Source organism: Podarcis vaucheri (assembly GCF_965113315.1).
Source record: "Podarcis vaucheri genome assembly, chromosome: 3".
NCBI classification, from domain to species: Eukaryota; Metazoa; Chordata; class Lepidosauria; order Squamata; family Lacertidae; genus Podarcis; species Podarcis vaucheri.
This window is the reverse complement of record NC_138761.1, coordinates 87841079-88301399: the sequence shown is the minus strand read 5'-3', so window position 1 is coordinate 88301399 and position 460321 is coordinate 87841079. Positions and strand designations below refer to the sequence as shown.

At 41.9% G+C, this 460321-nt stretch overlaps 6 protein-coding genes and 5 long non-coding RNA genes across 27 annotated transcripts in view; 7 read left to right on the top strand and 4 right to left on the bottom strand.

Annotated features, from left to right (window-relative positions):
* COL19A1 (collagen type XIX alpha 1 chain) overlaps positions 1-4772 on the top strand; it is a 190163-nt gene extending 185391 nt beyond the window's left edge. For all 5 annotated transcript variants that reach the window (XM_082218263.1, XM_082218259.1, XM_082218261.1 and 2 more), the window contains 2 exons: positions 4174-4251; positions 4460-4772. In XM_082218263.1, the coding sequence (XP_082074389.1) occupies positions 4174-4251; positions 4460-4596 (215 nt within the window). In that variant the 3' untranslated portion in view covers positions 4597-4772. The remainder of the gene's footprint in view (positions 1-4173; positions 4252-4459) is intronic.
* Positions 4773-12528: 7756 nt separating this feature from the next.
* Positions 12529-110153, bottom strand: COL9A1 (collagen type IX alpha 1 chain). 6 transcript variants are annotated; one of them, XM_082218285.1, is made up of 38 exons: positions 110023-110153; positions 76661-76734; positions 74717-74794; positions 74271-74403; positions 67896-68292; positions 61466-61549; positions 60712-60732; positions 58394-58468; positions 57574-57609; positions 57408-57470; positions 55207-55260; positions 54855-54890; positions 50931-50954; positions 50687-50740; positions 50007-50060; positions 48691-48723; positions 48533-48589; positions 48140-48193; positions 47632-47685; positions 47118-47171; positions 45878-45931; positions 43825-43878; positions 42640-42693; positions 42463-42516; positions 40788-40841; positions 39712-39756; positions 39538-39591; positions 39376-39429; positions 33054-33107; positions 32188-32259; positions 25156-25191; positions 25006-25050; positions 24054-24086; positions 21855-22001; positions 21624-21678; positions 19051-19239; positions 15112-15189; positions 12529-13475 (listed from the first exon to the last, which is right to left on the bottom strand). In XM_082218285.1, exons 1-38 carry the CDS (start codon positions 110121-110123, stop codon positions 13294-13296), a joined length of 2850 nt encoding a protein of 949 aa, XP_082074411.1. In that variant the 5' UTR covers positions 110124-110153; the 3' UTR covers positions 12529-13293. The 6 variants fall into 6 exon arrangements, with proteins under 6 accessions (XP_082074411.1, XP_082074412.1, XP_082074414.1 ...); XM_082218286.1 differs by lacking the exon at positions 110023-110153 and adding an exon at positions 77080-77203; XM_082218288.1 differs by lacking the exons at positions 67896-68292; positions 74271-74403; positions 74717-74794; positions 76661-76734; positions 110023-110153 and adding an exon at positions 66923-67058.
* LOC309529972 lies at positions 19340-21614 on the bottom strand. The gene is made up of 2 exons (XR_014218570.1): positions 21226-21614; positions 19340-20785 (listed from the first exon to the last, which is right to left on the bottom strand). It is a non-coding gene; the product is annotated as an uncharacterized lncRNA (long non-coding RNA).
* Positions 50963-67084, top strand: LOC309529961. The gene is made up of 3 exons (XR_014218559.1): positions 50963-51598; positions 66128-66246; positions 66981-67084. It is a non-coding gene; the product is annotated as an uncharacterized lncRNA (long non-coding RNA).
* Positions 110154-110288: 135 nt separating the features above from the next.
* FAM135A (family with sequence similarity 135 member A) lies at positions 110289-166493 on the top strand. 2 transcript variants are annotated; one of them, XM_082218233.1, is made up of 22 exons: positions 110289-110419; positions 118309-118395; positions 120085-120209; positions 125303-125382; positions 126415-126554; positions 128093-128163; positions 128839-129012; positions 132225-132351; positions 132912-133065; positions 136369-136446; positions 141936-141985; positions 142984-143139; positions 144626-144699; positions 147068-147222; positions 148003-150262; positions 151569-151729; positions 153853-153944; positions 154772-154869; positions 157287-157438; positions 162481-162591; positions 163007-163120; positions 164264-166493. In XM_082218233.1, exons 3-22 carry the CDS (start codon positions 120133-120135, stop codon positions 164467-164469), a joined length of 4530 nt encoding a protein of 1509 aa, XP_082074359.1. In that variant the 5' UTR covers positions 110289-110419; positions 118309-118395; positions 120085-120132; the 3' UTR covers positions 164470-166493. The 2 variants fall into 2 exon arrangements, with proteins under 2 accessions (XP_082074359.1, XP_082074360.1); XM_082218234.1 differs by lacking the exons at positions 110289-110419; positions 136369-136446 and having other exon boundaries at positions 118295-118395.
* Positions 166255-177001, bottom strand: LOC309529955. Of its 2 annotated transcripts, none has more exons than XR_014218550.1 (2): positions 176655-177001; positions 166255-169328 (listed from the first exon to the last, which is right to left on the bottom strand). It is a non-coding gene; the product is annotated as an uncharacterized lncRNA (long non-coding RNA). The 2 variants fall into 2 exon arrangements; XR_014218551.1 differs by having other exon boundaries at positions 166255-169287.
* A 180-nt stretch (positions 177002-177181) lies between these two features.
* SMAP1 (small ArfGAP 1) lies at positions 177182-243618 on the top strand. 3 transcript variants are annotated; one of them, XM_082218333.1, is made up of 11 exons: positions 177182-177307; positions 204794-204927; positions 206682-206767; positions 207878-207953; positions 212439-212516; positions 213427-213507; positions 226747-226831; positions 232896-233026; positions 238005-238170; positions 239809-240143; positions 242649-243618. In XM_082218333.1, the coding sequence occupies exons 3-11, from the start codon at positions 206685-206687 to the stop codon at positions 242784-242786; spliced, it is 1173 nt and encodes a 390-aa protein (XP_082074459.1). In that variant the 5' UTR covers positions 177182-177307; positions 204794-204927; positions 206682-206684; the 3' UTR covers positions 242787-243618. The 3 variants fall into 3 exon arrangements, with proteins under 3 accessions (XP_082074459.1, XP_082074457.1, XP_082074458.1); XM_082218331.1 differs by lacking the exon at positions 177182-177307 and adding an exon at positions 185892-186217; XM_082218332.1 differs by lacking the exons at positions 177182-177307; positions 212439-212516 and adding an exon at positions 185893-186217.
* B3GAT2 (beta-1,3-glucuronyltransferase 2) lies at positions 243492-295731 on the bottom strand. Of its 3 annotated transcripts, none has more exons than XM_082218371.1 (4): positions 295617-295731; positions 253649-253793; positions 244201-244349; positions 243492-244118 (listed from the first exon to the last, which is right to left on the bottom strand). In XM_082218371.1, the coding sequence occupies exons 2-4, from the start codon at positions 253791-253793 to the stop codon at positions 244032-244034; spliced, it is 381 nt and encodes a 126-aa protein (XP_082074497.1). In that variant the 5' UTR covers positions 295617-295731; the 3' UTR covers positions 243492-244031. The 3 variants fall into 3 exon arrangements, with proteins under 3 accessions (XP_082074497.1, XP_082074496.1, XP_082074498.1); XM_082218370.1 differs by lacking the exon at positions 295617-295731 and adding an exon at positions 270216-271934; XM_082218372.1 differs by lacking the exon at positions 295617-295731 and adding an exon at positions 269964-269982.
* Positions 295732-327753: 32022 nt separating this feature from the next.
* Positions 327754-330944, top strand: LOC309529975. The gene is made up of 2 exons (XR_014218573.1): positions 327754-328497; positions 330504-330944. It is a non-coding gene; the product is annotated as an uncharacterized lncRNA (long non-coding RNA).
* Positions 330945-400183: 69239 nt separating this feature from the next.
* Positions 400184-413798, top strand: OGFRL1 (opioid growth factor receptor like 1). 2 transcript variants are annotated; one of them, XM_082218317.1, is made up of 7 exons: positions 400184-401061; positions 405635-405721; positions 407524-407605; positions 408949-409027; positions 409129-409195; positions 409308-409453; positions 411786-413798. In XM_082218317.1, exons 1-7 carry the CDS (start codon positions 400669-400671, stop codon positions 412540-412542), a joined length of 1611 nt encoding a protein of 536 aa, XP_082074443.1. In that variant the 5' UTR covers positions 400184-400668; the 3' UTR covers positions 412543-413798. The 2 variants fall into 2 exon arrangements, with proteins under 2 accessions (XP_082074443.1, XP_082074444.1); XM_082218318.1 differs by having other exon boundaries at positions 400186-401061; positions 407527-407605.
* A 456-nt stretch (positions 413799-414254) lies between these two features.
* On the top strand, positions 414255-417045 carry LOC309529958. The gene is made up of 2 exons (XR_014218554.1): positions 414255-414319; positions 414599-417045. It is a non-coding gene; the product is annotated as an uncharacterized lncRNA (long non-coding RNA).
* The last annotated feature ends 43276 nt before the right edge of the window (positions 417046-460321 follow it).

Below are 460321 nucleotides of genomic sequence, written 5' to 3'. Positions count from 1 at the left end.
CCTCCAGTATATGGCTTTTGGATTAATGAGAAGGTTCTGGGCTAGCTTCACACAGAACATAAATATAAAAATATATTTCAAAAGATTTGCATGTTCATAGATTTACCCCCCCCCAAAAAAAAGAGTTGTTAAGGTGCCTTGGAGCATGAAAGAGTCCTGAGCTTGCTCTCTGGAAGGTTATAATCGGGGGGAGGGGGGTATTCAGCCAGAAAACGCCAGAACTCAGTTCTGGCACCTCTTGGGTGAGGGCCATTGCCATTCTGAGAGAACGAGGGAAGCATTCTTGATGCATTCTGGGACCTCTTTTTCTAGAAAAATAGCTGTAGGTACAATTATATAGTTTTATGTGGTTTGGATTAACATTTAGGGAAGGTATGAGGTAGAGTAGGGTCCTATGTCAATTGAGCCTCTGAATCTAATTATCAACAAGAATCTGTAAGAACGCCATGTATTATTAAACTACCCAAAGGTGAACAGTGTGCTGAACACCTAAAGAGGGTTCTGTTTTCAAAAATCTTCACAGTCCAATACAGTCGTACCTTGGTTCGCGAACGCCTTGCGAGTCGAATGTTTTGGCTCCCGAACACCACAACTTGGAAGTGAGTGCTCCAGTTTGTGAATGTTCTTTGGAACCCGAATGTTCAACACGGCTTCCGCAGCTTCCGATTGGCTGCAGGAGCTTCCTGCAGCCAATCGGAAGCCACACCTTGGTTTCCGAACATTTTGGGAGTTGGATGGACTTCTAGAACAGATTCCGTTCAATTTCTGAGGTACCACTGTACATTTTTCTCTTTAACAACATTGTAGAGCAACAGGTGTATGTTCTCAATGGCATAATACAGAAATGGACATAAATGGAAATCTCTTTAATGCCATTAATTGAACTTTGTTTTCTACACAGAGCATTAAAGAAATTTCTAGAGGTTTCTAGCAGTTTCAGCAGGCATTTCCTCAGTCTCAGTGGCTCACCCCACCCCAGACTTCTGTACAGCTGTTCTCGTGAGCATGACTGATAAGCACTCGAGTTTGTGCAAGTGGGCATGTATGCACAGTCACTTTGAGATAAGCACTGCTTGTTTATCTGAGCCAGCCCTTTGCAGTGCAATCCTAGACACATTTACTCAGATGTAAGCACATCTCCCAAGTAATATTAGGTTGTATGAAATACAGCCTAATTCTCTTCCAGTATGCACTCATGGGCTGAGAGATTACAGTAATTTGATATATTTTAAAAAATAATAATATATTTTTACTGTAAATGTTGACATTAAACATTGCAAATTTCTGATTATACTTACTGCAGCATTATAACTAGTTGGTGTAGGTGCTAAATCAACATCTTTGTTATATAGCCAAATGAAAAAAATGGATAGGGCCTCTGTGTCTTTAATAAAAAGCTAAACTTGTTGAAATTCCCTCTTGTGTAGAACTATTGAAAGTGCAGGAGCCCAGTCTTCTGGCCAGCCTGTTAAGAACCTTGTTTCATAGCTGTAAATCATTTTGCTCTAAAGCGAACTTAAAATCTCACTCAGTTAGACTGTGAAGTTAAACTCCAGAAGTTTAATCATTAGTAAAATATACCTCATGTAAAATCGACTGTACTGCTAGAGATCTGTTTTTGGATTGTTCTTTAATGGTGGTGTTATTACATATCTAAATGTTTTTTCTCACTGTTTTGATTCTGTAAAATAAAGAAGTTTAGAAAGTTGTTCATGAAATGTTTTATTAAATGCGCAGTTATTTTTGTTACTCAGCGGTGTACAAAAGCATTGGTTTATATGTAACTGAGCTTTGTTTTACACCATTCATAACCTTAAAATGTGAGCAGATAGTTGTGTTATTAGCTTTCTTTAATTACTTGAATGTACACAGAACTTCTCAGCCTGTATTGATTCCTTGTGATGCATTTTCATTCTGTACGTGTGACTCCAAGTAGGAATTTTGAAGGCGATTTATTATTAATATTGTTTTATTTCTTTATGGATGGTGCATTCTACAGATTAATGTGCAGCAGGATTGCCCTCTTTGTTTTAATGTATAGCTCAACAGAGCTTTTTTATCATATAAAAATGCTACTTATTGTAAGACTAAAGAAAACCGAGGTGGTGTAACAATTGGGAAATACAATAGATGCCCCGATTATGGTGTGAAAGAGTAGGAATTAAAACAAAGTTTATCACATTTCTGGCAAATATATTTATATAAAAAATAATCATGGTAACTGAAGGTCAACCGTATTTTGTACAGCTCTACCCCAAAGGACACAGATTTCACAACTAACATATGAAGATAATGGGTGGAGTTCAACTAACTTTTACTCGGAGTAAAATTAGTAGACCTAACTTAGTCATGTTCCTTGATTTAAATGTGTCTGCTCTGAGTAGGCCTAACCTTGAATTCCACCCATTGTTTTTATTGCATTTTTAATTTTAAAAGGTTTTGTTTTAAGTTCCAGTGCCTGCTTATTTGTCTGTTAATATTGGTCCATTCTGTGGTGCCATGCATGCTACCCTCGCATGTCACGTGTTCTCCCAAATACGTGCTTTAGTCATCTTTTGAGTTGTTTTGAGGGACATTGGAGCATTGTTGGTAGGTGAACAAAAATACCATGTTTTTGTGCTTTAAAATCAAAGGTGACTGCAGCAATTATATCATAATCAACTTGTTGAACAGGAAGTATTTATGTGTTTTGTGATATGTTTCTACCATTAGATCTCGGAGATATTTAAAGTAGACCTAATTTATCCTTCTGTTTCCTGAGTTTAGCCCCTTGGGTGGCATATAGAACAACTCCAAGGCTAGTCTATAAGCTTTCTGGGGCCCATTACTGTTGAGGTAACATTAGTTAAACTCATATTGATCCACACTCATGTTCTTCTAATGGCCTCTATCCAGAAACTCTAAAAGGTAGATGTCCTACCTGGCACTGGAAACTCTGGTTGGTAGACATGTGCCTCAAATGTTCTCTGTCAGGATCCTGGGTTTCCTCCTTGCAGATAGCTATAACATTCAGAAATAGCCAATGTTGTGCCCTCCAGATAATGTAGTGTTCGCCAGCTGGTATGGTCACACTTGAGGAATGATGGCAGCTGTAGTCCAACCACATTTGGAGAGTTCTACATTTGCCTACTCCTATTTATTCTACATCATTGCAACTGTGTCTGCTGGCTGCCATTTGCTTGCTCGGCTGCTGCTTCCCTGGGGAAAAGCCAAAAGAAGTCTAAATAATAATCAGCCTTTTCAGACCCAGGACCCAACTTCAGCCCAAACATGCATGCAACGGATCAAGAGTGGCGAGCTCTTTCTCTCTTGTTAAAAGGCTGAAGTTTTGGGGATGCCATTTCATTCTGTTAGTAGTACTACTTTCCACATGGGTCCTCTACATCACATAGAAGGTCTCTATGCTAGCGCCAAGCATAACATTTAAAACGAAGATCCACTTGGTAAGCAAGGCTGCATGTTGCACATCTTCATGTGAAAAAGCTATGCGTTTTTCAGCAACCTCCCCAGAATGGCTGTAACTATAATACCTAACAGTTTCCAGTGACGCATGGCCTGGCCCAGCACGCAAAGCAGGGATTTGAACATAGGAGACCTGTGTTCAAAGCAAGCATGAATCCCTCCCATTCCTCTTATAGTAGCTCCCTTTCCCCCAAAACTCTTTCCCCTTTTTTATTTCAAAGTAAGTGAAAAGTTTGATGGTGCCTAATTTTCAGGTTTATGATTTCTACTGTAATACTTTGTGAAATCCATTATGTTTCTTGTGCGCCACACTTGCTATGGATGTATGTAATTCGCTGTCAACTCCCGGTCAAAACTTATTATCGGGTTTGTTTAAAAGTGTTATAAGAGAAAAATAAGTCATTTTGATGCCTGCTGTCATCCTCAGCGAAGGGTTTCTAATCCACTCTTGGAGGACCAAATCAAGGCAGGGTGGTAATTCTAGAAGATTGTGAAAGGGGGACTTAGCAAGCAGCCCCTGGATCTCATGATCCATTCAGTTTCATTAGGAATTTGTGGAAGGAATGTTTTAAAAAGAGCTATCTAAATTGCCATCATTAGTGTAGGAGGGAGTTATATTTTTATCATTCTAATATTGGGAAAGAGGTTAGGAAAAGTATATATTCTATGATTTCAGGGCACTCTTATTCCTTTTTTGTTTATCTCCTCTAGGCTACAGAGGACAGAAAGGTGAAAGAGGTGAGCCTGGAATTGGCCTGCCAGGTGATCCTGGTCCACCTGGCCCTTCAGGTAAAAACATACGTTCATATTTATCATAACCAGAACAGCGGATTAGTAAAAGAACTGTGAGAGGGAGGTGATATTTCTAAGATTGGTTGCATATAAGCTGCCCTTTAGTGCATGAAAGAAATGCCTTTGATCTTACTTTTTAAAGCGTCTCGACCCAGTAAATACAGCTGGTTTTACAATATTGTTGCTGTTGTTGTTATTTGCTTAGTCATTGGTATGCCGGGACCACCTGGAGCTCCAGGAGGACCAGGTCCACATGGCCCACCTGGGCCATCAGGAAGATGCAACCCAGCAGATTGCTATTACCACGTCTCTCAGACTCAACCACGAACAACTGGCAAATGAAAATCTTCTCCGGAAGTACTTTGATTCCTGGTTTACCCCTTCCTTGCTTCCCTCCTGCCCTCCTACCTAATTTAAGCTTTAAAATACTTGGTACCTTTTTTTGGTCTATATACATGATATTGTGTGTAGGCATTTTACAGAGCATCTCAATGGAACAATGTTTATTTTCCAGTTAAGCCAATGCCGAGATGTTGTTTTCTTGAGTTCATTCCATGTGTTTATAATTTTAGTCTATTTTTCTATAGCAGAAGGCAATTTTCTTGCATTCTGATGACCTCTTAATGGTTTTTAACCTTAATACTTGCAAAACAAAATGTACTGTCATATATCTTATTTAGCTTTTGCTGGGTACCGTATCTTGATGGCTTGGAGTTCATACATAACAGCAAAAGCTCTGCTTGCAAAACTGCATCCAGAGTGTTGAAGCTTTCGTGAATCCTTGAGCAACTCTTTGAGAAATCAGCTGATATTTTTTCATGCTTCTTCTGCCCTTGTGCAGTATTGTAGACTTTGCTAGAAATTTATTAAATTTCTGGAAGCACTTTTCACATAGGAAACTTTTTTTAAAGAAAAGGAGCTGTTGAGCCTCTCTCCCATTAATTGTGACACAGGGGGGTGAGAGTGTGGTTAATGCAAGACAGAGCCTGGAAGTCGCACATTGGTCTCAGTGGAGCTTATTTCCTGGCAAATGTACTTGCTGGCTTCATATGTGAAACAGCCCTTAATTATTGAAGGCTAACTTAGTTATTGAGTAGATTGTTGATAATGGCTCCTTCATATTGTTCACTTGGCTTTGCTCTAGTCCTTTGCACTTCTCTTGCAAGGCAAGTCTCCCTGACCAATTATAGCCTCTGTGCTACAGGTGCTTCCCAACCTTCAGAAGCTTTTTGAGGGGCACAAGAGTTGCATTGGAGTAGTAGAGATAATCCAGAATCAGGGGTCCTGCCTTTGTGCAAATGGAAGTGCTTCCATTAGGGCAAAGCCTTAATAAGATACCACCTTATAGAATTGTGTTCTTATGCTTAAGCTAGTCGTGTTTATATGTCAGGGGGCTTCTGCCTTATTTTAATATACCAAGGCCTTTATCTCAGGTAAAGTTCTGACAATAATACATTGAGAAGTTTGTGTATATATGTTCAGATAGAAGAGGATGGTGTAGCTTGAACTAGTACCCATGTATTTCATGAATGATGTCTGCCTTTCATGAATGATGTCTGGTCCAATGTTAGCATTTTTTCTAGAGTGAGTTTCAAAGTTCAACAACATTCGTGCAGGCTAGGCTAGCCTGTAGTATTAAACAACCTTTCTGTTTGAAATATTCAGTGGCTGCGGCAGATTGACATTTTGTTTTACTTGAGGATAAAATGACCATACACAGTGAAGGGAAAGAGAACTGTTGAGTAGATATATAGCATCAGTAAATTAAAGTTCTGCCATCTAGGATGAATAAAAGGGAGATACTTCTTAAAATAGATATTGCTCTAGGAGACAGTGGTCCTCAGCTGTTCTTGGGAGAGATGTAGCTACATCAAAACTACATAAAGAAATGGAAGGGTAGTCAAAGACAGCAGAAGTGATAGGTCCTTGCTGATGGGACTTGGGAATCATTTAAAGACCACTTCCCAAGTTAATCCTGTAACTGAAAATAAGGACTTTATTTATGCTGTTCTTAAAATCAGGGCAATTGCAGGCCATTCTTATCAAAAGAAGCCCTTCCCTTAAGGATTTTAGACTCTTAAGGGTTGTATCCAACAAAATCCTACTCAGAGCAGACCCACTGAAACTTAATGCACCTAAATTGGTCATGTTCTTTGATTTAAATGGGTTTACTCTGAGTAGAACTAGCATGGCTACAACCCTAGAACAGGGGTAGACAATTTGGTCCCCTCCATATACCGTGGACCATGACTCCCACCAACAATGACTGTAGGTCATGCTGGCTGGATTTTACAGGAGTTTTCCAAAACATCTGCATGTTGGCTATTCCTGATCCACAGTGTCTTGTGTGAGCTCTCTGAGAACATAGGAGTATGAATGTGAGAAAATCCACAGAGGTAGCTATGTTAGTGTGATGTCAAAAAACAAGAGTGGCAGTTTAAAGACAATATATCGTGGTGACATAGCCTTTGTCAGATGCATGAAGTGATTACCTACTGTAGGTTGGTACGTGTGTGTATATATATATGTGTGTATATATATTAGTGCAGAAAGAAGTGAAACTAGCTCAAGCAAATGCAGGAGATATCTATAGGTGTATCATAGTACTATGGCCACTTTCACATTGCCGTTAATTGTGTGTGTGTGTGTCTGAACATATATAGTGCAGTCTCACCTGTGAGGGGCCACATTCTGCAATCTCAGCATCTTTATGCACAATCTGAACTTTCTCCATGTTCTTCCTCCTAAGCAATACGGCTCACCATAGCTTATAATGGCATGAGCTGCATTTTTTAACAAAAAAATAGCCTCATTGTTCACTCTCCATAGTCAAGACAATGCACGTTATTATTTGATTGCTGTCATGATCCACAACACACATGTTGGGGCATGATCCATTCCTGTGTGTGTGTGTGTGTGTGTGTGTGTAGCTGCACCAAATGGAATACTCTAAAGCAGGGCTCAGCAACAAGTTTGCTATTGAGGGCTGCATTCCCCTGGGGGTAACCTAACTATCAAGGAAGCATATGCCAGCTGTGGCCAGGACTGGGACCCTTTATAGGCAGTGCCAAGCCTAATGGTGGCCAGGTACTAGAAGCAAAATTAGGTAGGCTCACTTTTCTCTATTGGCCACCCCCTTTCTCTCCATGCCCCATGCCAACCCCTCCCCTTCCATTTTACAAGAAATTATACTGATGATTCGGTGAAATTAGACACCATGAGCAGCTCTAAGCCCTGCTCTTTGGTTGTGAAGACTTTCTCCTTTCCCTCTGCCCCTCCCCACTGCCAGTGTCCTGTCATTGGCTGGATACAAGCACTGGACAATGGGTCCACCCAGTACCTGCCATGGAAGGCCACAATATGGGCCACTCTCTTGTGTAGATCCAGTCAGCTTGCTGCCTTCCAGGGCTGTAAATGCAATCTGCTCTTCTCACGTGACCCTGAAGAAAAATGGTGTGCGATGGAAGGATGGATTGGCTCCCAAGTTTTTACATATATATTTTCTGCCCCTCCCTTTATAAAATAATAAGAGAGATTAAGACAGCTGAAGTGTGGAAGATATGCTCAAAATTGTTAAATTCCTTGGAAATAAAATTTGGTCTAAACTGAGCTTCAACAAGTCCCTGCTTTAATAGAATGCAGTCACATCAACACTATTTTGATGGGGGAACTGGGTTTATTCTGTTTGTTTTCAGTATGGTTGCATGTACTGCAGGACAGATATATTGTTTGGCAGGGGCATTTTTCCTATTCGGGTTGTCACTCCTGCCTTATATGAACTTCTCAAGCGATTCCAAATTTTGCTGGAAAAGTCTCAGTATTTTAAATTTAGAATTTCTTTTAGACTTTGCTTTAAAAAATAACAAAAATATCGAGTTGTATTTTAATTAGATTATGTAGAAAGATTCTGATTTGGAAAGGTAATCAGAGCAGCTCAGTTGATATATTGTTTGGTGCTGTGTGTATATTTTGGGTTTTAGCTAGTTGAACTAAAATTTTGATAAGGTACCTGGCAGTATTATTTAGAGGTTACTTTACTTGAATTTGTCAGGAACATTTATATATTTTGGGGGAAAAATATTTTTAATTCACATTGTTTATAGTTTTGTTTGTGTCTAAGTACTTGGAAAAAGCTTTCCAACATGTTAATGATTTTAATAGTTAATTTGGATCATTCAGATCACTTTGAATCATTTTTCTTGTCTTTAATGCTTTCCTTTTTTGAAAAGCATTAACAAAACTTTTTTTGTTATATGAAATAGTGTATTTTGCTCTTCTAGTGTCTTCACTCAGTTTTTAAGATGTGGAGCATATTCTGTATTTATAGCTAAATGCAACAAATCAGGAATAACTCTGTAGCTATTCTATTTTAATCGAGGCACATGGTGTCTTGAAATGAGCACTCTGTGGTCTTTTCCTGTTTTATCTTGTGTGTGCCAGAAACCAAACATTTGCAACTTGTTTGTCATTTTAAGTTAAACTCTTATTTCCGTATTCCTGTTCTAATGATATTTTCTCTAATAATTTTATATATGAATATCAGCAAACTTAAACAGCAAATACCACATACAAACACACACACACACACACACACACACACACACGAATCAAATAACACAGTAAGAAAATTCTCTTGCTCCTGGACCTATTGAATACAATGAGTAACCAAAATAGAATGGAACACTGTCAGCCGAATCCCACGAATGGAATCCATGTTCAGCAACAAGTTTATGCTTGCAAGCCCTTCCCTATTGGTTATGAAAGTGGTTTTTAAAACTGAGAAACACTTTGCACAGTACTCCCACTCCATGCAAACACTAGCAAATAAAAATCCGCCTGGTCATCCACTCTGATGGCGCTGAACATCACAGCACTGTCAGACATTGTACTGTAGAGCGGGAGACTGCATTCGGTGTCCCCATTTCTTCCCCCACCTCTAACATCTAATCATCTGTTTACTATTTACACAAGAATATCTCTGGAGAAGGAATACTATGTGCAGACCTGAAGGCTACTGCATGTATTATTTCAGTGGTATGTGTTCCCATCATGGTGCCTTGCACAAGCCTATTATCTATCAATAAGAGAAGTTCCTTTGCTCATGCAAAACTTCTTTCCAGCTACCAGTCATACAGTGTGCAACATTTCAGACTTTGATCTAGTTCACTGTCCAATGAAGGAGAAGCAAGCAAGCAAGCAACAATTGAATCAACCCAATTGTGCCTTATTGGATCAGGTGCATAGTTGCAATCTAGTGATTTAAAATGGATTACCTGGGGATGAGGGTTCTAGGCGTTCCACAATATTTTGCCTTTCTTCTGAGCCCATTGATGAACGTGGCCAAAACGTTTTGCGCAAAGCCCATAATGATTTGCCTCCCACCTGTATCTCTTTGTTCCTGCTTTACGTTAAACTGTTGGTCATGACCCAGGTTTGCTGGCATAGCTTAGTGCATAGCCTTGCACAATTTTTCTGAACAGTTACACGGTCTTGTCTCTAGAAAAAGCTCTCAAAATGGTAGGAATGTTAGAGAAGCTACAATGAAGTATTTTGGTTTAGTGGTATAAGTAATATGTAGAATACAATGAGATGTGTTTTTATTCTTCGCATCAGATTATTTTAAAAGTTCCATTGACGCAAAATTCATTAGGATTGCTTCAGAATTCTCTTTAACAAATGCTGTGTTTAGAAGTATTTGGGTTTGTAAAGCTACTGTAGGTTAGTTAATGTTAAAATTTTGCAGTTCTTCAGGGTCTGTGCTATACCTCTAAAGTCCACTTGGTGGCATGAAGCACATTTTTGTTTGTGCATTTCACTTAAAGAAGGATTGAATTCTACAAATGTATATAAGGCAGGAAATGGTGAAACGTTTATTTCTATATAGTGCACTAAGTTTCCATTTTTGTGTCCTTAAGTTTAATAGATTTCTTTTTCTTTATTGGTCTTAAAAAAATAGTATTTTATTTTATTTGATAAATACAGGGAACAATTCAGGCAAAGTTTCCCCACCCACCACCACCACTTTGAAGTCCCGCTGTTTTTCAGCATTGGAATTCATGGGGCTTGACTGTGCCAACTTTGGCTGGATAATTCTCAGTTGCATTGCTTCTTCTTCCACCAATGACTGTGACATAATCACAATTTATGATTCAACTTGTTTATAATGTAGCTTGTAGGTAATGAAACCACAGGTAGCCCATCTCAGGCCCGCAACTTGCTGCAAGCTGGAGGGGATCCTTGCAGGGATCATGCTGAACTGCTCTTCTTCCCTCCCACATTGTGTCACATGTCATTAGGGAAGAAGTAAGTCTCTTTCCTTTTTGCAGAAATAAACATGCTTTGTAAATTATGTGGAAGGTGTAGCCTATTTATCTTTGATATTAACATTTTAATATCAGTATTTTTGTATAAAAAGTGTATTTGGTTTCAGGGATTAATAAGAGCGCTGGGTATAGGACGTTTTATTCCCTTCTCCCTTTGTCCTAAATCTTCCTTTTATTTAAGGTATGCAAATGTTTTCTAGATAGTCAAAGCTAGTTTTCAACACATCTGATCGCCATTAACAGAACTTCAAGTCATTATGATAATGGTGCAGATTTCCAGATTAGTTGAAAAGCCTTCAAGTGTAATCTTGAATCACAAGGGAAGATGTTATATATAAATAGACCAAATCCATGTACACAATTTAGGAGAATGAACATGAACGCCACATTCTAACAGAGTTAAGTATACTCAAAAAAATATTTTAGTGGGCATAAGCACACTTCTGTCGTAGAATGTAAGCTCTGTTCGTTGTCAGATTTATCTAACGAAAAGCAAATGCAATTAAATGGTTTTCTGAATTTTCTTTGTCAATACTTTTTTTCAACTATTTCAATTGTGGAAGTTTATGTTTTATTGTTGCCTTTCATTTCTGAATAACTAAGCACTAGTTTTCAAAACCTGTCTATAAGATTCTGTTGGCATCTTGCCCACAAATGGAAAGTACAGCTGTTTGCACATGCTAAGCAGATTATTTTATCTACTTGGTCCCTTTAGTCTTAAATGAATTTTGAATTGAAGTGTATCTATAATTGTAAACAGGTAGTTACGTTTTTATTTAAAGCCACATTATAAACGTGTGGATTTCCTCCTCCCGGAATTTTAACCAAATTCTGTATTATGCATTTTTGATGGACTTTGCATTTTCCTCCTGTACATTTATTTTATGTTACTGGATTTGTAAAAACAGTTTTATTTCTCTTGTCAGATAATTTCATTGTTTATTTCTGCGCTACTGCTATGGTTAAAATAAAACTTAATTGATCTAAGCATGACGTTAGGGTTGCTTTTCTTCCTATTTTCATCTTGAACCTGACATGCCATCAAAATGGAAATAAAGTATATTGGTCTGAATAGCACTTGGAAGTAACAATGCATAGAAATACAGTCTAAGCATTCTCTCCCATGGACTATTGCTGCCAAATTTAATTTATGCTTCTTTACATGTAAGTAGCAACTTGATGATGAAAGGAAGCAACAGTCTTTCATGTGAACAGCTTTCAAATCCTTGCCTGTCTTGAAGCAACACTTCATCTTTTTCCTTTTTTTAAGTGCTCTTTTGTGCAAATCTGGTAGATCGAAAATTGCAATTTTAACTTGTGTTGAAATTTTAACTTGAAAAGCTGCACACATGCAGTAATAAACAAATACTGTGCCTGCGTGCACAGCTACAATGGTCCTCAGGCTTCTGGCACTACTTGTGGGTAGGAAAGTACTAACTGAAGGGAGGTGACAACACCACACAGTGTGAATACATCCCACCAAACACTGCCCACTAGTGTGGATGGAAAACACGGTGAAAACATAAATGTGCACATGGAAATAGTGATCCACATGCACATTAATGTCCAGGGTGGATATAGCCACCATTTCCTAAGACAGGCTGCTAGGAGAAATGGATTAAAATTGGGACTGGAAGAACAGTATGTTTCTGGCGGCAGCTGCATTAAACCTGGTTCCCTGAAAGAAGTTCTCCTTTTCTGAAAAATTCTAAGTGCAAAATAGAGAAGGGGAAGTAATGAAGATTAAAATAAGGGCACTTTTATTTTTGTCTTTCACGATGACAGATCAAAGAATATATATAAATTGTAAAACAAATTTACACAGTAGACTGATTGATACAATGCACTTTGTTTCCTTGAGAAATGAAACATATAATGGGACTTTTCTAAGAAAGTTTACCTCCTTTGTTTTATTTGTGTTTACCATTCATACAAAAAAAATGCAAAGGGGTTAAAAAACATTATTTATTTCAACTTTTATACAACCAGAGATGTGACTTCAGATCATTTAAAATAAATAAATTTGGCTATGAATCTTCGCTGTTTCCAAAGATTTAGATTTCTTTACCAGTGACTTTTTGGCCTCTTTGTTTAATTTCAGACACATGGTGGAGTTGGCAACAGTGTTTGTTCCTTTGAACAGAATTCAATACATGTTTGAACACAAAATTAAAATTTCTGTATGTAGCAGTTTCTTCACATGATATATTACGGGTAACGTGGCATTCACACCCTTCTCAGTGTGCAAAAGCATTTCACATGTTTTTGCATGGCGGCCATGTCTGTGTATTTGAAATTAGAGGAAGCTACATGGGAAAAGGTGAATGCAAACAACCACAATTTTACAGTTGCTTTGGATAAAGTCAACTGAATTACATCATTCTCTCTGATGCTGTAATACAGTACAATACAAAGAGGAGAAAGAAATAATAATAGTATTTGGGGAAGGTGTCTTAAAAAAGACACAGCGGCCTTTCACCATGATAAAAAAGAAAAGCCACCAGGTATCACTTAAAAAAAATAGTTGCCATGTACCTGTTTGTACAGGTTGAAGAGGGGACAACCAGTGCATGCAAAGTCTTGTCAAGCCTTGGATAGAGGAATTCTCTTACGTTTTTACTGTATGCATCTCTTCTGCTGTTTTCTCTCTGTTGTCAAATATATGTGCAGATAGTACATTGTTGCCAAACACTCACGTCACAAACTTTTGCACTTTTCACGGCCCTTTCACATTGTCCGCTCGTAGTCCTGCTTGCACAGTGCAGGCTGATGGCTCACAGTAACCAGGAGGGCCAGGGGGCCCCGGAGGCCCAGGAATGCCTGGCAGGCCACCTGCTCCAGGTGGGCCTCTGTCGCCATCTCGCCCATCAGTTCCATAGCTGGGTTTGCCTGGTTCTCCTGCGGAGGGAGATGCAGCACATGGATCAGGAGAGGTCAGCAGGCACGTCTATATTCAACAACCTGAGCCCAGTGTCTCATGGAATACTGCCTTTCAATACAGTACAAAACAGAAACAACTCCATCTAAAGGAGAAGACCCTAATCTGGCATTCAAGTTTCCCCTTCTTTGGTTCACAAAAGGATAAAACAATAGAATTATTCCTTAAAAGCAAACGAAACAACTATTAGAAACGTTAAAAAAAAACAACAACCAGCAATATACTGAAAACACATTGGTATTAGATATCTGGGGTATGTTTGTCTGAACAAACATAAGGAACTGCTTTATGCTGACAGTGACTTTTTTCTTGGGAAGAGATTTTTCCTAGTTCTAGTAATGCTGGGGATTTGAATGGGGAACTTATCATAGAATCATAGAGTTGGAAGAGACCACAAGGGCCATCGAGTCCAACCCCCTGCCAACTTATGTGTTCAAGGCATGTGCTATATCAAGGGGGGCATCTACTTCAACCATGTTCAATCTGATGGGCAAAGATTACGTTTTTCCCTTCCTTGGCAGAGCATGAAGGCCGAATTTCCCTCGAGCTGCCTGCTTTTGAGACTGCATAGTATTATTGGAAAGAAATCTTGCACATGGAAAACTTAATATTGTGGAAGAGGGATGAGATTGTTAAGAAATCAAGGCAACTTGAAAAGTTTTGCACATCACAAACAGAGATACTTTGAATATATTTATAGAAGTGTATGCAATTCATATAAATACAGAGTCCTTAAAAGCTGCAATCCATACTTTTAATATAACAAATTATTTGTGCCACAGTTACCTCTAGTTACCACTAGAGGGCACTTGTGTTGCATTTATAAGCAAGGGTTTCTCATTCTGCAGTGCTTCATATTGGTACAGTAATACAGCAAGCTAAATTTTAAAGAGTCCTGCAACCAAAATCAGATCTAAAGGATTTGCAAATCCTTAAGCATGTCATGTATTCTTGAAGCCAACTTGCTATTTTTAACTTAATCATTGTGTTCTCGATCCTGACCTTGTACTATTTTACCACACCCTGCAATGTTGGCAGTATTAGGTATAGAACTTGATTCTAAAATTTTATTCCGTGGCTTTCTGAGTTGCAGGCTGGCTTTTATTAATGAGTCAGTTGAGAGCTTCCCATACAGTTTTGAAGATGTAACAAACAGTGGCACAGAAGATTGTTTGAGAAGAGCTACCAGCCATAATTTGGATGCTGAGCTGCTAGTTTCAAGGGGATGCACTGCCTGCCTTGATCATGGAGATCACAGCATTACCAAAAAAGAAGGGTGAAAGGAATTGAGACATGGGGTTGGGGGGGGGCAGTTGTATGCATATCCTAGTAATTAAGCATTCACTCCCTTGCAGACAGACACCCACATTTCCAGGGTTGTTAAATATAGCATTTCATGCACAGCTGCACAAACATTTCTTGAATTTCCTAGAGCACAGGTGGTGGGGGGGAATCTGTAGCCTGCTGGGTGCCGCTGGGCTCCAACTCCCCTCATACTTGACCGCTGGCTGGGGCTGACAGGAGATGGAGTCCAACAGTATGGGGGGAGGCTGTTGGTTCCCCACCCCTATCCTAGAAGCAAAATTTGGTATTTACCTGGGAGTCCTGTTGTGCCTGGTAAGCCTTTGGGTCCTCGACCTGGGAATCCTCTCTCCCCCTTTTCACCTGTTTCACCTAAAATGTATTAATGGAACATTATGTGCAATCTGCATGAAGAAACGTTCTGCACACACAGAGACACTTAAAATCAGTGGACAGGACAAATGATCCGCAGCTCAAGCAATAACAGAGATTTAGAGAAGAGCAGATTCAGTTAAACTAAATACGTAGCTTCCCACTACTAAATCCCCCCCACAGTTAGAACTGACTGCTATCTCCACAATCACACATTACAGATCCAATTTCCAAGCAGGGACTTTGCCCTTCTATAGCTGGTTTTTTGTTCCCACTAATCTTGCCCCCACCCCACTCCCTTCGTCCCTTTCTGCATCACATCACTACACGAGAGTGGATCACATGCCTGGATGTAAAATTTGGGTTGCTAAGCATTTAAAAAAACAAACAGCTTTGAATATTATCAGGAATAGTTACACTGTAAACAGTAGGCTTCTTCTGAAATGACTAACTTGAAAGATCACCTGCACTATGCAATACTGGCAACCAGAGACCAGTTTGCCACCCTAGGGAGTTTTCTGTCTGGCGTGTTCACCTTGGTGGCAAATAAAGCGGAGGCCTCTTTGCTGTGCACCTTCTCTGAGGTCATCACAATTTATTTCTACCTCAGGTTTCCTCCTTTTCATGGCCCGATTCTGGGGAACTGCCCAGAGTTTGACATTTTGTAATAGCTATTGGCAGTAATGTTGATGGGACACCATTGTATCATATTTTGTTATAGGCATCGCAACTTGCTGCATCCTAATGTGTGCTGGCTCTGGAAACCAGATTGCTGGGAAGCTTTGCCTTCTCTCCCCTTTTATGCAGCATAATTAGCAGCTTTTAGCATTCCGTTCTTATTCATTCTGCAGAGTCATCCCCTGTTCCACCACCTTTAGATGTATGTGGGTTCTTCCAGGTGCTGATTACTGTGCCCCAAAGTAATTATTAGGTTGCCAGAGATCAAGTTATTTTCATCTAAGCTTTGTTAATTTCACTTCCTTTGTCCTCTTTCAGCCACCTCTGCTCTTGGAATGCAAAGACCAAGGCACACGGTTACTGTGCTCAAACAGATCTTTGTTCCTGTTGAGCCAGCAGCCTGAATTGTTATTTCCAGGTCCAGCTATCCCCAGTCTGGCATTCCAGTGCTCTAATCACTTTAGGAAAGTTCACAGTGGCAGGCCAAATTGAACTCGGTGCTGGTTCTAGACCGTTGGCTACCCATGAGCACAGTCCTATCCGCACTCAATAAACTATGGCTCATCATTCTACAAAGGCACTGCTGCACACCTAAAACTGGTTCTGTAGCAGTTTATTTGTCATGTCCTTTCTGCAAAGGTGAGTTGCTCTGTTCAAAATCCCTAGCCTACCTCACAAAACTACAGTAGCCAGGTTTGCCTATGGAGCAGTTTACTATCTATAACTGGGGGAAAGCAAGCAAAAAGCAGTTGAGGGTGGGGGGATGCTTTCAAGACAAGGGAAAATAAAGCATCTCACATCTATGAAATAAGTTAAATATTAAAGGTTGCTGTTACAAACCCAAAATAAAATAAAATACGGCCTTAAGCAGAAACTGCTTTATGACCAGTGATGCAATTTCTTTCATTTTTGGCATTTTGTCACCCATTTTTTGACAGGGGGTGGGGAGAGGTGGGTGCAAGTCATTCCTTGCTTTGTGGCTCAGTCAAAGGAGAACAAAGATGAGACATTAAATTAGCAGATCTCATTTAACTACAGTATTGAAAAGTGTGGTTTTCTTGCATAGTGGTCCCTCTGCAATTTGTGATTCTGAGCGAAGTTCAATATAGGGGCTAAGCCAAAGGGCTTCTCAAAACACATTTTTTTAAAGAGACTCTCCCAACAGCTTTTGCTCTATTCAGAGGTTTGCAAATGTGCCCTTTAGTGACAAAAGCCCTAGGGCTAATGGCATCACTAGAGTAGGTGATGTTCCCAGACACCATTAGATCCATAGTAACAATATGCTTAGCGGACGCGGGTGGCGCTGTGGGTAAAAGCCTCAGCACCTAGGACTTGCTGATCGAAAGGTCGGCGGTTCGAATCGCACGGCAGGGTGCGCTCCCGTTGCTCGGTCCTAGCGCCTGCCAACCTAGCAGTTCGAAAGCACCCCGGGTGCAAGTAGATAAATAGGGACCGCTTACTAGCGGGAAGGTAAACGGCGTTCCGTGTGCGGCGCTGGCTCGCCAGATGCAGCTTGTCACGCTGGCCACGTGACCCGGAAGTGTTTGCGGACAGTGCTGGCTCCCGGCCTCTAGAGTGAGATGAGCGCACAACCCTAGAGTCTGTCAAGACTGGCCTGTACGGGCAGGGGTACCTTTACCTTTACCTAACAATATGCTTAAGTGTCAAGTTAGCAGTGGGCCAGAGAATGCATGCAAACCTTGCTAAAATGCCACACTGGTGTAATCCCAACCCTGTCTAGCCTGATGTCATATTGAGGCTTAGCAAGAAGTTTCAGATGAGAAACTTTACATTCAAAGGATGAATGTGCTCTATGTTTTTAATGGGAAATGAGCACAAACAGCCGGGCCTGGCAAGAGAAGTGAAATAAAATTCTGCATAAAAGGACTGGAGAGTGTTCTGAATGCAACAATGAAAGGTGAGGAGGAGGTCTGTTTCTATCGCCAAGGCTGCAAAGCCTGTGCACACTTAACAGGGATTAAATGCCAATGAACTCAGCATTGCTCTCTTCCAGGTGAACATGCAAAGGATTATGGTGCATATAGCCTATGTGATCTCAGTTCTTTCTTTGCCACTGTGAAAAAAAGTAGTAAATAAGTATCTCCCTAGTTGGGTTATTCAGCTCAGAAACAGGAAGCTAAAACGATCATGGCTGCAGCTAGTTACACAACTATACGGCCCATTTATTTTAATGAGAATTGATGTAAGCAAGCAACATGTGTCGCAAGACCTGAGGCAATGATTGCCCTGATCTGGTTCCAGCACAAATCTGCCACAACTTCCACCTGCCTCAAACAATATCCAACTTGGCCTCTCTTGCATGATGCTCCAGCAGACCCAGGTACCCTTCTGCAGCAGGACTCTGGTGTAAATAGAGGCAATAAAGGTATAGGGTAAAGGGACCCCTGACCATTAGGTCCTGTCGTGACCGACTCTGGGGTTGCGGCGCTCATCTCACTTTATTGTCCGAGGGAGCTGGTGTACAGCTTCCAGGTCATGTGGCCAGCATGACTAAGCCGCTTATGGTGAACCAGAGCAGCACACGGAGACGCCATTTACCTTCCCGCTGGAGCGGTACCTATTTATCTACTTGCACTCTGATGTGCTTTCAAACTGCTAGGTTGGCAGGAGATAGAGGCAATACCTTCTGCCTATTTCAGTTACTCATGGGACTCCCAACTGGTTCATTAGAGGTAGTAAGTAGTACAAAGGCATCTGGTAGAATTGGACTGACCAAGAAAAAGAAGAGCAGAGAATGAAACCTCAAGAAGGGGAGTGTGCAGACAGAAGTCAGAGGGGAAACACTTACAGAAATTAAGAACACAGTGTGCTAGGGGTGCTTGCTGTGTTACATACTGAGGTCAATAATGGGAAAAAGAAGAAATTTGCTTGTACTCTTTCCTGGAACGAAAATGAGAAAGGAACAACAATTTCTGGCATCAAAGCCAGGAACATGAACAAAGCTGAATCAATATGTATCAGTTGTATGTGACGGATCCATTAATGTAGACAAACTTCCATTAAACTGCATGTAGTAATGATCACGCCACAGCAAATAGCTTCGGTGTGTTTGATATGCAATCCTAGCACTGAGCAGCCCTCTCTTATACATGTTTTCTTGTGGCTGAGTCCTGTTGACTTCAGGAAGCGATGCTCCCAGGTAAGCATGCATTGGTCTCTTACCTTTGGGGCCTTTCAGCCCAATGTCTCCAGGAGGACCCTTAAGGCCAGGCAGTCCCCGAAGCCCAAGCTGTCCTGGGAAGCCATTGTCTCCAGGTGGTCCAGGGGAACCCGGTGGCCCAGGGCGGCCTGGGAGGCCAGGAGCGCCAAACTCCGGCCTCCGAAGACTGGCAGCCAGTTGAGCCAGTTGCTCTGTTAAATGGGGGAGAAAGGAAGATGAATTACAAACTAAGTTTAATCTAATCATCTGTAGTATATCTGGATTTCTTGGTGGTTGCTTTTTTTAAAAAAAACTCATCACCCTTTTCATAAAAAGCAACATTTTCAAACCCATGTAACCATGAGGACTAGATGCCTATTGGCTTTTTTAATGAATAAATAAAGAGGTGGTTTTTACAATTCTGATGAGACCCAGTAGACTTCAAAGAAGTTTCTGATATTAGGTTTTATATTAGATGTGGCAATTCCTTGGGTTTAAATACTTCCTAAAAACTGGGAGCAGAAGATTTCCATGACAAGGCGATGGAGGGGGGCATTTAGCATGCATCTGCCACATATATGCAGGTAGGAAGGTTATGAGTGGTGAGCAGAAAGGAAACTGAATCTCTTGCATGATAATTTGTTTTAATTCCCCATCTGAAAAGTTCTGTGATAAGGTATCGGCCACACAGAGACACTGTGAAAGATGCATTTTTTAATTTATTTTTTGCTTGGGATATGGCATGATGTTTCCAGTAGTCCCCCCCCCCCCCATTTTGCTGCAAATGCAACACTTCAGCTGCTGAATCCTCAGATAGCCTTCAAATCCACCACAATTGGCCTCACATAACCTAATGTTCAAAGAACATAGAAAGCTGCCTATACCAAGTCAGAGCATTATTCCGCCTAGCTTAGCATTGTCTACACTGACCAGCAGCTGCTCAAATCTTTCCCAGCCCTACTGGAAATGCCAGGGATTGAATCTTCTTCATGCAAGACATGTGTTCTACCACTGAGCTACAGCCCTTCCCTATAGGGACATTCTAAACTTGATAAAAGGAGATGGGAACATTTATCTTCATAGCAAAGCTAAATCTGAAGTGGAAACTAATAATATACCCTGTTGGGCAGTTTTAAAAAATAGCAGTTGTGCTGAGAAGGCCTCAAATTAAATCACAGAGTGCAATAATGCCTCTTAAACTGCTGAAATACAGCAGTGCAACATCCCAGAGGACCTCGTCAGCAGCCACTGTCAGCAGGGCACAGATTTCCTCCGCCCCGACACAGACGCAATAAATTCAAAGCTACAAATATAGCAAATTATAAAACAATAATAAAATCAATGCTATTGCAATGTTTACACGCACGGATGACTGAAGGAACACAGTTCTCATTAACTGCCCATACTTTAGCATGTTTTATCCTATGTCAAAGTCTGCAATTCGGGAGCTGAGTTCTACCACAGTCTATTTGACACATCATACTTCGGACACTTACAGCCTTATTTTAAGGCTTTACAAAAGCAACTTCTTGAGCACCACAAAGTGCAACTAAATGATCTTTCTTAAACTACTGATGATCCATGTTAATTATAGCAATAGCACTGAGATGGCAGTTGTACTGGCAGGGGCTGGTGGGAGTTATCATCTGAAGGGCTTTGGGTTGGCAAAGGCTGCCTTTGATGGCTTTGCTTGTGGCCAAAATAGCCTTCATGTTAAAGAAGAAAAATGTCGTGGAGAATGCAGGAGCTTCTCCCCACCTGTCAGGGAACTGCCATCGGAGCTAGAGGCGGAGGGAAGGCTCCAGAGGGATGCCGGAGAGGGTCCCAGTAGGGAGAGGGGCAGCCCATTTGCTGGGGAAGGAAATCAGCGTAACACCAGTGGAGAAGGGGGGCAGATGAGGGAATCAGAGAGGAGGCTCCAAGACTCCTCGCCAGAGACCAGCGGAGAGAGTACAGGTCCTCCGCTGCCCACACCCTCCCTGCGCCGAAGGCTTCCGCGCAGGGAGACTAGGCGGAGACTAGGCGCCAAAGAATTTTTGTGCTGGAAGAAGTTCAAGAAACGCCCACTGACGGATTCTGCCAGCGACTGAGACAGTCACGAAGCTAGAGGCTGTTCAGACAGAAAGGGTTCAACCAGGTAACCTTGCCAGGAGTGGCAGCAACTTACGCACGAGCAACCCCTAAACCCATTACACCACCCTTGCCCTCTTTTTGACTGGGTGCTGTGCCTTCCTGTCCTGCTGCCCAGAGTCATGCCAACAGCTACATCTAAACGTTTGTTCCCTATAAAAAGTTGGCACCAATCCAATGACTCGGAACACTGTTCTTTCTGAATGGGAATCTTCAATAAGAAAAACCACCACCACCACACAAGACAACCCGCCACCCAAAAACTTCCAATGTCAGTTGTTTTCCACCCCAAATCAGCAGAGGTTCCAGCCAGCCAGCCACCAAAGCATGTGCTGCTAGGAGAAAAGCAGGCGACACACACAGTAAATGCAAGCTCTTGAGGGCCTCAAGCTGCCTCCATGAAGTTTAGTGTTTGGTTGAAAAAACTCATATTCGGAGTTCACAAACAGAAATGTGGTTTATTTACCTTGCAGAACTCTCATGCAAACCTGCTTAATGTGTGCATCGGTTGGCGCTCTGCCCTGAAACAAATAAGCATTCTGTAAACAGTGGGCAGAATTGCGTCCAGCAAAAAATTTAGATGGTCCCAGCAGATGGCAGGGATCTGCAATAGATTGCCACCTGCAGTTTTGACTGCAAGCCCATTCATAATTCTTGCAGTGACAGAAATAGCCATGCAAAAGGATATCTTACTTACAGCTGGGCCCTGGCTGCCAGGCAGGCCTGTTGCACCTTGTTGGCCTTGCAAACCACGAGGTCCAGGGGGCCCACGTAATCCTTCTATCCCGGGCAAACCACGACTTCCTTCAGGCCCGCGTGACCCAGGTTCACCAGGATTCCCAACCTAAAGATGGCAGGAAGTGAACAGATTTCTTTCTTTTTTGCAGAGTGAGCTGCTCTTCCACATTGTTCCAGGTATCTCAATACAGCAGTAAACTGCTGCATGTACTTCCTTAGGCTCCCACAGCATTCATAGTGGGAAAGTAGGAGTTGACGTTTGCAGATTTGTACTTTATGGAATGATGGCATGGTGCTTGGGAAGGCTGCTCAGTAAAATGAAGATGGTTACCGGTATATATCTTTCTTTTCTTTTTTTTAACATGGCTGCCATGGCACCCTGACATTCTGAACAAGGTCCCCTGCTAGATTTGGCAATTTCAACTGAAGAGGAAAGACTTAACAAGCCTTATGTGGGACCGTGGTTTTGAGTTTGTCTTTATTTTTGGTGGCGGAGCCTGATCTCTTTTAGAGGAGGACCATTTTTATGCAGTGCAGTAAATAAACACATAGGGAAGAGTCTGCTGCATAGCAAGTGGCATTTGCTTTCTCTTTTCCCCACAGGCACCTCCACTGTGATACATTACTTAAGCAATATGAATCCCTGAAGCAATTCTAAACTTTTGCCTTTGCACAAATCCTATGAATATATTAAATATTTAAAAAAACAGCTTAACTACCAAGGAGGCCATAAACTACAAGTGCTTTTAAGATCTCTCCCCCCCCCCATTTTTGTATTCTATAAATATAACTGCAGAGCAAATAAATATTAGATAAGCTAGAAATTGGTAACACAAGTGTTTGCAAACGGCTGCCTCTAAACCACTGCAGGGGAAAACTAATCGCAACTACTTCTCTTCTCAGACAAACAGAAAACTATGGCGCCAATGTTACTAGTTGCAGAACTTTTCATCCCTGGGATGATAAGAAAAGTGGTAAGGATCTTGCAATGATCTATTGGGTGGATATGGAAACTGAAGAAGTTGGGGGTGAACTTTAATTTGCAAGATTTCAGTGCACCCTATATATTCTCCAATCAATGCATTCCAAACTTTACATAAGACCCCCATTAGCATAGTGTGGGCTAGCAGACTCCTTTTTATAGTATTCTGTATTACTTCACTGAGGAATCACTGAGACAGTGGGATAATCACGCAATCATTTTGAAATAAAACCTATTTAAAAGTAAGCACGTTTATGTCCAAGGTCCACACAGCCCACCAATAGCCAAAGCTGCATCTTTTCAGATAGCAACAGAGATTCTGGGCAAGCTGCCCTGTGACCATAGGTGCATCGTTAACTGACATCACCCAGGTGCTTCACTCCTCCCTTTGGGTAGGTAAGCAAGTCAGGATGTCTCCAGTTCAGTACTGTTTGTGATTTAAGTCTGAACCAGAAAATGGCTTCCAAACAAGGCAGGTTATTGGGACATCATTAAGATATCCCTGGCTTGTCCGGAAGACATTAAATAGGATTTCTCAGTTCAGATGTAACACTATGGTTAACTGAAGACTTCCTTGTTTTGCAGCTTATGTGGAAGGAGAAGCAAAGTGGCTGCATTAAGTGCACAGGGTTCACCTTTGTGGCATGGCTTAGGAAACCAAGGTAGGATTGTTCGAACATGGCCTCTGCCAATCTTTGTCTCAGCATGGACGAAAGCTATGGAATTACTTCTGGTAAAAGGAGGGGGGATTTAGATACTAAGCAGCCAAATTCTACATCCAGACTGAATGTCTTTTTTCTATGTGAGATGCATAGAAGATATTCAACTCTGGATTATGACCTGTATAAAAATTTAAGTTCACAAGGATTGCTCTACTCAACCACTGGGAAGTTCCGCACTGACTCATTCATTTGCCCCTCTTCGCAGAAACACACAAACTCCTCCATCTCCACACACTGAGAGGTGAAATTTGTCACTCTAAGAAACCCTCTAGTAATCCACAGCATTAGAATAAAAACAATGAGTGATGGATCACATTTGCCTTAACTTCCTTGCTTGGGGAACTAAATATTGAAGCCCCATTTGTGAAGCTAAATAACCACCCCCTTGTTTGAAATATTCCGCTTATTTATTAAGGTTTTGATTTTCTGTAACAATGCAGTTCATCATACTTACAGATCCTTTAGGGCCTGGCAAACCCATGTCGCCCTAACAAAACAAGATGAATTGTGTCAGGGTGGCATACGCGCAAGCAGTTTTAAATAAAATGAATATTGTACTATTTTCTAAATATTTTAAGAAATGATATCACTCTTAAAAGGAATGGAAACCTCATGGTGTACTTAAAACGTAGACTTACAGAAGCAGTGTAAAAGGATGAAAAGGGTTTTTTGTTTTAAAAGGCTCCTTTTAAAAAATGAGGGGTTTTGTTCATGAAAGTGGTACTAGCCGTAGTTGAACATTTTGATGCCTCATTCAAGATTCAGTATGTTCTGGAGTGGAGATGGAGAACCTGTTACCCTCCAAATGTTGTTGAATCACAACTCCCATCATCCCTGACTAAAGGCCATCCTGGCTGGGTCTGCTAGGAGCTGAAGTCCAGGAACATCTGCAGGGCCACACGTTGTGCTATTCTAAAACTGCCTCTGAACTGTAACTACATCGCTAAGGGCTGTGCCCTGCCTCTGATATGGCACAACAATGTCAAGTTGCATGGGGGTAGGAAGAGCTGAGAACACAAGTGGGTAATGTTCTCAGAGGCTTATCTGCCTCACTAGACTGATCCAAAGTAGTCAGATGTGGCGGCATTTGCTCTGTGAATGTCCAGTGTTGAGAAATAGGCAAAGCAATCAGATCACATTTTGTATTCCTCTAATGTGCAATCCTACGAGTTTCTACTCAGGAATAAGCCCTGTTGAGTTCAGCGGAACTTAATTTCCTAGAGAGTGTATATAGGAATGCAATAATATTACCCAAATGTCTACAGAGCTATCTTTTTTCGTTCACTTGGAATGTGCAGCTCTTTCAACAGCAGGTTGCATGACCCATTTGTCTGTGTTATATATGAAACAACACCTGCCAGTTTTAAAGCTGGGTGTGTAGAATGAATGAAGTGAAAAGATCTTACAAGATCGCCTCTTTGTCCAGGCTCCCCTTCTCCACCAGCAGCTCCCTATATTATAACAAGAAGCATATTATTTATAAATAAGGATAAGGCATTTTCCATAATTTCAACCTTGCTGGAAGCATACGAGACAATGTGAATATGTGTACTCACTTGATCTCCTTTAGGTCCTGGCTCACCAACCAAACCCTATGCGCAAAACAAAAATAACATGATTTTAAAACAAACAAGCTTAAAATTAGCTACTGTAGACACAGTTTAAAAATGCCCTAAACAGTGAGGCATTGATTTGCATTTAACAAACAAGCTGTCCATGATTTGATAATTTTATTTTGTGTGTGTGTGTGTGTGTGTGTGTACTCATGGGAATAAGTAAGTTTAAAATTCCCTTGCCTAGATCCAGGGATTCATACATCTATGTTCTGCTGCACATAAAGAGCTCCCTTTGGAAGCAAATTCCCCATTCGATTAAAGTGGTTTTTTTCTGATCTTATGGTTAACTTTAACTGGTTTTATGATGTACGATATATCCTTACTGTACACCACATAGAAACTACAGTATTAAATAGTATCTAAATTATTAAATTAAGTAGAGTGGAAGTTTGGTTTTCAAGCGTCTCAGAAGCCGAATGTTTTGGAACCCGAATGCCAAAAACCCGGAAGTGAATGCTTCCGTTTTCGAATGCACCTCGAAATTCAAACAGCTTTTGAGGCACATTTCTCCATTTTCTCAATGGAATTTGCCAACCGCCCATTGTGCCTTGGTTGCCGAACGTTTCGGAAGTCAAACGGTCTTCCGGGATGGATTACGTTCGGCAACTGAAGTACCACTGTAAATAATGGCAACATCATCATCTATTTGATTCATGTGTTCTTTGAGCTAGCTGCAATATGACTGCACTGCAAGTGGTTTACTCCATATATGTATAACAGTTTATTCCATGAATATTTTCCAAAATATTCTAAAAAAACAATTTTTTTAACACGAAGGAAAGAAAACCAAAACAGCAATAAAAATTACAGCAATGGAGCAATGTCCGAGGCTTGAGGAAATCCAGTGTTTCAGTCAGGGCTGAATTCAGTCAGACTTTAAATAACACTATTCCTGCTTTCCTTTTTTTTCTGGTAACACTAATCAATAACCAGACAATTTCAACTCTTCCTCCTTGCTGTCAACATGACAAACAGAGTTCAATTTAAGTGTGGGCCTAAGTGGCATTATGGGGACAGCCAATGCTCTCAGAAATCTCTTGTGGCCATTCCTTTTTCTCCCGTAGTTGACAAGTGAACCACATGGCTTGTGCCTGGGAATTCAGGACTCAGGAAAATTGTGCTAAATGGGGTCTGGGCAACAGGTTCACACCCTTGGCTGATCATCTACTTGGTATATCGTGGTTCATGCACTTGATGGAAATTGCTTTACAAAACATGGCACCAAACAAGGCTAATTCCAAACTGTTTTTGACCTGAAATAATAATAAAAAGGGTCATTTCCTCTTTTTCCCCTGCAAGGGGTGGTTTCCCCAATTTTAGGAAGTTGGAAACCCCTAACTCCAAGGCATTTGGGGGTATTTAGACCTTTGAAAAACATAACTGAGAGGTATCTGTGCATCACAGTTAATTATTCCACATTGAATGATATGATCTTGTGTACTGGTGAGTTTTCCTGCCCTTTCAATGCAAATTTTAACTCTCACTCTCAATTCCATCTTTTACATTTTTCATTTGCACATCAAGACTGCCTCTCCTTCCCTCCCTCTTCCTCTCATATTCAGAATTCCTTGCCAGGAGACATGTTCATTGACTTATTTACTTAACAAACCACTTCTCAAGCTACCGCTAATGAAACTTGGTATTGTTGATTGCCACCTTTCTTCTTCTAGGGCCCCAGTATATTAAATAGCTGCACAGCGGACATTAAATGCAGCTGGTGAAGATTTCCACTGCTCCATCTTTACGGTGGGACAAGCTTCTCTTGTTGAATTTCTGCCAAGCCTTTCTACCTGCACAAGACCTATTTCCGCAAGACAGATCAGGAAGGTCTCCCATTTTTGTTCTTGATTTCTTATTTTTTTAAGAAAAACAGCTTTCATTTTAAAAACACCTAGGGACTTCCATTAAACCCAACAATAGATAGAATATTAAATTAGAATTTTAATTGAGACTGCTCTTCTAAGCAGACTTTCATCCAAGATTGTAAATCTGATGGAAACAGCATAACTTAATTCCGAATAAATGTTTTGCAAATCAGAGTGCTCCTTTGAAACATAGAGATGTTTCTTTATGGGAAGGCTTAATATATGAGAAAGAGTTTGCCCCCTCACAATCTGGTACTACTGCTGCCGAGTGTGTGGGGTGAGTGTTTGAATGCACCAAAGATTTTGGAAATATTTATATTGAACACACACACAATACTCTTTCATCTACACTTCTTATTTCTCTTGACTTTCATACATTGCATCATGCCTGCTGAGCAGCATGAAGGCACAAAGATGAGAGGAAAAGAAGAACAGAAGCAAACTAGATACAAATATTCAGCACTCCCTCCTACAGAATGTATACAAGGTACATTTGTATTATTGCAATTTAAGAATAAAGTAATAGTGGCAGTGCTTTTATACAACACCGCTGAGCATAACCAAAATAATAAGTATGTGGCAAGAATGTGGACATGGGTACCACTGCAACAGTAGGCTACCCTGAGACTTCCAAGTCAGAATACCTGGCCAGACACTGTTCCCATGGGATTGCTCTGCATGTCGGGACATCACAACATCCTGCAGTGCTAGGAAGGAAACAGTGTGTTGTGCCTGGTTTTGGCAATTTCAGGATGCAGCACAAATATACCCCCCAGATAATGGTTACCATTCAGTGGTGTAGCATGGGTTGCCAGTATCCAGGGCCGCACAGAGGAGGGGGGAGGGAGAGAAATAGACAGAGTACACATGCACATTCAACTCCCTAACAGTGTCTGAGTCACCCAGGAGATTGCAGAAATAAGAGTCATTCCGTTGTTTGGAGAGGTCACTTCCTGGTTTGCACGGAAAAGCCATTTTCAATGGAGCCCAGCAACAGAAGCATGCAACTGTATTGAGGCAGCACCAGGCATTGAAATTTTGCACCCCTAACAATTCTGCGCCTGAGGAAACTGCCCCTGTGCCGCCACCCCACTATGCCATTGCTACCATCTACCCTCTGTGTAACTAATATTCTATCAGTTATATCCAGTATGTTTCCTATGGCATGTAGTTACACCCACCCTGCACATTTACAGCAGAGCCAATCATCTGACCTCCCTCACTCTGAACTGTTGCTGTATACCAGAACAGAGATGGCAGCAGCAAGCTCAGTGCAGTGCAAATATAATGGCAGAGCCAATCTGGCTCTCCTGCCACTGGGTTTGAATTGTGCCAACTTACCACCACCATGCCCCCTCATAGAAAATATCATTCTACAACAAAAGCAAAAATAAAAAATGGAACGTTGCCCTGGCTTAGTATAACACCGCTTCTTGTATTCCTTCAAGTTTCACTTCTGTCTGCCCTAATGGTTTGGACCCATCTTCATGCATAACTGAATATATTACCATGACAGACGGAGCCATGTGAGTTGATGACAAGGTATAATCCTCACGTCAAACATCTGCATTTTTGGCCATCTTCATGTGAGAAGGTGAGTACCTGTGCCTACTTGTGTGTTTCAAGATGGATTCCGACAGTACCATCAAACACTGCTTCCTTGTGGTCACTAATCCATGCATGAGTGTTTGTATCCCCTTCCTAGGTGGTTCCGGCAAACCACACAACAAGCACCCACTGTGGAATTCCTCTTGGATCCAAGTGGGAAGGAGATTCAAAAATCCCAACAGCAGCATGCATGGATCCTTGGGTCACATGGACAGAGCAGCAACTGCACAACCGAGGGAAAGTTGGAAGGTTGAGAAGGCATGTTTGAAGCAGACCTTGGTGGGGAAAGGACACTATATTCACCTGTCATGGAGACAGAGACACCTGCAGGATGCCCCAAAGGTGTCTATTAGAACTTCACCCTCCCCACTAAGCCACCTCCGGGCATGTATGCCACTACCATGGTGAATGACCTTGGCTACACTGCAGAAATACACCCAACCATTCACAATGTATGGAGGACCTAAGGTGCCACATTCTTCTTCCACCTGCTAGTGCACAGACTACCACTACTAATAAGACTGGAAGTAAGGTAACCAATGTCCTGAGGGCTTAGAAAAGAGCAGGCTGTTGGACTCCCCAAGGTGAAATGCACGGGGGGTGGCGGCCCTGGAACAGTATTTCCTCCAATGGCCTGAGGTGTGGTGCTCTCTGTGAGTGAAAGGGATTGTGCCCTTCATTTTGTCCAGGAACATATTTTCATTCAGTGCAATAAGCACTGCAGCTAAGGGATACTCGGAAAAACTCTAAGACTGATTTTAAATATAGAGAAGATCACATGAGGTCTGGGGAAGGCACAGCTACAATGAAGAGCTCTAGGCATCGGTAGCAAGTGGTAAAGACTACCTATAATTAGACTTCCCTTGAGAATAAACCCTTTCCGAGTTAATTCCTCGGAACTGATGGCTCTGGAATTCTATAGCACTCTGCCAACTAAGCTAATGCCATAATGATGAATGCTCATTGACAGAACATCAAATATCCCCTAGCACAGACAAGGCAAAGAATTTCAAGAAAGCAACGGCTGAAGTTAAGAAGCCTTTTCCCACAGAGAGAGAGAGAGAGAGAGAATGATCTTCTTGACAATCAAGTCAGAGCTAAGCTTTTTCCTTAATTTGCTAACTAAGCAACCAGCGACTTTGAATGTGAAAGCTAAAATTACCCAGGGGTGCAAAAGGAAAAGACTGGAGGCTTGAGTGGGAAAGGACAGGGGAGAGAACGCTAATGAGCAGAAGAAAAACACAACCTCAGAAATAATCTGGAAAACCCTTAGCAACAATCAAAGCGGTACAAAGGCACCGAGTTCCACCCAAAATTGCAGTGGCCGTCTTGTGCATCAAGCGCTGCACTTCAGGAGGAGGCCTAGTGAGGCCTGCCGCTTCCCGAGAGGACCAGCGAGGACCACTGCCACCCAAGTGAGGCCCAGCAAGACCTGCCACTACCCAAGCGAGGACCAGTGCTGCAAGGTTGGGGAGGGGGCTCAGTCCTGTCCCAGCAGACTTTGGGGACGGGGCAGGCTGAATACACCTCAGCCCTAGAGAATTGGCACCTATGAAGCAGTAGCAGCGTAGCATGGAACTGGGGTTCTAATAAGGTGATCACTTTCCCTTCTTAGGCTCAATTTTACGTCGGTCATAGCGTGACTGGAAGTGGGGCCCTTAATTAAAGTAAGGATTTCAATTAAGATAGTAATATCAGAAGGAATTTTTAGTGGACATCAGCAAAGGTGAGGTAAAGGGTAAAAAAAACCCCACCAAGGTGTGTGTGCTGGTGGTGGTGAGGAACTTGTTGGCTACACACCACAACAATTTTCACAGACCTGAGGACAGTAACCTATACATAACAATTCAGGGCAGGGATACCTTTGGCCCTCTAGATCAGTGTTTCCCAACCTTTTTTGGGCAAAGGCACACTTGTTTCATGAAAAAAATCTCGAGGCACACCACCATTACAGCCCCGTGACGTCAGCGCGCAGCGTCACGCCGGGAGGGACATGAATTGCTAGCAAATTACATAATCACCTCCTTGAGGGCTGGCTCATCTTCTCCGAAGGCAGAACCCCATTAATTAACAGCACAGACTCACACCATAGCCAAGACGAGGGGGGGAAACCTCAGTCATGCACAGTCATGCACATGTGGGGGCTAAATGAGGACGAAGACCGGGCAGAGAGCAGGGTTCAAATCACCCCACCTGGCCAGGACAATCCCTGGGTGCTCCCTTGGGCCACTCGCCTGACCCACCTCGCAGGGCTGCTGTTGCGAGGATAACACGGGGAGAACCACGCGCGCCCCCGGGAGCTCCTTGGAGGAGAAAGCGGGCGATGAATGCAATGCACGAAATATATGAGAGGCGACCAGGTTTTGCAGGTGAGGGGCCCCCGCCAGCCTCCGCTTCCAACACCCGGCGCAACGACGCCGAAGTTTCCCCCCCGGGCTCGGCTCGGAGAGCAGCGCTGCTCCCCCCGGCTCCTCTTCACCCTCCCGGCTCTCTCTGCCGCCCACTGGGGACCCCCCTCACCTGCCAAGTCTGGAGCGCCGGTGGAAGTTGCATGCATGCATGCAGGGCGCCGTGTTGCCATTGCATTGCACTGCACTCCATGAACGCCTGCACGCATGCATTACCTTGCACGCCCGCCAAGGGGTCTCCCCGCGGTCCGATGCATCCCCTCCGGCGCGGATGCAGTATTGCAAAAATAAAACCCCCCCGACGCAGCCCTACCTGGGGGGCAGCCTCCGCCTCCGCCGGGATCCCCGGGCTCCATCCTGCCGCCCGATCTCCGCGGGGGTGCAGGCAGGCTGCGCGGGGTCTGCGCGGAAGAGCCCCTGCCCGCCCGGCCACCGCCGCTGCGCTCATTCCATGGCCGGGAGAAGAGCGCTTCAAACAAAACGCCCGGCCCGCCAGGCCACGCTGGGAAACGTAGTTCGCGCACCCCGCACGGGCGCGGAGCCCAAGGGCGAGGGGACTACGGATCCCGGCAGCCCCCGCGCCGGGGACGGAGGGGGAGAGGCCGGGTGCAGGGATGGAGGGACGGGTGGGCGAGCGAGTGAGTGAGTGGCAGCCGCCAAGCCTTGGCCGAGAGCCAGGAAGGGCCTCCCCGGAGGAGGAGGAGGGAGGCGCAGAGCGGGAGGGAGGGAGGGAACCCCAGGGGTCATTTAGTGACGGCGCCCCAATCGAAAATTTGACTTTAAAAAAAAAATCTTTCAATTTTTTTAATTTTTCCCGCGGCACACCAGGCAACATCTCGCGGCACACTAGTGTGCCACGGAACAGTGGTTGGGAAACACTGCTCTAGATTTTGAACTACAACCTGTCATCCCTGACTGTGAGCCATGTTGGATGGGTTTGAGTTAAGAGTCCAACAACGTCGAGAAGGCTCCCAGATTCCTCACCCCTGCAATATTGGTAGTTCTTAACTCCTCCCCCCTTTAAGTGGCTTCAGAAAATAATCAGACCAAGGGTAGCTGCAGCAATTCCTTATGGCAAATCGTATGCTTACCCTGTCACCTTTAGCACCAGGCAATCCTGGAGGCCCAGGTAAACCTGGGAGGCCTATGTCACCTTCGCCACCCTGTGGAAACAAAGATGGCAGATTCTTAGGGTAATTTTTAGACTAAACAAAAGAACCATTGATAAAGAGACCCAGCCTCTGAGAAGCACATTACACTTTCCCTATGGAGAGTAATAAGAACAGCCGGCTGTGTGCTTTCTTTCTGAACCATAGACTCTGCTAAATTGTTGCTGACAGTTTGCTATAATCTACTGCAGCCAGAAAACAGCAGTTCCTAGACTTTTAATACATCTGCTAAAAGATTTGTGCCTTTATGGAGGAGGATGCTGTAATTCCTCGAACCTATGGTGTGAGCATTCCTCTCTAACAGGGAGCTCTTTCAGTTCCCAAATAGCCAGGCTGCCCTTTGAGCAGAAACTATGCAAATGAAGATTGAGTCATTTCAAAGAAGGCATTCACGCTCAGTAGTCATTAATGCCAGATAGCTGCTAGCAGGAAAGGAAAAAGAAAAAACTGGCCTTTCATTATTCCTGCTCCTTTTTAAATTAATAACACAAGCGACAGCTAACTTCACCATCTTAAGGCAATACACAAAGAGAGATACCCACTTTTCTTCCTCACAGTACTGCATTAAAAATGATGTGTTCCCAGTAGAATTTTACAGAATTCAAATAAGAAAATGTGGGTCTTAGTAGAGTCACAAGCTGGGAAGAGGGAAGGCAACAATGATCGTATTCATGTTTCATCTTCAGCTTCTTGCATAAACTGCTAGGTTGCTACGGATCCTAAGGGGAAACCATAAGCTCTTGAAAAAATAAAAATGAATTTGATGGGAGTAGACACTGGCTGCTTACCATTTTACCTGGCGGACCTGGAGGGCCAGCAGGACCCAGCTCACCTCTGCTACCCTTTGAGAAAACAAGGAGGCATTGTTAAAGCATTTTCCGGCAGCAAAATGAAGAATCATTTCATTAATGCTTACTTAATATATATATAGTCAGCTAAAAAGCAAAATACCGACTTAGAAGAAGGTAGCTTCTAATACTACCATTTCATTCTGCATCATAAACACACATGTATCTCCTCTGGAAGGACAAGCACACGCTCATATGCTCAAGTGTGATTCTTCAGGTATGAGCAGCCTAATATCTCTTCATAGAGGTTCCCATGGTTAAATACCAATTGCTGGAAACTGTGGGTAGTAAGAGTGCTTTTCTGACCATGTTCTGCTTGCAAGTTTCCTTGAGGCATCACCTTGGCCACTGTGAGAAGAGGATGCTGGACGAGGTGGTCTACTGACCTGATTCAGCAGGCTCTTATTACTTTCTTATTGTATCACTTTTAAAGATAAGTTTATCAACCAGTTAGATGAGTGTGTGCACAATCTGACAACAGTGATACATCATTGGAACTGACTTAACATGCAACACTGTGGGTAGGTGTAATCCTAGCTTTCATGTTAATATTCTGGTAAGGAAACTGTAACACAACAGGTTGCGGAGCAATGAAAAGATGAAGCTACATATGAAATACATGTTATGCCGCATCTCAAAATTGCATGAAATGGCTTTTCAAGCAAAGCAAAGCAAGGAAACTTACTGGAAAATAATTAAGTATCCTGGAGGGATCAAAAGAACTCAGAACTGGGTAAGTTTCCAGTCACTGCTTCTATAAAATTCTTATGTCATTAACATGAGAAGCTTTTAGAAAGGCTTGGAAAAAACCTTCAGGTGACCCAGAAAATTAATTAATCTTCTCCACAAATTTAGCTCCATTTAGTTACTTTTGTAACATGATTATTGAACATGCCTCTAGATGCAGATTCACGTGAACATAATTAAAATTAGAACAAATTGAAAATCACTTCTTCTGTTTATCACCACAAGATATGCAATTGAAAAAACTAATATTTTTGGTAGGGAAAATTAGGGTGCTCAGGCTAGCAGTTCCAGTTTAATGTGCTTTTTAAAAAAATCTATTATATGCTCACATCCTTTCGTTTTTCAGTTAGGAAAATCTCATTTTGTAATGCTGCACATCGTGTGAACTTGTTTCAGGTTGACAATTCACATCAATGTGAACCTGTGGTGTGAGAGTCTAAGTATAGTTGGCTACTAGAAGCCTTGGGCTTCTATGCTCTCTCCTTCAATTTAATATAAACCAGAGATGAGATGAGATCACCGTGCTCAAGATGAGGAGAGATCATATGAGTGTGTTCCATGTTCATTCGCATAGCACCAAACCATGTTGTGGCATCAAATCTGAACATCTGTTCTTCAGGTGTCAAAAGTCTACACCTAGCTGCCCTACTGAAGAGGGCCAGGTTCTTTTTCTTGCACAGCCAATAAGGAGGTAATGCACATCTAGATATGCATCTGCATCACAGTGCTTGTCTTGGGATCTTTAGGGAAAGGTTTGAAAACAAAACTGCCGTTTTCGTAACGGCATTGTACACATCTATGGTGCAGCCCTAATTCTGGTCACCTCACTTCAGGAATGGTTACAACATTTGGAGCTTTTCAGTTTAGAGGGAAGGTGCTCTGAGAACATCCCAGGATGAACATGCAGGATAGCAAGCATGCATGTAGGCTTCCCAGTTATTGTTTACAGATGGGAAAGGAATCCTGAGCATAACTTTTAGGCTCTTGACTGCAAAGTAGCGGCTTCTTGCCACATTTGTCCCTGGCATATTGTGGGCTATATATGTTTATCTCCCTCTCCTCAGCCCCCATTTTCTGGGCACAATTTGATGTGCCATTTTTTTAAAAAATACATTTTTTAAATTCAAGCAAGAGCACTCAGTCCATCAGTGTGGTCCCTTCCAACTGTGAGAGGGTACTCAGAGAGGTGCTCTTGGTAGCTGTCCCACTATGGTGATGCCCCGTTCCTGTGAAGCTCATCCAAGTCCAAACTGAAGTACTGTATTGTCCAAAACCCCTTCATCACCTTGTCGTGGTGAAGGGGCTTGAATAACTCCAAGAAGCTATGAGCTATGCCGTGCAGGGCCACCCAAGACGGACAGGTCATAACCGAGAGTTTAGACTAAATGTGATCCACCTGGAGAAGGAACTGGCAAACCACTCCAGTATTTTGCCAAGAAAACTCCATGGACATAAAAAAGGAGAAGCTTTTTCATGCTCTGTTTCATGGGGTCACGGAGAGTTGAACACGACTAAACAACAACATCATTGTCCATAAGAACTGTAAAATATCTCCATTTTAACAGCATAACCATATCTTGCTTTTGGGGGGAGGGTGCACATCTGATCCATATATAGCATCTCTGCTAAATAACAGAGTGGAAACAATAGAGGAAAAAGAACTGGCAAAGACTGGCAGAGTGAGGCCAAGAATGGGCCATTGTGCCCAACTGAGCACAAATAATCTGCTTATACCACTACTGCTGCTGATTCTTTTTTTAAAAGAAAGCATTATCACTGATTATGCCTGACACTTTGAAGTTTAAAAATTGATACTCTGGAGCAATTTAGCATAAAAGGAAAGCTTTCAAAGATTTTAACCATAAATGAAGTGTGATAATCATTTAGACCAATTTCCATAATGTGTGTGCGAAGCAAAGCTTCAAGTCAACTGGTAAAAAGAACAATGAAATACATGTTTTATTAATACGTTTTGATCTATAACATTAAGATATAGGAAGCTTGGCTGTAAGATTACAGTACCCTGACTTGTGACGTTACAGTGATTCAAAGGCTTGATCTTATCCGTGTTCTTTTCCCCTTGTGCAGCAGATCATAACAATTGGGATGGTGGTTCTAATGCTCCGAAGGAAGCTATATCAAATTAAGTGAAAGTATAGTGGTTCAAGCGGTTGGCCAATCATGTTGCCATGAACCAGGTACCGATCAAGTACTTGGTAAAAGTTGATAATTCTGTTGATCAGGTTGTTGAGGAGATGCATGCCGACTGCACTTTATATAGGAATTTTGGGTTCAAAGGTACCAAGAGAACAAAGGAAATTATTTTTGTATGCTACCACAGCAGCTACAATGATACAGTGGTACCTTGGGCTACAAACACCTCGGGTTAAAACACTTCGGGTTACAGACTCCACTCACCTGGAAGTTGTACCTCAGGATGAGAACAGAAATTACACGACGGTGGTGTGGTGGCAGCAGGAGGCCCCATTAGCTAAAGTGGTACCTCAGGTTAAGAATGGTTTCGGGTTAAGAACGGACCTCCAGAACGAATTAAGTTCGTAACCAGAGGTACCACTGTATATGCCCAGGGATGGGATGGAAAGAAGCAGCAGTTCTAACTAAAGAAGATTGGCAACTAAAATTAATGAAAAACGCAGAAATGGTGAAACTTACTGGAAGAATAAGAAATCATGAAGGACGGCTGCAATCCTAGGTGCTCTTCTCTGGGAGTAAGAAGCTCCATTGACCATAATGGGACTTGATTCTAAGTTAACCATACTGGGCTGCATGGCTGTAAACTTATAGTAGTTTAGTTACTTGTGAGTGGGCCCCATTGAAACGAAGTCTAGCTTCCAAGTAAGTACAGTGGTACCTCGGGTTAAGAACTTAATTCGTTCTGGAGGCCCGTTCTTAACCTGAAACTGTTCTTAACCTGAGGTACCACTTTAGCTAATGGGGCCTCCTGCTGCCGCCGCGCTGCCACCGCCCAATTTCTGTTCTCATCCTGAAGCAAAGTTCTTAACCCGAGGTACTATTTCTGGGTTAGTGGAGTCTGTAACCTGAAGCGTCTGTAACCTGAGGTACAACTGTATGGTTAAGAATGATTTGTAAATTTATAGGTATAACGAAACAATCGGTGTAAACTAATGTGTAAAGCAGTGTTTCCCCCACGTTTCTCATTGAAAGCATGATTTATAGAATGTTTTGCACATCTATCAGCTTATGCAAACCATTATTAGCTTACAGAAATCTAGCAGATGTCATGCTGGTCACTAGAACTAGAATTTTCAGAGTCTAATCTGAACTGCTTCCAGAGCTTGCAGTGGAGATGGTTAATAATTAACACAGTATGGTAGCTCTGGTTTCTACGCACTGCTGATTTTATAAACCCTTAGTTGCATTTTACGGGATTAAAAACATAGTTTAGAAGATTATCTTGCATTATCCGGTTAAGGAACTACCCTGTTCTTTATTAACCAAGAGCTGTCCAAAAACATTCAGACCGGCATAAGTTTAGAGAAAGGAATTTGGGAAATAGCCAAGTATATCTAAACAAGTTCTGCTCAAAGCCACCAACAGTTTGCAATTTTTGCAAATAAAGAGTTTTTCTGGGGGGGGGGGAGAAGTTATTGTGTCAGTAGCCAGAGCTGAAAGATAAAGCAAAGGAATAATCCCTTGACTTTGGTAGTTATTACTCTATGCAACTCAGTTTTGCATGGAGCACAATGGTTTTCAGAAAGATGGCAAGCAGTATTCCCCAAATCCACTGCCACATTTTCAGTGTTCTGTGTTCAGGAATAGTGCACTGTCTCCTTAAGTATACTTCACTTTTGATCCCCCATCGCCTTTCTTCATTTGGGTAAGAAGAATCCCTGGTGCAAGCCTGTATTAACAGTCCCAGCAGGGAGGGTTATATAACACCATTTAGTGAACCTGTGATGTTACTAGCACGTATTCCAGAAAGTGGTTTTCATTAGAACACTTGCATACTAGGTTTGAAAATGTGCCTGTGTATTGGTCTATGTGGATTCCAAAGAAATATATCTCACCCTTTGTGTTTAGTGTAGATCAAGTATCTTCAATGTTTTCAGGCTCAGAACCCACTTTTAACCCAAACATGCCTTTGAGGACCCATTTCTTAATCTTGTACCATACATTTGCATGGTAGAGGTGCTCCTGTTTCGACCTACCTTGGATCAAGCCATGGCCCATAAGTATGGACTTGATACTAGGGGAGGGCCTTATATACAGGGGCTGATGATTCTCATGTGATATGCCAGATTAATAAATAACCAGGTGTAAAATGCACTTCCATGTTGACGAGAGATATTTCAGGTAATTTCTGAATGTAAGATTATGGATGGTAGTGATTACAATAATGCATGAGATAGACATAACGTTCTTAAATCAGATAAATGAACTAATAATGCATATTTAATAGTTGTATGGTATATAATATTATGTACAATAAACAGTTATGTATTATGTAAAATTATAGGTACTAGTATATTCAAGGATATTCATGGGGTAAACGATTAATGCATAATTAAACATACATGTATTATGTCCAATATATAGGATAATGTCTATATTATTATTTCATGGGGTAATAAAATATAAAAGGGGCACCCTACTTCTCTAACACAGTAGGTGGCAGCACCAAACATTTTGAATGAAGTCTGGACACAGTGTAGCTGAGAGGCTGACCCTTAGTCAGGGACAGCCCCAGGGACAGGTCCTTGAGAGGGTTCCAAGAAATATCACACTTCCATTCTGTCATAAACAATGGCTAAGACTTCATGCAGTGCAGCTGAAATTCATCCTCAGTTCACAGCAGAACTTCTGGCATAGTGTGCAAGGGTCTTCAGTCCCTCTAGGGACCATGAAAGCTTTGCATGATGTGGATCTGTAGACTAGGTAAAGGTACCCCTGCCCGTACGGGCCAGTCTTGCCAGACTCTAGGGTTGTGCGCTCATCTCACTCCGCAGACACTTCCGGGTCACGTGCCAGCGCAGCACACGGAACGCTGTTTACCTTCCCGCTGGTAAGCGGTCCCTATTTATCTACTTGCACCCGGGGGTGCTTTCGAACTGCTAGGTTGGCAGGCGCTGGGACCGAACGACGGGAGCGCACCCCGCCGCGGGGATTCGAACCGCCGACCATGCAATCGGCAAGTCCTAGGCGCTGAGGTTTTACCCACAGCGTCACCCGCGTCCCTATCTGTAGACTAGTGCTCAGCTTATCATATATAATTCTACTGACATGTTTCATGGTTTTGGCTGGAGTGTTTAACTCACTACGGAATATTGGGCTGAGTTTATTTGTATTATCACTCGGCAAATGTGAGGCAAATGTGAACAACTAATTTGGGACTGGAAGAAATTGATGTGAAAGCTAAAAGAGTTTACGTCACAGGCAAATAACACAAGCACCTTTTGTGCAGACCTTGTCTCCTCCATCATTGGCCTATAGCTGAAATCCCAGAACCAAAAGATAGAGCAGAACAAGTACTTACCGATGGGCCTCTGGGTCCGATGGGCCCTTTTTCTCCCTGTGGCCCCTGTTCTCCCTGTTTAACATGATTACAAGAACAGAACGTGCTTTAAAACCGATTCTGCACAAAATGCACAAGTGTTAGTAAAAAATAAAATGAATATGGAGAAAGAAAGGAGCTTACAGGTTTACCCGAATTCCCCATCAAGCCAGGTATCCCAGGAGGACCTGCATTACCCTGTTGGGAGACAAGGAGAATTAGCCACGTCACAATAGGTGCCACTATCTTGGAGAAAGAGTGGAATAATAATTAAAAAATACACCTGGAGTCTTTCCCAGATTGCCTAGAATACTTTACCTGTGGTCCAGCAACACCTTTTGCTCCTGGAGAACCTGGTAAACCCTAAAACAAAAGAAAACACATTGCCTTAAAATGTTTGTAATGTTCTATGTACTTAAAAGGTGCAAATATTCCTTGCTCCCTCGGGCAATTATAGTCTGTATTGGAGGAGTGTCTCCCATAGTGTTGGGAACTGTTTCTTTTTGCCAAGCTATGTCATCAAGTGAATTATATTGGACCTTTTACAAGCATGTCTCAACAGAGCCAAAATCCATTTAAAAAAACACCCCAAACTAGTGCCAACATAATTAACCTTCCCCCTCCAAAGGACATGGAATGCTCTTTAAGCACATGCTTAAGTTGGTTCCTAAAAGCATGCTATGAAAACGCATTGATTTTCATAACAGAGCGTAGTTTTCAGCAACAGCGACTATCTTATTTGATTGATCTATTGGTTTCCTTATAGTTTCATCCCACCTTAGGAATATAGTGAGGCACAAGGAATTGGAATGAAAGAGAGCGAGAGATTGTGGTAAAGTGGTCTTCTGAATAAGGAAAATAACAAATTTTGATAGTAATACATGCAACTAATCTATGCTATACATTATAAAAGATGTAGGAAAACTTCAGGAGCCAAACAGTCTTTGACATACGCTTCAGCACAGCCATAATATGCTTGCAGGGATGATATCATCATGTTGCATAGGCGGCACTAGATTTAGTTGTATCTGGGTGGAGCAGTGGGAGACAGCATGGCGGGGCTGCACCTTGGTGAAATGGTGAGGAAGTGGGCGTGTTCTATTCTCTTAAAGAGAGACATCAACATTTTTATCTAGCTTCCTAGCTTGGGTGCCCTCTAAAGCTTCCATGACAATCCTGGAACTTACCCTTTCTGTATGCAATTAACACAAACAGGATCATCCCAGTAAAGTTGAATCATGCTACCTACACCCTAATTTTTAAAGGCTCCGCTCCTCATGGTTTCCCCCAGACTCTCACTATTCCTGTCATTACAGAAAATGAAGGCTTAATAAGCTTCAGCCTGGCTTGTAAATTTAACTATGTTTTACATTTAAAGTGCACAGAATACTTACTGGCAGTCCCTGAACTCCTATATCACCCGGAGGGCCTGGTTTTCCTGGTTCACCCTGGAAGGAAATGCTTGCATCAATCAAATGAAAATTGTTGTAGTACAAACTGTCTGCTTGTTTGCTATTCAGAAAAAGGCCCAAACGAACAAGTTAGTATCTTTTTTAAAAAAACACTGTGGCATCCTTTTCCAAACCGCTAACTTATGGGAATGTAATATCACTGTTGTTCTGGTTGTTAACAACTTGATAGTACTTGGGAGTTAACCAAAAGACTCAGCCAGCCAGTAAAAAGGTAAAGGAACCCCTGACCATTAGGTCCAGTCATGACTGACTCTGGGGTTGCGGCGCTCATCTCGCTTTATTGGCCGAGGGAGCCGGGGTACAGCTTCCGGGTCATGTGGCCAGCATGACTAAGCCGCTTATGGTGAACCAGAGCAGCGCACGGAAACGCCGTTTACCTTCCTGCCGGAGCGGTACCTATTTATCTATTTGCACTTGGACGTGCTTTCGAACTGCTAGGTCGGCAGGAGCAGGGGCCGAGCAACGGGAGCTCACCCCGTCACGGGGATTTGAACTGCCGACCTTCTGATCAGCAAGTCCTAGGCTCTGTGGTTTAACCCACATCGCCACCTGCGTCCCCAACCAGTATGGGTGCACAAAAGAGGCAAATAAGATTTGCTCTCTGCTTACACCCACAGATAATGCTAGGTGCAACTTGAGTGACTGTCGTGTTCTTCATGAACATGCAGTAGGAGCAGAAGAAGACCGGCTCACCAATGACAAAAGTGGCTCATTCATACAATTTAACTAGCACACTTCTGCTTTCTGCATGTCCCACCTCTTTAAGTGGAGATCTGACTGGTTTGGCATCTTGCACAGCACCAACATCTGGGCTCACTAAGGACATGGCTCCCCATGCGGCAGCCCTGTGTGCAAACCCCAAAGACTGGAGAGCTGCCATGTCCAATCAAGGGGAGAAAATTGGGCATTTCAATATGAAGGGAAATGAATGTTAGCAATGAATTACCTTAATTAAATGGGGAGGGTTAATTGGTGGAGGCATATGTGTGAAGGATTCCTTTCATGCATGTGTGACACAAGTGGTAATCTGGCATTTGACTGCTCCATTAGAACATAAGCAGGTAGCTGCTGGTTAGACCAAAGTGCCAGAACATAGGACACTCCCTTAAACTTGGTGGTCCTAGCTGAGCACAGTCTGCAGTACAGCTCTCATCTTCCTTGGCCAATGGCCATGTCTGCTAGGTCTGATGGGAGTTAACAGTTCACCAACAATGGGAGGGCCAAACGTTGCCCACACCTCTCACAGAAGTTCCTCTTAGCTATCATCATGGCGCCCACTGGCATGGGAGGAGGAGCCTCCATTGCAGAGCTAGTATAGGGAAGGTGGGAGGAGTTTTGGGTGGGGTCAAGACACACTGTATTAGGAGCAACTTGATGGGGCAGACTCTTACTCTTTGGAGACACCAGTCACCGTTATTGCCTCTGAATATGAAAGATCCAGAGAGATAATATCGCTAAGCATAATTAATAGTTCTGTTCTCTATCAGTTCACCTAATCTGAACTGATTCTCTGTGATTTTCGCTCCTAATCCACACAATATGGAAGTGAGCAGTTCATTTTGAAAATATAAATTAAACAGCACAATGAATTAAGTACCTTTGCTCCTGGCATGGCAGGGATCCCTTCACGGCCATCAACTCCCGGTAAGCCCTTGAGAAAGAAGTAACATCTTCTGTAACACGTTGCCATTATGTAAATCACACTTGTTTCATAATACATGATAGCAATGTAAATGACAAATGCTATGATTAATAATAATCACACTATACGTACACTTTCTCCTTTAGGCCCAGGAAGACCACTAATTCCTCTAACACCTTCAGGACCCTAAGAAAAAGGAAGAAAATTAAAGCATATTGAACATTATAGTCATATTAAGGGACGCACACTTGAACGAAGCAAGGTGAATGCCTCCTCTCGAATAACTTAAGTCAAGTGTATTAGCATTAAACTACCTTATTCCCATTTTAGTTCAATGTTCGAGCACACAATGGGACAATTCACATGTAATGCTACGTGGTCAAGGGCACCCCTTCCTCTCTCCACTTGGAAGAGGAATACATTTGAGCTTGGAGATAGCTCAGTCAGTAGAGCACAAGAGTCTTTATCCCAGAGTCATGGGTTCAAGCCCAACATTGGGCAAATGATTCCAGCATTGCAGGGAATTGGAACAGATGACCCTTCTGGTTCCTTCCAACTCTACGATTTTATTGTTCCCTTTCCATGATTCCAAGCTTGTTGCTACATATAAAACAGAAACTGTGGTTGCAAATAAATTCTACTTTATTAAAGCAAACTCATTTCCTAACCCATGGCTTGAAGTTGAGTTGTTTTGCAACCAAGTTCATTTTACACCACAATTTCTGCTTCACATCTAACAAGCCAGAAATCATAGAAAGTGAAATTGAATCTCAGTTTATACCTCTTTCCAGTGGCATGGGAGGAGGCGAGGAGAATGGGAAGTGTTTGAGCCCAAGGCCCAAGGTCAGGCTCGCCTTGTATGGAAACAAGGCCCTTAGTTATCTAGTCATCACCCGCTTGGACTACTGCAATGCACTCTATGTGGGGCTACCTTTGAAGGTGACCCAGAAACTGCAATTAATCCAGAATGCAGCAGCTAGACTGGTGACTGGGAGTGGCTGCCAAGACCATATAACACAGGTCCTGAAAAATCTACATTGGCTCAGAGTACGTTTCCGAGAACAATTCGAAGTGTTGGTGCTGACCTTTACAGCCCTAAACCGCCTCAGCCCAGTATATCTGAAGGAGCATCTCCACCTTCATCCTTCAGCCTAGACACTGAGGTCCAGCTCTGAGGGCCTTCTGGCGGTTCCCTCACTGTGAGAAGTGAGGTTACAGGGAACCAGGCAGAGGGCCTGGTAGTTTTGTGGTATCAATGTACATTATTTTGTGGTACATTACTACTTAGTCATCCACTGGAACTCAATAAGAACTCACTCTTTCGCCTTTGGGGCCTGCCTCTCCCAATGAACCTCTTTGTCCTTGATCACCCTGCAAAGAAATGTTAAGCACATTAACTGGCAATTACTTGTCATAATTAAATAAAAGTTATGTGAACGATGATGGCTAAAGGCAAGGTAAATTCCCATGTTTCTAAAGAGTTACTGTAACTGCATATTATGATGTAAGCCTCAAGATAACAGGTCAAGAAGGGCCATTTCTTAGACAAGGGTGAATTGATTGTGTGTCATTGCCCCTCATTCTTGGACGACGGGGAAATATCAAAGCCAAGCCAATCTTCAGCTTACTGTAAATCCCAAAAGCTTATAAATGCATACGGGGGAAGCACATCTATATACATAAAAGACTTCCTCAGGGAAACTTGCCAGCCACTAAACCTTTTGTTCTTTGGGAGCCAAACAAATATGTTTTCCTTTTTATTGAGTAGCTATTTCAGCATGTTTGATAACTGTTTCTGGTTTTATGGCAACTTTACTAGATTTTATTAGTTTTTATGGCTGTAGTTTCTGTGCTTATATATTTGTTTTGTACTATTTTACTGTTACTTTTTAAATTACTGATTGCATGCCGCCCTGGGAGTTTTACATTGAAAGACAGCCTAGAAATCATTCAGACAGACAGAAAGTAGGGCTTTGGAATTCTGGTCTTCTTTAGCTATGTGTCAATTGCTCCAAGAGTTTTACTGCACCCTCAGTAATGACTTCCGAGGTGAAATGGGGCTCATAATATAAAACACAACAAACAATAAACTAGTCATGAAATGGTTACGTTTACATGTGAAAACATAAAAGACAATGTTATCTTATTTTATACAAAATATCCATCATCATTTAATACTTATGCATCACAAACATTGGGAGTATCTTAAATGAGGTTTTTATGTTTACTTAGTATGTTTCATACTACTGAAAACTCATTCTTGCTATCGTCTTGGAGAACAGAGAAAACTGAATTTGATGTTTCCACATGGACTGTATGAAAATCCCATGTGGGAATAACTAACTTTATAAAAGATGGCCCCAATTTAAGATCACAAGGGGCTCTGGCTGACCTCACTTCTCCCATCTCAGCACTTGTGCACTGCTCTGTTTCTGTGTGAGACACTATTCTGAGAGTACCTCTGGACTGGAAGGAGGTGAGCCAAGTGTAATGACATGCAGCAGGTGATCCTCCTCTGGGAATGGGAAATTCTGTTTTATCTCTGCATCAACCCAGGAATGTAGGCAGCTTCCTTATACAGTGGTACCTCTGCTTTCAAAAGCAATCCGTTCCGGAAGACAGTTTTGAGTTCTGGAACGTTCAAAAACCGAAAACCCCAAAGCCGACAGCTAGGCCTCAGGATCTTGCACTAAGCAGAAGCCGTGTGGCATGTTCAACTTCTGAGGCGCATTAAAAAACTGAAGCATTTACTTCCGGGTTTACGGTGTTTGAAAACTGAAATATCTGTCAAAGGAGACATTAAAAAATGAGGTACCACTGTACTGAGTCAGACAATTGGTCCATCCAGCTCACCTCTGCGACAGTAACGAGGAGCAACTCTCCACTGTTTCAGGCAGCAGTCGACCCAAGCCCTACCTGGAAATGCCAGGGTTTGAACCTAGAACTCCCTGCATACAAAGCATGTGATCTACCAATGTGCCACGATCCCTCCCCTCGGGAATAACTGAATGATCCAATTAGCTATACTGAACAGTCAGCACAACAACAGCTCATTCCCAGCAGAGGCTGGTAGCAAAGAGGAAAAGAAAAAAGCAATGAATCATGCAGCGAGTAATACTTTGGTATCCTGTCAATCTTTACATTATTTAATATATTTATTATTACAGGCTAGCCAATTTCCCCCCCCCACACACACACGCCAAACTCATGTGCCTGGGAACAAGAGATTGAGATTTACTGTATGGAGGCTTTTTAAAAGAATGAAAACTGAGATAGGCACTCCTGAAATGTGAATGCCAGGGTAGCCACCCTGATGTGCTTAATTGTGAATCTTCCTTAGAGGTCTTGCTGATAAGACAAAGAAACTTACCGGGGGCCCAGGAAGACCCCGGGGACCAGGATCACCATCAAGACCCCGAGCACCCTACAGTAAAAATAAACAAACAAAGGATTCTTAAGATATAAAAGCTTTTAAAATATTCTGCACACACATGTATTTTCTATTGAGGCTAATAGGGCAGACAGCAGCTTCACACTTGCCATTATTTCATTCCAACCCTCAATCCTTTACACCTGAGATCAAGAGCTGGAATGACCACCAAGGATTTGTTATGCAGTTGTTACTGTGGAACTATACTCTACTAGTCTTTATAAAGATGTTCCACAACATATGGGTCTTCCTTCATGCTGTGATCCATTGCATGAAAGCTTGTTATGATGCCAGCGATCCACCTCCATCAGATCTAGCAACACTGGCATAAAAGGACTTGCATATGATCTAGATGACACATGTGATTTCAAAATTCAGAGATTACCAATGCAACCTGAGAGTTAACCACGGAACAGTGGTAATCACGCTGCAACAATAAAGTCGGCATCAAAATCACACTGAACCTCTGTTGGATCGTGCTGGGCAGCAATTGATCCGTTCCTCTGAATATATTCCACTGCAGGTCATTCGGTCTTCAACTATTTCCCAATGCCCTGCACGTAACATATGAGTGTGCTATTCTACAGAATTATAGTGAATTGAACCAAAATATATTGTCCTTTATGGAACTGCTGCAAGAATGCTTTACAGATGAGACAATTGCAAGGAAAAAGAAACAGCAATAGAAGAAGAGAATATGTAATGTAATCAAGAAGCGGTACCTCGGAAAAAGCCTTTATATACACATTTAATCTGATGTAGCAACATGAGTAAATGGGAAGGGTAATAGTAAATAGCAATTCTGGTAAGTCAATAAAATAAGTACGCTGGCTATAATAATAGTGTTTCATTCTTGGTCAATAAAAGATTAAAAGTATTCAAGGTGAGCCTTGATGAACACCTTTGAAAATCAGAAAGGTAAATTTGGTTTTCTGAAAATGAGATCCACGTGTGCCACAGAGTTGACAGGCTAAAGAGGAGCACCACATATGGACAATAAGCTATTCTGCTTTCCATTTCTAAAGATGGATTCTTGGTCTATCTAGTTTACTGGGGGTTGACAGGAGTCTTCTCCCACAGTACCAGGAAGTAGCAGACAGTGTTGTGGGGTAGCACCCCTGTGCTTTAAAATGATAAAGTTATCATTTAAAATGATAAAGGCAGCGTTGCTATTACTTACCTTGTCACCTTTGGGTCCCATTATGCCAGTTATACCTCTTAAACCTTGAGGTCCCTGAAATGCAAAATTTATTGTAAGTATGCAGTTTTGTGCAGCGGAGTTATCCTATATATGCAAATTTTCATACCGTATTTCCTTAGATAATATACTTTTTTAAAAAAGACCTTTTCAGATCTTCCTTTGATTATAAGAAGTGCTTCTTATTTTAGGCACACAGATTTTAAAGTTAGTTTACTTTTAATAAAATCAAGAATTAAAAAGCTCTAGCTACTGAACATTACCTAACAAAAACAGACGGGAAAGATCTAAACATATGATCGAGAATTTAAAAAATGACAACATAGCTGTGATTTGCGTCATCTAAATGTGTCAGTTCACACCTGGTTTGAACAGCTGGAAATGAATCTTTTGCAGGTGGATTAAAGGAATAAATAGTACAATTTCTCACACCTGTACATAGCCATTAGAGATAACAGAATGCGAATAAAAAGCTAATTAAAAGGAAATACTTTACTGGTGGGCCTTGAGTGCCAACATCACCTACTCCTCCTTGTTCACCTTCCTCGCCCTAAATAAGTACAAATAAGAACAAATTAGTTTATAGAACATTCTAACACCTAATCATGTCTACTCAGATGTAAGTCGAACTGAATTCAGTTGGGCTTACTCCCATGTAAATGAGGTCAGGATTGTGGCCTCAGCCTGTAAGAGAGAGTGTGCACTATTTATTAGTGTTATTGCTCAATGTGTACTTGCAACTCATATGGCCTATGTGCAGTACACAAAACATTATATTTTACACAAAAGGGAAGTCCATGCAGAAACTGCCTTATTTGGAGAAGACATCAAAGCTGTTTGGGATTAAAACAGAAAAAAAGCGCTGTGGCAATAGTGGGGAAATAAATCTAAGAGGAAAGCTACTGTTCTTTTCGTTTGTTAAAAGCATAACAAAATTAAACATGATTCCTCTTTCAACCATTGGCTTTCCAAATCATTTTAACCTAGTATTCTATTTCATTTACCTTATGGCCTTGTTTTCCTGGTTCACCAGCCTCTCCTTTTACTCCTTTGTGACCCTAAAGCATAAGAGCAAAGCCCTGTTTAATTAGTAGGTTTAAACAATCACCATCTTTTAAAATTTTGATATGTACCAGGCTCCCACAAGACCCCTCCTCCTGACTTTGGGTGATTTCCTCTTCCCACTACAGCCCCATGTATAGCAAAGCCTATGGTGGTCAGCAGGTTCCCCCCCCCCCAATCTTCAGAAGGTCTTTTCAGGGGGTACATGGGAGGTTCAGAACGGGAGGAGGGGGAAAGAAAGATGGCTTCTGTGTGCTGCCTTCCATTCCTGCAACTCAATGTATTCAATATGCATCCATAATTACAGCATATTAAATTACAACATATTCTCTTACCTTCATGCCCATTAGCCCAGCATATCCTGATCGGCCAGGTGGACAAGAATTGGGACACTGGGAGTGGGGGAGAGAAAACCCAAAAGCTGAGTTAAGGATGAAAAACTATTACAGAAAAGCATTTTTTTTCATCCAAAAAGGTAAAATAAATATCTTACCAGTGGATCTCCATCACGAAGTCCAACTGTTCCCTGAAGGAGATTTAATAGAACAGTTTTTGTTTTGTTTTTTTGTTTTTAAAGGCATAGCATAACAGGAAAATGAACAAAAGGCAGATTCAACACAGTCCCCAATTTTCTGATTTCAGCAATCCACATTGTTCCCGTGCCCCCCAAAGCCATCTGTATTTTCTGCTGAAGACGTGAAGAAGAGCAATAGATGGGTGGGTGGGTGGGTGGGTGGATAGGTAGACAGACATTTCTACACATTCATACGATTTCTCTTTATAAAAGCAATGGGTTCTATGCCAAAATGCACCACAATTAAGCAAGGCAGGTCCTCACTGGGTGTTTAATTTGTGCATTTGTTAAGGGACATTCTGCAACCTCTTTCTCAAAGGAGAATATGCACTTGGAATGCAACCTTGTAAAAGAGCTCAACCTATCTATTTAGCTATTTACTTTGCCTTGCCATGTAGATGGGTAACCAAACATAAAGAAGAAGAAGAAGAGGAGTTTGGATTTGATATCCCGCCTTTCACTCCCTTTAAGGAGTCTCAAAGCGGCTAACATTCTCCTTTCCCTTCCTCCCCCACAACAAACACTCTGTGAGGTGAGTGGGGCTGAGAGACTTCAGAGAAGTGTAAAGGCAAACTGGATTTCATATGGACTGTTAACTGACTGAGATGGCAAGCAGACCTGTCAATCTACCGTTACCTGTACAAAGAGCATAGTACAGGCAACGTCGGATTTACGCACGTCCAACTGATGTGCAACCATGTATAACAGTGACCTGGAATTGGCTGGAAAAGGGACAGAGCGGGGCGGAATGAGCTTATGCATGCTCTGCTGATGTGCTGGGTGGGGGTGGGGAGGTCAGGAACATAACCCCCGCACAAATAGGCCGCTATCTGTATATCCTCCAACACTGCTAGAGAACAAATCACAACTTAGAAGGGGGCCAGGTGGATGTTGAGTCCTCCCTGAAATCTTGTGAAATGGCTCGTCAAACTCTAGAGTGTATTCTCTGGTGAAGCAGGGCATCTTCTGTACCAGAAACAGTGCATGATCCCAGACCTCGCCTTCCGCTTCCACCAGCATAAATGGAAACACATATGAAAAGAAGCCTCTTGTACTCCTTTACTCAGAAGGCTTTGAAATTCAGTGCCGTACCAGGTCAACTGTGAGCACTGGAGGGAATGTCACAACAAAGTAATGCTACTTCTAACCCACAGAAACATGCCTCCACACTTCGAAAGAGTTGGGGAAACAGACATTTTAATAAATGTATAATAAAATGAGTATCTCGAACTTACCATGGGGCCGGGGGGACCTGGCACTCCAGGAGGGCCTCTCTTTCCAGGATCACCCTAAATAGTTTGAAGGTGGCACAAGTGTATATCAGTGAGCTGCATAACTGATATTTGTTCTGGCCTTATTTGTAAATAAGGCTGTAGCAATCGCAGAGGAGACCATTTACAATGTGGTTAAGTTCAGAGTTCTAGAAAACTCTAAGTGCACAGAATATAAAAGTAGTTTTACATGACAGGAGGAACAGAGGCTACAGTAATCTATATCCCTTGTTTCTTTCATAAAAGAAGTACATCGAAAAGATATGGGATGGTAATTTCTATTACTGAAGTGCTCAGAGATGATAGCAGCTATTAAATAACTAAAGATGCCTCATGCTCCATTCACCATCACTAAAGCCCCTATTACATACAAAACCACTCAGAATCTTGAAAAGTAACCACCATGCATTTAAACCTCCGCATGGAAATCCATTTACGTGCCCAGTCGCATACACCATTTGGGAAGTTTTTCACCATGCTATCCAGCCCTTATTTCAAGGTAAACGTGGTTAGCCTTCATGTGCCAGACATTGTTGGGAAACATCGTTCCTAAACATGCATAATTAGTATGGGGAATTTAATTAGTTAACATGAAAATTTAGATCAGTGATTTTTAAAAAATATGCAGTGATATATATACTCACAGGTGGCCCAACTCTGCCCACTTCACCAGGAAGTCCTGCAATACCAGGAGGACCCTACATTTGAAAAGACATTGATTTGATTAAACTCTTTATAAACAGCCACCCTTATCTAAGGAATAAATGGCTTTCTAAACAGACCTTAAGAGGTTGTTTTTTTAAAAAAATATTAGCAATAGACCTATTGCATTGAAGATAAAGTGTATTATTTTATTATGCTACTGATAGTTGGTGAATATCTACTTACTAGAGATCCAGGAATACCTTTACCCTGAAGGGGGAAAAATATAGCACATTTTAGTTTTTTAGTATATTCAGACTTCATAGCACTTCAACAATAAAATAAGAGAACAAATAACAAGATGGATTCCACCCCCTCCAAACTGTGGAATAATGAAAGCATTATTTTTAGCTCTCTGGGTATTTGGGATGGATAGCAATTTCATGAAGTTTTAAGCTTACTACTTTTGAGGTAGATGCTCCCTGTAATAGGTCAATCATTATTTAGAGAACCTTTTTTTATTAAAAGAACAATTCCAGCCATTTTCTTTATAGATTAATCTAGGCTTAAAGGTACAACTTAACATTTCTAAAGCTCAATGCCGCTGCCATAATGATGCTAGGAAACAGAAGTGCACACGTTTTCCAAAGGGGCAAGTAATGTTCTGTTCAAGTTTGCGGAGATGCACGGTTTCAAGAAGCTGGGTGAGGGAACCTATAGGGCCGTTCTGCTGGCAGCAGGGAGGTGGCCCTGGGAAAGGAGCCCTGTGGTTGGCCTCGCCTCAGAGCACAAAGACGGGTGGTAGCGGGGCAACAGCCATGACGGGCAATGGTAGGGAGGTGGCAGCGCTGGAAGCAAGACAGCTCCAGTCACCCAGTACTCATTCAGCCTGGAGCTATGAAGAGAAGCACTAGGTGAGGCAACTGCAATTGCCACTGCCTTCATTATCTTCTGGTGACTCGGGGTCCTGCCCTGATGCTAGGGAGGATAATAATAATAATAATTTATACCCCGCCCATCTGGCTGAGTTTCCCCAGCCACTCTGGGCGGCTCCCAATCAAGTGTTAAAAACAATACAGCGTTAAATATTAAAAACTTCCCTGAACAGGGCTGCCGTCAGATGTCTTTTAAAGATAGGATAGCTGCTTATTTCCTTCACATCTGAAGGGAGGGCGTTCCACAGGGTGGGCGCCACTACCAAGAAGGCCCTCTGCCTGGTTCCCTGTAGCTTTGCTTCTCACAATGAGGGAACCGCCAGAAGGCCCTCGGCACTGGATCTCAGTGTCCGGGTTGAACGATGGGCGTGGAGACGCTCCTTCAGGTATACAGGACCGAGGCCATTTAGGGCTTTAAAGGTCAGCACCAACACTTTGAATTGTGCTCAGAAACGTACTGGGAGCCAATGCAGATCTCTCAGAACCGGTGTTATGTGGTCCCGGTGGCCACTCCCAGTCACATAGTATTGGATTGCATAGGCACTGGAGATAATTAAGTTGATGTCTGTGGTAGTCATTAGGCCTAGCTGAGTGCCAGGCTGTACATCAGAACATTTTAAACGAGAAATCTCTCCTTTGGGTGACTGACGGTGAGGCCTAGCTGGTGGCAGTGCAGGATATGCTAACATCACCCCCAAAATCCCTAGGCTTGGATCTTTCCTAAAATGTCTCAGTGTTATATTGCATCTCCACTGATTTCTCTTTTTGTTATTTTGATTCCCCAAGTAATGAAATGCAGGGTGACTTTCTTCTACTCAGTTTGCTTAAATTAGCAGCTATCACAAGCTATTCCGTGCAATCATTCGCCACATGCTCTGCTAAATCGTTCCACTAGGAAACCGGCATCTGTAGGAACCTTCTCATCAGCCACCTTTAATTTTGCCTTCTATCAAACATCACTAATTTAGTTTCATTATGAACAAACAGTATTGCACTCATGTTACTGCTGTCGGTAACATTTCTCTCACAGCAGTAGCATGCTTTCCTATTTATCCACATCTCCATGTATCATTTATTTTGTTTAAAACAAACAAACAAACAAAGGCTTGTAAGGAATGCAGCAACGCCACCCTGAACACTTTTGAGCAAGTGTTATTAGTGAATGTTCTCCTAACACTCACTAAGGTTATTTCGGTCCCTTTGCCTTCTTTAAATACATACAATTCCCTTGTTTCATTCTATTGTTTTAATATTCATTGGAAGCCACAGTGATTTTTTAGGCATATATATTTTAATTAGGGAGTAATCTGTATGTAAATGATATTAAATAGAATAGGAAAAAACCAGTGGTGGAGGAAGGGGCGGGGCGGACTGCAGGGCCTCCAGAGTCTGCCTGACTCCTCCCACTCAGCCACCCTACAGCTGGCGGGGAGGCAGTGGGCAGACCGTGGGGCCAGCGCGGAGCCTGTGCATGCCCAAACCAGAAGCGGTGGCTTGGGCATGCTACAGGCCCCACAGTAAGTGCCGCCTGGCATTTTGTCCCGTCCCCCCAGTGGTGACACTGGGGGTGGACCACAGCCAGCCACTGCACCCCCCTTCCTCCACCCCTGGAAAGAAACAGAAGTCATAAGAAGTTACAGGGTTCTGGTTTCAATTTTTGCAGTTTCTGAAGGTCAAAATAAACATGGTGTTTCAGTGTGTTATTGTTAATGCAGTGTGTGCACCTATTGTTATGCAAATAGTTGCTGCATGGGAGCCCAAGCAGGATCAGTACTGTGGCACATAGGGAAGCAGACTCTAACCTTTCCTGCTTGGCAGGGGGTTGGACTCGATGGCCCTTGTGGTCTCTTCCAACTCTATGATTCTATGATTCTATGATTCTATGATTCTTTCCTTTGCCGCAATTCCAAAGAAAGACGAACATATTTGAAATGGGAGGAACACTCCCATTGGTTTGCACAACATAGGAAGGCCTTGTTATTGATGGCTCCTCAGTTCTGCAGTTTAAGAAGTGTCTGTTTACACAGGAGTTCACATCCTATAAATGTTTTGATTCATCTTTTATTAGTTTTCATATATTGTAAACTAGTGTTTGATGTATACGTAATTTGTTTCTGTATATTTTGCTACCCATTCCCAGCCCTCCTGAATATGCTGGTCGATGACTTGAAAATGGGTGGGGCAGGGGAATATAAAGGGTGAGTTGTTGTTTTTTAACTCTGCACCAAGGCCATTTTTGTTCAGCTCCTTTCTCCTTGTGCACAGAAACACTTTCCACTCACACAAAGAACTCTTTGGATTCCTGTCTCTCTAATATGTGTGTGTACAGTTCAAATATAAAGGCAAGGTAAAGCCCAGCATGAACACCCATGCGGCGCAGTTAAGGTGTTGGATTAGGAGATGGAAGGCCCTAGTTCAACTCCTCACTCAGCCATTAGTTCACTGGGTGATATTTGGCTTGCCACATTCTCTCCGACTTGCCTACCTCACAGGGTTGTGGTGAATACAGAATTGAAGGAAGGAGTTTAACACTGAGCTCCTTGGTGAAGACTATGACAGAAGTATAACATCCTGCCCAGAGTGGCTGGGGCAACCCTGTCAGATGGGCATGGTACAAATAAAATAAAATTTTAAAAAAAACATCATCATGATAAGGCCCATCTGTAAATAGGACCTGACAATAGCTTAATAGCTCCTGTTTCTATAAACAGAATGGCTGCCAGTTTTCCTTTCCAAGCACAGCTTTTCATGCTGATAATACTTCTTTTTCTGGGGGAGTCCATACCAACTTCCAGTGATCAGGGTCTTTTTTAATAGCCTGAGGGGCAGAAGCAGGAAGGGGCTTTTAGAAAGCCCCATCCCAGAACTCTGGACAAGGTCCTTCGGATCCTCATCAGAAAATCCCCTGATCTTGTCAGCACAAGCAATTTCGACCATGAAATACTACAGAGGTTGTTTTTAAAGGCCAGTTTCTGAAGGTTGGCATATAAAGGCTAAGGAGGCGAAGAAATTAAATCTGCTCTCTACTGATTTCAAGATAGAAGTTCTACTTTCTATGCTCTTGTGTTATTTTAGTCTGACTGGAAACTCCCTCGGGGATTATGAAAGTAGAGGGTTGGTTCTCCCCTCCCCTACTCTGCTTTCCTCTTGCTTTTGTTTTACTGTTCTAAAGCTGAAAAGAAATTCATAGTATTGATTTTTTAAAATAGATACTATATAAAAATCTATTACGTACAGGCAGTCCACGGCCTCCAGGCAACCCGGGTTCACCCTGCAAAAAATAAAATGTATATTATCTGGGAGGGTCTAAAACCAGTTATATACTGAGCAGAATAATAGGTTTTCATGTTGGAGGTGGGGGGACATAGTGGGGAACTTTCCATAATATTCCATAATATTAAAATCACTAATCAACAGCTAATAAGTATCTTCAGATATTTGCGACTGTGTTGTTGTTGTTTATATACCGCCCTATACCAGGAGGTCTCAGGGCAGTTCACAGAACAAAATCAAAATACAAAAGTCCTGTTAAAAAGTCCTGAGGCCAAAAAACTGAAAGAAAACTTAATAAGGGATTTTAAACTTACCTTTTGTCCTTTTGGACCAGCACGGCCTGGGGATCCATCAGGGCCTGTCAATCCCTTGTGGAACAAAGCATATACTTTTATTACAGTAACAATTACCTTTTAGTTCACAAGAAGGAACTGTTTATAAAATGTGCCAAGTTCCAAACAAGATAAACAGCTCAGTATAACATGTGTGTGTGTACATGTATTCATGTGTCTGCACGTGAGTGTTGCCGTTGGATCCGAAAGTTGCCTTCCTCTAGTAGTGGTAGGATTCATTTCCCATCAGAGGAAGGAAGTTTTTTGGAAACAACCCCAAGAGAAAGCAGTGTGAAAACAGTCCCAGAAAAAGTTCTAAAATATGATGCTATCCAGATTCAAACTGGCCTGAGGCTGAGGCTGCAATTGTAAACACACTGACCTAGGAAGGAAGCCCCATGGAAGACGGTGGGACTTACTTCTTAGTAAACAGGCACAGGATTGTGCTGTGGAACTTGGCAGTTTGCCCAAGGTCTGTATTTTATGTTGTGTGTCTTTTCACCACAGACTAGGCCACAGCCCAACAACTAAAATATGCTGAAACCCACTGAAACAAATGGACTTAAGCACACCCAACTTGTGTTGGACTGCAGCCTCCTCAGTCATTATTTAGAATTAACAACAATTAACGAAAGGGCTCTAAAAGGTTCTGGATATCTTGCCAAACACTTATACTACAGCAGTCCTATATATTTTTGATTACTCTGGAGAAAGAGGTTTGAAGATGGTGGCCCAAAAGAAATAACCTCTGCTGAACAACCTTGCATGCACTTGAGGGCATTTTTGCATGCTCACAAAGTGCTGTATGCAGAACATCATAGAAATGCAGAGTTGGAAGGGACCACAAGAGTTATCTAGTCCAAACTCCTGCAAATGCAGGATCTTTTGTCCAAAGTGGGGCTCAAGACCACAACCCTGAGATTAAGAGTCTCATTCATGCTCTTCCGACTTAGCTATCCTCCCATGTAACTTGGGAGTCTTTATACGGGCATAGTTCCAGAGCCGTCTTTCCCATAGGGCTTAGTGGTGCATCGCGCCAGGGCGCCGGCCCCTCAGGGGCACCCCAGCAAGTGGGGGAGCTGCGTGGCTTTGCCAGTGGCCTCCCCTTTCCCTGCACACCCGCCAGCTGTGCCCCACCAACCATAAGGCTGGCGGGCGTGCAGCTTCCCTCCCAAGCCTCTGGGGGATCACTCTCCCGCAGCGACATGAAGAGTTGTGCCCCCCAATGGCTGGCAGTGCGCAGCTACGGCCACCCCAACACTATCTGTGGTAATTTGGGGGATGCTGGGCAGATATTTGCACCCCGGCGCCGTATCTGCTAAAGACAGCCCTGCATAGTTCACAAGCATGTCCTACAAATTGCCATTCAAATAAAAAAATTATGTGTAGAATATGACCTGTGCCACATAGGTTTCTACACAGTAGAGGGAGGGAGGGCACCACATATGACAAGCTCAAAACTCACTCTCATGAGCTCACAATAACCAGGTGTACAATTAATTAATCAGCACCTGTATCTCTGCCATTGTTTTGGAAGAAATTATTCATCTGCTAATGTTCCTTCCAAAAAAATCAGAAACCCCATTTGAAATGTGGGAATGTAAAGTTGGGAACAAACCTCAGGAATATTATCTTGCTTTCTCAGACAAAATATTATGAGGTATAGGAACATACAAAACCTGGCTTTGGGGCCTTGTTAGGTGCAATTTATCTCCTAATTTATCCCCAGTCCCAGCACCTCTCAGAAATCTGTCCTAACAAGTTGCAAAACTGTCAGTGGGCAGGGGAAAGATGGATCAGAGCCAGGTGCTGATTCAACCCAAGCAACCTCTGGATCCCTGCCTTGCATTCCCTTTCCTACTGCTATGCTCTGCTCTAAACAAGGAGGGCAGCTGCAGCAAGTAGTACCTTTCCTGTTTGAATTCAAAGGAATTCTGGGAGGAATGAATCCTCTCTCAGAAGCTTAGTGCATCAGCTGCTTTGCTCATTCCCCTGCCACTCCCCTAGAAACGCCCAGCCCCTGTCTGCCTCTGCTCCAGAAGGGACCGTCTCTCAACTTGGAAATATCCCGCTCAGGCTAAATGCCCTGGCTTGCTATTACAACCAGAGGCCTTTCAGATTGGTAGCAACATTTCACAGAGAGAGGTTTTGCCTAGCCCCAAAGAAGAAGAAAATCTACTCACATCAGCCCCAGGTATTCCTGGCAATCCAGGGACACCTGGTCTACCTGGTTCTCCATCTGGGCCCTGCAGGAATGCATTGGAGATGGGGGAAAATTAAGGCATTAGAAGAGAGGAGATACCTATGCATCCTTTGATAAAAGCATGGCGAGAGCTATCAGCCACTTACCGCAGGGCCCACGGGCCCATTAGGACCTCTGTCCCCCTAGAGGAATAGAAGAGGGAAACAGCAAAGTAAGGATACTTTTTAAACCTGTCACATTTCCATATGCAAAAGCTTTATTCAGATATTCTTAGAAGAAACCCCTGATTGCTAGGACTGCAGAATCGCTGTTATAAATACTAATCGAACACAGCCCGTAATGCAATTTACCGTATTTTTCGCCCTATAGGACGCACTTTTTCACCTCAAAAATGAAGGGGAAATGTGTGTGCGTCCTATGGGGCGAATGCAGGCTTTCGCTGAAGCCTGGAGAGCGAGAGGGGTCGGTGCGCACCGACCCCTCTCGCTCTCCAGGCTTCGCAGACCTCTACGCAAGCAGCGGGAGCCAGCGCTGGGCTCCCACGGCTTGCAGAGAGCTGCCTGTTTGGGGGCTGGGGTCAGGGGAAGCTCGGGTCTCCCCCGCCCCCGCCCCGCCCCTGGGGGGGAAATAATTTTTTCCCCTTTATTTCCCCCCAAAAAACTAGGTGCGCCTTATGGGACGGTGCGTCCTATAGGGCGAAAAATACGGTAAAAGAAACACATTATATATACCAATTTACTTCAAGCCACTAGCACGCCCCTCGTGAAATGAGTCTTGGAATGCACATTTAGGATTCTTGGCACAAAATCCCAGGAACTAATTCCTTCCGCCGGCTAGCAGTGGGTTACGGAGAGTTAACGAACTCAAGTGTCACATGCTCAATACTGTATACTCAGAGGGACAGCTACAGGGAGGAATTCCTCAAGCGGGGATGACAGTCCAGCTTTATGCACAAAATAAACTTACGTCGATGCCGTCGATGCCAGGAACTCCTGGGGGGCCTGGCGGGCCAGGGGGGCCTTGTGGACCTGGGGGGCCTCTCTGGCAAGAAATAAAAGAGTACTTAAGACAGTGGAGCAGGGAGGCATAGAAATCATACGAGAAATAGGGGGAAGGATTGGAAGTTGAGAGCCAGCAGTTAAGGGCCACCACAGATTCACAGAATCGTAGTTAGAAGGGACCCCGAGGGTCATCTAGTCCAACCCCCTGCAATGCAGGAGTCTCAGGATCCGTGACCAGAGTTCAGCTTCCCTGTCCCGGTGCCCAGATAACTTTAACTGTGCCACTGAATTGTGTTCCGTTTTTCATTAGGACTTTTTAAATCCCAACACTTTGACCACACTCTATATTAATCTACAATTCAAGACGGAGGCAGTCACATGCTGTAAATCTAGGACTCAGAGATTAAAATGTATCATTCTGCCCAACCCCTGTATTTAGTGGTTTTGTGTGGTTTTTTCCAGAGATCCCTAGGAGGTGTGTGTGCAAATAGCATACTTTGCTTTTCATTTCCCCCACACATTCTGAAGAGAAAAGTCAACTTCCCAAACATGACACCAGTGATAAAATGTAATAAAACAGTGCTCTTTGGATCAGATGTCAACCAATTTCCGTCCTTTGTAAATAATAATAATAATAATAATAATAATAATAATAATAATAATAAACAACTTTGAGAGGAAATAAACTGACCTCTGCAAGTAACCCCCAGGATTTACTATGCTTTATCTTACCAAGAGAGATCACCATTATTCCTACAGATCCATATTCATATTCTAAAAGGCATGTATGATGAAGGTTTCAAAAAGCTCCCATCATGGTCCTGTGTATAATATGTTTTCTTCTGTAAGCGTTTTCTTCTAAAAATAGGACCTACCTCCCCCCACTTTTAAAAAAAAAAAAAACCATTCCTAAATCCCTTTCAAATATGCTGCTTTCTATGTGAAACTTCAGTGTGTGCCTCATATTCCCCCAAAATAGTTTTGGGGAGGGCCCTCAGGTTCTACAACATACTCCACGATTTCCTTTTTATGACTAAATTCCAACTGCCAGGCAACGTTAACTTCACAATAGGTGCTTTGTGAAGCAAACCTTTAAGCAGGCCCCTTTCGCTCCCCTCACACCTCTTGCAGAGAAGGTGAACTACTGACACTAAAAGCAGGGGCACCGATTTGCTAGGCAGTTTCAGACTGTGAGAATGCCAGTTCTAGACATAATTCTTGTGTTTCCTGACTTCTCAGACGGCATTTTAAAAAAGACTGCTTTCCTCAGACAAGCCAAAAAAACTGCTTTCCTCAGATAAGCCAAAAAGTGGCTTATCCTTACTATGCTAAACCAGTGAGTTTCTTGGGCACCAATGACCCTTTTCATTTTCTCTGTAAAGGTATTCATAAATAATAGATAAAACATGGCTAAGATCTGTAAAACCATAATCATTAAAATGATGTACCATTTATGTAGAATCATCCAAAATATCTACCACCTCTGCTTGGTTCCATACTCACAATGGCTGACACAGATTGGAATCCCCACTTCATATATATAACACGGATAAAAGATCCTACATTTGCTACTCTTTTAATGATGCCGATTCTTGTTTTTGAAAAGATTGCTTAAAGAAGGGGCAACGTATCCATATTAATTCCTCATGGGCATCCATAATCACCTATTGAGTTGGAACCAGACCAAGTTCAATGAACTTAGGTCACAACGAAATCCACGGGATTAAATGGTGACTAACTTGTTCCACTGATTTCCATGGAACCTCATTTCACATACCTTAGTCCTGACCTGACCCACTGCACTGAACTGAATTAAAAGTATTCAATTGAGCTAAAAATTATATTCAAGAGGCAGGGGTGCCAGATTTCAACATGGGATGAGGGGTGGACTGTTCAATCACTGCACAGGCCAAAGGAAGAGGCACTACTTAAGCCAGAACTTACAGAAATTGTGTTCTGCTTAAATGGTACCTCTGCAAAGCAGTCTGATCTAAGGTAAAGATCTAGCCTTGTAGAACCAAACCTTCATCTATTCAAGCATCATGTTTCTTAAAAGTAGCCAGCCAAATAAATGATGCAGGGAAGTTCATCAGCAGGGCACAACAATTTCTGCATATTTTCCAACATAATAGCATAATTACAAAAATGCATATTAGCAGTTCCTTTGATTACCAAACAAAGAGGGGAAGGGGGGTGAAGCAGAGTGCTGATAGATCAGAACAGGGAGCATATAGAAATACTTTATCCTCTGCACTGGGCAAGCATCCTGCCTTTAAAACTTACCTTGACGGCTGTCTGGCTTATCTGAAAAGAACAAAAAAAAGTCAGGCAAAACTTACTTGAGAAAGGCAAAGGCAAATGACTTGCAGGAAAAACCCAAGGAGGCAGGAAAACCTCTTGCCTGGAACACTGAGAGCCATGGACTCGTCTTTGATTGCCTCAGATGGATTTTAGGATGTTAAAAAATAACCCCCAGAAGGACCCCTCCAGAACACCTAGAAAGGCACAGTCTGCAATAGGCACAGTTATTCTGCTAATGAATGGCTGTGGAGGAGGGTAACAGAGATTGGAGGAAACCTGATGGCTAGAAAGGAGGGATTGAATGACACTGGCTTTTTAACCCTTTGCCCTGCAGCCAGCAGCCTGCATCTTCCAGCAACTCTTGGCTTGATCTATGCTTTGAGCAGAATGATCAGGCACAGATTATTGCCATTATTTTCCCCAGCCCGTTATAATATATCACTAGAAAGGAAATGCATTACGGCACTTTGAATCCTCCAATGTTGTAAAGGCTGTGTACAAACTCCCATGTACTCTGCAGTCAGTGCACACCCACTTGTTTGGGAAGCAGTGTACACGTGAAGTACACTGTCTATAATCTAGCCTGTCGTTTTTTTGTGAAACACTGTGTTCTTATGCATTTCCCCCCCAAACCAGCTCTGATCCAAATTGAGAAAAAGAAAAAGAACGACCTAGCTGCATTTTAAGTTGCTGGTGTGTACACAGCCCAAGCACAGACCTCACACTACAATCTTACCGAACTCCGAGCTGTAAGTTCACCGCAAGTTTCTCTCTGGGGTCGTTGAGGGTCACAATGAATCATCATCCACTGGATCTCAAACTAGGACAGAAACAGGGAAGGTGGTTTACCTTTTCATAGTGGTTTAGCAACAGCACCATTCTAACTCACTAACCTTTAACATCCTTTTAAGTGTTGGATGATTATTTCATTGATTTCCAAGCCTTCCCTTTCCTGAAGGCTGGATACAGATAGCAGCATTTCCTCATCCCTTTGATCCTCACAAACTTGTGAGGTAGGTAGTAATTGCCTCCATTCTGTGGGTGGAAATGGAGGCTGGCAGAGCGATTACTCAAAGACCGCTTGATGGATAAGCAAACTGTCCCCAGATATTAGAACGCAAAAAGTCTCTGCATCACACCAGTTTTAGAGCAGTGGATTACCTACCATGCTAAAAAAAGAATGACGCCAAAATGTGACCAGAATGCATTCCTTCCAAATGGCCACAGGAATGTGCAAAACTTCTGAATAGCCCCTAGAACGCATTAAACCAAGGATTTATTTATACAGTTGTCTTTAGGGACCCAATCAAAATGGCCAAACAAAAAAGTACTGCATATAGAAGATACTTGTCCTGGATGTATTAGCATATGAATAAACAGATGGGCAAAGGGGTACTAGCAAAGTATATCTATATCCTGTGAAGACATCCCAAGAGAACCCTGCTGTGTGTGCACTGCATTCATATATAACTAATTCTGATGAATTAAATCCTTAAATTGCTTTCTCATACCTGTGTTTCTTAGTATGTTTAATGGAGGGACAAATTACAGGTATAGTCTTTTCTATAAGGAATGCATCATTTAACTAATTTGTGTCCGTTAGTATGTTTAATGAAGGGATAAAACAGAAATGTATAGTCCTTTATGAAAGGAAATTTGTAACTTTGCCATTCTACATCTGTTCAAGAGGTAAAAGCCTTTGTGTGTGTCAGGTGACTGGAACAACATGTCTAATCTGAATAGACCCCTCCAAAATGTTTTACATTACTTTTCTTGGACAGAAGGGATTTGAACTCAGATCTTTATAAGGAGACCCTCACTGGTTCTTAGTCAAATTCCAGTTGTGCTGCTCAAATTAAGAAAAGGGTAATATTTGGTTTTGCTTTTAAATTAACATTTGTTGGTTCTTTTTCTTCCAAAAGTTTGAATTTAAGGGGAGGGGATCCTAGTGAGGTAAAAGAACAGACTGCAAAGGAATACAGAATCATGTAGACTTGACTCCTGTGTACACTACAATGCTCTTAAAACTTTTTTTTTTTGCAATGTTCCTATGAAATGGCCAAGATATCAAACACTTCTCTCTGTGAGGTTTACAAATGGTACATTTGAATGTTTGCATATTAGTGGGGGGAAATATTTACAGACTGAAAGCCAGAGTCAACTGCTGAACCAAAGCACAGAGGGGTCATTTCCACCTATTAACAGGTTCACCTATTAATGTAATTTTCTGCATGGTACATCAGTTGTATGGTGTTATCTACTCAGAAGAATATTCTAATGCAAACTCATAGTATTCCTTTTCAAGGAAAGGGCCATTTCTGTTGCTAAATCACCCTTCCCTCTGATTTTACAAGATCTTTTGAAAATATTGTATTAGATCAGGTCACAACACTAGGAAAGGCTGAGAATCACAGATCTATTTTTCTTGAATGCTTTGGGGACAAAGTATAAGCCTGCAGCACCCATGATTTCCTTGTTTTGACCCGTGTTTTTCCAATACGGATCATTTTGTTGATATTATCTATGTTCCTAAAATCTTTCTGTGCACAACCTTCCATAACTTCTTGACTTCCTCTTCGATACATCATGTCATCTCATTTCCTATATTCAAACCTGCCTGTTGCTGAGCTAATGCCCTTACCCATTTGAGTCTAAGAACCATAGTATTTTGCCATATTCTCTAACTAGTACAAACTTATTTCTACATTATTCATACAATCAATGAGACTTTTAAGTCTGAACTCCTCCAAGATAATATGCAAAATCACCTTTATTCCCAAATATGCTTTTGCATTTCTCTGGGGCATTTCACAAATTATCTCCTGCCTCTTATAATCATTATAAGTGATTATGGTTTCATTTTCTCTCCCTATTCTGGAGTTTCTAGGTTTCCAGCATTTAGAGTACATTTGCTTTCCTAGTGTTATCATCTCTCTTACATCCTTACTGCACATTTCACATGCATAACTGATTGCAAATTACTTGGACCTGCCATTGAAGTGAACAGAAACTTCCAAGTGTGTTTCAAATCAGGGTTTTAGTTTACATCTAGCTGTTACTTTTATATCATTAAATCTACCAAGAAACTCTCTTTGTTCTCAGAAATCACCAGACAGGCAAACAATCAAGGGAATGTGTGCCCTGACTTTCCATGCTGGTATTATAAGATTATAACGATGTGATACAAGCAGTTTAGCATGGATTTATTAATGACCCCTAGGATCTGCTTAATTCCATTATTTTTATAATCATCTGCAAACCAAGATACCTTTAATTATTATTTTTAATTACTCTTGACACCTATGCTTTTGATGAGCCGGTTTGCATAATATGGTGGGCCAGTGTATAAATAATACAACCCATCTCTTAACTACGGTGGAAGGTTCAAGTACAGGGTGCGAAACCATGTGCTCCTTTTCCCAGCCCCTCCCCTCTCAGACATGAATTTTCTGTTTGCTTAAGCAATGTCAACAACACTAACCAGGGTTTACACCCTTAACCAAAGTCTGCAAACCAACTTCAAAACATTTCAAACCTAGTTAGAAATAGCAAGTCCTGATCAGCATTAATCGTAGCTAAGTGTCAATGTAAGTCTTAACAGAAGTTAATAGAAATGTGGGAATTAATGCAGGAAGCCCAGGTACGGGTGAAGGATATATGCAGTTCATCAGCTAAGTAACGTGTATTTTAAAAATGCACATGCTATGGTAATGTGTGTGTATAAATGCAGATATATTACTGTAATTGTAAACTGTAAACATTACAGAAAAGACCAATGTACAGAAAAACTGATTTGCACCTTTCCCCCCTGCCCCATCCTTAATGCTTAGAACCTGAAAATTAAACTTTTTCAACCATCATTTGAATTCCCTATGCAGGTAATCAACTTGTAGGCATCACTGGTTATATTGCCATCTAGTGGGTGATTCAGCTGAATCCAAGGGTGTCCACAGCTACTGTCAATGAGCAAAAGATGTAGCCACCTGATAGTTTCCTTTATGTAAATAAAACTTGTGGTCAGTGTAATGGAGGTCAGTGTTTTCAAGTGGAGCAGTCGGTGCATTTCATGAAACAGGATGTGATGTCTGTAGCTCTCAACCTATTTATCCTGGAGTGAATATCCCTTTGTTACAAACCTCAAAGAATGAATAAGGACAGCTCTACAGAGACGAATGCTTCCAAAAAGGCAGAGGGGATATAACAAAAGGCTGTCAGCCAGCAGTGAGCAAAGCCTTTGGAAGCATGTGGGAAGAATAACTGCTGCAGCCAACAAATCATTTAAGCCAAAGTCCTCGGCTACATGCCAGTTTAGGCCCATTATGGTCAATTCATGTAGGAGTCTAATCAAAATGCAATAACACAAGAGCAATTTCCTTCATCTGCAGACAGGTAATAAGAATATTAATGGAGCAAATAAGTTTAGACAGGATGGGCAGCCCAATTCTAAGTGGGTGCTGTAAGCTACAGCAGCAGAACTGTGCCCTAGTACATCTAAAATGGAATTCAATTGAGACAGAACCATGTGGCTCTGTTTTGCCTTGTAATTTTTCAACAGCTAAAAGAGGCCTTCAGCAGCAGATACTGTACTCCTCTGCATTCTGACATGACACTCTGAAAGCTCTTTGGATCCCTTCGTGCTCTGCCCCCCCCCCCGGCAGTTTAACTGGGTCATGGGCAAACCCACAAAACAGGCAGTTCAACACATACAGTGGTACCTCGGGTTACAAACACCTTGGGTTACAAACACTTCGGGTTACAGAGTCTGCTAACCCAGAAGTAGTACCTCGGGTTAAGAACTTTACCTCAGGATGAGAACAGAAATCGTGTGACAGCGGCACGGCGGCAGCAGGAGGCCCCATTAGCTAAAGTGGTACCTCAGGTTAAGAACAGTTTCAGGTTAAGAATGGACCCCCGGAACTAATTAAGTTTGTAACCAGAGGTACCACTGTATAGCTAAAAATTACCTGTTTGCTTCTGCTTTGTGAACAGCTCTGCCTCAGCTACAGTATCAAACAGAGATTAGCCCTGTTGCATCTAAAGTGGAATTCAATTGAGACCAGTGAAGTAAAATGCCTGACTGCTGTTTCATTAACTTGACAAAATAAAAAAATTCCATCCAGTAGCTGAAGAAGTGTGCATGCACACGAAAGCTCATACCAAGAACTAACTTAGTTGGTCTTTAAGGTGCTACTGGAAGGAATTTTTTTATTTTGACTATGGCAGACCAACACGGCTACCTATCTGTAATCATTAACTTGACGTTAGTGAAATAAAGGACCACTGCTTTGCCTATTCATTGGTCAACATAACCACAGTCATCTGCATTAAACTTGATATTGATATTTGTTTGTTTTTAAACAATTTATTCAAATGTGGGCCAACTTCCACTTCCTTTCAGACATGAACATAGCGGGCCATTTTAAGACTTTGCTCCTTCAAGGGAACAGATAATTACTACCACTCGTAGTGCCACCGCAAGTTATTTGTTGACTACCCACGGAAGTGATCAGACGAAAGGTAGGAAGTTGAGCAGTCTTTCCTCTGTTTGCTCTTCTTGCTTCCCATTAAAAACAGCAACAACAGTGGGATAGAGGGGAAAGAACAATTGTTCATGCACAGTTGATCCCTGATGAATCCACCTAGCTCCTAGTAAGGCATTATTGTACATAGGATGTGACCCAAATGCAATTACAGTGGTACCTCTGGTTACGTACTTAATTCGTTCCGGAGGTCCTTTCTTAACCTAAAACTGTTCTTAACCTGAAGCACCACTTTAGCTAATGGGGCCCCCTGCTGCTGCTGCTGCTGCTGTGCTGCGATTTCCGTTCTCATCCTGAAGCAAAGTTCTTAACCCAAGGTACTATTTCTGCGTTAGCGGAGTCTGTAACCTGAAGTGTATGTAGCCTGAAGTGTATGTAACCCGAGGTACCACTGTACTAGAAACGAGATAGAAAATACCATTAATCCTAATTAATGACACTACAAGTTTAGTAAAATGGGGTGAATTAGTAAATAAAAAAGGCCTTACATGTGTGCATTCTTTTAATGCCTCTATTTGCTTTCTATGGAACAAAACACCTTTTTTGGGGAAATAAAAGTGCAGCATGACTCATTATCCAAAAGTGGAATTTCCACATCTTCATGGTACAAATTATTTTCCATCTGTCATAGACAGTAGGTACTTCACACTTACTTACATACTTCACACCAATCGCAATTCCTCTCTGAAAATAAATATGCTCATTATACAGTGTCACAGCCAAGGTTCCTGAATACCAACTTTCTTGGCGAGGGAACAGAGAAGAAAGGACTTCAAAAATTATTATGATCAGAATAATTTAGTAACAGTTTTCTCATGCAAAGCAATTATTGCTTCTGCATTGTGATGTCATAAGCAAGGAGGTCTGACTACGTCTGAAGATTCCGAACCTCTGGCCCTACTGCAGTTACAGGATTTCAAAACCAAGTAGTGATTTTATTCCATGAAATGTTATCTTGTGAGATTGTGTGTGTGTGTGTGTGTGTGGTCATGTTCTGTGGTGACCATTGCAGAAAGAAGGCCAAGATAATGTCATTTCTATCCTGAGGTTTTGAAATTAACAGGATTATAGCTCAAATATAATAAATATTACTTTCAATGGATACCCCCACATAAATCAATTGAACTTTTAATGTCACCGAGAACACAATTAATTCTTATAAGCTGCTTAATCATAATAAAGTTTAAAGATGGTCACGTTCACTGCAAATGTGTAAAGGTTTGGTGGCTTTTAATTATGTTTTGTAATGAGTTGAGGTAAGTCTTGTACTTAATTCTTTGGCAGAACATTAAATCCACAATCCATTATAATCTGGTTTATTAAATTATCTATTGTTTTCAGAATTGCCCCCCTCCTTCCCCAGTATCTACAGGGTTCTTAAAGGATCAGTACAAGCAACTTTCCAGATATATGACTATAATAAGGTTTTCTAATTTAAAGCTTGTTAAAAGATAATCAATGCTTCCCTATATCATCAAAATCACAGAGCCATATCTTCCTGCTCCATTTGAAATATATATATTGTGATGCCAGCCTACATCTATCCCCCCCACCCTGCCACACGAAAAAGTCAAAGGAAAGCTAAAGGAAGTACTTTCTTTGTAAATGTAAATGTTTAAAACTTACCGGAACTGAAATTTGAGGGTTATCTTTCAGTTTTCCCAGTGTGGTAAAGCCATCAACGTTGATCTTTCCTCTTGGTTTTATGGCTAAAGTCTGGATCTGAGTACAGTCAACATAAAGTGTGACAGCACTCCTTTCTATGCCAACCATAACCTTATGCCACTGGGAATCAAAGAGATACGGCAAATCCAGAAACGTTGCTGTTTGGAGACTTCCATCAATCCCTTTATATGAGTACTCAAGAGACTTGGCTTGCCCATTAAACTTCAATCCAACTTGCTCTTTTCCAGAAGAGTCTAGAACCTGCCAAACGCTCCAATACTTCTGAAGAGTAGTTCCAGCCATTCGAAAAGTCGTTAGAATGGAATATTCATTAGGTAATCCATTAGGATACAAAGACCTGTATAGGATCAAAGTAAAACAGGCTAGTTGTTGTTTATTTGCTCATCTGATTTAGCATTTGGGATGAACTGTCAAAATGGAAAGATGACTCATTCAGTAGAGCATGAGACCCTTTATCTCAGGGTTCGAGCCCCACACTGGACAAGAAATTCCAGCATTGCAAAGGCTTGGGTGAGATGCCCCTTATGGTACCTTCCAACTCTACAATTCTATGATTTTATAAGAGTTGACCACCTCAGGGCAGCATCCTCCCACTAGTAGTTTTGTCCCAGTCTGAGTCATCAGCTCTTTACTGCTTTACTGCTGGCCAAAGGAATTGTGACTCAAAAATATTAGCTCTTCCTATGTTACAAACAACTCAAGACAAGGCATCATGCTTATGACCTTTTAGCCAGTAACAGTGAGGTGAACTAAACAAATCAATCAAGATCAACAGCAACCCCACTTAGCCAACGGTGACCACATTTAAAATTTTCTATGCATTTGCTGCCAGTAAAGATGCATTACTGAATTCATGGACACGTGGTTAAAGCCATAATAATAATAATAATAATAATAATAATAATAATAATAATAATAATTTATTTATACCCCGCCCAACTGGCTGGGTTTCCCCAGCCACTCTGGGCGGCTTCCAACAAAACACTAAAATACAATAACCTATTAAACATTAAAAGCTTCCCTAAACAGGGCTGCCTTCAGATGTCTTCTAAAAGTTTGGTAGTTATTTTTTTCTTTGAAATCTGGTGGGAGGGCGTTCCGCGGGGCGGGTGCCACTACCAAGAAGTGTTCCTTCCTGACTATATTCGAGACCTGCTCCTGCAGCCTTAGCTTTGCTGAGTGGATCTGCACTCAGGCTCCACTCACTGTTTGAATATTTAACCATAATGTGTTATGTCAGCAGGCAACAACTGGTGCATACTATAGTTGCATACACAGCATATATTTAAAGCGTTGTTTTCACCACCTCAAACTATCCTGGGAATTGCATGTTGTTAAGAGTGCTTGGAACTGTGGGGCTGTGAGGGGTAAATTACAGTTACCAGGATTCTTGGGGGGGGGGGTATTCTGAATGTGTTTTAAATATACATAGCCTATGGCAGAGCTGTCAAGTGAAGAACTGACTGTTTTCTCATATTGTTCTTCCTTCCTCACCTTTAAAAACTGCTTGAAGCCTATTATTACTACTACTACTACTACTACTACTATTATTTATAGTTAAAAAAAAAGCTCCAGGTGCTTTTACAGCTTTCCCTACTGGTTCCTTTTCTGTTCATTTCCGCTTCCTGTTCCCTTCTTACCTGTTTTAATTAATTTAATTTAATTTAATTATATGTGTTTATGCTGTTACTCAAAGGACGAACCTAAGCTAAATGATGGTGATGCTAAACAACAGCAATTATTTTTATTTACAACCATGATGATAGACCTATTAAATCCACCATAAATATTCCCCAGTTTCAAAGCAACAATTAAGGCCAGTTTATTACATGGTGGAAATGCTATCTGAGTGTGCTTGGGTCAAGTGCCATCAATGCTGAAAGGATCATGTGATTGACTTATCATGAATTGTATATGTTTGCTGCCTATAAAGTCCCCAGAACCATTATCAATGGCTTTAAAGCCTCAAAAATTTGAATCCTCAATCCACCTGTACAATGCTGGCTCTCAGATCACCTTAATTAGCATTGTGGTAGTGTGGCAAATGTGAGCTGATAAACTCTGGTAAAACACTGTTAAATTTACAACCCATCTTCCTTGCAAGAGTAGTGCATGTTATCCCACTACTCTATTCCTCACAATTATCCTGTGATATAGGTAGCTTAGTGTCTGGCCTAAACCTACGTAGGCAACTTAACAACAGAGGAAGGATATGAACTGAGGTCTCTTGAGCAGTAGCTATTATAACACAGTGCCCAAAATGAAGCAATCCAACAATGAAACAGGGCAAATAGCTTACGCTCCTTGGGGAGGAGAGGGTTAAATAAATAATAAACATAGGATAAATAAAAATAAAATATTGATGGTAAATAATTGCAATTCAAAGTGAACATTGAATTGCTGGGGGAAAAGAGAAACAGTGATAAAGAATTCACTTTGCGCTATTCACTGAGAAGAGGGAAAATTGCAGAAACAAAACTGATAATCCTTTCGTTTTTATTCTTACATTAGTTTCCAAGGTTTCCTTGGAGATATGCAAATAGGAACCACTGAAACTTCCTTCATCCCTTAAAGGAGCCTTGCCAAACAATATAGAATTTGCATGCTCGGGGGGGGGGGGGAGAGAGAAATAGCTTAGCTGGTGCTGCAGTCGCAGACACATTTTTAAAATATTTGCTAGAATATTTCTAATATGCCATGTAAAGGATATACATAAGAGGGGATCTTTACTTCATTAACCATGGAGGCACATGAGGGGTATGGTCTACTTTTATGAACAACACAAAGACAAAAAAAAAAAAAAAAAAACAACCCAAAAATATAAGATCCACTTTGACACATTGAATCCTTATGTTCTACTTTTGTTTTTTTATCCATCTCCACTAAAGTCACACTTGGGGTGGAGGAACCTAACATGCTCAGTAATCCTAATATGGTAGAGGCTGCTGGATCTGTTATAGAGGTGGTAGAAAACTGAGGTGGCCTTTCAACAGTTTTAAATATGCATCTTGAAAATCCAGACCCAGTGATGCCTCAGCAGTTTTCCGAAGTCTGGAAACAGGTGTTTCTTGAACTTATGTGTTCTTAAATTGTTAATTGCTTGCAATAATGCCATGAGGCAGCAAAAAGACATGCTGGCATAGGAACCAGTGGGTGCATCCCTATTGCTGTTGCACGATCAGCTATTCAACATCTGGCACTGCCTTTCCACCCTGGGAGGAAATATCCACTGACAGCCAAGACCTCAAGAACTAAATAATTTGAGCAACATCACTCTGCTCTTGCTGTCTGTACATTCAGAGCTCCTTTATCTTTTCCTTTTATACTTAAAAACTCATAGAATAAAACCCAAACAAAGATAGTATTGTTATATATGGCTCTCTGGGTTTGAGAGATGCAGCCTCTTCATTGCACAGCAGGGAATATATTACTATATGCTTACACAGCCCAGTCCTACAAATCATCACCCAGTGGTTTCAGTCTTTACTACCACGTTAAGTATGCATAGGATTTCAGCCTTAATGCTTTTTATCTTTTTATCTAATGCAATGTTCCTTATAGTGAACATGATTACAAAGAAAGGATCTCAGCCACTGACTCAAAAAAGATGAAAAGCATCCAAATTTGTTATGAGTATTTGGTGTTGATTTTAGCAATAAATGAAAAGTAACACCAGGGTTGACAACATGGTGTCCTCCCAGCTACTGCTGAGCTACATGTGCTTCTCTAAACTCATTAAATACACACACACACACACACACACACACACACACACTTCGGTCTTCCTCCTAGCAAAGAAGAGGAAGTGATGTCAAGGGGAAATGATGCCACTGGGCTTGAATGGATGCATAGTTCAACCACTCTGACCTCCACCGCACTGAGAGCAACCGTGGTCCTCTTTTAACTCAGCAGATCACCTCCAATCCTGCTTTACCTGTTGAGAGACTATGGCAAATCTAAAAAATGGGGTGGGGTGCAGAGGGAAATCCCATACACCCAGAGGGAAATCCCATACATCACAGATATAAAACGAAAGGACTTACGTATTAATGCAGGGTTGCCAACCAGTAAAATAGAAGGTACTTATAGAAACAAAATATGTCATAGTTTCTTAGGTACGTATAGCTTCTTAAAGTGATCCTTTTATGACAAAACACTTGTAAATAGTCTAGTACTCCATCTGATATGTTTGAGACAAATCTGTCACACCTGCTTTGCTCTGTGGCACCCTTGAGCTTAGACTTTTAGTTCATGATATCCAATTCCCAATGTAATACCAAGAATGAGTTTGAACTTTTTGAGGGGAGTGGGTGGGTAGGACTAACAACACTGAAGGTCTGTGACCCCTGCCCATAACAACAAAGCTAAGAATGGATAGCATATATAGAGGAATGCACTGCAAAACCAATCTGCTTCATCCTATATGCAAATCTGTAACAGAAGAATAACCCTGAGTGGCTCTTTCAGCACCGGTTTTGGTGAACAGCACCGCTGCAACTGTTTGAAGCCACCAGGTGGCACACGATTCAATCACTGCTTTAAACTGCTGCATTCTTTGAGGAAAGACAGCGAGTCCTTTCAACCATACCCAGACAAATTACAGGAAAGCTAGCCCATTTCCTGCATAATAGCTGGCTGCTGTTGTGCTCCAGACTAATATTAAAAATAATTACATGCTTCATATATGAATAAACGATAGTGTAGGGCGTTGAGGTGTAACGGCTTTATTAGCAGGATTCTGGAACGGCTGTATTACTCACAGTCAGGCTAGGCAAGTTGCGTAAAATATGCTACAGCCTCATCTAAGGTGGCCTCTGCAATTCGCTCACAGATTAAACACCCACTATTAATTTGTGAACCTGGAATTGATGCCTGTAAATATAATCTGCTGTGCTGCACCTTGGTAAGCCACTATGCCACATTCTTTCTCCTAGCTCACAAAAGATTCTAATTGTGGCAGAAATGTTTTAAGATTCTAACATGTTCCACATTATAAGGTGGGAATATATCTTGCCCTAATAAATTGTTTTATATGCTAACGTATCATTTCTCTTTAAAATTTTATTTTTTTTAATGCTGGAAAAATAAGGACAAAATGTAGCCGGTTGAGAGTTTGCCAGCGTCAGGCTTCCTGAAGTCTGTGCAAAACAGTGTTGGGGCTCTTATTATTTGTGAACATAGGCGCCGACTCCATGGGGCTTGAGGGGGCCCGAGCCCCCTCAAAAATTCGTTTGGGGGGCTCTGCCCCCCCAATAATCTCCGGCGCCCCTCCAGCAGAGCGCCATCGCCGCCCCTCCCCCAGCCCAAAATGCACAGGGTCGGGCTGCCTGCATGCCTCCTGCCCTCCCTCCCGAGCAAAAGCTCCACCCAATTTCCTTTGGAGCTGATTAATAGGCGCAGCACGCTCTCCCCTATTCGCTCACGAGGAGGCGGCACCACTTTATTTGCATATTCATGAGCTTATTTATTATTCATGAGCTCCCCCCCCCCCCCCAATATTTTTTATAAGTCTGCGTCCCTGTTTGTGAATATCGCCAATTTCAACTGACCGGTTCACACAATCACGTGTGTTGGGTACTTGAGAAGCAGTTGCAAATCTGTGCAATATCAATGGTGGGGCCAGAGTGAATTTAGTTTAAGTGCGTAAGTGAAAATGCATATTCAGTAGTCTCTTTTCTTTTGCTGTTTTAATAGTGGTGGAGAAGCTGCAGGGCAATGCTTGCTTGGGTGACCCTGTCGGATGTCTGTAAAAAAAAAAGTGTAAGATATTCCACATAAAAGTTAGTACCTGTCTTATGAGATAGTAAGGTACCATACTCAACGTCTCATCACTCAGAGAATTACCACTCAGTTACTTGCAGATGAATGTGTGACGCTCCTTGACTGGGAATCATTGCGCTAGAGGCAGCATGGAGCGATATGACCCTGTCTGTCTGGCCATGAGGGCTATTTCACACGTGGAAGTTGGGACTTGATACTGTGGGCTTCAATTAATGAATATTCATATATGAACTCACCCTTGGTAATCTCTGGAAACAACAGAAAGGCTCAACTGGAAAAGAACGCAGCACGTAGAGTAGTTGCACAAGCACTTCACTCTGAATTCAGATGCTATTTGCATGCATCGCAACGCAAACAGCTGGTGTACACAATAAATTTGGGTGGCTTCACCCAGAAGCAAAAGAGGGAATTAATTCGTGGGATGGAGGGCACAATTTAAATCTTGCAGGGTAGTTTGCCCCGCTAAGTAAATGGAGAGTTGTGCATTTAAACATAGATTTAAAAAGAAATAATGAAAGCAACAGTATAGATTACCTAGTTGGGATCCTGAAGTCTACATTTGTGCTTAACTTGAAAGCCACTTGTAAAGCTGTGGAGCCCACCACACGCTGGATGATGCCTCTGGAAGCAGCTTTATCAAGTTGGAACTGTGAAATCAGGTCATATCCTAAAGGAACAAATATGCACATTTTAAAAATCTTCCATTGAGCAATCATGTAGCTTGAAAACCTAGCCTACGTTTTCCCTTTGGTCTCTCTTTTGAGATGCACTCCCCCCGCTGTTTTAACTCATTTTTAAAAAAAACTGTTTTAAATTAAATTAAAACGTTTGGTTTTTATGTTTTTAATAATGTGGTGAGAAATCTTGGACATAACGATTGACACAAGGAAGCAAGATAATAGACAGATAGCTTCGTCCGCAAGGATGCAGTTTTCAAAAAGAAACAATTTATTTGAAAGACACCGTTAGTGTATACTTGCCTGGTAGATCATCTTGGCGAAACCTAGTTGGTGGGCAGAGGTCAGTCTTTGTGTTGGAATTGAATGTAAGTGGAAATCCTGCAAGAAACACCAGACACAGGTATCTATGTCCATTATTTAATTTATCAGTTTATCAGCCTAACCTTCCTGTGATGGTCCCACTGCAGGTTACATTCCAAAACAACAATAAAAACCCATTAGCTTACAAAACCCAAAAACCAACCTTCATGCTGTTGAATAGCCTCGGACGTTGAGTCATATCCTTGGATGTTAACTTCATAGAAATTAATAGTATTTACTTCCAATATTATTTTATTTAGGGTTGGGGTGCAAAAGGCTCCAGAGGAAACATAATTAATGAAAAGTCACCGGAGGAAAAAAGGGCCAAACTGGAGCAATTGAAGCTAATGGTGAGACTGTCTGAGACTGTCATCACATCCACAATGGCCAGATTAATTGTATTAGATTTCTTGGGAAATGTATAAAACAGAGAGCAGTAGAGAAACACCCCTTCCCTTCCCTGCCATTTCTGAAGAACCTCTGCCTTCTCTGACATGGGTTTGTAATATAAAGAGTTCTACAGTGCAGAGCTATTTGTGGTTTGGACAACCATGAAAAAGTTGTAGCTAGCTAGTTAGCTAAGTCAACACCTATATATAATTCAAAGAAAGCCAGTGCCAACTCTGCTCCAGCAAAACCAGCAGTTGGAATCCAACCTCTTGGCTTCCTTCCCTTCCTCTTTGATATTTCAGATGTTCCCACTCTTTCCTCTCCCATGTTTGAGCACACAACAAGCCCTGTAAGGTGAGAGTAAGAGCTGGGAGGGAGTTCTGAAGAAGAACTTTTTTCAAAAGCCTCTTGCATGAACAAGTAGCCATTTCACTGTTTGAAACACCCCCTCTCTGTGAACACACATCACAGCACATTCATCCGACACCCTAAACCCCTCCCTAAAGAACCAGAAAGGAAACTTAAACATTGGTTTAAGGTAGCTTTAGGGATTCTACCTATGCAATATTTCAAGCCAAGATGGAAAATGTCACTGGAGGCTGGAAGAAAGGCTTACACAGTTTGAAAAGAGACACCTTTCCAGAATACAGAGAGCGTCTGGTCTATTTCAAGAACTGACACTTAGATGTAGATTTCCATTTTCCAAGCCTAGAAAATGGAACATGCAAAATCTGTTGCCTCTTCTTCCCCAAGAGCTGAGCTTGCTATTCTTTTAGGCATTTCATTTTGCTAATTAGTATTTATTGTCCATGTCCAACAGGTCTTCTTAATAGACAGCTGGAGATATGTTGGTCCCAAGGAATGAAATTTACAAAGGGAAATGTTTGCTAGCCACTTACATCATAATAAAATTTGTTAATCTTTGAGGAGTCATAAGATTCTTTGTCATTATTAAGAGGCTTAAGTGTACCTGTTTTACTGAGGTTGCATTTTTTATTGACTCTGCATTGTATGAGCTCCTGCTTTTGGGCTATACAGAACTCTCCCTCAAGTTGTTCTGTACAATGCAATCCAATTCACATTCAGAAAATGTGGATCCAATAAAATTCACCACCATGCTAATTTATAAATGTGTAATTTTAAGAATATAATAATGTTCGCTCTATTTCCTTTACGTTGCATTTTTTAAAATGTTAAATGTAAGAGATAGGTTTAAATGCCAGATATCAAAAGGCACTGTTTTCCAAAAATTCAAGCTGCCTTTCTTTCTCATTTACATACCCACATTTATCACGCACACATAAGAATCTAATCCCATTGCTCAATTTGTTACAGTGCAATCCTATACATGTCTACTCAAAAGTAATCCCCACCGAGTTCAGTGGTACTTGCCCTTGTATAAATGGGTATAGGATTGCAGGAGAAGGCTCTGAGTACAGTAGAACTGTTTTCACTGCCAACATCTTTACTACATGTAATAAAACAGACCCTTACTTGTCTGCTGTTGAGCAGTAGCGGATGCCAGAAACCCAAGAAAACAGCACAAATAACAGAAAAGTTGGTATTGCCTGTAAGGAAAGAAAGACAGCTTAAACATGAACATACACGGCCTAATAATGTCACCCACTTTCATCTCACAGTCGTGCATATAAAATGCATAAAAGCACGACTTAAATCTTTGCTAGCACAGATGGCAAGCAAAGCTCCAAAATTTCGGGTTTGTGTCTTTTCCCCCAACAGTACAACAAAACGTTGCCTTAGCATTTGTCTCAGATACCTGTTCTTACATATATAACTGTCAGAAGGAAAAAGGAAGACACAGAGGGCAGCAAAGCCTATTTTAAATACAATTAATTGTTCTTTCCTCCTCTATCAGTGGCGCCCCTCAGTTAGATATGCAGTACATCACTTACCGGTTGTGCTGCATTTCCCCACCCGGTTTTTGTGCTTAGGCACCTAAGCAGCTGAATTTTCTGCCTATGGTCCCATCAACTTAAGGGTGACAGGGTCCCAGAGTCAGTGCTCTCTGTCCTCCTGCAAAGGCGTCTGTGTGTGCGAAGAAACACCAACGGTTGGAGCCGTTTTAATAATCTGGATGAGAAGTGGAGGTGGGCACTAAGCAGGCCTACGTGTTCCCGAGGGGACATGCGGGAGGAATTTAGCTGGGATATAAAAAAGGGGAGGGGAGCAGGAGCGAGGGGTGTGGATATAAGTAGGAATTCCTAAGTTAAACAGTGCTGCCCAGTGAGTGAGCATGGCAGGAAAGGAAGGGAGGGGAGTAGCTGATGGGAAAGAAACATGAGGTTAGACCCTGGAGGTGACCCAGCAAAGATTATGTATACTTTGGCAATTCCACTAATCAGGGTAAGTTCAAATGCTGCCATGGGTGGGGGGAGGAACTTCTCATTTCTCACTGACTTCCTAATGAGGCAGTCTCTCAGCTCCCAGTCCTGCAGTAGAGGAATTTTGCTGAAACAGAAGCAAGCCATTTATATAGGGTTCACTGCTTAAGTACGGATCTTGCCAAAGAATACAGATTACCTAGTTATATATTGCGACCAGGCAGGTTAATCAGTCTCTAACCAGTCACTTTAGTTTGGATATATTTTCAAGCACAGAAAACCACACAGGTAGATCTGTCTATGTGGATGGACAGAGGGCGAGAAACCCAGTGGATCATCAGCTCATGATAGTCTGGTGCAGGGGCCGCAGGAGAGGGAGATTGCTTTAATTCCTAGAAGACTTTCAGTAAAAGCTACAAGAGATTATAAATCAGCACAAACCAAAGAGCTTTAGAAAGGCCTCACTGTAAAAAGCTCCCGAAGTACACAAAGGAGAAGGGCTTCTCTGTTAACGTCCAGACAGAATACAATAAAACGTGGTTGGAGCAAACTATTTCCTGACTCGCACGCTCTGTTTCAAAAGGAAAATATCAGTTACTGTAACTTAGAAAGACAGCATTGTGAAAAACATGGTGCAGATCAGCGAAAGCCAGTGGTCAAAGATAATAAGATCTATTTTCCATATCCAACAAGGAGAGAACTGCATGGGCCACCACTGGCGTAAATTGACTATTATTATTTAGAGTAGTGTGAGTGTCTGAGAAAAGGAAAACAGAGCTCTTGTCTAAGGCCAGAATCACATTTTTAATAAGTCTGGCTTTGCCTCTCTGTGGTATATCTTGGGGCACATAATTGGAATTGTTTGAACTGAGTTTCAGTTAACTGTACCGCTTTCTGCTACTTTGCATGTATGTGTCCATAAGGACAGTCATTATGAAAGACAGCAACTGTACTGAAGTCTCCCAACAGAAGTCAATGTAAAAATTATTACAGAGGAAGCCAGCAAGGTAAGTCAACACAAGGTGCATTCTCTGATCTTCCAGGCTTGTGATTTTCAGCTGTATCACACATAGCACAGCGTTCCCACCCAAAATAGAACTTACTGTTGCTCTTGAAGCATCTAAGTACAAAGCTACTGAAGTGGAAACACAACAGGAACAGGTTTGCAGGTGTCAGTCAATATGAACTCAATTCTCAAGTCAAATTGAACAGGCATGTGATGGACAATAAAGTGACATCCTAATTGGATAATCAAATCATTATGGCTGACTCAATATAAATTGCATCTGCAAAAGATGTATGAGTAAATGTGTGTCAGACAGCCCAATCCTACTTCCTGGGAAACCAGTGAGCTATTCATAGTCACTATCAGGTCCACGATGTGTCATATACTTCATGTCTCCTCTTTCTAGTCTACTGAATTGCCCAACAGCTGCCTTGCAACCTCTTGTATTGGCTCTGTCATTCCCAAGTAACTACGTGCTCCTCGGGACCCTTTGGTTTCAATGGGAAAACTGCAAATATTTACCGCACAGACAAATTTTACCTCCTCTGAACAAGTGTTTTCTGGCTCTGGGGGCTTGCGTATTCTAACACTGCAGAAAAACAGATTTTCTGAAGTGTGTATTCTACCCCGCCATACAATGGAAAGTTGCCTAAGAGTATAGAATACACCCCAAAAACCATGAGTGTGATTTTTTTTTTTAAGTCAGTTGGATGAAAGTTAAGGTGTCCTAGAGTTTTAACCACAGATGATGAGCAGGGAAGCCACAGCTGGCTATGGCTGTTGTGCAGGTGTTTCTAGTGGAGAAGGAGATTGTGATGGCTCTGAACACATGAATATCTTTTTATGGTGCAGAAAGCTGGGCGAGTGGTAGCAGGGTCTCAAAGATGCCTTCTCTGTTCCCTAAGTCCCTATCAGTCCAATCCAATAAATCCCTTGCAGGAATGTAAGATTCAGTGCACATACAGTGCTCCCCCATCCACAAGGACTTTCCTGTCGATTTTAGTGAAGCAGACAGCTCACTGATGGGCGCCAATGCCAGTTTCACCTCACAGCAGATCAGAAAGTATATTATCTGTGCTATTATAGGTGCCAGTAACTGGCAGCTTGCAGACTGAATATAGCTTCCTCAAGGCTGCCATCTGGCTTTCCAGTTGCTCCCCCCCCCACCCCCACCCCCGTTCTCTCCTGTAGATTTCCTGGAACAGCTCAGAGGAAGGAAGAAATGGTGCAAAAGGAAGAGGGAAAATTCTCTCCCTGCTTCATTCTGGAGGTGTTACGGCTGAACCATTGCTGTCCAAATCACACACATTCACTTTGCTGTTGTTCTGTTTCATTATGGTCTCTGCAGGTTTTGCAAGTTTACAAAACAATCTGCAGAATCTGTTTGGCTGGAATGACTAGAGACGATAAAAGGGTAGAAGAAAATAATGGCCCATACTCTGGGCAACAATGGACCTGTCAAACATCCCCAGTCTTGTTTGGTATCCCTTTGAAAGAAAGAGAAGGGACAGGTGGGAAGGAACATGGTATGTGGAATGGCAGGTGGAAGAGAAAATGCAATCACCAGTTCCTGTTATTATTTCTAAGCAGATGTTGAAGATGCAAAGGGGGGGGGGGACCAGAACATAAAGCTATAGTAATGTAAGAATATAATGTTCAGTTAAGAGCTGAAATTGTTTTCTGTGGCTATCTAATCCCATTGAAAGCAATGCTGGCTTTGATGTGATTTCATTCTTGCTTCTGCTTCCTTATATTCCCATGCAAGCTGTCTCCTCCTTCATTTCTCTGCCTTCCCCTTTGCCATTGCCTACATTCCTGTATTTCACATGTGGCTGTGTGAAAGAAAACATAAGCAAGATGTTGAGATCTCCCTCTATTTCCCAACATATGGCATTCCTTTTGATGTCACTACATGCTGTGAAGTAATTAAGTTTTGAGTAACACAGATATTAACTGGGAGCTGGATACATTTCCTTCTCTGATTGATGCATACATTGCTTGAATAAATGCTTTGTTGTTTTGTTTTGTTTTGTTTTGGCTTGCTATGCCCTTCCCAGCCCCACCTGCAACATATATTTAAACCCGAGAGAGTTTACTCAGCTATATAACCTTATATTGCATTCCAAATAAATTTGTAGGTCTCCATACAAAAAAATCTGGGTCTAAGTGTTACAACTGACCCTGCCTTACACCTTCAGGGTTGGTGTGTGTGTACGTGTACACACACACACACACACACACACACACATTTTTTAAAAAACATTATTTCCAATGTATCACCAAAATCACCCTAAGCCACACTCACTAGATTAAAGGTAAAGGGACCCCTGACCATTAGATCCAGTCGTGGCCAACTCTGGGGTTGCGCCGCTCATCTCGCTTTATTGGCCGAGGAAGCCGGCATACAGCTTCCGGGTCATGTGGCCAGCATGACTAAGCCGCTTCTGGCGAACTGGAGCAGCGCACGGAAATACCGTTTACCTGCCCGCCGGAGCGGTACCTATTTATGTACTTGCACTTTGACGTGCTTTTGAACTGCTAGGTTGGCAGGAGCAGGGACCGAACAACGGGAGCTCACCCCGTCGTGGGGATTCGAACCGACCTTCTGATCGGCAAGTCCTAGGCTCTGCAGTTTAACCCACAGTGCCACCCACGTCCCTTTTTGTTGTTGTGTAGTCGTTTAGTCGTGTCCGACTCTTCGTGACCCCATGGACCAGAGCACACCAGACACTCCTGTCTTCCACTGCCTCCCGCAGTTTAGTCAAACTCATGCTGGTAGCCTCAAGAACACCATCCAACCATCTCGTCCTCTGTCATCCCCTTCTCCTTGTGCCCTCCATCTTTCCCAACATCAGGGTCTTTTCCAAGGAATCTTCTCTTCTCATGAGGTGGCCAAAGTATTGGAGCCTCAGCTTCACGATCTGTCCTTCCAGTAAGCACTCAGGGCTGATTTCCTTAAGAATGGCGCGTCCCTTTACTACCAAACAAAAATGGCATTTGAGCACCTTGAAAAGGTGTTCAAACTAAAGCTTTGGTGCCTGTAGGAAGAAGACAGTTGAGTCTCCAGCTGTTTTCGGACTACAATTCCCATCATCCCTGATCACTGGTATTGCTAGCTAGGGATGATGGGGGTTGTAGTCCAAAATTAGCTGGAAAACCAAGTTTAGTAAACACTGACCTAGAACATAGATGCATGTTTGAACCAGCTTGAAATGCACTCCAATTTGGAATTGCGCTGCATTAAAAAAAAAAAAAATGGAGGAGGAGAGAGTGTCTACTGGATAAGTTAAAATGATTATTTTTGGCTAAGCCCTATTCCAAATTGGGTTTCTGTCATATTCCTGCTGCTGATGTCACCAGCAGGCACATGACCCAGGAGAGGTCTCCATGCCACCAACCCCACCTTTTCCTCAGGCTGCCCCCTTTCCCCACAAGTAACTCAGCTGGAAACGCTAAAAAGGAAGGTTTGACACAGACCTTTAATATCTGGATGTTGCTAGAGCACGTGGATGTTGCTAGAACATAACCTAGGCAAGCCAGGAAGCATAACAAATATATTTATCTATGACATTTTAATCCCGTCATTCCAAGGAGCTGAGAGCAGGGAATGTTGTTCCACCCCACTGTGTCCTTACAACAAGCCTGTGATGTAGGTTAGACTTGTGACCTTCACAGCTGAATGTGGATTGGAGCTTGGGCTTCTCTGCTACTAGTCCAACATTCTAACCTCTATACCACACCCTATGTGCACCAACACATTGGGTACCAACTGAATTCTCTAAGCAGTTGTCAAGGGCCGTCTCAGGTATTATCACTTTACTGCATTCTGATCTTAGGGTTAAGAAGGCATAAAGGACCGTCTGAATTAAGGTCCTAAATCATCTGGTAAGAAAGCAGCAGCTAAATACTGAAGTACATGTGCAAAGTTCAGTACAACAGCTCAGTGTTTATATTACAATGAAATAAGAAACAAGAGGAAAAAGAAGTGCCCCCCACACCCTGTGATGCAAAATAAATAACATCCAAATCTGCTATTGTATTCAACAGGAATAGTTTAATGTACTGTATATAATATCCCTGATACAGTTTACTGGAATATAGCTCAATCATATAGTGTTGTCCATCTCTTCCCTTGTTGTAAAGATCAGCACACAAATATGGAAATGCAAGACTGTATCCCCACACGGCGACAGATTCGTTCTTTCATCTACATCACCTCTACTGAGTGCACAAGCTATTATTGCTCTTTGTGGAAGTATTCTGCATGCTAGGACCCTGGACAGGAATGGGCTACTCCATAGCCTATATTGAACTGGGAAGTTCCTTCTGCCCAACATTGAAGAAAATGATCAGGCATATGTGTTTGAAACAAAATACACCCATAGTTGAGATCTATTCTCACATTATTCTGTGTACAATGCTTACATTGAAGCGAGTGCCATTGTGCCCACTAAATTAACCAATCTCATTAAATCAAGCCAAGTTAAATGTTGTAGCCAATAGTTCTTAATGATCATATCCTTCTAGTCATGTACTCAATCTGTTTTTGAAAAAGAAAATATAAAAATGCCCCATTTTATCTTTTAAAAAATGTAACTAGTGATCAACCTCACTGTGATTTCAAACTATTTTTGTGTTCATAGTGGGGTGCACTGTGTATGTTCGCATTATTTATTTATATCAAAAAAATAAAACCTTTTTTTCAGTTTTAAAATTCTCATAAAAGTGGAGTTTAGTAAAACAAAATGCAAACAATAAATAAATCCTAATGAGAGATAAACAAAAAATGAATGGCACGAACTGCAATTCTGGCACCTTCAGTCAGTACGGCATGAGATTCTTAATCTCAGGGTTGTGGGTTCAAGCCTCAAGTTGGGCAAAAGATTCCTGCACTTCAGGGGGTTGGACTAGAAGACCCTCATGGTCCCTTCCAACTCCATGATTCCATGAAAGCCTGTCTGAAATAAGCATGCCAAATTGACCCATTCACTTTGATGTAGCATGTCTCTGGACCATTGCTAATAAAAGAAGCAGCTCTGTTGGCTGCTGAAGACATATTGATATGCAGCAGAGGTGGCACCCAAAGCAAAATCTCATTACCAAAATCAATGAATGGCAAGGAGCATGGAGGAGGTTGCTCTCTCAGGTTGCATAGTGATGTAAAGTTAAGAGGTTAGCAGCATGTAGCTCTAGCAGTAGTTGTCTTATATGCTCCTGCTACATTCAGCTCTAGCAGAAGTGTCCAAGTTGTCCTCAGTCCTACATATTTCACATTACAGAAGTCTAGTTATAAAAGTAAAGAGGCCAACAGTCATGGCCAAGTTATTGTTGTTGTAAGAAGGAGCACAGCTGGTGTTGAGCCAAAGCTTGCCAAACATGCTTTGGGATACAGAATCGGCCGGAAAATCCAGGAGACCCAGAACCAGGAGCGCCCACAAACTGCAGTCCTGCTATTTCAGGAGGAGGAATGTGAACCATCCAGAACTGGCATTTCTGCTTTTGCGTGTTGTTCTAGGACCACCCACCGTGAGGAACTCTGTCTTGCCTTAATTATGTCAGGTTATTCACTCCCATTACCATACTTAGGTAATCATTCAAATACAAAACTGCCAAGTCTGTTTCAGGAGAGATGAAGGAGAGATGGCAAGAAGAAAACAGAGATGAGAGGTCTGATGACAACCTACTCCAAAACTCTGGACAATATCTCCCGGCTGTTTTATACAGATACTTAAAAATAAATAAATGGCATGTATGTTGAAAAGCTTGATGGACAGAATAGACCTGTGTGGCACTCCAGAATAGAGATGACTATTCTATAATTTCAGCATCTGATAGTTCTCACTGGATGTTCCCTTAAATCTCAATGCCAATTGTCAGAAATAGAAATGTATGCCAGGAATTGTTTTAGCAATGCAGTGAAAGATGGCAGAAGTGCATCTCATAGCCCAAAGATTACATAAATACTGTTGATACTGTGGAAAATAAAATGGCAGAGAAAGTTGTCATTCAAAAATCATGCATTTGTCATGTTTTTAGGAATAATAAAAGGGTTTGAATCAGGAAACTTCCATTAAAAGTAGATGACTCTACTTTTATTTATGTAGGCCACTGCTAACAAGAAAACAATCCCAGAAAATTAGTGGCTATTTTAGAGTTGGATACATCACTCTTGACTAAACTGGAATAATGCAATGGTGTTGAGCAGTCTGAAAGATAGATTTGTCAGAATATCATTCCTGTAAGGATGGGCATGGTGCTGTCCTACATTGGAGAAATGAGGGCATCTAGTAGGTGGTGAATGAGCAAGAGCATATATTGGAAGTTTGCCCCAGGTCTAGTTGCTCTTAATTAAAATAAAATAAGAAGTCCAATTAAAATGCAACTGCTAATTACCGGTACAGTATGGTTTATTCCTTCTCCCTAAAATCTGAAATAAAGAAATAAGCACTACGCCAACACATCAAACAAAACAAAACGCAGACCAGGAGTCTGGCCCACTTATATTTCAGCACTTAAATTGAGTATCTCCTGCATATGAATAAAAAGGTAAAGGTAAAGGTACCCCTGCCCTTACGGGCCAGTCTTGACAGACTCTGGGGTTTGTGCGCCCATCTCACATTTATTGGCCGGGGGCCAGCGCTGTCCGGAGACACTTCCGGGTCACGTGGCCAGCGTGACAACGCTGCTCTGGCGAGCCAGAGCCGCACACGGAATGCCGTTTACCTTCCCGCTGGTAAGCGGTACCTATTTATCTACTTGCCCCCGGGGGTGCTTTCGAACTGCTAGGTTGGCAGGCGCTGGGACCGAGCAGCGGGAGCGCACCCCGCCGCGGGGATTCGAACTGCCGACCTTTCGATCGGCAAGCCCTAGGCGCTGAGGCTTTAGCCCACAGCGCCACCCGCGTCCCCCCCTGCATATGAATAAGTAAGTCTTAATCAGAGTGTTTCTTTAAAAAATTCAGCCCATGATACAAATGTTGCTGTCATCAAGATGACCTTCCAAGTCACACATATAAAGAAAGGGCGGTCACCTCACTCTGTAAACATTCTGTACTGCCAGTTTTGAATCAAAGACTTGGGAACGGCAATCAGGGAGCTGCCTTCCTCTCCTTGGAAGGCCAGGGAAGGGAGCGGCAGCTTTTGAAACCAAACCAGAACTGCTGATACAGGTACGATCAATTCCACCACCACCACCCAGCCTAGTTGCTGATCTCAAAGTAGACAAACTTCATCTTTCTTGATAGTTTATTGCCAGGGGTCTTGATCAGAGATGACAATTTATGATCATTAGATCAAGAACAGGCATGACTCAAGATAGGCATTTACCAGCACAATCATAAAAATGTCTTTGTCGTTGTTTAGTCGTTTAGTTGTGTCCGACTCTTCGTGACCCCATGGACCAGAGCACGCCAGGCACTCCTGTCTTCCACTGCCTCCCACAGTTTGGTCAAACTCATGCTGGTAGCTTCGAGAACACTGTCCAACCATCTCGTCCTCTGCCGTCCCCTTCTCCTTGTGCCCTCCATCTTTCCCAGCATCAGGGTCTTTTCCAGGGAGTCTTCTCTTCTCATGAGGTGGCCAAAGTATTGGAGCTTCAGCTTCACAATCTGTCCTTCCAGTGAGCACTCAGGGCTGATTTCCTTAAGAATGGATAGGTTTGATCTTCTTGCAGTCCATGGGACTCTCAAGAGTCTCCTCCAGCACCATAATTCAAAAGCATCAATTCTTCGGTGATCAGCCTTCTTTATGGTCCAGCTCTCACTTCCATAGATCACTACCGGGAAAACCATAGCTTTAACTATATGGACCTTTGTTGGCAAGGTGATGTCTCTGCTTTACTCAAAAGTAATTCCCACTAAGTTCAATTGAGCTTACTAACAGGAAAGTGGGTACACAGGACTGCAAGCCTAAATCCAGAGTCAGGAACTTCTGAAAATACCTTGCTTGCCTTTTTGTTACTTCTGACAAGGAGCCAGCAGAAAAGCACTAACTTGGAGGTTGTGCCCCTCTGCACACTTTACTCGGAAGTAAGCCCTGCTTAAGTCAATGGTTGTTGCTCTTTGGGGTGCGCTCACACTGTAAATTGGCCAAGGCGGGAAGGAAACCAGGGCGAAGCAACTCAGCTATGCTGAATTAAGAGCCTTGCCTGATCCTTCTCAATCATCAGCTGGAAGGCTGCACTCCCTTGTGGCAAGCAGGGGGAACAGAGGGCAGGGAGCAGCGGCTGCACTAGGCAGAGGGAGCCCTGTTGTGCTAGCCACCAGTGCTGCCAACTGACTGGGAAGGGGGCTCCATGGGAATGCTGCAACAGCCCATGCCTGGAGGCACAAATTTTGCAAGAGTGAGCAGCTACCCTGCATTGTTGGCAGGGGCCAACCTAGCTAACCCCTAGGTAGGTAAAGGTAAAGGGACCCCTGAACGTTAGGTCCAGTCGTGACCGACTCTGGTGTTGCGGCGCTCATCTCGCTTTATTGGCCGAGGGAGCCGCGTACAGCTTCTGGGTCATGTGGCCCGACATGACTAAGCAGCATGACTAAGCCGCTTCTGGTGAACAAGAACAGCGCATGGAAACGCTGTTTACCTTCCCGCCAGAGCAGTACCTATTTATCTACTTGCACTTTGACGTGCTTTCGAACTGCTAGGTTGGCAGGAGCAGGGACCGAGCAATGGGAGCTCATCCTGTCACAGGGATTCGAACCGCCGACCTTCAGAGTCCTAGGCTCTGTGGTTTAACCCACAGCGCCACCCACGTCTCTAACCCTGAGGTATGCCCCTGCAATTAGTTCATCCTCCTGTTTGTTCCCATTCAATCGTCTTTCCATCCCTTTGGAAGCCTTCTTTCCAAACAATTCTGATCTTCCCCTCCCCCAGTTATATTTCCCTTGCCACTTTAATATTCTTTCTGCAATTTTCTTTTTATTTTTTCCTTGCTGCCTTAAAAAACAAACTCACCCTTGACTTTCTGCTTACTATCTTCATAAGTCAATACACTTACTGTTTTTTTACAACACTGAGGACCAATCTAGAAAAGATCGCTGATGGAATCTGCCACTATCTTGCCTCATTTTGCCCCTAGATATCCGATTGGTTCCACATGGAGCTGCCAAGATTGCTGTTACATGGTTACATAAACCTACCTTCCTTTATCTTACATGAAAGAGAGAGCCTGACTTAGTGCACAGCTGGGCCATATCACGTGTGATTAGCTTTAGTATTCATTCATACATATTTCATCTTTAGTTAGCATTCCTTTTAATTAACATGTGCATCATTTTTCTTTTCTTTACAAACCATAGTTTGCCAAACTCACATACTGACTCTTCTTTAAAATAAAGGCTGCATTTTCTTAATTGCTCTTATAACACAGAGAATTCAGCCCACAATTCAGTGCTCTACTTTTACAATACTGTATGCCAGAGCAAACAGCAGCAGAGACACTGTTTGGCAGAGCAAACAGACTATTCTAACGAAAATCCTCTAAGGAAGAATTTGGACAGCACTGAATGGCTATTTTCTCATCTAAGGGCACAGGGTGCGCATAGCTTCTATGACAGTGGTCAAGTTTGTTTCTTTCAACAATTACAGCCAATAAATGATTAGAAATTTGGAATGGTTATACAAGAGTTCTGGAAAGGGAACATACGCCTTCCTCTTTTAAATTCATTAGTCGACTGGGCAGTTTTGAAAGACATCAACTCTGTCATAATTGGAACAATCTCTATGGCACACGCAATTACTGTTCAGTTTGATGCTGCCCTAGCTGCAAATAGAAGGGCTGATTTTAATTTTTTTTACTTTTCACACAGAACAATGCGTTTTTATATGCAGAACTATGCTTTATTTGTATTGTATTGATAGTAAAATTCTGTATTGCCTATTCACTGGCTTTACAGCAATGCCTTACATTGATTTAATGCCCATTGTGCCACTTACTGAATAATCCTTTCAAACAGGTATGGAAAGATTTCCTTAAATACTTCCTGTTAGCTGTTCATCATTTCCTACCTAGCCAGTATGACTCGGGTCTAGTATCAGCATGATGACTAAGCTTAAATGTAACTGTTACGTGCCAACTGATTGCCAAAAGATCGCTCTTCATACCTGAGAATTCTCCTATAAATGAAGGCTTTCTTTTGAGGTAGCACCACCATGGAAGACTGGTGGGGTATGGGCACAAGGTATACACACTTTAAATGGCTTTTATTCTCTACCTGAAAAAATAAACGTCTGCCTGGAACGAAATAAAAACTCTGCAAAACTATCTAAAAATCAGTCATGTAAGCTTCAGTAACTAAAGTAGGTCAATGTAGTCATTAGCACACTATCTTTGAATTTGTTACATTATATGTCTGATTGCATCTCCTCTTCTGTTGTCTCTTAATGAACCTTTTACCCTGCTTTGGAATATTCATGGTACTTGCTTTGGGTGATTCAGAATTTCCAGACGAACCCATATGTCTTAACCCACGTAACGCTACAGTTGTAAAGGCCCTATTCATGTCACGCCTGACTGTTGAGGAGAGTTGTTTCCACATAAGACAGTTCCATGCCCTAATAATGTCAGAAATCACATAGGCCAGACAACTGATTTGCTCACTTCATATGCTGGTCTCTCCCCCCCCCCCACGCAAAACATAACCTGCTACTGATAAAACCAAAGAGGTTTATTCTTTAGTCCTTTTGCTTTGACCTGCCTTGGAAACTGTGCAGTTAGAGGCCTTGAAAGACTTTTGAGCAATTTAAATCTGCCCTTCTGCAAGGAGGCAAATTTGCTTGCTGATCTTGGATTGTGAATCTTTTTGCAAAAGATGTGAACCATAAATGATATATGATATAAATCCTTGAATACCAACTCAGGGCTACACTTCGGTGGTTTCTGTCTTCATTACGCTATAGCTCTACATCCCCTCTGTAGCATAATCAATAAATCTAGCAGGCTTGTTTACCCTGTCCCCCCTCCCCCAAAAAAATTATGTTCTTGCATAATCTCCTGGAGTGCTCTCTGTAGTAAAAAGGGAGTGTGGCCATTGGTACTTGAAAGGGTAGAATTATAGACCCCCATATCAATGCCAGCACCAAAATGCTCAAGGTTTGTGGGTTTTCATAGCCTTGTCACTCTATGAGAAATAAATAATTTAGCAGGTTACTCCATTTCTTGCATTAAATGACTCAAAGGATAGGTGGCATGGAGTCATACTGTTTTTATGAGGCATTTAGTGCATGGGAAAGTGTAAAATATGGTAGATCTCATACCTGGACTCTAGCTGCATGTAAGTGTTGAATAACAATTAGCGGTAAACTAAAAAGGGGCTGACAGATGTGTTTGTTTCCCCTCATAAATTGTACTCTTGTTGCTGATAATCTGAATGAAAAGTTGAAGAAAACTTGTTGTTTTTCTCTGCTGAACAGAACTTGCCTCCTCAGCTAAAGGTAGGAGCAGTTTTATTGTAAAACCAAGGCAAACTAGGTTTATTTAAAATGTATCAACTTTATATATATGTAATATATATATATATATATATATATATATATATATGGTTTTGGTGTCTTCGGGTGTCTTCCCGTGTAAGAGTCGGGGTGTCTGTGCGACGTTTCGACGAGGTCTCACTCGTCATCTTCAGGCTGGTGCTTTCGGCTTCTTGTTACTGGAACAGAGCAGAGTCTGGTGTTTGAGTTCCTATAAATACTGTTGAGGGGTGTGGTGTATAGCCTCCAACGTTCTGGGCAGAGAGGAAGTTCCTAGATTAGTGTGCCTTTTCTTCTTTTGTTCCTTAATTACTTGAGGGATATCTTGGGTGATTTCATGAGTGATATTCTGAATACCACTGGGTGGGTCATTAAGTGTAGATTAGTTGCTAAAGCTTTCGTGTCTTGACCTCTTGAGCTTGTGAAGAGTTTTTCTGAGAAGATGGCTGTGCTGCATTTAGTTGTGCTTTGGCTTGGCTTCGTGTATAGGGGCGAGCTGTGGTTTTGTGCCTTGTGCCAGCCAGATCTGTGTAGGGATTGCAGGGGGGTGCAGCATCCGGAGGTGCCACTATAGTTTGGCTACTGGATGGAGTCTGTAATATGTCTGTGGAGAGGGTCTGGGTTTGGGTCTGGTGTGGTTGATTGGTGACGGCGTTCTGTGTGCCTCTGGTTCTGGTGTCGGTTTTTGTGGGGAGGGCTAATTTCCAGATGTCTGGCAGGCGGGACGTGTCGTCACGCTTGTTCATGTTGTGAGGGTGTTTCTCTATCTCGATGGCTTCCATGATTATTCTCTTGTGGTGATGTTCCATATTAAAGAGCAATTTGGAATCTGCAAAATTAATTTCGTGTCCTGTTTCTTTCATGTGTTGGAAAAGAGAGGAAGTTTTTTCTTCTTTTTTGACGGCATTCTTGTGTTCTGCGATACGTGCATTTATTCGTCTGTTTGTTTGTCCAATGTACGTGGCTGGGCAGACTTTGCAGGGTATTTCATAGACCCCTTGGTTTTCCAGCTGGATTTTGTCTTTTGGGTTTCTGAGGATATTGGCTATTTTTTGGTTGGTGCAGAAGGCTGTTTTGATATTGTGTTTATGGAGGATTTTGCTGATCTAGGAACTTCCTCTCTGCCCAGAACGTTGGAGGCTATACACCACACCCCTCAACAGTATTTATAGGAACTCAAACACCAGACTCTGCTCTGTTCCAGTAACAAGAAGCCGAAAGCACCAGCCTGAAGATGACGAGTGAGACCTTGTCGAAACGTCGCACAGACACCCCGACTCTTACACGGGAAGACACCCGAAGACACCAAAACCTACATTCCTATACCCGTGAAAATCTACGAAAGCATATATATATATATATATATATATATATATATATATATATATATATATATATATGCAGGTTTTGGTGTCTTCGGGTGTCTTCCCGTGTAAGAGTCGGGGTGTCTGGGCGACGTTTCGACGAGGTCTCACTCGTCATCTTCAGGCTGGTGCTTTCGGCTTCTTGTTACTGGAACAGAGCAGAGTCTGGTGTTTGAGTTCCTATAAATACTGTTGAGGGGTGTGGTGTATAGCCTCCAACGTTCTGGGCAGAGAGGAAGTTCCTAGATTAGTGTGCCTTTTCTTCTTTTGTTCCTTAATTACTTGAGGGATATCTTGGGTGATTTCATGAGTGATATTCTGAATATCACTGGGTGGGTCATTAAGTGTAGATTAGTTGCTAAAGCTTTCGTGTCTTGACCTCTTGAGCTTGTGAAGAGTTTTTCTGAGAAGATGGCTGTGCTGCATTTAGTTGTGCTCTGGCTTGGCTTCGTGTATAGGGGCGAGCTGTGGTTTTGTGCCTTGTGCATTCCTGTACCCGTGAAAATCTACGAAAGCAAATATATATATATATATATATATATATATATATATATATAAAATATAGAATCTTATATATCATCATATCTAATATATAATAAAAATTAAACCAAAAGCACAGTTGGCTTCTTGTTTTGCAATAATATGTGGTTCAAATATATGAAACCAAGGTTCATATGCAGCTTGGCTGGAGGTCATTTGTCATCATAATACCCAATTCCATTTGTGTTCAATGGGAGTAATGATTACCTACTTTAGTGTTGTATCATAAATATTCAGTGATATGCACTGTTCATAGCAAGAGAGCTGTCAAATGTATAAATAATACTAATAGTAATCATCAGTGACTCACATATGAATATGGCCCCATCTGCACTTTACATTTGAAGCAGTATCATACCAATTTAAACTGCTGTGGCTTCCCCTCAACAATCCTGGGGTCTGTGGTTTATTAAGGATGCTGAGAGTCATTAGAATGAACCCCTCAATTCCCACACAGAGCTAAGAACAGATTTTTTTTTTGGGGGGGGGTTAAGGGCAATTGTCATGAAAAAAATAACACATATGGTAACTATATAAAAAAAAGAATTTTCTTGCAGTCAACCACTGGAAATAAGATACTAAATACTGACATCATATATTCTTATGAAGTAAGTTTAAAACTATGTGTGATAAATCAAAATCGTATATAATTATAGGTTGAATCCTCCTGCAGATATTGCCTCATACTTTTACCTACCCATCAATTACGCAGCATCTGGAAAGACAAGTTCAGACACAAAGAGAACACGTTCCAGAATTCCTGCACAGCTGCCTTGTGGAACTATAGCTTCCAGTGCAATCCTGTTCCTACATACTCAGAAGTAAGTCCACAGAGTTCAGTGAAGACTTAGGCTGAGATCACATACACCAGTGGGAGGGCACCTTTTTCAACCCAAGGTCTGCAAACCTTCCAGGAGTCGTGTAACAGTGGTGAGCAGGACCAGAGGCAAAAGAGGATGGAGAAACCAATGTAAACATCACCTCTGTACAGCACGCTGGTTTCTACACACACTTGCATACGCCTCTCCATCCTCCATACAGGCAAGGAAAAAGAACGACCAGAGTTCAAGGACAAATTCCTGCCAGGCAAAAACACTCAAGGAAGACCAGCAAGAGGGCGTGGGCTGGATAAAAGTTTTGTGCTCTGGAGGGGGGTGTGGCCTGGCAGGTGTCAGAGACCAGGCAGAGGACTACTGCTCTGATAAGGAATGGTGGGAGCCTCCCTCTTTCCTTGCTCCTGACCAAGATCCTGAAGCTGCCCAGGAGCAGTGGAGCAGTATAGATTTGGAGCAGTGGTTTGCAGAGGGGCATAGTTCTGAAGACAAAAGTTGGGAAGAACTGGGAGGTGAACAGCAAGGTGAAGAGGAACTGGAAGAGAGAGAGCTAACAGACTCTCTCTCTCTCTCTAACTGTAAAGTGCCCATCCTATCAGTCTAAGGTCAAATAGAGCAGATAAGGTGGCTACACAAAAAGCATGGTGGTTGCGAGAGCAGGTTCCAAGATGCGGAAGTGACTTGAGTGACTGAGGGGAAGGGCGTGGAAACCTTAATTGGGAGCACCTTCACTCCAAGATGGACTCTTTGTTCTTTTGCTGTGATCATAAAGATCTCTTTAAATGGTAAGAGACTATTTTTGCTTTGTTCTGCTTATCCACGGCCAAAGGGAGGGAGGAAGCCACTTTCCTGAAGCCTGACAGCAGGGAGACCTAAGAACAAGATGGAGAGACCTAGAGGGGCCCTTACGCCTGAGGTTCTCCATCCCTGTTATACAAATTTAATTGGGAGTAAGCCATGCATGGGATTGTAGGTGTCTGTGCTCCTTTGGAGACATGACAACCAGGGTCTGTGCTCCTTTGGAGACATGACAGAGGCTGTTGTAGCTTTAAGGAATATGATTTATTCACATAATTATGCCTGAATTTAGATGGAGAGAGCCCAGATCTTACAGCATGGTCATCTCAAGAGGGGCTTTGTTCTCCACAACAGTGCAGTAATGGAGTCCAAGGCATCTCTCCCTGCCTGCCTTTCTCTGGCTTGCCAAGATAGTTCTGCCCTTTTCTCAACTATTCCAAGCATCCTGCCAAAGGCCCCAAACTCTTCCTGTGACATCACACCCGGTTACCTTGACAACCTTTCAAATACCCTGTCTCTGTTCACACCTCAGGGTAGTGGGGAAGGACAGTTCTCTTGCATTGCCAATGGCCCTTAGGCTAGCCTAGGAATTCCTCTTGCAGCTTGTATTTTTTCTTCATATCCCAAATAATCAAAATCCTACCATTTATTAATTTCTAGGGTGGGTCAAGCTTCTTCTTTTTTTAACTGCCAAGGGGTACGATACTGTTAATGAAATCTTGTCTATTTCCAGTGTGGCACTGAAATATTTTTCTATGTTGCTATGTTTATTTCAGCAAAAATTACAAATGGGTAAAAGATGTGTGCTTAGGAACACAGGTTCCATAATAAAAAAGGGTGAATTTGAGATCATACTTTATACTCTGAAAGGCCAACAATCCACCTCATGTGTGACTTGTCTTGCTTAGTTCAGAAATGCTGGCTTCTCTTAAGTGTCAAAGCCACCCTGAGGTACAATTTTAAGAGGTAACACCTTTCTGGCTAATGTACAGATTATCTGAACCATTCCGAGATACATTTCATGTGTACCACTTGAAACCCAGTTTGCAACCTTTCCAGGTGAGATAATAATAATAATAATAATAATAGTAATAATAATAATAATATTTGTATCCCACCCTCCCTGGCTGAGGCTGGGCTCAGAGCGGCTAACATCATAAAAACAACACAATATGCATAAAAACAGACACCAATTAATTAAAATTAATTCAGACAAGTTAAAATCTGGGCAGGTGGCAATTATCAGGTTGGAATTGAGAGTGGTCAATACTTGCCAGGACCAACTGTTTCCACTGATCATACAAGGACCTGTGAGCGGGTTGAGGGCCTCCTTCGGGCTTGTCTTATACAAAGGAAGTCAAACTGCACCCTGCCCAAAGGCCTGGCAGAACAGCTCCATCTTGCAGGCCCTGCGGAAAGATGTCAAATCCCACAGGGCCCTGGTCTCTTGTGGGAGAGCATTCCACCAGGCCAGGGCCACAGCCGAAAAGGCCCTGGCTCTAGTTTGTTATCTTAGGGGGATTTTTATTTTTTTAATGAGAGAAAATATATATGTTATCTTCTTAATGAGAGGCCCTCGGTGGTCTTTTATATCAGTGGTTCTCTTTTTTTTATTTTTTTTATAATACTTTTTATTAAATTTCCTTTATACACAAAGAAAGAAATGAACAGTAAGAAGGAAAAAAATAAAAGAAAAGAGAAAAGCATACACACAAAAAGAGACAGATACATTCAAAAAAGTTACATCATAAAACATAAAACATACAACATCGACTTCCTTCCCTACTGATTTCGGGTTTTGCTTTTAACAATTTCATTTTTACCGCTGGTGTTCGTTTCTAATTTATACATCGGGAGTTTTATAACAAACCCTCTGTAGTTGGTACGTTTTTAAAATTGCTTTCAAAATAAACCATGAATTTATTCCAATCTTCTTTTAACTTTGTATTTTTTTGATTTCTGATTCTTTGTGTCATTCTTGCCAATTCAATAAAGTCGTATAGTTTTAACTGCCACTCTCTCACCGTTGGGAGGTTTATGCCTTTCCAGTTTTGAGCGATTAAAATTCTGGCCGCTGCTGTTGAGTATTGGAATAAAGTTTTGTCTTTTTCTTGAATTTCTGTCCCGACCATCCCCAATAAGAAGGCCTCTGGATTTTTGGGAAATGTATATCTAAGTATCTTTTTTAACTCTATATATATCTGATCCCAAAATCTTTTTATTTCCTCGCATGTCCACCACATATATATAAAATTGCCTTCTTTTGTTTTACACTTCCAACATGACTTATTTACAGTTTTATACATTCTACCTAGTTTTTCTGGTGTTAAATACCATCGATATATCATCTTTTCTAGGTTTTCTCTAATTGCAGCGCTTGCCGTGAACTTTATTCCCTCATTCCAGAGTTTTGACCATTTTTCATATTCTATACTATGCCCCAAATCTCTAGCCCACTTGATCATAACTTCTTTAGTTTCCTCGTCTTTCGTTTCCCATTCCAATAGTATGTTGTACATCTTAGATAATATTTTGGATTTGCCTTCAATTATTTCAATCTGAAATCTAGACTTCTTTTCATTCATTCCAATTTTCTTATCCTCTGACCATTTTGCATTTATCTGATGGTACTGTAGCCAGCCTGACAGCCTCTCCTTTAATTCTTCATATGGTCTTAACCTCCAGTTATCTTGGGATCTTACCAGTAGGTCTTCATATGTCAATTTTCGCTCTTCCAGGTTTACTTTTTTGATTGATAAGATGTCTGTTGGGGATAGCCACCAAGGTGTTCTCTGTTCTAGCAGTTTCTTATTTTTTTCCCAAACTTCATACAGTGGTTCTCTACCTGTCTAACTGCTGTTACCAGTACCTTGAAAGCAATTTACACAAAGGCCTGGTAATGTCACTTTGCTTGGTTAGGCAGCAAAATGTTTAAGAATGTATAGATCGAACTTATAGATCATAGTTCAAAATTTATATCCATTTAATATTTAATAGTCTTACTGAATACATACAAAATGTTACTTTTGTCTTTTTTCTGGCACTGGAATGAAGAAGTGCCAGACTCCATGAGGCTGAATAACAGTGTTTTATGTAGCATCTTGGGTGCCATTACAGAGGCCCTACCTGAATTGCACTGATACAATAGACTACCTAGGAATGTTTTAGAATAGGCAGCTTTCATGGAAATTTAATGGCAAGAGCAAGAAAACTGGCTTCAGGGTGTATTTATATCAACGAAACAAAGGCAAACCCTGATTATCAGGCTGCCAGGTTGCAATCCTGCACAGGGACACGTGCAGAAGTCTTGTAAGTTTGCACAACGTAAGTAAAGTTTTCATTGCTAAAGAGATCTGATGGACTTGTCAGGCAAAATGATGCAATTCTTTGGTGGGGTGATGTGTATCGTTAGCTTTATTTTTATCTTAATTGTTGGGAGAGTGATTAAATGTAACTCTTAACAGATAACTCTTACTGTGACTAAGTGTCTGTAACTAGATTAGTTGGAATACCTGCCTCAGTTGGTTTAAAAGTTATTGTTTATATTTTGGAGGGTGGGGAAACAACACCACCAAAAAACCCTCCCCCAACTTTTGCATGAAAGTGTGTTAAATTGCATCTAGTAGTGTGATGGAATGGTATAAATGGTATAATGCCATTATCAACACAAGTAGCTAAAAGAATCCTGTTTTCCCATTGGAACATTTACTGACCTATTTCTGCTGTGTTCTCTTGAGCAAACTGATGGAAAAATTGTGCAGTGTCAGTAACATGGCGAGAGGTTTTTTTAAAAAAACAAACCCGTAGTGATTACATCTAAGCCGAGCAAAAACAGATGCAACTCAGAGGTGATAAATAAAAAAAGCTTGGAGGTATGGGGAAACTTCCCTATGAAGAAAAACTGTTAAGAAAGAGGGTGGGTGTGCAATTAAAGAACTTCCACTTTTCTTCTTCTGATATTCCCCCCGCCCCTTTTAAATGTATGTCTTTCTACAATTTCAGACTGGGTATCTTCACTTACCCAGGACTGGTCTACTGTGCTGCCCCCTCCCTTTTCTGCACCTGCATCATCTTACCACCTCAGGATTTAACAGCTTCCTTGTGCTGCATGTGCAGATTAGGCAAGCAGCTTTAATATAAAGGGAGAACTGGGGTTAATGCTTTGTATATATTTAATGGATATTGAAAGTGATGGTTTTGCAGATGCAACATCAAAATGCAGGGAAAGATCTGAGAGGTGTTTTTTTTTTTATTGCTTCTGCTTCTTAAAGAAAGAGAAGCGACCATAACATCAGACAGGTGTGTGTCTGTTTATAACGGTATGTGTTTATATATTATATACTGCAAGGTATCCCACATGATATCTATCCTCCGGATGTTTTGGACTACAACTCCCATCATCCATGGTTGGGACAGATGGAAATTGTAGTCCCAAGCCTTTAGGAGGGTGTGACATTGGCTAGCCCTGCTTTGCAGCTAAAGGTGTTTCGTGTCAGTCTTTTGTTTCACCGATCCTAGGGTGCCACTGTTTTGGAGCAGCAAACACTGCTGTCGGAAGCTCAAGACCATGAAAAGCAAACCAAGTATTTATTCAGAATCTCCCCAGAGCATCCTTCACAGAACATGGAAGCTAGGTCTCAGAGAGTCCATGAGTTGTGGACCATGGCCACTTCTTGACGGGCTTCGCCTTCTCAGCATTCCCACTAGGCCTCTGGCATGTCTGTCACAACCTCATTTACAGCAAATTCCCTTGACTGAAATCTCAAGAGAGTCATATCCAGTTTTTGTATAACTGTACTGTTTTTTTTCTTTTTTAAAAAAAGGTTTATACTGTACTGCAATGAAAATGATCCTTCTTTCTCTGCAAGTAGTTTTTTGGGGGGGAGGGCAGTGATTTTGTTTATGGCAGCAGCCTGATTTGAGAGAAGTTATCAAGTTTGGAGAAACTTGCTGTCACATTATTTTTGGCATAAGGAGAAGAGCTAAACTTATTCTAGATAGGTAATTATGTTTGCCTAGAAATAGCAGAAATTCCAGGAATCGATGTTTTTGCTGGCCCTGTTCATACACACTATACTCTATGGAGTAAAATACTGGAAAAGAGAATTGCATGAACTTCTGAGAAGAAGAGTAACAGCAGAAAACAATTTCACTACAAACCATTCTCAGGAGTACGGAGTTTGGTTTTAACTGATACAAAATATTACCAATGAGATTTTACTATTCATCTGGGGAAATTATTTAGCACATAATAATCCCTAGATAGCCATAGATATAGATATAAAACAGTGTTTTATTCTTCCTGCTACATGTGAAAAATACTATAATATACGTTTCAACCAAATCATAGGGGGTTTGTTTTAATAAAAAAGTTACTATATAGATTAGTGCATATGCAATATCTTTACAGCTGAATGAAAATTGCACCCTTAACTTTCGATAGCCCCATGTAACTGAGTGTGCGCTCCTATACACAAACTATGCTGAGAGGCAGAACAGCCACTGTTTCCTACACCAATTCAGCCTAGAAGGGGAGGGTAAAGCACACTATTGGAACATCCAAAGACAATATTAAAAGAGCAGGCATGCAACAGAGTATGGAAACACTTCCAAAGCCCAGAAATCAGGGGCTGCAACAGAAATGAACAGTGGGGGGGCGTTGCTACTTCCTTTCATGATTCCTAACAGAGAGACCACAGACCTACTTGCTACACTCATATGCAAAACATATACACAACCAAGCGATTAAAAGAATCCATAGTAATTGTAAAACACCAACAAAGATCTACAACCGTTCAAATAGAAGCAAAACTAATAAGCAGATATGACATCACATTATAGAGATAAAATACATTCTTAAAGAATAACCAGACAAGTTTTAACTTGATGAAACCGATATTCTGCTGATGAGTTATACTGACAAGGAGACAGGGATACTCTGGAACCTAAAAACAAATAAAATGCAAGAAAGATATCATTAGGTGCAAGGCACAGAGGAGATTCGGATTTAATTGGAGTAGGCATCTTTCCCACCCGCTGTGGCTTTAGGGCAAAGGATACACCAAACTGAGCAACAAATTACAAGGCAATGTTTTATACAATATTGTTTCAAGCAGATAATTTACATTCAACTTTTGAGAGCAAAATCAATGTTTTTTTAAAAAGAATATTTTCCTCAGTCTATTTTTAAGATAAATAACATAACTGCATTAAGCAATAGGAAGGAAGCCTTGTCAAATATTGATATTCTTTTTCAGCTAATGAAGTATAATATTTCTGAAACTAGATTTCAGTGTGAAAAAAATGTTCATTTATGTTAAATAGGTGGTGTTATAAAAAGCTCAATAAAGGTCCAATTAAACATGAAATCAATTAGTAACAAATGTTCAGCTTAAAGAAAACAAATATTTAAGTCCACATCAAGCCTGGAAACTAGGTTGGTTTCTGTCAGTATCAGAACTAAGCCTGCAATTCTATCCATGTCTACCCAGAAGTAAATCCTCCTGAATTCAGCGAGTGGCACTGTGGGTTAAACCACAGAGCCTAGGACTTGCCAATCAGAAGGTTGGCGGTTCGAATCCCCGCCGATGGGGTCAGCTCCCGTTGCTCGGACCCAGCTCCTGCCAACCTAGCAGTTCGAAAGCATGTCAAAGTGCAAGTAGATAAATAGGTATCGCTCCGGCGGTAAGGTAAACGGTGTTTCCGTGCGCTGCTCTGGTTCACCAGAAAGCAGCTTAGTCATGTCACATAACCCAGAAGCTGTATGCTGGCTCACATAACCCAGAAGCTGTATGCTGGCTCCCTCAGCCAGTAAAGTGAGATGAGCGCCACAACTCTAGTCGTCCGCAATTGGACCAACGGTCAGGGGTCCCTTTACCTTTACCTCCAGGTAGCTGGCGTTAGGACTGCAGCCTAACTGTCCAATCCTACAATCCACTGTACTAGCAAGTTGGTATTTAGGACTAGGACAAATTGCTGCTCCACCAATTCAGTGGTACCTTGGTTCTTGAACGGCTTAATTGATGAACAAATCGGCTCCCAAACGCTGAAAACCCGGAAGTAAGTGTTCTGGTTTTAGAACGTTTTTCGGAAGCCGAATGTCCGACGCAGCTTCCGCTTGAGTGCAGGAAGTTCTTGCAGCCAATCAGAAGCTGCACCTTGGTTTTCAAACGGTTTCGGGGGTCAAATGGACTTCCGGAACAGATTAAGAACCAAGGTTCCACTGTGTACTATTCTTCTTTTGTTACTCTGTTTATTATTTTGCTACTTTTGAAGCTTTTCAGGACCATTGCCTACTGCAGTTGTAAAATTCCAACAGTGCTGGCAACTTGTTCAACACTGCAGAACTGCACATCCTCACCTGCATATACAGTGGTGCCCCGCAAGACGAAAAACTCGCTAGACGAAAGGGTTTTTCGGTTTTGCGTTGCTTCGCTAGACGAATTTCCCTATGGGCTTGCTTTTTTTTTAAAGCCGCTTGAAGAGGCGCAGTTGCGACGGATCGTGCTTCGCAAGACGAAAAACATCGCAAGACGAAAAGACTCGTGGAACGAATTCTTTTCGTCTTGCGAGGCACCACTGTAGTTTTTAACAAGTGACTCTCCTCTCCACTCCCTAATAATGAGTAACCAATCAGAACTCTGCATAGCCTGGCTATGGGCACAAGAAGAAAACATACTCTGTTGAGGATTTTGTTGATTTCTTATATTGACGTTAACTGTACAAAACAAAGGGTAGGAACTGTGTACTGAAATGTACGAAAGTGGTAGAAAGGATATAGACACAAACAGTAGCGGCTGCAGTCAGTGCTGGTCTTGAATGTGCCACAGCCGCCCACTTCAAACTCACTGAGTCAGCATCTCGGTCTAAATTCCCTCACACAGCTGGTGTGATACTTACCTGTGTCATTTTACACCTGCCTGCTCAGAAGCAAACCCCATCGAATTAAATGATATTTGTTCCCAGGTAAATGTGTATGGAATCACAGTCTAAATCAGTGCTCTGAGGTTTGTGGAGGGAAGGTAGCACACATCTAAAATAAATACATGCATGTTGCTTCTAATCGACATGCTAGCCTGACTTCTTGTTCTCCAAGTGTCTTCTAGTTACTGAAAAGAGTGGTTTTATCATTGTAGCTTACTGATGCCACCACCATGGTTTCAGTGTTTTGATTGGAATAGATTTAGCAGCCTTAGTACATGTTTTTGTGGCAACCATTAGCCTATCTTAAATCTCTTCTGGTTGATGCAGATAATGTGGAACTTATTGGATTACATCACAAAGTCTGTGTACATTTCTTCTTATAGAAGTGTAAGATTCTCTGCCTCTCAGTGAAAGGCAGGGATACTTTTTAAAAGTAAATATATATTACAAACATCATTCTTAAATGAGTAAATAAATCTGAGGCAGTTATTTCAGAGAAGACCACTTTTAGCATCCTTTATAATAATAAAAAGGTGGCCTGTACACAGAATGTGCACAAATTGGGAATAGTGGATGAGTGGATGGCAGGACACACTGATTCTCTACATCTGAAGCAGAAGGAAAGATGTGTATGCATGACCACTTTAGTGGCACTGATTTTGACCAATGCAATATTGTATCAAAAACTGAGACACATAAGCACACTTGGGAGAAGTGTACAAGAAGTCCACTTGCAGAAATATGGTAGTTACGTTCCTTCATTTTGTGGGGTCTCAACCAAAGTGCTGTAGTGTTTTCCTATTCCCTTAACAGGAAAGCTTCAAAGATACAGCCAGCAGGGGCCTTTTTAGACTGGAAGTCTGTGAGCCCTTATCACCAATATCTGTAAATCATGGTGAGAGCCATTTTCAGCTGAAGAAGAAGAAGAAGAGAAGAAGAGTTTGGATTTGATATCCCGCTTTATCACTACCCGAAGGAGTCTCAAAGCGGTTAACGTTCTCCTTTCCCTTCCTCCCCCACAACAAACACTCTGTGAGGTGAGTGGGGCTGAGAGACTTCAAAGAAGTGTGACTGGCCCAAGGTCACCCAGAAGCTGCATGTGGAGGAGCGGAGACTCAAACCCGGTTCCCCAGATTACGAGTCTATTGCTCTTAACCACTACACCACACTGGCTCACTGAAGACATGGGCAGCAATGCTAAAGCATTTAAAAATCAGGGGTGGCTAACCTGTGGATCTCCCAATACTGTTAAGTCTCCTTAGATATTCTATTAACGATAAAAAAGAAACTTTGAACAGAGGAGTCAGTATGAAATTAGTGTGTCTTGCTTGCTTTGTGCCCAGAAGGTCATCAGACTCTGGTTCTGGTGGTCTGCCAAGGATATTTAACTCCAGATTAAGGGAATGAGGTGTTAGCAGAGAACTCCCTGACAAGCAATGCTCTGCATGACTGTTAGCAGGACTTCCCAGTTGATTCTCAAAATGGGCGAGGAAGTGCTTTCTTTTGGGAACAAATGTGGCCTTTTCTCACATAAAATCTATCTGCTTTTTTAAAGGGGTGTGCACAACTAGTTAAACTGCTCTTTGGATCTAGGCTCATTAGCATATAGATTATTCAAAATCCTACACTGCCCTATCTATAGAATTTGTATAAAAGCTGAAGACTAAAAAAAACCAGTCACATAAAACGGAACAGCAGGAATCCAAATGTGGTATCCCAAGGCACAAAACGCCCCACATCTACTGGTTGTTTTCTTTAGTTTTGTTAGATATTCCCTTGTTCTAGTATCATAAGGGATGAAAACTTTTCTTCTTCCACACAATTTTAATTTTATATCATGTCCCACCTTTACTCGTGGTTCTTCTATAGTAAAAAGCTGCAAATATTGTAACTATTCCTCATAAGGGAGTTGCTCTAGCCTTTTGACCATTTTGGTGTTCTGATCCTTTCCCATTTCTACAAGATCTTTTCTGAGGTAACATGCACAGTTTTCCAATTCGAATTGCACACCAGCTACAATGGATTATACAAGAATATTTCATACTTATTAGTGCTCATTCGTGTAAGTATTCAAGCTCACCGAATACATGAACACACATTATAGCCTATTATAGTCCCAATTAATAGCCATTTCAATACAAAATTAAGTACAGTGGTACCTCGTGTAAAGTACTTAATTCGTTCCGGAGGTCTGTTCTTAACCTGAAACTGTTCTTAACCTGAAGCACCACTTTAGCTAATGGGGCCTCCTGCTGCCACCGCGCCGCCAGAGCCCGATTTCTGTTCTTATCCTGAAACAAAGTTCTTAACCTGAAGCACTATTTCTGGGTTAGCGGAGTTTGTAACCTGAAGCGTATGTAACCTGAGGTACCACTGTACACCTATGCTCATTGAAATGGAGGTGCTTGGATTTGCCTAACTGCATAAAACGCAGCTGTAAACTGCGTTGAATGTGCCATTCAAAGGCACATTGTATTTACCAATGTGATTTCATTCAAGTCAGTATAGTAGATTAATAGTGCAATCCACTGACTTACTTCCAGGTAAACTATGTAATCGGCTGCAGCCATAGTCTAAAATCCTGAATAAACTTACTAGGGAGTAAGCCCCATTGAACACAGCACAACTTACATTGAAGAGAGCAGGATTTCACTGTTGGGTTTTAATTCCTGGGTTCTTCCAGTCCCTTTCCTGAAACTGACAAATAGTGTGCAACTTAACTGGCACACCACCTGAATGACCCATTTTAAAAGAAGCTCCAATAGGTCTTTAAATAAACTAGCATAGATTTAAAATACTGTATGCCCGAATTGTCTCTGCTAGAGTAAGTCAGTACACCATCTCCCCTGGAAGGAAAATAAAAGCAAGAAGGCAAGACAGGTTTTATTGTAGCATGGGAGAAAATAGTTCACACAATAACTTGACCTACTTCACATTCTCTTTATCAGCTGTTCTTTGTACTGCAGTACTGGAGGCTAGAACACATACTACCCATTTCCCTTCCACTATCCTAATTTTGTTTTACTGCTAAATGCAGAAAGTGCTCTGCCAGGATAGAATCATGAAAGACAGATGAGAAAGGACTCTTGTGGTGAAAAGGCATTGTAGATTTTTTAGCTGCATGATTCCCAACAGTGAAGTTTGAAAAATTTAAACGCAGAAAAATGGAACAACTACAACTCACATCAAAGCCCCCACACAAAATTCACTTTCTTGTTTAGATAAAAAACAACAACTTTATGTACAGTATAGACTTTAGAATGATTATCCAATATTGTGATATTTTGTCTAATAGTTCTGATGTTGTAATAGGGAGGAGAAGAGCTACCCAGTAGATTTAAGTGGTATTAACCACGACCAAGCTGAATGAAATCTACTTCTAATAATTATACACAAACAAGTATCAAAGCAACGTCAATTACAACTGTGCAGGGCCACTATATACATCACAATTATGAAAAGCAGCTCTCCAAATACTGTAGATAGCACATGCAACGTGCATTAAACACACAATGATGTGAAGTGCAAAAAAAATATAGCCAGTGTTACAAACTTAATATAAATACAATAAGTACACAACTTCTGTGCATTTAACTTGCATGCATTCGGCTTTATGCATGTGGCCAAAAAATAAAAATAAATTAAAAAGCACAGAAAAGAGTCATGATTCCTGGAAAAATGACTTTAGCAGTCCGCCACTGAACCCAATGTGTTTTGACTATATGCTATCAGTACACATAACTGATAGCTGTTTCACTGCTAAAAAACATTACAGAACATTAACCTACACTGGGTGATATCCAACTTTCACCAATTCCCTCTTTGCACATTTCCCCTTGGGCCCACCCCCAATCTGTTACAGTACCGTATTTTTCGCCCTATAGGACGCACCGTCCCATAAGACGCACCTAGTTTTTTGGGGGGGAAATAAAGGGGAAAAAAATATTTTCCCCCCCAGGCGCGGGGCTGGGGAAGCCCGAGCTTCCCCCGACCCCAGCCCCCAAACAGGCAGCTCTCTGCAAGCCGTGGGAGCCCAGCGGTGGCTCCCGCTGCTTGAGGAGAGATCCGCGAAGCCTGGACGCGCTGAGATCAGCGTGCGCAGGCTTCGGGATGCCGGCAACTCTCCCCAAGCAGCGGGAGCGTTCCCACTGCTTGAGGAGAGGTCCGTGAAGCCTGGAGAGCGAGGGGGTTGGTGCGCACCTACCGCTCTCGCTCTCCAGGCTTCAGCGAAAGCCTGCATTCGCCCCATAGGACGCACCCACATTTCCCCTTCATTTTTGGAGGGGGAAAAGTGCATCTTATAGGGCGAAAAATACGGTATGTTAGGGGGCACTTCAAAACAGCATGGTTTTTGTGTTTATTTGGTAGCTGACAACTGAAGCTAAAGGACCTTACATTTGCAGCTCCCTGTGCTGTAGTGAGTAGAAAGGAGCAGCTATTCTTTAAAAACTTTATTTAAGTATTCAACCATGCTGTGTTGTTGTTTTTTACAGGTGTGAACAAACAAATCAAATCAGAGCAAAATAGCAGTACCTTGGGTTACATACGCTTCAGGTTACATACGCTTCAGGTTACACACTCCGCTAACCCAGAAAGAGTAAATATATAAATATATATTTATTTCCAATAAATTTAAAAGTTGGAGCAACTAAATTTTGATTTGCGAAAGCTTCTTGGGTTTGTATATTAATCTAGATGACACTCACAAATTATTTAATTGATACACACAATTGATGGGCATAATGACTCAGTGGTGTTTCTTCATATATGAAAACTGGATATGACTTCACAACAGATTGATAGTTTATGATGAGGATTTAATCGAAACAGATTTTGCTGCCTATCCATCCTCATATTTAATTATGCATCTTTCTTTTCACTGATGGCATAATTAACAATATGAATCTACAGTTATTCTAAAGCACTTTTTAACCAATGAATCTACTCTTATCAATTATGAATGTGTATATTCAATTTTAAAACTGGCAATTTGCTTATGTTTTACATCATTTTGCGTTAAATGTTGAATGTATTGTCTATTTTAGGGGCTGAGAACATAAAAGAGTCCTGCTGGATCAGGCCAAAGGCTCATCTAGTCTAAGCACTCCGTTTTCACAGCAGCCAACCAGATTAATTTGTAACCATTGTGACATTTATCATTTCTATTATTTATTTATTTTATTTATTTCATAAAATGTATACACTGCTTGATTGTAAAAAAAACCCAAAAACTCAAGGCAGTTTTCAAAAGGCAAAACAATTTATATTTATTTATTTAGAAAAGTTATAGTTTCATTTGCTTCTTCTGAATTTTTCGGTTTATTGTAACAGATTAAAATAATTTTTCTGATAGTTTGCACAGACAACGCTTGTTATTGGACAACTGAAGAACGAAGTGAATGACTAAATTCAAATTGTATACTGCTCTGCACAATTCCCAGGGCTGGGAATCAAGCAGGCGGCCTGTTTTAAATGAGATTGCACTCCCTTGGGTACGTACTCCTAAACTCCATATTGTTACTGGAAACCCAGGGGTAAGTCCAGCTGCTGTAAATCATGCTCTAGTAATTTCCTGTATAAAACTATTGCAATGTGCTCTGAAGATGGTTCAGAGGTTGCAGGTAGTACAAAAAGCAGTACCTCGGAATCTTGTTGGGTTTTATGCCTAGAGACCAGATAATATTTGGTCCTCAAAGATTGGCACAGGCTTATTATTATTATTATTATTATTATTATTCCCCACCTTTTCCCCTGAAGGGTACCTCAAAGCGGCTTGCAGATAAAACAGGAACAGCTATTTATTACTGACCTAATTTTGGTTTGGACATACTGTATAAAATCCTAAACGGCTTGGGATATGATTGCCAGAGGGAGCCCCTCTCTCTATACTTGTGCCTTCAGATCTGCTGGGGAGTTCCAGTGCAAAATGAAGTCTGAGAGCTGATGACCCGTTGGAGGAATGTCTCAGCCCAGTGCACTGGTTGTGGAACACACTTTCTCCAGAGGTTTGGCTGGCAACAACATTGTTTAGCTCGAGGCTCCAGTTGAACAATCACCTCCTTGTTCAGCCCCTTTAAAGGTGAGGTTCAGGCTTGTGTATTAGGAAATGGACAGATTGCTGATGATCTTACTGTGCTTTATGTTTATTGTTTTGGGTTTTTGTTGCTGCCCTAGGGTCTTATGTCAAAGAGCAGCATAGAAATTACAGTGGTACCTCTGGTTGCGAACGGGATCCGTTCCGGAGCCCCATTCACATCATGAGCAGAACGCAACTCATGTCTGTACGTGCCGCGATTTGCCGCTTCTGCATATGCATGTGACATCATTCTGAGCGTCTGCGCATGCAGTAAAACCCAGAAGTAACCCATTCCGTTACTTCCGGGTCGCCGCGGGACGCAACCTGAAAAGACGCAACCTGAACCGAACGTAAGAAGAGGTATGACTGTATAGTCTATATACAGTAATTGACCTTTTTTTAAAAAAAAAATTCTTTATCCTGGAACATCCAAGAGTGTCTATAATTACCATATTAAAGGGAGAAATCAAGTGACAGCAACGACCAAACAAACAGCACAGATATCTATAAAAACGTTTTAAAGTGGAAACCAGGTCAATTCTTGAACCTTCATGAAACATTTGACTGTCTTCAAATAAAATGTCGTCAAATGACCAGCACTCAGCCCTGGTTGTTTGCAATAGTTGTGCATCATTCCACGCGAGGGAAGAGGAATGTCCAGCACAGGAAACGATATGCCAGAAAGCAAACCAATGTATATGTACTGTAATATATACAGCGCAGGAATGCTTCCAACAGCAAGTGAGTGACTCAGCCATAATACTATGGCTTTGATCCAGAGATGTCTTAGGCGGATGATCAAGCACTTCCACAAGACAGCATCCTGAATTCCTCCCATTCTCCCATCTTGTTGGAGCCCATTGTGCCCCATCCCCCACAGTTCCAGACGGTCCAGCGACCTTCAGGAGCGGCTCTGTTAAGACGTAGTTGTGGGGGAGGTAGGGGTAAAGGAGCCAGGAAAGCCCCACCACATGAGTGGCGTTCCATTCTTTTATAATCTGGATTCAAACCACTAGTGTAGCTGGGGGGCATACTGGGTGGCAACTTACTGCAGGCGCAGCACTTACCACAGTGCCTGCAGTGCACCCGAGCCATGTGTCTTACTGTTTGAAAGTGCAATACAGTGGTACCTCTGGTTACGTACTTAATTCATTCCAGAGGTCCATTCTTAACCTGAAACTGTTCTTAACCTGAAGCACCACTTTAGCTAATGGGGCCTCCTGCTGCTGCTGCGCCGCCGGAGCACAATTTCTGTTCTCATCCTGAAGCAAAGTTCTTAACCCGAGGTACTATTTCTGGGTTAGTGGAGTCTGGAACCTGAAGCGTATGTAACCTGAAGCATATGTAACCCGAGGTGCCACTGTAATGAATTTCACATCACTTCTAGCTCCCCTCCCCGCCACCGTATTAGCTACAGCACTATACCCAGGCATAATATGCACAGGTATTTTAGAAAAGAAGAAGCAATTGCCACTACAGTATTCACATAAAACACAAAGATCAAACACAGCTGGATTGAAAGACAGGGGAAGCTACTGTATTAATATGACAAAACCACAAAATAATCAAAACAATGAGAATAACTCAAAGGCATTCCAAAGTGAATCACTACCATCAAGTCCCTAACTTTTACCATCTTTCCCCCCAAAAAAATCAACAAAAGACATCCTGCTAAGCTGCTCCCATCCATATGGTTCAGCGTTATTTTTGTTATATTACTCCCAAAAAATCTATTTATAGTTGAGAATACCTAGTTTTATTTCACACTGGCCATGACAATTATTTTCAACAAAAGGCCTACATGCCACCATAGCTTTTCACACATATTTCAGTCTGAGCACAGTCCAACTCGGGTTGCTCTTTTTATTCAACCTATTCTTCACAACTCAGTCATGCCACAATTCACTAGGGGGTCTCAGACAAACCACTAGCTCTTAGCTTTCATTTTTCCATCTGTAAATACTGAGAGATAATATCTAGCTACTTTACACAGTGGGTTTCAGAATTACTGGAAAAGTATACAGTATGTGATATGGTTTGAATACAGTACTCTAAAGTGCAATGTAGCTACCCATATTCTCTATTGTAACTAGTTATATGACTTCTCTTGCATCAGATAGAATGGGTCTGTACAACAAAACCACCCATGAAGGAAAATTCTGTGTTTACAAGCCACCTGTAGGGCTAAGAATATGTATGCTAGAACTTGTTTCTGACAAGGCAGTGCTTAAGCATTCTCATTTGCAAAAATTCTTATGGCGAAACCCTTATCAGCTTCTCAGGTTTTTGCTTGTTTTTTCTGGTGCTACATCTTGATTAGAAGGGAAAGGTAGATTGTTGGTTGCGTGTGGTTTGTTGGGAGAGAACATTCCTAAATCCTTAAAAAAACACCTTACTGGAGAGAACCCTTTCAAGTGTGACTTGGACTCTTGCTCCCGAGATTACTTTCTTGCGGTATCTAATCTGCCTGACCCTTTTGAACATTTAGAGAATATTTTTGAGAATTTACCTTCTCCTTCCTATATCGCGCCTGTGACTCACGCGGTGATCTTGCTGCTTTGCACTGCCCTCCCTTTTTTGTTTTTTGTTTTGCTTTCTGGGAATGTTCATGCCTTGTGCAATTAAAAGTATCTGCTGAGAAGGCACTTTGCAGAGAGACTTTTCGAGGGCCGGCTTGCGCTGCAAAAGAAGCCAGTAGGTGGTGTGTCTTGGCCTAACTGCGCTGCGGCTGCTTGCAAGAACTCTTGAAGCCCCTGCACAGGTTCACTGGTCTTCCCAAGGAAAATTTGCATGCAGGGAAGACCTCCGATGAGAAAAAGCCGGGGGCCAGGCAGGTGAAGGGAGGCGGAGAAGGAGGAAGAAGAAGAGGTGATCATCTTTCCGCTTTCTGTTTGGCCGGAGACCAAGTAAGGGAGAACGACAAGGCGACAAGTAGCAGTCGCGGCAATCCCCAAATGTGCCTCGAGGGACAGTTTGCATTTGCTCTTCTTGTTGTTGTTTTCTCCACCCTCCCACTTATTTGCTTTTTGTTTGTTTGTTTGCCTGCCGGTGGGGGTGGGAGAGCAGCAGAGCAGCAGCAGCCCGCCGACCCACACTGTGTGTAGCCCAACCGGTGCCTCGCACACAGCAGCAGCAGCAGGGGGAGCTCGAGCTGGGAAGGGAGCAGCCAGCAAGCAAGCAAGCAGCGGCAGGCGCAGCAGCAGGAGGAGGATCTTAGCAGAGCTAAGATCTCCAGGAAAGCGGGAGCGGCTGTAGGGAATCTCGGAGATCAAGCGCCGCCACAGTCAGAGGAGAGCCCTCGAGGAGGATGCCGCAGTCGCCCTTCCTCCCTGCCTAACTCCCTGCCAGCCCTCGCCAGCGGCGGCCGCCTCCTCCTCTCACTGCTTGCTTGCGAGTAGGAAGCAGCGGCGGCGGTCGGGCGGTCGCGGTGTTGGTGGTGGCCGCCGGCGGAATCTACTTGCTCCTAGCCGCTTTTCCCAGGCGAGAGCAATAGCAGCGGCAGGAGGAAGAGGAGGAGGGCGCGCGCGGTCGGAACGCGGGCCGCCCTGCCGGCCGAGCGGGGCGCCGGCGTCGGATGCCTGCGTTACGCCACTCCGGGGCTTCTGTTGAGGCCTGGGCTCCTCTGGAAGCGGCGGCAGCGGATAGGAGCGTCGAGTCGGGAGGAGGAGGAGGTGGTGGTGGTGCCGGCAGTGAGAGGACCGACAGGTAGTCGCCTCTCCCTGGGGGAGGCCGGTGTCCGGTGCTGCTGCTGCTGCTTTCCCTCAGGTGAGTCGGCGGGGCTTGTGAATTAGGTGTCTGTGTGGAGGGAAAACCTGCGACGGAGCAGGGCGTCGTTGGAGCTGAGGTGGATGTTTCCTGCGCCTCTTAGAAGGTGAACAGGAAGGGGAGCAGCTGGGAAAGATGTGTGGAGCGTTTAGAAGCCTCATTAAAAAATAAATAAATGTAAAAAGCACTTCCTTTTTACTCCAAGCAGAAGTGAGCGTCTCTGTGTGAATGTGTGTGTGTGTGTGTGTGTGTGTGTGTGTTTGTTTGTTTTCGTTTTCTCTCCGGAGTCAGTCCGGCCCAATCCAGTCTTATCCCACTCCAATCGAATCCTCTTTAGTTTGGTTGAAAGCCTCAGCTAGAAGGGAGCCAGTAAACCCCTGGCAATTCGTGTGTTTCGTTTTACCTTTCTCTTTTTCTGTTTGTGCTCTATTTTTAAACCTCGCGAGAAACCAGGAAACTTGTCCTATTTCTCTAACAGGTTCCCCACGCATCCTGCGTGAATTCTAGGGTACCAGGGTGTTCATTGGGTGGGTGGGTGTTTTATTTGGGGGGGGGAAGAGTTGTCCTATTTTAAATAACTTACACATTGTTGTTGTTTAGTAGTTTAGTCATGTCCCACTCAACTTACACATACCTCTCTATAATTCAGCAGGGCAACCATGACTGAGAACCATTTGTGTCATTTTATATTAAAAATCAAACCTTAGTCTTGTTTTTGTTCAGTGATATCACCAAGGCGTTTTGACCTTGGATGTACATTTCTTTATTAGTTCATTAATCTAAAGGAGTAGGAGAGGCATGGCCGCTTCATTCATTGTACTGTAGCCAAGTACAACTTTACTAAGTGTTACCGGTGATTATAACACTTCATGCTGTTCTACCACTTTTTCCTCCCTCCAGGGCCCTCAAGTATGTCTTTCTATCAATGCAAATTCCTAACATTCCTAATGTAATATGGTGTCCTCGGTTTAACTCTCGAAGCTACCCGATACCTCATAAAAATAAGTCAAGCTTTTTGCTGGTATATAAAGCTTTTTAGGGGCTGTACACGAAGTCTTTGCCAAGTCCATATGGACTACATTAGTTAATGGACTGCAAAAACTTCACTTGGGTGTACTTAATAATATTAAGTTGGCCCCCTTGTTTTAACTACTAAAGCATATTCTCGTTTAGAACATGAAGTACATAATGGAATAATCCCATACACAAGAAGCTGTCATAAAGGAAGACGGTGTAAGTTTAAGCCAGTGTAAAGTTACACCAGATCCAAACTCCATTTAGCAATGGAGCTACTTCTAGCTAAGCCAGCCTAAGACTGGCAGAGGGAAAATAAGCCTTGGAAATAGTGTTTGACCTATACTACATTGCCAGATCTTGCACCAAGCTGAACAGGAATAGGATCCAGCCTCAGTCCTCCTACTTTGGACCCATGCCTGGAAAACCCCTTCTTCTAGGGCTTATGCAGGCTTAAGATATGCCAAGCTTGCCTTGGCTCAGTCACCTGGTTCCTGGCTGAGCCAGGATAAGGGGGATACTCTGGCATAAATATTGCTGAGCAAAGGATGGGGGAGTTGATTTAGTGGGTTAGGATCTAGCAGATCTCTGGCTGAAGTAGGAAGTTCTCAAAGGGCTATGATGATTTGAGAACTTCCTACTTCAGCCAGAGATCTGCTAGATCCTAACCCACTCATCCTGGTAGATCTTGCTTTAGAATTTCTATGTACTGTAGGCAGCTGCTTTGTACTGAGTCAGACCTTTGGTCCTTCCAGGCTGTCACTAATTTCAAGTGAGATTCAATTGCATACCAGCAAATCCGGGTTGTACCATTAAAATCCATTTGACACACTTGCTCAACAGACTCACCCCGTCCATTGGTAAGTGGTGGGGAAATGCCCTGGGAAGTGTGGGATAACAATTGCTTGAAGCACTCATATAACCTCCCTGCAAACAAATCAGAATGAATACTCAATAAACAGATCATCTGGAAGCAACCCTAGTTCAGTATTAGCTGTGCTGCCTGGTAGCAACTCTCCAGGGTTTCAGACAAGAATCTTTCCTGGCCCTACCTAGAGATGCTAGGAATTAAACGGGGATCTCCTACATGCAATGTATGTGCTCTACTACTGACCCTTTCTCTTTCTTTTTATACATTACCTGTTTTCTTAAAGAGTACACATGTGCCAATTGGATAAGCAACAGTAGCTGTATGTTAATCAAAATCCAACTGTATTTTGGAGGTTTTTTATGGCTACCTTTTTTTTTAATTGTTTCTTAACCATTGATAGATCCACCCTAGCACATAAGCTGCACAAAATTAATGCTTGTGCAAAGCATTATTTATTTTGTGTGGCCTATGTTAAGGTTACCAGATTGTTTTCAATGAATCCGGGGACACTTTTCAACTTCAATGGATTTTATACGGGGACTGATTTGTAAATCCGGGGACTGTCCCCGGGAAATGGGGACGTCTGGTAACCTTAGCCTATGTGCCATATATAGCACATGGATAAACAAAGATGGGAAGTGCTCAGAGGCTAAGGCTGTAAGCAGGTGACATTTTATTCTAGAACTAGTCCATAAGAACAGAAATCCAGAATCCACTGTTGGACCATAAATTCATTATAACCCACCAAAATGTTATGAAACTTTCAAATTTTTAAGTTCTCTGCATCTCTTCCTCAAGATATTATGCAAATTGGAGTAGGGAAATGAGGAAAGAAAGAAAAAAGTACAAAAAGTAGTCTGGATGTTGTAGCCATGGGGCCACCTTGTAAACTCAGTTCCCAGATGGTATTGTGGTCTGAAATAAAACCTATAGAGGTGCTACAAATATCAGATTACACACATAGTATTCTGGGATAAAGGAACAATGGCCGCCCCATATTTCTCGGAAGTTAAAGTCTGGTTTGTAATTCAGATTGTCCAAAGCATTAAATGAAACACACAAGTTTATGGGTAGGCAGAGTGTGGAAATTTTTTAATTTAGTAAAGGTGGGTATTGCCGCATTTTTCGCCCCATAGGATGCACTGGCCCATAGGGCGCACCTAGTTTTTTTTTGGGGGGGGGGAATGCTTCGGGATGCAGGCAGCTCTCCACAAGCCGTGGGAGCCCGGCGGGAACTCCCGTGGGCTCCCAAGGTTTGCAGATAGCTTCCTGAACCTGGAGAGCGAGAGGGGTCGGTGCGCACCAACCCCTCTCGCTCTCCAGGCTTCAGCGAAAGCCTGCATTCGCCCCATAGGACGCACACACATTTCCCCTTCATTTTTGGAGGGGGAAAAGTGCGTCCTATAGGGCGAAAAATACGGTACTTCTGGTTAGTTTGCTTAAGTATATGAAGTGTCTCATGTGTCTCTTGAAAAATAGAACGTGGTTTAAAAGGAAAGTGGAACTCAGTGCAAGCAAATCTAATGCCCATATTTACAGAGATGGTCTGGGAATAAAGCCAAGCTATATTTTTTATGTCTGAACTTGCTGTTTGGTGCACCTGATTTGCAAATTGCCACCAGATTAGTACCTGAAACCATGGCTGATTTGCAAACCATAGTTTTAGCATAGTAAAGTTTGGTGTATTCAAATTTATGTGCTATACTTTAGGGTGTTCTGCTGTCAGAGTCTACTGTTTGGGATAGCATCTGGAATTATTGGGGGAGGAAAGAGGGAAATGACACAAACCATGTTTTGGCTTTGGTCATAATTTACTTTTAAGAGAATATATTTTGATTTAACCCATAAGTCAAACACGAGTTTCAAAGGCTCCTTTTCTAGGTAACAGATAAAACTATGGTGATGCTTTTCTTTTTTACATCTATGCTTAAGTATTGTAAATTAAAAAATAAGCTATATATTATAAATGTTTTGGGAATGTATCTTTCTCCTTTAACAATTATATGATTCCATATCAATCATGTACTTGTCTATTTTGATTTTTGAATTTGTTGGTAGTTTTAAAATTGTTTATAGAGTTTTTTTAATGATTAAGTGCTATATATACTTTGATGGTGAATTAAAAAAAAGAATTCTTTTGAGTGAGGTGGGACTTGATCTGTACACATCTCCCAACTTGAATATTACTGTAGTATGTACTTAAAGCTTTTCCTGTCCATTTTTAAAAAGTTTTTTAAATATAATTTTAAGCTTTAGGCTAGTTAATTTAAGCAATTGGTTTCCAGTTTGTGATTTATGGAATCCTGGGCATTCCATATCAGGGATTCTCCTACAAAACAAAACAAACAAAATCAGCAGTAAACAAGCTGCTCTGCAAAACAATGTGTCCTCCTTTTCCAATATTCCCATTGCAATGTATAGCTTCTGAAGAGAGCTGGATGTGTTCTGAATAGTGTACTCAGTTTGTGAAGGGGAATGGCAAAACACAATAGGCAGAAACTGAATGTGCTCCCTAAAACATAACACAAAATCCTATTGAGTGCTTTGGGGTTATGTGACAAGGGTTCCTTGGCAAAGGTGTTTGGAAAAGGGTTCCCTGAAGTTAGAATATTTGGAAACCACACCTTCCATGTTCACAAAAGAGTTGGCCTATCAGAATACTCTATATATTTTCAGAGAAAACTGATGCAAAAGCTCTCATTGACTTCTCTAGAGGCTTAACCTTACATTTCTATTACTTGGGAGATTTTTTCAAAACAAAACAAAACCCCAACAACCCTACTGTATTCTGTTTCTAGTTTATAATGGGCTGCAAGGGTAAAGTATGAAGAATGGACTTTTTAACAATTTATTCATAAGAACATAAGAAAAAGCCCTGCTGGAGGAAAGCCATCTGCTCCAGCATCCCGCTTCCTACAGTGACTAACCAGACTCCTATGAGAAACCTGTAAGCAATACATGGGTGCAGTACCCCACTGTTTAATGACAGGTGTGCTTCTATTTTAATAGGTCAGTTTAATCAGCTTCGCTGTACTTCCTATTTAACAAGTCAGTTGATATGTGCTTGTATAGGTAGGAAACAGAATCAGTTGGTAGTGACACAACTTGTTTTAGTCTAATTTATTGAGATTTTTAACCTTCACATTGTTTTTAAAATACAGTTATAAATTTTTAGTGATAATCTTACTGCTTTATCTTTTTTGTAACCCCCTTTGAGGTTTTTTCTACCCACCCACTCTCTCTCTCTAACTAAATGAGGATTTTGAGGGTGTGTGGCTCCCCGCCCCATGTACTATTAGGTCAGAACAGTGTGTTACAGGCAACATGGGAAAACTTTAGCTAACTATGGTCACTTTTTCTGCAGATGTCATTTGATGGGGGATAAAGTTGCTTCCTTGTTTTTATATCCTTTTATATCCCTTCTTTAACTTCTTTGCCTGTTTTGTTCAACCACAACAGAATCTTTGAATGGTCATCGTGCAGAGTCACATTATTTTGTGCAAGAGCTTAATTAAGATAGCCAAGAAGGTTGGAGCTATTTGTGCCATTTCAATGAAACTGAGGATAAATCTGCTTAAACAGCTTTCTTTTCAGATGGTTATTGGAGCATTTTGCAGTCCTACCACCTTTTTCTTTTATTAGTCTTAATTTGGTCACTTTTAGTGACTAATACTGTAGAAAATACCGATTTCCCAATTCAGGGTTGATTTTTCAGCACATAGACCTTTTTAATCTTAACCAGGCATTATGCTGCAGTCTGAAGAAAGAATGGGCAATATAGTCTGCCTATTTCCCAGAGCCAAGTATTGATACTGAATTTGGAGCCAACATAATCCACTTGGATCAGAAATGCCATCTAAATGCCATTTCAAGATTTTTAAATTACATTTTATTTTCTGCTGAGCTGTATGCTTTCCACGGGACACAGGAAAGGGGATGGAATTATACCTTAGAATAATATGCTGTTTGTAACAAAGCATTTATCAGAGGTCTTGTAGCTATAGCTATAGCTGGAGCTAATAATCCTGTGCCTTTAGGCCAGTTCAGATCCCAAATCTACAGTTAAATAATAGTTTAGCTTGCCAAATTAAGCTGTATTTCCTATATGAGGCCACTGGGAAACACCAGTAAAAACTGCTTGCCACTTTGCAGCAAGTGAAGGTGAGGAGGTAGGAGAACTATATCTGGTTTGTTCAGTGCAGTGTAATACTGCACTGTAATACAGTGTGAGTGTAATACAATTAATGGAAACCGTTAATTTCAAACCAACTTTAAGCCATAGTTTGAAATCTTGGTTTGTGGCTAATCCATAACACATGGTATAGGTATTCAGATAAAAAGTTAATGACAACTAATGAATACATTTAGCTTAAACATGGCATATTATGCATTACAGTATTTGCTGACAAGTAACATATTTGCAACTTTGATGCACCCCTTACAAGTGTGTAGGGGGGTATCCTGTGAAAAGTTAATGGGGAACAGGACACCCCTACCCCTTATCCTTTCAGCAGTAAAAAAAAAAGGCCTTTAATCTCCTATATATTGTGTGCTAGATGGATGTAAACATTGCAGAACCTGAACATTTGTTGTGTATATAATTGCAGTGTATTAACTGGTTGCTTTTTCAAACCATTCCAAAGACATATCAGCTGCTTTCCATATACAGTACAACCCTTTTTATGCTTCCTTTAACTTAGTGAACTTTGTGACTTCAGTGGGACTTCACATTAAAGCATAGCTTAAAGCAAACTATAGGTCAACATGAATGAGCAGCATGTTAGTCGTACTCCTCAAAGTTCCAGAGGTTCTCCTTCCCTGTTTCTGCTGTGGAAAGAACAAGCTTGTCGTTGCCCTCCAAGCAACCCATAGTTACAATTTCTGGTTTATTTGGGGAAAACAAACCATGAGCCTGGGTTTGAGCAACACAGGCATCTTTACAAGCAGGGGAGGAATGCTTTGGGAACTTTTGAGCAGTGCACATTAACATGCTGCTCATTCATATTAAAACTTAGTTTGCTTTAAACTATAGTTTAATGACACTAGTGAACTGGGTGATTGGGAATTAAAGAAAATAAGAGCACCAATTTCTGTGTAGATGGCTTGCATTCAGGTGTACAATCATCTGATTTCTTTTTCTTGCAGAGCAAGCAGTATGCACTTGACTGCAGAAATTAGGAACTGGAAGACTGCGTATTAGCTTTAATCAAAATGGATTATTTATTACTAGAGGTAAAAAGGAATCTTGTTTTTTTTAAAAAAAAATAGTTTTGTGTCCAGTTCTGTAACATGCCTGTATAACTCCCATTACATCTTTAGTATTACATTATATCAATGAGGAGAGGATATTCCACTTTAAATTTTAAGTTTTCCCTACTGAAGTGGCAGTCCTATTCAGGAGAAATAATGTTCAGTCTAATGTTAGAAATTTAGGGCTGTATCCAGTGCTGCAACTCAACTGGCACAACAGCCTTCTGTGTCCAGTGGAACTTCCTCTCCTTAGTGGATTTTGAGGGCATATATGGGGAGGGGAGAGGGAAAGAAAGACCCATGGCACCAGCAGAGCTCATTTTTATGTTACTTGTGGTGTATGAAATGTAGATGATTACAATAGAAACTGATAACATGCACTTGATATGTGGGTTATGCAACAGTATGTTGCAATGTATGCCCCTTTGCTATCACCCAGCTTTTCCTAATCTTCTTTTCTTGCTAAGCATTCTGTGGTAACTGAAGGTGACTGAGCACGTTCACTACTCATTGAGCTGGTTGGGGCAGCTGTACCCTTGAGTTGTTGTTTTTTTAAAAAAAAATGTTCTGCATGTATGTTACTTTTTTTTAAAAAAAACACCAACAGACTGCATGTATGGTTGGTTGGTTGGTTGGTTGGTTGGTTGGTTGGTTGGAATTCTTTGACCTAACCTGAATTCCCTGGAGCTTGGATTCAGTGAGGAACTCTGATTAGTTTAAAAATAGAAGCAAATGTTTCCAAACTTCTCAATGCCATTCCAGAGGAAGAAAGGGAGCCCACAGCTCTTTGATGCTCATGCATATCATACTAAACTAGGGGTTGGCAACCTAAGGTCCATGGGCCACAAGTGGCCCACCCCTGAGCCGCCCCCGAATTGAGCCGCCCACTCGGCACATCCCCGTGTGCTGTGCTAAACCAGCGTGGCGCAGGGACTCACTTCCGTGGTGCCAGAAATCGCATCTGCACAGACGCCAGAAATTGCATATGCGCAGACGCTGGAAATTGCAGGCACGCGCACTCATGCACATGCACAATCCAGCCCACAGAGGGATCTCCGCTGGAGTGAACCGGCCCAGGCGAGGTAAACCTTGCTGACCCCTGTACTAAACCATAGTTTATTGTTGCTTTTCAAAATGAGCATCTTTTGTTGCTCCATAGTTAAGACACAATATTAAGGATTGTGTATTTTTCCACTCATACAAATTGAGGCAGTTTTATTTATCCCTTCATTACCCAAATCTGTGTAAGGGGTGCTTTACGGCTCTAAGAGTAATTGAAGAATGAAAATTTGCTTTGCAGCCCAATCCTAAACATATTTTACTTGGAGGTACTCCCATTGAATTTGATGGGACTTACTTCCTATCAGGTGTGTTTAGCATTTCCACCTTAGGTAAACAAATTTATTTATTTAAATTCCTTCGTATTGTATACAACTAGTTTTGCATCGAAAATGTATTGTTTGTTTTGAAGGTGGAGGTCAAGCTGGAGCATCTGTTTCTGTTGCTATTGTATGGGGAAGCAGATAAGCAAAACAGAAAGGGTTATGTAACATTTATTCATTAAGGACATACGTATGAAGCAGGAAACTTGTTCATAGTTCATTCCAGGGTTAGGTCATGGAGAAATCAGCTGTAAGTACATCTCACATATCTTGTGTTCCATCTCTGCAGTAAATAAGGTGCCGACAACAGTTCTTGGACTTCTGCATCTACATAAAAATGAGTGAAGTACAGGCAATGGTAGAATTCTCCGTGGAGCTCCACAAGTTTTATAACGTGGATTTGTTTCAAAGAGGGTAGGTAACATACAACAAATATTATATGTTCTGATGGTGTTAATTCCTGAGATATTTGTATGGAAGATTAATGAATGCCTGCAAATCCTGAGAAAAGGTGTATGTAGCTCTTGTAACTGGATTTTTTTTTTTTTACTTTAAATCGCATCTTAGAGACGGTCAGGAATCAAAATTCACTAATCTGTGTAGTATCAATCATGAATAAAATTATAAGACAACTCAAGCTTGGTTTACATGTTCTTTTGTATGCATGGATAAAAGTTCTCTATTTTCAGGTGGTGTTGGTGGGAGCATTCAGAACACTGAGCCGGGGCAGGATAAGCCTTTTTGTTTATCTATGGAAAATGGGGTGCTCTAGGGGGTGTAAGCAGCTGTGTATTTTTATGAAAATGATTGGTAATCACCTAAAGATCCTTGCTCACACGTCTACTTACTCATTTTGTGCTGTGGTCCATTGCCAACTGGAAGATGGAGTGACTGCAATGTAATTACCGTATTTTTCGCCCCATAGGGCACACCGGCCCATAGGGCACACCTAGGGTTTTTTTTTGGGGGGGGGGAATAAAGAAAAAAAATATTCCCCCCCAGGCGCGGGGGGGGGGGACAGGCTGCTATCCGCAAGCCTAGGGAGCCCACGGAAAGTCGCACCGGTCTCCCCAGGCTTGCGGATATCTGCCCCAAGGCTTCGGGATGCAGGCAACTCCGCAAACCAGGTCGGGGAACAGCGGGATGGCAGCGCTCCGCCTCCCTGCTGTCCCCTGAGCTTGTGGGGCTGGCGGTGGGGAGAAGCGCGCTTCTCCCCACCGCCAGCCTCCAAACCAGGTCGGGAAATAGCGGGGTGGCAGCGCTTCGCCTCCCCGCTGTCCCCCGAGCTTGTGGGGCTTCCCGATATCTGCAGGAAGTCCGGGGCGTGCTGTGCAGCGCGCACCAGGCTTCGGGATGCAGGCTGCTATCCGCAAGCCTTGGGAGCCCGACGGGAACTCCCGCAGAGCTCCCAAGGCTTGCGGATAGCTTCCTGAAACCTGGAGATCGAGAGGGGTCCGTGCGCACCGACCCCTCTCGCTCTCCAGGCTTCAGCGAAAGCCTGCATTCGCCCCATAGGACGCACACACATTTCCCCTTCATTTTTGGAGGGGAAAAAGTGTGTCCTATAGGGCGAAAAATACGGTGCACCCTGATTGTGTTTGTGGTGCTTGAATGGTAACCTTATTTTTATTGGTTGCCACATATTGAAGATGTATCCAGTGGGCAGTAGTTTGTGTTCAGGTTTGTGTTCAGATGATTGACATGTGCACAGGCCATCCCACCTGTTACATTTAGTCATCTAGGGGTTGGGAGATAAAGATCAGGCATGCCAGCCAGAAAAGGTTTCCCAACCCTGGCCTACTGTGATGTGCAAATGCAGTCATTGTATGACTTAAATTGAGTCAGAAGTGTTTTGCAGCACAATCCTATGCATTATTTAGAAGTAAGTCTCCTTGAGGAAAGTAGGGCTAATTGCTGAGTAAGTGTGCATAGAACTGCATTCTATACCTACTCAGAAATTCAAGTATATGTGTGTATAGAATTACAGTCTTAACTTCTAGATTCCATCCTTTCAGTATTGTAGAATATTGAGTTAAATAAAATGTCCATATTTGATATTTGTAAAATGACAGCATGTTGATATTGAAGGTGGCCACAATTCATTCAGATAAAATTCTGGTTCCATTGTTTATAATGAAGTTGTCTTCTGTAATCAATATATTGTTTGCTTCCAAATCTGATTCAGATATTTTTCTTTCTACAACAGTCACCCTTTTGGGGTTATGCCTTGGGTATTGGGCTTTCTTTGGGATCATACTTTCTATTCCTTTTTTTTTTAAGAAGACAGAATTAGACATATGTGCAAATCCCCATTTACACATGCTCTATTTGTGCATGTCCTCGCACACGCATAGTAGTGCCAGGAACCGGGAAATGGGAAGTACCCTGGAGAGACCTCCTGGCTTGTGAAAAGAGACCGTCCCCAGAGCATGAAGAGGACATTCTGTTTGGGCTCCGTGGAGGGTCACCTCATGAGCTGGAGGGACAGCGGGGCTTTGTTGAGGTTGCTCAGCCTCCCTGTCTATCAGCCGCCACCACTACTTCCTTGGGTGTCAGCTGAGCATGCCTCGCTGCCCCTTCAGCTTTTGTGGAGACCCTCCCCAGAGCTTGAAGAGGATGTCCTCTTTGGGCTCTGGGATGAATCTCCTCACAAGCCACTCTCCAGTGTGCTTCCCATTTACGCTTGTTTCACTGATGCCTGCAGAGGTCTGGAATGTAACCCCCACATAAATGGGGAGTTGTCTGTATTTATCACATCTTTCTGTCTTGTTGATTTATTTCCTTGAATTAATTGCATACAAACTGCATGTCATGTTCTGAATATAAAATGTTTGTTAGATGTTTCAGTTTTGAAAAGCACTGACATTTGCCCATCTATTATGAAAGAGCAGAACATTCTATATCTGCCTTGTTTTTGGTATTTGCCAACTGGTGTCCTCAGCTGCCTTGGCAGTTTCTTTGCTGCCTCAGACAGCTGAGAGATATCCTCTGGCTATTCCTGCAAGCCACCATATGGAATGTTGATATAGTAGTGCTAAGAAAGCTATCTGGAACTAGTAAGAGCAAATGAAATGTTACCTCTGGAAGGTAGTATAATTTGAGCTGAAAAATTTCCAGCTGAGTGCAAATTTAATATTGCGTTAATAAGTTCTGCAAAGTTTTGCATTGCATGCATAGTAATTGAGGGTGGTATAATAAGTAAATTATTTTAATTGAGGGTTGGAAATACAACACATTAATTTACCTAGTAAAGATCATTAGGTTAGGCCAGGGGGTGGCCTACTTACCCAAACTGACAGCAAATATTCAAAAAGTGGTTCTAGAGGCAGTTGACTTCAGTATTTCAAAAACAACAGCTATACCGTTCATTGGGGGATATACTATACAGTATTCTGCTTGTTGCTTGGTTAAGTCAGGGGAAACTGATGTGGTATACTCCAGATGTTGTAGGCTACAAGTCGTCAGCCTTTTTTTCAGGGGGTACTCAAGGGAACGCACTACCAATACCTCTTTTTGTTGTTAAAAAGTGTGGCACTTACTGTAACAACAGGCATAGGGAAACTCGGCCCTCCAGACGTTTTGAGACTACAATTCCCATCATCCCTGACCACTGGTCCTGTTAGCTAGGGATGATGGGAGTTGTAGTCCTGAAACATCTGGAGGGCCGATTTTGCCTATGCCTGCTGTAACAACTTCACAGTGAGTACCGACACCTATTTTTCTAGAGAGAAAAAAGCACTGCTGGCAGGTGCTGATGGGAGTTGTAGTCCACCTGTGGAAGGTGTGACATAGGCTATTCCTGCTGTAAGCCTTCTGCTGAGAACACATGGTCCCCTGTTTTCTTTCAAACTGCCTCTGAACCCCACCTTGTGAATTTGTGTATAGATACATTATGGGACTATGAAAAGAAGGGCATATTGTGTCTGATCTGGAAGAACTCATTTCTTAAACAAATCTGCCATTTATTGTTTGAAGAAAGGGCGCTTTTAATGTCTTACAAGTCTTAAATATTTCCTGTTACAGCAGATTATTTTTTTTAAAAAAAGCAGAATGACTTCAGATGTAGGAGGCCTTAAATCCCATCTGTATGATGATTTGAAAAGTGTTCTTCACAGTGGGCCTCAGTTGAACATTAATTGTCCTAGTTGCTGATTTTTTATCTTGCTAGGAGGAAACTTAATATCTTTAGCCTGAAATCAAAATACTTGCTATCTTTTGGGCAGAAACCAGAAGGGTCTTTTTTAAACTTTAATTTTGACCGAAGTATTAGGGAGCTGGAATATGTGTGCCTCCAGTGTAGTCTGTATTCATTTAAGTACTTCACTTAAATCAGTCTTATTATGGGATTAAAGCATCAGTTGATTTAACAATTAATTAATCAATTATATAGATGTTAAAATCCGCATCCCTATCTAAAGCTGTTCTCTTAAAATATTGAAGCATAGTTTAATATACTTTATGACTTGTAGTTAGGCTATTATTTCAGAGGTCAGGAATCGAATTTTAACCTGTTGGCATACTTTGCCTGAATTGACCCTGGTGAGATTAACATATTTGGATTAGCAAGTAAATATTTGTTATTGGAAACTATTTTCTCTCATAAAGTAGAATCTTCATTGTATCTGAAGCTACCTGTTTTTGTATTGCTCATGTAGTAAAATGTGGATTATGTTGATCATGTGAGATTTAAGGTTTTTTCCAGAGCTAGGGATTTGTAGTGAAAGAAAAACTGAAAAATAAATGAAGCATTTTCACAACGTAACTTCAGATGCTCACATGCAAACCCACTTAATTAAGTTGTAATAAGAAAAACATTTGTTTGGCTGCATACTAAAGAACCCATTAAGTAAGCAAATTAGATTGGAAATCTGATCAGTAACATCGTTGATCAAATACTTCAGCTTGATTTATTGTAATAAGTAGTAATAAACATTTTATGAAAATTTTGTGGTAATAGCATAGAATAACATCATAGAATAGCATATGTTGTCATATGATATAATATAGAATAACATAACATAGCATATACAATAATTGTTCCTATTTGTAATGGAACCAATAAAAACAAAAACAAAAATCAGTTCTCAATGAGATAATGAAGTGTGACAGAAATCAGAAGTCCTTGTGTGCGATCTCAACATATAGATTTTCAGAAAAATCCTGGCCCCAAATTGGATCAGTGGTTTCTCTGCACGTCTGAGTAGGATTGTAAGCTACATAAGAAGCCTACTGTAATTAAGAAATGCAAACCTGGCTAGTGGAGTTATGATAATATGTTTAAGTGGTTTTTACTTTGACCTTATGCTTCTCTTTCCCTTCTGGCTAATTGGTATTGAATTATTTTAATTACAATTAACAGTAGTGTATAAAATGCTTTTCGTAACTGATTTCATTGAGTGTTTTTTATGGCCCTCTTGATGGGGAAATAGGGTAGAAATATTTAAAATATATACATATCAGTTTATGTTAAAACAGTATTAGCTTGAAAATAATTTTGTTTACTGTAGCTTTTACCAGATTCGTGTATCAATGAAGATTCCTCCAAGAATTCCACACAAAATTGAAGCAAGCCTGTTACGTGCAACCAGTAAGTAAACATCTTTTCATTACTATTTGAGTGAATAATTACTATTTAATAAAGGAAAATTCTGAAATGATTAAAGATGTGTTAGTTAATTAATCATATACTTTTTGATTACTTGATTAATTAAGCTTAAGATAGGTGAAAACACTTGGTTTTAAAGATCTTGGAGAAATGTAAAAGGGCTGTATCTAGTTGTGTCCTTCCCATGATGGAAGACTCTTTGTTCCAGCAAACACCAGGTTAACCGAGGAAGAATACAATTTTTGCTTATTTCACCTTACCTCTGTGGCTTCCATCTGCTCTAGAATATGTTTGGTGGTGGAGAGCTGTCTGCAGGAGAAAAGATGAATTTGCAGGACCACATCCTCTCCCTTTCCCAAAGGGCTGTCCATCAGATAAGCAAAAATTACCAGTTTTCGTCACGTGAATACCTCTGACAGTGGGTGTGAACTTTAGGGCCATTTGTGCATATATTGTTGCCTGTTGGAGGGCTGCTAAAAATGAGTACTTGGGTCTTGACAAAAAACATTACCCTTTGAGAAATCTAAGAGCCTTCATTCTCAAACTGGAAATGCGAACAGTGCTGTATTTAACAAAATATTTAAGCGGTTACTGACAATTTAGTGGATCTTTCGAAAAGGCAAAAAAAAAAAAAGTTGAAGTGTAAAAGTAGTTTTATACTGTGTTCCAGGTTCTCTTGGATTTACTTTTCATTAAACTGCAGCTTATTCGTTACTTCCATCACTGCTTTTATACCTTGCCTGTAAATTTACACTGGCTCTGGGAACTGGTTTGTAAATGTTACTGTTATCTATTGAAGTAACTATGAATGCCCTTCCTTACTTGCTGTCAAATCAGCTTTCAAGTGTTTGAATGGACAGTCTTTTTAGAATACGCTATATGAATGACAAAACTAATTATTACAAATAACCATTTCTTAAAATGAAGCCTAAACATGGTACAGTTGTCATTCTGTAAGTAAACATAGAATCAGGATATTTTGAGCCTTGATTGCCTCTTATCCATATTCTTTAGGTGCTGATCTTGCCTTTCCAGCTTCAGTCCATGACAATGTAGTCTGCAGTAAAACCTTTCAAATTCTTTATAAAAATGAGGAAGTGTCTGTGGATGATGTTATGATCTTCAAAATTAAAATGCTGTTGGATGAAAGAAAGGTAATAGCATATATTTAACTGTTAAAATAGCTTGACGAATTACCACACAATCAATCCTGTGTGCACTAGGAACAACAACAGTAGATGTGGACATAAATGTTAATGTTGAAGTGCTAACAGATACACCCGCAGCGTCCCTGGGTGCTACAACGTTGCACACCAATATTGCCCATTCAAGGAAGGCAGCCAGTAAATATGCAGCAGCAAAATAATGCCATGACATTATCCTGCTCATTACAAACACACTCCTTCAACAAGACACAAGAAAACTCCCAGGAATAGATGACAGTACAGTCTCCTATAGCCCCATTGAGTTGGAAGCATGTGGAGCTCTTCATTGATTTCAGTTGGTAGTGCATTAACTTAGCACTTTTAGCACATGTAATGTTATCACATTGTTGAAGGTTGGATTGACCCTGAGTGAGGTCAGAATTCTGACTAACTTCCAGTATGCCCCTAATATGCCCAGTTCTTCCCTTTATCATGGTTGGTCCACTGCAGATTCTTGTTGCCATTCAGAAGGTTATGACAACATGAATTCCCTATTCCAATGTGGTTTTGCCCTCAACCAATACAAGAAGATTTAGCAATGATCCCCTCTCTGCCTTGCAGACATGGGAGCATAGCATTAAAATAGGACCATTCTTTATTATCAGTATTCAGGACAAGATCTAGGATTCTCTTAGTCATCCAGGTGTTTTAAAACTTGATTAGTGTTCAAGAAGAAGAAGAATTGCAGTTGACTGTTCTATCTGCCGTTCTTTTGTAAGATCTTTTATTACTATATTTCAACTTATTATGCACCACTCTGGAGTTGATGAAAAATTAAGGGTGGTATATTAATATTTTTTAGTAAATTTTAGTGAATTTGGAATGCATGGCACTGTGTTTGTCTGTCTGTTTGTTTGTTTGTTTGTTTGCGCACACACAACTTTATTGTGGTCCATAGACCCAAAATACACAATACTTTTTTATTTATTTACATTGTTGCTGTTGATTTCATTTCATTTTTTGATTATTCCCCTGTATTCATGCATGTATATTTGTAGTTACCTTCAGACTGATTTGAAGCCACTTTGTGTCCTTCCTAAAAGAGGCTCCTGGGATGCCGAAGGGACATTGCTGGAACAACTCTTGGGTTGGGGCAACTAGCTGAAATGTTTTAAATGGTTCTAATTTTGGTTCCTCTGTTTTGTTTTTGTCGGGATGATGTTGGTCAAATGTTTAGTTAGGGTTGGTGGTTATTTTAATTTGAGTATAACAGTAAATTGTTTATTATTGCTATTGTTGTTACTGGTTTCTATTGATTTATTGGGTGGTTTGTTGCTCGTACAGGATATTTTGTTTTTTAATGCTTTGTTTTGTTTTTATATGTATTGTAAGCCACCCAGAGTGGCTGGGGAAACCCAGCAAGATGGGTAGGATAAAAAAATTTTTTAAAAAATTAAGTTAATAAGTCTGGATATGATTGTATAGTAAAACTATAGTTTGTATTAATAACAATAATATATAATTGTTCTTCTGAAATGCCTGTCTAGATTGAAGAGTCTCTGAATGAAATGAATTTCCTGCTCTCTTTAGATCTACACTTTACAGATACAGATTATTCGTAAGTTTAAAACTAAACATTCATATTCTTGCTATTTCTACTTTTAGAGAAATGGTTTTTGCTCACAGTTCTTTGTGCATCAAGGAATTCTTTGTTTCAGTGTTGGTGGAAACTGAACCACATTTTCATGTAGCGTTTCCTAATGTTAAAGTAATGGGAAACTGGGATTGTGAAGTCCATGGATGTACTGAAATTCCTGCAAGCAAAACAGCCCTTGAATTAGGCATGCACTTTCTAAAAGTTATTGAAGTTGTGGGTGGGTGGGGGACTAATTCTTTGAGAGGTTTTCCAGAGAGAGATGCCTAATACTTGAATTTATTATATGTTGTTTCCATCTTAACAGATTTTCCCATCAGATACTTATATAAAAAATGATTTGTGCATTTCCACATATGTAGGTTATATTGACTTCATTGTGAGTTAAACATGGGTAGTTATGTGCAAAATCCTCTGTATACAAAAATACTGAGATGTATAAGGGAGACTTCAGTTATTTCACTGGGCAGAGCACCACTATTTCATTACAGGTCCTGCATATAAAAAAAAAGTAGTTAGATCTTGATGGATTTGTTTTATAGTAACTATGGTACAGGAGATTTGAAGCATTGATTTGCATTATTGTAGTATTAAATTACTTTCAAAATGTTGGTTGTGATTATACTCTTTTTCTTTTAGGCCAGATGACCTGAGCACATTGCAGCTAATTAGCAGCAGAACACTAAAGTTGCACTTTACCTTAAACCAAGGCCTTCATCACTATGTCAATGTTATGTTTGATTACTTTCACCTTTCTGTCATCTCTGTTATAGTCCATGCCTCTTTAGTAGCGCTTCACCAACCATTAATAAGGTAATTTAATATTGATTTTATACTTTTTTAAATTAATCATTTAATAAAATGAAATAATTAATTGCTTGTTGGTTTGGTCATTAAAGTGATAGTAATTTAGTTGGAGTGGTGATTATTTGAAATGTGTATTATACATACCAGTGACTAGTTCTATGTAAACCCAGAGTATTATAAATATCCGTTCAATTTAATTGAAATTTCTGTTTCAGTTTTTTGTTGGAATAGAAAGGAGATGGTAAGCCCAGGACCTGCTGAATGATAAACCACACAACCATAACTGCTAGAAAAACCTCTGCCCTAGTTTTAATCAAGTAATGAAGTGATGCAGTTCATGATTATTTTAATGGAATTTAGATTGCCTTGTTTACTTTGGTGGCCTAGGCTATGATAATCTTGCTTTTAGTGCTTTTAGTACAGGAATTGTGACAGTGTTCTGGTTTATCTCTTTCTCTGGGCTATTCTGTTAGGGGCAGAGTCCCTAGCCACCTTTCTGCCAGTCTGTGGGGTGATGTTGGATTGAATGGAGGCATCTCTTTGCCCAGCCCTACTTGCCTCCCACCAAACCTGAGAGTAGGTGGAAATGCCACTAGTGGGATCTCTACTGGTAGCAGCATGTAAAAAGCCCCAGACCTGGATGAACTAGCCTCTGCCTCTCTTTCCTTCCCTCCCTTCTCTGATGCCCTCTCACGTTTCTGTCTCCCAAAGGCTTGCACAACTGTTTGTTGCAGCAGCCCTGGCTACAAGCTCCCCAGGCGAATGGTATCTCTGGGCTCACCAGGAGTTGCTTCCCAGGCCCCTGTGGGGCAGTGTGAGGAAGAACCTCTCTTTGGGGGCAGGGGGGGCAGCTACAGATGCCCAGAAGACTCCCAAGGAGAGGGGAGAAGAGAGGAGACTGAGGGAACACTCCACGAGGGAGGCTTCGAAAAGGGGCGAGGGACTGCCAGCTCTGTAGGGAAGGGGTGACATAACTGGGCTCTTGAGCCCCATAGGGGTGCCACAGAAAGAATTTGGTTGGTTAAGGGAGCCATGGACCCAAAAAGGTTGAAAACCTCTTCTCTAGGGGGTTGATGTGTGGTGGGGTGTCAGCAAGCAGAGTAAGCAAGGGCATAACCCCTAGTTTAAAACATACGTGCTGTAACATGCTTCATGTTTAGCGTAATAAAACACCAGTGAAAGAGGCAAGATGAAAATTACTGTAAACACCTTAGCTCAGCCTTCAGCAACCTGACATCCTCCCCAGATGTTTTGGACTACAACTCTTTATCAGTCTCATCCAGTACAGCACTGGCTGTGGCTGATGGGCATCGTCCAAAATGTTTGGAGGGTGACAGCTCAGAGAAGGCTGCGTTAACTCTTCACAAAGGATTTCCCCCTGCCCTTTTAGAATACAGTTTGTGTGTTTCCTTTTGTAACACAGCCATTTGTGCCACAGATTAGTAGGAGAAAGGCATGGTGGATTGCTGGAAGGAGAAGAATCTTCTTATCCAGAATTGGAAGCTAGAAGGATTAGCTGTTGGCTATGGTTAGTGGCAAATGGGGAAGATGAGTTGCCTTTCCTGGACGGTGTTAGTGCTTTTGCTGTCTATTGCCATTTCTATTCTTGGCAAAGGTCTGTCCATCTGTTGAGGTTCTTCTGTTATGGTGGCAATAATGTCTTCCTCTGATTTTATGGTTTCTTTGGAAGTCGTCCTAACTCAGTTAAAATGTTCTGCTTGCTAAAGGTGGTGGAAGGGAAACAAATAATAGTGATGGTATTCTTCCCTGATCATTCTTCACATATACAGTGCACTTCTCTTACACTGAATGTGTTGATCGAGCATCACATGAAAGGTCTTGCTGTAGAAGGAGTGTGGATTTGGAGTCTACCAAAGTCACAATCCCACACAGGCAACAAAATGTGTGACTACTCCTGGGTTAGACTAGTAATGTATGAGTGTAATGGACAAACAGGGAGATGATGCAGAGAAGTGGATTGGGCTGTACTTGCTGCTACAGCTTGCACATTCTCACTGCACAACTTTCCCTTCAGATCCTAAGCTGGGGTAAAAGTTTCTTTCACTGACTGTGTGTGAGCCTAATGTCCTTGCTTATTGCTACTCTAGCCCATTATGTTGATTTAACTTAGCATATATGGTATAATTGGAGTGCACTGTTGTAACTTACTGCATTTCTGGTTATCTTCCAATTGTCTTAAAATTGCTTAAGTCCTTGTTTTTGTCTTAACAAAATACAACCAGAAATGGTTGGAACTGTTTGATCTACAAGCCAAAGGAAGGATAAGTGATACTTAATTTCTCTGCAAGTCTTGGATGACACTATACGAGATTCTTTATGCACAGTGCTTTATTTAGAAGCTGTAAATTTTAGACAGTATATGTAAATAAGACTCTGCATCTTCTCACATGTGATGCATTTTTTAAACTAAATCTAAAATTAGACATATATTTGAGTGTGATTTTTTTTTTTTTACATGTCTTCCAACAGCCCCCGGCAGATGGCTGCTTACCAGGCTCTGGGAAGGTTTCACAAGGGCCCTAGAAATATGCTGTCTTGCTTACTGGGCTTTGGAAAGGAAGTGTGAGGGTTCTGGGAGCATCCCAGGACCTCCCACAACCTTCCCAGAGCCCAATAAACAAGGAAAACCAGCTGGATGCATGGGTTATGGGGAAATAAATAAATGGAGAGTAGAGAACAGTGGGTTTTCCCCACTCTTTATTTATTTATTCCTGCCCCCATAAGCGGTTGCGCTCATGTATGTAAAGTGAGCGTAAGTTGCAGACCCACTGCTTATATACACATACACCCCTTGCCATATCAAGAACTGCTTTTGAAAGCCACATTAATTTCAAAAGTGGTTTACCTTGTGGTATGGGTGCTGCTGTAATCCCAAGTGATCATCGGTAACCGATATCACTTACATAGGTTTTTAGATTCCAGCCAGTGTTTTCCGTTTGTTCACCTGCCAAATTATACTTGCAAACTTTCTACATTTCTTATCAGAATCCGCCTTCTAGATTCTAGGAGGTACACTGGCACATACCTCCAGTTGCAGCAGACACCTTAAAAGAATATGTTGGGTTATGGCTTAAAATGATGCTGTGTGTTCTTCGCCCATGTGTCTCTAATTCACCTTGCATTTCTATTCTGAATTTTGTTTTCTCCTCTGCCCCTCTCTCAGATGTTTTTCTTTCTTTCTTCCCCCTTTTTTTTAGCTTTCCTCGTCCTGTCAAAAATACTTGGCTAAACAGAAATGCACCCGCACAGAACAGGGATTCTGTGATTCCTTCTCTTGAAAGTGTTGTTTTTGGCAGCAATTACACCAAACAATTATCAGCTGATGTAAGATTGTAATCGTTGTTTTTATTTATTTTTTTAATTGCTGAAAGAAATGATAAATATTTAACATTATTTTTAACACACAAAGCATTTGTATCTCAGTGCAGTTGCACAAAATGTGTTAGTCAGGAATTGGGAATTTTAGAACATTTCTTTTCAGTGATACTGCATAATAGAGATGGTTTTACAGTGCCACGGTATTGTTTTCTTAAATACACTGAGGTTTTTCCTTTAAGTATTTACTCAAAAGTCCTATTGAAAAAGTAGTATGGTACAGGATTGCAGCTTTCATCCCTGAATGTCCTGCATGTGCATGGAAATGTCATTAGTTTTCTTATTCTCTGTCCAATAACAGTTCCTCATAGCTGCTGCTCTGGAGGTGAAAATGCCCCAGTCTTAGGGAAGCTTCTTGTAGACGGGCATGGAGGGCTACCACCAGAAGTGGGGAGCTAAATGCTGTGTTTAGACACACCTTTTTGTGACCTGTCCTTACCTTAATCTTTAAATGTAATTTTGTTGTAACTGTTAGTGCTGAATTGATAACTTTACAAATCTATTTTTAGGGCTGCAGTTTTATAATAGCAGAGACTTTCTTGAATCATGCTTACAATCTCCACCGTACACTTTGTGCCAGTTTGCTGATTGCATTCAAAGGATTACATAGCTATTTCACCACTTTATCAAAAGAGCTGCCTTCCTGTCTGAAATTAGATGCAGGTATGTGAAATAAATACTTTATTTGCTTCTATATGTATCAGCAAGCACTTTTTATAGTACTAGATGTCTGCAGCATATCTGATAATTAATTCAGCAGATAGTTTTCTGCCCTCAGATTTAATATATTGCACAGGTTGTCTTTTATTTTGTTCTTCTTGACTTAAGATTTGCCCTGTTTCTTTTACCTTTAAGAACAAATTACCTAAAGTGCAATGGGCTATAATAAAGGTTAAAACAGTTGTGTTGAATGGTAGATCTATATCTGTACTTAGTGGTCTGGTTTACACAACACTAAGCCATGGTTTGTCTGAACATCTGAACTTTGCCCTGCAGACTAACCATTGTTTTCTAGGAACAAACTGTTATGTAAAGCCATGGTTTCTTGCTGGTTTGCAAACTGTGGTTTGTTTTAACTATGGTTTGGAGTTATGTAAAAATGCAGCAGCCTTTCTTAACTATGGTTTATTTTGATATTCCACCCTAGTTGCTTGTCAGGCTGCAGAAGCACAAGGCAAAAGCAGCTGGGGGAAAAACTTACGTTTTGGAGAAACAATTCATTATTTGTTGCCTTATCTCTTGAGATGGGTCATGGTTTTCTGGAAAAAAATCATGATTAAAACAAACCATGGCTTAGCATTATGTGTAAACACAACCATTATCTATACTTAATATTAGCTATGCTCACTTATAAAGTACTGTGCTATCGATACTGGTTTGAGACCACAAGGGTGAATCTTTAGTTAAGAATTACAAGACAAAAAGGAAAAAAACATGCTGGCTGTTCTGTACATATTTATCAAAAATTATGAGTGGTGGAAGTTGAGGCTTTAATACAAACTAAAAGTGGAATTGAACATTGGGCTATGATGAATGTTCTGCCTGTGCAAGCATTACAGCTTGCCCAATGGAAGAATGCCCCCTCTCTTCCCACCATATACTGTTCTGAGGGTTCTCCCAAGTCCCCCACCCTGACCACTGTTGGTGGATTCAGGAGGAAGAGAGGGGTGTAAGCCCTGTTGAGCAAGTGGAAGTCCTTACTCAGGGCTCTGCCAAAGATTCATAAATTTAAAAAGAAGTATGTTGGTTTTTTTGATACATTGGTTTAAGTCTAAATACTCCCCAACTAAAGTATTTATTGACTAGACCAGTGTTTCTCAAGCTATCTGATATGGTGGACTGGCATCTCCCCCCCCTCCTCCTGCAAGTGTCAGGGACTGGGTACCATATTTGGTACCTGATGCATCCCACCCAACCAGGGCTGTGATGGAGTTACTGGGACCAATGGCCAAACAGGTCTGTGGATCCGCATTTTGGGTAGCACTGGAATAGATATGACATATGAGAAGCCCAATTTATTTTTGCAGTTTCTTAACACAATAGCTTGTACATCTGTCATTTTGAAAATGGGTTTTGAGAGGACTTGAGGTAAGCCAAGAAGAACATTGCTCCAAAGTTAACATCTAAACTTTGATCATAAAACATTATTGTATTGCACAAGAATTCCTTCCCCTTTCTCTGCTTTTAGCCACCGCCTACCCTTACCAAACAAGACAAATAGGCTCTGCTTTAAACTTTGAGAAGATGAAAACGTGTCTTGTGGTTCAGTTTGAAAAAAGAGAAACTCATAGGTGTTCTTATAATATTACTTACCTGCACAGAAGTGATAGCTTTATATTGGGTCCTCCTGGTTCTTCAACAACTCAAAATAATTGTAGCTATATCACACACATATCCAGTATGAGCTCAAATACCTTTGGCTTTAATTAAAATAATAATCAAAAGTTTAGTCATTCTTTATCAATATGCTGAAACCTACAAAGTTACATTATAGTTCATGGGAGTTTAATTCCACCATCAAAAGGACATACAGATGCTTCTAAGCCTTATCACCTGATTGAACATACAGCTTCACCCAAGGAATTGATTAAAATAATAATGCAAAATTTAAAAAGACTTTGAGTCGAGGGGTGACAAAAGAAATTACAAGATTTTATTGATTATTATATTCCCCACTATTCTTTTAATACATCATCCCTGTTTACACCTGTGCAAACTATGCAGACTGGCCTAATTTCAGTCCAGCTGCTCTAGCGCTGCTGCACATCTCAGAATGCAGTGTTTAGTATGCAAACCAGGATGCCACTTTCTGTGGGGTAATGACCCCTGTTATTCATGTGATACCATATTGGTCTCTTGCTTGTTGCATAGTAAGCCAAGTTTCTGCGCCTCTTGCACAATAGTGGTTTACATGCCCTGATTGTGCTTGTGAATTGTATCTATATTAGGATTTAGTCTATATTAGACTAAAAAGTGTTTTTCACCAGCAGCAGATATACTAAAAACTATTCAAACAAAGCTTCTCTGTAAGAATTTAATCAAGCCCACATGTTGCATTAGCAAATTAATCAACTGTTTTGAAAAAGGGAACTTCAAAGTAGAAAGGGAGTAGCTTTCAATGTATGCTTCTATTGCTGACAGTTTCTGTTTTTAATACTCTATTTGTGAATTTCTGAAATTTTTGTTATTGAATATCTTAATTTGGCCTATGTATTTTACAAAAGTGTTTAATGCCTTAGTTACATGTGCTAATACTACTAATATGATTCTAAGCAAATATGTTTTTAAAACTATGAAATTGCATCCAGTAATGTTGCATCTGTGTAAGTCTGAATGAAGTCATTGGGGCATACTCACATGCAACTGCACAGCTTTGTAGTCACTAAAAATAATCTTATGAATGACTTTTGCAAGATGATCTAACTATTGTATTTATTAGTTATAAGCTATATAGAATCTTCTCTTGGAAAAAATAACTTTCAAAATAATGAGATTCAAATGGGATTCTTGGAAAAAATAATCCTGAAATTCTGAAATCCTATTTAAATTTCAGGAAAAAACCTTGCTTTTCTTTTCTTTTGACTTGCCTTATATTCTCTGTCTTTCCTTTTGCCTTCCGTTTACTTATTTGATGTACATTTTTATTTCAAAATTGACTTTTTGAATAATTTTTAAATAAAATATGCCTCACACATAACAGAAATTGTTAGCATTTGGGCAATCATGATTTAACAAACAAAAAGCCAAACAGGTGATAAGAATCCAATAAATTCATAATGTACATCATCCAGAACTCCTTATCTAGAACTTTCCTAAAGTCTCTTCTTTAATTTTTCTTATTTAATTGCACTAATTACTAGGTGAGTGATAAAACTTTCTTACTAACTTTAAGGATGATAATAATAATAAAACACAGATGGAAAAAGGAGTGTAGTAACTAGTCATGTGTACAATCCTTATAACTAGCCAAGCCCAGCATGCAGGTCCTTTATGAACGCCTCCTCAGAAGAAAATATCTACGAATCCAGGGAGACGCCTATATAGGTATGTTGTTTTATTAAGCGGCTTAACCAATTAGGATTTGTTATAATAAAACATCATAGCTTTTTGTTTGTAAATAATTCCTTATAATTCATGTTTAAACAGGATCAAAGAACCTAAAGATGCCATCCACACCTTGTGTAAAAGGGCTCTTAACTTTAATCAAATTAAGGTTGTGTACAGTTCTATCTGGCCTTTGAAGTGCTGATGAAATGAGCTCATTTCACTGGTAGTATAGTTAGCTTCTTGTTAATAAGCCAAAAATGATTGCATAGTGTGATATATTCAGTTGTGTAGTAACATAATAGCATAGATTTAAGTTCTAGAGCTAATATTTAATACCTGGTTTCTGTTTTGGAAGAAAAATATATTGGGCCTCATATTCTCACTCCCCCTATCTCTTAGGTAGCCTTTGATGAAAGCTTATATTTTGCTACCATCTTTATAATTGAACATCATCATGCCTATAAACTCCTTAATTAGCTAGAAGATGTGGTAGCTGCTGCTGATTAGTTAAATCACAAAAAGAAACATATTTTTAGAATTATTTATAGTGGTTTAACAGCCTGTGAATATAGTTGTGTTTTAGAGTAATATCTCTCTTCATAGGAGTAGAGGGAGGCCCGTGTAGGGCAGGTGTAGCCAGGCTTTGGAGGGCTAAACTGGCCAGGGAACCCCACCAGGAACCGACTGCTTTTTTAGTTTGAGTTTATAACTTTATTCCAAAAGGACTCCTGCCCCAGGCCTCAGACAAGCTCTGCAGGGGCCTGAGCAGAGGGATTGTCATGGGGTCTAACAGAATATTCTGTATGTGTTGGCCTTTAGCCAGAATGAGAGCCTAGTGTGTGTTCTATTCCCTCTGCCTCCAGTCCTCCCTCTCAGTCTAGCAGTGGTCAGGTGTTTAAATGAGTCCAGACCAAATTCTTGGCCAGACCTGAATGAGCAAATGGAAAGCAAACTACCTGACCAATGGAAAGCAAACAGAGCAACCTTTCTGGGTAGTGGCTGATGCAATGTGTGAACATAATTTACAAGGACAATGGAGGGCTGTATTGGACCTTAGTGGCAATCCCTCTGCATGGAGCTCCACTCATGCAAACCCAGTTGGTGCCCATGGTGTCTTCTTTGTTTAAATAATAATAATCAAAAGATTCTGCACAAAGGAACTACCACCAGATGAATTCTATAGCTATGTCGATCAGTAATTTTTTTATTTTTATTTTTGTTATGATGGGAACTGATCTACCCCAGGAGTATCATGTTTTTATTGTATATTTTTTTTAAGAATAATTTTTTTAGCTGGACGGTGAAAGCACTTGCCCACATACTTTGATGTAAAGGTATGTCAGGTATAAACATGGAGTGGCACTAATTGTTTTCTTAATTAACTGAATTTGTATGCCTGGATGTGGAAATGTAAATATATGTGCATTTTTTCATTTATATAAACTACAGAATTCTTTCATCGGTTATATGTACATGGGATGATATTTTAGAAAATATTAAGATTTATTACAAAATCTATACAAATATTTAAAAGCCATGTGTTGTTTTTAAATGAATCAATGTCATGTTAGTAGTATACAGAAGGACCACATTCTTCATGAACAGGGTTGTGGGGCTTGGATGGTAGTGTTGGGTGGGACCAAAGGCAAAAACTGGTGGAACAGCAGCTATAGCTCTTATCTTTGTTTGGAAGGCTAAATTTCTGCCAAGTAAAAGTCAGAGATACCTACATACGCACACAAACACACACTTCTATCCTCCATGCAGGTAAGCAAAAGGCATTGACATTGTTCAAGTCAAGCAAAAGCAGTTGATAATGGCATGGTGCAGCACTGGTGAGGAGTGTGACTTACAGAAAGTTCCAAGGGCCAAACAGAGAGATTTGGCCCCCAGACCTGCGGTTCCCCACTTCTGGCCTAAAGGAATGTGTGTGTGCACATAGAAGGGAGTGTACTTGTGGAAAGCATAACATCCTTCATGGAAAGCCACACATTTGTTTAAGAATATTTAAATTCTGTCTTACTAGTTGAAAACCACCCATAAAGGGGAAAAAACTTTTAATTGCTAAGGAGACTTTGATATGAAATGGTGGTTAGCACTCTAGAAGAAAAATGGTGCAATTGGGTTTGATCTAAAGGTTCCATTTTGACCGAAGAAGTTTTCCAGGGGAGGGTGGGAGCTTTGGATCCATCCCACTGGGCAAATGCAAGCTCCTAGTTACACCTAAGTTGCTCATTGTATAATAATTATTATTATTTATGAAGTTTGTATACCACCCTAGGCCCACACATCTCAGGCCAGCTAAATGTGGCACTTAGGGAAACTGTAGTGTGTGTTAACACTCCGCAGTCCAGACTAGAATCTCACATCAGTCTCATAATGAGAAACTGGGGCCTTTCTCCAGGTTCCCCCTCTAAGGTGGGTGGTAACAAGGGAGAGGGTCTTTAGTTGTGGGTCCATATTTATGGAATGCTCTTCCCAGCAAATGTTCCTTTGTTAACATCTTTTTGACACCAGGTAAGGGCTTGCCTTTTTTCACAGGCTTTTGATATTGACCCATGTGAAACTTTAATTGAAATTATTTTCAGAATATAAGTGTTACTTATTAAACACTTGTATCCAAAATAGTTCTAACTAACAGTTACTTTAGTTAAGATTTATTTTTCAGGAGTTTATTTCTACGTGGAAAAATACTCAGGAAAGAATACTCAGATAGGGAAAGTGGAACAAAAATGACACAATCTATATTGGAATACAAAAATTGAATGAAAAGCTAAGCTGTCTTTTTTTTTTTAACTCTCCAAGAAAAGAGTAACATTTGACTAGACAGATACGTTTCTCAAAGGATGGTCAGTGTTGTTTGTTCAGTTTTTAAAAATAAATTGACTGGGATAACTTTGGGCCAGAAGAGGAGTGGTGATTTATAGCTCGCAAGACAAAAAGAATCCGTTCTGTGATTCTCTTCGTCTAGCGGTTTTTTCGTCTTGCGAAGCAAGCCCATTGACGGATTAGAGGATTAGTGCTATTAGCGGCTTTTAGCGGCTTATCTGCTGATCGGATCAGCTGCTAAGCGGCTTAGCGGCTTAGAAAAGGGGGGGGGAGGGAAAAAACCAGCAGGAACTCGCAAGACATTGTCGTCTTGCGAAGCAAGCCCATAGGAAATTCGTTTTGCGAAGCACCTCCAAAACAGAAAACTCTTTCGTCTAGCGAATTTTCCGTCTTGCGAGGCATTCGTCTTGCGGGGCACCACTGTATAGTAAATTAATTTTTAAATAAATATACTTAATGCTGTAACTAATCTGCAAAGCTCCTTTTTCATATTTAATTTAACAGACCACGTTCTTTATTTCATGCCTTTTCATTAAATTAGGAAAAAAACTAGGAAATTCATGTTGACTGTGTACACAGACACTCTGCTATTATTGTGATTATCTATACTGCACTTAAAATCATTATTATTATTATTATTATTATTATTATTATTATTATTATTATTATAAAAATCAGCTTAAATGTAATGTTTTGAATCCTGACTTGCCCTTTTGGAAATGGAAGGGACTGATTCAGCAGAAACTCATGTGAGCAGAAGTGGGAGAAGCTGTTTTCACTAATTCCCACTACTTTCCACACTGTTTGAGACGGTTCCCTAACCTTCTTTGTTCAAGAAGGTTAGGGGACCTTCTCAAACAGTGTGGAAGATTAGTGGGAATTAGTGAAAATTGTTGGTAGGAAGGAAAAATCGATGTCTCCTCCTTCCCTCCCCCTAGTGGGAGTGTCATGAAAATTGCTCTACTTTTAGGAACGTACGATCCAATCCAAAGTATAATAATAATGCCTCCACTTGACTTTTCCTATACATCCTAATCACCCATCCCAATATTTCAGTATATTTAAATGTAAACCCTTTTTTATTTCAAATGCAATATCTAAATTTTCCAGATCACCCAGTAAAGGTAGCTGTCTTGACTCAAAAGGAAAAATACAAAAATCAAGGAACTTTTATTGGGTCACCCAAAATGGTACAAAATAGTAAACAACCTTTGGTGTTCTACAGAACTCTTCATCGTGTTAGATGTTTAAAAAAAGAGGTGCATGGAGGAAAAAGGGAGGGAGGTTTGCCTGGACTTGTTGCTTGGTTCCCTTTCCATCCTTAGATGAAACACCCAGGTTCCTTCTTAGGTGGAGAACAGGCTTAAAGAAACTAGGTAGTCCTTTACATTAATAGGGATATAGATTTATATCAGCTGGTGTGCGAGATAAAAAAGATGGTCAACAGAACAATAGATTTACCAAGCTGTTTTAGGGAATGTTTCCTCAGAGAATAAAGCCTTATATTCAGATACATAAAATCCTCTTCCTCTAGTTTTTGTATGTTTAAATTTGGTGTTTTCCATTTCACACAAAAGGTTTAGCAGTACAGTGGTACCTTGGGTTACATACACTTCAGGTTACATACGCTTCAGGTTACATACGCTTCAGGTTACAAACTCCGCTAACCCAGAAACAGTACCTCAGGTTAAGAACTTTGCTTCAGGATGAGAACAGAAATCGTGAAGCAGCGGCCACAGGAGGCCCTGTTAGCTAAAGTGGTGCTTCAGGTTAAGAACAGTTTCAGGTTAAGAATGGACCTCCGGAACAAATTAAGTACGTAACCAGAGGTACCACTGTATTGGGCATTAAGAAAAAATCCAAAAATCCATATCATGGCCATACCTTTATTGTTATAAAACTGGCTGCTTTATTTTCAGAGATGGGGACTCTGCTGTTAGTATTTTTCCTTCCAAGGAAGCTGCAGTGCAACATGATACCTGCATGGCATCTAAAAAGGACCTCATCTGAATGTCTGCTTCCTCTCACACGCCACCTTAATATTCTTAACAGATGTACTTGAATGAATTGAATACCAACCAGGAAACAATATCTTTCTTTCCCTTTTGCCTTGCATTTTTTTACCATTTAACCTGATGAGGGATTCTATAAAACTCAAAATCTTGCATTCTGTATTCTATTTTGTGACTTTTGGGTAGGCCTGATAGAGTTATTGCCCTAATATGGATTATTGGAATTCTTTCAAGTTTGCTTTCTCCAGCAATATTTTTATGGTAAATTGGAACTGGTCTAAATTTTGTTTGTGCGTTCAGTTTCATTGTGTTGCTTTTTGGAAGTCTTTCTAAAATATACAATCAAAAGAGGTGCAAGTGTACATTCATGTACCTTATGCTATGGTCTGGTAACATTTAAAATAGTATTTGAATAAATGTCGTTATGAGAACTCGCTTGCAAAACCAGAAGGATTTTGTTCTTAGCTGAACTCTCAGTTGAGAAATTTACTGGATATCACATTGACTATAGTATTTGAGGAACTTCAAGACAACCAAAAAGCTTTGTTTTAAAAATTGAACAGATTTGAATGGGGTCTCTGCAATTTATAAAATGTAGCTTAAAATTTAGGAATATTCATTTTCCATACACTCTAATCTTTTCAGAGAATATAGATGTAGAAGCACGCCTGTCAGAACTCTGTGAAGAAATAAAGGTATTTTTTCTCTGATCCATGTAAATCTTAAATCACAGCTTGCTTGCTTGCTTGCTTGCTTGCTTGCTTTCATTTCAGGGTTTTTCCAGATGTTAGATACTGTTTTAAATAGCTAACTGTGGTTCTAAAGAATTAATTTTTATTTGCATTATTTCATAGATATGTGGATATGAGTACTCTGGTAGACATACTTTGCCTAATGAGCTTTTGACAGAGTATTTTTACAAAGGCTCCTATGCAAGCTTGGCAGTCATGGGATAAGAAAAGAGGTCTTCTTACAAACTGAACTAGTTAAAAAGGCTAAGAGTAGGAACAAGTAGTTCTTATGGTGGAAGGAAATAACCACTGGTCTCACCTAAGGATTTGTTTGGGGCTTATAGTACTGTATGTTAGAAATATAAATACTGTAATTCATAAATGATATGGAAGTATGAGGAGTGAGACATGACACCAAATTCTGTAGGATAGTGAAAAATCCAAATTGCTACCAAATGCCGTGTGAGTAAGCCAGTATAAACTGATGCACTCTGGGGCAAAAGCTACCTTATATACGTATATGTACAGTGATAAGATTGAACCTGTGGTGGCTATCCAGGAGACCATGGGGTAGATTGTAAGCAACTCAATGCAGAAATCAATAGCAGCTGTGGAAAAGGCAAATCACATTCTAAGGATTATAAAGAAAATAACTGAAAATAAAAGGGCCAGTATAAACACATTTATATACCAGAGGCTTTGAAGTTCTAAAGTTTGAATACAGACTGTAGTGCCATTTTTAAGCTTAAGGTTGATTACCAATTATTAAACAGTAAATGCCGTTACTCAAAGGAAGGCAAACGGATAGATGACTTTGAATCCCTTTCCATTTTTAAAAACTTAAAATGCTTTTAATCTTTAAAGATACTTTTAAGAAGAAGAATTTTTTTTATGACTTTCTCAAAGTACTAGAGTTTCTACTTCTAAGAATACAAGCTTGTTTGTTTTCTCTGTTGGTGCAGAAAATGGAGAATCCTGATGAACTGGCAGAACTTATAAACATGCATCTTGCACAGCTCTGTTCACTTCTGATGGCTTTATGGGGACAATTTCTTGAGGCCGTTAACTTCCAAGAGGATATCACTGCATTGCTGGCACGAGAGCATCATACAATGCGTGTATGTATTCATTCTGTCGTGATACAACTTTTAAGCACAGGAATGTGTCATCCACAAAACTAATTTCTAAAACAATGTGGCAGGTTTAGCTCTTAAAACTAGGGGTCTTTCTGTCCAAAAGACAGCTATAATATGTGAGATGGAGGGCCGCTGTGCTGCCCTCCCAGCTGTGCTGCTGCTGTTTGCTGGGGCAGGCATCCAGTGCTTGACTCAACACCTCCCTACTGTGGCCTTTCATGGCAACCAGATGTGCCATCAGTACTGGGAGGGAGGTGCAGCAGTGGTGCCCCACCTCATGCACCAAACAACCCTGAAGGTTATAACAGTGCAGCCCAGTACATGTCTACTCTGAAGTAAGTCCCACTGAGTTCAGTGAAGCAATAAGTAATTCCCGGGAAGGCAACATTCACGTAGGAAGGAGCGACACCACTGGTCCTAAGAATGTGAGTCTTTCATATTCGTAGGTAATAGGTAAACCCTTCATATTTGTATTACCAGAGTGACATGGGAAGAAAGCGCAGGGAGGCACTTGCATGCTGCTTCCAGTAAACATGAATTGGCTCACATTTGTAGTACCCAGACAATACTTTCAAGGGATGTCTCACTAATTGCTGTGGAAAACTGATCTCCTTGGCTTGGAGGACATCCTATTGAGGAAGTAGGAAGCAATCCTTTGGAAAAGACTTGGGTAATGAATGGGATATCCATTAAGTGTGTGGAAGGGCCATCTTAGCATTAGAGACCTAGATACATGAGTTTGTGATAGGTATGACATGTCTGCAACCTTATTCCTCAATATTAGTCCTCTAAATGGGCTGTTAGAATGGGCATAGTGTACACCCACCAATGACACGAGAAAACATAGCTGAACATTCATGGAAGCCAAATTCATATTAGAATCATAGAGTTGGAAGAGACCACAAGGGCCATCGAGTCCAACCCCCTGCCAAGCAGGAAACACCATCAGAGCACTCCTGACATATGGTTGTCAAGCCATTAGTAGGTGGAAAGATTGTGTCATTCAGTTGGACAACAAGTCTGATAACCTTTTGAGTTATTGAAACACTTTGAATCTTCTCCATTTACTTGTTTCTACATGGGCATCTGAAAAAAGGAGACATAACCTGAAACAATCTGGTGTGTGTATGCAACCGCAATGTAATTCTGCTTAACTTACTCAATGTTTTCTATAAAAAACCACCAGATTGCAACATATTTCTCATTGAAATATGCAACCACTTAAATGGATTAAAAAATGAGTTATTATTTTGAAAGGTTTGCTGCAATACTTGACCCAGCTTAATTTGCTATTTCATGCCAATGTTTTTTGTGAATGTGCGTGTTTTAAAGTTTACTGAACATGCACTTTTACTGTGACTTAATAGTATAGATGTGTTATGTGTGTGTGGTTTTTTATAAGAAAAGAGAGTGATGAAAGTTTTATTTCAGTGTGAACCTTTCGTTTTATTACTTTGAAACATTTTAGGTACGTAGGTTTTCTGAAGCTTTTTTTTGCCTTGAACATCCAAGGGAAGCAGCGCTTGCATACCAAGAGCTACAGTAAGTACTTTTAAATTGAAAATATTAAGCCATAGCTCACTAAGCTTATTTTGTTACAAAATTAATTAAAACTTCATGTAGGATATTGTGGGTTGTAATCAACAAGCTTTCACTCATAGTAGACCCACTGAAATAAATGCAACCAAGTTGACCATTAATGTCAGTGCATGTGCTGTTGAGTAAAAGCTAGTTGACTACAACCCATAATATCCTACATTAAGTTTGTTTCAGTTGAGGTTTCTGTGAACAGAGCAGGTAATTTTTTACCAGTTCATTCTTTCTCCTGTAGCCCCCCTACTCCCCCCAAAAATCCTATTCCAAAGGGTTGTGGGACCTCCAGAATAGTGTAGCAGGTAGTATGCTGGGCTGCAGGTGAAAGGAGGAATTGGCAAAAATCTTCTTAGCCCCCCCTTTCATTGAGAGAAATCTTTGCTGGATCAGAGAAGCCTCTATAAATGGAAGGATAGCATTTAGATTGGGAGAAAAGCAAATAACTATTAACCTGCAGTGGAAGAAGAGATCCTCAGGTGTGTTGAGCCTCTTATCAGCTTCCCAGGCCATGGATGTACATAACAGAAATCACATGCCTGCTGGTGAGACAGAGTCTCCCTTCCCTAGTTCCAATCCTACCCAGATCCTATTGGCAGAGCTGTACCAATTTTAGGATTTGGCAACCTCTGTTCTGTTTCCTTTCCTTTTTGTCTGTCTCTGGCTGGAATGGATTTTTTTTTTTAAGAAAAAAGAAAAAAATCGGTAGGAAGAGAGTGAGATCAGAAGCATCTAGAAGGTTGCTCCTGCAATGTTTCCCAGCAGGAACAGAGAGTCCAGCCTTGCACTCTTCATTGACTCACTGGAGAATTCATTGGAGACACGTTGGAGTGACTTCAGCAGGAGGAAGTCCTTAACCTGGGCTTGGTTAGTGGAGCAAACACTGCCTGTGGCAGTGGCACTGTCTCTTTGTCAGCACTTGGCCCAGCTTCTGGGCAAGGCCCTGAGTTTAGTGGGAGAGATCCCATCAACTGGGCCATCGCAGGATCTGGCAAGGACGTCTGGTGAATATGGGACATAGGATTGCTCGCAGTGGGTTGCCTCCTTTTTGCTCATCCCCTTCCCCATCATGGATTGTCAGGCTTTTCCATTCAGAGTTTTGCCACTGGAATTTGGACATTATTATCTCTTAGTATGCATGAGTTGGTGTTAAGAAGCCCACTAGAAGCAGAAGCTAAAAACAAGGGTAGAGAAGAAAGGGGTTAATAATCCAATGTGTTTTGCAAGAATCCAAACCAATGGGGGGAAACTATTTGAGAATGTTGATAGCAGCTCAGCCCTCTCTTCAAACCCTAGACCTGGGGAGGAGAAAATTTGGGATTCTTCCTGCTTTTCCCTCCCCATGCATGAATCTTGCTGTTATTCTGGCTTCTGAAAAATGATGTTTCAAGCACCAGCAGTCTTGCATGCAATGCAGGGTGCAGAGATCTTCAGGAGATGTTCTATTTTTGTTTGTTTTTATGTTGTACATCATATGGATTTTTAAAAAAGCATTAAGCTATTTATATTTTAAATAATACATTCTTATGGCTCTATGTATAAAAAAAAACTTGCATCTGACACTTTCCCCAAACATGTGAGGTGTAAGAGGGCCTTTCATATACATTAGCATGGGGAATCAGTAACCGTGAAGATGTTGCTGGACCAAATCTCCCATTATCCCTAACTGTTGACCATACTGGCACTAATGGGAATTGGAGTCCAAACACTTTTGGGAGTGGGACAGGTTCTTCATTGATATTGGCCAGTTGAATCTTAATGTTGGCCAGTTCTGCCAGTGGAGCTATATTCAGACTGTAGCACTGAATGGCTGAGAGGATTTTATTGATTCAGCCTCTAGCACAAAAAAAGCCTAAGAAGTTGAAGTGTTTTCAGGCGTAAGAGTGGTCGTTCTTCAGACATGAACAGTTTTCATTGACCAATGTAAAACACTTTTATTCTCAAATGTTCTCCTTTTATTATTCCCGGGATCCTAGCCTGTTCTTTAGCCCTTTTTACCTACTGTCATGTAACTTCCTATATAGCCAATATATCCTTCATTTTTACTACACATTTATAGCCCTGCTTTGCAATTAGAACAGTGCCTGGATGGCACTGATCCAAACTGCTATCACTTCTGCTGGTAAATACATAAAGGTTTTTCTTTAATCAAATCTAATTTAGGTGTACTGAATGTAATTTGCATTATTAAGACCTGACCTTCTATTAGTGTTCATGTTTTAATTGTACCTTATTAAAATGCAGTTGTATTTTCAGTTACAGCTTATTGTTGATGTTTCCTTTTTTTACAAATATTTTAACATAAGATTGTATATTTCAGTGCGCAAAGTTACCTTCAGATGTGTACTGCCATAAAAAGCACCTCCTTCTGTAGTTCTCTGCCGCCTCTCCCTACTGAATGCAGTGAATTAGATGGTGATCTGAACTCCTTGCCTATAATCTTTGAAGATCGGTATCTAGATTCTGTTACTGAAGGTAAATCATTGGGTTTTGTCTTGGGGGGGGGGGTTTGAAATAAAAGTTTAGAAATTTTCTGTCCTGAAAAAATATGAGCATGGTGCCCTCCAGATGATGTGTAATTCCAGCTCCATCAGCCAGCCAGCATGGCCAATGGACAAGGATGATAGCCCTACAACATATTGATGGCATCATGTTGGCTACCCTTGCTTTTACACATTGAAACATACTATAGCCAGAATATTAAGGGTGTGTGCACTGAAGCTTTTGTGGCTTCCATTTCTCGCTGCCAGTCCTTTCGCAGCATTGGGGGCCTAACCTGATATTTGAGAGAATCTTCTCAGGTCGTATATGGTACTACATGGTACGACAGTTACAAGGGAAGTCTCAAAAAACCTATTGCAAATGTGAAAAGTTCACCACCTTCCCCTAGAACTCAGAATATTTAAATAACAATTAATATTTAAAAATGCATAAATTGTCTGCTTTATTTATTGGTTGACAAGAGTCTGGAGAATAGCCATAGCTTAGTAGTATAGCACATGTTTTATATGCAAAAGTTCCCAGGTTCAGTCCCTGGTACCTGCAGGTAGAGCTGGGAAATCCCTGTGCTACCAGTCAGTGTAGACAATAATGGTCCGATTCAATATAATGTGGTTTCCTATTTATCTAGAGATAAATGAATGCTCTTGAAACACATTCTTCACTTACTCATATTTTAAATCTATAAACTGCAATTTAGTAAAAGTTTCAGGTGTGTAATAAGTTACATTGTCTTGCCTTTTTATTTTAAATAAGAGATGGATGTACCCTGGCTGACAGCTCATCAGAAGTCTGACTCCAAGAAGCCAGATAAACCAGAATCTGAAGAAAGTTTTATGGCTAGCCCGGATTTGAAAAACCGACCTTCAGTTGCCTCCCATGCTTGGCACTCAGAAAGTGAAAAACAGTTCACCAAGTCTGCAAAAGCGCAGTGTCAAGAGGCAAACAAATCCAAAGTTAAGGTTACTAAATTGATGAAAACAATGAAACCTGAAAATCCCAAAAAATTAGTAAAACAAAACTCTAAGGACTCTGTAGTCCTCGTAGGCTACAAATGCTTGAAAAGTGCAGTACCTGAGGACATCTCAAAGTGCTTTGAAGGTATGCCTTCATTGGACCAGAAAGAAGGGCTGGATTCTGCAGTTGGTGGCCAGGCTTCCGATGCGAAGAACTTAATGAGGCAAATCAGCCAGAAAGAGTTTAGAAGTTTACCATGTAGAACTGAACAAAGAACTGCCAAACTGGAAGGGAATGAGGAAAGCCACCCCAGTGCTATCATCTCTCATTGTGCAAATTCAATTCTTTTGGGTAAATCTGATACCCTCCAAGCAGGCATTGAGGGTACTCATGGGGGCAGCAGCTTGACCCCCAGAAGTACTGTTGAAGACTCTCTTGGTTCACCAGGGGTTACAAAAATAGAAGTAAAACCATATTGTAGAAATATTTGTGGAGGAGATAAAGTTTTTGTTCGCATTGGATTACAGACAGAAGGCTCACGTAGAGAGAATTTGCAGGAGCCCACCTTTGAAAGTTCAGAATGCGAAAGAAAACCTAAATCAGAAGAACCGCAGCTTGAAAAGGAAGTTGTACAAGAAACAAACTTCCAGCATACTGAGGATTCCTTCACAAGGGTTGGCACCAACCTGCCCATTCAATCTACAAAAGAAACTTCTGTTGCAGTTTTAGGTGGAGACGTACTTAAGTTACCTGATGTTAGTATTACCTATGCATCATCTAGGTTTTCGGATTCTGGTGTAGAAAGTGAACCTAGTTCTTTTGCAATGCATCCAAGTACAGATGTGGGTCTTGAAACTCCTCAAGGGCAAAGTTCATGCAACAATGAAAGAATATTTCCTCAACTATTGCTTAAACCAGATAATAATATTAAAAACCCAGTAGAAAGTCATTGCACTGAAAGTACGAGTGCTGTTAGTGAAATACAGTCCTCCCTGACATCAATAAACTCTCTGCCTTCTGATGATGATCTGTCCCCTGATGAAAACTCAAAGATATCCGATGTACCTGAATGCCAATTAAGTGATAGCAAAACTGTTTTAGACCTGGGAGCAATTGAGTTGACAACATGTGATGACAGTGAAGAAACAAAGGTTTTGCCACAGCAGTGTGTAGGGTATTCGGGCAACGAAGCGACATTTCTGCCTTCCTCATCCTCAGATAAAAAATGCCCACTGCAACTTGATGAAAGTACATCTGAGGATGTGAACTCTCACAGCCTGCAACTGAATATTGGTGCAATTTGTAATGATTCTCAAAGACTTGATAAAAACTTGCACAGTGTGGAAAAAGCAAGTGAAATTCCTTCAGGAGTTGTTTATCTGGGCAAGTCCTGTGTTGTTTCGGGTTCAGTGTCTAGTTATCCAGAGGGCAGCGTGAAGCAACCAAGTGAAAGAAAATGTAGTGATTCTTTAGAGCAAAAACAACTGTCTGATCAGTTGTCAGCTGCAAAAGATGAAAATCTCACAAGCACGAACATTGTATCCTCGGAAGGAGGTAATGATATGCTGAAGCAAGGACTTGTAGAAAACTACTTTGGCAATCAAAGCAGTACAGATATTTCCAAAATACATTCTGCTGACAATAGCAGTACAGTTAGCCCTCAAAGGGGAACAATCTGTTCTAATTCAACAGAAGAGGAGGAGGAAGAGAAGGAGCAAGATCAAGACATGGTTGAAAATGGTTATTTTGAGGAAGCAGATGATAGTAATTTGTATGGAGCCACAAATGATGCTGAGGAGGATCTTGACCTAGCATTTGTGGGACCTTTTATAACAGAAATATTGAATAGTGATTTTTTTGAGGAGGCAACAGACGTGGCTCCACTGTGTGCTCCAGGTAGTTTGGCTGCTCCCACTGCATTGAAAGGCTATCCGTGTGGTGTGTTATGGTCTTCGAAAGACAAATCGAATGCAGTTCTCAAGCAACCCTGCAGCATGTCCTGCAGTACAGCTTCTTCTGTCTCCTGGTATGAGTATTCTCCCAAGCCACAAAAGCTAGCGTAAGTGCTATGGTTTAAAACAATTGTTTTTAAAACCCAGTTTAAAAGGAAAATATACAAACTTCATTTGCATTTTATTTTTTGGGTTTGGTTGTTGTTTGCTACTGTTTTCTTCATTTTGCTACACCTAGAATTCCAGGTTATTTCCACATTAAAATATATGAAAGTTTTGAGCTATGTGCATAATGACCAGGACTGTGATCCACCTGTGAAGGGTGAGGAAGATTATTTTGAACAGAGTTGAATTGAGCGAACTTGCTGCTAGAATGAAAGTATAATCCACCTTAGATATGTTCTTGACCTTTGTTTCATCATGAAATTTTTTAAAAAGCTCTAGCAGCACACTATACATACACACCACAGCTTGCAATTCCGTATGGGAGGAAGATTCCCACTAATACCAATAGCAAGTGCATGGGGTAGTTCAATTCTGCTTGGGACCATGGTAGGGGCAAAAGGTTAAAGCCCCCATCTTGCCATGACACAGATGCAATCCAGCTTCCCTGGTGCTGGCTTTTTTTTTTTCTAAAACCCAACTGCAGTGCCAAACCATGTTACAACCTTCACAACTCGTTTGGCCCCCAGCTTCAGCATTTTCAGTATGGGGTCCATTTCTGCAGAGATGGTTTGCTGGATGTTGCTTTTCATTGTGAATTGCATCCTGATTGCTAAATAAGACATGAATTGGAGCATCAGGAATTATTATTAAATTCTAAGCAGCTTATTAAAGTCTCAATCTCCTGGGTTTTTCTGCAAGTGAAATAGTTGTCACAGCATAGCACAATACCAATACAACATGGTCACATGAAATGCTGCAAACCAAGATGGTTGTGCAAAGGTCTGCAGCCTTGTGCAGGTATTGATCTTTGCTGAATGTGACAGAGATATTGCCTGTGCTGCTTCTAGAATAGAAATGGCAGCTAGAGGATTCAAATTGAAGGTGGTATGGAGATTATTGCCTTTTTAAAGCATTTTTGCCACAAGGAATTATCTGTCACTAATGCTGTGAACTGCTGCGAGTGGTATGGTGTTGTAACTAATTGATTTTTCAGCATAGCAAATGGGATTGCAGTACCTTGCAAAGGGCTAGGCTGTAGCTATATTGCAAAAGCCATATTTTGGGTGGGGAATGTGTTGGCCTTAAGTAATTTGGTGAGCACATACTCTCAAGGCTTACTGATCAGAGATACTGGATTTTCAGTGGGCTATAATTTTAAATATAGATGAACGGCAAGTTAAACAAATCAAATGAATGTAACGTACTTTCATTTACCAAACTGAGTTAAATAAAATCTGCTTGTTTTAGATTCCTTCATGCTAAAGAGGAACTGAAACTACTTCAGCTCCCTGGATTTATGTATAGTGATGTTCCCAGATTGGCATCTTCAGTACCTTATTTCAGCACAGAAGAGGAGGAAAGTTCAGATGATGGCATTCATCTCATAGTTTGTGTGCATGGCCTCGATGGTATGTTCTAGCAGCTGATAATGGATTAGAAAATTCTTTAGGTTTCCGATAAAGTTTTGGTTTAGATTGAGAATTTTCACTAAACCAGAAGTAGCCAATGTGATGCCAGGTGTTTTGGGCTACAGCTCGCATCATCCCATATAACCCATGGTCAGGGATAATGGGAGTTGTAGTCCACCACATATGGAGGGGTACCACATTGGCTACCCCTGCTTTAAATAATACTGGAGAAAAACAGGTTTATTTAAGCATAGGTATCCTACCTGTATCTCCTGGCCTCAGCAGGTAGCATTTATAGCTTTGTAGGCCCGGTGTCAAGAGAACTATGTTCTTAACAAATCTTTGTGAAGGCCACTGTTGCAAGATACCATTAAACCTAGGTGATTTGTACATTTAGGAATAATGAAAACATGCTTTTAAAAGTTATTTTTTAAAAAATCCCCTTTATGCCACAGGCTATCAGTGGCAGTCTTTGGGCTCTCACATTTCAGTGGTGCCCTATGTAATGCTAAAATTTGCTTTCCCACATCTCTCACACACCATTCTGCAACATTATTGTAGCTCCTCCTGCACTCAGTGCGACCACATGGAAAGCATTTAGCACAGCATGTTAAAACTAAAAGATTTTTTCTTAATTGAATTTGATAACATCTTGAGAAGGCTTTTCCTACAACTCTCTGATCAGGCATAATTGAAAATGAGAAATGCAATGGGGAAAAGGAAGGAATGCACTTATTAATAAGAAATCACACAAGAATGATTTCACATGCAATTTAATATGCCTATTAAGTGACTTAATATTTTAAATGGAATAAGTTTAGAACCAGGCTCTGGTGACTAATGGAGTTGTCAACTTTTACTGGCTTTTGCTGCTTCTCTACCTGTAAAAAATGGTTAGTTGAGTAACATAAGCAGGGGTCATTGTGTTTCTCAGGCCCCACAATCACGCCATCTGATTTCTGCACATGCTATGCTTGTTAAAGGTGAGGGTTTTAAGGCAATTGGCAAGCATAACCTTTAAAAGTTACAATGGGGGGGGGGGAAGGAAATTTAGCAAATAAAGTACAGTCTCACAGTTGCACCTAAATGTCCCTCCTTTTTCCTGAAAGCTGTCCTGTGCCTTCAAAAGCTGCCCATCAGAAATCCAGCTGCTGGGTACCTTAAAGATATCACCATGCCCCCCAAATGCTTTTCAAACAGTTTTGACTTATCTCCTGTCATTCCTTTCCATCTCATTTACACCTAACTTCTAACGTCGTGACGTATTTGAAATGTAAACTCTGGTCTGTGAGGATCTTATCTAGTAACAAGAAGGTTCTAAACTCCCAGGGGCTAAGACTGGTCAGAAACTGTTGACTTTTTTATATAAAAACTAAAAGTATATTGCACAACTCAAGGGTAAAAGCACATACAGTGGTACGTTGGTTTAAGAACAGCTTAGTTTATGAACAACCTGGATTAAGAACGCTGCAAACCTGGAAGTAGGTGTTTTGGTTTGTGAACTTTGCCTTGGATGCAGAACATGTTCCATTTCCTGTTGAGTGTAAATTGAGTCCCCACTGCTATGGGAAAGCACGCCTTGGTTTAAGAATGCTTTGGTTTAAGAAGGGACTTCCGGAACAGATTAAGTTCGTAAACCAAGGTACCACTGTACTAGGCATTCCCGTTAACCTAAAACAAGCAGCAGATTTCCTGAAACATTCAGTACAAATGGCAGAATCTCTCTGGTAAAACAACCCAGTATAGTCAATGGGGGGGAAATGCACAGAACTTGTTAACATGGTGGAATCTCTCCACTTTTAACTTTTAACTCATTCAAAACAAGCCATTTCTTACCTTTTTAAACCCAAATTTGGCATGGACCGTCCTCACACTGCCAAGATTGAAAGTAATCAGTTGAGCCATTATTCTAATATAACCCATGAAACCTGTTTCCCACTATATTCTATATTTGGAAGCAAAAACAATGTTTATATTGCAGTTAGCAGATCTTTGATTTTAGTGCAAGTCTCAAACCAAAAGAATACAATTGGCACTTGTACAATGTTACGCATAAGCATTTTAACTTAACATTTTTTGAAAGTAGGCATTTCAAACACCTGATCTTCACTTCTTTATTTTAGGTAATAGTGCAGACTTAAGACTAGTAAAGACTTACATTGAACTTGGCCTTCCTGGAAGCCGTATAGATTTTCTGATGTCTGAGAGAAATCAGGTATTTGCAAGTGCTGAAAAGATTTATTGTTATTATTTCTAATGCAGCACCCTATGGTTAGTTCATATAGACTGATTTATCTCTAATTACTAATCTCTTTGTAGGTTGCAAAGTTAACCTTGCAGCTACCGTTACCATCCTGTACCTTTGAGTCCATTTCAATTAACTCAGTGGGACTTACTTATGAGTAGGCATGCATTAGATTGTACCATAGAAATAACTCTGTTTTTACTCTTCACAGAACATATTGTGATGTTCTGCTTGAGTTCTCTCACTGTATGCTAATAAGTGAAAATTTCATTGTGCTTGAGTGGTTTTGCTGTCAAAAGCTGTAGAACAGGCTTCCTCAACCTCAGCCCTCCAGATGTTTTGAGACTACAATTCCCATCATCCCTGACCACTGGTCCTGCTAGCTAGGGATCATGGGAGTAGTAGGCCAAAAACATCTGGAGGGCCGATGTTGAGGGAGCCTGCTGTAGAATCTGGAATTTTATTTTATAAAGCTTACTTTGCTGTTGCACATAGTCATACTTCTAAGATATTTTGCCTTGGTCTTGAAAACAGAGCCTCTTAAGGAAATACTACAGTATAGTTTTACCTTTGTATATGAAATGTGGCTGTTTTGAGACATTTAAAGCAAACTATCCTCTGTGAGAAAATTATCCTCTGTACAAAAAGTAGCTCCCCCTCAAAAAAAAAAAAATTATTTCATGGGATTACTCTTTATTATCTTTGATAGTTCTTATCTGTGATGTCAGAGCAAATGACTAAGAATTTGTTTTATCGCGAAATGACTTCATTTAGAACACTGAACTTTTCCCCCACAGAATGATACATTTGCTGATTTTGATTCAATGACAGATCGCCTTCTGGATGAAATAATACAATACATTCAAATTTACAGCCTAACAATTTCAAAAATCAGGTAATTGATCCATTTTGTGTTTTATTAGTTTTTCCGGAAAAGCCAACTGCAACTTGTAGCCATGATCTTGGGTTTTAAGTAAAGCACACATTTTGAAGAAACTGCTAAGCTATATCTCCTCACACTTGATTCACGTGTTACAGTTTTTTGTACATAAATTTAAGAATCAGAATGTATACTGTTACATTCATGCACATATCTCTTTTATAAATGGGAAAGCTGTGATTGCTCGTTTCCATGAGCAGAACTCTAACTGAAAAAATCTGCTCCAGTGCAGAAGGGCAACTCAGGATCTGAGCCATTCTTTTAAAATGCACCAAAAGCAGGAAACTAGCTGCAGCAGCTCTGGGAGATTTAGATGACAACGTCCTAAAATAAGTACTGAAGTGAGTCAGTGAAACCCAGGCCACATATACCATAATGCCATTATATAAATTTATGGTGATGCCATACTGAGAGAGTTCTGGTCACATGTCAAAAAGGATAATACTGCTGAAAAAAGGGCAACTAAAATAATCAGAAGTATTGGAGCACCTGTCCTTCAAAGAAAAAGGTTATTGTACTTCAATCTTTGTCAAGGGGTTTAGGATTAAGTGAGATATGTGGTAGAGTTCTGTTGTTATAAGAGGTGATGGAAATTTGAGGGAAATGTCCTGGTCCTTCGACCAATGGAGTCACTTAATGAAGTTTTTTAATAGTGGGTTCAGGAGACAGAATTGCACCTCATAATACTGAAATTCACTATCACATGAAATAGGTATCTAATTTTTTTAAAAAAAAAAATAATTCAGAGAAATTCATTGAAAATAGGTCTCTCACTCTCTTTAATATCAAATTCAAGTGGTGAGTCCTGACAGAAGTGGAGCCAAAATGGGGCCACTGAGAAATAAAAGAGAGGTATAAACATGCTTGAGGGAATCAAGAGGTTTGCAGAAGTGCAAAATATATTTTTTAAAAAAAAATAATTAGGAGAAAAAACAACAACTAAATGAGAACACGCTCAGCCATCCTCATGTAATATTAAGTGTCAGGGAAAAAACCTGAGGTCTGGGCATGGAAATCATGAACAAAGGTATGGCTGGGACCCTAAACAAGAGCACCCTTGCTTAAAATGTGAGGGTACATGTCAAAAGCATTGTTTTATGTCCCATCTGCAAGTGGCTATTAGCCCTGATAGCTAATAATAGTACAGTACAGGCATTTACTTCTTAGATTGATAGAGGCAAATTACATTATTTCCTAACCTCACTATATTAACTCTCAAGTTTTCAGGTGAGAAATCACAACAAGGGAAAGCTGAAAAAGGGTTCTGAGTACTTTGAAATCTGGGTACAAATTTATGGGGAAATGGGTAACAATAATAGATGAAATTCTGAACAAGAATAAGGAAAACATTTTGCCTAGGAACCAACACAGTCTGTTTGTGTTAACATCCAAGGAAATCATTACAAACTGCTATATCAATGGTATATGACTCCACACGGAACAAGTAAAAATTTCAGTGACCAAAGTCTTTGAGACACGAATGCTTAAAGGCAGATATGGAACATATCTGGTGGACCTGCTGAATAGTTAAAATCTTCTGGAGAGAAGATAGTTTGATTAATATAAAGATAGTTTGATTAATAACATTTTACGCTTTGTCATTGGACCCCCTAATAATTTTGTTAAGGTGTTTAGATCCACAAATAAACCACAAAGAGTTAAGATAGTAATAGTAGCCTGCTCGAATGGTTGTTGCACAAAAATTGAAAAATAGGTGACGCTACCAGCCGTGAAAGAATGGTTTACAAAAACTGGGAAGGTAACCACAATGAACAAGCTAATGGAATTGATCAGATTGAGAGAAGGAAGACAAGAAAGATAAATTCAGGATAAATTGAATCCTCTTGCTGAATTTATGACGAATAAATGTAGCATAAATGTGGATGAATATAATAGTTTTTCTATTCGGTAAAATATTAAGTATAGCAATTAAAATGCAAGTATTTATTATATGTATGTGTTTTTGCTGTCTTATGTTATTAGTGTGTGTATATTTATATATTCATGAGATATCATAAAGTTTATGGCGACCCATCTTAACTGTTCATCTTAAGATTCCTCTGTATTGTAGCTACAAAGGAATGCGGCCAGATTTCAATGCTGTTTGCATCTGTAATTTTACCTGCCTTCACGTGATGTCAGGTGATTGGCAGGTGCCATGGCTTAGCCAAAATGGCCTTGAGAACCCAATGGGGAGATTGGCTTAATAAGGCCTGCAGGCTGGATTCTCCTTACCACCGATTTAGAGGCATCTGCAGGAAATGTGTATTATTTGTTGCTGTTTATAGGTCATTGTTTGCACCAGTTTTCATTTGCAAACTTTAAAAAAAAATCACTTTCTCTCTCCCTGCCCCCCTTCCTGTCTTCTACAGTTTTATTGGGCATTCATTGGGTAACCTAATAATCCGTTCAGTGCTCACAAGACCTAGGTTTAGATTTTACCTCAGCAAACTTTACACCTTCCTGTCTCTGTCTGGACCACATCTTGGTACACTCTACAACAGCAGTGCTCTTGTTAATACAGGTAAAATAGTTTGTTTCATGTTGAAAGTTCAATGGATGTTTGTGTGAATACATATGTTATGCCTGCCTCTCTCTCTCTCTCATGGAAATGAATGGGGAAGACAGGGTGAAATGCATCTTCTACAAGCACCTGGATGTTTGGGATTTTAAAAAAGAGCTTGGCAGATAATTTTCCGAGAAGTTTTAAATTTAAGCTCTTGGTATAAATTTAGCGGTTGGCATTCATTGGTGATCTACAGGGTATAAGAACAAGAATCTTACTGGATAAGCAGGCATTGTTAATTTCAGAAATTAAAGTTCTTAAATGGAGTTCTTTAGCCCAGAGAACTATTTCAGTCCAAAAATGAAATGTTAATAAATTAGTGTTCTGACATGCCAATCAAAATTTCCTTTCTGTAATTGAAATGCCAACTCTACATAAGCAAGACTGTTCAGCGTATATGGGTAGAGAATCTGTATCTAGGTAGAGCAGCCAGGATTAAAAAATGATAGATGGCCTTCCCTTCTGTATATTGATGGAAAGGGTAGATATAAGGCTCCTTGCTTTCTTTTCTTAAAACAGGTCTTCTCATGAATATGAGAAGGGTTGTGCATGTGCATATATATATATATATATATATATATATATATATGCAGGTTTTGGTGTCTTCGGGTGTCTTCCCGTGTAAGAGTCGGGGTGTCTGTGCGACGTTTCGACGAGGTCTCACTCGTCATCTTCAGGCTGGTGCTTTCGGCTTCTTGTTACTGGAACAGAGCAGAGTCTGGTGTTTGAGTTCCTATAAATACTGTTGAGGGGTGTGGTGTATAGCCTCCAACGTTCTGGGTAGAGAGGAAGTTCCTAGATTAGTGTGCCTTTTCTTCTTTTGTTCCTTAATTACTTGAGGGATATCTTGGGTGATTTCATGAGTGATATTCTGAATATCACTGGGTGGGTCATTAATTACTTGAGGGATATCTTGGGTGATTTCATGAGTGATATTCTGAATATCACTGGGTGGGTCATTAAGTGTAGATTAGATTGCTAAAGCTCTCGTGTCTTGACCTCTTGAGCTTGTGAAGAGTTTTTCTGAGAAGATGGCTGTGCTGCATTTAGTTGTGCTCTGGCTTGGCTTCGTGTATAGGGGCGAGCTATGGTTTTGTGCCTTGTGCCAGCCAGATCTGTGTAGGGATTGCAGGGGGGTGCAGCATCCGGAGGTGCCACTATAGTTTGGTTGCTGGATGGAGTCTGTAATATGTCTGTGGAGAGGGTCTGGGTTTGGGTCTGGTGTGGTTGATTGGTGACGGCGTTCTGTGTGCCTCTGGTTCTGGTGTCGGTTTTTGTGGGGAGGGCTAATTTCCAGATGTCTGGCAGGCGGGACGTGTCGTCACGCTTGTTCATGTTGTGAGGGTGTTTCTCTATCTCGATGGCTTCCATGATTATTCTCTTGTGGTGATGTTCCATGTTAAAGAGCAATTTGGAATCTGCAAAATTAATTTCGTGTCCTGTTTCTTTCATGTGTTGGAAAAGAGAGGAAGTTTTTTCTTCTTTTTTGACGGCATTCTTGTGTTCTGCGATACGTGCATTTATTCGTCTGTTTGTTTGTCCAATGTACGTGGCTGGGCAGACTTTGCAGGGTATTTCATAGACCCCTTGGTTTTCCAGCTGGATTTTGTCTTTTGGGTTTCTGAGGATATTGGCTATTTTTTGGTTGGTGCAGAAGGCTGTTTTGATATTGTGTTTATGGAGGATTTTGCTGATTTTGTCTGTAGTGCCCTTGATATAAGGAAGGAGGGCCATGCCATTGTTTTCTTCTGTGTCTTGGTTTTTGGGGGGTGTTTCTTTTTGGATTAGCTTCGTAACCCTGTTTTTCTGGTATCCATTGGCGATTAACACATTTGAGAGATTCTGTAACTCAGTTGTCAAGTGGTCTTTGTCAGCCAGGCGTTTGGTTCTGGAGATGAGAGTCTTGGCTACGGAGTTTATTTGTGCAGGGTGGTGGTGTGATTGTGCATGTAAGTAACGGTTGGTGTGTGTTTTTTTCCGGTAGATAGTGTGTCCTAGGGAGCCATCAGGTTTTTTGTAGATTAGGACGTCAAGAAAGACGTACCAAAATCGACCCAGATGAAGCCAATAAAATCAGACTTGAAGTCACCAACATCCTCTGCTCCAGCAAACCACCCAGAAGCAATTTACACAAAGAAGAACAGAAAGCACTCACCAACCTGAGGAAAGACAACAACATAATCATTCTCCCAGCAGACAAAGGCAACGCCACTGTTGTGATGAACACATCGGACTACCAAGCAAAACTATCAAATCTACTCCAAGACCCTACCTACCAACCTATAAAAACAGATCCCACCACCTATCTGGAAAAAACCACCAAATCCAAAATAAAAGCCTCTCCTATCAGTGAAGAAATCCAGCTAAGAATCATCCCCAGAGAAAAATCATCCAGATGCCCCAAACTCTACGGTCTCCCCAAGATACACAAAGAAGGAACACCACTCAGACCAATAGTCAGCTCCATAGGCTCACCTCTACAAAATCTCGCTAAATTTCTCGCTAAGCAACTTCAGCCCTATGCAGAATCCATCGCTTCACACGTTACTAACTCCTTCCAGTTCATAGAAACAATAAAGAAACAATACCTACATCCCGATGACCTACTTGTGAGCTTCGATGTTGTATCTCTCTTCACTCAAGTGCCCATTAATGAAGCCTTGACAGCCATTCAAAACAAATACAACCCCCCCAAATACATCCTGGACCTGACCAACCACTGCCTAACCAACACGTACTTCATCCACAATGGACAAAGATACAAACAGATAGAAGGAGCACCCATGGGATCACCCCTCTCACCGGTCATCGCAAATCTGTACATGGAACACTTTGAAACCAATGCTTTAGACAAGTCAGAACACAAACCCAAACTTTGGCTCAGATATGTTGACGACACCTTTGTAATTTGGCCACACGGAAAAGAAAAACTAGATAGCTTCCTCACACATCTCAACAGCCTACACCCCAAAATACAATTCACTATGGAAATAGAAGACAACAACCAACTCCCCTTTCTTGACGTCCTAATCTACAAAAAACCTGATGGCTCCCTAGGACACACTATCTACCGGAAAAAAACACACACCAACCGTTACTTACATGCACAATCACACCACCACCCTGCACAAATAAACTCCGTAGCCAAGACTCTCATCTCCAGAACCAAACGCCTGGCTGACAAAGACCACTTGACAACTGAGTTACAGAATCTCTCAAATGTGTTAATCGCCAATGGATACCAGAAAAACAGGGTTACGAAGCTAATCCAAAAAGAAACACCCCCCAAAAACCAAGACACAGAAGAAAACAATGGCATGGCCCTCCTTCCTTATATCAAGGGCACTACAGACAAAATCAGCAAAATCCTCCATAAACACAATATCAAAACAGCCTTCTGCACCAACCAAAAAATAGCCAATATCCTCAGAAACCCAAAAGACAAAATCCAGCTGGAAAACCAAGGGGTCTATGAAATACCCTGCAAAGTCTGCCCAGCCACGTACATTGGACAAACAAACAGACGAATAAATGCACGTATCGCAGAACACAAGAATGCCGTCAAAAAAGAAGAAAAAACTTCCTCTCTTTTCCAACACATGAAAGAAACAGGACACGAAATTAATTTTGCAGATTCCAAATTGCTCTTTAACATGGAACATCACCACAAGAGAATAATCATGGAAGCCATCGAGATAGAGAAACACCCTCACAACATGAACAAGCGTGACGACACGTCCCGCCTGCCAGACATCTGGAAATTAGCCCTCCCCACAAAAACCGACACCAGAACCAGAGGCACACAGAACGCCGTCACCAATCAACCACACCAGACCCAAACCCAGACCCTCTCCACAGACATATTACAGACTCCATCCAGCAACCAAACTATAGTGGCACCTCCGGATGCTGCACCCCCCTGCAATCCCTACACAGATCTGGCTGGCACAAGGCACAAAACCATAGCTCGCCCCTATACACGAAGCCAAGCCAGAGCACAACTAAATGCAGCACAGCCATCTTCTCAGAAAAACTCTTCACAAGCTCAAGAGGTCAAGACACGAGAGCTTTAGCAATCTAATCTACACTTAATGACCCACCCAGTGATATTCAGAATATCACTCATGAAATCACCCAAGATATCCCTCAAGTAATTAATGACCCACCCAGTGATATTCAGAATATCACTCATGAAATCACCCAAGATATCCCTCAAGTAATTAAGGAACAAAAGAAGAAAAGGCACACTAATCTAGGAACTTCCTCTCTACCCAGAACGTTGGAGGCTATACACCACACCCCTCAACAGTATTTATAGGAACTCAAACACCAGACTCTGCTCTGTTCCAGTAACAAGAAGCCGAAAGCACCAGCCTGAAGATGACGAGTGAGACCTCGTCGAAACGTCGCACAGACACCCCGACTCTTACACGGGAAGACACCCGAAGACACCAAAACCTGCATTCCTATACCCGTGAAAATCTACGAAAGCATATATATATATATATATATATATATCCCCACACACACACTCTCCTTTCTCCAAATGATCAGAAGTTTGAATATTTGCATTTTGCATTTTAAACCCTGCATAGTAAATTCTCTTATAGATATGCCTCACTTTATAAATATTCTAAAATATTTTTAGAAGTGTTGAACAATAAACAACCCTAAGGTCAACAAACTGAATATTTTGAGATATATAAGGGAACCAAAATAATCCTGCAGGTCCAATGCAGGATTTTTTGTATGTATGTATGTTTCTGTTTATGAAATTCCTTTAGCACCTTTCAGCTAATTCTTCCAGTGGACTGCTGTGTATACTGATAACACATTAAAAGGATGTGAATTGTGAAATGCATAGAACATCCTTGTGATGATGTATGGAATGAACATAAATTAGGGGCTAGGTTACCAGTAACATATCACATTACGTATTTGAGTAAATATTGTTATGATTCTGCTGTATATACTCACAAGTACTGTATATAAAAATACAGGTCTCTGGTTTATGCAGAAGTGGAAAAAGTCAGGGTCTTTATTGCAGTTGACCTGTCGAGATCATTCAGACCCCCGGCAAACTTTCTTGTACAAACTTAGTAAAAAGGCAGGTAAGCAATATCGAAATCTTTAAGAATATTTTGTTGCTTTTAATTAGTAATGTACTTTGAATTATACATTAATGTGATAACTTGAAACAACTTAGATAGCCATGACCATAAAAATGCTTTTTTCTTGCACCTATGCGGTCACTGATTTTCAATTAAAGCAGGTGTTCTAAAGTTTGCCTATGTCTTCTAATAATGAGGTGTGATACCAGTCCTTTAATGCAGTAATTTATGGCACTCATAGAAAATTTGGAATCTCAAGTAGAAGAAAGTTCATTTACATATAACACCTGTTTTATGTTGTACCCCCCCCCCCCGGAAGCTCAGTGCTACTTTACATACATTTTGGATTGAAAACTGTATGTGTTAGTTATATTGTATATTGCTTTAGATTTACCTTTTTTTTGTCTTCCCCCAGGTCTGCAGTATTTCAAAAACATAGTATTAGTAGGATCTCTACAAGATCGTTATGTCCCTTATCATTCTGCTCGTATTGAGATGTGTAAAACAGCTTTGAAGGATAAACAGACAGGTAATGGCCAGTACATAGACATCTGTGAAGCAATTTGGCATTTATTCCTTAGACAACATTGAAGAGAATATTCCTATTCCTACATGACTCAGTTTGTGTGGTTTGTTCAGATTAAAAGCCCTGCTGCTTGTCTTGTGGTACCTCAGGTTAAGAACTTAATTTTTTCTGGAGGTCTGTTCTTAACCTGAAACTGTTCTTAACCTGAAGCACCACTTTAGCTAATGGGGCCTCCTGCTGCTTCCGCGCCATTGCTGCATGATTTCTGTTCTCATCCTGAAGCAAAGTTCTTAGCCCGAGGTACTATTTCTGGGTTAGCGGAGTCTGTAACCTGAAGCGTCTGTAACCTGAGGTACCACTGTATAAGCCACTGTGGCATAATGGTTAGGGTGTTGGACTAGGACCTGGGAGAGCAGGGTTTGAACCCCCATTAAGCCATGAAATTCACTGGGTGACCTCGGGCCAGTCACCATCTCTAAGTCTACCCTGCTTCACAGGATTGTTGTGCAGATGAAACCGGGGGGGGGGGGAGAGAACCATGTATACCACCTTGAGATCTTTGGAAGATAAAAGTGGTGTAGAAATGTAATACTGAAGTATGTCAGGTGTAGGCACATGACTTTTTTTAACGGTGGCATCCTTTCCCAGCTGGTCCCCCAAATGTTTTGGACTGCAAGTCCCATCATCATCAGCCAGTTTGACCAGTGTCCAGGGATGATGGGAAGTCCAAAAACATCTGGAGGACACTGGATTCGAGTAAAGGCTGCTCTGTGGAATGCCCTCCCTAAAGGGCCAGTTGGCCCACCTGTTGCTCACAATTGTGTAAGATAGCCAAAACTTGGATTTTTAAGCAGGCCTTTGGGCTAAACTCACTGGATTTTTTTTGTTGTTGTTCATTTGTTGCATGCATATACTGGCTTTGACAAGGTGGTTTACAGTTTTGAAATACTAAAATAACACCTGTTGATTTGCTGGGAGGAGGGTTTGTTATGGGTGGCTGAGGTTTTGTGTTCATGGATTGTTTTACGCTGAAGTTTTTTTAATTATTGCTGTTAGACATTCTGAGGGTTGTTTGATAGGAAGCAGGAATATGAAGGTTTCAGCAGAATAAATCAATAATGCAACTTTTTATTTTTAAATATACAGGACCAATATATGCTGAAATGATCCAGAATCTGCTTCTGCCTGTTCTTCAAAACAAGGAATGCAATTTGGTTCGTTATAATGTGCATTGTGCATTGCCAAACACAGCCGATTCCCTCATTGGAAGAGCTGCACACATTGCTGTTCTGGACTCGGACATATTTTTAGAAAAGTTTTTTCTTGTTGCTGCCCTAAAATACTTCCAGTAGGAATAAAAACATTGTCACAGACTTGGCTATTACCTCATTAACAGATGAATCAAATAATGTGTGATATTAAACTGTAGCTGCTGCTGCATTTTAAGAGATATTTATACTTTTTTATATGGAAGGTAATTTATATCGTCCATGTGAGGAGCTTTTTTAACATCAACTTTACTTTCTAGGTAATGTGGCTGTGCAATATATTTTTTTTTAATGTTTATTTCTACTTTTTTCTATTTTTCTTATTTTGGGTACCTAATTATTTCAGAACCGAGATTTAAGCACAGTATGTAAAGTTGGTGGACTTACAGGTTCTTAGACTGCAAAAGGTCAATGTTTTTGTGAGTCTTTGGATGCCAAACCAAGTCCAAATTTTAACAGGTCTAAGAAGGTATTAAATTTGGTTGTCCTGTTTGGGATTGGAGAAAGCTGAACTGGAAAAAGCAACTGTTGGCTGCTAAAATAGCTACAATAACTGTAGGTCTGTTCAAGACCACTCTTGAGTCGCCTGTTTGTTATATCACTACATTCTAACTGTTTTCTACAGAATCATTACTGAACATGCTATGCCTGTAGAAACTACATTTTCTACTGATCTCAATAGCATGGTGGTTTACATTTTCACCTTTACTACTGGAACTTTAGTTTTCATAAGCAAGCAGCAATTAAGGATTTTTGAATGTTGAAATGTGAGCTGCCTTCAAATGGAGTTTTGCAGAGTTTAATAAAAATTGTTCTTCTGTCGGTTCCGTTCTTCAGTGAACCTTTTACACGGGACTTCCTTGTATGTACGTTTTTAAAAAGCAAAGGTTATAAATTTCTGCAATACTTTTATGAATATAGATTTTTAAATATTAAGTTTTATTGATAACAAACTGCTGTAAATAGAAATCAGTTGCATCTTGAAACAGAACAAAATGATAAACTTTAGTGATACTGATAAATGTTTTTAATATACAGGAATGTTAAAAGGTCTATTGAATTTTTATTGGTGCTGAACAGCATTGAGATCAATATTCTTCATTCTTTTTTACCTGTTTCACATGGTAATGCACTTAAAGGTGAAGAAAAGGGGTGAAATTCAGTAGTGCTGTGCTGCTCACATAGATCCAATGGAAGCCTCCACTGATGCAATAGGAGGAGGGATAATCCCCCTCCCTGTTGCAGCCCATCACCACCTCCCATGCTCTTCTGTACAGCGTCTCAACCCTCTGAAACATTTTTCTTGGGGGAGGGGGCATACAGGAGGGTGCAGCAGGAAAGGGAATCCCCGCCCCTTCTTACATCGGCAGATGCCTCCTGTGGATCAAAGGTGATTTCATGAGTAAAATGGCAGCACTGGATTTTACCCAAGGTCTCATGTATTCGCTAACTGTAAGGAACAGATTTTCTGAAATTATAAATTTGTTGTATATCTAGTGCATGTTTATTTTTTAGCATTGTGGTATTGCATCTGGTGTTAATAAATTGAGCAAACTTCTAATAGATGCAGAGAGAAAGCAATTTTTTGCTTTTTTCAAAGTGCTGAGGAATATATATAGTTTCTAGTAAGCAAGGTCACTGTTGCTTATACTTAACATTGCAAACACTCCACTCAGCTTTTATATACCTTCAGCTCTGTTGTTTTTGAATGGCTCTGTTGAAACTTTTGTTTTTCTGTGTCGTTCAAACATTTGCAAAATGTCCAGCAGTGAATTGTTCTATAGGTGGTATTTGTTTCTAATTTTGTGGACTAATCTACAGTTGTTAGCTGCACTTTTTATTTTATTTTTTTTATTTTTACAAGAGATGGTCTTTTTAATAGACATTGCTGCTTGTTCATTTTACCTGTTGCACTAATAACCCAATCTCATGCATATTTCCTCAGAAGTAAATCCCACTGAGTTCAGAAGGAGTTACTCTTGAATTAGTGTGCATAGGAATGCACCATTATCTATTACCAGTTGTGATGGCTATGCGTACTTATGCATATTGATTCACAAAAATATATGGCTCCTTGTATGTGCATTAAATGAATGGTTCTAAGAGTGCATTTTTTCCATTGTTGGCTCCTTGGGAAGTAATGCACCACAATTCTCATGCTAAGTATAGGCAACTTAGACTTAAGCCTAAGATGATACTTAAGGGTGGGGGGTGTCTGCTAGAAGCAGCAGGCTGTACATGAATGTGCTTGTGGATTCTCCATTCCCCCTCTCCCACTTTTAGGTTTAATTTCTGGGACTGAATTTTTTCATACTGCTGTGTTCTGCACACAAGAAATCACTTGAACCTCTGAAGTTGTGTTCAACTAAGACATAATCAGAAGTAGACCCAGTGAAATCATTGGACTCGGGTTAGTCACAGCTAACTATTAAGTTCATTGATTTCAGCGGGTCAGCTCTGAGTATGAGCTAGTTAGATACAACCTATTATCGGCTGATGCTCAACAACTTAGTACTGCACTGTGAACATTGTTTGTAGCAGCAGCTGCTGACAGTGAAGGACAATGACGTGTACCTAGCCTCCCAGCAGCAGCATTGTGGCTGTATGCCAGAGCAGGATGGTAGCAAGGGCAGTGCAGTGTAGGTGCACCTGTGGAAATGCCAGATTGGCTCTGCTGGTGAACCTCATCACTGTCCCAGTAAGTGGCAGAAATGCTGCTGCTGAGAGGCTGGGTCTGCATTGGTACTGCTCCTGGTATGTGATTGCAAATGGTACATTTACTAGTGCAGTGTGTACAGCTGTAGTGGAAGATAGGATTCATTGCATGTTTGATCTTTTCAGTCTCTTCGTGATCTCTGTGGTTCGGAGTATTAGCAGGCATACAGCCATAATTTAATGTACAGTGGTACCTCGGGTTACATACGCTTCAGTTTACATACGCTTCAGGTTACAGACTCCGCTAACCCAGAAATAGTGCTTCAGGTTAAGAACTTTGCTTCAGGATGAGAACAGAAATTGGGCTCCGGCAGCGCAGCGACAGCAGGAGGCCCCATTAGCTAAAGTGGTGCTTCAGGTTAAGAACGGACCTCCGGAACGAATTAAGTACTTAACCCGAGGTACCACTTTATTTGAAAGTAATATAGTGGTACTACTTCAAACGTTTGCATCCACATATACACACTTTTTACTTACCTTCACAACTCTGTAGTTCACTCTCATTCTCATTCTGTATATGGAGGACTAAGGCAGAGATTCAACAGCAGGCCTTGGGCTGTGGTAGAAGATACAAGCCCCGACATTTGTTCAGACTGGCCCTGATCAAACTCTAATTGTACATTGTTGTAAACAGGCACTTTAGTGGGGGCTTGATAACATTGTGATCCAAGTATACATTAGTCCTTTGCCTGGATATTTCCCACTGGCTTGAGGCAGCTGCTTTTATTACAGAAGACAGAGTAACATGATCCCATTTTAATACCTTTGCTGAGTTTTAACAATATTGCTTTCTAGGATGCTCAAGCTGAGATTTTCTCCTATAAGAAAACCATGCTTGTAAAATTTAGTCTTTTTTTCTTCCTAAAAGCAGTAAATAATGAATAAGCTATCTCCATCACCATTTTGCTACTGATAGCAAAGTTGTTTACTGATACAGGAATACTTGTTTACTGATACTGTTAAGTCTGCTTTAGGCTCCTGTTTCCTTTTTCAGTTCATTTAAGAGCACAAAAGATACTACTAATGCATCTGCAGAGAAGGGTAGATTTACTTGACTACAAGGATCCACATAGTTGGATTTTGAGTCTCCTGTGGTCACAATTAATTTCTGTACATGTTTAATTGTTGCATCTGTACCTCATCTAGCCCCAGTGTTATAGCTTGTTCTGCAATTCTTCCACCAGAGGTTTGCAGCCCAGCTATTGCTATTCCATGTAGTATTATGCAACTATGTATAGCTAGAACTGGACCAAGGCCAGCAGGAAATAATGAGTTCATTGATTAAGAGTTTTCTGGCTTCTCATTTCACTTAAAAGGCCTGTGTTTCATTCTTTTTTGGCCGTGGCCATTCAAATGATGTACTGGCACTGTAATAACTGCTACTTAGTCTACTTTCTCTTTGGTGCCATTCACTCAAGAGAGAGAGAGCCACTCCTTGCAGTTATTTTCCTAGGACGTTTTTATCTCATTGCCATCCCTTCCATCAATTCCATAATTAATTTCATTCTAATAGTAGGCAAAGTCCTAACTTCTGAGCACTGGTGTTGTTCCACGGTTCTAAGATCACAGTTTGTTGTTATAGTTATCCTTAAATGTGCAAGGGAAATGTTCACCATTTTTACCCTTCCTGAGGATGGTGGTGTGTCTTAAAAAGCAACTGCTTCATGTTGAAGTGGTTTTGAGTATTCCTCAATATTCACAGTATACAGATCCAAAATATTGATTGTAGAGACCAGTAAAAGCAAATCTGTGTCCAACGCCACCTTTATACATGTACTCAGACCTTACTATTGCAGGAACCTCCTCCTTTCAGCTGTGAGAATGATAGTATTCTTGCTAAATTATTGCCCCCACTATGTATAATTGTATCCCTCTGTTTTATTATGCTGTTTCTCTCCCTTGTATGCTCCCTAGTCTGAGGATGATCAGGAATCCCATCTATATTACTACCAAGATAAACAAGGAACATTACCATCTTAAAGTTGCCAACTGAACTGGGGCCAAAGAGAAAGGTCTCTGGCGCTAGGCATGCCTACCTGGGGGGAGCTTTCCACAACCAATAATCATGATTGAATGCTGAACTTGTAACTGCTCATCTCTTGGTCCCACTCTGTGGTTCACAGGTGTTCTAGAGGTGCCAAAAGTCACCACTTTTCTAGTGACCCTGAGGTTCTGCTCGTTCACAAGCTGTAGAGTGGGTGGAAATAAACCGGTAACTTGACTTCCTACTGCGATTGTGAAATGAAAACCTGCAATAGTTTTTAAGTTTCTGACACTTAGGATGTTAAAAAAGAGGTGAGATGTGGTGAGCTTAGTTCATAATGCTACAGAACAGCTGCCACTCTTAGCAGTGTGACTTCTCAGTTCTCTGTATCAGATTTGACTGGGTTGTGTTTTTTAATGTTGTAAAGTTTGGTTGTGCAAGTGTTTTCTCCCCAGTTAATATCTGTTGTATCATGTGATGTAGATAATCACATGTTGCCCATTCACTTGTACTTAAACCCAACTGTTCTTTGGGCTCATGGAGGAAGCAGAAAGCATTCAGTCAAGAGTCCCAGTCAAACAGGAAGTATAAAAGACCTTGGACAGCTCTAAAGGACCCTGCTAAGGCAGCTACCTGAGATGTTGTCTTTTCAGGGAGCTAGAGCCAACTGAAGCCTATGCAGTCTGATTTGACCTACTCTGTCTTAGCTCCTGAGTCCTAAGATCTTCTTGCATCAGAAGGAGAAGAAGCTACCTTGCAAGGTAAGAAGACCTTTAAATCCTTTTGTTTTTACTCCCCATTACAGCACTGAGGTCAGAGGAATGCCTTATTCCCCAGTACCACTGATGGGAACAGAAATGCTAGAAACAAGACACATACACACACAGCCGGTTTTGTCTGACTGCCTGAGTGTGATCTGCTGAGTGTATTTGTGTCTGTCTTTGTGTATCAGTGTGTGTGGTCTGTGTAGACATGATGTGCCAATATGCCTACTTTTGGCATGCAGCACTTGGAGGGGTGGCTGTCTGATAGGAGCGAGCCAGCAGTAAATCACACCCTGCACATTAGAGTTAACTCCTTATGAGCAAGAACAGAATCTGCACAGACCTAACAGAGTGTCAGACCTAATGAGCGCAGGTACCATAGCTGTCAACTTTCCCCTTTTCTTGCGAGGAATCCTATTCGGAATAAGGGAATTTCCCTTTAAAAAAGGAAAACGACAGCTATGACAGGTACTCATCCCCAATAGGTCTTCCCCAAGGATCAGTTGTCAAGACTAAAGGACCCTACCTCCCCACAGCCATCTTATGACTCCTCGCCAGAATTTTCCCCCAAGCAGTTGGAGACTGTCTGCATGCCTGTCTTCGCTCCTCCTGCTTCATGCCTCTTCTGGTTCTGGGAAACCAGTGGGGAGTGGAGCTTGTCACAGGAGGAGGGGGAGACACCATTGACTCTTCACCAGCCTGACTCATCTCTGCCTCTTGGCCTCCCTCCCATTCGCCTGCTTTAGCTTCTACCTCTGACTCAGGACCTCTCTCTGCCACAGACACTCCCACCACACTAAGCCCTGTTATACTGTGCCTTCAGCTTCCAACACCTCTTCCCAGTCTTCTCCTTGTTGACCACTCATTGTTGTCCCACCACCACTCCCCAGGCTCTGAGCCTTCTTCCCTTGCTCGATTCCCAGCTGGTTCCTCCCACCATTCCTCTGTGTCCAACCAGTCCATGACACTCCTTTATTGTGGCCTTTGGGCTGACAAAAAGCCATTCCAGTACTGCCCCTTCAAATCATTCAATGGACATTTTTCTGATTAATTAAGCTACTATATATTTTGGAAAGTGACGTCCATCTCTATCTGTTCTGCGTAAGTTTGGATGCCTCTCAGGATAACCATTGCCAAACTTGGCACAAAGGTGGCCAACGTTTTCAGTCAAGATGGTATACTTTGGTATGACTGTGCCCTAACTTGGGCATGACTGATCCAAACTACTCCAATTTGGATGCCACTGAAGATACTGTCTCTCTGTTTGGCAGGGCATTGCCAGATTTAACATGATGGGCCCAATCTGTTTTAGATTTCCCCTATGATTTCCTGTTGTGCCAAGTTTCATTTTTATAGTTTATGAAAAAATTGGGCACATAACTGCAAATAGACATTAATCTGAACCAAGTAGCTATTGATTTGATGTAATATATTTTTTCATTTGAAAAATTTTATGTATTTTTCACAGACTAATAAACTGAAACAAACTAATGGCCCCCTACTCTCTTCTCTGTCTGGAAAATACTCATTAGGTAAAAAGATGGAGAAGTGGGTTCTTGTCTATGCAATGGTGATGAAGAGCAGAGTGCAATAACACTAGGGAAGCCATTTTGTACTTCAGTAACCTTAATTTCTGCAGCTGTTACAAACATTTAAGTATATATGCCATTGAACAAGGAATGAATTTTTGGCCATTAAGTGCTGTCTTTTGCAGATCATATTACTTAACAATGCCAGTGGGATTCCTTTCTATCCTGAACAGCAAACCCCAGTAAATAATGCTTATGACTCAACATATTATATATAGCATCACAGATTGTTCTAGTCTGCCTTTGCTATGGCAATACATTTTATGGCATTAAAAAGCTCCAACGCTTAAGTTTAAGTTAATGAAGCTCATCTGTGTTAAAACTCTATATTCACACTTAACTTGGTGCCAACTGGAGCTTAGGTTGAAAAATCTGAAATTTATTGTTTTAGCTAGTAATAAAAGTTGCTCATTTATGTGCTGCCATTCTAACAAACCAAAGAACTAAAAGTTTCTTCAGAAGTGGAATATTTCAGAAATACGGTATATTTGAAATTAGCAGGAGGCCTTGAGCTAGTTTCTAATAGTATATGGCTAGCTCACTCAACTAAAACTGCCTTATTTATTGGCAGTACAAGATTTAATTGCTTACAGAAACAACGAAGGTCAAAGACGAGTTATTTTGAAGTCAAACATGATATAAGGCTCCCTTCTATTTTGAAGAACTAGGAAGGCGAGGTTGTGTCTCTTCAGCTCTCTTATTTGTGGATGAAAGTTTCTATTATTTTAATGTAACTATGGAAATGAGTGTATAATAAAAGCACAAATGAAAATCCATTTGGATCTCTGATTTGTAACTGACAACCTGCTCCGCAGGAAGATAACACCTTAGCTGTTTAAACGGGGTAATATGTTTGACACGTCTGCAAAAATCAGAGTGTTTGGATTTAAGGTTCAGTGGAGTTAGAGAATGCGCAGTATAAATAAGGGGACAAGTGATGGCAACCAGCCAGTAGTCTCCAGGCAACCAAGAGAAATGACTGGTGAAAAGTTGAGGGGAAGGCAGTGTTTTGGTGTGACTGAGGTAATAAGACTGATGAGGAGAGAGGAGGGGCCCTGTGTAAAAGAATGAGGCAAAAGAGAAATGTGTCTGTGTGGGCGGCTGCCAAGAAGGTCCAGGTTTCAAAGAAACAAGCTTTCTTGATATATATTTTTAATATGGATTATTGCCTTTAATTGCTAGTTGCTCTTGCGAGTTCTTTGAGAATGAGGAGGGGAGTATAAATATTTCACTATTTATTTATTTATTTAACACAAGTTAAACATAAGCATCTTGATAAATTCTGAGGAATCCTTGAGTGCTCTGAGAAAAGAAAATCCCTCCAGGGGTCAGGACTGATGGAAGAAGGATACTGGTTGACCCAGAATAACCCCTCTTGTGGAGGAGCTCTAGAGTGTGTTTGTATAGAGAGAATGTGTCTGTGTTAGTGAGCTGTATGAGACTGCAGCCGAGTGGTTTTAAGATTTTAATTTGTAAATTATGATGTTATTGAGGGGGATTGGTTTAAACCTTGCTAAGTGTGGGGTTGTTGCTCTTTCCACTCTCCCCCCTGCTGTTCTCTGTGTATTTTTAGTATACTCCAGTTTTTAATTTTATCTGTATACATCAAGGTTATAGTGAGATTAATATAAGCTCAGAACTACCACAGAATCATGTTATTCTTGCCAGAATGGGCTGGTTGCGTGGGATAAAGAAGCACTATAAAAACTGAACTGTTTCTCAGTTTCTTTCACCAAGTGCTAATTAGTCACACTTCAGATGTGTAGGGAAGCTCAACATTTTAGGTTGTGCATTGTGTGACCTTTGCAATTCCAAACTGGTGAAAAGGAGAGGGAGAAAGCTAAAAGTAGAACACCACTGAAAGGAAAATATATCAGTATTGTATATTTTTAAAATGTAATTTGAAGATTACAAATCCTTTTTTTGCAATTTAGTTGCAAAAGGGAGTTAAAATTAGATGAACTATTAGATTAAGATATGTAAATCACTGGAAATTATGAACAAAGTACAACATTTTAGTTCAAAACTACAGTCCTCTTTTGGGGGGCTGTATGTTTCCCTCTCCTCCCCCATAAAATACACATTGATGCTTGTTTTGCAGAAGTCAGAATCTTTCCTCAGTGTAGTACGTCCATTGTTGGACACTCCATCGTTCAACTATATCCCAAAGTGCAATATCAAAATACTAACTTAAGGAAGTTCACAGAAAGCTTTCTGTCTCTCCCACCGCAATCACCTGTGCCTCTACAAAGGGTCAGGCGACCCCCTGAACAGTGTGAGACAAGATACAAAAGACTACTGGAAGAAGAGTTGCTCCAAATCGGGTGGAATTCCACCCTATTTGGGGCAACTCATCCCTCCATCAACAGTGCCCCATTAAAATACTAAATCAGATCATTTGTAAGCAGGCTTTTTAGTGGGTAGGTGCATGTGGTTGCAGAAGGAAAGCATACAGGAAATGTTTATTTCATTCAAGTTTCTCTGGAAACCAAATCACTGCTTACAGTGCTTTAAAAACCTCTGGAATGCAGTTGTGCTATTGGCTCTTCTATCTTATGGGGATGATCAGTGACATTGGGGAAATTTGCTACCATGGCTAAGCATCTTTTTTTTTAATGGCACACCCTGGCCCACAATTCAATACATGTGTCTTATTGGTTGCTGTTCCTACTCTTAATTGGAACAACAGCTAATGGTGTGGACATTACAATATGGAAGCACACAACCATTGCTTCTATTAACACCGTGTGTTGTGTGGAAGGAGATTAGAGAAAATTGCAGGAGATACACCTAAACACTAAAGTCAAACATGAGTTGACAAAGGAGACAGCCATGGCCACAACTACAATCAAGTGCCATTCCAAAGTCCATGCAGTGAGATTATTAAATATAAAAGACTCAGGTGTGTCCTCTAGCAGAAACCACTTGTTTTAATAAGTAGGCAGTAAGCAGATCACTGAGCTGCTTTCTGTTTTGTGTGTTGTGCTTTTGCATATGATTGAACCAACATTTGTGCAAGATTTGGTGTAAAGGAAATCAGAAGGAATTCTCTTTGTATATCCTCCCTGTTAAAATCAGAATGAAGGCTCAGTTAAAGACCCAGCATAATCTAAGATCTGCAGAAACTTTGTGCAAGCAAATTAGGGTGAATGCTCAAGGAGAAGGTTAGTGAAATCCTAGGACTGCAAAACAAGGAATGTGTCAGACCATAATACATGGCTGATAAACTGCATTTGATCATTTTCTGCAGGTTGTGTTGAATACTGCATACGATCAAACATCTGTAATTCATTTGGGAAATGTACACCAATCTGGTGAAAGGATTATAGATACATACTGTATGTAGTCTAAGAGTTAAAGTTAGAGAAAGAGGGGGGAAATGTTTGTCTGCATTCTGACTTCTAAGATACTTAGCAGGCATTAGAGCTTTGTTGGTAAAATACATCTCTGATGGCAGCTCAAGAGTAAATGAGAGAGAAATTGCTGAGTTTTAGTTATGCCATTTAGATTAATGGTTTTGCAACTCTTGTTGTGACATGACCTGCTAAGTTTATAGCATTTTGTTGCAGTTACTCATTTTAGCAAGCAAATAACAATGCCCTGGTTAATACTGGGCTATTATTAGGAGTGCTACATTAACAATAAAATGAAAACAGGGCTTCTAATCTAAATGATAGTGACATTTAAAGCATTTTTGTGTCAGCCCGGGAGAGAAAATGCCTTGACAAAAACGTTTGTTTCAACACTTTCTGCTTCGGTAGTGTTTTATCTCCGTAAAATATAATCCTGCCATACTGCCTGTCAATTATACTCTTACCACAAAAAGCTTAGTAAATATATAATGCACACAGAATAGCTATAGGCAACTGTATCAGGCAGTAACTTACAGGGGCAAACAAGACAACCCTGTACAGAGTAATCCTATACACGAGAAGCTGGTGTAAAGCAAACTGGTGTAAAGTTACACCACATCCATCTTCTAAGTGTGGAAGAGGGAAAAACGAGCCTTTAAAATAGTGTTTTGAGTTACACCGCCTTTTTTGTGACTTAATTTACAGTGAGTTGCCACGTCACATGACGGAGCTGAATAGGCTTCAGATAGGGTCTACACTAGCTAAAGATCCACCAGGGTCAGATTAGCCAGCTGGGTCATGTCTGATCTGGGATGGGGAGATATGCCAGCATATCTCTGGCTAAGCAGAGGATGAAGGAGTTACTGTATTTTTCCATGTATAAGACAATATTTCCTCCCAAATTTTTAAAGTCTAAAATTGGGGGTCGTCTGATACGCAGAATGTTGCAATTAAATATATAAATAAATACATGCCGCCATCCATATTCTCTCCCCCCAGCCTCCCCTCACTACATGTCAAACCCTGGTCTGGTACTCCTCCCTCCCAGCAGCCCCCACTCTGGACATTGTCCCTTCCACCTGATTCCCACAGCCGCCCCCTGGCTACTCAAGACCCCCCATCCCCCCAGCACACTCACTCAGGAAGCTCTGGCAGTCGCAGCTCCTTGATCAGCGTCCGCATCTGCCGGCGCTCATGGAGTAAATACGGTACATACCGTAAATACTGAGACGAAAGTGCACCACACAGGCGGGAGAGCTGGAGCTGCAGCTACAGTGAAGTTACACTGAGCTGACAGGAGCAGCTGCCATTACACAGCTTGCCTCACTGTTTGATGTTTAAATATACGGTACTAAATATACCAGTGTTTTGAATATTTAATAAAATATCAAAGTTGTTTTGCTTGGTGTTTAAAATGTTTATTTCTTAATTTTGGGCTCAAAAAATAGCGGGCGTCTTATATGTGGGGGTGTCTTATACATGGAAAAATACAGTGAACAGGTATTGGCCAGCTCAGCTAGGAACCTCCTGACTCAGCTGGAAATCTGCTGAATCCTAACCTGTTCATCCTGGTGGAGTTTGCTACAGGATTGATCCCAAAGTGAACGGACTTGTTTAATCATGCCTGAACCCTTCTCATCTCAATGAAAACGTTCCCTGGATACCAGGGAAGCGAAGGCACAGTAAAAGTCTCACCATGGAGGTGGATGCAACAGATGACCAGCTCCCCATGTAATCGTACATTCAACAAGTTACAAACTTGATAAATTATTCTGTATACACCCATACTATATGTATATACTATATTATATGTAGCAGGTTATAAAAACTGCTGCAAACTAGCATAGCACACCTAAATAGTTACCTCTGTCATTTTCCACTAGAACTTCTCAATCTGGGGGCCTCTGTTATGCCATCTATGCATTTAAGCAGGATTGGAATTTAAAGGAAAGAGGCATTCTTGGTGACTGCCAGCATTGTAACTTTGGAACCAAATACCTTCACCAAAGCCTGTGCATTTTCTGAAAATAGTGTAAGACCATTCAGATTGCTTTATGGTGGCCAGACATACGAATAAAGATGGTTAGGGCTAAATAATTAGCACATTGCTACTCATCCTGAGCCACTGATATGGATAAATGTATAATTTAATTTTGATTGTGACCCATCCCAGCTTTGCACAGTGCATTTGCTGCTACATATGTCTGATTACTATAATGGTGACCTCTACTTCTTTGCCACTATGATGTCATCTGCTTGGTCATAATGATTGTACATCATAAGTTAGATTCATTACACTGCCCTTGTTCAAGTAAATATGTAATTTCTTGATATGCTTTGCCAGCACAGCAGTTTGTAGGATCTGATTGTAGGACAAACATATTTTGTTACCAGAAGTACACATAACTTTACACACTTATTATCTAGCGAGCAAGCAGGCAGAATGCTGGTGTTGGTTATCTAATGCAGGTTGATAACAGACTGAAGTTCCTGTTAGCTCCCAGGGAAGAAGTACAGGTAAGCAGATAAGTGGTACACAGAATTTTATTCATTTTTAAGTTTATATTGATACCTTGTCTAGCAGAAAGGAGAAAAGGGAAAAAATAAGTACAAAAGGTTGTGTCGGAGCAGTACAGTACATAATTTTTAAACTGAGTGGTATCTAGAAGCAACATACTGCAATCTGGAACCCCTAATTTCAACTATGTGTACCTATGTGTTACCTAATTGTGAGTCAAAGGACACTTTTATTTATACATCTTTCAGAGATGTAGACTGATACTGAAAAGATTCCAGGTTGGAGCCTCGATAACCTTGGCTCGGGGTAATATCATGAATATGCATATTTTGCATAGAATAGAGACTCAGATTGCTAAAATGGATCATCTGCTGACACTAATAGCACTGTCCATTATTGTGCAACCTAGCTCAAAAGAAACAAATCCAATAAATCATGGAAATCGTTAAAATATGGTAAAGATTGTGAGAACCAGGGAATTTTCAGTGCTTAGCTATCAGGGTTGTTATACATGAGAGAAAACATAGGTTTTTACAGCATAGATTTAGCAAAATACCACAGGCAGACTGTTGATGGGAACAGACTGCTGCCGACACATATTTCCAGTGCTTAAAAGTTTGCACAGGCTGCCCATACGCTACTGGACCAGATTCATGTTTTTTGTATTTACAAGGCCATTAGCAGTTTGGGTCTAGGATAATTTAAAGGATGCCTAATCTCTTATATAAGGGACGCGGGTGGCGCTGTGGGTAAAAGCCTCAGCGCCTAGGGCTTGCCGATCGAAAGGTCGGCGGTTCGAATCCCCGCGGCGGGGTGCGCTCCCGCTGCTCGGTCCCAGCGCCTGCCAACCTAGCAGTTCGAAAGCACCCCCGGGTGCAAGTAGATAAATAGGTACCGCTTACCAGCGGGAAGGTAAACGGCGTTCCGTGTGCTGCGCTGGCTCGCCAGATGCAGCTTTGTCACGCTGGCCACGTGACCCGGAAGTGTCTCCGGACAGCGCTGGCCCCCGGCCTATAGATGTGAGATGGGCGCACAAACCCCAGAGTCTGTCAAGACTGGCCCGCTCGGGCAGGGGTACCTTTACCTTTACCTTTAATCTCTTATATTGCAGCCTAATCACTCAAGTCTTTGGGGAAGTTAGTGGTTCCCCCGTGGCTTTGGTGCACAGCTCATATCCACCGGGAGCCATGAGTTTAGCATTTTAATTCAAGTTTGATTTCATAGTTTTAACTGTCTTCTACTATTTTTGTATTGTGCTCTTGTGAACTGCTTAGAGAAGACCGTGGTTAAGTGGTATACAATTTTTGAAATAATAACTAGCTAAACAAACAAACAAACAAACAAATAATAACAGTTGCTAGCACTTCCTGTTGTGTGAACTGACAAATATTTATTTTAGCTCCAACATGCAAGGATAACTAATGGTATATTTGGTCAATAGCCTTGTTCTGGTTCCCTAAAAACATTCCCACAAGGAAGAATATAGCTCCTGGAAGCAGCTAGATATAACAACCAGCACTTAGACCCCTCCCTACACAAAAAAGACAGACAGACATATAGATATACATATATTCAGAGTCCCGTGTTCTATATTTGTTTTTCCAGCAAATTTAATTGGCCATTGGGGTTGTACATGCAACTTTGTGTAAGATATTATGAATCTGGACATTTTAGGACTTGGAGGCAAATCTCCTGAGGTTCTGAAGGGGTTTTGAATGGATTGCCACTGACCTGGCATACTGCAGTGCAATTCCTGTGCCTCCTTCCTTTCAATATCACCTGCCCTGCCAGGTGCTATTGGGGATGTACTTCATCTGGGATTAAATTTGCCGGTCTTATTTCTACCACAAAATAACAAAGGGGGGGCACTGAATTTAATGGAACACTGGTTCTGGGAGAGAGGGCTTTAACTCTCCCTTGGCAGAGTTGCAGTTTGCCCCCCTGGAGAAGAAACGCAGGCACCTGTGTTTCCCACCATAGAACTAACAGCAGATGCAGGAGGTAATTTAGATCACGAGCTTTGAGACCAGAAACAGAACACTCCCTCTCTGGCCTCACTTGCTCAACTAGAATTCCCTGTAGCTGTTTTAAAGTAAATCAGAGCTACCATATAACTTGCAGTTCGGCTCTCTGTGCTCACCTCTACCACCATAATTTCTGTTTGCCGAAATCATGCCTGTGTCATCTTTAAGGACTTGTGAATTGCAAGTAAAAGTTTCCATGGTGGTGGCTATGGTAACACTGACAATTATGACAACAGTGTTAAGAAAGCAATGACCACCCATACAATGGGAGCAAGGACAACAGATAGGTACAGTGGTGCCTCGCAAGACGAAAAGAATTCATTCCGCGAGTCTTTTCGTCTTGCGATGTTTTTCGTCTTGCGAAGCACGGTCCGTCGCAACTGCGCCTCTTCAAGCGGCTTTAAAAAAAAGTGCAAGACATTTTCGTCTTGCGAAGCAAGCCCATAGGGAAATTCGTCTAGCGAAGCAACGCAAAAACGGAAAACCCTTTCGTCTAGCGAGTTTTTCGTCTTGCAAGGCATTCGTCTTGCGGGGCACCACTGTAGTATATTTTGCGAGCGGGAGAAGAAAAAGATGAGTGAGTTGCTAACACAGAATCCATTGCTTCCCTGAGAAATTCTAGGTGCTCATTGTTTTGAAAGATAAAGCTGAGTATAAAATGTCAAAATCAAGACTTTGAAATATCTACACACCTCTCCATCCATCTGCTCATACTATAGATATCTTGGGGATAACAGCAGAAAATAGGTGCTCAGTCAAGATTTATTTCTAGGCTGCAGTGTTCTCGACAGAATTCAATTGCACTGTTCAATCATTATTGGGCTAAGTTCTAGGAACATTTGAAGCTGCAGGGGCTCTTCTGGTCAGCCAGTCCCAGATGTGGCCCCAAGACATGTGGAGGGGAAAATAATATTGTGGAAAATCATTGCATATCAGCAGAAGAGACAGGCAGGCAGAGTGCAGAGGGGGAGAAGCTGAGTCATTGAGGCAGGGGAGAATAGCAAGAAAGACCAATGGGGGATAGAAGCTGTGAAACTAAGATGATGTATAGACTATACTTTTAAAGGACATTCAAAACACACACTTCCCCATAAAGAATTCTGGACACTGTAGTTTACTCCTCACAGAGTATAACAATTACCAGCAACCCTTAATAAACCACAGTGCACAAAATTATTTGAGGGAAAGAATATGCTTTGAATGTACAATGTGTACACAGCCTTAGGCAAGAGTTACAAATTGGAAATAGTAAGAATGGAGAATAGAAGCAGAAAAGAAACTTAGAAGGAAGAAGACATGGTCATGTGTCTTAGAGGGCAGTAGCAGAAGGGGTAAAGAAATTCAGAACCAATGGGTTATTATAAATTTTGTGGCTAAAGTAAGAGCTGTTCGACAGTGGAATTTGCTGCCAAGGAGTGTGGTGGAGTCTCCTTCTTTGGAGGTCTTTAAGCAGAGGCTTGACAACCATATGTCAGGAGTGCTCTGATGGTGTTTCCTGCTTGGCAGGGGGTTGGACTCGATGGCCCTTGTGGTCTATTCCGATTCTATGATTCTAAAGGCAAAATACTGTCTTCTTAGGAAAGCAAATATTATCTAGAGAAATGTCAGGTCTAAATAAAGAAAAAAACTCACTTTTGGAGTCTGAAAATACTGAGGGGCTGATGAGATTTGCCAGAGCATTGAATATAAGATGGATTGTGCCCATTTTGACAGTGGATAATTAAATCTCGGGGGGGGGGGCACACTTGTCTCCAAACAGCTTATTTTCACAGAGAGCAGAATGATAGGGTTACAATGGAGAAATGGGTGCAAAATTCTTGTTCTGGTGCTCATTTGCTGGCATACAGGAAGTTTTGTTTTTGCACTCCCAGTTCCCAACTTCTAGGAGCAGTTAATAAACCAGGAATAGATGCAAAGACATTTCATTGAGCTTCAAAGGCTGAGTGTGCTAACAGCCTAAATAAAGAAGGGCTGAAGAGATGCAGAAACCTATTGCCACCGACTCCTTTGCCTTGTGAGCAAGTTCAAAAGCACAAGGACAGATGAAGAGAGCAGGAAATCCATGAGAGTTTGGAGCACTGAGCTTCTGTTTTCTTGCTGATTCACCATGCCATATGAATGGTAGGAGGCTTCAAGAAATCCAGCTTTGGGAAAGCAACTTACACTACCCCCATGCACTGCTGAATAACTTAACAGTGCCTTCCTGGATATCTGCTTACAAATGTAATTGCTAGCTATTCTTTTTCATTTACCTGAAGGGATTGGTTATTATTAATGCCTTGCTGTGGATTTGGTTTCTTCTTTGTGCATATGCAATAGAACTAGGTAGTACCGAGCAACCTGATTGTTTCACACAGCGGCATGGTGAAGTAGTCAGTACTTCCTGTATTCCATACAAGCAGACATGAGAAACCTCAGGTCTAGGGCCTCTCTGGGAATCTTCCCAGGCCACACACACACCCTCACCGGCTCTGCTGCATGCCCCCCTCAAGTTTGTTTGGCTGGAATGTGCAAAGCAGGATCACATACTTTGCTCCACCCTGCCCATTTTTGCCTCTGGTCTGAAAAAGGCTGCCCACAAGGGAATGCAGTTTTCAGGCAGATAAAGGGTCCCTACCCATAATATAGGGATGCAGGTGGTGCTGTGGGTTAAACCACAGAGCCTAGGACTTGCCGATCAGAAGGTTGGCGGTTCGAATCCCTGCGACGGGGTGAGCTCCCGTTACTCAGTCCCTGCTCCTGCCAACCTAGCAGTTCAAAAGCACATCAAAGTGCAAGTAGATAAATAGGTACCGCTCCGGCGAGAAGGTAAACGGCGTTTACCTGCGCTGCTCTGGTTTGCCAGAAGCAGCTTAGTCATGCTGGCCACATGACCCAGAAGCTGTACACCAGCTCCCTCGGCCAATAAAGCGAGATGAGCGCCGCAACCCCAGAGTCGGTCACGACTGGACCTAATGGTCAGGGGTCCCTTTACCTTTACCTTACCCATAATATGAGCTGGGTAGGCAATGATTATGTCATCATTTATTGAAGATGGGTTTCTTCATCAAGTGCGAGAGCTTGTAAGATCTAAACTGCAGTCATTAGTGCCCCAAAGATCTTGGCCATTGTTGGAGGCAGTATGTCTCTGAAAGCCAGTTGTTGGGAATCACAAGTGGGGAGAGTGATGTTAGGTCCTGCTTTCAGGCCTCCCATAGGTATCTGGTTATCTACTGTGAGAACAGGGTGCTGAACTAGATGGCCCATTGGGCTGACCCAGCAGACCCCTTCTCAGTGATACATTTTTGCCTTCTTTGAATCTAAGCCAACTTAAACGGTAGCTGAATCAAAGCATCCTAAGGCACATTAAATGGTAATCGATTTATTACACATTTTGGGGACTGAAAGCTGACTTTGCCAACTGCATGAAATGAACTTGCATCTGTCAAGTATATATACCAACAAGAGTGTAAAGGAGAACAATGTAAGGTGGAAGCTGAATGGCAATGAGATGCAAAAAAAAGTGTAGAATAAGCACAGTAATCCTTAATGCAATACATTGTTAGTAATTTACTTAGCATTGCTAAGAAGAAAGTGGGAAAGGCGTTAACGCGACCGTCTTAGCAATGCCGAGATGATTCATCTCCCACTTTACGTGTTTCTCTTCTACACCCTTGTGTGCGTGCATAGCATATACACTGACTGCAATTTCACTTTAGGCAACTGATGACGTGAGCTTTAATCCACAGAAACACGCGCCATAATGAATTTCTTAGCTTTTAAAGTGCTACATGTCTCTGATTTTGTCTATTCGTGGAAAAATAATTTTTTTTTTTACCAATAGGTGTTTTCTATGAGAAAGGTGAGGAGTGTTTTCACAAGCTGTGACTTTTGAGATTGTGTTCTAACTTTAAAAAAAAATGTTTTCAGAATGATTTATTAATTTCTGTCCTATTTTTTTGTAGAAAAGCCTGAAGAAGACCTGTTTGGGCTGAAACATGTTGGGCGTTAACAAAAGTGCATACTCTTCAGCATATATGGGTTGTATCCAGTGAAGTCATCTGGTTTGTGCATGGACTTCTGCTTACACAATGGAATTTCCTCTCCCTTTCCTCCCCCTGCCCCACATCTATTATGCCCCCCCCAACCCTCTGGAGCAGATTTTGGGAAGGGGACAGGAGAGGAAGGGGAAGTTCCATTGTACAAGCAAATGTCCTTGTGCAAGCAGGATGTCTTTGTTGGATGCAACCCTGTAAGCTTAACTAGTTTAGATAATTTATGATTTAATATTGTTCTTTATGTTAGTCTTCAACCTACATGCTTGACAATCTTAGGGTCCTTTTCATATGTTTTATATGAAATCTAGTAATACCATTGTCATTTTTTCTAAATTTACACTATAAATGAAGTTTTTTACTCTACTGGCGGGGGAACTTGTGTATTAAAGCTTACAGGTTTTTAGCAACTTTTTAATACTAAATACAAGTAAAATAAAACATGCAAAATTCAACTACTCTATGGGATATCAAAACATGAAAACTGAAAACTTTCCAATGCCCCATTATCTCACCCAATATGACCCTAGCTTGTGTTAAGATTTCCCCCGTGTCATAATTGTCCAGAAAGCTCTATCACTGCTCCCCTCATAGAAAAGAACAGGAAGCTGGAGCGCACACAAAGTTTGGATTATTTCTATTGTGTATTTTCAAATTGTTATTTTCATTTTCAGTACTGTGGATCTATTATGACCTTGTAATCAGTGGGACTGAGATCTTGGCAAGCAGATACTTTACTTCCCCTACAAAGCTTGGGCTAGACCTCAATGGAGGGGAATTTCTCAGGTTGGGGTACAGAAATCTCTCATCTCCTAACTGAACTATAGATACCGATAAGCTAGCAGTGAGAGAGGGGGGCACCGTTATTGTTGAACACCACCACATTCTCAGAGTGGTGTGAGATTTCAGGGTTTCCAGAATTCACTTTCCTCGGAATAAGGGGCAGTGGATAAACACTTGTCTCTTTAGGATATATGGCTTATTTACACATATATGCAACCTGATCTTATGGTGGAGGGGCTCACAGCATTAACACCCAATGTGGTCTTGCTTTTCCCATAGCCACAGCCTTGGATCCCAGTACATCAGGCATGGCTATATATCTCAGCTGCCCAGCCTACTTCTAGCTTAAAGCTCTCTCTCACACAACTCTAGCTTTTGCCTTTCTAACTAAGAGATAGTTGAAATAAAGGGGCCCACCCATTTGTTCTCTGGCACAGAGCCACTTCCTTTGTTCCCTCAACTACCCATACTTTGGGGGGCCATTATGACCCTTGCATGGCTAATTCAGCAATTGGATCCCTGTTGAATTTGGGGAATTATAAGGAACTCGGGCATACAGCCTACTCGCTCCCCCACAAAAAGAAAAAAACCCACACCTTTATCCTTCAGCCTCTAAATGTGGATAAGAGGAACACTTCCCTCAGGTTATACAGAACAACATAGAGAAAGGCTGACAAAGGGTGGGGATTCTAGTTAAGGAAGGAAAACACACAATCACTCCTCCAGCCCGCTGGCCCTTTGAAATAGGAAAATCAAATATAGACATTACACTATGGCTCCACTACTAGTTACTTCTAGAAACCGATAGTCCTGTAAGCACCCGCAAGTGTCCCAGAAGCAGTTCTGAGAGGTACTGTAATCCTGGAATGTAATCTAGGATGTTATCTTGACATGTGGTAGGTAAGGTCCCCAAACCACAGACTTAATTTACGAGTGGACACGCACAGGATTGCGCGCCAAGCAAATAAAACCCCAGAGCGCGTGCTCGCTTTTGCAGCTCCCCAAGCAGTTCTCTTTCGGACTTCTTTCCTTTCCAGCCAACACGCAACCTTCCCTTCCTTATCCCAAGTGCGGGATATCAGTGGCGCGCAAAACCAGAGGAAAGTCCCCGTACAGAAACTTCCCTGGAAAAGGGAAAACAAAAAGCATCCACTGCTGTGTTTGCCTTACTGGCACAGCTGCACAGCGTGGGCGGCTCTGCCTAGGACACGGGGCAGAAGCAATTAAGGATAGGCAGGGCAAAGGCTGCTCCTGACCGCGCCTCTCCCTTCCCGCTCCCCTTTGCAAGGCGGAGGGATTTTTATTTTATTTTCTGAAAGAATTTACCCGTGGAATGTGACGAGTCACCACTCACGTCAAGCCACGCCGCGGGGGAGGACTATTTTTACCGCTTAGAACGGGCTGCCAGAAGCAAAGCCCCGCCCCTTGCTCCAAAGTTGAGCCAGGGGGGCTCCCTTTCTAATAGGGAGAAGTGGGGGGAACCCCACCTATTGCCTATCTATAACCCTATCCGTTCTCCCCGCTGCCGCGCCCCCTAACGTGGTACATCCTAGGAACTACTTTGTTCTGAGGAGGTAGAAAGAAAAAAAGGCGAAATAGGAGGGAAGTCGACGACGCGTCACGCGCTTGGAGGGAGGCGGCGCAAGCGTACGAGGGCCGTTTGTAGTTCCGGTTGAGGAAGCCGCCGCCGCCGCTCGTGCGCCTCCGGAGGCTGCTGATTGGCTGAGCCGGCGCTCGTCCCTCTTCGCTGTCGGCGTGACGGCAGGCGGAGGAGGAGGAGGAATAGGAAGCTCCGCCGCCGCCGCCGCTGTTGGTTTGCCGGCTTCGGCTGGAGAGTCCTCCTTTCTTTGGTTCCTGAGGCGGTGCGCCCTCCCGCCTCTCTTTTCGCTCCCCTCACGCTCTCCTCGGCCTCCGCCTCCCCTTCCTTCCTTCCTCCTCCTTGCCTTCGCCATGGCCACCCGCTCGTGCCGGGAGAAGGCGCAGAAGCAGAACGAGCAGCACCAGGCCATCCTGGCCAAGCTCCTGAGGGAGGAGGACAACAAGTACTGCGCCGACTGCGAGGCCAAGGGTACGTCGGCGGGGGGAGGGGAGAAGGACCGGACGTTGGGGTGGGTCGGCGGGGGTCTGAGGCGGCGGCGGCCTTCGCGGTGAGAGGGACAGGTGAACAGCCAGGGGTGGGAATGGTCCTTTGTGCCTCTGTGGGACACCCCTCCCCCCTTTTTTAACCTTTCCTAGGTGGGAGGGGGGCCGAGGGTGCGAAATGGGAACGTGGTTGTGGGGTGGCGGCAGCTGCACCAGAAGGCCGAACAGCCCTGACGAAACCTTATTATAAAAAAGGCACCTCTGTGGTTCGCTGGCAGGCTTTTTCCTATCACTTGCTGTTGTATCAGCGGTATCGCTGCGGCCACTGCTTCCTGGAACCGGCTTCCTTCCTTTCCTATTATGTCTCTTTCTCTCTCTGCTTCTAACAGGACTGACAGTTACTTGTAAGGGTTTTTGTGGTTGCTGGGGTGTGGGGGAAATAAAAGGTGTTGCGTATAGGATGAAGCACACACACACTAGGCAAGAGAGTTCCTGCATTGCAGGGGGGTTGGGCTCGATGACCTTTGTGGTTCCTTCTGACTCCACAGTTCTGTCATCTCCCGCCCTTCTAAAAGCAGGGTTTGATTTGAGCAGTGCTCTCCTCTGAGGATTTAGCAGGCACAGAGATACACCCTCTTCTAACACTTAGGAGTAGGAGGACTCCCGTCCTGAGTCAGGGATGACGAGGATAAGGGCTAAGTTCCAGAGAGGCTTTTCAGGTTTGTTTGAGAGTTTGGGCATGCCTAGTAGGATTCTTGACATTTTTTTTTGTTTTTCCTTTCCCAACTGCAAGCTGTAATGCCATAGAGCAATTTGGCTTTGAAAGTGTTCCTTAGTTTTGAAAGAGGGTTGGTTGCGTGGCATGCAAAGGCTAGCTGTTAAAGATGAGTATGCCTGAGGCCCCGTTGGTTCGCGGAACCAAATTCTTGGGTTTTTTGCCATTATTTGGAATGATACATAGAAGTGAATATTGTTCCCTGATGAAGAGTCTGGTTCAATGTGTTGAGGTTGTAAGGATTTGCACACTATGCTCTTCACCACAGTGGCTGGAGTTGAGTAAGTGCTGTTGACATTGACACTGACACATGGAAGTAAGTTCCACAGACCTCAGTAGGATTTATAGAGCTGGTGTTCAAGGGCATGTTGCAAGGGCAGCAGAGTAAAAGAAAAATGCCCTAGGTGGCTCAGGATTTTTCATTTTAGAATTGGTTTTGACTCAAGTACAATCAGTAACTTTTTTTTAGTTATGATAAAAAGTGTTTCCTGCTTGGCAGGGGGTTGGACTCGATGGCCCTTGTGGTCTCTTCCAACTCTATGATTCTATGATTCTATGATTCTATGTGACAACATTGGGCTTTTCAAGACCTACTCAAATGGGAAACAGTATCTGTCTGGAAACTTCTCTGACATAGCAGATATGCACAGGTGATTTCCCCCCTATATTGATGACTAGTTTCAGGTGGTGGTGATGGGAGGCCTTATAGCCCATGTGTTAGTGTTCTGCAGGGCCTATTTTGTTTCCCAAGCTGTTGTAATATCTAAATGACCTCCTGGGTGAGAATATCCAGAGGTCTTGAGATAGGTGCCATCAGCATGCTAATACCACCCAGCTCTATTTCTTCATCAGAATCAGGTGGTGTGATAGGGAGATTGAATCAGTTTCTGGAATTAATAGTGGACTGTAAGATTGCCAGAAAAACCCTGAAAACAAGATCAAAGTTAAGATCAAGGTACTGATAGTAAGAGGTTGATTTGTTGTTATTGTTGCTGCTGTTATTATTGAGGTGGTGGGCAACTTGTTATGGTTGGGGTTGCAGATTGAGGGTGTGTGTTGATTCAGCCTGTATTTGGAAGCCAAGGTAGAATCTCTGGCAAGAAGTACATTCCACCTCCCAATGCAAGCACCAGCTGTTTCCTCACAGAAAGACCCTGGTCAATTTGATCACTGTTATAGTAACATCCAGTTTACACTAGGACGAAGTGTTGTACATAGGGCTGCCTTTGAAGATGTTGGAAACTGCTGGTGGTCCAAAAATACAATTTCTAGATTATTCATAAAATTGGCTAGTTATTAACTTGATTGGCCACTGATCTGTTTCCCAATACAGTTCAGAAGTACTGCTGCTTACCTAGTTTTCAAGTCATGTATAGGTCTTTAGAGTATTTGAAGGAGTGCCTAATTCCACATGAGTGTTAAGGGTGTCTTCTTAGGTCCTTTTTGGGTGTCCCTACCTTCAGATCCGTTGAGTGGAACAAGGGCCTTCTCAATTGCGGCTTCCTGTGTGTAGAAAACCATGAAGGTTTGCTTGTGCTGGATTTCAAGTCTTCCAGGGTTAGATTAAGATCTCTCTATTTACCTGTGCCTTTTAACTGCATTGTTAGATTGGTTTTTTCCTGCTGCTTTGTTCTGCTGCACTGTTGTTTTAATTGTATTTTGATTTTCTTGTGTGTGGTTAAATATTTATTCTAAGCCTCCATATTGATATGGAAGTTATCCCATTGAAGGATGAGGTATTAAATATTTTAAATTAATATCTAGAGCAACAATTCAGTTCTTACCAAGTATGATGACATTCCTTCCTTAATCTTAACTTCTTTTTCTAAACATACTCCAAAAATAGACGGTCAGAGCTGAACATTTATTGCAGCGGTTGTCAGGGAGGAGTGGTTTACAGACCTTTAACTATAAGTCTGCCCACAGTCCCTTGAATGAATTAGATCATTGCATTATTTCAAAGTCAGGGAAACAGACTGTGTGGTTTTATGCAATGTTTGACCTAGAATTTCCTTGATGTTTCATTGTGTTGCCCTACCATAATAAGGAAGAGAAGTGAGTCATACCAGTGGGCTAATGCTTGCTTTGCCTGAGCACACATCAGGAACTTGTCTCCCTAACAAATGCTGAATTGCCTATGCTGAATGTTGAAACACAAGATAAAAGAGGGAATCCTGATTTCAAAAGTAAGAATAATTTAATAGGCTGAGGCCTAGAATTGCTGCATGTTACAAGGATTCACTTGGTTAGCAGAACAGCTTTCATTACTTTGCTTTCCAGATTCAGTCAGTTTCCCTGAAGTCATTTTTCAGATGTTTCAAAGCTTCACATACAAGAAACAAAGTTAACTGTGATCAGCAGTCTGTAAAGTCAAACTTGGGAAAAGTACAGTTGCTTACTGAGTAAAGAGTAGCATCAATACTTAGAATGCTGGGTAGCAAAGTAGCAAAATGAGTAGGGAAATAATCTTGACTAGCAACCTCTCTTTCTCCCCCAAATGAGATCCATCTTTACTGTAGATCTGATGTGGGAACCTCTTTGTAATTCTCCATCTTCCCTTCCTCCCACCTTCTTTTCTACATCCCATCACCCTCCATATTGTGGGGGGGGGGGAACCCTACCATTCACACCCCTCAAAAATGTTAGTAGCTGTCAGGGGTTCAGGAGCAGAGGCGAGGGCAAGGGAGGAAACAGAGAGCGAGGGGGAGGAGGCAGACGAAAGGATGAGTGATGACGACGACCCGAGATCTCCGAGCCTTTCCAGTGAATCAGAAGATTCACAAAAAGGAGCACCAGTGGCCAGGGCAAGGGGGGAGACTAGGGGGACACCCCAGGAAGAAAGAGCCAGAGGGGACTCAGAGGGGAGCAGTTGGAGATCGGGACCAACGTCACCGCCAGAGAGTAGGAAAGAGGAAGAGCGCCAGGGAGCAAGCGCTGGCAGCTCGCAACAGGAGGGAGGGCACGAGTCAGGAGTGGCCACACCTTCATCGGGGAGCGAAGTGACGGTTAGACGGAAAGTGGAAGGTTGGGCGCGCGCGCCAAGTTCAAATGCACAGGAAGGTGGCGCAGTAGGCAGCCCGGAAAGGGAGCCAGGTCCTAAAGCCCGGCGCAAGGAGACAGAAGGGTCCGGGGGGTCAGCGTCAGAAGAATCCCGGAAGGAAGAGACCCAGGGGGGCAGAGGGACCCAGAGGAGAACTGTCAGGCGGAAAAGGTGGAGCAGGGCTAGGATATTAAGTTGGTGCGCAAGGGGCGGAGACTCAGACGGAGCTTCGCCGATCTAAGCATAAGACGTAGGGTTGCACGCAGCAGCTCGAGAATGGAGACTGTAACTCAATAAAGACTTTTATTTAACGACCGCTGGCTAGCGTGATCCTCTGTGAGCTCGGATCTGGAAGTAACCCTGACAGTAGCATTATCATTTCTATAATAATATCAAAGTAGTAAAATGCTAACCTTGACTTTAAAAGGGTGTTACTATGCTGTGGTGCGCTGTCTGGAGAGGGTACTGTGAGGCTAATTATATCTGGTCTTGTATGGTGTGGTTTTGTGGGGGTTTTTGCTGTTGTTATTGCTGTCATTGTGTGCTGAGGTGTGTGCATCAAATAAATAAAACTCCTTTGGGTTGTAATGACCTAGTTTAATTTAATTCAGGATATCTGCCATCTCCACTCCCATACCTGCAGTTGTTGCCACCTTTGAAATTAAAAAACATACAGCATCTTGCATAGTGCATTACAATTGCTACACCAGGCAGAAAACCCATTAAATGGTCTACTAAGACCCTACCAAGCCCTTCAACAATGTTCAATTGGTCCATGGGGAAAATGGTTTGGGAACCACTACTTTAAACCTAAAGGGGAATTAGTGGTGGGGAATCTCTGGGCAGTGGGCACAATTTATATCTGAATTCTTAATACTGCCTTTCCTGCAGAGGGAGGATGTACATGAATCCAGTACCCATGGTAGAACCTTCCTTCATCCCACTAAATATGATACTGTGTTGCATGGGAGCATGGCTAATGAGTGCACTGTAGTAGAAACAAATGGAAACAATCATGTACCAGAACTCCGCACCATTTATGCATGGTTTATGTCCCAAGGCACTGTACGTATAAGTGAAATCGCTTATACTTGAAACACAACCGAAAAGGCCTGTGAACATCCAGTTCCGTCCCTTTTTTGTGACGTTTTTGGATCACTTCTGGGTTTGGGCGATGTACACATATTGAATGCACCTAAAACAGTCGCTGCCTGTATGCAGGGTGTTGGGGGGGTGTTAGTTGAAGAAGCAATAAAGATACAATGGTTATTCAAAATTTATGCAGTATTGTTGTTGGTATTTTTTTTTTAAGTAAAGGGGGCGGAGAGCCTAGCTGGGCTTGTCCGCAGGGGCAGAGAGTCCCGCATACCTCCCTGCAGCAGCGGAGGGTGCGCTGCACTTCCCTGCAGTGGCAGAGGGCTTACCACGCCTTTCCCGGGAATTTACAAAGGGGAGGCATATAGTAATAGTAGAGATGAAAAGATATAATGTGTACTTGACTTAAAAATTTAAACAATAACCTGGATTATTATCTAAGTGCATCAGCGCTAGAATACTGCTGTTGTATGATATGGGGACAATCAACCTAACTGACTAGTCAAGTGGCTAAAAAGAGTCCAGGTTTTTATAGTGAAATAGTTAATTCTATCTTCAGTTTTATACTTGAGGAAGAAAAAAACAACTCATTTGCTAGGAGATCCAGACGATTGCACCCATGGGACTTCCCTTCTGGAGGAAGAGGGAAGGCAGTTTTCATTTATTTCTCCCTGCAGCCCCAACCATGCTTCCCAAAGAATGTTCTAGACTAGAGGGTTACGGGACCATTTAGAACAATGTGGGTGGCATTGGGGGCAAGATGAGAAAATGCCTCTTTTCCCATCTTCCTCCAACAGGAGCTTCTGCTGGACCTCAGTTCCTTCTGCAGTATTAGGAGCCTTTCAGTTTGAGGACAACTGGATACAACCACAGCAGAAAACATCAAAGTGCCTTTGAAAATGTACTGAAAGAAGTTCCCTTAAAAGGAATTTGCTTTAAATGTGGTGTTCCACTAGAATTCCCAGGTCTTGGGAGTGAAATCCATTAAAAAAAAATGCTGCCCCACATCACTGATTGCAGCACAATTCATTTGAAAGTCATAATTGAGCAACAAGAAAACTTCAAAGGACAACTTGAATTTTAAAAATTGCTGAACTACAATTTACCAGCAAGTTATTTGTTTAGTACTAAGTCAAAATGTAAAACTTTTCTCCTGTTGCAAGTGTTAATTTTTAACATAGAAAAGCGAGGCAGAAAGTGTGATTGCTGATTACTGCTATTGTGAAAGATCACCGTCCTTGTCTTGTACACATTTGTCCTTCGTATAGAAATGTCACACACTGTACCTCTTGCATTTCATGGTATTTTGGCCCCCATTGTTTACAGTTTCTTTAAGTATTTGTCAACAGAGAATTGCATTTAATGCATCTAAAGTGCCTACTAGTCCATGAAGGCTTATGTCACAATAAATCTGTCGGTCTTTAAGGTGCCACTTTACTCTTATTGTTCATTTCAGTTGTACAACTAAGTAGCCTTTTGTTATGACTCCCTGTTACTTGCTGCTTATAAGCCGACATGCTGTTAATAGGATCAGAAAATAAAAGGCAATTTGGAACTATGGCATTGCAGTAAGAGGTAATAATTATACTTTATGGAAGTAGGAATAAAACAAGCCATTGTATATTACAAAATAAAGGTCATCCTTTAAAATACAAAATATTGGAAACCCATATGGTAGCTCAGTACCTTGTATGTAAGCTGTAGTTTATTACTTTCAGTCATAAATACTGTCACAACTCAGACCCTCACTCTTAACACCAGCAGGCAGCAGATTTGAGTTTTCCACTCCTTTGCTGTATAGTTTTGTTGTACTATATGACTACTGTGAAGTACCCATTAGCTCATTGCTTGAATCTTACGCAGGATTTCTTTCCTTTTTTTGTCAGTTTCCTATTTGAGCATACCAGGACTTAAGATACAGGAGAAATTTTCTGGCTAGTACTATTAAAATGCACAGCAAGTTGAATATATGTTGATTCACTTTAAATTTATAGCAAATTATCTGAATTACTTAAAGTATGCATGCTGTGATTAATTCTCCAAATTTTGTGTAATTGGTTTGTAGACTACAAACACAATAAACATTGATTTAGTGCAGATTTTAAATTTTGTTTATTATAGAGTGCATATTCTTGGCTCATTTGAAGAGCATGCCAAGTGTGGTGGCAGTCAAACTTTACATGATTTTAAAAATTGCATTTAAATTGGCTTGTATTTTATCTTGTTTATATGTGGGGTGCTTTGAGGATCCTTTTTATTGACTGAAATATGTCATATAAATTTTACATATTTCTTAAAAGTATTTCTATACCACCATATCAAAATATCAGAGTGGTATACAATGTTAAAACAAAAAACACAATCAAAACAATACAGATCAATCATTAAAATATCTGACTAATCAAAAAATTAAAAATTAAACACCTGCAAATGCCTTTGGCATAAAAAATAGACACCTAAAACTTAAACACAAGGGTGACTACTGAATCTTTTTAGAAATCTTCCACAGCATGAGACTAACAACATGAAACTCCTGATTTCTCATTGAGGACAGTTGAGTCTCTGTAACATGGGAGACAACTAGTAGCACTCCTGGTTGATCTCATTTTCTGAATAAATATACATTAAAACCATGTAGGAGGGGTAAGGATTTGGGCATCTGAAGGAGGTGAAGAAGATAAGATTCATGCGATTCTGTAGTCAACTCACAACTGTAGCTGAGCATGAATTTGCTTATGAATTGAGGAACAACTGGCTGAACATGTCTGTTATGGTTTAACTTGTGAACCACACTGAGATCTTTGGATGAAGGGCAGTATATAAATGTAATAAATAATAATAATAAAGGGTGGGGAATCACCATCCCACAGGCCTAATTAGTCCCACCAGGTCATTTTGGCCAAGCTTTTCATGTTTTAATAAGACATTCTGTTTTCTGCTGGTTTTAGTATTGGTTTATTCCCCCCCCCCCCCGTATCTTTTCTGTATTTCTGTGTTACTATACAGTGGTACCTCGCAAGACGAAAAACGCGCAAGACGAAAAACGCGCAAGACGAAAGAGTTTTCTGTTTTTTGAGTCGTTCCGCAATACGAATTTCCCTATGGGCTTGCTTCGCAAGACGAAACGTATTGCGAGTTTGTTTCCTTTTTCTTAAAGCCGCTAATAGCCGCTAAGCCGCTAATAGCCGTGCTTTGCAAGACGAAAAAACCGCAAGACGAAGAGACTCGCGGAACGGATTAATTTCGTCTTGCGAGGCACCACTGTATTAATCCTTTGTTACACTTCTTTGATATGTATGGGTCACAAAGAACTGGAAATAAAAATGAAAACTTGCATCAATTATTTTTGATGGGGTATGTACTTGAATATTGCTCCAGTCCAAGTCCATGCTTCTGTTCTAGTAACTCATGCGTGTACTAGTGCTGTGTGTGGCTCTCCTTAGCTGAATCCTGAATCAGGAGAGGAAAAATGGGTAGGGAGGAAGGATTAAAAGAGAAAAACATGAGATCGCTACCCATACAATCCAAGAAATCCATTTCTTTTATTGAAAGGAAGCGCTAACAAAATGATAATGACACTCACCCCTGAACTTTCAGTAGATGTAGAATTGCCAGGGGCTATAATTTATCATATCAAGGATGTGATTATAGGTGCTTTAAGTGAAATGCTTCCCTCAGTGGTTTAGGCAGCTACCCCTGGAAAGATACCCCAAAGGGAAGGGATCTTCCTATCAATAGGTTCTCAAATTGAGCTCACAGAGATAAGGAAAGTTAGAAGGGAGAATATAAGTTTTAAGACAAGAGTGGTCCTGTTGGACAGTTGTATCAGAACTGGAAGAAAAGCATCCCTGCAGTAGGGACCATCATACAGATGCAGAGCCTCTACTTTAAACAAAGTTCAGTTTGGCTAATCTGCCTGTACCTAATCCATAATGATGTTTCTTGGTGACTGGATTTTAAAAGTAGCTTTAAAAAGTAGCTTTCATAGTGATGCTCATTTAAGCATCATTATGTTAAAGAAAATGAAATGGCACTTCTCTTATGCCCTCCTCTGGCAAAAAGATCTACTACATGGAGGAACAAATTTAGTAAGCACATGCCCATCCACATGCCCACAATGGATCCTTTAAAATTAAATAGAAGTGTGTATTTCAACTACATTGTTTTGTTTTACAAGTGGCAAGAGAACCGTGGCATAAAATCTAGCACTTCAGTTTCTGTAGACTGTCCCACATGATTTTGTTTCTATACTTTGTGGCTCAGACAAGGATTTATCAGCTGGTCTGTAACTGTCACAGTATAAATCATCTTACTTGGTTTACAAATTGAAAATATTTCTAATTTTGTGCAACATTAAATTCAACATCATTAATATGAAGACACTGGTTGCAAGGCCATTATTTCATTATAATGCCTTGTAAATGCTTGCATCATTCTTCTGCATTCACCCTTTTCAAACGGAAGGTGATCTCTTTATCTCTTCCTGTTGAATGTTTAATCTGATCTAGCGAGGTAATCTCTGTACAGCTAATCTAGGGTGAGAGGAATAATCTATGGAGTTAGAATAACGGGACTACAGTGGTACCTCGGGTTACAAACACTTCAGATTATAGACTCTGCTAACCTTGGGTTAAGAACTTTACCTCAGGATGAGAACAGAAATTGCACACCGGCAGCAGCTGGAGGCCCCATTAGCTAAAGTGGTACCTCAGGTTAAGAACGGTTTCAGGTTAAGAATGGACCTCCAGAATGAATTAAGTTCGTAACCAGAGGTAACCCTGTATGCACAGTGGTCATCAAAATTGAGAATAGGATCTGCCATATGTCCAAAATTTCCTGGACATAGCTGCGATTTGTCCTCCGAAAATAGTGTCCAGGCGCAATTTTTGAAAAGCAGCAAAAATGTCTGGGAAAACCTGGGCATATGGCAGCCCATATCGGAAGTGTTGATTCTTTGGCGACATTCCTAAAAAATAGGTAAGAATTTCATATATATTTTTTGGAGATTTTGCAGGAAAAAAGCTCAACAACTTTGCCCCTCCTCCCAAAAAAGCTCTATTCCAGGACGCATTATGTTTCAGACAGGTGTCATAGGTCTTGTCATCCAGGCTTCCCTTAACTCTAAACTTCAGTTACTGATAAGTGTATACTCAAACCCTTGCTCTCAGTTACTGGAATACTGGAATATAAAAAAAATTCTGGGAGATGACTTGTAGATTGTGTGAACAGTCAGCTGATTCTTGCTACAACTGAACAGATGGGTGTCAGTTGACTTTTTTTCTGTAGGAACAGGTCCCTTTAATTAGAAGTTTTCAAAACTTGCCTGTGGACCATCCGTGGTCTGTGAGCTTCATTTAGGTGGTCTGTGGATTTTTGGTGGAATTCAGTGGTACCTTGGTTCTCAAACTTAATCCGTTCCAGGAGTCCATTTGACTCCCGAAACCGTTCAAAAACCAAGGTGCGGCTTCCGATTGGCTGCAGGAGCTTCCTATACTCAAGCAAACTGGAATATTTTCCGGTTTGCGGTGTTCGGGAGCCGATTTGTTCGACAACTAAGCCATTTGAGAACCAAGGTACCACTGTACAAGGAGACTGCATGTTCATTATATTAAATATTAGCTCAGTTGGGGAGCGTGGTGCTTATAACACCAAGGTCACAGGTTTGATCCCTGTATGGGTGCATATTCCTGCACTGCAGGGGGTTGGACTAGATGATCCATGGGGTCCTCTCCAAATCTGATTCTATTCATACTGATTTTTAATTGTATTTTATTGCTTCCTTTATTGCTTTTATTTCTTGTGTTGTATTTTATTGCATAAAAATTTTAATTCTGTGAAGAAATAGAAGAAGCAATAAAATACAAGTAAAACCATGCAGTATCTAGCACGGATGAGGTATGAGAGACTCTGCTGGCAAGTAGGTAATGTCTTTTCCCACCTCCCTTGCCCCATCCTCCAGCCCAAGGAAACTTCAGAAGGGAGTTCCTCCCACAGGCAGTATGTGTATGTGTATTTTAATGAGCTGAATAGAGTGTTAGTTTATTTTTGGTTGCTATTTTGTTAATGTTAATATTTTATAAATTATAAATGCTGTATTGATTTGTTAATCATAATATGACTTTGCTTTTTTAGCTTATTTTTAATTGTTGATTTCTTAACGATGTTTTATAGATTTCAATTGTTTCACTGATTAATTTTTTAATTATTCTATAAGATTTATGCTGTACTTGTGATGTTCTTTTATGTTCTTTCTTATTATTATTTATTGTTTGCAAGCTACTTTGGGATTCACTTGGAATGAAAAGTGGCATAGAAATATAATCAATCAAATCAATCAAAACTGTGTTGCATTGCAGTTGCTAAAACAGGCATAAAAAACCTTTAACAGTCTGCCAAGACAATCAGCATTTTTCAAGTTGTGCATGAGAAAAAGAGTTTGGAAGCTACTGTATTAGAAGAGCACCTCAGGTTTTGAAAAATTGTGTTGCTTAAGATACTGAGTGCTAGATTAATTTAAGCATTTTACTTTCACTGTTCACCTAATTTGTGTATACATATAGTTGATTCAGGTGTTGAAGAAACTTGCAGCACAACTGGATATAGCATCTAGAGATCCATGATCAGAACTCTTACTTTTAAAAATAGTTTAATAACAGCCACAGGGAGAAGAATATTTAACCTTTCATTCTGTGCCATTTTCTTAGGGAAAACTGTTTACCTTCAGCTTCTTTTTAGCCCGTGGGGGGTGGGAATCCCACAGCTATATGTACATTCCCCCCCCATGAGGCAAATAGTTTTGAGTACATAATTTTCAGTTGGAAAACAAGAGGGTGAAGAAAAGGATACACCCCTTTTCCCCAATGACATAGTACTGATGGGATTGCCTTCCTCCTCCACTGTTAATAGTTTAACGAAACGAAAGGAGATATGCTCTCAGACCTCCTGATCTCACAACTTACTTGACCCTCAACCTGTTTGTCAGTTACTTTGCTCCAATATTAGATCAAGAACAGTGTGTCTGTGTGCACATATGCAAGTACATGCCTAGTTTTCTGAATAATTTGTTGCCTTTAAATTTTACTTTAGTTCCCTGATTTAATTTTGCAGTTCTCATTTATGCCTGCAGCTATATTAGATTAGCATCAGCAAGTGTATTCTGCCAGGGCTATATCCTCTTTGTTTAAGCAACAAATATCTCCAGTTTTTGTCATAGTTGTGATTCCTGCCATGTAGAATTCCATAGATGCTCTATCATTACTTCTAGTGTATAATCTGATTTAGCGTATATTTTCATTTGTATCACTGTAGAAAATTCTTGTCTTACCTATAGAGCAAGGCAAGAAAATTAAGAAAGGCTCCCGGCAAGAATACATGTAATGGATGTTATACACACATCCCTTCTCTCTATAGAAATGGGTCAGACAAGTTATTATGAATGCAAATTGAAGGGGTACCTTTGATATTGTTTAAATCATGTCTGACAATATAATTATTTGTGTGAATCTGGTTTATTGCTAGACTTACTCATTCGGCAGGTAAATAACCATGTCTTCATAAAGACAGCAGCTTTTGGAAAATGATTATAAGAGACCTCATTGTATCCTGCTTTACCCCTGAAAATCAAAATATATCAAAATTGATGCATTTTTTAGCTCTACAAGATTAACATGCAGATGACTAATGGAATTGTTCCATAGGAACTTGATAATTTTGTGCATCTAAAACTGGGGCATTATGTTTAGTCTTTTTCACCAAGAAAGTAAACTGATTATAGATTTACATTTTCCAAGAATTAAGGGCAGGTTTGCTTGTTCTCTGCATGGATAAATTAACAGTGCCACTAGGTGGAGCTGTTAATCCAAACAAGTGAAAATTGTCGGTAAGCATTTAGTTTGCTTCCTGTTGAACAGTACTGTATTTTGGAATTATTAGAATACCAGATAAAACTGGCTGTAATGAAGAGCATAAGAGCTATAGGACTACTGGGATAGGCAAATGCTAAGAAATCTTTTTAACCTGTATCCTTTATTGGAAGAGATATAGTAAGTAGTGGCAGAGCATCCATAGCACATTGGTAGAGCACCTGCTTTTTGAGTCCCAGATCTGAATACTGGCCTTTCCAGGTAGGACTGGGCATGTCCCCTATCTGAAATGCTGGAGAGTTGATGCTCGTCAGTGTGGACAATACTGGTCAATGGCCTGAATTGGTATAAGGCAGCTTTCTATGTTCCTAAATAGCATACAAAGAAAGATGCATACCGTTATGGATTTCATCTAATGAATAAAACAACCTATTGAAATGTTCCAGCTGAAAAAAGCCCTCAGTGTTGTAAGGGTGAAGTTTACAACAAGAATCAAATAGAAATTTGGTACCGATGTTTATGAGAAATTCAGGAAGTGTATCAGTTTATATATGTTGGGAGAATGTGAAAAATGAACTTTGTAGACTCTGATTTTCAGCCATACTATAGAAAGTGGACCTGCTGATTTAAAATATAGTCAGTATTCTGAAAAATGAGGTTCAAGACATAGCTGTTGTCCTTAATATATGAAAAACTCAAATATGGCAGAGAGCAGGATTACCATTTTTTAAGGAAGTGAGTATATCTTATGTTGCATTATTCTCCAGCTGTGTGTCTTTAGAAACATTGACAGATGGTTGGCTGTGGCTTTGTATCAAAATAAGACTAAGCTTTTCCTCTGCTTTCTTAGTTGATGTGCTCCCCATAATTGCATAGATGATTACTGCAAAAAAAGACAAACAGATGTTTGAAGTACTGCTTGTTATGCTGAAGTTGTGAGGAAAGGTAAAAAGTGAGACCCATGGGAGATAGCTGTAGCATCCACTCTGGAAGAGAGGATATTTTCAAAATAGATTAGCATATGTAGACTGGAGCAATGATATCTAAACTCTCAATAGTTTTGATCATATATGCACATACTGAGGGATGGCTGGAATAAATGTCAAAGCCATCTTTGACTTAGTTGTCAAAGATGTTGGGCTGTGCAGTGAAAGCATATTGTTTGTTCTGATGTTAGTTCTCCATTAAATAGCTCACTGCAGAAACCACAATGACTTTTGAGAAGTATGAATATAATACACTCATGCAAATCAGAGTATAATTATTCCTGGGCAACCATATCATGACCCAGAATCCCTTCTTTGAAGCTTTTTTTCAGAATGTCTGATCCTTTATGATATAATGATTGAGCTGGTACTTTCTCTTTCATCCAATACGTATAAAACAAATGACATGGGAAAGTGGCTTCTGTGGCTACCTTTCCCACTTAATAATTCTCCCCCCTCCCCTCATTAAACCCATGAACATGCAATTTTGGACTTACCACAGATGTGCTCACTATGAGTTTCAGACCTTTTGGTAGGCTTCAGAGGTACTCTTAACAGTGCAAATGCAAGTCATTTTATGACGATCAATGACCATATCAGGACAAAAACACCAATTACAAAATTTTAAAGCTGCAAATGATAAAATGATATAAAACTGAATCTTTCTGCCAGTCTCTTGATATTGGTGAACAAAGCTCAAGCTAATATTAAGCTACAGTGGTGCCTCGCAAGACGAAAATAATCCATTCCGCGAGTCTCTTCGTCTAGCGGTTTTTTCGTCTTGCAAAGCAACCCTCTTAGCGGATTAGCGCTATTAGCAGTTTAGCGGCTATTAAAGGCTTAGCGGAGTAGCGGCTAAAAGGCTATTAGCGGCTTAGAAAAAGGGGGGAGCAAAATAAATTGCAAGACTCGCAAGACGTTTTCGTCTTGCGAAGCAAGCCCATAGGGAAATTCGTTTTGCGAAGCGCATCGAAAAACGGAAAACCCTTTCGTCTAGCGGGTTTTTCGTCTTGCGAGGCATTCGTCTTGCGGGGCACCACTGTATTATAAATTGATTCCAACTCATAGCAGAAAAAACAGCTCAAAAAAAATCCAACCAGAAACAGAAACAGAGCAAAATATAGCAGCAGGCAATCCATCAGACTACAACAAAGGGTGAGATGGGAAGCAGGGCCACTTCGTTGTCTTTGATCCAAGACCAGCTATGGCCTGGTTTGCACATTATGGTTTGCAACCATGGCTTAGCATAAATGTGCAGCCTTCTGGAGAGAAATTGCAGCTCCTTTGTTCCTCCCTGGTCATTCTGCTGCTACACTTAGCTAAACCATAGTTTGTCTTAGAATGTCTTCAAACCTAGAGCTCTCCTAGACAAACTACAAGCTGTAAACTGTAGCACAAACCTTGGTTACATCTTATGGTTAGTTTGGAGAAAGCTAATCACACTCAGCCAAACTTTTTTTCAATCACTGTAAGTGTTTGTTTTTGCTTTTCCTTTCACCTTACCCATCCTTGTTTTTTCTTTTGAGTCTTTCAGATTTTGAGCCTGCTGGCAAGAACTATCGCATTGGTTATTGACCGTTTTTAAGCTGCTCTGGAAGCCTATTAGCTGAAAGCTTGCAAGGAAAACGCTTTAAATCAGTGTACTGGCAGATGTTGCCAACTCTCAACAGTATGACCAATGGCCAGGGATATTGGGAGTTGCTGTACATAACATCTGGAGGGCACCACATTGGCCACCCCTACTTTAAATAAATGTATAAACTTAAGAGTTCTAAAATCTCTCAAAGTGCATTGACAGATTTTTTTTGGGGGGGGGATTCCATTATGAGTGTTCTATTGCTGTACCAGCATAACAAAAAAGAATATGGCCATTACTTAGGATCTTTTCTAGTCCAAATACTAAAGGCTGAGACTAAATAAAAGAGAGTGGCCCACCAGCTGTGACAGTCTTTCATATAAATCACGACTTCTCTGGAAGTAGCTGCGACACAGCAGGCTATAAGTCCTTATGGGGTATAACAAATTTGCTGGGACTTTTCTCCTTCATCTTCCTCTCTCCCCTGCAGTAGCATTTGCACCCTTGGAAATGAGGAAGCTGGATACTATATCTACCTACCTACCTATCTATCCATCCATCCATCTATCTTAGTTTACAAAAATACGTGCATTGTCTCTTTTTTCAAGTTTCTACAGATCAGTTTCATTTGTTGTGAGACATTAGTGTTGCATGTAGTACAGTGGTGCCCCGCAAGACGAAATTAATTCGTTCCGCAAGTTTTGTCGTCTAGTGAATTTTTCGTCTTGCGAATCACAAAATCCCATAGGAATGCATTGAAAATCAATTAATGCGTTCCTATGGTCAAAAAAAGTCCAAACAAAGCCAAATTTGGTACAACAACAGTTTATTAACTGCTCTTTAAAGTCACACATACTGTAAAGAGCAGTTCAAAAATTGAAGGGAAAATAAATTAACTTTATAAACAAAACATGTCTTTGTTTTTAGACAAAGGAAACAAAGTCGCGAGACGTTTTCGTCTTGCGAAAAAAGGCCATAGGGAAATTCGTCTTGCGAGGCAAATCGAAAACGGAAAAACCTTTCGTCTAGCGAGTTTTTTGTCTTGCGAGGCATTCGTCTTGCGAGGTACCACTGTATTAGGTTGGGAAGAAAAGAGGGGAGGAGGAATGGTGAGTGGGGTGGGCTCAGGTGGTTCTGCTTCTATTCTTCTACTTACACTGTGTGGGGTTTTGTGACAGCGTCACTTTTATGGGTTCTCTTACTATTTGCTTGTTGCATTTCCTTGGTGGTGAGAGAGGTTGGGGGTGGCCTACTGTGTGGTTGGTTGTAGTGAGATTTGTGTGTGTGTGTGTGTGTGTGTGTGTGTGTGTGGATTTTTGCATCAGGTTAGCCAGATTGATACATATGCTGTCGACAGATTCTTGTTGTTGACTTGTTGGGCTATGTATGTGATAAAGGGGAACCATACCGGGGTGAAGGCATCTTCTATTTGTCCCCATGTCAGTTTCAGTTTATTAGTTAGTTTTTCTAATAAGGCTGTTTGCCATACTATTTGATACCATTAGTCCATGCTTACTCCTGACAGGTCTCTCCAATGTTTGGCTATGATGCTAGCTGGATACTTGTAAAGGCATAAGTCACCCTTAAATTTGTTTTTGCCATTTGGGCATTTTCACATGTGGTGCTGATAACATATTTTATCATTGAGTGCATTAGTTGTAAATGTTAAATGAGTTAGAAGGATGTTCTTGTTTTTAAATGAAATGTGTAGTCTAATACACAGGCTTATATTCAAAACATACAGATGGGCAATATAAATAATGATAAAATGCCATTTGAAAACAGTTGGTGTGTGTTATTCTGTCATGAAGTAGCACTGAAAATTTCACAGATAAAATAAATAAGATCTACCATTTGAATGTGCCTTTTACCTGAGGCAGTTCTACCCAACAAATCTGTTGTTTGGGTTATCATCCCATTGCAACTTCCTTTAATTTTCAAAAACACACAAAAATCTTTTGTTAATAAGAGTTCAACTTAACTTTGTTGAGACCATTATGGAATTTAAATCTGTGACGTAAGAAAAGGGCCACATGTGCTTGTGTTTTATCATGTGAATCAGTTTCCTATGGCACCCCACATTCATGTCATGTTTGGGTTATCATCCCATTGCAACTTCCTTTAATTTTCAAAAACACACAAAAATCTTTTGTTAATAAGAGTTCAACTTAACTTTGTTGAGACCATTATGGAATTTAAATCTGTGACGTAAGAAAAGGGCCACATATGCTTGTGTTTTATCATGTGAATCAGTTTCCTATGGCACCCCACATTCATGTCATCTTAGGTCAGTGTAGGTGTAACCATGGGACTATTCCTTATGTTTTGCAGATTGCCTGTTTCCCCTTCTAGCACTAAAATGATTTGGTCAAGCAACCATTCCCATAATTTCCACTTACACATCCTACCACACAGCCATAGGGTACTACACCACTCACATTTCACACAATTCTCAATACCCCAAGGACCACCTCTCCCCATATGAACCAACTTGGACCCTGCAATAATAATTTGAGCCCTTCGCGTGTCCCCTCCGCAAGAGGCCTGGAGGGCGACAACACGAGAATGGGCTTTTTCTGTGGTGACTCCCCACTTATGGAATGCTCTCCCCAGGGATGCTTGCCTGGCGCCTTCATTACATGTTTTTAGGCAACAGGCCTTTGGCTAATTAAACAATCTATGGCCTTTTAAACTAGTGGCAGGGGGGATTATTGTTTGTGTTTGTTATTATGGTATGTATTTTTGTGCTTTTATATTGTAAACTGCCCTGTGATCCTCCAGTGAAGGGTGGTATATAAAATGAATGAATGAATGGAACTGCCCATTTTGTCTCAATATCTTTCTTTCTAAGAGGGCTAGAGATTTTAAAAAATGAAAGCTCAGAGTCTGGGACACTTGCCAATAAGCACCAATGGAAGACCTTCACAGGTGCCATGGCAACCAAGGGTGCTGGATTGGCAACCACTGAACTATAACTGTAGAAGACTTTGATCCAATGGATATTATTATCTTCCTAGAGTTGGAAAAGCAATTTGTGATGCTATGCAAATGGGCCACTGCCTGGGAAGTAAAAGCAAAGGCCTACATGCAGTAATATGTGCAAATGGACTGTCTGAATGATAGTCTTAAACTGTGCAGGCCGACAGTTGCATTTATATGCCCGAAATAAAACTTATTTTAAAACATAGCCAGATCTTGCAATATTTTCATATCAGTTATTTCCCATAGGTCCACGATGGGCTTCCTGGAACACAGGTGTCTTTATTTGTATCAGATGCGCTGGAATTCATCGAAATCTGGGGGTTCATATATCAAGGGTCAAGTCTGTCAACTTGGACCAATGGACACCAGAACAAATACAGGTAAAGAAAACTAAAGTTGTAGTGGGGGCAGCAGAAATCTTCTGGAAAGTTTATTTCACAAGCTTAATTGGTAAAATGGATTATTCTTGCCTACCTTAAAAAAAAAGGACCAACAACTGTTATTTAGTTAGAGGCATTTTCGTTAGGAGGACACTATGTGGCAGCCACTATGTTTGCTTCTCTTGCGGATTTCAGTATTCATATCTACTTAAAATATCAAGACTACATATTGAAGGCTGTTTGAAACTGCTTCCACATGACAGCTACCATTTTCTGTGTGAAAAGAGTAATGAAATGGGTTGACGTTCCATGCTAATAATGGCTTGTCTTTGTGCTGCCAAACTTGTATTGTGGCAACTTGCATAGTCTAACAGTATTAAAAGCTTTCTAGCCAATAAAGTGAATAATGCCCTGAAACTTTTGGCCCTCTATTTTGTTCACTTATTCAGAGCCTGTTCCATTTTGGCATAGTTTCTCCCATTTTTCTTAGGGCTGCTTCCATATTCAGAACATGATCCCAATTGCAATTTTTTAAAAAAGAAGTGGTGATTTTTACTGAAGGCAGAGAGAACCTTCATATTGCCCTCATTAATAATCAGGGTGGTAATAGTATCAGTTTCAGTTTTTCAGGCTGAAGAAAGGGGGAGTATCGTCCCAGTTGTTTTGATAATCAAGATGCACCCTGGCAATTCTCCAAAAGAGAGGCCTGCTTTTTGGAAGGTGTCACAAGAATGTTTGATAAATCAGTCCTGTTTTGTCTTATCTCAAAATAGCCCCTATTTTTTCAATGTTTCTGACGACAGTCTTTAAGGATTTTCAGTTTACAGGAGCATTTCACTTGTGTTACATTATCCAGCTTTTCAACAAAAACATAACTTCACTTAGCCTGATGACCTGTTCCTGTCAACTATCATTTTGTCCATTAATACACATAAGTAGAATTCTATAAATTTTTAGAAACGTGACATTTAATTATCAAAAGGCAGTTTAAGCAAAATTGTCAAAAATACAGTACTTGCAACATCAAAAATATAGAAGCAGTTTATGTTATGGTATAAAAGCAGTGTGCAGGATATTTTATGGTAGCGGAAACATTTTCAATAGGGATATTACTTTTTTCTCAACACTAAAAGTGTCTGATAATATCTCCCTGCCAAAAACTTACAATAGAATTTAGCATTGCTTAGGCAATACTATGCAACCTTATCCCAACAAGACAAAACTTATGCACATGTTACTTATGCTTAAAATAGTTATCTGCTATCAAAGGAAAAAAGGGGGAAACTGACAAAATGAGGGTTCTTTTGCCTGATTTTTAAAAAATCTTCCATTTAATAATCTTGACTGCTCCTTGTAACAGTGCAGAACTCTGAAATACTTCCACAAGGTTTTGCTACACATAGCAAGAAATCAGTTAAGAGTCATACCTTAGGATTTTCGTTGTGTTTGAAAGTTTTACCTTGCAGAAAGCATACAAGGCACGTCAGCACTGTTGCTTTTGCAGAATATAATTCCATGAGAAGATTTCATGAAAAGGCCTAAAGCCTGAATATTATGATACTTGTGAAAAATGACTACAAAAGTAGTTGCTTGAATAGTTACACATTTACAGGCCACTTCTAACTATAAATACTCAAAAGTCCCATTGATCTTGATAGTAATGACTTTCACGTACAAATGGTTATGCCTTCAGTGGCTGTGTGTTCAATAAGAATTAAAATGGTTCATCTTTTTTCTTTTGCTATTGCTTTTAGTGCATGCAGGAGATGGGAAATACCAAGGCAAGGCTACTCTATGAAGCTAATCTACCAGAGAACTTTCGAAGACCACAAACAGATCAGTATCCTTTGTGCACTGCCATACTGGGAGAAGACAATAGTAATTTGAGTATTATTACAATGTACATGATTATATTCTACCGTGCATAGAGTGATTAAAATGAAAAGGAGTAAAAACAAGAAAAAATACTGGACGATTGGTTTCCAATGAATTGTGAGACAGTTTTTAGTTTATTCCAAATAATAATGTATTCAGAGATAACATTTGGTTAAATACTGCTAAATATGTAGCAATATTATGATAAAGAGCTTGGTCTAGTAGATCACTTTTAGTAGTGCAAAAAAAAATCACAAATAAGCATAACCCAGATGACCTCTACCCCTGTCTTTGGTTGGATAATCTCTGAGGCATCTCCCATCCCTATGTACCAGGCCTAGGCCTAGTGCTAGTGCATGTGAACTAGTGATGGTAACACATTTTGGAAACAGAGTTTGGAAGGTAGTCCACTCAGTTCGGAGCCAGCACTAGCACCCATCCATTCTGACATGATTTATAACGGCTTTGTGGCACACCTCTAACAGTGCCTTTCCCCTGACCTGTCTCCAAGCGTTACCAGAGTTGTGGAGGGGAAGGGGAAATGTCAGACAACAGGGCTAGCTAAAACTCAGGGCTTTTAGTTCTAACTTACTGTAATGAAGACTTCTGAACATGCTTGGAACTATAAAAACTGTTTTTGTTTTTTTTAATTACCCCTAGCCCATTGATAGCCAGCAAGGAAGCATTAACTGTGCATAGCATAGGTGTGACCACATTAGTCAAGAAAGTGCACCTCCCTAACTTTTTCGAGTCTGAACTAGAAAAGTTGGGGGAAATTTAAAGAGCTCCTTTTTTTTTTTTTTGGCTTACTAATGCTGATCATATAGTCACTCCTCACATGCATTTTGAGATGTAGTTCAAAAGATTTTATGCTAGAAGTCTCGATGTATTAAGGTGTGCTTATATGAAATCAGGTATTGAATGAGACCTTGCTAAAATACTAATTAAAATTGAATGTGTGTGCTTCTAGCTTTAAAGATCTTATCTAGGATATAACTGGGAATTAAATGTTTTGTACTGTAAACCCTCTTTAGTTTGGTCTGTGTTCTGTCTTCCTTAAGTTATCTGATCTCAGAGCTGTGGAATTTTTCATCAGGGATAAATACGAGAAGAAGAAATACTATGACAAAAATGCTGTTAATATCAGCAGTGTAAGTAAACGATCAATTTCTTCTGAATTTTGGTTTAACATGTGCATGTTGTAATATAGTTAAATTATGCATACTATGACATATTTTAAGTGATTGCTCCCCACCTCCACAGCCCACTGTGATCCGCCTAACAAAGCTGCTCCTGGCAGTTGATGGATCCCTCTCGCAAGGCATGGGATAGGGCATGGGGCAGCTGTAGCAGGATGGGAAATCAGAGGCATTTTGGGCTACCCTGTGCAAGCCAGGAAGAACTTTCTGACAGTAAGAGCTGTTCAACAGTGGAACAGACTACCTGAGGAGGTGTGGGCTCTCCTTGCTTGGAAGTTTTTAAGTAGAGGTTGGACAACTAGCTGTCATGTATGCTTTAACTGAGATTTCTGCATGGCAGGGAGTTGGATCAGATGACCCCAGGGTTCCTTCCAACTCTACAATTCTGTGATTCTGCGATTCCTCCCCTTCCTGTCACTTCTGCAATCACTGTGCATGGATTTTAACAAGTGAACAGGACACTTGCTTACCAACTATGTGATATCACAACACCATGTGATTTACATGTTGTGCTTGTTCCACCCATCTGTCAAAATTGACCACAAAGAGCAAAAAAGTTTCCCTGCTGACATATTATAAAAGACCAACCATGTCAGTACAGAGACAGGAAAAAAACTGATTATCGTTAATCATAGAATTTGTGTTAATGACTTGCTTGAAAAATAAAGTACTGCACCATGCCTACAAGCTGAGGAACTCTTAGGGAGAATGAAGAGGAACGTGATTGAAACCTGCTGTCAAGTATTTGTGACTCTAAACTGATGGGTGGGGTACTGATAGATGTTCCTTCAAGGCTCACGAGAACCTTTGCTACTGAAAAGAACGTGGGCATGTAAACTCATTAACTGTAAAATGGAAATTGCTTTGCTGAATCAGAACAGGGATTCCTCTAGCCAAGCATTGTATCCCCTGACAGTGGCCACCAATTTGCATGGCTGAGCTGGCAATCCTTTGTTATGATCAGAGACATACAGCTTTAACATTCAGCTCTGCTGTTATGGCTAATTACCATACTTCCAGGAATCCTTTTAGACCTTCTGAGAAGTCATTTGACCTAGTGAGCACTTGCTATTCTCATGGCAATGAACTCCATAAGTTGGTTATGTGTTGCCTTGTTGACCACCTTCATTCACACCAAGCTCCTTTTGGGAGGGGGGTAACTTGAAATGCAAATAACATATATTTTTGCTACCTGTCTGCTTGAAGGTAGGCAGTGTGGCTCTACTTACAGAAGGCACCCCTATATTCCTCTGCCTGAAATCCGTATTGGAATTTTGCTGTGCAGTGATCTATATCAGCCCATTGATCATATTACTACAACTTTTACTTGGCGGACTGACCTTGACCTTTTAAAAATCCTAATACATCATTTTAAAAGATAATATTAATTTGCTTTTGGGATCCAACAGATTCATTATAATCCTAGCCGAAAATAAAGTTGCCTATTCAAAATGACTTTAGTTTAACATTTTTTTTAAAAAAAAAAATCTTACTATTTTCACATTCCAAAAAAAATAGCCCCAATTTGCTTGTAATGCTAAGCCAAATTATTACTTAGTGAAAACAAGCAAGTGACCTTGAGGAGCAAAGTCACCATGATTCTTGTTCCGGGTACCAACTTGCTTGCTCATTCTTGCTAAGCCGTTGTTTGACTTACCCTGTGGCCTTATTCTCACGTAATGCTAAACCAAAAGCTGTTTGGGTACATTGGACCTCACAGTGTTAATTTAAATGCATCTTAGGTCTAACAAAATATCTTGGAGGATAAAATGGAATTTTTCATAGGTGAAATGCTGGACTCGGAAGAGAAACCAAAGAAACCAGTGTTGCAAATTTGCCATACGATAAAAACTGCTCCTGGGGTGGGGTCCAGCATAGCACAGCAGTGTTTTGTAATTTGTGGACATTAAAAAAATAATAATAATTTAGTGTTCTTGAAGTGAATAATCACAGCAAAATAGAATTTTTCATATAGACAAACTGCTAAGTTATATTCCTACCCACAACAAATGCTATGGTTTGTGAGAGTTAAATATAAAAAATAGTTTGTAGTAATCAAAGAATAGAAAATACAGAGTAACAATTTGAGAGTACAAATGAAATGAAGTTGTTAATCAAAGCACTGTGGTTCCAAGTGTTACAATGAGATGTTGCCAGCAGAATTTTTAATATCACGTGTGGCTTATGGAGCCTCTTAGTAATGTCAAGAGTTGGCCGTTGTTTATTTAAAGAGGCGGTTGCTCAGTGGTGGAGAACATGCTTTGCATGCAGAATGTCCCAGCTGTGGCGCTGTCTCGCCTGCCTAGTTTCTGGAGATAACTGAAAAGCTTGGGCTGATGATTTGGCATTTCAAGGCTCCCACACCTCTACTTTGCAGGAGCTCAAAAGTTTATTACTAACAGGTAACAATGGGCTTTCTTAGGCCTTCAGATTGTGACTGCTCTTTGGGAGTTTATGGAAATTTCTGAAAATACTGCAGTAAATTTCAAGGGATAATTGCATCTGCTCATAAACAAGCTGAATAATACTTTGTTGAATGCTGAAAATGCCCTGCTGATTACAGGTGTATGTAGAAATTCTCAAAAGACTATACAAACTGCATTATAATACACCCGGCAGTTTATGTTAGAAGGCTGTTCCTTATTAACTAAGAAGATTTTTTCCTTTACTGTTTCGAAATGGAGTGCTTTATTTGAAAGTTATACATTTAGAGTTCTGAGTTATTTTGCTTCAGTCTTTAAATAAATAATTCTGTTAGAATGAGCAAGAACAAAGACACCTTTGCCTCCTTCCCCTTCCCCATGGGACAGTGTTCATTTTCAGTTTCAGGACATTAATATTTCAACAGTCACACTGGATAAAACTGAACAATGGATGAAATGTAATTATTTTCCCTCGTGCCTCTGATGTGATCTTATCCAAGTTCATTTCTTATTTTATATTCTGGTGAATTCATCCATAAAGCATTCACTATTGATTTTTTAAAAAATTGCCTTTTGAAAAAGCTGTAGTAAAATTTTAAAAAAGATGAAGAGGTAACTGCATGTAATTTGCATGTAATGCTAAGCCCAAACCATGGCTTAGTGCAAAGAAGTGAATGTGGAGGTGTCAGTAAAGGAGATGGCAGCAGCTTTGCTCCTCCCTGGTTGTTTTTCTGCTGTGCCGTCCTGAGCTGCAGTTTGACTTAGTGTCATCTGAACCTGGACTCCCTCCAGACAGCGGCGGAGCATATGCCCGTGCCGCCCAGGGCGGGCACGCTCCCGAGGGGGGTGGTGGTGCAGAGGGTGCCCTCCCAGGTGTGGGATAGCCGCTTGGGTGCCCTGCAGCTGGGGGCGGAGTGAGCCGCCCATGGCGGACATTCAGTGTGCTGCCTGCCTGCAGCTCCCAAGCCTCCCCCAAGCTGTCAAAATGAAGGTGGAAGGGGGGAATGTCACCGGCAAAGCAGCGCAGCTCCCCCCTCTTACCCCGGCGGCTCGGGGTAGGCTTGGGAGTCATAGGCACACCAAATGTCACCACCCTCAGTGAGGGCACCTGCGGCGGTCCACCACCCCTTTCTACGCCCCTGCCTCCAGAAAAACCATAAGCTGTAAATCATAGGGCAGCTTATGGCCTTTTTTGAGAGAGCTAAACCATGAACCTTTGTTTGGATGATATGTTAAACCAAAACATGCCCTAGCTGAGTGCAGCCACAAAATGACTAGGGAGCAAAGCAGCTGCAGTCTCTTTTCTAGGAGCTTATTTTGCACTAAGACACTGGTGGCGCTGTGGACTAAACCACTGAGCCTAGGACTTGCCGATCAGAAGGTCGGTGGTTCGAATCCCCGCAACGGGGTGAGCTCCCGTTGCTCTGTCCCTGCTCCTGCCAACCTAGCAGTTTGAAAGCACGTCAAAGTGCAAGTAGATAAATAGGTACTGCTCCAGCAGGAAGGTAAACGGTGTTTCCGTGTGCTGCTCTGGTTCGCCAGAAGTGGCTTGGTCATGCTGGCCACATGACCCGGAAGCTGTATGCCGGCTCCCTCAGCCAATAAAGCGAGATGAGCGCCACAACCCCAGAGTCGTCCACGGTTTGACCTAACGGTCAGGGGTCCCTTCACCTTTACCTATGCTTTGCAAACCAAGCCAGCATGTACTCTTCTGCACAACTGTTAAATTTTGTGTGCTTTAGTTAAATAGCTAGGTTGGTCTGAGGAAATATTCTGAATTCTCATTGGTCTTCCTTGGAACACTTAATGTTTTCAGTAGCGAAGTTAACCAAAACATGTAGTCCTCAACATGCATATGTTTTGTGTTGCTGATTTCATCTCTGTTCTGTCTTGTCTGTATTTCATCTGTATCTTCTGATAAATGAGAAAGAGCAAAGTAAATAGATGGTTATTCTGTAGTCTTAGTGAAATCTGCCTTGGCTCCTTTTTCTCATCTTTCATCTGCTTTGTACAGATGTCTTCCTCTGATGCTTCTCAACCTCTGCCATCTTCTCCTTCTCTGCAAGCTGCTTCTGAGAAAAACAAAATAGAGGTATCTCCTCTTCCTTGTGTGCTTGTTGCATGCAGATGCTTTCTACGTTGAATTTGAATAATGTTGAAAAGTATTCTCTAGGCCAAACCCATGATTTGTCTGTAAACATTTTAATTTAAACCACAAGTGTTATTGTACCCCTCCTTTTAAGGTAAACTGAAGAGATCCATTCAGCTAAACTTAACTTGCATGGTTGAGAGTTGAGGTGGTGGTTGTGTCAATATCCCACCTGTTTCCTGTTCTGTTACAATAGTATATGGAGTTTTGATACCTTTCCACAGTTAGTGTTAGTGCAGGTGTAACACTACACTGTTTTGAGGCTTGACAAGACAGGGGATGGTACTGAAACCCAAATTTCATTGTCTTCCTAGGGTACTTTAAATTACCTGGGTAAGACCTCTACCATTTATCAGGAATTTGAATGGATGTGAGACACAGTCAGATTATGACATTGTACTATTACATCTGAAGAAAATATTTGAGAGCTTAGTGTGATCCTGCAATCCTCAGTGAGTGTCTTCTTGAAATCTATGCATTTGTCTCAAGAGCCAGACGTTGTGAAATACATAAGCAGCAACAAGCAAGTAAAAAAAGTCTTGGCCTAAGAGCAACCAATATCTGCCTCTTCAACAGTCAGTTCCAGGCCAGGCAATTCAGCTGCTAAGTGGCCATTGGAACATCAAAGAACAAGGGAAACCACTTAAGTACACTTTTACCCTGTTACAGTAACTATTGTATTATTTATTTTATTGTATTTGCAATACATTTTCCGCCAGTTTCAGAGCTTCAGATAAGAGGCAAGGTATAAATATGCCTAAGTAAATTAACATTATCTTGGATGAAACTATGGCTGTCAGTGTTTTAAATGATTATCGTATCTGAAACTCATAACAGAACATCTTTCCCACAGAAGGAAAAGGAAAAAAGGAAGGAAGAGAAAAAGAAAGATAGAGAGCCAGAAAAACCTTTGAAATGCTTAGGAGTTGAAAAAGTAAGCTAATTTTTTCTCTTACTAAAATATTTTTTTTGTTTATATTGCTATTTGTAATGTGTATTTAAAATGCATGAAATAGAAGTCGTTTGAATAATTTTGAAAGCTTAAATATGACACTGCTACCTAGCAGCATGAATTGCATGGAAATCTCAGCTGGAAATACTAATGAGACAAAAAAAGCTCATGACAGCTTCCATCAAATGTATCCACAAGAGAAAAGAAACTTCCATTCTCTCATTCTCGGATGGCCTTGGGTCTCTTCTTCCAGCTGCCTTTTTGTGCTAATAATAGCTGGCACAGGTTATCTGGAAAAGGAGAGTGATTTGCTGTGCCTTTTAATAAGAGGGAGCTTGGCTTGCATAAGATGACAGTATAGCAGGGTTCCAAATCTGTTTTAAATCATCCTGTACAGCCAACTGTTGCCAATTGCTCTTTTAGTTTTCTAGAGTATTGTGAATTCTTCAGGGACAGTTATTGTTTTAACCTTGTACAGAGAAATGTACTAGAAATTAATGGCGGCATGGAAGCTGCCCTATTCTTTGCTCTTGTACATGGGTACTAATTTGATCAAAGCAGTGTGTTTAGTTCAACTTATGGGAATGCAGTGAGTTCTAAGATGCTGTTGTTTTATTGTGAAGCACCCCCTTTTTGCTCCTATTGATGCTATTAATAAATAAAAGGATTATTTTTGTCCAGAAGAAAACCAGAGGAATGAAGAGTGCCGAGATTGTTTGTCAAAAGAATTGCTCTTTAAGTTGTGAAATAGAACATGTTTTACTACTGAAAGTGATAGTCCATGGATTCCTGAAGGAGTGATGGCTGATCTTTTATTTTGAGCCTTTGTATCCAAGACCAGACCTCTTTAAGAATGATAGTACAGTGGTACCTCATTTAAGAACAGTCCAGTTTAAGAATGATTTGGTTTACAAACTCTGCAAAACTGGAAATAGTGTCTTGGTTTGAGAACTTTACCTTGGTCTAAGAACAGAATCTGAACAGTGGAAGGGCATCAGCGGCGGGAGGCCTCATTAGGGAAAGCACGCCTCGATTTAAGAACGGTTTTGGTTTAAGAACGGACTTCCAAAACGGATAAAGTTCGTAAACCAAGGTACCACTGTCTTGGGAACTACCTGCCAAGCTAGGCAAATAATCTTAACTCAGTATTTACAGTTAAACCATGTCACTCCTACTGTAGTTAGGGTTTTGTTTCCTGTCTCTCAGTTAACCTACAGTATATGTAGCCATTTTTTTCAGACCCTGTATAAGATTTTTGGCTCAGCTTGTCCACTTCTCACATAGATGCTTCAGTCACTAAGCAGTGCTTGATGTTACCCTGAAGCAGGGCAAGCAGTTGCATGAACGACTTGTGTATCTGCTCTTTGTGCTTCTTATGCAGGCCTAAGAACATAGGAAGTTGTCTTATACTGAGTCAGACCATCTATATCAGTGTTGTTTCTACACTGACTGGCAGCTCTCCAGAGTTTCAGACAGAAATCTTTTCCAGACATCTTTACCTACCTGGAGATGCCAGGGAATTCATGTGCTTTACCACTGAGCAGCAGCCCCTTCCACAAATCTTGATTGGGGTCTGTGTGCATGGGTCTTTTGTGTTTGCAGCCTCTTGAAGGAATTACACATATTTGCTGTCCATGACCCTTTCCCATATCTTGTTGGAAAAATCGTAGGCACTCCCAAGCCCATCAGAAAGTGGGAGTAGACTTGGGATACCAAATCCAGTGATAAGTGGAACAGTGCAGATGGAGCATTTTCTGCATTGGAACTCCTTTCCCTAAATTCAGAACTGTGTGCTGGAATGGCCCCAGTTCAGCCATCCATGCTACAGGTTTCTCTTTCCCTTGTTTCCCTTTCACTAGGGTGAATTGCTAAGATAGTGAAGGACTTACATTGTGCTCCTGCTGAACCAAGGAGGCATAAAATGAAAGAGAGGTGAGATAGAGGCAGAAATGGAGCAAACACACATATATTTTTAATGAAAGAAGGAAAGGGTGTGTGAGAGAGTAGGATGAAGAAAGAAAAATGGAAGTAAACAGCGGCTTCAGACTTCAGGTTTATGAAGATTAGAATGTGGTTAAGATTAGATATGGTAAGACCTCTGGGATGAAGAAAGAGGTGATAGCTGAGAGATGGTGCAGACAAAGATGTTTGTGCCTGGGGAGAGGGGAAAGGGTAGCCTCTATGATCTGGAAAAAGAAAGTGCCACTAGGAAATGGGGCTGCAAATGTTTCAGTCTGAGAAACAGAAAAGGGGAGCAATACAGATGGACATGCAGACTGTGATGGTACAGAAGGAAAAGGCATCCTATTGAGTAAGCAGAGCATGCCAAGAAGATGGGAATAAAGAGGCTTAAGAGAAAGATTTCATGGTAAGGGTTACAAGGAAAAAGGAGGTTGGATTAAACACGAAATTAAAATGACAACAAAAGTGCTTTCCAGTGATTATTCAGTTAACATAGAAGTTGCATTCAGAGTGATTAGACTTTCTGCATCCCTTTTCTACAGCTAACAATTGTTTTCTCCTCACAGTGGGATGCAGACAGCATATGCATCTCACTGCAGGGAAGATTGTGGCATGCATGCCCTTCCAATGTTTCACCAGGGATTAAAATCATATGTGCAAGATCACTCATACATTGTCTTTCCCTCCTTCAGCAAAACTTCAAAGACATTCCTCATTATGTTGAAATTAGCTGTAACAATGTTTGGTGTTTATATATTTTGTTTTATTACAACAAATACATTCGGGTTTTTCTTTTTTTAAAATTATTGTGTATACATTTTCCATTTTTCTACGTACACACATTTTACCATCATACATAAATTTTGTTCTGATTTCCCAACCTTACCTTCAATGTTATTCTTAACAAACTAGGCTGGAGTAACAAACAGATAGGCAGCAAAAGATGTATTTGGATTTTTCATAGGGAAAAATCCCCCCCATCTCACCTTTGTAGTGAGGGAGGGCTAAAAAAACATTCATTATCATGATAAAATTTGTGTTCTCTGAATCTTGGTTTGAGTGGCAGTTCTTGTTCATGCAGCAATTATGGATACTAAAAGATTAAGTGACAGCTTAAAGGCAAATAAAATTAATTTATGTGGCCAGTAATCATAGCATCGTAGATTGGCTTCTGGCAGTGAGGGTCAGAACAAGTTACAAGCTTTTTAATAATATGAACTGCAAATCTGCATTCTGATGGAGTGAAACAATTGCTGGTAATTATCATAGTTGAATACATTTACAGAGAACAACAGCAGTATATATAGCTTATATAAGGAGATGGGAGAGGGCTGGATTTTTTTTTATCACTAAACATGCATGTTCAGTATTCGTTCTCTATTCTCCAAAAGAATGTGTAACCAATTAAGGCAAGACAAAAGAATTTCCATGTTTACCAGAGCAGAGGCCCATAAAATATGCTGTCCAGGCTGCTTAATAGTCCATAAAATGTTTTCAACAGCCAGTGTAATCCTAAGAAATCCATGTTTCTAGCCCTTATAGTTTGACAGTGTCTTGGCTGGTGGGGTGGGGAGGGAGAAAGTTCTAATATTTAATCTATATATCAGCCTGTCCACAAGTCCCCATCTCCAAAAGAATCTTTAGTCATCTATCAATAGAAAATTGCCTACCACTCTGGTATGGGGCCAAAGTGTTCCAAGAAAGCCACACAAATACCTGCTGGAACTTTTAAGTATGACATTATTTGCAAGTGGAAAAAAAAGTTAAGTTGTCCTCTCATTTTTTGCAGTTCCTCTGCAGGCATACGTTGTCTCAATTTCTAGAATAATATGCCGTGGGGAAGGAGGAGAGTTGTATGGCTTTATAGACTAATACCTAAAGACCTTCAGCTGCCAATAAGCAGCCTGTCCACCCTTTATTCCTCCAGAAGCCGTGGCTTTTCCAGCAGTGGTGATTTATATGGCTTTCAACTTACCACTGAGACAAGGATCTTGAAAAATTAAGTTAAAGTATTCCTTCATTTTCTCCACTGAGGTTGAAAAATACTTCTTTTTGTAACCATCTTTTCAGCTTTTATGGAAGTAAATTATCTATTAATTCTACATAATACCATCAAAGGTAGTCCAACTAGAAAGATTTCCTTGCTTATTGGTTCTCTTTTTGGTTCTCTGTAGAGTTATTACAGTTTAACTGCATCCATTAGAATATATTTCAAAAAGTGTTCATAGTGAAATTCATAGGCTGCATTGCCTAGCTGTTCTGGTGTTATTAATACAGTCCAATGAATGCATGACATTTTTCTAACACTTTGCTCCTTAATGTCTGTGGGTCAGAGAAGGCTCTGAGAGTGACTTTTGTTATCCAGGATGTGTTGTGAAATCATTAATTCCCATGTTGGACACTGCAAAACAAATAACTGCTCAAGCCTGCTTGGCACATCTTATATTGATCAATTGCCTGCTTTTGTGCTAGCCTAGAAAGAAACAAGAAAAGAAAACTGAATGCTGCTATTTCCTCCTTCTTTTTGATGATTTATAAATAATATAATGATAGCATAACCATTTATGGATGGAGCTAAATGAGCAAGAGGTGATGGAACAACAAAAATAGATTGAGGAATGTTAAGCCTGTAGTTAGGAAAAGTATATGGGTTTACCTTTAAAATCATGCAGACCCAGCTGTGTGGATTTATTTAGATATTTTAAAACATTATTTTAAGCTCTTCACTTAATGGTCTTAATATGGTGGTATTTCCAGAAGTGCATGGATATATTGTGGTTTTGTGGCATATTGCTGTAACTGCATCAGTACTTGAGTCTGTGGGAAAGAATATCAAGGCCAAGATGCTGGTCATTGGAACATAGGTAGAGTTCTATCCCAGCATAGTTCAGACAGGATGCTGGACTGGATGAGATGACAGCCGTTTAATACATTTTCATTAACTCAAGGGCCACACTGGTTTACATTAACTACACAGCAGCATCTCCTAGATGGTAGCCCTTCTAGGAGAAGGAAAACTGATCCTAAACCTCTGCTGCTTTGTCGGATATCTTCAGTAGAAGAAAAAAGCCAAGGTGTAAATCCTATACAAATCTGGAGTGGAACCCCTAAAATGGTTGGATGGTGCATTGTACGCCTCCTTCTACTGCAGCCAAGCTGGTGCCAAACATACTGCTCTATTTTCCTTTGGATCACATCAGTGGGGTTTTGTCATCTGGGCATCCAGGGAGATCCAGACTCACTGGCTAGGCTTGCATTCTGGGGAGGTCACTTTGATGCTGCTAACACAGTGGTTTGACTTCACCCCGGAGGCACAGTTCATTGTCTCTTGAGATAGACGGATGTCAACATTCTGATATGATGCTTTGAAGATAAATCTGATCATGTGCCCCAGAATCAGTAGATGCTTGCATTGATGGACACTAATGTGTATGTAGCAGACTTATGATTTGATCAATTAATTAATTAAATTGCTAAGCTGAGTCTTTTGCAGGAGTCTACTAAAAGATGAGAAAACTCAAATGGATTTATAAGGAACTGACTTATGTCTTAACATAGATGCATAAATAAGAATGTATGGTGCATAATGTAAGATGAATGTGTTTCCAACTCAAAGCAACAGCTTTGGTCACCTAGGGCAAACAGCTATTAGTTTTATTCCAGTGGGTTTCTAAATTCTGTATTTATACTTTTAAGTGATTTTTAATCTTATTGTATCTCCTGTATACCACTTAGAGATGACTGATTAAGCAAATTTGCCCCATATATAAAGACTTCCATTCTAAGTGGACATATGTGATGCCAGTATATTTTAAGATATACCTGAGTTTATATATTGTTGTAATTTGGATATGGGCAAATCACTGGGGTTGTTCATACACAAGTTAGTTTACGTACTTTAACTTTCAGCTCGTTTTCATTAAATAGTAGTGTTCTCTACCTATTTTAATGTATTCTTAATCTGTACAGATAAGAAGCAATAAACTAAGTAAATCAAGGCAAAAAACATGTAAGTGAACAATAGCTAAGTAGAATTTGGAACAAGGAATGTAGCTAATGAAAACTTGGAGAATTGGTGGGTTCAATTCTATAAGGAAAATGTTCCTTTGAAAACACTTTAGCATCCAGTAAATACAGTGGTACCTCGGGTTAAGAACTTAATTCGTTCCAGAGGTCCATTCTTAACCTGAAACTGTTCTTAACCTCAGGTACCACTTTAGCTAATGGGACCTCCCGCTGCTCCGCCGGAGCACGATTTCTGTTCTCATCCTGAAGCAAAATTCTTTTTAAAAAAAAGATATTTATTAAAGTTTTTTAAAATATAACAATGAAGATGAAAAATAAAAAGAAACAAAATACAACATAACAGTTAAAAAACAAATAGTTTTCCATAACATATCTTCCTTACACTTATTTCCCCAGACCTCCTCATACCTCCCTTCTTTGTTTTCCACTTCAATTTGTTAGTTCAGCAAATCCTTACCGTTAAGCTTTTACCCATTTGTAAACCTTTTTTTTTTCGTATCTCCTAAAGCATTACAGCTGGAAACCCCTTAGTTTCTATCCAACATCCTTCTAGCATTCATAAATTTTACAATATTTCTGTAAATAGTCTTTAAATTTCTTCCAGTCTTTCACCATCTCTTCTCCCTGGTCTCGGATTCTGCCAGTCATTTCTACCAATTCCATGTAGTCAATCACCTTCATCTGCCATTCTTCCAGAGTGGGTAAATCTTCTGTCTTCCAATACTTTGTAATGAGTCTGAAGCAAAATTCTTAACCCAAGGTACTATTTCTGGGTTAGCGGAGTCTGTAACCTGAAGTGTATGTAACCCGAGGTACCACTGTACTTTCCCAAACCTTGGTTAAGGATGGCTTCCTTGAAGAAGGGAAAAATACTTTTCTTCCACAGTGGAGTGCATATTTTCCTCTTTCCTGGTAGGCAGTTTTATATATCACTCAATCTCTTAACTTGAGAAAACATAGGCTTGTACATAATGCCAAACAAATTATTTTCTTTTTATTGCTAATTATGTAGAACCTAGTCGAGAACCTAGAGCACAACTTAGATAATGGTTCATGTTTATTGACAGCTGATGCAGTCATTTGTGTTTAGGGCTGTTTCTAAAAAGGAACCCAAAGGATTTGTATTGCTTCTTTAAGCAGCATTTATATTCATGAAGGTCTCTCACCCAAACACATAATTAGCAATAAAAAGAAGTACCTGCTCCTTTAGAAGGAGAAGAACCCCAACCAGCCAGAGCAGGCAATTGGCCAGGCTTCTGGACATGGGAGTGACCTACCCACGAAATCTCAAATCTTCCCAGGATAAAATCTCAGTTGATTGGTTCTCGTTTACTCCACATTCAATAACTGCTTCAGTGCTTGCACTGCCTCTCCTGATTCAGATATTATGGAGAAATAAAGAAATGTTAACTGACAAGGTTGCACTAGTACTATACATTTATATATTTTGTTAACAAAAAGGGCTGAAAGGTGTGTTGAACAGCTTTTTCAGATGAGAAGCTTCAGCATGAGTAATAGCTTTTTTTAAATGTATGCTTATTGAAGTAAGTGGTATGAAAAGGGCATATGAGCTGTCAGAGAAAAATATCTGCAGGCCCATTGAAGATTTATAGAAAACATTACTTTCTTGCCTTAAGGGAGTTCTCAAATGTTTAGGCAATCATTTATAAACGTTATTGCCATCAGTGCAATAAAGGGGGAATGAATCCAGTTACTTTTCTATATAAACATAGTTTATTCTTAATGAGAGTAGAAGAAGGTTTTGTTCAATAATTTCGGAAGCCTTAAATTAGTTCCAAACTTGGTAGAAATCAACCTTAAATATTTTAAAGAAAGCTTTTTGCAGTAGCACATTAGAAGATGAACTTATTAGAAGGGTTCTTATTAGAGGCAAAATGTTTAAAGCAAATTAGACATCGAATGAGCATCTAAATTTTGACTTTGAATTTGGTAAACTACATTCTGTCACTTCCTGGCTGTTTCTAAAGTGGCTATTAAAGGTAAAGGTAAAGGGACCCCTGACCATTGGCCGAGGGAGCCGGCGTACAGCTTCCGGGTCATGTGGCCAACATGACTAAGCCTCTTCTGGCGAATCAGAGCAGCGCACGGAAACGCCATTTACCTTCCCGCCGGAGCGGTACCTATTTATCTACTTGCACTTTGACGTGCTTTCGAACTGCTAGGTTAGCAGGAGCAGGGACTGAACAACGGGAGCTATTTCTTAAATGCCCGTGAAAAATAATCGTAACTTTAAAGGTAAAGGGACCCCTGACCGTTAGGTCCAGCCGTGGATGACTCTGGGGTTGCAGTGCTCATTTCGCTTTACTGGCCGAGGGAGCTGGCGTATAGCTACTGGGTCATGTGGCCAGCATGACTAAGCTGCTTCTGGCGAACCAGAGCAGCACACTGAAATGCCATTTACCTTCTCACCGGAGCAGTACCTATTTATCTACTTGCACTTTGATGTGCTTTTGAACTGCTAGGATGGCAGGAGCTGGGACTGAGCAACGGGAGCTCACTCCGTCGCTGGGATTCGAACCGCCAACCTTCTGATCGGCAAGCCCTAGGCTCTGTGGTTTAGACCACAGCGCCACCCGTGTCCCTACTAATCGTAACTTTAGAGAATACTTAATTTCTACTTGGATATGAGAACTTTCAGTACTGGAATGAAGCTTAATCCAGGCAAGGCAAAGGTACTAATGATCAGTAGAAATGCTGCCTTGGCATTGGAAGTAAAACTTGTCCCAGTGGAGTTTAGACTGGTCTCTTCTGTTTTTTAGGTGTGAGGTTAAGACATGTTCATTTCACCAAACTTTTAGTCTTAATACCTATGGAGTTTTTTGCTTTCTTTTGTTTTAATGGTCTTAGGCTCTTAATGCTCTCCATTTTAAAATATATTGAGATTTTACTGTTAGTAAAAGAGAATAAGGAACAGTATAATCATATAAGCAGCTTACAGTTGCTGAAGCATACCATTTTATGTTACTCAGCCCAGCACTCAAATTGGTTGAAAATCACTGCGATTTCAGCTCAAATTTAGCACCATTTCACCAAGTGAAACCAGCCATTTTATTTGTAGCTCTTTGTAGCACTCCTCCCCCCTCCCTCTTTCTCTCTCTGAATATTTAGCGTTAGGTTAGTCTGGAAAATTTTAGAAAAGTTTTTTGGTTTTTTTAATGGCCAGTACTACTGTTTTGCTTCCACAACAGACTTTTGCTTGCACATTAGAATTTACCCCTCTCCTCTTCCCCAAAGCTTCCCATGTACCATCCACAAGGTTGAGGAACCCTCTGGATAAGCCTTTGGGGCCATGCAGGGAGAGGAAAGGAAGGGTAAATCCAATTGCATGAGCTGAAAGACACTCGTGCTGTATTGGATACAACCCTTGAGTTCCACACACATTTTGGGGGCTGCCACTGCTGAATAACGCACAGTCGCTCTACCTGCTCTGTACTGTTGTTGATACCAAAGCTAATACGAGATAGGTTCTGATAGCCTTAGCTTTACTAGAGTTTAAAACATTGTAAAATTAATTTTCTGCAGAGGTTTGGGATATAGACTGCCCTATGTGATAGAAGGCCCAGTGGATTACATTCAAGTTGTCTGAAGGTTCATTTGAAATAATCTGGACATTATCTGGTCTTAAGTATAATATTTTTACACCTTAAATCTTACTTTTTCACCGTGAAGGCTGTATTGGATCAATGAACTCTTTCGAGCAGCTTTAAATATCTCCTGTGGTGCTGGCAGCAAGGACATGTTGAACTTAGAAGAGCAATTATCCTAGGGAGCAGTATGTGGCTTGACTACATTATGTTGTTCTACTGACGATTGGTATTTTTCTATTCTCTGGAAGAATCGTAATGGCAAGTTCTATAATGCTTTTGTTCTCCAGCTGCCATGATCAGTTCCATATTGTGTGATAATCATATCCTAGTAAATTAATCCTTGGAGTTGTATAAACCCAGCCAAGTATATACAACTATATTAATTGGCAATATTATTATTCTAGGTTTATTAAGGTTCAAACTAAGCAGGGCTCCCTGCCCCCATTTAATTAACATGGTATTATAGTAGGACTTTTTCTTGTTGCAGTAAAATATAATAATACTGTGTGGCATGATATTTTTTTAAAAAAACCACTAAATTCGTAAGCATACCATTTAACAGATTTGCTGTAGACTTTTCATCAAAATAGGTTTTGCACCCTTCCTCCTCTCAGCTTGGTTCATTGAATGGGTGCAATGGTTGAGCTGTTCAAGCTCCAAATTGATAATATAATTTCTTAATTGTCATATTGATGCTTCAGTTGAAGGAGCACTGTGTTTGAGGTGGTTTGAATATTTTCTCTATGATCTTAGATATGTAATGTCCATTCACACATGTAACAACATAGTGCTTGTGATAAATAAAGCCACTTGTCTGTAAGAATATGAAAATGGTCCCAAGCATCTTTTCAGTATTTTTATCCATTTCCTGTAATCTGACTGGAATGCACTGTAATATCATCAAGTTTAAAATCTTCCTTGGAGGCCCTGTTTCACATGCCCTTTCTCACTGAAGTATGGTTGGTGGTGATATGGTAATACCTTCTTAACAGTGCTGCCAAATTTATCAAACCCTTCCCTGTCACTTACGGCAGTTACCCAAGGTGGTGGCATTCGTTTGCTCTTCAAAGTACTATGACTGGCTTAATTTTGCTCCTGCTGTTGATGTTTTAGATGTCTGTAGGTGTTGCTGCCAGTTTTAATTATACTGCCTGGACTGCTGCTTTTAATGTATTATTTTAGCGATTGTTGGGTGCCTTGTAGATTTTTAAATAAAAAGGCAGCACATAACCATTCTAATAATAGCAGTTGCTTCATCTACAGCCACCCTATGCTTCCTAAAGGGTTTTGCTTTATAACTGCAGTGTTCATGCTTTCAGTTTAATATAATGTAGATATGGATTATGGTAAATATTAATTTTCAAAAATATAAATTCTCAAAAATACATAATTTACTCTGCCCTTTGCAGGAAGTTGTATATCTGTTTTCGACTTCTTGAAACTGATCTCCACTGATTGAATTTACTCTGATTCTAACTTTATTATTTTTTAAAAAGATGGATTTTTAAATTTTGTTGTAAGTTTTATTAGTTTTATATTGTACACCACCATGTGACATTTGGATGAAGGACACTTTAGAAATAAAGTAATTATAATTAATAATAATATGCTGAAGATGAAGCAAAACTGGCATCATCCACCACCACCCTGGAATTTTTTTAACTGCAGTTTTATTTGCGGTGTTTGAACTACAGTGGCTATGGTGAAGTATCTCTTAATGTTGCAGTCAGCACAAAATGGCAGTGCATATGTGAACCCATAGTAGTTATCTGTTCAACAGGATAGCAGTTGACACATGCAACTTAACAAGGTGGTTTCATTTGCCTTGTACTACATACTTCATGGCAAGATAGGCCCAAGATAGGTGCTGTCGGACTACAATTCCCATCTGCCCCAGCCAGTATGACTCATAGTTAGGGATGATAGTAGTCCAACAACATCTGGAGAGCAACACATTAGCCAATCCTTTTGTTCTGCCCTGGCTGTGTTTGCGCTTAACCATGTGGTTTCCACAATATAACATTGTACAAGATAAAACTTACTTATTTAGAGCATTAATCCTCCCCCGCTCAAATCCCTAGATGAATAATAATATGTAAATGAAACTAATATTTTGAAATAGAAACTTAATATAGTTTATAGTAAAATATATTGCTAAGCTATTCAGTTCAAGTGCACATGGTGAACCTTCTTTATATAAAAAGGTCCTGCATAATTCACACAAGGTGCTTTAGCTCTAGACCTCTGGGGAAAGGATATGTTAATTCATTAGGAAACACTGCAAAATGTAATATTTTATGAATTTACACCTCACCTTTCATTGTAAAATCGTTTCCTGGGCAGGTTACAAAAACTACACTATCAAAACAATAAAATCAACAGATAATTTTAACATTATAATAAATAAAGAGAATAATAAAAGGATTAAAACAATTCCATCCAGCTGGAAAGATTTTTTAAATTAAATGGCTGGGGAAATAAACCAAAGCGTCTTTTCCTCATGCCACAATAAGTAGAATGTTCAATAATAACCATCCTTTGTGGTGCTCATCCTGCCTGAGACAATGCATCAGTATGATTTTTCTGTAGATTAATGTGTTATTTATTATTACTACTTTTATATCCCAGTCCTCCTCCAAGTAATTCAGAGCAGTGTTTGTGGTTTCTGTCCCCACATTTTATCTTCACTACAACTTTTTAGCAAAGGCTAGGCTGAGGAATGATAACTATCCCAGGGATAGCTGGTGAGCTTAATGGCAGAGCTGAGTGGGGATTTCGGTCTTTGTTTTTTTGTCCTAGTTTGACAGTTTAATCTTTACTGCTTTGTTGTATGTGTACAAGTGTGACACGTGACAATAGTTTTTTAGTGGTGAAGTGTGTGAGCTGTGGGCCAGGAGGTCCCCAGTTCAAGTTATGTTTCAGCTGTGAATGTGCTAGGTAGCTTTAGGCAAACAACTATTCTTACCTCGCCATCTGCATTAGAAGGAGAATAATACAAAGGCTGTTATAAGAATTGTTGCAATAATGTATGTGTAGTATTTTGATTACTTGAAAATGTTCCATTATAACACTAGCTCAGACACTGCAACGAAACATTATATTTTGTCGTAAGGTAAAGGTAAAGGGACCCCTGACCATTAGGTCCAGTCGTGACTGACTCTGGGGTTGCGGCGCTCATCTTACTTTATTGGCCGAGGGAGCTGGCGTACAGCTTCAGGGTCATGTGGCCAGCATGACTAAGCCGCTTCTGGCGAATCAGAGCAGCACACGGAAACACCGTTTACCTTCCCACCGGAGCGGTACCTATTTATCTACTTGCACTTTGATGTGCTTTTGAACTGCTAGGTGGGCAGGAGCTGGGACTGAGCAACGGGTGCTCACCCTATCGCGGGGATTCGAACCACCGGCCTTCTGATCGGCAAGTCCTAGGCTCTGTGGTTTAACCCACAGCGCCACCCATATTTTGTCATACTTTTCGCAAAACCACCTCCTGTACATGCTAGTGACACTAATTTTGAAAATAAGAGGTTCAAATGAAATGTGAGACTGGATGAGGTCAGTTATTCAAGATATTTTGGTTTCTATAAGAATCTTAATTATCTTTTCCTTTTCTTAAAAAATAAAGCTTCCAAAGAAAGAGGATCAACAATTGGAACTTAAAGCAAGTCCTAAGAAGGTTCCAGAATCCACTGTCGATCTCTTGGGACTTGGTAAGTAGTTAATTTTTTGTTTTGCATTGCAGAAAAATGGCAAGACCTATGCTGCAATAATTAAAGGGTTTTCCCCCCCCCCCACATGCTGGAAAACATTGTTGGTTAATCTGCAAATGGTGTTGTAGTCTGCTAATTTACTTAGAGAGAAAAACTGAAGCAGATCTGTGCCGTCTACTAAACTATGAGTAATTAGCTCCTTAGGGAGTGAGAAGCTATCAAAGTGATCTTCAAAGGACTGTGAGCTCAAGCTTTTTTAAAAAAAAAATCTGTTGTTTAAAAATAGTCTTGTTTTATTGAAGTACAAACCTTTCTAATATCCAAGTGAACCTTGTACAGGTTCTGTTGTATGTCCCCATCCTAAATATCCATGCAACTAATTTTGCCTGCCCTTTGTAATTAGATTTCTTAAATGGCAGCTCCCTCCCAATTACAGTGGTACCTTGGGTTACAGACACTTCAGGTTACAGACTCCGCTAACCCAGAAATAGTTCTTCAGGTTAAGAACTTTGCTTCAGGATGAGACCAGAAATCACGCGGTAGCGGTGCAACAGCAGCAGCAGCGGGAGGCCCTATTAGCTAAAGTGGTACCTCAGGTTAAGAACAGTTTCAGGTTAAGAACGGATCTCCAGAACGAATTAAGTTCTTAACCTGAGGTACCACTGTATTTTTGAAATTATTGAATTTAAGTAGCTAGTTGTGAGGTGAGATGGCATGTGAGATGGAAAATAAAAACAGAATCCCTTGGCAAAACCATGCTTCTAGGAACTTGTGCAAGGTGACAGTTTTCTTCTTATGGAATGTCCAGAGTTTCTCCTATCTTACCATATTCAAAGCATTTTATAATTAATTCATTCATGATAAACTGCTCAAAGTCCCAGGCGTCGGCCAACATTTTCAGAAGTCTAGCTGTAACCTAAATCATATCATTCCCAAGCCAGCTCTTCAACGTGGAGCCTAATCAGAAACAATTCTGCCTGAGTTCTTACTTAATCCAAACCTGTTTACATATTCTTCCTTCACTTTTATTTTGTTTGAATGGTACTCCAGTGCTGCTGTGTATTCAGTCCTTTTTGTGCAGGTTTACTGTTGAATTAGGGATTATCCCCTTCTTTCACTACATTTGGGCTTTACTTAAATTTTTACCTTGAAAAAGCAACTGTTTACATGTCAAATGCTTGCTTTTGTTCAAACTAGTCTAGCATTCATGGGATATTATTTTTTAGAGTAGATCAGACCAAGTTTAACCAATCTGAATAACCTCTGTTAGCTTTCCATATCTTAATTGTGTAACTCATGCCTCTTCTAGTGCAGGAGCTTAGAGTCTTGAGTCCTGTGATAGACTGAAGTATGAAATACCACAGCAGAAAGCAATTGACAATAAATGTGGCTAAGATTGCATATTTTTATTGAGCCAGCACATTGGTGGAAATGTACAAAACAAGTTTCAAACATTTCTGGCTGGGCTGCACCAAGAGGATAGGTTAGCCTGTTTCATTTCAACAAGTCTGATGCATTTTAAGTACAGTACAGTCTTACCTTGACTGTCGAACGGAATCCGTTCCGGAAGTCCGTTCGACTTCCGAAAACTTTAGAAAACCAAGACGCAGCTTCTGATTGGCTGCAGGAGCTTCCTGCACTTAATCGAAAGCCGCAGAACCCGCGCCAAATGTTCAGCTACCAAAGAACATTCGCAAACTGGAACACTCACTTCTGGGGGTGTGTGGCGTTCAGGAGCCAAAACAAATGAGTACGACTAGTTTGACTCAAGAATCCTGTTCCTCTAAAACACTTGCTGTAAATAAACTTTCAGTTGAACTAATAATATAACATGATTGAATGGCTTCTGCAAACATACAAATAAATCTTAGTAAGTTTATATAATATAGCAGTTTTGGAGGAGAAGTTAGTATCTCAGAAATGTGACTGTTCTGTCCAAATCCAGTAGATCCAACAGCTTAGGCCCCAATCTTTATTACACATTGAAAGCACTATCATACCACTTTAAACAGTCAAGCTTCCATCCAAGGAATCATAAGAACTGTCATGTTTAAGGGGGCTGATTCCCCTCATAGAGCTTCAGCTTGCAGTTGAGGATTGATCATGGCAGTTTTGGAATTTAAACAGCTCCTAATCTCTCAGCAGTTCAGGGAAGCAGTCCTCGCTTGTTGGTTAGGCTTTTCTGCCTTATTCTGAAGAGCAGCAACTCACTCCCCTCGTGCCTGTGCACAGCAAGGGCATCACTTACCTGTTACTGGTACTCTTTGCCACCCTTGCCTATCTGCATTTCCTCATCTGCTATAGATCGTGTGAATTCATGCATTACAAGTATAAAGGTACTCTAGAAGCTGCTGCATTGTTAGAATTTTGGCCTTGTTGCATCAGTATATAAATATCACCCCAGTGGCCAAAGAACTCCAGGGGAGTTCTGTTTTATCGCACGGGTGTGAATAGATGGACCATAAACCCCCAGGTACAGGTAAATCACATTCTCTTGAGTACTAATGGTCTTACATTCTAAGAGGATAGTTATAAATATAGCATGCTTATCAATGTGTTTCATAGTTAGGTGCTTTGCCAGAATGATTGTGGTGGTCTCCCTGTGCAGAACTACAGACCTTGCCAACTGCTAAGTCATGCACCTCAGTGAACGGTGCATTTTGGTTCTTTTCCAACTCAGCATCCTTTTTAAAATATAACTACAGACAAATAATTGTCATTTCATTATGAGTATATAAAAATAAGTGAAATGATAGATCTGTAGTAGATGACCCTCGGGTCATCTTTCAACTCTACAATTCTATGATTTGAAGAATAGCAGACCTGGGTTTTCCAATTTGCAGATAACTCCCTTTCTTTTACTTTCTAAAAATGGCACACCTTATATTGTGAGATGTTTTGCAACGCTGCAGAATGTTTAAGTATTAGCTTTTCCATCATGTTGAAAGGTTGAATTTGCAAAAAGAAGCAAAACTCGTTTGCCATTTGATGCATCATCTACCAGTTAGATGTACTACTCAAAAAACAAGAGATGAGTATGGATGGTTGCACATGTTGAAGTAACCATCATAGTGTATTAGCATTAAAATGGATAGTCCCAACCTTTCTGTGGGGGCATAAGTAAATTACTATGCTCTTTCACTTCAAATTTATCATAAGAATGATGGAAGATAAGGAAGATGCTTATTGAAAACAAGTGAAATATGTAACCTTATTAACCTTCAATTACAAGAAGAGCAGAAAGCAGTTCAATAGATATTAGAATATGACTGCTAATCAAATAAGCTAGCCAGCCATTTCAGAGGATGCCTATCATGCTTAGTGTCATTTACCCACCTCAGAAACAATACCTTGCCTGGAAGCTTTCTGGATAAGCAATATATCCCTTGAGATTTTTTGGTGCAGCTTATTCTCCTCTGCAATTCTGGGAATGCAGCATTAATAATAAAGAAGTTCTCTGGGCAGTTTACATAGACAGTAAAATACAGAAGACAATTTACAATAAAACCCTTTAAAACTGAATAATAAATCGCAAAGCCCAGGTTTTTGTTTTTTTAAAAAACAGACAGCTAAAATCAGCATAAAACACAGCAGCTAGAGCTGTATGTAGCAAGGGAGAGTTTGGTGCAAAAACCGAAGCAGCTGCTAGGTTATCTCCAATACCCTGTACTCATAAGGTATAAGTAGGTTCAGTTATCTGTAGATGTGTCGTCCCTGACTTGGTCTCTTGAAACCTTTTTAGGTTCCCCCCCTCAAACATCTGTCATTACTCATATTGTAGTGAACTGCAAGGTAAAGCCTAGATTACTTTCTCCCTGTAGTAAAATAAAGTGATGAGCAAGTGGTAGATTGTGTATGTCTGTGTGTGTGCCCAAGACACACTTACTGGATTGAGATTTTGACTTTGTATGTAACTTCTGAACGGGCTTCTTGTCAGGTGTACAATTTATAAATTTATAGATTTGCAGCTGTGCAGCAAAAAGATGTTTTCCGAATGGCTTGCAGAAATTAAAATGGAAAGGGGGGGAAACCCCTCTACCCCTGTTTACTCATACTCATAGTTGCCCGAACTTGTTTTGAAAACCAGGTTTTGGTTTACCTTTAATTTTGCCATCTTTAAGTTATTTTCCTAGCTAGAACTAGAAAAGGTTAGGAGTAAGATGAATAGGTATTCTTCTGTATTGTAATGACTATATAAAAATTCCTTGCATGATCTTACTATCTTATCTCTTTATCCTTAACTTTGGCAACTCCAAAATATAAAGCATTCTGAGAAAGAAATGTACTTTCATTAAGGATCACCAGTTAGAAATGGATGGCCAAAATGATGATGATGATTCTGCTCCAGAACATAAGAATTGGGAAACCAAAAATATATTCAAAGATAATTCTGGAGCTGGCTAGATGCTTGATTTCTACCTTGAGTATCCCTTCTCTAAATATGATTAGCAGCACCTGTGATCACTTCTTATGCCACTCTATTCACACAATGTGACAAAGGAAGCTGTCAGATCTTGTGCCAACCCAAAAGCTTTGTTTTCCTCAGAGGAAGCATTGGGAAGGTAGCTTGTTAGTACTCTATAAAGAATTGCTGTTATTGTGGAGGCTATGCTTGAAATATAAAAAAATACCAGTGTTAAGGAAATTGTTGTGGTTTGTACAGCTGTGATACATTTACCTCCTCCCCTCAAATTCCATGTTATCAGGAGGTGTTAATCTTTATGGGTTAATAAGTATATAAATTGTGGCACATTTACAGTTGCTATGGGAACCAGAACTCTGATTGCCTGACTTCAGTGTAGAATCCCTAGTGTACAATAGTTGCAATAGTGCTTTTGCATTTACTTTCATAACAAGAGAAGAATGAAGTGAGCAAAAATACCCCGGTGACTGCTGAAATGTGCTGTTCATTTGCCACTGAAGGGCTTGTTCATTGAGAACGAAAATATATTATAAAGGCTTTTTTCTACATATGTTAAAATACTTGACTCAAATCATGTGAAAATACAAAATAGGATCTGTATAGCATCCTTCTAGGCCACCTATCTAGAAACTGTAGACTTTATCCTCTATTCTCCATTGTAGACTAGGCATCTGTTAACCAGTATGTGCTTGTGGTTCTTTGGGCACCCTGGCTAGTATTTATGGACTTCAGAATAATGGTGTCAATAAAGAGCTGTACTATGTCATATTGCAGCTACACAAACTTAAAAATTAAGTGCACACACAATGGGAGATACTTTTATCGATTCAGATGGAGGGCAGGGAAGCCTTGATGGTAGGTCATAAACCTGAGTTAATCAAGAAAAATAGTTTCAGAATGTATCAGACAGTGCTGGTCTGATTTGAAGGAAGATGTTGATAATGTAAAGAAGTTTAAACTTTGTAGTTCTTTTCCCTTTTCAATAAGTATAGCCTTTCCTTTGAAGATACTGGGAATAATGTTGCAAGGAAGAAAGAGATCTTTCTTCCATTGTAGTTAATGAGAGGGAGGCGTGCAAGGAGCTTCTTTGGCTGTAAGAAAAGCTAAGCAGTTGAACAATGGCTGAGAGAGACTGCAGGGTCTTTTATCTGATGCAGCAATGTATTTGTTGGCTTGATTTATAAGCTATGAATCCTGATGCAAGAATTTACAACCTATGTATCTAGTAGTGATCTTTTCTGAACTTAAAATTTATATAGCCAATTATTGCAGTGCTTACGTCCAAAGGGTTTGGTTACTTATGAGAAGGATTTCTATTTTAAAAGTTACAGTGCTGGTAACCAACAGTGCTTTAGGCAGCTTGTAGAAATGTGTAATTCTGTTAAACCAGCTAAGATGCCATTAGGTTGGCCTCGGGCTGTGTTTTAATGCGTTCAAATTTTGCTAATTACGTTGACATGTTGTAGCTTTTAAATTACGACGAGCTGGCAGAATACTAGAGGAGCCTGGATTCAGTGCTATGAATGCTTGGGTATTTCTAGCAACACGGGATACCGTTAAGCAACGGCTTGCTTTGTACATACTTTGCAATTATCAAAAAATTGGTTTAACGTTTTGCCTTTTAAAACTCTGTCATTTAAGATGGCCCTGCTGATTCCTCCGTTACAAATGGAAGCATCACAACTCCTGCTGCTGTATTGAATGATGACCTGGATATATTTGGCCCAATGATCTCTAACCCATTGCCAGCCACTTCTATACCTCCTGCTCAGGTAAGCAGCAAAATTTAGCATGCCTAGCCCTTTTTAAAATTTATTGTTGAGTGAGATGTTTACATTAGAAATGACAAGCCTGCCTAAAAATATAAAGATGACTTCTATCAGCTGTCCCGTTAAAATCACTTTCATCTTCTTACTAGAGAGATTGGCAGGCAGTGAAGCTTGCGTTGGTTATAGACACACAATTTATAAGGCCATGCCCAGTGTTAGCATAAGAAAGAAGTTCTTCACATTTGAAACAGCAGTGGGAAAAGAAACTGGCCATAGGAAAGCCAGTGTTATGTACCCCTCAATTTAAGAAGAGAGCTCAATTTTACTCATGCATTCCATATTTTATTGCACTTCAGCAGCTGGCCTCATCAATAGCATGCTATTAATATGAGTACCAATACCTTGCGTAATTTCTTTCCAAACATTATAGTATGAGGCACCTTGTAGCTCACTAAGTGCTATAATATCTCTGTGGAGAGGGAAGCTAGTATTTAGTCTTAGGGTAGTTTTTTTTTAAAGGTTTAGATACATTTTCTAGATGTTCGGTCTGTCTGGGCTGTTCAGCCATTACAGCTAATATTCATATTTTATGTTTAGAGGTATTATGCTTCAGACTTCCATAGCTCTGGGATGAGCATCATCGATATAAATAACCAACCTTTCATGTTTATGAACATCCCTGGGGGATTTAACAAGGCTTTGCCTGGAGCACAATGCTGAGTGGAGTCCAGTGACCTGATTAGTAATATGCATAATAGTATAAAGGCACAGTATATCGTCTATTAAGACTTGGTGTTAACTCTCTCAGTAGCTTACAGACTAGTGATAACTAGATGATTTCAACAGAGGCTCACTATTATGAGGCTCATTAAGGTTTAGTGGCACATTTTGGCAATGAAAATTATTTCCCTTTAAAGTGTGCAGAGGCCTAGTTAGTCCAGCTGATCTCTTAATGGTTTTGTAGATTTATTGATCTATGACTCTGGCATGGGTTTTTTTATTGTTTGTGATTAGTGAACTGAAAAGTGGGAGTGGTCAGGTGTGCTGCCCATGTCTCCTTTTTGTTATTTGATTAAGGGTGTTTATTTTCCTTTTGTGATATTATTATCACATCTTTAGCCCACATTTCCTCCCAAGCATCTCATACATGGTTCTCACACTTCCTATTTTATTCTCACAAGAGCCTTGTGAAGTAGAGTTGAGTAGTTTGAGAGTCAGTGGCTAGCCCAGGGTCACCCAGTGAGCTTCAAAGATGAGTGGGGATTTGAACCCAGGCCCTAGTCCCGAGGTGCCCAAACTTTTTTCAAAGAGGGCCAGATTTGATGAAGTGAACATGTGTGAGAACCGACCAAAGTTGTTGAACTTTTTTTTAAGGATTTAACCTCAGGACATATACTGCCAAGGGTGTCAGATTAGGTCCCTGAAACAGACTTTGGACATCCCTCCCTAGTCCAACACACTAACCATGCATCACTGTTGTTCTGTCTTCTTGATGTTGTCTCATTAAAAACTGAAAGCTCTTCAGGGTAGCAGCTTAATTCCTTTTTCCGTGATATTCATGGTCTTCCTGTTCACTGCTTGCTCTTTCTTATGCTAACTCATTTTGTGCATGTAATGCTTTCTGTTACTGTGCTCTGAGGCTTAAGCTCCTTACCTTATCTTTACAAAGAACAGAAAAGAACACTTTGAGTGGAATTCAGCATAGCACTAAGATTTTTCCATCAGGCAAGGAGAAATGCTCTTAGAATCATAGAATCATAGAGTTGGAAGAGACCACAAGGGCCATCGAGTCCAACCCCCTGCCAAGCAGGAAACACCATCAGAGCACTCCGACATATGGTTGTCAAGCCTCTGCTTAAAGACCTCCAAAGTAGGAGACTCCACCACACTCCTTGGCAGCAAATTCCACTGTCGAACAGCTCTTACTGTCAGGAAGTTCTTCCGAATGTTTAGGTGGAATCTTCTTTCTTGTAGTTTGGATCCATTGCTCCGTGTCCACTTCTCTGGAGCAGCAGAAAACAACCTTTCTCCCTCCTCTATGTGACATCCTTTTATATATTTGAACATGGCTATCATATCACCCCTTAACCTCCTCTTCTCCAAGCTAAACATGCCCAGCTCCCTTAGCCGTTCCTCATAAGGCATCGTTTCCAGGCCTTTGACCATTTTGGTTGCCCTCCTCTGGACACGTTCCAGTTTGTCAGTGTCCTTCTTGAATTGTGGTGCCCAGAACTGGACACAGTACTCCAGGTGTGGTCTGACCAGAGCAGAATACAGTGGCACTATTACTTCCCTTGATCTAGATGCTATACTCCTATTGATGCAGCCCAGAATTGCATTGGCTTTTTTAGCTGCCGCTGATGGAACTATCTCCCCTCTCCTTGCCCTAGACACTGAGGTTTCTCCTGACCCTCCAAAGTTGAATTTAGGGAGGCAGGGCAAAAGGGGGGGGGAGCCCCATTGTATTAACAGGAGTCCTTCCACTAGCAGAACACATTAGTTAAATCAAGCCCCATGACATTTTTTAAAAGTAATTTTTCCATCAACTACTTTCCATTTTTAGGAAGGTGAAGTGCTATCTAAGTGATATATGACCTTGGCTTGTTCTCTTCTCCTTTTCTGTTCTTCCTGTGCCCCATTCTCTTGCAGATGGGTAGATTGTAGCCCTTCAAGCATGGACTTCTTTTTCTCCTTTTGCTGTGTAGTTCTCAGGTTATTTTAGATACTCTTACATTTGACAAGTGAAAAATTTGAACTTGTTCCAGTACTAGAGCAGACTCTTGTGGCACATGAAAGGTTAACAACTTTTATTACAGCATAAACTTTTGTGGACTGTAGACTGCTTCCTCAAATATTAATACATATCAGATGACTTGAAGGTGTGAAACCACTTCAGACAAGAGCACTTTTGTATATTTTGAATCACTGCACAATCATAATTTTTCAGTTGTGAGTGGTGAGACTTTAGAAATTTGCCTGGAGAGAGTTTTCCAGCAGTAGGAGTTTTTTAGTTACATTATACTAGTCCTGAGTCCACCCATAGCAATAGTCTTTTCCCCTTCCAATGAAACTGGATATGAATAGCTCTTTTCTGTATGAGGGCCTAAATTGGGTAGGGGGTGAACATTCATCCCACCACCCGTTTACCCATGCATGCCACCCATGGCTGTTGTTCCATCCTCTCTATGTGGTGAGCCCTAGGGGGGAAGCATTTTGGAACTCCCTCCCCTCTGTGATATGGTGGGCACCTACTTTTTTTAAAAAAAGTTGTAGTTGCCAGCTGATGACCTTGTTATTCATCCAGACTTTTATTGGAATCTGATCCCAGTATTGAATTTTAAGTTGTCTGGTTCAGACCTGTTTCCTGCTTGGCAGGGGGTTGGACTCGATGGCCCTTGTGGTCTCTTCCAACTCTATGATTCTATGACCTGCATACCTTGATTTTAGCAAGTGTATTGTGAATTCAGAACTTATTTAAGCTACAGCTCTGAAATCACTGTATAATGAAAAGTCAGTAAGAAATGTTCAAAATTAAATAGATAAATGAGCAAAGTAGCATACACTATTTCCCCACAGGCTTGGGATAGCAGCTGGGCCAACATCACTAGGAGATTTGAACTTGGGTCTCCTGGGTCCTAGGTTGACACATTAACCACGCTACCTCCTGTTTCTGGTTGATTAGTTACTTGCATTTCTTTTCAGAGATGCCATTCTTACAGACATACTAAGATTTATGGAGGAGATGCTTTTCTTCATGCTTCACTGAGGTCATAAAAAATGTGAGAATTTCTAGTTTCTAAAGGTGCAGTTCTTCCTTACAAAGACTACTGAACCATTCAAGCTGTGACCTTTATGCACTGTGCGGAACACGGGGCAATACAAAATTTATCCTTTTGTGGTTCTGCTTTTAAAACACAGTTGAAGCCTTTAAGAATCTAAGCATCACAAACCACTTGAGATCTTTTTCAAAAATCTTGTTCTTAAGCAGTGACCCTAAAATTAAAACTGGCAGCTTCCAAAACTTACCTTATGCAGTTCTCGTAACCTTGCCTTGAATTAGCTGAAAGTAATAGATCTGTGACAGTAGTTCTGCTCAGTATTTCTTATCATATGAAATTGCTTCATCTGATCACTACTTTCTTTAGTTTACTTGAGAAAAATTATAAGCAAACCAAAATGAAGTTTATCTGATGGTGTTTTCTCCTGGAAAAGTGTTTGCATGTAATGCAGCCAAACGAATACCGTACTTGCAGTTTGCACAATGTTACATGGAGGCAAGTAAGAAGTAAAGGAGAATAAACCCACCAAGAATCTGGGACTAGAATAGAGATGATGAACAGTTGTAATGGGTGTATGTGTGCATCACAAGTAGAACAAATTCTGCAAGAGACAATTTTGTGCAATTTCTTTGTAAGCTTTTTATTTAAAAACAGATGGACAGATGATGAAATCTTCAATACTGTGTGTATGTTTATGTTGGCATATTTGCTATGTATACAGTGGTGCTGCACCGCATAAACTATGAAACAGAAGCATGTATGTGCATCTTAAAACAACTGTTTGTACACATCTGATGATCCTGGGCCAGTCAAGGTTCCCAGATGTGCATATATACATGTGGAAGACATAAATTTTACATGCTAGCTGTAGGTAATAAATTTGCTGTATAAAAACGTGTAGCTGTTGTACTTTTGTTCATGTTGCATAAACTTCTGGATTATTTGCCATAATATATGTCATTGTAACTTGCACAAAGGAAACATTAGTATTGTGTTATACATATGCAAGCATTTGTTTGTTAGTGGGGTTTTTTGCAACGTTAGGACATTTTCCTTTACAGTACTTACAAATTTTGTAATTCGAAAGTCTGGATACTAATACAGTAACTAAATCTTTGCATTGTGTTTGAAAACACATAGCCCTTTAGCTAATGTATTTGGTGATAATGGTTTTCAGTAATCTCATTTGACTTTCTTCCCAGACTGCTTCCACTAACACTGCAGCTGCCACCTTATCTGCTGCATCTGGAGATCTTGATCTGTTCACTGAACAAACAAAATCAGAAGAGTCAGCAAAGAAACTGCTCTCCAAAGACTCCATCCTGTCATTGTATGGCACAGGTACTATTCCGCAGCAAAATGCTCCAGGTAATTGGTTTTCAAATTTATTTCTAAATGTCTTAATTAAAAGTTGTGCCTAGAACACATGGTTGGGGCTCTCGCGCTCTCTCCCTGCAGCAAAAAGTGTGTATTACTGATAAGTGGGATTTATTTCCACCTTTTTATCATTAAAAAACTAACATCAAGCAGGAGGCCTAAAGAAGGAAATTATTCAAAACTGAGCATTGTAATTTGAAGGCTACAGCTATTCACAGAAAAGGTTAGGAGCCAATTTGGAGAAGAGGAGGCTTCTATTCAGAGGAGGGATCTTCTTGGTGCCGTTCTTCTCGCTGCTTCATTTGTACTTCTTTGCCCTTGAGTAGCTACTACTCATGATCTTCAATATGCTCACAATCATTTATGGTTTTATCAGGATTACTATTATTGTTATTACTGTTGTAGAAACATATCTGCCAGAGCTGGTCTCTGCTATTGAAAAGGCTCTGGGGCTGCATTCCAGGAAGCTTTGACTGCAATTTAGGGTCTCCTTCCATTAAATGCTGTTGGAAACGGAGGGGGGGGGTCAGTATAAGAAGTAAATAGCTTGAGCGGGAAAGTAAAAGACTGTGGAGGGGTGTGTAAAGTTGGATTTGAGGGCAATAATAATAAGGAAAGATGGAAGAGAAAACGACCCAGAGGTGGGGAACCTGATCTGGCCAGAGGGCCAAATTCTTATCCCCCCCCCTTACCCTTGTGGACAGAGCCACCCTCCTGTCCAAGTGATCATATGCTGGGACTTCAGAGCACCTCACAGGGCTTGCAAGGAGCTCTGTGCAGTGCTTTGAAGTGCCACTGATCAGCAGGCTAGGTCACCACCTATTCATTGATAGGCAGTGACTTCACGCCTGCTTTCTGCACAAGTCAGCCTGCAGACTGGAGTTTCCCCACTCCTGCTGTAAGCCTAAACCAGAAACCCTAACAAATCCCATAATCCACTTTAGGCTTTTTCCCAGGTCTCAGGAGAGTGGCAGTCATCAGATTCTGTCATTGCCCAGTTCTTGGTTTCTCTTTAGGAGCTGCTGTTCATGGGGTAAAGCCAGGTGGGAGGAGCGGGAGCAAAGGAGTAGCTTGCCAGTGCCTTGCCTCTGCAGGTAGCCCAGAGTGTTGTGGGGTGAGGGAGCTATCCTAGCTTGTAAGGGAACAGAGAAGGAGCAAAAGGTGGCAGCAGCTTCAGGGAAAGCCTGCTTCCTATCTCCTTCAGCGACACAACCACAAGATCATCAGGCCTAACTTTAGGCACTACTGACAACTAGGTGCTTGGATTTTTGCACACATGCTTCTTGTTATACCCCAGCCACCTTAAATGTCTAAGGATTGTGGGTTTGTCATTAAATAGATTCCTTGCCAACATTCATTGAGCCACATGTAGATCTTAACTCTATTTGTACACTGTCTTGAAGGGATAATGGATCCCTCAAAGGTAGTCTACAAATCAGGAAATGAAATTAAGAATGATTTAAGTAAAGGAGCTACTTCCCACTCCTATGGATATCAGTTTTGTTTTTTGCTTGATGTAACGGAAGTTTGGTTGGCAAATTTAGCAAAAGCAGGTTTTGTTTTTAGAACTTAAAACTTTGCTGACATAATGGATTTGACTCCTTTCCTCTTCCATTTTGCCTAATACAGGTGTATTCATGGGACCACAACCTATTCCCTTTACTGCACAACCACCAGCTCATTTTCAAGGTTTTCCAGCCATGGGAGTGCCTGTACCCGTATCTGTACCTGCAGCCCCTGCAATGATGGGAACCATGATGGGGCAATCGGTGCCTGTCATAGGACAGAACACAGGCATGATGGTGGGCATGGGAATACCTAATGGTTTTTCTGTCACTACACAAACTGCTGGTTTGGGACTTCCTCAAAACGTTGGACCCCAAGGACCAATGGTGGGGCACGTAGCCCCACCACAGAAATATGGTATACAGCAAAATCAGCAAGCCCAGTGGAACCTTTCTCAGGTGAGAATGAATATACATTTTCTCCTCGTGGGGGGAGGGTGCTACAGAGAGGAGCGACTTCTTAGGATTAAAACCTGGTTATGCATATAACGTCAATAGAATTTAAAATAATAATAGTAAAACCAGTTATGCAGGAGGTGCCGTGATGCTGATTGCTAGGAAGCTATTGCTGCAGTTAGGAGGAATTAATACACCAGCAGGACTGTAAATCCTGCCATATTGTATTTGTTTTCAAGATTACTTTTTGGCATTATCATCCACTTTAAACAATTTGTTAGAAGGGTGCTAGTACAAGAATGGCTTGGTAATTTTGGTGCATTACTCCTTAATTCAGTATACTAGACACTAGACAACTTTGCGTATTGTGTTCAGCAAAACTATGGGTGTGCTGTGGCTTAGCAGGATGGTGCCAATGTGCAGGCTCCCAGGGAGCAGCTCTTGGCTGCTTTGCTCTTGGCTCCACCCTGCTGTTTTTTATTCCCGTTGGATAGCAGAGCTATCCAAGCTGTAGCTTAGCACAGGGGGTGGGGAAATTCCGTGGCCCAATAGGCTAAATCTTTATATCCCAGCAGGCCAATTTTGGCAGGTGGGAAGTCTCTCTACCTGTCAACATTCAAAAGGTACCGTATTTTTCACTCTATAGGACACACTTTTTCCCCTTCAAAAATGAAGGGGAAATGTGTGTGCGTCCTATGGAGCGAAGACGCCGTAGCCCCGCGACCCTCTCCCGGCTGTGGACGTGACGCGCGACCATAGAGGCTCCTGCCGTAGCTGCGCGTCACCTCTCCAGCTGGGAGTGGGTCGCAGGGGGCTGCTTTAGACCCACGCACGTTCTCCCAGCTGGAGAGGTGACGCGCAGCTATGGCAGGAGCCTCTATAGCCGCGCGTCACCTCCCCAGCCGGGAGAGCGCGCCCGCTGCTCTCTGACCTGCTCTTTGAGGCTGGTGGTGGGCTTCCCCCCGCCAGCCCCAAAGAGCAGGTCGAAAGGAACCTGAAGCCTGGAGAGCGAGAGGGGTCAGTGCACGCCGACCCCTCTCGCTCTCCAGGCTTCCAAGGTAGCCACCTGAACGCACCTTAAACGGCACCTTGTTTTAGAGCAGGAAAACAAGAGGGGGAAAGTTCTCCCCCTCTCTGTGCAGCGCCTCCTGCCGCTTCACTGAAGGGGCGCTGGGCAGAGAGGGGGAGAATTTTTTTCTTGTTCTCCCCCCTCTAAAACAAAGTGCATCCTATTGTCCGGTGCGTCCAGTGGTGCGAAAAATACGGTACTCTGTTTCCCAACCAGGTGGTGGTTGGGAAATTTGAAAGTACTGCACAAAGCGGTTTTGCAAGCCCCATGCTTAGCATTTGAGAAGAGCAACACTTCCCCAATGCCTTGAAAGCTGCAGGCATAGCAGGTCGTCCAGCCCCTGGCTTAGTGCATCAATTGAACCTGCTCTTGTGATTAGTCTCTACCCTCCCTAACCATGAGCTGTAGCCAAGGTTTCACTGGCGTGTATGAATGGCCGTGTCACTGTACTTTGTGTGTATGTGTGCATGAATGGTACAATATATTAGCTAACGTTTTAAAAGTACTGTTCTTTCTAAATATCCTGTCAATGGCGCAGTATAACCATCTAACCTTTATTCAGGTGTTGGAAATCCTGGGGAAATAAACATGCAGTGAGGAAGGGTGACTAGCTGTCCCCACCTCAGTCTCTTGTCAACTTCCAACTTGGAAGAAAGCAACTGTCGGGGGGGGGGGGGTTTGTAATTGTGGGTCAGAGCTTCCACAGATGCAAAAGGCTTCTGCAAGGTGGAAGAGGGCCAGACAGGGTGGAGTCATTTCCGGATGCTTCTAATCTCTAAAATTGGAATGTAGATTTGTTGTGAGAATGGTGTGAGAGCAGCTTCTACACTGGTAACATCAGCAGGAAGAAATTCTTTGGGTAAGGTTGTTTTTCATGCCCATTGCTGCTGTCAGCATGGAAAGTTGCCATGTTAAACTATCCAACCACATTACTGTTTTTTGGACTAACAATGCATCAGGTCAAATAGAAGCAGCTTTCACACCATTCTGGTAACCACTGCATTGACCTTTATTCTCCTTGATAAGACTTCTTTGTAGAAGATGCACCCTTTAAACTTCTCCACAGCTCTATAACTACTGATTTGCAAATATGCTTCATGTATATTATCTAAAAGTCAGAAACGGTATACTATTTATTTATTTGCCATATTTCTACATTACCCTTCATCCACCAGGCTACCTGGGTGGTTTACAGTATTCACATTAAAACAGCAATAAGACCAGTCATAGGACAGTGATAAAATAAAACTAAACTTACTGTTGAAAAGGACATATTGAAAGATACCTGTTTATGTAACAGAGGTGCAGGTATACAAAAGACCCTCCCTGAGATAAGGTGGTGTCTGCATTTTCAAATAAAGCTTGAGTCTGCCATACTGAAAGTTCAAACAGTATCTGAACCCCTGTATACTAACTAGAACCATGTTTGCATTTCACAGATGAATCAGCAAATGGCTGGAATGAATCTGTCTAGTTCCAGCAATGTGGTGGGCTTTGCTGGCCAGCCCCCAAATACAGTGGCAGGATGGACTGGAACTTCCTCAGGCCAGACTCTCAGCACACAACTCTGGAAATGAACACTGCAATAGAAGTTTCATCTAGATCAGAGACTTGACATTCCATGCTCAAATAAATCTAGTTTTCTTGGTCTGCCCACATACATTGCCCACCCTCACCCCCTTCAATCTCACAGTTCTTCATATTAAGACATAATCTTAACCAACCGTGTTGTGGTCTGTATTGACTTAAATTTTGATGTAGTGAAAAGCAGGTTGGGAACACCTCTCATCAGCAGCTTTTTCATTCCACAGTACATTTGATTTCATGAATGATACATTTTCAAAAGAGCTTCGTGACCAACTTACATACTCAAATTATTTTATCAGTTCTAGAACCAATGTTTGCATATAAGGGAAATAGATATCATGTAAGTACTATCTCTAATATGTAAACCCCACCCCACAAATTGCCCAGTAATCCTGTAGAAGGTACTGTATGAACAAATGTTAAATCATATAAATAAGTGTACATGTATCACTGAAACTTTTTTCCTTGTGTAAAATTGATTTTGTCCCATTATTCATGCCACTGTGATATTTTACTGCGATGTGCTGAACAGATAAGATGGTTAGTGAAAGAGAGATAAACCTGGATGTCACTGTCACCTCATCCGTTTTCTTAAGAGTTGCCTGTGACAAAATGAGTAAATTTGGCTTAAAACGTATGTACAGAGGGCTAATCTAAAGTATATTGCACAGCATATATACAGGGTAACTCACTCCTCAATTGTACATTTACTTTTATTTTCTACAGCTGTATCCAGGTTTATGCCAGTAACTGTGTTTACATTTTATGGTGCCTCGTATCAATAAGCTGTTGCTTCCCTCTATTAAAGAAATCCATAAACAACATGTGATTTTTTTTTCATTCTATAAAGACCTCTTTTATCTACTGTTCTTCAAAAGCAAAGCTGTTAAATTCAGGAACAATAAACTTTGAACATAATAATCTGGAAGCTGCTATTTATAAATGAATTGGAAATTTTGCATTTGTTTAGATCAGTCACTCTTTTAGTGTTCCGCTGCATTTCATTGAACGTCTTGTGAAAGAACAATCTAAGATCTGGATAAAGTACTAAAACAGAGTTTAAAAAAAAATCCAAACACATGCAAAACAAGTGAAGACAAATCACAGCCATCTGATGAGTCTTAGCTGATACTGGTAAAGTAAGTTGTTGCACAAAAGCAAACTGCTGTTTGAATGTTTAGCTGTTTCAAGGATGCAACCATTAATTTTGTTATGTCCCATTTTATGCTTACGTATCATACTTCAATTTTGACACTGTCCAGGTGATACTTTGGCTCATTAGATAGATTTACCTTTTCAGTTCTCGTGTGCCATACAAGAACCTGAAAAAAAAGTTTAGGATCAACAATTAGTTCTGGATCCCCTATAGGACAGGTTCCTGTATTAAAACAGCAAAACTAATACCTTTGTGCAGTTGTTGGCTTTTGGTTCCAGCTCTTCCACTGTGGTGATCTGTCTGAGAAAATCAGATTCCTGCATTCCTGGTTGGGATCCATGGCGTCTGAATATCGCTTTAGGGTTGGATAAGATCACCTGAAGGCTCACAGCAAACCCTTCAAAAATCAAGATATTGTTAAATCATTAAAACCAAAGTTATAAACATTTCATACCTCTTTGATTTACCTTTAAAAAATATTTTTTTTCCCTTTTCCTTCTTGCTAACCTGTATTTTGTAAACAACCTAAGGGTGTTACACCGCATCATGTGGCAGGATATAATTTCACTCCTGTGGTTGCATCACAATTTATGCAGCATATATCTCAGGCTATAAGCTGCTTTTTCTCATTTGGAAAAGTAGCTCTGCTTCTCCGTATCTGTTTATACTTTTTCTTTGAAATGTGAACAGTGACCCTTAATGCAAGTTATTGGAATTTACAAGTGACGAAAAGCCTGCCTGGTGTGAAAAATGAGATTTAAAAGCAACAGACAGCACATTTGTAACTAGTTGAAAATTAAAATTCCGATGTGAACGTAGTTGTTAACAAGAAGGCAAAATAAAATTGGCTTAGTGAATTTCACATGCAAATTAGTATGTCATTGATACTACTAGAAGTAATATCCATTCATGATGAGTGCAACACCTGTACTAATGCAGCCATAATCACCATTTTCAAAAAATGCTCTGAAGAGAAAGTGGTAGAAAAACAAATCCTTACGTAGTACACTATTTAGCGAACCCTTACTGTGGAGGTGTGGATGTCAAAGGACTGCTATTACTGGTGACATAATTTCTAGCATATAGCAAGACTTCCTAAAACTAGAATACTTGCTGCTGCTTGTATCATTCATTTCTCTCTCATATATATATATATATATGAATGAAATTAGGCCAATTGTCACAATTGAGCCCACTGAATGCAGAAACTGGGTGATTCAATTTTCAGTTTAGCTTTTAATTTCTGATATGTGAGCATGTTACAAAATGGCCTGTTGGGTTGCAATAAATTCTAGGGTAGGAAGGAATGCTTCAGCTTAGAACGGTCATGTGCAGAAGCAAAACTTCCCATCAATGGCCATTGCCTATGTTTAAATATACTAGTAGGCTTCCTGTGCACTCAACAATTGATTTAAACAGGGAAACGTGGAAATGTACTACCCTTCAGACATTTTCTCCCTATTCCCTCCTCAGAGTACCAAAAATCTGTCAAGAGACTTTAACTGCTACTTATGATCTTAGGAAGTCGTAAAGGCAGCAAGTTTGCCTTCCTGAATGTTTTGATCCTTGCACAAGAAAAAGATTCATGAAGGTTTTGCAAATCTGTTGTACAACAAGACGCTTGCGAACATTTTTTTCTGTAAGTTCAATTTGGAATCCACTGCTTTCGTTTAAAAAAGTATTTGAGCTACATCATTCTACGGTGCGCAATCAAGATTGGGACAAAAGGACTTTAGCGGCATTTTTACCTGAGGCAGGACTTTACAACCTTCTACAGCTCAGCTGTGGGATGCAGGAAGCAACTGCCAAGCAAAGAGTATGTTCAGAGACTGTTTTCCTTTGCCCCTCTCCTGCATATCTGAAAGTAAGGATTTGGGGAGGGGACCTATCTTCCGCAAAAGCCCTGAGATTTGAATGCCAGATGCCCCATTGTCTAAAAGGTATCCTGGAACCAAATCAGTTAACTTGCTTAACTCTATCCTAAAGATTTTGAATCAAGCAGTTTAGGAATTCAGACCCAGAAATGCAGGGGTGAGGAAGCTGTGGCCCTACATATATTGTTAAGATTCCCATCAGCCCAGCCAGTGATCAGGAATGATGGGAGTTGTAGTCCAACAACATCAGTAGGGCCATAATGTCCTCACTACTGCAGTGCAGAGTAATGTTTTCCATTAGGCCCCCAACAGTGTTCAACTGCCTGTATGATGTATTGGATTGTCTCTAATAAAACTCTGCAGTGCTGAAAGAAGCACATTTGTGGTTGCTTAATGACCAGGTTTGGTAGCAGAGCCTTTGCAATGAATATTAATAAAACACTTATTTTAACTATACTTCAAAATAACAAGCTGCAGTGAATAGACTACAGCACTTTGCAATTTTTGTTAGGCGATACAATTCACTCAGCTCAGAGCCAATATATTTTGGAAGATTACATATGTAGGATGCCGCCACAATGACATACTCTGCAAGCTGTTTTAGACTTTCAGACATTTTACCGTGCGGCAAACACTCCCCAGCATTAATATTTTCTAATCAACTGAATATAAAGTTATTATCATTTAAGCTTCTTAAGGAAGGGCAGCAGTGATAACAGAGGTGGGGAGAGAAAGTAACTAAGGCTGTCTGCTATTAAGACAAATATTATGTAATACCAGAGTAAGGAAAGACAACTATTAACTGACCCTAGAACAGACATGTCCATGGTGGATCAGGAAAGGCTTAAGGAGAAATGAGTATAGCTTCCTGGTATAGGAGAAGTGGGCTGAAGTGGAATGGAGATGGGGGAAAGGGAAACTAATCTTAGGGGCAGCATTTATAATATCCTGTTGCATCCATCTGATAAATCTTCAAAGTAATGCAGACCTTATTCTGATCAAGTCAGAGGATGCTGCTCAACCTGTTACAATGGGTTACAGCTAAGGTCCAGAGAGGCCAATATTCTAGTGTCTAGCTGAGATCTTAATTTAGATAAAGTAGATGGAATACTGTAGTAAATGTCCACATAATGGCAGTTAGCGGGAAATCCACGTTATAACTCAAGCTGTGAGTTACCACACACACTTCCCTCTTTAGCTACCAAGTCCATTTATTCCTTACTCTCATGGAGATTAAATTACTGGTGACATTCTGAATATAGACAAAGTCACTGCCACTTTTCCCAGCACACAAGCGGGTGGAGTAAAGTCCCAACAAAACATCTTTGGGCTGCCATCAAATCCAGTCTCATATAACAGATGAGAGTTAGTAATTAGGGCTGAGCATTTTAGGTTGCAGAACAAGGCAATATTCCAGAGGGCAAGTAACTCTGGTTTAAGCTTATATCATTGGAGGCTACAGATCAGTTTCCTAATCGGTGTTGCCTGCAGAATCAAGCAAGAGATACACTCCTGCCTTATAGATAGGGGAAGCAGCTATAAGCCTTTAAAGTGGTTTCCAAAGGATTCTGCCCAATAGGGTGCCAAAATGCCTAAAGCCATCCATGAGATTGTACAAGACCTCCCAACCATCTTTCCCCTACACTCTTGCTATGGGCAGTCAGGCACGGAACCGTTTGAAGGCTAGTATTTCTTTTTTTTGCAAGGCCACTGTAAAAGTTTCTCCATTTGGCATTAAGTTTCTTTGAATTCCAGCTATTCCTCTTTAAAAAGCTGAATCCCTTTTCAAACTAAAACAATTTGCATACTGAAATTAGGCCAACTGCCTATAAAAATAGGAAAGGATGGATTTTTTTAATAGTTGTTGCAAATTCTGAAAACATGGTCAGTAAAAACTTTCCAGTCAGAGCATCTTTCCTATGGATCAAATTCTAGAGTTAAGTAATCTACTAGTGATCATGGCTTGGATCCAAAGTTCACAGTTTGTGCTTGAGGAAGATGATTTTTGATAATTCACCCTACAGCCCCAGCACCACCTGAAAATATGCTGTGGGGGGCAGGGAACCCTCCAGAATAACATGAGGAACAGCATAGAAGGAGACAGAGGGACTCTCCAAAAATCACACACACATCTCAACCATTCATCTGGTAAAGAGTTTCTGCTGGATCTCATTCCCTTGCATAAATGGAAGGAGTCCTTCCATTCACAGAATAGATATTCTGGATTCAACTTATTACTTCCACGGTATCTTGTGAAGATATATTTGCCTGCAGAGCATAAAAGAAAACAGCAGAAGGTTCTCTGCATGCAGTGTTTAATTGCACTTATATCTGTGCTTTTGGTCCTGGAAATAAACATTAGAATTAGAACGGCAGAATCAGCTAAATAGGCATTGCTGAGCCAACGGTAGAGAAAAAAGGACAGATGCCTGCCGAAGGCTCTTCTGTGAGCTGCTGCCTTGCCACAGGAATAGTGGACAAGGTTGCAATTGGTGCCACTAAGTCCAAATCCCTGCAATGGTGCAGAATGTTCCTCTTGCTATGTTTGCAGCTGTATTATTTGCAGCTCTGAAAGGGGCTGGCAGAGGAGAGAGCACCTCTGCTAAGTCAGTGCAAGCAGTGAGTTAGATAGACCATTGGTCTGACTGTGTATAAGGCAAATTCCTACATCCCTAACTGGGAGTTCAATGGACAGATGTGGAATTTAACCAACATCCTCGACTGAAGCCAACTATTAACCAGTACACTACCCCTTTGCCTGCTCACTAAATACAGTGACCATTTACTGATCCTAATAGCTCAGATATCGCTACATACTCTTGCTCTATAGTGTGTGTGCATGCACGCACGCATGCACGCACATGGACACACACACCTGGATCAAAACAGATGCCTATGTGTACTTCAAAATATACCGCTATGCTACTGCTCCTCACCGCCACCCCACTCCCTGTGTTCTCTGAAATACAGAAACCCATGGCTGACAGGAATACAGCTGCAAAAGCAATTCAGCCAGCGCTTGAGATACATCTAGAATACACCAAAGACTGACCAAGCATGTAGAGCTATGCCGCTAGACAGTGCTATGCAGTCACAAGCTGTACAGTGAAAGATTGATGAGATTAATTTTTGAACCTTCTCTGCCTTCGTGGTTGTTTTGTTGATTTCTCCCTTAAGCAGGATGCTTCAAACTGTATCTACCTATAAGCTAGCAAGAGTCCTCACTTCCCAGCGGTTTGTGCGAAATGACTCATTTCATGATCAAATAGTGCTTTTCACACTTGAACTATCTGATGGGGCTTGTTTTCCTATGCACATGGCAATGTTCATGTAATGAAAGATACTAGCTGCCTGCAGTAATTAATGAAGGCGCAGAGAAAAAATTCAGTGAAGCATTCAAACAGAAATACCATATAAAATTCAAATAAATGAGAAGAGTGTTTTCCTATTATTAAAAAGTAAATTAAATTAGGATACAGCAGCAGGGCTTATAAGAGGGTTAATGATGAGAAGACATGTTATGCAAAAAGTTCTATTAGTTTCACACTTTGCTCTTTTCCAACAATATTCCTAATTACAAATACTGCATGCATTCTAATGGCAGCCATGAATACAATATGAATTTTTAACATGCTCAGTATGAAGTTTAACAGGGCATGCTTGCCAGGTGTCCTATCAGACAAAATTCCTCACTTTACCACCCTCTGGAGAGAAGTTCTGAATACTATTCTATAGGTGCTTTCATAGTCAACAGCAATAATATACAATATAAATCTAAATTTTAAAAACCCTCAGATCTATCCATAACTTGATAGTGAAGTATCTGAATCCAGTGGCAGTATGTCCTATTACTAGACACTGAATAAGAAAGTGCTATCTGCATCATGCTTGTTCTGGCTGCCAACATCTTAGGATCTCTGGCTGGCAAGTTGCTCAGACAGAGTGCCGAACAATATGGACTACTGGTTAGAGCCATGAATAATAATGATGATGATGATAATAATAATAATAATAATAATAATAATATTTTTTATTTATATCCTGCCCTCCCCAGCCGAAGCTGGGCTCAGGGCGGCTAACAACAATCAAATACAGTGGTGCCTCGCAAGACGAAATTAATTCGTTCCGCAAGTCTCTTCGTCTTGCGGTTTTTTCTTCTTGCGATGCACGGTTTCCCATAGGAATGCATTGAAAATCAATTAATGCGTTCCTAGGGAAACCGCCTTCAAACCAGGTCCGGGGACAGTCTGTCCCCGGACCTCTTCTGAAGGCTGGGGGGGGACAAGGGCTTTTCTTCCCACCCCCAGCATTTTAAAAAACCCTGGGACAGCAGAGGACTTCTCCGCTGTCCGGGCGATCTTAAAATGCTGGCGGGCGGCATTTTAAAATCGCCCCGGGACAGCGGAGGACTTCTCCGCTGTCCGGGGCGATTTAAAAGCCCCTGGGAAGGCAGACAGGGGGGACAAAGACTTTCGCCCCCCGCCCGCCTTCAGCAGGTGTTCCCGCCCCCCCCCCCGCCCGGCTTCGCAGCAGCGCTACGAAGCCCGGCGGCTGGGGCAGGTGTTCCCGCCCCCCCACCCCGCTTCGGAGCAGCGTTCCGAAGCGGGGTGGCTGGGGCAGGTGTTCCCGCCTCCCCGCCTGGCTTCGCAGCAGCGCTACGAAGCCCGGCAGCTGGGGCAGGTGTTCCCGCCCCCCCACCCCGCTTCGGAGCAGCGTTCCAAAGCGGGGTGGCTGGGGCAGGTGTTCCCGCCCCCCCTGCCCGGCTTCGCAGCAGCGCTACGAAGCCCGGCGGCTGGGGCAGGTGTTCCCGCCCCCCCCCGCTTCGGAGCACCGTTCTGAAGCGGGGCGGTGGGGGAAGGTGTTCCCGCCCCCCCGCCCCGCTTCGGAGCACCGGGAGAAGCGATCTCCCCGCAGCCCCTTGCTTCAAAAGAGGTCTGGGGGCAGCGGGAAGCGCTTCCCGCTGCCCCCGGACCTCTTTTGAAGCAAGGGGCGGTGGGGAGAAGCGATCTCCCCGCCGCCCCTTGCTTCAAAAGAGAACACCCGCTGTCCCCGGGGCAAGCTTCGTTTTGTGAAGCAAGCCCATAGGGAAATTCGTCTTGCGAGGCAACTCGAAAACAAAAAAACCTTTCGTTTTGCGAGTTTTTCGTCTCGCGAGGCGTTCGTCTTGCGGGGTACCACTGTAATCTAACAGTAAAATAGTTACACAATCTAAAAATATTTCATTATAAAATTAATTAAATCAAATTGAAGGCAACCAATTAAGCAAAATTCTGTGCAGGTTGCCAGAGGAGGGAGTCAGGCTGCGCCCTGACCAAAGGCCTGGTGGAACAACTCTGTCTTGCAGGCCCTGCGGAAAGATGTCAGGTCCCGCAGGGCCCTAGTCTCTTGTGACAGAGCATTCCACCAGATTGGAGCCGCAGCCGAGAAGGCCCTGGCTCTAGTTGAGGCCAGCCTAACCTCTCTGAGGCCTGGGACCTTGCGGATGTTATTATTTGCAGACCGTAGGTTTCTCTGTGGGGCATACCAGGAGAGGCGGTCCCGTAGGTACGAGGGTCCTAGGCCGTATAGGGCTTCAAAGGTTAAAACCAGCACCTTAAACCTGATCCTGTACTCCACCGGGAGCCAGTGCAGCTGGTATAGTACCGGGTGAATGTGATCTCGCAGCGAAGACCCCGTAAGGAGTCTCGCCGCGGCATTCTGCACCCGCTGGAGTTTCTGGGTCAGTCTCAAGGGCAGCCCCACGTAGAGCGAGTTACAATAATCCAGTCTGGAGGTGACCGTCGCATGGATCACAGTGGCTAGGTCAGGGCGAGAGAGATAAGGGGCCAACTGCTTAGCTTGGTGGAGATGAAAAAATGCCGCCTTTGTTATAGCTGTAATCTGCGCCTCCATAGAGAGGGAGGTATCGAAGATTACACCCAAACTCTTAACGGACGGTGCTGGCACTAATTACACCCCCGCAAGAGATGGGAGTTGCCCCCTCAATCCCATATCGTCCCGCCCCAGCCAGAGGACCTCTGTCTTCGAAGGATTTAACTTCAACCGGCTCCCACGTAACCATCCAGCTACAGCTTCCAAACATCTGGTCAGTGTGTCTGGGGCCGAGTCAGGATGGCCATCCATCAACAGATAGAGTTGGGTGTCATCAGCATACTGATGGCAACCCAGCCCAAAACTCCGGACAAGCTGGGCAAGGGGGCGCATAAAGATATTAAAAAGCATCGGGGAGAGGATCACACCCTGAGGCACTCCACACACCAAGGAGTGGCGCAATCACAATTCCCCCCCAAGCGCCACCCTCTGTCCCCGACCAGAGAGAAACGAGTGCAGCCATTGAAGGACTGTGCCCTGGATCCCCACGTCGGCAAGGGATAATCATTGAAAACAATGATTATGTTCCAAATACCAACTGCAGGTGGAGCAGCACCACATCAGCCAACAAACCCATCCTATGATAATTTCCTGCTACATCAAGAGTAACCAATATGGTACCATCCAGATTTGTTGGGCTACAACCCCATTCAGCCCTAGCCAAGGGGTGATGGGAGCTGTAGCTTACCATGTACAGAGAACACCAGGTTGACTAACCCTGTGCTACAATATCAGAACCATGCTATGCTACAACCCTGGGCAAAACCTCTGAAATCAGCAGCTTTAAATGCATTATGCACCCTTTGCTAATGCACTGAGGATTCTCAAGAGCCCATTAAAAGCAGAGATTTGAATGCCAATACGGAGCTGGAAAACTGTAATGTGTAGGAAGCATCCCATTCCCAACTACTACAACTGGTCTTTGTAGTGAAGGGAAAAGAATACAGAAGCGGAAGGGGAAGGAGATAGGTGTGTACATGCAAAACCTAATATTGGTGCATATTTCTTCCAGACCCTAGGCTCAGTCACGACTTACTCTCAGAAGCATTCCAGTGACTGCAGGATTTAACCAGAATTTACCCTCCAAGATATGCTGGTCCTATTAAAATGGCAAGTTCATCTTCATGCCAAAACTTTCCTATCCAGCACAGGGTAGCCAAGGAGGAAGATTTTGAGTGTTATTATCAAGAGTGCTCATGATGGTCATATGTAGCCAGAATGATAGCATTAAACACGCACAACACACACACACAAACCCCAACTTCAGTAATTTCTACAAATTTCTGTCTGAAACTCTTGAGCACCATGAAGTTGTACAGACGACTCAGAACTTGCACAGAACATAGGTCCTGCAGATTGCACACAAAGCCAGAATTGTGTAAAGACGAAGAAACCCAGAAGCACCCCCTCATGTCCATCCCTACCGCTTCAGAGTTGGTGCAGCAAGCCTTGACCCCATGCAAGGGCTTACCAGGTTCTGGAGGCCTTCATGAGATTACAGACGGCTCCGCAAGATCTCACTATACCTTCCCAGAGCCCTGTAAGCAGACCTGAGAGTTGAAAAGTTCTTTCGCACCAGAATAAAATCTGCTGTGAAAAGAGCTTTTAAGTTCTCCACTTTCCATGCTTTTAATTTGCGGGATCGCAGCTGGCCAGCCACCAAGCACATAGAACTGTGATCACACAAGTTAAATCCGCACAAGTTGAGAGTCAACTGCATTTAAAGAAAAAAAGGAAAGGAAAGATTGAGATTCTCAGGAGGTGAAGGAACCTAGTAACATTGTTTTTGCTCACCGGAACAAAGCAGAAGATTGGGTTTTTGTATGCTTGCCTACAGCATTCATGCAATATCTAGAGCTAGATTGTTTGCAAGTGCAAGTGGGTGATACAATGTCTGCATGCATGTTCACATGAATATAATCTGTATCTGAGATTCTGTAATTATACTCACCGGCCATATCAATGGGAAAAGGTCTACCTGCCCGCCAGCCAGTGTACCATCCAACAACCTTGCCCTTTTCCACAACTGGGCGCTCATAGCGTCGTCCACCCGCCAGACCCACAGGCCATACAGACACTTTGTGGGTTGTGCGCATCTGTAAGAAAGGAAGCATAAAATCACTTTCAAACTTGTTTCTTCACCAACTTGCATTGTGCTGTGATTGAGATGCTCAGAAAGTAGTTGGGGGGGCTGATCCAAGACACTTTGGCATCTGGGGCAAACCACAAAATGGTGCCCCCAACTATAGAGGAAAAAGGGGAGCAAAAATCTGTCGCCAATTCCTCGCGGCGCTTTTAGCAGAAACGCTCAGAGTCCCAGGGTTTTCCAGTGCAGTCTTTTTAATGTGAGCTATATACAGGTATTTACAAAAACAGTCCATACAGAGTACCTGCTCCTTAAGGCAAACGAATACTCTCCACCACAGCACCACCACACCACAGCACAACCACCACACTTAATTGTTAAACAGGCTTTCCTTTTTAAAACAGGTGATAGCCAATCACATTAATCACACTCCTGCTGAGTCACTCTGACCCAGCACGTATTGCATCATCCTGTTGAAGCCTGCAGACTTACTCAGTATCCTGCGAATCCCAACAAAATCTACATCAGGAACAAGAGGGGAAATACAGATCTACATCAAGAACGTGGGTGGGGAGAGCATCAGATCAAACTCACCCAGGGGTTGACGTGGGAATCAGACTCCGCTGCAGAGGGGAAAGGGCCTCACTCTGAATCACACAGGGGGTTGCAAAGCCTGGGAAACACCAGAGGGCAGTCCCCACCATTTCCTCCCTAGGGGTGGGAGGAGACCAGCAGTGACTCCTATTTGTCAAGAGGTCCCTGTAGAGGCAGAATTGTGGGGGCTACTGAGGAGGCAACAGATTTGGCCTCCAAGGAGGGTCATGCAGCCATCACAGTGGTGGCAGTGGGCAATGCATTCCTTGGAAGCTGGGTCTGCAGCCCCCATGGATTCTGCTGTCCAAGGCAGTCATCTTACTTTGCCTCATGGGTGGGCTGGCCAGATTAAGGCACTCTGAGGCCCTATGTCAAGTTTAAGATGCCTCGCAGTGTTTAATAAAAGTGCATTAGCCTAACAGAAAGGGCAATAATAAAGTTTTATATTCACACATACATTGGTACACAGGCAAGGATGCAACTAAAAATTACCAAAACCACTAAAAGATATTATCCTCTGCTATTTTCTTTAAATTGGTTTCAAGCCCATCCGTCAAAAGAATAAAGGAGTCTCTTGGAGAATGGCTTTCATCAGCATCAGGTGCATCAGTATCACTGACTTTTTCTTTATTCACACACTTGCAGTCTACACCAGGCAGGTATTATTTTGCTTGGAGTTCAATCTCATCAAAACTTTATTAGGTTTCTTTTAAGAAGTGGAGGAGCGATGTGTAAAGCTCGGCACATCTGTACTGAGGGCTATCTTTGAATCCTGTGGGGCCTTGCTAGTTTTGCGGAACTGATCTAATAAATGATTCCAAAAGCTTGAGCCTGAACACAAACACTAAATCCTCCATTTCCCCCTGAAGAATGGCATCTTCTCTCCCCGTATCACCTTTTTCATTGTCACTAGTATGAACACAAGCAAGGGCATCAATAATTGAATCGTAACTCTCAGCTATGGCTAGTATGCTGAGAGATATTTCAGTACTGTGGAATCAGGACCCAAGAATGATCCGAGTACTGCCCAGTGTTTTATACAGTCGGAGTTGGAAACTCAGATGTGTAAGCTGGGTGCCAAATGGCACCTTAAATCTAGGTTATGGTTGCTGAAACAGAATCTCTATTCACCAGGGGATTGATCTTTGAGATCCCTTCCAACACTACAATTCCACGATTCTATGATCTCAACTACTTTGCTTGAATGGAGCTTGCTCTTACAACAATTCACTTGTCCCAGTATGCAAGGAGGAGAAACACACACAGTGGAAATTGAAACAGTATGAACTATGGTCTAAGGCAGAGATTTTAAAATGTGATTGCTAGCCTAGTGCTTAGAAACCCCTACATACAAGTGGTACCCCGCAAGACAAATGCCTCGCAAGACGGAAAACCCGCAAGACGAAAGGGTTTTCTTTTTTGGAGGCGCTTCGCAAGACGAATTTCCCTATGGGCTTGCATCGCAAGACGAAAGCCCATAGGGAAATGCTGGCGGTCGGGAGCAAAGACTTTCGCCCACAGCCGGCCTTCAGAAGAGGACCTCTTCTGAAGGCCGGCGGGGGGCAAAAGTCTTTGCTCCCCCCGCCTGCCTTCCCCCCCCTCCGCCTGCCCCGGGCGATCTTAAAATGCTGGCGGGCGGGAGCGAAGCGTTCGCTGCCGACCCCCAGCATTTTAAAATCTCCAAGGGACAGCAGAGAAGTCTCTGTCCCGGGGAGATTTTAAAATGCTGGGGGTCGGGAGCGAAGCGTTAGCTGCCGACCCCCAGCATTTTAAAATCTCCCCCTGTCCCGGGGAGGTTTTAAAATGCTGGGGGTCGGGAGCGAAGCGCTGCCGCCCCCCAGCATTTTAAAATCTCCCCGTGTCCCGGGGAGGTTTTAAAATGCTGGGGGTCGGGAGCGAAGCGTTAGCTGCCGAACCCCAGCATTTTAAAATCTCCCCGTGTCCCGGGAAGGTTTTAAAATGCTGTGGGTCGGGAGCGAAGCGCTGCTGTTCCGAAAAGTGGGGAAAGCTGTTCCGAAGTGGGGAGGGGGGGCGGGGACACCTGCCCCAGCCGCCCCACTTCGGAAAGCTGTTCCGAAGTGGGGCGGGGGGGCGGGGACGCCTGCCCCAGCCGCCCCACTTCGGAAAGCTGTTCCGAAGTGGGGAGGGGGGGCGGGGACGCCTGCCCCAGCCGCCCCACTTCGGAAAGCTGTTCCGAAGTGGGGAGGGGGGGCGGGGACGCCTGCCCCAGCCGCCCCACTTCGGAAAGCTGTTCCGAAGTGGGGAGGGGGGCGGGGACGCCTGCCCCAGCCGCCCCACTTCGGAAAGCTGTTCCGAAGTGGGGAGGGGGGGCGGGGACGCCTGCCCCAGCCGCCCCACTTCGGAAAGCTGTTCCGAAGTGGGGAGGGGGGGCGGGGACGCCTGCCCCAGCCGCCCCACTTCGGAAAGCTGTTCCGAAGTGGGGAGGGGGGCGGGGACGCCTGCCCCAGCCGCCCCACTTCGGAAAGCTTTTCCGAAGTGGGGAGGGGGGCGGGGACGCCTGCCCCAGCCGCCCCACTTCGGAAAGCTGTTCCGAAGTGGGGGGGGGGCGGGGACGCCTGCCCCAGCCGCCCCACTTCGGAAAGCTGTTCCGAAGTGGGGCGGGGGGGCGGGGACGCCTGCCCCAGCCGCCCCACTTCGGAAAGCTGTTCCGAAGTGGGGAGGGGGGGCGGGGACGCCTGCCCCAGCCGCCCCACTTCGGAAAGCTGTTCCGAAGTGGGACGGGGGGGCGGGGACGCCTGCCCCAGCCGCCCCACTTCGGAAAGCTGTTCCGAAGTGGGGAGGGGGGGCGGGGACGCCTGCCCCAGCCGCCCCACTTCGGAAAGCTGTTCCGAAGTGGGGAGGGGGGCGGGGACGCCTGCCCCAGCCGCCCCACTTCGGAAAGCTGTTCCGAAGTGGGGAGGGGGGCGGGGACGCCTGCCCCAGCCGCCCCACTTCGGAAAGCTGTTCCGAAGTGGGGCGGGGGGGCGGGGACGCCTGCCCCAGCCGCCCCACTTCGGAAAGCTGTTCCGAAGTGGGGAGGGGGGCGGGGACACCTTCTGAAGGCGGGCAGGGGGCGAAATTCTTTGTCCCCACTGCCTGCCTTCCCAGGGGCTTTTAAATCGCCCCGGACAGCGGAGAAGTCCTCCGCTGTCCGGGGCGATTTTAAAATGCCGCCCGCCAGCATTTTAAGATCGCCCCGGACAGCGGAGAAGTCCTCCGCTGTCCCAGGGTTTTTTAAAATGCTGGGGGTGGGAAGAAAAGCCCTTGCCCCCCCCAGCCTTCAGAAGAGGTCCGGGGACAGACTGTCCCCGGACCTGGTCTGAAGTCGGTTTCCCTAGGAACGCATTAATTGATTTTCAATGCATTCCTATGGGAAACCGTGCATCGCAAGATGAAAAAACCGCAAGACGAAGAGACTTGCGGAACGAATTAATTTCGTCTTGCGAGGCACCACTGTAGTTGCAATTGGACCCATGTCAGTAGCAAAACAAGCCCAGCACCTAGCTAATTTCTAACATTGACTGGAAAATGCATACTGCAAAGAAATGGTTTCAAGGCATCAGCTGGACCCAGACCTGTTTAGCTTTGGCAAGTTGGTGACCTCATGTGCCTACAGACTGACAGGTGGAGCACAGAGGTCTTAGGTCAAAGGCTATACATAGGATGGGGCTTTCAGGGCATAGAGTCAAAGCTTGCCCCCTTACTATTTTGGTCATTTAGAATCTTCCCTATATCACTATACTTACTGCAATTATTTTAGAACAAGAGGCAAACTGCTTTTGATTTCATTCTTGCTTCCATGCTTGTGAAGGAGTGGAGAGCCTATGACCCGAAGGTTGCCCTGGCATGTTCCCACAGTGCTAAACTATGGTTTAGCATTACATCTGAGCACAGCCACTGTAGCAGGAAGAAATGTTGGTGGCAACTTTTATATAGCTATAGATACCTATACCAAAGGCCAACAGGGGTAAAATCTGCAACACTTTGTTTCCTACCTACATATCTAGTATGCTGTAGATAGATTCTCAATTATATGTAGATGAATTTCAACTGAAGCTTTCATCAAAACGTACTGAATGTGGGAAGGCAACAGTAACTTCCCATGTTTCCCTCCCTGCAACAATGACTGTCACGAGACGGTTATCCCATAAATGTTAATTTAGGTGTGTTAAAGATGAACAAATTTTGGCGCTGGGTATGTCTTTCCCCTTTATGTTTGGTAATAAAAATAGAATTCCATTTGTGTTGAAATTTGAGTTGTAGGCACTGTACACCGTAGAACTATTGTTGCCATGAGGGGCATCATAAAAGATTACAGCATCCTTCACACTACCTCTTGCACTCAATAAAATGCCAGAATTCAAGCATTCATGCAAACCTCTCATATATTATTTAGCTTTCCTCTTAAACTAATCTAGTGCAGTTGCCCTGATATAACCTGAGAAAACAAAGCCAAATATTTAGAATACTGAGATAGCTGAAGAACTACCCAAGAGCTGGCATGCCTTGCAAGTCCCTACCCCCACTAGATCTCTTCAAACAGCAGGCTGTCCTGCCCCATTACAAACAGCTTCTGAAACTACACCCCCCCACACACCAATCTTAAAGTGAGTGTGCCATGTGGCATGAAGGTCTGGCGTTTGACAGAAGCTAACCAAAAGCGCTCTTGAGCACATGAAACTATCTGCACAGTTCTTTGGATCCTGGTCTATAACATACGAAATAGTCTAGATACAAAGAAAAATAATCTCATGTGAAACCAACACTGGGCATCATCTCTCCAAAATCCATACATTTCAATACTGCAAGGGGCAAAAGAAAATTGCCTGTGTCTATAATGCTAAGTTCCCCTTTCTTCTTCATTCTAAGGCAGACAACTCTATCCAGTTGTTTGGCATTACATCCTTACCATGATTCATAGATACACTGATGCTTTTAAAGTCAGCACATGGACTCATTCAGAGAAGAAGCAATATAGTATGATATCAACCATGCCTTAATGCAGCTGTAAGGGACCTTTGGCCCTCCAGCAGTTGTTGAATTACAAATCCCATCAACCCTGGCCTTTGGCCAGGCCTGCTGCAGCTGATGCAGGTTGCAGTTCAGCAACATCTAGGCAGTGTTTCCCAAACTTGGGTCTCCAGGTGTTTTTTTGGACTCCAACTCCCATCACCCCTAGCTAGCAAGACCAGTGGTCAGGGGTGATGGGAATTGTAGGCTGAAAGCAGCTGAAGACCCAAGTTTGGTAACACTGCTCTAGAGGACTAAAGATTTCCTGCACCTACATTAATGGGTCTTAATTTCTACTATTGTTATATTTAGAGCCTGCCCTTCACTAGAAGCAGGTTACAACTATAGAAAGCACAGCATTACACAGTTTAAAACAAATGACAACCACAGCCAGTGCAGGTCCTAAAATATATACTGCAAGTATCAAAGGCCAGCGTCAAGAGGTACATTTTCTGCATGTTATAAAAGCAGTACAGGGAACATGCCAGACACGGCTCTGTAGGGAATGTGTGCCACAGAGAATGCCCACTCCTGGGTCACCACTCCGCAAACCTCTGAGGGTGATGGAACTACAAGAGGGGCCCCCTCTGCTGAGCTGAACCCCCAAGAGAATCTGTTCTGCCACATCTCTACAGCAAAACTGTGGCCCTCCAGAGGATATTGGACTCTTACCAGGTCCAGCCAGCATGGTCAATGATAATAGCACTTGTAGTCCAACGATATCTGGAGGACCACAGTTCCCCACCTCTGAAGTGTTGTGTGTATGCACGCGCACACAGGGTGACACACAACATCTCTATAAACCTTGAACCAAAAAGCTATCCATCCTTGGCAGCATGCCTTCGCTTAGCAGATCAGTGGACAATGCACCTTCACTGGTCCTTCTGCTGAATCCCTACCACATTCCAAATGGCAGTGCTAGAAGCAACGAAGGTGCATAACATTTTATGTTGCCATTTTCTTTTCACCACATTGTCATTAAATAAAGACCGACATCATTAGACCTGAATTCAATGCAGGCTTCCCTGCAATGCCATCTGAATCAGGAGAGGTTGTGCTGCTTAGGTGAAGTCATGGGCTGGATGAGGGCAAATAAACTGAGTGAATCCTCACAAGATTGACATCCCATGGATGAGTGGTTCCCCATTGCAAGAATGGGTTGTGTACCAACTCTGGATGGGTTGCATACCCTCAGAGTCAGCAAGTGCAAATTTTGGGGCTACTTTTTGATCCATTGCTGTCAGGAGTGGCCCAGATGACTTCATTGACTAAGAGCAACTCTTACCAACTTCGGTTGGAGAGCTAACTACAATAATTCTATGGCCATTCCTGGCCAGAGACAGCCTTGCCACAGGCATCCATACACCAATAATCACACAGTTGCCATAGTCTTGTTACTGAGCAACAATGTGCAAAGCTCAGTGGGGTGGGGAGGCCAGTCAACCAGAAGAGTCTCTGAGGTGTACTTGCCTGGAGGCAGAGCCAGCAACTGAAGTCAGGTCCAGTCCTAGGGTCAGGCAAACAGTAATCCGCATGGTCAGATGGTCCAGGGGTCAGGGTATCAAATGATCGTGGGGTTAAGGGTCAAAATGAGCAGGAAGCAGCAAGGTAGAGCCAGAAACTACAAGCATTACCAGCATTTGACCACTGCTGGAAGCTCTGCTTAAGAAGGCTCAAGCCAGCTGGTTCTCATTAGTGCCTTCTCCTCTGTGTACCTGAAAGCTGATCAGCTGCAGCTGGGCTCACTCCACCTTTTCCCTCTTCAGGCTGCTGTTCAGCAGGTGAAGCTGATTCCTGGCCCATGACAGCAGTTAACTAGGGTAATGTGCTCTATGCAGGATGAGTCTCATACCTGGCTGCAGCTAGTGCAGAGTGCAGCTGCTGGGATGTTCGACAAGACACTCAGTTTTGCACATATTACACAAGCACTGAAATATTGGCTTATTATTTGTTTTTGTTTTTTTAACATTTAGATCCCACCTATCCTCCAAGGTGCTCAATGTGGCAGACGAGGTTCTCCCACTCCACATTTTACTTTTTTTAAAAAAATGATATTTATTAAGTTTTCAAAGGAAAAAAATTACATAAATAAAAAGATTAGAAGAAAAGACAAAAAGAAAAATAAGAAAAAAAAGAAAAATACAAAAGACAGAAAAAAAGATAAAAAACATTTAAAAAGAAAACACATCAATCTTTCCATGTCATATATTCACATCCTTGCTTCCCTGACCTCCTCACACCTCCCTTTTTTGTATTCCAGTTCAGATTAGTTAATTCAGCAATTTCTTTCCCTCTTTGTTTTTATCTTAATCCCCACTCCACATTTTATCCTCACAACAAGCCTCCGAGGTAGCTACCGAGGCAAGTTCAGGGTTTTGTTGTAAACAACTCAGGTCCAGTATACCTAGTAAACTACTCTTCCCAAGCTTGTCTGGGTACATGTAAAATCTTCCCCCCATGTGGCTCATTAGGATGATGCCCTATTTACACACCACAAAACAGGGATGTTTTGGGAAGTCTGTTATTTCATGGTACATAAACATTAAGCCATGCAGGTAGAAGTCTTTAGATATAGCCAAACTGCCAGGCAAGCAGCTGAGGAGGCAATGGTACCCACATGATCAAAGGTACACACGCAGGGGTCGAGATAAGAGGGGCAGAGTATCTTTCCCTCTGCCATGCAAGGTTTATGTAGTGCAAGCATGCATACAAATCCACCTGGTATCTTTGCGTGAGCATATGTTTTATAAAGCCTACTTTTTCCACATTGCCATTAGCTTCCCAATATTGTAGCAGTCCACACACACCACACACAAAAAAAATATAGACGACTTCAGAGGACACAAAAGTCTACAGGAAACCCTGAGCCTTCGCAAAACATTTCCCTCCAGATTTCACTAAAAAGCTCTGGAATAGTATTTGGTAATCTGCTGTGCTGTTCACACTCCCATCTGCAGATTGCTTGCAAGGCCTTGTCACTCCAGCCCTGTGGGAGCTGATATTATACACTCTGGCACTGATTCAGAAAAGCACAAGGGCAGCAGAAGGCTTCGTGCCTTCTGCTAGGCTGCTCCAGTTTCCAGCAGAGTTACTGGGCTGGAGAGCAGAAGGGCCTCTTGATCTTAATCAGCTATCCAGTGGGGAGCATTCAAGCAGGGGAAGGGGAGGCACTCAACCCCACACATTTTCTTTTCCGTGTTCCAATGTGATCAACTGATCAACGATGTTACAAAACAGCAGCAGAGAAAGGGCAAAATCAGACACCCAGTGGTGGCCCAAGGGGCAAAGCTTGCCATCCACTCAAGCCCATAAACTCTTTTCAGGGATGACCTTATATATGAAGGCCAATCTACCCCTGAGTTGCAGAAGATCATCAGAGGTTTAATGGCCTGTTTAGAAAGAAGAAAGGAAAAGTCATTTGCTTTTGCTATCAAACTGCTTGGGAGTTTAATGAAACAACCTATTAATGATATACTACAAGTCATCCAATGATCCACCAGGCAATCCAAATCTTTCTATGTCTGAAGCAAACAAAAATATGGACTGAATCCTGCCCCCATCCTCTCCTGCACCACTGCTCCAAGCTCGGGGAGTTTCCTTTCGGTAGCGCGGGGCAGCTGTGCCCCACTGATGTAGATAGAGTCCAACTCCCACTAGTCCCACCTAGCATAGCCAATGGTCTGGGGAAATGGAGCATGGAGTGCAAAACCATTGGGAGGGCCACAGGTTCACCACCCCTGCCTGTGAAGAAGGGGCATAGCTCATTTGTAGAGCATATCCTTTGTACGCAAGAGATCCTAAGCGCAAACCCAGGCATCTTCACGTAGAGCTGGAAAGAGCCAACCCAAAACCAGAGATCCACTGCTTCTCAGTGTAGACCATGGGTAGGAAACCTGTGGTCTGCCAGATGTTCCTGGACTACAACTCCCATCATTCCTTGCCAGGCTGGCTCAGGCTGATAGGAGCTGGAGCCAAACAGAGTCTGGAGGGCAACAGGTTAGCCACCCTTGGTGTTGACAATACTCTCAGCCATCTTCCTGTAAGCAGAGAGCTGTGACCATGAGACAACAGGACACACCTGCAGGTTCCTGTAACAGTTGACCAGATTAGGCCCCTTCACACCTAACTTATTTGAGACTCCAGTATTTTAGGTTGTGTAGAATTACTTTTATGTGACATTCTACATGGAGATGGAATTAAAAAGGCATTGCCTTCACTGTTACAAGTTTTCCATTAGGAATTATACAATTGGCAGTCAAAAGGAGTTGTCGACAGCCTCAATACAGCTATCTCCCACTCCAAGCAAAGGGTGAAGAAAATCCAATAGCATGAATGACCTCTTGTTGCACAAAGTAATAAAACAGCCTACAGTAAAAACGAAGGAGAGGTTATAATAGCTCTGTACAGAAACCTCAGTAATGATGATCAAATAAAGAGGGCAGCCTTTGATTCTTCCACTAGTTTGTTCTGAAAATTAACATTTTCTTAAGAAAGTTAACTGATGCTTAAAGGCCGAAGGAAGCGGGAATAATGAAATGGGCATTGCTGGCCTTTACAAAAGCATCAGCAGTTCAATGATCCATACATGGGAAGAAGAAAAATGGCTAGTTCTTATCTGTATAGCTTAAGAAATGTACATAAATTACACTTTAGTGTTCAATTTAGAAAATAAAAACTGAGAATAAGTTAATAAATATTACCCATCAATTCCAAAAGCTCTGAATTGTTGCATGTATTCTGCTGGAACGTTGCTGGAACGTTGCTTTCTAACCTACCTTTAACAATCACTGCCCTGTATGAGAAAAGATTTATCCTGTAGAAACCAAGGGGTTTTTACAGGCTTCCTGGGGGTTCTGTAGATGCAAACTGCATTTTCCTGCTCCAATATATTTTCCCTCATGGGAGTAAAAAGCAGCTGGGGGGGGGGTTGAGTAGGGATGCCTTGATGTGAAAAGATCAAGCAGCCCCCCATTCATACCAGTCCTCCACTCAGCACTGAAGCCTCCCAGTTTGTTTGCTTTTTAAGTTGTGCTAAAGTGAGGACCAACAGTACTTAATATGTAAGTTTTCCCCTTACTGTCACGTAAAAGATTCTAACTGGAAAACCACCACTTACTACAAAATGCGTGGGTACCATGACACTTTGCTCAACATCTGAAGTAATATACCTAAATATAATCCCCATCAATGGACATCTGTGGTTTTGAATTAGAAATAACAGGTTGGCAATATTTCTTTCCACCAATGGGTTCTTTTCTTCTTTTTAAAAAAAAATTAAAACATTATAGTATAATTGCGTAGTTTTAACAATTTGCCATTCCTCTTCTCAAAAAGGCAAATTCAACTTATGCAAGATTATTTACAGATGGAAAGGCAGAGACAGAAAACTCAAACTGGCACTAACCATTACCATGGCAACCATTCAACAGTGGTCCAGAAACTGATTATTAGGATAGCAACCTACAGGGGGTGGAGAGGAGGGAGAATGTGGCAAGCAACAGTATTAATTTTGGAGGGATCAGGTATAACCATCTTTGGAACAGCTCTAATAACCACGTTCTCTTTAAGCTACACAATATATTTCTATCAACCATATAAGGCATGAGCACATTTGAAAAGCACAAGATGATAAATCCTACAAACTGGCCTCATAACTTTTTTTTTAAAGTATAATCATACCACTAGCCCATAGAATTCCATTTCATAACGCCTCTACCACAAAGGGGTCTAAGTTTGCTAAACATATATAATATTGTAGTACAGAAGTACAGATGACCATCATTACTAGCAGTTGCTTCAGGAGGTGAGGATTCAGATCAGGAAAACTGTGGGGTAAGAGTTTTAACACCTCCTGCCTCCCTGCATGGCCTGAGCAAATTTGTAGCACCTCCCACCCCTCACCTGTATTTGCATTCCCCCCCCCCAAAAATAGCAGATTTGATTTCAGCTCTTTTTAACAGCAGGCACTTTAGCCACAGTGGTTCTGGTGGGAAGAAACCAAGGGGACAGGCCCCTCTTTTCATGAGCCCAATTTTTCTCAGGCTTGAGCTTCCTACTTCCATTTCACCAGCACTTAACAGCTTGCATGTTGCTTCAGGAATAATGTGACGATCTGACCAGGATCATAATCTGTTTACATTCAGGAATGTATTCTGACAAACAACACTGTTGCGTGTCAGTTGTAATGCATCTCCATTGCCCATTTAAACTCACAATATTGGACAAATCTCACGTAAAATTTAGGGCTGTTGGTTCATGTGGAAGGAGATATACCTTAAACTGAACAGCAGGTGTGAGATATTCAGTTATGGGAGCAAACTCTGCTCCCGGCTAGCTTTGATTCTTAACTAAGATACGTACAGCCTGCCCACACACTTCAATAAGCTTGGCCCCTTTATTATTGGCTCCCCACCACCACCATCAGGTGTCCAGCATTTTTATCTACTGTAACATTTGTTTGCCACTTTGTCTTCTCTATTCAAGTCTTTAAATTAATATTGAAATCAAAATGGATAGAAAACAAAAGGTGGCTTCCAAATTTATGTCTGTCTTCACCCATTGCTTGGTGTCCAGCATGCAGCCTGAACCCTGCCCTGAAGAGAACTTGGCTTTCTGAATATTGCTGTTCTCAGCCACACACAACGTTTCCAGCACTCATGACTGTAGACAAAATTTTGAAAATCAGGACTTGGGACACATGGAAGAAATTATACAATACACTAAAATATACAAAACTGTACATGTTAAGGAACGCATTGTGCAAATGGAAGTGGACTATGCAAAGGTATCGATTTGCACAAGATTCCAGTGCACAAAACTTGTAGCTCTGCAGTAAACTTATGAAAATGTGGGCTGCAATGCTGTAAATACACTGGACTCAAAGCATGTGATAAGACTTGCACAAACTTGCAACGCGCAATACTCGAAATCTAGTTAGTTTTACGCAAAATTTAGTGTACAAAGTAAGTTTGCTTGGCAAGAAGTTAATCTTATTCAGTTTGACAACTGTAGCATTTTTCATGCACGGCTATGAAGAAAGGGAACGACTGGGATGTAGCAATTTCTTTTAGACATCTCCTACTGGTGTTATAACCACAAAACCTCCACTTTTGAAATGGTTCTTAAATCAGAGCTCCTTTTGGCTCAGAGAATCAGCAGCCAGATTTGCTAATGGGAGGCGGCCGGAGGGAGGGGCGCAGGACACATTAGGCATCAATTTCCTCTCATCTGCCATTAATCCAGTTCCATGAAAGAAAGTATGTCTGAATTTCTCTTACATATCACAAGCTTGGACTTTTCACACCAAAGGGAAAACCAGTACTGTACAGCTTTTGTAAACTGATCAAGATCTGGCAGAAAGAGAGGAAGGGGTGAATGGAACACTGAAAAGGAAATCATTTTCTGTAGCTAATACAAATTCTGATCAATGGTTGATGTGAAAACAAAAGGCTATTTCTCAACTTCCTTCTACCAGGGATGCAAAATGTGCTTCGCCTTCTCAAAGAAATCTACAGATCTTTTAAAAAATTAAAAGATATAAGAACAACATAAAAAAGATTATCTGTTTTCCTACACCTAACAATGTGACAAATTCATTCCCTTCTCAGAAAGGGATTATCTCTATCAGTGATAGAGGAGAGATGAATAGTAGTCTCACAAACATTCTCTCTGTCTGTCTCCTCCTTCCTTGTAATGTGACTATGCAGAGCTTCTCAGTGCATGCATTTTAAGATGAATAGGAGCTTGTTCAGAGCAAACCTCTCCCTTGTTGCACTGAAGATGTGTGTGTGCTTGTGTGCCCACACACATAAAGAATTTAGCCATCTTGTCAGAAGAGAAGCATCTCAACATCAATTGCCTTATTTTATCTTCTCGCATTTAGCCTTGCAATTTAACTGACAAGCAGCATTGCTGGAGAGGATCTCATTAGTACCTTGATTTTAATAAAAGCCAGTTAAATTGGGGGAGGTAGAGGGAGATGACTAACAAGTAAAATACTAAATGCAGTGTGGGTGCATCTCTTCACCAGAGGGTTACACAGCAGCGACCTCAACTGGAACATTGTGACTCTGTGCCGGTTCTTGCTACAGTTAATTCCTCCCTCTCCTGCGTAATTAGTGCTTTCATTTACAAGAGCCATTTAGGCTTTAAAGAATGGAGGTCTGTCTCTCAACAGCCTTTTTTGCCTCAGCACTGCTTCAGGCAACAGGACAGGATTTCAGACAACACCGCCCCCCAAAGTAAAAAAAGCTCCATGAGCTTTCAGTTCAAAGGGAAAACGCAGTTGAATTAATTACACGCCAAGAAGACGAAAGCCCGAACTTTCTCAGCATTAAAGAGCTATGCGAGGTCCCCCACAATTTAGTGGGAAATAAACCAAAGCAACAGAACTAAAAAAAATAATAATCTCCTTTTTAGACACTTTCAATAAAGGATTTCAATGCAACTAAAGGCCGCCACACAAGGAAAGGAAGCACAGCTATTCTGCTGAATGGGAAGTGCTGGTGGGGAACAGGCGGAACACCTGCCAGCAGTATATTGAAAGAGACCCAAACACATTTTGAAATCTAAACACACGTCAGCAGGATTGAGCAGCCTTTCTGAAACGGTTCTCTCTTCAGGGACTCAGTGTGCTCTGAATCTTTCCGCAGTGCCTTGGCTTTAATCTATTGATTCCTAATGCACCTAGCCTATTTGCAAAGAGAGAGGAATCACCAGTACATTGCAACACACCAGCATGTTTGTCCCCCATCTTGGGTCAGCAAAGGGCTGCACTTGGGGTGGGGGACGTCAATGGCATTGAGTTCTGTGGAGCTGCCCTGGGCATTCTTAGGTGGGGGGGGGGATTATATTCTATTGAGCTTTTATTGAGTGCCTTGTAATACACACACAGCAGCTGGCAAGGCTTCCCATTCTGAATTAGTTATGGTAATTTATATCCCCTCTGCTTACTTAGCCCCCTCCCTTTTCCCTTTCCAAAATTACACTCTTATGCATCACTATCCTACTTGCACTCCCCATGATGTCTCCCCCTTAAAATCCTGCCCCTGTTATCTCCCAGCCCGTTTGCAAACACTTGCCAGCAGCCATCACTTAAAAAGAGAGGGAGAGGAAAGCTTGCCTTCAACCAAGACCTCGGAATGAAGTGCAGGAATTACTCATAGACCAGTGACATGTTACAGTGCGTTTAGTCACTATATAAATGGGCTTTTCACTTTTGAAAGAAAGAAACAAGGAGACTCTAAAGACTGAACAATTATGAGAGAATGGATAGATTATTCCGGAGGAATTTGCAGCAAGGGAATTGGCAAGGGATTGTGGTGTGTGATGAAAGTTCCTCAGCAAGGCAGGAAAAGAATCAGCTTAGGAATCAAAGACAGCAGAGCTCTCTTAGACCCTTATTAAGGCTGCACTTTGCAAGGAGTAATCTTCCCAGGACTTTATGGAGTAGGCATGCACAGGACTGCACTGCAATAAGAGTTGTTAATGTGATTTTATTGTGAGGACTTTCTGGAAGCTACTTTGGGGCTCTAAGGCAAGATAGTTTGTTTTGAAAACACGCAAATCGTGGTGTTACTGCCAAAGTTGCAGGAGGTACCTTGCAGGAATTACCTTTGACCTGCAAAAGTTTGCTGGAGTTGTGAGTGGACAGAATAACAGGTCTTGTCACTGAGTAGGTATTTTTGGATAAAATCTAGGGAAGGTTTTACACATAGCTTTTGGTCTTAGTGCAGGCATACAGCTAGCCAGAAAGTAAAAACATAACTGGAAGTCAGACCTTTTATGTGGAAACGCTTCCTTCCAATCCTAAGTAACTGAGAGGTTAGTCACCATTACCTGAGAGAGTTACTCTGCAACTGTTCAAATACGTTCCCTTAATATACCTTATTAATTTATCAACTCCATTTCTATGCCTCTTAGTAATCAAAACATTCTCTGGGTGGTGTACACAAATAATGATTAGCAATAAAAAAAGTTTGAAGGGGGAAGTGCAGACCTAAAAAATCCACAGGCCCCAGTGCTGGCAGTACAAACAATGGTTTTAAGTTCTGGTTCAAATGAGATCCTGCTTAAAAACAGGAAAACATTTGGTTCACACACGGTGGCGAACCTACAGCAAAACTTGCTGGACCCCAGGATACTGCAAGCCTGGAAAAAAGTCGGGGGTGGAGAAAGCCCTCGAACCAAGTGATGTGAAGGGGCAGCAGGAGCCACAAAAGGCTCTCCATCCAGGCCGGGCTGTTTTTCTTAAGCAAGGCAGGCGTGGAAGCTAAAGGGAAAACCAAACGGGGAAGGAGGTGAGTCGGCGGAGAAGCTATGGCGCCCGCTACCTGCAGGGCTTGACCTGCCGCCTGGTCACCGAGGCGTGATTAGATGAACCTGGTAGGAATAACCCCAAGACCGTGGTTAGGGAAGGGAAACACTGGGCCGCCGGCGACGCTGCAGACTGGAGGGGGGAGAGAGACGCTCAAGAAGAGCCTTTATGGCGAGGCACGCTGACTTGCAAAGTTGCGCCTCGCCGGACAAAGCGGAGCTGACTTTAAAGCAAAACGCGCGCGCGTAGAAGCGGGCCTACCTGAGGCTACAACCCTGTCCCTGTACACACTTGTGAAAGGGTCCGAGCCCCCCAACTCCATGGGACGCAGAACTGAAGTAGGTCTGCTTTGTTCAAGAAGCACTTAAAAAAGAGAGAGAGAGAGAGTCCGCGGCTCTGTCGCGCGCCACTTTTGCTGGAAAACTCGGCGCCCAAGCGCGCGCGCGCGAGGAGGCCCGGCGTCTCCCTCCCTCCCTCCCCGCTGGGCTGGCCGGACTCCCGCGCGCCCACTACCTCCTGGAAGAGCTCCAGACTGTAGGTGTTGTCGTCGTCGGCGAAGAAGACGACGCCCGGCTGCGGGGCGGGCAGGCGCTGGTGCCTCTGGCGGACCCAAGCCAGGCCGGCGTTGCGCTGCTCGGTGGCTCGCGGTTGCCCGGGCCGCTTGAACCTCCTGGGCGTGAGGGCGTGCAGGTGGGTGCAGGGCGGGCCCCCGCTGCGCAGGAGCCCCGCCACGAAGCGGCTGACCAGCTCGGTGCCCACGGCGGAGTCTTCCACCAGGACCCAGTGCAGGCGCGCCACCTGGCGGAACGTGTTGGCCAGGCGCGTCAGCTCGGCTTTCTGCACCGGGCGGCTGTAGGTCGGCGTGATGGTGTAGATGACGGGCAGCTCGGCCTCCCGGCGCCGCGGCGCCCCCGGATGCTGCGGCTGGGGCAGGGGCTGCCGCGAGGAGGCGGGCGGCGGACGGGGCGCCCGGTGGCTGCCCCCCGTGTCCAGCATGACGATCACCAGCAGCATCCAGGGCAGCAGCAGCAAGAAGCGGCTCAGCAGCAGCGACTTCATGCTGGGGCCCCGGCCGCGGCCGCCCTCCGCCTCGCCATGGCCCGGGGAGCCCCCGCCGCCGCCGCCGCTGCAGCCCTCACAGCAGTGGCAGCGGCAGCGGGGCATCGCGGAGCCGCCGCCGAGGCTGCTCTTGCCGGCGCCGCCTCCTCCTCCTGCGGAGAGATTCAGCCTGCGCTTCCCTCGCCATGGAGCGGGCGGCAGGGCGCACGGAGGGACGCCGGGCTTCCTGGCACACGGGAGCTCGGCGCTGCGCACCTGGAGCGGAGGAGCCGACGGGACCGCCCGCCTTGGCGCCGACACCTTGGGGGAGATCGCAGGACGGTCGCCCGGCTGCCTCGGAGGCGGCGAGGCCCCGCTTCTTCCCGCCTGGCTCCTGTGCGGAGAGGAGGAGGAGGAGGAGGAGAAGAGGCCACTGACCGACCTCCCGCGGGGAAAGGCGGAGACCGGCGGCGGGATGCTGTGGGAGAGGCGCCCCCGGAGCGGGGACCACCGACCTGCGCCAAACTCTCCGTTCTTTTTCCTGCGCTCCTTCTTCTGTCTCCGGAGAAGCGCTGCAGGGCGTGATGGGGTTGCCCCCCCTCCACAAAGCCGCCGATCCTTCTATTACTATTCTTGTTTATTTATGCCAAAGCTCCCGGTCTTTCTGCCGCTGCTTTCCTTCTTTCTCCCCTTTCAGCATCGCTTTCCTCCCGAAGCAGCAGCGGGACGACGGAGGGGGTGGTGGTGTTGGGGAAGGAAAGAAAGGGGTGCGCGGACGCGGGAGAGTCCCGAACTCTTCCACTTTCCTTCTTCCCGAGCCGGGCGGCTTCTGGAAACACTCGGCTGTCCTGGCGGGCGGGCAGGCGCTGGGTGCGCGGCGGGATGACTGGTGGGGGCGGGGGCGGAGAGAAGGATCCAGCCAGGAGCGAGTCTTCTCGGCGGCAGGCGGCTTCACTGGGCGCTTACGGTGGTGCTCGCGTGTCGGAGAAGAGGGGGAGGGATCCCCTCAGGGCTGATGCGGCGCAGGGGGGTGGGGTGGGAGCCGGTGAGTCTCTCTCCCTCCCTCCCTCCCTCTTTCCGAGTAGCTGCAAGGATTGCTGCCCTTGTTCTCGCTTTGCACTGCAGGGTCTCTCTTTCTCTCTCTGTGAAACATCAGGCAGTGAATAGGTTCACGTGCTGAAAACTCCAGAGACCTGGAAAGGGGGTGGGTTGCGCGGGGGGGGGGGAGGAGAGGGAGCGGGGGCAGGGGCGGGGGCGGAATCGGGGTTGGAGTGGAGATTTAGTCACACCACCGCGAAGCAGAAGATGGGAAAAGGTTGCTGTTTGCAGCCAGCCCGCTAGCCAAACACAGCCGAAGGGAGAAGTTGCTGTGCAGCGGCTGGGTATTGTATTGGAAGAAGTCAGGCGCTGAGCCTTTGGCGGCAGCAGCACCACCAAAGCGGGTGAGGGGAGAGAAGTAGAGGATATTCCTGCTGGTACTTCTTCCCCTTGGAATCTCTCTGAGGGCCACCCTGGTTTTTATTTTTAAAGGGTGGTGGTCGTGTGAAGATGGAAAGCTCAGAGCCGAGAGCATATGCTCCATACTCAGGGATCTTCCTACTTTCATCCACGCCACCGGAGTCTAAAGAAGCCTTGTGTCAACTCTTACTGTTCCGCAACTGGAGGGGAGAGACACAAGACAACGCGTTTTCGCTGTCTTGAAACGGGTGGGGGGTATTTACCGTATATATCGTCGTGGTTTTTATAGTCAGGCAGGGTGGTCCTTTTGGGACCAGAACTAGACACTTGGAAAATGCTAATTTTCTGGATCCATTTCAGCCTGAGTTTGGCAGCGGGATTGCCTTTTCCACCTTGTATGATGACCTTCCTTGGGAGAAAGGTGGGTGGGAGGGTGTGATCCTGTTGATTCTCCTAGATCCCTCACCCTGAGCACCTTTTTATACAGTTGAGCATAGTATCCTTCTGGAGCGGCTCCCTCAGCTGGGTCTGGGAAGCAATGCTTTGCAATAGTTCCCAGTCTTCTTTGCACAATTGACTCCAGAAAATGGTGTTCAGAGAGCACCAAACAATGCAGTAGGATCTACAGGGTGAGACTTTGTAGGGTTCAATTTTATCACCACTAGTTAACATGAGACCACTGAGTGGTAATTTCTTATGGTCTGGTAACCTTTTGGTTTGATTACTGAACCACAGAATTGTAGTGTTGGAAGGAACCCTGAGGGTCATCTAGTCCAACTCCCTGAAATGCAGGAATCTCAACTAGATCTTAATAGATTCATAGAATTGTAGAACTGCAACACATTGTGTATGTGGGACTGCTTTTGACAAGTGTTTGGAAACTCCTGTTAATGCAGAACTGAGCAGCAGATTCATCTGAGGGTGGTCCCCTCAATTATTTTTTTGGGGGGGGGGGCTGAAGGGCTCTTGGCCCCTAGGAGTTGGCTGCTATGATTTGCTCTCACAATGAGGAGTTAACAGTTCCTTAGACCCAGACATCACATCCCTCTTTAATGGAATAGGCCAAGACAAGCAAGGCCCCAGCACACAACCGGTCAGCGAAACCTGTCCAAGCACCTTTGTCAAAATCATCAGGCGCCCAAAACTGATGCCCATTGATCAAATAGGACCCTATTGTCTGGACCCCCCCCCCGCTATAGGTACTGCACTAAATGTGGGTTCTTAGGTCAGGATAAGGTAAAGGGACCCCTGACCATTAGGTCCAGTTGCAGATGACTCTGGGTGTTGCAGCGCTCATCTCGCTTTACTGGCCGAGGGAGCTGGCATACAGCTTCGGGGTCATGTGGCCAGCATGACTAAGCCACTTCTGGCAAACCAGAGCAGCACAAGGAAATGCCATTTACCTTCCTGCCGGAGTGGTGCCTATTTGTCTACTTGCACTTTGACGTGCTTTCAAACTGCTAGGTTGGCAGGAGCAGGGACCAAGCAACAGGAGCTCACCCCGTTGCGGGACTTCGAACCGCCGACCTTCTGATCGGCAGGTCCTAGGCTCTGTGGTTTAGACCACAGTGCCACCTGCGTCCGCTTAGGTCAGGATAGATGCCATCAATTGTATCTTCAAAGCACCTTGTAGGTAATGTCACAGCATGTTACCAAAGGCTGGGTACTGCTGTGGCTAAAGAGTTTGTGTTGAACCTATCTCACTACATCACTGCTGCTGGTGGTCCTACAGCACATATTGCTGCTCTTTCTTGGAAAAGAATACAGGGGGAGGGCTCCCTGAAGCACATGCCCTGCCTGCTCTGCTTTTGCTCCTGGCATGTGATTCTGCAGAACTCATCTTTATTTTTTGACAGAGTAAGGGATAACGAGAAATGGAAAATGCTTTGGAACTTGGTATGATATGTTTTGGAAAGGCAGACACACTATTTTGGCTGCAGGGCTTTTGCAATGATAGACTTTGCCTTCGAGCAACATACAAAAAGCATGTGTCTTGGACACGCAACCCTGTACCTGCTGGATGAAAGGTGCCAAGGAAGACCAAACATTCGATAAACTCTGACTGCCTAATCCTGCTCTATGTCTGGGTCTCTCTTCATAAGGAACAAAGGCAATCAAGGTCCTATCAACAGAAGGTGACTGCCTAGTTAGAGCACAACCAAAGTCCAAGTGTTGGGTATTCATCACAGGGGCAGCCCATCCCATTTTGCCACCTGAGGTTAAAACTTAACCAATATGCAATGTGATACTAAGAATGCTCCCTGAAAAGGAGTCCTACTGAGTTCAGTGATGGTTACATTTCTTATGATGTGCTTAGAATCACAACCTGACAGGTCAATATTAAAAAAGGAAATCTTTAATTGTGTTCAGCGGTGCTAACGCCCTAGTAAGCATGCTTAGGATTCAATCTTATGCATGCTTGCTTGCTTGAGAGACAGCACTGTGGAACTTAAGTGGCACTTGCTTTTGAGTAGACATGCATAGGCTTGGACTGCATATAGGTACTCGTCATATTGTAATATGTTAATCTGCATTTTGGAAGAGGACAAAGGGGATCCTTTAATTGCAAAATTGAAATATATAATCTTAAAAAGTAAAACCACACAAGTTAAACACAATTGGTTAGTTCAACATTTTATCATTCCTATTGCTGGATCAAAATGCTGGATCATCCCTTTAAATCCTTGTTTTTATTGTTACGGGGGCAGGGCATTGCATATATATATATATATACCATTAAGTAGAGCAAGCATTATTCTAATTAATAGCCTGTTTTGATCTTTGTAAAGCAAGCAACGTTTACTTCATGCTGCCCTTTTCAGGGTAATCACTCTTGCCAAAGCTTGAGATCCTGCATCCATTTAGGCAGCTTAGATCCCATTTGAGTCACTGAGATACAATCAGCACACGTCTGTGCAGAATTGCAACCAAAGGCAATAGATCTTTTCCAAACAGTCCCCATATGGACAAAGCCATCCATTTTATAGAGGCACCTATCTGGGCCACATATGTCTACTTGCTACCCAGAGGGGACATATTAACCCCTGAGGGCTCAGATGCAGAAAAGGCATTAGAGTGATATAATGCAAACTGAAATATATGTGGAAACCAGAGTGACAAATGGCTATGCAGCAAACATCTAAATGAGGAAACATCTGTGCAGTAGAGAGATAATTAGAGTTAGTGTGTTCTGTAGAGAAATGGAAGGCTTGTTATGTGATTAATGAAATAACACAGTAGGGATGCAGCAAATATAAATAGTTCAATACATCCAAATCAGAGCATCTCAGACATGAAATTACAGTGGCCCATTTTGTGCTGATGCAGTTTATCTAAAGGCCAATAACCAAAATAGCATCTCTCAAATAATGGTTGAGCAGCTCACAGTCGTCCCCGCCACATTTACTGTACAATGATTATGTATAAAAATAAGACTTGCATGGGTAATTCAGCATATGAATTAAATATGCAATCAGCAAAAGCTCAAAGCCCCTCACCCACTTGCAAAGGCAAGGGTCATGGAGATGAATTAATTCAATGATGATAACCTTCAAAATACATAAATAGGGGGAAACTAAAGATGCTAAGGTATAATGAATGGGATGGAGTGTGCAGTATTTAGGATTGCAAACTTGTAAAGTGGCAATCTTTTCTGTGGTTTTGGCACAGCAGCTTGACATCCAGAAAGGAAGAAGGGGAAGGATTTCCTATTGTGACCAGGAGAGCATTACCTGCTTTACTCTATGTTTCAGGCCGCTGTTAAAACCGAGCAGCAGGATCAGTAAAACAAAAAACCTGCAACATTTCTGGATGCAGATGTGCACACGTTAATATATGATATTTTTAGCATCTACTGCATGCTGCTTTCAGAGGCCATTTGAGAGGCTGCTTTGGGGGCAGAAGAGCATCATATAGCTGTCCAGATAAAAAAGTCACTCAAACCCTTCTGAAATCTGGAAGCTTCAGCCCAAGCAAAACAGTTCCAAGGACAGAAATCAAGAGGTTAAAAGCTGAGGTAGCTGTGGACTTCTGGGAAGTTATTTAGTAGGAAGATACATTTGATGGTATGGAACACTTGGGGAACCTATGGCCTTCCAGGTGTTGCTGGACTTCCAGCTCCCATCAGCCAAAGGTCAAGGGTGATGGGAGCTGTCACCCAGCAACATCTGGAGATTGCTGCAGATAAATTTTATTGGTTAAACTGCCCAGATAACTTGCAATGGAATCTCTTTATCAATATGCTATTGAGGTTTATACAACGGGCTCATGTACCCTTTTACTATTATTTTTGTATATATATATTCCTAGCAAGGTTCCATATTGCCATTCTCCTGCGTGTACCGTTAACAGTGAAGTGCACTTCTTATTCACATGGGGTAATTGTCTTCCAGGCAATGTTTTGAAAGCTATGAAACACTCCTGTTTACCTCACAGGTGGACTACGTGTCAATGATAAAGCTTACATATCTTTTTAGTGTCTCACAGGCAACAGCCGCCACCTTATTCTCACTTCTAAATTTAGACTTGGGGAAAGTGTTAACAACTGGTTTGAAGTGCTTTGAGACTTCGGAGGCTGAGTGTGCAAGCACACTACAAAGAGGTTTGGGATCTTTTACAAGAGTTATAATGTGCTATTCAGAATATTTATGAATATGTGTTTATCCTTACCCTATGCCCACAAGAAGTTCCCACACAAAAGGAATAAAGTAAGCTTGGCTTGTTATGTGAAACAAAAGCGACACAACTCTACAATTCTAAGAGTATATAAATGCTGCTTCAGAGCAGTGTTTCCCAACCACTGTTCCGCGGCACACTAGTGTGCCGCGAGATGTTGCCTGGTGTGCCGCGGGAAAAATTAAAAAATTCGAAAGATTTTTTTTTAAAAAAAGTCAAATTTTCGATTGGGGCGCCGTCACTAGATGACCCCTGGGGTTCCCTCCCTCCCTCCCGCTCTGCGCCTCCCTCCTCCTCCTCCTCCTCCGGGGAGGCCCTTCCTGGCTCTCGGCCAAGGCTTGGCGACTGCCACTCACTCACTCGCTCGCCCACCCGTCCCTCCATCCCTGCACCCGGTCTCTCCCCCTCCGTCCCCGGCGCGGGGGCTGCCGGGATCCGTAGTCCCCTCGCCCTTGGGCTCTGCGCCCGCGCGGGGTGCGCGAACTACGTTTCCTGGCGGGCCGGGCATTTTGTTTGAAGCGCTCTTCTCCCGGCCATGGAATGAGCGCGGCGGCGGCCGGGCGGGCAGGGGCTCTTCCGCGCAGACCCCGCGCAGCCTGCCTGCGCCCCCGCGGAGATCGGGCGGCAGGATGGAGCCCGGGGATCCCCGTGGAGGCGGAGCGGCGGAGGCGGAGGCTGCCCCCCAGGTAGGGCTGCGTCGGGGGTTTTTAATTTTTGCAATGCTGCATCCGCGCCAGAGGGGACGCATCGGACCGCGGGGAGACCCCTTGGCGGGCGTGCAAGGCAATGCATGCGTGCAGGCGTTGCATGGAGTGCAGTGCAATGCAATGGCAACGCGGCGCCCTGCATGCATGCATGCAACTTCCACTGGCGCTCCGGACTTGGCAGGTGAGGGGGGTCCCCAGTGGGCGGCAGAGAGAGCCGGGAGGGTGAAGGGGAGCCGGGGGGGGAGCAGCGCTGCTCCCCGAGCCGAGCCCGGGGGGAAACTTCGGCGTCGTTGCGCCGGGTGTTGGAAGCGGAGGCTGGCGGGGGCCCCTCACCTGCAAAACCTGGTCGCCTCTCATATATTTCGTGCATTGCATTCATCACCCGCTTTCTCCTCCAAGGAGCTCCCAGGGGCGTGCGTGGTTCTCCCCGTGTTATCCTCGCAACAACAGCCCTGCGAGGTGGGTCAGGCGAGTGGCTCAAGGGAGCACCCATGGATTGTCCTGGCCAGGTGGGGTGATTTGAACCCTGCTCTCTGCCCGGTCTTCGTCCTCATTTAGCCCCCACATGTGCATGACTGTGCATGACTGAGGTTTTCCCCCCTCGTCTTGGCTATGGTGTGAGTCTGTGCTGTTAATTAATGGGGTTCTGCCTTCGGAGAAGATGAGCCAGCCCTCAAGGAGGTGATTATGTAATTTGCTAGCAATTCATGTCCCTCCCGGCGTGACGCTGCGCGCTGACGTCACAGGGCCGTAATGGTGGTGTGCCTCGAGATTTTTTTCATGAAACAAGTGTGCCTTTACCCAAAAAAGGTTGGGAAACACTGCTTCAGAGTATATAAATGCTAAGAGTATATAAATGCTACACTTTGCCAGCAAACAGGCACATGTTAAAACCCAGCTGCAAGAACAGTCTTCATGTGAGTTTTCACCATGGGGTGCCTTCCCAGAAGCCTCCCCTTAGTGACGAGACAGTGATATGGATTGGTAACACTTTCCCTTCCCTCAAGTTTCTGAGTATTAGGATTCCTACTTTCTCACCAATCCTTGGCCTGATAGTATGTGTGTCTGAAATTGCAGTCATAGATAACAGCACTGGGGAGAAGCTATTAAAATTGATTGTCGATGTGAGAAAACTATTTCAGTCTTTCAGGAAACAGAAGCAGCTGGAGAAACATATAAACGTGCCATCATTTCTACTGGTGGATAGAACAGTGAAGAAAATCTAGTGTCTGTTTCAGGTGGCTGTGATTGAATATATTAAGCAACAAATATTAGCTTCAAATTTGCCTGTTGGTTCTTACCATCAGCAGCCCTTCACATTAAAATGTTGTAAGTGGGGAGGGGGAACTGGTGCATAACACAGTTTAAAGGAGGCAATGCTGATTCACACAACCATTTAATGTCTGCTCCCACAGGTCCAGTGTATCCTAGAGTTCCATAGTTTAACAATGCACTTTGCGAAGAAATATTTTCTTTTGTCTGCATGCCAGTCCACAGACTTTCAAATACAGGCTGCCCTCTATTCTTGGCATACTGAACTAGTCACAAGAGTGAGATAACATGTCCAGGGCTGGCTCAATACATTTTGCTCCTTGATGTGAAACGTAGGGTGACACATCTCTCATTGCAGGTCCAAAAGCTGATCAAACAGACAGTTGAATCCTACTTCTGCATTGGTGAAGGAACGGTACCTTCCTTTACACCCGAGTGCGGCAGGCAGGCTAGCTTAGGGGGTGCAGGTCCACTTCCCACCTCTCAGCATCTGCCTCCTGAGGCAACCTCCTCACTCGGCCTCATGATAGGGCTGGCCCTGGTCTAATCCATGTTGTCTGAAAAAGTTTAATTTGCGCTGAAAACACTCGATCGGTGTGTGAATCAGCAGCTCTGGGAATATAAAAGGGCTCACAGGAAATTCCCAGCAGTAGGGCAAGACAAGCACCAGGTGTGTGCAAACAGCCTATGTATTTTTGCAGGTACTATGGAATAGTCCACATTTTCCACTTGCTCGCCATCTTAATTTATCTCCCCTGCTTCCCCACCCCCACCCCAAGTCTCTCTCTGCCCTCTCATTAACTTGATTCTTGGAACCCCGCCACTAAAATGCCAAATTGGTGTTGCAGTTCCAAAGAATACCTAGAATTTATATTCCAGACACATGTTTCTCCCCACTTCCTTACTACTGGGCACAAAAATGTCCAGTTATGGCTGCTGTTCCTGCTCATTGCTGCTGAACTCTTGAGTCAGCTCCTCCACCTCTGTGCCCTCAGGACCAAGGCCCTCTTGCCCCGTCCTCTCACACAAGCTGCAAGGCAGCATGCTAAGTATACATAACAAGGCAGTGCCCTCCTCTTGGAAGGATACTGACCTCAGAGAGGCTGCCGTGAATGTACTGCTGCTACTCAGAGAAGCAGGAGTGAAACAAAAGCTTCCTTACTTCATACTGCTTGCTCCCCCCCTTTAAGATCTAGCTGCCTTTTATTACCTAACACGGACTCTTCCTTCAGTGAAACCATTGAGCTATGTGAAATGCGCTTATGATCTTCGCCTTGTAAATCCGCAAAAATGAAAACTACAGCTGACGTGCCAGTTTAACACAGAGGCACTTAGTATTCTTTGGTGCTGTTTTGCTTTCTCACTTTCTGCCGGCAATCCCCACAGTGAGCCAACTGGTTCGCACACTTCTTAACATTCACCACGTGGGCCCCAAGCAAATAATCTTCCTTGGCATCGTATCATCTCTCCTCCTGACTCCTGTGTAACTTTGCCATTGTCCTGAAAGAGAGTGTAACATCTAGGCAACTTAGCATTCATGATCGATGCTCTCAAGCCTGGAGCGCCCCGAACAAGGTTAAGCGGTGGCAAAATCCCATCACAAAATTCAATCATCTGTACTGAAGAGAAATATTTTATGGGGGAGGGGGTAAGATAAAGCTGCAAGGTGATGAATATTTCCTGGGGGGAAAGGGTTAAATGTTCTTCGTTTGCCACTAACTTTATGGGAAGATAAGGGCACAAGAAGAGCCCTGCTGGAACAGACCGAAAGCTCATCTAGCCTAGCTTTCAGCATCCCAAATGCCTCTGGGAAACCCAAAAGCAAGACATGTGGGACTTGTGCACACTAGGAATCCTCAACTAGTGTCCCCTGGCGGCAAAAGATATCCCAGAGGCTGAGACCAAGTAAGGCTATTTCTTCTAAAGTGTTAGCCTGCCCATAGTTACCTATGTGTTGGTAACCTCAAGGCACAATTATGCTCTCCATGGGTTTGTCCAATGAGGCTTATTCCCACGCAAGTAGGTATAGGATTGCAGCTTTAATGTAATAACTGGGAGCACAATTCAGCCACATGTAGAGAGTCATACACCTTTAGCTCCCATTGATTTTGATTAAACACATATTTAAACCTCTCCTTTTAAATTCATGGGATTTGAAAACACTTGCTGAATCATGCCCCTGGTTTGTTATTGAGTGTTTTGTTCTGGTCTCTTCCCCCTGCCCCGCCAAAAAAACTCAGAGCCATATATCTTTTTATCCCCATCACCCTGTGTTAGGTCATCTCAATTTTTTAAAATTGTCTTTGTCCACCCCTGTGAAGCCATTTGGATAGATTAATTTGCACATCCCCCCCCCCCCGGAATTCCTGCCCTCTAAATGGAAATTCCAATTAATAACAGCAGAAAGCTCTTCTAAAAAAAGTTCCTGCCCTTTCGGAACATGACGGCTGGCATTTTAAAGTCCCAGGGTTGTGGACTCTGCTGTATAAATAAAATCAATGCACTCCATATATTTGATCAGTCATGACACTGGAATAGGACACACTGTGCTGCCTTTGGGAGAAAAGAAGGGAAGCAGTTACACCTGTCACAACTTTTCATAAGGAATGCACTGTTGTGTAATTCTTCAGCTCAGGCAATTTAACATAGTTTTAGCTGCTTGTCATAACTTTCCCCCCTAAGTATGAATGAAATGCTACACTATTCTCAAATGGTCTAATTTAACATGCTGTGTTATGGCAGGTCTGTATTAATCTCTGATTAGGTGTTTGTTGGTGGTGCTTTATTTATACAGCACCAGACAATATATAAGATATATTTCACAGGAGTACAGATGGAAATATTTCACTAAACCCATGCCTGTGGCGTCTCCTGTGCCTCCCAACTTGATTCAGGTTTGCTCTGGTCACTTCTGAGGATGACGGATGTTGTGGATTGTTCCATGCTGATAGGAAATGAACGTTAAGACTCCAGCCTCTATTCAGACAGTGAACAATGCTTTGAGAATGTGGTGCACAATTTAAAAAGCTTTTTCAGAATCCCAGTGGCTGAACTTTCAGTGCACCTAAGAAGAAAAAGAAAGCAGATCCCACTCTTCCAAATAACTCATGCATGTTATTTTGAAGATAGAAAACTGCCTAGCATCAGATCAGGCTCCTTAATGATCTAGCCTAGGGATCAGGAACCCATGGGACTCCAAATATTGCTGGACTTCTGCGGCTGTCATGCCTGACCATGGAATATCATGGCTGAGGCTGATGGGAGCTGGAGTCCAAGATTACCTGGAGGGCAGCAGGTTCCCCATTGCTGACCTAATTGAATGATGCCTACTGTGGAAACGGTTTTCTAGGGTCTCATCAGGCAGGGACACTGTCACTTACTGCCTGGCCATTTAAATGGAGATGCCAGGTACTGAAACCTGCCTAGAAGCCCTTATTTATTAGTCAGCTGTAGCCCCTCCCAATTGATGTATAACTGCTGTTACATAAAGAGAACATTCAGTGAGGAGAGATGAAGTTATAATGGAGTGATTGAGCACCACTGGATTTGTAATCATTTATCTATTTTATGGTTTCCTAATGGCTATATGCTTCTCAATGTGGGTAGGGCACACATCTAATAATCACCTGGCATCATATGATATCAAGTTCAAACCTCTAGGAGAAGGAACAAGCTTATCTCCTGCAGCCCCACAGTGATAAGTCTAGAGATAAGCTTCTGCCTGTCCTTTAAAAGGTAGCAGCTAGCAGGCCAAGGCTTATCACTGATCTTAGCACTGTGGGACCACAGTGCTAAGATCATAAACCTCTTCTGCTCTCTTTTACCATTAAAAAGCAAGCAGCCACACATAGTGCTCAGATCAGGTGACTGGCAGGTGTGTCTGGTGTGTCGAAAATGGCCTCACAGGTGAAATTCAGTAGCCTGGCAGGTTTAAATAGGCATACAGGACAGATGTTCCCATTACTGTGTTAGATGAAAATGATAAATAAATAAAGCTGTGTGCTATCAGCAGATTTACAGCCACACACTCTAAATCCAAGGATGATCTTTTCCAGTGGTTGTATTAGATGTTAAATAAAAAGAACACTGATTTGCATAAAATGAAAGTGTGCAAATTGATATGTATAGATGCTAATTTAGGAATAGTAACAGTTAATTTAAACAGAAATACAATCCATCTGGGAAAACTGTGCCCAGGTGATCTGTTCAGTCTGCTAACCAGATGCTGTTGATAGGTAAATTCAAGACTCCTCTTTCTATCCCTTCTTATGGTCCTTTAAACCAGATTTGGAGCACAAAGCCCTTCAAATAGAGAACTGTTCTTTGTAAAATAGGGCACTTGACTGAAATGAATATCTCAGGAAGCAGTCCTCTAATAAACAGTAATCTAATACCCAATTTTCTGTCTTTGAGTGCCTGAAAGGATACAGCATTTGCAGGTAACAACAGGTCTGTGCATAAATCCATCACTTCCATCTTCTTCCCCATATCTCCACTTCCTTGGGCTGCAAGATAAGCCATCAGGCAGTATTTCTGAAGCAATTTATAGTTAAGTAATTTAAATTTCACAGCTTTGGAAGCCATAAAGTGAGACTTTTCGCTCACTGCAGCTGCCCCAGTGGGATGGTGAAGTGCTCTAGCAGTTTCAAGGGAAGATTCAGATTTGATCTCAAGATTTGTCTCCAAAACTCCAGGAGAATCCCTCTCAGCATTTTCCATTAGTCCTAGGAATATCTATTAAAACTCCTTTTTACTGTTTTCAGGGGTTTCTATTTCTTAGCAAAGGACTAGATTGCCCTTCATTCAAATTCCCCTTTGAGCCTTTGAGCTATCAAGCTGGGCTTTTTAAGGTACTGATTCTTTCATTGTACTGATTCAGGGGCCCTTTTCCCCCTCTCAAATGTTTTCCATTTTCCCTTCAAGCTTAACTCCCAGTGGGGCAAGTTTCTGTTCTAATGGCATACAGAGTAGAGTTGAAAGGCACCTCTCCTTCTGCAGCATCCAGTCTTCAATATCCTCTTGGATTATCTTTAGAGTTTGCCACCTTGCTCCTATAGAAGCCATTGTTTGCCGGGGGGGGGGGGGGATAAGCAAGCCCTTCCCAAGCCATGCTAACTTCCCTCTGTGTCTATCTCATTCTTTACACAAGAAGATATGGTGCGATAAGAAGCATATTCATGGATTTAAGATTCCTCCTCCGGGCTTATCTTCAAAGTGATATTAAACTACGTTTACAAGGCTGGATCAGATTATACATCTCCTAGATTGGGTCAATAACTCAGCCCCACCACCAGTGTCCCAGATGTACACACAACATGTAACATTCAGATATGACCCATGAGTGTAAAATCTAAGGTACTTAGGCCCCGGCCATCCAGTTAAAGTGCTGGCGTTTCTACCTAGGGGTAGGGTGGAGGGAAGGATAGTACCATCCTGAGGATGGAATACTGAGGCAGTCCTGCAGCTAGGCCCAGTGTGAGGAATCCTTGGCTCTCCTAATGTTGCTATCTTGAACTACAACTCCCATCACCCCTGGTTATTGGCCATGCTTGCTTGGGGTGATGGGAAGTGAACCAACCAGGACCTTGCAATCATCATCTGAGGCCCTTCTCTGTGTGCCTTCTCTACGAAAGGTCCAGAGGGTGGCAACACGAGACTGGGCCTTTTCTTTGGTGGCTCCCCGTTTGTGGAATGCTCTCCCCAGGGAGGCTCGCCTGACATCTTCATTAAATATATTCAGTCACCCGGCAAAACCATTCCTCTTCTCCCAGGCCTTCAGCCAATTAAAAAAATCCATGGCTGTTTAAACTGTGTTTGTGGCAGGAGGGGGTGGTATTGTTTTTGTTTGTTACTATGTATTTTTGTGTTTTTATATTGCTAATTGCCCTGTGATCCTCGGATGTAAGGGGGTGTAAATAAAGTTAAATAATAATAAAAAAATAGACCTGCAACATCTGTAGAGCCAAAGATTCCCAACATTTGAGCTACACTGTAGAATGGACATGGAAAAAGATCGACCAATTAATGGCACCTGATTTTTGCATCACCATTGGTTGCGCCCCCCCCCCAGGGCTTGTCTGTCTGCGCTGACACTCGCCAAGTGTAGTTCAACCGAATTGTGGCTCTTACACTAAACATACTTATTTGTTTAGTTCATTTGTGCATCTCTGCTTTCCCAGTGAGTTCTCCCCCAATTCATCATCAACAGAACTCAGTGAAGTCGGGTCTGTCTGGTGGGTTGTGACTGACCCAAGTTCCCTACAGCGAAATTCATTGACGAGTAAGGGTTGTTTCCGCTATCCACTGCACTCACCCTGGCTCTGTAATTGGCCAGTCACTGCCAGAATTTTGTGATCGATGTTTACAGAGAACCTTTCAAACATGTTGATCCCTAGGAATTTCGTGGTGGTCCGTGCATTCCCCAAGGAACATGCCTAACCTTGCAATAAAAAGGGTAAGGGAAACCCCAGTGTAGGATCTAGAATAGAGAGACGCATTAAGCAAACTATTAAAAATACCTCAATGGAGTGTTGTTCTGCAATAAGCTGTGATTGCATGATGCTAACCTGAGAGGCGTATAAGCCAATTAATGTATTTATAATAAACCTTTGCAGAGGTTTGTTTGATTCTTCTTCAATACTCAGCAGCCCTCCTGAAGGATGCGAAGGGTTGTGTTTTTCTGCTGAGAGTCAGCCTCCTCCCTACCTCTGTTATCAGATGCAGCCCACATTCTCCTTTCCAGAACAAAAAGGAAATTGTATCCTTTTGTTTTAATGAGCTTCCCCACCCCACCCCCACCCCAAGTGGCTGGCACTCTAATTTGCCTTCAACACTTCACGCCTTCCTGCAGCAATGGAAAGTGTTTTCTTTCCTAATTAACAACTTGAGCTTATTATTAATCTGACTACTCCATTTTCAGTGTTATTCTATCGTGTTTGCATCTCAGTCATACCTGAGTTCACCTTGTTCCCTGGTAAAGGGGCATTTCCTGACCAGCAGGGTGGTGATCCATTGATGTTGTTGCTGCCACAAGGGGACCCTGTTCAAATGCTACTTACCTAGCAAGGAGGCACCATTTCACTTCCTGGCAGCTTCTCCTTTGGGTGAACTATCTGGAGGATTCTTCAGAGATTCCATTCCACATACTTGTTCATAAATTGGACTGAGCCTTTTGGTGTATCACCCAGAAAACTTAAATCATTGTTTTGCTTCCTGCTTAATCTTCCTGGCTTTTTGAAGTCTCCCCCCACCCCCTGCTTCTATGCAGTTTCAAAATTGGAAGAAGCATTATTTTATCTGATACAAAATAAATTGAAGTGGTTGTTGTTGTTGTAAACATTTTCCTGATTGGGGAAAACACTCTGTCCCAGCTGCTTGAGAACAAATCTATAGTCGTCGTCTTCTTCTTCTTCTTCTTCTTCTTCTTCTTCTTCTTCTCCTTCCTTCCTTCCTTCCTTCCTTCCTTCCTTCCTTCCTCTCTCCCCCCCCTCTCTCTCTCTGTGTGTGGCACACTAAAGTCAGAAAGGAAATACTTTCACTTGCTTTCCAGGAAAGTAGCTGCATTAGTCTGATGCTCCAAAAATCAACCAGCAGTTCCCTCTATGTTTATTTATATATTCACTGTATTTATATGCCACAGTTCAGCCATGGCACCTAAAGAACTTTACAATTTTTTAAAAACCGAAAGCAAATAAATGGCATAAGATGCAGAGTCAACAGAGTCCTCATAAGTCCCCTGGGTGCATCCTGGGCTGGGCTTCCTTCCTTCTCTGCAAAATACATTTATTCAGGTGTGTGTCTCACCTGCAGCATGGACTCTTACCCACTTGCTCATTCCTACAGCTCCCATGACTACACATACTTATATGTTAGTGGAAGCAGTAGCAGTCTCTCTGGCCATCTCGTGGCTTCCATCCTCATGCCTCTGCATGAACTCACCCCTCAACTAATGTTAAGGTCTTTGCCTGGCATTTCTGTAGCCCTTCTGCAGGTTTTGTTTGGTCTTTGGGGTGCCTCCCCTTTGGATTATATGTCCTAGACCCTGACTGCAGCCAGAGTCACGATAACAAGTAACTTTAAATAAAACAGTGCTTTGGTCAGGCTTAAGCATTCAAGTGCATTTACTGCTTTTTCAAACCCTACAGTATTTGGTTTTTATACTCCCCGGTAGACCATAAGCAAGGCACAGAGAAATCCCTGGTGCGTATCACGGAATGTCTCAGCCAAGTAGCTAATCCTAAATCTTAAGGATGTCACACCTAAATGTCTTAATTCTCCCATATTTAAACTGACATGAATGTCTGATATCCACTGAAATGGATAACATCCAAATCTGAAAGCAGTGAGTACGTCAGTCAAGAGGAAAGCCGGGCCCAGCATCCCTGCTTCAACACAAAGGAAAGTCTCCCCATGGGAAGTGAACTTCTGCCCTCACTAAATAAAATAAAAAGACAGAAATAAATCCTTTCGGTAAAGCACAAGAAATGAGGACAGTTTCCTCAACGGGCTCTGGGAGCTAGGGAGCTTTTCATGGTGGCTGAGGAAATGCAGGTGGACTTGACACAAGAGGCTGAGGGAGCATAGCACATTATGACATGTTTTTCCAGCATGAAATTTGTGTGCACAAAGAGTGTTGTGTGCGAAGTGGCATCTGTTGCAAAGGAAGTACAGTGGTACCTCTGGTTACGTACTTAATTCGTTCCGGAGGTCTGTTCTTAAACTGAAACTGTTCTTAACCTGAAGCACCACTTTACTATAATGGCGCCTCTCGCTGCTGCCACGCGATTTCTGTTCTCATCCTAAAGCAAAGTTCTTAACCTGAGGTAGTATTTCTGGGTTAGCGGAGTCTCTAACCTGAAGCGTATGTAACCCGAGGTACCACTGTAGAAGGAAGAATTCTTATTTACAGAGATAACATGTGAGAAGAATTTTGGCTGGCGCTAGTGCTAGCTTGCCCTGGCCCTCCTAGCAGCTTTTTCCTCAACCTCTCTTAGCAAGCAGGCACATGGGCAAGAAAAACCTGTTGCATGGTGCTGCCTTTACATACATAAGCTACATGCTCTTGAGACACAGTTGCAGTGGGAAATGCTTCCCAGTATTTCCAGCGGAAAGACAGGGAAAACTGTTTATCCATTTTTCAGTGCTGTTTTTCATGTCCACTCCAATGTAAGTACCACTCAGTTTAACCCAGGTAAGTATAGGATTACAGCCTGTCTGTCCACTAGAGGCTCAGTGGCATCTGCTTTGCTCACATAAAGTCACAGGTTTAGACCTCAGGATCTCCTGCCTGAAACTCTGAAGAGCTGCTGGCAGCCAGAGTGGGCAATACTAGATGCACCAATGGTTTGACTCTGTATAAGGCAGCTTCCTACGCTCTTACGTTTTAACACATTACATAAGGGAAGGGCTGGCCAATAGTTACACCCTAGAATGCACACCAACTTTCCCCTTCAATGCAAGTCTATGGATTCATACTCAGAGGAGTCCTATTGAGCCTTACTCCCAGATAAGTGTGTGTAGGATTGCAGCCTTACCATCAGTACAAAGATTCAGTCCAACCCTCTGCACAGTGCATTTAATCAGATGGCATAGTCAGTAAACCTCCTAAGGGGGGGGGGACCCACCCCGTGTTTTAAAGCTAATAAAGTCACCTGCTGAGACCATAAATTTTTTAAGCGGCAGGTATAAAGAATTTCTTTCTGCCAAGAAGATTAATTGTTACTTCCTGAATAAATACCTGCATTTAGCTTTCCAACAGAAACAACAGGGGGCTTTGATCCTGTAAATGCAAATGTATGTGTCCTTTACAGCTGGGTGTGCCATAAATGCTTACTGTAATCTTCCGCTAATTTAAACTGATGTTTGGACAAACTGCTACCTGGATGGGTAGAACTGGGAGGGTTAGCAGTGTAATTGCTAATCAGAATATCATCACGGTTGCAGTGCAGCCAGCTTCTTGGTGCTTTCGTAGCTGTTTTTTCTTCTTTCCCCTCCATCCTTGTGCTGAAGGCCTAGAGCACCATCTAGTGAGAAGGAGAGAGCGGATTGCAAAGCAGCCAACTCTGAGATTTTGGAAAAAGAGCATACAGAATGGAGGGTTTTTGTTTTTCTATGGAAACTGCTGGCACTTCATTTTCAGCCTGGAAACTTAAGACTATGGGGAACAAAGGAGACTGGGCAGGAGAGTCTTTTTTTTTTTTTTGGCCTTGTGTTACATTTGAGCCTGTTTACAGCAGGGCTGACACCTCACCCACAACAAATCGACGTGGGCATTTTAGTTGGGTGGAAAATCAGATACTCATCAGCAAATATATATCGATTCTCCTACATAGTGATAACTACAGTACGGTGGTAGCACTCACTGAGCTGGAAAGCCGCCTGCCGTTAGCTATGCCTCCAACTCTAAGGAGCGGATCGAAATATGTATGTATATATGGATGAGACATGTTAAGTCATTCAGAGTCAAGTCCTAAATATAAAAACAGCAAACAGCTTTCAGAAGGCATGTATCAAACTAAATGGAGCTATTGCATAAGAACAGAAATGAAGGACACAGGGCAGGGTGGCTAGGTACAAGAACAGGCCAGGGCGCCTGCTCCTTTGATAGTTGTGGAGGAGAGGGAATATAATCAGCAGAGGGAATCAGTTCACATTCGTCTGACTATTAAACGTGCAGAAGCCCTCTCTTATTCCCCCCCCCCGCTACCACTGCCTTTGCATGGGATCTGTATAGATGGGATTGCAGCTGTGGTGCAAAACACTCAAATCCCCTGCAATGAAAGGTTGCAGGATTTTGTAGCTTAGAGAGAAGGTGAGCAAGAGGGCACATGGTAGAGGTGCATGAAATCATGCATGGCATAGAGGAAGTGGACAGAGAGATGCTTTTTCTCCCTTTCTCGTTAACGCTAGAACTCATGGACATCCAATGAAGCAGATTGTTGGAGGATTGCAGGGAGATAAAAGAAAGTACTGTATTTTTTGCTCCATAAGACACACCAGACCATAAGACGCACCTAGTTTTTGAAGGAGGAAAACAAGAAAAAAAATTTCTGAACCTCAGAAGCCAGAACAACAAGAGGGATCGCTGTGCAGCCTGCATTCACTCCATAAGACGCACACACATTTCCCCTTACTTTTTAGGAGGGAAAAAGTGAGTCTTATAGAGCAAAAATTATGGCACTTCTTCACACAGTGCATAGTCAAACTATGGAACTTGCTCCCACAAAGGCAGTGATGGGACCCCCCCCCCCCCCCGTGGATGGCTTTAAAATAGAGTCAGATAAATTCATTTAATTAGGGGGAGGACAGGGGAAGACACTCATCACCTGAAAAAAACCATGGTATGCTTAAAGGATAATAGTATGGGTTTACCTGTGTAAAAGAAGGAACCACACAAGAGAAATCATATTAACTAGAAGAGTTTGTGAAGTTATATGCATTTTGATTGTTTTGTGCATGATCATGTGCATGCATTATTTTAATAGCAATTATTTTAATAGCAGGTTTCCTGCTTGGCAGGGGGTTGGACTCGATGGCCCTTGTGGTCTCTTCCAACTCTATGATTCTATGATTCTATGACTTCAATAAAGTGAATTTTAATAGGCTTCTAAGAGCTGTACACCTACTTTTCTACATTCTGCTATTGTGTGGTTTGGTTTTTGAAAAAATGCTTTCGGTGATAACTGGCCTTGTTTGGCCTATATAACAAAGAAATAAACATCACCGAAACAATGAGGCTGGTGAAGTCTTTCTATAGAAAGAGCAGGTTTAAGTAATAGCCTCCCTGTGGTCATAGCTGGATGCCCTCGCTGTTTCTGATTTAGTATGTGGGGAGTCACTAGCTCTCAAACACTATCAGGCCTTTGCTGGCCAATGGAGAAAAGCACACTGAGAAATGGAAGCTTGAGGGATGCGGTGGCGATTTGGGTGGGTGGGATTCAAAGCAGCTCAGTCTCCTGAATGTCATGCATACCCTGCAACTTTGCTTTGAGGGCAAGTAATAGAGACTTGGGTCTCGGTGTTTTGTTTCTGTACGTTGCTAAACCTTTTGTGTGTGTGTGTGTGTGTGTTACATCAACAGACTTCGTTCCACCCATTTGTTAGAACTGTTCATACTGTAAGAAAAACACCGGGGCCTCATTTGACCAGTAGACTGTTTGGCGTCTGGTGGGCGGGGCTTGTGTGTTCGGCTCTGGAATCAGCCCCTCCCTTCAACGTGTTCCATTAAGTTTCAGTTAAGAGGGACCAACTGCCTCTTCTTGTTTTCTCGCCTCAGACTTGCCTCCAGTTTTTTGTATTTAGTTTCTCTCACTGTGTTATTTTGTTATGGTTTTCTTTATTATTAAAGCTTAGTTTCCATTTACGGGAGCCACTTATTTTTCTCAAAGAAAAAGAAACTCTCCTGAGGAAAGGTGTAGAACAGGCTTCCTCAACCTCGGCCCTCCAGATGTTTTTGGCCTACAACTCCCATGATCCTTAGCTAGCAGGACCAGTGGTCAGGGATGATGGGAATTGTAGTCTCAAAACATCTGGAGGGCTGAGGTTGAGGAAGGTGTAGAATGTCCTAAACCGCTTGAGGGGATATTCCCAGTTTGCCAGGAGGATTGATTTTGTTAATCATCCCCCTCCCTACCTCCACAACATTCACACCATTCTATATCTTAAGCATGCTTAGCCAAATCTGATGAGACAAGGGAGGTCTGTTTATTGTCTTTTTTAAAAAAAACTCAGCAAGGGGCTTGAATTGGGGCCACTATGCTGGCAGAGAGGTGTTGGTAACCCCCTTGCCCCCCCCACACCATTCTTTTTTTCTGATCTAGATTTGTCCCATCCAATCTGCTATTTGCCCCACTAAGGAAAACTCAATTCCTTTTAAAAAATAAAAAAGGAACAGGATTTACAAAAAAAAACCCTATTATATGAGTTGGAAACAGAACAAATATGGATAGGAGATGTCTTTAACAATGTCATTAATGACAAAATGGATGGCTTAGGCCCAGTAACCACCTGTAGAAAGCAGGGGAGACATTCACTCTACTTTTTAGGAGTATTGGAGGATTTGCAATTAAAGGATTGTTGGAGAAATTATTATAAAAAAAGGAGGGATCACATACTCTTGATTTTGCCCTTTTCTGGCAACACCAGAAATTATCAAGAATGTTGCTGTTGTTATTTCTATTTATATACCTCTGAAGTTGAACAGAATCCGTTCCAGAAGTTGGTTCAACTTCCGAAACATTCAACTTCCAACGAATGGCTTCTGATTGGCTGCGGGAAGCTCCTGCAGCCAATCAGAAGCCCCGCTGGTTGTTCAGCTTTCAAAAGAACATTCGAAAACCGGAACACTCACTTCCGGTTTTCGATCGTTCAGGAGCTGGAACGTTCGACTCCCAAGGCGTTTGGGAGCCGAGGTATGACTGTACTGCCCTTTTTCAAAAGATCTCAAGGTGGTGTATGAAAAAATGTTAGATACTAATCAGAATGGTAGCTGACCAAGGCTAGTAGTACACATGGTTGAGAGAGGATATAAATTTATGGGATGGATCAGTGATTTTTCTGGAATGAATATTCAGTGGTACCTCAAGTTAAGTACTTAATTCGTTCCGGAGGTCCGTTCTTAACCTGAAACTGTTCTTAACCTGAAGCACCACTTTAGCTAATGGGGCTTCCTGCTGCTGCTGCGCCGTCGGCGCACGATTTCTGTTCTCATCCTAAAGCAAAGGTCTTAACCTGAAGCACTATTTCTGGGTTAGCGGAGTCTGTAACCTGAAGAGTCTGTAAGCCGAGGTACCACTGTATAATTAATAGGCTTTAGGAGGAAATAAAGCATTTTTCCCCCTAATAAAAATTACCCCAGAAAACATTATAGTTTCCAAGACTTTTAAGGCTTATATGAGGGGGTTATTAATGACAGAAATTATTTAGTGAAAAAAGGAAGTAAGATTACTGGGGGAGGAGGAGAAGTGAGATAAGGGGAGAATAGAGAGCTATAAAATTAAGAATCAGCAAGCAAAGGATTAACCAACTCAGAAAGGAGGACTGAAAGAAAATCATATTAGTTATTTGTTAAGTCCATATCCTGCTCTCCCTCCCAACATTGCCTAGGACAGCAAACACATCAGCCTTAAAACAACATAATAAAAATGAAATAAAAGCAATCACATACTCTCACAGCAAATAATTTCAAGGATGCCAGGAACAGAAACTTTCAGCCATCAAATGCTTGGGAAAATAGGAATGTTTTTAAGTTCCTCGTGAAAGTTAATAAAGAGGGAGACAGGGAAGGTTAAAGGCAAAAGAAATTAAAATACAGTGGTACCTCGGGTTCAGTATTTAATTCGTTCCGGAGGTCCGTTCTTAACCTGAAACTGTTCTTAACGTGAGGTACCACTTTAGCCAATGGGGCCTCCTGCTGCCGCCGCGCCACCAGAGCACAATTTCTGTTCTCATCCTGAAGCAAAGTTCTTAACCCGAGGTACTATTTCTGGGTTAGCGGAGTCTGTAACCTGAAGCGTCTGTAACCTGAAACGTATGTAACCCAAGGTAACACTGTAATGGTATTATGTGGAAGTTACAATGTTAACAACTTTGGATCCAATAAACTAATTGAAACAAATTAAGAGAGTAATTCGGGAAACAGGATGTAGAATGGAGATTTGGGGAGGGTTGTCTCAAAATTCAGAAGACATTTGGAAGTCAATGGAAAGCAACACCTTATAACACATAATTTCAAATAATTTTGGGCCACTCATGAAAACAATTCAGAAGAAGTTTGAGATTGAGGAAAAGTTGAATATACCTTAGTTTGGAAGACTTAGGTGAGTGAAGATGTGTATGTTGTTGAAGTTTATTTAGCTCTTCCAAAACCTTGCTCTTTAAATGTCAGTGGCAAAGAACTATACAAAAAAGCAAGGAAAGAGGAAATGGAAACTCAGATAAAATGAAAGAAAAAAGAGGGCTTAGGATTCTCCAATATATTAGAAACACAGCTGCAGGGAATGCTTGAATGGCTTGATCCAGAATGGGCCCTAACAAAATATGAACAAAAGTAATTTAAAATACCTCTACTGTGTATGTTATGGAAAAGTAGTGAGAAGAGGAGATGGCAGAAAGAGGGGAAACCTGATGCTTTTAAAGTTTGCATTTTTTTGGCATTTCTTGGGAAATCCAATTGCTTTGGGTCAACTCCTGCCATTGCTGCCCAAATATCCTGTGACATGAAGGAGTGAAAAACATTTAACGAAGCATTCACCTTACAAAACTGTTGTGAAAAGCCATGTCCAATAATAATAAAAATGTTATGCTGCCGGAAATTATTAAGGCTGTTGTTAAGAAATCCTAAAGTAAACTTGGGCAAAAGTGCAAACTAACCTATGTGTTCCCCCCCCCAAATGCAACCCTCCCACCAGTCCCTCCCCCTACCTACCTACCACTCACTCACTCACTCACTCACTCACAAAGCTATCCATTCCAGCTTTTCTCTCACTTGCTGTTTACACTGGGTTGTCACATCAGAATGTAAAGAATCATGGGGGATGCTACAACATTTTAACACTAACAAGTCATAAACTGGAAGGAGAGCATAGGCTGGAGGAGTGTAGGGCTGGATCTAGACATGTCAAAGAAGCAATTCAGTTAAGCATGTTGTAAACTCATACAGGGAAATCCAGTAGGGAAAGAGGGACTGTGCAGCTCCATCTGGTGTCACAGTGTTATATTGTACAGTGGTACCTCGGGTTAAGTACTTAATTCGTTCCAGAGGTCAGTTCTTAAACTGAAACTGTTCTTACCCTGAAGCACCACTTTAGCTAATGGGGCCTGCTGCTGCTGCTGCCGCACCGCAGGAGCACGTTTTCCGTTCTCATCCTGAAGCAAAGTTCTTAACCTGAAGCACTATTTCTGGGTTAGCGGAGTCTGTAACCTGAAGCGTATGTAACCCAAGGTACCACTGTATATACAACACATATGAAACACTTTTTCTTTACCATACTAGCTGAGTCATAGGTTTGTGTACTCACTGTTTATTCCCCTTTTAAAGTTTGCTGAGTACCACTAATCTCTGGTAAAGAATTTAGGCTCCTGCACAGTAAATAAGAACGTTACCGAAGACCTTTAAATTTTATGCAAGTGTGATTTGGGAGTTGTGGTGGAATGTACATTACTTTTAGCTTCATTGTGTCTACTGGGAAAAGATATCCTATTAAAAACTTTTGCCAACCATTTCCCTATGTTAGTATAATGAGGATTTCCCCCTTGGTGCTTTCTATGCCTTTTTCATGAAAGAAAGAAAGAAAGAAAGAAAGAAAGAAAGAAAGAAAGAAAGAAAGAAAGAAGCAGTATGTATGTCTCACTTTTCTTTTTTGGAAAGCTTAATAATCTTTCATGCAAAGTTCCCTAGGAAGCAAGCAGTCCCCCCACTTTTCACAGCAAGGCCTACTTAATTAAGGATGTTTTGTTCTGCATAAAATATATGAGGCTGCTGGGACGGTGCCTGACGAATTGGTGAACATCCAGTGCCTATATTTAGCAGTTTCTTCAGGCCTTTAAAGCTGCGGCATGATAAACAAGAGTTGTTGACAAAAAAAATCTCAAGCTACGGGTTACCAGAATGCCCACATTATTACAACTGAACTAGTAGCGCGTGAGCCATTGATTCAAAAGCAATGGTTTCATATGGAATAAAATGGCTTTGTCAAAAATCAATAGTGTAACTGCAATTACCACAAGCATTACTTCAAAGATATTAAGAGTCATAAATCAAACGCACCAGCTGGGGAATAATGATGGCAGTATGTACAAACAAGAAGCAGCATTGTTGTTGTCTTCGAGAAAGCAGGTGTCAGTGGTTATTTCCTAATAAAAGACTGCGCTCCCTCCCTCCAGCACAGACATTTTTCACACTGCAAAGAAAACAGGGCAGAGTTTCTATGAGCAGCATGTGAGATCCTTAGCCTCAATCCTCTTCGGAGTTAGGTTGCTTAAATCCTATGGAGGTAAATGGAGCTCTGGTAACTTAGCTGTCCACAGCCCAGCAGCCCTTCTCTCCAGTTATTCATATGCGTGCGTGCCTCTCACAAAGACAGATCATTAGTCCATGTAGCTCAATATTGTCCACATTGACTTGGCAACAGCTCTCCAGAATTTCAACACATCTCTCCCAACTCACCTGGAGATGCAGGGGATTGAACCTGTAACCTTCTGTATGCTGTGCAGGTGCTCTACCACTGAGTTATGACCAGAACTCTGTAGTTACACACAGGATGGCTACCAGATGCATGTAAAATTCAATGTCCAGGGTCAGTTTGCTTGTGTGACTCAAACACCACTGTCACTCAAAGCTGCCTCAAACCTAGAACTATGTTGATCGTTTCACAATGGCAACCATATCAGCTTGCCAAGCAAAACAAGATCCCCTCTGCTCCGCTCATGGGCAGTTCCAGGGACTCTCCTAACCACCCCGCTGAGCCAATTCTGGGGGCATGTGGGGTAGGAGAGGGAGAAGTATTGTTGCACAAGCGAAAATCCTTTTGCATGGCTTCTGCTGATGATACCGATTGGTTGAATCCCCCTCTGTGGCATTTTTCAGTAGAGTTGGTTCACACATTAAGCTGCTGCACATGTGTGGCTGCATGTGTGACTCAGCCATGTATATTAAATAGTATTTCAATTTATTTCAAATAAAAGTTTTGACTTGGTCACACGGCTTCAGTTCCAATCAGTGCTTTCCCCATAACTTCCTGCTGAAATCTCATGGCTTATTATACCTCAAATGTTCTGGCTTATTTCCCCCCCCTTGATTTTGTTGTGTCATATCCCCTCCAGACAGCAATAATATGCAGTGGTGGAGCTTCATGCTCTGGCACCGGGGGTTGGACAGCAGGCGGGGGCAGGGCTGGCGCACATCCTGGTGCGTGGCACGCCACCTGCAGGGGCGTGGCACCCAGCATGGGTGGGGGGGCAGCCGCAATGGCACCCTACTGGGATTGTGCTGCCGGGGGGTGGTGCGCTCCCCCCGCACTCCTCTTCCTCCGCCAGTGATAATATGGTAGCATTGGGGAAGCATTGGGTAACAAACTAAAGGAGAATAAAACCATTACTAATGGTCAAGAAGCTGGTGCAGAATACAGCCACAGAAAAGTACCAGAGGCCTGAGTGAGCGTGGGACAATGGGAGGTGACAATGTGAGGAAGACCATGGCATTTCTTGGCTACTCATTTGCTCTCTCCCTCACAGAGCCCAGAGGCAGAATGCAAACAAGTGGATGATGACAGCACAGGGGGAGCCAGAAGTTGTTGTTTTTTCACTCTCCCTCCCTCCCTCCATCTATACTGGTTGATGGTTAGCCATAGAGATATAGCTCCTCCTCGAATTTTGCCTAATGCCCTCTTAAAGATAAGCCAGAGACCACCTCAATGACTTGTGCCAGTGAATTCCACACATTTAATTATTCAGTGTGTGAGGTACCTTCTTTAAACAATGAATAATTTAATCTATGGAATTTACTGCCGTAACACAGGCTTCTCCTTCTCCTTGTTATTTAGATTTGCAGGCTGTTATGCACTGAAGCCCATCACACTAAAATATTAAAAAAACAACCACCATTGCTACTCCTTATCATGCACTAAATGTTTCTCCAGCATCACAAGAGAGTTGACAACTGGCATCTGCAGAGCCTGTAATGTTGTTATTACCCAAGTATGGTTCACTTCTTTTCCCTTGCCTCAGCAACTTCACTGGTACTGTATTGTTGTTACCCAAAGCCAAGAAGGGCTAACATTCTGAATGGGTTTGAATGCAAAGCACATCTTAGCTACAGACTTACTGGGTGATCTCGGACAACTTGCTATCTGTCAGCATCTGTTCTTTGTTTGTAAAAATTAAAAATAGGGATGTAAATAACCAGCCTCACAGTGTCGTTGTGAGAGCACAAACAAAATGAAAACTGTAAAACAGCTTGCGCATTCAAAGAGAAATTATTAGTGATTGTTCAGATAGCTCTCTCCAAGCTGGGCAATGGGCCAACAGAAGAGCAAAATTATATGCAATTGTGCAACAAAGAAGTAAATATAAACAAAAAAATTAAAATGTATGTACATCTAAGGGGGGGCTTTTACCCCAAGGAAAAAGATCTCATGGGAAATTCACCAAAGATAGCAACTGAATGTGCAAGAGTAGTGAGAAAGAATAATTCAAGCTGAAGATCTATGCACACTTAACCTTGGAGGACAGCCCATTGAACTTATGAGAAGCTATGCATAAAATGGTGTTGCAAATTGCTAAGAAAGGGATTGACTGTACAGTGCAATCCTAATCTTGCCTACTCAGAAATAAGTCCTGTTGAATTCAATGGGACTCACTTCCACATAAGTGTAGTTAGGACTGCAACCTCAGACAGTTAATACATTTCTGTGATGGAAACCTGTTGTTCCCACTGTGCAGACTACTCTCTGATTGAGGTGCATCAGAAAGTTGCCACAGGGTAGCAGAGGAAAGCACAGGAAATGGAATATTTTTCTTCAGGGAGTCTAAACAATTGGAGCCTTCTTGCTTAGGAAAACGGAGTGAGAAGAGACAGATTAGAAGTATCATAATTTGTTGTACAGTGGTACCTCAGTTTACGTACGCTTCAGGTTACAGACGCTTCAGGTTACAGACTCTGCTAACCCAGAAATAGTACCTCGGGTTAAGAACTTTGCTTCAGGCTGAGAACAGAAATCGCGCGGTGGCAGCGGGAGGCCCCATTAGCTAAAGTGGTACCTCAGGTTAAGAACAGTTTCAGGTTAAGAACGGACCTCTAGAACGAATTAAGTTCTTAACCCGAGGTACCACTGAACTTTTGAGGTGCTCCTTCCTACATCTCTGTAAACAGTAGCACCGACCAGGACAAGCAAAATGAAATGGATCTTCAGGTGGTGCACTTTGTCAGTCAGCGTGCTGCAGTGGTTGGAATATTGGGATTAGACCTGGCAGACCAGAGTGAAAATCCTCACTTGGCCCTGAAACTCATGGGTTGGATCTACATCGATCTTTTAAACATTATTAAATATAACGTTCTATAATGTTTGATGTAGTTTCCCGTTGCCAGTGGCTCGCTGCTCTGCAGCACCCTCTGGTGTCACATTTTAATAACACATTTTTAACATTATAAATCATGAATGTAGATCTGCCCTGGATGACATTGGGTCAGTCAATGCTTTTCATCTTAACCCAATATTCCCAGGATTGTTATGGGGATTAAATAAAGAGTGGGAGAACCACATATGTCAGCTTGAGCTGCCTGGAGGCAAAAAAGGCTATAAATGCTGTAAATAAATAAAAAAATAATAATGAAAGAGAGGGCTGGGCTTCTGCACCTGTAGAGGGAATTTCAACTATTACAGGTACAGAAGCCCTGCTCTCTTTTGCAACTGGACTAGATGGGCACAGTACATATATTGTATTGTCTAATTCCTTCAAAAGGATAGGACAAGCTAATGGAGGATACCAGTGATAGGTTCACCTACCAGATACTGGCAGAAAATAGCTGCCATTGCTAGTCTCCATCATGCTGTTTCCAAGTTTTTCTGATGCATGAGGTTAAATGGTCCTCTGGTCTCACCCAGAACAGCAATTAGTATGTTCTTATTTTCCAGAAATGGAGAGGAAGGCAGGGAGGGAGACATTTCACCAGAGGTTATTTAATTCCATCTCACAGCCAGAACACCTCAGTCTTTTTTGTAGGCTTTCCAAATATTGGTAATCTGTCTCTCTCTCTCCCTCCAAGTCCCGCAGTGCTCACTTTATCCTGTTACATAAAAGCCCAGCATTGCTCAGGAAATAAAGTTGCTGGGTTTGTCTGTGAACTCGTTTGACTTTCTCTATAGGCGCATAAGCAAATGCCCACACACTTAACGTCGATTGTACTTCCTGAATAGGATCTTGGCTGCCCAAGTGCTCAGTGCTCAATTGTAGTGATTCGAAAATACAGTATGCTATAAAATGACGCACATGGAATAGCTGGCTGCCATGTGCCCTTGAGCTGAGATGGTGCTTCTTGCATCTTGCTAGATTGGAGGGATGGATGAGAGGTATGGGAGTACAGGGAACACTGACTTTTGTGTGGCTGGAATCTAGCCTATTGTACAAATGTAACAGTCACATTCATGGCTCAGTCCTCTTTTAGCTCTGGCCCCCACTCAGTACTGGCGTGTGACTTCTGAAGAATGCAACCCTCAAAAGACTCTCTACCTGTACATTAAACAGCCCGTGTGTCCAATTAGGTAGCCAAGTCTCTGGTCATTGAACTAATGAGAAAATGATCAAAGGGTTCAAACAGAGTATGCAGAGGGTTGCAATGTAGGGCTAAACTAGATTATACGTCCAATGTTTTTACTAAGTCTGCCTTTTGTTTTTCGAAATAACAGCTAAGGGGGGTCAGGATTAGGACTGTGGTGCACAGGAAGTGGGTTGAACCATTTCCACCCATGCTGTAATTCCACATGAAAACTGTGCCCCTCTCATGAAGCTGGGAGGGAATCATGCCAATGGCAACTTCACCATCTCTGTGTGTGTCAAGAGTGTGGCACCAAGAGAAGGATTAAAATTCCACTCCCTGCATGTCATGGTCCAAATCCTGATTGCACCACAGCTGCTATTTTTAACTAAAAAACATTCACACCCTTGACACATCATTTCAGCCCTTAACAGTTGAAATGTTTTTAGCTGTATAAAAACTGCTGTCCTCTAAAAGCTTCCCAGTATGTTCCTGTTAAGGCTTACCCAGAGCCAAGCAGATTCGCGTTGCTATTTTCTGCGCCTCGGATGCAGCATTTCTGCTAATGCATTCATTCCGAGGTGGCACTTGCCTTTTTGTTTTGTTGGCAATGGCTTTACTTTGCTGACTCAAGCTTGCTCCCTGATTGATTCATTCAAGGTTGCTGACTCTGGTTCCTTCCTGGCAGCGCTCTTGCCTAGTGAGTTATCCCCAATTACCCAGCTGTTGTGCTACTGTGATGCTGATGTCAAGATCTCATGCACCACAGTGAGAATTTTTGTAGTACAAGCTCTGAATATGGGCTTGCCATGCTCTTGGCTCTAATCTTTAATATTGTTCACAGTTCCCTTGTACCCAGATAACTCACTTTGGAAAGAGAGAACTTGAGCAGCAAAGAAAGCTGTAGAGTATATAAGAAACATATCAAGCTGCCTCTTACTTTGTCAGATTGTTGGTTCATGTGGTCCAGAACTGTTTATCCCAATTGGCAGGGAAGGCCACAGCTCAGTGGCAGGGCATCTGCCTGGAATACATAAGGTGCCAGGTTCAGTCCCCAGTATCTCCAGATAGGGCTAAGAACACCCCCTCTCTGAAGACCTTGGCAGGTTCTCCAAGTCAGTATAAACAATATTGCCTGATGTAGTGTAAGGCAGGGTATTTGTTCCCTGGTTCTTAGATGAGGCAGGATCAATATCAAGATGTCAGGATTCAAGCCTGCCTTCAGGAGAAACTGGCCACTCTCCAGGTACCCGGCTTGAATCACCGGTTGACCTCCCTGTCTGCATTCCTGGCAAGATTCAGGCAAGGTCGCGATTGGCGATCCTCCTCAGCGTGAGGAGAACACACCACTCTTTCCTGCCCCCCCAGGGGCAGGGGAAAGAGATGGACAGAAACGTATTTACATGCCTTTATTTCTGTCTTTGCAGCGTTACAGAAAAACACGTCTGCTCTCTTCAAACTCCAACAGCAGAGAGACAAACTCCACCTACTGTACTTCGTGTACAGCTCATATTACACTCTGAGCTAATTCCGGTGCTTCGCACTGTGAAAAGACTGTCCCTCTGTTTCCCACGGAAACAGTCCCAACATTCCCATTATGTTTTGCTTTCCAGCTGCCAGCTCGCTGCCGCATTGCTTCTATATCATAACATATCAAGACACTTTGGCCTCTTTCATAAGAAATCCAAAACATATTTTTAGATTCTCCTGCTGGGTTTTGCTTGTTTGTTTATTACTGAAGTTATTCGCCACCATTCCCAGGGTGGTGGGCTCAAGTTTAAAAAGCCATTAAATAAAACATCAAGAAAAATGTCAATTAAAAGCCATAATCAAAATATTTAAATTAACATAAAATACAATACTGCAAAAGATGGGGAGCACACAGTCGATTTATATTCTATATATTGCTCAACTATGATGAAGCCCCAAAGTTTGAGTTCCTGCTCCATCCTGAATTTATGAAAGATAAGTATGGGAGATCATTCTTTCTTTTTCTCTCTCCATAGTTTCTATAAATACTACTGTTTCATAAAATTAAATAATGGATGTGAATTATCCCCCCCCCCCCGAATGCCGAAATGTGATGTCTGCTGAATCTGCCAGATGCATCTGAAGCAATGTTGCCCCTTCCATTTTACAGACAGACACAATGCAGCCAAGACACAGAACCCTACCAAAAACCAGTAACCTAGGAAGTGATTACACAGGCCATGAAGCTTCTACATGGAATTCTTTGCAAACAGCTCTTTGGCACCACTCCCACCAACATTCTGAAACTTACTTCCGCATACCTTGCTCCTTTTACATTGGCCCTGCAGCTTTCCCCTGAAAAACCAGTGGTTTGCTGCTGAATTGGAACAAACAGCAATATGTGGGAAACCTGATTGCCATTTGGTCCGATTCAGGATTAAACCTCTGGTTTCCCCGGGGGGGAAGCAGCAGAAAAAATGGAGGTATGGATGAGCCCTTAGTGCGTTTAATTGGATTTACTCCCAGATGAAGGGTATACAGAATGGCAGTCCTTGGCTGCCAAACAATCTTTACTGGAAGTACAACTGAACGCAGCAGTATTCAATTCTGAGTAGGCATAGGACTGCCCTGTTGTTAAGGCTTCTTCTTTATTACTAGAATAGCTTTTATATTAGGATTGTTAATCTGTTACAAGCAAGAGAGTCTCTAGGGAAGGAAGGGGAAATAGGGCTTCATTTGTATTGTTTTTAAAGCCACATATCTATCTAATCTATCTATCTACTTTTATATTCCCAAGGTGGGGAACAATATAATCATCAAGATAACAATACATCAATACAACAATTAAATAAAGAAGAAAGTTAATCAAATAACAATTTCATATTCCTGGGGTGGGGAACAATGCAATAATTAAAGTAACCACCGTGCATCAATAAAAGGAATATAATCAAATTAGATTCTCAAACAGGAGTGGCAAGCAGTAATTGCAGTTCTTGCTGGCGTATTCAACAGCCAAAAGCTAATCTGAACAAAAAATAAATACATTTAAAGGTCTGTTTGAACTGACTGAGCTAATGGATCTGGTGAATTTCTTATGAGATGTGGCTCCATAGTCTTGGGGATATAACAGAAAAAGCCCTTTTGGCCGTTACTGATTTTGCAGTACTGGGTATCAGGTGCTACCAGATTTCATTGTAGGCTCGTTTCCATGTCACTTTAAACCACAGTTAGGCTTCACTGTGCACAGGGCTAAAATTGCAGCTGCTTCACTCTTTCCTCATTTCTCCTGCTGCCAGCAGCTAAGCTATGGTTTAGCTTAGCGTTATGCCCAAGCCTGAACTCATGGTTTGTTTTCCTCAAACAAACTACACACAATAAGTCAAGAACAAATCTTGGTTAGAGCTCATGGTTTATCTGGAAAGAGACACAATGCTAACCCAAACCACATTTTAGCTCCAAGCTAAATAATGGGGTTGGCATAAATCACCCATTATTTTAGCCAATGTGCACCAGCACCTTTAAACCATAGTTAAGCTTAATTGTGGTTTGAAGTGGCATACAAAGCAGGCCTATGTGTGTTTGTGGGAATGTCACACATTGGAGAAGAAGACTCTCTGTTATTTATCCCAGTCTAGGGACACACAGCCTATAAAAGGCTTTAAAAATAAGTACCAGCACTTTGAATTCAAACTAGCAACCAATGAAGCCCACAGAACATTGATGGTATATGTCTGATTTTGTCAAGCTCCATATGTTTTGGACTGCAACTCTCATCAACCACAGCCAACATAGCCAGTGGTTAGGGATGGGAATTGTAGTCCAACAACACTTAGAGAGCACCAGGTTTGGGGAAAATGAAATAGGAGTTTTAAGGCATGTGGAACCCAGACCTGGGCATCAGTGTTACCAGTGACTGTTTAATGAATCAAGTATGCCTTTATGAGTTATTGACAACAGATCATACAACATCACAATAGGTCATAATACCTGACTGACTATGATATCTCATATTTAACAAGCTGAAAAGGCAAAAATATGTTCTGAAATATTTGGTGTCATTTGCTTTTTCTTCTGCATCATTTTTGGTGACGTACTACTGATAAGTAGTAATTCTAACAGTTATTATGTGTTCACTGTATATAAGTTAGCCAGTCCATCTGCATTAAAGTGATTTTTCCAATATCTTTCCATCCCCTGGAATCATTGTGACAGTTCATTGTAACCAAAAGCCCACATTTTAACATCCCACATTTTTTTAAAAAAATGCTGTTTCCAAAAAAGAAATTAGGAGAGTAGATGGATGATCGACGAGACTTTTCTTTTCAGTTGCTCTCTATAATATGTGGTACATTATCATGAAGGAAGAATGGATAAGATAAGAGCATGAGGATGGAATGGCTCATTCATAAATAAATACCTTGTAATAGCAAGTATGTTACACATAGATAATCAGCATATATGGTCATAATGGACTATTTGATTCCTGCAGCGTTGGCCATTGTCAGAACAGTGTGCTCAGGCTATTATATGCCATTGAACAGAAAATGAGAGGAGAAAGTAGCCTTAGCTATAAAGTGGGATGTTTGTGTATGTTGCCGCTATTAAATGTGTATTGGCTTATCAATAAAGGTTTCGAAACATGGAAACAGATTTATGAATGTGGCATCCTTCTCTCAATATAAAACAGTTCTATGATGTAAACACTCGATAAACTTGAATCGTCTTCATCCCATCTCATTTCACTCCATTCGCCCTCTCTTGCCTATTGGGCAGACATGGCATAATACACTTTATGAGTCATACTGTAAATAGATGTGCTGTAGGGCCTTTGAGTTACATAGGAGAGGGGAAGGTCCCGGAGAGTGATCTCAGAGAGTAATAAGCACATCCATCCCAGAGCCACATCTACCAACAACATGTGTCAGTGTGGAACTAAACTGATATTCCCAGAATAGGTAAAGGTAACCCCTGGACGGTTAAGTCCAGTCAAAGGTGACTATGGTGTGTGGAGCAAATCTTGCTTTCACGCCGAGGAAGCGGGCATTTGTCCACAGATAGCTTTCCGGGTCATGTAGCCAGCATGACTAAACTGCTTTTGGCGCAACGGAACACCGTGACGGAAACCAGAGCGCACGGAAACGCCATTTACCTTCTCGCTGGAGTGGTACCTATTTATCTGCTTGCACTGGCATGCTTTCGTATTGCTAGGTTGACATAAGCTGGGACAGAGTAATAGGAGCTCACCCGGTCATGGGGATTCCCAGAATATCAATCAGGTAGACAGAGGGAGTGCAGAGCTTTCACAACCAAGATAATAAGCTCTTTTCTTTGATGTTCATTTGGTACTGCAAGATGACAAGCTCTTTGCCAATTTCACAACAGCAAGCTTATGTTTTATGTTAGCAACACCAACAATTCACAAGACAAAATGGCACACAGCAGATAATGGGTGACCAGAGGAGAAATTGTGGGAGATTGCAATCAAATTCAACAAATGCATATTCTTGATAGTTAGTAAGTTTAGGAGCAAATGACCACAGAGCTGTAAATTTCTAGACAGGCAGACTTAGACCACAGGAATGTAACTGGTGGAGAGAGAACTCTGTGTGGTGTCATTTCCCCTGATTCCAATGGCAGGAAGAAACAAGAGATATCACCCCTTCTCCTTCCTGTCTCTCTCTCTCTCTCCATACTCTTCTTTGACCTGTAATGAATTCACATATTGCTGGCTTGCTCCATCTCAGGCACAAGCCTGATGCTGGTTATATTTACCTGCATTGTTTTACTGCTGCATTTGCTGTGACCCCACTTTACAAGTTTTTGTCTGATTCTTTATTGTGAGGTAATAAGGGGAAACTAGCTTATTTCATAAGCTGGAATTGTTCAAAAGGGAAGGCTTTGCAGCCAATTTCCTAGGCATTTATATATTTTGCTGTCAGGTATGAGATTTAAAAACTCTATTTAGAGGGATAATTGGAGGGATAATATATTCTTCTCCTACATTCTAAAACCCATTCCAAATAAAGATATCCTTTGAAATATATATATATATTTTCAGTTTGGGATCACCCATGGTCAACAAGGACAAGCACACATTGGATTAAGTCCTTGAAATTTACTTGGTGTGCACACCATCTGTCCATGTACATCCCCAAAGCGTTCATCTGTGGCCTTTGCTGGAAATGTATTGTGCTGCTGGACATGTGGCAAAGCACACCCAACCATTACTTTGTAGATCCAGCCATTCTACCCATCTCCAGAGCTGAGAGGATCGGGTCGATTGCATTTTTATTACTCATAGAGAGTTACAGAAGTGTTCCTTCCTGCATCTTCAATTAATTCACAACGTTCAACCGCCACCACTGAAACACGTTGAAATTAGTATTGTCATTCCATAAGATGGTATCTCGGGTAATTTTGAATGAATCACGAGGCAAAGGTTATCCAGTGATGATAACCATTTGTAAAAATAAATGCGATAAAGGAACAGTTGGCTGCATTATGCCCCTCAGTGGACTTCCTAACAACTCAATTGATTCCTTGGGGGATTCGGAATGATTCAAAAAGCTACTGGCCTGAGTGCTCTTAATTGATCAAAAAGTGAAGCTAATCATTCCATTTCTTTCTTCATGGCAGACACACTTTAATAAATTATTACTTCAACCAACACAACATTGCTAATTATTGACTCCAGGTACATTAGTGAGAGAGAACAGGGATGACCTTCCATCAGGAACCATTTAGAATCCTTATTTATTTATTTATCTTTTTACAAGGCCCACCCAAGGAGGATGTTAGTTAGAAAAATATGTACGTCTATGGCATTTAGTGAGTTGCTGAAGTGCTTTTAAGTACTATATTCATTTGGAGTCTTTGTCCACCCATGTGAAGAAAAGAACATGAAAACACAGGTCTCTACATATAAAGAATAGTATTTTTTTCAAAGCAATGGCCCTTTATTTGATATTATTTGCTACTATTGTTCTATATTTTGTTTGCACAGTGTTGGATTTCCTGCCAATCATTCTCTAAAAACAGCAACCCAGGACAGATTGCTACTAATAAAGCTAATTAAAACAACAATAAAAAATGGCAAAGCTATATCAAAAGTGAGATTACAGGCTACACATTTTAAATACCCCAGCCCAGTGGATGAAAACTGGAGCATCTCACACCAGAGTCCTGGAAGTCCCCCCCCCCCAAAGAACCACTTCTGTACAGGCTTTTCAGAAGAAAAAAATATGTATAAGACTCTTCTTTCTAGAAAAGTTTTGATGACCTGCTATAAAGGATACCTTATTATTACTTGGAATACACTGTTTTAAACTGTTATTATGGGATTTATTTTTTATTATAAGGTTGTATTTTAGAATTAGTTCTTAGCACTTTGGTGCCATTTGAAGAAAGGCAGGTGATAAATAAACTGGGGATCCTTTTGAAAGATCATGCCTTTTGAATTATATGTCTGCTCACCCAGGCATAACTCTTCCCTATAACAGATTGATAACTATGCAGTCTTGCTACTTTTTCTTCCACCACTTCAAATGCAGCAGGGTGGGAGGAAGGGGGAAATAGGTTGTTTGCAATGCCTTTCATTCTACCAGGGAAGGAGATCTATTTTAAAACCGAAAGGGCTCTGTGCAACTTAGCTGATGCTTTTTATCCCTCAATATTGGTGTCAATTTGGGTTTTAATCAATACCCGTCTTGAAGGTTTTCTCCCTTGGTTACATTCTCATTACTGCTATTGTAACATAGTTTAGCTGTACATCAATGTTCTATTTACAGGCACATAAGTAGAGCATAAGTGGATGCAAGCACTAGGCACTCCTGCAAGGCAGCGGCTCTGCAACCTCACATTAGGTCCCCAGAGGCAGGCTATGGACCACAAATGCTTTCAGCCTCCAGTCAAATCACAGCTCTCTTCCTTCCCACTTACTCAACTTCATCTCTCCAGTGGCAGACCTACATTTTGGGGGTCCCTTCACAACCAGTAACGAGGTCTGGGTAACGACTGTTACCTTCTTCAGTGGGGTTGTTTCACAACAGACCACCACATTTAAAATAATAATAGTAATAATAACTACTACATCTCAGATTTTGAATAAAATTGCTGTACTGGATTATCTCACATGCCAAAGCACTGATGTGAATAGAAATTTCCTATGCCTTATAATTTTCGAGTTATGGAGGGGATGAAAATAATAATAATAAATAAAAGGCGAAAGATTTATACGATCTGAAGAGAAACCAGAGTTGTTTTTGTTTCAAACATTGCAAATTGTGGACAAAATGGATTGCTTCAAGAAGTGGCAGAGAGATATTTCTAGATTTGTCTGGCACGGCAAGAAGCCCAGAATAAAATTTAAGATATTAACTGATGCAAAGGAAAGGGGTGGATTTGCCCTGCCAGACTTTAAACTCTATTATGAATCAGCAACTTTTTGCTGGTTGAAAGAATGGCTGCTTCTTGAAAATACAGACATTTTGGATTTAGAAGGCTTTAACAACGTATTTGGATGGCATGCATATCTGTGGTATGATAAGGTCAAAGCACATAAAGCATTTAAGAATCATATTGTTAAGAAAGCATTGTTTAATGTCTGGATAAGATATAAGGATTTACTGGGGGGGAAAACCCCAAGGTGGTTGTCACCGATGGAAGCAAAAGCACAGAAAAAGCTCAATATGGAGACCAAGTGGCCAAAATATTGGGAAATTCTGGAACAAGAGGGAGATAGACTGAAATTGCAGAGTTTTGAGAAACTAAAAAACAAAGTGCGAGAGTGGCTTCATTATTATCAGATAATGGAGGCATATAATTTGGACAAGAAAACTGGTTTCCAGGTGGAAAAATCAAAATTAGAAACAGAACTGTTAGAACCCAAAACTAAGATTTTGTCAAAGATGTATAACTTGCTGTTGAAATGGAATACTCAGGATGAAACGGTGAAATCTGCTGTGATTAAATGGGCACAAGATGTTGGACATAACATAATGATGGCTGACTGGGAACAGTTATGGACCACAGGTATGAAGTTTACGGCATGTAATGCCTTAAGAGGGAATATTATGAAAATGGTATACAGGTGGTACATGACCCTAGTCAAGCTTGCAAAAATCTATCATTTGCCCGATAATAAATGTTGGAAATGTAAAGAAACTGAAGGAACATTCTTTCACCTTTGGTGGACGTGCCCAAGGATTAAGGCTTTCTGGGAGATGATATATAATGAACTGAAAAAGGTATTTAAATATACCTTCTTGAAGAAACCAGAGGCCTTTCTCCTAGGCATAGTCGGCCAATTGGTGCTAAAGAAGGACAGAACTTTTTTTTATGTATGCCACAACAGCAGCAAGAATACACACTGAGAGCCAGTGTGGTGTAGTGGTTAAGAGCGGTAGTCTCGTAATCTGGGGAACCGGGTTCACGTCTCCGCTCCTCCACATGCAGCTGCTGGGTGACCTTGGGCCAGTCACACTTCTTTGAAGTCTCTCAGCCCCACTCACCCCACAGAGTGTTTGTTGTGGGGGAGGAAGGGAAAGGAGAATGTTAGCCGCTTTGAGACTCCTTAAAGGGAGTGAAAGGCGGGATATCAAATCCAAACTCTTCTTCTTCTTCTTCATTGCAAAGTATTGGAAGACACAAGATCTACCCACCCTGGAAGAATGGCAGATGAAGGTGATGGACTACATGGAACTGGCGGAAATGACTGGCAGAATCCGAGTCCAGGGAGAAGAGTCGGTGGAAGAAGATTGGAAGAAATTTAAAGATTATCTACAGAAATATTGTAAAATTAATGAATGTTAGAATGATGTTGGATAGAAATTAAGTGGTTTTCAGCTGTAATACTATAAGGGAATATGAAAAATGGATTATTAATAGGCAAAAATTTAACGTTACAATATTTTAAGGTTTTAAGATTAATGATTAGGATAAACAAAGAGGGTAAGGATTTGCTGAACCAACAAACTGAACTGGAATACAAAAAAGGGAGGTGTGAGGAGGTCCGGGAAATAAGCTAATGAAAAATAAGTAATGGAAAGAATGAGTTGTTTTTAACCATTTTTATTTTGTATTTTTAATTATTTTTTATTTTTACTTTGTAATACTTTGAAAATTTTAATAAATATCTTATTTAAAAAAGAAAATAATAATAATAAATAACAACAACAACAACAATAATTGAAACAAATACATGCATGATGCATCAGAGAAACATAGAAAACCACAGTCAATATAATCTTTTATTTTACGACATGAAGCACATTATACAAAATACTAATTTTTCTTTTTTTTCTAGCAACATATTTACATGTGGTTTTATCATCTGAGAGCTTCCTTGCAATGTCATTTTCAAGAGACAAAATGTATGAAGAACGTAACGGCTCTTCGGTCATGGTAGGCCAAAATGTAGGATAGCTTTGAAAAATTTGTTTCTGCTTCACAGCACGTGATAGGCATTGTCAAGTACAGCTTAAGCACAGTAGTAATATTGAGGAACACCTCAATTAGGTGTTGCTCAAAAATAAGCTGAAGAACTTCTGCACATTGCGTTTTACACAGTGTGTTTTCTTCTGTGTTCTGGGATTTCCTAAGGTGCAAATATTCTTTAAACTGATCACTTACTGCAACACTTCATCTTTGCACTATCTGTGCTACCAACTGACTCTCAAACTTTGAGATAGCCGATATATATGAAACAAAAAATTAACCAATTTGAGTCATGTGACTCAAATTCGGTCTACTAGACCCCCAAAATTTAAGCAATGTCGACTGAAGTTGCTTTTGGGGACCTGAAGCTTAAGTTTCACAGTAGATCTACCCCTGTCTATCCCCATTGCCTCTGGCACACATGCATTTGCCTTTTCCCCCCTTAGCCAGAGGGTATGTTGAGGATTGGGGAAAATGTGGAAGAATATATTGAGAGCATTCATATCTATCACAGTGCTGAAAAACTAAACAGTCAAATGTATTTTTTTTTACAGAATTTAGCAGAATTTTATAGATTTTGGAGATTTGTTTTTCTTTATTTCCTATTAGGACTCTTGTGAATTCTGAGCCTTCTTCAGAGAATCATTTTTCTTTATCTTCTTTGAATATCTCATTCACTTGATGATATTGGGACCAGTCCTTAATCCAATGTATTTTTTAAAAAAGATTGCTTTCCCTTCTTTAAATTCTATTACTTCTCTATACATTCCCAATTTTTCCCATGTTTATCTCCTTCACTGATACTGCTTCAATAACCAGCATGGAGTCTTCCTTTCTAGGTTCTTATGCCTCGTCTGAACAGAGTGACAGACTCCTCCTTCTTATCCCGTAATTTAAAAACCCTCAGTGTTCTTTGACTTTATCATAACAGAGATAAGTGTTCCAACCATACCATAGATCAAACCTCTCCAAATCTAGTAGACTGGTATTTTTAGCTCCATCCAATCTTTCAACTAGCATAAGCATGCTGCCTCGAAATAGAGTTTAAGAAATAGTTATATATAATCTACAGTTCAGTGCTAGGTTCTATCTACTGTCCTTATATTATAATAACAGGAAGTTAGAGAGGTACCCCTCCATGCACAGTAATAACAGAAACGAATAGCTCAGTCCTTCAAATCTGAGCTGAACGGAAACGGTAGCTCATAGGATTTCAGAGGGAACAAAACAAACTGGCTACACTCAGCCAAACCTTTGATCCATTTAGCTCAAGATTGTTACACAGCCCTCTAGTACCCAAGCAACAAGAGATTCCAGGGTTTCCAAGCATTTTACCCAGGGTTCCGTTTCAGCTGGAATGAAGGTCAGTGTAAACTGTGGTGTCTTTAGGATATAGGGTTTTATTTACACTTATATACAACCTACGCTCACAGCATTAACATTCACATATATCAAGCTTCCCCTTCAGGTTTCCAGGGGAGCCCCTGGCTGGTAGCACCTCTCCAAGGTCTTTCCCAACCATACACAGAGAAGCCAGGCGTTTAACCTGGGACTTTTCACATTGTTCTGTGACACTGAGCTCCATCCCTTCTCCTAAGAAGTGTATGAGTGGGTGTCTGCAAGGTGCTTTAATGTTGGGTCTTGCAAGCAGTGCAGCAGTCATCTATGTTGCCAGTGCCACCTAGGTGAAGTCTGATCCCTCCCAGCTGATGACCAGCCTATGTAAACAGCAGGTAGTGAAGTTTCTTCACTGTATGAGTACAGACTGCAGGCGCGTTGCCACAGGGGACATGCCTCCCCATGAAAGCAAAAACAATTTCACATAGGAAAAAATATATCCGGAAGAACAGTTTCAGCCTAGCCTTCTCCTGATTTCCAAGTTTTCTGTGGGCAGGATTATTTATTTATTTTAATATAAGGGAGCATTCAATCATTGTCACATCTGTTGAATGAAGCCGTCTAGCCCAGGAACTGTTTTACCATACAATGTGCTGTTTGTGTAGATTAGCTCTGAGAGTCTGTGATTCTGTATTAGGATGTGGGAAATGACAGCTATTTATCTTACTTTACCACATCCATAAGGCTGCTTTCTCATAATGTAGCAGTTGTTTCATTTCTTCCATTATAGCTTTTTTTTTTTAAGGGGGTTTATACATACACATGCAGCTACTTAGCATCAGGCCAGGAATTCTTATTACATAGCTCACTGAGAATGCATTTCTCCATTAAGGCTCTGTTTTCAGTGTCTGCCATAATGGCTACAATGCCAGGATCTGCATGAACTTTGCATACTAACATTTAGGCGATGCACGAGCCTTTATTGGGGCCGCAGAAGATTTTGAATTTCCATTTTCTCATTATTTCTGCGAATTAACGTTTGACTGTAACAACGAGCGGGATGGATTGCTCGGCGTAATAACTTTGCGGGAAAGGGAACCCTGCCAGCGTGGCAAAGGGTTCACAAATGCGAATGATTAATAAAAGATTTTGCTGCTTGTAGAGCTATCATTATCGCTTGGCAGCCCAAGCAAAAGTCAGAATCTTGTCACCTGCTCTTTACGCTGGCTGCCAAAGGGAATTACATTTTTACTCATCCATTCTTAAATTAAAAGCGCAGTGCCGTGGTGCACAAATCACTTCATTACAGCCCAATCCCACACATAGGCAGAGCAGCAAAATGGCACACTGATCACCTTGCAGAAGAAGCTACATCTGTATCTTGCGCTTGGCTAGCAGGGCAAGAGCTTTTTGACTCTCAGTTTTCTCCTGTGACAAAAGGCTGTTACCCTGAACCCGTCACTGCAGCTGCCTCCAATGCACCTGAAAGGGTTTCTTCATGCTACTTGAAAGAATTTGTTTCCTATAGTTCCCACGTCCCCCTTGGGCGCTACCCATGTATAAGACAACCCCTATTTTAAACATAAATTTTCAGTAAACAAAACTTGTCCAATACATGGAAAAGTATGGCATGCACACTGTCCTGGACTCCTTGAAGGAAATGCAGGTTAAAATGCAATAAATAAAATAAAAATAAGCTGGGCTGAAAGAGATAGCTGTGCAAGGCCACCTAGAGAGCTTTGTGACTTAACCCAGGCTTCTCAATTTCAACCCAAATCTTCCAGCTGCTATTATACCATATACTGCTTCCAGCTCAGTCCGCCCAATTCTGTGTCATCTCTGTCCTTCATATTGTGATCAGGTGCAACAAATTTTGATGGCCATATGGCTATAGCACAGTAGCATCAACACCTGCTGCCATGCCAGTGTAACCTTCTGCATCAACTCTCTACATCACCCCAACGCCACATGACATTTTCTAGGGAAAGCAGTTCAATATTTGTTTGCTCATTAGCTGGCTTTTGTGGTTGGTGGATGACACTAAAAATGTGCAAGGTTGTCTTTTCTCCCATTAACGGTTCTAATCAGGCTGTAGGAAAGAAACATAGTCACTTTATTGTTTATACTCTGATTAGGAAAGCAAGACCTTTTTTGGGGTGTTGATGCTCTGAACCCATCCATCGCAGGCTCAGGTTGTATATATGTGTGTGTGTAACTGAACCATATATCATAAAGACACCACACTCTCCACTGTGTCTCATGCCCAAAGGGAAACATGAACCCTAGGTAAGTGGCTGGAACCCCTGGAATCTTGTACTGTACAGAGATTGGGGTGGTACGCAACAACACAAAATACCTGCAATTAATCTATCCTATCTATGTAGTTGAAGATGCAGCAGTACAAATATCTTCTTGCCTTCATTCTGCTCTCATTAGGGCAGCAGGACTCTGGGCTCTGTGTAGCAGAGCTAGAGCATGACAGTGCCAAAGCAAGCTGCTGTCTTTGGGCAGGTTCCAGCCTGTAAGTTGGTCGTCTGGCATGAGGCGTCCAGTACTAGGACCCTTATGCCAGATTCAGTGCAGTGGCTTATCTGATTTTGGGCTGTTGTTCAAGATTAAATTAAATGAGGGACAATAGTTTTTTTGCAAATCAATTCATGCAGGATTTTATAAAGCTGTGCCAAGGAATACAGTTTGGAGGAGTCTTATTAGCGACTTCAGAAGAGTGCTTTATTTCCTTCTCTTTGTACACAGCGACACCATATGTTTGAAGCCTTCTTATACCAATTTAATCGTCATGGCTTTCCTCAAATAATACTGGGAATTGTAGTTTGTTATGAATCTCCTAGCAACTCTCAGCATCATTAACTACAGTTCCCATGATTTCTTTTTTTCAGGGGGGGGGATGGGGGATGGGACCCATTACTGTTGAAGTGCTTTAAATGTATGGTGGGGGTATGTCTTTGGGTGTGTGGGGTTTTTTGGGGGGGAGGTGTACCTCTCTTCATCCTATTGATGAGTTTGTTTTGTCTGCAAAATTTGTCCTAGTTAGACAATCAAGAATACAGATTGGGAAGGGGGATCCCAGAAGAAGGAGTTATTTTGCCAAAAGTTGTGAATGTGTAAGCATTAGGTCAAGAACAAAAAACTTTCTTGCCCCAAAGAATCCACACATATTGTAATAGAGTACTGCCCCCTTCATTAAAGTGAATAGGGCAGTCTGCACAGGCAGGAGGTTCTTCTGTTCAGCAGAGATTTATTCCTGATTTATTGGGTGTCAAAGGTGGCTCTCCTCCAAGAACTTCCTCAGGAGTAAGCCCACCAGAGGGATCAACAGAGCAATCCTAGGTAATTTTTCATGCCAACTGGATTCAAAGCCTTTGGTAACCTGTCCTACCCCATAACACCCCATTTCAGGGCTTTGCAGTTGCTACCACTGGTGGGGAAACTACCACTTTCATCTGGATGAAGCTGGGGTCTCTGTTTGGCAGAGCCACCACCAACTGGTGGTGCCCATCTCTGCTAATGGAGGTCAGCAGAGGCAAATAAGCGTCATCCAAAATGGTCCCCAGCATCAACAGTGTGTGTGTGTGTTAGGATTGCGCTCTTATTGGCCATATGAAAATTAGGTGCAGTAAAAACAAAGAGAGGAAACCAAGCCAATGCCTTGCCTGCTAATTAAAATATAATATGTGCTGGAAGAAATTCCTGTCCTGTATAGTGGCTAACCATCAACAATTCTTTTGTACATTCTTTCCATTAAGAAACAACAGTGGGATTTCTTTTTAAAGTGGATGAAACTTTATTAAAACAACAACAACAACAACATTGCTTGCTGTGCAAAACAGATCAAACAGATCTTAGCATCCTAGCAGAGGCTCAAGAAAATGCTTTGCTATGGCTCCATCACTCTTGACTAGTCTAACCCCTCTGGAGGCTTTTCGTGTGCCAAAATAGTTATTTATCTCACAGACAGGGAAAAGCAGACCGACAGCCTCAACTGGAGATCCTTAACAAATACCAAAGATCCTCTGAATTATCAGCCAAAGTGAAATGGTGGGTGAAATTTATAGCAGTCCCAATATTAAAATGCCCAGACAAGAAAGACAGGGTTTAGCTCAAAGTACCCTCCTCAAAGCATCGTTGAGCTTCCAAATTAGTTTTGCTGCTCGGGATGATGCCAGCATAAGCAAAGCTTGTGTCAGAAATAATATTTTGTGCAGAAGCTCTTAAATATTTTATCGCTGACTGCTCAGGAAACTAGTCACATGGCAAGAGAAGAGGACCTGACACAAGCCAAATTGGGAGTCTTCAAGAATGTTGGAGACATGACACAGGAATCATCTTTGGTTAATAAACAGCATTAAATAAATTTCTGATGGGGATGAAAATATATCAAACCTCAGATGACTCTGCCCTTTGTCTTTTGCTGCCCATTGTGCCTCTCAGGCGGACATGCATGTGTGGTGTCATCTGTCTTCCTTCAGATCTTTCAGTGATGCCTTGGGCTTAACCCCTTAGGCCTCATGCCTTACAGTCACCAAGTGTTTCATGTCAGCTAGAAATCTTATTATAAGAAACACAAGATTGGTAAAAATCAGTTTAAGTGCTAGATATTACTAGCATGCCCAACTTATGTTTCCCACCACAGTTCCAGTATTGGAAATAAGCCTAGACTGGTGGATGGGGAGATGTTCTAATCTAGAAGGAGAAGCTGTGGTGAAAAGTAATGAGCTGTCTCCTTCCTTGTCATAGATTCACCCCTTGGAAATGCTTGTTCCCTATATTACTTGTATTACCATTTCCAGTGGCCAGGTAAACATGAGCTTAGGGACAAGCTTCTGCAACAGTAATCTAAGGTGTCGGCTCCAGCCATGGCCTTTGGCTAGAACAATAAACTTATGAACTGAAAACTGACTCCAGTAATGGGTATAAATTGGCAAAGAATGGCTCCAAGTCAGATTATATATTCAGACTCTGGTGGGACACAAACACAAAAAACCCCATAACAGATTAATTTTTTAAAGGAAAAAAACTAAAGAGCAAACCCCCCAGCCAAACAACAATTTAGACAACTGGCAGGAATCCTAGAATACAGCATTTTTTTGCTGCAACATTCAGTCTTCTCTCTGTTTCCCTGCCAGAGTTCATTGTTTTTATTTGTGGTATCCCATACCAGGATCAACCAAATGTTTTGCACTGAAGTTCTATCCTAGGCATTGAATTAGCATCTAAAAATAGACTTTAAGAAGGGACTATGTCTTGGTTTGCTTGTCAAAGGACTTTGCTCACTTTGGATGGTGCACATGATCAATAAACAGTATTAATCATTCATGCAAAATGAGGCCTTCCTGATTTAGCTGAGGATGCTGTGATGCATCTGTCTAAGCAGCTGTGTTCATACTTCATTATTAAAGACTTTGAGAGGCATTTAGTCATGAGCATTTGAGTTTCTCCATTTGTCGGGTGAAATAAGAGTGTTTTTTGGGCTGGGTTTGAATTCTGGATGTAGCATATCAGTCTGCTAAGATTCGACTTCTTGATTAGAAACTGGGAGCCCACAACATTTAACTGGGTTAAGGACTCTCTTCTTCCACATCCCTACTTGCCCAAGTGTCGACAAGTTCTAGGGGTGGTGCTATCAGACTAAGTTTCCTCTGGAGCAGAGAGCCCTGGAGATTTACAGTGTCTTTGTACTTTGTAATATTTATTGTAAGACTTACATCCAGAATGTGTGGTGGAGTGGTTGGAGGGTGGAATAGGACCTGGGAGACCAGGGTTCTAATCCCCACGCCACCATGAAACTCACTGGGTGACCAGTCATGGTCATGCAAGCCAACGAACTTCACAGGGTTGCTGAAATTATAAAATGGAGAGGGAGAGAATCATGTGCACCACCTTGACCTCCTTGAAGGAATGGTGAGTTATAAATGTTGTTGTTGTTGTTTACTAGAAATAAGGCTTGGAAGTGGGCAGCCACTTCTACAAGGCAGCCCTCCAAAGAGTTCTAGCTAGCTCCATCAAAAGCATCCTTGACTAGTTCTCTGGGGGCTCCATGCCACTGGTGGGACTGGCCACCCACCCACACATTGAGGAACATAGCCCTCCTCCTCATCTGATCAGTGCGGAGGAGCTGAAGAGCACTGTTATTGCCCCCTCGCCACTCATCCAATGATCAACCTGATTATTAGGGTCTCTTGGGGAGGGGAGGGGAAGAGAAAGTTTCAGTGGAGGTAGGGGAGATATGGTCCCCAAACTGGTACAGTACAGTAAGCTTACTTGGTCTTACCAAACTTATCAGGCTTCTTTGAACATTTGAAGTTGCCTTATACTGATCCAGGCAATTATTTCACCTAGTCCAGTATTGTGTACACCAGGGGTCGCCAACATGGTGCTCTCCATATAATTTTGGCTTACAACTCCCATCAGTCCTAGCCAGCATGGCCAATGGTCATAGCTGATGGGGGTTGTAATCCATCTGGGGTTGATTACTCTTGGCCTACACTATGTTGGCCAAGATGTGTTGGGAGGGGGAGGTTATTGGGTTGTTTTGGTTTTTATTTTGATTATGTATTTTGTGGTTTTATATTCTGATTTTATCCTGTTAACCACCTTGAAACCTGTGGGTATAGGGTTTTATATAAATTTAGTAATAATAATAATAATAATAATACTACACTGATTGACAGTAACTCTCTAGGATTTCAGACTGAAGTCTTTCCAGCCCTTTCTGGAGATGTCAGAGACTGAACCTAGAAACTTCTTTGTGCAAAGCATGCAGGCTACCAGTGACTTAGGACTTAGAATCAAGCTGCTAGAGAACTGACATTATTTTGTAAACCTCCTGGAGTAAACCCCATGAGGTTTCCTTGTCATGCTTCCAACATTGCTCCTATATATAGGCTGTTGTAGTTCCTCAGTTTGGACTGATAACCAGTTAGTGAAGAGCTTTCTGCTTTAGCAAAGGAGGAAAAATGGAGTGCTCCTATCGCCAGAGGTCTTAATTTAATACACCCCTTTCCACAATGTCCTATAATGATTAAATGAGAGGAAAAGGGAAACGATGGATTTGCTAGCAATAGGGAAGAATGGGAATATACCTACAGACATAATATATCTTTTGTTATTTAAAACTATGCTGCTTTAAGCAATGTATCTGAAAATAAATATATCCCAGATCACACTCTGGCCAAAAAAAAAATAAAAAAAATATATCTAGAAATCTGGAGCAGATAGACCATCAGGGGAAGAATAGTGATATAGTAGCCTTGAAACCTCTACAAATATTTTTCTTTCACATAAAATGTGTGCATCAATAAATTTGTATAAAGGATTGCCACTCTTTATCTATATAATATTGTGTGTAGGAAAGAAAGTAAGCTCAATTAAAGGCTGGGATGTAATTATATCTAGAGAGATATATTTAAAATGCATAGATGAACAGGTCATGCACCATATAGACTGTCAGGATTAGTGAGAAGAAAGCAGTTAAATAAAATGATTGCCCTTTGGTTTATGGTGTAAGTAGACTAATAAGTTTGCACAAAGTGTAAGACTTGTAGCCTTGCTGGCAATTAAATCTTTGAAATGGACGTTTGGTTAAGCCAACTGCAGTATTAATGTACTGAGCCTGGAAATACCCGGGTTTAGAAAATATATAAACATACAGCAAGTTGACTAATATGACCAATGGTTCTGTCATAGGCACATCTATATCACAAATCTGAAACCACGTGATTAGGACTTCTTCATGAGCACCATGTAAAATTCTAAGTTAAAGAATTTCTCTCTCTCAAGAAATGTGAATAAGAATGACTCAAACAGGGCTGCAACACAAGTGACCATTCCTGCTTCAGACTGGAGGCTATCTATGTGACAGAAGTCCCATGGTGTCTTCAAATAGTAATAAAGTGTATTACAAGAGAACAGAAGCAACCCCTCCAAAAAAACCCCCAAAACCTGGGTTGCATTCAGTTAAGTCCTTTGCAGAGCAATCATATTGAAATTAATAAACCTAAGTTAGTCTATTAACTTCAATGTGTCTACTGTGAGTAGAACTAGCATTGATTCTGGATCCACACATCCTTCCACAGTGTGGACATTGGTTTCCAGGCAGGAGTTGATCACGGTGTGGATTTGCCAAGCATGCCTTCCTCTTAGCACATTTCTCCCTTGTATCCTGAGTTCGAGTGTCTTCAAAGCCGATGGCTCCTTTGGTAAAGGCTGTTCTCCAACTGGAGCACTCACAGGCAAGTGTTTCCCAATTGTTGGTGTTTATACTACATTTTTAAAAAATTTGCCTTGAGACAGTCTTTAAACCTCTTTTGTTGACCACCAGCATTACGCTTTCCATTTTCAAATTCGGAATAGAGTAGTTGTTTTAGAAGACAATAATCAGGCATCTGCACAACATGACCAGTCCAACAAAGTTGATGTTAAAGAATCATTGCTTCAACACTGGTGATCTTTGCTTCTTCCAGTACACTGGTATTAGTTCGCCTGCCTTCCCAAGTGATGTGTAAAAATTTTTGGAGACACCTATGATGGAATCTTTCAAGGAGTTGGAGATGGTGCTTATAAGTGGTCAATGTTTCACAAGCATACAGTAAGGTAGGTAGTACAATAGCTTTGTAAACAAGCATTTTGGTTTCCCTGCGAATGTCCCAGTCCTCAAACACTCTGCACTTCAATTGGTAGAAAGCTGCACTCAAAGAGCTCAGGTGATGCTGGATTTCAGCATCAATGTTGGCCTTTGTGGAAAGATAATTGCCCAGGTAAGAGAAGTGATTGACATTTTCCAATGTCACTTAAGGACTCATTGTTAAAAACGTGTTTATGGAAGACAATCTTACTCGGCTACGAGAGATTGCCAAAGAAGAAAGAAGACCACCCTTTGATTGCAATTATACTGGAGCAATCAAACTTTCAAGTTCCCATTCTCTTGAATGGAAGCTCTGCACCAGAGTTAGGATTGTGTAGATTTAGTCCCCGCCCCCTAAGTGCCATGTTAAAACTATTTAATCACGTGATCACCTAGGCTGTATTTCTGTAGACCTGGGAATAAGCCCCATCAAGCACAGTTTGACTGACTTCCAAGAAAACATTCATGCGGTTTTACTGTGAGAACATATATTTTAAACCAGATTTGTATAATCTCTGAATCTGGAGAACAAAGCACATGGTTTTTAAAATTCTGCTACAGTCAAAAGTGTGGTAAATACTTGACAAAATGACAAGGCTGGAACCTAAAGTCAAGTTGTGGAAAATAGGGCTATTCGCTATTTGCCTGGGTGGGAAATGAAAGTCTAATGGGGTGTGCTATTGTCTGTGGGCAATATGAAAACAATAATGAGTACAGGGCTGTTTCATCTGAAATGATCATTTCCTTGCTCTGAAGGTTTTGAGTGGAGACCTGGTCCCATTCCAGCTGATGACAAGAACAACTTTGGATTGGAGATGGAATTTAGCTCAGCATCAGTGGGTGGCATAAGCAGAGCAAGAAGCACCTCAGTGTGGCATCCGCTGCAGACGCAAACAAACCTTTACAATTCTGCTCTGTCTTTGCATTCTCATTATTAGCAAATAAAGCTGAAGGCTTTAAGAAGGCCTTTCACTCACTCATTCAACAGAATAAAAAACAACAGGTGTACGACAAAACAGAGATGTACTGAAGGCTATTTAGCTAAACTGCTTCCCTCAATAATACAGCTGGGATTTCAACTGCACGAAGACACACACACACATGCAAGGAAGAAAATGATTCACTGTAAATTATCCACAAGAGGCTTTTCTTATTCTTCATGGGGAATTGGGCATGTAACATATATCTCTAGCAGCAGGGGCTTTGCAGTCAGCATTGTCAAACACTTTGTCAGAGTCCTAAAAATACAAACTTTAAATAAAGAGCCAGCAAAGGAGCTATTGTTTAGTCATTTATATTTATAGATGTATGAATATATTGGAAGCTTCTGGTCTTCACCTACAAAATCCTACTGGCAAAGGGTTGGCGACTTACAGTATTTGGTGCTGTCCTGAATGGGTGATTAGATAGGGGGAAAGGAGGGACCCACAATCCGTTTTGAAATAGCACCAAAAAGGGAATTTCCAATAATTCTATTTGTTTAAACTTACCGCTCCAGTGGGTCCCCTGAAATGATGCCAAAGGGTTATTTGTGTCCCCTTCCAATTTTTCATATAGATATATATATATACACAAACAAATACACTTCACCAGGAGATGGACTATGGACTGAACGTCTTTGCTGGTGAATGAGGTCAGATGCCATTCTTTATATATAGAAACTGATGATGAGCTATGTTTTCTGCCGTATTTAATATTTATTTGCCTATGAACTTGCTGTCGAGCATCTCAACAAGATCAGCATATTTCCTACCATGCAGGATTTGGTTTTTACTTGCATATTTTACACACAATGATTCCAGGCTCATTCATTTTTTAACGCCCATTCATATGTGTCTGGCTTAAGGGGAAGCAAGGAATTATATCAATGAGATATTTCCATATTGTTTGGCAACTAACTTGGCGAAACTTTTCCTCTCCCAGTCCCACCATCAATTTCAGAGAGGTTTACCCTGAATTTGTTTTCTTCTGCTCTGAGGGGGGTAGGACTTCAACCAATGGCTTCAAGTTACAAGAAGGAGATTCCAACTAAACATCAGGAAGAACTGTCTGACAGTAAGAGCTGTTCAGCAGTGGAACAGACTCCCTCAGGAGGTAGTGGACTCTCCTTCCTTGGAGCTTTTTAAGCAGAGGTTGGATGGCAATCTACCATGGATGCTTTAGCTGAGATTCCTCATTGCAGGGGGTTGGACTAGATGACCCTTGGGGTCCTTTCCAACTCTACGATTTTATGATTTATATGGGCCTGCTATTGTGCTTCTATCATAATAATAACTTATTATTTATACCCCGCCCATCTGGCTGGGTTTCTCCAGCCACTCTGGGCAGCTTCCAACAGAATATTAAAATACAATAGTCCATTAAACATCAAAAGCTTCAGATGTCTTCTAAAAGTCTGGTAGTTGTTTTCCTCTTTGACATCTGGTAGGAGGGCGTTCCACAGGGTGGGTGCCACTACTGAGAAGGCCCTCTGCCTGGTTTCCTGTAACTTGGCTTCTCGCAGGGAGGCAATAGCCAAAAGGCCCTCAGCACTGGACCTCAGTGTCTGAGCAGAACGATGGGGGTGGAGACGCTCCTTCAGGTATACTGGACCGAGGCCATTTAGGGCTTTAAAGGTCAGCACTAATACTTTGAATTGTGCTCGGAAACGTACTGGGAGCCAGTGTAGGTCTTTCAAGACCGGTATTATGTGGTTATGTGGTAGTTACTGTTTGTGTTTGTTCTCTTCAGCAAAGTTCTTAGGGCTCCTCATCAACCATCAAGGGACCTCTGCAGATAATGCATTATCAGATTGACTATTAAAGATGGAGGCAGAGGATAGCTTTCAGAGAGTTTAAAATGGTTTGAGGGTGGCTTCAATTCTTGTGGAATACAGACTTGAGAGTGATTCAGTCAGGGTTCAAATGGACATGGTCCCACTGAAGCTAATAAGGCTTTAGCCAAAAGAGTTTGGGCCACCAGATATACAGTGGTACCTCGGGTTAAGAACTTAATTCATTCTGAAGGTCCGTTCTTAACTTGAAGCACCACTTTAGCTAATGTGGCCTCCCACTGCTGCTGCACCGCCGCTGCGGAATTTCTGTTCTCATCCTCAAGCAAAGTTCTTAACCTGAGGTACTATTTCTGGGTTAGCGGAGTCTGTAACCTGAAGTGTATGTAACCCAAGGTACCACTGTATTGTCTGTGCGCCTCTCTTTCCCAAGCAGTGAGAAGTCCCCAGATTTAGTACTCCAAGGTTTAGTTTCCTTTGTGTGTATGTGTTTGCACGTTAGTAACACAAGCAGAGCATACTGGAAGCAAAGAGGCACTCATATTGCAGGCAGCAAAAACTGCTATGCCAGCATCAAAGCAAGCCACAGGGTACTTCTCCTTTAACTACCTCCTAACTCTCTGTCAAGCTCAAACTATATATTCCACAGAGTTATGCACTTCTTTTCTCTGTGTTTTTCTTCTTCTTCTAAATCAAAACCAGCCTGGGCAGGTTGCATTCAGGACTGGAGGAAGAGTAGGTAAAGAGAGGCATTAATGCTTCCTCTTGAGCTCATCACCACTCATTTCCCCATATCTTTCTTTATACAAGTGAAGAAGCAGTTTGGGAAGGGGGTTTCTGAGCTGAAAAGCAACTGGAGGAATATGATCAAGCAACTTGTTTCCGCACTCAACTTACAGCCTATTCAAGCTGATTTTGGTTGTTCTACAGAAGGGAAGAAAATAACAGCACACATGAAGTTTGAACCTTTCAGCACAATCTTATGCATGTTTACTCAGATGTGCCTATTTACTCCCAGGCAAGTATGCTTTGTAGCATTTACATCATTCTCTGTGGTGTTTCATAAAAATCCCACGGATTCAGTGGGACCTATTCCTATGTAAGTGTGTTTAGATTTACAGCCTTAGTCTCTAGTTTCTCTTTGGTCAAAACTGCAGAATTGTTTCCCCGGCCCTTACTCTTCCACATTATGCTGGGTATTATATTCCAAAAGCTGAAGAGAGATTTGAAACCGTTCAGAAACCATCTCCTATCATTAACGTTCATCGATGAATGTGGGAGAAACTCCCTTTGGGGGTTCAACAGGGAGGCTCACACCAGATTCCTAATTAGTCAGACTTTATTCAGTAATGCATTACCGGACAGAGTCCAAAAAAGTCTGTGAGAGCACATCCATTAGCACACACCCAATATAGGACAAATACATTATCCTGGCTGTTTCATATTCTCCCCAACCGTCTTCTGCCACTTAATCACCCCACCATCTCTCATCCAACCACAGTCTTTGGAAGCACCAAGGCTTTTATGTTTCTTTTTTGCTGCACATGCCAAGTATTCATTGCATCTTCTCTGTTGTTTTTCACTCTAACATTCAGGTTAGATTACTCCTAAGCTGGTTCCTACCATTTTCAGTTCTTAAAATGGTTCTTAATAGTTCTGTGGTCAGGCCACACCCTCACATAAGTGCGCTGGTCTCACTGATACTTTGCACAATTCTTACATCTTGTAACATCCGACTGATCATCCCGGGTTATTAAATCACCTGTGCTCTGGTTACTTATGAGATACTCTTCTCTGACATGGACCTCCTTGTACAATAAGATCATCCGAGGAAGCCGTATGCTCAATCCCATCTTTACTGATGGGGACAAGGAACAGGGCATTCTCAGCCATTGCCCCTACACTTTGGCTATACTGTCCTGCAGAAATTTGCAGTGCCAGCTGTATTGCTAGTTTTGGGGAAAGTGTAAATTCAACTTATTTCAGCAATCGTGTAAGTTTTAGATGCGGGTTTTATGGCTATAATTGTGGCTGCTTTCAGGTGAGGTGTACCCTTTTTTGTCATTTTAAAGGGTGGGTTTTCTGTTTTAATTGAATTTGGTGAGGAATCTCATTTATCATAGTGTAAGCATCCAGTGTGAGGTATAAATTATCTAAGAAACAGTTAATTTCATTGTACACAGGTTGTACATTAACAATAAAGTTGTTGTTGTTGTTGTTGTTGTTGTTGTTGTTATTATTATTATTATTATTATTATTATTATTATTATTATTATTATTATACTAACAAGTCATTGGGGTAACCAAAGCATCTATTATACCAATATGATAATCACATTCACTAAAAATGATGAATTCTGAGGCAAACTTTCAGTTTAATCTTTGGTTGGTTGGGATTGGTTCTGGGTGACTTGGTTCAAATACCTGTTCAGCCATGTGCTCATTAAGTGGAAGTGAGCAAATTGCCCTTAGCCTCACTATCTGTTTCCTTTAAAAAAATCAATATGAATAACCTTATCTGTCAGAATTGTTATGCCTATGCATGACATGGAGCAGGTAGAGAATTTTGCTATACCAATAGGGCTGCCATACATCCGAGTTTTCCTGGATACGTCCTGGAATTGGACTGTCAAAATGGTGTCTGGGTGGTTTTTTGCCGAATCGGCAAAATGTCCAATAACTAGGGCAATTCTTGAAGAAAATAACTTTGTCCGGATTTTCACTTTTGGGAATATGGCAACCCTATACACCAAGGACTGGGTTACTTTAAAAAATACATTCATTTCACTAAAGCTTCTGAAAAGCACTTTTCTGTGTTACTGCTCCTTGTAGTGGTCATAAATAATAATAGTAATAACATTGACAATAAACATGCGGGTGTACCACCTACCATGCTGCCTAGATGTAACACATGGGGTCTTAAGTGTGGTACTGAAAACCTCTGAGCTGCTAGTACTGGGGGATTTCAATATCCATGTTGAGACTACCAGATCTAGAGCAGCTCTGGACTTCATTGCCACCATGACAAGCCTAGTGTGTGCTCATGATCAAGCCTTTTCGGTGGCAGTGAAGGCTGTGGATATTTTTTCTCTCTTTTTGCTGCATCCATTGCATTATCTATATGCTGTCCTACAGAGATTTCTGTATGGTTTGTGGCCTTTTGCATGCTGGCCCAAATGAGCCTGTGGAACCCTCAGGATCAGCTTCAGTTGGTATGGCTCAAGGACATGGATCGGGTATTTGTACTGGTGCGGGTGTCTTGCTCTTTGTGGTTGGTAAAATCTAGCAACGAGGGGATAACCAATTTTGCCAGGGAGGTGATCAATGTCTCCTTGTGAGAGAGGGTAGTTCTAGGTCACCTGAAAGAGGTGGTAGGAAGACCACTCCTTAAGAAACCTTCCATGGACCTGGAAGATTTGAATAATTATAGACCTAGACCTTCCTGGTCAAGGTTCTTGAAAGTGTAGTTGCTGACCAAATCCAGGCACTATTGGATGAGACTGATTTTCTGAATCAGTTTCAGATTTGGTTTTGGCACACAAATCACATTGGTCACCTTTGTCAGGAGAGATACGCTCTTTAATCTCAGGGTTGTGGGTTTGAGCTCCATGCTGGGCAACAGATTCCTACATTACAGGGGGCTGGATCAGATGATCCTCATGGTCCCATTCCAGTTCTACAATTCCCTGATTCTCTCCCTGCCATGGTGATTCCCTTTGATCTTCTGGTGACCTTAAATGCCATCATTTGTGGTAGTCTTCTGGAGTGGCTGTCGGAGGTGGGATGGGCACTCCAAGAGTCCTGTTTGGATAGCTGGCTCCAGAAGGAGATATTGTTTACCCACATTAACCAACTCTGCCTCTTTTGTGCCCTCCACAATGCAACATCAATGTTTCCAGCAATGGCACAGTAAGGATGGAGGAAATCAGTGCTATAACAGCAACTATAGCTCTTGCTAAACTGATGATGGAATTCATATCGGATCTTATTCCAAGCTTGCCACTGAAATGCCACAGTGATGTCTAATTGCAAGCACGTCTTTCTAATCAACAATATCTATGCTCATTTTGAAAAAGCTATCTTTTGTCTTGCTTTGTGTGCCTCATCTTTGGATGACAGGCTCTTCGGGAAAAGGAATGTGCCTTATCTGTGCTGGGTGGGGAGGACTTTAGTTTTGCTAAAACTGATAATACTAAATGCAAAAATAGCATGGACTTCACAAGCTGTGCAGGTCTTATCTAGCCTCAGCCATTTCCAACACAATAATGATAACAAGAAATATGTCATATCCCCATCAACAATGTCTTTGCAGGTTGTTGGTAACATGGTATCTCACTATCTGTTTTTAACAGACTTGTGCGCACATCACACACTTTAAATTATTTTCCAGAGTTCTGAATAAGCAATTAAAAGAGAAACAGAGATGCTGCTACACGATGTCACTTGACTGTTTCTTGGAATGTCTGATGCTAACTTGATATAATTGCACTTTGCATCTCCCTACTCCTCCTTACATCATTGGATAGCAGTGGAGGGAGAAGCACAGTGCAATAATGTTACGCATTGTTTATATTAGATGCTATAAGAAAGAGAACGAAGACATACAGAGCAGTGGCAATTCTGTGTCTCTTGTAACAGCTGTTTGGGCCCTGAGGAGTTAAATAAAACAGAGCTGAAATCTTTGGCAGTACCTTAGCAAGAAATTAGTGAGAAGGTAGAGATGAATACAAGAGCAGAATACAAAGCCTTATCAGTTTACAACAATGTCGTTTACATAAGTCAGCAGTATACAATACAGTACATCAGGGGGTAGAAATGGTATCTAATCTAGAATCCACAGGAAACTGTATGCTGGAGAAATGTACCTCCTGGCAAATATTGTTGGGGATGGTGATTAGGAAAGGACAAAGAGATAGGAGAGAGAGAAAGGAAAGTGAAATATGAAATATCTATTACAGACCATATGACTAGAAGCAGACACAATAAGAGTGATGAATTTGCTAAGACATCTAGTGCATTAGCCCTGTTTCTGAGTAATGGCTAAACCCAGGAAATGATGGGAGAACTGAAAATATCAAGCAGCCACGTTTACAGCTACAATAGTTGAGTTAAAGTAGAAGCTGGGTGGTGGGAGGTGGCATTTAGCTTCATGAAACTCTTTCTTCCAGAGGTGGAAATAAGAGCTTTTGATTGATGCGGCAGATTCTCTCTGCTTGAAATTGCAGTGATAACAAGGACAAGTGGTAAGCAGACTTTTGTTTCATTGCTTATATGGGTCTGTCTGTAAATGTAAAGGTAAACGTAAAGGACCCCTGGATGGTTAACTCCAGTCAAAGACGACTATGGGGTTGTGGCGCTCATCTCGTTTTCAGGCCAAGGGAGCTGGTGTTTGTGGCCAGCATGACTAAACTGCTTCTGGTGCATGGAAGACCGTGACAAGTGCCAGAGCACATGGAAACACCATTTACCTTCCCGCCGCAGCACTGGCATGCTTTTGAACTGCTAGGTTGGCAGGAGCTGGTACAGAGCAACGGGAGCTCACCCCGTCGTGTGGATTTGAACCGCCAACCTTCTGATCGGCAAGCCCAAGAGGCTCAGTGGTTTATACCACAGTGCCAACCGCGTCCCTGAGGTCTGTCTGTATGTTATATTTTGCCCTCAGCCATCCTCTTTTTCAGATCAAAGTATCACAACATACCAGAACTCTTTGGGGAGAAGAGGTCAAATAGATATTAGTATGCCTTCCACATTTTGAAATGCAGCAATATGGAGGCCCTTGTTTTGCTTTCCAAGTGGCACCTGTGATCTTCATGTGGGTGCAAGAATGGGTGACCTTGGAACTGGATAATCCAAAAGAACCCACAAACCAATGGCTTATGCCAAAAGTGGTTAGGCAGTTTCCAAAAGGACGTAACCTGTGCACAAGCTGGAACTACTAGTTCTCAATAGTCTAGCCTGCTGCTCTCACAGTGACCAACCAGATGCCTAGTATAGGAAGCATGCAAGAAGGACACAAGCCCAAGAGTAGTCTCTCCTCCTATAGTTTCCAGCAACTGGTATTCATAAGCACTGTTGCCTCCAACTGTGGAGGCAGCCATCCAGGCTAGTAGGCATTGATAGTCTTATCCTCTATGAAATTGTTCAATCATTACCTAAAGGCACCTAGGTTGGTGGCTATGAGGGCACATTAACTATGCACTTCATGGGGATTAAAACTCTTTCTTTCTTTGTCCTGAATCTTCCAACACTCAGCTTGGATGTCCATGAGTTCTAGTATTATGAGAGAAGGAGAAAAAACTTTTCTCCATTCACTTTAAAGCAGGCACTGTGGCTGCTTTAAAGACAGAGACAAAGCATGTTGTTGTGTCACCTGTTCTGGGCCAGCCCAAGGGATTTTGCTGAACAGAATCATAACACTGTGGAGTTGGAAGAGACCTTAAGGATCCTCTAGTCCAAACAGTAAATGCCTCCCCCTCCCAAAACAATGTGTGCAGTACCTGTGATAGGATGGGCAACCATCAGCTATAGCCTGCAATGTGGGAGGGAAGGGGCAGTCCTTCAACCTTTGGAACGTTTAAATAATTGACACAGCCAAGTTTCTATACTCAGCCAAGAGTTAAAAGGGCCTGGATTCCACTACATGCTTTTAGCACAACAGCAAGCTGGTTTGCACATAATGGTAAGCCAAATCATGCCTTACCACGGACAGACAAATCTGATAGTTTCAGGAGATTGCAGCTGCTGTGCTCCTCTCCTGGTCCTTCTGCTGTGAGCTAAGCCATAGATTTATTTGGCTTAGCGTGGCATCCAAAATCCTAGTTTGTCTTGCTCCCGACAAACCATGAACGGCAAACCTTGGTTACAGATGGGATATAAATATCAATTTATTTATTTATCTAATGGCACAAACTGTTCCAATAGTTATAACAACTGTGTGCATAGTATATTCCCAGAGATGAAACACTGTAAGCAACTGTGTGTCTACAAGGCATTTATTGCAAGCAAGTTAACTGAATGCTGAAACAGTGTAATTTTTTGGCAAACTAACCTTTGAGGAAAAGACATTTCTCTAAAATGGATACCAAGTCATTTCACCAATATAAAAAATTAACCAGAATTAGAATAAGGAAAGGGGAAATATTGACAGCATGTGGAAATCTAAGTAATCAATGTCTTAAAACACACACACAAAAACACACTATTGACAAGTCACTTCTGTGCATTTCAATCCTGTTTTTTTTTTAATCAGGTGCTGAGGAATCTGAAAAGACAAGATATCTGTAAACTCAGGATTAAGTTTAAGCCTGCTATATGACAGATTCTCTTTCCATGCATGATTTTTTAGCTTAATATAATCCTGGCTGTTTACCAAGTTGAATAAAAAAGGCCTGTCTCCTTTACTTCACTTATTATTATTCTACCAGTGGGACATATGGCTCTTGCAGCCTTATTACAGGAAACAAAATTGTTTCATCTTCAGGAATCCAAGCATTTCAATGCAAGCAACAGGGAGCCTGTATGAAGCTGTAATTTGCAATCTGAATCTAATTTCAAACTTCATCTCACCATAAATGAAAATTAATGTAAGAGGGGACTCCCTGTATCACAAGTACTTTCCTCCCGAAATGTATTTTCCTCTGAGTTCACCCCTGTAATTTAATTTTTTGAACAAATAAAAATTTGAAATTGATGGATGTTTTAACGTCTATTGCATAATTTCATTGTGTACCACACTTTAGCAAATTGCATTTGGTTTAAGATGAAAGTCATTTCGTGTATTATGTGAAGCAAGATTGCCAGATCAGTGATAGAACTAGATGTTTCTAACATCACTTTCATTCAGAAGAAAAATTTTAATAGAACATATGTGCCAGAATGTATAGAAGCACTGGGATTAGAAACATAAATTAAAAGTCTGCACGGAATCCTATGTATGGTTACAGTTAGGTACCTATTGGCATTGTGGGTTAAACCACAGAGCCGATCAGAAGGTCGGCGGTTCGAATCCCCGTGACGGGCTGAGCTCCCGTTGTTCGGTCCCTGCTCCTGCCCTGTTGCGGGGATTCAAACTGCTGACCTTCCGATTGGCAAGCCCTAGGCTCTGTGGTTTAGACCACAGCGCCAACCGCGTCCCTAAGCTGGTGCATAGATGCCACTAAATAGACACATTTACAAATACACAGCACCACAGGCCCAGATCCTGACCCCAAGTACATGGTCTTATAATTCTGCAACTTTCTGGATGTCCAAACACTTTAAGATGGCAACTGTCCAAATTATTTGGTTTGAATTGGTTGCAGTTGCACAAATCTGAACCTGGAGCAAGCTAGCACATGACATTATTGTCATGGAAAGGAAGGGAGTCAGAGAGAAAGGAAAGAAAAGAGCAACTGTCTTGGATTCAGATCCCTGAGACGACATGGGCAAGTTAACATCTCACAGGGTTGTTATGGAATAAAATGGGATAACCCCTTGCGTGCTGCCTTGTGTTCCTTTGTGGAAGGTTAGGATGCAAATATGGCAAATACAAACATGCAGCTGTGAAATGGTAACTGCTGAAACAAAAGGCATTTTGCATTCCAGGCTTCCAGAGCGTTGTTTCTAACTTTCAGTTGTCCTTTGGAGAAAGAGTGTTAGCAAAGCAGATCTGACGTGCAGCTGAACTTTTGAATAGTCACAAGTATCACAACTGTGTTGTAGATTAGCCTCATGTATTTTAATGAACAACCTTTCCTTCCCCTAAGCTGGGCAGTATTTGTTCACCAGCAAAGGGAAAAGGGCAACGATGACAACCATTGCATCCCTTTTTGTTTAGGCACATATATTACTGCTCAAATGAATGCTCATTAGCAGCAAAGAACCCTTTTGATGATTCTTGACATCAGCATAGCTGTTTCTGTAAACATGTAAATTTCCCTATACATATGTATTATGCTATTCCAAGGTTTGCTTTGTCAAGGCAGACAGATTAGTTAATAAACGTGCATATCACCAAATGAAGTCAGAATAACACAAACTTTCCATGCTAACTTTCAAGCTTTCTTTCAATGCAATTTAATAGCAACATATTAAAAAAACACACACACCTCAGGCAATATCCCTGAACAACTGAGTTTGCTTAACGATGAAGCTCAGTACATACGGCTGAATCAGAGACTTCTGCTTGATACTGATATAGGTCACACAGAGACCATGGCTACATGTTATTTCTTGCCCCTGGGGGGCAGCAGACTATTACTGTTAAGGGGAGCTTCATGCTGATAAAGGAGGGGGTGGAACCGAAGAGGTTTTTAGAATTTCTGTTCTATGCATAAACATAATTTGCCTGCTATGTGTTCAGTACTGCTATAAATAATCAGGAAAGTCACCAGGGGCTAGCAAAAATTCCTCTCCAAAATGTATGTCAATGCTAGTAGGATCAACCTTCTCAACAGGATTTGTTTTCTTGATGGCCTATGTGTAAATGTCCAGATTACTGTAAAACAAATGTCCAAACCCTGGTTATTCCTCATATGGTAGTAAGGAGGGAAGTGTGCCCTTAAATAGAGATCCAGTCTACAGCTTATGAGCTCACAATACCCCTTTCATTCTGCAATTACAGCCAGTGTGATGTAGTGGATGACAAACAACAAAATGGCATAATTTACAGCCCTGTGCGATATAGATGTGGCTGGAATATACCATTCTAAAATGCAAATGGGGAATGAAATGTTTGAGCTTAAAGAATTCCCTATTTATAGGAGTCTAGTATGCAAGAGGAGGGTGTTTGTTTTTTTTAATTTTGTGGGATACCATTTAGATATTTAGTCCTGCCATGCAACAGGGATATATGTCTATTGCTTTATGCAATAGCTGTTGGATCTAAACATTCTGGGTGTAAGACTCACCTCTTTCTCGGAGGCCTTGGGCAACTCATTCAGTTTCAGCCTCAGCAACCCATCTGTAAAATGGAAACAACAAGCTTTCATGTAGCTACGTCCTTTAAATTTGGTCAGACCCAGATTATCTATGAACTTGACACTGGCCACCTCTGCAATTTTTCTTCCTCCTGTATCTTTTTAGATATATGCTATTTTTAATTTTATTTTTTTAAAAACTGTATTCAATGCAAACATTTTTCACACCAAATGCTCTAAAATGCATCTATGTTAAAACAGAATCCTCCCACTTACCAGTTCTGCATCTGTCTGGAGCCCCATATGTTAGATGTAATGCAAAACATGTTTGCCAATTTTGTAGTAATAGCTGCATCTATCTATTTATCTTGCACTCCACGTACTAAGACACTAGCACTTGAACTATCATGTTTCTTTGCCAAATGTTTTTCAGTTTTGATAGGAGGACATTACTGCTGCTGTAGTGGAACAGGAATGAAGGTGGGGATGCAGCCCTGAGGCTTTTCTTCTTCTTTAGAGCAGGAGTGATGATGTAATCTGCTGCCGGAGTAATTGTGGGCTCCCCTTGCTCTGGCAGGTGAATGAGGTGATAATGAGGCTTTCAAGTTTCAGTGTTGTTTATGGCAAATTAGCATGGAGGAAGCCACAGAATGAAGAAAGTATCTAACAGACTTCTTTCATGGAGTTCCTGTTTCATGCTATCAGTTTAAAGGGTATCATCCCTTTGCGAATTTGTCTGCATTTCTAATTACAAGCTAAAGGTTGGATTTCAGCTGGCTCAAGATCTGTGCAAGAAGTCAGCATTTCTAATTAACACCTTTCTGCAAGATGTCTACATTTCTAATCAAAAGCTAAATGTTGCATTTCAGCCAGCTGAATTTCTTTTTCAAGGTATTTTATGAACAGAATCTATGCAATCAGCAGCAGCACTGAGTGCAGTCATGACACATGGTTGTTTAGGGATGTGAAGCCAAAGTCTCCCCAGGATTCCACTATACCACTCTGTGAATGCTCATTATTCTATTATTGCCAGCTAAACCTAATAAACTGGATGTTATGTTATATACTGCTATACTGCTGCTCTTTGGTGTGCGTATATATATATGTATCAAAACAGATGTCTACATTTTTGGACTTGACTTGTTGTGCAAAGCTATGGGGGGTACCATGATGAGCTCCTGCACTTTGATATTTGACACTACACCAGAGGAAATTGTCATATCACAAAAGGAGGCTCACTGTTGATCCAGTGATGTGGATATCTCTCTTTAAGAGGCACCAACAGATTTGGAATGAAAATTCATTGATGAAAGGAAGTGGCAGGGTAGAGTCCTGAGCTGTGGCAGGACAGCAAAGGCAGCTAGGGGCAAAGGAAGTGTTCTGGGAAATAGAAGCAAGTTATGCTGGCATTCACAGAATCATAGATTGTAGAGTTGGAAGGGATCTTGAGGGTCATCTAGTCCAACCCCCTGAAATGCAGGAATCTTTTCCCCAATGTTGGGCTCAAACCCACAACCCTGAGATTAAGTCTCATGTTCTCCCAACAGAGCTATCCCAGGTTCAGCTAAGTTTTACTCAGCAGAGACCCACTAAAACTAACAAGGGTGACAAAGTTAGGTACATTTATTTCAGTGGGTCTACTCTGCATAAAACTTAGTTGAATATCACCCTTCATACAGAGGCCCACTAGGCAGGCTTGCGTTGAATATCACAAATCTTTGTTCTAACAAGGACACTCTAGCAACTGTCTTCACTGATGAATGCAAGAACATCACAAGTTGGTCATAACGTTGCATCTGACCATGAGAATCAAGATATCTAATGGAGCATTTCATTTGGGTCTGTTTGTTCTGTAAACTGGCAAACACACAACTCATTGACATTAATGGGAGATCACAGAAGGAAAAGAAGCATTTACAAATTAACATTTGTGGTGCAGATCTGAAAGGACAATTTTGCCCCAAGCTTGAATAAAAGTGAACTTTAGGGGAGGGTGCATGACTTTGCACCTCAGATGCTACTGATGAAAATATCAAGTTGTGCCTGTCAACCATTTGGTTATTCTCTTAATGCCCCCAGTTCAAGATCTCAGAGAAGACAGAAGCAAGTCTACAAATCTGGTAATGGTAGTTACCATTACCATTAATGGTAATTAATAGTTGGTAGTCTAAAGAAGCAGAAAGGGAAGCTTGGGTGCTTGTTGGCATGCAGGCCAGGAGAGGTCTATGTGATTGCTCACATCAATCTCCAGCCTGGAGAGTAAACAGCGATAGGAATCCTCCCCAAGGCACAACTGGAAAACAAGGAGATCATTCAAAAATACAAATTGCTGTTCAGTTTACATGTGACAGCCTTCCGGTTAGGAAGATTTCGTGACTAATTTAGGAGAAGAGGAAGGAACAAAGCAGAAAGGTTGTGCATTCCTCCCCAAAAAAAGAAGGAACAAAGTTTGTTGTTAAAGCAAAAACCACATGTGTCCAGATGAAGTATGCTCTATCCTGCAAAAACTCATGCCACAGTTGCAGTTAAATGCTAATTTGCCTGGTTTCCACGCCACACTAAGCCAAGGTCTGGTTTTGCACCAAAGTGCAGACTCTCTCAGAGGAACTGGCATCCACTTTCTTCCTTTCTTCCTGGTTTTTTCTGCTGCTGCACCATCTTCCACTAAACCAAAGGTTGACCTTAGCGTTGCCCAAACTCAGGTTTATAGTATGTCCTCCCTAGACGAACCACAAGCTTGTCACAATTTATGGTTAGTCTCAAGAGAGCTTACTCTTGAGTCTGGGTTTGGATGGCACACTAAGCCAAATTTGGCTCAGTAAAGCATGGCAGCAAATGAGGACCAGGGAGGAACAAAGCAGCTGTGAGTTCATCTCTTAGAACTCAGATTTCTCCTAAGCTAAGGCTTAGTGCAACATGCAAGGCAGGCCACAGCTTTTGTTACCAGAGCCTAATGGAAATCCTCTTGTAGAATTCGTCTGTAGAGATTTGCTGCTAAGGAAAACACATTTCAAGTAGTACTGCTACAAAACTACACATTCTCTTCCTTCCGCTACCTATTTTTGTTACGTCACTTGAAACTTCACATTATTACATTTATATCCTGCCTGTCCTCCAAGGAACACAGGGTTCTCCCCCATTTTATCATCCTGTGCTAGGCTGAGAAACTGAAAATGCTAATTCCTATATTCCGGAAATTTGCGCATTGAGTTATTTATTTATCTATCACATAAACTGTGTTCTTTTACTATTTATACATGTAATGCTCTTCCTCTGGGGAGCTCTGAGAAACTTGGGTGGAGCTCCCAGGCACTGTTCAGAAGAAGAACTCCTTAGCTTTATGAGGTGGCAACCCTGAGGTGGTATTCATCTAATGCATCCTATCAGTGCAAGGATGCATCAGTGCGCAACAGGGCTTTCCCCCTCTCCTCTCCTCAAATCTGCTCCAGAGAGTTAAGGGAATCCCTAGAATGGATGGGGGGAGAGGGGGAGGAAAGTGGGGGTGCCCCTTGGACTGATGGGAGACATTACTCAGGACTACTTTGGATATAACCATAAGCTTTGAATATCAAGGACTAACAGTTCCAGAACAGGAATGTGGCAGAATAAATGAGTCATGCCTACCGAAAATGGCTTAAAATCCATCGTGTTTTTGCAAATGACATGCAAATCATTTTTCAAATTAGCTCATTAGCTTCCCTCAATGCTGATAAGGTTGTTCACCATGCTAGATTTCCATAAAATCCAGTTTTAGAGTTGCTTCTGTTCTGTGCCCCAGGGAAAGGTAAATTGTTGTTGGAAAGGGATATACCTAATCCAAACCAGGTACTGACTCTCCAGTCTCACTCCATTTCTTTTCCTTTAGTCTCTTTTGCATCTACACACACACACGCACAGGTATTTGTAGTATCAGGTGTCGGTAGCCTGTCCTTAAAACGGCTGCAAGCCACTCCTTACCTGGCAATATATAGGCTTAATTCATTTACCTTTCCAAGTGTGTCCTTATGAGTCTAGGTTATCCTACTCTTTTCTGAAATCTTTCTGGCAATCTGGTGCTGTGAGCTGAATTCAGCCTTCCAGGTGCAGTCAGAACAGATTTACAGCATGCAATTGTCACCACCTTGCTTTTCAATGTGATACTTTCACAGCTTCTTTCATTGCATTTCCCCTCCTCTCCCTTGGCATACATTCTTGCCAATGCACTGCTAAGATGAGCAATTTTACCTTCTGAATTTTTAATCATTGCCGCTTTCCATCTTTAGTTGTCTGGTTAACTATGGTGTGTTTTAATGTGTATGGGTATTACTGAAGCGAACAGCAGAGAGGGACATGAGTCTCCCCCAGACCAGGGGCTAATGTATCTTAGTCCAGTTAATGTCCCTGATTTAGGGCTAAGTAAAATGTTAGAAATTTCCTATATAGAAAACACCTTGAAGTACCAAGAAGTGGAGGGGGAGTGCAAGGTGCACATAGATCATCACACAAACTTGTGTTTTTGTGTTCCCATGCAGGCAAGCTATAGCCAATCTTAATGAAATAGGTGCATATGTAGAATTCAGAATTAGTTTAAGCTGGAATTGATGGAAGCCTGTATGCTTGGCTCATGAAAGGAAGGAAGGAAGGTTTTATTAAGCGAGATCATTTCTCCACCAGATTTTGTTTCTAAAAAGGAATCTGGGTCTTGAGAAGTCAGAGTTGACAAAGCTACAGCTCCTTTTATCTTGGACTGCTTTTCTGCTCTTGCTAAACGCCAAACCATTTAGTCACATCATGTTAATTAACTACCTACCTCAGACTAGATTACCAAATGTTAGCAAAGAAACAAAAAAAGTCAGCATGCTGAAAAGCAGTAGAATAAGTGTATTTGCACACATGCACGCACACACACAAAACACAAAAGGAAGGAAATCACATTAGAAGTACCTCACTTTTGAGTTAACAATGTAGAAAAAGTATTAAAACAACAAGGTTGTGCTGGTCAATGTTTTGGGCAGCTGGCAGCAAAGATCCAATTGAATGAAATAATATTATTAAATGATAGAAGATATTTACAAGAGATGAGTGAAGATGTAATTAAGAGATGAGGAACATGTATTTGACCCCAGTTGCCTTTATGGTTTGAACATTGGGAAGATGGAATGGTCTCCACATGTAAACCAGGGCAATGTGGATACTAACGACAGGAAGATAAAAGATCAAGTGAAATACCAAATATAAGATATAAAACAGAGGTCAGCAAACTATTTCAGCAGGGGGGTGGTCCATTGTCCCTCAGACCTTGTGGGGGGCTGGACTGTATTTTTTTTTGGGGGGGATGAACGAATTCCTATGCCCCACAAATAACCCAAAGATGCATTTTAAATAAAAGGACACATTCTACTCATGTAAAAACACGCTGATTCCTGGACCATTTGTGGACCGGATTTAGAAGGCAATTGGGCCGGATTCGGCCACCAGGCCTTAGTTTGCCTACCCATGGTATAAAACTTAGATTTAAAATGCAAGTTGTGGAATGATTAACTTGCACAAGGATGGAGAAGTGGTGATTAAGACCACAGGAAAAGCTGATACTTGCAACCTAGGTTATAAAGTCCTGAAGAAAAGTGGGTGCTTTATATGAGCAGCTTCCTTTATGTTTTCAGGTAGGATTGTGATATCGTTTAGAATGATGAATGCAATTCTAAGGTGTTTCAGTTAAGGTACATACTTAATTTCATTAAATAAGAAGGAAATTTGTTAGAAAAATTACATTCCTGTGGTTTGATGTGCATTAAAATTCTGTATTTGCCAGCCTTCCTTTCTAGATGCCAATATCAATGCTCATTGAAAAAGAAGATTATAAAACCTGCCTGCTTTATAGTATATGCGATTCTAGATTACGGTACTTCCTTCAGCAAAATGTTCAGAATGAAACATCATAAATGGGCGGGGAGATAAAGAAAACCAAATAGTCATATTGATTTAAAGTAAACAAAAAAACGTTTAATAGGAAATACAGTGGTACCTCGGGTAACATACGCTTCGGGTTATATACGCTTCAAGTTACAGACTCCGCTAACCCAGAAATAGCACCTTGAGTTAAGAACTTTGCTTCAGGATGAGAACAGAAATTGTGCTCCGGCGGCGCAGCAGAAGCAGGAGACCCCATTAGCTAAAGTGGTGCTTCAGGTTAAGAACAGTTTCAGGTTAAGAACGGACCTTCGGAACAAATTAAGTACTTAACCCGAGGTACCACTGTAGATGAAAAAAGACTGGGGGAAAGGATTATAAATATACATAGCAGAATGGGTGAGAGAAAAACATTGGCTAAGTGTGTTGGAACTTGTCTAAATATATATGTATATTCTTCCTATTTCACATAAGGATGATTGGGAAAAATATGTAGGCTCCATTTTAAAATATGGCTATCCTTTCAGGCTTTTGCTAATGTTTACTGCCGATCAAAATCTGTGGTTTAAGAAAGGAAGAAACAAAAAGGATGGTTAAAGCCATGTAGCTGGCTGGAGCAACCAGCTCAGAGCTCTTCATATACTGAATTCACCTGGAGAAGAGAGACTAGCAAAGGCTTGGTTACCTATGTCATCCCAAGGTGAGGGGGAGTGACATAGGCAAAGCCTTGCAGGACAGCTTACTCTGTGGTTTTAACCCCTTTATGCATTACTTAGATTCAAACATGCTGGCTATATGAGGCGGGTTACCCTACAGTGTACACATACATCTCTGGAACAAGAGAGAAAGCCAAGGAAAAGCAGCTCTTACACTGCTGGTATCTTACACTGGTATCATGTGATGGGACCCCTTGCTGCTTACAATGTTGAGGGTAAGACCGACTTAGGGGCTCTAAATGCAGGCTCGTTGGGTAGCAAAAGCATCTGACTTAAAGTTAATGGAGTTTTGGAGGTCAAAGTCTTGAGCATGTTCTCAACAGACAAAAGAATCAGTGTTCTTTTTAAACCCTCATTTCAATTGCCAGCAAAGGATGAGATTTGTACTCTTTAACAGTTTGAGTGCTAAATAAATGTTATCCATTTTATGGAAGACATAAAGAGTAGGAGGCTGTGAAGTTCATTAATTATTTTAATCACAGGAGCCATTTAACTGGCAACGATGTAAGATACAGAATGATGCATACTCAAGGACATTTTGTTGTAGCGTATGTAGAATTATATTAGCTCAGCCGACCAAGGTTTTAAAAGCTTAAATTATATTGATTCCCCGGTTCTAAGAATATTCATCAACAATATAAACTACAACCAGGAAACTGAGAGCTCTATAAGATGATAGAAATCCGTGGAAGAAAGGATGATTTCCTATGAGGATGTATTTGTGTCCTTGCACCCTGACACAGGTCTTCCCTGGCATCGTCTACTGAAGAAAATGGCTCCCAAGTTAGGGCGCCTGTGATGGAGAGTTTTTTCTGTCTTATACAGTCAGATCTGGCTCTGCCATGTGGCTGGGGAAAGGGATGTTGTTGTTGTTTTCCAAATAAGGTGGGAAGAGATGAAGGCAGGAACCATTATTTAAATACTTGGCCCTATTGGGTGGTGGCACTGGGGATGGGCTTCAGGTGGCCAAATATGTTAGTCCAGCACTGCCTATAATTCCCTGCATATACTTTGTGAACCCAAAATTGGAAGAGATCAATAGGACATCTCTAGGGCCACTTCTGAGATTAATCCATTCACAATTGAATCTACACAATTTGGACCATGCTGTGCCACCTACAGAGAGGATGTGCAGTGTAAAGGTGGGTGTGCCGTTCTCAGAGGGCAAATAGCTTGAGCATCACTAAGGCAAACCAGTTACAGATAGGTAGCCGTGTTGGTCTGCCATAGTCAAAATAAAAAAATTCCTTCCAGTAGCACCTTAAAGACCAACAAAGTTAGTTCTTGGATGAGCTTTCGTGTGCATGCACACGTCTTCAGATAAGGCAAACCAGCCAGTTTACTTACATGGGCCCAGAGGCATGCTTGGAAAAATGAAGATGGAGTGCTTCGCAGCATGTGTGGGTGCCCAATACACATGTTTCTTACATAGATTTGAGCCCCATTGTAGCACTCTAACCATTGCATCACTCAGGACTGATTCCATGGCACTTGACCATAGGGCTATAGATGGCCTAATTTCTTCTTGTTTCGGAAGAGCCTCAGCACTTCTGAGTGCCGTGCAATTTTTTTGTAAGGGTTTTTTTGCCAGCATTTTGATTCCTGCTATCCAATGGGTTTGACTGATGAATGTTGCCACAGGGAGCAAGTAGGTAGATCAAGCCAATGCTATTTTAGAAATTGCCTATTCAGCTGCAGCCACCCAGGGGAATAAGAGCAAGCAGAACATTAAATGTTTCTTTTGAATGGAATATTTCACAGCACTGAAAGCTTCACTTTTGCCGGCCACTTGTTCAGACCAAGTTGAAAAAAAGAAGAAGAATGGAAGGTCCGTTTGACGATATTATAATGACCCAAGTGACCCACAAACTGGCTGCATTCCTCAGATGGCTTACTCTGGAGTAATGCCATTTTTCAGAGGGCTATTCTAGAATAATTGCTTTCAGGATGCTCTGAATTCTTTCTGCTATCCCTGTTCTTCACTTGCCAGGGTTCTCTTGCACTGCTTAAGGTTTTATTTCATATTATGCCTTATATAGTTTTGCAGCATCTTTAACTGCACACATTAGTCTCCTCTCTGAAAATACATTGAATAATCCTGGTCCTCAGATAAGAACGTGGTGTTAATCTCAATTCGCCACGAAAATTAGCAGATTAGTCGTATTCTCTTTCTGACTAATTGCACAAAAGAATATCCCTTCCAAATGTTGAATACAGATGCTTAGGAGCTTGCATGGCATTCCATTTCCTTCTGCTGCACGAATTCCTTTTTCACATCCCTTACTGTCAGTTGCATTTCTTTTGCCAAAAATTATGTTTCTTTTTGTTCACATTTGGGCAAGATGTCCATTTTTTTGGAGGGAGCCTTCTTGTCTTTGCTAACTTCCTATATAAAAGGCAAGAATATTTGTTTCTGTTGGCATTTCCCCCTTAGAAGATAATTTGGAATGAATGAAGCCTATATATGATTTTTTTAAAAAAATGCCTCTCTAATATGCTCAGCCATCTGTTAAAAACAAAAATGCAGGCACTGGGAATAATTTGGGAACAAATGGATTTGTTTGAATCCTTGCAAACTAAAAAAATACAGGACCACCATGAGTAGGATTTTATTCAGTTGCACAATTATCAGTAGATAGAAAAATATGATTTGGGTAAATTGAGTCTATCTTAGAGGCAAGTAATTTTAGAAAGTATTGTACTACACTGCATTTGAAATAAAATGGTAATCACTGGAATCAACTGTGCCTGGCAGGCTGGCATAAAATTCTCCATGAGTCAGGGGTTGAAACAAGTTGCTGGCATAACCTAACCACTTTTTTTTTTTTTTTGCACAGCTTTAATTTATATAATGCTTTTTTCATTACATAACCATGAACAGTTGTTTCCCTCCCCCTTAAATTCCAATGTTGATGACCCTGGCTCTGCAAAATATACCCAACTCCCAGTCCATTTAATCAGAGGTGTACATGCATTTTCACTGGCAGGCCCTAACATTATTTCCCTCTCTAAAACTATGTTATATCTGTCAAGGCGTCATCAAAATGCCAAGAAAAAGCAAGTGGATCATGCATGAAAACCAGGGCGATTGACTTGCTGCTGGAATTTCGTGAGCTGCGAGTTTGAATTAGTGTGTTTTGCCATCACTGTGCTGCAAGCTTGGAGGGGGGAAATGATAGGCAAATGCTTTCACCTGATAATACGTATTGTGAAACAGAGTAGATCTTGTGCTTGTTATGAACAAACCATATATAGAATAAGAATCTGTGCAGCCTTCTCTCTCCATCTTTCTCTCTTTCTCGCGCACACAGTGTTCCATAAGGTTAAGAGCCCAGTATTCCCCATTTTGCTTCTCAGTGAAGCAGTGCATTCTTGAGTGCTGATGCCAAGCATTCTTCTCTCTCCATGCTGAGAAATGAATCATTTGACATTTCAGCATGCTGATGTGAGAGGCATGGATACATTTTCCCTGTGGTTCTGCATCAAATGTTGGAAGCTGGATTGAACCTGTTGAGAGACGTAGGCAACCTGATTCCTAAGGTGTAGAGAGAAAAGAGCCTCCGGGGAGCTCGATCGTCTTGACTGCACATGTTTTGCTTTGTGACCTTTTCATAAATGGGAAAAAAGCAGCAGCTTATGCAGGCAGTACAGGGTGCCATCTTTCCCCCCTGGTGCCTCTGCCTCCACCCATCATCCTTGGTGCACAACACCTGCTCCATCAAAAAGGTTTTAGGTGACCTTCACTTCAGATGGTATTTGGGCATGATAGGCTGGGGACTGTTCACAATTATCCCTGTTGCCTGTATAAATGTTCATGAGCCTCTCGGGAAGATCAATAATAAGTGAAAGCAGAAATGATTCTTTACTTAATGTACCTCCTTCTCCAGATTCCTCACTGTTACAATACAGCAGCATACACTGTAGCTGAGAACGAAGGAACATTAACACATCTCATGTCCTTATTTTGATCTATATACGGTTGTCCTTTCAAGTGATTTTTAAGAACCCATTTAACTTAGGTTGCCAGTAGCTTTGTATGAAGGCCCTCGTATATATTTTACAAAAACGCAGGAAGGTTCCTCCACATAGTAACTCTTCTTCTCTCCTACTTCTACATTGTCCCCCTCTGTACTTTTCAGTCCATCTCCTATGAATTATAGCCAGAGAAAATGTAATGCGTGTACACACTATAGATTGTAATGGGAATTAAACATACGGTACATAACTCCACGTCACAAGATTGCATCTTGGTACTTTGCAAACTTAGCAGAGAGTCAGTGACCCAGCCACAGCTCTAAAGGCAATGTGTTTTTCTTTTTAAAAAGCAACATCATATTCGTGTCCAAGAATGCCAGTTGAATCTGGTTCCTCCTTTTCCAATCCCCAGTCCCTAGAATTAAAAGGCATTCATACTCGCTCTCATTCTGAGTCAAATGAAACTTCTGACATCTATACACTGGTGTTGCAGAATACTGTATGCTAATTTGCTTCCACTCCATGGTTCATGCCAATCTGTGCTGTTTGCTACCAATTAAACCTCCCTTGCCCCAAACAGCTTTCACCTTTAACATGTTGGTTTTACTTAGCTTACAAGTCTAGAGGCTTTCCTCAAATATAAGGCTTTGGCCCTGTGTTTTTGTATTTATGTTGCAGGGAGGGAAATCAAAGGAGATTCGCTTGTATGCAAATGAGCATTGTGGCCAATGCAGATTTCACATTCACAATTCAAAAGTGAATAAAGCAACAGCTGCCATTTAGAGTGCTTTCATGTGGGAGTTTATTGTGGAATCAGTGCTGCTCACCTCCAAAACTTTTTCACAGCATCCACACAACATTGTTCTCATCAAAATGCCTCTTTCTTTCTTTTTGCATTTTAAGTACTCAATAAAAAAATCTTCTTACCTCCAAAAATCCAATATAAGTAAAAGATAACCCACTATGCACCCATAGACACCACTAGTGTGGAAGCACAGTACATTTTTGTGTGCATGTGAGAGAGATGTTCATCATGTTCATGGCGACATTTGGAGTTGGAAAGCGTATTATTATCATGGAGCTAACTGGTAAAAAGACCCCAATGTCACTACTGCCATTGTTCCAGTTCCTTCAGACATTGCAGGGTTTAATCATTTTGATGCTGGAGCCACAAGTCTGTCCTGTTAATTGTCTGCAGGCAGTAAGAAAGAGCCAGTGGTCACTGTTGCCATTAGTGTCAAGCTGAGTAGCAACTCAGCTGGCCTCCATGGGGCAGTTGGGCATGATGACCAATTAGGGGGGGGGATAGGTGGCAGGAAGTCCATTCTACAACCCGGCCAGGTCCAAAATATTCAATCCCCTTTTCATGTAAGGCAGGCCTATTGCCAAGACATAGGCTTGCCAGCTTTGAGAGCCCAATAGCTTGAGGCAAGCATTCCTGCACAGGCCAGCCCCCGTTTCACTCAATAAACAGGGGGCTCTAGCATCTGAGACCATAAGTTTTCCTGACACACACATACAGTGTGGCAATCTACAAAGTGGTGGACACTGAAAAATAGGATATAGATTAGCACCTTGCAGAATCCATTAGGCGGAATGAATGATTGCCCCTCTTTTAACTTCCTTTCTTTGCTATGATGCTCAAGCTTTTATCTTAGTTAATTGCTGCTTGTATTTTAATGAGCAAGAAACAAGGGACAAAGTAAGTCCCTTCAACGAACTCCTCTGGTGTTCAAAGAAAATGTCCTTTTCCTTGATAGTTGATCTCTGTTTGCATTTTGTAGGCAGCGGAAGGATTGTGAAGTGGTATGTGACAGAATAAGGTTGCTTAATTAAATAGAGCAAATCTAATGTTTTAATGCTCGGTGGGATGAATGGTGCTATTTTACTAAACCCTCTTGCCATTTAGAAAATCCCCCTGGATTTTTCTCCCTTTTGAAGGTATAGATTATAACATCACAGTACAATGCCTGGCTGTAATCTATCTTGTTAAACTCTAAAGGCAGGTTTGTTCCAATCTTTTTGGAAAGAAGAATTAAGCTGATTAAACTGGTGCCTGAAAGAGAGAGAGAGAGAGAGAGAGAGAGAGAGAGAGAGAGAGAGGAGAGCAACACCACACAAGAAAGCAAAACAGAGACAAGAGGTAGTCTCAAACTGGTACTGAAATATGCTATTATCTATTCCGCCAGGCACAGCACATATCACTAATGCTAGGTTATCCACATTCAGACATGGCAGAGCTGGACAATCAGTGCAAGCTGCTGAAAGGTACACTGCACCACCAAGACCATGCATGACTCTAGTGATACTAGCATATTCATGAATACTCCTAAGTTCAAAACCTGAGCAAACCCCTCCATAAATGGTTGAACACCATTGGTCTGAGCCAAGTCACCATCCACTAACAGCACTAGTCTGAATTGAACTTCAGCTTAATAACTCTCGTCCAGTCCATTACTGCAATCAGACACCCACTATCACACCTGATGAAGATGAAAAGGAAAAATAAAGTTGTGTGTCATCTGCGCATTGTTGATAAGATGCTCTAGAACTGCAGATGGCCCCACTCAGTGGTTTCATGTACTGTACATATTAAATAGTATGGGGATGATGACTACCAAACCCGTAACATACATTCCATGAGATCAAATCTACTAGTACCATCTTCTGAGATGAACATCCAAGTAGGAGTGGAATCACTACAAAGCAGTGCTCCCCACTCCCATCTCAGAAGGATATCATGGTCAATGGTGTCAAAGGCCACTGGGAAGTCTAAGAGAGCACAAGAAAGCCACACGCCCCATCTCCCTTCCAACATAGGTAATCTCGCACGGAGACCAAGATGGTTTAAGTACCAAAACCAGGCTGAAACCTAAATTGAAATGGATCCAGAACATCAGTTTAATCCATAGGAGCCAACTCATAGGAGCCGAGGGGGCTTCACCCCCAATAAAAAATTTGAGGGGGTACTCCCACAAAAGTCATGGGCATTGCTATTCAAATGGTGTGCGTGAACCACATCATGTGATCAATTATGCAGAGCATGGCTTCTCCCCCCCCTATTTTATTCATTTTGGCACCCCTGGTTTAATCTAAGAGGTATAAATCTATAGATATATACTGGTAGACATAGATATAGATATAGTGCATCTGTATATAATAAATCAGTATATGAGAATGGTTTCCCTCTTTTGCCATGTTTTTGGTGTTGCCAAAAGTAGTCACTACGGGTGGCCCTGACTCAAGACATTATTCTGCACAGCGCCTCACAATCAGCACTAGGCAAATGTTTGAGAATTATATTATTATAAATGTAATACTCCATGTGCTTATTGAAACTATGCTTGCTATTTGCCCCCCAAAGGTGTTTAACAACCTATTTGGCATACCACGTTGTACATTTATTTAAAAATTAATAGCCCCTACAAAATTGTGATAGGAATATAATTTCTAGGCTATTCACTGCTTTACTCTTCTAGTGAAATAGTTTAGTAACAAGTGGAAGGAGAAGGGTGAAAATGTGTTTAATTTGCATCAACTTGCAAGCTAAATACTCAGGCAGAAACTACTGGAGCGTTTTCCTCCCTCTGAGTTAATTTCTTTGAAAGGATACTGAGGACCTTATCCTAAAATATTTCTAGTTACCCTATGCCATTCCATGTTGAGCCATTTGCTGAGCAAAAACATTATTTTCAATCGCATGGCTAATGAAATGTGCTTTAACATGACAGCAAATTGCCTTAGGATTTGAAAATTACATTGTCTACAGATTTCATTTGTGAGAAAAGGTCAAACATTACTAAACTCATAGGAATATATCAACAACTGCTAGCATAATTGTTTCCACACTATGAATAAATCTGAACAAAAAATTGAGTAAAATGGGGAAAAGGTTTAGATTTAATTCTCTTTTAAATCCTTTCCTAATTACACATATTTTGTTCTGTATTCTGTTAAATTGACCCAGAATGTGTTATTCTTTCAGTGCTCCCTAATCAACAATAAGCAAGAAATGTCCTTTATTTTACTGCCAGTTCTTCAGGAGGAATTACTTTAAAATAAGAGCTGGGGTGCTGGTTTTTATTATAGCACTCCACTCAAATTCAAACTGAGTCTAATAACTATATTCTCACTTATGCTTGCTCTATAATGAACAGGGTGGACAGTGTCAATTTGAGGGCAGAAGTGAACATTCCAACATTAGACTGTAGGATCCTGTAGGATCTGTGACTTTGGAGATAAGTGAAAGAGGCCAACTTCAAAATGCAGAAGGAGCAGTGGCAGACCTTGGGGTCTTAAATTTCAGGGGCACCCTGGACATAAATAAGTACGTGGCAAGAAAAGGCTTTCTCAAACCTATTTTAAGCTGCAGTCCTAAACACCCTCACTAGAAAGTAACTCCCAGTGAACTCAGTGGGACTTCTGTTGGAGTCAATATGCTTAGGACTGCACTATTAACAAAACGAAAGCTAAGCTCTGAACTCAAGTCTGTGTATTAGAGCAGCAGCATAATCATAAACCTTCAGTGCCAATGATTTGGGAAGAGGGGTTGTCCTGTGAGGCAGAGGCGTGTCACACTGTTAAGTTGTGAGTGAACATATCAGACGACGCAGCGATTCTTCAAACAGCTCTTGTTTATTCACAGACCCAGAACAGAACTGAACTGAAGGGTTCAGCCAGACTGCTTATATAGAGCTCCACTGCAACGCAACAGTAACAACTTTCTGTAACTATCCAATCACTGAATGTCACATTCAATTCCTTATTTGCATATGTGGACCTGAGTGAAAACTATCTACAGTATCCCCCTGCTGGCCTAGGGTGAGAACTTCAGTACATCACACACACAAGAAACTTTAGAGGGAGAAGGGAGACAGTAGAAAGGAGGCAAATTCTATGGCATGGTCATCCACAGCTCCTACCTCTGCTTCCGTAACAGTCATGGGTAGTTGAGCTTCTCTCAACCATGCATATTTGCAAAAACCCCAAGGAAGTGAAATTTCAAGAAACAAAATCACCCCAGCCCACCCTACCTGCTTTGCGTTCTTAAAAGATTAAGAGCTTGCCTGCCATGCTGCATCTAAAACACTGAACAGGCTTATACTGTCAATGTTTGTTTGCTTTTGCATGTGAAGGAAGTAATATTACTTTAAAGGATTGCAGGTGCGTTCTGAAGAAAAGATGCCTCACCAGGAGGAGCCTAGGGATATTATGTGGATGTGCCAGGTGAGCATCTATACTTTCTTGCTGCTTAGCAACATCAGTGGAAAGCTGGTCATTGTATGCCTCTGACCACATAGGCCAAGGCCCTGAGCTTATGAACCACATGCAAAATCCAATAAAAGCTCCCTCTGCTTCCCAGAAGCTAGTGACTGGTTTATTATTATAGCATAATGCTAACATTGTTTTGCCTTTGTAGCTGGCAAGGAAAAAGCAGGCACCAATTTGGGGAGATAAATATGGTCACAATTTTTATTGACTATTCGCAATCAACAGTTGTTCATCTGAGATCAGGGAATATGGATAGGGGCAAGTTTACCCTCTCTTTACTTTCGTCTCCCTGTCTGTCCATGCCACTAATGTCCCCAATGTACCCTACTCACCTTCGGTGTGAGGTTTCTGCCTATGCTGAAGCTCTGTGTGTGGACCTACAACTAGCTAAAGAGTCACTGGTGTCTCCAGCACTTGCCCATAATCGGCTGGATGTATCCTATCCTACCACACCACACCACAGACTATGGGTGCCTCCCCCAGGTACTTCTGGGGAAGACCCCTTGTTGTGTTAGTGCCTATCCTCACCAGCAAGGGGCCTTATCCTCCCTCCCTCCCCTTCCACCTTCTATGTCATGGTAATTATTTTTTGCATCAACCATGAGCCATTTACATACCTATAAGGCAATATGCCTATTTTTTATTTTTGCTTGTACATATCACACTAAATTGTGGTTTTGTAGGCAGTGCTACCATGACCATGACATGAATGCAAATTTCTCCATCTACGTTACCAATTTCCGCTGGATCATCTGAAAATACTTAAGTATTCTTAACCCTACTAAAAGAGTGGTGTTATTCCCAACCATGAGCGTGTTTTTTGACCATATATAATAGACGTCAAGGAGGATGGTAAAGATCAAGAAGCGGCAGAAAAGCATCAGGTTGCCTGTCACTCAAAAATGCACTCATATTATTCTCTTTTCTTTTGAAATATATTTCCTGATTTATTGTAGAGCAGTAAAAATGTTACAAGCTGTTTTCAGTGCTATCTGGGATTTTCAATTGGTAGTAAAAAGGAATATTGAGAACAATCTTACAGAGCTGTATAAATACGTACAGGGCAGTCCATTTGAAAACAGATATGCAGGATAGCATAAATGCTACTGTTGTCTCACGCTAGCTTCATTTTACAATGTACTTGCAGTTTATAGACTGTATACAAGCTGAATAATGCTAGTATTTCACTGATATATTCTGCATCTCTATCTGTTTCGCTTTCATGATCATTCACAGGGAGCTCTCTGTGGACTCTTTATTAATATAATCACTAATAATAATAACAGAAGCAGCAGCATTTATACATCATCCAATAGCAAGGCTCTCTGGGCTGCTTACAAAAACAACAGAATATCAAAATATAAATCAAAACCTTATATCAGAACATAAAATCCAGCATAAAAACCAAACAGTAGAGAGTAACATCGATACAGAAAAACCTTCAATACAACAAGGTTCACAACAGCATAAAATATTTTAAACAGATATTTAAAACTTCAGAAAGTATTTTCTTTTTTAAAAAAAAGCTTTAAATTATTTTTAAAAGCTTGAGAAAATAAGGACTTCACCTACATCTGTTGTTAAAAAGACAACAAAATAAGCATAAAATGAGCCTCTCTAGGAAGGACATTCGACTACTAGGCTCTATCACCATTGAAAGGGTCCTTTTTCCAGTAACCACTCACTGCACTTCCTTTGGGGTAAGCATATAGAGAAGAGCTGCAATGTTGAGGTGCAGGTAGATTACATGTGGGCGGTGGCAATTCAGCCTCAGCAGAGGATGATTTAGGGCAGTGTGAGCGGTTCCACCTCACAGGGAGCTGAGCCTAGAGCGTGCTGCAGGGCACCATAATTATGACATAGTGAATTGAACAGAATGGAAGACTAGAGGCAGAGGCACGTGCCAAATTTTGGCCTCACACAGGGCACTACTGAAATTTAAAAATCCACCCCTTGCCCCAGGCCGTTTAGGATGTTAACACAAACAGTTTGAATTAAGCCTGGAAATAAACTAGAAGCCTGTGTGGATAATGAAGTACTGGTGTCTATTTACAGTTGTTGTTGTTGTTGTTGTTGTTTAGTCGTTTAGTTGTGTCCGACTCTTCATGACCCCATGGACCAGAGCACGCCAGGCACTTCTCCTGCAGTTTTGTCAAACTCATGCAGGTAGCTTCGAGAACACTGTCCAACCATCTCGTCGTCCTCTGTCGTCCCCTTCTCCTTGTGCCCTCCATCTTTCCCAACATCAGGGTCTTTTCCAGGGAGTCTTCTCTTCTCATGAAGTGTCCAAAGTATTGGAGCCTCAGATCTGTCCTTCCAGTGAGCACTCAGGGTTGATTTCCTTCAGAATGGATAGGTTTGATCTTCTTGCAGTCCATGGGACTCTCAAGAGTCTCCTCCAGCACCATAATTCAAAAGCATCAATTATTTGGCGATCAGCCTTCTTTATGGTCCAGCTCTCACTTCCATACATCACTACTGGCAAAACCATAGCTATACTGACCTTTGTTGGCAAGGTGATGTCTCTGCTTTTTAAGATGCTGTCTAGGTTTGTCATTGCTTTTCTCCCAAGAAGCAGGCGTCTTTTAATTACGTGACTGCTGTCACCATCTGCAGTGATCATGGAGCCCAAGAAAGTAAAATCTCTCACTGCCTCCATTTCTTCCCCTTCTATTTGCCAGGAGGTGATGGGACCAGAGGCCATGATATTGGTTTTTTTGATTACCATATTTTGCGCTCTCCTCTTTCACTCTCATTAAAAGGTTCTTTAATTCCTCCTCTCTTTCTGCCATTCACAGTAGGGATGGGCAAATCTGTCAATTTTGGTTCTCATTTTTGCTGTCTTAAGTCCAGTTCTCCACATTTTCATATTAGGCATTTAACTTGGATGGTTAATAATTCCAGCTGAAATTATTTTTAGTTGCTACTTTTAACTGTTTTTTGTTTGTTTGTTTGTTTATGTTCTATTGTTCCTGGATATGTAATAAGCCAGACTTGGAATTTATTTTCATGGAAACCTTTTAAATAATAAACACATCGACAGGAACAAAACGGAAACTGTGCGTTCAGATAATTTACACTTACGTAGCTACATTTCTAGGAACCATTGGTCAAATTTTAAAACTATCTGTAACTTTAAAAACAAACACATGACACCCCTCATGTTAGGAGGAACAATGTATTCTAACTATTCCCTGCAGCATGGAAAGAGCAGCTTCTTGCTAAAAAGTGAGGAAAAAAGTCACCCTTGACAGCTTGACTCCGCATTCTAACCATATACGTTCTGAAATTTAAGTGGAAACAATTCAGTGGAGATTGGAAGCATGTCTTTTTCAGAATGCTGTTCATAGTGCTGGACATCATACTAGAAGACATATTTCAAGGTTAAAAAAAATAATATTCAGGGCAGCCTTTGCAATAAATACGCAAATTTAATAGCGCTGACAACAGTTGCATTTTAAAATACTTACCCAATGTGAGGCATACATCTAATGTTTGAAATATGAAAAATTAAAAACCTGTCCAAGCTGCACAGGAAAAGGAGAAAGAGTGAGGAGAATTGTGACACCTGTCATGTCTATTTGCAGCTCCTTTTTCTTCCTCTCTAAGTCAAACTGACAAGGTTTTGGATCTGGAAAACTGAAAACTCTCAGACGGAAATGCACAGCCAGAGAAAACGAAACACTGTGAAATCTCCTTTTGCCCATTCTCACCATCCGAGGGTTATAAAATTAAATTAGTCTAAGGGCTGGAAAGTGTTGATTGGTCTCAGTTCTTAAGCCTGTGTCTCTGGGGCAGGTGGGGCAGCCATGATTAATTGAGCATGTCTGAACAACTTGTCTTTCAGGGAGCCCAAGGGAGGTGTCTGGCTCCAGTTCTTGAGTAGTGTGGTTTAGGAATACCAGTTAACTGTCCAAAGGGAGAAGGGTGAAAGGCAGATGGTGAAGAGCAGAGAAAAGTTAACTGTGCACACTGAGAACAACCTAGCACCTCCCTTCTGCTCCCAGACCCCGGGTCAAAGACAGTGGTCAATGCATCCACCTGACTGGGCCCTGTGCAAATAAAAGCTAGTAAGAGCAGCTAGTGAGGGCGGATGCCACACCACACAGGGTCTCCTGCTAATGGAGTCACACTTACTAGGAGGGAGAAAGGAGGAAGCATGGCAATCTAGCACTCCTACCCATGTGCCCACACAGTACCAACCTCCCTACTCCCTTCCTCGCCCTGCCAGTAAGATGCACCACAGCTTCCCCATTGACTGCTCCTGCAAGACAGTAGTCCTAGCTCATCTTTACTGACTCTCTTAATGGTCTAAGTGCCAGCAGTGTTATTATGTAGGCCTGTTCACACATCATGCAGGCCTGCCCAATGGACACATGAAAGGGGAGCAGGATGATGATGGCTGTTTATTGGATTTCTTACCCACCATTCACTATAATGTCCCACGGCGGGTTATGACAACATAAAAATACAAAATAAGTTTAAGAAACTACAATCAGAAAAATAAAGTGGGCTTTAAAATAAAGATACAGTGGTACCTCAGGTTAAGAACTTAATTAGTTCCGGAGATCTGTTCTTAACCTGAAACTGTTCTTAACCTGAGGTACCACTTTAGTTAATGGGGCCTCCTGCTGCTGCTGCCGCCACTCCGCCGCTAAGCAATTTCTGTTCTCATCCTGAAGCAAAGTTCTTAACCCGAGGTACTATCTCTGGGTTAGCGGAGTCTGTAACCTGAAGCGTCTGTAACCTGAAGTGTCTGTAACCCGAGGTACCACTGTAACTCAGGTGTCAAAGACCAGGGTGCTAAGCCATACCTCATCAGATTAACATGAGCTCTGTGCATATGATCTATGCCTCAAATAAATGACTTATTTGATGGTCAGTCAGAGACACAAAATGACTACTGTTTTGCACAATTCTTGTTCACACACATTTTCTAACGCTAATTTGTGTATCGATCTAATCTATCTATCTGTGGATATGAACAGCAGTACCTACTATGGTTTTCTGAATATTCCTTTTCCATACAAAGATAAAATCTGGCCTATGTGAAACAAATATTTACAATAACCATTAGTATTATTTTGTGTTGCAGCTTAATAATTTGTTCCAGTGATATATAAAGACGACAAGTGTCTCCTCATGGTGACTTTGAATATTAGGTAATATAGCTAGAGATGGCAGCAATCCAAACAAAGGAAGCAAGGGAGGATTTTAAAACACAATTAACATTGTCATCTAACAGTCATTTCCTAGAGTCATTAAAAAGATTTCTTCCCAGTTCATAATTCAAACGTGGGCTGGGGGCGGGGGAGGCCAGCCACCCCATTTTCTCTCTCACACAAATTGCCCAAGGCAAACCTGTAACCTTGTAACATGCATCATTCTCTACCAGATTATTTTGGGATAGATTCACAACAATAGCTCAGGACTTGCTGAAATCCTGGTCATTTGAAATGCCATTTGTTCATCAGCACCGAAAGAAGCTTAAACAACTTCAATAGAATGCCGCTTTAAAGTGTGTGGCATCTAGACAGACACATTTCAGTCCAAACTGATTTGAAATGGCAGCTTTAAAACCATGACAAAGTGAAGTCTATGTGAGGACGAGAATGCTAATTGACGCTGAATTGAAGTTTCCTTACCATCTTTCACTTTTTTTATATAGCTGCCAAGATTGCTATAGATATGCCTTCTTTCAGAAAGGCAAAGTTCATTCTAAGATTCCTAATTCACAACTTTCTACATCTTGAAGTGTTATTTCAGTGGTGCTAAGGATCTCTTTTATCTTTATCAAGCACATCCAACAATAGGGTTGCCATAGTTCAAAAAGAGAGGTTTTTGAGCTGGTTTTAAGGAAAACCAGCAAAACAACACTGCTAACATGGGTTGCCATACGTCTAGCTTTTCCTGGACATTTTGCCAATTTCCAGACACTGCTTCCGACGGCAGTATTCCGGTTACATCCAGGAAATTCTGGACCTATGGCAACCCTAGAAAAGTATCCATCTCTTTTTCCCATACATTCATTTTCAACTGCTACTGGGGATGTAGTACTGGAGAATAGAGATTAAATATTCCATGCTCTGCATTAATCTATCAATCAAATGAAATGTATTGCTTGAAGCCATAGGTCCATGGGCAATGTTGATTCATTCATCCCATGTCCGGAATGGAAATCAATCCAGCAAATACGATTAGTATTAATAGCTGTTGTTGCTTTTAATCTGCAAACAATACATATTGATGATTTCCCTCCCCCCACATCTGCATTGCATTTCTTTTGCACTGAATGGGGTGTAATAACATAATGGCAACATAATTAACTTACATGTAATTAATTATGATAAATTACATAATTTCATCACAGTGGACAGTGATAAAAATAATGTAGTTTTTGGCAGAAGGCAAGCTGCAGCAGAACGGAAACAGTGTTGCATGCAGCGAATACAGGAGAGGAAATGACACTTTCTTACATCCTTATCTCAGGCAAGTGGTATAAGGATTGAAGTTTATTTTCAAACTCTTTGGTTTTCCAGTGAACTGGCTGACACTAGCACCTGATAAAGCAGCAGTCATGAGCTTCGGCAGAGGGAGGTGGAAAGCAGGAAGGGAAAAATTGGTACCCCAGGTTTTAGGATTGAAAAAAACTTGATTAGTTTTTGTTTCTAGAGGAAGACAGATGGTCTTAAACATGTTTTGCAGTGGGGCAGGCAGAGACAGAAGTAGTAGTTTTAAAGAAAGTACTGTTTTTATTCCAATATCGCTGCCTTTATTATTCATTTTCAGAGAGGGGGGATGGATCCATCCTTCCTTCCTTCCTTCCTTCCTTCCTTCCTTCCTTCTTTCTTTCTTTCCTTCCTTCGGACATGACTAAACGACTAAACAACAACAGCCTCACAGAAGAGCAAAGCTGTCAAAAGAAAACTACAGAATCTTGACTGGCATTTGAGGAGCAACGGGTGAAACTAAAATACCGTAAGTTGTTGTTCTTGGCAAGCAGATAATATAGTTCTGTACAGAGTTCCTAGTGTATGGTTCTAGGAAGCTTGCCTTTTCTATATGAAGAATCATAATGGCAATATGGAATTTTGAAATAATGTAGATCCAGAGATCTGAAGAGATAAATCATAGGTTCTACACACCATATACTCTGTGCCATGAAACACAATTATGCTATCCGATGCTTACTTTTGGGACTTATGGGCTACAGTTGTTCATGACATCTGCCACAAGATTCCCCTGTGGGGTGTCATGTTCACTCAATTATCCTGGGCTTATGGGCTTCCCTATTCTTCCCATTCAGTAATGTGGACCACATCCCCATATTATTTATTACGTCTTCATTATTTCAATTGATATTATGTGTTTCTGTGTATAGTCTGAAAGGTGACCAATGACAGTACCAACAATAAAACAAATTGGAAAAGTCAATAAGAGCATTTCAACTGTCAATTATTATTTTTAAAAAGAGATACCAAGGACATCAGCTTATGATGGTGATGGTGGGGTGTTATCTATGGTAGGACACTTTCATTACAATTCATTGAGCTGAAGACCTGGTGCTACAAACTCTCCAGTCTCCATTACCCTCTCTTTCTTTCTTTCTTTCTTTCTCTCTCTCTCTCTGCCCCCCCCCCACCACATTCCCCTTCTTATAACCTTCACTTGACCTATTCCGGCTGGCAACAAAAGGAAAAATAAATGAGTTCCAAATTAATAACGAAGAAATAATGAATGACGATATGACATTCAGAACTCATGTACTGCTCTGTCATCGGTTTCTTTAATATTAATGAATTTAATTAATGAACCACATTCAATTCAATTTTTCATTAGTTACAAAACAAATGCACACCCTTACTGGAGATGACCTCACTCGGCTATGCTGGTCAGCCATTGGAAGAGCCAAACCCAGAAGACGGCCCTGGTGGGGCTGTATCCAGGGAGAGCAGAGGCAGCAGGAGGGTCAGGTGAACATCCCCAATGGTAAAGAGATAAAGGAGGCTACAGGCAGCTTGGGGCACCAACTTGCCCTTGCTCAGGAAGACCCAGTGTGGGCTGGGCAACTGGAATGGCCAGGGGCGGGGTCACCTAAAGCTGTAGCTACACAAGAAGGATGTGCTACTAGAAATCTAGAGTAGGCAGCCCACTCGTCAGGTAATAAGGTGTGAGGACTGAAAGGAGGGCGCAGAGGAGCATTTATTGAGAAGCACCATGGGACCCATCCTTCCAAGTCTTGTGTGGAATTGTACTGTGCATGACTGTCATGAAGCAGCAAACCTTGGAATACTGTTCTTTTTAATGATGGAGTTACGTCAATCTCCAGCAGCTCTTCATCTTGGTACTGACAGCAAGGTCCCACAGTCAACACGCAGGAGGTTTAGGGAAGATGCTCTTGGTTCCACTTAGGAAACAGGGACATTTCCCCAGAAATGGAAATATCCTTCCACTTGTCTTTTCAGAATCCCTAAGCATCGAAGCACCACTGCATGGTGATGATGTCACTGGCACAGGTCAGCAATTATTTATTACATTTCTATCTCACTCCCCCCCCCTTCTGCCTTTATCCCCACAACCTTGTAAGGTTGAGAGACTGTGACTGGCCCAAGATCACCCAGGGAGCTTAGTCAGGGATTTGAACTCTGGCCTCCAAGGTTCTGGTCTAACACTCTAACCATTACTCCACACTGGCTGTATTCTTGTGATGATCAAGACATCCCTGTATGAACATACTAGCTCTCTAGCCTTCACTTCCACCACCTTCAGAAGGATCTAGGAAGGCAACTGGGTAAGTTTATCCCATCTATGGAGGGTTCTGGGTAGGCCACGGGTCACACTTTGAGGTGAATCCAGAACTGTGAATCAGAAGCCACAATACTAAGTCAGTGGTTCCAGACCTATGCAAAAAGTTAAGTCCAGCTTTCAGAAATTTTGAAGCAGCAGCTACTTGAAAGATCCCAGCTGTTTCCTTTAATCCTAACATTTTAAGAACTTAAGCAAAAAAATAATAATACCAAAAGCTGTTGTTGCTGATATTGTGTGTTACATACAGATAATTTGGACTGGGTCAGCATGGCAATCCCTTTCAAGATGAGTTCTGAGGACTTCTGTTAATCTGGTTCTATCCCATCAGTAAGAATGATCACATCTATTATCAGTCCAGTTAAAGCCTCTGTTGGAGTAAGGAAATCTGATGAAGGGAAGTGCTGCTTTCTTTTTGAAGTTGCAGGGATTCACAGACAGCTTCAATTCACATCAGATAATGTTTTGTGGAAATATTCATTATTTTTTTTAAAAAAAGATGCTGCTGAGATTCCTTCTCCAGGATTTTAGAACCAGTTTTCTCCTTGCTAGAAAGATTATCCATCATTCAGATAAACCATTTTAGCTGAAGTAACCAAAAGGTCAGAACTGTATTTGACTTCTGCTTAAAAAGAAATGGAAAAAAGCTTTATAAGGTAGACGTGTTGCAGAAGCTTTACCCCAATGCATGGAACACTTATTTTGAAAGGAAATGTATGGGCCTAGTGTTAATTGCTAATCAGAAAGCTAAATAAGGAATAAGGCTCACATTGTAAGTTATCAGTTTTCAAATGGCTCCTATGTATGTATAATGAATAATTATGCACTTTTAGAAATACCCTGGTAAATGTCAACATTTACCATGAAAGCTATTGCCGAGCCAAGTAAAACAGTACAGGGCTAGGCAGAACAATGCAAAAAGCCCCTTTGCTGGATGGGGTGGATTGGGACATCCATGCCCAATCCCCACTAGCCTCCTACTAGCCACCACTTACGGAGCTCCTCTTCCATCTCCTGAGTGGGTGGTTGGAAGTATTCTTAACCAGATGCTTGCCAGTGGATTTATGGAAGTGGGTAGCAGTGTGGCTGAGCTGGCCCAGGACAACTGGATCTTGGCATTGTGTGATGGTATTAGGTCTGATCACTATGCAAGCAAGTTCCAGGCTGTTGCCACAACCTGCCCTTACATTGCAGCCCAGCTGCCATGCACAGCAAAGCTCTGAGCTGTTCCACTGTGGAACAGGCTACCTCAGAAGGTGGTGGACTCGCCTTTACTGGAGATTTTTAAACAGTGGTTGGTTGGCCATCTGCCAGGCCATTCTTCAGATATGATTCTTCAGATATGATTGAACTAGATGATCCTCGGGATCCCTTCCAACTCAACAGTTCTACATTTGCATGATCCTGCCGCTCTGTAAAGTCCTATCAGCCAGGGTGGTGGCGGGAGGAATTAGGATTACATCCTAATTCTCTTATCTTACTTTGATGCAGTCTCTTTATATGTCCCAGTAACCTCAGAAGCATGCCCTATAATATAAACTTTTCTGAAAAAATTAATTTCTTTGCAATTCTGGATATCGTAGCAAATACCTATGTTTGTCCTAAATGGGATCACATTTTTGAAATCACTTGTTGGGCCTCATGATGTCTCATGTTTTGTTTACTTAAAACATTTTATGCTACCTGTCCAACCATACGAGGAGGCTTTAACATAAAAGCCAAAATAAAATCAGAAAACTAAAACATCCAAAATAGGCAGGCCAAAAACACAATGCATCAACAGCAATAAAGTATAATTTTATCATGTTAATGTAATGCTATTAAATAATATGCTATTAAAATTCCACAAGCATGTTGTAAAAACTGACCCATAAAGAGCTTCCTGAATGTATTGAGGAGGACATACATTAATCTGCTTCTCTGGCACCCCATTCCAGACCTTTAGGGTGACTGCAGACTGTCCCTTTCCACTTAAGACTGGGAAAATGAGAGAAACCAAAATGGACTGTTTCGTTCATGCTTAGTCACTGGCATTCTATGCAACGCACAGGAATACTTTCCATGAGGGAGCATTCCATCACATGATCTCTCATCTGCAGTCTGAAGTGATACAGCCAAGAAACCTCAATTACCATCTCACCTGCTGGGAACTAGGCCATATACATTGTACAAGCGACAAATTTCAAAGAAGTTGGATCATCTGTAATACTTGTTACACGGAGGTGAATAATGCTGCTAGTTTGTTCTCTCTCTCTCTCTCTGGATTTGACTTCTTACAGTGTGTTCCTTTGTGTCTTTTTCCCCTGCTTCCTGCTGTAAGAGTTAAATACCAACTTTCACTGTGATTTTTCACACTGAGAAACAGGAGGATTAGAATAAAGAAAACCAGGGAGGCTGAATGAGCCAAAATTCTGTCAGTCTTTCATGCTGAGTACAAGTCACCCTGCACAGATACCCCCTTGGAGCATTTTACAAAAGATTTGAAGCCCATTTAAAAGTAAATGGGATTCATTTAGTGGGGGAAATGGAGGGAATTTTCTGACAGGCTGGGTTCTAATGAAATAAGGAATTACCGCTGTATCATTTACATTAATCCGAGGCAGAAGAGCTTGCTGACATCTTACAGGGAAAATTCCATGGCTACTCAGATTGCTGTAGACTCACTGAAGCAAATTCAACCTACACAAGTGTAAACAGTGGTTGAACAGACCACTCTCAATTGTTTTAGCCAGTGTTACAGTATGCAAGTGCTGTTCTAGCCTCTCTTCCTCCTGTTAATAAAAAGACTGATTTCTAAATGTGCTGTGGGAAGCACAAAAAAGACCACAGCCTGATTGTTCTTTCTCTTTCTGTCAGTATATGTCTATGGCCATATTCACACCACGCATTTAAAGCACTATGATACCACGTTAAGCAGTTACGGCTTCCTCCACAGAATTCTTGAGACCTGTAGCTTGTTAAGGGTACTTAAGAGTTGTTAGGAGACCCCCCCACCCCCATTTCTCTCACAGAGCTACAGTTTCTAGAGTTCCCCATGAAGGATTGATTGTTAAATCACCATTGGAATTGTAGCTCTGTGAGGGGAATAGGGGGCTCCAAACAACTTTCAGCCTCTTTAACGAACTAAAGGTAAAGGTAAAGGTACCCCTGCCCGTACGGGCCAGTCTTGACAGACTCTAGGGTTGTGCGCCCATCTCACTCAAGAGGCCGGGGGCCAGCGCTGTCCGGAGACACTTCCGGGTCACGTGGCCAGCGTGACATCGCTGCTCTGGCGAGCCAGAGCCGCACACGGAAACGCTGTTTACCTTCCCGCTAGTTATCTACTTGCACCTGGGGGTGCTTTCGAACTGCTAGGTTGGCAGGCGCTGGGACCGAACAACGGGAGCGCACCCCGCCGCGGGGATTCGAACCGCCGACCTTTCGATCGGCAAGCCCTAGGCGCTGAGGCTTTTACCCACAGCGCCACCCGCGTCCCCTTTAACGAACTACAGCTCCCAAAATTATTGGGGAGAAGCCATGACTGTTTCAAGTAGTCTCATAGAGTTTTAAATGTATTGTGTGAATGTGGCCTTCACCTTTTTATATTTAAGTCAGCACTAGACATGTAACTTTCCTCAGTGGGAATAATTTTCATTCCGTGATTGTTTAACATGAGAGGTAGTTGTGGGGAGGAGTAGCTGTATAAACAATGTCAATGTTTATAGCACAAATGCGGTAAATTTATGGTGGCAGAGTACTATGACTTTGGCAATTGTACTCCCATCCTACTCCTCAAAGGTTCATTACTTCATCTCTTAGTCACTTGATTTCCCCCACTGTTTTGTGATTTGGTGCTTTTGAGGTTTCTGAAGGACAGACACAACCTTCCAAGTTTTGGTTGTGGGTGTTTTCTATTATCTCTCTTCTCCTGCGCCTTTTGTTTGCCACATTCTGCTCATTTGCCGAGCAAAGCTTCATGTCTGCGCCTGATTAAACTCTCATGCTGATTTCCTAAGTCATGTGGCTATTAGAATATGCTAATCAAGTTGATGCGTTGTTGTTTTTACACTGTGAGCCCAAGTGCCATCACACACAGCATGACTTTCTATATACAAGTGAGCAGGCTCACTTCCTGCGAGATCTAATGGAAGCCATGCATCAAGGCATCAACAGATTGAAGAGCCTGACCTTTCCCTGTGGGACTACTGAAACATTATTAGCAAAACAACATGACAAATAATACTTGGAGGAAGAAAATGGTTGAAGGAGACAACTCAAGGACCTGATTACATGCAATGCTGGCTAATTGCTTTTCCTCTTGCTCAGGTGATTCTTTTGATGTTTGAATCCAGCCTGAGAGACCTAGGAGCAGGCAGATGGCTTGGGATGCTCCAAAAATAGCATGGAGTCTCTCCATTCAGGCAAGAACATTCAGGAAACGACATCCTTCAGTGTTTTCCAGAACATCCAATCCATGTCTGGAGTATTTATTTTCAGCAACTCCATGATGGATCATGATCAATCTTTTTCCTCTTTTCTCATCAAATGTACCTCCTGGCTGTGTCTGATGGTTGCTTATTGTAATCAGTTTGCACTGATGTTTAAATCATCTGTCCTTCAAGAACCTAGTGCCAATAATGCCAAAATGAGGAAGATATGCTAGTGGAAGCAAGTCATGGGATTTAGTAGACTAAGATGATGGAAATGGCCCTTTAGACATATTTATTTAATAGATTTGTATCCCACCCTTCCTCCATAGAGGGAGAACACTGTAAGATAGTCAAGATTGTGAATGACTAGAGTTTAACCAGCGGTTTCCATAGATGACCAGAGATTTAAACCCAGGTTCTCCTAGTCCATCAACTATAGCCACTGGTGGCAATTTTTAGCTAACCACTATGTTATGCTAATTGTGCAGTTCAGGGAACTATTAGCAGTGTAGGTATGGGCCCTGCATTGAAGCAAGGGAATTGATGTGAGAAAGCAAATAAGAGATTTTCTAGTTACAGTGGGGCCCCGCAAGACGAATGCCTCGCAAGACGGAAAACTCGCTAGACGAAAGAGTTTTCCGTTTTGGAGGTGCTTCGCAAAACGAATCTCCTATGGGCTTGCTTTGCAAGACGAAAAGGTCTTGCGAGTTCCTGCGGGTTTATTTCCTTCCCCCCTTTTTTCTAAGCCGCTAAGCCGCTTATCAGCTGATCCGATAAGCTGATAAGCCGCTAAAAGCCGCTAAAAGCTGCTAATAGCGCTAATAGCGCTAATCCTCTAATCCATCAATGGGCTTGCTTCGCAAGACAAAAAAACCGCTAGACGAAGAGAATCACAGAACGGATTCTTTTCGTCTTGCGAGGCACCACTGTATATAAAAAGTGCAGAAAAATTTATGCCTGAGCATCCTTACTGATAATAGCTCAGCCTTTCCTTGAGAATCTTCAAGAAAGCTATACAGATAAGAGCCATTTTTAGTTGTCCTTGCCGCTTCCTGGGCAGTCTTCCTTTAACTCAAGAACTGTGAAATGGGAAGACATTCTAAGAAGTGAAACATTCTATATCACTTTACATTCATGTTTGGAAAAGCCTTGCCTGTTGAATGTTTTGCCAGTCACACTGCTGTTAAATGTACAAGAACGTGGCCAGGAAAAGGAAGCAGGCAACCCTGTCCCCAGGTAGCCAGATAAAAAGGATATTGGTACAGATCAGGAATAATTAAAATACTTAACGGTCCCTTTGAAGTCTCCAGTGTCACAAACTTGGAGGGTAGGAGAAGATCTGTGAGCCCCTTTTTGTAACTCAGAAAACATTGCCTGGCCCAGATGCAAAAGAGGACTGAAAAGCTCCAGTTCCTTGTGTAGAAAAGGGAATTGAAAAAGGAATTTCCTTGCCCTTGTATTGCATACTGCTGTACACGTTGAAATTCCTTCTTCTGTGAACTGGTAAAGCCACAGGAGCAGCCTTGCCATCCATTGCCTGCAATCACACTGGCTCATATTGAGTCACCACTTCATGTCCTGCTGAGATGAACTTCCACAGGCATCTGGCTGGCCACTGATGAAAAGAAAATGCTGAATACAGCAGGGTTCTTCTTAGGCCAGTCTCCTCCAACCTACTACTCTCCAGATGTTGTTGGACTACAACTTCCATCAGCCCCAGGCAGCATGGTCAAGGATGATGGGACATCTGAAGGGTACCAGGTTGAGGAATGCTTTCTTGGGTCCATATAAAAGAGTTCATTTCATAGAGCAACAACAAAATTGGGCTCTGGTTAGGATTCTTTGTTAGGTGTATTGTTCTTTCCCCTCTCATTATATTGGAAGAAGTGTTTGCAGCTGGCGCCTTAGATCCTCACAGGCTCAAGGATTCTGAAACGTGCTTCCAATTTCTGTTGCAATGGATTAGATAACAGAATTTTCTATTGTCTGAAAAAGATTCCCCCACCCCCCCAGCTTAGAGCCATTTCTGAAAAAGTCCTGTGGGGCTGCATAATAGTATGTCCAACTGTAACAGAATTGAGGCAGATAACTCTATAGTATTGTATGGTGATGAGTTAAAATTGCTTGGGCCATATGCACCGCTTGTTCTCTGATTGATTGGTACGTGTGTGTGCATGCATCAACTTTTGATAAAAAACCAAATAATTTTGACTGATTGAAAAAATCCTTCCCCTTCCATGTGTGAAAGATGTCAGAACACACACCAGTGAGAACAGAGTGCATCCCACCTAGAAACCTCTAGCATTCCATTTATTGTTCCCATTTTCATCTCCGAAAACGACTATTGCCTGGGAGCAGGTATGTAAAGCTCAGAGGCTAAACAGAAGTTAAACAAACAAAGCAAAACAAAACACCCTTTTCACTGCTTGTTTAGAGTTGAATTGTGAAGGTTAAAATGGTGTCATATGTGAGTTAGTTCCTGGAGGGCATGGAGTTGAGGCTTTAGTGTTTGCAAGGGAGATACAAAAGCAAAATGAGATTGATTGATGGTTACAGTGTGTACACATATTATCAACCACAGCCTGTATGCTGTTCTGTGTGATATGTTTCCTAAGGCTGTGTTTACTACTTCTGGAAGTGTTCTCCTTACTGTTAAAGAGTGTTTACATTCCAGTATAAGCAGCTTAGCTTTTAAATCTCATTTTATATTTAGCTACTGGTGACAGATCTGAACAGAAAAGCTAGTCCTGCATATCACAAGATGTTAAGGGTACAAAACTAAGCAGGGGATTTTCACCTCATAATTTGAAACAAATCATGCCTTAATTATTTTGCTGCTGCAGAGTTGACTGGGCAATACTTTCAAGGTTGCCAGACTGCACGGGCTGAAGGAAGAAAGTAAACCATGAGGTTTGGCACCGGCCAGCACACCCTTGAACAAAGATGTTCTGTTTACGCTGGTATTGCCCCAGACAATGACAGTTCTTATTTTGACACTCTTTAAAAGATGAGGTATTTCAGCCTGTTTCCAGCATTCAGCTGTAGAGAGGGGAGGACAAGCCAAAGCAAACACTGTAAGAAGAGGTGCCTGCTCACTTGCATTTTGCTGAGAAAGGCTGAGATTTACATAAATGGGTACTCTAGGGTGGCTTTTGGAGGACAATCCTCTTGGTTCAACTCTCCCATTTTAATGGTTGCATTGTTTGAATGGGATTGTTCTATAGTACAGTGGTGCCTCGCAAGACGAAAAGAATCCGTTCTGTGATTCTCTTCGTCTAGCGGTTTTTTCATCTTGCGAAGCAAGCCCATTGACGGATTAGCGGATTAGCGCTATTAGCGCTATTAGCGGCTTATCTGCTGATCGGATCAGCTGATAAGCGGCTAAGCGGCTTAGCAGCTTAGAAAAAGGGGGGAAGGGGGGGAAAACCGCAGGAACTCGCAAGGCATTGTTGTCTTGCGAAGCAAGCCCATAGGAAAATCGTCTTGCGAAGCACCTCCAAAACGGAAAACTCTTTCGTCTAGCAAGTTTTCCGTCTTGTGAGGCATTCGTCTTGCGGGGCACCACTGTATCTTTTAAGTCTGGGTGTTTGTATTTTAATGTCTGTGAAACTGGTTTTATAGTTTCTAGACCACTTATCGACCACTTCTAGATCACTGATTGGCAGTTTGAATCCCCGCGACGGGGTGAGCTCCCATTGTTCGGTCCCTGCTCCTGCCAACCTAGCAGTTCAAAAGCACGTCAAAGTGCAAGTAGATAAATAGGTACCGCTCCGGCGGGAAGGTAAACGGAGTTTCCATGTGCTGCTCTGGTTCACCAGAAGTGGCTTAGTCATGCTGGACACATGACCCGGAAGCTATATGCTGGCTCCCTCAGCCAATAAAGCGAGATGAGCACCGCAACCCCAGAGTCGGCCATGACTGGACCTAATGCCCATTTTGCCATTAAAAAGTACACAAACACACACACTTATTTATAAACACACACACAAACAAACAGGTATTTGAAGGATTGTCAGAGGACTGTCCTTTGTTTGATAAAGAAGCATAAGAAAGGAGAGCAGGTTCTTTGAACTTGCCTATTAGCAGTTAGCAGCACATGGAGTATTTCTATTTTAAATTATAGTAATTATAGTAATTGTTTCTAAACTTGTGTCTATAGATGCAAATCTGTGCTACCTTTTGCCCTCTTTTTTGTTGATGGTCAACCTACTAGAGTACATTTTTATATGCAGCATTGCCATTGTAAAATCTGTACTGGGAATCGAATTCCCCAATACTAGATTTAACTACTGACACAGTCCTCCTATCTGCTAAAGCCAGCAATTTAAAATTTACAGCAATATTTTCCCACTAGTGCATTTTATTCTTCCCTTTGGCATGAAGTGAGTCAATTAATCTCTGCACTATATTTGAAAGAGTTCTCAGGTGGGAACCAATGGACTTCTTTATTTATTTCACACTTTTGTCAAACATGGATGGCGAATCATCTTATCTCTGAGCTTTAGATTAGATCAGGTCAGAGCGACAGCAAGTAAGCTCGCACCAGAAGTCAAGCAATTTAAATATAGTTGGTTTTTATTGCCTTTACAAGTGCAGCAATGCCCACCAGCTGGTTAGAAATGAACAAAGGGGACAGCAAAACGCAGAATACAGTGCAAAATGCAAGGGCAGGCAAATGGAACTGGCATCAAGGTCAAAAGTATATATTGAATAGCAGGTAACAATATAAGATGTGTCCAGGCATTTGCCTAACATTCAAACCATAGATGGGAGCAGGGTTTGTGCATGCAATGTGTCCAGGCACTTCTCCTTGATTTTTGCATGTTTTATATGAAGCTCTAAAGCAGATATCTCAGCTCATTCTACTGAATGTGCTTAGAAACCTCTCCATAAGCACTTTTCTTCCCCTAGCAGCTGAAAATTGTTCCTTTCCTCCCTGTTATCCAGTAACTGAGATTTGGTTCTCCCTGTATCCTTTTGTGGCAGAAACTTCTTTTTTGGTTAATATTTCATTAATAATTTGAACCTGAGCATTTCAGTTTTAAAATTATTGGGAATATATAGCTGTAATATTGGGACGCGGGTGGCGCTGTGGGTAAAAGCCTCAGCGCCTAGGGCTTGCCGATCGAAAGGTCGGCGGTTCGAATCCCTGCGGCGGGGCACACTCCCGCTGCTCGGTCCCAGCGCCTGCCAACCTAGCAGTTCGAAAGCACCCCCGGGTGCAAGTAGATAAATAGGTACCGCTTACCAGCGGGAAGGTAAACGGCGTTCCGTGTGCTGCGCTGGCTCGCCAGATGCAGCTTTGTCACGCTGGCCACGTGACCCGGAAGTGTCTCTGGACAGTGCTGGCCCCCGGCCTATAGATGTGAGATGGGCGCACAAACCCCAGAGTCTGTCAAGACTGGCCCGTTCGGGCAGGGGTACCTTTACCTTTACCTTTATAGCTGTAATAATGTTAATTTGAAAACATTAAAAAAATATAAAAAATAAAATAATTAAAAACTTCTGCACAGCCGTGATTTCATGCTCCCAAAACTTTTCTTTGTTACCCTGCCTTCACATTCCTCAGGCAATCATGTGTAGCAAAGTAATAACCTCTTTGATATGTAGATTTACCCTAGGAAGGATTTCCTTCCAAGATGTCTGATACACTTGCAATGACTGCTTCCAATTCCGGGTATGACTGCTTGTTAGCTTCCACCCAATCAAATTCCTGCTGGCTGCTCTTTCTGTTTTGGGTTATACTGAGAAATCTTTACAGTTGCGTGTGTGATATCTGCACACTTGAAAATTGCAAAAGTATCTGCACTAACTACAGGATTGTATCAAACCAAGTTGTTCCTTTCATGCAAGGACTTCCATTTCCAAACTCAGGTTGTACCTTCTTGTTTGTTTCCCCAGATTCCCTGCAGCTTTGTGTCTGATGCTAGTAACATCTTGTTCCAATTCATCTCTTCAACATCCTACCAATGACTGTCAAGAATGTAAAATCACATCCAAAGTGGGAGATTGCCATGTCTACTTCTGCAAAGAGAAGGAAGGGGACTCCTACCATATTTTGTTGGAAATGCCCAAGAGCAGAAAGTATCTGGAATACAGGGCTGGAAGTGATAAATTATGCTTTTTATTATTTTTTTAATATGATATTTATTGAAAAATTTTGAAATTACAAAGAAAAAACAAAGCAGAAAAAGAAAATAGAAAAAACAATAAAAAAGAAACCACCTCAAACAATACAAAATCAAAAAACAAAAATACACCACAAACAAACAAAAATACATCCCTCATTCTCAAATCCTCAACTCTCATTACCTTCTTTCTTTGACCTCCTCTTCCTCCATTTTTTTGTATCCTGATTAATAATTATGCAGCAAATCCTTTCCATATTTCATAGTATTCTGTCATTACATTACCTTAATCTATTTTCATCTTATCTTATAGAAAACCTTAAAAACTTAAAACTTAAATCTTATTTTTACTGACTTCTCAGAACCATAATATTCTTACCTAATTCTTTAAACTTTTTTACTAAAGCCAAATAATTTTGTTCCAACATTTTTCTAACATTCATCAATTTTATAAAACAATCCTGATAGTAAAAAAAGAAATAAAAACAATCCAATCTTCATCCAGCGTCCCTTCCTCCTGGTCCCGGGTTTTGTCAGTCCTTTTTATCCCATCGATCTAGCGCATTAACCTGGCAACCTTATATCCGAGGCCCTTGAATCTCTTCCATGCCCCTTCCGCAGCTCTTCTTCATATTCTCCTTTCACTCGTGGGAACTCCAGCTTGGTGATGTTTTTGACCCTTTTCAGCAGATCAGCCCCTTTTCCATAGTCCAGACTCAACTCCATGTGGTATTTAAGAAGATGTTTCAGAATCCCTCCAAAGTTGAGAGCCCCCACAGCTCCAAACATCTCACGGTCCATTGCCAGACTCAGAAAGTCCAAACATCCTTGCATATGGGGGTCTATCCAACCCCCCATTTCCAGACCAGTCCAAACCTTATCTTTCCAAATCTGGCTTTTTCCAATTTCATTTGTCAAATCCAAAAGCTCTTGTTCCTGCAAGGCCGCAGCTCCCTCCATCTCTGGTGCCTAAGATTCAGTAACATCCTCTTCTCTCATCTGCTCTGTCAGGACACACTCCTGACCTAATTCCTGGGTGGGCTCCACATAGTTTCCCACTGCCTGTTCAAAAATTCTGGCCGCATTAGGCATCAAATCCATCTTCTCACTTAACTGTTCCAGTAGGGCACTTGTTTTACAAAGAGCACCATAGGCGCCGACTCCATGGGGCCTGAGGGGGCCCGAGCCCCCTCAAAAATTCATTTGGGGGGGCTCCGCCCCCCCAATAATTTAAGAAAATTATTAGGCATCTTGCCAAAAACCGCGCAGGGGACTCCGGCGCGCTCCTCCCAAAGTGACCGGGAGCTCCTGAGAAGGGGCGGGCAGGTCGGTCAGTCAGAGGAAGACCCCCAGCGGCGGGACTTTAGAAAGGAATGGAGCCGCGGGGCCGAGGAACGGCGTATTCGTCGCCGGCGAGGGACCGGGGTGAGGGGAGAATGGAGGGGACGGGAGTTCCCGCCGCCGGAGCGGGGCTTTTTTTCTGGGTTTGGCTAAGGTGACGTTGGTAGGAGGGGGTGGCCGCCTCCCGGCGCGAACCCTGGGGAGGGCAGGCCGGTTCTTGCATGCAAAAGCACCACTGCCATCCTGCCGCCAGTATGGACCCCGGTATGGGCCCCCCCAATATTTTTTATAAGTCGGCGCCCCTGAAGAGCACACAACAGAGCCTCTGAATACATTGTCCTACAAGGTCACAAGTCCATTCCCACGATTGTAATCTGAGACAGCTGCAAGCTCCCTGGAATTAGTTACAGTTTCATAGTCTCCCTATGGGGGGGGACTTCTATTTGTTCTTGCAACAAAGTATCTTTTTTGAGATATTTTGTCGATATTTGTTCCTTTAAAGTGCGAAAGGAAACAATGGAATCACTATGTTTCTCTTCCTTTAGCTATCTGTCAAAAATGTTTATCTCTGGTCAATGAGCTTCAAAACGTCAGTCCTGACACCCCGCTCCAGGATCAGGACGGTGGAAAATTACTTTAATTTAAACTCACTTCTGCAGGTTTAAACAGTCCAAAAAAGATCCCCCTTCTTCTCCTGCTGCCGAAGGGGGGTTCAACAATTTTAAATGATGAAAGCCAATCCTTTAAAAGCGATTTTCTGAGCTCTAGTTTACGTTGTCTTTGCTTTACTCTGTCTACAAAGAAACGGAAGGCTGACTTCCTGTTTAGACCTTCCCGTTTCAGTACCAAATTAAAATAAATTTTTAAGTCTAATTCCTTTCTTCTCGCAAGTCCTTGTTTAAAGTCCAATTGTTCAAAGTTTAAGTACTCACTGGTGCTTATTTTAGAAGCCAAATTGTCCCAGGAAAAAGGCAGCGCTCTCTGGCAATGGCTGTGCGGCTTCGCTCCACGGAAATAGCAGTTGACTCACAGCACCGCCCCACTTCCCCCTCTTCACTTCAGCGCCCGTTAGTGGGTTCCTTTGCGGGTTGGGGGGCGCTAAGGGTGCCCGCCAAGTCCCATGGTCACAGGCTTCATCCGCCTGTGATTTTTAGCTAGGTCCCCGCTTCGCCGTAGCGGAAAAGACCCGTTTCACGCAGAGCTAGTCCCTCCAGTTCAGAGGGAGTCCGCCATTGCCGATGGCGCCACCCCGGAAGTCTCAATAAATTATGCTTTTTAGTTCCAAGTAAAAATGAACTTATAAACATTTTTATTAAATTGTGTGAAGGATATAGTATCCCAGAAAACTGTCAGGCGCAAGTACTCTGTAAACTCATGACAGCACAGGACAAACATTGGAAAGACAACAGAAAACCAACCAAAATAGAACTGATCAGCAAGAAAGAGACAGAGAGAGAGAGCATGCAGTTGGAGATAATAAAGCTAACAAGGATGAAAATGCAGAAGGAATTTATTAAACAATCCAGCAGTAAAATCAGCAGCCACTAGGCCCTTGACCACCTTTGAAAACAGTCTCCTGACAGCAGAGGAACACGGCAAAGGGATGGTATTTGCAATAAACAAAATACTGCTCCAAAATCCCACAACTCCGCTTGACGCAATCAAAGAACAATGGGAGGATGACATAGACTATGAAATTAACCCCACCCAATGGACTAGAATGTGGTCTAGACCTCCCTTTATGTCCATGTCAGACAAAAGAAGGGAAGTCACCCTGAAACTCACCTACAGGTGGTACTTAATACCTCAGAAACCGGAGCTGAAATGCCCAGGAACCTCACCAAGATGTTGGAGAGACTGCATCTCCACATGTGGTGGAAATGCCCTAAAATCCAACCCTTCTGGCAAGCAATCCTACAAGAGTTATGCAAAATAACTAAGCAGGTATTAGAACTCACCCCAGAACTAGCTCTACTGAACATCTTCCAAGATCATAATGACTACTCACATTACAAAGAGCTTATAACCCCCCTACTCTCAGCAGCCAGAAGCCTCATAGCCAGACACTGGAGAGACTTGTCAGGAGTAAACATGGACCAATGGTATCAAATTGTATGGGAAATGGCTTACCAGAAAACCTAACCAATAAACTGAAACTGACACAGGGACAAATAGAAGAGGACACCTTCACCCCAGTATGACTCCCCTTTATCGCATACACAGCCCAACAAGACAGCAACAAGAATCCACCAACAGCATATGAATCAATCTGGCTTACGTGATCCAACAAGCCCCCCCCCCCAATGCAAACAAACCTCACTGCAGACAACCACAGACAACCAACCACACCCTGCCTCCCAACACCTCTCACTACCAGGTAATATAATAAACGAATAGAAAGAGAACCTACCCAGCTGACACTGATACAAAACCCCACACGTACACTATACAAAATAATATAAGCCTCACCACACCACCCCTCCTATCCCCACTCTTCTTCCCCAACCTTATACTGTACTCAACACTAATGTACTCAACAAATGTAACTGATTTGTAAGAAAGACAGTACAGTCATACCTCGGGTTAAAGTCGCTTCAGGTTGAGTGTTTTCAGGTTACGTTCCGCGGCAACTCAGAAGTAACGGAATGCATTACTTCCGGGCTTTGCCGCTCACGCATGTGCAGAAGCTCAAAATGACGTCACACACATGCGCAGAAGCGGCAAGTCGCGACCTGCGTACACGGACAGACACAGGTTGCATTCTGCTTAGGATGCAAACAGGGCTCTGGAACGGATCCCATTCGCATCCAGAGGTACCACTGTACAACATGAAAAAAGAAGGCACGTACTTTTGTAAACCAAGGAAATCTTTAATAAAAATGCAGAAGGAAAATAAAGAAGCACTGACTGACTGAGAGTCATTAGTTAATTATATTAAACAACAGTTAGGAATTTCAGGAAAGGCGATTGATTACGTGCTCCTGTAAAATTATAAGGTAACATGGGAGACCATTAAAACTGAAGTGCCTATGTTGTAATACTTTTTATCTATCATTCAGTCTTTTAATGAAACATGCTCAATTCTTTGAATTCCCCCCCCCCCCTTTTCCCTGTGTTATTCTTTTGTATATCTCCTATGGTCTCTTTATAATTTTGGGGCATCTATTATACACTTTTTATTTCTTTTGTAACTTTTGCATCTCTTGAAGTGGGGGGGAAAGGTTCTTGATACATGGGTGGTATCAAATGAATATTGTATCATCTACATTAAAAAAGGTTATATTCTAGGTGTGAGGTCATCCAATCTTTTGGTCATAAAAATAGGCCAGGGGTTTATAGTCTGTTTCAGGTGGGAAAAGTAGTTCAATAATAAAATCTTGGAACCATTCAGGTGCCCATGTGATTGCTGGCGCATCCTTTTCAATCTAAACATTAATTCCACCGCTGACAATATCCTTGAAACAAAAGCTGTTGGACAAACTGGACATTGTCTTGACACTGTTGTAATACTCCTCCCAGTTCATAAGATGAGGCACCTGGTGAAATGATTTGTCTCAGTGCTTGAAATTCTGCCAGAATAGGTGCTGTGGTCAGAGCCTTTCTGATATACTAAAAGGTTTATTTCTGATTTGGACACCAGGCAAACTCCTTGCTAAATCGCAACAGTTCATTGAGTGGGTTTGTAAGATCTGATAGATGACAGACAAGGTAGGAAGTACAGTGGTGCCTTGCAAGACGAAATTAATCCGTTCCGCGAGTCTCTTCGTCTAGCGATTTTTTCGTCTTGCGAAGGAACCCTATTAGCGGTTTAGCGGATTAGCGCTATTATGTTTTGGTGTACAGTGGTGCCCCGCAAGACGAATGCCACGCAAGACGGAAAACCCGCTAGACGAAAGTCTTGCGAAGCAGCTCAAAAACGGAAAACCCTTTCGTCTAGCGGGTTTTCCGTCTTGCGTGGCATTCGTCTTGCGGGGCACCACTGTACACCAAAACATCTACCACTCCAGAAATAGGCAGACCTTACACAATGTGTTTTGGAGCTTGAAATTTACCAGCCGCCTTTACTTTCTCAGGGTCAGGGTATACTCTCTTAAACAGTGTTGCTGCATAGCAGGAGGTTGGACTAGGTGACTTTGAGGGTCCCTTCCAACTCTACGATTCTATGATTCTATGACACATTCCATAAAGTGTATTCCATTAGTGTACAGTGGTACCTTGGGTTACAAACACCTCTGGTTACAGACTCCACTAACCCGGAAGTAGTACCTTGGGTTAAGAACTTTACCTCAGGATGAGAACAGAAATCGTGCCACAGCAGCACAGTGGCAGCTGGAGGCCCCATTAGCTAAAGTGGTACCTCAGGTTTCAGAACAGTTTCAGGTTAAGAACGGACCTCGGGAACGAATTAAGTTCTTAACCCGAGGTATCACTGTACACTCCAAATTCACATTTGTGCTTGATGAGCGTGACCTTCCAACTCTGTGATTATAGCAGTGTTTATATTGCACCCCATCACCTCAATATCCCAAAGTAAATAGCTCATCCTTTTTTTGGAAGTGCTTGGGAGCCGAGGTATTCCCAAAGGGTTGCCTTTTGCAACAGTAGCACCCCAAAGGAGTAATGAACATTGCTAGCTTCATTGAGCTTCCTGTCAATGGAATTTGCCATTTTTGGCATCCAATTTAGAGAGCACTTTGGGCTCTTTCTAGCTGCCCAAGGGTGTGCTCCACAAGTGGCATGGGATGCAATTCTCTTTCAACATTTTTATCCAGTTGGTTAGTGGAGTTCAGTGATCTCCATTTCAATGTTTTATTCCAGCTTTTTCTTCACTCTGTTGAGGAGTAGAATTAGTAGTCATCTGAGAACACTGATGGAGAAAGTTTTGATCCTGATCATTTCATCTGGAAGGGTGCAATACAGTGGTACCTTGGGTTACATACACTTCAGGTTACAGACTCTGCTAACCCAGAAATAGTGCTTCAGGTTAAGAACTTTGCTTCAGGATGAGAACAGAAATTGTGCTCCAGCGGCGCGGCAGCAGCAGGAGGCCCCATTAGCTAAAGTGGTGCTTCAGGTTAAGAACAGTTTCAGGTTAAGTACGGACCTCCAGAACGAATTAAGTACTTAACCCGAGGTACCACTGTATTCAAAATGTTCAGCTAGGGAATACAGGGAGGTGTTCAAGCAAATAGTTACACATAAGGATTAATGTTAGTGCCGTGGGATTTCCTCCCTCTACTCTCCCCCCTTGTGATTCCCATGCCACCCACAAATTTGCTTTGGGTTTTTTTTTGGGAAAGCATAGGGCAAGAATAGGGGTAAAATGTTCTGTTGCACAAGGAGAAAATCTTGCACTGATAGAACACTTTGATTAGCGCTAAGTTGAAGACAACCCATAGAGAGATAATAAAATCATCCACAGGTTTATTTTCCAGTTGCACATGTGAGCTAAACTTTGCCTGCTAATCACATTTCACATAAAAATGAAGGGTAATAATAATAATAATAATAATAATAATAATAATAATAATAATATCCATCACTTTATTGCATTTCCTTAACTCTTCCTTCCCTCATCCTGAATGATAGCAGGTTATCATGTGCCTGATACTGCATTAGATAAGTCAGTGTGTTCAGTGTGTTAATCTGCTTCTCTTCAAGTTTGCTGATTAACCCTGAAGCTATCTAGAGCCTCTCAAATCTGTGCCCCTATTGGGGCCACACACTAAGGGCAGATATGCATGGGTTGGAACGGTGGTGGTGGGTAGACACTAAAAGAGACTGCTGCAATCTTCTCCCTGCCCAACATTTAGAACTCATTTCAACTTTGCTGTTCTTTGAAGCCCAATGTGTCTCTCTTTTAGTATTTTTCAGCCAGGTTGTGGGTGTCATTGGCACCATGTGCAATTAGTTGCCCCTGATTAAGAGATTCCATAACTTATCAAGGCAAATTACTCTTTATTAACTATACTACAGTCTCAGCTCTTCCTCAGTCTCCTTCCAAACTTCACCCCCACTAGACCAGGGACCACCATGGGGTGAGTTTGGACTCCACTTTCCCTTTCCTCCTCCTTTGCATGCGAGAGGGGCGGAGTGAAAGCATAAACTTTTCATTAGAAGAAACCTGGAGAAATAGGATTTGTTCTAACAAAGCTCTGGAGCCATTTTGTTCCTAGTTTGTTTAAACTAAATTTGCTTAGAGCAAACCATGGTTTCTTGAGTTTGAATGTAACACAGAATTGTAGCTTGTTTTAACATGACAGTGGGGGGTGGGGTGGGAGAGTACATGAGCTCAAGGCTTGCTGCAGCTCATTCCTGATCATGTAAATCAAAGCAAACCTTTCTGCTGTCCCCCTCAACACCCACCAAATTGGTGGCAGTGGCAAAGAGGGCAGGCGAATTCTGGAGTAGGCAGATTGGTTGAAAGCTCTCCACTCAACCCAGCACCCTGATGAGGATGCAAATCGCCTCCTCCCCTATGGCCATTGGATCAATCTACCGGAGACAAAGTGGTAGCGATTCCTGTGTGTGCGGAAGAGCATGTGGTGATCATACCCACCATTGGCACACAGTACACTAAGGGATGACGAAGGATGAACGTGATTCTTAGGCCATAAAAAGGCTAGCCACTTGTGGCATATGGTTTATGTAATCATCTGAACTGGGCCTGTGGCTTGCTTATAATGGAGCTTCACTCGCATTGTAATTTGTTCAGAATCCAAAACATTTTGCCAGTGATGTTGAAAAGAGCTCTAGCTGCAACAACTGTAACCTTTATTGCATCTTGGCAGCGGCTGCTTTTTACAGCACTTCATTGCCAAAGCAAACTGAGTCAGTGCCAGAGACAGAAGCTAAATTAACTTGGTAAAGTTTTAGCAAAATGACAAGGCTTGTTGCAGTTGAATCCCAATTGCTAATCCCATAGGTTTTTCCTATGCACTTAATAGCTCTGCGGAAGGATGCATTTAGGCAAGTAGAGCTTTTCCTTTCACTAGAACCTCTGCAAAAGTTTCACATCTCTCAAAAGGAAGAGGTACCATGTACCAAATAGATTTTGGAAACCCTATCTGCTTATATATAGGAACTGTTATCATGTACTGGCGTTGGGCTCGGTCCTTTTCCTTGGACGAAAGAGCACTGGGCATTTATGGTGTCTTTGCAAAGATGCAAGGTGCTGCGCCCCCAGGCACTTCAGTTTCAGCCAACTTGCAGCTTTCCTATCTTGCGTTCCTAATGGAAACTGCAAAAGTACTCATTCTTTCCATCCCCACAGGTAAATTGCCCTTTCAAGGAAACACCTGTAGCTGTTGAAGTAATGTGATGTTCTTTTGTGAAACCTCAGATTCCCAGCAAGTGTCACTTTAGGCAAAACTCTGCTGATAGTAATCAAGATGACCAAACTCCACACAGCACGCTTTTTTCAAAATAACAAGTTTTAGTCGCCATAACAGCTTTCCTTGACTGAAGTGCTATTCTGCCAGGTTGCCCAGAACAATGAAGTGACCACTCTGCATTGCATTTGGACAGCTGGTCTGCTGGCACTTATGCCAAACCCCTGCCAAGGTTCCTCAAACAAAGGCTTTTCGCTTCTGAAAAGTGAATGGATTTCCACTCTCAGCCAACTTTCTTCCAATGTTCCTCAGTGAGTTTAGAGGCAATGGATATAGAATCACATAGTTTCAGATGGTGCCTGCTGTGGCTGCCAAACCCTTTTATAGTTTTGTCCTGGTTCCTTTCCTCCACTTCTACTCTTATAAGTTACAGTTACTTCTGTTAAAATAAGTAGCTATTGCTATTTCTTTAAGAGACATTTCCTGCTTGCTATGCCTGTGACACAGTTGCCAGATGTCTGGGAGTTATATGTTCAAAACTCTGCATGGCATACAAGACATTATCTGAATAGCTCGGTTCAGCATTGATTCCTGTAGTTTACAGGGATTAGATTCACTGAACCAGACGCAACACATAAGGCTTATCCACAGTTACCTTTCCTCTGCTCTTTTCAGGCATGGTCCGTGCAGGGCCGGATTTAGGTTTGATAAGGCCCTAAGTTACTGAAGGTAATGGGGCCCTTTATATGTCCAGCTGTTCTTTGTCAACAACAAATTGTCGCTTTTTGTTGTTGTTGAATATATGCTATATGGTAATTTATGAACCTAATAGGTCTCTAAAGCCATTTGCACAAAACAAAATATGTATTTTATCAAAGTAATTGAACTGAAATACAATTAAGAAAAAGTATATTAATATTGAAATAATTATTAAGCTCTACCTGTATGTAGGTTTTATTTTATTTGTTTTTTATCTTATATTTTGGAAATGTGCATCCACTTTTTCCCTTTAATTTTTTAGGGGGGGCCCAAGAGAGTGGGGCCCTAAGCAATAGTTTATTTAGCTTATACGTAAATCCAGCACTAGGTCTGTGATTTAAAGTTCTGTGTCTGAGCACCCTTTTTTCTTCTTCTCCAGAGCTTTCCTCACAAAAACACACTCTTTAGTGCACAATCGGAGCCAACATCAATCCATAGGACACCTGTATTGTTTGTTCCAACTGAATGCTAAAAAGTGGTGGGTGACACTTGTTCCAAAAAGCATGGTCAGAATTAAAGAGTTCAGGAACTCAGACCAGACCAAATTTCATAAAATCATACACAGACAAAACCCTACAAGAGAGAAAAACTCCAAATAATTACACAGATTAAAATAGCTCAGAAGGTAAGAAAACAACAAACACAAGCTTATCCAGCTAATTAACAAAAACGCTTACACTTAAATCTCAGTAGGCTGAGCAATGGAACAAGATGCTGTCAAAAGCCCAAATAGATGCTGACCTCGGCTTGGCAGGCTGGGTGCTGAGAGCTCCCACCAATCCAGGGAACTTAGACCAAGGGTGTTCACCTCTTCCACCCAATTACCTTGGGACACCAGCCTTGAAGCCTTAAGGGAGACAGCTGTATGTAAGCTCATTATTTCTGAGGTTCTAACCCATTCCCATGAACCAGTCTTAAGGGAGCGATATCACCACAGGCTTTCATGGGGAAAACTCTGGGGTGAAAAACCTCACACATACTCAAAACACTGAGCTTTTATGTGCAGATCTGTGCCTGGAAAGGGCAGGGCAGAAGAATGTGGGTAAGCCCTTAGATGCACACACCCTGGATCAACTGTAAATAGTTCCTGCCTATATGATATGCACTATTGAAAGGTGCAACAACAGTTTCATTTTTCAAAGTGTTATCTTTGGTCACAGTTAAAGAGAACAATTCTGTTGCAGTATGGCTCCTCTCACAAGAATATTCGAACTGCCGCCAAGTAGGCTGTTCAACCTTATCATTTTGCATCAATAGCATGCAAGTCTCGTTTATTTATTACCATCTATACAATAGCACTGATGTGCATTGCACATTACTCATTAGCACATTACTCATCCCTTATGTCCCTTGTACCAACACAACAATGTTCCTGTGGTCCTAAAGTGACTTTATGAGATCACAGGCAGCTGCCTACTGAAGCATGAGGTGGGTAACAAGAAGAGGAGTCACTGGACTGTAATACTTATAAAGTGCAAGTCAAATTGTGAAACAAGCAGGGAGAGAACAATTTCATGTCTCTGTCTCAAGGAATGATCTTGTTCTGATATTATAATAAGGCTAAGAGGTGACCTTGCTGTTACAGCGATGCTGAATATCTAATTTTAATATACGAGTGAATACTTAATAGCTGGAATTGGTATCCTTCCAAAGCCAAATTAGAAACCAAATAATGGAGGAAGCATGTAAAGAATGATACAGCCACATGTTTTACAAAGCATGCATCTGGATGTTAGTGATAAAACCCAATGCTAATTTATCACTATATAATTAAATACCATTTAGCCAATCATGTTTTGATACTAAATTGGCAACGGTCACTGAGCTTTGTGGAAAGGGAGAATCTGTAGGTAGCAAATCTAATTTTTAGCACAGAATTCCATTGCACTTTACTGCCCTTTTTACATCATTTCAGCATGGGAAAGTGTTTTCCCCTACACAATAACGAATTAATTCATTTAATTCAATTCTTGTTTCTATTAAGTGTATTCTTCTAATGACTAACGCTGCTGCATAAAAAGCTTGTTTCCTAACATTATTGCAAACTGATGGAATAAAAGTCCAATCACATGATCATCAGGCTGGTGGTGGCTGAAAGTCGATATTATGAGATGGCTGCATGTGGTGGCTTCCTGCCAGCAGTCGTCAGTACGCACAGACATCACTACACTCATATTTTCATTTTTTATATACCATGCCAGGCAGGGTTAGTAGTAGCCTGCTTAAAAAACAAGCCTTCATGCTCTCGCATTTAATACTACATTTAATACAATAGGTGGAGATGGCTCGGTTGGAGCATGGTGCTGATAATGCCAAGGTCACAGGTTTGATCCTCGCACGAGACAGCGGCGTATTCCTGCATTGCAGGGGGTTGAACTAGATGACTCTCAGGGTCCCTTCCAACTCTGCAGTTCTATTATTATTCTGTGATTTACAAGAGTGGTGAACCATGCGCTTCAGCCGACATGCAAAGTGAATTCACAGAGCTGTCGTTGCATTGTAATTTGCTTGTGTGAAAGCAGTCTAATACAGTTTTGGTTGCCCCCTCATATTTCCTGGGGTGTACCTTGCCTTTGATACCCAAGAATATGGCCTCCTCCAGCCAGGGCTGTCAGTGGTATTGCTAGGTGATTTTAGAGTCTGGACTTTAAAGGACTCTTTCCTTTACCTGGCCATGTGCATTACCTCACCTGCTCACAATTTGGCAAACCAACACTGCTGCGTTTGGGGGAATCTTCTGCTCATTCTGCTTAGTGGAGAACTGGACGTCTGCCCCCAGGTGCTGCCCTGGTGGACACCATTGTCCATTGCTTCAATGAGAGGGCCATAATGACACAGTTAGATGCAATCAGATGATGGCTTCCCAGCAGATTCATTGTAGGGAAATGGTAATTTAGCATAAATTGGCTTAAGACCCCCTTCTGACATTACTCTTCTTAGCACAGGTGGTGATGCTACAATGGAGTTCCTCCCCATGTTGTGTGATAATGCTAGAAGTCATACAGGAACAGCTCACACCTTCAGATCCTTCTCAACCCCACATTGCTCTGGGTTCCTATGGGGAGTGACGCTAGCACAGGAATTTGTTCATCCAATGTTACCCAATGCTTTAGGTATGAACCATACTGCACCAGATCTCATGCTGCCAAAGGTCATTAGGAGCAAAGGGGCTGGACCACGTACTTCTTCTCTGATGGCAGAAAAAATATGTTGCCTTATGGTTTAAAATATTGGACCTGTATCTGAATGTGCTTTCAAATCTCACCTCATTTACTGGCTCTCTGCCCTCTGAGGCAATTCACACCAATTAATTAATTCGTTTCATCTCACACCTGCACATGCACACCATAGAGTAGTTGTGAGGATGTTCTGAGCATGAGCAAGGTAACAGTGGAAAGCATTCATGGCACAACAGCGGAATGGAGCTTGCGGTGGATTAGCGAAGGAGAGCAAGTCACATTCAGGCAAAGGGAGATGCCTGTGAAGCGTTTCCTATGGCACATAGATCTGCTACATAAGTGATGATGGCTAAGATTTAGCTGTGGACTAAATATCTTATTGGTGCCTGGGTGGCACTGTGGGTTAAACCACAGAGCCTAGGGCCTGCCGATCAGAAGGTCGGCGGTTCAAATCCCCGCGACAGGGTGAGCTCCAGTTGCTCGGTCCCTGCTCCTGCCAACCTAGCAGTTCGAAAGCACGCCAAAGAGCAAGTAGATAAATAGATACCGCTCCTGCGGGAAGGTAAACAGCGTTTCCATGCGCTGCTCTGGTTCACCAGAAGCAGCTTTGTCATGCTGGCCACGTGACCCGGAAGCTGTACGCCAGCTCCCTCGGTCAATAAAGCGAGATGAGCGCCGCAACCCCAGAGTCGGCCACGACTGGACCTTTACCAAATATCTTATTAAAGCAATTCAGAGACACAGTGATAAAGAGGGACAGGGTGCTCCAGCAGAAATATCTACTTATCAATCCAGCTTGCCCAGGACAAGCTGAAACTATTTGAAGAAATAGTAGGACAGCAACAAGGAGAACATAAGAAGAGTCTTTCCAGGAAGGACGCATCCTGTTCTCACTGTGGCCAACCAGATGCCTATGGGAAGCCCACAAGCAAGACCCAAGTGCAAAAGCACTCTCCCATTCATGATCTCTAGCACCTGGTATTCAGAGCTGTACTGCTTCCAACACTGGAACAATGTTCGTTATTTCTTTATTTAGAATAATTTATATGCTTCTTTTTCCAACCATGTGTGATCCTTTACAGAGGGAATAAGAGAGGCCTGCAACACAGCTCAATACAGAGCAATGCGCAAAGTGTGCGGGTTTAACCCACTATAGTTTAATAAACTGACACTTAAAACAACAACAAAACTCTTTTGTGCTTTCCCCCCCCCCAGCTTTCTGGTTGATGGAGTCAATGGAACTGATAGTCCTGATGATAAGATTGACTTCATGTGACAAATACAATTATTTTTGTCATTTGGATTTGCAATACTCCTGGCTAAAAAACAAATGCATACCCGTTTCCATGGAAACTTTACAAGTATGCAATTATTGTTACAAATAACAAAAAACAAAAAAACAACAACCACCCTTAAAAAGAGCTTTAATCAAAACAGAATGTTTGCGAAAATAAACTCAAAAAGCCCAGTGTGTCTGTCAGTTGTTTCTATAAATCTTCACATACAGATGGGCTTCTTTCTTCTCATTATTCTCACCCATGCAGTGAGGCTGAGAAGTGTCATGAAGACAAGTGCTTCCTGCATATACCACAAACATCATCTACAAATGTGCAAAGGGCAGGTGTTTACTGCCATGAAAGCAGATATATTCATGGTTCAGTAACAACTATATTTGTTTCATTGCAGCTGGCATAGGCTGCTACTGCACCCATGGTAGCATGGGCAGACAATAATGCATATTATCCTCTGCCATCCTCAGTGTTTTACATGCAGCCAGAGCAGGGGTACCTTGTTGCTGGACTCCAACTTCCATCATCCCCGACCATTGGCCATAACTGGAGTGGTAGGAGTTGAAAACAAAAACATCTTGAGGCCATCCCAATGGCTACTCCATAGCCTATTAACCAGGGGTCTAAAAATGGGGTGGTTGTTACCATCTGGCGTAAATATACAAGGTAGCCTTTTCATTAAAAAGCAGAGACATCACCTTGCCAACAAAGGTCTGTATAGTTAAAGCCATGGTTTTCCCAGTAGTGATGTATGGAAGTGAGAGCTGGACCATAAAGAAGGCTGATCGCTGAAGAATTGATGCTTTTGAATTATGGTGCTGGAGGAGACTGTTGAGAATCCCATGGACTGCAAGAAGATCAAACGTATCCATTCTTAAGGAAATCAGCCCTGAGTGCTCACTGGAAGGACAGATCCTGAGGCTCCAGTACTTTGACCACCTCATGAGAAGAGAAGACTCCCTGGAAAAGACCCTGATGTTGGGAAAGATTGAGGGCACAAGGAGAAGGGGACGACAGAGGACGAGATGGTTGGACAGTGTTCTCGAAGCTACAAACATGAGTCTGACCAAACTGTGGGAGGCAGTGGAAGACAGGAGTGCCTAGCGTGCTCTGGTCCATGGGGTCACGAAGAGTCGGATATGACTACACGACTAAACAATAAAGCCTTTTCATGATAGCCAATGACATTAGTCAGACTGTCCATCAATAACGAGTAGTGTTAAATGAAGGAAAAAAGACCCTGAATTACTTTTTTTAAAAAATGTAATATCCAGTTTGGAAATATAGATTTCACACCTTTTGCCCAATTTGGATCCAAGAGGGCTCAAATTGACTGGAAAAGATCAATAATGTATTGAAATGATTTTGGGGAGCTTCACTAACAAAATGCTTAACAAAAATCTTATATTTCAGATTTCACTGGTGAATAAAATTTCTGCATGTTATATACTACGATTTACCTTATTTATCTGACACTGAACTGTGATTGATCATATCTGTTGGGTAACAGGCTCACTGAGGGAGGGAGGGGAGCCATGGAACTTGTCTTGCCCAAGGGCCTCCTAAAACCCAGAGCTGGGACCAGCTGTTGTTGTTGTTCTGAACTTTCTGTCTTTGAAGACTGGTGGCTGATTTTTATATTCAGCTAAATCACATGGTACAGCATTTACTGGGACCATGATATTTCAGACTGCAGGCAAGGGAAGTAAAGAAGTTTAAATGCTATTCCCACCTGCTCACAGGAACACAGAAACGGTGTAGTGGTTAAGAGCGGTAGTCACGTAATCTGGGTAACCGGGTTCGCGTCTCCGCTCCTCCACATGCGGCTGCTGGGTGACCTTGGGCCAGTCACACTTCTGTGAAGTCTCTCAGCCCCACTCACCTCACAGAGTGTTTGTTGTGGGGGAGGAAGGGAAAGGAGAATGTTAGCCGCTTTGAGACTCCTTAAAGGGAGTGAAAGGCGGGATATCAAATCCAAACTCTTCTTCTTCTTCTTCTTATATGGAGTCAGACCATTGGTCCATCTAGTTCAGTATTGTCCATGCTGCCTGGCAAGATTTCAGAAAGCAGTTTCTCCCAGCGCCACCTGGAGATGCCAGGGATTGTATCTGGGGTGTTTTACATGCAAAGTAGTTGACCACCACTCCCAACCACTGGCGGAGGAAGAGGGGTGCGGGGGGAGCACACTGCTCTCGGCAGCACAATCCCTGTGGGGTGCCATCGTGGCTGCCCCCCGGCCCGCGCTGGACACCATGCCCCACAGGCAGTGTGCCATACCCCCAGGACATGCGCCACGCCCCTGCAGGTGGCAGGACTCTCACTATACCCGCCCCCAGCTGCTCTCCGCCCCCCGGTGCCGTAGCATGAAGCTCCGCCACTGCTGGGAACATTCTAGTCAGAAAATTATTAGCAGATCCTGAAGTCTCATGGGGCTTTTAAAGCAGAGGAAGGTTTGATAACACAATACAAACTGCTAAGTCACTCTGCAATTTAAATTATGTTTTATGCTATTTCTTCTGCATATATTCACGGACCCCAGATCCTTACAGTTTCCTTACTCATATGTACTTGTCCCCGCCTCCCCATTAATGCCTGCTTTCCAACCTGTTGTCTAAAATGGCGCAGCAGGGGCTATCGATGTTTTTTGGGCCTGGGGGCCCAACTGGAGGAACTGTTGTAGGCACTCCACACACCCGGTAACCAAGCACAGGCTGCAACCTAGTCCATTGGCTACAACGGTATCCTACTTTCAAGCCTAATTTCCGTGGAAGGGGAAGGGACCTTAGGGGCACCAACAGAGGGGTCTGCAGATCCTCATGTGCCCATGGGCACCACATCGGTGATCCCTGTATACAGTCCCAATAACTCTATGGCCATGCATTTTATTCGCACGTGTAGATTGGCTCTAAGTTTGGTGAGCCTTGGCCCAAATTTTACTTGGCTTTCTAGTCTTCTTATATCCTTTCCTGTTTGAACTGTTCATGATGTATGCACTCAGCTTGTAGCACGTGGTTTGATCATTCTGATGCAGCCCTTCAAGTGTGTGATACAGGAATTTTAATGGCTCTTGAAGTCTCCTTTTGGCACAGCTATGGTTCCTTGTTTGTTACCATAGATACTGTACTTTTTTGTTTGCATTACCTTACACCTAAGAGATTCCCACAGGTAGAATTATTTGATATAATTATTCACAAATACAAAAATTTATAAAACGAATCTGACATTTTATTTGTTTAAGATAGTTTCTGCCCTTTTTCCTTCTTGAACGGTGAATGCCAACTTCTGTCTTTTCTCCCTTTGTGTAACTGTTATTGATTTGCCTCTATGAATTTAAAATTGCTGAGAATTCTAGTTACATGTTTTGCTCATTGAAAAGGAAGAACTGGTTTATCTGAATCTCACCAACCATATGAAATAAATGGAACACAGTTCACTTCAAAACAAAGCTCTGGGAACACATCAGCTATGATATAGTATGGTGACCTACTTGCTTCTCCAGTCTTTATCATGTTTGCCCCCAAACCACACACGAGATGTAGGTCATCATTATATTATCCCTGTCTAGATGGAGAACTGAAGGTGAGGGAAAGCAACCAGCCCAGGGGCAAATAGTAAGTCTGTGGCAGGGAACCATTAGTTCTATGATGGTGCATCACTATAAAGACAGGGAAATGAGCCTGAGATAATTGCTATGGATAGCAGAGAAGCAGAAGAAAGGATTTAGAGATTGGGGAAGTAAAGGTGGGGCGGGGGGGGGGGCCGAGGGTTGCATGAGAGATGATGGATAAGCTAGAGTATATGGATACCTAATGGTTATTTCAATAGTAGTAATGAACAGCAAAGTACACAGTTTAAACTATTTTCCAAATTGAATAGGCGAATTCCTCAAAAAGCTATAGTTTCAGGCTCTTCATCTGCCAAAAAAAATAGAGAAAGAAAACCCCTTTTGAATCTCTGAGTGTTTCCCCCTGATTCTCCTACATTAAAGAGTCTATTTCCATGTTACTGCAATTATGCCTTCAAAGGAGGCATACATCACACTTGTGGAAAGTACTCTACTAAGTGGGCCCCCTACTAAGGTGTGCTTTTCACCTGGACCAGAGACATGAAGGTATATCTGTAAAACGTCTTGAAAAGTTAGGAAGTCCATAATGGCTTTGAACCAGTGCAGGTCCGTTACAGTAGCTCGGCTCCTGAGTCATCTGTCTTTGAATGGAAGGTTCACAGAAGGAATCCCAATGTAACAAAAACTCCTGTGTGTTGTGTGTGTTGTTAGCCGAATTCCTCCTGCAGCCTCCCTGTACAACTTCTCCACAACCCTCTAGATGGGATTTTGAGCAAGGGGTGGAGTGGGATAAATGAGCAGGGTGAAACCAGCAAAACCTCTCTCCCTTCTGTGAGGGGGAGTATCTCTTGAGGGTTCCTGCTCATGGGAAAGCTGGGAACCAAGTCAATATGACCAAACACTTTCTTCTTTCTTTAACTCTCTATGGGCTGTTTTATATGGTGACCTCCTGCCGGAAAAGAAGTCTCCAACTGACAGTAGCAGTTATCAGCTCTGGTGATGGGGTGGGGTGCAGCCAAAATGGAAGTCCCTGTTTTAGCCTGTTTCTCAGCAGCACTGCTACCCTTTTTCAACTACTGAGCTAGGACTGTCTTGTTTAGGTGAACAGCTGTAATTAGGGTGGGTGGGTTCGCTGCTTCCCCTTCAACAATACTTTCTCAGTCTTCCTCTTTGCAGCCTAAAGAAGACAGGTGCTGCCAGGGAGACCAAGTAGGCAACTGACTGCAGCAGCAGTGGCAATGACAGGGCTGAAACAGGGCTATCTAGTTGGCTGAATGATACAGCTTAGCAAAGGCTTATCAATAAACAGGGGTTGGATTGCAGGCTCCACAGTGAACTGGCCCTAGCCTCACAGTATATATTACTGCAGGAAAATGACAAAGAGGTCCAATGCTGTCATGTGTGGACAATGTTTTAATGGTGATGATGATGATAATAAATCACACAGTAGGTATTAATTGGCTTACCAATAACAGGATGCCTATGATGTTGTTGTTGTTGCTGCTGTTTTAAGCAACAAATTTAATTTCAAACACATCATTCACCTCTTCATTTAGCATTCTCTGAATCCTTTGACCTCCCTCTGCCCTTCCATGGTTACCATTATCAATCTCCCCCCCCCACTGCTTATCTTATGTTCTCTAATTTGTTAAAATAATAATAATCCATTTTTCCATAGTTTCTCATACATTACAAGCATTACTCTCATCCTGACAAAGTTTTTAGTTGTTTACACTGTTCTCTTAAGGAATGGGGGAAAATTATAATGTAATCCAGGATGCCTATGTTAACAACTGTTTCATGAAGAAACACTTGGCATTATGCAATTGTAACTGTCTGTGTATTTTATACATTTCATTGGCTTCTGGCCTGTTTATGCACACACACATACACACACAAATACTCCATGCATCTGACAAAGCCCACGAAGGCTTGTGCCATGATAAATTTGTTTAAGGTAACACAAGACTGCTACAGTCATACCTCGGGTTGAATGTGCTTTGGGATGAGTGCGTTTGAGTTGCGCTCTGCAGCAACCCGGAAGTAACGGAGCGCGTTACTTCCGGGCTACACTGCTTGCGCATGCGCAGACGCTCAAAATGACGTAATGCGCATGCACAGAAGTGCCAAAATGTGACCTGTGCACGCGCAGACGCATGGACACGGGTTACGTTTGCTTCTAGATGCGAACGGGGCTCCGGAACGGATCCCGTTTGCATCTAGAGGTACCACTGTATTTGCTACAGCAGAGAGCTACCCCCTCTGAAAATTGTAAGAAAATGGATAATCTTGTTCTGTGTCCCTAGTTTGTTCAACAATATATGGCCATTCCCTTAACGCTCAGCACTGATGCAACAGGCTCATTGACTCTCACTGTGCAATTCATGTACAAAAGCAATACCCACTGCTTTCTGCCATTACACACTATTGCTTGCATTATTTTACACAATCTGTCACTTCAATGTGCATCTCTTGCATTCTTTGCTGAACAAATGTTCCCCTGGCTGTGATAGCAACTGTAGCTACTACACAGCATCTGCTCTTTTAACTATCTGTTACTCTCTGCCACTTATTGGAACCTTTTCCATTCCTTTCTCTGTCTCTCTTTTTTTTCTTAGGTGACCCAGCAAATCACCCATGTCTCCTAAGCCGTATTTTTCTTCTTAATGAGCTCTGACTCACAATGCTATATGGACATCTTTCTATATCAGTATTTTTTACCCTGCCTGTGAATCTTATTGGCAGATTGTAACGACATTACTAGTTACAAACACACTGCTAATGGGTTCTTCCCACCGCCAGTGTCTACCAGTTCTGAATAGCCTGGGTTTGTTTTTTAATTGTGTAGAATCTTTTATCTTTCTTGAACAGCTTAAGGTGCAGGCTGAATTCTGTATTTTCAGAGGTCACTCAATTAAAAGTGCTGACTTTTAAGCCCTTAAATCTTAAGCCCTTTGAAGCCCTTAAATCTTTTCACAGAATCATAGAATGGTAGAGTTGGAAGGGACTGCAAGGGTCATCTAGTCCAACCCCCTGAAATGCAGGAATCTTTTGCCGAATATGAGGCTCGAACCCACAAACCTGAGGTTAAGAGTCTCATGCTCTACTGACTGAGCTATTCTGAAGATTTAACCCCATTCCCATGCCTCCTACTACCTCTCTTTTCTCAAACCCCTTTGCACCCCCATCCCTTCCTTGTTGCACACAGACCACCCCCCATTTCCATGCCTCACCTTTATCCTATCCTGCAGCCCCCTTTGAGCACCCACCCCATGCTCACATATGTTAAACATGAATATAATCTTAAGAGCAAGCCTGGCAGTTAACTTGTTCAACTAAATGTTAAGTTCAGACGACAAATGCTGTACATATGTTACTGTCTGCTTTGTAATAAAATATATCTTCTAAGCAACTACAGTGGTACCTTGGTTTATGAACTTAATCTATTCTGGAAGTCTGTTCTTAAACCAAAACCGTTCTTAAACCAACACGCGCTTTCCCTAATGAGGCCTCCTGCCGCCAGTGCCCTTCCACCGTTCTGTTCTCAGACCGAGGTAAAGTTCTCAAACCAAGACACTATTTCCAGTTTTGTGGAGCTTGTAAACCAAATTGTTCTTAAACTGGACTGTTCTTAAACCAAGGTACCACTGTAAACTGAATGCTGAAGACAGCACATGGTAGTAGGAGTGAAACACATTGTGTGAAGGTTCTATGGAATGCTCCTCCTCATCCTTTAACTCTTTCATCTGAGGTGTTGCAGAAAATAATAATTTCATAAAACTGTATTTTGATTATTCCATCTTCTTTTAAGCCTATGGCCTAGCTAAACTGAAAAGGCCTGTCCCTGCCTATCTTTTAGGGTACGGAATTAGCTGCTTTTAGGTACTGTACGTAGCGAATGTCCGTTCCAGAACACTGAAAAGCCACCCAAGGGCCATTTGTTTTTCTACAGAGCTGGGCCCTGCCATCTTGCTCCCTGAGGCAAAGGACAGGGTGATGCTCCCTGCTCATTCCAGATGCTACAAGCTGATCCACAGTGGGACCACAAGCTCCTTTGGTTGGCAGTAGGTTCACCTTCATTACAGGCTTGATGGCCCCCTCTTAGGTTTCCTGTATCAGCAGGGGATCAGACTAGATTTCCTTGAGGTCCCAACCCAGCCTTAGGATTCTAGGAAATGACTGTTTCCCACAACGTAATTTCTGCTGTAGGATCAGGACTATGTCTTTTGACATGTGAACTTTTCTGTTCTTTTATTCCTTGCTAGACGATGGAACCAAATTAAGTTACTGCAGCCTTCGCACATTTTTTGCCCCTGTTGCATTTGAGAGTTTTATCAAGCATGTATTAGTTCTGCATTTGCACATTTTAGTATCTTGTGTGAAGTAATTTACATGATCTTGATTAAATCTCTCTCTATAAAGACTCTTCATATATTGAATTTCTTCAATTTGTTCAGAACGTATCGTATTCTGTCCATACCCTCAATGAGATCTGTAACCCTTGCCAGCTTTTTATCACTTTAATATTGGATTAGTGTGATTCTCTGCCTCACCTACCAAAATTGTTAATGAATCAGTGATCCCTGGTATTCCTTTCAGAAGCCCATTTGACATCTCCTCTCAAATAGTCATTGCACAATACATAATTACACTGTTTAATTTTAATCCCATTTTGTATCCATTTGACAGCAGTTCCATCAAATATGCATTTCATTAGCTTTCCCAAGAGAAATGCTACATCCAGTATTAAGTACACTGCATGTCCTTTATGCCATATAGACTGAACAAAGAACAAAATATTGAGCCTAGCATAATTAATCATTGGCAAAGCCATTCTACCAATTATCCATATTTCTATAGGTAATTGTGAAGTGACGGCTCATTAATAGGACTATAAGTAAACCATATATCTGAAATCAAGACCATTGACTTAGAACAGTTATGATGCAATTCTAATAAAACATTAACAATTGTTTTAATATTCTCCAAGTTCCTCAATATTGTCTCTGTTCAACTGTTATCATTCTAGGATACCAATAATTTTCACCCCCCAAAAAAGTTGTTGATTATTATATTACTTCCAATAATTTCTCTCTTTTTCTAATATGTATTCTAAGATTTACACTTAAGAGAGAGCTTGGCTAGTTTGAATATTCTGAAATTTATTCTTAAAAACTGCACAAAACAGAAGTATTTTAAGAACCCTTTTGCTCCCTTCGTGCCCTCAGATATGCAGAATCGCGAAAGTGGCACATACTATGAGTGCTTAATAAACAAGTGAGGTGTAATGAATGTAATTAAAGTGAATAAAATGGTGGCATTTCCAAAACTATTTGATGAATAGGCTAACAGTTGTGGCCCGAAACAGCTACATGCCTCCTTAGAGGTTGCAAAATTCTCACGCAAGTGCTTGAAATTTGCAGCTGCCACTTCAGAATCTCAAGCCTTCACACGGCTGTGAGCTGAACTAGTGCCTAACACCTAATGGGGGCTCCTCCCAAGCCTACAAAATGTTTTCCCCCCAGCCCTGTTCCTGTACTATTTTGAATAGTAATTTGCAAACCTGCTGTTTACACTACCCTCTCTCCTCTTTATATTGTTACGAGTTGAGGTTTTTTTTGGGGGGTGTCAGTCTTGATCATGGGTCAGCAAACTAAGGGCTGTGGGCCAGATCAGGCCCAACTGCCTTCTGGATCCAGCCCGCGAACGGTCTGGGAATCGCCGCGTGGATTGCCAGCGCATGCGTTCTTTCCCTCTCCCTCCCTCTGCAGGAGCGCAGCCTCCACCTCCTCCCTCCCTCCTCCTGGCTTCTTCCTGCCCTGCCTAGAGGAGGAACGGGGCTGGACTTTGTTGGTGCAAGCAGCAGCAGTGCTCGAGTGGCTGCCATTTTAAGCAGCCCTTTCACACGCTGCTCATCGTCCCTCCACCGCTGCCAGTCCCTGCCACTTGCAAGACACAGGTAAGCAGCCCCTGGGGCTCATGGGGCTCTTGCATCACTCCCCCCCAAAAAATAGTCCAGCCCCCCACAAGGTCTGAGGGACAGTGGACCGGCCCCCGGCTGAAAAAGTTTGCTGACCCCTGGTCTTGATGATGCCCTGAGTCCCTTCCAGTTCTTGGGATCCTGTATCAGTAGGGTAGAATGAGAAAGAGCAAGCTTGCCAAACTAGTTCCTTTGTCTATGTAATGGCATTAGCTGATTTGTTATGGTTTTGCCATGATAAGCATAACCAAAGCAGTTGCTCTGTGCTGCAGAACTAAAGGGTGGGCCTTCCTCCACCCACTCACCAAAAAGTCTGTTAGGTAGAAGAACAATAGTCAGTGTAGTGTGTGAAAGTTGAGCTGGAAGCTGGAGGCACAGATACATGCTTGCTCTGTGCTGGATCCAAAGCTGCAACTAATTAGGAAGCAAAACATTTTGGGTGTTAATGCTGCGTGCACCTCCATCCTATGCTCGGATTGTATATATGTGCAAGTAAAACCATATATTCTAAAGGCACTTGTCTTTGCTGACACTCATTCCAAAGAAACTGAGCGCTGGGTGGTACATAGAGGATGCTCCCTAGTGCCCGAATTCTTTTTCGCCAAAAGGTCACCAAAGTTATACAGCAAGCAATGCTTTGTTCCTAAATGCTGCCTTTTACATATCTAGCCCTTGGCTGTCAGATAAAGTAGCAACCCTAGTTTTCCCAGTGGTAAATGCCACATAAAAGTATGCACATTTCTCCTAGGTATAGAACTTCAGAAACCACGAAGAAGCTACTGAGAGACGCAAGCCAACTAAAACAACTTCTTTTACTAGTAAGGATAACAGGTAGGTTGCAATGTTGGTCTGCCATAGTCGAAACAAAATAATAATAAAAAATTCCTTCCAGTAGCACCTTAGAGACCAACTAAATTTCTAATTGGTATGAGATGCCAATAACAAACTTAGTTGGTCTCTAAGGTGCTACTGGAAAGATTTTTTTTTATTTAGTAAGAATAACGTTACACAATAACAGATGAGATTGGCTTGCAGTATGCAAAGCCATAGCAAGCAAACAAAGACATCGTATATAGGATTTTATGCATAGCTGAGGGCAAATCCCCCTGTAAGAACGCACACAAAAAGAGCAAGGAGCATCTCTGTAAATGAGAGTGGCTGGATGGTTCCAAAACTAGGGTTTTGCATGCTTTGAAGCTTTTAAAGGAATATCTAATTTATGAGCTAAGTCTAAAACTGCACATTTTAAAAGCACAATTAAAAGATGGATGGAAGCTTTCTAAATCAAAGCAAGATTTGATTTAGATACCCATGGGATATCTGGATACATAAAAACAATACAATAAATTACTGCTATAAGATAAGACACATAGTTGTACACCATGCATCTCTTTGAACATGCTCCTTTCTAACTAGCTTCATGGTTATATTGCTTTATTGTTTTATGGCCACTTAATTGCAGGAATTTTACCTTCCTGCCTTTGTATTTTAAGATGGGAAGCCCAAAGGTTGGTATGTAAGTCTCTCATGGCTTATCTCTTTGGCAGAGAGCTCCAGTGTAATATTTACTGTATAAATGGGCAGAATTAAGCTGATGGAAATTGTTAATAGGAATATTTTTCATGGGGTTCAGTACATCGCTCATTTTGATGCTTTGGACTAGAACTCCCTGCATACCTGACCACTGGCCATGCTGGTTGAGGGAGCTGATAGAAGCTGTAATCCACAGCTTATCTAGAATTTACCCATACAATTGTAAATTCCAAGAAAATACAGGCTTCTGCGGGAAAGCCAGGGCTGCATTATTATTTTTTTATAAAATATTTATTGAAGGTTTTAAACAATGTAACACCATACACATACACAACCCAAAAGCAATAAAAAAACAACATCACCAAAATGCAAAAAGACATACAAAAAAAGAGAAAAAACAACTAACAAAAAATCATGTGAAAGACATAGAACATAGTTAAACCAAATTTCCATGACCCTCTTTTCTGACTCCCTCACATCTCCCTTTTCTGTGTTCCCATTCATAAAATCATGTTCAGCAATACTTCACCTTCTCTCAAAACTTGTTTTAAATTATACGTTTCAACTATTATGTCTCCAGTTTACCTTTTGTTATCAATTATTTAAATATTTAAGCTTGACATAATGTTATTCAAAATTCACCTATATTCTTATAATTCAGTTATTTTCATACTCCTTTCCGCTAAGTCACTAATGCCATATTATCTTAATATCCTGCATCATTCTAGCATTCATACAGTTTACAATACTTTTGCAAATAGTCCTTAAATTTTTTCCAATCCTCTTCCACTGTCTCTAGCCAGGGCTGCATTTATTTTACCATTGAGGGTGAGATGGCAAGTGGACATACAAAAATAAAATAAAAAACCTGTAACAATGAATGCAGATTGTGTTCTCCTTGTTAATGACAGGCACTTGGGGTGGCCAATGGCCTGCTGATTCAAAGGACGGTCTCAACACGAAAAATGAACATGCAGCCCCCCTAACTTACAACCTCCCTTCTCTATTATTTATAATAATGCTTTGACAAAGTATAAAATTTCATCCAATTATAGATACAGATGAGTCACTGGCTTCACTGCTTGTCAAGACTGGATTATTTTATGGCCTCAGGATTTTTTTTTTATTTAAAAAAAACCATTTGCTTCTCATGTAAAAATTAGAAACTGAATTTTTCAACATATCTAGGAGATCTTCTCAACTATATTGTTGACTTGAGTTCTGGCTGTTCTCCTAAGCATACAGATACTAGGAAACCATACATGTTTACTCAGAAGTTCAATTCACACTTCTACTGATCTTCCAAATAAGAGTGCAAATTTTTTTTAGGCTTGAGTGAAAGTTCTGCAATTAAAAATACATAACTTGGAAGCAAGGCTGTAATGCAAGTTGCTGAAACTTGTTATCTTAGTTACACCAGTTTGGTTCTAAAGATTTAAATGGTTTAAGGCTCAAGTACTGTGCAGCTTCATTTCATTTAAAAATTGCACAATCCAATCTTCTTCTTCTTTTTGAAAATCAGATGATTGCAGTGATGCAAGAATTATTTGTGTAGGATATAATTATGCATGCTATTATATGGAATTTGGATACTCAACGGGGTTTTGGTGATATCAATTTAATATATTTGTGAATCACACTTTGAAGGTGACAAGAGTGGGAAATGAACCCTGAAGAGCCCAAGGCGTCTTTCTGCCATAGACTTTGTGAGGGGCAGGTAGTGATGAAGGCAGGGGAAGTTGCATTGAGCAGCTTGCCAACAATTCTGGCCTTCTTGAAACTAAACAGATATGTTTCTTTCTCCTTTAGAAAAAAAGGAGATGAGGAGATGAGAAGTTCTGCAGGTGTGGTCTTCCCTTGTATTAATAAGGAAAAGGTACGTCTGTTACATCTACTAACTTGTGACTCTTAAACTCACAGAAATGGGATATTATCCAACTATTTAGCTTACACTGGCTCCTCTATGGAGTAAACCAACCTTACGGATAGTAACAGGCGATCCTTACCATGAATCCTCAAAAATAAGTTACATTGAATTCAATGTGTCTTACTCCCAGGTAAGTGGGGTTAGGACTGTGGCCGAAGGTTATCTTCTTCTTTTTTGCAGAGGGGAGAATGTTTGGTATCCAAGAATGCAAAGAAATGAAGAGTCAAGGGTGATGGGAGCTGTAGTTCAACAACTTGTGGAGAGCCAAAGGTTCTCCACCCCGGTCTACACAATGAATGATAGCACCATCCCAGTGCATGATAGCTTACCAGTATGAAAAGATAGGTCCCTGCGTCACAGAACTCACAACTGAACATTCAACACAAGTGAGATCTCACAGAGTAAGGGGAAAGAATCGAGCCAGAAGTAGGTAGTCATTCAGTTGCACATACTTAGGTGGCATTGCAGTAGAGCATGGTGATTATGGAGTTGTGCAAAAAGTGGATTTTTAGGAAGGAAGGAAGGAAGGAAGGAAGGAAGATTGACAGCAATTGTATTAATATGCTGAAATATTTCTCCATTGTGGCACCAACTGTATGGAATGCTTTCCCCATTGAGATCAACAACTGTGGGTTGTTTTTACCAACTGAAGAAATGCCTGCTCCCCTTGACCCTTAATACTATTGATTAGTAGTGATTAGTAATTATTGTTAGTGTTATTATTTTTATTGCATTTTTAAATTATGTGAACTGCTTTGGTATTTCTTTCCATCGATGCAAGGCAGTATAGAAAACTTGTAATAAAATAAATCTTGTTACGTTTCAGGGCCCATGACTATACGTATTAATTTTTTTTTAAGTGTTCTTGGCAAGTTTTTTTTTTAAAGATGCCCCAGCATCAAGGCTGCATTGTGCAACGCTTATAGAGAAGCAAAGCTGCATTTCCAGGGTGATCTAGAATTGCTATTTGTAATTTATCCTTCAGATTTTTAAACAGCACCATACATTTAGCATTCAGACTAATAGTACAGCTCTGCCTCCAATGCAAAATACATTATGAAAAATGTACACGGCGCTTAAATTCCCGCGATGTACCATTTTTGTCAGTGTTCTGGATGGCATTGCTCTAACTGCTCTTGCTCATGAGATCATCGATAATGACCAGCAAAATTTTACTAGGAGGGAACTAAATCATCGTCCTTGAGGGGAGATGGTAAGCCTTTGACAAAACAGATAAATGGAAATATAGCTAGCAATTTTTATGCAGTGGCTGTCAACAACTGTAGTACCAGGCAATGTTTTCGAGCATAACAGACAGCACCAGTTCTGCATGCTGCAGTACATTTTTAGAAAAGTAGCTTTTCCTTCAGCTGCTGGGGCCTATGAGAATGACTGAGAAAGGATGGTGCCAGAATTTCTGCTTTTCAGCTGTCCCTTACAGTGCCATATGTAACTCTGAGGGATTTCACCCATGCGATCTCCTTATCTTCATTCCCCAATAATACACAGAGGGGACAAGAAACAAATCAGATTGGTTAATTTACATATACATTGTATTTTTCACAATAGGGCATGGAAAAAATGTAGGTTCTGTGTGAAATCAGTTTTTTTTTAATTGGCTTTTTGTCAGTTGGTTTTAAGTATGGGACTACACACACACACACACACACACACACACACACACAAAGGAAGGCTGTGGAGTTGGTTACAAAAATTCAAAAACGTGCAGGTGCTCAGTTTGAGATATTTCAGCAAAAATCCTAGAACACGCATCATGTACATCCCCCCCCCTCCACATAATGTTTTGCACATTGAATTTATATATTCTTTTTCCCAGTGCATGCAAGCAGGGCCAGCCCACTCATGAGACAAGGTGAGGTGACCGCCTCAGGTGGCAGCTGATCTGGCCTCCAAGGAATGAATTGCCCACCACTGCTGCCGCAGTGGCAGCAACAACTGCGGAGCACTCCTCAGATGCCGGGTCTGCTGCCATTTCAGCAGGCACCCCCTAATACCATGTCTACAGGCCCCTCTTGGGGAATAGGAGGCACTGCAGGTCTCCTCTAGCACTTGTTCCCAATGTAGATTTTCGCTCTACCTTTCTTCCCTGAGGCGTACTATTTTGTGGTTCGCCCGACACCAAAATGTATTGAGCCAGCCCTGCAAGCAAGAATGTACCCCCACGCATTTGTTAAACAAAACTTCACTGTGAGTGTATTCTTACCATGAGCGCACCGACAATCATATCACTCTTTCTACGTTTCTTCACTTGTGTGGCATTGTCTTCTTTCTTGATCTCCAAGGGCCAGGTTTTATTCAACTTGAAATGTGGTCCAGTTCAAAATCCCGCAATCCAGGACACAGGCGACTGCCATGCGTAGAATATTTTGCCTGAAAAAATAAATTCAAACCTCTGAGTTGTATGGTATGGACTGTATAATATGCTTGCCCCATAAAAGCAAGCTGAGGCATGTGAAGCACATTTCATTAGGGCAGGGCGGTCAAACTTTTCCTGCCAACTGTGCCATACTAGTACATCGACATGGAACCCACGGACTGCACATTGCCTTGTTGCATGGAGGAGGGGAGAGTGAGTCCAAAAACCGATGCCCCCACCAAGTACTCATGCCACCTTTCCAAAGCCAGATAAGTAAGGTGCTAGATTTAGAGGAGGCCTGAGGGCTCTGACAGGGTCCTAGAGCAGGGGTCAGGTCCACTGTCCCTCAGACTTTGTGGGGGGGGGCTGGACTATATTTTGAAGAAGAAGAAGAAGAAAGAACGAATTCCTATGCCCCACAAATAACCCAGAGGTGCATTTTAAACAAAAGGACACATTCTTCTCATGCAAAAACATGCTGATTCCCGGACCATCCGCGGGCCGGATTTAGAAGGCGATTGGGCCGGATCCGGCCCCCGGGCCTTAGTTTGCCTACCCATGTCCTAGAGCCTTTACATCTCCTTCCCAAAGCCAGGAAAGCACTAACTAAGCTTTGGGAAGGAGACAGGAGTACTCTAGGACCCTGTCAGAGCCAAAGCTCAGCATACCTGGGTAAGGGCTGGGTGTTTGTGTGTGTGTCAAATGTTGCCAAGGACTGCCAAAAAGGGCCTCGAGGGCCATGTGTTGGACCACCTGCATTAGAATGTGCACCCAGTGGTTTTTATTAATTTTTTCATTTCAAAGGAGGAGGAAGGGAAAAGATAGAAATACCTTAAAACAAAATTTGTCATTATATATATATAATACAAACTTTATATCAAGTGATATAAGATTTATATCAAAAGGTAAGACCTCTGATAAAAGACATGGAGACTTATGCTGAAAAGGGATTCCCTGTCAACCTGCCGGGTTGATAAATAGTAGTCCTCTCCTCCTTCTGTTGCAGGATAAAAGTAGGATTGCAGGGCTGAGAGAGACCCCTACCTAAAATTCTGCACAGCCTCTTCAGAGTCAGTGTTGACAGTACTGAGCTTGCTGGTTTAAAGATATTCTCAAGGCAAATCTAAGAAAATAACAGTAGTAGTATAAACACTGACAACTGGGAAACACTGGCCTGAAAGAGCTTCATTTGGAGAACAGCCTCTACCAAAGGCATCATGGACTTCGAAGAAGCACAAACTCAGGACGCAAAGGAGAGCTTAGAGGAAGGCACGTTTGGCAAACCCTCGCTGTGATCAACTCCCACCTGGAAACTATGTCCCCACTGCAGAAGGATGTGCTGATCCAGAATTGGCCTCCACAGTCACCTACAGACACAGAGGTAAGGCCATATTCATGGAAGGCAATCTTACTCAACTACAAGCGATTGCCAAAGAAAGCTGGGCCAGCTGTCAGACTTTGTACAGTTATGTTGTTTAGTCGTTTAGTCGTGTCCGACTCTTCATGACCCCATGGACCAGGGCACGCCAGGCACTTCTGTCCTCCACTGCCTCCCGCAGTTTGATCAAACTCATTTTAGTAGCTTCGAGAACACTGTCCAAGCATCTCGTCCTTTGTCGTCCCCTTCTCCTTGTGCCCTCCATCTTTCCCAACATCAGGGTCTTTTCCAGGGAGTCTTCTCTTCTCATGAGGTGGCCAAAGTATTGGAGCCTCAGCTTCACGATCTTGTACAGTTATAGCTCGGGTTAAATATGCTTCAGGTTGAGCATTTTCAGGTTACGCTCCATGGTGACCCGGAAGTAACGGAACACGTTACTTCTGGGTTTCGCAGCTCACGCCGCTCAAAATGACGTCACACACATGCGCAGAAGTGGTGAATTGCGATACGCACAGGCGTGGGTTGCGTTCTACTCTGGATGCGAACGGGGCTCTGGAATGGATCCCTTTCACATCCAGAGGTACCACTGTATAAGGTAGATTCCAATGAAGTGTAGAAAGAAGACCACTTTCTTGTGATTTCATAGCTACACAGCAAGACATCCAACAGGCCAGTGATCTCTTTGTTGCATGGATGCACCTGTTCAGTTTCTACTTGAGACGGAAGGTGCAGGAGTTCTGCTAAGCAGAAATGGGCAAACATTAGCCCCCTCTCCCCCCCCCCAATCTCCATGTTCTTGCATGTCTCTCCGCCAAAGCTGAGCTCCCCACATAGGGCCGGGTGCAATCCCTTGCATCTCCAAGTGAGGTCCGGGGCCTGGGCCTGGGGAGCTGCTGCCAGCCAGAACAGACACTAGTGAGGTAAATGGACTCGACATAAGGAAGCTCCCTGTACACTTCTCAGTGTGGCTGAGGTAGGTGCCCATTGCCGCCCGCAAGTCACCTGTACCTAGAGCGGAGGTAACAAAGCCACCACCGTCCGCAAAGGGGACTCCTGGGTCCCGGGGCACCGTCTCCCTCGCGCCTTGGAATGCTCCCGGATAAAACTAAGCGCGCGCCCGCGCGCGTCTCTATAGAAAGTTCTGGTTGCGTAAGGCGCCCCTTCCCCGCCACGGAGAAGCGCTCCGTCCGCTCCAGGTTCCTCTTTTGCGCGGCAGCTGCGCTCTGCTACTGCCGCCGCCGCCGCTCAGGGGGCGCTGGGCGGGCTCAACTATTTCCTGTGGAAATCCCAAACGCTCGGCTCCTCCTCCCCACGGCGCGTGTTTGTGGGCTGGGGGTGGGTGGGTGAGAGAGAGACTGGCTGAGGAGGAGTAGAGCATCGCCTGCTGCCGCTTCAGCCGCTTGCGCCTGCCTCCGTCTTCCTCGTCGTCGTCTTTTTCGCCAGCCTCCTTCGCGTTGCCTGCGGCCTCCCGGCGCTGCCAACCATGCCCCAGCCGCAGCCGCAGCCGCAGCAGAGGTGGTGGTGGCGGCGGCAGCGGCATTCCTAGCCTGCTCGCGGAACCTACCTACGGACCGACCGACCTTCCCCTCTTTCCCCTGGGCGCGCGCTCCCTCCCCCGTCCTCCCCGGGCGGGAGAGAGAGAGAGGCTCCTGCGTTGCCTCTCCCAATGGGCAGTTTGCTGAGCGGGGTCAGCTTCAAGGAGCCCACCACGGTGGAGGACTGCGACTCTACCTGGGAGACGGACTCCGAGCCCGAGCTCCAGGACTCCGGAGGGGAAGAAGGGACGCCGCTCGAGGGGCTGGGGGGCGGAGAAGAAGGAGGAGGCGGCGGCGACCCAGCTGAGGACGAACAGCAGCAGCAGCAGCAGCAGCAGGGGGAACCGCTCCCTGCGGCAAGCTGCCGGCCGGAAGACGCCGAGCCCAGAGAAGGGGTTGCTGAGGAGCCTGAAGAAGAGGAGCTCGAGGAAGACGAGGACGACGAGGAAGAGGAGGAGGAGGAGGAAGGCGAGGATCAAGAGGGAGGGAGGCACGACGAAGCGGAGGCCGCCAGCACCGAGCAGGTAACTCGGGACGCTGCAAACTTCTCCAGGGGGCTATTTGGGGGGGGGGCGGTGTCTGGAGCCCTCCCCCCTCAGCGCCATTGCCTCTGCCCCCCCCCGCCAGTGCTGGTGCCTCTCCAAGGTTGTGTGCCTCCCCTCCCTCTGTTCAGAGGCAGGTGTGCGCCAGAGTCTCGGAATGCAGTAGCAGGGGACTTTGGGACACCATGGTTGCAAACGCTTGGGGTGCGCGCGCGCGCGTGCGTGAGAGAGAGAGAGACAGAGATAAATATACATTTCTACTTTCAGCTTTCTCCATTTCCCCTTTTTTCCTCCCCCCCCCCCCGCATGCAGTGTGACTCAGGAGCCAAGCTGTGGCTGCATCATCCTTGTTGTTGTTGTTGTTGTTGTTATCATCATCATATTCTTAGTAGGGTTAAAAAAGAAGAAGCTAAATATGGATTTGAGGTGTGTGGCAATCAAAGGAAAGAAGACCAAGGAAGCAAAGCACTCTGGCCTGGCAGGTTTGCTGTATTTTGTTACCAGCTTGCTGATCCAGCCTGATTTTTGTTTTCCTTCCTGTGACATGCGTAGCAAGGAGGAACGGTGGGGTGGGGTGGGGGATTTATTCATTTTCCCTCTGGCAAGCTGTTCAGCAGAGCTTTATATCTTCTCTTTTAGAAAAAGATTCTGGTGGCTTTAAAATGTAGAAGGTCAAAGTAGTTCTAATCTTCTCTGTTTCCTTGGTATAATCATCCCCCCATCACATGCCTGCCTGTTCAGGGGATAGAAATTACAGTAGCACATGTGGTGACAAAATGCAGTTTCAGAACAGGGCTTATTTGACATTCTGGCTGAGTGTAACTACAGCTATGATTGCACGTATTAGACAACACATCACTGTGCAGGACCAAAAGAACTCATAAACCCAAGAAATAAGGAGATTATTCAAAGAAAAGAGAGTTACTTGCCTCCTCCTTATTCAACTCTAGGCTAGATCATATTCTCAGCTTTTTACTTTTTTAAAAAAATACTCTTACCCTGAATGCAACGTGGACTCTATTTTCAATCATTACCTCCATGGAATTATTTTCTGTCTCTTAACAAACATTAAACTGAAGACCACTGTCCTTATGTTTCCACCTCATGCTTTCATCTCTGTAGAGAATTATTATTATTGAAACTGTACCTCCACATATTAGCCTGGCTCATGTGATAAGTGGGGCACTTTTTAGGCAGTTTTGCCATTCAGTATTCCCATATGTATATTTGCACAGTACAAAAGGTATGGATCTGTGTTTTATTTTCTGACTGCATTCCAACAGGGATCTTACATCACAGTTCTATGCACATCTACTCAAAAGTAAATCCTACTGAAATCAATGGTACAAACAGTGCTTTATTTCCCTAGAAAAATAGGTGCCGGTACTCACCATGAAGTTGTTACAGTAAGTGCTACACTTTTTAACAGCATAAAAAAGGTGCTGGTACTATCTACCCTTGACTACCCCCTGGAAAAAAAGCACTGGGTAAAGGGGCCCCTGACCATTAGGTCCAGTCGTAGCCGACTCTGGGGTTGCAGTGCTCATCTCGCCTTATTGGCCGAGGGAGCCAGCGTACAGCTTTCGGGTCATGTGGTCAGCATGACTAAGCCGCTTCTGGCGAACCAGAGCAGTGCACGGAAACGCCGTTTACCTTCCCGCCGGAGTGGTACCTATTTATTTACTTGCACTTTAACGTGCTTTCAAACTGCTAGGTTGGCAGGAGCAGGGACTGAGCAACAGGAGCTCACCCCTTCGCGGGGATTCAAACAGCCGACCTTCTGATTGGGAAGCTCAAGAGGCTCAGTGGTTTAACCCACAGCGCCAAAGTACAAACTCCCAAGTAAGCATTAGTAGGTTTCTTTAACAAACATGGAAATGTTGGAAGCAGTATACAGTCTTCAAAATATAATGCAGAGTCTGCATTTGTTTTTGTGGCTTTTGCCAAGAAAAGAAGAGTGGTTTTTTTTGCTGCTTTGATGTACGTGAAGTAAAGTCCCCATGCACTGCTGTTGCCATTTGCCTCTTTTCAGTTGCATATTCCCCTTTACCAACACCAGTCCCATTAGAGGTAATGCACCTCCCCACCCCAGCATTATGATAAAGGCTTTGAGTTTGAATAAGTCCATCACTGGACACCTGTAAAATGAAAAGTAATGGAAACTATCTAGGATAATTAAGGCTCTGTGGGACTTTGTATTCCACTGTTCCTCAGAGTAAACCCATCGAAATGAATGAACCTAAGTTAGTATTAGTTAATTAATTTCAATAGGTTTACTCTGAGTAAAAGTTAGTTGAATACAACCCGTTTGGCTCATTCAGTCAAAAGTTACTTCTGACAAATTTGCCACTCCTTCTCCCCCCCCCCACGCCCTGTTCCAGTAAATGTCCTTTATCCATTCATAAAGTAGTGGAATTATGTTGCTTGGATCCATAAGCAGTTCTTAAACATGCAGCACATTGACTAGATGGGATGGGGTCGGTGCAAGTTGTCGTCATTCAGAGATACTAAGTCAAGAAAAGTTATTAACTCCAGAGAGGCTGTCTCTTACACATAAGAAGAGGGGATAATCCTGTAACTTGAGTTCCAGGTTTTATCCAAATATTAAAAATGAACCGTGGAGCAAGTGAAAACATTAGCCCATATCAAATTCTGGTTGGTAACAATGTGAAGATGTATTGTTCTCTTTTTTAAAAGTGTTTTTAAAGATAGAAAAGAACACTAGTAGAAAGCAAATAATGGGTCATTCTAGTGGCTGGGCAGATACAACAATGTTTCTGTTTTTCCTTGGTTATAGGTTTGGCTACAAATCCCCTAAATCTATGGAAAAATATATTTATTATTTGAGTGGAGTTTGTTAAATTATATCTTATGTTAAGATTTAACATATAACAAAACTGTGACTAATGGAATTATCAATGGTTGACACACGGAGGGTGCCTATTATTATTTAATGTGCAATTTTAAGCCAAACACCAGCTAGAGTGCAAGCCTTATTATTCAGTATAGGAAATAACCATAGATTCTGAAAGTGGTGTACATTTGCATACTCTTTCTTAACCTTTCATAAATGGTTATTTTGGCAATTTGAAATCTTAATGCAAGGTTATTTAATATTTTAAAAATACTCACTCAGAATGTTTTATGGTCTGCAGTACTGAGCTCAGAGCACTTACAAACTAGACAGACTTGTACTTATGCAGATCTTGGTTCAGCAGTCCCTTGAAGTTTTCTGAAAGCTTGAATAATTTATACTTGTAGGCAAAAAATAAAATAAAAATGTCACCGTTGCTCCATAGTGTGTATCAAGCCCTCCCTCCAAGATTCTTTGTCTGAAAGGTGGGCAAAATTATGGCCATTGTCACTGGTATCACATTCTGGAATCAGAAGTTCAGATTTCTGAGGAAAGCCCCAATCTGTTTAAGTCCTAATGGTACCCTATTTCTTTCGGGGGTCACTTCCAGCTGGCTAGCCACATGTGCCAGACAACTTTTAGCAAGAAGAGTCAGTCTCTCAAGGTCGTGAGAAAATAAACCTATTTCTTTCTTCTTCTTTATTTTAAACAGCAGGAACCATTCAGTAGAATGCATGAAGGACAATATTCAGTAACCAGAAACCCATCATAAAAAAAACACTGAGTGTAACCCTAATAGTATCAATAAATTGCTTTGGAATAGGAAATCACATGCATATGTATGTCTGATGTATATTTGTGTGTGCGCACATGTGCATGCGTGCAAATGTTTAAACAGTTGAGGTAGTTTGAAATGGCTGTGTTTTGTTTTCCAGTCCTTTGTCATGTTGGCTTCTCCGCATTAATCTTTCAGAGTGAGGTTAAGAAACTGTTGAAGGTCACCCAGTGAGCTTCATGGTTGAGTGACACAAATTGGAAATAGACTGATCCATCCATAACTACAGCTTAACACATAGCTGTTTCATTTTCTACAGGAAAAAGTTTTAAGAAGTAGCAGCACCAAAATTAAAGACATGGCAGTTACATGAATAGCATAGCTTAAACAAATAATGCTTGAAAATGAGAGCAGCCCAGTTACAAGTCAGATACTAACTTTGAATGTCCCCAAAGCAATAGAAATGAGGTCACTATGCTGTGTGAATAGGCCCTTGACTTGCTGCCAGACTTGTGAACAAGCTCCACAGGAAAACAATGTGCTGCTGGCTGTGATGAGAAAACTTCCCTATTGCCTATCTGTACTGCTCAACTTATTCACTTGTGGCAGTCGTGCCTGGATACCGGTCATCAAGCAATGAGCATGCATGTGTGAACTAACACGCAGTCTCATTCCCCTTCCAGCTGCAGCTCGGGGGGGGACGACCGGACCTCCACCAAACTTCAGGAACAGCTTTTTGGGAAGGAATGCAAGGAAATGTGGGAGGGAGGGAATTGAAAAGCATCAGTGTGCACACAGAACAGATTGTGTGGCCCTTTGGAATGAATGTAGCCCATTTTTATTTTTTTAAAATGGAATGCCACACTACTAAATATACAGTCAAGTCTAAAAAGATTATGCTCATGAAATATGTCTGCTCTTTGCAGGGGGATGATGCAATTGAAGTGGCAGCTAAACCAAAGAGAAGCTTTTACGCTGCAAGAGATTTGTACAAATATCGGCACCAATATCCAGTAAGAGAATTTTGCAGTATTCAGATCTTCACCAAGATAGAGGCGTGGCAATTTTTTTAAGTCCCTAAAGTAATTTTACAGTTCCAGCGGAGTGTTTCAAATCTACAGAACTCCATCACATAAGTCTATGAAAATATATGCAGGTGGGTGGGTGACTAATCCTAGAAAACCCCATGGCTGCCACTGTTGGCTGCTTCTACTAGAAGACAAGTATGTTTGATTTCATATACTGTACCTACTGGTAACAGAAACTTTTGCTAGACTAGGCATAGGCAGACTCAGCCCTCCAGATGTTTTGGGACTACAGCTCTCATCATCCCTGACGACTGGTCCTGTTAGCTAGGGATGATGGGAGTTGTAGTCCCAAAACATTTGGAGGGCCGAGTTTGCCTATGCCTGTGCTAGACAGTGGACACAATGTCCTAGGTTTTGTACCAGAAAAGATGGTCTTGATAGCACATATATCTGTATTTGCAAATTATTGCCACATACACTCTCCTATCAGGGCATTCAAGAGAGAGCATAACAAGCGCGGTTCCGTACATGCTTGCTCAGAAGTATGTCCCACTGTGTTCAATGTAACCTGCTCCCCAGAAGAAAAGATGGCAGCCAAAGGCCATTCTATGGGCAAAAATGTACCAGGAAATGAACAGAAATTCTCATACATTGATAGAATAATCTTTAGCACCAATTACATGAGATGTGGGACCCTGAGAAGCTGAGCTAGAAAAATGACAGGAAAACAATGGGGAAAATATAAAGTCAGATACATGTTATAGCATGTTTCATGAGTTAACCCCTGTAATGTGACAATCCTAAATACACTAACTTGAGAGTGTCCTTTAACTCGCTGGGATGTACTTCTGAGAAAACTAACAGTGTCATCCTGTATATGTCTACTCGGAAGTAGGTCGAACTGAGTTCAGAGGGGCTTACTCTCAGGTAGGTGGGTATAGAATTGCCACCCAAGTTGCTCACTATATAATTGCCACACTACCCTTCCTTTGAACAGTATTAGATATTTTAACTGTGTTATATTATAGTTCAATTTTTGTTGATTAGCAAAGACTTGAAAGCTTATCTTTCTATATGGAATAGTTCTACTATGTCGTATATGCTATTATATAATCAATTCATGAAGCTGAATTATTAGTGTCTCTCATCCACCTCCTCTTGACCTGCTCATTTCACTTGAATAACCTGCCTTGAATAACCTTGAATTACCTGCCCTTAGCTTAAGGGAAAGATTACGCATTACATGTAATTCCAGGGCTGCTTTCCTACAAGTTTTTAAGGAAAGCAGCACAAGTGACTTCAAGTTGCATAATGGATGGGACAGGAAGAGTTGCTGGGGACAGATGGCTGGCACAGAAGCGATTAAACTAGAGTTAACCAATGTGGTGCCCTATAGATGTTGTTGGACTACAACTCTCATCATTCCTGACAAGTACCCATGCTGGCTGCAGCTGATGGGACTTGTAGTCCAAAACATCTGAAGGGCACCACACTGGATACCCCTGAACAGCTATCCAATCCTTCTCCCCACCCCCACAGGTCATCCATCCCCGTTGCCCAAGCTGAAACCACTTATGGCTACTCTGCATTGAATAAAAACCTGTTTTCCCAATCATAGAACTAAGCTGAGAGAGAGGGACACTTGTCCCACCATCAAGATCTGGCTTGACTTTCATTTGGTCAGATTCTTATCTGTCATACTCATGACGGCTTATCTTCAGCCTATTTCCTATAGATATATTTGGCTGATCATGCTTTGTGCTTTCCCCCCCCATCTCTCTGCTCAGCAGAACTTTAAAGATCTGCGGTATCAGAATGATTTGTGCAACCTCCGTTTTTACAAGAATAAAATTCCCTTTAAACCTGATGGTAAGTAATCCATGGGCATTGTCACAGTGTTTGTTTCATTCTTTTATATCCAAGGCCTTTGTAAATCAAAAGATCAAAACCAATTCAGTGTCAGGTTTGGCTTCAGCAGTTTTGTAGCCCTATCCTATGCATGTTTACTTGGAAATAAGGCATACTGAGATCAGTGAGGCATTCTCCCAGGAAAGTGTGCATGTGATGGCAGTTTAAGGCATGGGATTTCATTTTAGTCAATTAACAGAAGCTCATATTTGTGAAGTTCAAATATACTACCCCTAACCTGTTTGTGAGCTGCAGCAGCCTGATTTTGGTTTTCTGCTCCAACCTCAAATGGTGCAAAATTTCCACTACTTTTGGTTTACTCCAAGAAAAGCGGATCTCTTGTGGGTTTCCTATTAATCTGGATCATGATGCCTTGAACTTTCAAATTTATTAAGCATAACTTGAAAAGCTCTAGAAAAACTATTAGTGGCATCACCATTGTGCTCTTCAAGTGAAACAAACCCCCCAGGTTATGTTATATATGTTGGTGCCAGATTAATAAAACCAGTATTTCTTTGGTGCATTTGAACTTTGGTGTTATTGTGTTGCACTATTGTGAACAGACTATGTATTTTTTAGAAACCTTGGCTACTGGGTTAAGTGGATCGTGTCCAGTGGGCATTGGTTTTACTTAAGAGTTAGCAATTTATAGAATATTGCCATTCCCCACCACCAACACATTTGTTTGGGGAAGTAGTTTTAAGTCAAGTCACAAGGTTGGTGGGGAATGGGCTGAGCCACACTACTTATAGCATGGCTGGCTGTTGTGATGGGGAGAGCTGGCCTTAGCAGCTAGCCCAAACAGTTCCTTGCCATGGCATTTACCAACTTCCTCTGAGGGAACGGGGAGGATGTTCTAACATTATGCTGAACTTGAAATAAAGAACTGCAGAGGTGAGCGCCTCTCCTTTTCCAGAGTTGAGGAGGTCAGACATTCATTCCCATTGTGCTAAACCTCAGCATCAAGGACAGCTCCGACCTTTCTCATTACAGAGCCCTCACACTCCTCCAGCAAAGGAAGGAAGAGCAAAGGATTGCCTTGTTGATGTGCTCATGTCAAAGCAAAATATGTACTCCCCAGTAACAAGCTGGCAAGTGCATTTGTAGATCCTTGGCCCTATATAGTGCCTGGTGTCTTCTCTGGGGTTAGAAGGACAATGTTAATATTTTCAAATAATCAGAGACAATATATTTGTCTACAAAATACATTTTTGTGTTCTATGCCACAGCATTTTTAGATGCGTGATATATATACAGATTGTTAAATTTGATGTTTGCATTTGCTCATGCATTTGTATTTATAGGTGTTTATATTGAAGAAGTCCTAAATAAGTGGAAAGGAGATTATGAAAAGTTGGAACACAATCACACTTACATACAGTGGTTGGTAATTGTTTTCTTTTCATTGCTTTTATAATACATTTATATAAATTTGTCTAAACCTGCTTAATCCGCAACAAATCTGTGTGTCTTTAATAATACAGGCTTTTTCCATTAAGAGAGCAAGGACTGAATTTCTATGCAAAGGAATTAACAACATATGAAATTGAGGTAAAGCTAATAATTCACAATATAACTTTGCTGCTTGATGATTAAGAGTAAAATTATTCTATATCTCTAATTTTGTTGTTGTTTGTACCTTCTTTTTGAAAACGTGTTGCAGGAATTCAAAAAAACAAAAGAAGCAATTAGAAGATTCCTGTTGGCTTACAAAATGATGCTGGAGTTTTTTGGAATTAAATTAATTGATAAAACCGGAAATGTTGCAAGAGCATCTAATTGGCAAGAACGATTCCAGCACTTAAATGAGTAAGTAATGTATTGCAGTAGAGAAAATCCTCTATTTGCGCTACTCCCCACTTTATTTATTTGCAACATTTTATATCCTGCTCTTTGTTGCCAAGCTGTTCCAGGGTGGGTTGCAGCAATAAAAAATACATCATAAATGCACCATAAAGTCTTAACATCATTCAGTCTTCTAACAAGAATGACAATATACAATTCCCATCTCTTTGCAAGAGAAACCAGGTGGTTCTGAATTACATCCACCTCCACCGCAAAAGGCTGGGAGAAGGAGGAAGGCACATGTGGCAATCAAGATTCTCCAACCCCCAGATGTCAATATAAGGGCATAACATTTGAACAGTACTTGCATAAAAGTGCGGTTGATTTCCAGGTTGTAAGTGCACATATGCGGTGCATTGAGATTTTACGTGATCTCAAAGGCAGAACAGGCTCAGCTGGTCAGAAGGAGGTATATGGTTTTCTCCACCATACATAGGGATGAGATTCGGTTCCATGCTGCCTTTGTTCCTGAGAGAAGCATGAATTCTTTGTCAAGAGTTTTTGCATCTGTGTGTCTATCAGCAACTGTTTCTGTTTGCGTATGTCTTTAGCTGTGTCAGTGAATACTGATTTCATTTATTTACAGTGGTGCCTCGCAAGACGAAATTAATTCGTTCCGCAAGTTTTTTCTTCTTGCGAGTTTTTCGTCTTGCGAAGCACGGTTTCCCATAGGAATGCATTGAAAATCAATTAATGCGTTCCTAGGGAAACCGCTTGCCAGGCTGGCGGTGCGGAGAAGGGCTTTTCTCCGCACCGCAAGCCTTCAGGACAGGTACGGGAACAGAGGGGAAGGCGCGCAGCGCTTGCCCTCTGTTCCCAGGGCTTGCGTGGGAGGAGGGTTTTTCCTCCCCACCACCAACATTCAGAACAGCATTCTGAATGTTGGCGGTGGGAAGGAAAGCCCTCCTCCCACCCCAAGTCTTCAGGAAAGCCATCCGATGCCGGGCGGCGGGAGGAGACGTTCCCCCCCCGCCCGGCATCGGACCTTCGTTCCGATGCCCGGCGGCGGGAGGAGGCGTTCCCCCCCCGCCCGGCATCGGACCTTCGTTCCGATGTCCGCGGCGGGAGAAGGCGTTCCCCCCCCGTCCGGCATCGGACCTTCGTTCCGATGCCCGGTGGCGGGAGGAGACGTTCCCCCCCCGCCCGGCATCGGACCTTCGTTCCGATGCCCGGCGGCGGGAGGAGGCGTTTCCCCCCCACACCCTTCATCGGACCTTTGTTTCGATGCCGGGCGGCGGGAGGAGACATTCCCCCCCCGCCCGGCATCGGACCTTCGTTCCGATGCCCGGCGGCGGGAGGAGGCGTTCCCCCCCCCGCCCGGCATCGGACCTTCGTTCCGATGCCCGCGGCGGGAGGAGGCGTTTCCCCCCCACACCCTTCATCGGACCTTTGTTCCGATGCCCGGCGGCGGGAGGAGACGTCCCCCCCCCGCCGCCCGGCATCGGACCTTCGTTCCGATGCCCGGCGGCGGGAGGAGGTCCGAGGACAGTGGGGAAGACGCGCTGCGCTTCCCCGCTGTCCCGGAGATTTCCCTATGGGCTGTCGTCTTGCGAAGCAAGCCCATAGGGAAATTCGTTTTGCGAAGCGCCTCCAAAACGGAAAACCCTTTCGTCTAGCGGGTTTTCCGTCTTGCGAGGCGTTCGTCTTGCGGGGTACCACTGTACTTATATCATAAATTTTATACACCACTTAATTGTAAAAAAAACCCACCTCATAGCTGTAGTCATCAGGTGGCGCCCAAGTAGTATCTCTACTCTCATGTTGTTGTTTAGTCGTGTCCAACTCTTTGTGACCCCATGGACCAGAGCACGCCAGGCACTCCTGTCTTCCACTGCCTCCCGCAGTTTGGTCAAACTCATGCTGGTAGCTTCAAGAACGATGTCCAACCATCTCATCCTCTGTCGTCCCCTTCTTGTGCCCTCAATCTTTCCCAACATCAGAATACTAGTTGCTGGAAATTGCAGATGAGCTGAATGCTGTTGTGCTTGCAGGCTTCCCATGGTCCACTGGCCTGATCTAGCATATTTATCTTCCTTTTTATGTTCTTATGTAGTATGAAAAGGCAATTCTAGTTTAGCTGGCATTGAAAGACCTTTCACTTGGTAGTTGCCATTCCATCTGAATTGTCTCTGAAAGATCCACATTGGATTGGTAATTCTTTTTGTCAAGGTGTCAGGTGCTGATTATTTTTCTATCCTCTTCCCCCTGCGCCCCATCCCGCGGCAAAGAAAAATAATGCCCCACTTTGCTTCCTGTCATTTTGAATTCAGATGATTTCCCCCCCCCCTTTTCGCAGGTCCCAGCATAACTACTTGAGGATCACCCGTATTCTGAAGAGTCTTGGCGAACTTGGGTACGAGAGTTTCAAACCTCCTCTTGTAAAATTCATTCTTCACGAAGCTCTCGTGGAAGACACCATCTCCAACATTAAGCAAAGCGCTTTGGAATATTTTGTATATACTATTAGAGACCGGAGAGAGAGGAGGAAACTCCTGCGGTTTGCCCAGCAGCACTACACACCCTCTGACCACTTCATATGGGGGCCGCCGAGGAAGCAGAAGTTGGAAGGAAGCAAGCCGAGTAAAAAGCTGGCATCGCCAGTTTCTCTCCGCAGCGGTTATGTTTCTAAACACAAAAGTGGGAGAGAATGCAAGAATCTGCCCGTGGTTTGTAACTCAAGTGGCAAAGCAACCAATGAAAAAGGGGCAGAACATGCTAAAAAGGATGACGATTGTGACCGGAGCAGGAAACACGCCAGCCCTGAGGTTGTTAAGCAAAGCATTGGTGAAAAGAATAGCAATGCTGATTGTCAGAACTCCATACTGGAAGAAACTGCTAATCCTTCGAACCAGAAGGAGAACGTTTGCCATCTTAAAAAACATAAAGGCAAAAATGATGAAAACCTTAATCAAGACTGCAGAAATGCAGAACTTGTAGAAAAAGATTGCCATGACTGTAAAAGCGATTCAACTAATATATCAACAGATCTGCAAGACAGTGTAGTTAAGGATAAAAACCCAGGAGGATCGAACAAAGAGGAGACTCGAGCATAGACTAAAGTGTCTCAGTTAACTTGTATGAAATTGGACAAGGAAAAGAAGATCTTGACGCTGGGCCCAGTGCTTGGCCACCAAGGGGTTATGCTCTCTTTCATTTGGCTCTTGTTAACTGTTTGCACTTTTCAGAACTGTGTATTAAGCTTAAAAACAACTGCAGAATCCTCAAGCCCGAGAACTCCTATGCTAAGCTTTGCTCTCTTTGTGGAAACTATTGATTTCAGTTATCCTCCCCCCCCCATCTTATTATAATATACATTTTTTAATCTTAGTTATTTGGCAGCTAGGGTTCCAAGGACGTCCAAGGAATGTTTTCTTAATGATAATCACTTGGTATGCTAAACTTTTCAATGTTTGCCATTGCTTGAACAACAAAAGCAGGTTCATTTAGGATGTACATTCAGCATCATCACCATCTGGAGACCCAGATTCAAGTCCTACCTCTCCCATGACTCTCACATTGACAGCAACCGTGTAGCGCTCTGAGTTAAACCACAGAGCCTAGGGCTTGCCGATCAGAAGGTTGGTGGCTCGAATCCCCGCGACGGGGTGAGCTCCCGTTGCTCGGTCCCTGCTCCTGCCAACCTAGTTCGAAAGCACGTCAAAGTGCAAGTAGATAAATAGGTACCGCTCCAGCGGGAAGGTAAACGGTGTTTCCGTGCACTGCTCTGGTTCGCCAGAAGCGGCTTAGTCATGCTGGCCACATGACCCAGAAGCTGTATGCCGGCTCCCTCGGCCAATAAAGCGAGATGAGCGCCACAACCCCAGAGTCGGTCTCGACTGGACCTAATAGTCAGGGGTCCCTTTACCTTTACCTATGTTCTCTCAGCCTCAGTTCCCCCACTGATGGCGTATACTTCTCCAGTATTGCTGCTGAGAAGAAGAAAAAAAGCTAGCAAATCACCTTTTACATTAAAAACAACTACTAGTAAGATTTGCACACCAGCACCCCTTGTTCCAAAATACTCATATATAGTTTGTGACGGCATCTTCCCTTGGTGCCTCTTCTCCCTTCTTTCCTCCCATGCAACTGCACAAGTTTAAAAATCAGGACACAGCATTTTGCCAATGTTTATTTTGCCTGAGAGACCCACTTCTGCTGATAAAGGAGTATAAGGTCAGAAAAGGCTTAAGCACTGCCGAGACAAAGTTGATGACTGCCCACTCAGCTTCTAAAGCAGAAGCAATATTTTGAGATTGACCTTTTCTTCCTTGAAATTCTGGTGGGATTTGAAAAGTCCTCTGTGCAAAAGGGGAGATAGCAGCTTTCTTTTCTTTGTTCTTCCCCAAGTTTCCCAAAAAATCATGCCTACATCCTCCCTTCTAGCTACTGGGGGTATGCAGGGAACACCCAGGGAAGAAAAAATTCTTTATCGTGCACCTGATCCAGGTAACTCTTTACCCGCTTCTATGTACATGGTTGCTTATTCCCCCTCTCCAGAAAACTTAAGATTTCTTCCATGGGACGTGAGGGAGAACTCTGAAGCAGGATGGATTAAGAAGACTCTGCCAGAACCAAGGAATATGCTTCTTCAACACACACACAGCCTGTTCTAGTAAGGGTTAGTCCATACAAAAGACCAAACTTCTCTTTCACCCCAGATAGCTTGGACATCTTTTACTAAATAGTAAAGAGTATTTTATAGAATGATAATTGAAGGTGTCTGCTAAAATTGTTGTCTGTGCAGCTTCTCAGCCTCCTCAGTAGAAAGGGCTTCATTTCCTCCTTTGTTATCTTAAACCAACCAGAGCCTTGATGAATCTAGAGTGAAAAGTGTGCTCACAAATAGCCTTCCAGTGCATTTAAGGCAAACCTTTCCACATCTCAGTCCAGTTGGAAAGACATTTGAGGACAGCGGGCTTTTGTTTTTTAGATTTATATACTACCCTTCAAATGCCTTTTCAGTAAGAAAAGTAGCTTCTTCAGAGCTTTCATGCCTCTGTGCTGGGAGACACTGGCACAGCCTTCCCCATACTGGTTCCTTCCAGATGTTTGGGACAGCTACTATTAGCATCAGCACAGCTTGCTGACTAGGACTGATGGGAGTTGTAGTTCAAAACATCTGAAGGGCACCAGCTTGGGGAAGGCTGCACTAGCATATCTTTGCAGGCCTCCCCCCTCCAAATGTGTGTTTATACAGAAACAAAATATGAGCAGTACCTTTTGGTTTTAGACCTCCCTCTTACCTGGATTAATCTTACAAATGTCTCAGTGATGGCTGATCAGTGGTACTACTGCAGGCTTGGAAGTGGGGATGGGACTTGTACTGGAGTGTTGGTGCCGATGCCAGATTTTCTTTCAAAGCTGGTAGCTTCACATCCACAAAGAGTATAGCTATGAGTTTATTCCGGTTTATCCTGTAAAAAGTATGTATAAAATTCCAGTTTTGTCCTTGGATTTACTGTTCAGCAGATGCCTCCTGGCATTTGGAACGAGGGTGAGACTGGCACCAATTCTGTGATGTTGGAGACTTATTTGAGGAGGCATTCATGAAATGTGTACCACACCAATCACCCTTTTTGCAACCCCCTTCGAAATTAAAAACACCTTCTTACTTAAATGTTCTTAGTGTTCCTTCATGATGCAGGATTCTCTATGTAGCATCCCTCTTATCCATCCTTCAGGTTAATCCTGCGTGAGGTAGTGACTTGCAAAAGAACAAGTGAGCCCATGCTAGAGATACCAGTGCACAGAAGATATTATTTAATAAAGCAGATATATAAGGTTTAGCCAGGAAGTGATGCAATCCTATATTCAACCTGTGCCAAGACCATTTCATCCGGTTGCTTGTTTGTTTCCATACTTTGTTTACCTATTTGTTTCCAAGATTTTTCTTAAATCTTTCAAGTTCTATGTGGCCATATACTCGTTACCTTCTCCCGTTTTGTACACACACACCAGGCAAGATTAGATGAGTGCAACTGGCACTGCTCATGGTTCTAGCACTGCAACAGATGGGATCGGGCCCTTTTATAATAATAGGTGTAAACTTTCGGACCTCTTCTCTGAGTATGTTAGGAAATCACCATCTTTCATTGGGTGTGTTTTTTTCTCTTCAAAACGAAACAGGGTAAATCCATTTTTCACCAGTGAGCGTTTGGATGGTTTTATTTTATTGGCTGGGTCTGGAGGTTGGGGTGGGGGTTGGGAGTGCAAACTGTTTTCGATTGATATTTAAGTGGCTTTATTATTCTGTTGCTTGTTTGCTGTAAACTGCTTTGATATTATAGAGAAGCAATCTACAAATGTTTTAAATGAAACATGCAAGAGAACCGTGTTTTGTTTGTATCAAATTTGCATTAATTGGCTTGAGAGCAAAGAATTCTACACACCAAGAGGTGTAGTAGTACAACAGGGGGGCTGGTTCGCCTGTTGTTGCAGTGCCAACAGCAAGATCCAGCTGCGCTGTATAAAAACAGGAAGTGCTTCTGTGTGTCCATTATGTGGGGCAGCCCTTGCACCTCAGCCCTTGAGGTCCTACTTTGATGGGCCATTGGACCCTTGTGGGAGGAGTCAGAGATCGGGAAACTCAGCAAAGACTAGTACTCTACAAGGTGCAAGGGCTGCTGCATACCTAGCCACAAAAAATAACTAAAGAGTCTACAAATGAGATTCAAAGAGCCTTGTGGACCCTCCCTGACCCCACCATGATGCACTGGGGCTTTTCAATTTCTCCCTGGTGACTATGTGCACACCCAAGTTTCAGTTTTTTGTTTGTCTGATGCTTCGGTATATAAATCCTCCCCTGGACCCTTCAGTATGTAATGAATTACCTTAGGACAAAGTGTGTTTATCTTTACAACTTTTCTTTAAAAAACAAAACCTTACGGTATTTGTAAGCATTATATGCTGCTGTTTTAGTGGGAAATGTGTTCTGTTCACATGGTAGAAGTAGGTGGAATGTTTTATTTATTTTTAGTCCAAGAAGTGCTTTAATTTGTAATTCTCATTTTGTGTGTGTAAATAAAACTGTTTCACAACTTTAGGAATGCTGCTGCTGCTTCTTCTATAGATTTTTTTTACTCCTGCATCACAGAGCACACCAAAATCGGCAAACATACTCAATACATTTGCAACATTTTGGGCAGTGTTCCTAATCACATAAGAGAGAAAGCCCCATTGAATACAGGGGTAGCAGTGTAAATTGGAGTACAGACACAAAAGAGGCTGCTGTTAATGGTAAGGAATGCAGGCTGCAGGAAGTAACTGCATGTACCATCCTTAGGTAGCTCAAAGACTCTTTTGCAAACTAGTAAAATCCAGTGTTGTTCATGTTGAACATAATTTAAAATGGCTATGTAATTAATATTCTTGCTTGTTTTTCTAATTGAATTTTTACTTTTCTGTACTTTGATTTGTTGGGCTAGTAGTGTGTTAATAACGTATGCAGTACATTCTTTTCTCTTGAGTTCTTTCTTACGTATTGATGAACTTGACCTTCCCAATTTAAAAGTGTAATATAATATTGTGTAATAATACATGGCATGATGTCAATGTGACCAGGCCTTCTTTCTGTTTGTATAAACAAAGTGACACCAGAGTTAATTAAGGTTTTTTTTGTTTTTTTTGCACATTGAGGATAGAGAAGTCGATTGCATCTGATATTTTGCATAGCTTCCTTACACCCTAAATCATTATTCCAAATGCATTTATAAGGGGTTTTATTACACAGCTTTCCAGACTTTGGTTTGATGTCAGTTCCACAGGAGGGTGGTTGAAACTGCACAAAGCATGAAGATACCTTTCTGTATATGCACGTTCTAGTGCTGTATTCGACACTGCATCTCTAATTTTCAAAGGATAGAGAAACTGCAGTATAATTTGCAGAGACAGACTTCCTTCCCTGATCTTGAATTCAACAGTGGGTCAGTATGTGAAGTTCACAACTTTTAAAAAAGACAACAACACATTTTGCATAATTAGATGCACATATACCCAGTACAGCGTTTAACAAACAAGGCAGCTTGCAATATCTAATTACCCAAGAGAGGAATGTGTATCTGCAGTTTGCAGAAATTTATATACAGACACTTACCGGACTTGGGATTTCCTTTCCATGACTGCTGTGATGGAAGTGTCTATAACCTTAAGGGTTCCAGCTATCGGGTATTCCAGCCTTCATGCACTGGGCAGGCTTCTCTTCCACAGACATGACACACAGCATGGATAGCGTTGTTCTCCCCATGCAGTGCTAACTGAATGGAGTAATGATGACTGACTGCAGCAGGTAACTTCATGTCTGACAACCAACCTTCATACTACTCATCTTCAGGACATATCTCATATTATCACCTACTTAGCAACCCATATATATTCAGGGCAAAATAAACACCAATGCCAGTGTTATCTGTGTTAGGTGGTAGTCCCTAAAGTTGAGGAAGCAATTCTTTTTTAAAAAACGAACAACAAACATAATGTGTCCCATTACTACAAATTACACTTGTGAAGAAACCTGTGCTTGGAAAATATTTTGAATAAGATCTAGTAATACATTAGACCTATTTATTAGACACTCACACATTGGCTGTGTTTGCATGTCACAGTAAACTATGGTTTAACATGGTGTACATGAGGTGGGCAAACTATGCTTAGTTTTAAATAAGCCATCTTCAAATTGGTTTCAGAAGCTTCTGAACATCTCCATCCAACCATGCTCATTCCTGTTCATGTACAACACACTAAATATATATTTTAGTGTGAGAATATATATTTTAGTGTAAGAATTTGATTATAGTGTTTTATAACTCTAAATGTAGTCTGCTTTAAATAATTCTGTCATTTATTACTCTATATTTAGTTACATAGAGTCACAGTTAACATTTTAAGAGTTCCTTCTTAATTGTAAAACATGATCCAGTAAGGTAAGTGTAATAAAGATAAATGGAAAATGGGAACTGTTGAGTAAATGGACAAGTTTTATTTTATTCTTTTGAGTCTGACACTGGTGTTGGTTTGATAAGAAGAAAATAGCCCTGAGTTAGCATTTCTACATTAACATTTAGAATACGTTTGCTTTGTCTAATAATGACAAGTTCTATATTCAGATCTTTGTGATAAAATTGTATGATTTACCCATTTTATAAAAATAACTTTATTTTGTACAAACTGAAAGCATGTCTAATTCTAATTCAGTTTGAAAATATCCAGTAAATTATCTTTCCCCAGATAGAAACTGATAATCTATGTCTTAGAAAGTACCAAAAATGACATTATATAAAGGAAACTACTTCTATTCTATTCTGTTCTGTTCTACTTCTAATGTATCTAAATTTATAATAAAGATTATCACTAAAACGCAAATGTACAAATTAAGGAAACTGAGCAGAGAACAACGGTGGTTTCCATCTCAAAACCCCAGTATAGAATTAGTAGTCAGGTGGGTGCAAAACTTGTTTATTTTTCTACTTTAGGGAGAGGAGATTTTAAAGTTAAGAATGTGTTCAGAGCAAAGAGTTAACCTCCATGTACTGTCACTCTGATCCCAAAGAACAAAATTTAATTGAGAATTCCAGTTATAAAACTCCCAATTCAGCATGGCCCAAAATAGCCTTGTGAATTTTTAAATTAATTTTCTGTAGAATATTTATAAACCACTCTAAAGCAATATCCCCAGAGCAGCTTACAATGACAAGTTTAAAAATACAGGAAAACATCCATGTAATAAATTAAGTGCTAGTTATGAAACCTCGTCCAACACTTAAAACAGCATAGCAAATGAGGAAGGCTTTATTTGTTTCACCTTTTATAAGAGAGAATACTAAAGATGGAGCCCTTGAGCATAAAAAAAACTCCTATCCTTTTACCTTTTCCCATAGGATAGTGAGACCTAGAGAAAGGATTTGGTAGCTGACGTTAACATCTAGAGCTTTATATATCAAAATAAGTCTTTGGCATTGTCTTCATAAATACACCAGCTTTTAAGAAGTGGCAAGAAGATATTGTGGTTTTGCATGATAAAAATGGCAAGACATTTCATCCTGAAAATTGATCGTTTTCTAGTGATATTCAGCACACTGTAACTAAACTGTGAACTAAGTCTGTGGGGATGTTTTCATAAAACTTTTTATCCCAGCACGTTTCAAGTGGGAAACTACCTGGTAGCAACTTTGGCCTCAAATTGTTCATTCTCCACTCACATCTTGAAACCCCCTTGGCTGTGTTCAGAATGTGTAGAGGGGAGCAGGTATGCCTGAGCCGTTTTGAAGTACGAGAAGCACCAGTGTGGTACAGCAGCTAGACTAGAGTGTCTGAGTATGGCAACCCAGACTCAAATCCCTACTCAGCCATGAAGCTCAGTGGGTCAGTCACCGTCTCTCAGCCCAACTCACAGGCTTGTGCAGATAAAAGAGTGAACCCGAAAGAAAGATCCATGCACACAACCTTGAGTGTAGTATATATAAATCAAATATACTGCATTCCTGCTGAATTTGTTTTTACAATTTTATAGACTTTTAAGTGCACTGAGTTTACTAAGGGACACATCACTAGTGCAAGCAACACATACACAAGAAGGAGGCCCTCCCTGAGGGCTCAGTTCACACATTACCAAAGTTTCACTCAAGCCGATGGCACAGGACTGGATCCCACGCCACTTTTGGTAACCCTTGCGAAGAGGAAAAGTTCACAGGAAGGTTCATGACATGGCTCCTTCCCATTCTAAAGTTAGCCTTCCCTCCAGTTCCTTTGCTTCCTCCTCGCCCAGTATTTTCCTTTCCTGCCTTTGTGCAATAAATCTTTGTCAAGGTTTGTTTTCTACTCCTGGCAGATTTGTTCCCAATGGTGGGTCACTGTTTCTCCTATATACCTGTCTGGTAAACTTGCATAATGTAAATTGGCGACGTATTACCTAATCAGTCAATTTGACATGTCATTGCATACTTGCTGAAGCACACAAAAGGTGCAGCAGTGCTGCTGCCAGTATCTTGCTCAACACAGCCCTTTAGCATAAACTGCATTATTTCTGTAAGGCTCTATTTCCCTGAAGGAATATATATATATGTGTGTGTGTGTGTGTGTGTGTGTGTGTGTGTGTATGTATATTGTGCGGTGAGATAAATCTATGTCAAGTATGTATGTGTCTTTCTGTATGTATCTTTGAAAAAAAATGAAGAAGTTAGCTTAATGCTCTGGGAACTAAATTATTTCTGAACAGTTTTGAATAAGCATAGTAGAAACCATTACCATATTTTTCGCTCTATAACACGCACCCGACCATAACATGCACGTAGTTTTTAGAGGAGGAAAATCCGTAGGCATGCCACCCGTAGGCATTCCCTCCATAACACGCACAGACATTTCCCCTTACTTTCTAGGAGGAAAAAAGTGAGTGTTATGGTGCAAAAAATATGGTATTTTGTGTTTCATAACTCAGAGCGCATCTAAAGAAAAAGAAATACAAGAAAGCACTAGGAAATTAATTTTAATTACATGGAAGACAGCGGCCCTGCTCTTGCACAGCAGCAAACCGTGCACGTGCTGATTGTGGATGGGGATCACTCTTCCCCTGCCAAACAAATGATTGGCAGCTATCAGAACTGGTGGCACCAATACACACTTCCATTTGTGCCATACCTAGAAAGCATGGGTCCAAGGGGTCTTCTGTTGAGCCACGATTTCCACGCATGGGTCTGAGCGTTTTTCACCTTGCCCTGCTCCTTTCCAAGGGGAAATCCGCCCTTTAGAGGCAGATCAGAACAAATGGCAGTTGAGGGGGAAATGAATTTCTATCTTCTCCAATTGAACGCTAAAGAGTGTTTTCCCTGAAAGCAGTGGAACAAGAGGAAGTGTGGATAAGCCCTGAATAGAGAAGCACATGGGTAGGCAGCCTGCATCATGTACAAACCATTAGATAGTCTATTTGGTAGTATGCATGTGGTGCAGGTTTGTTGCACATGTTCTATAGTCTATTGGATGAGGAGATACCACCACCACCTGGGAACTTGCAGCAGCCTCCTGCATATGTGTGGTGGGCAGACGTAGGCAAAGGAATCTGTTCCTGCACACTAATCATTGAGAAACATTTAATCACAAGCAAGTATTTCTATAGTTGCATTTTAGCATCATGTACACTGAGTGTGGTGAAAGGACAGTGGGACAGTCAAGAGTTTTGTACCCCACAAGGCCTCCATGCGTAGGAAAAGCACCCCAACAAACCCTTTCACACAAAGAATACTCAAAGAGGGCAGGTATTCTGAAAATTCAGCAACAGATGGGTAGATAAGCCTTGGAAAGAACTAAAGTGTGTTTTTCTTAATCCATTTTTTCTTTAAACATATTTAGTGTGGGGGGACATTATTTGAATTTGAAAACATCAGTGTCATGTCAGATGGATGGGCTGTGCTGAACTTGGTGTTCTTTTGCAGTACGATTCTGGGCACGCTTGTTAGAGCCATTTACCATATGTACGTGGTAGAAGTTGTAACCAGTTTCTGGATTTGAAAGGTATTGTAAAAGATATGTTTCTATGATTGCATGGAAGTCTTCTGCCAAATGACATAAATGAATTATTAAAAAGCAATGGTTTATGAAGTAAAATATGAAAAACTTTTCAAGTGGCAACTCTAGTGTGCACCAAGGTTTCTAATAAAGCTTGTTTTGCATTAACTATGTTTACAGCAATGCAGTAGATGTTCAAGCAGTGCAGATGTGTAGTACTGGACTTCTGCAGTTCATTTTCAAAGCTGCTTTTGAGGAAATGGGACTAAACTGGCAGAATAAATACAGCTGGGATAAACGATTGAGCTTATTCTTTAATAAGAGGAGAAGAGTTTGAAGAAATGTAATAAAAATACATAACTTGGAATCTACAATTGGGATGTTGGCTGTACTTTTTGCAGCTGATCAGAGAAGCAAGTGGGGTTTTCCTTGTTCCTCTTGGGAAAACATTATAGTAAAACAACTGGAATTTCCTACTCAACGTGCTAAAATTAGCCAGCAGTCCTCTCTTCAGCTCTTATACTGAATATTCCCTTGACCAGCTGGAATGCCAAAGTGTGAAGAATGGGCGGGAGACGGGGGACGGAACTGCCTGCTACAATAGATATATGCATGTGCTTTTTACTCAGAAGTGTCAAGTGTTTTTAAACTGCATTCTTTTTTACATGCCACAGCTATTTTCAACTGTATTAGCAAAGTAAGTGAATTCTGGTAAATTCTGACTGCATAAAGATTTGTTTGTTTTTAATCCTTTTCACCTGCAACAATTAACATTCCCCTCACCTTGGCTAGAGTGCAAATCTCAGAAGTCCCCTATTTTGCTGCATGCTACTGTTAGGTGAACTTTTCATCTCCCCTCTTCTTTTAAAGCAGACCTTTTAAGTGACTGAATGGTCTGAGTTTTCCCCAACTTTTCCCCCTGCATGAATAATAATAATAATAATAATAATAATAATAATAATAATTCCTGTATGACTGACAAAACTTGTGATGTTGAGAAACTCCCAGCATGGAGGTACAGAAGTAGAAAGCTCTTTACTTCCTATATAAATAATAATAGTAGGGACTTTCTGGGTAAGACCAAATATCAGGTGTAGCACAAGCATGTTTATTCCATTGCCTTCAACTGTGTTTACTTCCTAGTAAGTGTGCAAAGGATGTTGCCCTAATCTAGCATTCTGTTGACAACAAGATGTCTCGGGAAAATCACAGGTGAGACATGAAGGCCATAGCCATCTACTGGTGTTCAGCTGTAGCCTCTGCTTCCAGTTTCTAATGCCTTGCTCTCTGCTGAACGGTGTGAAATTAAGCTCAGTTGAAGAATGTGGGTGATCTAAGCTTGAATCAGTGATTTCCTCTTAGTAGGCAATGAAAGACATATATGCCTGGGTGCTTGGTTCAGCACCTAACCTATCCGCTCGTGTCAAAGTCCTTCAGCCTGTGACAGTTCTGTAAGTTAAAGAGAGAGCTTGCTCAGTACCGATATAATAAAGGGTGACAGGTAAAGGTCTCCTTTTTTCTTTTTCTGCATAACGAAAAAACCTTTATGCCAAAAAATCTTAATATCTGCCGGTTTTAGAAACCATCAGTAACCCAACATCTGTCAGAGATCAGGCTGGGGAGTACTACTCTGGTGAGGAGTGGTGGGCGTCCCCCTCTCCCCCTGATCCTGGGGCTCCACAGGAGCAAGAGAGTAGTATTGACCTGGAACAATGGTTTGCTGAGGGACACAGTTCAGAGGACAGGAGTTGGGCAGAATTGGGAGGTGAACAACAAGAAGAGGCAGAACGGGAGGAGAGAGAGTTAACCGATTCTCCCTCACTGGAAGGTATATAGCCTCTTAGTCCCAGGGCTAGGAGATTGGATAAGGTAACTTCACAGAAGGCTAATTGGTTGAAAGATCGGGTAAATAGGAGACGAAGATGGAAGTGACTAGAGGGAAGTGGGAGAAACTTAACTGGGAGCACCTGCCCTGCGAGAATGGTCTTTTGTTCTTTTGCTGCGTTCATTAAACATTTCTGTTGCTGGTAAGAGACTGCTTTATCTTGCACTGCTTATCTACGGTCAAAGTGAGAAGGAAGCTGGCCCTGAAGCCTGACAATACCTCTTCGAAAAGGCTGTTTAGCTGTTTATAACATTCTAACTTTGCAGCTGATGCTAACATGAAACATGCAATTTATCCATTGAGTAGACACACTTAGAAGAAATGTTTTCCTCGTAGCCTCTGCCTCACCTCGTAAATATCTAGTATTTTACTGCCATTAATAACATCCTAGAACGCAAGAGGGACCAACCAGATGAAGTACAGAAGCTACAAAAGACATAGAAAATCTGATATTAAAAATGTTTTCGTAGAAGGAAGTCCCATTTAGACCTAAGGAGCTTGCTTCCATGTTAAGTTTGCTCAGAACTGCAGCTTTACTTGTCCTTACACCCGATATATAAATCCTGTGGCTCAGTGGCAGAGCAACTGCTTTGCATATCCAGCATATCCAGACCAGGGATGGGAATGTACCCTATGTGAAACCTTGGAGAGCCATAGCCAGTCAATATAGGCATGACTGAGCTAGATAGACCAATGTCTGATTTAGTGTAAGGGAGCTTTCCACACAGGATCAGCAGAGCACCTTATCTGCAGTGAGATATGGGCACAACATTCTTTTTAATGGCTGCAACATCACCATCCTACAAACTACTGGTACTCCATGAGGATGCTTAGCCTGAGATCTGCCCCGTTTCTCACAGCCAACCTTTTCAAGTAGTTGAGAGAGCTATAAGCAATAGTATAGGTCTCAAACTGCCCAGCCTTTATATAAGGCTTCTTCTGTGCTTATATATACAGTATACAGTAGAAAGACAGTAGACAGTACACACACACACACACACACACACACACACACACACACACCTCTCTCAACTGGTTTATAGCTAAAACCACATTACAAATATACAATTAATGCAAGAGTAAAAATGCAATAAAGTATTGTTAATAAGATAATATGTCCTAGAGAGGTTGACTTCATTCCCTTGGACTGGCAAGCCTCAAAGGCGGGTCTGTCTGTTCCTCCTCCACATACAATGGTGTTGCAGGGTGATTGCTAATTTCCTCATATTACTTTCTTCTCCGTCCACCCACAAAGCAAGGCCCATTGAATGTCGTGAGATATATACTCAAACCTAAGAATACTTGCTCAAAATATCATTATTGCCTCTCCTCTACCCTCAATGTGTAGAAAAATGTCCTTATACTGATGTATACCATCCCACTTCATTCAGGAACTCTTTTTAAGTGTGCTTACTAGGTAGAATCACACACACAGCACTTTTGAGTTGTTTCATCCTTTTAAAGCTAAAATGCTCAATCTGTTGTCTTTGATGACTGCCAGGTTTTAGTAAATATTTTCCTCTACTTAGCATTTGCCAAGTATACTTGGGAACATTCTAAATATATTTGAAGTCCGGCACAACTTCTTTTTGTTAAAATGATTAAAAGCTGCAGACAAATGTAGGAATGGCTCCTATCAGCACTTCCAGAACAATTCTGCCCACTTCAAAACAGACGGTGGAGATGAATGTTTTAATCAGCAGAATTTCACTCAAAACACAATATAATTAGGGAAAGCAGGTTTTGGCCGACATATTGCAAGGTGTCCAATCAACACATCAGTGAGAGAGTGCTCTCTTCGCACCCCAGTTTCCATGTTTCTCTTTCCCACCTGATCCTAACCCTCACACACCGTTTACCTTTTTCCGCCTTCCTGAGCTCCCACTTCCTTCTACTGGACCTTATCCCAAATGTTCTTTCCTTCTCCTTTATACTGTCCTCTACAGGAACACAGGACACTGCCTTATCAGTGTGTCAGACCATTGATCCATCTAACTCTTCAGGCTGGCAGTGGATCTTCAGGGTTTCAGAGGGAAGCCCTTCTCAAAGCCCTACCAGGAGATGCCAGAGATTGAATCTGGAACCTTCTGCATGCAGAGTAGATGGCCTGCCACTGAGCTGCAGTCCTTTCCCAATGTCTGTAGGGGCAAGGTTTCCTGGCCACAAGCATAATATAGCATCAGATGGACTACTTATCTATACATGATAAGCTATTTTTAGCCATCTCACCCCTTGCTTTCCCCTGTTAAGACCAATTGCAGTCGTTAATAGTTGTCAACAGGTTTACCACACCTATCAGCAAATCACCCATTCCCACCACCCTTCTGAGTAATACCCCTCCCCACCCTCTCACTATATATAAGGGTCTGCTGACTTCTGTTTCAGTGTACAGTGGTACCTCGGGTTACAGACGCTTCAGTTACAGACTCCACTAACCCAGAAATAGTACCTCGGGTTAAGAACTTTGCTTCAGTATGAGAACAGAAATTGCATGGCGGCAGTGCGGCGGCAGCGGGAGGCCCCATTAGCTAAAGTGGTATCTCAGGTTAAGAACAGTTTCAGCTTAAGAACGGACCTCCAGAACGAATTAAGTTCTTAACCCGAAGTACCACTGTATCTGAAGAAGGGTGCATGCACACAAAAGCTCATACCAATAACAAACTTAGTTGGTCTCTAAGGTGCTACTGGAAGGGATTTTTTTATTGTTTCGACTACGGCAGACCAACACGGCTACCTACTTGTAACTACTTATCTATAAAAGTACATACCGCCCTCTCATAATATGTCAGAGCTGTGGACAACAATTTGAGCTCTGGAGGAGAGATGGGGTATAAGCATAAATACTCACACGTATTGTCTACAACAGCATAGGATATCAATGTATGTGTGTGAAGCAGGCCTGCAAGGTTAACTCAAGGGAATGTAAACTGGCCCTGAGCTGTGTTCAAAGCAGATGCAAAGTGAACATACAGAACCTCCAGGAAACCAGAAGGAACAGCAGGCATTTCTAACTACTCAACAGCTGGAGGTGCAAGGAAGCATGGATCGGTCACACAGTGATCCTGCCAATTTCTGAAGCAAGTTATCCTAGACTCTTGCACATAATAATTTTTGTGGATGCTATGTCTCCTCTGATGTGCAGGTTTGGTTATTAGGGCTTCCCCGCCCCCGCCCATGCTGTCTTTGGAGTATACAGCTGATGGCACGTGAACATCAAATGGTTAAGCTTTCTATTTTCCATTGTTGTGCACTACACTGTGCCTATTTCCTCTACACTGTCACTCTGTATTTTGGAAAGCCTGTGCGGTTTTATTGGATCACAGGACCATGCCACAGATACCGACAAGCTGTTGGGGTGGAACAGACAACAACTTCAGTTCTAAATTGCAAATATAGGCTTGGGATATAAGCCTCCCCTTTCAAACGTTACGCAATATGCTATCTTATGGAGCAGACGCACTCGGAGGCTACTTGCTCTAGTGCCCAAACATGTCACTTCACAGACAGCTGAGTTGCACAGTCTGTGAAGCTTCCATTAGGAAGACAAAATTTGCTCTGCATTTCAGCTCCTCAGTGTTGCCCACTGCACAGAGAGGTAGCAAAGCAGACCTACCTTAGGCACGCTATGGAATTGGAATAAAATTGCCACCTTAAGTATTATGTATATAATTCAATTAATAATTTGCTGATGGTTTTATTAATACTTTATTGTAATATAATAATAATTGAATACCATTACTACTACCATTTATCCATGAACACACACAAAAATCACATTCAGTTGCATTTCTATCACATTTACTACTACTACTACCCCCCCAAAAAAAGCTTGCTTATGCTTATGAAACTGTTTAGCAGTCAATGCTAAGCAAGAGGGAGTTGAGTAGTATGCTTTTAAACTGCCTGTGTATTTAAATTATATCCTTGATGTGGTTTTCCTGCTAGCATTTGATTTTTTAAGCAATGCCTTGAGCATTAGTTTATAAAGCATATTTTATATTTCTAACAATCAAGAAAATATGAAACTTCAGTTAAATGGCATTGTAGTTCTTTCATGTAATGATGCTTTTCCCCTTTAGACACCAGTTCCCAAGTAAGAGCTCCCATCATTTTCTAAATTAAATTGATTTGGAATCGTCGGAATACCATTACTTGCTGTTTTACCAAGAGTTACTTCAGCAAACAATAACATTTCAACAATTTAGGGAGGAATCCAAACCTAAGACGGGCCAGGATGAGCAGACATTGGAACAGGCAGAGCTCCAGCCTGGGTTCAGGTGGGACTATGTCGACTGAAGTCTGTCATCCCAGCTCAGCTAGAGAGACCCTGGCATAAATCCTAGCTCAGATGGGTTAAGTTCCTTTTCAAAAGGAGTATTGTGAGGGAGCGGTGAGGTGGCACAGGGCAGGGGCAGACTTCCCTCTATGTTATGCCAGCATAATGTACCTTGGCGTAAATTATGCTGGCTACACAGTTCTGCTTGCTATGCTTTAATGAGTTGCATTTTAAGGCTCTACATGAAAGTCAAATGTCTACCTCCATGTATTTATTAAATCCACTTTTAAAGCCACCTACGTCACTGGACAATGCCACATCTGTAACAACACAAGGGCAAGAATTTCTTGTTGCTATGCTATTTATTGGAGTCATTGCAGTTTTATTCATCCTACCTCCAAGGAGCTCTAGACAGCATATGAGGTTCTCTTCTCTACCCCCGGTTGAGCTCATAATAAACTCTGTGAGGTAGGATTAGGCTGACAGTGGATGGCTCAAGGTGAAATACATTGAGCTTCATAGATGAAAAAGCATCTTTCAGTTTTTGTCAAACAACTACTATTTCGTCGCCCAACTACTATTTCACACTAACTAACATGTATTTTTTTGTAGAACACACATACACGCTAATTGTGAATTCCACAGCAGAGGGGGGACGTGACGTGTGACCTTCCAGATGTTAATTGGGACAACTGGGACTAATGTGAGCTGTGGTTCAACAACATCTGGAGAAAACTGGTTTCCCACCCCTGACCTACAAGAGGTTACGTACATCACTGTGAGTTCATGACTAAGGCTGCAGCCATTACTTCTCAAGTGCTTTCTTCCTGACTGCTATATTTATTTGTGACACAGGCTCTGCATACTACAGTGGAACCTCGGGTTGCGGACGTAATCCGTGACAGAGGCACGTCCACAACCCGCAGCATTCGTAACCTGCAGCACCATGTCTGCACACGCACGTGACGCGATTTAGTGCTTCTGCACATGTGCAAGCGGCGAAACCCAGAAGTAACCCTTTCTGGTACTTCTGGGTTTCCCACGATCCGCAACCTGAAAACGCGTAACCTGAAGCGTCTGTAACCTGAGGTACCACTGTACTTATATACAGAGGTACCCAGTGCAAAACACTTTTGAGAGCAAGTTATTGAAAGAAAGTCAGTCTTCCGCAAATAAAATCTACATTTGATAGCCCAACAACTTTCTAGACATTTCTTTGGGGGGGGGGGAAGAGAGAGAGGCCATTTTAAACATCTTGAGCATGGTGGTTGGGGGAGTGTTGTGTAACTCAGAAAACACTATGTGGAAATACTGAGATAGATTTTTCACTATGTGTTCTCAGCTTCCCCTGCACAACAACCTGAATAAATTAATTTTTTTCCTCACTGTGCAACAATAGTATGGGATGAGAGAGGGAAAAGAAATAAGAGCTAGAAAAGAAATATTGGGAAAAGAAAATTGAAATGTGTCCTAGCAAAAATATTAAAGTCTTGAGAATTATTATTTTTTAAAGTTCTTATTCCTCCAGCTGAGTATGCTTTATTGGCTATGCTTTATTATGCTAACTAACAATTCAGTAAGAATCCTAAAAGTCTGCATTTCATTTTATATTAGTTCTAATTTATCCTTCCTATAGTTTGAAATATGTATCTTGCCCCATCCCTAGGACTCAGCATGAGTTAAACTGCCAACACAAATGAAAAATGAAAAATCAAAAGGGATGTATTTTAGAATTCTGCTTTTTACTTGGCGGCTTAAATCCAACCTCAGATAAGAGTGCTACTAAAGTGATCATGCAATGCATCTAGTACAACAAACAAACCAAAAAAAATAAGCTTGAGTGTGTTTTGAAGGAAAGGATGCTACCTTAGCTGCAGAGGATTCACAAACAATTCTTCTCTGCGTATCCCTGCTCTCTGGGCTTGTCAAAGAGTTGAGATGTTTTCAGCAAATCTAAGAGAATACGACGGGAGAGAGGCAACAGTCGCACACCACATTAAAACCGTAGTGAAAATTAAATTATGAGTTAAACTGAGCACATAGCAAGCTTAGTATATACGCCGCAACAAGGGAAACCACAGCGCTCTCCCCCCCACTCCTCCCTTTGCACTGCAGGAGAAAACAAACAAGGTAACCTGCAAACTAGCCTATTGTTTGTTTCCTCCTCTGCAGCATAGGAAGAAGCAGGGAGGGAGTGTGTTGGGGACTTCTGATGAGTTCTGGCTAAGCCATAGTTTAATTTTAAACAATGGTTTAGCGTTTTGTGCAAATCAGGCCGCTGTGGAGACTGTGCAGATGCTGAAGAACCAATTTAATGTGAGTCACCCCTTTCCAGGGGATTGTTCCTACAGTGCCAGGCGAGTCTTTAAATGTGTCAAGAGCAGTCAATTCAAGCACATAGCAATCTGCTGCACATTTCAGGATGTGTGATGGCTTTATTTCTAGGTCTAGAAGAGAAACAAAAGGTGGGTGTTGGGGGAAAGCCCTCGGGGCTATCTCCGCAACCTGCTGTTCCAAGCACAACAGGACGGCATAATCAGTAAAGGCTTAATTTGGTCAATGTTAGCACAAGGACCTGCCAATCATCCTTACATTGGCCTTGTCTACATCCAGGTCCTAAAGTCACATTGTGACTGTGACCAGCAAATGACCTTCATCACTTTCTGTGATCTTCCCGCTAGCAATGATGCAAGAGTAATGCTCACTCTTTACATTGGTGAGCAATATAGACTGAAATTGATCTAAATAGGCAGGAGGAAGTTTAGCCTCTTATACTCCCGTGCTGATGAACTAGAACTGACTACAAGTGATTTCTCTCCACAAAAGCAGTTGGCAAATTCATCCCAGCAGGCAGACGACAACTTAACCACACAGGGGAGACAATATTCATTTGACAGTTCAGCTTTCCTGAATGTCACTTTACAGATGTAATGGAAGCTTAGAAAGACAATTGTTTTCTGTTGAAATAAAGCAGTAGAGAATGATGTTTGAGAGCAACTATGGCAATAGCTGTGGCCAGCTTCCTTAGTGTTCCTTGATGAATACTGCCTGTTGTGTCTTTGACTGGTGGTTTGCATATGCATTGTATGGATTTGAGCATTAAAGCTTTTGAAAATCACCAGCATCTGAGTTTATGTGTCTCATCCCAGGGAGCCAGGACACCACGCTTCTTTCTGGAGGGACTTTGGAAAATACCCAACAGTGCGTTTTTAATGTCTGTAACCCAGTGTCTGCCTTAACTGTGTAAACTCCAGCCTCTTTCTGTTCATGTGTGTAACTGTTTCTTGTTCTCAAGTTATTATTAAGTGTTATGAGGGGTTTTGTGGGTGGTAGGCTGAATGCCTGGATCTCCCTTCTAATTCCTGGATTCAGCACAGATTCTATTGAATTGCCTGGGAGACGAGCCATTAAGAAAGGGAAGGTAATGACCCCTTCAGAAGGCAACATCTTTGCCAGACAGCAAGTGGGTGGAACCTCTCCCTCTGCTCAGAGTTAATTAGAAGAACAAAAGTCAGTATTCAGAGTTTAGAGTTGGCTGGAATGTGGCTGGGAGGGAAAAGGTGGCAGTCCATTAAAGGCGGCAAGCTGAGGAGAGGGTCAGAGCCATGGCTGATGCAGGTTTGAATCCAGAGCTGTGCCTATGGGAGAAGCAAGACCCTACTGGAGTGTTGTTGCTGTGATGCCCTCCATTGCAGGCCAGGTTATATGCATGTCTGTGAAGAAACCATATATCCTAAAGATACCACAGTCTCTGCTGTGCCTCATTTCCAAAAGGAAACATGGATCCTGGGTAAGCATGTCTGGAACACTTGGAATCTTCCACCGCTTGGAGATTGGGATGGCACGCAACATATGTAAAGTCACTACAGATGCATTTTTATTTTATTTTATTTAAAAACCTAAGCAAAACTTGCTTTTGGTGTACTTGGGATTACTTGGGGTACTTGGGATTTTGGTGTACTTGATTTTTTTCTTCACAGGCCTTCCTTCACTCTCAGCGCAGGTTTCGAAGCACAGCATACCACCCCTCCCAGCTCCCTTCACTTCTGCACAGTTTCTACAAAAACAGATACTCTTAACAAGTGGACGTTGAATCTATTTTGCCACAGACATTGGCATTGATTTGAGCCACCAGCAAACTTTCTCAAGTCTCCGCATGCTTCTATCGCTATTTCTAAAGATGAATGATTAAATCTATCAAAATGTAACAAGTGAGGGACTTGATTTCTCCATGTACACAAGGTTGCCTGGAGCTAAGTCTCTTCCCCTACTAAGCAAACATTATTTCATTTGTGTGCAGTTACAGGAGCACATGCATTGAATTGAAGCAATTTATCAGTTTTGATTCTCTGAAAAGTAGTTATTTTCTGAAGAACAGTACCACCTCCATAAACTTTGTTTTAATTCAACACCCCCTTAACTTTGCTTTATTAGATACATATGTACTTAAGATCATACTTGTACCATGTATTTCAAGTAAGATTGGCTCCCAGAGTAGCTTACATACAATAAGTAAAATCCTTCACAAAAATGCAAAAAATGATAGTGCTGCAGGCATTCTGGGATGGCACCAGTTACCTGTTTCCACACGCAAGACTCCAAGTCACTTTTGAGATACTATTATTATTAACCTCTGCTAAAGAGAAAAGCTGAGGAGTGGGCATTTGTAATGCAAATGAGCATTCTGGCCAATGCAGATTTACAGCTATTGGAAGAAGCAACAGAAAATTTATCACTTGTATGCGAAGATACCCTTACATCACAATCTTCTGATGCATGCTTCCTCAACAGTGACTCCTCCCCACCCCACATGGTGCTCAATCATGAATGAGTGGTCTTACTGTGCACTAGCCTGGTATTTTAATAGCAGAAACATCAGACTTGAAGACAAGATGCCACCTGAAGAATAAAGGGCCAGAAGAGATGGCTGCAAACATCTATGCCTTCTTTCTTATGAATAATCCATATGAAAAGGTTCTGTAGAAAGCTCAGCAATCTTGTGATAGTTATACTGGGGTACAGACTCCAGACAATTTGTTAAAAATCTGGATTAAATAGCCCACAAACAGTTGTGTGTGTATTTAAAATAATATGCTATATTATTTTTTGCCATGTTAAAATATAAAGGTTGTTGGCAAAGAGGACCAATCTGATGGGTGAGTCCAGAACTCAGCCTAATTTGATAAGAGACAGCACAAACTTATATCTGCAACACATGCAAACAGAAGCTGAGTGAACAAAATGGGGAAGGGGGGAATAAGTGCCTCATTCTCAGATTTGCATGGGGAAAGTAAATACATTTTCATTTTAGAGTGCTTCAGAATAGCTTGCCACTGAAAGGCTTAAAGGAACATAGCAGGTGGCATTTTGAAAACTTCCCTCATTGAATAAGCAGCGTCACAAATTATTTGGTATTGAAACTTAAGATGGCAACTGCACGTGGCCTATTAATCAGAGCTGAAGCTCTTATACTAAGAATACATAAAATGAGTCTGCCAAATCAATTTAACAAATGTCTCCTCTCCACTCAGGGTAATACATCCCAGCTGTACGTATAAAATAGATAATCCAGTAGTAAAAGTGATCCAATGCCTTCATTAGGATAATTTCATTATGGCAGTAACTGTGTATGCTTACAGGCCACCTTGAAAGAAACAATAACTCCAATCAGTCACCACATTTACACTGCCCTACTCTAAATCAGTACTAATCCCGTCCTACTTTAGCACTGAAGTCTGCACGAATTATGAGAGCCCTTCTGTAGCTGCCTTCCCAGTTGCTACCGCTACCCATAATTCCTCATGCCTTGCTGCTTCCCCTTCGCCTCACAGGCCTAAGGGTCCATGTTGTGTAAGAGTAGACCTCTGAGTGATTCCAGCCTATCACTGGAAGTCTTTTGCAGCCTTTTATTTCTCAAAACACTTGACCAGTGACCAAAAAAACAACAACCAACCAGTTGAAAGACGCTTCCTCCCAATGATGCAGCCCACCAAGGTGGCCTGGGCACACTTGCGGGTGGGTGGCAGCGCAGACCAAGGCGGTCTAGGCATGTTTGCAGGCAGGGGGCTGGCAGTGGCGTCAGGCCACAGCACATGCACATTGTTTGGGAGGAAGCTGAGTGCACAGCCCAGCACGGTGCAGCTTCAATGGCTAGGGCAGTGTTTCCCAACCTTTTTTGGGCAAAGGCACACTTGTTTCATGGAAAAAATCTCGAGGCACACCACGTGACAGCCCCGTGACGTCAGCGTGCAGCGTCACGCCGGGAGGGACGCACGAAGGAGGGGGGAGGGCGAGCGGAGGCAGTGGCGAGCCCCGTTCCTCCCCATCCGCCCCTTTCTGTGCAAGGAGCGCGAACAGGTGTGAGAAGGGGGTCAAACCTGCGGGCCGGCGCCGGGGAACCTCCAAGCTTTGGGGGTGGGAGGAGGCAGCAAAGCGAGGCAGGAAGGAGAGCGCGGCTTGGCTGGGTGAGCTTTGGCAGGGGCAGGGAATGAGAGCCGCGAGGCGGGCGCTGCGGACGGAGGCGCTGCCCGCTGAGCTCGCAGGCAGCCAGGCAGGCAGACGGCGAGAGTCCCGCGGCCTCTCCTCGCCGCCGCCGCTCCGCATCTCGCCGCCCGACTCGCCCGCCTCCCTCCGGGGACGGTGCCCCAATCGAAAATTTGACTTTAAAAAAAAAAAATCTTTCAAATTTTTTAATTTTTCCCACGGCACACCAGGCAACATCTCGCGGCACACTAGTGTGCCGCGGAACAGTGGTTGAAAAACACTGGGCTAGGGAGCTCCTTCTCTCTCGCACTCAGCCTCCTCTGACCCCTCAAGATTAGCACAGGGGCTCGCCCCCCCCCCCGCCAACAAACATTTGACTCAGAGAAGACCCATTAAAATTAATGGACTCATGTTGGTCAACTTTGAGGAGAACTTAAGATACAACCCATAGCTAGCTCCCTCCCAAAACATAAATAGCAAAGATTAAAAATTAATAGACACGGCAGTCAAATACATCTAAGCAGTCAGGTTTTTGCCAAGCTGTGAAAGGCGATTAAGTGGGCCCAGTGAGCTTCTGTCTAGGAAGTGTTTCACAAGGAAGGCTCCCATTGCTGAGGGGGAAATATATCAGGGCCCATGGGTACAGAGAAGCATTAATGTCTGGGAATTTGTCTGGAAAAGGGAACTCTCATTTATTTTTCCTTAAGAATATTGAAATACAGTAAATTGCAATTTTATTGAATAGTTCACAAGCTGATGTTTGACCTACTGGCCATATTTTATATTATTATACATGTTCTTAATATTGGGGAATAGAAACCAAATCCCTGCTGTTACCATTACTTAAAAGTATTGCTCAACGCAAGGTGAGAAGAATCAATCTCATTCGACTCAAGGGAGCAAACATTGAGGAAAAGGTATGGTACCTTCATGAATGAAATTGAAGGCTGTATGTGTGTGTATTAAAAAAACTTCAGCAAGATACAAGTATAGTAACGTTTTAAAGCAGTATTTTACTTTGGGATTAACACTAACCCAGACCTTTGGGGAAGAAATTACACCCCAGGTGCGTTTTTCATGGCAAAATTTACAGGGAAGTAGACCTATAATGTGGTTGTTCTAGGACATTGTCCTCTGCAGAATAGTAAGTAGGGTCCTCAAACTTCAGCCATTTACAATTTTCTTTCGGTAAACAAAAAGCACCTGGATGATACATAGAGAGAGAGAGCACATCTATTTCAGCTCCACTGGGTGGGTAGGTATGGCTACTTGATATGCATTTGAACACCTATGCCTTTTTTCCTCCCTGCACATGTCCCTAGTGAATGAAGGACATTGCGGTTGTGATCTTGGTATATGCCCATCCATGTCATTGAGCAGGTGTGAATACATCTGCCTACATCTGTTTTCATTTGCTTTCTAATGTACACTCTGTAGGGTAACGCAGAATCAATTTGCAATGAGTTTTTATTTTTGGAACGAAACCAGTTTCTCAAGAAGCACTTTTCAGAGGAAAAATAAAAATAAAATATTAAATGCAATATATCTAGACTGAGTGTGGACTACACCGGGGGGTGGGGTGGGGAGAGAACCAAAATACTCAATTTCCATTTATTGTAGAATAATACAGCAAATTATAAGTTTGGCCTTAAATTAAGGCAAGGACAGGTTAATACTAATCTGTATTCTACCTCTAAACCCATCTAATGAAATCAAGGCTGATTGAAAAGGCCTTCACTTGATCACAGCATGTTTGTTTATTCTCGTTTACTGCATATTAGGCAACCAAATTAAGTCCAGAACTGTTGAGCCCCATCCATAAGGTTTCAACATTGGACCAGTTTTTAAATGGAATTATTCAGTCCAATGAATATAACTCATGTGTAAATAGAGTCACAATACAAACCTATATTGTGAGTCAACCACACTAACTGGAAGGATTGTACATGGTAATTCTTCCCCACCTCACAGCGATGTTGGCATGTTAAGAGCAGGGGAAAGTGCTTAGGAATGCAATTAAGAGATGTAGGGACATTTTGCCTTAAGATTTTCACTACTTCAGGTAATGAATAAATTAGGGGTGATACTTTAAAACCATCTACATAGTCAATGGCTGGGATGTGCTCTGAGGGAAGGGATCAGCAGGCATTGCCAGCTGTTCCCAAGGAGAGTGTTGGTGTCAGCAGAATGTGTATGGCCTACGCTCAGAAAGTTTGTGTCAGCAGCTATGAACGCCAGCCTGTCAGCATTTCTATCCAATTTTGTACACACACACAAAATGTATATTTCTTAACAATTATGCCGAAAGCAAGGAAGGATCTCATTATACCTCAACCTAAAAATACCACTTTCTTCTAGAAGTGATTCCTGTCAGGCATGGCAGAAACGAGCCTCATGAGCAGAACAAAATCTTCCTTCGAAACGCAATTATGCCTCATGGTTAACTGCACAAGCGTCTTTCTTTCAAAGACGAGGGGCACACTTGCCTCATACCAGGGATTGTGGCTGAAGGCTCCTCCCGCCACGACATATTGCTGAAAACTCCTGTTCTTCTGGCTGAACTTGCTTGCCCTACAATCATTTGCCCTCTGTTGGTTTTAAAACTGAAGAAGTTTAGTTCTTTGAGCTCAAATGGCATTCTACAATAGGCTTATTAATAGCTCAAAACATACCTCAGCAGTTGCTCAAGGCAAGGGTCTTTGCTGAGAAGAGGATGTCTCTCTGTTGATGGAACCTCTCCTCTTGGGCAGCTGTTTTGGGACTACAACTCCCATCATCCCTTGCTAGCAGGACCAGTAGTCAGGGGTGATGGGAATTGTAGTCAAAGGACAGCTAGAGACACAAGTTTGGGAAACCCTGATCTAGGACAACAGTGGGCCTTTTTCGTTGTTCAGCAGAACATTTGGCCTTGTTTGGTTGGTAACTGTTGCTAAGGGTAATTGATTTGGGCTGTCTCTTATTTGCAGCATTCTTAATATGAACTGAATGGATGACTTAGGGTGCATATAATGTGGATGTTGTTGGTATTGGGCATTGTTAACTGACCTACTGCCATGTTTTATACCGGAGTACCCAACATAGTGGCCCCACCCCACCCCACAGATATTGTTTTACTACAATTCCCATCATTCCTGATACCTACTTTGTTATCTACCCGTTTTATACTCATTTAACCATTTTTTGTACTTTGAAATGAATTGGTGTTGAACTGTCAAACATTGCACTGTAGAGGTAAAATTATGTATTGCGCCTACTGATGTACTTGAATTTTCTAAATTATGTGAAGCACTTCAAGCACAATTTGTGGAAAATGTGGCATGTAAATAAACTTACTTATGCCTGTGTGGGAAATGCCAGGCTGCACATTACATGGTATCTTACTGCACATGCAAATGAATGAATTATTACTATAGGCATTTTACTCAGTTCTTCACCCTCAAAGGCTCCCAACTTACATTCAGTCAAATAAAATAAGAATGTCCCTGGTCACTTACAATCTAAGTAGTTGTGTCACAAGGAAGGAAGGGTGTAAAAACAAACACAGGCACAAATTATGTTAAATAATTATTCTTATAATTAACAGCTGTTATGGAAACAGTTCAGAAACGAGAAGAGACTAATTCAGTAGATCTGCCGAAGTCAACTACAGTGGTACCTCGAGTTACAAACGCTTCAGGTTACAGACTCCGCTAACCCAGAAATAGTGCTTCAGGTTAAGAACTTTGCTTCAGGATGAGAACAGAAATTGTGCTCCAGCGGCACAGCAGCAGCGGGAGGCCCCATTAACTAAAGTGGTGCTTCAGGTTAAGAACATTTTCAGGTTAAGAACGGACCTCCGGAACGAATTAAGTACGTAACCAGAGGTACCACTGTAATGTGAAATATCTATTGAAATGACATCAAATATTTGCACATCAAGAATATATTCATCTTCATAATTTGCAGGAAAGAACTTAGGACTGTTCCTGTTCCAGCCTCAAAAAGTGTCAGAAAATTAAACACATGAGAACTAAGGAAGGGGCGGGGCAGGGCAGGGCAACCTGGCCTTTTGTGGCCAACCTTTTTCCGACCTAAAACGTTAGTAAATCAGGAACCAAGGATAAAAACCACAGATGGAATCTACTTTATAAAGCATGACAGCAGAGGAGGGAGTTCATTTTCATGCTATTTACAAATATTAAAAAATGCCTTTTTCTTGCACAATAGGTTCCTCTGTCCTCTTAAGAAGGCCTGGCCTTTGAGATAACATCCCACCCCACTGCCATTGGCTCTTTTTAGTATTATGGGTTCTCCACTAGGGTACTTCAAAGAATGGTACCTTAAGAGAGTTTTCATTTCTAACATTAAAAATAGAGCTGCCAAAGAACTGAAAGTGTTGCTTAGGAGGGTTTTTTTTTTTTTTGGTTTCTTGCCATTGTGTGGAATCTGTTTCTGGGATTGCTTGTTGGTTGCCGAGGAAACTGCGGATAAGTAAGAACTGAACAGGCTGTGCTGCTGCAGTGTTCAGATTGCTTGGAAGAAGTCAATGCAGTTGATGGGCACAGGTGACGCAAATAATATGAAGATTGACAGTGTCTATTCATTATTTTTCCAAATACAACCCCCCCCCAAAAAAGTCTGAGCAGTCAAGTGTTCCACATGCATCATCACTTAGAAGAACCAGTTTTACATTTGCTTAATTAATCATACATTTAGCTGCACATGTACCCGATTTGTCAATTTAGGTGTAGGCAAAAAGCGAAGCAGGTTGCAATAATGTGGAATAGGCATACCTTTTCTCCTGCCAAACAGATCAATGTCTTACCCAGGTGTCAAGACAGAGAGATTCCACACCAGAGTCAGGTAGATCCAAATCAAGAGGGGAAAAGGTATTGAAACTTAAGATATGGTTATCACCAAAGCATAGATGAGATGGTAAACTTGTGACCAGGCTGCAAGCAGTTCACAAAAGGCAAGGCTGAGGAACCTGCAGCCTTTCAGCTGTTTCTGGACTCCTATCATGAATGATGGAAGGTCAGGGATAATGGGAGGTATAGTCTTAAACATCTGGAGGGCTACAGGCTCCCCGCATCTTGATTATTTAATTTCTATACCGCTTACTATAATCAAAGTATCTCTTTAGCAGCGTACAGACAACTGAAGCAACAACTTAAGCAAAGCTTTACAAAAATAGTTACAGAAACACATACACGAGAGAGAGATGAAATGCTTTTGCATGGAAACAAAAAAAGGGGTGTGTTTCTGTGTGCAAAGATTATTTATGAATACTATTCTATACAGAGGAGTATTTAAATCCCTCGCCAAAAAACAAAAATAAAAAAAATGCATTGCTTCTCTTTTGGCAGGTTTTAGTTGCCTAAGCTTGGGAACAAAACATTTACATATTGTTAATACTGTTCTAGTATGGTGCAATGCTTTGCTTTACTAGCACAGCCTTCTCTGGGTCAGTGGTTCAAATATGCACAATAAACCACTCTAGTCCTGTGGGACTGAAGACATTACGCAAACGATCAGCCACAAGGGAGAAGCAACAACAGAGCAACCATGAAAGATATTCCTCGGAAAAGAACTGCCTTCAGCCTGTGGCAAGATTATCAACCAGTATTTCTAAAACAAGCCATGATATAATTTAAATGAAATATCAACTAGGTTGTTATGTGCCGATAATGCACTATAAAGCAGATGTTTGTGGATTACAACTTCCATCACCCCTACAACTTCCATCACCCCTAACCATGTGTCATGCTGGTTGGGGCTGATGGGAACTGGAGTCTAATGTGGGTGGTGCTGTGGGTTAAACCACAGAGCCTAGGACTTGCCGATCAGAAGGTCGGCGGTTCAAATCCCCGTGACGGGGTGAGCTCCCGTTGCTCGGTCCCTGCTCCTGCCAACCTAGCAGTTTGAAAGCACCTCAAAGTGCAAGTAGATAAATAGGTACCATTCCGGCAGGAAGGTAAACGGCGTTTCTGTGTGCTGCTCTGGTTTGCCAGAAGTGGCTTAGTCATGCTGGCCACATGACCCGGAAGCTGTATGCTGACTTCCTCGGCCAATAAAGCAAGATGAGCGCCGCAACCCGAGTCGGTCACGACTGGACCTAATGGTCAGAGGTCCCTTTACCTTTACCTGGAGGACCACAGGTTAGCCACCCCCGTGTGACTTATTTTAAAATAAAAGTGAGTAGCTCTTTAAAATTCTTACATAAATTTTCGGTTTGTGGCCAAGATGACGATCTGCCCATTCAGACTTGAGGGCTGAACATAGATCTGAGGCTGTAGGGTTATTGCTGTGTTTACACAATACACTGGCCTTGATGCTGAGTATCCCCTACTGTCTATCAAGGAAAGTCACATTGTGTATTTCAAGTTTTCCTTTCCCAAAGTCACCTATATGAAGCTCTAGGCCTTACATCCATTTTTAATGCCTGGCTCCTTACCTACGTCTGCGAAATTCCAAGTTCAGCATATAGTTCAAAACTTCACACTTCCATGGGCAAGTCAGATTTGTGTTATCAACTCACGGAATCTTAAACGAGACCTTTTTAAGTTTGTGAAAGAACTGCATTGCCCTCTGGTGGCATCCATAAAGCATGCATAAAGCAACCATCTGCAATCATGCAATTGCAAACGCAGGGCCTCTTACCTTAAATTTTCCATTGCTTTTTAACAGACTGGTCATAGAGCAACCAATGATCCCAAACAGTAAACAAGGTTTTCTAAAGAACAAGGTTTTCTAAAGAACGCTGTCAGGCCTCAGATCTTTTTGGCAATGCAATGTTTGAAGGACGAGGTCAAAAGCTCTGAACATTGCTCATGCACACACTGAAAATACGGTAAATGGACTTATGTGCACCTAATTCTGCATAGGATTGAGACGAATGTGGCTACAAAGACTCCCCACCCCCCGCCACATGTTACATGCTTTGGAGAAATATGCACAGCCACAAAGATCTGAGGCATTCAGAGGGTAAACTATTCCCTTTGGGATATATTAGATTAGAAGATAAAAGAGGCTTCTCAGAAGTGACACATTCCATGGCACTTCTTCCTCACTGGAATTGGCGCTACTTCATCCATGATGGCTTCTTGGCACCAGGGCAAAGAGTAGTTTTATTCCAGAAAGTTTTCAGGTGTATTGGAAGTTTACTGCTGCTTAACCAACTATGGTTGCTGTATTTTTAGCTCCTTAATGTTTCTACAGTTTTACAATAATTGTTTCCCTGTGGGTTTTTTTTAAATTTTACATTGGTACCTCAGGTTAAGTACTTAACTCGTTCTGGAGGTCCATACTTAACCTGAAACTGTTCTTAACTTGAAGCACCACTTTTAGCTAATGGGGCCTCCTGCTGCTGCCGCGCCGCCGGAGCCCGATTTCTTTTCTTATCCTGAAGCAAAGTTCTTAACCTGAAGCACTATTTCTGGTTTAGCAGTGTGTGTAACCTGAAGCGTATGTAACCTGAATACCACTGTATTTTTTCAGACATATCAAAAGGCATAATAGAAAGATTTTGATGAACAAAACGTATGTAACCAGAGTTAAACAAGTTCCGTCCTCGAAAAATCCATAAGATGGATATTATTCCTTCTTTTAGAAGAATGTTTTTTTTTCCTTTTTACCCAAAGTATGTTCTTATTTCAATTACCCCTTCTCATCTTAATATATGAATCATTATCAAGGTTATGAAATTGTGTGTGACACATACAAGCTGCATTTAATTATCTGCAAAGCTGAGGTGCATCGTGCTTAGGTTGAAAATACCTGCACAATACACTGGCGGACACTGTGCATGGGAGCGAGGCCTGGAACAACCCAGTTCTGGTGTGCTTGGGAGGCTCGAAAGCAAAAACAAAACTGAAATATGGACAGTGTTCAGGTGGCATCTCTACTCTTTCATAATAACCCTTATTCAAGACAAATTCTGGGCCTTTGATCAGTAACACTGTCATACGGAGGAGCACGTTGAGTTGCTGTTAAAGACAGCCTGACAGACCAGACCAGGGAGGTAATGAATGACTTAAGACAAACTTAGTTATTTTAAAACAGTTCTTTTAAGAACAGAGAGTGGGATTAAACATTGCACTCTTCCAATCGTTCTGTCTGCATAACTACTGCAAACATGTGACTGCACCAGCTCCATTATCAGAGGCAGTATACTTCTGAACACCAGTTGCAGATAATCACAGATAGGAGAGGGGCTGTTGTGTTTATGACCTGCTTGCGGGCTGCCCATAGGCATCTGGTTGGCCACTGTGCAAACAGAAAGCCTGAACAGATGGGCCTTTGGCTTGATCCAGCGAAGAGTTTCTTACATTGTTAAAAGAGAAATGAATATACTGACCACCTCTTAACTTGCTATAGTTATGATGCTCAGCGTACAAATTACCGCACGTGGTGTGTGCGCCTGTAACTTCAGGTCAATCCCAACCACGTGTTTCTTTACGGAGTAAACATAAGAATGGTGAAAAAGTGACAGGCAATGAGGGCGGCACCAAGAAACAAAAACTACAACAGCCCACTAAATTTTATTTAGCTGCTGGCAAGTCTGTAAAAGGTCTCTCAACACTAAACAGATGAAAACATAAGATGGCAGTATAGAGTATCATAAGAATACACACAATGATCCTTCGAGAGGAGGGAATCCAGTGAGACCTGATCTCCTTTCAGTCATCCCAATTGCTTGGGGAGCAGTCAGGTTATTTGGCCTGAGCCCCTCCCCTATCCCCACAACTCTGGACGCAATTACAAATTGTTATGTGTAAAGAGCTGGCTTGGGTTTGGCTTTGAACCACGTCACCAGCCGCTTCAAATAGATCAAAACAATGTCGTGATCAAGCATAGCAAATGCTTCCGAAAGCTCTTATAGAAGCTAGCAAAGAACGGGGTCCGTGTGTGCATGCCCATTCCCTCAATGCCAAGAGGACTGCTTTGCATAAAATGTAACCCAGTTCAACAAAGCTGCATATGCAACCTTTTACATTTAAGTACAGCATTTTGTCAAGGTGGGCCACACACACAGCTGATAAGACATCTGATCACTTTAATTTATTTATATCCCGTATCTCACCTAATGGAGGAAAATATTAATTCCTGCACATGGGAAAATACCACCACAATTATTATTATTATTAAAAAAAATTACTGTCTTTACAATTAAGACAATGCATACGCACGAGACACACGCATACTGCTTTTATCCCACTCTTTTGTTCCTCACTGTACTTTTTATCCAGCTAGGAGCAGCTCTTTTCAAAGGATTCACAGTCAAAATCCTGTCCTGTGAACTGGACCATTTTCTTCAGCTGCCAAGATTCCTCAGGAACGGAATAATTACTAGTAAGCCAGGAACGAAACTGGACACAAGGATGCAAATCCTTGCTGTTCTCCATTCAGATTCTTTTTTAAAAAATTCTTTGTGGGCTTCAACTGAAAAACATTTCATTCAGTCTGTTCAGGAAACTCCAGAGACTGACAAGTCAAGCATCAACTTCAATTTGTCTTTAACATTATTCACTTTTAATCCTCTCTCTTCTCAACCACTTGAAAGGATTTGGCACTTCAAAAAGAAAAGAAAAAATCCTGCCAGATTGCCCCCCCTAACCCCACCCCCCCAGTGCAGCACAGGGTTATTTTTTAAAAGCAACTTTCCATTTCCTTTCTAACAGAGATGAAGTTATAACAAAGACTCCAGGAAATGTGAGCCCAGGAACCTCCAAGTGACCGTCATCTCAAAACAAAACATTTAGACTGTTTTCCTCACATGTGTAGAATAATGAGGCATATTAAATACACAGCTCATTTGTCTACTGCTGGGGGGCAGGGGAGGTTTGATACCAGAAAGCAATAGGAAATGTTTTTGAATTTGCTCCAGTCTCCCAGTTTCATAAAACAGCCAGTTTACCAGATAACAAAAATGAATGTATACACTACAGGCCAATTTCTCTTGGATGCTTCCTGATTCTACTTCCAATCTAGAATCTGTACCATATGGAAAGTTCTGAGGCAGTTTCAAGTAACCTAAAAAAATGTTAGTTACACATAGCTACAGCATGCAGAGAACGCCTAAAAATCACCATAAAGACTCACACGTAGGACCGTAGCTTATTGGGAATAGTGCTTGCACACAAAATTTGTGAAGCTACTAAATTCACACTGAGGCAGTAGAGATTTCTTCTTGAATGGTATACACTACAGACATTGTTGTATCTTCGGAACACATTATGGTCAACAAGATTGCTATTAGACTTTGCCATGAATTTTCCCACAATGAAAAATTGAACCTCTATTTTCAAAGGTAGCATATCTACACCTAAGAGATACTGAAGGAAACCATGCTGGGTTAGCCATGTTGTTGCTGTTTAGTCGTTTAGTCGTGTCCGACTCTTCGTGACCCCATGGACCAGAGCACGCCAGGCACTCCTGTCTTCCACTGCCTTCCTCAGTTTAGTCAAACTCATGCTGGTAGCTTCGAGAACACTATCCAACCATCTCGTCCTCTGTCGTCCCCTTTTCCTTGTGCCCTCCATCTTTCCCAACATCAGGGTCTTTTCCAGGGAGTCTTCTCTTCTCATGAGGTGGCCAAAGTATTGGAGCCTCAGCTTCAGGATCTGTCCTTCCAGTGAGCACTCAGGGCTGATTTCCTTAAGAATGGATAGGTTTGATCTTCTTGCAGTCCATGGGACTCTCAAGAGTCTCCTCCAGCACCATAATTCAAAAGCATCAATTCTTTGGCGGCCAGCCTTCTTAATGGTCCAGCTCTCACTTCTGTACATCACTACTGGGAAAACCATAGCTTAGCCATAGAATAGATAAATGAATCATGCGCTCTAAAGTCAAAAAGATAGGTTGAGGTGATTGCTTCTGCATGTCCTACACACACACACACATACACACACACACACACACTGCTTTGACGGGTTGTTTTCTTTACAAGGAAGTGGTGCATTGATTTTATGAAATAAAAATAAAGTTTCATAAGGTCTTGATCCCATCCCTTCATGAATGCAAGTGGGTATGAGAAAACCTTTCATAATCAATCTGGCTGAAGACCGTCAACTTGTAACAAACCAAGAGCAAACTACCTGCTGCACACAAATCCAGCAGCAGCCTGGTAACCCCAACACCACTCCCCCTCCCCAAAGAGCAGTTGTTGCAGGCAAGAGAGATGGAGAGCAATGCGCTGGAGCAGGGAATTTCATGCTTTCCTGCCTCACTTGATCCAAACCCCATGCAAAGCAGCCCATTCTCTTGTTCCAAAGTCATTTTTAAAAAAGGTAAACACACCATTTAAAACCCTACAAGGGAAAAAGTCATTGGTAAGGGGAATTTGGAGCAGAAACAAAAATGAAAACGTTGCCCTCCAAAACAGATCACCATGAAAATTTATTTCCCAACTTTCTGCAATTGAATAAAAATATAAAGTACTAGCTTTTAATCCAACACAGCGCTGCTGAGCAACCATTGCACGTTTGAAGGTAATGTCTAGTTTGGCCCTCAGTTTTAGACTGAAGGATGACCCACACTTTAGAAGTCTAGTGCCTCAAACTCTTGGAGCTTGTTACTCTAATAAATATGGGAACTGCCTGTCTCTGTACAAAAGCCAATCCTGGATTCACAAGCCCAGCTCCAGCCCAGTACTACATCTGTAAATTGTTAATAGGAAGGTTGTAACTAACATATAGCTTCTTCCATTAAGGCATGCTCCAGAGATGCCAGAGCTATTTTTTCCCTTTGTAGTGTGTGTGCATGCGCGCCTTGAATCTGCGATAGCAGATGTTCCAATTATGAAAGCTTCCAATTCATTGATGTTTCCTTCCAACTATACAATGCTGATCTATCAGAAATGTTGCTGTTCCACACCACAGTCTTAAGTGTGAAGAGAAGAATCAAAATCTCCTGCACATCAACAAGGATCACATGTGATAAAAATACAATTGTACTACACATCACTTCTGCTTAAAAAGTAAGTGCATTGTCAATATAAAAATAATGGCATCCTTAGTTTTTCAAAACTGTATCCAACATTCTCCATCCCATTCTCCAATATACATATACATTCTCCATCCCATTTTTTCAAACTTCAAGTTTATTGACGATTCAAAAACATTAGGCCCCAATTTTATATTGTCAGATGCACAGGCAATGGTATCCAAACAAAACCAATCTGCCTGGACTATTAAGTACTGCCCCCCTCTCATTTATATCTCTTTAGTGATGTTTAAGTCAATTCTAGTTTATTCCATTTCCATTTCAGTATGAAAGCTGGCATTTATCCATTACACATTACTTATGGTGATACTATGTTTATTAAGAGAGATAGGACCATGGATCGCTAGTGGGAAAGAGTGCTAAGGCCCTCACAACTTGCTTGTGGGCTGTTGTGAGAACACAGTGCTGAACTAGATGGTTCTTCCCATATTATGGAGGTACGTTTTGGGTAGCTTTTCCTCCTTAGTGCCTAATTACACCCCACAATGCTGAAAGTAATTTAAAAAACAAGCATTATACGCTAATTAACTTCTATTTTTAAAATCCTCACCAGGGCTTGTTCAACTTGGCATCAAAACATACACATGCAAACTGCTACACAGCAAGCTCGAAACAGGGCTTAGGGGAAAAAAACAAACTTGCAAGATCTCCATGTTTTCCTCCTTCAGCTGCTTTCCAAGGCAGAGAGAGTAAACAGCCTTCTCCCAGCTTTCTTCTTTTCCACACAGCTGAGAGTGTAGGATGTTTACACTACCTGTCACTTGGAATTCTCCTGGATCAAATGCAAACCAAGCACTGAAGTTCATAAGCAGATGTAAGGTGGGGGCCCTGGAGAGATCCACTGCATTAGGGAGAAATTAGTTTCTTAGAAATCCAGTGTTTTCTTTGCAGGCAGAAAGTGTGGCCATACAGCTTGGAGGAAATTCTCTCGCAAAAAGCTTCCAACATCTCCAGAGGATTAACACGTTCAGTATGCTTACGCTAGATCAGTGTCATCAAGATTCAGCCCATTTCAGGTCAAGGTATTCCCGAGTCTCATGATGATGTTCCTATAAATGAAGAAAAATGACCATTGTAAACCAAAATATTTTTATATTGCAAGTAGTATTCATCCCTTCCTCCCCACCCATAACCCCTGGATTGAGTTCTGTACCTCCGTCACAAACTATCTGCAGATTAAGAAGGAAGAGATTAAGAAGTTTATTAAATGTTTTTACACTCTTGGATTTTGTTTATCCTTCCTTCTTTTCCTCTGGCAAACGGTCACCAGATTTAGTCTCCATTCTCAGTGATGTTCTGGAGTCTCGTGTTTTCCTTGCTCTGAACTGCATAAATCCTGTCTGAGGCGAGCCAGCTTCTATCATAATGCATTTTAAGACAAGATGCTAAAGGAGAGACAACAAATAGGGAGGCAATGCAATATAAAGCACTAGGTTCGAACCAAATAGTTTGAGGTTTTTATAAAATTAGTTGCAGAGAATGAACTGGTATTATCCTGTACTTTGAAAGGCTGGTAGAAAGAAGGTGCCTATACCTATAGGGTATGCTGCTTGTTTAAACCACAAATTCTTAAATCTGTTACTGTAAAGGTAAAGGTACCCCTGCCCGAACGGGCCAGTCTTGACAGACTCTGGGGTTTGTGCGCCCATCTCACATCTATAGGCCGGGGGCCAGCGCTGTCCGGAGACACTTCCGGGTCACGTGGCCAGTGTGACAAAGCTGCATCTGGCGAGCCAGCACAGCACACGGAACGCCGTTTACCTTCCCGCTGGTAAGTGGTACCTATTTATCTACTTGCACCCGGGGGTGCTTTCGAACTGCTAGGTTGGCAGGCGCTGGGACCGAGCAGCTGGAGCGCACCCCGCCGCGGGGATTCGAACCGCCGACCTTTCGATCGGCAAGCCCTAGGCGCTGAGGCTTTTACCCACAGCGCCACCCGCGTCCCCTCTGTTACTGTAGGAGATACTAAAAATTCTGACCTTCAGGCTACCAGCGAAGGCAGGTGCACTTTAAGATTATCCATGCAATCTTGGAGCAAATTTATTTGCATCCCATGTGCTTTGCATAGACTCCTCAGATTGTAGACCAGGCCTAAATGCTGTTCACCTTATTTGTGTGGCATTCTCACACAATGTCTTTGCTCACTTGCAATGTGAATGTGTGTGTTTGGGTGTTGGGTCCCATGCTTTCCATCTCAGGCATTCCATCATAAGAACATTAAGAGAATCCCCACAAGATCAGACGAAAGGGTCATCTACCCAGCATCCTGGGTGGCTAAGCAGATACCTATGGGAAACCTGCAAGCAGGTCCTGAGTGCAGCAGTCATTGTTTGCTGCGCTATCCTACTCGCCTAGCAAGTGTAGCTTTTAAGGTAAATTCATGCGGTATGTAGCTTGCAATGAAGTTATTTGTCTACCATAAGGTTTTGTGTGGTGGCAAAAGTGGCTGATTTTGCAGGAAGGGGAGGAAATCTAGTTTTCTTTTAGTCTGGTCTTGTATGACATACTGCTGAAAATTTCTCTATTCCAGCCGGCTTATGCAGGCCATTAAGAATACATCTTTCCATAACAGCTAGCTTATTTCTGATTTTAAAATTTGTATATGGTTTTTATTGCATAGTTTTATGTATGACTGTCAACTGCTAATATTTTTATGAATAGCGGTATATAAATGTTTTTTTCTAAATAAACTAGACGCATGAAGGGAGGGCATCCTGCCTGGCCATATTAATTAAGACCATCAACTACAGAAAAAGAAGGCAAAAGTTCTGTTTCAATACAATGGATTTTAGCCATCATGGAAGCAAAAACCAAGGACAGGTTGCTAGAAATTATTTATCAACAAGACAACAAATGAGTGCCCTGAATTTATTACATTTGGAATCATCTTATTTGTCAAACCCATTTAACAGTGTTTTGAACCTTTTGTGTTTTGAAATATCTCAAAGACTGGCTTTTCTACTGCTGGTAAGACATAGCACAAATAGCCTGGTATCACCATGTTTAAGGATATTCTGTATGAACATAGTCTCTGCAAGCATACAAAACTGTTGTGTGCCTTTATTTTAAAGACACTTGTTCCACTGTGAATATCCACTACAAGTAGAAGCGGCATAACCTGTGCCATTCGTAGCCAGATTCTAGCTAGAGAAGCATGTCTGAACATAGTTTCACAAATGGTTGCCTCAGGAGAGATATGGTTTTACCACAAATACTTTTTGTTCGCTCACTCATTAACCAAGAACCCTCTGTCCTAGTTCAAAAGGCGTTAAGAATTCAAACGAGATTTGCCAGCAATACTGTACTGATAGCCTAAGGGAAGCCATTCCGTTCCTTAATGTTGCTCAAAACAGATGCTGCAACAATCCACATTGTTATTTTAAAAGTAAAAAGTTCACACAAAAAATGCTAGCATCATTGCTGCATCTTTTTTTAAATTTTTTTATTTATAAAATTTTCAAATATAATAAAAGAAAAACATTCCATTTGAATTATACATCCAATTCTAATCTTTCCTCTTTCAGACTTCCTTCAGTCTATCTGGGAATTTTCATGTTTTCACAGTTATTCACATTTCTTGCATCTGTATTGTTTTGTTTTGTTTTTAACCAAATTAATCTTAGCAATTATTATAAAACAATATTTCTTTCCTTTATTATCACAGAGCTTCTTGAAAACCTACAAACGTTAATTGACCTTCACATATATTTTTAATATACTCTGTAAATTTATTCCAGTCCTCGGTAAATCTCTGGTCTCGCCAGTTCCGAACATCATTGCTGCATTTTGCAGGAACAAAACTGTTTAGAAAGAGAAAAATCAGCAGGCCTCTTCCATGCTTTCTGTTCAACTCAATAGCTCTGGTTCAGTGGATTTCACATGCTTACTACTCCTGTTAGGGCATGGGTAGGCAAACTAAGGCCCGGGGGCCGCATCCGGCCCAATCACCTTCTAAATCTGGCCCGTGGACGGTCCGGGGATCAGCATGTTTTTACATGAGTAGAATGTGTGCTTTTATTTAAAATGCATCTCTGGGTTATTTGTGGGACATAGGAATTCGTTCATTTTCCCCGTTCAAAATATAGTCTGGCCCCCCACAAGGTCTGAGGGACAGTGGACTGGCCCCCTGCTGAAAAAGTTTGCTGATCCCAGTGTTAGGGACTGTTTGGCATTGTTTTGGCATTGCAATCTGGCCAAACCAAAATGGTTGAAACTTAGTAGGCCACATTTCTCAGTGCTTCTGCCCACTTCCAAGTCAATCTTCTATGTCATGGAATGGCATAAATCCTCAGTTTGCAGACTGGAAAGTTGGGTTCTCTCTCTCTTTCTAATGAAAGGGGTGCTCTTGAACTAAATTTACTTTCTCTTAACAAGTTCTGCTTACAAGTTCTTTAACTGTCTGGTAAATTTCCACTATGTTCAGTAGAACACAATGACCACCTCACCAGACAGACAAATCTAACTGAAAAGGGAGGGAGTCCTGAATGCACCAGAGTGGGATAGCACCCAGGGAGCCGGAGGCAAATCTGGTTTGAATCTCTTACAAACCAGAAGTATGCCTTTGGTGAAAATGGGCAAGTCACCACTGTACAGTGGTACCTTGGTTGTCAAACGCCTTGGCTCCTGAACAAATCAGCTCCCGAACACCGCAAACCTGAAAGTGAGTGTTTCGGTTTGCGAATGTTTTTCAGAAGTCGAACGTCCAATTCGGCTTCCGATTGAGTGCAGGAGTTCCTGCAGCCAATCGGAAGCCGCACCTTGGTTTTCAAACGGTTCCAGGAGTCGAACACAATCTCAGAATGGATTAAGTTCGATAACCAAGGTACCCACTGTATTTAGTCTCTCAGGACTTTTGCGAGGTATAAAATGAGACAGCTGAGTGCATGCCGCCCTGAATTCCTTCGAAGAATAGAAAAGCAAACAATATATGTGCGGTACTCAGATGAGGTCTAGGAGTCTATTGGACCTTTCTTCTCAAACTAATGCAGGTCATGTTGGTCTTGTCTATGAATTCTCCAGTTGTTTGAACACATCAAAAGGCTATTAAAGAGGTGCTTCTGCACAACATTACTACTCACCTTTCCCAGAACTACTGGCTACAAAAACAGATCACTAGCTTTCCCCAGCTTGGAAGCTCACACCTTATTTTCTGCTGCTGATATATTTATTAATCTGACGTAGTCTTAGCTGTCCAAGCAGTCAAAACCTTCCAGGGTGGGGGACACTATGTTGTTTTTAGCAAATAATTTCAGCAAGTGAAAAACCTAGCATTCTTCCTACAGCTTGGTCTGATAGCTCTTGTAAGACAAAGACAGTACACCTGAAAATGCAACAACCACTGAGAAATCATACCTAACTTCTGAAATCTTTTCACAGAAAAGTTGCTAATCATGTGTCAACATTTATAGCTATTAGGGAATACAGCGTTTTAAATATTGCACCATAAATTTGTATATCGCTAGTAAAGGTAAAGGGATCCCTGATCATTAGGTCCAGTCATGGACGACTCTGGGGTTGCGGCACTCATTTCGCTTTACTGGCAGAGGAAGCCAGCGTTCAGCTTCCAGGTCATGTGGCCAGCATGACTAAGCCGCTTCTGGCGAACCAGAGCAGCGCACGGAAATGCCGTTTACCTTCCCACCGGAGCGGTACCTATTTATCTACTTGCACTTTGACATGCTTTCGAACTGCTAGGTTGGCAGGAGCAGGGACCAAACAACGGGAGCTCACCCCGTTGTGGGGATTCGAACCGCTGACCTTCTGATCGGAAAGTCCTAGGCTCAGTGGTTTAAGACACAGTGCCAGCAGTATCCCATACTGCTAGTAGAAAACTATTAATAGAGCTTTTTCACCCCCTACGGAATGTCTCTGCTGAAACTACAGCAGGCAGTTCTTGCTGAAGAAAGAAGTTGTAAAAACTTTTAACTGTTAACAGTTTTATGGGTGTATGACCAAATAAATCCAGTTCTTCTAAGAGCTCCCTAGCATAAACTATCCAGAGACTGACTAAAGACATGCAACCCTGCATGATCTTTCTTACTTAATATCAGTAATAAGGTGGAAAGGTTAGATCTGGCAGCAGGTAGGTCATATTACACAATCAGAGGTGGATAACCTCTAGGCCTTAGACCCCATTTAGCCTGCCAGGCCATTTTGGCCAAGTCACACTTACCTGTCAATCACCTGTCACTATATATGACATCAGGTGTGGAAAGGTAAAAAGATGGATGGACAAAAAGGAACTTCTGAAGTGCTAATAAGCTGACCAGTGGCATTTTAAAAGCCTTGTGCAGAGTACTTCTGAAGTCCGGGTGATCAGTTGATCTTCGACACTTAAAAGTCCAGCAGAGCCCTCTGCCGTATCGCCTGATGTCACTGTGACATCAGATGACTGACACATTGGCAGCCCCACCCATCCGTCAAATTTGGTCCACAAGGTAAGGGGGTAATGGAGATAATGTTCTGGACTGCTGGCTGGAGAAGCCGTAAGTATGCATGATCAAAATGTATGGGGGGAGGGAGAACACCCACACCAAGATATTGCTCTTAACTCAGGGATAGCCAAAATGGTGCACTTCAGATGTTACTGAATGACAACTCTCATCACCCCTGACAATTGATCATGCTTGCTGGGACTGACAAAAGTTGCAGCCCAACATCATCTTGGAAGGAACTACGGTGACTACTGCTGACCCCGCTGATCCTACACTAGGAAAAACACATAGCAAAATTTATTCTGCATGGTCACCTTTGACACTGGCAGCTTCCGACATCAGCTGCAGGATAAGAGGATCAGTACAGGGACTCTACGGATATTTGTTGTGTTTTGTGTTCAGGTAGCTTTGAGCGACCGATTGCTAAGCCCAGCCAAATTGGAAGGCGGACACTTACTTCAGAGAAGGGAGCTCCTTTAGGAAACTGGGGTAGGCTTTCCCTAGTTGGGTACTTTTTAGGAATGGGAATAACAGGAACTCTCCACCCGTACATGAAGGAGCAATCTTAACATGACAGGCTGGGAGGGCAGAGGCGCAACACAGCATTTACATGCCATAAGATGCAAGTCAGATTCTGTTCTTTTAGTTCATACTCTCTTCATGTTAGCTAGCTGCTTATGGATAAAACAGGCAAGCAGCATGTGGCTTCTGCCATTTGCTCAAAACACAATGGGTACGATGTGGCTGGAGTCCAAGTCCTTTGCATGGCAGGAATCCAAGTTCTTTTCCCCTTGCAAAGGATACAGCTTCTCTGGATATGCACAATCTTGTGTCAAGTTCGAATTCATCAATCCATTTCCTCTGCTGGAAGGGAGTTGCTCAGCCAGTTCTCTGAGCAAACAATTAAAGGAGCCAACCGCCCATATATTGTTTACAGAGACAGCAATCTCTCCCATGTGACAGCTTCAGAGAAGTGATACTTGAAAGTTAAGTGAGCCATACCAAGAAAAGCAACCATGCCATGCAAATCAAGGTATTTTGAATGCTATGTAATCAAGCACTTTATCAATTTATTCAGTGCACACACACAAAGATCTCTTTTATACAATGTTAGAAAAAAGGCAACGCCCCTTTTAGAGGAAGGCTGTTAAAAAATTAATTTTCGTTCCTCATGCATGGGAGAAACTGCGCACCTTTGCATTACTTTGCATTACTGAGCAAGGAAGCCTGTTTCACATTTATGGAGCTTCCAAACAGTTACTAGCATGAGCATTTCACAAGGTTACTAACAGAGTATTTTACAAGGAATTGTTCAGATGAGTTTTTATTCAAGCGGTCTTTCTTTTTACTACTGCTGTTAACGATATGGTGTACAGTGTATGGTACAGGAGATACGAACTGTATATTACAACATTGCTTAAGTCTGGGGGTTGGGGGAGAGAAGAAATTTGCACTGTTTCAAAAGTCAATCAATCAATCAATCAATCACTAAAGGGTGGGATGGGACGGGGAATAAGATATCAGAAAATAAGGTTTATACCACAGAAGTAGAACAACTATATGACAACAACAAGAGTGAAACTAGTTTCTGGGCAAACTGGTTCCAGTGAGCCAAGAGCTGTTCCTCTGTTTGAAAGCGACTCTGAAAATAGTTTCCCTTTACTCCTTGCACATCTCAACCTGCTGAATTGATTAATCTAAGTAAAAGCATCCCAGATCAAGACAAGTCTATCAAGTTGTTTGGAAAGTTTGTAGGCATTTTAATTTGTTTTAGCCTTATTTTACTATGTATGTTTTAAATATAGGTTGTTGTTGTTATAATCTTATTGTTTTATCCTTTTTTGTAAACCACTTCAAAGTTTTCCTACAATCAAGTAAATAACAAAAGATCAGGCTCTCCCAAATGGCAGGCCAACAGGCGACAGAAACCTTCTGAGCCATGCCAAGCCCATGATTATAATGAGAAATCCAGGATTTATTATATTTATTCATAAATCCCTTACCTGCATTTCACCTTAATGTCCAGGGCAAGTTACAACAGCAAGCACAACACAGTTTAAAACTAGATAAACCAAGAATTCATGATTTTTCAGGTAGGACACATACATATGGTTACCGGCCACCCCAATCTCTGCTGAGCAGTGCAAGATTCCAGGGGCGTTGCCACTTAACCAGGGTTTGTGTTTCCTTTTGGGGGGGTGAGGCTCAGAGGACACTGTAGTGTCTTTATGAAATATGGTGTAACTACACATATTTACACCTGAGGCTGGATGGAGGATGGAGAGTTCTGAGCATCAAGAGAGACCTGCTCCCCACAGTAGCACAGCACAGGATTCAAAAGCAGCCAAAACAACATCTCTGTGTCTCCACACAGCTTGTCCATCCCTCAGACCAAATGGCATCTCCACCCCCCCCTTCCCCAAATCGCTGGCTAAAATGCAACCCAAACCTTGTGCAAAAGGAAACTTTTTCCCCCTGTGGTGACATCACGCCCCCACCGTAACCCTGGCAACCTCCCCCTCCCAGCTCTGCTATTTCCTTTTGCTAACTAATACACAGCTGGGGGAGGGACTCCATCCCGCTTCCTGTCTGACACTGAATGTCCCAATGCTTCACCTTTTGTCAGGTAATGACTCCACCCCCCACCCACCCACCCCGTTATCTTCTATGATGGCATCTCTCTCAGCCAATCTCCTGAGGACTTATCTTTTAGGCCTTCCTAAATCCACTGATCAAACCCCACATTTACTGATTTCAGGAATTATGGGGGCACCCAGGAATTTTAGGGGATCCTTGCCCCTGCAAACCCCTAGTAATATTATACTACTGTCAAAGGCCAAAGTAAAGATACGTCAAAAGCTGGTGCTAGATTAAGCGACGCTGGAAAGGAACTCCACAATTTGGGGGCCACCACAAAGAAAGCCATCTTTCATGCAGTCCTTCATATTATAGCCCTAAATATTTAGGGTCAGGTTGAAGTAATCATCAGACTCTGTATTGGGCTCAGTAACACACTGGTAACCAGTGCAATTGGTAAACTATGTGTTTTAGAAGTTCAGACCACCTGATCCCCACCAACATTATTTGGGCAGCAGCTATATTTTGCTGCAGTGAAAATTACTGAATTGTCTTCAAAATGCAGCCCCACATAGACAGTGTTATGCTATGACATTGGTTTGTTCTGGATGTTACCAGTTCATTAGTAACAGAGGCTAGAGCAGACTGGTCTACATAAGCTGGAGTGGCAGCTATAGCCGTAAGTTGGTAAAAGACACTCCTTGCCACCTCTGCCAAGAATTTTTCTGACAAAGAACAAACACACACATCCAGCATTGGAAATCAAGTCTGTCATTTATGGTAGATCTGGTGACTGAATGGAGGAAGGGCCTGGATAGACCCAGCCCATGATAAACTTGTACTCCAGATACCCACTCTGGGGTTTTGTTTCTTTTTTTGGTTTTTTGCAATGGATGGGTCTGACATCCAGGCAGTCCCGGGACGGCAGGCAGCTCCGCGCAGCCACCTGGAGTGGGGCGGGACTTAGCGCCCCGCTCCGGATGGCGGCACAGATCTGCCTGCAGTCCCGACCCCTCTCGCTCTCCAGGCTTCCATTTTTGGAGGGGAAAAAGTGTGTCCTATAGGGCGAAAAATACAGTAGGTATGAAGAATGTAACGCCCACCACTATATAGAGTGATCTTTTCCAGAGATGACAAAAAAATAAAAGTCAAGTTCATATTGCACATAAATAACATGCGTTGTTTTATTAAAAACCAGATACTTTTTGGAAGGATGGATATGTCTGTTCTATACCTAAGCCAGTAGCATGTCTTATTCTGCAGAAATAGGGAGACTTATATTCAACAGAGGCTAAGTTGTGTTATAATGAAACTTTATTTTGGGGGGAGGGGACTCCTACTGATGGGAACAACTGAGGTTTTGCATACTTCGGTGGAAACTGCACATTTGGGCATAGCTGGAGGATGTGAAATTGCTTCTTATCAGTGATAGAGAAAGAGGGTTGGATCCACAAAAATGCAGATCCTAAGACTCCCAAGCAGTTTAGCTACATAATACCAAATACGAACTACCTTTAAACAGCATTTTTGGTAAATTACTGCAATCTGAAATGGGTGGGGAGCATTTTCCAGGATATGATGCATATCATAACTTTTGATATTGGCTCATGTTGCACAACCACTCACACAAGACAGGCAATTTCTACAGGCATGCACTGCAGTGCTGACACACCTTGCAAGTAAATGGAAACTGTTAAGTGCAGCAGTTTCAAAGAAGAGGTAATTCTGCCTATCTCTCAGAGGAAAATAGTGACCCTGCTCATTTAAGAACTATTACTGCGTTAGACACCAAACTATATAATCCCATTAACAGCTGCTGAGTCTTAAGGGCAGTAGAAGTAAAGATACTTTACAAAGAGACAGACAACAATCTATTTATGGATTCAAACTAGAATGTTTGCCGGTTTTACAGCTTTTGGTTGCGGGTCAGGGCCATAGTTAGGGGGTGGTAAAGTGGGCCCCCATCAGGGGTGGGTGCAAATTTGGTTAAAAATCTGTACATAAATATGTCTATAAATAAAAATATTGATTATTGCCTCATAAGAAAAGGTTTTAATTAGAGGGTGAACTGAATGGGTGGAGGGGGGGTTGGAGGAGAGGCGGAAAGAAGAGCTAATTTGTCCACGGCTAGGGGGCGCAATCTGGACAGTTCTGCCAGGGGCGCAAAATCACCTAGCTCTGGTTGGGGTGGTGATGGGGGGGAATCACAGTTACGCCCAATAACTGTACCCTCGATTCAACGTATTGAACAAGCAATCCACTTTAGAAAAAACAAACCATCCATGCCTTTCTTTAAGTGTAGAATTTAGTGCAAAAAGACTAAAGTGTCCATAAGTGTGGTAAAGAGGAATTTAGTTTTGCTAGTTTCTAAAAACTTCCAGGATATATATATATATATATATATATATATATATATATATATATATATATATATATTTGCTTTCGTAGATTTTCACGGGTACAGGAATGCAGGTTTTGGTGTCTTCGGGTGTCTTCCCGTGTAAGAGTCGGGGTGTCTGTGCGACGTTTCGACGAGGTCTCACTCGTCATCTTCAGGCTGGTGCTTTCGGCTTCTTGTTACTGGAACAGAGCAGAATCTGGCGTTTGAGTTCCTATAAATACTGTTGAGGGGTGTGGTGTATAGCCTCCAACGTTCTGGGCAGAGAGGAAGTTCCTAGATTAGTGTGCCTTTTCTTCTTTTGTTCCTTAATTACTTGAGGGATATCTTGATATCTCTCCCCTATACACGAAGCCAAGCCAGAGCACAACTAAATGCAGCACAGCCATCTTCTCAGAAAAACTCTTCACAAGCTCAAGAGGTCAAGACACAAAAGCTTTAGCAACTAATCTACACTTAATGACCCACCCAGTGGTATTCAGAATATCACTCATGAAATCACTCAAGATATCCCTCAAGTAATTAAGGAACAAAAGAAGAAAAGGCACACTAATCTAGGAACTTCCTCTCTGCCCAGAACGTTGGAGGCTATACACCACACCCCTCAACAGTATTTATAGGAACTCAAACGCCAGATTCTGCTCTGTTCCAGTAACAAGAAGCCGAAAGCACCAGCCTGAAGATGACGAGTGAGACCTCGTCGAAACGTCGCACAGACACCCCGACTCTTACACGGGAAGACACCCGAAGACACCAAAACCTGCATATATATATATATATATATATAAGCTTCATCACTTAGTAAACTGTACAGGAATTCAATTGAAGTCACAGATGCTTGGCACTTCAGAGCCTTGCTGCTTGCAGTTCGAAATGGATTCTTTGAAAGATATTGTTAAAAATAGCTGCCTCCAAATTGCTTGCATTCAAACAGCACCGAAAAGAACCCTAAAGGAATTTAGCAGGCAAATCACAGAATTGATAGGGATTCATGGAGAACCAATGTGGCCCGTGAATACCAAGGAACAGATACAGTACCTCCCCTGTAAAATGAGACGAGGAATATGGGTGGAGCGTGTGTCAGAACAACCACCTTTATTATTATTTTTCATTACCTGGCACATAATTATTTTTTTTTAATAAATAAAAGGTTGTAGTGTTTAGTTCTTGTATTCTATCCCCGCCCCATCCTTTAAAAGTCACTCAGAATTCTGTAGCTACTGAGCGTGCTCAACCTCACTGGACTGCTTCCTCCTTTGATATATATATTATTATTTTCCCCATTTCTGCAAACCTCGGAGTTCTCCCAAGCCTGCTGGTCCCTGTCTCTTCTGCATAGCTGGCACCATATTGGCTGCATAAGGTAAGGCATTAACATTTAGATATAAAGCGAATGATTTCCACCCCAATGTAAGTGTTGCTGACACATAAGGAAGGCTCATATGTGGTAGAATAACTGTTTTTATAGGCCTCATGTTAGTATAACTTAAAAGGTTACAATGAACAACAAAGCAAAAAGCCTCGAGGGACCAAAACATCCTTATCTTCTAAGCTAGAAGGGGCAGAGAGGTGAAGACATTCCACAAATATTTAAACAACTAAAGGAAGAAGGATCACAACTGTTCGTTACGGCTATGGAGTCCGTCATGATGAACTCCTGCATTAGAAAATTTAATACTACACTGATGGTCAGGGATTATAGGAGCTGTAGTCGAGCAGTATCTGAGGTTCCCCACATGTTCTATAAGTGATGCTGTGTGCACAGAATACCTTGTTTTAACATCAATTGATATGCTGGAGCAGATCAAGGTTCTTTTACTCCCATGGTCTGTTTCCCCAGCAATATCCAGACAGAGGAGCTTGGCGTTCACAACCGGAGCCTTTCTTAGCCTTTCCTCATTGATAAGAGGAAGTACTCCAACACTGTCCTCATTTTAATTGATTCCCCCCGCCCCACTGTACCTCTTCCAGTTCTGCAGTACTGCATACTTTTTGAGATGAGCCAACCAGAACTGGCCTGGATAGTATCTTCCAACTACAATTCTGTTGCTCAAACAGAGGCTAGAAAATATGGTAGGTTAATGCAAGCACAATGCTGGACAGGTAGTCTTATGAGAACTACAGATAAGTATTCGGTGACACTAGTTAGAATTAGCTTAATGTATGACTAAATAAACTGGTCAAGGTGGGAAAGCAATGGTTCAACTAGTCACAAATGCCTAAAATGGATTTAAAACTTCTGGTTTCTGAACAGCAGATCCCCCCAGCCACACTGCAAACTGACCTGGAAACAGAGGTGTTTCTA

Bases quoted from the DNA above. Each gene is read 5' to 3' on its own strand.
- COL9A1 (XM_082218285.1), bottom strand. From the start codon at position 110,123: ATGAACATTCCCAGAAAGCAAAACAAAAAACAAAAAAGGGAGGGCAGT. The intron at 48,194-48,532 runs GTAAGAGAATAT...CTTATGCTTTAG, and splicing joins CTGGGCTAATGGGCATGAAG to GGTCACAAAGGAGTAAAAGG. The intron at 21,679-21,854 runs GTAAGTAAGATA...TATTTGTTTCAG, and splicing joins CTGGCAGCCAGGGCCCAGCT to GGCAGAGCGCCAACCGATGC.
- FAM135A (XM_082218233.1), top strand. From the start codon at position 120,133: ATGAGTGAAGTACAGGCAATGGTAGAATTCTCCGTGGAGCTCCACAAG. The intron at 128,164-128,838 runs GTAAGTTTAAAA...TTTTTCTTTTAG, and splicing joins TTTACAGATACAGATTATTC to GCCAGATGACCTGAGCACAT. The intron at 147,223-148,002 runs GTAAATCATTGG...ATTTTAAATAAG, and splicing joins TCTAGATTCTGTTACTGAAG to AGATGGATGTACCCTGGCTG.
- SMAP1 (XM_082218331.1), top strand. From the start codon at position 186,100: ATGGCCACCCGCTCGTGCCGGGAGAAGGCGCAGAAGCAGAACGAGCAG. The intron at 204,928-206,681 runs GTAAAGAAAACT...TATTGCTTTTAG, and splicing joins GGACACCAGAACAAATACAG to TGCATGCAGGAGATGGGAAA. The intron at 233,027-238,004 runs GTAAGCAGCAAA...CTTTCTTCCCAG, and splicing joins CTTCTATACCTCCTGCTCAG to ACTGCTTCCACTAACACTGC.
- B3GAT2 (XM_082218370.1), bottom strand. From the start codon at position 270,866: ATGCCCCGCTGCCGCTGCCACTGCTGTGAGGGCTGCAGCGGCGGCGGC. The intron at 253,794-270,215 runs GTAGTGGGCGCG...CCTTTCTTACAG, and splicing joins GTCTGGAGCTCTTCCAGGAG to ATGCGCACAACCCACAAAGT. The intron at 244,119-244,200 runs GTATTAGTTTTG...CTTTTTTTTCAG, and splicing joins AAGCCAACAACTGCACAAAG to GTTCTTGTATGGCACACGAG.
- OGFRL1 (XM_082218317.1), top strand. From the start codon at position 400,669: ATGGGCAGTTTGCTGAGCGGGGTCAGCTTCAAGGAGCCCACCACGGTG. The intron at 401,062-405,634 runs GTAACTCGGGAC...TGCTCTTTGCAG, and splicing joins AGGCCGCCAGCACCGAGCAG to GGGGATGATGCAATTGAAGT. The intron at 405,722-407,523 runs GTAAGAGAATTT...CTCTCTGCTCAG, and splicing joins AATATCGGCACCAATATCCA to CAGAACTTTAAAGATCTGCG.